Here is a 576,716-nt window from a genome sequence, read left to right as displayed (position 1 = left end):
CAAGACTGCCATTCATTTTTTCAATAAATCCTGCACAGGGATATTAGGGTCTGTGAACTGACAATTGACTTACTGCCTGGAAAATTATTCTTTATTGATTTATATTGCGGGAGCAGACTGCAGATCTATAGTGTCTCTAATCAGAGAGAAAATGCTAAAGTTAGTGTCATTCTTATTTAGACAGGCAATTCTAAGGAGGAGAATTGGTTTAGCACCTCTAGGTGACATCTACATATTATTCAGTTTTTAATTCCTGTAATCCATGAATTAAAATACATAAAGGAAGTGAGACCAGGATAATTAATTTAAAAAAAGCCAAAGATTCTGCAAATAAGTATTTTAAATGTCCACCTGACATTCTCTTTCTATGTGGAATGGGACACCTTGGCTTGATTTTTCTCTGTATCATATCTGGCTTGTTATCCACATATTGAAAATGCAAGTGTTTTAAATGAGTAAGACCTTTCAAATAGAAAGTGCTTTAAGTTGATAAATCAAGTTAGGGGAGGTTTCTAAAAAATATATTAAAATGATGTACTTAATTTCTACAAGCTACTACTTCAGGAAGCTCTCTAAGATTGGGAAGGGGCTGAGATCACCTGCCACCTTGCCTGCCTTTTTGAGCCTCTGTTCTAATCAATAGGCTTCTGTCCAGTACATAACCTGAATTTAATTTAAATGCAAAAAGACAAAATACAGCAGCATGTTAGCTCATTGGTTGGGCAGAGGGCAGTGGAATCGGTAGGTTGCTATACCTGTATATACTCTGGGTATGTGAATTGGCTTTGGTTGTTCTACAACTTCCTTGAAACTGTATGTAAAACATGTACATGTGTGATTTTGTTTCTTCTGTTTTTTTCCCCTAGGGAGAGGGTCTGTATATCAGATTCTTAAATTGATTTAGGACCTTCAAAAAAATCTCAGATGCACACTGTGTGTTCACTGTTCAATCCACAGCACTTAGCACAGTACTTAGCAAAAAGCAGGTCTCTAAATATTTGTTGGGTAAATGAATGCTCTCAAGTTGTGTCAACATGTCAGGTGCGTTTCCTGCAATACTCTAGTTTGTCCAAAGGAAACAGTTTTTACTTTGCCTGGTTTCTTGTAGTGCCTACCAAATGTAGTCACCCACAGTATTTATATTTAAAGGTAAGCTAAGATTGCCATTTGGGATGTGGAGCTCAAGCTTTTGATCCGATCATGCCAAGTGACATCTTTCCATTTCCTATAGCTTTTCTTTCTACTATTCCTATTTTATTTTTCTGCCCTGGCTCCCAAATCTCTTTCCTTTCCTTTGATGCACCCTAAAATGGTAGATTCAAGTGGGAGCTTGGGAAGATTTTCCCCCTGAAAGGTTAATGGTGAAAGGCATTGTTGTTTGTTTGTTTTTTTGCGGTACGCGGGCCTCTCACTGTTGTGGCCTTTCCCGTTGCGAAACACAGGCTCCGGACGCGCAGGCTCAGCGGCCGTGGCTCACGGGCCCAGCCGCTCCGCGGCATGTGGGATCTTCCCGGACCGGGGCACGAACCCGTATCCCCTGCATCGGCAGGCGGACTCTCAACCACTGCGCCACCAGGGAAGCCCGAAAGGCATTGTTTTGACATCCATTCAGAGACACTTTTTATTTGATTCAATGGGAAATTAAAATTTGTTTATTTACTCAAAAGGTGTATATTAATTGCGAATCACATTCTGTGCTTGGCCCTGGGGACACAGCTGCACATACGTACAGACCTTGTCCTTAGGGTGCTTACAATTTAATATGGAAATGACTGTATACAGATTTTTAGCCAAAGGCTCTGTGGTTTGGTTTTATGTCAAGTAATTTCACCAATAGGAAACTTGGATTCAGTTCATTACCTTGATCTCTTTTGAATCGAGTATATTTTAAAAGCTTTTTATTGGTGCTTATGGGCTCATCATGGTGCCTTGGGTGACATACAGAGTCCTGTGGAGCAGAATCTGAGCAGTTGAATTCGGTTTTTGACTACTGGACCCTCCTCTGGGGACTGGGTTATGGCATTTTTAAAAAATAAACAAAGCCAGACTATTCCTTTGTCACTTTATTTTTCTATCTTCCAACCTAAGACAACAAAAACAAAAGCACTGTCTTCCCTAGAAATAATCTCTAATTCTAAACTTTTCTACCATGAAGGACATATCTAGATCTTTTATTTACTGTACAGCACACCGTGAGGTTTAGTATTTTTCCTTATTCTATTACTTAAAAAAAAATCCAAATGACAGAGGTACTGGGTCTTTAAAAACTGAAAACTAGATATTTTTTGGTTGTTGTAGACAAGCAATTTAATGAAAATGCTACTGAAATGCTTTTTCCTGTATGAAAACTAGTAAATCAATTACAAAAGCAATTTCCTTACACAGTATGATTTTATTGTGTTTGACCAGGGCATTTGATGAGTATTAGTTCTTGCTGAGAGCAAAGAGTAAATTTTATTTCAAGCTTTTCTTTCATGCAAACAGCGAGAGAAGTATCAGAAGGGCAGTTGGACAGTAGCCTTGCCTGGTTGGTGTGCACAGAGGATGGAGGAACCCATGGGCTGGCCTGAATGCCTCATTGTCTACACTGAGAAAGGCAAGAGAGAGACTCTTTTTTTCTAATAAAAATGGGGGGGAATGATAGCAAATTCTCACATCTGGGTTTATTTCCTACAGGAGCCAGTACTGTAGTATTTCTTCCTTCTTCCTGAGAGACTTTCCTCTATTAAATAAACACATGCCTACCCCCAATTCAAACAAAACAAATAAATGTACAACAAGAGAGAAAAAAATCTAGGTCTGATGTGTGAACATAGTGGAGTGGGAGATTAGAAGCTGTGGATTTCATTTCTACCCCTGAGCTTGATTATCCTTGGTCCAAATATATAAGAGCCAAAAAAAAAAAAAAGGGCTTGCAAGCAAGAGCACCACCTAAACGAGCTCCAGAGACAGGTGCGAGCCGTGGCTATCAGCTTGGACAGCAGAATTGGGTGTGAAATGCTAACGCTGCTGCTGCAGCCACCAAGAAGCCTGTGTGCGAGCACAGGTCACTCCCACACCTCCCCTCCTGGGAGCCTGTGCAGCCTGCCACTGCCAGGGTCCCGTGATCCAAGGAAAATTTCCCTGGGAGAACACACAGCGCGCCTCAGGCTGTTGCAACGTCACACTGGCCTCTGCTGCCACAGGCTTGCCCCGCATTCCAATTATGACTACTGTAACCCTCCCTCCCCCCCGGCCTGAGTGAGCCAGAGCTCCCTAATGAGCCGCTGCTTTAACCCTGTCCTCTCTGGGTTGGAACAGAAGGCTGAGGGCAACCTACAAGCAGAGGTGCAGCCAATCCAAAGCTGAACCCCAGGAGCTGTGCGAACAAAGAAGACAAAGGGACATTTCTCCCAGCAGCCTCAGGAGCAGCGGATTAAAACCCCACAATCAACGTGAGGTACCCTGCATGTGTGGAATACCTGAATAGACAATGAATCAATCTAAAATTGAGGTGGTGGACTTTGAGACTAGGGGTTTGACGTCTGCAAGTGACTTGCTTCTGATTTTTATGTTCATCTTAGTATATTTTTAGCACTTGTTATTGTTGGATTTGTTTATTGGTTTGGCTGCTCTCTGCTTTTTTTTTAAATTACTCAATTTTTTTAGTTTAATATTTTATTTTATTTATTTTTTCTTTCTTTTTTTCTCCTTTTCTTCTGAGCCGTGTGGCTGACAGGGTCTTGGTGCTCGGCCCGGTGTTGGGCCTGAGCCTCTAAGGTCGGAAAGCTAAGTTCAGGACATTGGTCCACCAGAGACCTCCTGGCCCCACGTAATATCAGTCAGTGAGAGATCTCCTAGAGATCTCTGTCTCAACGCTAAGTAAGACCCAGCTCCACCCAACGGCCAGCAAGCTCCAGTGCTGGATGCCCCATGCCAAATAACTAGCAAGACAAGAACACAACCCCACCCAATAGAAGAGAGGCTGCCTAAAATCATACTAAGTTCACAGACACCCTAAAACACACTGCTGGACATGGTCATGCCCACCAGAAAGACAAGATCCAGCCCCACCCACCAGAACACAGGCACCACCAGTCCCCTCCACCAGGAAGCCTACACAACCCATTGAACCAACCTTACCCACTGGGGGCAGACACCAACAACAGTGGGAATTATGAACCTGCAGCCTGCAGAAAGGGGACCCCAAACACAGTAATTTAAGCAAAATGAGAAGACAGAGAAATACGCAGCAGATGAAGTAGCAAGGTAAAAACCCACCAGACCAAACAAGTGAAGAGGAAATAAGTAGTCTACCTGAAAAAGAATTAAGAGTAATGATAATAAAGATGATCCAAAATCTTGGAAGTAGAATGGAGAAAATACAAGAAACGTTTACCAAGGACCTAGAAGAACTAAAGAGCAAACAAACAATGATGAACAAAACAATAAATGAAATTAAAAATTCTCTTGAAGGAATCAATAGCAGAATAACTGAGGCAGAAGAATGGATAAATGACCTGGAAGATAAAATAGTGGAAATAACTACCTCAGAGCAAAATAAAGAAAAAAGAATGAGAAGAATTGAGGACATCCTCAGAGACCTCTGGGACAACATTAAATGCACCAACATTTGAATTATAGGGGTCCCAGAAGAGGAGGAGAAAAAGAAAGGGACTGAGAAAATATTTGAAGAGATTATAGTTGAAAACTTCCCTGACATTTGGGAAAGGAAATAATCGAGTCCAGCAAGCACAGAGAATCCCATACAGGATAAATCCAAGGAGAAACACACCAAGAAACATATTAATCAAAATCAAACTATCAAAAATTAAAGAAAAAATATTAAAAGCAGCAAGGGAAAAACAACAAATAACATACAAGGGAATCCCCATAAGGTTAACAGCTGATCTTTCAGCAGAAACTCTGCAAGCCAGAAGGGACTGGCAGGACATATTTAAAGTGATGAAAGGGAAAAACCTACAACCAAGATTACTCTACCCAGCAAGGATCTCATTCAGATTTGATAGAGAAATTAAAACCACTACAGACAAGGAAAAGTTAAGGGAATTCAGCACCACCAAACCAGCTTTACAACAACCGCTAAAGGAACTTCTCTTGGCAGGAAACACAAGAGAAGGAAAAGACCTACAATAATAAACCCCAAACAATTTAAAAAATGGTAATAGGAACATACATATTGATAATTACCTTAAATGTAAATGGATTAAATGATCCAACCAAAAGACATAGACTGGCTGAATGGATACAAAAACAAGACCTGTACATATGCTGTCTACAGGAGACCCACTTCAGATCTAGGGACACATACAGACTGAAAGTGAGGGTTAGAAGGAGATATTCCATGCAAATGGAAATCAAAAGAAAGCTGGAGTAGCAATTTTCATATCAGACAAAATAGACTTTAAAACAAAGACTATTACAAGAGACGAAGAAGGACACTACATAGTGATCAAGGGGTTGATCCAAGAAGAAGATATAACAGTCGTAAATATTTATGCACCCAACATAGGAGCACCTCAATACATAAGGCAAATACTAACAGCCATAAAAGGGGAAATCGACAGTAACACAATCATAGTAGGGTACTTTAACACCCCACTTTCACCAATGGACAGATCATCCAAAATGAAAATAAATACGGAAACACAACGTTTAAATGATACATTAAACCAGATGGACATAATTGATATTTATAGGACATTCCATCCTAAAACAACAGCATACACTTTCTTCTCAAGGGCTCATGGAACGTTCTCCAGGATAGACAATATCTTGGGTCACAAATCAAGCCATGGTAAATTTAAGAAAATTGAAATTGTGTCAAGTATATTTTCCAACCACAACACCAAGAGACTGGATATCAAATACAGGAAAAAACCCTAAAAAATACAAACACATGGAGGCTAAACAATACACTACTAAATAACCAAGAGATCACTGAAGAAATCAAAGAGGAAATCAGAAAATACCTGAAAATACCAGAGACAAATGACAATGAAAACACGATGACCCAAAACCTATGGGATGCAGCAAAAGCAGTTCTAAGAGGAAAGTTTATAGAAATACAGTGCTACCTCATGAAACAAGAAACATCTCAAATAAACAACCTAACCTTACACCTAAAGCAATTAGAGAAAGAAGAACAAAAAAAACCCCAAAGTTAGCAGAAGGAAAGAAATCGTAAATATCAGATCAGAAAAAAATGAAAAAGAAATGAAACAATAGCAAATATCAGTAAAACTAAAAGATGGTTCTTTGGGAGGATAAACAAAATTGATAAACCATTAACCAGTCTCATCAAGAAAAACAGGGAGAAGACTCAAATCAACAGAATTAGAAATGAAAAAGGAGAAGTAACAACTGAAACTGCAGAAATACAAAGAATCATGAGGGATTACTACAAGCTACAATATGCCAATAAAATGGACAACCTGGAAGAAATGGACAAATCCTTAGAAGTGCACAACCTTCCAAGACTGAACCAGGAAGAAATACAAAAGGTGAACAGACCAATCACAAGCACCGAAATTGAAACTGTGATTAAAAATCTTCCAACAGGGCTACCCTGGTGGCACAGTGGTTGAGAGTTGGCCTGCTGAAGCAGGGGACACAGGTTCGTGCCCCGGTCCAGGAAGATCCCACATGCCGTGGAGCAGCTGGGCCCGTGAGCCATGGCTGCTGGGCCTGCGCATCCGGAGCCTGTGCTCCATGGCGGGAGAGGCCACAACAGTGAGAGGCCCACGTACCGCAAAAAAAAAAAATCTTCCAACCAACAAAAGCCCAAGGACAGGGTGGCTTCACAGCCTAATTCTATCAAACATTTAGAGAAGAGCTAACACCTAACATTCTCAAAGTCTTCCAAAATACAGCAGAGGGAGGAACACTCCCCAACTCATTCTACGAGGCCACCATCACCCTGATACCAAAACCAGACAAAGATGTCACAAAAAAAGAAAACTACAGACCAATATCACTGATCAACATAGATGCAAAAATTATCAACAAAATACTAGCAAACAGAATCCAACAGCACTTTAGAAGGATCAGATACCATGAACAAGTGGGGTTTATCCCAGGAATGCAAGGATTCTTACATATATGCATCAATGTGATACACCATATTAACAAAGTGAAGGATAAAAACCATATGGTAATCTCAATAGATGCAGAAATAGCTTTTGAAAAAATTCAATACCCATTTATATAAAAAGTCTCTAGACAGTAGGCATAGAGGGTACTTACCTCAACATATATATGACAAACCCACAGCCAACATTGTTCTCAATGGTGAAGAACTGAAACCATTTCCTCTAAAATCAGGAACAAGACAAGGATATTGGGTCACCACTATTATTTAACATAGTTTTGGAAGTGGTAGCCACAGCAATCAGAGAAGAGAAATAAATAAAAGGAATCCAAATTGGAAAAGAAGTAAATCTGTCACTGTTTGCAGATGACATGATACTATATATAGAGAATCCTAAAGATGCTACCAGAAAAGTACTAGAGCTAATCAATGAATTTGGTAAAGTAGCAGGATACAAAATTAATGTGCAGAAATCTCTTGCATTCCTATACACTAATGTTGAAAAATCTGAAAGAGAAATTAAGGAAACACTCCCATTTACCATTGCAACAAAAATAATAAGATATCTAGGATTAACCTACCTAAGGACACAAAAGACCTGTATGCAGAAAACTATAAGACACTGATGAAAGAAATTAAAGATGATACAAACAGATGGAGAGAAATACTATGTTCTTGGATTGGAGGAATCAACATTGTGAAAATGACTATAGTACCCAAAGCAATCTACAGATTCATTGCAATCCCTATCAAACTGCCGATGGCATTTTTCACAGAACTAGAACAAAAAAATTCACAATTTGTATGGAAACACAAAAGACCCACAATAGCCAAAGCAATCTTGAGAAAGAAAAATGGAGTTGGGAGAATCAGGCTCTCTGACTTCAGACTATACTACAAAGCTACAGTAATCAAGCCAGTATGGTACTGGCACAAAAGCAGAAATATAGATCAATGGAACAGGATAGAGAGCCCAGATATAAACCCACGCACATATGGTCACCTTATCTTTGATAAGGGAGGCAAGAATATACAGTGGAGGAAAGACAGCCTCTTCAATAAGTGGTGCTGTGAAAACGGGACAGCTACATATAAAAGAGTGAAATTAGAACACTTCCTAATAACACCATACAGAAAAATAAACTCAAAATGGATCAAAGACCTAAATGTAAGGCCAGGCACTGTCAAACTCTTAGAGGAAAACATAGGAAGAACACTCTGACAGAAATCACAGCAAGATCCTTTTTGACCCACCTCCTGGGTGGAAATGGAAATAAAAACAAAAATAAACAGATTGGACCGAATGAAACAAAAGCTTTTGCACAGCAAAGGAAACCATAAACAAGAACAAAAGACAACCGTGAGAATGGGAGAAAATATTTGCAAATGAGGCAACTGACAGAGCATTAATCTCCAAAATTTACAAGCAACTCATGCAGCTCAATAACAGAAAAACGAACAACCCAATCCAAAAGTGGGCAGAAGATCTAAATATACATTTCTCCAAAGAAGACATACAGATTGCCAACAAACACATGTAAGGATGCTCAGCGTCACTAATCAGTAGAGAAATGCAAATCAAAACTACAAGGAGGTACCACCTCACACCAGTCAGAATGGCCATCATCAAAAAATCTAGAAACAATAAATGCTGTAGAGGGTGTGGAGAAAAGGGAACCCTCTTGCACTGTTGGTGGGAATGTAAATTGATACAGCCACTATGGAGAACAGTATGAAGGTTCCTTAAAAATCTGAAAATAAAACTTCCTGTGACCCAGCAATCCCACTACTGGGCATATACCCTGAGAAAACCATAATTCAAAAAAAGTCATGTACCACAATGTTTATTGCAGCACTGTTTACAATAGCCAGGACATGGAAGCAACCTAAGTGTCCATCAACAGATGAATGGATAAAAAAGATGTGGCACATATGTACAATGGAATGTTCCTCACCCATAAAATGAAATGAAATTGAGTTATTTGTAGTGAGATGGATGGACCTAGAGTGTGTCATACAGAGTGAAGTTAGAAAGAGAAAAACAAATACCGTATGCTAACACATATATATGGGATCTAAAAAACAAAGATTCTGCAGAACCTAGGGGCATGACAGGAATAAAGACACAGATGTAGATAATGGACCTGAGGACACGGGGAAGAGGAAGGATAAGCTGGGGTGAAGTGAGAGCAAAGCATTGACATATATACACTACCAAATGTGAAATAGATAGCTAGTGGGAAGCAGCCGCATAGCACAGGGAGATCAGCTCGTTTCTTTATGTCCACGCAAGAGGGAGGGGATATGGGGATATATGTATACGTATAGCTGATTCACTTTGTTATACAGCAGAAACTAACACAACATTGTAAAGCAGTTACACTTGAATAAAGCTGTTAAGAAATAAAAATAGGCCTGCAAACAATTTATTGTGTGCCTAGTTACTGTCCTAGGATTCATGTGACATATGTACCCCCTTCCCTTGTCCCCAGTATATTTTGTATCAGCCGCAGATGATTGGAATTTTGCCGCATTGTAGTTAAGAGCCTGGATATTGACCCAGTGTTTCTTAGTCTGTTTTCTCACCCTAAAATGCTGACCACAGTAGCATCTATGTCGTTCTAACTCATAGCGTGGTAATGAGAATTAAATGAGATAATGGGTATGCTCCACAGATGTTAGGCACAGAAAGTGCTAGAATGACTGTGACATGGTATTTTATTATAGGAATCCAGAGAAAGGAGGTAGGACAGTTTTTTTAATGACTTCTCCCATTCCTCTACATCCCATGCTCAGAAGGTCTTCCCTTCTCGATGCTGCCTCAGCACCTTCTGTAGTATCTTATAACGTTATATTAAAACTATGTATTTAATTACTATCCACCGCCCTTCCTCAACATGCAAGCTCCTACATGGTATATAGTCTATTACTTAATATTGTTTTCTCAGCACCTGTTTCTATTCTTGGAGCAGAGAGAGAGCTGAAAAATATTCTTAAAACAAGGAATGGAAAGCAGGAAGAAGTCAAGAGCTGGAGTGGTCTTTTTGAAGATAGTATGAGAAATTAATTGCAAGGGATGAAGACATTCAAGGTAGTGGCAGCAGAGTAAGGGCAGGCTAGAGGTGGGGGAAGAGGAGGAAAGAAGAGAAGGAGGTGAACTAGGGGTTCATCCAAGGAGGGAAAAGAGTTGAACTAGGAGGAAAAATATTTGAAATATTTGGAATAGTTGAAAATAGGCTAAAAACAACACATTCTGTGTTTTAGAGAGTTCAAAACATACTACCTATTCTGTTGATAAGGTCTTCTGTGTCAGCTTGAAGAAGTTGGTAGGAATTTGTGTTTTGGAAATAAAAGGAATCCATGTAATTGATCACGCATTTAGTAAATTATGATTAGTGTTGTATGAAGCCTATGTGGGTTTTTAAATCAGTTTAAAGCAGAACCCTAAACTCACCAAGGAACCCCAGTACCATTAGAGACGAGAAGCTTGAAATCTGATGTTTATGAGACGCGGAGAAGGGTTAGCTGTACCCGACAACAGCCTTTCAGCCTTCAGTATTAATAAGACTCATTCAGTAAATACTCAGTGATGAGCTGCTGCTTTTCAGGCACGTTGCTAGGGGCTAGTGTTTCAACAGAAAACAATAAAAATGGTCCCTGACCTAAAGGAGCATTCAGTCTGTCAGGGGAGACAGAAAGTTACGTGGCCAATATTATGGTGGGCTATGAGCTATGGGATTATATAGGTGGGACGTTTAATCCAGTGTAAGGAGTCAAGGAAGACTTCCTCAGGGGTGCAACCTGTAAGCTGGTTTCTGAAAGATGAATAGGGAATAGCTAGAGAAAAGGAGGAGAAAGAACCGTTTTGTGTAGGGAAAGTGAAAAAATTTCCGTGAACTTGGAGGGTAAAATTCAGTGAACATGGAGGGTAAATGTCAAGGCAATGTGTAGTAGACGTAATCAGGACTCAATTATGTAGGTACTTGTAAGCTATACAACAAGGTCAGAATTGCGTATATATAAAATAAAACCCCTCTGTATGTAGTCTGCGGGATGATTCAAGGAGCCAAATGCTGAGAGGTCATAGGATTTTGGGGTAATCATGTGGGAGATAGTTGTGGTCTGAACTAGAGCAGAGAGAGTAGGGACAGAGGCAGATGAACACAGAGATATTTAGAAGCAGAATTGACTGGTGTTGATTGATTAGACATGTGGAGTTAGGGAGAGGGGGTGGATTTAAGTTTTATGTTGAATTTTAGCTTGTGCATCTGAGTGGGTGGAAGTATTATTTTCTGAATTGGGGAGTCAGGAGGGAGAATAGTTTGGGTATCATTAGATATTGAGTACAGTTTTAGATGTACCGAGTTTGGAATGTCTTTGTAATATCCAAGTGCAGATTAATGAAAGTGGCAGAAAGGAGATATATATGTGTGTGTGTGTATATATATATATAGGGTGAGCCAAAAAGTGCCTTTGGTTTTTTTTTTTTAACATCTTTATTGGAGTATAATTGCTTTACAATGGTGTGTTAGTTTCTGCTTTATAACAAAGTGAATCAGTTATACATATACATATATCCCCATATCTCTTCCCTCTTGTGTCTCCCTCCCTCCCACCCTCCCTATCCCACCCCTCTAGGTGGTCACAAAGCACCGAGCTGATCTCACTGTGCTATGTGGCTGCTTCCCACTCCTTCGGTTTTCTAAGTAAAAATAAGACACATTTTTCATTTTCACCAAGACTTTATTGAACAGTGTATTCACCCTTTTGTTCTGCTACCTTCTGCCATTTTTCAGGCAATTTCATAATTCCATCTTCCCAAAACTTTTATCTTTTTGAGCAAAGAACTGTTCCAGGTGCCTTTTACAGTCTTCCAGGGAATTGAAATTTTTTCCATTAAGAGAATTTTGTGAAGACTGAAATAAATGGAAATCCGAAGGTGCAGTGTCTGGTGAATACGGCAGATGAATCAGAACTTCCCAGCCAAGCTGTAACAGTTTTTGCCAGGCCGTCAAGGAAACACGCAGTCTTGAGTTATCCTGATGGAAGATTATGCGTTTTCTGTTGACGAATTCTGGACATTTTTCGTCCAGTGCCGATTTCAGTTGGTCTAATTGGGAGCAGTACTTGTTGGAATTAATCGTTTGGTTTTCTGAAAGGAGATCATAATAGAGGACTCCCTTCCAATCCCACCATATATACACAACATCACCTTCTTTGGATGAAGACCGGCATTTGGTGTGGTTGGTGGTGGTTCATTTCGCTTGCCCCATGATCTCTTCCATTCCACATTGTTGTAGAGTATCCTCTTTTCATCACCTGTCACAGTTTACTTTAAAAATGGAACATTTTCATTACGTTTCAGTAGAGAATCACATGAGCGAATATGGTCAAGCAGGTTTTTTTCACTTCACTTAACGTGGAACCTAAACATCAAAGCGATTCTCATAACCAAGCTGGTGCAGATGATTTTCAGTGCTTGATTTGGATAATTTGAGTGTGTCGGCTATCTCCCGCGTGGTATAACGTTGATTGTTCTCAATTATTGTTTCGATTTGATCGCTATCAACTTCAGCTGGTCTGTCCAACCATGGAGCATCATCCAACGAGAAATCTCCAGCATGAAACTTCACAAACCACTTTTGACACGTTCGAGTGGTCACAGCATCTTCTCCATACACTGCACAAATCTTCTTGTGCGTTTCCATTGCGTTTTCAGCTTTCTTGAAATAATAAAGCGTAATATGCCAGAAATGTTGCTTTTTTTCTTCCATCTTCAATATTAAAATGGCTACACAAAATTTCACCAATTTTGATGTCTTTTTGTAAATGCATGCTGATATGACAACTGTCACATACAATCTAACAAAATTGTTCTGAATGAAATTAAAGACAACTAAGTGCTACTAGAGCCATCTTAAGGAAAAAAAACGAACGAACCTTTTGGACCACCCTATACACACACACACACACACACACACACACACACACACACACACACACACACACACAGAGTCAGGAGCTATCAAGGTACGGATATTAATTGGTAATAGGAGGAGATAAACTGGCTTACACAGAACTGTTAGGGATACAAATTATTTTATGTCATCTCTATTAAACTATAATTTATATACAACAAAGTGTACCCATTTTAAGTGAACATTTCAATAATTCTGACAAATGTATACATTCCCACAACCAATACACTAATCACAGTACAGAAAATATCCACTGCTGGATCTGGCTTGCGAGTTCTGATTATTTAATTTTTAGGAAATTTGGTTGCTGTTTATTAAATACAGCCATTAGTTTAAAATTATATGATCTTACAATTAAATAAATTATATTAAAAAACATTCAAAACCTCCTAGTTATTTACTATGTTTATTTCTATTATGATCTTGGAGTTACATGTGTTTCATTTGAATGGAGGAAATCCTGTATTTTGGTATGTGTTCAGTGATTTCACGTGTTCATTGATTTCATGGTAACTGGGAAATGGGCCATGGTGAGAGTATTAATGTCATGGAATTTGGCAAACACTACAAATCAGGGCTTGACATTTTTTAGCTGATTGTCTAGACATAAGTGAAGGGTAAAACGTTAATAATGTAGATTAAATTTGAAAGTGCCATGTCTATAGCTGTTACTTTATGAATAGCATTAAAAATTGAGGATATATTCCTCCTATATTTGAAAACTATTATCTGGTTCAGGAAAGAAACTACTCATGTATTTATTGAACAAGATAGGTTCCAACATACATGGTACTGAAGCTTAATAAATGTAATTTGCCAGAGAATGAGAAGGAATTTACCAGTATGTGACCTACTGGATGTAATGAAAATAAATTTATTGGGTAAAAGATTAGAGAATTGGGATGCAACATCATTGTGGAAACTTGGTTGAATTGGAATCATAGGTAGCTTAGGCATGTAAGAGTTTCGCAAAAATCAATGAAAGCATTCTGTGAGGATTAATTGGCTGTATGGAATTTATAATAAAGTGTGTTATATATTTTATTTGTAAATTGTGTATAGTACATTTTTTATATCAGTAAAACTTATAAAAACTATATATATAAACTTTATCATATATATATATATATATATGTATTTTTTTTCCAAGAGACTGTTAAGCATTTACTAGCACAGAACTAATCGCATTGTCCCACAAAGTTTCCTTATGTGCTTTGCTGCATACCCCCATCTTTGGCCCCAAGCCACCGTTCATTTGCTTTCTGTCACCATAGATTAGTTTTGCCTGTTCTAGAATTTCCTATAAATGGAATAATACTCTTTAGTGTATTTCTTCTTTGTACAACATAATATTTCGGAGATTCACCCACATTGTTGTATATGTCACATATCAGTGATTTATTTCTTTTGATTGCTGGGTAGTATTCCATTGTATGGATGTACCATCATTGATTTTTCATTCACGTATTGATATTTTTTCTTCTTCAGTGTTTGGCTCTTATGATTAAAACTGCCGTGAGATTTTGTTTAAAAGTCATCCAATGTCTTAATTTCCTTTTGGGTAAATACCCATGAATAGAATTGCCAAGTCACATATATGTTTTAATTCTAAGAAGCTGCTGCTGAACTTTTCCAAGTGTCTGTACTGTTTTATGTTCCACCCAGTAGTGTCTGAGACATCCAGCTGCTCCACATCCTCACCAGCACTGCACTGTATTCATCGTTTTAATTTTAGGCGTTCTAATGTGTGTGTGTATTGGTACTTCATGGTAGTTTTAATTGGCACACTATTTCTTTTTTTTTAACATCTATATTGGAATATAATTGCTTTACAATGGTGTGTTAGTTTCTGCTTTATAACAAAGTGAATCAGTTATAAATAAACATATGTCCCCATATCTCTTCCCTCTTGCATCACCCTACCTCGCACCCTCCCTATACCACCCCTCTAGGTGGTCTCAAAGCACCGAGCTGATCTCCCTGTGCTATGCGGCTGCTTCCCACCAGCTATCTGTTTTACGTTTGGCTATGTATATATGTCCATGTCACTCTCTCACTTTGTCCCATCTTACCGTTCCCCCTTCCCATATCCTCAAGTCCATTCTCTAGTAGGTCTGCATCTTTATTCCCATCTTGCCCCTAGGTTCTTCATGACCTTTTTTTTTTTTTAGATTCCATATATATGTGTTAGCATACAGTATTTGTTTTTCTCTTTCTGACTTACTTCACTCTGTATGACAGTCTCTAGGTCCATCCACCTCACTACAAATAACTCAATTTCTTTTTTTTATGGCTGAGTAATATTCCATTGTATATATGTGCCACATTTTCTTTATCCATTCATCTGTTGATGAACTCTTAGGTTACTTCCATGTCCAGGCTATTGTAAATAGAGCTGCAATGAACATTTTGGTACATGACTCTTTTGAATTATCGTTTTCTCAGGGTATATGCCCAGTAGTGGGATTGATGAGTCATATGGTAGCTCTATTTTTAGTTTTTTAAAGGAACCTCCATACTGTTCTCCATAGTGGCTGTATCGATTTACATTTCCACCAACAGTGCAAGAGGGTTCCCTTTTCTCCACACCCTCTCCAGCTTTTATTGTTTGTAGATTTTTTGATGATGGCCATTGTGACGAGTGTGAGATTATATCTCATTGTAGATTTGATTTGCATTTCTCTAATGATTAATGATGTTGAGCATTCTTTCATGTGTCTGTTCGCAATTTGTATATCTTCTTTAGAGAAATGTCTTTTTAGGTCTTCTGCCCATTTTTGGATTGGGTTGTTTGTTTTTTGATATTGAGCTACATGAGCTGCTTACAAATTTTGGAGATTAATGCTTTGTCAGTTGCTTCATTTGCAAATATTTTCTCCCATTCTGAGGGTTGTCTTTTCATCTTGTTTATGGTTTCTTTTGCTGTGCAAAAGCTTTTAAGTTTCATTAGGTCCCATTTGTTTATTTTTGTTTTTATTTCCATTTCTCTAGGAGGTGGGTCAAAAAGGATCTTGCTGTGATTTATGTCATAGAGTATTCTGCCTATGTTTTCCTCTAAGAGTTTGATAGTGCCTGGCCTTACATTTAGGTCTTTGATCTATTTTGCATTTATTTTTCTATATGGTGTTAGAGAGTGTTCTAATTTCATTTTTTACAGGTAGCTGTCCAGTTTTCCCAGCACCACTTACTGAAGAGGCTGTCTTTTCTCCACTGTATATTCTTGCCTCCTTTATCAAACCTAAGGTGACCATATGTGCATGGGTTTATCTCTGGGCTTTCTATCCTGTTCCATTGAACTATATTTCTGTTTCTGTGCCAGTACCATACTGTCTTGATTACTGTAGCTTTGTAGTATACTCTGAAGTCTAGGCACCTGATTCCTCCAACTCCGTTTTTCTTTCTCAAGATTGCTTTAGCTATGCGGAGTCTTTTGTGTTTCCATACAAATTGTGAAATTTTTTGTTCTAGTTCTGTGAAAAATGCCATTGGTAGTTTGATAGGGATTGCATTGAATCTGTAGATTGCTTTGGGTAGTAGAGTCATTTTCACGTTGTTGATTCTTCCAATCCGAGGACATGGTATGTCTCTCCATCTGTGGTATCATCTTTAATTTCTTTCAGCATTGCCTTATAATTTTCTGCATACAGGTCTTTTGTGTCCTTAGGTAGGTTTATTCCTAGATATTTTATTCTTTTTGTTACAGTGGTAAATGGGAGTGTTTTCTTAATTTCACTTTCAGATTTTTCATCATTAGTGTATAGGAATGCTAGAGATTTCTGTGCATTAATTTTGTATCCTGCTACTTTACCAAATTCATTGATTAGCTCTAGTACTTTTCTGGTAGCATCTTTAGGATTCTCTATGTATAGTATCATGTCATCTGCAAACAGTGACAGCTTTACTCTTCTTTTCCAATTTGGATTCCTTTTATTTATTTCTCTTCTCTGATTGCTGTGGCTACCACTTCCAAAATATGTTGAATAATAGTGGTGACCCAATATCCTTGTTCCTGATTTTAGAGGAAATAGTTTCAGTTCTTCACCATTGAGAACAATGTTGGCTGTGGGTTTGTCATATATATGTTGAGGTAAGTTCCCTCTATGCCTACTCTCTAGAGACTTTTTATATAAATGGGTGTTGAATTTTGTCAAAAGCTATTTCTGCATCTATTGAGATTATCATATGGTTTTTATCTTTCAGTTTGTTAATATGGTGTATCACATTGATTGATTTGCATATATGGAAGAATCCTTGCATTCCTGGGATAAACCCCACTTGATCATGGTATCTGATCCTTCTAAAGTGCTGTTGGATTCTGTTTGCTAGTATTTTGTTGAGGATTTTTGCATCTATGTTCATCTGTGAAATTGGCCTGCAGTTTTCTTTCTTTGTGACATCTTTGTCTGATTTTGGTATCAAAGTGAGAGTGGTGTCGTAGAATTGAGTTTGGGAGTGTTCCTTCCTCTGCTGTATTTGGAAGAGTTTGAGAAGGACAGGTGTTAGCTCTTCTCTAAATGTGTGATAGAATTCGCCTGTGAAGCCACCTGGTCCTGGGCTTTTGTTTTTTGGAAGATTTTTAATCAGTTTCAATTTCAGTGCTTGTGATCGGTCTGTTCAACTTTTCTATTTCTTCCTGGTTCAGTCTTGGAAGGTTGTGCATTTCAAAGAATTTGTCCATTTCTTCCAGGTTGTCCATTTTATCGGCATATAGTTGCTTGTAGTAATCTCTCATGATCCTTTGTATTTCTGCAGTGTCAGTTGTTACTTCTGCTTTTTCATTTCTAATTCTATTGATTTGAGTCTTCTCACTTTTTTTCTTGATGAGTTTGGCTAATGGTTTATCAATTTTGTTTATCTTCTCCAAGAACCAGCTTTTAGTTTTATTGATATTTGCTATCGTTTCCTTCATTTCTTTTTCATGTATTTCTGATCTGATCTTTATGATTTCTCTCCTTCTGCTAACTTTGGGGATTTTTTGTTCTTCTTCCTCTAATTGCTTTAGGTATAAGGTTAGGTTGTTATTTGAGATGTTTCTTGTTTCTTAAGGTAGGATTGTATTGCTGTAAACTTCCCTCTTAGAACTGCTTTTGTTGCATCCCATAGGTTTTGGGTCGTTGTGTTTTCATTGTCATTTGTTTGTAGGTATTTTTTGATTTCCCCTTTGATTTCTTCAGTGCTCTCTTGGTTATCAAGTAGTGTGTTGTTTAGCCTCCATGTGTTTGTATTTCTTACAGATTTTTTCCTGTAATTGATATCTAGTCTAATAGCATTGTGGTCTGAAAAGATACTTGATATGATTTCTCTTTCCTTAAATATACCAAGGCTTGATTTGTGACCCAAGATATGATCTATTCTGGAGAATGTTCCGTGAACACTTGAGAAGAATGTGTATTCTGTTGTTTTGAATGGAATGTCCTATAAATACCAATTATGTCCATCTGGTTTAATGTACCATTTAAAGGTTGCGTTTCCTTATTTATTTTCATTTTGGATGATCTGTCCATTGGTGAACGTGGAGTGGGTGTTAAAGTCCCCTAGTATGAATGTGTTACTGTCGATTTCCCCTTTTATGGCTGTTAGTATTTGCCTTATGTATTGAGGTGCTCCTATGTTGGGGGCATAAATATTTACAATTGTTATATCTTCTTCTTGGATCGATCCCTTATTCACTATGTAGTGTCATTCTTTGTCTCCTGTAATAGTCCTTCTTTTAAAGTCTATTTTGTCTGATATGAGTATTGCTATTCCAGCTTTCTTTTGATTTCCATTTGCATGGAATATCTTTTTCCATCCCCTCACTTTCAGTCTGTATGTGTCCTTAGGTCTGAAGTGGGTCTCTTGTAGACAGCATATATATGGGTCCTGTTTTTGTGTCCGTCCAGTCAATCTATGTCTTTTGGTTGGATTTACAGTAATTATCATTTAGATTTACGGTAATTATCGATATGTATGTTCCTATTACCATCTTTTAAATTTTTGGGGTTTATTATTGTAGGTCTTTTCCTTCTCTTGTGTTTCCTGCCAAGATAAGTTCCTTTAGCAGTTGTTGTAAAGCTGGTTTGGTGGTGCTGAATTCTGTTCGTTTTTGCTTGTCTGTAAAGGTTTTAATTTCTCCATCAACTCTGAATGAGATCCTTGCTGGGTAGAGTAATCTTGGTTGTAGGTTTTTCTCCTTCATCATTTTAAATATGTCCTGCCACTCCCTTCTGGCTTGCAGAGTTTCTGCTGAAAGATCAGGTGTTAACCTTATGGGGGTTCCCTTGTGTGTTATTTGTTGTTTTTCCCTTGCTGCTCTTAATATTTATTCTTTGTGTTTAATTTTTGGTAGTTTGATTTATATGTGTTTGGCGTCTTTCTCCTTGGATTTATCCTGTATGGGACTCTCTGTGCTTGCTGGACTTGATTAATTATTTCCTTTCCCATATTAGGGAAATTTTCAACTATAATCTCTTCAAATATTTTCTCAGTCCCTTACTTTTTCTCTTCTTCTTCTGGGACCCCTATAATTCCGATTTTGGTGTGTTTAGTGTTGTCCCAGAGGTCTCTGAGACTGTCCTCAATTCTTTTCATTCTTTTTTCTTTATTCTGCTCTGCAGTAGTTATTTCCACTATTTTATCTTCCAGGTCACTTATCCATTCTTTTGCCTCAGTTATTCTACTATTGATCCCTTCTAGAGAATTTTTAATTTCATTTATTGTGTTGTTCATCACTGTTTGTTTGCTGTTTAGTTCTTCTAGGTCCTTGTTAAACGTTTCTTGTATTTTCTCCATTCTATTTCCAAGATTTTGGATCATCTTTACTATCATTATTCTGAATTCTTTTTCAGGTAGACTGCCTATTTCCTCTCCATTTGTTAGGTCTGGTGGGTTTTTACCTTGCTCCTTCATCTGCTCTGTGTTTCTCTGTCTTCTCATTTTGCTTAAATTTCTGTGTTTTGGGTCTTCTTTTCGCAGGCTGCAGGTTCAGTTTCCATTGTTTTTGGTGTCTGTCCCAGTGGCTAACGTTGGTTCAGTGGGCTGTGTAGGCTTCCTGGTGGAGGGGACTAGTGCCTGTGTTCTTGTGGATGAGGCTGGACCTTGTCTTTCTGGTGGGCAGGTCCATGTCTGGTGGTGTGTTTTGGGTTGTCTGTGGCCTTATGATTCTAGGCAGCCTCTCTGCTAATGGATGGGGTTGTGTTCCTGTCTTGCTAGTTGTTTGGCTCAGGGTGTCCAGCACTGGAGCTTGCTGGTCATTGCGTGGAGCTGGGTCTTGGCGTTGAGGTGGAGATCTCTGGGAGATTTTCACCGTTTGATACTACGTGGAATGGGAGGTCTCTTGTGGATCAGTGTCCTGAACTTGTCTCTCCCAACTCAGTGGCACAGCCCTGATGCCTGGCTGGAACACCAAGAACCTGTCCTCCATGCGGCTCAGAATAAAAGGGAGAAAAAAATGAAACAAAGAAGAAAATAAGATGCAATAAAATAAAGTAAAATAAAATTAAAGTTATTAAAAAATAAAGTATTGTTAAGAAAATTTTTTTAAGTATTACGGAAAAGAAAACAAACAAAAAAAACCTGACAGACAGAACCCTAGGACAAATGGTAAAAGCAAAGCTATAGAGACAAAATCACACACAGAAGCACACACATACACACTCACAAAAAGAGAAAAAGGGAAGAAATATATATATCATTGCTCCCAACGTCCACCTCCTCTATTTGGGATGATTCGTTGTCTATTCATGAATTCCACAGATGCAGGGTACATCAAGTTGATTGTGGACCTTTAATCTGCTGCTCCTGAGGCTGCTGGGAGAGATTTCCCTTTCTCTTCTTTGTTCTCACAGCTCCTGGGGCTCAGCTTTGGATTTGGCCCCGCCTCTGTGTGTAGGTCGCCTGAGGGTGTCTGTTCTTCGCTCAGACAGCATGGGGTTAAAGGAGCAGCTGATTCGGGGGCTCTGGCTCAGTCAGGCCGGGGGGAGGGAGGGGTATGGAGTGTGGGGCAGGCCTGCGGCAGCAGAAGCCAACGTGATGTTGCACCAGCCTGAAGTGTGCCGTGTCCCCCCCACCCCCGCCCCTGGAAGTTGTCCCTGGATCACAGGACCCTGACAGTGGAGGGCTGCACAGACTCCCGGGAGGGTCGTGGCACACTATTTTTGAAGAACTGAAAAAGCAGAGCAAAATATCTAGCAGTGTAAAATGTTAGGGAAGTCAGGAGAGCAGAGCGTTATGAGAAACAGGGAGCGTGTAGAGCTAAGATGTTAAAGAAGACAGGAACAACAAAGCATTTACTGGATTTAAGAGCAGGAAGGTCATATTTGTTACTTTAGTATGAGCGATTACAGGGAGAAAATTGAAATCGTCCAGTGGAAATTCTTACTACTTGCTACCTTAAAGCCTGAAATCTTATGCTGCCCATGTTGTGAAGGTTCCAAAATATCATTCTTTCTGTGGCTGAAACCGTAACATCGGACAAGGGAAACCTCTCTTACTGAGTAGAACCTTAGGCTGGTATCCAACTCTGTCTTACAAGGACACTTTATTTCCAGGTTGACCTTGAATAAGGCATTCTCATTTGATGCTTGAAGTCTAGAACATGCTTCTGCCTCTGTCATGAATTGCTAGGGGTAGGTGAAACTTTATCCTACCCCCAGTGTCTTTCTACTTGGAGATATTTTTTCCTGAGAGGGCAGGATAAATGTCCCCTGATTTATTCTCATTAGGCACTAGGCAGAACCTTGTTCAGTGCCTGCTGTATAGGTTTTATTTAATCAGTGTTTATATTGAATAAATGAGTGAAAGAATGAATGAATAAAGGAGTGCATGAGTTACCATATAAGGTAGGATTTTGGTTAAAGCTCTTTGTTTTCAGTTTCCATTCTGATTTGTTAAATAGAAGTAACATTGGTTTCATGTGCAACATTAATATTTGTACTTCTGTATACACTGCAGCACGATCACCACCAAAAATTTAGTTTCTATCTGTTGCTATACAGTTGCCTGCTTTTACCTATTTCTTCCTTCCCCCAGTCCCTTCTCCTCTGGTAACTACTAATCTGTTCTCTGTATCTACGTGTTTGTTTTGGTTTGAAAATTTATTTATGTATGTATGTTTGTTTTATCTCATATAGGAATAAAAATATGGTATTTGTCATCCCCGTATGACATATCACTTAGCATAATACTCTCAAGACCCATTCATGTTGTTGCAGATGGCAAGATTTCATCTTTTTTTATGGCTGAGTAGTAGTATATTTTATAGATGTATATAGCGCAATTTTTAAAATCCATTCATCCATTAGTGGACACTTAGATGGTTTCCATATCTTGGATATTGTAAACAATGCTGTGATGACCATAGAGGTGCAGAATCTTTTCAACTTAGTGTTTCATGTTCTTTGAATAAATACCCAGATGTGAAATAGCTAGATCATATGGTGTTTTGATTACATAGCTTTGTAACGTAGGTTGAAATCAAGGAGTGTGATACCTCCAGCTTTGCTCTGCTTTCTCAGGATTGCTTTAGGTATCCTGTGTCTTTTATGCTTCCATATAAATTTTAGGATTTATTGTTCTATTTCTGTGAAAAACATTGTTGCAATTTTGATAGGGGTGCATTGAATCTGTAGATTGCTGTAAGGAGTATGGACATTTTAACACTGTTAATTCTTCCAATCCATAAGCACAAAATATCTTTCCATTTCTTTGTGTCTTGTTCAATTTCTTTCAAATATGCCTTATAGTTTTCATTATATAGGTCTTTGACCTCCCTGGTTAAATTTATTTCTAGGTATTTTATTCTTTTTGTTGTGATTGTAAATGGGATTGTTTTCTTAATTTCTCTTTTGGCTAGCTCATTGTTAGCATATAAAAATGCAACACATTTTTCATGTTGATTTGTACCCTACAACTTTACTGTATTCATTGATTATTTCTAGTAGTTTTTTTTTGTAGAGTCTTTAGGATTTTTCTATATCTAAAATAATGTCATCCACAAGTAGTGACAGTTTTACTTCTTCCTTTCCAATTTGGATGCCTTTTATTTCTTTTTCTTGACTAATTGCTCTGGTGAAGACTTTCAGTACTGCATTGAATAAGAGTGGTGAAGGTGGGCATCCTTGTCTTGTTCCTAATCTTAAAGAGATAGTTTTTAGTTTTTCACCATTGAGTATGATGTTAACTGTGGGTTTGTCCTATATGGCCTTTATTATGATGAGGTATGTTCTTTCTATATCCATTTTATTGAGAGTTTTTTTTTTATCATAAATGATTGTCGAATCTTGTCATATGCTTTTTCTGCATCTATTGAGATGATGATATGATTTTTATCCTTCATTTTGTTAATGTGGTATATCATATTGATTGACTTACAGATGCTGAACCATCCTCGCATCCCTGGAATAAATCCCACTTCATCATGGCATATGATCCTTTTAATGTATTGTTGTGTTTGGTTTGCTACTACTTTGTTGAGGATTTTTCCATCTATTTTTATCACATATATTGGCCTGTAATTTTTTTGTGTTGGTTTTGGCCTCATAAAATGATGTAGGAAGCATTCCCTTCTTTTCAGGTTTTTGAAGAGTTTGAGAACGATAGGTATTAAATCTTTGATGTTTGGGAGAACTCACCAGTGAAGCTGTCTGATCCTGGACTTCTGTTTTTTCAGAGGTTTTTGATTACTGTTCAATCTCCTTACTAGTAATTGGTGTTTTCAGCTTTTCTATCTTTTCCTAATTCAGTCTTGGTAAATTGTATGATTCTAAGAATTTATCCACTTCTTCTAGGCTGTCCAACTTTTTGACAGTACTCTTTTCTAACCTTTTGTGTTTCTTTGGTGTCCATTGTTATTTCTCCTCTTTTGTTTCTGATTTTATCAGAGCCTTCTCTCTTTTTTTCTTAGTGAGTCTAGCTAATGGTGTGTCAGTTTTGTTTATCTTTTCGAAGAACCAGCTCCTATTTTCATTGAACTTTTCTGTTGTCTTTTTTTTTTTTTTTTTTTTGTGGTACACGGGCCTCTCACTGTTGTGACCTCTCCCATTGCGGAGCACAGGCTCCGGACGTGCAGGCTCAGCAGCCATGGCTTACGGGCCCAGCCGCTCCGCGGCATGTGGGATCTTCCCGGACCGGGGCACGAACCCTCATCCCCTGCATCTGCAGGTGGACTCTCAACCACTGTGCCACCAGGGAAGCCCCTCTATTGTCTTTTTAATATGTATTGCATTTATTTCCACTCTGATCTGTATTATTTCCTTCCTTCTACTGACCTTGGGCTTCATTTGTTCTTCTTTTTCCAGTTCCTTTAGGTGTAAGGTTAAATTGTTTATTTGAGCTTTTCTTGTGTTTTGAGGTAGGCCTGTATTACTATGAACTTCCTTCTTAGTATTGATTTTGCTGCATCTCATAGATTTTGATATATTGAATTTTAAATTTCATTTGCCTTCAGGTATTTTTTAAAATCTTTGATTTCCTTTTTCAACTCAGTAATTATCAATAGCATGTTGTTTAGTCTCCATCTATTTGTGATTTTTTCTAGCTTTCTTCTTGTAGTTGATTTCTCGTTTCATACCATTGTGATTGGAAAAGATGCTTGATATGATTTCAGTCTTCTTAAATTTATTACTTCTTTTGTATCACAGTATATGATCCATCTTTTAGATTATTCCATTGTGCACTTGAGAAGAATGGGTATCCTGCTGCATTTGGGTGGAATGTTCTATATAAATCTATTAAGTCCATGTGGTCTAATATTTCATTTAAAGGCACCATTTTCTGCTTTACTCTCTGTTTGTATGATCTGTCCATTGATAAAAGTAAGGTGTTATAGTCCCCTAATATTACTGTCTTGCTGTCAGTTTCTCCCTTTAGGTCTGTTAATAATTGTTTTATATATTTTGGTGCCCCTGTGTTAGGTGCATATATAAATAATAACAGTTACATATTCTTGATGAGTTGTCCTCTTTATCATTAGGTGCTGTCTATCTTTGTCTTCTGTTACTTTTTTAGCTTGAAGTCTGTTTTACCTGGTATAAGTATGGTGATACCCACTTCCTTTTGGCTGTCATTAGCTTGGAGTATCAAATTCTATCCCTTTACCTTGAGCCTATGTTTGTCTTTAGAGCTGAGGTAAGTCTCCTGGATACAGCGTATAGTTGTGTTGTTTTTTAATGTATCTAGCCACTCTATGTCTTTTGATTGGTGAGTTCAATCCATTTACATTTATGGTGCTTATTGATAAATGAGGACTCAGTACTGCCATTTTATGTTTTGTTTTCTGGTGCTCTGTCTCCAATGTCTCTTTTTTCTTGTGATTCTGTCTGCCATTTTGGTTTGGTGGTTTTCTGTGATCTTTCTCTCATTTTCCCTCTTTTTTATGTTTAGTGTCTCTGCTCTCGATTTATGTTTTGTGGTTACTGCGAGGTTTGTATAAATGTCTCATAGATAAAACAGTCCTTTTTCTGCTGAAAGCATCTTATCTTCAATTACCTGTATGGATTCTATCATTTTCCTTTCCCCCTTTTATGTTTTTGTTGTCTGAAATTATTAATTTTTATGTTCAATTTGTTACCAAATTGAAGTAGCCATAGTTATTTTTACTGCTTTTTAACCTTTAACCTTTGTGCTTTAATTAAGTGTTCAACACCTATCATGATATAGAGTTGCATTTTTCTGATTCTATTTATCGCCTTGCTCAAAATTTTATGTACTCTTGCCTTTTTGTTTCAGATGGAAGAGCTCCTTTAAAAACTTCTTGTAAGGCAGGTCTAGTGTTGATGAACTCCCTCAGCTTTTGTTTGTCTAGGAAAGCCTTTATTTCTTCTTCATATCTGAATGATAGCTGTGCTGGATAGAATATTCTTGGCTGACAGTTTTTATCTTTTAATATTTTGAGAATGTCACTCTCCTCCCTCTTGGCTTGTAGAGTTCCTGCTGAGAAATCTGCTGTTAGCCTAATGGGGGTTCCTTTGTAAGTTACCATACTTTCTCCCTGGCTATCCTTAAAATTCTTTCTTTGTCATTGACTTTGACAGTTTTAATATAATGTGCTTGGAGAAGGTCTTTTTGTGTTGAGATTATTAGTTGTTTTCTTAGCTTCATGAGCTTGTAAATCCAGGTCCTTCGCCAGGTTTGGGAAGTGCTCAGCTATTATTTCTTTAAATAAACTCTCTACTGTCTTCTCCCTCTCTTCCTTCTGGGATACCCCCTATTGTTATGTTATCCTTCCTAAAAGGGTTGGAGTGTTCTTTGCATATTTCCTCACTATTTTTAGATATTATCTCCTCTTTTACCTGTATCATTTCTAGATTTGAATCTTTGAGCTTGCACATTTTCTCTTCCACATGGTCTTCTCTATTTCCATTGCTTTCTAATGTTTTCATCTCATTTACTGAGTTCTTTAGCTCCAGAATTTCCATTTGATTCTTTTTTAGCGTTAAAAAATCTCTTTGGTTAAATATTACTTTTGTTTATTAATTTTATTCCTGAGCTCATTAAACTGCCTTTCTGAGTTTTACTTTCAGCTTGTTGAGTTTCTTCATGACAGCTATTTTGAGTTCTTTATTAGTTAGACCACAATATTCTGTGACTTAAATTTGGTTTCTGGGGGAATTTTCATTTTCTTTTGTGATACAGTATTACTGTGATTTTTTTTTTTTAAATGCTTGACGGGTTATTTCTCTGCCAGCCCATTTGAAGTTGCAAACTCTTTTCATTTTTAGGTAGGTCTTCTCCCCCACTCCCCCCACTGGATTCTAAGGATTCAACTAGTTAGAATTTAGGTGCCTTTATTTTCCCCCTGTAGGTGTGTTGTAGCACAAGTTTTTGGTTTCTTTTACCTGTAATTATATTCGAGAATTGGCACTTTCTATACTCCACTACCTCCATAAGAGGTGTCAGCCAGTGCCCTGGTTATTGCTGCTGTGGGGTCATTGGTTCTTTGCCACTGTTGGTGTCATTGATATTGCTCCTTGGGGCACTGGGATGGTGGGTGTTTCTGCCACATCCAGGGTCTCCTGAGTCACATGCTCCACTGCAGCTAGGGGAGGGGAGAGTAGGACAGGAGCTAGGGTTGTGGGTGCCTCTGCCGTGTTTGGGGTTTTCATGTTCCAGGGTGCCACAATTGTGGATGGGGTGGGGGGTTAGAGTTGTGAGTGCCTCTGTGAATGAAGGGATGAGGTTGCAGTTTCCTCTGTTGCTTCTGCCTGGTTCCTGTGTCTGTGGGCTCCACTGTGGCCGAGGCATGGGCGTTGTGTCCATTGCCTCCCCTGATGCTATTGGGTTCTCTGGGGTTGCAGGCTTGGCTACCGTGGCTGAAGGTCAGGGATCATAGTCACCCTCCAGCTTTCACCTGATTCTGCCTCCTCTATGTGTCCCAGTTTTCACACCTTTAGATACACAGACATCTGGAATTCTGTGGCATCCTGGTATGTTGGGCAGAGGCACCTTTGCTGAGTTTTGAGGGTTTTACTGCTTGTAGACTGAGGGGGAGAGACCAAGAGAGTGTCTCAAGCTGCCATGATGCTGAAGTCACTCCTTCATTCTGTTTCTTTCTATAAGTGCTCAAACCTATATGAAGGGTTTTGTGGCTGGTAATTGCTGACATGTAGTTGTGGTTGCAAATTTGGGGGAGTTAGAGCTCTGGATTGTTGCTATAAATATAAGAAAGACTTTGAATACAAGAAAGAGGCAAGTCATCTCTTCCAAATTGACTTAGAAAGTGGCCAATAAGTTTTAAAAAAGGCAATAAAAACTCTGGTTATCAGTTCTAAAGTCAGTTTTGGAACCCAGAAACAAAACTGTGTTTTGAACATCCCTCTGTTAGTGCCACATTCTACAAAGTTTTACATTACTCATTTCCATGTTTGCTTCTCACCCAAGGCTCTGAGCTCCTCCAGGGCAGAAATAGCATCTGTATCTTTGTATCTTCTGTTGCACTTAACACATAATAGGCGCTTGGTAACTTTCTTTTTGAAGATTGAAACAAGTTTGGAGATGATAAACTGGGGACAATGTTTAAGAGACAGAAGTAAAATGGAAAGTTTGGTTGAGAATTGATTGAATACTGATGAAAGGAAAGGCAGAATACTTGAAATTACAGGTTCAGATTTTAGCTGAACTCTCCAGCTCTCCTCAGTATAAAGTAAGGGTTTATAAGATGTAACTTGTTTGATCAGGCATATTTGAGGGCTCTGAACAAAAGTGGTAAGTAATTCAGGCCTCTGTTGAGGATATATAATATGTGATTCCCCAGAAGAACCAGTTTTCTTATGCAAGGGGTTTCTTAAAGCAGGGGGTGGTTGCCAAGGACTATGGGAAACTCTTAACAAAGCATAGAATCACTTTTTCCAGGGATAATGCAGTGAAAGCTAAAAGAGAAGAGCTGAAAGGCATCGTAGTGGAGCTCCAGAGTCAAGGTCTACTTCTCTGTTTTCCTCCGTACTAATGGTCTCTCCTCTGCAATCTGACTTGAGTCCACCAGGAATAATCCCATATGCCCTTCATTTCTATATGCTTCAGCCTCTTCAAGAAGCCTAAGATTTCCCAGGTCGTCTTTCAAGACCTGGAGTTTCATTCTTACTTGGCTCTGCACATCCACTCATCTGATTTCATCTTCATCCTCTTTGGCCTCTTTCCACTCTTTCTAAAGGTGTAGTGTCTTTATCATTGTCAGTTAGAGTTCATTGTCTCTCTCTCTTCTCCCCCAAGGTTTCCGGTCTTGAAATCCAAAGGGTCAGACTGCACTTCCTGCTACCGCTCCTTTGTTGTAGTCTTCATGGACACATAACTTCTCATTTTGTGAAGATTTTAGCTCGTAGCTCACTGTCATTTTCTCTCATACTTTCCCATCATCATTGTGACTGATTTTAATTTTCCTGTTAATAATTCTTCTACCACCCTGATTTCCAAATTCCTTGACTTCTCTTCCAGGGAACCTGTCCTCTGCCTTCTACAGTTGTATACTTCCTTAGCTGAACCCTAGACGGTCAGATTCTCTAAAATTACGACTCTTCCATAATTTCAATTACAAGCATCTTACTCTCCAGCCATCATCTTTCTTGCTCACACCCTCTAAAACACGTGGCAGCCATTCTTTCACTCTGTTGGCTTTACACTAACATCACATTTTCATTGCTGTTCTCTCCTTCATACCTTACTTAGCCTGAGTTCTGTGGTCTAACTGTGAAATATCTCTGCTCAAACCTTGTACTGCAATTCAGGGTTTGGCCATTGCTTGACCCTATGTCTGATCCAGTCTTGTACCTGCTCATTAGGACTGGATCACTCCTAACCCTGAGCTAGTTTGACACTTAGGTTACTTTACACCATCTTGTTGAGCATCAGGCCCTGTTTTACTCTTGCACAAATGACCAGTCATGCTGAGATAATGACCAATCCTGAGAAAGGCTTTCATTGCTTTCTTCTGTAATCAAGAAGTGCTTTTCAGAATCCTATCTTCCTGGGGTAGAAATTCCTCCTTCTTGTCCTGTATCTAGCCAAAGACTTCACACTCAGAGAAACTCACTGTCTACTCCAGAGTGACTTTCCCTTGCATGGCAGACTAATACATTCAGCTTTGATATTTCTGGTCTCTGGTCATCCTTTAACAGGTCTGCCATTTTCATCACTTCCCTAATACACTCTCAACTATGTTGTCCTTTCTTCCTCTACCCCTTCCTTCTATTTACATAGAAACACATATGGTTGAATCCAACTCTCTACTTACTATGCCTCTGGACCTAGATGGCTGAACATGACTGGAGAACAAAGCTATGATGAATAGTCTTACTTGAAATCCATGGCCGCTTTATTCAAGCGGGCTTATCTACTGTTCAGCCATCCTACCTCATTTTCCTAGTCCATTCATTCTTTTACTCTCCTAGGTGACTATTTCCTTTTCATCTCATTTTCATTAAACTTTCAACACATACTGTCTCATCTTCACGCTCATTTGATAACCTTGCTTCCTAGTTCACTGAGAAAGTAAAAACACTTAAAAGAGAATTTCTACATGGTCCCATTCTGGCATCTGCCAGTCAACTTGGAACTATTAGGAACGAAACTTCAGTGTTTCTCTCTAACAACACTTGTGCTACAGCAGTTTCCCCTCTCACTTCCTTTTTACTGATTTATTCTAATAGAATGCAAATATGCTATAATTTCTCACATCTGAAAAAACATTTCCTGGCTTCGCATTTCCCTCTAGCTTCTGCCCTATTTTCTGACCCCCTTTCCTATAAAACTCCTTGAAAGAGGTGTCTATTTGCTTGCTCCCAAATTCCTTGAACGTACTCAAAACAGTTTTTATCCCCATCACTCCACTGAAAGCACTTGTCAGAAAAATCCAATGACCTCCACAGGGCTCAAAACCAATGGCCATATCTTAGGCTTCATCTTTCTTGACCTCACATATAACACTTGGATTCTGGGTTACTGTTTTCCTCTTAGAAATTAGATACTTCTTTATCTGCTTTGCTAATGTTTCCTCATCTTATCTTAGTCCTTGGATCTCTTCCCTTCTCTGTTTACTCTCACTCCAGAGTGATCTTATCCAGACTCTTGCTTTTAAAACTATTTAAAAACTGGTGATTTCTAAATCTGTATCTGCAGCCTGGACCAATATGAACTCAGCTATCTGGCTGCTATCCCAACAGTTCCATTGGGATGACAAATTGGCATCTCATACTTTATATGTCTGCAATTCAACTGCCAATGCCTCTCTCCTTCCCAGCCTGTTTCTTCTTGTCTTCTCCATCTCAGTAAAGAATAACTTCATCCTTCCAACTGCTTATACCAAAATCTTGGATTTGCCCATGACCCTTGCCTTTTTCTCCAGTCCTACTTCCAATGAGACAGTCTCTTTGGCTCCCCCTTTAATTTATATACAGAATTCTGATATTTTCTAACTATATCTACTGCTATCTTCCTGATTTAACAACCATAATTTCTCACTTGAATGATTGCAGTAGTCTCCTAACTGTTCTCTTTCCTATGCTGACATCCATTTGCCATCCAGTAGTCAAAATGATTCTTTTGAAACATGTCAGATCACAGCATCTTCCAGTGGTTTCCAATAACATGGGCATACCACTCAAAGCAAAAGAAAATTTTAGTACAATGGCTTACAACACGTTTTGATATCTGGTCCTTTGTGATTTCCCAGATACCATGTCCTACAATTTTCCCCTATGCTTCCTAAACGTTAGCCCTACCGACCTCCTTCCCCTTCCTCAAACCTGCCAAGCACACCTCCACATCATGGCCCAACCTCACATATTCTTCCTTCTGCCTGACACTTTCGTTCTCCAGTAATCACTGGAGATTACTGGAGATTTCTCTCTCCTGATTGTGGTCAAATATTACTTCTTTGATAAGCCTTCTTTTTTTTTATCTTATTGCTTATTAGATAAAAGCCTTCTTTTATCACCATAAATAAAAATCCCCCCTCCCCCTATTCCTTTTCTTCCTGATCTTGCCTTATTTTTCTCTTCCTTTATCATTTATATTTTCTATTTACTCTTGTTTATTTGTTTACCATCTGCCTCCTAAGCAATAAACTTGGAGTTGTGAACCCCAGGCCATCATGAGGGGCCCTGTTGTGTTCTAGTGGCCAGCACAAAGCAAGTGCTTATTATGTATTTGTTAAATTAGTTGATATGAGATCATTCTCTATCTTGGTTTCCTGACTTTGGCTTGAAAAATGCTATTGTTTTATTAAAACGCTGCACACAGTGCTCACCAAGAAACCCCAGATTATCTTTTCCCTTCACATTCAGCTACTTCTAGTTTGTCGTTGGGTTTAGTGATTTACCCTGCATGTCATTTCCCAAATGCTTTTCCACTTGACTTTTTTTTTTTTGTAAAGCAAGAAAACAAGCACATAAGCAAATAGAAAATACTCATAATGAATTTTATTAGAGTGAGGTAAAAATTGAGAAATATTTGTGGAGTAACAATGGCTTTTGGTGATGTTTAAAATGGCTGGAGTTTTGGCCAAGTTTGGGAGATCTGGAGGGGATGCTACACACGTACTGCAATAGAGTAGAAGCCTTGAGGAGGAGACCACATTTGCAGGAATAAGTTGGAATTCATCCAGAGTGGGTTGTCAGAATTCTTTGCAGGCATTCCAATTGATTTAAAATGTTGCAGTTAGCACTAAAACCCATTATTTATCTATTTCAGCCTTCTCATCGGAATGCCATCTACTCGTTAAAAGGCACACTTTGTATAAAGCTCATGATCATTCTGCCCCTGGCCTGAGGATTTGGTCCTATTACCCCTTTGCTGGGAAGGGGTCCTTTCCTCTTGTGGCAGTTGGAGAGATGGCAACCTCAGCCCAGATCACAGATGGTGATTGAAAATGATGTGATTCAAACCTTCTTAGGTGACCTTGACTAGCTGCTCACAGGTCTCTCCATGCTCCATAAATTACAGGTAATTACGCAGAAATAGGAGATCAGCTCGTTCCCTTGAGTTATATGTGAAGTGCAACTGATTTCACTTAAGGCTGAGCAGCAGTAAAGTATATTAATATCAGCTTAATTTGTGGTAATTGAGGTAGCAATAAAGAATTATCCCTGGAATATTTTATTCCCATGATCATCTGAGTGTTTAAACTATGGAAGTGGTTTTTTTTGGTCATAGTATAAAATGTCCCATTCTCTCCCATCAGGAACTTAGTGTAATTAGTGTCTGGCAGACAACACTGTGTTCAGTCATTTCCCCTGTCCCTTGGATGCATTTTTATTAACCAAACCATCAAGTAACCTTATTTATTATTCTAGATAGAAGCATTTTGATCTCATTAACATGGATAATTTTCTCCAAACTTATGTAGTCATGCTGCAGCCAGAGCTCCCTTTATGACAATTAAAATATACTATGTTTTTCTTCTGGTGCCCTACTATACAATTAAGGTACCATTCAAATCAGTAAATTTATTAGTGTATTAACACACTAATTGGATTACAAACACATCCTCTTATTTATGAAATGTTTATGATTTAATTGACTTGTTTAAACTAATTTTCATCTCCCTTTGCAATTATAACTCGTTGTTAATTGAACTTATTTACACATGGAATACTGATACTGCATTCCCTTGTACCAAGGAAATACATCTAAAGGTCTCATCAGAGGGTTAGGTTTTGGCTTTAGTCATTGGGCACCTGAAACTGCTACTAGAGATAATAATCATCACGTAATATTCATTTGCTGAAATTTGTAAGAATTAATTGCAGTAACTTGTAGGACAAATAAGTGTGATTCCATTAGTCTATAATTATTCATTTATTCATGCACACTATATGTGGAAGAGCTATTGTTTAAAAAACAGTCATTTCCTCCCTCCCTATTTAGGTAGGGGTCTATAACTGCAGTGGCCAGGTCCAATGTCACAGAGATAATGGACATAGTGACATGTTTTAGAATGCTGTTATTTTGTGCTGCTGTTTCCAAGTCTGGAATGCTCTCTGAATTAAAGATTTTTAAAGGAGACAAAGAGACATGCACGTTTATGGGAAGTAACGTCAAATGCATTATAATGTGCAATGATAGTGATTTACATCCTTGAGGTAAAAATCATGACTTGAGTTTAAAACCATATTGTCTTGTAAAAAGGTAGCTAAGACATAAACAGAATTGTCTGTGGTGATTTTGTGGACCTTTGGTACTATGGTTTTCCAACTTGCAACTTTGAATTTCCTCTTTGTCATTACTCTTGTTATAAGATATACGCCACATGCGGAAAAGTACATAAAACAAAGATGAATACCTGTGTGACCACTTCCCAGGTTAAGGAATTGATTGTCACCAGCATGCCAGAACCCCTCTTCCCGTCCCTTCCAATGTTTCTCAAAGGTCACCATCATCCTGACTTGTAGGGGAATTACTGCTCTGCTTTTCCTTTTAAGTTTATACCTAAGTATCTATTCCTGAATATAAATTTTCCAACTTTATGTGGACGGTCACACACCACATTCTTTTGTGTCTGGATTGTTTGGCTCAGTAATATGTTTGTGGGTATATGTTCAATATACAAGTTGTTATGTGTAACTGTAGTTAGCTTATTTTTATTGCTGTATACTATTGCATTATATGAACATAGCACAAATGATATATCTGTTCCATTGTCGACCAACATTCTGATTGTTTTCAGGTGAGAGCTATGACATAGATATAATGCTGAATTTGGGTATGTACTTTGGAGTGAAATTGGTAGGTCAGAGTCATGCAATTTACTTCCTAAAAGTAGCTTATGAGAATTTCCATTGTTCCACATTCTTGTTAACCCTTATATTGTCAGTCTTTTTAGCTGGTGCAATAGTATTTAGTTTTGATTTTAATTTACATTTTCCTGATGACTAATGAGGTGCAACACCCTTTCATATTTATATTAGCTGTTTAGATGTAAGTTTCCAATTATTCAGTATTTTTATTTGTTGAAGTCTCTTTTGGGCTTTCTGCCCAAGGCTTCTCAGATCTTCCCTTTATTCCCATGGAGTGCCTGCCCCACCTTGCTGGACCATGTCCTGAGGTTTCTATACCCTTAACATATTTTCACCCATAACTATATGAGTACTTTTCCTCTCTCAAGTATTTTTCCCAACCTGCACTTCTAAACCCATCTGGATTTGGAGCCTGGGGAAGCCTTCTCTTTAAGAGCAGTTGGAATTCTATAATGCAACATATCTGCTTTAAAATAAATAATGCCTGTGGTTACTTACCCTGTGAAGATTTTTACCTTTGTTTCCTGAGTTTTCAACAAAATTCCTATTGGCCTCTCAATAATTCTTAGAAAGAATTAACAGAGTTATATATAAAGTATATATAATTGTTATCGCCCATGTTTGGCAGGCATATAGTGATGTAATACTCACACCTTCATGGCGAACAGTCTGTTCATGATAACTTAGGTATTCTCTGAGACATAATACATGTTTTTCTCTACCATCCTTTTATTTCCTTCTGCTTTCTTACAAACAGATTTGTTATCATCCATGTTTTTACCGTGTTCAAGGCCATCTAGCCTTTTTCTATCATGACCCCCCAATTTCTTCCATCCTCTTTCCATTTCCTAATTACAAAACCATTTTCACATTTTTACATGTTTGTTATAGCATCATCTCACTTCCAGGTACCAGTATCTGTATTGTTTTCTTTTGCTGTTCTAACAGATTACCACAAATGTAGTGGCTTAAATTAGTACCTTATGGTTCTGAAGAGCAGAAATCTTAAAAGGATCTCACTAGTAAAATCAAGGTGTTGGCAGGGCTGCACTGTTTTCTGGAGACTTTAGGGGAGAATCTGTTTTCTTGCCTTTTCCATGGAGATTTATAGACCACCTCCTTTCCTCAGCTCATGGCCCCTTCCTTTCTCACATCCCCCTGACACTCAATTTCCTGGCTTTCTTTTTCTCTTACAAGGACCCTGTGATTACATTCAGATAATCCAGGGTAATCTCTCCATCTCAAGGTCATGGTAATTGGCAACCTTAATTCTATGTGCAGCCCTTAATACCCTTGACTTGTAACATAACATATTCCCAGGTTCTAGGGACTAGGACGTGGACATCTTTATTCTATCACAACTTTCATACGGAGAAAGGGTTAGAAAACATCGTGAATCTCAGATACCTTTTCCTTTATGAAGTCTTTGTCTTGCCTAAACTGATGTCCTTGAATTTGTTTATAACTTTGCTTTCCAAGCAGAGAATTGACCTGAATATCATAAAACATTGTAGATAAAAACTTTCACAGAGTAAAAAAATTCATGGGAGAAAAAGTGAGAGTATGATAATAGTCAAAATAGATAATTTCGAATCTGAAGTTGGCATAGTTTGTTTGGGAAGTCCCTTTTACCCTCAGGCAGATCTTACAGCTTGAAACACATCTGTTACACTGCAGACATATTTATCATTTTCACCACTTCATTCGATTTGCGTTATAAGAAATTCATTTGGAGATGCTGGAGAATACTTCTCAAATGCATGCTGTTGATTAAACAGGGCAGAGTAGCTGTGGACCAGAATTGGTAAAGAGTTATAGAGGGAGAAGGCAATGGGAGTTGATGTGAGTAATGGTGTCTATCCATGCCTTGAAAAATCCTCTTTAAATTACACTTGTGAGTGGATGGGAGAGCGCCTTCTCTTGAAGCCACCATCAATCCTCTGCCCACGGTGCAGTTCTCTTTAATACATCAGCCTCTTCCCTTCTAGCACACTTGCTTTTCTGCTGTCTGGAGGTAAGATGCTGTAGTCTTCACAGTGACAGAAGGACGTGAGGGCCATTGATTCAAGAGTGAAATCAAAGGACAGAATATTTAGCCTCAAATCCTCTAGAAAATTAAGTCAACCTCCTAGGGTGAAGGTTTTCTCAATAGAAGGTGTATGAAATTGAGTTGAATTGAAATTTTGGCTGATTCTTTTTTAAAGGAAGGGAGAGTCCACTGATTAGTCATCTTCCTTTGCTTCTTCTTAGAGCATATTCTCATGCTTCTAGCTATTGTTCAGGAGTCATTTTTAATGGCAACATTTACAATGTAGTCCTGTAGTAGAAGCAATACAACTAGTAGTTAGGAGCACAGTTTGAGTGATACAGACTTATTCAGATCCCAGCTCTACCACTAGAGAGCTGTGTGGCCTTAGGCAAATTAATAAATTTTCTTATCTTTAAAATGGGAATAATCATATCTAACACGTTGGGTGGTTATTATGATTAAATGTGGGATGATACACGTAAAGCATTTACTGAAGAGCTTCTGTATAGTATCTTGATAGCATCATTATCATCATCTTCCTCCTTCAGGCTTCTTCAGTTCTTTCAGGAGCCACAAAATTAATGTAACTGTGTTGGAAGCTGAGTGTTAAGAGCTGGTGTGTGTGGAGACTGTAACAAATTGGTGACAAAGGAACTTAAGTTAAAAATTACTTACAACACTTGGTGCACCAAATAACATATGACTGTGGAAACAACCTTGACATTCAGGCAGACAGTTAACTGCCTTCGTCAGAGATCTTTCATCACCAATGACCACACTGTAGGGGAGACTTAGGCTGTGGACATACTAGGAATTCAGAGACTGATTCTACTGCTATGGGAACCACCTTTTCATTAGGGTCATTTCAGCTGACCCTAAACTATGAAATAAAAATATCTGTATCTATGCTATAAGAATGCTGTGAGGATTAGCAGTAATGTCTGTAAAATATCTAGCAAGGGCTTGGAAACTATAGGTACATAATAGATGATAGCACTTTATTCTCTCAAAAACAAACGTTCAACAGATTCTCAACTTCGACTGTACCTGTTAGAGTTATTTTAGTCTTTCTAGAATGCCCTGTCTCTGTCCCCTCCATGGTGAATGTGATTCTTATTTCTTTATTCTATCACAAAACCCCACATAATCAGCTGTATCCAGGTTTAATAGGGCACAGGGGAAAGGGGAAAGATTCCATTGTCCAGTTACATAAATACAAAAATCTTTTCGTGCTATGTCAAGAGTAAAAATCTTAGCATGTATTGTCTCACAGAACCAACTTTATACATTATGGTCAGATTTTGTAAAATAGTATTCATACTTTTATGTGGGTACACTGTGCTTTTGTGGGTACTCATTGGGCTGTAAACACTGTTTCTAGGGGAAATCACTCCAACCAAGCAGATTATACTTGAGGTGCAACCTAATAGAGTGGTAAAAAGTGTAGGTTCAGGAGTCAGAGAGCCGTTCATCGAAATCCTGGGTTTACCACATAGTGGCTAAGTGACAGAGTGAGTTTCTTAATCTCTCTGTCCTTCAGTTTCTCCATCTGTAAATGGGGTTGGCATAAATACATCCCTCATGCAGTATTTGGAGGAATAAATGAAATAATATATGTCACACTTCATAAGCACATAGTAAGATATCAAGTATTAGCTGTTCAATATTACTATTGTTATTGTAGGTTATGTTTAAACACTCTTTTTGGAGTTTGCCAATGTTTATATTTATATTCTTGGAAATGAGAGGGCAATTGAGAGAAGCCATTTGAGATACAAAACACAATTTCATAAATGAATGTTATTTTATGCATTCACCCAGCAGTTGAGAACCTTATGATGAAAGTATCTGGTGGTCTTATATTTAATTATTGTTGTTCCCAACTTTAACCCTGAATAATGCCAAAAGCAGACATGTAAGAGAGACATCAGAAATGAAAACCTAATAGTGATCTTAGAACAGTGATAAATATTTTGTTATCTTGTTATAGTGGAGTTTATTTTAAAATATATATATTTTGGGATCTAATATAGTGTGGCCTTTTCCTAATACTTTAAACAAAATGTATGTAAGAAAATATAATGCTTTCTGTTATATTGTAATTGATTCTCCTATATCTTTACATGTACAGACACACTATTGTGTTTTCTCAGCCCTTGTATCTTTCATTAAATGAAATAACAGGGACATAATATTAAATAAAAGAACAAGGGTAAAAATAACTCAGCAGTTTGTGTCTGTGGCATTTTCTATTACTTATCCTGGGAGGCACTAAAGCGTGGCTTTTGTTGATTCACAGTAGGAAATAAAAGTTAAAGCAGTTGACTATGTAATCTGTCTTTCCATACACAAATTAAATCTCTCTCTCAGTGTTTACATGGTGCTTATTGCAGAATATAGAGAAATATGCCTTAGTACATCATCTAAGCAATTTTTCACTTGATATTTAGCAAGATGTTAGATGCATTTTATAGACTGAAAATAGTAATAATACTTAGATAACCAGCAGTGCACATCCAATTTTATTCTAAAGGTTATGGGATAAACTATAATGTATATAGGGAAGATCCTATATAAACTGTATTAACTATATTTTCTTATTTTCTGTATTCTTCTCTTATGGCAGATGGAGCCTCACTGATAGGGGTGGAGGGTGAGGCAGAAGGAGGAGGAAAGAGACTGCCCCATTCCTAGAGGTAAGGAATACTTGCCTGGCAGTGTCCCTTTGATATGCAAAGTAACCAATCCTGAGTACTACCCACTTCTGCATCCTTTTGTCAGGCTCCTGCAGTCTGGGACACAATCCTCTTGCCCTGAATCACCCCAATTCCAGGTACTAGAACACTAGAGACAACCTTATAGCCCACAGTCCACTGAAGTTACTCAGACCATCCAGTCCTAAGCCTACTCAGCTGCTTACATTGCCTTGCTCGTACCCTCGTGAAAACCACAATAAAGGTTTTGACCCACCTTCTCCTCCTTTCTCCTCACTCCTTTTACCTCCTGATTGACCCTGGTGTTTCTCTTTGTGGCCCTGCATGGTATGCCCCTGCTCTTAGGAACTGTGGGTAACAAACTGTCTTTTCAATGACAATCATCTCCTGATCTATTGACCTGAATAAAAGCAAAATCCAAGGGTCACATAAATCTAGGACATTTTTATAATTAAGATTAGCTTTGGTCTCTACAGAATGACAGAAGAAAACATTTTTTTCCCCCAAGGCATGGTTGGGAGAGAAAACAGTAATGAAAGAGACTGTCTTTTTCCCTTCATTCATTCATTCATTCTTTCTCCCAACAACTTTTGATTATCTTTATGTGTTAGATATGACTTTAAGCATGGGGATACAGCTTTGGGGGAAATAAACCTCTCAGGGAGCCCAATCCAGTGGGAGAACGACAGAAACAACGTTGAGTTTAATCTAGGGTACTAAGCACAAGGATAGAGGCACGTCCAAGAAAGTGGCCAAGTAACCACTGAAGTGAAACAACAGGCTGAAAATAATGAAGGCAAGAGAAAATGAGATTCAATTGAGATTTCCTTTTCCTTATTCTTCTTTAAAAGTGCTGTTTGTTGAGCTAAAATGTACATATGATAAAATACAACTTTTAAAAGTGTTCAGTTCCGTGACTTGACAAATGTATACAGTTATATAACCACCAGCACAATCAAGGTATAACATTTCCATCACCACAAAATTGTTCCCTTTTGTCTCTCTGCAGTCAGGCTTCTGCTCTTAACCCCTAGTCGCTGGAAATCACTGATCTGTTTTCTGACCCAGTAGTTTTGCCTTTCTCAGAATGTCACATGAATGAATTTATACAAATGCGTGTGTGTGTATTTTTTCCACCTTTATTCTGTTTCTTGATTTATGTGTCTGTCTAGTACCATACTGTTTTGATTACTGTTGCTTTCTGGGATGTCTGGAAATGTAGTCTCATAAATTCTATAACTGGTCTTCATTTTCAAAATTGTTTGGGGTTTTAAAATTTCCTTTGTCTTTCCCTATTAATTTTAGAATCAGCTCCTCAATTTCTACAAAGATTCTCCTGATATTTTGAATGAGTTTGCAATAGGCCAACTTTAGAAGCATTGGCATCTTCCTAATAATGAATTTTCTAAACCACAGTCATGATTTCTTATGTATTTATTTAGGTCTTTAAAATTTGTTCTCAGCAGTGCTTTGTAGATTTTGGTCTACAGCTCTTGCACGTATCCTGTTTAATCTATCCCTAAGTGTTTTCTGTTTTGATGCTGTTATATATGGTATTATTTCTTTAATTCCAATTTCCAACTGTTTGTTGGAAAAGTACACCTGTTAAGGTTTTATAGATCTCCACTCTGACCTTCCAGCTTCTGCCATGCAGTAGAGGTTTTGTTTTATTACATGGCTAAATATGGGAAACAAAGCAAAATAAGATGAAATACTCAGCTATGATCTGTTTATATTTTTTTATCCTTTTCATTTACCTGGGAACAATTACCTCCCAAGAATAGTTAGGGACTACTAACTCATTTCTTGGTACCAATGGAAGAAATGTTCATTGCTCTCCCTACTTGGTGTGCCAGATGGTTGTGCTGTGGCCGGTGAGGTGCGTGAAGTTTCCAGATCACTAGTTGGAGGAATCAGTGGGTAACATGGACAATTATTGGTTAAGTATATGTGAAATATATTCAAGAAAGAGAGGCTAAGAATATTGAGAGTATTCTGAACATTATTGTTACAGTAATAATGATGTTTATTATATGGACATATATATAACTATGTTTTTATATGTATTTATTAATTTTTGAATAAATCCTTTTGGGTGCAATGAGCTCAAAAACTGGAAGTGCATACTTAAAAAAATTAAGTACTAATTTTTCAAAAAAGTTGATAAAGAACATTTAGCTTATGCTAAATATTTGTTGACAGTTACTACCCACCATGGGGACCACAGTGATATTTGTGACTAAATAGGAAACAGAAGACAAATATGCTAAGGAAGGATCAGAATTTACTTCAAGTTGGCTTGTTCAATTAAAACATTGTGACCAGTTTTCCATAAAACTGCATCCTAGTTTTAATTTTTGATATGTTCCCATTGCATGTATGAACTACAGTTAATTTAATCTCTTTCCTAATTGGGGGAACTTCAATTGATTCAGTTATTTACTATTATAAACATTATGTAATGACTAACTTGTAGTTAAATTTTGCACATCTTCCTAATTCATTTTCTCTAATTTCTAGAAGTGGAATTTATGAAACAAAGAATATCAGTATATCAATACTTTATTTTTTATTGCTGAGTAGTATTCCATTGTGTGGCTAAGCCACAGTCAGTTTATCCATTGTCTTCTTCATGGACATTTGGGTTGTTGTAGTATTTGGCTATTATGAATAAGGTTGCTGTAAACATTCTTGTACAAGTTTTTGGATAGACATATGGTTTTATTTCTCTTGAGTAGATACCCAGGACTAGACATGCTGGGTCATAAGCTAGATCTATGTTTTATTTATCAAAAAATGTCAGCAGTCCTCCGAAGTGGTTGCATCTTTCACATTCTTACCAACCAAGAGAGAACATGGTTCCGCATCCTTACCAGCATTCTGTTTTTAGCCAGCTATCATGTTTGAAGTAGTATCTCAATGTGTTTTTTAATTTGTTTTTCCTTGGTGACTAATAATGTTGAGTACATTTTCTTGTTTTCCTTAGACAATTAAATTTGTTGTCAACTACGTCTTGTATTCATTTTATAAATTAGGAATTTTAGGGTATTTTTGTTGGTAATTTATAGTTCTTTCTTTCTTCTGCATACAAGTTCTTTGTCAGGTATATGTGCTGCAGATCTTTTTTCCAAGTCTGTGGTTGTTCATTCATTTCTTACTTGGGGTCTTTTGATGGGCGAACATTTTACTGAAGTTCACTTTATCACTTTTTTGGGTGTTACTTGTGCTTTTGTGTCCTGTCCAAGCCTATCCCACGATTCCCACAATCACAGAAATATTCTTTTATGTTCTTTTCTAAAGGCTTTTTGTTTTTAATGATTATATTTTGGTTCTGCGATCCCTCAGATTTTCCATATGAATGGATAAAGGAGTTGAACTCGAAAATTTCTGCTCAGATTTTCAGTTTCTTAGCCTCTTGATTGAGGTGATTGGCAAATGCTGATAGAGATGACTGGATAAATAACCCTGAATGTTGGACTCTGGATAAAAAATTTTATCCACATTCCTAGTTGTTCTCAGGAGGAGGCTTTTTCCAAAGCAAGAGAGTTCAGTAGGGTCAGAGAGGAGGTTATTCCCCTTGTTTTCAATTTCTCAGTTTTCCCATATACCCAGAGATTGTTCTCTGTTTGTTTACATTGATGTTTGTCAGGAATATAGATTTAAACTCAATTCTGTTAGTTTTTTTGAGTGTGTGTGTGTGTGTGTGTGTGTGTGTGTGTGTGTGTGTATTTATTTATTTATTTATTTATTTCAGAAAAAAGACATCAAAAAAAATAGGGAGAGAAGAATTCTCTGTAATTTAGTTTTCCCAGCTGGAAGCTTGGTGAAGAATAGGGAAGGTCCTGTGGCTGGCTGGATGTGTCTGTGGGGGAGTGATCCTTTAAAGAGAAAGGGATTTTTTTAAAAAACTTTTAATTTTATATTGGAGTAGGGTTGATTAACAATGTTGTTATAGTTTCCGGTGTACAGCAAAGGGATTCAGTTATACATGTACATGTATATGTGTATGTATATCCACATACATGTGTCTAATTGTTTTCAGATCCTGAGAAAGGGATTCTATTTTGTGGTTTGCTGAAATCAGCTGGGATTAACTCCTTTTGCCAGCAGCAGCCCCCATATTACTCAGTTTATTATTTGTAACAGGTGCCAGTTATCATCCTCACAGTGGGACTTCTGATACATGGCCTGGAGTGCATGGTAAACACTCTAAAAGCTTCAGGAAGTGTTCCACTTATCTGTGGCTACCTAACAAATGACCCCGAACTTTGTTAGTTTAAAACAACAAGCACTTTATTACATCTTATGATTTTCTGAGTTGAGGATTTAGGCAGGGCTTGGCTGGGTGATTCTTCCATGTGGTATGGGTGGCGGTCACCTCACAGTATTCAGCTGGTAGAGGGCTGCTCTCGGCCCTCCAGGATGGCTTCACTGTCATTCAAGTGCCTTGGTGGGGACGGTTGGAAGGCTGGACTCAGCTGGAAACGTCAACCAGATTGCTCATAGAGGTCTCTCCGTCATGGCAGCCTTGCAGTGGTCAGACTTCCAATGAATAAGGCAGAAGGTTCATAGCTTTTTATGAGCTACCCTCTAGAAGTCATTCAACATCACTTCTGTTATATCTTATTAGTTGAAGCATCTACTAATTTACCTTACTTCAAGGGTGGGGTATGTAAGCTCCACTTTTTGATGAAAGAAGTATCAAAGATTTTGCATCCACTTTCAAAACTACCACAGTCTGCCTTCAAACTGGCTTGAGATCCAGGATCTCATTTTAACTCATGTCCGGGAGCAGATGAACCTCTTTGAGTTCAGTTACTTGGGCACAATTCTTGTTCTGAAGAATTGTGAACTTAAGGAATAATGCCTTGTCTCCCTCCCACCCTCAAGACACATACAGGCAAGATACCGTGATGGGAGCTAGCCATATTAGACACTCCTGTTCAATAAAGGAGGGGTATGGGAGGTATATGGCAGTCACTAGTAGAGCACTTCTGAAATTCAGCTGTGTACATATTGTCAGTTTCATGAATGGGGCTCAGTCTTGCTCTCTGTGAATGATTCCATGCAACTCTTGGTTCTGCCTTCTGAGTAGTACTTTCCCTAAAATATAGCCAGTATTGCAGCTAAGTAACTTTCTTCATCTGTTCTCTGCCTATAGATTTTCGCATTTTTATGAGTCTTAGAAGCACTGTTGTCTTGTTGACAGTCAATGTAAGGCATGCTATTAGTGTTCCTTAGAAGCTTCTCTGTATAAGTGAAAGGGTGTTTGAGGTACTGACTTAAATCTTTCTCACATCTTAAGGAAGGATTTTACAGTCAAAACCTTGGATTCTTTGTTTTATTTGCAATGCTCTGAATTTGATCTTTTCCCTAAGGCTAAATCTTTTAGAACATTGGGTTGCTTATAAAGACTCTCCTGGACCCTTTACATTTCCTTCCAGTTCTGTTCAAAAACTGAAGAGTTCATTCTTTGATCGGTTGCTTCCCCCTTTCATTGTATTTTAGTCATTGAGGATAGGTCAGATGGTATCTCCAACACTGTCCAGAAATCTCCTTAGTAAGTCATTGAATTCATTAAGTATATGTCCTAGTTTGCATGTTAGCCCAGTGGACAGTGTTGCCAAACATTTTGTTATTGCATAACAAGAATTTCTTTTCCTCCAGCCTCCAAAATATTTTGTCTCACTTAAGCCCTTTGACAGCCAGCTTGAGTCCTATCATGCTTTTATTCATTGCTTGTTTCCCAGATCCACACCACATGTTGTAACTTTAGTGTTACCATTTCTGTTATCAAATTCTGTACCTGCATACCAAACTGCCCTAAAACATAGGGACCTAAGCCACCAGCCTTTTAATTATTTCTCTTAAATTTCTGTGTCAGGCATTCAGGCAAGGCATGACTTGGTTTTTCTTTTGATCAAGGGGATGTTGATGGAGGTCATTCCATGACATTCTGCTAGTAAAAGAGCTGGTTGGGCATACAGTCTTCAATTACACGTCTGGCACCTTGGCATGGATGCCTGGAAGCAAGACTTAGCTGGGAGTGTTGACCAGAGTGCCTACATATGGCTCCCACAACATGGGCTGTTCAGAGCAGTAAGGCATTTTACATGGAGGCCCAGGGCTCCCTTAGAGAGTGTTCCATTGTACAGAGCACAGGCTGCATGATGTTAGCCATTGAAAAAAATTTTGAAAGTCGCAGTTACATTTGCTGTGCTCTGTTAGTCAGAGCACAAAATGAGATTTCATAGATTCCCACATTTTAATGCTGCCATGTGAAAAACCTGCTCTTATTTCAATAGGATTAATTCTTTTTTTTTCCCCCCTGCCCGATCTCATTTGCTTCTCTGAATATGAGGTCTGAGAATAGTTCTGCTGGGGGCTCCTTCACTTACTCCCCATCCTGGCATTTCCTTTGTGTAATGGAAATTCCAGTCTCTAGTCCTTTCTTCCATTATTCATAGAATTGCCTGAAAATATGTAGCACTTGTATGGAGCAGTTAAAAAAATTTTTTTCTAGTTGTAATAGAGATTTGTTCGACCATATTTCTTAACTGATTTTAAGCAAATTTAAAGGTAAGGAGTGCAGACATCTATCCATAGGCTCATGTATTCATTTGGAACATGAAGAATAAACAAAGTTTTAAACCATGTTTAGAATTAAAGAGGTAAATTAATTTTTAAAGACATTAAATTCAAGGTACCTAAGGGATACTCACAGGAAGATCTCTAATTGCTGTTTAGAATCATGAACAGAATTATTTATTGAAACCCAAGCTTTAGCATAATACTAAGCTCAGCTAGTTTTTGTAAATGAAACGATGCTCGTTTCCTTTCTTCTAATCTCTTCCTTAGTTTCAAAAACGTAAATGAGCTTCAAGGAGAGGATACAAGTCTTCTACTTCAACTAGTTCACACTCTAGTAGAATATAATTAAACCAGTGTCTTAGGAATCATTATTATAAGTTATATAAGAACCTTAAGAGTTTCTAGGAAACTGGAATGTTCATTTGTTTTAAAAATTGTTATTAAAGGGGGCTTCCCTGGTGGCGCAGTGGTTGAGAGTCCGCCTGCCGATACAGGGGACACGGGTTCGTGCCCCGGTCCAGGAGGATCCCACATGCCGCAGAGCGGCTGGGCCTGCGCGTCTGGAGCCTGTGCTCCGCAACGGGAGAGGCCGCAGCAGTGAGAGGCCCGCGTACTGGGGGAAAAAAAAAAAATTGTTATTAAGGAATAATATCCCAATTCATGGGAGGAGAGAGAGAAATAATAGTAATCACCATGGAAATTGAGCCTAGACTTCCTTTAATTGTTTGTTTTACTCATGCATTTGCTGATTTAATTATTTGTGCATCATTCTATCCATGTGACCATCCAGATATTGAAATTTTGAATTATTTCCTTCTTTAGGGGTCTTGATGATAAACAACAGAAATCATGAGTGACTAATTTAAGCAGAAAATTGACTTATTTGTAGAAAACTGCAGTTCATAGAGTCAAAGACCTGGACTGAGAATGCAAAGCAAATGACAACACAGACCTTGGTAAAGGTAGGTGCCAGAGCTTGTCCATGGTCTTTTAATGATATAATTGTCAATACTGGACTCCTGATAGCACAGATGCCACTGAGAATAATCTCTGTCTCACATGCTTTTGTTTTCATTCCCGTGGCTTCAGAGTCCTGGGCAAGGGTGTCCAGTTGGCCAATCCTAGGTCTCATGCTCAAGGCCTAATTTCTAGGTATCAGAAAATGAGAATTTCTGGTACCATATGGCTTCTGTCAGCCCTGATTACTACCAATACTCATGCACTGGAGTTTTCGCCAGAAGTCAGAGGGTTTTTGGATGCTGGATTACTAAACAACAAATGGCAGATGTTAACTCTGGCCACTCATTTGTCAGATTCTGTATGGATTGCTAGAGACGCAGTAGTGACCAATAAATGTTCCCTGCTCTGAAGAATCTCCCAGTATGATAATAAAGATGTGACAAATTAGTGATTTATATTAGAGCACAGGGCATAGCTTCCGGACCAGTTAGAGGGAGTGCTGGCCTGGCCTGGTTTTTGGGAGGCAGTCCAGCAAGTAAGATGAAGCTTCTTGGAGCACCTAAGCTCAGAATGAGAGGATGAATAGAAGTTAGCCAATCTTGGGGGGGTTGAAGAGAGGTGCTCCATGCGGTATTTAAGCTGCTCTGTGTGCAAGTGTCCTTTATTCTGGCACGCTACACTTTGGGGAAGAAATGACAGGGACACACAGTCCAGAAGGCCTTGACCAGATTAGGGAACGATAGATACCCTTCTGCATTCTTCTTTGAATTACATTTGATCGCATACGTTTCTCATCCCTGAGCCCATACACACACTTGGTAAAGCCTGTCACTGTGTCATAAGCTTTATGTGCATTAGCTCCTTTACTTCACCAACCCTATCAAGTAGATATTACCTCCATTTTACAAGCGTCGAAACAGACACACGTGAAGGTTCAGCTGTTTTCCCAGGGTTACTTGGCTAACAGTAATTCCGTCAGAAATTGAATCCAAGGTATTTTCACTCTAAAGCTAATTCTCTCACCTCGGGCTGGATTCCTATTGTTTTATTCCCATTATAGTGCTTTAGATCCAAAAATGCTCTTATTTCTTTGCTTGTGGAGCATATTTAGTACTTGGAGGCTCTGCTCTATGGATGATAGGAACTGGCCACCTTTCCTTTATGCCTGCCATCTGCAGGATATGCGTACATGAAAGGCCCATCTTATGTCACTCATTCCTTGTTTCACGTGACTCTTGACTGGGTCCCACAGTGCTCACTGACTTAGTCAATTCTGTTGGACTTTTGACAGAGATTTTCCTATTGGTAAAACACACTCCAGACATTCCAGTTTCGCTTTTTCAAAATGAAGGAGGGAAAGTAAGGAGTTAGTTCAGAATGAAGACTCTCCTTCCATTCAGTAGAAGGGGGAACAAGAAGGAGTGTGGGGAAAGGGACAGACATGAGGCAGGTGGCAGGCGTGCTTGCCCCTAGAAAGAGGGGTAGACAGAGGGTATAGTTTCTGGTTCTAATTCCTAATTCTGTGTTCTTATGAGGAAAGATGAACTTTGTGTCTTTAGTTTTGTGACCTACTCTTTTAGCTTTTATACACACACATACACACACATGGTTGGGAGGTGGAGTGGGCTTTTGTTTGCTAAAAAAACCCAGTGAATTCTAAACACCTGATTAAAAAATGAAACCTGCATTTGGCATCACAGAGGACCATAAAAAGGTTTCATTGAATTTTTCTTTAAAAACTTCAGTACACAGGTGAGTGTATAGACTGACAATTCTATACTTAGTTTCTTTTGGCAGTGGTTCTACAAGAGGAATTGATTCCATGGCTCCTAAAACCTTTGTTAATATTCACTTGAAGAGAAAATCCAGCAGAATCACACTGCTTTTTTTTTTTTTTTTTTGGATGGTTGAGGCATACTAGATGAGCATTCTTTCGTCAAATACTCATGTTTAAAAGGTGGATCTGGCACATAAGTTAAATATGTATGGAGAGAACAAAAGAGAAAGGGGGACAAAAAAATCACAACATTTTAAAATTGTAATTGAAGAATAAGTCAATTTATATTATGATCAGAGATTAGTTTAAAAAATGAACTCAAAACTAGTTCACCCTTAACTAATTACAGTATTTCAAAGAGAAAGAACATCCAGTTCTGATAAATTACTTGAGGCTCAAGATCCACATTCTTTATTTCTACCTGACCTTCAGTGTCTGAAACAATCATGTTCCCATGTGACTCAGTTTTTTCAACAGACATCTCAATATATAACTGGAGATTTCCTTTTCCATTTCATAATATCTCATTATGTTTTCTGTAGGAGTTTTCTTCGTAGTCTGATTTATTGATGAAGTAGTTTTGCTGATTACCAAAATTGCCAGTAGTATTTTTTGCTCCCACTTCAAGTAAATAAACCCTTAAAAAATAATTCTGAATCTGGACTGAGAAAGCTGAGGAAAAATCTGCAGTTACTATTTTATGCTTGTTTTGTATTACACATTGTAGAGTGCTAAGAGAAGAGCAAATGCTTTAATTAAAAGGAACAATTTTCTTAGGAAAAACAATTGCTGTGTTTGCTAACCGAAGGGAATGTGTTGCATAGCCAAACTGGGGCTTTGATATATGCCAGCTTTTTAAACATCAACTGAACCAATGGTACTTGTGACTGTATATGTATTCAGTGTAATTGATAAAAATGTTTAATTAAATATTATGAAGGGTAATTCTCTAACTTTTCTTATCAGATAAATTGAAACCACGAGCTTCTGAGATTATTCTTGTATAATTAAACAAAAACACCCAAAGAACAGAAAAGCCATGCTGCCAAAGTTCAAGATAGTTTTAAACCACTTTTTTTTAATATTAATGAATATTTATTTAACAAATACACTTCTTTAAACATCTTTATTGGAGTATGATCGCTTTACAGTGGTGTGTTAGTTTCTGCTTTATAACAAAATGAATCAGCTGTACATATACTAAACCACTTTTTTATTTTAATAGATCTTTATTGGAGTATAATTGCTTCACAATACTGTTAGTTTCTGTTGTACAACAAAGTGAATCAGCCATATGCATACATATGTCCCCATATCTCCTCCTTCTTGAGCTCCCTCCCACCCTCCCTACCCCACCCCTCTAGGTCAAAGCAAGCACCGAGCTGATCTTCCTGTGCTATGCTGCTGCTTCCCACTAGCCAACTATTTTACATTGTGTAGTGTATATATGTTGATGCTACTCTCACTTCGCCCCAGTTTCCGCCTCCCACCCCATGTCCTCAAGTCCATTCTCTATGTCTACATCTTTATTCCTTCTCTGCAACTAAGTTCATCAGTATCAGTTGTTCTTTTTTAGATTCCACATATATGTGTTAGCATACAGTATTTGTTTTTCTCTTTCTGATTTCACTCTACATGACAGACTCTATGTCTATCCACCTCACTACAAATAACTCAATTTCGTTTCTTTTTATGGCTGAGTAATATTCCGTTGTATATATGTGCCACATCTTCTTTATCCATTCATCTGTCATTGGACACTTAGGTTGCTTCCATGTCCTGGCTATTGTAAATAGAGCTGCAATGAACATTGTGGTACATGACTCTTTCTGAATTATGGTTTTTTCAGGGTATATGCCCAGTAGTGGGAGTGCTGGGTCATATGGTAGTTCTTTGTTTAGTTTTTTAAGGAACATCCATATGGTTCTCCATAGTGGCTGTATCAATTTACATTCCCACCAACAGTGCAAGAGCGTTCCCTTTTCTCCAGACCATCTCCAGCATTTATTGTTTGTAGATTTTTTGATGATGGCCATTCTGACCAGTATGAGGTGATACCTCATTGCAGTTTTTTGTTTTTGTTTTTGTTTTTTTTAAATTAATTAATTAATTTTTGTCTGTGTTGTGTCTTTGTGCAAGGGCTTTCTCTAGTTGCAGCAAGCGGGGGACACTCTTCATCGCGGTGCGCAGGCCTCTCACTATCGCGGCCTCTCTTGTTGGGAGCACAGGCTCCAGACGTGCAGGCTCAGTAGTTGTGGCTCACGGGCCTAGTTGTTCTGCGGCATGTGGGATCTTCCCAGACCTGTCCCCTGCATTGGCAGGCAGATTCTCAACCACTGTGCCACCAGGGAAGCCCCTCATTGTAGTTTTGATTTGCATTTCTCTAATGATTAATGATGTTGAGCATTCTTTCATGTGTCTGTTGGCAGTCTGTATATCTTCTTTGGAGAAATGTCTGTTTAGGTCTTCTGCCCATTTTTGGATTGGGTTGTTTGTTTTTTTGATATTTAGCTGCATGAGGTGCTTGTAAATTTTGGAGATTAATCCTTTTTCAGTTGCTTCATTTGCAAATATTTTCTCCCATTCTGAGGGTTGCCTTTTCGTCTTGTTTATGGTTTCCTTTGCAGTGCAAAAGCTTTTAAGTTTCATTAGGTCCCATTTGTTTATTTTTGTTTTTATTTCCATTTCTCTAGGAAGTGGGTCAAAAAGGATCTTGCTGTGATTTATGTCATAGAGTGTTCTGCCTGTGCTTTCCTCTAAGAGTTTTATAGTGTCTGGCTTTACGTTTAGGGCTTTAATCCATTTTGCGTTTATTTTTGTGTATGGTGTTAGGGAGTGTTCTAATTTCATCCTTTTACATGTAGCTGTCCAGTTTTCCCAGCACCACTTATTGAAGAGGCTGTCTTTTCTCCATCGAATATTCTTGTCTCCTTTATCAAAAATAAGGTGACCATATGTGCCTGGGTTTATCTCTGGGCTTTCTATCCCGTTCCATTGATCTATATTTCTGTTTTTGTGCCAGTACCATACTGTCTTGATTACTGTAACTTTGTAGTATAGTCTGAAGTCGGGGAGCCTGATTCCTCCAGCTCCGTTTTTCTTTCTCAAGATTGCTTTGGCTATGCGGGGTCTTTTGTGTTTCCACACAAATTGTGAAATTTTTTGTTCTACTGTGAAAAATGCCACTGGTAGTTTGATAGGGATTGCATTGAATCTGTAGATTGCTTTGGGTAGTATAGTCATTTACATGGTATTAATTCTTCCGATCCAGGAACATGGTATATCTCTCCATGTTTGTATCATCTTTAATTTCTTCCATCAGTGTCTTATAGTTTTCTGCATACAGGTCTTTTGTCTCCTTAGGTAGGTTTATTCTGAGGTATTTTCTTCTTTTTGTTGCAGTGGTAAATGGGAGTGTTTCCTTAATTTCTCTTTCAAATTTTTCATCATTCGTGTAAAGGAATGCAAGAGATTTCTGTGCATTAATTTAGTATCCTGCTACTTTACCAAATTCATTAATTAGCTCTGGTATTTTTCTGGTGGCATCTTAGGATTCTCTATGTATAGTATCATGTCATCTGCAAACAGTGACAGTTTTACTTCTTCTTTTCCAGTTTGGATTCCTTTTATTTCTTTTTATTCTCTGATTGCTGTGGCTAAAACTTCCAAAACTGTGTTGAATAAGAGTAGTGAGAGTTGGCAACCTTGTCTGGTTCCTGATCTTAGTGGAAATGGCTTCAGTTTTTCACCATTGAGAATGATGTTGGCTGTGGGTTTGTCATATATGGCCTTTATTATGTTGAGGTAGGTTCCCTCTATGCCCATTTTCTGGAGAGTTTTTTTAATCATAAATGGGTGTTGAATTTTGTCAAAAGCTTTTTCTGCTTCTATTGAGATGATCATGTGGTTTTTATTCCTTTATTTTTTAAAGTGGTGTATCATATTGATTGATTTTGCGTATATTGAAGAATCCTTGCATCCCTGGGATAAATCCACTTGATCATGGTGTATCATCCTTTTAATGTGTGGTTGGATTCTGTTTGCTAGTATTTTGTTCAGGATTTTTGCATCTGTGTTTATCAGTGATATTGGTGTATAATTTTCTTTTGTGATTTTTTTTTTCTGGTTTTGGTATCAGGGTGATGGTGGCTTCGTAGAATGAATTTGGGAGTGTTTCTCCCTCTGCAGTTGTTTGGAAGAGTTTGAGAAGGATCGGTGTTAGCTCTTCTCGGAATGTTTGATAGAATTTGCTTGTGAAGCCGTCTGGTCCTGGACTTTTGTCTGTTGGAAGATTTTTATTTTTTATTTGTTTTAATTAATTTATTTTTTTGTTTATTTAATTTTGACTGCGTTGGGTCTTCGCTGCTGCACACGGGCTTTCTCTAGTTGTGGCGAGTGGGGGCTACTCTGTATTGTGGTGCGTGGGCTTCTCATTGTGGTTGGTTCTCTTTTTGTGGAGCATGGGGTCGAGGCGTGCAGGCTCAGTAGTTGTGGCACACAGGCTTAGTTGTTCCGTGGCATGTGGGATATTCCCAGACCAGGGATCAAACCTGTGTCCCCTGCATTGGTAGGTGGATTCTTAACCACTGCGCCACCAGGGAAGTCCCAAGATTTTTAATTATGGTTTCAATTTCATTGCTTGTGGTAGGTCTGTTTATATTTCTAATTCTTCCTGGTTCAGTCTTGGAAAATTGTACCTTTCCTAGATTTTGCCCATTTCTTCATGGTTGTACATTTTTTTGGTATAGAGTTGTTTGTAGTAGTCTTTTATAATCCTTTGTATTTCTGCAGTGTTAGTTGTGATTTCTCCTTTTTCATTTCTAATTTTATTGATTTGCCTCCTCTCCCTTTTTTTCGTGATGAGACTGGCTGAGGGTTTATCAATTTTTTTTATCTTCTCAGAGAACCAGCTTTTAGTTTTATTGATCTTTGCTATTGTTTATTTCTTTTCTATTTCATTTATTTCTGATCTGATCTTTATGACTTCTTTCCTTCTACTGACTTTGGTTGTTCTTTGTTCTTCTTTCTCTAGTTGTTTAAGTGTAGGGTTAGATTGTTTATTTAAGATTTTTCTTGTTTCTTGAGGTGAGATTAAATTGCTATAAACTTCCCTCTTACAACTGTTTTTGCTGTGTCCCATAGATTTTGGATTGTCATGTTTTTGTTGTCATTTGTTGCTATGTGTTTTTTATTTATTCTTTGATTTCTTCAGTGATCTCTTGGTTATTTAATGGTGCACTGTTTAGCCTCCATGTATTTGTGTGTTTTACAGTTTTTTTTCCTGTAATTGATTTCCAGTCTCATAGCATGGTCAGAAAAGATGCTTGATATGATTTGAATTTTCTGAAATTTTCTGAGGCTTGATTTGTGACCCAAGATGTGATCTGTCCTGGAGAATGTTCCATGTGCACTTGAGAAGAAAGTGTATTCTGCCACATTTGGGTGGAATGTTCTACAAATATCAATTAAATCTATCTGGTCTGTTGTGTCATTTAAAGCTTGTGTTTCCTTATTTATATTCTGTTTGGATGATCTGTCCATTGGTGTAAGAGGGGTGTTAAACCACTTTTGTTTGTAAAAACACTGGATAGTAATTGCCCATCTTGTTTCTTCTAACTGCCCTCCCTCTCTTTCTTTCTCCCGTCATTATGTATCTACAGTAGGAAGTGACTATATGTGATAAGAATTGAAGAAAATATGGACTTTTCATCAAAGGGTTTTTGGACTAACTGCAGAGTATTGATTATCTGATAAATAACACAGATAATAAATGTATAGGGAAGAAGGAAGTAAATTATATTCTCAAACTGATGGGGGAAACTATTCGAAGCGATTCATGTTTTAAAAGTTTCCTGATTAAACAAGTAGACTGCACTGTTGACTTAATTTTAATTTCTTTGCTTCTTCAAGAAAGGGTGAATATTTTACTAGTAGTCAAACTTTAAATTGGCCTCATGTCTCAACGTTAGCCATATATCATAGCCATATCATCCTCAGGTTAAATATTTATTTCTGCACTTGTATATTTTAGCAAATGAGCATTAAATACTCTTCCAAAGGTATTTAATTCTCTGACAGAGTAATTTGCACAAGTGTTCAAATGTCTAACAGCTAAAAACAGCTGTACCCTGATCCTTCCCAACCAACTTCCTGCTGCTACATCGCTTTCAGAAAAATGACTTTAATCCAGTTTAGCTGTTTCATCTTGGATTTACCTCCATGTCTTTTAAAAAACACGATTATCCTGCATACCTATTTATTTATTTATATTTTTGCTGCGTTGGGTCTTCATTGCTGTGCGCGGCCTTTCTGTAGTTGTGGTGAACGGGGTCCACTCTTCATTGTGGTGCGCAGGCTTCTCACTGTGGTGGCTTCTCTTGTTGTGGAGCACAGGCTCTAGGCGCATGGGCTTCAGTAGTTGTGGCACGCAACAAACTTCTTTGTTAAAGAAGTTTCTCCTGTGGGCTAGAGAGCCACCCAGGAGTGACAGTTTACCTGACTTACTTGTTAGCTGTGCACCTTATGCAGTTATGTAACTTCTTTGTGTTATAGTTTCCTCATCTGTAAAAGGAGAATGATCATAGTGCCTTCCTCATTGGAATGTTAGGAAGATTCAATAGCTTTGGCCTCTTAGTAGGGGGTCAGTGTATAAAAGCTACTATTATTATTATTTGTTCTCTATTCCCCAGGGGAAATAATACTGATGATAGTAGTAGTTGTCATTTGGTGATCTGTTAGGTAAATTTTGCTACTAACTTCTACTATCTATTCAATCCTCCCACCATGGGCAAGTGAATATTATCATCTCCATTTTGCAGATAAAGAAGCAGAAGTTTAGCTAGGTTAAGAAACCTCTCTAAGCTCACAAAGGTAAGTGAATCAAGATTTGAATCAGGGAGTTTAATTCTGAGATGTCTGATTCTTACTCAGGCTGCTCTTCTCTGACTTGGATCCTCCCATTGCTGGGCTGGAAATGAGTTTCAGATGTGCTGAAGGGCTTCCTTCAGTCCTGGGAGGAACTTTTACTTCAGTGTGCCCCTCAAGTATTTTTATATGTGTGTGTATGTGTATGCTGTGAACTTAAAACAGGGGGAAAGGAGAATGGTAGGTGCTCAGAAGATGCTGGTGAATTGAAGAAAGAGAGAAACTTGTTTGAAAGATTTTTGATTGGAAAGACTTCCATTCTCATCTCCTACCAGTGCCCACCATTTACTCCATCCTTCAGCCCCATGAAGCAGTCTGTGCAGTTGACAAATATTCCCTCCACCACATATGCCCCTCTCCATTTGATTCTTTTCTACCTGCCCAGGCTCTACTTTTGCTCATGGGACAGAGTGGGATTTGTGAAATAGGTATTTCATTAAGTAGTGACTCTTCCCCTAGACAAAGAGAGCCACTCTAAAGTTCAGCCGTGCTCCCACACAGTTTTTGCATACCTGGGTTGTGATTCTCATCACTTTGGCAGAAACTGGCCCTGTAATGGTCAGGCCTGCTGGACTGCAGGCTCCTTCAGGATGCAGTAGTTTAGTTTTTTGTCTCTATTCCCTTACATGTGTTTTGAGACCCATATTATCCTCATCAGTGTCTGCTACTTTAATGGAAGCAAAATCTTTAAGATAGTCAAATTATTGTTTTTAGTTTGAAACCTTTTCTTTGGATTCGGAAGATGGAACATGAGTTTTGGACTCCATTTACAGTATTTATGGTTTGCAAGTTCTATTTTGATGGCAGTATTGTATTTTTGACAAGTAGAAAACTGTAACAAACTTTTTAAAGGCTGTGAGATGTGAATTAAACAGTCTAGGGTATCCATCAAAATCTAGATGTAAATTTTGCTTGAGACTGATTATTTTTTAATTGATAACTTGGTCTTGTGAGTGTTGTTGAAGCTCACATATACAAAGAAAGAAGAATACAAATGCAAGTGATCTGTGAATGATTTGATAACTTTCCAACATTATAGAGATTGGAGTATTTAAATCCTTCCTTCACATTCCAGTGGTTTCTTAACCACCCATGGTATGAAAGACTTTCTTAGACTTCTACTGAAGCAGGTCTGATTAGGGAAGGAGGATTTTTACATATTCTGAGACATCTTAAAATATACAAGGTTAGTTATCCAGGAAATTATTGTCTGGGAGTAGGATTCTATTTGATGGTTTTGATTTATAATCACTGGACCTTATATAGAAAAGAAGGATATTCCAAGAATACCAAGATGTGATGAACATGATTTGAAGATTTTTGAGTGGAAAAAGGTTTTCATTCTAATAAAAGAAAAAAGAAGAGAATTGTAATCTTGAAATGTCCTGTGGCCTGCTGATATATTTTTTCCCTGTCTTTGTTATCATCAGCCTTTCTTAATATGTTTTCTTTTTAAATTGCAATAACTCCTGGAATTTTAATATTCTAATCAAAGTTAGTGGTGTCCTACTGAAAGGAGACAAATGAACAGCTAAAGTTGCAGCATCACCATTCAGAAACCTCATTGTATTTATAAGGAGCTTTAAAAAAAAAGGCTCTGAGATATGACAGATCCAAGAGTCGTTTCTTTCCTCTTTATTTCTTCCTTTATTAAGCTAACTTGCTCATGAATTATAGCTATTTTAGTAAATTTCCTGTTGATGGTGTATTAGTCATTTTTAATGAAATTTTCTTTCTATGTGAGGCAGTTTGACCATAGTTCCATCACCATGGCAACCAGTTGTTGGTATTAATAGTGCCAGAGTCATAGATTTTATTCCCAGAATTGACCCCTTAATATTACACTATTTTAGGCTTTCAGGTACATTCAGGCCATTGTTTTCCAAGTGCATGTTTCAACAGAAACCATGAAAGGTATTGTAAATGAATTCATCAAATACCCCTGGTATTTGGGGTAGAAGGGGCATACCACCCACAGACTTTTCAAAGTGTGGACTCTAGACCTATCTTCCTATTTATAGGCCTATAAATACTTGAAGTGCTGTTAAAAGTGCAGATTTGGGGACCATTAAGCTGACCTACTGAAGTAGAATCTTTGGGAGTTATAGAAACTACATGTCAAGCAAGTAAACCAAGTCTAGTTTGCTTACTGTGGGACACCAGAAATAGCATTTTCACTTATGGAGGGCAGCCGGTCATCATTAAATCTGTTAGTTATAAATAGCTCATTTTCAAATGCTTTCTTCAAACCCCAGTGGTTTCTTTTTTTTTTTTAAGATGAAAGTTACTTTATTTTATTTTTATCTATTTATTTATTTTTGCTGTGTGGGGTCTTCGTTTCTTCTGTGCAAGGGCTTTCTCTAGTTGCGGCAAGCGGGGGCCACTCTTCATCGCGGTGCCCGGGCCTTTCACTGTCGCAGCCTCTCTTGTTGCGCGGCACAGGCTCCAGATGCGCAGGCTCAGTAGTTGTGGCTCACGGGGCCTAGTTGCTCTGTGGCATGTGGGATCTTCCCAGACCAGGGCTTGAACCCATGTCCCCTGCATTGGCAGGCAGATTCTCAACCACTGCACCACCCGGGAAGCCCCCCAGTGGTTTCTTAATCATCTGTGAAATAAAGACTTTTCTAGACTTTTAATTTTTTTATCATATTAAAAAACACATAACATGAGATCTACCCTCTTAACAAAATTTTAAATATACACTATAGCATTGTGAACTCTGAGCACAATGTTGTATAGCTGATCACTAGAACTTTTTCATCTTGAATGACTGAGACTTTATACCTGTTGAACAGACACTCCCAACTCCCACTAGATTACCTTAGGCTTTTGATAGAGCAGTTCTTTTTGTTTTTTTTTAATTTTTATTGGAGTATAATTGATGTACAATGTTGTGTTAGTTTCTGCTGTACAGCAAAGTGAATCAGGTATACATGTACATATATCCACTCTTTTTTAGATTCTTTTTCCATATAGGTCATTACAGAATATTGAGCAGAGTTCCCTGTGCTATTCAGTAGGTCTTTATTAGTTACCTGTTTAATATATAGTAGTGTGTATATGTCAATCCCAATCTCCCAATTTATCCCTCCCCACCCCCCTTACTCCCTGGTAACCATAAGTTTGTTTTCTACATCTGTGACTCTATTTCTGTTTTATAAATAAGCACTTCTGGTCAGAGAAGAGGGATTCTCTTCATTCCATTCAAATACACAAAATGTCAAAAATTCAAAAGTACATTTAATTCAGTGGTCCAGTCAAATAAGCACAGACACATTTGTACTTTACTTTCGTAATATTTTTTTCACCAATATTACCTGCTTGAAAGTTGTGTAGCATGTGGAAGGAATCAGAATGAATGACAGAACCTACAATTTAGAGTCAGTTTAAGAATTAGAAGAAAAGCATGTGAGTTGTGAGTTATTGTTTCTTTTGTATAGCACAGTAGACAAGTGATAGAGAAATCTAGACAAGTAATAACACCTGATATTTAATATGGATTCATCCTTCTCTGAGGGCACATTTTCATTGTTTCCTTAACCTGGGTAGATGCATGGTTATGATCTGTTTGGAGGCAGCCAGCAGCTGTGGTCCCTAATAAACATACATAATTTGCTCATTTCTATTCAGGCTTTTACAAATGTACCTGATGATATGGCAACAAACAAGTATCAAATGACTATCAATTAAGCATATACAAGACTGCTGGTAACTGAGTAGGTTATAAATATAATCTTTATACTCCAGAGACAAACAATGTATGTTTTCTCTGGGTTATTCCACTTGTAAAGGTTGTGTTAGGATCAAAGCTCAGATGTTTCTGAAACCAAATGAAAGTCTACATCATGGGATTGTATCTTTTGGAAAGAGATACAGGGAGGGAGGGATCTCTGGGTTATTCCACTTGTAAAGGTTGTGTTAGTATCAAAGCTCAGATGTTTCCGAAACCAAATGAAAGTCTACCTCATGGGATTGTATCTTTTGGAAAGAGATACAGGGAGGGAGGGAGAAAGGGAGAAAGGAAAAGAGACCATCCATTAAACAATGCTTTTTGGAATTGAAGTTTAGACACCTTAGAAGGAACATATTGACCTTTCCCTCTTTTTTTTTCATGCAAATCAAAGCAATGGGCAATGAACACATTATAAATCCAGCAGGTACACAATATGAACATAGATTTCACAACCCTTTTGAAATTGAAGACTTGAGGGGTCATTGCTTTGTCACTTTTCAGTCACAGAATAATCTCTTTATTGCCACCCCTTTGAACCTTTAGTTTTAGACACATGTGCAGAGAATTCTGCTAAATTATAAGGGCAAGTTATTTTAAAGGTTAAAGGATGAGATACAATTAGCCTCTAAATTCAAACCTGATTATTGAAGTCAGATTATCCTTTGGTTTGAACAATGAAACCAGACATTTTAATGTATAAGTGTGTTCACTGGTGGACAATTAGAGTTGTCAGTTAAGTCGTCAGTTGAAGAGGCAGGTTAAACTGAAATTGGTAGTGTCTTTATGACCTTGTGCTTAGAAACATCTCTCTGGAAATACAGTCGTGAGTTTTGAATTGGTGAGGGAAGTAGCAGAATCTAATTATGGCTAAAGTACCACTGCCTACATTCTTTTCGTATACATCACAAACAACTGACCCATGAAACGATGGATACCAGATAGATATTCTAGAAAGGCATCAGTAATTGTTACTCAGGTAACCAAGAGGATCAAGCAATTTTTGTAACCTATAATATGTTTTTGAAATAGAGCCCTGGTTGGGAAGAAAGAAGGATAAAAGAAAACATTGTTTTGTTTACCTTTATCCCTCTCTCATTTTATATGCATGTTTCTGAAATCTGCAAGGAGAATTCTGGTTCTCACTTGAGCATGAAAATAGCAGCTTCCTATCTCATGGCTAATTAGTCATTTTTAATGATCTTTACTCACTCTGAGACTCTTTGTCCAAAGTGCCTGGCACCATGGCAACCAGTTACTTAAAAAGTGCATTAGGCTAAAACCAAACATTTGTGTGGGAAGAAAACTGCGTTTTTCATTCAAATTTGTATTTAATTGAATGAGTGGTAATGGCAGGTGAGATGAGAGATAATTAACCCATACTATCAAGAGTTTCTGGGAGTAAAGACCTGGGTGAAGCATTCCTGGTACAACCTCAACTTGCAAATGGCAACTAGGGATGTATGAATTCCAAGACAAGCAAGAGAACAAAGGCAGGGTCGTTTTTTTTTTTTTTTTGCGGTACGCGGGCCTCTCACTGTTGTGGCCTCTCCCGTTGCGGAGCACAGGCTCCGGACGCACAGGCTCAGTGGCCATGGCTCACGGGCCCAGCCGCTCCGCGGCATGTGGGATCTTCCCAGACCAGGGCACGAACCCGTGTCCCCCACATCGGCAGGCGGACTCTCAACCGCTGCGCCACCAGGGAAGCCCCAAGACAGGGTCTTTACATGGGTGTGGTCAGCTAATTTGGGGATGAAAAACAGCCAACATTTTGATCCAGGTCATTACTGAAGATTAGTAGTAATAAGTTCTCTTGTTCAGAAGACAGTTATTCTTAGTAATTAGACGTCCTGATAGCATTTAATTTTGCACTTTGGCTTATCTATAAGGAATCTTTTATATTCTTAAGAATGGCAAATGTGAAAATGGATATGAGGGAAAAATTATTAAAGATGGGTGGATTCATTAATGATACTATCAATAGTTCCCACTCCAAAACCTTATGGATTTTTCCTCTTTCCCCTTTTTCTGAAATACTGTATTTTGCTCCTTTACAACCTTGCAATTAATTGGGACGGGGGGATAGTTCTCTCTACTACATGTAAAGTTACGTCCAAAAACATGTTAGTGAAGTTAAACTAGATGAAGACAATTATAACCTAGTAACTAAGACTTTGCCTTAATTCAAATTCACAATATATTATGTAACTTCATTGCTAAGTTTGTGAATATGAATTGAATGATATTTTCAGTTCTTTATCTCTACTTTCCCTCCCACATGAAAACCTAGTAAATGTTTAGTATATTGGAAAAAGTATTTACTTCTGTTTTTGTTTGAAATTAATATATAAACTAACAGATGAAATTGATGTTGTTTTTCCATAAATAGTATACTTAATTATAAGGAGATCGGAAATCTACGAGGAGAAAATTGACCACCCTTAGCCATTTCCTAAGAGCCTTAGTCTATATATTAAGTGACATTTTGTCCAAAGATTGAGTTGCATAAATTAAAAAATATATAGACGAAGCAATGGACTGCCAGTTTGCATCCTGAGGTACTTCAATGAAATGTATTGTTATAAAATCTTAACCAGCTCGATTGCCAAAGAAAGAGGAATTCTGATAGGTTGAATTTTCTACTTAACTGAAAATGAATCAGAAGGACATTTTTTTGTTTCAATTTTGTTCCTAAAGATTTCCAACTTCATATTTCCTGCATCTTTCTCTTAAAATGTTCTGATGTAATTTTTAATTGCATTCTTTGGTGAGGCTCTTGCTGGGGCAGTGTGTCATAATTCTGAACAATAATTTTCAGTGTATAATGCTAGAGGTATAAATGATAAAGTGGATAGGGATAAATGTACCCTGACCCCTGGACCAGAGATTTCCAAACTCTATAATGGCCACATATTCCTGAGGCACGACTGACTTGATAAGCCCTGTCTTCTTCCAATACGTCCTACGGTTTAAGCATATGCAGTCCTCTAATGAATAATGAATTATTAATTCATTTATAAGTGCTACTGAATTCATTGTAACATGGTCATTACAGTTTTCCTTAGAAAAACTGGCTAGAAGCATAACTTCTATTATGTGGAGAGAATAGTCAATAATATTTTTACATGATGATGAGCTGATATTTATTGACTGTTAACCGCAGATTAGATACTTTTCTAAACACTTTACCTGTATTATCTCATGTAAGTTCTCATTAACTATGACATCGGTCGTTGGTAGTTTAATTTCCATTTTACAAGTAGAGAAACCAAGGCACAGAGAGATGAATTATCTGGTCCAAGTGCATATAGCTATATATTGGTCATTAATGAGATGTTAAAAAAAAATAGGTCTTCCTTACTGAAAAACTGGGGATATACTGCTCTAGATGACAGCATACATTAAAAAATATCCTTGGAAGACTTTGTTTTGGTCATTTGTCAGTTGCTAAAGTTCAAGGTGAGATCAGAAGTCTGGTTGGTAATATGTAGTAATTGGGCTCAGGTTAGCCATGGTTTATTCCGAGTGGGTATGAGAGAGGTCTATTTATTGGTTTCCAAGGCAATCAGGAAATGTATGTTGATGGGAGACATAACTGTGTCAGCTGGAGTGCATCTGCTTAGTATTCCTTGAGGATACCTGCTTTAGCCCTGTTTGAGGTATTCAGCACTGCAGCAGTCATAGTCTCTGTGGCCTCAGCAGAATTCAGGCGCTTGTTTGCCAGGCAGACCTGAAATAACTGTTAGTTATTTATAGCCTCTGGCATTGTCTGAAACCTGCTGCAACACAACTAGGTTAACAACTTCAAGTTAATGTAAACAATCTGAAAATGAAAGCACCAGGTGCTGAATTGCAGTTACGGCCAGGCAAAGGAGAAGGATGGGAAGAAATAAAGGCACAGGCCATACACAGACTGCAGGGTCCATGAGCCATTCCTTAGGGGAAGTTGACAATGACTGGTTGTTGTTGGGTGCTTGATGCTATGAAGGGTGTCTTTTGTAAGTTCGTGCTGCTCACCATTTGGACATGACATTTATAAGGGAAGGGAGTCAGACTAAGAGACAGATTTTTATGACAGAATATTCCACTCAGAATTTGAGCCACTGTTCGAAACTCTGTAATGAACTCACAGCAAGTGCCAGTCCTTGAAATGGCCTTCCTGATCTGCTGTCCTGCTTTCTCTCTGAGTGCATCTCCTACCACTCTATTCTTTACTTACTCCATTCCAGTCACAGGGCCACTTCCTTGATGTTCCTTGAACATACCTTGCAAGCTTTCACCTCGGTCCTTTACTCGCTGTTCCCTTGGCCTGAAACTGGCGTGTCTTACCCCCTGTTTCCTTCAGATGTTTGCTCAGAGGTCACCTTATCAAAGAGCTATTCCTGACCATGTATTCCAGTTATCTGTTGCTCCATATCAAACTACCCCAAAACATAGTGACTTTAAGCAGCATTTCTATTATAGCTCACAATTTTGTGGGTGAGGAATTTGGGCAGGGCTTGGCTGGAAGAATCTATTGAAATTGATATTGGCAGAGGTAATTCAGGGCTATTTAGTGGGTAAATGGGCTTGGAGGGAGGCTTCATTCACATGCCTGGCACTTTGGCAGGGATGATGGAAGGCTGGTCTCAACTAGGATGGTTTTCCAGTGTATTAGTTATCTCTTGCTGCGTAACAAAGTACCCCAAAACATAGTGGCTTAAAATAACAAACATTATTGTCTCGAAGTTTCTGTGAGTCAGAAGTCTAGGTGGAACTTAGCTGAGTCCTCTGGCTCAGGGTTTCTCACATGGAAGTCAATCAAGGTGTTTTCTGGGGTTGTAGTTACCTTGTCTTGCCTGGGGAAGAAGCAGAATCCAAACTCATGCAGCTGTTAGCAGGTCTCAAGTCCTTGCTGGTTGTTGGTCAGAGATATTAGTTCCTTGCTACATGGGCCTCTCTGTAGGTTGACCACAACAGCACAACATGGCAACTTGCATTCCCCGGAGTGAGAGATCTGGTGCAGGGCAAGGGTGGCAGTGGGTATGAGATTGATGAAGCAAGACAGAAGACGTTGGTTTTTGGAACCTAATGGGTGGATGTGACATTTCAACATGTTTGTGGTATTTATTCTCTTTGTTAGAAGTGAGTCACTAGGTCCAGCCCATACTCAAGGGGAGGGGAATACACAAGGATATGAATGTTAGGAAGTTGGGATCATTGGGAGCCAGTTTAGATGCTGTCTACCACAACCGGAGTGTCTATGCATGACTTCTCCCATGTGATGCTCTCAACAGCTCCCAGAAAGACTGTTCCAAGAGACCTGGGTAGGAGCCACAAGGATTGTTATGTTCTAGCTGCACAAGTCTCAGAAAATTACTTTCACTGGATCCTATTACTGAAGAAAGTCATCAAGGCTAGCACAGGTTCAAGGGTAAGGGAATCAGACTCAACATCTTAATGTAAGGAGTGGCAAAGAATTTGCAGTCATCCTTCACTTACCATAATACTCTGTATAATATAGCATGCCTCTCCCCACCACATAGCAATTATATTCCTTAGGCCTTTTATTTTTTCTCCATAGCATTGTATTTTTAAAAATTTGTTTACTGTCTGTCTCTAATAATTAGACAGTGAGCTCCCTGAGGTCAGGGAATTTGCCCTTTTGCTCACTGATATAACTCTGGAATTTACAATAGTGCCTGGTACATACCAGGTTTTCAGTAAATATTTAGTACAATTATATGGGCCTACCAGGCCTTACATGATCTACTCTATTTCTCCAGTCCTTTCCTCTAGGTTAATATTCTCTAGCCAGACTTACTTTTTTTTTTTTGGTTGTTGTTATTGTTCCTAAAGCATGCAGAGTTTATTCCTGTCTCACAGGCTTTGTACCAGATATCTCAGCTTTTACTTGATTTCCAAATGACTGGGTACTTTTTGGCATTTGGGTCTAAGTTTAAGTGTGATGCTTCAAGGAGAACTTCTGTATTATTAAGTCCCTGGTCATCATTTTCTGATATATCATCTAGTTTTATTTTCTTCATTGCACTTACAGCTAATACATTCTGGTACATTGTTTTCTCCAAAGCTCTATTTTTTAGCACCTAGAATAGTGTCTGGCTAACTGTAAGCCCTCAGTATAGTTTTGTTGAATAAAACAAATCTATTGGTAATTAGTGTATGATAATGCTAGTTTTCTTCTTAATATTTTTTTCTTATAGAATTTAGCTCAGATTCAGTGCCTGTAAGTCTTCCTTGCTGGCATCGCTTGCCCCTGTCTTTTATGACTATTATCATGAAATCACTGAATGTCACTACACCACTTTTCTTAGTGACAGTACAATATCTACTCAAGATGGGCCTAATGACCTGGAAGTAATTGCAACAGTGTGCCAACAGAGTTGCCAGTTGGCCAACAGGGCTGACAACAGAGGCTTGTTCCCATGGCAACACATCTGTTCCTGTGCTTGATTTTAGACCTATCATGTGAATTGATAATTAAAACTTGGGAGAGCTTGGGAAAAAAAACACCTGGAGACTAAGATCCTTTTAGAAAGCATATGTCCAACATTGTGGAGGTAGAATAGAGAGAAACACTGAGTGCATCTGTGGGCTACATTTTGAACCTAGCAAATTTTCAGGACGTAGGGATATCTTCTTGCTTTAAAATCTGTACTCTTCTCTGTCCCCTTTTTCCCCCCAGCTTCAAAGCCATTTATTTTCTATAGACAATAAAATAACAGTCCCTCTGTCACTCTGAAATTTAGGAGAAAGGGATGAGCTCAGCATCAGTGGGAAGTTTTTGCTTCATTGCATGGGCTCATCCAAATGACTGTGGAGGTAGTGGTGAGGTGAAAGAACAGAGATCACTGGAATTCAGGAGTCTCATGCCTATTCATCTTTGACAATGTAGAAGCATGATGATTTCAACCTAGTCTGTTTTAGTCCATTATATGTCCCTCAACTGACCCAAATGCCTCCTTTTTTTTTTAAAATTTAACTAATTTATTTATTTATTTTGGGCTGTGTGGCTGTGTTGGGTCTTCGTAGCTGTGCGTGGGCTTTCTCTAGTTGCGGCGAGTGGGGGCTACTCCTCGTCTTGGTGCGCGGGCTTCTCGTTGTGGTGGCTTCTCTTGTTGTGGAGCACAGGCTCTAGGTGTATGGGCTTCAGTAGTTGCGGCTCGCGGGCTGTAGAGCGCAGGCTCAGTAGTTGTGGCGCGTGGGCTTAGTTGCTCCGCAGCACGTGGGATCTTCCCGAACCAGGGCTCAAACCCGTGTCTCCTGCATTGGCAGGCGGATTCTTAACCACTGCGCCACCAGGGAAGCCCCCCAAATGCCTCCTTAAGCATACATTTCTAGTACCAATATCGACCAGCAAATCATACATGTTGAAAGATAACTATTTGAATCACAACTAATTTTCCCCAAATGAGAAGATTAAATGACAGGAAGAATTGGGTGGATCAAAGATAATAGTTCATGAATTCCAGGCTCAGGTCACTGGATTCTGTTCAGTTGTGTCCTTTCTCCAGTGAGAATCACAGTAATTTTAGGGTAGGTTATTTGGTGAGAGAGCTCTCTGAATTAGGAACTTGTCTAGTGCTTTTTCTGTACTATGACAGAGCCTCACACACACACACACACACACACACACACACACACAATACATGTATGTATACACATGTAGGGAAACCGGTCATGTCTTTTATGAACATGGTAACCAATATCATAAGGTCTTTTAATGGGAGATGAACATAGTCCTGAACCCTTGTGCTTCAGGTTCAAAGTCAAAAAGGTTAGTAGCTCCCACAGGTGGAAAGGTTTTGACTTTAGTTATATACTAATAGGTGAATAGTGCCAGAAGTTATTTAGAATTGCCTTTCAAATTTATCTTGTCATTTGCTAACAATAGCTTTTCATCTTTTTCAAGAAGGTAATCTTTTTTTTTAAATAAATTTATTTATTTATTTGGCTGTGTTGGGTCTTCGTTTCTGTGCGAGGGCTTTCTCTAGTTGTGGCAAGGGGGGGCCACTTTTCATCGTGGTGTGCGGGCCTCTCACTGTCGTGGCCTCTCTTGTTGTGGAGCACAAGCTCCAGACACGCAGCTCAGTAGCTGTGGCTCATGCGCGCAGTTGCTCCGCGGCATGTGGGATCTTCCCAGACCAGGGCTCGAACCTGTGTCCCCTGCATTGGCAGGCAGATTCTCAACCACTGCGCCACCAGGGAAGCCCTGGAAGGTAATAAATCTTTTATTCTCCTGGTCTTTCTCATTTCTAACTTCCAATCTCCTGCTGAAATGTTTCTTTAAAGCCTGTCTGAAAATGGACAAATCGTAGGATGGCTCTTAGAAGGCAGTGAGCTCCTCATTTAAAAGTCACTGAAGCAGGAGTTGTAAGTCTTTTGTTCTAGATTCCCCAGCTCTAACTTTTGGTGACTCATTAAAGCAGACTTATTTTCTTTCACATTAATGTATTGTAGAAGTTATTGTGAGGTTAAAAGAAGAGGTATGTGAGAAAGTGTTTTGAAAATATAAAATACCAAAGGAATATAGGTATTATTATTTGTGTGTAGGTATATTTAATGTATATTAGGTATATTTAGGTATATTAAGGTGTAATGTCTAATGATAGACATAAGTAGGTATATTTAAGGTATATTAAGGTGTCATGTCTGATGATAGATATAGGTAGGTATATTTAAGGTATATTAAGGTGTCATGTCTGATGATAGATATAGCTAACTGGTGCTGTTGGATACACAGAAATGAGACCCTATATAAAAAAAGACGCCATCTTTTCCAAAATGGAATTTACTGTGTATACTACTAACTGTTCTGTAGAACCCAGTGTTTTAAGTGCTATATTCAAAGTTAAAAAAAAAAAAATGTAACAAGAGAAGAAGGCAGACAGATCTAGACTGTTTGGATGTATTGGAAAATGTTTCCTGAGTGGAAGTTGGTAGTAGAGAATTATGATTTAGATTAAGAGAAATTAGAGAAATGTCAGTAATGGTCTTGTACTACATTGTAAATTCCCTGAGGACAGGGTCCAAGTTGTTTCACTGTTGTATTTCAGTGCCCTGAAAGATAGCAGGTGCTTAACTGGTGTTTGAGAATGAAAGAATTCAGTGTAATTAAGGAGTGTCCACTGAAATGAAAATGCACAGTGTAAAATTGTGAGTTAACTTTTGTTCAGGGCCCTTACTGAGGATGATAACCCAGAAGACAGCCTCTCAGATACCTTTGAAGAACTGCTCCAAAGAGGGAAGGGAGGAGCCCAGTTATATATGAACTTTTTTTTTGCTGGGAAAATACGTGGTCAAGCATAAAAATATTACTGCTAATCACAAAGAATAGACGTTTTAAGTTAATGATTTTATTGCTCTTAGGTGCAAGAATCTGGGGGTCATTGAAAATTTTCCTTAGATATGCATCTTACTATCTAAGGACCAGTATATCCACAGCACAGACTACTTCCTGTTTTTCTCCATCCTGAATTCCCCTCAGGGTGCATTGCGGGTGGGCGAGTGCAGTGGCTAATGGCTTGATCCCTGCAGAACTGGAAGGGTAGGGAACATTTTTCTCTTCATAGAAGCAACTAATATTTTGAGGTATCTGAAATGTAGGAAGAGTTAAGGGCTGTTTTATAGACGAAGTTAGAAGGGAAGAGGGATACTATGTCAAGGCTTCTGAATAACCTTGGTTTCCTTTTATTCCATCCATTTTAATTAAGTCATTTTGATAATGCTTATAATGGTGAAATGGTAATAATAACACCCACACAACGTATGAGGTAGCTTCTACTTTTTCCGTTTCACAAGTGAGTGTAATGAGACTTTGAGAGGTTAAGTATTTTGCATGAGGCTACAAAGCTGGTAATAGCAAATCTTTAATAGAAGGGAGACAGAAACAGAGGCTATGGTAATTCATCCGTATGTATCACTTTCACGCTGAGGGGCCTTTAGATCTTCTCTGTGTCTTCTGGATGATTTTGCACGGTGGTCTGCTAAGTGAGTGAAACATTGTTGTATTAAACTTTGAACACAGACTCCCTCTGAATCACAAAGATGACCACGATTGGGATGTCAAATTCCAACTTAATTTAATATCCATCTCTCCAATTTTAGTTTAAATACAAAGGAAAAAAAGTGATCCTTGAGGTCATTTCTGGATTACATCACATTGCCTTTAATTATCTTAGTCTAAAATTCTCAGAAAATGAGGAGAAGCAAGATTCTGATTAAAATCCCTATTCTTTCATGCCAGGAGCTTTCGAGGAGTAAAGGAGACACTTCCCCTCCTCCTGTCTTATTGATCATCCACCAAAATAGAATGCTGACATCATATGTGCATCTGTTCATTTCATAATCAGCGTCATCACCTTCATGCAGTCCTAACTCGTGTCTATTTAGGGCTTTACTCTGTAGCAGGCATTCTGCTAAGCACTTTGAATATGTTACATGCTTATGTGCACACAGCGGCCTAGGAGGTTACAGATCCCGGGAAGAGACTGGCACTTATACAGAGATCCTTTGTAGGTTAGATTGTGAGCCTGAGTTAATTAGTCAAGGATGCAAAGTCTTTGTGTAAGTGAGGTGTATGCTGAGAGAAAGCAGGACCAGTTTCAGCATATCTTAGCATAATTCCTATGTGTTCCAGAGACCTTAACAGGAGATCACCCAGAACTACTGATAAGCTTTTGGCAGACCTGAGATCATCATTTTTGCCATGCCACAGTCATTTTTTGTGTCACTATTCAGAAAGTTGCACAAACTATGTTCCCTTTTAAGGGAATCTTTCCAATAATGAGACACTCATGATTCTGAAACCAAACTTAGTAATATCAAGTCTGTATCGTTAACTGGAAACAGAAAGTAGATTTACAGCTTCCTCTAGTTTTCTTGAACTACATAAATCCATTTCCCTGAAGTCTACTTCAACTCTGGTTTAATAATCTTTTTTTTTTTTTTTTTTTGCGGTGTGCGGGCCTCTCACTGTTGTGGCCTCTCCGGTCGCGGAGCACAGGCTCCGGACGCGCAGGCTCAGCGGCCATGGCTCATGGGCCCAGCCTCTCCGCGGCATGTGGGATCTTCCCGGACCGGGGCACGAACCCGTATCCCCTGCATCGGCAGGCGGACTCTCAACCACTGCACCACCAGGGAAGCCCTGGTTTAATAATCTTTTATCTGAGTGGTTCTGATACTAAATTCATATGAAGACTATAAAAACAAATCCATTTTCTTACAGCTAAATATTATTATTATTCTCACTTTAAGATGAGGAAATTGAGACTCAGAGATTAGGGAATATGCACAAGGTCTTACAGATAGTAATGACAGAGTTTTGGTTTTGAAACCGGCCTGAGCTCTTAACAATTACACTATTCTGTCTAGTTTTTAAAGGAAATTATGCCTGGGCTTATCCTATATTGTTTTGTGGGATTAGTTAGTTGTGTAGCTCTTGATGTAACATTCGAGGAGGATGAAAGAAATTATGTAAAATGTAAAATCCCAGTATGAATTTGGATTTCCTATAAATAAAATCACTGCTCATGTATGAATAAAACAATAGACTATCAGAGAATCATTGTAATTTCCTCATCTTCTATTTAAAAATCCTCTGTTTTTATCCATTTTATCTTGAATGGTGTGAGGTATTTGTATGGCTAATATGTGGTTTATGAAAGGAAAAGACAGGGACCTCAGTTTTTATTTGGGTGATAATATGCAGCAGATGTGTGTGTCCAAGATGGTTAAAAGCAAGGGCATAGAAATAGAAGCAAAAGGGAATGAAAGTATACGGCATCTGCAGAAATTCTGTAAAAAGTGCCTGAAAAGTTCTTTTTTGCTTTCCCCCCCAATCTGTGCCTTGCCCAGTCTTCAGAGACTTCTTTGAGCACAAATCTTGACAAAGGCTTCTCTGACCATTTCAGATCTCAGTAGTATGGGACTTCTTGCATGAATTCACAATGAGATTAGACCTGTATAATACGAATTATTTTCCATTACATTCCTCAACATTTATTTGATTCTAAGTTATTGAAGAAGAGTCACTCATAGTTCTTATGAGGGATGGTAACCTGAATTAAATTATACCTTGATTTTAAGGTATACCCTATTTGATTTTTTATAAATTTATTTATTTTTGGCTGCGTTGGGTCTTCGTTGCTGCGCGCGGGCTTTCTCTAGTAGCGGCGAGCGGGGGCTACTCTTTGTTGCGGTGCGCAGGCTTCTCATGCGGTAGCTTCTCTTGTTGCAGAGCTCTAGGCATGCAGGCTTCAGTAGTTGTGGCTCACAGGCTCAGTGGTTGTGGCTCGCGGGCTGTAGAGCGCAGGCTCAGTAGTTGTGGCGCACGGGCTTAGTTGCTCCGCGGCATGTGTGATCTTCCCGGACCAGGGCTCGAACCTGTGTCCCCTGCATTGGCAGACAGATTCTTAACCACTGCACGACCAGGGAAGTCCCAAGATATACCCTACTTTTAGACATGTGAAGATGTTTAAAACCATTGAAAGTTAGAATCTGAAAAAGGAGGCAAATAGGTATTTATCAGTGTGCTTTAAAAAAAAGTTCTTAAAAAAACTGAAAAAAAATCTATATCTTTTTTCTATAGGCTTTATTATATTTATCAAAATCAGGGATTAATATATTTTAAGGCTTGTAGTACCTAGTACTAGTGCTGGATACATGTACCCCCTTTTTTGGGTGGGGATAGTAGCTTTATCAAGATATAATTTACATATCATACAATTTGCCCATTTAAACTATACAGTTCAATGGTATTTACTATATTCACAGAGTTGTGCAAGCATCACAACCACAATTTTAGACCATTTTTGTCACCCCCCAGAAGAAACCCTATTCCCTTTAGCTGTTATTCTCCATTCCCCGCAACTCTCCTCATCCCAGGGCAGTCATTAACTTCCTGTCTCTATAGATTTGCCTATTCTGAACACTTCATAAAATAATATGTGGTCTTTTGTAACTGTATTATTTCACTTAGCATAATGTTTTCAATGTTAATCCATGTTGAAGAATGTATCAGGATTTCATTTCTTTTTGTTGCTGAATAATATTTCATCTCATGGGTGTACCACATTTTGTTTATCCATATATACCACATATTATGCCACATATTAATGAACATTTAGGTTGTTTCTGCATTTTGCCTATTTTTAATAATGCTGTATTTGTTTTTGTTTGGATATATGTGTTCATTTCCTTTCAGTATAAACCTAGGAGTGAAATTGCTTGGTAAAACAGTAATTCTGTGTTTAAGTTTTTGATGATTTGACAAACTGATTTCCAAAGCAGCTGCACCATTTTACATTCCCACAAGCAATGTATAGTGGTTCCAAGTTTTCTGCATCTTTATGAACTCCTGTTGTTATCTGACTTTTTGTTTCGAGCCGTACTAGTGGGGGTGAAGTGGTATCTCATTGCGGTTTTGATTTGCATTTCCCTAATAACTAGTGAAATTGAGCATCTTTTCACATGCTTGTTGGTCATTTGTATATCTTCTTTGGAGAAATGTCTAGTCAATCCGTTGCTCATTTTGTAATTGGGTTATTATTCTTTTTATTATTGAGTTGTAAGAACTCTTTATGTATTTTAGATACAGGTGCCTTGTCAGATATGTGATTTGCAGGTAGTTTCTCCCATTCTGTAGGTCATGATTTCACTTTCCTAATACTGTTTTTTTTTTCAAGCACAAATGTTTTTAATTTTGATGAAATTCAATTTATCTTTTAAAAATTTTGTTGCTTGTGCTTGGTGTCATGCTTAAGAAACTGCTACCAAATCCAAAGCTGATTTCTGGATACTCATTTCTATTCCTTTGATCTGTATATCTATCCTATGCTGGTACCATGCTGTCTTGATTACAGCTGCTTTGTACTAACTTTTAAAATCAGGAAGTATGAGTTCTCCAGCTTTGTTCTTCCTTCTCAAGATGGTTTTGGCTCTTCCGAGTCCCTTGAATTTCCATATGAATTTTAGGATTAGCTTGTCTATTTCTACAAAGAAACTAGTTGGGATTCTATAGAAATTGCAGTGAGTCTGTGTATCAATTTGGAAAGTTTTGCCATCTTAACCATATTAAATCTTCTCAACCGTGATTTTGGGATGTCTTTCTGTTCATTTAAAGCCTCTTTAATTTCTTTCAACAACATTTTGTAGTTTTCAGAGTAGGAATCTAACACTCCTTTTGTTAAATTTATTTCTAAGCAGCACTTTATTCTTTTTGATGTTATTTGTTAAGCGGAACTATTTTCTTAATTTCATTGTTAGATTGTTCATTGCTATAGTATAGGAATTTTATTGGCTTTTTATATTGATCTTGTATCCTCTAACCTTGTTGAACTCATTTAGTAGTTTTAATAGTAGATTCCTTAGAATTTTCTATGTGTAAGTTCATATCATCTGTAAATATCATTTTATTTCTTCTTTTCCAGTTTAAGTGCCCTTTATTTCATTTTCTTGTCCTAATGTCCTGACTACAATCCTCAGTAAAATGTTTAATAGAAGTAAAGAGAGCAAACATTCTTATCTTGTTCCTGATCTTTAGAGCAAAGCACCCAACCTTTCATAATTAAGTTGATGTTAGCTGTGGGTTTTTCATAGATGCCCTTTATCATGTTGAGTGAGTTTTCTTCTATTCCTAGATTGTTGAGTGTTTTTATAATGGAAGGGTGTTGGGTTTTCTGCAAATGTTTTTTCTGCAATTTAGTGATGATTATGTGGTTTTGGTTTTTAACTTTATCGGTTGATATGTTCTATTACATTAATTGATTTTATGCATATTTATCCTTGCCTTCCTGGGATAAAGCCCAGTTGGTCATGGTGTATAATCTTTTTTCATGTTGTTGGGTTTGGTTTGCGAGTGTTCTGTTGAAGATTTGTTTGTCAGTATTCACAAGAGATACTGGTCTATAGTTTCCTTATGATGTCTTTTCAATTCTTGAAATATTTTGTGGAATTCACCAATGAAATCATCTATACCTGGGCTTTTCTTTGTAAGTATATTTTTGATTACTGATTCAATCTCTTTATTGTCATAGTCTACTCATATTTTCTGTTTCCTTTTATAGAAATCATATTTTAGTTAGGTATGTTTTGAGTAAATAAAAACTCACTGACAGGTACCTTCTCAGAACCCATAAAATACTTGCTTTTATGTGTGGAACAGATTAGTATACGTCAACTTAAGTTCTTCAAAATATGACCTTTTTTAATATAAATATTTCTGAAGTTTTCTTTATTTCTTTGGTATCACAATTGGTTTTATCTCATATTTTCATATTGCATTTCAATTTACAAATAATTTTCACATTAAAATGTCATTTAATCTCACTAATTATTATTCCTCTTTACAGATAAAAACCAACCCTCAGAAGGTTTATGTGATCAGCCATGGTCCTAGAGCTAGTCAATCTCATTACTGGGGTTCAAAAATAGGTCCTTTTATTCCATATCCTGCAGTTTCTCCCTTCCCCCCATATTCATAATGGATAGGTTGATTACCAATTTGGACTTAACAATTTCCCAACTTATATTTCAATCTATAATACCACTTTTTTAAAGAAAACTATGAAGACTGACCAAAGATACACTGATTTTTCTTCCAGTCTCTCTTACAGCTTCAAACTTTGAAGTTTTGAAAACTCTGAGCTAGGATATTTCTCCTTTTGGCTGTGATAGAATAGCTTGTATCTTACTAACCCACAATGTAGAACAATCATAAAGGATAAGTAAAAATATGAAAGGCATAGTAAAGCAACCAAAGCATCCAGGACTTAGGTGTTAAAGATTCTGAAGAAAAGGGTGAGGTAAACCTAACCTTCTCCTCCACTTTTCCTTAAAATTGTTCTCTGGTTCATAAGTAGTATGGGCAGAGAATAGTGGCTCAGAGCTTTTGGCTGTCCCCTCAGGTTGGGTAGATGGAAGATGGAAATCAGGGTTATGAAGGAAGTCAGGACTGCAGAGGCTGAGGTTCTAGAGAGAAGGAAACAGCAAAAACCAAATGGATGTGACATTCTGTGGTTCTTACCTCATTGAGGCATTTATTGATCCATATTCTGGGCAGGACAGAGGACTAAAAAGCCAAGCAGAAAGGAATGGAGGCTAAAAATCTTGGTGAAGTTTCTACTGGAATCTTGCTTTTAGCAATTCAAAAAGTGGAGTTCAAGACTTTAGAATTGCTCATTATTATGTTCAAGAAAATAGATAAGAATTAAACATTAGGATAAATAATAATTAAATGGAAATTCTAGAACTGAAAAATTAAGTAGAAATTATAAACCCGACAGTTTGGTTTAGTAGCAAAAGAGAAAACTAATATACTACATAAAAGAACATTTGAGATGTGTGGGCTAGTACAAAAAGGCCTATCATATGTGTAATGTTCTAAAAGGAGAAGAGAGAATTGAATAAGACAGAAGCAATCTTTAAAGATACAATGGCCAGGAATTTTCCAAATCTGATGAATTATATCAATGTACAGATCTAGGAAGTTTTTCTCTAAACTGTCAGCAGTATAAATTAAAACACACACACACACACACACACACACACACACACACACACACACACATATTCATGCATCCCAATTCATGATAGTCTAACCAAAGATAAAGGGAATATATTAAAAAATAGCTAGGAAAAAAAATACATATTAGTTTCAAAGGTATAACAACAAAAGTGATAGATATTTAGCACAAATAATGGAAACCAGAGACATTAAAATGATGTCTTTAAAGTACTGAAAGGAGTAACTTCCAACCTGAAAAATCAAAAGTGGAGAAGATAATATTACCAGAAAAAATGGAATTTATCATTAGCAGAAACATGCTAAAAGAACAATTTAGGGGGATTATTCAAGCAGAAGGAAAATGACCACTTATAACAGTATGAAGATGCAATAAATAATGAAGAGCAATGAAAGCAAATATGTTGATAAATCTAAATGTATACTGACTTACAAAACAATAAATATAATTGGAATCAAAATAGATGACAATTACATAAAAGTCTGGAGAGCAGCAAATAGATTTGAAAAGTTTTAACATCCTTACTTTGCCCTGGTAGTGGCAAAAGTACTACCTTAATAGAACTTAATAGGTCAAACATGGTAGTATAATCTTTAGGGTATTCTTTAAAAAATAATAAAATAAGTATAACTAAAAAGCTAATTGTGGGTGAAAATGGATTAAAATATGGTTGTTACTTCAAAAGACTATAGGAAAGGAAAAAAAGAAAAAGAACAAACATCATGCTCAATATTATGTAACAACCTAAATGGGAAAAGAATTAGAAAAAGAATATATAAAGGTATATGTATAACTGAATCACTTTGCTGTACACCTGAAACTAATGCAACATTGTTAATCAACTATACTCCAATATAAAATAAAAAGTTTTTTAAAAAAGAATAGATTGGGTCATTAGAAAAGAAAGAATAAGGTAGTAGATAAACTCAAATGTATTAATAAAATTAATTTATTAAATGTACGTGGACTAAATCACCCAAGTGAAAAATAATGTCAGTCTGGATAAAAAACAAGCCCTGTCTGTATACTACTTATAAGAGGTACACCATAAATATAAGGACAGATAAATGTTGAAATGAAAGGATTTTAAAACAAGATAGAAGAGGCAAACACTGTATAAAAGAATGCTGACATAGTTATACTAACATTAGAAAAAGTAGACTATAAGAAAAAACGTTGCTGGATATACAGAGAAGTTTCATAATTATAAAAGGATCGATCTACTAGGAAAATATAACAGTTGTATTTTGTGTATACAATAACAAAGAAAAACAGTAAAAATCAGTCAGCTTCACACAGGATAGTCATCCCTGTCTATGCAAGATATAATAGAAAATTAGTAGAAATATAGAAAAATTTATCAGTGCATGACATGATCTAATTGATATGTGTAAAACACTATACCAACAATTACAGGGTTCATTCATTTCAAATGCACATAAAATAGACCATGTGTTTGTTCCTAAAGCAAACCTTTACAAGTTCCTAAGATGACATTTATACAGAGTGTGTTCTTCAACCACACTGAAATTGGCAGAAGATCAAAAACAAAGAGTATCTTTGAAAACGTAAATTTCGTTTCTAAATAACCCATGGGTCAAAGAAGAAATCAAAATAAAATGTAGAAAACATTTCAAACTAAGTGGTAAAAAGTACTTCTTATTAAAACACATGAGATGTAGCTCCAGGGAAATAGCTAGCCTGAAATGTGTATATTACAAAAGAAGAAAAATCTTGAAAAGGCAATAATTTTATCAAATGAAAAAATGTTAGAAAAAACAGGAAGTAAACTAAAAGAAAAGGAAACAATAGATAAGAGAAACTAATAAAATAGTAAATTTGTATAGAAAAATCAGTAAAGCCAAAATTTTATTTTCTGAAGAAACTCATATAATTGAAATACTCTTAACGAAGAAAGTACAAATTGCCAATATCAGCAATGAAGAAAATTAAATCACCTCAGAGCCTATGGACATTTGAAAATATTAAAAAAGGTATCATAAAATAACCTTAATAGTAGTTTGTAATTTAAGTGAAATGGATAAAGCCCCATAAAAATACAGTTATAAAAAGTGACACAAGAAGAAATAGAAATTCTGAACTGCTCTGTATCAAAGCAAAAAATGGAACCCACAAAAAATAAATCTGCGAATAATAACATATTATAAAAGAGAACATTAGACACATAGAGCTTTACCACTAATTCTTCCAGCAAATTTAAGGAAGAACTATCACCAACCCTACACAAACTTTTCCATAGGATGGAAAATGAGAGAATCCTTCTCAGTTCATTTTATAAAACTAGCATCATGATACCAAAACTTGTCAAGGGCATTACAGGATAGCCCAATTATAGACCAAACCCTTTTATGTTACATAAATGAAAAATGCTATAAATATTAGGAAGACAAAACAAACAATATATAAAGTATTATACAGCACAGCAAAGTTATGTAGAATTCAAGAATGCAAGCTGTGTGTAGTATTTCAAAATCAGTCACTGAACTTCACATTAATAGAATTAAAAAGAAAACAAATGCATGATTATCACAGTAAATGCAAAAAATAGCATTTGATGAAAGTGAATACCTACTCGTGATAAAAACTCATCATAAATAAGGAAAAAAAAGAACTTCCGCAATTTTTTAGAATATAAAAAAGCCTATAGTAAACATCTTAATTTAGGATGAATTACTGAAATCTTCCCCCCTCAGATCCGGAGTAAAACAAAGATTCCCCTTATGACTACTTTTTATTGAAAGTCTATTGGGAGTTCTAGCCAGGGCAGTAATGAAAGTAAAAGAAATAAAAGGTATATGAAAAAAAGGAAAAAAAGTCATTATTTACAAATATGATTGTATGCTTAGAATATCCAAAAGAGTGCAGGCAAACCATTAGAATTAATAAGTAGGCTTAGCAAATTCTCAGAAATCACATTCAACACACATGCACACACACACATTTCTTAATATTAGCAATATAAAGTCAGAAAATAAAATTTGAAGCTAATACCAAGCACAATAGCAAAGCAAAGCCAAAACTAGGAATAGGCCTATTAAATGATGTATAGTTACCATACACAGACAAAAACAAAAGGTTATTGAGAGAAATTAAAGACTTCAGTAAGGAGAGGGAACTACCATATTAACAGAATGAAAGATACAGTTTTTCAGAGATGTCAGTTCTCACCAAAATAACCTATTTGCAATGCAATTTCAGTCAAGATCCCTTTAAGTTTTGTTTTCTTGTGGAAATTCACAAATGATTCTTAAATGTATTGGAATATGTGGAGTATATGGAAACACAAAGGAACAAAATAGCCAATGAATTATTGCATGAGAACAAAATTGGAGGACTTATTCCACCAGCTTTGAGATTTATAAAGCTATACAATTAAATGGTGTGCTGTTGACACAGGGGTAGACAAATAGAATAGGTCAGAAATAGACCCACGGGGGCTTCCCTGGTGACGCAGTGGTTAACAGTCCGCCTGCCAATGTAGGGGACATGGGTTCGGTCCTTGGCCCGGGAAGATCCCACATGCTGTGGAGCAGCTAAGCCCGGGCACCACAACTACTGAGCCTGCGCTCTAGAGCCCGTGAGCCACAACAAGAGAAGCCACCGCAATGAGAAGCCTGCGCACCAAAACAAAGAGTAGCCCCCGCTCACCAGCGCACAGCAACGAAGACCCAACACAGCCAAAAATAAAAACAAATAAATTTTTAAAAAAAGAAATAGACCCACATATATAGGAATGATTGAGTTATGAAAAGATGTCACTGCAGTAAATTGAGGATAAACAGTAACAGTGGTATTTCCAATGCAAGGTGCTAGATCAATCGTATATTTAATGGAAAATAATGACTTTAATCCCTATTGACACCATATACAAAAATACATTTGGATTGTTGACCCAGTTTGAAAGGAAAAAAGATATTCTAGAAGATAGCATAGTTGAGTCTCTGAACTTAAGAGAGGAAAAGATTTCTTGAATAAAACATAAAAAGCACTAGGCATATAGAAAAAAAGTTATTGGTGAATTGAATTTCTTTAAAATTAAGAACCACTTAAGTACCCAAGAGAGTGAAAAAGCAAGCCACAGAATACAAATTATTTGCAATATATGTATCTCATAAGAGATTTACATCTAGCATAAATTTAAAAAAAAGATGAATCAATCGAATAATGGCCAAATGACTTCAACAGGCATTTTACAAGTGACCAATAAATATGGAAGTGTGCTCAATTTTATTAGTCATCAGGGGAGTACAAATTAAAATTACAATAAAAAGCCACTACGTACCCACCAGATTGCTAAAGTGAAAAAGACCGACAGTGTCCAGTGCTATCAAGGATGGAGAGAGACTGAAACCCTCATATGCTGCTGGTGGATTTGGTTGTTTTGGAAAACTGTGACCAATTGCACAAATACATCTAATCCTATCAGAGATGCATATGTATGTTCACCAAAAAAATGTATAAAAATGGTCATAGAAGCACTACAGCAGTACCCCCTTATCTGCAGGGGATGTGTTTTAAGACCCCCAGTGGATTCTTGAAACCATGGATAGTACCAAACCCTATATATGCTGTTTTGTCCTTACATACATACTTATGATGAAGTTTCATTTATAAATTAGGTGCACTAAGAGATTAATAATGATAATAAAATAGAACAATTTTAACAATATACTATAATAAAAGTTATGTGAATATGGTCTTTCTCTCTCAAAATATCTTGGACAAATTTAATACCTTTTCCATCTTAACTAAGCACTTACCTCATACTGGGGCCATGACTTTTGCAGTTGAGGTTCAACAGCAAAACTAACATGAATTTCTTTTTCCTTCACAATTTCATGGATAGAAGATTCGTTTCTACGGTAGAGCTTGTCAACCTCAGCATATTTTTTTTTTCTTTCCTTATTAAGTTGAGAACTTTCACCTGTTTACTTAAAGGAAGCACCTTAGGGCTTCTGTTTGGTAGATCCAAATTGCCAGCATCACTGCTCTTGCACTTTGGAGCCATTATTAAATAAAATAAGGGTGGCTTGAACACAAGTACTGCAGTACCGTGAGAGTTGATCTGGTAACCAAGAAGAGACCCCCTAAGTGACTTATGGGTGGGATAAGCTGGGCAAAGCGGTGATTCATGTCCTGGGCAGTATGGCACAGGCCGGTGTGAGATTTTATCATGTTATTCAGAATGGCACACAATTTAAAGCTTATGAATTGTTTATTTCTGGAATTTTCCATTTACTATTTTCAGGCTGAGGTTGACCCTGGGTAACTGAACCCACAGAAAGCGAAACTGTGGATAAAGGGGTCTACTGTATTTGTGATCACACCCCAAACTAGAAAAATCCTCAAAGTTCATCAATGGTAAAATGGATAAATTGTTGTATAGTTATAAAATATGCTTATGTATAGCAATGGCAATGAAGAAAATACCCCTCTGTGCAGCAGAATGGATGAATCTCAAGCAGAATGTTGTGTGAATAAAGCCAGATACAAAATAGTAAACACTATATGAGACTATTTGTGTACATTTCAGTAAGATGTAAACTAGTCTTTGGTGCTAGAATTACAATAGTGGTTATATTGGGGGAGGAAATAACTTGGGAAGGAACACAAGGGAGGCTTCTGGGGTATGGTATGGTATGAGTAAGTTTTTATTTCTTGAGCTGGGAGGTGTTTACATGGGTACGCTTACTTTAAAAAATTCCTTAAGCTGTCCATTTATGAGTTGTGCGCTTTTCTGTATCTATTATGCGTCAATCAACATTTAAAAGCTATAAGGACTTTCTTTTAAAAGCTCTTGGGTGAAGCTAAAGGAAAAATCTTTATTAAGAATCAGACTGCCTAAATGGCATAAGATGTGTTGAGGCTTCCACTTAACAGATGCTTTGGTTCAGTGGCCTGTCCATTCCATTATCATGTGGCCTTTCTGAACCTACCTTAGTGACCTTTGCTCAGGTGACTTAATCTTCTTAAGAAGTAGTTTCTTTAAGTATAGATTTTACTTCCATATTTGAAGCAACTGTGCTGAACAAAATAGATGGATTAATTGATGCTTTAAAATCCTATAAAAATGCTAAATCCCAGCAAATGAAATTTACATCTTAAACAATCAGTTTTCACAAGCGAGTGTATAAGCTCAGGAAGAAACAGCCTGGCAAATTCATCTGGTGTTCTGTATAAATACAATTTTAAACTACCTCCCGTTTTTTCATGCTATGCCATCTGCCAAATGGCTCTTGGAATGGAATTTTAATCTCTAATTGCAAATACAGGGATTAAAAAGGTTACATTCAAAATGTGCTGAGAGACCAACTAACAATTCAGAAAGAAAAAAAAGTCTCTATCTGCAGGTTTTTCTGGCATAGATGTTTTCTGGAAATGATAACCTGACACCAGGTCTTTCACAGTCAGAAGTGGAAAAGGAAAATAAAGCTGCTCCAATTGGGAGCTGTCTGAACTGTCTGGACCTTGTATAAACTCCAGCTGCTTTTGACTGTGGAATCAGAGCAGGCATGGGTAACTTTACTTTTTGATTTTCTTAGAAGTGAGAGCATTATTTTAGCTGTCATTTAAACAATTAAAACAAAGAAAAGAGAATATACCACACTCTTTGCTTTGGGGGTACCTGGCATAGACTCACTGAAATGAAGACATAGAAAAAGTCACAATTGGGAATGGTAGATTCTGGACACAAAAAGCAGAAAATTCTACAAACAAATGACAAACTGATACCCATGCTTGTAAATTGGGTAGAAATTTATGAAACGATTTCCAATTAGTTTTAATGTGTTTAATATATAGATATCAATTCTCTTCCCTTCTAAACTTTCTCTTATTATTTCTTTACCAGGCCTCTGCTCCTGTGTATAATAATACATTAAAATATGCATGCCATACTTCTACCCTCCTCTATGACCTTGTGTGTATGGTATGTCTTTCTTGGATTGCCCTTTGGACAACCAAGTCAAATCCTTTTCTATAATGACTTGACAGAGTGGATGGTCATTATGGAATAAGAATTTGTACACTTTCGAACTCTATCATAGAAACTTACACTTGATTTTATTGTCCTTCAGTTGTTCTATATGTGTATATTTTGTCTACTTAACTCCAGATGAAGGACCATGACTTCTTGTTTTATGTTCCCTAATGAAAGAGAGATTATAGGGGACTTATAAAAGTCTTTAAAAAAATCAGAAAAAGGGCTATTTACGTGTTGTAGTACATAAAATTTTTGAAATATGAAAGATTATTTTTATAAAAACATTGTAATTCCTCAGGTTTCTTGACTTTTTTGAGTGTGACACACACACATATACATACATACATATCTATGTATATATGCAAATTGTCACCCTATAATGAACTATTCGTAATGTATGGGCATATCTCCTAACATGTATTTTCCTCCCTTCCTTCCTTCCTAAAATGACCTAGAAAACCCAATGAAATTAACATTAGATAGTTTAAAACAGCTGAAATGGGAAAATATTGGAAGAAGCTCAGGCTAGAACAGCTGTGGTGAATCAACAGTAATCTTGCCTCTGAATATTAGCTGTGGTATAGACCAATTAATGAAACTTAATCAAACCTTCTTCTTGGTAAAGGGGAAATGAGGGAAAATAGACTTCCAAAACATGTACAGCATAAATATTCTTTCAGTGTGTCCGTAGCAGTTCAGAATAGCGATAGACAGTAGGAAAGGCAAGGATGGAATGCTGTGTCTACCATGATGTGAGCTTTAGTCTCTCCCATCCGCAAGAGTTGACTCCAGCTGAGGAATATGATTTCCCTTTTGAAATCCAAATATTATTTAAAATTAAATGAAGAATCCCTCCAAAAGTCTAATTTGAAGCAAGGAGTACAATGTGAAAAAGTAGCTGTGAGCTCAATAGGGGTGTGGTACGCTACTTTATGTGAGTTTGTTTAAAGAAAAACAAACCTCCAAAATCCTTAATTCTCACTCCCCCAAACCTATAAATCTCTCCCCTCCCAATCTTTCATGGTTTATTTGTGAAAGAGAATGAAAAAATTAAAATAGCCTTTGAAACTCTGCCGTCTCTAATCAAACAAGACGGTGACAAAGATGTCAGTGAACCTTGGTAACAGCTCTTGCTTTCCAGTGCAGAATCATTTCCACATAATACCACAAACCCTAATGATCATCCCGAGTATCTGCTTGGGCAAGAGAGACTTCTTTATCCTTGGGATCATGAACTTTCATCTTTCTGTCTCTGACTAGGTTCACTGATCCGCCATTCGTTCTTCTAGCATTTCCTCAGTAGACACATTGCAATAGTATGTGGCTCTCCGTTTCCAGTCCTGTTTTTCTTGGTAGGACCACATCTTCTCCTCCTTGGACAACAAAAATGCACCCAGGGAGATTAGCTTTTTTTTTTCACAGGTGAATTAACTCCCCAGTTGGATGTAGCATTCAGTTAACAAAATAATCATTGCTTCCTAAAATATCTTTCGAGTGTCTTATGTAAAGAAGTAATTATTCGTGGTGCTTGTTAAAGAACACTAAGGCAGACTTTATTTAGGACTATCATGAAAGGTGTAGGGACTACTGCGGTGGGGTTTTCTAGGAGCAGGGAGAGATTGAACTCACTGCAGTGGGGTTTGCAGTAGGGGGAGAAACTGGGCTGCATTCTGAATATAACAAGGAAAAATGGGAATTTATAGCCAAGAAGCAGGGTGGAAAATGACTAAGGAAACAGGGGTAAGGAGGAATTCTGGCCCAACCTACCTAATAGGATTCTTTTTTTGTTTGTTTGTTTTTTTGTGTTTTTTTTTGCGGTACGCGGGCCTCTCACTGTTGCGGCCTCTCCCGTTGCGGAGCACAGGCTCCGGACGCGCAGGCTCAGCGGCCATGGCTCACGGGCCCAGCCGCTCCGCGGCATGTGGGATCTTCCCAGACCGGGACACAAACCCGTGTCCCCTGCATCGGCAGGCGGACTCTCAACCACTGCACCACCAGGGAAGCCCCCTAATAGGATTCTTACTAAAGGCAAGCCAGGGTGATCAGACATCACCTGGGGGGACAGTAGGGATGAGGAAAGTGATCGGATATCAAGAATGGAGGATTCTGGCTAATATGACTTGACAGGAATCTTGCTAAAATGGGCTCTTAAGGACATGCCTGAGGCCAGGACCTAGACAAAAAGAGCTGAACGAAACCTGACTGGAGTTTGGTCAAGGAGAGAGTCTTTGTCACTTACCACCTTAACCCAGGAGCAGATAAACTTGAATTTGAGCAGGATGGATTGTGACTGGTAAGGGGTAGACATGCAGATTTTCAACTTCTGCACCTCCTTTCGTCCATGGCAGTCACTTCTGTGCATGACCAGACATTTTCTGTTTTCTTCAGCCAGTCTGCATGAAACCATAAAAGGTTTCATGCCTAAATCTATAAAAATTCCTGGCTCTCACAAGCCTGTAATCTATACAAGACGTGTTGCAACTAAGATCGTTTCTTATTCTGTGATGATTTTAAAGTTCTAACAATAATCACTGACTTACCCTTAAATGTCTAATATGTGCACGTGCAATGTCATTTGCAGAGTGTATATCAACTTTATTATTTATTTATTTTTTTAACCAAAAACTGCATTCATCTTGGGAGTTCTCAAGACAGCCAAACGACATACTTTGCAAGGGAAACTTTAAAAATAATCTGCGGAGCAATTCTCGTGGTAATGCTCATCTCCTTCAAGGAAATCACAAAACACTTATAATTAGCACTTATTATTGAGTGCTAAGGCCAAAATCAAAACAAAATGAAAACACCCCCCCCCGTTCCCCAAAGGAAAAAAAAAGAAAGCAAACACAAAGCTTAGTGGTGGAGGCACTATTAAAATAATTGTTTGTCTTTAAAAATAAATGGGTCCATCATCTTAGGCTGTTATCAAGTAAATACACCCAGAACTTTATTACCAATATGTTTCCTCTTCATCCAGATTGAATCACTCTTGTTAAAGATCTGACCTGTCGTATGCCTGGGGTGACATCGGAATGGAACATACTGTTAAAGCCAGAGAGATGGGGTGTGAAATGGGAGAAATAACAGAAATATTCTCAGTGCCTATTGAATTCTTTGGAAGAATTTGATTGGGTTGCATCATCCTACACCACCTAAGTAAAGAGACTTTGTAAAAGCCACGTGCTTCTGTCCTTCATGAGTCTGTTTGCCAAAGCAAGAGGAGCTAGGATGTTGAAGGAAAGCCTTCAAAGTGATGGAGCATACATGGGAAGGAGAGGAAAGGCCTTGAACTTGCTGTTTCAGGCAGAGGTGTTAGGAAAATATGAGTGGTGGAACCCGGAGCAACAGAATATTGAAAGACCGTGTTGAAAGGTTATGGCTCAAAGGATGTTTTCCAAGGGCTTTCATCACTATTAATGGGTGACTGAAATGTGTAAAGGATTTTGTGTGGTTAGTACAAGAGTGAATTTTAGGGTTTGTGGAGAAGAGTCATTTACATATGGAGTTTTCAAATCAGCTACACCAGTGTAACCTGCCAGCTACCAAATCACTTGTTCTTTGTATAGGAATGGGATCTGTATCTTCTTCAAAGTCCTACTGTATTTTCTTCCCAGATCTAAGCACACCTGTCCAGATACGTGTACACACACACACACACACACACACACACTCCTGGACAGCTGGAAGTCTTCATAATTTCAGTTGATATGGGGTGGTAACACTGGATTTACTGATTTCTGAATTTTTAATTGTTGCTTCTGTGATATGTGTTTAAAATAAGAGTCAGAATTTCTTCTTAAGCCTCTTCATTGAAAAGTCTCTGGAAAGCCTTAGAGTGTTTGCTTCAGTGTCCTAGCTTGGTATTCGATTCTGTCGTTTTCTCCTTCATAGGAGGAAACTTTTTCACCGTGAGAATGGCTGTCAAATGCCTGCCAGCTATTACTAGGAATCAGGAGAAATGTATCTAAACTTAATCTGACTGTCCTGATGTCCTTACTGATAGACATCCAAAAGCCTAGGATGAATGCCCTGATCTTTGTGTACATACATGCACTTATTGATTCTCCTAAAGCAGACTTCACAACAGGTGACAGATTTCTTCTCTGGCACTTCAACAGTTTTTCTGACAGAGAGATTTGAGAGCTACTATTTTATGAAGATCATTTAGAGGAGCAAGGCTAGATTGCCAATGGAACATAATATATCTGAAACATAAGATTGGCAGGGTCCATTTGTTGGTAGTTGGGAGTGAGGAGAACTAGCTCTGAGCCTATTCACAGAAGGAAATGACTTCTTTCTTGCATATGGAAAACAATATTTTAAAGTCCTCCAACCTCTTTTGTCCCCCAAACTTCACTGAATACCACTCACAGTGTCAGACGCTAGGGTAGACATTGGAGATGGAAAGTTGAATACAATGCTGTATTTGCCCTCAAGTCACTCTTGGATTTGGCTGTTTAATGTTTTGTTTCTTGTTCTGAAAAATATGTGAAGTGTATTAGCAGAATAGGAGCAAGAGTGCAATTGAAACAGAAGAAAGAACTCTGAAGGGTTTTGGTTTGTTTTTATTGCTTCACTTTCCATATAGGCATCTGGGAAATATAAGCATTCAAGCACAGAGTGATTGGTGGGGTTACCAACTGTTCTAGTTTGCCCAGAACTAAGGGGTTCCTGTGCTGCAAGATTTTTAGTGCTAAAATTGGAAAAGTCTTGGGCAAACCTTAGCATTATGCCAAGGTTTTCAGAGAAAGGGACATGTTGAACTGCTTAAGTCTTTAAATGCCTTATTTTTAAAGGGAATCTCCAATACAAAGTTGCTATGTAGCCATTTCCATTGGCAGAATGTCTATAAGACTGGGAGCATATATACAGTATAACATTTATTTTTAATGATATAGCTAAGTATAAGTCTGGTGATCAGCGGGGAGTCCTTATGGGCAATTCTGGATGGGAAAGTGATTGCAGTAGAGGAAAAAGCAAGACAGAGAAGAGGAAAGAGCTTTCCAAGGATTACCATCTCTTTTAGAGGTTTCCACATTGGTCCTTGTCATAATCATTTATAAACATAGATTCCTGCAACACCCCCGCAAGTTAATCATTGGGAGCAGAGTTTAAGGATCTTTAGTTTTCATAAGTAATACTGGCTGAAGTTGAGGGATAGCTGCTGTATCCTTGTTTTGTTGTGTTTAAATAAACCATGCAATTCAACTCTAGCACTATAGTCCTTAACCCGCTCTGTGTCCTTAGGTTCTTAGGGCATTTTTGAATAATACTAGCTTTTAGGATGAGGCAAGCCACAAAGATGCAAAACACTAAATTGTAACTGTGGAAGATAAATTAATCACTTCCTTTTGTCTTGCTTTTAAACAACCTTAGGAATCATTCTCTTTTCTTGGTTGTTTTTTTAGGACATCTTGTATTAGAGGAGTACTGTTACTTTCCCTACCACTGGCTCATGCATAATAATAATGATATAGAGATCTTCTGTGTTCCAGAAACATGAGCTCTTTTCTTGTTGTTGTTGTTGTTGTTTTTATTGTTCTAATTTCAAGTCAGGACCAAAAGATAAAAACATTTTGTCTCGTATCTATTCTTTGGAGAAAAATGTACTCCTGTCTCTACTGTCACAAGAACACACATAGATGTCTAACAATATGAATAATCAAGTTATAGAAAATATAAAGTTTATATATCAAGATTTGACAAAGCAAATATAAAATTTACACACTACTTAAATTTGGCACAGAGATTAAAAAAATACCACCTTAGCCATTAGTAGGAAAGCCCCAGTAAATTCTTGCACCCTAAAAATGAATGAAATAGTTATAAGGTTGTTAAACTAATTAAAAGTGTAGACCACTTGACTGGGGTGACTATAATGACTTAGTAACCTACATAAGCAAACCAAGACTTAAGCCGGAGTCAATACATTCAAATCTGACAAAATGAAACTTAAGAACAACCAATCATAGATATCCAAAGGAGCTTTCCCAAATAAGGGAACTGTTTAAGCTATAGCCAATCAAATAATTTCCTTGCTTTGCTTCCACATTTTATGATCCAAAAAAAAAAAAAACAAAAACAAAAAGCAAACTCCTCCCTGTCTCCTGTCAGTAGAACGCTCTTAACCACCTGTGGTTTGGTGCTGCCCAATTTGAATCCGTGTGTGCTCAAATAAGCTCTTGAAAATGTTAATGTGCCTCAGTTTACCTTTTAACAGTGGCTTAGGGCGCAAAACTTAGGTGTGCAGGGAGACATAATTTATTTTTCCATAATTGAACATAGTTTGTATCTTAAAGTACCTGTTGGCAGAAAATAGAATCTTGAATTTGTATTTTAATAGTCTTAAAATATCATGTCCGCTGAACTGATTTTGTCATAGATATTATATGGGTTTTGCTCTGCTTTATTGAGTATTTTTATAGTTCAAGTATTTTTATTTTTTAAACTTTTGGCTGCATTGGGTCTTCCTTGCTGCGTGCAGGCTTTCTCTGGTTGTGGCGAGCTGGGGCTACTCTTTGTTGCAGTGCGCAGGGCTTCTCATTGTGCTGGCTTCTCTTGTTGCAGAGCACAGGTTCTAGGCATATGAGCTCTGCAGCGCAGGCTCAGTAGTTGTGGCGCACGGGCTTAGTTGCTCCACGGCATGTGGGATCTTCCCGGACCAGGGCGGGAACCCGTGTCCCCTGCATTGGCAGGCGGATTCTTAACCATTGCGCCACCAGGGAAATCCCATTCAAGTGTTTTTAGAAATCCCTTAACCTGCAGTGAAGTAGTACTTTACAATCCTGATGCTGATGACTAATGAATTTATTTTTCTGTGGCTTAAGCCAATGATTGCCATAGTAGGATCCCTAGACCAGGAACATTAACATCATCTGGGAAATTGTTAGAAAAGTAAATTCTTGGCCCCCACCCCAGACCTACGGAATCAGAAATTTGGGTGGAGCTAAAGTTTCTGGCTTAAGTACCCTGTGCTATGGTAATATGAGAGTCTCAGCAACTCATCACCAGTGTTTTTTCTTTCGAGAGATTCAGCATAAAAGAAATGGGGAAAAGATGACCAGAAACATGTTGTCATCCACATAGGAATAACATAATAATTTGCCTCCTGTCTTGAATGCTGTGAATATTGTCATTGGAGTAGGCATAGTGGGCTCATCTAAGAGAAAATGTATCTACTATAAATGTATCTACTATTCATTAACTTTGAATGACAAGATCTAAGAAAGTTTTAACTTTTATCAAAAACATTGCAACTTACAAATTTTTTTCCAATGAGACTTTTGGGGTTCAAATTAGCTTAGGGCACAAGAGAAGATAAATTGGTGTTTTAAAAATATGCTCGTGAAGTGTGCTTTTAGACAGCGATAAGGTGTGATACCATCAGCATGCAGTGAACAAACCCAGATAAATGATTTACCATTTCCAAAAAGGTGAGGGTAGAGGGAATACCAGCCTGTGGGAGACTGACCTTGAATTCTGTCTCTTATTTTCAGAGGGATTTCTGTTTTCCCTTCCATTCGACAACTGTGAGCTGCACCTTAGTGAACTCTTTTAAAAGAATATCAATAAAGATGCTTTGCTTTCCTTTGCATTTGTAAGCTGTATAGAAGCTACTCTTCTGTTATCTCTCACCTTCCAAATCTTCTAACTATGCTTGGCATCGGCAACAAAGCTAAGGCAGCTGATATAAATCAAAGAAGCAATTAAATGGAAAAGTTTCTTTTCCCTCTCATTCTTACTGGATAAGATATTTTAGACATAGTGAAAATAATCTCTTGGGTGCTGGGTTAAAGTAAGATACTTCCTGGAAATTCTATGCTCCAAATCCTTAACTAATACTCAGAAACTCAGAGATATGAGGAATTTTTTGAAAGCATAGTAAGAATAAAATTATGGTCTTTTTTTTCTCTTCTGGAAATAGAGGGATAGATGGTAAATTACCACATACATACATAAAATACACCTTAAAATCTAAAGATATACAATATTTAATATGCTAGTTTATTGCACTGTTTGTGGTATACCAGTAAGAGTAATGATATGGTTATCCACACAAAATAATACACATGCAGTTATATTTTTTCCACCTAATTTTAGCTTCATGAAAAAAATCTCTCCAAAGTTTTTAGATTGAGTCTTCACTCTTAAACATTTGAAGTTGGAATGATTACCCATTTATGGATGATCATAGTCAGGCTCAGAGAAGTTTAGCAAATTGACCAGAGTCTACAGTCTGCGGTTGGTGGGTGTTAAGACTCATATTCAGGTCTACGTAACTCCAAATGGCACACTCTTCTCACTTTACTACAACATACTGGGATTCTGGTTTCTGGGAGAAGACTTCTCTGAAGAGCTAATGCTACCTTTCTCCTTTTCCTTTTTCCTGTTTGGTCAACCTACTGTCTCATCAGTGAGACTTACCCACAAAATCATTCTGAGATCTTAGTGGAGATTACAGTGTATCACAAACACAAACTTTACCACATTTGGAAATTGCACCAGCCATATATTAGGAGCCCAGTAAATACTTGTAAGATGCACATAGTTTATTGATTTATAGAGGATGCAGTGTGATTTTTTCCTTTTTTTTCAGTGGGATGGGAAGAAACAGAAACAATACTTGACATCTCAGCACATCTCCGTCTTTTCCTCCTATGGCCCTGGGGCCTGAGAGCTAAAGTACTTTTACTGAGCTCCGAATATTTTGTTAATTCAAAACTACACTTCTGTGAGAGTTAGGTCTGTGAGGCCTTTGGGATTCAGCCTGCCAGCATTTCAGTATTGTGGAAACTGAGTGTTGAATATTTATTTAACATTAATGACCCCTGCTCAGGGCTTTCTTTTTCAGATGTGGTTTCTATTGTACTCTATCATTTCTGCAACTTACAGCCATGTCAATGATACTGAATATAAGAAGCCTATTAATTTAGATGATTGTTCCTCACTCTTTTATCATAATTCTAATTGGTTACTGGAAACTGTATTTAGTCTTTGCCTGTGCATACCACCTATTATACAGTTGTTATTTCTTGTAGACTACGTGTCCTGTCAAATTTACTGATTTTATCAATCCTGTAATTTGTCTTATACAAACAATAGTATACATATAGAGCAACTTCATATTTCTTATTTTGCATTCAAAATAATAAAAGTGCAAATGAAATCATAGCAATTCAACATTTATGAATTATCATTAACTATTATAGCACCAAATGTGTACCCTAGGGGGAAATTGAAGAGAAGTGTGTATGTGTTTTTAAAAGCAGCAGTACCAGTAAATCACAAATCATATTTACATGGAGTCATTACATGGAGTTGGGGGTCATTTTCATGAAACCAGTGCCTTTATTCTCCCTTTGTGGTTCCTGTTATTTATTTTTCACCTGTAGTTATAATCTTCAGTTCATGGTATCAAAATCTCCTCCAAAGTAACTTAATTATGATATCATGAGTAGAACATTTTTGTTAGAGGTGGGAAATTATAATCCAAAATTAATGAAGTACTGAATAAATACCAAAATTCTGATACTATAATCATGTAAATATAATCTGGAGAAAAAGAGAAAAAAATTAAATTATCACAAAGTAGTAAAATTTAATTTTGAGTTGTTCGTCCAGGACCTGCTGATGTGAATAACCACAAATTAGCTCTAGTTTTCCAGGGTAGACAACATATGTTGATTTGGCCACCCAGTATCTATTCATCTGCCTTTCACTAACTGAATCCCGATTCTCCTTTGAGCTACCCACCATCCCCAGCTCTTTCCAAGTTTCCAGCATAGTTGACATCATTCCCTGTTTATGAGTGGATTATGTAGCCTAGGCCATAGCTAACCAGCATCTTGCATTTCTTGGGCAACAGTGATTGGATCAGATGTGTGCCCACAGCCTATTTAGAACTATTCAGAACCAGTGAAGCCTTTCTGGAAATCCTGGAAGAGGGTTTCTCATTCTTTCCCCCTGGACATGTAGTTGAGAAGAGAAAATCTAGATTTGAGTTGTTTGTCATAGAAACATAAAAGAAGAGCTGTGTAAGAAGAAAGCTAGTGCACAGAAGAGAGCTGGGCTGGGTCAGAAGAGTGTCCTTGTAACATCAAGCTATATCTGAAGTGAGCTCTACTCCTGTGAGCTTTCTATTCACAAGAGCCAATAAATTCCCTTTTGGCACAAGATCATTTGAATTGGGCTTTCTGTCATCTACAGCTGAGATCAAATATATTCTGCTAACACGAAGAGGGCATATAAGAGGATGACAATTCTTATAGTTCCTCACTGTACGTAAGAGACTAAATTCTCATCAGGGATTGGTACCAACTTTCCAGCATGCCAGCAAATCTGGACCTGCATCAATGCAGACAGTGTGGTGGAAGAAATGGGAAATTTCTGTTGTGTGCAAAGGCATATAAGGCATATCTGCTATAAAGGAAGTAGCAGGCCACAAACTGCCTCAGGATATATATTAGAAATGAGGAAATGGTAAACTAGAGAAAAGAGTGAGGACTTGCAGTCTCCAATCCAGCACAGAAGGAGCTTTGAAGTCGCTACTCTGCCCTAACAAGTAAAAAGCTGAACAAACTGAAAAATCAACAACTCCTTTTAGATTCTTCAGAGAAGTGAGGTCACACGACAAACTGCTGCCCCCCGACTTGAAGAGACAGATAAAGAATCACAATTTACTGGAGAGAAACCCAGAGCAGAAATTACAGGAACCAGTGGTGGGGTTAGAACATCTGATTGATGAATTGCTAGAAGCTCAGTGTGAGAGTCAAAAATTTGGGGCATGGGGTGGGCTGGAGTGGCAATCATGAGGGGTATGTGAGTTTTACCTCCAGAAGCTGGACCAGGTTTTCTCAGTGAGTATTGGAGAAAAAACCTTTCATAGGGACTTCCCTGGTGGTCCAGTGGTTAAGACTCTGTGCTCCCAATGCAGGGGGTCTGGGTTCTGTCCCCGGGCAGGGAACTAGATCCCACATGCATGCTGCAACTAAGAGCCTGCATGCCCCAATTAAGACCTGGTGCAGCCAAATAAATAAATATTAAAAAATAAGAAGCCTTTTATGCGTCCAGTAGAAGAGGGGAAAAGTAGTGATTTTGAAATACACCAGAGCATTCTGTTCTTCCGTTAACAAGACTTACCTTCAAAAGAAACTGTTTACCAGAGCCTAAACTATTGGGTTTTCTTCAGAGCCTAACCAACCTAGGGAAAGGGAAATACTCAACTCTAGCCTGCTCTAGACTTCCACATGGGAGAAGGGAAATACCCAGCTCCAGCCTAGCTATCCTGTCCACCTAAGGAGAGGGAAAAAACTGAGAAGCATTTGAGAAGTTCAGAGTCCAGAGGCACAGGCTAAATAAAAGACTTGACACCTAATTATAGGAATATAGAAGGCTTCTCCTCCTCCTCCTTCGTGCCTTACCACGACCTTACTGAAGGCCTATTTACTGCAGTTACATGGATATCACGAAAAAAATTACAAGATGTACTAAAAGGCGAAAGCAAGTGTGCGGCATGCATGCACACACACACCAGTTTACAAAGACAGAGCCAGCATCAGAACCAGACTCAGATGTGACAGGGATGTTGGAGTTATCGGACTGGGAATTTAAAACAGCTACGATTAATATGCCAGAGGCTCTAATGGACAAAGTAGACACGACACAAGAACAGATGGGCAATGTAAGCAGAGAGATGGAAATTCTAAGAAAGCATTGAAAAGAAATGCCAGAGATCAAAAACACTGTAACAGAAATGAAGAATGCCTTTTGTGAGCTCATTAGTAGGCTAGACATGACTGAGGAAAGAATCTCTAAGCTTGAGCATATAACAATAGAAATTTCCAAAACTGAAAGCAAATAGAGAAAAAGGACTGAAAAAAAGAACAGAATATCTAAGAATTGTGACAACTACAGAAGGTGTAGCATACATGTTATTGGAATACCAGGAGAAGAGAGAAAGGAACAGAAGAAATCTTTGAAGCAATAATGACTGAGAATTTCCCCCAAGTTAATGTAAAATACCCAACCACATATCCAGGAAACTTAGAGACACCAGCAGGACAAGTGTCAAAACCTATACCTAGGCATATTATATTCAAACTGCAGAAAATCAAAGATAAAGAAAAAAACATCTTGAAAGAAGCCAGAGGTAAAAAAACGCCTTACCTATACAGAAGCAAACAAAGAATTATATCCAACTTTTCCTCAGAAGCTATGCAAGCAAGAAGAGAATGGTATGAAATATTTAAAGTGTTGAGATAAAAAACCTGTGAATCTAGAATTCTGTGCCCTGCACAATTATCCTTTAAAAGTGCAAGTGAAATAAAGACTCTCACACCCACTAAAGTGGAGGGAGTTTGTTGTCAGTAGACTTGCCCTGCAAGCAAGGTTAAAAGAAGTTCCATAGAAAGAAGGGAAATAATATAGGTCAGAAACTCAGATTTACATAAAGAAAGGAAGAGTATCAGAGAAAGAATGAATGAAGGTAAAATAAAATTTTTATTTTTCTTCTTTTTAGTTGGCCTACCAGATAATTTGTGCAAAATAATAATAGCATTGTATTTGATTATATACTTATGTGTGCTTATGTATAAGTAAAATGAATGACAGCAATGATACAAGAGATGATGGGAGGGAGGAATTAGGATCATTTGTTGTTATAAAGTAGTGGCACTAACCTGTGAAGAGGTATAGTGCTATTTGAAAGTGGACTTGGATTAGTTGTAAATGTATATTGCAAACTCCACAGCAACCACTAAAAATAAAAATAAAGAAGTATAACTGATGTGCTAAAAAGGAGAGAAAATGGAATCTTATAAAATGCTAAATTAATACCACAAAAGGCAGAAAAAGAGTGGAAGACAAAAATAGGTTCAAAGAACTAGGGCAATGAATAGAAAATAGTAACAACTGTGATATCTATTAATTAAACTATATCATGAATCACTTTGAATGTCAGTAGTCTAAATGCATGAATTAAAAGACAGAGATTGTCAGAGTGGATTAAAAAATAAGACCCAAATTTATGTTTTTTTTCCAAATCTATGTTTTATACAAGAAACCCACTTTAAATATAAAGCCATATATCTATTAAAAGCAAATGGATGGAGAAAGATATACCATGCTAACTCTAATTAAAAGAAAGGGGGACTAGCTGTATTAATTTTAGACAGAGCAGACTTCAGAGCAAGGAAAGTTATCAGGGGTAAAGAGAGGCATTACATAATGATAAAGGGGTTACTTTTCCACGAAGACATAACAATTCTTAATGTTCATGCACCTAACAATAGAGTGTCAAAATAAGTGAGGCAAAAACTGATAGAAGTGCAAGGAGAAATAGATGAAACTGCTATTATAGTTGGAGACTTTAACATCCCTCTCTCAGAAATGGACAGATCCAGCAGGCAGAAAATCAGTAACGACATAGTTGAACTCAAGAGCACCATCAATCAACTGGATATAATCGACATCTATCGACCACTTTATCCAACAGCAGCAGAATACACATTCTTCTCAAGCTCATATGGCTCATTCACCAAGAAAGACCACGTTCTGGGCCATGAAACACACTTTAAAAAATTTAAAAGAGTAGAAAATATGTGTCTCCTCTCAGACCACAATGGAATTAAAGTAGAAATCAATAATAGAAAGAGTTGGAGAATCCCCAAATACTTGGAGATTAAAAAACAAACAAACAAAACTTCTAAATAACATGTGGGTCAAAGAAGAAATCTCAAGCAAAAATAAAAAAAAAAGTATTTGGAACAAAATGAAAATACAGCTTATCAAAATTTGTGGAATGCAGTGAAAGCAATGCTTGGGAGGAAATTCAGAGCATTGTGTGTGTGTATATATGTGTGTGTGTGTATACATGTATACATATATATGTGTATATATATATTATATATATGAAGAATGATTGAAAATCAGTAATCTAAGCTTCCACATTTGGAAACTAGAAAAAGAAGAGCAAATTAAATCCAAAGAAAGTAAAAGAAAAATAATAAAAATTAGATCAGAAATCAATGGAACTTAAAGCAGGAAGTCATTAAGAAAATTAAAAAAAAACCAAAAACTGCTCCTTTGAAAAGATCAGTAAAATTTATAAGCCTCTGGCCAGGCTAATTAAGGAAAAGAAGAGATGGCACAGATTACTAATAGAAATAAAAGAGGGGACTTCATATAGATGTCATGATTGTTGAAAGTAAAGGAATACAGTAAAGGAATACAGTGACCAACTTTGTGCCCACAGAGTTGATGACCTTGATGAAATGGACCAATTCCCTGAAAGACACAATCTGCCCAACTCACACAAGAAGAAATAGACAATGTGAATAGTCATATATATATATATATATATATATAGTAAAGGAATTGAAGCAGTATTGAATAACCTTCCAAAATAGAAAGCACTAGGCCCAGATTCATTCACCATTCTACCAACATTTAATGCAGAAATTATGCCAGTTCTCTACAGTCTATTACAGAAGATGGAAGCAGAGGACATGCTTCCTATTTATTCAATGAGGCCAGCATTACCCTAGTATCAAAACCAGATAAAGACATAACAAGAGAAGGAAACAACATACCAACATCTCTCATGAGCATAGGTGCAAGAATTCTCAACAAAACATTAGCAAATTCAACAATGTATAAAAAGAAATTCAACAATGTATAAAAATCATTATACATCATGACCAAGCAGGATTTATCACAGGTCCATGAGACTGGTTCAACATTTGAAAGTAAATTATTGTAATCCATCCCCCATCAACATGCTGAAGAGGAAAAAAGCCACATGATCATATGAATAACTGTAGAAAAAGCATCTGACAAAATCCGACATCCATTCATGATAAAAACTCTCCGTAAACTAGGAATAGAGGGTGACTTCCTCAGTCTGATGAATAACATCTATAAAAACCTACAGCTAACATAGTATTTAATGGTGAGAAATTAGATGTTTTCCCTCTAATATCAGGAACAAGGCAAGGATGTTTCCTCTCATCATGTCTTTTCAATACCCTACTGAAAGTCCTAGCTAGTGCAATAACACAAGGAAAAGAAATAAAAGGAATAGTTTGGGAAGAAAGATAAAAGAATATTAGTTAGATAATATCTAAATGTAATTCATGATCCTGATTGGGTCCTTGATTTAAAAAAAAAGCTATAAAGGACATTGGGGGTCAATTGGAAAAATTTGAATATGGACTATTTATTAAATAATATCAATATTAAATTTCTGCTTATGATTATGGCATTGTGATTATGTAAGAGAAATCTTTGAAGTATATAGAGGTAAAGTATCTTAATATCTATAAATGACTTTCAAAGTTTCAAGAAAATAATACGTATGCTGAATGATATATAAACATGAATTTATTTAGTCTTCCAGTATGGGGAATATTAGCAAAAATGATAATATCCAAATATGATAAGACCATGTGAAGGCAAATTCATATACTACTCACTGAAATAGAAATTTATACTACTTTCGTGGGAGGCAATTTTGTACATTTATTTTTAAGTTTCAGAATATATGTGTATACTCTGATATAGCAGTACCACTTCTAAAATTTATTCTATTAATGTAATCAGAAAATAATACATACACATCCATAAGGAAATTCCTTAAAGAGATATTTATAATGAAAGTAAAAGGGAACAACCTAAATTTCCACCAATGATGGGTTGACTTTACTGAAGTCTCCAAAGCTGGGCACATATATTAGCTCTGCCCAGTCAGTGCATTGTATCTTTCCACCTGCAATGATTAATTCAGGGTTTGGCACATGATCCTACCAAAATAAACCTGAGACTTTTGCTGAAGTGTTGGAGAGAAAAATATTTACTCTTCTCCTAGATTTGAATCTGAAAGAATGTGACCCAAGACTTTTAGAAATACATCACGGAGAGAGCCATTTTTGAGAATGAAGTCATTACACAGGAAAGTATATTTAGGACATCCCTGGTGGCGCAGTTGTTAAGAATCCGCCTGCCAATGCAGGGGACACAGGTTCGATCCCTGGTCTGGGAAGATCCCAAATAGCGCGGAGCAACTAAGCCCATGTACCACAACTACTGAGCCTGCGCTTCAGAGCTCATATGCCTAGAGCCTGTGCTCTGCAACAAGAGAAGCCACGACAATGAGAAGCCCCGCGCATTGCAACAAAGAGTAGCCCCAGCTCGCCGCAACTAGAGAAAGCCTGCACGCAGCAACAAAGACCCAACCCAGCCAAAATAAAATAAATAAATTAAATAAAATAAAAAATAAAGTAGATACACGATATGGAGCGAGACTCGTTTAGGGACCTGGCTCCACCAATAATTGAGGCTTTGGACTCATTCATTAAGTGAGTTACTAAGTCTGGACTGTTTCATTAAGTTATTTACTAAGTTCTTTGTTTTTGTTTCCACGTTGTTTTCTAAATCCAGTTTGAGTTGCACTGCCTGTCATTTAGAACAGAAATCATTCTGGCCAACAATATTCTTAGACATGAGAATTAGAAATGTGCGAACATAAAGGATATGAACATTTCTTATGTTAAGAGCATGTATCCATTATTTCATTTGTAGTCAGAAATGAAAATTGCTATTACAGTTTTAAATTGGCATAATTATATAATACTGCTTTTAGTGTTATTTTTGACTTCTGTTTCACTACAATTGTTTCTGATTTAGGTGTTCAGGTGGATGCATTATAAAAAAACATTCACTGGATGTTGTTTTTGTTTGACATATATCACCAAGCTTGTCAATATTACAGTGATTCCCTTTTCTGTTCTCTACTGAGTCACCTTCAGGCATGTAGGGCAGCAGTATAAATTGTAATTCACATTGTAAATGGAGTAAGGATGGTTCCAGTGAAAGCAAGATGAAAATAAAAATTTCTTAGGAATGGAGATGGAGGTTGGCATCTGAAGTATTGGGATTCTCAAAATGATTTTTTCAGCAGCTTCAAATGTTTCAGTTGGCTGGGTGCAATACATAAAGTATAAGCTGGTTTCTTCCATTTATTGGTCCCTCTTAACCTCAATTCTTCATCATCCTGTGAAATTATAAAATTTTTAAAAAATGAAGTAACATATGCCTTTGAAATTAAAGCCATAATTTTCAACCTTGGTTCCTTGTAATGGTGCTTCAGGCATTCCACGATGTTTTGTTTTGTTTTTGTCCTTTGACTTAAAAATGTATCTTAGTGGGTTGAATGGTGTCTGTCCCCCAAAAAGTCCAAGCTTCAGCCCCTGATACCTATAAATGTGATCTTATTTGGAGAAAAGGTCTTTGTAGAGGTAAATTAAGTTGAGAATTTCGAGATGAGATCATCCTTGATTAACTGGTTGAATCTTAAATCCAATGACAAGTATCTTCATATGGGACAGAGAACGGTGGAAGACCATTTGACAGTGGAGGCCAAGATTAGAGTAATGCAGCCACAAGGAGCACCTAGAGCCACCAGAAGGTGGAAGAGGCAAGGAAGGATTCTCCCCTAGAAACTTTGGCGAGAGCACTGCCCTGCTAATACCTTGATTTTGGACTTCTGCCCACCAGAACTGTAAGAGAATTTATTGGGTTGGCCAAAGAGTTCATTTGAGTTTTTCCATAAGATATTATGATATTAAGATATTATGGAAAAACCTGAATGAATGCTTTGGCCAACCCAATATTTTTATTATTTCTATTGTGGTCATTTGTTATGGTAGCCACAGGAAACTAATACAAGTATATCTTAAAACTAATTAACATAAACTTGGAAAGTACCTACATATGTAATCTGCCAAATCTGAACACACTGGAGATCACTAGTATGTTCTTCCTTTCAGGGGAATCCCATTTTTGTGTAGAACTTGGATATCTAAATAAAGTTTATCTTCCCTTTTATAGTTAATGGAATTCTATCCTAAGGTTTCAGTGTAAGGTGTCCAAATGCTGTTACTGTTCAACTCAATCTTCTCAGTGAATCAGATTGTTTAGTTAGGGCCCTTTCACATGCATATATAACAGGTTTAGAAAGGAGAGGAAAATCATTTGTTGGCTCATAAAACTTAAAAGTTCTAGAGTAGCATGCTTGATTCAGGAACTGTTAACACAGGCTTAGAATAAAATTCAGATCCCTTTCTTTGGACTGAAAGGTCTTACAATATCTGATTTCTTTCAGTTTCTTCCTACTAACTTACCCCGTCTCTTTCTACACCTCATCTTATCCACACCACTCCAGCTTCAGATAACTTGTGTTTTCTACAGTAGATTAAGTCGATAAAGCTTTATAGTATGTCTGTTTGCCTGCAGTGTTCAATCATGGTTTCCTCATGCATATCATTTGGTCTCGGTTCAGAGGCCATCTCTTCAGACAGCTTCTGTGGCTACTCTAAGATAGACTATGTGTCTTTTCTGTATTGCTTCATAACAAGTCATCATAAGGCTTAGTGGCTTAAAATAACCATTTATTGCTCATGATTCTATGTGTCAGAATCAAGCAAGACTCAGTATGTGGTTTGTCTCTGCTCTGTGTGGTGTTGGCTGGGTGGACCAATGGGGGCTGGAGAACCAAGTTCACTAACTTCTCTGGGGTTTTGATGCTGGCCTTCAGATGGGGCACCTCGGTTCTCTTCTACCCAGCTTCTCTCCTCAATTGATCGCTCATCTTTTGGACCTTCTCGTTCTCTGTGGCATCTCTCTCCAGTAGGATGGTCAGGACTTTGCTAGTATATAGTAGCTGTCTTCCAAGAGTGAAAGCCAAAGCTATCAGGCTTTTACAGGCCTGTATTTTGGAGACCCTGAATGTCATTTTCACCTCATTCAATTGGTCAAAACAAGTCATAAGACCACCATAGATTCAAGTGGTGGGGAATGTACTCCCTATTTGATGGGAGTTGTGTCATGTGCCATACAGGGATTGGATAATTGTTGGAGACCATTTTTGCAGATAATCTACCACAGTCCACTTTCTGGCTACACCTTTTCTCACTTGTTCCACATGAAAAATATACTCACTCTCTCAAGCCCCCAAATTGTATTCAAATATAGCACCAGGCCCCAGATTAGGTGTCTGGCAATCTATGCCTGTTCTGGAGAGGATAAGTCCTTGAAGATAGTTCTTCTTGATCAAGAGATTTGTGAACTGAAAATCAAGTTTTCCTCTCTACTCACCAAAAGGGTGACAGGGCAGGCTAACTGCAATAGACAATCCATTTAACAATGGAAGACAGGAACTGGTCCATAGCAATTATAAACTACATCTAGGCACATGGCACCTGTTTTCCAATTCAAAAGAATGGTTCTATTTATGTATGTATGTATGTATGTATGTATGTATGTATGTATGTATGTATGTATTTGTGGCTGTGTTGGATCTTCATTGCTGCGCGTGGGCTTTCTCTAGTTGTGGCGAGCTGGGGCTACTCTTCGTTGTGGTGCACGGGCTTCTCATTGCGGTGGCTTCTCTTGTTGTGGAGCACAGGCTCTAGGTGCGCAGGCTTCAGTAGTGGTGGCGCACGGGCTTAGTTGCTCCGTGGCGTGTGGGGTCTTCCCGGACCAGGCCTCGAACCCGTGTCCCCTGCATCGGCAGGAGGATTCTTAACCACTGCGCCACCAGGGAAGTCCCAAGAATGGTTCTTTATTGGGGCCTGGTTCTTCCGCTCCCCCGTGGTGGTTCTCAAGTGCGTCGTTTTCCTCAACTAATGGCTATGTGTACTGAGAATCCCTATGTTGGCAGTTTAGCTCCTGCCTCCCTCTGCTTTCTGCCTATACAAAGTTGGGAGCCCTGAGGCCTCTCTTCATTTTTTTCCTCTCTCAATCCTATTTAATCCAATGTGCTTCTATCAATGTAGTGCTTTAAAATATTGTGGACTTCTCACATATCTTATCAAAGTTCACTCCATGTCTTCAAGTCACATTGATAACTTTTTTGTTGGTGGTGTTCTACTTTGGGCATATCAGGTTGATTTGGGACAGTATCTTAAGAATCTTACTTTGCCAAAGGGTATAATAGACATCACTTTACTTGCGGACTGTTTCTCACTTTGAGAACATATTTTTAAACTGGAAATACTATCCTGGGTCCTTAGATTTTCTCTAAATTCTGCTTGTAAATGGAGCATTTCTTTAGTTTCTCTCTCTCTCTCTTATACTTTATGATATACAGTTACAAGAAAATAATTGGCACTTTCAGACTTCTGTCTAAAAATCTTAGCTAGATTCACAAGTGTTTCCAAATGTTCCACCTCTATGTAATACAGGCCATTCTTTCTCTAGTCTTTAATAGCATTTTTTTCCCCATTGCTCTTCAGACCTCCATTGTTGGTTCCTCACTTCCCTTCAAGCCTCTGCCTGTCACCCAGTTCCAAAGGCCTGTGGATGTGTTTTAGGGTTTTGTCAAAGCAGCACCCTGATTCTGGTACTACCAATTTCGTTTTCACTTATCTGTTACTGTAAAACAAAGCACCCCTGAAGTTAATGGCTTAAAACAATCACTTTATTGTCCACAATTCTGAGTCAGGAATTCCAGGAGGTTTAATAGAGATGGTGTATCTCTGTTCCACATGGTAGCTGTTGGCTGGAGTGCCTTGACTGCAGTTGGAAGACCAGATACAGCTCCACAAATGTGAAGAGAGCCTTAGTATTGCCCAGGATGCTTCAGCTCTCCTGCATGTGGCTTTTCTATCCATGAGGTTTCTCATCCTCTATGGCCTCTCTCTTTCTATGGCCTCTCTCTCTGGTAGGTGAGCCTAGACTTCTTTATATGGGGTCTAGGAAAAGTGAAAGCAAAAGCTACAAGGCCTCTTAAGAAGTAGGCTTGGAAGTCTCAGAATACTGCTTCTACAGCACTTTATTCACCAACAGTATTTACAAGCACAGCCAAGATGCAAAGGGTGGGAAAATAGATTTTTTTTTTTTAATAGGATCGATGGCATGCTTGTAGAGGGACAGGAGGAATTCTTGATAACCACCTTGGTAGACTAGCAACTTTTTCTATAAAGGGCCAGATAGTAAATATTGTTGGCTTTTATAGCCCTGTAAATTCTTATTTCTGTTGCATATTCTCTCTCTCTCTAACAGTCTTTTAAAAATACGAAAACCAGATTTGACCTATGACATGTAATTTGCCAGCCCATGCTTAGACAGATAGCATACCCACTTTATCATTCATTCTTAGCACAATTTTTCATTACAAGGCCCCATATCACACTGAAATTATTTTACATTATATTTTAAAACTACAGTTGACCCTTGAACAACACGGGTTTGAACCATGCATGTGTACTTATGTGTGAATTTTTTTCACTAAATACATACTACAATACTACACGATTTGAGGTTGGTTGAATCTCTGGATGTGGTACTGTGGATACGGAGGGCCAAATGTAAACTTGTATGCAAATTTTCAGCTGTGTGGAGGGTGGGCACTCCTATCCCCTGTGTTGTTCAAGGGACGACTGTGCTTTTATCCCCACTACAAAGTAAGCATCATGAGGGCAAGAGCATTTGTTATTTGCTACCTTATCTATAACTATTCTGGTCCATAGTAAGTGTGCAATAAATATTTGTTGAATTAACAGATTAGTAAATAAATGAATGTATCAGAATTTATTTTCACTTTCTTTTGTGGAGCTATATTCTATTTTGATGGAATCATTCTCAGGCTCTATTTAATGTGAGATGGCTGCAAATAGCTCCAGGCCAAATGGTTCCAGGTTAAAATCCAGTGACTCTTTCAATAATTGCAGAAGAATTTCAGGGTTAGACCCTTTCATGGATCTTAGCTGTGTCAGATACTCTGTTTTGAAGCAGTAACTATTAACCGGAAAAATAAGGTCTGGTTGGCCAGACCTGAGTCACTTGCCTGGGTGGAGTCATGAATATCCCCAAATGGATGAACTGAAAGTTGGGTAGATGGCTTCCTGAGGAAAATCACCTGACTAGGTGAAGGATAAATAGATGCCTTTGTTAAAATATGTCCAAATCATAGACTTTTTTGATCAAACATTCTTCAACTTGAGTGGAATAAAATGTTGAAATAGGTCAAATCAAAGGCTGTTAGATGACTAAACTTCTGTCTGCATCCCTACTTTCCAATTGTTGATATCATGAAAGTAGCTTTATTTTTGTAACTCATTAACTTTAGATTAGTGAGTTTATACTTTTACAAATATATGTACTATAAAATAATAGCATTATCTGTCTTTTTTTGGTGAGTTCTCTCTTTAATTTGGGGAAGAAGTGATGGCAGTGCTGTTAATATAAAATTGAAAGACAGTGATTTAAAATTAATGAATCATGCGTGCTGTACTTGTTTATTTAGATTGCCTATATCTTGTTAGTTACTCTAAGTTAGTAAAGGATAGTGCCTTAGTGGAGAAATGTTTTTTCTCAAGGAAGTGTTTTCAGTCATAAATCTATTTTCTCAGAGAAAATCCATTCTTCTACGTACTGTTTAACATCAGTATATTTTATCTGAGTAGTATCTTGAAAAGAAGTTACTAATACTTGTTTTTAAAACTTGGCCTATTGAAAATCAATTTTTTAAAAGGCGCTGCATATTTGAGCATACATTTCCTGCTCTTTCCCTAACATTTGAGGTAAAATTAGTGTGGAAAGCATCAGCATCTTGTCCCTTCCTGTAATAGCTGTTACATTCCTATAGTTTCTGTTATGACCCATTTTCAGCCTAAATTTTTCAGGCCAGATACGTATGGAATAGATTTCCATATTCTGTATTAGCAGTGTTTGCCTGTAGTCCTTGCTAGGTTAGCACTTTATTTGTATATTGAGTTAGGAGCTTCCTCACTCAATATTAGATATTAGTTATGCACTTTCTTGAAGATTAGATGGCTAATGATAGAAGAGCAAAGATGTAGTTCTCAGGATCATTTAGAAAACTTTGATTTCAAGTTTTCATCAACACTTTTGTAGGTTTTTCTAACAGCCACTTTGGAAGTGTAGGTGGGGTTGACTAGATGGTATTATTAGCAAACAACCAAGACTGATGAAACGACCATTTCACAACACCTCTTTCAACCAGTTTCGAATCAAAGCTATGTTTCTGAGAAATTGCCTAAGTGCCAATTATTCCATGTTGTTTTCAAGTCAGTCTGCAATATTGTTATATGCTTGAACTCCCTCCATAATTTTATACAGAACGAAACAAGAAGATTTGTTGTTGTTCTTTTTTTTCTGGGCAATGTTAACATTGATAAACAGACAACAGTTCCTTTCCTACACTCCCCATCTTTTACTCTCCCTCACCCCTGCATTTAAGTAAGCATATTAGGAATTGGGATTATAAACAACCCATCAGAAAAGACTCACTTCGCCCTTTCTCCTTCAGTGAACAGTACAGCAGGAGTGTATTTCAAAGGGACACATACAGAAGAGACTGCCTTACAGTTTTACTCTAAAGCAATACAATCTATGGATATCTCATGATAACCTTATTATATATTGAGTGCTTATGCTCTCTTTGTTTTCCTGTCCCTCTCTCATTTTACAATAAATCCTAAGTCCTCTCAGCAGCCACCCTAGTTATGTAAAGACACAAGAAGGTATGCAGTTTTTGTTATCCCAAGCGTAGAAATGAATTAGCACTGCGTATTGATTATCCTAACTTCTCAGTCTTGAAAACCTGAAAGATACTTGATGGTTTCTTCAGGTAGACCCCAATGTGCCATCACTTTTCCGCCAAGCACTGGTGCAGCTTTTTTTTGGTTTGTGTGAGCCATCTGATCTAATCCAGTTATGTCTTCTTATATTGAAATTAACAAGGCATATACCCTGAGGCATAGGCCGTATCTACAACAGTGAGACACAAATGAAGTTGAACATGAGGTCAATCAAGTGCACAAAATACATCACACAGTTATTCCAAGTCTCACGCTGTGTCTATAATTGCCCCTTGTTCTGTCATTAGGGCTCCCTTACAAGTCATTATTTTGAGTCAGCAGAACGGCAGGGAGTATTCCGCCTGATGGTTAGTATAAAGTTGAATTGACGACATAAATAACTCCGAGCACAAAATACAAGGAACAGGTATTTAGATTAGATCTAATAAAGTGTGCAGCTGTTCAGTCTCTTTATGAATTCTGGCTAAAAGGATAATCACAACTTTCAATGTGGGTTCTCCTTCAGTAGTTCTGTGAAAGGGAAACTATGTTTTTCTAAGTGAATGGACACATGCCGTATTAGAATTTGCCTGTCTGCTCTTACCCTAGATGGTTGCTTGGCCAAGACCGATGTAATTCAGATTTCATGGGAATTTTGCTTTAGTTAGCATTGTGTAAAAATTATACCATTTTAAAGTAGAAACATCATCTATTCATTTGTTTCGTGGAAAGAGGTGGTGTGAGTTTAATGCTGAAAGAATATCCTAAGTTTGTGGCCTCAAGCACATTTTTAGAAGTATTACCTTTCCTGGGAAAAAGAAAATTCAAATCCCCTTCTCAAAATATGGTAGCTGACAGGGCTCAGAGGAGGCTTGTAGAGATGAATACGATGTAGATCCTTCATGTGGATCTAGCCTCTGGACGGAAACAAAGCGGCAGGAAGGATGGGGAGAGAAGAACTGAATGATTTTGGAAATATCCATGCACTCGAAAGAGGACACTTAGTTACTTTTAAAAAGCTAACTGCATTAGGTGAAGTTACACATCTGAGGTCCAGTTACTTACTATTGGAAAAGATATTTTCTCTCTTTAATGTCTTTTCTTAAATATAGAATGAAGGGATTAGACTATAACAGAGAATGCAAAATAGTGGCCTGTGGTCTGGATCAGATCCACAGAAGTATATTGTGTTTTAACTGTGTGTTGTTTTGTTTTTTTTTGTTTTTGGCTGTGGGGTCTTAGTTGCGGCATGCGGGATCTTTTGTTGTGGCATGCGGGCTCCTCTCTAGCTGTGGCACATGGGCTCCACGGTGCTTGGGCTCAGTAGTTGTGGCGCATGGGCTCTCTAGTTGTGATGCATGGGCTTTAGAGCATGCAGGCTCAGTAGCTGCGGTGTGGGCTTAGTTGCCCCGCGGTATGTGGGATCTTAGTTTTCTGACCAGGGATCGAACCCGCGTCCCCTGTTTTGAAAGGTGGATTCTTAACCACTGGACCACCAGGGAAGTCCCTAACTGTGTGTTGTTTAAAAAACTTGAATTGGTTGCTAACTTAGAAAAACACTTGCATTGTAGATAAATATCTATATCTTACATGGATAAAGGATAGGTTGTTAGAAAAGGGGAATCTAGTCCAGACCAATAGACTCAATAAACAGATGGATAACAGTTTTTTTCCTCATATCACTCTGCACGATACTTCTCCAAGAACTTCTTTCAGGTGTGAATTTTAAAAATCAAAAGATTTTACCTAAGAGCCTGGTTTTGTATATCAGTTATCTACTACCATGATAATGCTGCATAACAAACAACCACGAAGCTTCAGTGGCATGCAAAAGTAAGTTTATTGCTCATGTGTCTGGGGTGAGTTGTGGGTTAGGTATGTGGCTTCACTCATCTTGGTGACTCACTCATCTGGCTGTCAGCTAGGGCAGTTTATGGCTTCTCCACATCCTTGTCTCTCATACACATCAGGCTACCTGTGGTGCGTTCTCATGCTAATGGTAAAAGTAAAAGAGAGCATAGAGGAACATGCAAGACCTTCTAAGCTCTAGTTTTAGAAGTTCTGGCATTACTGTCACGTGTGCATTATTCTGTTGGTGAAAGCAAGTGACATAGGTGATCCTGTAGTCAGAGTATGAAGGCACTGCATAGTTACATAACAAAGGGCATAGAGGCATTTTGCTTAAAAATTCAGAGCCTCTGACAGTGTTGGAATCACACTTCAGGCATGGCACTAATAGGTAAGTGTGGGTAGCAGCCGCCAGCTTTAGAGGACCATGCATTTGCGAGTTTATGACAGTGCCTACTCACTCCTTATTATCTGTTTGAGACTAAGACCAGTGTGGGTTGTCATTATTACTGCACTTTTGTGGTAACTTTTCTTAGGGAGATTCTGTTCTGCTTCTAGAGCACTCTGAAGAGTAGGCAAATGAGAGGCAGACCGAGACAGCCATACAGTTTCTTTCCACACGTCGACTGCTTCATTCACGCACACTATTTGCCTAGATTCTGGGTCATCTGAGTTTGGGGCACCTGATCCAGACGACTTCTAATTTTGAAACATTCTTCATGACTTTAGAATAAAGGTAAAACAAAGACATTGGAACCCTTGACAAAGCCCGACCCAATTGAAAGTTCATGATGAAGTTATAAGATTTCCAAAAGTATTCTGGTGAGAGCTGTTAAGAGCTGTTAGAATTTATATAAACATGGTGCAACCATGTATAATTGATGTACTCCGTACTCTTTCATCTAACCTCCATCATAGACAAATATCTATACCCTACATGGATGGAGGACAGGTTGTTAGAGAAGGGGAATCTAGTCCAGACCAATAGACTCAATAAAAGATGGAAAACGTTGTTTTTCTCAGATCATTCTGCATGACACTTATATAAGAACTGCTTTAAGACATGAATTTCCACAAAATTCCTGATACCTACTGCAAAACATTTCTATTTTTCTGTTATCCAGACTTAGAAAAAAATATGTTCTTCAAGGCTGTTCTTCATCTCTCCTTCCTATCCCCTTCAGTGCCTCAATCCATTTATTATTCATTCCTTCTATTAGGCACTCTTTTCATGCAGCCTTTTGAACATGTGTTTGTATGTGTGTATACGTAGAAACCTATATACAGTTTCCTTGCATTCCCGTTATCAAGGAAATGGTGTATCCTTGTATCATGTATCATGTTTGCGTTGTATCATGTTTGATACAATTGTATCATGTTTGATAAAGTTGTATCATGTTCGATACAGTTGTATCATGTTCGATACAGTTGTACATGTTTGCATTTTTTGTTCCTAGAGAGGAAGACAAGGCAAGAGAATTAGCTGAGGGTAAGTTAAATTGGCTAAAGAGGCAGGCTTCTTGGACAGTTAACCTACCTTCTGCTTCAGTTTTCTCATCTGTACAATGGGGATAATGATTTGTAATGTAAATAAAATAGAACCCAAATCATTTCATTAGTGTTTACTATTACCATTATGAATACTTGTTGTTGTTTCTGGACTTGTCATTGTAGAAATTGTGGAGGAACACAGTTAACGTGATTTGGGTATGTGCTTTTTAGCACCTTTTTATTCCTTCTTTCAACTTGGACCCTCCTGTTCTCCCTATTTTCCCAAGGGATATTCCTTCCTTGTGTCCTGTATTAGGGACATTTTACTTTTCTTAAGTGAATATACTTAGAGAGATATTTTTTCTTCAAAGGTATATACACAACACCATATTACTACTAGGCTTTGGGAGGGGGCTTGTGAGGGATACTTCCCCTACCCTCCACACCCTTCCAGAGTGAGGGAGATTGTTCTGTTCACGAGAGCTTATTGTTCTCCCGGCAGGTCCTCAGTGTGGTTAGCTCAAGGTTCCATATTCTATAGTCCTTTAAAAATACGATGCCCTGGTAAATCCTGTCCTTTGCTAAGGACATTTCTCCTTAGACTACGAGTCATCTGACCCTTAAAGGTCTTAGTGCCAGTACAATGTCTTTGTGTGGTTGTTTCACCATCATTAGCAAGGCCACTTTAATGCGCTCTCTGGCAAGAACAGGCAGGGAGGGAGGTGTTATTGCTCCTTGCTTGGTGATTTCCGATGAGAAGATATAAGCGTCCAGTACGGTTTATGTTCCCTTAATATGTTCTGAAAGCCCTCCATTATTATCTAGAGCAGTGTGTGTTCTGAAGATAACCCATGCAGTGTATTATTTTGCCAAAGAAAAAGAAAAAAAATCCATAGTCAACTGTACTTGTGACATGTTGCGCACTGCTCCCTCAGAGCAGTTTGGTTATAAACAAAGGAACACTGGCTGCTGAGCCTGAGAGGAATTCATTAGAGGGATGTGGGGCTGCTCAGAACATTTAAGGGAACATGAGCTACCAGGCCTTGGGAGGGAGGGGAAGCCCATTAGCAGGAACAAAGCAGTGATGCTTCATGACTCCAATTTTTATTCTTGTGTCCATCTGCTAAAGTGGCACATTCTTAGGAAGAAGGGAGAACCTGATTGGCCTGACTTGGTCATGTGTCTGCTACTTCGGACAGGGCCTGTAACCCGAGGTATCTCATGGAAAATCCCAATGCAAGTAGCCATCTTGCTCCTCAAAGGAAAAGTGGCAGTGATGATGTGCCGACAAAGAACAGCTCTTCACCACACATCTACTCTTTGGAGTATCCCAGTACACATTAGCTCTGAATATTCTTTGCAGGAAAGAAACCTGTATAACCACATGTAACCTGGCTGTTTTTTATATTTATTGTTTTTATATAATATCTGTTACCCTTAGGAAAGACTAGTATTCCTTGGAATACCCTCTGGAAGTGCTGACTCACGTCTCTTGGGCATCACACTTTAATCTTTGATTGGATTCCTCCTATGCTCTATATTACAGTTTCCTAATCCTTTGATACGATTATCCTGCCATTTTCTCATATTTTAAAATGTCAGCTACTGTAGGTGACACAGGTGTTTGCTTCTTAATCACTTTGAATAAAACAAATATTTCTACAGATGCTGCTTTGGAGCCATTCGTCTTCCTTTTCTCCTCTATACCATTATTTTGGTCCATGATCCTTCTCCCGTTTCTGAAGTTTCTCTCCTTTGGAATGTCTTTTGTATTCTCTGGCTCACCTTTGAGTACACCACTCTCAGCTTTTAAGCCTTATCCGTATATGGCCTCTGACAAAGGCTTCTTTCGTATGGCTTTCTGTTTTTCTAGTTGATTTTGACCTTGAGCCCTTCCTTGCGTTTCAATTGGACATACTCAGTGAATACTGCCACTCATAAGGTGGCCCACACCTGCCCTGCATCTCACTGCTGTCTCATTCTTTTGTGCATGTGTCACTTTACTTATTGATTATTTAATCTTCCTTCTATCCAGGGTCCCTCAGTTATACTTTTTCAGCTTGTTTCAGGATTTGATGGGTAATAGCAAATTCTGAATTGGCAGCAACTCTGGAAGGAGAGAGATACGATTCACACAGATTTCAACAATATTAACTATTTACCAAATATGACGCCATCTAGTAGTCTGGGGGATAAACTGAAACATCAAAATGCAGGTGAACATGGGTTCTTGACTAAGTCTTGTTTAATGGTTGCTTACTTATCCTATAGTTACCATTATGTAATCATCTAGCTGGTTAATACGTGATGATCATCTTTTTGGGGGGGTTTAGTGTGCATATATCCATCAAACTGTTTTCAAATGCTTTCCTTTTAAATTTCTTTTCTGTCACTTTTCCATGACCCATCTCCCACTCTGCTCTTGTCTTTCATTTCTTTTCCATTAAAATCAGAAGATACATAAATTGGGGCTTCCCTGGTGGCACAGTGGTTGAGAATCTGCCTGCTAATGCGGGACATGGCTTCGAGCCCTGGTCTGGGAGGATCCCACATGCCGCAGAGCAACTAGGCCCGTGTGCCACAACTACTGAGCCTGCGCGTCTGGAGCTTGTGCTCCGCAACAAGAGAGGCCGCGATAGTGAGAGACCCGCACACCGCGATGAAGAGTGGCCCCTGCTTGCCGCACCTAGAGAAAGCCCTAGCACAGAAACGAAGACCCAACACAGCAAAAATAAATAAATTAATTAATAAACTCCTACCCGCAACATCTTCTTAAAAAAAAAAAAAGAAGATACATAAATTGGCTACAGGAAATGGATATGTGCTTTTTTTCCCTTGCCTCAAGGCCAAGGTAGTTTACTACCACATCCATTACCTTTCTTTTTTAAACAAAACTCTCAGTACCAAAAACACCCAAAAAACAAAACAAAAAAGGAAATAAAAGCCCTTCACACTCTGATTTCTGACTGTTGCCCAATGACATTCTGTATTTATTTTACAGTGACAGTCCCGTCCCCTGGCTTTCTGCCATAAGCTCATCTAATCTTTTCTAACAGACATCCAGGCTTTGTCGCATCACATCTGTGGACACAGTATTTCAATGGCACTCTTTATATTCTCGCTATGGATCTTCTTCCCGTGTGGTTCCTAACTTTAGTTTGGTACAGGGGAATGGTTGCTGCAAGATAACAGACAAACCAGAAGTAGGTATGGAGAATTTGATACTTCTGACTCTTCTTTGTGACCCTTTAAACAAATGTCATCTATTTCTGCTTCTGAATATAAATGACAGAAATGTTTATTGGGTCCTTTCTGGGTTTCAGCTCTTGGGCTGAGGCTGTTACGTTATTTCACATTTAATCTTCATAGCCAGCTGAAGAGGTAGAGGTGGCAGAGACCTAACTAGTTGTCTGCCAATACGGATACCCTAGATTCCCCTTTTCTTCCTTTAGTGATAGGAACCTGGCTGTGGCTGGACACACAACTACTCAGCGAAGACTGCATTTCCCAGCTTCCTTTGTAGCTACTGTGGTCATATGACTAAATTCTTACCAGTGCCACAAGAGTGGCAGGGATATGTGCAGATCCTGGGTCATGGCATTAAAAGGAAAGTGATGCTTTTTTTCCTTTTATCACTTGTTGCCTAACCAGCCACCCTAAAATTTTGTGGGTTAAAACAGCAGTCATTTATTTTTACTCATAATTCTACAGGTTGGCACTCTGGGCTGGGATCAGCTCATAGATTTCTTCTGGCACTTTCTGTGATTAGCTATCAGATTGGCTGGGGGCTGCCTATCAGCTGAGGCAATGAGGGTGTTTGAGCTACATGTCTTTCTTCATCCAGAGGGCTAGCCTGGGCTTGTTTACACAGTTGCTATGAGAGTACTAAGAGAGCAAGTTGAAGAGTGCAAGACATACGGAGATCTAAATTCAGAATTCATATGTGTCATTTTGGGTGCATTCTCTTGGTAAAGGAAGTTATAAGGCATTCATGGAATCAAGGGGTGGGGACATAAACTGCTTTATGGGAGTTACTGCAAAGTCACTCTGTGAAGAGGCATGGATAGAGGGAAGAGTGGAGAATGATGATTATTTCTGTAGTGTACCTCACCTCCTCTTCCTTTATTCACTGACTGGTACATGTACATAATAACGAGAGCTTTGACCAAAATCTGGAAGCTGTACGTTGAGGAAGGCAGAGCATCACGATAGAATGAGCCCTGTCCTAGCACCATAAAGTTGCTGTATTAGAATATTATGCTCAGCATGCTATTTGAGAGAGAAATAAACTTCTATCTTGTTTGAGTCAATATTATTTTATAGTGTGTGTGACAGCAACTGAACCGGAAACCAAATTACTACTATACCCATTTTGCAGATGACAAAATTGAGCTCTATAGAGACAAAGAAATTTGTCCAGAGTCACTCAGCAGATAACTAGCAGTGGCACCATTTGAACATAGGTTTGTCAGGTTCCAGAGCCCATGTGTTTAAGCACTCTACTGCGTTTGAATATTGCAACAGTTATTTACTTTTACTTATCTACAGGGAGTAAAACTTGGGAGATATGGTTTTCATCTTCAGTAGGAATTTATGGCTTCTGTCAGATGAGTACACTAAATTTAAGTTCTCAGTCAATCATTTGTAGTTCAAAATATATTTGTCCTGTGGAATTGAGTAAAATTTTTGGAGAGTATATCTATCTATATCTGTATGCATATATATATATATACATACACACACAAAACATGTAAATATTAGTGCTTTGACCAATAAGCTTTTATACTCATTCCTTAGGAGTTTATGTTGCATAATCAAAGTTAAACTTGAATGATTAGCCAATCAAAGAGAAAATATACAAAAAGTCAAATAATATTGGGTGCTGTTGTAATCAACATCTTAAGCTGAGTGTGACAAGATACAGAAAGTCTTTGCATTTATCTATTCTTGGGACAAAAATTGCAAAATAGATACAAAATGGTATAAGCATAGCCGTCAAACTCAGGCATTACGGATATCTATAGTTAGGGACAATTTAAATATATGGAAATTAAATAATCCCTAATTTCTGTTTGTAATAGCACAATCCACTACTCTAATCACATATGAGAATTAAAATTTGGGGGGCTTATTTAGGGGGATATCTTGAAATAGGGAATGAAAGCTGACTTGTTGAGGTTTGATTTTTGTCTGGGTAACAGGTAAAGGAAATTAGTGATCTAGAGCAACTGTTCACCAGTACTTTGCTTCCTTATGCCTTGGGCCATTGTATTGTTCGTTTGGTTTGCTTTAAAGACTTAAAACTAGATATTTCTATGTTCAAGTGAAGGTTTTTCTATGTCAAGTTATTAGAGGGAAAAAAGACTCAATGCTGCCCATGTAGAGAACTGAGAATCTTCTACAGTTTCTTTCAATCCTTTGTGTACATGATGAGCTACAATAACCTCACTGAACTGAATTATCCTTCCATGGTATGGTTCAGTGAATACCATTATATTTCAGCACAGCTTGAGTGATTTTTAATGCCAAAAACATCAGCAAGAAATACAAATGTTACAAAAATATTGAAACAATACCATAAAAAAGCCCAGGATCATAAATACTTTACTTTGCAAGGTCTCAGAGGTCAAGATAGCAATACCATGGAAAATTAAAATGCTCTCTGTGTGAGTGCCATTCAGGGAAAGACACACACACACACGCACACGCACACGCACACACACGACAGAAATTTACGATCATAATGCTCAAAACCATTTTCTGATTCTATATTAGGCTGATTATGAGAGAAAAAAATAGCTATTTTCCAGGAAGGAAAACAAAATTTATGAAATTATTCCTCTGCACGTTTTTTATTTGTTTTTAATTATAATCTAACTAAAGGAGAATTACAGCCTGTGAAAGACATGGGTTTTATGTGAATGACTTCCTTAACCACGCAAAGGAATATGGTGTACAGATAGAAGTTGGCTGAGGGTTTGGATTTAGACAGTTAAGTATCAAAACCCGTTGCCTCAGAGGGTTTGAATCTGGAAATCCCCTTTCAGTGGAGTACTCTTTGAGAGACCATGCTACAGGTGTATGTAAAGGGAGTCCGGAGAAAGGAAAAAACAAATGAACAAACAAAAAACCAACGCCTTGCAAGATCTGTGCACAGAGCTATGGAAAGCTGTTCTTTATTCATCCCATGGTACTCAGGTGTGTGCTGCCTCGTATGGGTCTGCCCACCATGGGTCAAATCTGCTGCTTTCCTGAGTGATGGGTCATCTTCAGTTTAAGTCAGTGAGTTTTTGTAAAAGAATCCAACCTGATATTTCTAATAGAGAGAGGTGGCCCAGCTGCTTGGAAATAGCAGTTTAACAAAGAAGGGTAGCTCTGTGTTACTGCCTATAGCATCTCATGTTTCTAGATCCATCAGTGTTCTGTCAAGCCTCTCTCCATCTCTTCCCTGTTTGTGCTTCTCATTTTCCCATATATTTTAGGGCGCTTGCTTAGTAGAAGTACAGTGAGTTCCATCATCTTACTAGTTACATTTTTAAAAGTATATCGAAGAGTCCGAAACCAGTTCTACCTACACAACCAATCGATTTTAGACAAAGGTGCACAAGGAAATTCAGTGGAGAAAGAAGTCTTTTCAAAAAATGGTGCTGGAACAATTGGATATCTATGTGCAAAAAATGAACCTAAGTTAATGTGAATTAACTTAAAATGTTTCTTAGGCCTAAAGGTAAAACCTAAAATTACGAAACTTATAGAAGAAAATCTTTGTGATCTTGGATTAGGTAAATATTTCTTAGATATGACATTAAAACATAGTCATAAAAGAAAAAAATAATAAATTCGACTTCATCAAAATTAAAAACTGCTCTGTGAAAGATACTATTAAGAGATTGAAAATCTGGGGGCTGAGAGAAATCTTTGCAAAACTCATACCTGACAAAGGCCACATACTCACAATATGTGAAGAATTTTCAAAACGTGATAATAGGAAAACAGCCCATTTGAAAACATGGGCAGAGGTTTTATGCAGACACTTCACCAGGGAAGATACATGGATGGCAAAAAGTACATGGAAAAATGTTCATTATCATTAGTTATTAGGGAAATGCAAATTAAAACTACATTGTGATACTACATACTACTAAAAGGGCTTAAAAAATTAAATATGACAAAACTCAGTGCTGGGGAGGATGCAGAGCAGTTGGACCTTTCATACATAGTTGGTGAAAATGCACAGTGGTGCTGCCTCTTTTGGAAAACAGTTTTGTCAGTTTCTCATATAGTTAAAAACATGCTTACTCTATGGCCCAGCAATCCCACTCCAAAACACTTACCTAGAAAAATTAAAACTTATGTTCACCCACAAATTTTTTGTTTGCCTCCACCGCTGCTGCTGGGTCCAAACTCCCGAACCCCCAGGGCACCCAATGCCGACCGCACCCACCAAACAGACATGCGGCGGCCTCTGCCCCCCAACCACAAAACTTTATGTAATCTTTATAGTGGTTTTATTAATATTTGACAAAGTATGGAAATAACTCAATATCTTTAAACTGATGAATGGATAAACCGTGTGGTGCACCAGTACAATGGAAAACTACTCAGCAATAAAAGTCAATGAACTCTTGATACGTTTATGTATGAATGTACATCATATGTTAATGAATCTCACAGGCATTAAGCTAAATGGAAGAAGCCAGACTCAAAAGACTGCACACTGAGTGATTCCATGTATACTACATTCTGGAAAAGGCAAGACTATAGGGACAGGAAGCATCAGTTGTTGCCATTGGCTGGGGACTGGGGAAGGGTAGAGAAGGGAGTGATTAAAAGGGACACAAGGACATCGTTTGGGATGGTAGAACTGTATTTTGATTGTCATGATACTGATACAACAGTGTTTTTTCAAGCTCATAGAACCTTACGCTAAAATTACCTAATTTTACAATGTGTAATTTCTAACTCAATAAGCAAAGTGTTATCATATAATTTGTTGAATCAACATTAGTGTTAATCATCATGATAAGAAAGACTTGAGTCTGTTATACTTTGGTTTTACCAGGTCATTAGTAGATATGGATTCTGTGCATTGAATACCTTATTTCTGGGCTAACAATATGTGCGTTAGGGGTGGGTCCCTTGAGGCATTGAGGGAGAGAAGAGAACATAAAATAGCAGTCACTTACTCTTGTTTCCTATTTTATGGCTGTTAGCATTTGCCTTATATATTGAGGTGATCCTATGTTGGGTGCATAAGTGTTTACAACTGTTTTATCTTCTTCTTGGATCGATCCCTTGATCACTATGTAGTGTCCTTCTTTGTCTCTTCTAATAGTCCTTATTTTAAAGTCTATTTTGTCTGATATGAGAATTGCTACTCCAGCTTTCTTTTGATTTCCATTTGCATGGAGTATCTTTTTCCATCCCCTCACTTTCAGTCTGTATGTGTCCCTAGGTCTGAAGTGGGTCTCTTGTAGACAGCATATATATGGGTCTTGTTTTTGTATCCAGTCAGCCAGTCTATATCTTTTGGTGGGAGCATTTAATCCTATGTGGCTACATTTTAAATGTACAAAGTTTAGGCAGCCGTTTTAACTCTCAGAAGCTAAAATCCATACGTGTGTGTGTGTGTGTGTGCGCAGAATCCTGATTTCCTCTCCAACATAATCTCCTATTTCTCCCACTTGTCTTCTAGCAATTCTAAAAACTCAAAAAGCCCTTAATGGGCCTTGCATTGCACGCGTTGATATCGTTTTCCTTACTTGAGATCTGCCTGGAATGCCTTTGCCCCACTTCTCTGCTCTGTTGAGCTCTCCTTATGTTTCAAGCTTGAAGTCAGGCTTTCCGTCCTCAGTGAAACTTCCTGCCCCCTCAAGGCAGAGCTTCACCCCCTTGTTTCAGTCTATTGCCCTTGCTCCATTCTTTTACTTACAGTACTTTCGTGTGACTGAGTCCATGTTTATCTTTTCGAGTAAACAGTATATTAGTGGACAAAGCCCCCTGTTTTATAGAATTTTATATTTGTGCTCCCAGCACAGTACATAATATAGAACCAGTTCGCAATGTATTTTCCCTGAGGGAACTAATGAACAGAAGTGTACTTTCTTGGAAAAATATAAAATATTTGCCAATTGTATTACACATTTGTATCTTTTTAATGTTTGCTTCCAAATTGAATTATAAATATATAAACTCAGACTCATATTCTGTCACATGCATTCAAGGAGTGCAGTATGTAATTTCCTTAAAATGTATTCTTTAATTTTAAATAGTATCTAATCTTCACATAAAACAAAAAAACAAAACAGAAAGACGAAATAGCCACTTCTCAATAGGCTTGGACTATGGATGTCTTTCCATTGTTGGAACATTAACTTTGCTTTAGTTTTGGATAATAAGGACAGGAGAGTGCTGCTCAGAAGTGGCTCTACTTTTGTAATGTTAGAACTTGATCATCATACTTTCAGACTGTATAAGCAGTCGACTGACATCTTTATTCATTTGTGTGTAATAAAGCCTGGAGAAAGCAAGAGATATGGTTATTTACCACCCCATGCGAAACATAGAGTTTGTTAATCATGGCCATATCATTATATTATACTTAGCAACAAAAAGGAGTTCAACACCTAGTTCTGATCTGTGGCCAAGGCTCATGAGTGTACAAAGAGGTTGACAGCCTTAACTGGTGGTCATTACTAATTTAATAAGCAGTCTTCAAAGCTCTTGCAGATACAGAGGAATCTGAAGTTACATGTGTAATGTGCAACGTGCGCAAAATACTTAATTCCATTCACTTTGAAACCTGGAGGACAGTTATTAAAATTGTATGGTGCAAATTAAAATTTAAGATTAAAATACAAGATCAAAAGAATCAGTTTTTTTTCCTCAGCGCTATTAAGGATCAGCTTTCTGAGTAGAGAGACTCGATGTTCAATGTCATGTCCTTTCCCTCTGGAGAGCTAGATTAAAGCTAATCATAAGTGACTAGAGAAACACATCTTTCTCTATTTTTTTCAAGTGGGAACACTTTATTACTTTTTAATATATAATGTAATTGTAGTCACAGGGTGAAAAATACAAGTCAAATAAAAGTGAGGACAATTTTAGAGAAAGAAGTGTGATGTGAGAAAATATAAAATTTGCCTCAATGGCATTCTAAGAACTCTGAAAAGTGCATCATTTCATTACATAATAAACACCTACAACATGAATAAATGCAGACTCACATGCAAATTCACCTCCACTCTCACCTACTGATGATTTTAAAAATACACTAATAGTTATTTTCTGTGAGCCTTTATTAATGGTCAAATACATTAAGGATGAGTTATGAGGAGTGATTGGAGCAATCAACAGCATATTCCTTAGCTTGTGGTTGTGAGATTACAGCCCTAGACTTGACAGCATCTCCCATTATAATGGGGTGTTAGACCTGACCCAGGACATAATGCCTCTTGTAAGTGAAAAAACTTCTGTCTCTACGGAGTTGTCTCTTTGGCCCCTATAGGAAGGAGACATGTACATTTTTATATCCCTTTTCTCACATGGGAAAATTCTAGGAACAGCATAAATAATCTGAAAGGACATGAAGCTCCTAAAATTAGCCGTGTTTAAAATTTAGTGCTAGTCAATAACATTTATTTCATTGACAAAAACAGGCAGTCATAATAACTAAAGAAACTCTTCTCCTTTAATTGTAAATTCTTTTCTGAATATTCGAATATTATACTAAAGTTTCGAGAACAAACAGCACATGATAAACACACTGCTCTGGGTGACTTTCCTTAAACATAAACTATGCCAGACCATAACTTAGGTAGGACCTAAGTTCTTACTTTCACCATCATTCCTTTATTTGTTTTTAATTTTTTTTCACTTAATTTGGTAAACAACTTTTTTTAAAATTAATAATTTATTTTTGGCTGCGTTGGGTCCTCTTTGCTGTGTGCAGGCTTTCACCAGTTGTGGCGAGCAGGGGCTACTCTTTGTTGCAGTCCGCGGACTTCTCATTGCGGTGGCTTCTCTTGCTGCAGAGCACGGGATCTAGGCACGCAGGCTTCAGTAGTTGCGGCTCGCGGCTCTAGAGCACAGTCTCAGTAGTTGTCCCACACATGCTTAGTTGCTCCGCGGCATGTGGGATCTTCCTGGACCAGAGCTCGAACCTGTGTCCCCTGCATTGGCAGGTGGATTCTTAACCACTGCGCCATGGAAGTCCCCCTTTATTTGTTAAACAGCAAATTTTGAGTGCCTAGTGTTTATTGGCACTGTACTGGGCTATAACCTTATAAAACTAGGTGACTATATAATTTATTGTCTAAACCAGGAGACTGTTGAGGGTGGAGACTGGTCTATTAATATACTTGCTGAGAAAATCGGCATAAACCAAGGTGTACCACAGGTAAACAAGGATGTATGATCTCCGTACGAATATGGGTATTGTTATTCAGAGTTGAGCCTGAAGTATTGCATGACCCTGAAGCACTTTATGTCATTAAAAACGTTACATTTAGTGTGGGATATAGTTTATCACATGGGAAGGGAGTTGACAGAGTGGTAGATAGTTTGGCTCTGGAATCTTGTTTCAGATCCCAGCGTGTATAGATGATTAGTTGTGGAAACGTGAAGTTTTCAATGTCATCAAGCCTCAGGATCAACATTTGTATTCTGGAGGTAATAAGGGTATATGTACAGTAGTATGTTATTATAAGAGGAAACTGAGAAATCCATGAAGGGTGCCTGGCACAAAGACTGCCACACAGGCAGATGTTCAGTAGATGGTAGCTGTTAATGTAGTATAAATCACGTCAACAAATTGAACTGAAAATTAACAAGCTATTCTTACTGTAATTACCTAATCAGGCCTAGTGTGCGGAAAGTAGTAGATGCTTAATAAATTCTTGTTGAGTGAAAGAATGAATAAAATTAAGAAATAAAAGTTAAACAGAAGTATTCCATAATATGAAGTATTCTAGATAAATAGAAGTTTACTGGAGTTTTTTTTCTCATTTTAAGGTCTCAGAGCTGGTTTAAATACATGAACCCCAGGAAAAGAAGATGGTATAATGTTAAACTGCTCTAATTCAGTGGGCCTGGGCCCTGGTTTCACATTGAAATCACCTGGGGTGTTTGAAATACTGACACCTGGGCCCCAGTCTCAGTGACTGTGATTTAATTGTTTTAGGGTAGGACCCAAGCATTGGACTTGTTCCCCAAAGTATCTCCAGGTTATTTTAATATACAGCTAGGGTTAAGGGCCACTGATCTAAGTTCTGTGCTGAGTAGGTAAAGCATTTCATTGTGTATTGGGCGCCATATTTTAGGAGAGAATGGAGCTGGTACAAAGGAAAGGGATTGAGATTGCAGAAGGCTGAGAAAGTATGTCCATAGTTCCTTTCATAGTTTGTTAAAAGAATTCAATAGGAAGTTTAGGGCAATAAGAAACCTTGGTCACATACTCAAAGTAATGTAAGATTGAGGTAGGCAGGTAAGTGGTAGATTATTTCATTGTAGGAATTTTGTCATGTGGGCCCAGTGTTGCCAGATCTGCAGATTTTATACGAGAAGAAGAAAGCAAGGTTTTTATGTGTTCACACTCCCCTGACTTTTAAATGGGAAATTTTTTCTTTTAACCACCTGGTGTTCCAAAGTATACCTGTAGATCTCATCTGGCTATTGTGTTGTCTGTTGCTTTATGCCGAGAGTCAGCACACTATAGCCTACCAGGGCAAATCCAGCCTACCACCAGATTTTGTATGGCCTGATAGATAGGTTTATTAATGGTTGAAAATATCAAAAGAAGATTAATATTTCATGATGTGAAAATGATATGAAATTTAAATTTTAGTGTGGGATACAGCCAAGCTTACTCATTTACATATTATCTATGACTGGTTTCATGCTATAAGAGCAGAGTTGATTAGTTACATTTTCTCATAATGTTCAGTGTATACAAATTGCAGTGATGCTGTTATAACTTGCCAGCATTTCAACATGCATATTATTAGGGACTGTCTTATTTTTTTACTTTTTATTGTGGGTGCATTCTCATTATATCAGAATGAGAAAAGGAGACTTTGTGCAGTAGGCCAAATATTTCAAAAGTGTCCGTATTCTAATTTCCAGAACCTATATGTTACCTGTGATCACTGTGTTTGAACCTGTCATCAAATTGAAGATTTTGAGATGGACAGATTATCCTGGATTATCTGGGTGTGTCCAGTGTAATCACAGGGGTCCTTACAGGAGGAATATAGGAAAGTCAGAGAGGGAGGGTGATGTGATGACAGAAGAAGCGATTGGAGTGATGCAAGCTACAGCCAAGAAATTCCAGCAGTCTCTGGAAGCTGGAAGAAGCAAGGAATGGATTCTCCCCAAAGCTTCCAACTGGTCCTGCTGATATTTTGACTTCAGTCCCATAAGACTTATTTCAGACTTCTGATTCTCAGAACTATAAGAGAATAAATTTGTGTTGTTTTAAACCACTAAGTTTGTGGTGATTTGTTACAGCAGCTACAGAGGAAACTAACGTGGAATATCATACTTTTAAAGCACAGTGGAGTGCGAATTATTGAATTAGATGCCCCAAATTGAGTTTATTATGCAATGGCAATATAGAGGTGCTAAAAGACTACAATATGTGATGGTATTACCAGGATAAGCACGCATCACAGTGTTCTCAATGCACAGGAAAGCAATGATCAGGAAAATTAGAAAATTTTACAAGACAGGATCTTATTTCAGTGGAAATTCTTCACAGCAATGAAAACTAAACATGAAGCTGCAAACAAAGTAAACTTTCACATGGCTCATTTGTTAACTAAGCAGGAAAAGTCACTTACTGATAGTTAATTAAATCATGTTTGATTGAAACAACAATAAAATGCATTTAGAGAAAATAAACTTGTTTAAGACTATTAGCTTTTTGGTGAGAACAGTTGCTTAAAGAGTTGAGGACATTTGGAACAACATCAGTAGTCAATTATAAAACAAGGCAAACAATTTTGAATGGATTTCTTTGGTTATTGGTGAATTGATTACCAGTTGATTACCATACTGCTCAGTTGTTTGAGAAATCAATACCACGTTTCAAGAGACTGAAGAATTAGTCTGTGTGGAACATTTACAGGTGAGAATTTTTTCAAGGACTTTAAGAAAACACTAATTCAATACTACCTGAAGTGGAATCTGCTAAGATGTATTATACATGATGGTGGTAAAAATATGTGTGGAACAGGAATAGGTTTAGTTGGACGAATTTACAAAGCTTGTGAAAATGTGAAGTGTTTAAATGCCCATGGTTATTTGGCATGTTATTCACTGGCAGGTACTTTGCGGAAAATATTCAAATTTATCATGTGTTATTGAATTGGTAGTGTCAATGTAAACTTCACTCACTCTCCTGGACTTAGTCATCATCAGTTTTATGATTTTTTGTCAAAAATAGAAACTAAGTATCATGACTTGCCCTACCACTCAGCATTCTGATGCTTTAACAGGGATAAAGTTTCACTGCAATTGTTTGAGCTCAGGACTGAGATGGAAAGTTTTCTGAACAAGAAGACTGTGTGTTATGGAACACTGCACATTAGGAAATTAATTTGCTTTTGCTGAAGACTAGATAATGTATAATAAATTAAAACTAAAATTTTAAAGCAAAACAGCACTTATATATGAAATATATACTGCAGTAAAAATATTTTCACAACAGCTAACATTGCTTGTATCACAAGCTTCTTTGCACACTTACTGTACTATTAAGAGTTAAAACAAGAAGTAAGATCTTTAATCCCACACACATTTACAGCAAATGTATTTTCTAAGCTCAAACTACAAATCTAGCAGTACTTTTCAGATCTCACTGCAAGTCGAAAGGGAATTTCCATATTTCAAAATCCATTTAATTGCACAACTGAGGAGCTTCCACTTAACCTTCCATTGGAAGTGATTAATCTACATTGTAATGACATACTGAAAGACAAATACCAAGAGAAGAATCTAATAGAATTTATAAATGTCTTCCAAGTGATGAATATCCACAATTAAAATTATATGCTCACGAATTAGTATCAGTACTTGACAGTACCTATCTGTGTGAAACAGCATTTTTAAAGATGAAATTGGTAAAATCTCATTACAGATCAGCATTAACAGATGAACATTTGCAAATGATTTTTATTGTAGGGAATACTAACTCTGAACATCACTTAAGTGTAATGTTATCCCTCCTTCAAAAGAAGAGAATTTGGGCTTCCCTGGTGGCGCAGTGGTTGAGAGTCTGCCTGCCAATGCAGGGGACACGGGTTCATGCCCCGGTCCGGGAAGATCCCACATGCCGTGGAGCGGCTGGGCCTGTGAGCCATGGCCGCTGAGCCTGCACGTCCGGAGACTGTGCTCCACAACGGGAGAGGCCACAACAGTGAGAGGCCCGAGTACAGCAAAAAAAAAAAAAAAAAAAAAAAAAAAGAGAATTCCATTTGCAGACCTCTATTACAAAAAATATACTCAATTGTTTTTGGATTTTGTTTAAAAAATTTGGAAATTTGTTTTTTTCTTTTGTTGTATTACTGCCTACACAATGTTCTTAATTTTGCCTCTTATTCACAAGGCCTGAAATATCTACTGTTGGTTTTTACAGAAAATTTTGCCAACACTTGCTCTAATTGATTTTTTTTAACACCTGAATCAAACTGCATATGTACTTCCTGATTCATGTAGACTGGAGATTATGTGCGTGGATAGGGGGCTGGAGGAGAGGGAGGGAGGGAAGGGAGGGAACTTCCCAAATAAATTTAGGATGATTTTGGAAGCAGAAAATCTGTGTAGGCAAATAAAAATGGATACGAACCCAACCATATTTGAGGTTCATCTGCTCTCTAGCTGTCCTCAGAGTAGTTATTCCCCTTCCAGACAAGCCCTGACTCAAGTCCTAACCAGCCTCCAGTAATCAGGAATGGGTGAATCAGGGCAGTAGAGAGAAGATGCATTTGAAACTTCAGACCAGGAGAAGTTAGTATACCACTAGTCTAAAAAAATATCAGGGTATATGAAGCAGACATAAAGCTCTCTACTCATACCACTTGCTCATTACAACCACTGAGCACAACAGCAATGGCTTCCAATTCCCTGAGGATTCTCTCTAGCAACCATATCCTGCTCTTCCCAGGGCCCTCACAGGCTGGAAAGGCAAGAGAATTAATGATCCCTGGGCAACTCTCAGCCAGTGATCCTATCAGTGGGATGACTCAGAGACACAGACTCCCATTTTCATCCACGTGGAGACAAAGATTAGTGAATTGACAGAACAGTGCCTACATTGTAGGTTGCCTTATATCCTCTGTCTCATGTCCTTGTTCCACTACCAGTGCCTACTAGGATCACCTCCCAAATAAGACATTTGTCCTTGAACCCTTGTCTTAGGGTCTGTGACTGTTTACATGTTCACATGGAATCCAGACTTTTAATTTTGCAAAATATCTCTATTCTAAAGGAAATTAAGAAAATCTCATTTACAAAGGCATCAAAAATAATAAAATGCTTAGGAATAAACTTAAGGAGGTGAGAGATGTGTACACTTAAAATTATAAAACATTGCTGAAAGATCTTAAAGGCAGCACAGATAAATGAAAAAACATCTCATGTTCATGGATTGGAAGACTTAATATAGCTGAAAATGTCCATACTACCTAGCACTATTTACTAATTCAATGCAGTCCCTATTAAAATCCCAATACCATTCTTTGAAGACATGGGAAAAAGTATCCTAAAATTCTTATAGAATCTCAGTGGACCTTGAATAACCAAAACAATCTTGGGAAAGAAGAACGAAGATGGAAGCATCGCACTTCCTGATTTGAAAATATATTACAAAGCCACAGTAATGAAAACAGTCTGATACTGGCATAAAGACAGACATAAAGACCAATGGAACAAAATAGAGAGTACAGAAATAAACCCTCATGTATATGGCCGAATGATCTTCAACAAAGGTTCCAAGACCAAACAATGGGGAGAGGACAGTCTCTACAACAAAGGTGTTGTGAAAACCGGATATCCACGAATGTAAGAATGAAATTGCTTCCTTAGCTTTTACCAGATACAAAAATTAACTCAAAATCTATTAAAGCCTAAATATAAGCTCTAAAACGATTAAACTACTAGAAGAAAAGCTTTCTGAACTTGAATTTGACAGTGATTTATTGGACATAACACCAAAAGCACAGGCACAAATAGACAAATGAGACTACATCAAACTTAAAAACTTTTGCACATCAAAGGAAACCAGAGTGAAAAGCAACCAATAGAATGGGAGAAAGTATTTGTAAATCATGTGTCTTAAAAAGGGGTAATATCCAGAATTTACCAAGAACTTCTAGCTCAACAACAACAACAACAACAAACTTGATTTTAAAGTGAGCGAAGATCTCGAATATCCATTTCTCCATAGAAGATATACAAATGACCAACAAGCATATGAAAAGATGCTCAATATTACTAATCATTAGAGAAATGCAGATCAAAACCACGAGATATCACCTCATACCCATTTGGATGGCTATGATAAACAATCATAACAGCAGCACTAGGCAGTACAGGTGAGGATGTAGAGAAGTTGGAGCCTTTGTGCATTGTTGATGAGAATGTAAACTTGTGCAGCTGCTGTGAAAAACAGAAGGAAGTTTCCTAAAACATTAAAAATATAATTACCATATGATCTAAGCATCCCACTTCTGGGTATATATCCAAAAGAACTGAAAGCAGGATCTTGAAGAGATATTTGCTCACCCATGTTCATTGTTGTGTTATTCACATTAGCTAAGAAGTGGAAGCCACCAAAATGTTCAACAACAGATGAATGGATAAAACATGTGATATATACATACAATGGAATATTTTTCAGCCTTAGAAAAGAAGGAAATCATGTCACATGGTACAACACGGATGAACCTTAAAGACATTGTGCTAAGTGAAATAATCCAGTCACAAAAAGATAAATACTACATGATTCCACTTATACGAGGTATCTAAAGTAGTCAGATTCACAGCAGCAGAGAGCAGAATTGTGGTTGCCAGGGCCTGGGGAGAGGGGAAATAGAAAGTTGTTGTTTGATGGGTCTAGAGTTTTATTTTTGCAAGATGAAAAAGTTCTGCAGTCTGTTGCACAACAATGTGAATATACTTAACCCTACTGAATTGCACACTTAAAAATGGCGAGTGTGGTAAATTTTATGTTATGTTATGTTATATTCACAACAATGTGAATATACTTAACCCTACTGAATTGCACACTTAAAAATGGCGAGTGTGGTAAATTTTATGTTATGGTAAATTTTATGTTATCACAATTAAAAATGTGGGTACACTGAGTGGAAAATAAGGAAAAAGAATGAGAAGGAGAAAGAATTAAGCAGCTGATTGGAAGGAATGGCCTGTCCCCATTTTCTCTATTACAGACTCCTGCCTTGTGACCTACCTGAATTTGGTGGAGACATGACAGGTGTCTTTTAGGGACAGTTACTACTGGTGGTTCCTGCACCTTTCCCAGAGGGTATAGTACTTCCGGGACTCATCTTGGACCCTTACTCAGGGTCCAAAGTGGCCAAAGGCACCAAATGTTTTCTCACCTTCATTCACCTACACGGGGACAAAGGCATTGAATGGCTGAGTGTAGAGGCTGTTGGCAAAGATATTTGCAAAGGGATGGAAACCACAAATAAAAGAAATGAAGGTTTTGTGAGAGGCCCCCCCAGAACTGTGTGGTGAAAGTCCTTGGAGCCTGCTGGTTTACTGCTGGTGATCTTCATGCGTAGAAGAGTGGACAAGGTAGGGGTGATGTGGCTCATCCCAGCGCCTTCGCGCTGCTCTACCTGCTGAATCAGGCGCCTAGAAAGAAATTGTTAGTTCTAACAGCTGAAGTTTTTCATATTTCTCGTCTATTATACCGCCCCCTCTCCCTCCACATCATGGTCTAGTTTAAGTAACTGAGAGGCTTGTCTCCTGTCTCTGAGACCCTGCCTTGCTCTCTATCACAGCCATATGTGGAGACTGAGGGTATAAACAGAGCAGGATTTAGGGGAGTATTCAACTCCCTTCTCATTCAAACCCATTCTGTGGGGAAGACCGGCCACAGGAAGAGACCCATGAAGGCAGAGTGGTAAGGAATGGCTGTGTGTCAGGCTGCAGCTGGACCATGGATAAATTCACTGGTGGTGGAGAGGCAGTCTGGGCAAAGGGCACCTCAGAGGAAAAGCACTGAGACAGGAATTAAGGCAGCACTTTCTGGAACAACCAGGAGGTAAGCAATGCTGAACTGGGTTAGGACTAGAAAGAGAGGAAACTAGGACTTGAAATCAGACCAGTTTGATTCTAAAGTCTATACTTCTAACTTTAAGAATGTTAACATTTTGCCGTACTTAGCTCTCTGCATATTTATCTATCTATGCTAAATAATTTGCAAGGAAATTGCCAAATATCAAACCACTTCTGCCTAAATATTGTAGTGTACATATTGCAAAAATAAATAATTCTCGTACCCTACCCCCTAAGAAAACTAGCAACAAGTTTTTAATATCATCTAAATGCAATCCACATTCAAACTTCCTTTTTAGTTTCATTTAATCTCAAACAGTCCCTAACCTTTCTTTTTCTGTTTCTTTTCAGTGATATCAACTTGTGAAAAGGCCTGGCCAGTTGTCATGCAGAAAGTCTCTATTCTGTACTGATCTCTCTATTTTCCCATGGCGTGAAATTGTCTGTGCGCTGGCTTTCTTATCAACTGGAAGGTAAGTCTCTGATATGATGTCATTCGATTCTGGATGCAATTTTTGGCAAGAATACTTCATAGGTGATGTTATGTACTCTTTCTGCACTCATCAGGGGGGGACTTAGGGTATCTCATTGTCAGTGATGCTAGCCTTGATCATTTAGTTAAAGTGGTGAACATCATATTTCATCTTTGTTAGGGCTCACTTTAGTTTTATTCTTTTTAATTAACAGATAATCTGTAGGATGATACTTTGGCAAGATGAGAATATTCTACTTGCCAGCAACATCTTACTTTATGGGCTAGATGATCCTTGTCTGAATCAATTATTGTATTGGAGCTGCAAAATTCTGATTTTATATTTCTAGCATTACTTTTATACTTGCTAGCTTATATTCTTCTATGCTTCATGCCTCTTGAAGTCACAAAACCAAAGCTTAAGTTCTCTTGGTTCAGCAAATGCCTTCAAGGTAAAAGTGAGCTTCAGTGTTCTGCTTAACTTTCTGGACTCCTGCCTTTGTTTACTTTTGGGCCTGAATATTCTATACTTTCTTGTAAAATCATCAATAGACTTAAGATATTTTTATATTTCACCTAGAATGTTTAGGGTGCATATAAATGTATTATTTTTATCTATGATTCTTTTTGTCTTTATTAGATTGAGCAAATTTTCTTTTTACTTTTACTTTTTCCTCCTCTATTTGGAATTTCTACATTCTATGTTTTAAAAGTTTAACATGCATATTTAACATAAAATCTAAAACTATTTACATTTCTTTTTACTTCTGAAGAAATTAAAGGCACATACTTTTACATGTTGCTTTCTGATATTTTAATTTTACCTTATTTTCCCTTCCCGTTGGAAATTACCTCTATTATTATCTTTTGTAGTGTTAGGGACTGAGTTATGTGCCCCCAGATTAATATGTTGAAGCCCTAACTCCCAATGTAAATGTATTTGGAGATATGCCCTTAAGGAGATAATTAAGGTTAAATGAGATCATAATGGTGGGGCCCCAATCTAATAGGACTAGTGTCCTTATAAGAAGAGAAAGAGACACCAGGAGTGTGCATGCACTGAGAAAAGACCATGTGAGGACACACAGGGAAGATGGCCTTCTGGAAACCATGGAGAGATCTCAAAAGAAACCAGCCCTGCTGGTACCTTTATCTTGGACTTCCAGCCTCCTGAACTGTGAGAGAATACATTTCTGTTGTCTAAGCCACCCACTCTGTGGTATTTTGTTATGGTAGCCAGAGCTGACTAATACAGATAGTCAAGGCTTCTTTAGATTTAGCAATCCACATACCACTTTCTCTTCTTACCACTCCTTCCTGCTACTCCTTCTGAACTTAACTTCCTCTTCCATGAAGTATATCATTTAGTAGTTCTTATAACAGACCCTTTCTCTCTCTCTCTCTCTCTCTCATTCTTTACTGAAAATTTTTACTTTTTTCCTTATTCTAGAATAAGAGTTTAGCTGCATAGTAATTATCGATAATTTCTTTTAATACTTTAATTTTATCCCAAATATTCTGGACTCTATCCATTGTTGCTACTGAAAAAAATTATTAAAGATGTAATTGTATTTTTTTTAAGTTATTCTGTTTTTTTTTTTTTTGGCCACTTTCAAGACTTGTTCTTTGTCTTTATATTCAGTATGTCCAGGTGTAGATTTTATTTTACTTTTCTTCTATTTCATTCTGTTTGTTCCTTGAGGCTAAGGGTTCTTGCATTTAGTCAGTTACAGGAAATTCTCAGTTGTAATATTCAATATATTGAATATTGAATGAATATGAATAATGAATGAATAATGAATATCCTCCATTCTTTGTATTCTTTTTGTGTACTCCTACTAAGAATATATTAGACCTTCTCATTCTATTGTTGGTGTCTGTTAACTTTTCTTCCAGGTGTTCTATTTATGTGTGCTCACTGCCTAGTTAATTTCTTTACGTACACAGTTTACTAAATCTCTTTTCAGTGATTTATTTTTTATTTCTAGAAATCTAAATTGTTTCTTTTTCATTTTTGCCAGGTTTTTAAAAATTATTTCTTTTTGTTATAACTTGTGCCTTCAGTTTTCTTTTTACATGAATATTATATTTCAAAATACTTAACTCTGATAGCTTTATTATTGTAAGTTCTGTGTGTTTGTTGGGTTTACTGACATTTTTCATGGTCTGTTACATGTTCCTTGCATATTCTGCATCTTTGTGCTTTGTGGGCTTATTGTTAGAAGACCTTGATCTCTGATAATTAATCTTTTAAGAAGGTTTTCATTTGCTTCTGCCAAATACCTTTAGTGATTATTATTGCCCCTTTGATGTTAATTTTTCAGCTTGGTAGTGTCCAGATCAAGCAAGTAGTTTAAATCTGAACCTCTGGCCTATGACTTCCCAAGGGAGACTCTTTTACCAATCAGAATCCAAGCTTAAATTTCCTTTTCACTTCTTCGAACCACTTCCTTGAACTATAGTTACTCATTTAATATAATTTTACTGCTTTAAAAATCACTCAACTGTCCTGCCTTCATCTGAGAATCTATGGAATAACATCTTATCCTGTTTTGTATTCTCAGGACATTTAAATCCTAAATTCCTTGATTATGAGAGCAATAACCCTCCATACAGCTTCTATGCAGTCAGCTCACATGGCAGTCCCTCTGCTTTCCAGTTTTCTTTTAGTTTTTGTCCCTTGGGGAGATCCAAATACATGCACGAAACACATGCACATAGGTATGCTTTTATAACTGCTTGTTATATTCCATCCAGAATTTCTTTGTATTTGGCAACAGAAGGTTTTCAGTCAGTAATACTGTAGAAATGGGAGTCCGTGGTGGTTGTTACACAAATCCCAAATTGAATGGGCTCCCTTGCCAAAAGAAAGTTCTCAGTCAAAAGAACTATATGCAAAGGGCTAAGGATCACTTCATTAGAAATATATGCAGGGTTGAGCAAGATAATTTCAACACTGAGATGCTTTGACAGAAATCTTACTTTACAATTCATGTGAAGAAGACATTCAGTCACTGGTGTGCTCTAAAGCAGACAAAATAAACATAAGCAAACAACCCCCCACCCCAAAGCTCTATTTATAGTGCTTGCTAATTTCCATGGTGTAAATATTCTCACAAATGGCTGATTTCAAACTAGCAATGGATTGCCAGGTAACTCACAACATTCTGAAAATTTAATGACTGGTCCATGGAAACCAATATGAACCAGTTCAAGCACATGACTGCATTTAATTCATATTCCTGGATAATTTTTGTGGTAGATGTGGCATTTTCACTTTTTTCTTGATTCTAGTTCTCTGTGTCCTAGTTTGTTGCTTTCGTGGTAAAGGAAAAAAATATTAAATTTAAATTTCAGACTATGCATCAGAACAGGGATCAGCAAACTTTTTCTGTACAGTGCCTAGTATAAATACTTTAGGATTTGCTGGCTACATACAGTTGTCTTTTGCATATTCCTCTTCTTTTACTTTCTTCTTCTTCTTCTTTTTTTTTTTTTTTAAACTCTTTAAAAATATGAAGACCATTGCACAGCAGGCCCTTAGCTGGACTGTAGTTTGCTGACCTTTTTCTCTGCTCTAGAAGCTTGGGATTATTGCTGCCTTAAAACAAACTTGTGCTGAAATTTCTGATAGATGATAGGAGAATCATACTCTCTGTTTCTTAGCTTCTTGAACCATTTCTACAATTATCAAACCACGATGTTTTCTCTGGTATCATTGAGCTGGGACGGTCTATTTTGATTGTTTCTTTGAAACTGTATTTACTGTAAATGACAGCATATGTTACTAGGGGGAAAAGGTTTAATTTCTAGAATTTTCCATTAAAGTTATCTTTGAGATATTTGTTCTTTCCATTTTAACACTTTTTAAAGGCTTCCCAAGTAAACCAAAACATTAGAGTTTATGGATTATTTTGTCCTTATCCAAATGCTTGAGGCTATTAATTTTTCTTTGTATAAAAATATTTTTATATCCTTCCAAACAGGACTTAAGCTTACTTTCAGTGGTCAGTAAGGCTTGAAACTCCATGGCTTAACTGCTTTATATTATTTTAAGGACTGTAGAAATTGATGGATTATCATCAGGAAAATGAAAACAGTTTTCAGAACTACTTTGCTTAGAGAATTGAGCTTTTCAAGGCATACCCCCTCCTCAAACACCAAGTATTAATTATGTGGTTTAAGCTCCTGTTATTTCAGCAAAGAGCTTAAAAGACTGACTGACCAGCATGAAAAAGCAATAGAGCATTAATTGAACAGATTTGAAATAATTGAGTTCCACATTTGTTAAGAACATAATAAAGGATGTTATCAAAGCTTCACACGTGGATATACCATTCTGAAAACTGCTTATGAAAATAATAGACTTTGATGCTAAGAATGAAAAAATATATGCTTTAAAAATTCATTAGGAAACTTCCCTTAAAAATGAATTATAGAAACTTCTGCCTTATTATAGAAATACCTTCTGACAGGCTACAGTTATCAGTTTCCATATTTGTGTACAGTTGAAGCATAATTGATGAAGATACAGGGCATACTGTAGATTGAATACAGAAAATTCCATTTCTTAATAGAAGTCAAAACCAGAAATGAGATCAAATGAGATCAAGTGAGAGAAAGAGATGGCAATTGGGAGAAGGAAAATGAAAAAAATGTTTTCCTTTTATCTGTAAAGTGAGTCTAGGCAGTAGAATGGAGATGGTTGTCAGGATAGGCAACAAGAAATCAGAGTTGAAGGCGCATTATAGATACTCTTTGTAAACTGATCACTGTGCTAGCTTATTTTAACTCAGAAATGTAGTCATCACAACTTTTCAGTTGAGAACTGTTTGGCGTAAAATGTTACTTAAGTAGTTAAGAAATTTAGCTTTATTTTTAAAGTTAGCAAAAGCTTTAAAATACAAATCAATATTCATAGTTCCAAGAATTATGCCGAACTTGGTAATCTCTTAACAGCTCATCAAAGGTTTTGCTGCTCTCTTGGTGAGTACTGAGAAATAAGCATCTGTTTTTAAAGAGTGATGATGATAATTCACATGATGTGTATGTTCTGAAACAAAAAAGCAGTTTCCACGTTTCATCAATGATTGCCTTATAGAAGGTTGTCTCTAGGTTATCACATGTGAATGACTAAATTCTATGGTATATTACTTCTCTTTGTGATAAAAGAACAAGCTAGTTTACGTTTTAAATAATATGGCAGGTAAGGAAGATATTCATCCATTCACTGAGCAGATGTTTAATGATTACCTCTTTGTTCTAAGCAATAGAAATAAAGCAGTGAATAAAACAAAGTCCATGCTTTTATGGAGCTTATAATCAAATGTATTGGGTAGAAGGTAGGAAGGAGGAGACAGTAAACAATGAACACTTATATAATATATCAGTTGGTAATATGTTCTAGAAAGGAAAATAAAGAAGAGTAAAGCAACCAGAGACAGAATATGGTTGTGATTTTATACAGATGGTTAGAGACATCCTATCTGATATAATATTTCAGCAAAACTGTGAAAGGCTGTGTAATAGTTAATTTTATGTGTCAACTTGACTGGGCCACAGGGTGCCTAGACATTTGGTCAAACATTATTCCAGGTGTTTCTGTGAGGGTGTTTTGGATGAGATTAAGAGTTAAATTGGTAAGCTGAGTAAAGCAGATTTCCCTCCCTAAAGTGGGTAGGCCACTTTTATCAGTTGAAGGCCTGAGTAGAACAAAAGGACTGACTCTCCCATGAATAAGAAGGAATTCCTCCTGCCTGATGGCCTTTGAGCTGGGACAGGGGTTTTTCCTACCTTTGGACTCACACTGAAACATTGGCTCTTCCTGGGTCTTGAATTGGAAATTATATACACATCTTATTTGGTTCTGTTTCTCTGAAGAACTCTGACTAACATAGACTGTGAGCAAATGAGGCATTGGGATGTGGAAGAGAGCTTCAAGCAGGGGGAAAAGAGGGTGCTAAGGCCCTGAGTGAGTGGGAAAGCAGAAAAGAGATGTGAGGTTGTGGAAGTAGCTGAGGCAAAGCTACACAGAGCCCATAGGTCATAGTAAAGGACTTTGCTTTAATTTTTATAAAGGTAGGTATTTTGAGTGTTTCAAGTAGAGAGATAATTCACATGGATCCCTCTGGCTCTTATTTTCTGAAATGGGGAAGACTAGGGACAGTAGATACGAGCTATTATGAATGAAGTTAAATGTTTGGTTCTGCAAATGTTAATTCTGAGATTTCTTTTGGACACCTAGTCACCATTATATATCCAGCTGATGGAAATATTTCTGAGTGTAGGAGAGGTTGAGGCTGGAGAGGTATAAAGATGGTATTTAAAAATGTGGAACTTGATGATGATGATATATAGAGTTTACTGTGGGACAGGAACAGTTTCAATTCTCAGAACAACCTTGTAAGGTAGGTATTATTAATATTTCCATTTTATGGATGAGGACGCTGAGGCAAAGGAGGTTATGTATCTTCCCTATAACATACTTACACTTAGTAAGTTATGGAGTTGGGATGCAGACTCAGGCAGACTGACTCCTAGAATCATGCTATGATGCCTCCCACGTGAGGGTCTTTAGGAACTGTGTATACTTAGAGAAGAGCTCCAAGGATTGTCCTAGGATAATACAGTAAACAAAGGTCAGGAAAATGAGGAAGAACCTACAGGGGAAATCAAGAAGGGGCACCAGTGAGGTCTAACGAGAACTCAGAAAATGTCACCTAGGAAGCCAAGGAAGGAGCATATTTCAAGTGAGTGAATCATCAAGTCACCTGCCCCTGCTGGGGCACGTATGGTGAAGACTGAGAAAGGGTCACTTGGTTTTCCAACGTGGATTCTCTTGTTCAGCCTGATTGGAGATGTTTCAAAAGAAAATGGGCCCTGTCTTGGTTTCCAAATACCATTCTCCACTAAAACGAATGAATCAGGGTTCCTTGGAGAACTATCTGGGGCTGGGGCAAGGAAAGCACAAGATGAACCCAGAATACGATGTGGCAGAAAGTGAGGATGTAGTCGATGACTGATGTTTCCAAAGGACATAGGAGCAAGTTTGAAGAGACCTCCAATAGCCAATACGAGACAATTTGAGCACCAAAATAATGATAGCAAAGGATTTTAACCTATTGAATATGAACCCATGAATTCAAATTGGTGTAATTAGTTAACTAAACAAATTAAAGAGAAATCTCTTTCTCACAGTTTGTCTTCTCCAAACAACTAATAAATGTAGAAAGACTAATAGAATTAGAATTATCATTTGGCAATTGTAATAATGATAATTGGTTCAAGCAAAAATTATTAATGGATATAAAAACCAGTGGGTGAAAGTTTAAGGAGTAACAGAATATTTACATAGTCTCAACTTATCTTCTTGTAAGACTTATCAGTTACAAAGGGTAAACTACTAACTTTGCGGTAGAGAATCCTGGCTGACACCACTTTATCCAATTAGCCCCAATCATGGAACTAATCAATAGGGTGTACTTCCTGATACAATGCTCTAAGAAGAACTTTACATCACCTTATCATCTCTGAGGTGCTCCTGCCAAAAGTCCATAATATGAATCTAATAATGAGGAACCATCACACAAATCCAAATTAGAGATAATTCTCTGTATAACTGGACTATACTTTTTAAAGATGTCAAGTCTTGAAACATAGACTCAACAAATGTTTAGATTAAAGGAGACTAAAGTGATAACGCAACGGAATGCAATGCATAGTCTTGGATATTCTTTTGCTATAAAAATTATTACTAGGACCATTGGCAAAATCTGAGTAAGGTCTGTAGATTAGAGAATAGCCTTGTGTTCTTGTTTTTGTTTTTAATAATTTGATATGCCTTACAACATATGTGATATGCTTTGAAATAACATGCTTGACACTGGTTAAATGTCTAGGCAGATATTCTTCATGCTTGCTAAGCGTTAAATATTAATTATTGTAAACTTACTATGATATCTGTTGGTAATATGTCTGTTCATATCATCATCAAGCTTATTGAATATCTGCTTTTTAGATTGAACACTGCCCTTAGCCTCAAGGATACAAAAGATATATGGTGGGGTCATTACTCTCAAGGGTTTTAACACTTTATTTAGGAAGAAAGGATGCACATATGGATATTTAAATATCAATGCAAAATAGCATATAGTAAGTGCTGAATGAATGTTGCGTGCATACCATACTATAAGAATTTAGATAAAGTAGTTAGACCAAGGAATGAGAGAATGAATTGGACAAGGAAATCGAACTCTGCTTAGCGTGTGGAATTAGCTAAATTGCTTTTCTTTTCTAAGCCCGCACTGTCCATCTGTGGCATTGAATAATAATAATACATGCTTCATAGTTAAGCTGTTACCCTTCCTCACCCACCATGGTGCCCTCTATGAGGGCAAGGCCCGTGTCAGCCCTGGTCAGTATTGTATTGCCACTTTATCCAATTGAAAAATTGTATGTGGACTGCATGAATGAAATTTATGAGAATTAGAAATGATTTTTAAAATTTGATGTCTTAATACTGAGGAAGAGAATTGTTATATAATGAGGATATTCCAGTAGCATCTGGTAGATGATAAGAATAATAATTCTGTTTACTAAGAAGCTACTGTCATTACCATCACCAAACTCTGACACTATCTCTGAGAGTCTTGAAGTAAAGGTGATGCTTCTAAGTGTAGAAGAGAGGAGCCAACAGGCAGAAAGAATCTTGTAAACAGAGTTCCTCAGGGAGTGGAGACTGTATTTATTTATTTGTTATGGAGTATAGTTGATTTACAATGTTGTGTTAGTTTCAGGTATACAGCAGCGTGATTCAGTTATGCATATATATCTATTCTTTTTAAGATTCTTTTCCCTTATAGGTTATTACAAAATACTGAATATAGCCTCCTGTGCTATACAGTAGATCCTTGCTCGTTTTCTGTTTTATACATAGCAGTGTGTATATGTTAATCCCAACCTTCCAATTTATCCCACCTCCCCTTACTCCACAGGTAACCACAAATATGTTTTCTATGTCTGTGGGTCTATTTCTGTTTTGTATATAAATTCATTTATATCATTCTTTTTTTTTTTTAAGGTTACACATGTAAGCAATATCACGTGATATTTGTCTTTCTCTTTCTGACCACTTCACTTAGTGTGATCATTTCTAGGTCCATCTGTGTTGCTGCAAATGGCATTATTTCATTCTTTTTTGTGGCTGAGTAATATTACATTTTGTGTGCATGTGTGTGTGTGTACACACACCACATCTTCTTTATCCATTCATCTGTTGGTGGACATTTAGGTTGTTTCCATGTCTTGGCTATTGTAAATAGTGCTGCAGTGAACATCGGGGTGCATGTATCTCTTTGAATTACGGCTTTGTCAGGATATATGCCCAGGAGTGGGATTGCAGGATCATACGGTAGCTCTATTTTTAGTTTTTAAGGAAACTCCATACTGTTCTGTATAATGGATGTATCAATTTACATTCCTACCAAAGTGTAGGAAGGTTCATTTTTCCAGCATTTATTATTTGTAAACTTTTTGATGATGGCCATTCTGACCAAAATGAGTTGTTCCCTCATTGTGGTTTTGATTTGCATTTCCCTAATAATTAGTGATGTTGAGCATCTTTTCAGTGGAAGAAGTAGAATGATGCAGTTTGTCCAGTGTAGCAGTGGGAGTTAAATTTAGAGAGAGAGGTAGGGTAGACCTGTCACATCTTGAATTTTAATTGAGGAGATTGGACTTTATCCAGTGTCTAGTGAGGAAGCATTAGATTCTGAGTAGGTGATATAAGCATTGGGAAGATCAATTTGATAATAAAGTAATGAAATTATCAGAGGTACATTTTATTATTTTAATGTAACTATAGCTACCTACTATTAAATATATTTGAAATTTTGATAGTTTGCCAATAACAATTGCTTTTTAAACATTGTCTTTATGATAGATAATTATCTTGCCGAAGACTGAGATACACCAGGCAAATCTTGAAAGTGGTTTATCCTAGAGGCTAAAGTGGGTTATGTGTAACCCCTGGCATACTTTTATTTATTTTAATTGTGACAGATATTCAGGACATTTATACTGACCACTGTATTAATGACTATCATAGTTAAATTTACCTGGAAGCAACAGATATGCCCAAGGAAACTTATTGCTTTATAAAAAGTTCATCTGAGTGTCTTCTGGACCCAATGAAACATTTAGGGTCTTGGTTATGTCTCAAGAGTATAGCAGAGTATAGTAAATGGACTTAGAAAATGCAAAATTGCTACATTTCAGATGGTTGTCATAAGTCATTTGTTACATGCTGACTGCACCCACGAAATACTTCAATTTTGTATATTTCCTTAGGGAATGCCTCTCTTCCACATACAAATAAGAAAGAGATTTGTTTGGGAAAGTCTTAGCAGATGATCAAGCAAGGTGGAAAATGTGAGAAGGATGCAGAAACTGGGAACTTTCTGTCATGCAAATGTTTTCCTAGTTTTGCCTATTTAGAGGGAGAGGCCAACAGAATTCCTGTCAGAAACTCCTATCTGTTATGCTTCTAAGGACCTTATTGGCTTTCTTGGTGAATGCCTATTTGCAAGTAAAATATTCATCTTTCTAAACCCAAAAAATTGCACAGGGTATCTGTGTTATGTAGCCGATGGAATATGCGGACTGGTTGCATATTTTGATGTGAAATTATTTAGGCTTCTTTCAAATTACTGCCTCTGCCCTGAGTCCTGGAGCATGTGAGATTTTGTGTACACTGTATAAGGATGGAGTCTCTATTTCCACAGCCCTCTGAGTCTTCTGAAAGTAACCCCCCCTGGACTTCAAAGCCAAATGTTCTGGTGTCTTGTCTTCTGATTGCAGGACCCCCAGGCTGGGGAGCCTAATGTAGGGCTCAGACCTGTTGCTTTTTGGGGAGAACCTCTACAATTGTAATTATCCTCCTGTTTGTGGGTCACCCACCTGGGGGTATGGGTCTTGCAACTCCACCCCTCTTACCTGTCTTGTGGTTCCTTGTTTATATCTTTCATTGTAGAAGATCTTTTCTGCTAGATTCTGATCTTTCCCATCAATAGTTACTCCGTAAATAGTTGTAATTTTGGTATACCTGTGAGAGGAGATGAGCTCAGGGTCTTCTTACTCTGCCATCTTGGCCCACTCCCAGTTTTAATTGATTTTAATTCATTTCCTACAAAGGAAAATAATTAGCATATAGTAATGTCATATTTTAATATACATCTTCCTGCTATGAGAAAAAGCCCATGAATATAGTTTAAAGACTACCTTATACTGAATTCTTTTGTGAGACAGGGAAGCATAGTTCCTTTCTATTTTAAAGACCTCCTTCAGGGAGCCCCCGCTATTGCATGGGGGGGGGGGCTCATGTTTGTAGGAGGAGGTGAGAATTCTCAGGAAGCAAATTTTTCGCTTGGTAGAGAATGATTCTCTTGTATAGGACTTAAATCTCAAGTCTGCAGTAGGTGATATGTGACTTAAGAGCCTTAAGGGAGGTGATTTGTCACTGAATGTCAAATGCAAATCTTCAAAGGGACTAGCAAGTGAAGTGGAAAGATATCATCCTATGTGCCATCTTTGTTCAGAAGGATTCTAAATGAGCAGTTGTTCTGAAGTGGAGTTGTGGGTTTAAGAATGGTTTTGCCACTTATCCGGAATCTTGAAACATGCCACAGTGGCCATGTTTTCATTCCTCGACAAGAAAATAATGAGAAATGTTTTAGATTTTTACCTCTTTTGCAAGGACGGTTTTCTAGGAAGCTTGATTTTGCCAGTCCTGTTATTTTTGCTTCTGTCTTTATAGAAGTTACCATGGTGGCAGATGTCTGGTGAAAGTCCAGTAATTCGGCTCCTATTGTATATCATATTTATCTCTAAGGTAGCTTATCACTTTTTATATCATAGGGGAAAATCAAGGTTAAAGGAACAATGGGCTCCATTTTCTTCTATTAATTCCCATGGGTAGTTGCCCATGGGTGCTGATGCATCAGTAGCCATATAACAGTGTTTGTTTCACCTGTCTCATTAACAGTGTACAAGACAAGAGCCTATCATTGTATAGAGTGCATAAAATGTGTAAGTACATTTTGATAATTTTATTCAGCCTTATGTTTGTTGCTGGTGTAAATGGATGTTAACATGATATACTCCTCGTTGAGAAGGTATGGCGTTCTTACTGATTAAAACTGTATCTTTTCTACTATCATCTTGCAAGTACCAGGAGTTCTACCAGTAGAGGTACTTTCATTTGCAGTATTCATTGTGTTTTCAAGTGTTTTTTTAAGATGCAGTTAGAGCAGTAATAAACAACAAAACATTTCCTTTAAGGTGGGAGTGGTAGAGCCCATGAAAAAGCACTGAACGTGATTTTTGTGGTAGGTGAAAGGTGTCAACGATATTTCATAATTTTGCCATTTGTCATCATTGCACTTGGAGTGCAAGGGTCTATTTATCTATCTAAAGAATGTTTGTCTCCCCCAAAATTCATATGTTGAAACCCTAATGCCAATGTAATAGTATTAAGAGGTAGGGCCTTTGGGAGGTAATTAGGTCCTGAGGGTGGGACCCTCGTGAATGGGATTAGTACCCTCATAAGAGGAGGCCAGAGAGCTAGTTAGCTCTATTTTTGCCATGTGATGACACAGTAAGAACACCACCATCTGTAAACCAGGCAGAGGGCCCTCCCCAACCATACTGGCACCCTGATCTTAAACTTCCAGCCTCCAGAACTTTGAGAAACATACGTTTGCTGTTTAAGCCACCCATTCTGTTATAATTTGTTATAGCAGTGCAAATAAGACAACATATATATTAGCAATCCCTCAACTTTAAACCTATCCTCTTTATGTATACATTTTGGGAGTTTTTCATCTAATTCTTAATGGTTTGGCAATGAGCCCCAGTACTTTTAAAAGAGAACAGATTATTTGAGAAATGCACATGGGATGTTAGGAGCACTATGATTCCCTGTAAAAAGACACATCATGTTCACTAAGGGGGCTTGTATTATGAAGATCAGTAATCAGCCTGTGGTTAAAAGAACATGTAATATGAATAAGCGAAATTTCTTTCTGCCTACCTTGGGGCTCAGGCAAGATGCGTAAGGTACAAAGAACTGAGATGGGAATAAAATTATTCTGTTGTTTTTTATTTCTGCACTACGTATTTGTTTACACGAAAAAGAAAAGGGGAAACATAGAGTTATTAAGATTCTCTCTTTAAAATACACGCTCAGCCAAATGAAAGAACAAATGTAGACCCTGAGCAAAGATTTCCTATAATCCTGGTGCAAGTGTTGAGGCTATAAATTATGTAAGTAGCCACATAACAAAGCAGTATGAAGCCCAGGTATGCTGACAAAGGAACATTCACACCAGGCCCTGGCAACTTGAACTTAATTTCTACTGAGACCCAAATGACTGATGAAAGATGATTGCTGGCGGGTTATTATTTCTTTATCTTTAAAGAGTGACGTATTGTGCAGCATTGCAAAATATCCAAAAGCCACCGTGGATAAGCAAGCCAGATCTTATTTTGCTCTCCAAACTACCTGAAGCTTTGTGTGCAGACCTGGTTTATCAGCTCCCCAAGCAGATTGAGCCCCTTAGGGCACTCATCTGATTATGGGTAATGTAATCATTGCTTCCAGGGGGTTGTGAAATTTGACAAGCCCTGTGGTACAATGGTCATTACTGAAAGGGAGGGTTTGACTGCAGTCTAACTTCATGGTTTCCATGACTTTTTTCTTGCTCCTAGAGCAACCTGAAACCTACCTGGTTCCTTTTTTTTCAATCGATGGCCGAGCTCTTCTTCCCAGCCCTCTCACTTTTTCCTTTCCTTTCCCTTCTCTCCCTCCCTCTCTTTCTCTCAGTCTCTTTCCCTTCCCTCCTTTCCTTTCTTTTCCTTCCCCTTCCCTTCCCTTCCCTTCCCTTCCCTTTCTTTCCCTTCCTTCCTTCCTTCCTCTCTCTCCTTCTATCTTTCTTTTCCTTTCTTTTTGTGAGAGAGGAGAAGAAACAGACACTAAGGATCCTTTTTCAGAGGTAAAGATGATTAATTAACGTTGCACTTGACAAGTTTAACACAAGAGCACTCACCAAACAAAATTGATTAGCTTTAATACTATAACAGTGCATCAGGAAAGCAGAATGCTTTGTTTCCCTTTGCCTGAAAATCCCTTGCTTAATTTTCTGTGATTTCAGTTTAATAATAAATCTTCATCTTGAGCACCATTTTGCTGTCCCCACCCTCTTTTTGTTCTTAGACTGCATGTTGAAGAAGATAGTCATATATTACAATCAATTTTATGAATGTTGTAGACTAGAATAATCACACATAACCATGAAATAAGCTTATTTTGTTATTCTTACAGAGGAGAATAAGTTCTGGTAGATTCTTAATATTTAAGTTGAGCAGAAACATAGGGCATTTATTTTTAGGGATAAGTAGATGCTAAAAATGGAAATGAGTAATGTATTCATAAACATTAACAGTGTTTATAATATTGGCTAGTAAGGTCTGTATAAAAGTCTTGATTATGTTCATAAAGATACCAGAGGAGAAAGAAAATAGCCTTGTGTTTGAGTTGTATGCTTATGCGGATCAGGATTCTCAATCATCATGTAAGTTGTGGAATAATTTTACATTTCCTCTTTTGTATGGGCTCTTATTTATATTTATAAGTAGAGACTTCCTTTTCCTGTTTCCCTGTCAAAGTAACTTACAGTCTCATTGTAATGTAGCAAACAGAACTACCTTGGAGGCAAGACAGTTTTCCTAATAAGGTATTAAGCAACACAACGTAACACATTTTACAATCTCTTCCAACTGTCAAGATTCTTGTAATGAATCAAAATGAGAAACACACAACTCTGTTATTAATTAAGAAGAATAAAACTGCATTTGCTGAAACACAAAATTATTTTACATCTTTAGGAAAAATGTCTCAGGAAAAAATGATAGTAAATTTCAATTAGAAAATAAATACCACACTATACACTTAGTTGTTGTAAAATGAAATATACATAGCTTGACTGCTATTTTATTGAATGCAGCCATATGTTTGAATGTTTGCCTCATTGTCAAGGGGGTAACTGGTTTCAGGAGGGTGCTGCTGTGAATAACTCAAGGGATGTTGTATAAATGTAGATTTTCTATCCCAGAGCAAAGTTTGGAAAACAGTTTCTCGATCATCTATCAAATTCAATGTAATAGTCTCGATAAGCATTGGGTGGAAGATCACTGTGACTTTGACGTGTGTCGTGGGGAGGTTAGTGTTGCTTTCTCAAGCTCTTCTCTGTCTCTGTGTTGATCACTCTTTGGAAAGCTCATATCCAAATATCTTGGACTGTTTTAACAAAATACCACAGACTGGGTAGATTAAACAACAGAAATTTGTCTTCTCACAATACGGGAGGATGGAAAGCCCAAGAAAAAGGATCAAGGTTTTTCTCTCCCTGGCTTGGCTTCTCGCTGTGTCCTCACATGAGGGTGCGGGAGGGAATTGAAATATAGGATTAACGACAAAATAGATTTAATTAGGGACACTGGGATTGAATAAACAAAATATGAGTCTGGTGCAATAACTCCCATACCCTCGAGTGGCTACTCATGTCACATAAAATGAAATCCACTCTGTGGAAGAATGAAGATTTTTATGATCTAGCCTCTGTTGATAGCTCTTATTTTACCCTGTTCCCCCTTTGCTCACTCCAGCCACTAGCTCTTCTGTCTGCTCCTGGAAGAACCCAAACTTTTTCCTGCCTTAGGGCCTTTGCACAATCTATTCTTTCTTTTTAGACTGTTCTTTACCTGATCTTTGTACAGCTTCTTCCTTGTCATTCAGGTTTTAGCTCACATGTCCCCTCCTCTGAAAAAGACTTTTTGACCACCTTATCTTGGTAGGATATTCCCACTCACCCCACTTACTGTCTCATCCATTGCTAGATACCATCACCGTTCCTCACAGCATTAACACTGTTTGAAATTATGCTGTTTATTTGTTGATATTTTTCTATCTTTCCCCTCCCCATCCATTTGTACTTCTCTTGAATATAAACTGTAGGAGGGCAGGAGTCTTGTCTGTTTTGCTCACGCTGTTTTCCCCAAGGCCTAGAATGTACCTGCCACAGAATGGGCACTTCATCCACATTTCTTGACAGGGAAATAGTCGAATATAGAACTTTTTCGAATAATCGCTTTTAAGGTCTAGTATTACTGAATATTATATATATTCAGATATATTTTTGGATGCCTCCCTCCTCTTTGAATGTGACCCCCAGGCCTCCCTGAGAAGATGAGGGCACAGTACCCCCTTGAAAATAAAGTGTTGGAAATATATTTGTATTCCTTTATCTCAAACCACTTATTGAAACCCAAGAGAGAAGCTTAAAACACAAATCCTATTCTTTTTCAAAAAACACATACTCTCATATCTTTGTGAATGTGTCACTTGAGATTTCAGACTTAAATGAATAATTGTTTCCTATTCTTATTTTCTAGATATGAAAATATTTTAAGAGAAAGGATATCCACATCCCTCAGCTTGAAAGTGCATTACTGATTCCAAAAATACTTGCAAAGCAGAGTAATAGATAAAAACTCCACAGAACTACATTTTATTTGGCAGTCTGAGACTTTTTTCAATGACTGCACAAAAGCATTAAATAGAAATGGCCTAGGGATAAGGCATTGAATCAATATGCACCAGTAACTTTGTGAAATCAATTTTTTGCTCCTTGGATACAGGAAAATTGATGTAACCGATGCTGTGTAACTTCTATTAATTGCCCACAGTGACAGAAAATTTATCAATTACTTATTGACTTCTTCGAGACTATGGGAAAATGGCAATAGCTCCAAAGTTAAGCATATAATATAGAAACCTTCCCTAGCTGAATGAAGGTGTAACTAGAAACAGATCAGATTTTTTAATGTGTGTCTTTGTATTTGGTTTCACATATACACATCTCTCTCCCAGTCATGTCCTGCCTCAGAAGTTCGATATCTTAGAGATGTCTATCCATTAAGGTTTATGATAGAATTCCTGCTCATAACATTAGTAGTAAACATTTTCTGATACTTAACCATGTGCTAAGCATAGTGCTAATCAGCAGTCACAGGGATTGGTACAATTATTACCTTCAGATAGTGTCAGAAAAAGAATGTATTCTGCTACAAGCAATGAAAAACCTAGGAAACAGACGCTTAAGCAAATGACATTTAGTTTCTATGTATAGTGTCCAGGGCTGGTGGATTTGCCACGTGATGTTGTAAGAAATCCCTCGCTCTCCCTACGTCGCCGTCCCACCCATGGTGTGTGATGTGCTTCCTCATCCATAGTATGGCTGCTGTTCCTCCAGGTGTGGTGTCCACATTCTAGATAAGCTGTAGCAGGGAAGCATGAAGAACAAAGGACCAAAATGGAATGCCAGCTGACCTTGCCCCTATTTGAAAGTGTTCATGGCAGCCCCTCTCAGGAACTTCCTTTTACTTCTCAATGCCTAAAGCTAACACAGGGAAAGCTGAGTATTAACTGGGCACATTGATGTCCAAAACTAATTGGCCTTTATATCTAAAGACAAGGGGAGAATAGAAAATGAGTAAGCAACTTATAGCGACTGCCTTTGAAACTTAGACTAAGGTAAAGTGACTTGTAGAGTCACAAGACAAACGAAAGGAAGGCAGACCTGGGCTTTGGGCTCACTACTCTCTGAAAATTAAGAATAATGCTTCTGTTGATATGTTTGCTTTTTGAGTTGAAAATGAAGTTGCTTGACAAAAAAAACATGATAATTATTGATTTTAAACACTGTTTGGGATGCACAAATTTGACTTATTTATTATTGATCATGATAGAAGTAAAATACCTTACTTAAAACACTGGTAATAGGCCCCAAATTAGAAATGCAACTTATGAATTTGACACTATATCTTGTTCCACTCTAGGCATTCATATTTTTCCACTGTAAGGTGCGCAGATATGCCGAATATGGTTATGTAGTCTTTCTTTTTCTGTCTTTAAAAATACATACAGTTTAATGAAATAGGCTAGATTTAATTTCTAAAAGTTTTTTCCTATTGTTTTATTTTTTATTTATTTATTTATTTTACATCTTTATTGGAGTATAATTGCTTTACAATGGTGTGTTAGTTTCTGCTTTACAACAAAGTGAATCAGCCATACATATACATATGTTCCCATATCTCTTCCCTCTTGCGTCTCCCTCCCTCCCACCCTCCCTATCCCACCCCTCTAGGTGATCACAAAGCACCGAGCTGATCTCCCTGTGCCATGCGGCTGCCTCCCACCAGCTATCCACCTTACGTTTGTTAGTGTATATATGTCCATGCCTCTCTCTCGCTTTGTCACAGCTTACCCTTCCCCCTCCCCATATCCTCAAGTCCATTCTCTACTAGGTCTGTGTCTTTATTCCTGTCTTACCCCTAGGTTCTTCATGACATTTTTTTTTCTTAAATTCCATATATATGTGTTAGCATACGGTATTTGTCTTTCTCTTTCTGACTTACTTCACTCTGTACGACAGACTCTAGGTCTATCCACCTCATTACAAATAGCTCAATTTTGTTTCTTTTTATGGCTGAGTAATATTCCATTGTATATATGTGCCACATCTTCTTTATCCATTCATCCGATGATGGACACTTAGGTTGTTTCCATCTCCGGGCTATTGTAAATAGAGCTGCAATGAACATTTTGGTACATGACTTGTTTTGAATTATGGTTTCTCAGGGTATACGCCCAGTAGTGGGATTGCTGGGTCATATGGTAGTTCTATTTGTAGTTTTTTAAGGAACCTCCATACTGTTCTCCACAGTGGCTGAACCAATTCACATTCCCACCAACAGTGCAAGAGGGTTCCCTTTTCTCCACACCCTCTCCAGCATTTATTGTTTCTAGATTTTTTGATGATGGCCATTCTGACTGGTGTGAGATGATATCTCATTGTAGTTTTGATTTGCATTTCTCTAATGATTAATGATGTTGAGCATTCTTTCATGTGTTTGTTGGCACTCTGTATATCTTCTATGGAGAAATGTCTATTTAGGTCTTCTGCCCATTTTTGGATTGGGTTGTTCGTTTTTCTGTTATTGAGCTGCATGAGCTGCTTGTAAATTTTGGAGATTATTCCTTTGTCAGTTGCTTCATTTGCAAATATTTTCTCCCATTCTGAGGGTTGTCTTTTCATCTTGTTTATGGCTTCCTGTGCTGTGCAAAAGCTTTGAAGTTTCATTAGGTCCCATTTGTTTATTTTTGTTTTTATTTCCATTTCTCTAGGAGGTGGGTCAAAAAGGACCTTGCTGTGATTTATGTCATAGACTGTTCTGCCTATGTTTTCCTCTAAGAGTTTGATAGTTTCTGGCCTTAAATTTAGGTCTTTAATCCATTTTGAGCTTATTTTTGTGTATGGTGTTAGGGAGTGATCTAATCTCATACTTTTACATGTAGCTGTCCAGTTTTCCCAGCACCACTTATTGAAGAGGCTGTCCTTTCTCCACTGTACATTCCTGCCTCCTTTGTCAAAGATAAGGTGACCATATGTGCATGGGTTTATCTCTGGACTTTCTATCCTGTTCCATTGATCTGTATTTCTCTTTTTGTGCCAGTACCATACTGTCTTGATTACTGTAACTTTGTAGTATAGTCTGACATCTGGGAATCTGATTCCTCCAGCTCCGTTTTTCGTTCTCAAGATTGCTTTGGCTATTCGGGGTCTTTTGTGTTTCCATACAAATTGTGAAATTTTTTGTTCTAGTTCTAGTTCTGTCAAAAATACCAGTGGTAGTTTCATAGGGATTGCATTGAATCTGTAGATTGCTTTGGGTAGTAGAGTCATTTTCACAATGTTGATTCTTCCAATCCAAGAACATGGTATATCTCTCCATCTATTTGTATCATCTTTAATTTCTTTCATTATTGTCTTATAATTTTCTGCATACAGGTCTTTTGTCTCCTTAGGTAGGTTTATTGCTAGATATTTTATTCTTTTTGTTGCAATGGTAAATGGGAGTGTTTTCTTGATTTCACTTTCAGATTTTTCATCATTAATGTATAGGAATGCCAGAGATTTCTGTGCATTAATTTTGTATCCTGCTACTCTACCAAATTCTTTGATTAGTTCTCGTAGTTTTCTGGTAGCATCTTTAGGATTCTCTATGTATAGTATCATGTCATCTGCAAACAGTGACATCTTTATTTCTTCTTTTCCAATTTGGATTCCTTTTATTTCCTTTTCTTCTCTGATTGCTGTGGCTAAAACTTCCAAAACTATGTTGACTAAGAGTGGTGAGAGTGGGCAACCTTGTCTTGTTCCTGATCTTAGTGGAAATGCTTTCAGTTTTTCACCTTTAAGGATGACGTTGGCTGTGGGTTTGTCCTATATGGCCTTTATTATGTTGAGGAAAGTTTCCTCTATGCCTACTTTCTGCAGGGTTTTTATCATAAATGGGTGTTGAATTTTGTTGAAAGTTTTCTCTGCATCTATTGAGATGATCATATGGTTTTTCTCCTTCAATTTGTTAATATGGTTTATCACATTGATTGATTTGCGTATATTAAAGAATCCTTGCATTCCTGGAATAAACCCCACTTGATCATGGTGCATGATCCTTTTAATGTGCTGTTGGATTCTGTTTGCTAGTATTTTGTTATTTTTGCATCTGTGTTCATCAGTGATATTGGCCTGTAGTTTTCTTTCTTTGTGACATCCTTGTCTGGTTTTGGTATCAAGGTGATGGTGGCCTTGTAGAATGAGTTTGGGAGTGTTCCTCCCTCTGCTATATTTTGGAAGAGTTTGAGAAGGATAGGTGTTAGTTCTTCTCTAAATGTTTGATAGAATTCGCCTGTGAAGCCATCTGGTCCTGGGCTTTTGTTTGTTGGAAGATTTTTAATTTAAAAGCAGTAATTGCCAAAAACATTAAAAATGATCTAAATGATCTAGAATAGAAAACAGATTAGTACAATCAGACTGCTTTTGCTGTGCAGATGCGGATTAGCTGGGCTGAGGGAGATTAATGTCTAGTTTATGGTTACTCTGGTATTAACTCATAGAGCCAAGGTTTGACTCATATTTCTTTTCTCTTCTCTAGATTTGCTTGAATTTTATTTACCTCATTCCTTTTAAAAGCTTATTGTTTCCTTACTGTTTCTGTCATTTAAAAACATGTTTAATATATTCTTCTTTTCTAGGTGCTCAATTAATGTTAGTTGAATAAATATAAATATTCAGTCTGGTTATTATTGTTATAGAGGATATATATGTGTATATATGCATGTATGTATCTCATGCTACATTATACTTTTTAAAAACTATAACCACTTAATTGAGATAGAATTCATTTATCATACAATTCACTTGTTTTAAATTATACAAGCCAAAGTATATTCACAGACTTGTACAGACTTCAATAGAATTAATTTTAGAACACTTTCATCGCTTCAGAAAGTAACTTTGTTTCCATTAACAGTCACTCTTCATTCTTCCATTCCCCTCTCTCCTTCCTAGGCAGCCACTAATCTTTCTAAATCTGTAAATTTGCCTATTTTGTACATTTCATGTAAATGGAATCATACTATATGTGATCTTCTGTGACAAGCTTCTTTCACGTAGTATATATTTACAAGTTCATCCCAGTTGTAGCATGTATCTGCACCTCATTCATTTTTATGGCCTAATAATACTCCATTGTATGGGTATACCACGTTTTATTTTATTTTATTTTTTTTTGTGGTACGCCGACCTCTCACTGTTGTGACCTCTCCCATTGTGGAGCACAGGCTCCGGATGCGCAGGCTCAGCGGCCATGGCTCTTGGGCCCAGCCGCTCCACGGCATGTGGGATCTTCCCAGACCGGGGCATGAATCTGTGTCCCCTACATCGGCAGGCGGACTCTCAACCACTGTGCCACCAGGGAAGCCCTACCACATTTTATTTATCCATCCTCAGTTGATAGACATTTGGGTTGTTTCTACTTTTGGGTGTCATGTACAAGTTCTTTTGTGGATGCATGTTTTTATTTCTCTTGGATTTATACCTAGGAGTGGAATTGCTGGATCATATGGTAACTCTACATTTAACTTTTTGAGAAACTGCCAGATTGTTTTCCGAAGTGACTGCACTGTTTTGTATTTCCATAAACACTTTGTGAGGGTTCAATTTCCCATTGTTTTAATGTCATTTATTTTTAAATATGTGCTTTCCTGCAAACACTGTAAATTTTGGGGAAAGAAAAGCCATTCTCCTTGGAAAAAAATCCAGGTTGGTCAGGAGAAGATTCTGACTAATGAGATCAGTTAACATCAGGAATGACTGGAATCTTCCAAAGAGGGTATGAGAGGGCGGGCTATGAAATGCCCAAAGACATGCTTGAATAACTGAGGACAAGGTTTCATACCTGAAGACTATCTATGGTGTTTTCATGTTTTCAGGAGAGGTAGAGTTTGGTTTAGTTACCTTATGTCAGAAAATTACCTATGAAAAAAACACCTTGAAATTTTGTAGTGTATTATTAATAGCCTTGAACAAGTCTAGAAATATTATTGATTGAAGTTAAGCAGAGATGAGGCCTACAAATTTATATTTAGTGAAAGATTCCAAATGTGTCATAAAATCTCAGCATTTTGATCAGGGTTTTATGAAAATTTCCTGGAGAGAATACCTTTAGACGCAGGCTAAAATTCATTTTCAAGACCCACTGTTGGAACCTTGACCAGTTGGATTAACTTAAAAGAGCATTGGACAAAATGACATTTAATGAAATTCAAAATGCAGAACATAGTCACATTGCATATTTAAGTAAAAGCCTACCAGGAAAGAAAAACTTTATCTCTAGATGCATTGAGATCTGTCAGTGACCAAATTGTATGTTTGGATTCTTTGAAGTTTGAGATGCTACAAGGTTAATTTTTTGCCGCGAGAAAGAAAAGAGCAGCAGCAATAACAAATAATAGAGAATTAATAATGATCTCAAAATAATTTTGTAATAAGTATATAAACAGATAATGTGGGAGAGTGTTTATTTTTATCTATAAATATTATATTATGTCATAGTATGCTAAAGGTAAATTCCTCCATTAGAACATATATCTTTTCAGGAGAAAATCTCTCTAACAAACAAATCAGAAGTTTCCTTTGTTGTTATTGTTGCAAATCTTGTCACCCATTTTCCTGTTGGATTTTTACAAATTCATGGAGTGACTTTTGTAATAATGTGTTACTTAAATTAGAAAAGTACCTTTTCCTCTCCATCGTTGGTTTAAAACACATTTCCCAGTTCTTTTTTTTTTTTTTTGCGGTACGCGGGCCTCTCACTGTTGTGGCCTCTTCCGTTGCGGAGCACAGGCTCCGGACGCGCAGGCCCAGCGGCCATGGCTCACGGGCCCAGCCGCTCCACGGCATGTGGGATCTTCCCAGACCAGGGCACGAACCCGTGTCCCCTGCATCGGCAGGTGGACTCCCAACCACTGTGCCACCAGGGAAGCACTCCCAGTTCTTTTTTCTTTCATCAGAAGACAATTATGAAGATATCATTCACAGTGTTATGTCTAGCTAGCCTTCCTCCTTTTATCTGTGGCCTCTTTTAAACACCTTTTTGAGGCATTAAATCCATTTAATACCTTTGCTATGAATGCGCACTAACACTTTGTTAAGTAAGACCATCAAGCTTTTACCATTTGCCAATTTTCCAGGCCTTCTAGTGTATATACACTAAATTTCACAAACTGATTGAAAAGTAATCCTTAGTAACATGATTTTAATGGTAACAAATTATATCCATGACACTGCAGTGTAACAGAAGAAATCATCAACACTTAATCTTGGGGTCCAGGATATATACTATATTCAGAAGAAATTAAAAACAGGTATTTCAATGCACATTTCATTGGTGATGAATGAAATACCTAATGTATATAGAAAGAATTGATTAAATTAGTGCTTAGAGGAAAGATGGAGGTGGAGTTAAATGTGAGTTACTTAGGGGAAAATTCCTTTTCTTTAAAAGTCTTGGGAATACCAAATAAACAGCACAATCAATAATTTAAAACAGCATAAATAATAAACGCACTGAATAAAAGGAAAACGGCCAAGTCCATTTATGAGATGTTTCAAAGTAAATAGAGCCATATATAAAAGGGGGAAGAAAAGTAAACATGTAGATGTTACTGATGATTTCAGTGAAATGTCATGTTGTGGGTCCTGTTCTTTTGTGTTTGGGGTGTATATATGTGAAATGAAAGCCAAGGAGAAAATAAAATATGTCATTCTCCCACAGAACTCCTCAAAAAATGTTTCTGGATAAGAAATTGTTCTGTAGCTCTTGATGTAATTTCTATTTATATTCTATTATTCATATACTGTCTTAAGAAGAGGTTAATTTTAATAATCTACGTAATGAAATTCTAAAGTTATTCTCAAATAAATCACTGCCCATTATGCATGATAATAAGAGATCACTTAAGATTGCAGTATAGTATATGGAATTCTTGGAAATTCTTCTAATTCACTTTTATTTTATAGATCCAGTTAACTACTGTGATAGTAAGCAATGGCTGTTCTTGGTCTTTCATTTCAGAAAATAATATGTATTTAACTGTATCATCTTATATTTTATATGGGATTATCATGTAATTTTTCATACAAACCATGTCACTTTCTGAGAGTAAAATGGGGGGGCACTATTAATAATTATGCCAGAAAAATATGTCAAGAGTAGGACTTCAGCAAACTGGATTATATGGCCACTATCTGTATAAAGATTTTAGTCCTAACAGAACTTGAAATTTAACTTGATTTGTTCAAACTAAAAACCACCAAAATGTTCATCAACTGTAAAATGGATAGATAGGTGCTTATATAATAGACTACTTGTATTTATGTAATGCTGTATTTATACAATGGAATACTATAAAACAAAGAAAAAGAATGAGGTACTGCTATGTGCAACAGCATGGTTGAAACTCAGACATAGGTTGAGTTGAAGAAGCAAGATACTCAAAATGGATGAAAGTAACATATAGTAATAAAAGTGAGCATATTACCTTTTATATGGAGTGTTAATAGACAGAACAGAGGGCCACCTAAGATCCTAGAAATATTGATCTGGTTGGTAAACACTTATTTTTACATGTGTAAAAATTCATTATCTTATGACTTGGGCACTATACTGCATTAAATAAATGAACAAATATAAAACAGAAACAGACTTATAGCTACAGAAAGCAAACAGATGGTTGCCAGAGAGGTGGGCGGTAAGGGGATTAGTGAAATAGGTGAGGGAAATTAAGAGGTACAAACTTCCAGTTACAAAATAAATGAATCACAGGATGAAATGTACAGTGTGGAGAATATAGTCAATAATAGTGTAATATCTTTGTATGGTGACAGCGGGTAACTAGACTTATCCTGGTGATCCTTTTGTAATATACAGAAATATCGAATTACTATGTTGTACCCCAGGAACTAACATAATGTTGTAGGTTAATTATACTTCAAAAACCAACCTAACACACAGACTCATAGAAAAAGAGATCGGATTGCTGGTTACCAGAGTTGGGAGGAGGGGGAATTGGCCGAAGGTAGTCAAAAGGTACAAACTTTCAGTTATGAGATAATTAAGTACCAGGGATATAATGTACAACATGATTAATGTAATTAACACTGCTGTATGTTGTATAGGAAAGTTGTTAAGAGAGTAAATCCTAAGAGCACTCATCACAAGGAAAAGCATATTTTTTCATTTTCTTTTATATCTATATGAGATGATGGATGTTCATTAAACTTACTATTCATGATGTATGTAAGCAATACATACAGCACCTTAAACTTATACAGGGCTGTATGTCAATTATGTCTCAAGAGAACTGGAAGAAAAACAAAATGTAATGTTAAACAAATCTAGAGAAGAGATGGTATTTCTAGGCATACAGAGCGCTGTCATCTGGCTAAGGTAAACAGATGCTGATCACACAAAAAGAAAAAGAAAAATGAAGAATATGCTTATTGCCTGGCTCTCTGTCAGGTGAAATCTCCACATGATACCTACCAGAGATACCTTTCCAGCTAATCTTAAACTTCTGGGGTCAAAGGTGCTCCCTGCTATTCTTTGAATCAAGCTTTGTTCTTTCCCATATTTATGAATTCGCTCATGCTGAATTCTGTTTCTTAAATACCCTTTCCCTTAATAACTGCCTGTCAAAATCTTCCTCGTTCTTCAAAACCCTGCTCAAATACTTACTGTATGATTTCTCCCTCAGTCACACTTAGAGGCCTTGCCTCTGTTTTTCATTTTATACCCAACTTTGGTCCATGTATCTTTTTTCCAGTTTTTAAATTCTTCATTCAGTGGACACATTGGGCATTAGGCTTGGAGAAGAGAATATGTTGGTGCATGGGACCAAGGCTTTGTTCTGGAGAAACCCATAATTAGATCATCGTCCTTTCCATAGTATGCCTTCTAATGCAGGTATTTTGTGTCCCTATCAAAAGTCCCTCTACTAGATTAAAACTCCTTAAAATTGGGGAAAAGGGAAGAGGGGGAGGGCAAATCTTATTCATCTGTACATTCCCCATAATGCCTCAGCAACAGTAGAAATAGATAATAAATACGGTGAATTGAAATAACTTCATTTGGTTGAATTACTTGAAAATTTTATGTGGGAAAATATTATAATGGATTTCACAATTTGACTAACAATAGGTGGCTGATAAGATTTGTTAGTGCTTTTAATAACTCAGGTTCATTGTAGAGGAAATACACCACCTATAATTTAAGCTTTTCCCCAATAAAATGACTTCCCAAGGTTTCAGCAGAGACTGTGCAAATTAAGTTAATGTGGTGCAAATGATTTCTGCTTCCGTCAGTTTTAAACATGACTCCTTTCACCATCCGGGCATAAGATAGATAGGATCTGTCAGGAAGACCTCTAGGAGGTGAATTTTTGTAATCCATACTACTTTGTTTCCAATGTGCCCATGTATTATCCTGGGCATGTGAGTATCTTGTGCCAAATTCACTTTGAATTAGATTCAAGTCACTGAACACTTTTGGGGAACTAATTTATAAATTTCAATTTAGATGGTTTTGTTCTCTTAGGACTTCCCTTATATTATTATTTATCTTCAACTATTATTGAGATTTTTATTAGGTTACATCAAAGATGATCTGTCAGATACAATGATATGCTATTCTACTCTATTATGTAATGCCTCTGACTTCCTTAATTCCTTATACTCAGTGTTATATTTAGATGGAATCCCAAGTTCTATGTGTGTAAAAAGTCACAAACAGATGTGTAACATTAAAAATAAGAACAGGTATACCTACACATTTGATTCAATATACAAATCATTTAACGAGCAAACTAAATTTCATTGTTCCTGTTTATTTTTCATTTTGTAGATACAACTATTCAATATGTTTTATGACAAAATATGGTCATGAAAATGATCTTTATCTGGGAATTTGGTGTCTTACCCTTATAAAAAATATTCTACTTTTTAAAAAAGTAGGTGGATGGAAATTTCACAAAGAATACTTAATAAAAACTGTGAAGTCCCTGTCAATGGACATATTACAACAGAGGGTGTGTAATCATCTGTCAGAGAAGCTATACAGATAGTTGCTACATTGATTAAGAGGTTGGTCTTGATGAGCTCTTAGAATACTTACAATTCCACATGTCTGAGAAGAAAACAGATAGGTGTCCCAGAATTGAGATCTTTAAACAAGAATGGCATATATCGGCTAAGACAATACTACTAATAAAGGCCCCAATTTATTGAGCACATACTATTTTCAAGGCACTTGCTAAACAGATTTAAATTGCTCTATCATGATCTTCATAAAATAAATACCAAGTTTACATTTTTTCACAAATTACAATAAATCTAAGTTGATGGCCTTACTTCCAAAATTGGTCTGAATTCCAACATCAGCCGTTTTCCATTGGTAATCCTTTTTCTTCCTTGCGCAGTGCATGAAAATGAGAAGGATCTTGGTTTTTAAATCCACACTTGACACTTTGGATTTCTCTATTCCCTGCGCCTGTGTGGTCATATAAGGGTGGGCATTTCCACTGGTGCACCTCTACCTGTAGAACAAATCTGTCAGAGGGCCTCCACTGAGATGCCAAGACTAGACAGTCTGGTTTTCATTTTCATCGCAAACTTAAACTCTTGCTGTGTCTGCTACCTTAAGAACGTGGCTTTTGGTCTGGTTCAGGGATCCTCTAAACACAGTGTCAAATTCCAGGATATCAACACATCTGGAACCTCTATTCTTTGACCTTTGATTCCCCAAGTGAACATTCCATCACCATAGGCTTAAAGGCCTGTTAGGGTTTGACTTCTTGGCCTTTTAAAAACAACTTTAGAAAATATTCTTGAAGGATAAGGAAAACCTAGAACTCGGGGATAGAGGCCTGAATACCCTCCTGTACATTGGAGGGAAGAGGGGGGAAAAAAAAAGGAAGTTTACAACACATTCTATTTTGTTCCTTTCTACTAAATCTATAGTAACAAGAAATAATTTGTCAACAGATTATCCCACTGAATGAACTTCTCAAGAAAATTTCTGTTATACTCCACAGATATTGAATTAAATGCTTACAACAACATTACAACATAGGAAGTTTTGCCCCATTTCATAGATGTGGATGCTGAGGCTTAATAAAGGGAAGCAACAGTTCGAAGTTCACACAGCTAATAGGTAGGGAAACCATGATTTAAGATGTAGTCTATCTAATTGGAAAGCTTGTATGCATAGTCACTAGAGCATACCACCTCTACAGTATCAGTATCCTAGTCATGAACAGTTCACCCAGAATATTCTGAACAACTATGTAGGAGGTTTGTAAATCTTTCTCCTTATGTGAACATAATGAACACATTTGAAATAATATAACATGGTTTATATTAGAGTCAACTCCAAGTTCAGTTAATTCATAAAAATTAGTAAATGGAGCAACTTGTCAAAAGCTGTGAAGTGTCTAAGATTTTAGTCTATTTACAGGGTAACAAGTTAGCCTGCAACAGTTTCATGGATGTTTGCAGAAGACAGGAGGGGACAACCTAAGTGGTCCCAGTTTGATGTGCGCACACACAGTGGGTTTCTTTACAAGACAGAAACTCTGAGCTGAGAGAACCCACATCTTTTATAATGGGCAGTAAGACTTACTGTCCTTTGCTCTGGATAAGGATGGTCTCTCTATCTCCCAAAGCTGTTCACTATACAGATGCCTTTCACATGATTACTCAGAATGAAAGGGCAGTCAATGCCTTGCTTATAAGATGTAAGAGATCCATGGAGAATGTTCTCCCAACTTTACCGCCTAGAATGAATAGATTGAAAAGTTTGTTTGAATAAGTGTTCAATTTGGTGTGAACTCTTATTTTTCTGTATCGAACTAACTCGTTGCTTTGGAGTTGTGTGGACACTGCCTAATTATTTTTTGTTTAGTAAAGCATACACCTGTTTGAGCAAAAATTCACAATTGTAGATCCCTACAAATGTCCCATAAGTAAATAAGTGATGAGGTTTGGGTATAAGGCAACTATTAAATGGGCTCAGTGTTGGAGACACAAGCATGAAAGCTGAGGACTGTGGTAAAGGACACGTGCATTCCATTTAAAGGGAGCGGTGACTTAGGTTGGTTAGTTGTTTCCAGATTTTCCAGTTATTTAAGACAAGCCAGAATCCAGTGTGTATGTAAAACCTCCTGATTTTTCAAAGTAGGCAACTTAATAGTTTCAACAACAACCTCAGCAAAAATAACATAAAAATAAAATAATTTTATATATAATATTTTTATATATAAAAAATATATATATATTTGTATGATGCATATTTCATACAGAAATGTGTACAGATTAGATTTGGCCTGTAGATTCCTTGTTTTCATCCTCTGATTTAGCATTTAAGTAAGAGGAGAAATAGGAGAAGAAATGAAATACAGTTCCTGGGTCCCCTAGGTCTGAGAACATTCATCTGATTTAATGGTATTACAAATGATTCATATAAATTGAATATTCCCAGAGATAATCATTTTAATTTCTACTTTTCATTAACTTTCATTCTTTTCTAGTAACACTATAAAAAGGACCCGTGTGTACATTTTTTCCTGTAGTGTTTGAATAACTGTGCCTTAAAAATTACTGAATACAACAACACTTTTTTAAAAAAAAAGGAAAGATCATCTCGTGTTGCCATGCTATTTTTTTCTTCCATTTTTTGAAATGCATCAGTTACATATGTTTCGCATAGTGGTCTGTATTTGAGAAGTCAAATTCAAACCACTGGTTAAGAATGACAAGGCATCTAAAAGAATGGATCAATTTTGACTTATCCAAGTGATTTTACTGAGCTGTCAGGATTAGACTTCTTCCACTGTGATTTAAATAGTACCCAAGAGAGAGAAACCATGTATTTCAGGCAATAAAACTTAGGAAGAGGAAGGATGTTGTTTATAATGGAGAATGTGATGGAGGTAAGGTCCTATGTGTATACAGAACTGAAGAGTTTTTGAGGAGAACTCACATTGTTAAAAGCCTCATGTTGTTTATATATTGTTATATATATTTCATATATATATATAAGTAAAGTGCATGTATCATAAACCCCATATTTTATTATAATTTGTGTATAATTTAATATTACATATTAAATTTTATATAAATGAATAAGACAAATGAAGTGCAGAGTGATCCTAGGACAGGTAGTTCCATAAAATAGAAAATTATGTTTGCAATTTGAAAGCATGGAATTTTTCTATCAGACATATTAGAAAAATGAGGAAGGCTAAAAGGTACAGAAATTTTACTGAGAAGGGTGAGCCTTGAATTCTTGTTCCAATTTTGTTACCAATTTGCCATCAGACCTTGGGAAAGGTATTTCAATTGTTTAGATATAAATTTTTACATGTACAATGAGTGGGTTGAAGTAACTGCCAATTTGCTAGACCGTTGAGTAGTTGCAGTCTTCTGCTGTGTTTATCTTGATGCCTCTCAGAATGCAGAGTGAAAACAGTTGGTCCTTGGACATCTACTGAGATGCACTAGAAGCTCTAGAGATTTCAAGTACTCGTCTGCTCCATGGGCTATAATTGTTTCAAAGATAAATTTTATTTGATCCATGTAGGGTGTTCAGTTTTTTAGAATTATTTGATAAGATTTTAAGATTAGTAGATTTCATATAAAAAACAAGATTTGGGGGTTCTTTTAAAAAATGGGCAAAATTGTGTCCATAGTTCTGTCTGCTAACCATTGGTCCAGGCCAGGTATCAGCTGGCCCCCTTAAAGGGGTGAGTGCTCACCCATTCTGAAATCATGAATTTTAAGAAGCACTGGTATAGGCATGGTAAAAACGGTACTTTGGGAAGCAAATATAGGGACATCAGACAAAATGGTGAGCATAAGAAGGGATGGAAAATGTAGACTGGTTGGAAACATATTAATCAATATTATTTGAAAAACGCTTACATTAGAATCATAGATAGGTGGCATAAAAGTCACTAAAAGGAAGTATGGTTCAATTTCAAAGTTGAGGGATCATTTTCAGCATTCATTAATTTAATAAATGAGGAAACTGAGGCCAAGATAGGTTAAGTGATACAATATGTCCAAGATCATACAGTTCAAGACAAAGACAGGATTGGAATCCGTTTTTACTGACTTCTGATCCAATTCCTTTTGTACCACTTCTTTTTTTCCCTCTTTCAAGTCTCCTTCTAAAAGAAGCTCACCTCCACTGAGACTTCACACCACACTGACTGCTGGACCAAAGTGTGTCAAAAGTGTCAAAAACTGTCTATAAGCCCTTTCAGGGTTGAGCTCTAGAACAGAGAAGCATTCAGAATTAAGTGCCTGGCATAGAAATGGCACCCTAGATACTTTTTTTTGGAAGATGGAAAGATTATTTACTCCAGACAAGTTCCAACATTTTAGGTTAAACTGGATGGCCCTGCTCTGACATGTGAGAGAGGCAGACAAACCTCATTATATCCCATTTGAAAGATGTATATAATGGTTGGTGATGGATGGAGGAAGGAGATTTCTATGTTACCATAAGGAAAGCCACAATTAATCACATGAAATAATTTCCTTTAATAGGAAGACATCTTAAATTATGGGTCAAATATTGGCTAAAGTTTAGGTGACACATTTCTCATTAGCTTCCCAAACTGTCAACATGGGCTTTCTTTCTTCATTATCCATTCTCTATTTTGGAGTTCAATCAGGATGGTAGGCTATATGTAATGTTCTACAGAGTTTAATAATATTAAAGACTGCTTAATCACGCAGAGTACAGGTTCTGCTGGAAGAAAATAACCTATGCTACTGAAACTGGAACTTTTATCTATATTGTTAAAAGTGGCTTGAAATGATAATGCCCTAAAACCACCTGCTGTTGTATCAAGTTATTACATTTAGGGATCACATGGTTGACATCAATTTTATCGAAAACAGAGAACTGCCATTTTTAAACAAATGTAATGTCAGGAGGTAAGCAATTTTAAGGGATTTAGAATTTAGGTATTTGTTTAAATAAACCCAAATTGTAGGCTAAGAATTAAGCATACTTAATTTTACCTTGAAAAAGCCAAAATTTAAGGATGGCTCAATCTGTTATCAGAGATGAGCTAATTTCTCTCTGTATCAGGGTGTGAGAGGATTTCTTTCTGACTTAAACATAAGAAATAGTATTGCAGATATGGGAAGAGAAAGTATATATATTGCTTTTAGTATATACTTCACAGAAACAATAACCAGAATTTAATTTGCGTGGTTGGAATGATCTTTCTCTTGTTATGTGCCAAAGAAATGGCTGCTACCTTGCACATTGTCTGGAAATGTACATATGGAAGAGAACATATTTCATTTATAATTTCAGAGAACATCTTGCACAATAGTCTTATAATTTTATTTTCAGCCTAGGTTAATCATCATGATCATGAAAAGTTATTAAGATTCATTATTGTTATTGCAGGCTGTTATTACTCTCATTGCCATTTCCAAGGGAAACATTTGAAATATCTATTAGTGCAATAGTTCTCTCATTCATTGGCTGTTGGCTTTGCCAATCTAATCCCCAAAATAAAAAAACAATCAATATCTGAATATTTGTTTTCTCTTAGAGTTGCTATCTTCATTATGGATGTTTTTAGTGGGACTCTTTATGGAACCAGAAGAGAGAGAGAGATTTTTTAAAATTTCATTTAATGAAAATTAGACTGTAAAACATACAGGTTTAGAATCAACTTTATTTTATAATAACTGTATATTTACAGAGTTAAAGGCCCTGAAAATACTGGTCAAATGGTATTAGTATATTCCTAGAGTAGATATGATGGCTAACTTATATATATATATATATATATTTTTTTTTTTTTTTTTTTTTTTTTTTTGCGGTACGCGGGCCTCTCACTGTTGTGGCCTCTCCCTTTGCGGAGCACAGGCTCCGGACGCGCAGGCTCAGCGGCCACGGCTCACGGGCCCAGCCGCTCCGCGGCATGTGGGATCTTCCCAGGGGGCACGAACCCGTGTCCCTTGCATGGGCAGGAGGACTCTCAACCACTGCGCCACCAGGGAAGCCCCTGCTAACTTATATTTTATCAGCATTGTCAAATATCGGATCCAAAGTCTCTTGGTATATTTCTGATGAAACTGTATGCTGACATATTGGTGGATGATTTATTATATGAAATTGATCCTAAAATGGTACCTATTTTTACAAACAGAAATTGACTTGAAGTTTGTTGTGCTTTGATCTTTGTACTTTAGTTAAAAGATCATATTGCACCTACTCTTTGCTCTTTAAGAATACCAAAAAATTAAATTCTGCTATGATCCAGAATGTTTCTGTATACATTATTAAAATATAAAATAAATGTCTGGGATGAGTTCAAGATGATTTGATTAAATTTGATTGAATGTTATTTTTCAAGGTGTTTTGTTTTGTTTTATCTGAGTTGTTTTACCAAATCTTACTTTATATTAATTTATTCTGGTTTTCTGTCATGAGCGTGTTTTTCTCCCCTGTCTTTTGACCTTTGAAATTTGAACCTATTTTATTGCAACCACATTTATTTTATATTAAGTTTTCATTACGGAACTCCCCTTCTACTGGAGATTTTATGACTTCTGTTCGTTGTTGCAATTATTTTTCTTCACAATGTTTTTCAATTTTCTTTTTTCAAATTGATAGATGACTTGCCTTTGAAATTTTATTCTGGTATTTCACAGAGTTCCTACGCTTGCTTTATCTTTTAAAAATGCTACATATGGAATACAATTTTCTTTCAAAGACATGATAGATATGAAAGCTAATTGTGATTTCAAATACTAACTATTTATACTATGTCTTCATTTCTGTAGAGATATTCAGTGAATATATCTTTCTTACTTTCTGCTGAAATATAAATTATAAAATATACTCACCATCTTTGTTAGATCCATCTATTTTCCTGTGCTTATTCTCATAATAAGAGAAGTAAAACAAGAAGAAAGTTAAAGGGGAGGAAGAAGAGAGCAATTAATGGTAAGAGAGAATTAGAAATATTGACTATTGAAAAGCCAAGCATGTTTCACATATAAAAAGAAGATAGGAAACGATGAGAAATGAAATGTGGAGGAGACTAATAAAAATTTCTACAATTTTGATGAAAACACAGGAATAAAACAGATGCATTACTCCTCAAAAGATCATTTGTGACTATGCACGGGCTTCTGCATCTAGATGTGGCCACTGATTATAATTAGTTGAAGACTTTATTCCCAACTTCCCATCTTTCAAATGCAAATTAATGATTTCTGTGACAAAAATAAAAGTCCTTGACACTCTTGAAGAAGGGCTCAAGTAAAATGAATAAATCAGTAGAGATGAAGAGCCTAAAGTAAGTTATCAAGGAAGGATTCATAGATCCTGCTTTTCCAATAAAGCAGAAGGAACTGTTGGAAGATAACAGTTATTTCAAAGGACCATTCTATTATGGGCAGGTAAAATCATAATTTACAGTCAAAATCTTGTAAAAAGGAATGTCTGTGTGAGGATGGACTGCTTCCAGAATATTTGATTATGCATGGCTCTGCCTTCACACCAAACATTTCATATTTTCACATTTATAGTTATTTCAGAAAAAATAACTCCTAAAATATTATATTACTACAATTAACACTTCCATTATTTCTTTCTAACAGCAGCATGTGCTGTTTTTTAAAAAAGGCAAAACCCCAATTTAATTGCTTTTCTAGGCAGGTAATTATCTTTCCAGTCTTGTCTAACTTATGCTTGATGTTAATTTGATTGAAATATTTGCAAGTTTCTTCTACCCCTCCCACACAGTTTTTCTCTTTTCATTGCATCTGTGGCAGATTAAATTTCTATGATTTATCTTTGTTTACTTTCTCTTCCTATATGTGAAGTTTTTTCAAATGTTTCAAGTGAAGATTAGGTAACTTCAAAACGTTGAGAAGTTTCCTTCTGGTAGAACAAGCAGACATACTTGGGAATGACTGACAAGATTTCTCAAGCTTATTCCAAATGATCTAAAAACAGATGCAAGAAAACAAATACATCCACAGACCTTACTCTCTTAAATGCAAAATTACTTTTACGGTGTCAGAAATAGTTCCTTTAGGTATATTTCACATCTGGCTCTTATGAAGAATAGTAGTGAAAATGAAAACATATTCTATTATTCCAAAGAGCCACCATTTGGTAAGTACCTCCGATGTGTCAGGAACTGTGAAAGGCATTTTATGCATATTATTTTATTGAATTCCCATGGAGTCCCATTAAATGGCTATTATTCCATTTTTAAAATAAGTTAAAACATAAAGAGGAGTTAATGTTACTTACCCGAGATCACATAGGCAAAAAACTTTATTTTTAAAAATGTATATATATATTTTAAACTAAGCCATTATGATAGAAAAAGCTATGCTAATTCAGCTGAAATAAGATTATTTTTAGAGAAATAACCTTATATAGTAAATACCAATGGAGGAACTTTACCCATCCACAAAAATGTATATAATATCTTAAAAGGCTAAAAGAGTTTGAACGTGATGGTTGTATAGTTGTTCTGGTTATCTATGGCTGTGTAACAACCACCATGAAAAGTAGTGTAAGCAACAACCATTGACTATGCCCACAAGTTGGTAGATCAGTAGATTCGGCAGGGCACAGTGGGAATGACTTGTCTTTGCTTCATGATGACTTCGGCTTACACTGGGGTGCCTCCATTGTGACCATATGCCTAGTGCTTCAGTACTAGCATTGACTTGATTCCTTAGTTCTTTTCCATATCATGTCTCATGCATCTGGAACGTCCACTGTGGCTTCTCCACTTAAATGTCTTATGGGAGTGGAATGATTAAAACTCATCAGGCATCTTTCTTTTCTCTATAGTGCCTTTCTAGATAGCAAGCTTGGACTTCCTCACAGCATGACTTTCTCAGAGTAATTGAACTTACATGCCAGCTGTCTTATCCCAGAGCAAGTATTCTAAGAGGTGCAGGCAGAAGTATTCTAAGAGGTCCAGTGCATTGGAAGGTCTCTAGTGAACCAGTCTTGAAAGTCCCAGAATATAATTTTCAGGAGCATACTGTTGATCAGGGTGTGTGAGCTTCCTGTGGCTTGAGTAGCCGTGGATCATGGTTGAACTCAAGCTATTTTGATAGAACTGCACTAAAGATATCCTCCTGTGAGGGGAAATGGCCCCAGCAGTCAGAGTCTGAGTTGGGATGCCTAGGTGGGGGACTTAGAAAGGCAGAAGAGATGAAACAGGAGCTCCCAGGTCAGAGATTTGTGTGGGCTACAGCATCCTTCAAAGATGGCCAGCAAGTTAGCCAGAGAAGCAGTGACAACCAGCCGAACATCAGATCATACTTTTGTCTAGTTAAGAAATGAGATATTGCTTGTGTCCCCTTATCTACCTCAATATTCCCTACAGGTGTGCGAGCACCTAGGTGGAGAGTTGCAGACTGTGCCTCACCTCTCCCCTCCAGCATTAATACCTATGTCAGAAATTGGTGCATGACTTATATATAGCCATTTTAATTTAAAAAGTTATACTGATTGAGTATATATTATATGTATTTATAATACATATATGTATTTATAATACATATTTATATGTATTTATTATATATTTCCTACTATGCATTAATTAGTGCTATATAATGTTATATACCATATATAGTAAATAGTATATATCATTATATATTACAATATATATATGCCATATATATTACTATAGTATACATGTACTATATATGTATTATATATGAATATAATTTATATTTTAAAGTCTATATTTTAAAAGTCACCACTCTGATTTTTCAGTTCATATAACTGAATAAGGTCAGATAAGAGGATTTAGCTTCTACTGTAGCTATGGGTTTGGATTTAGGAAATGGCATAACCTCTGGAATTGCTGCTGACGTTTTGGGCCGGTTTTATTTTGCGGGGTGTTGGGAGGAGGTGTGTATAGAGAAAGAGCTATTTCATAGAAAAAATTAGGTAGTACGAGCAGACACAGGCTATATGAGGGGAAGAAGGAAGATGCTAGTTGATGACTATTTTCTGGTTTCTGGTTCAAAGCCTTCACGAGGATTCAGCTTTATTTCCTGATCTTGACCTCCGTTTAGTGATCATATATCTTTAAATGCAGTCCATCTTTTTCCTCAGCTACATGACAATAATGTCAATTAGAAACACCTTGAATAAGACCTCAGGATGTCTATCAGAAATTTCTAATCTCTCTAAAGATTTCTCTAAAATTTCTCTAAAATTTCATCTCTCTAAAGTTGTATTTAGTTTGAGGCCAACCTACTGCCTGAAAACAACTTCTCTGGAAAGGGATATGACATGGGCAAACTACTGCTACATCTAAGATCATGTAATATCTATAGAAATGGAAAAATGTCACTTTTCATTCCTAGAAATGATAGCTATCATATTCTCTTCTTCCTTTTTAAGGCTCCATCTATGATTCAAATGTACCAAAATCTATTGAAAAGAAATTATTTTATTTAATTGTAATCGTACTAGCCAATCAAAGAGGTGGAAAAAAAAGAAATATATCATTGACATAAAAAAATCAGTCTCCCAACTCTCTAAACTGTTTTCCTTGTTTCTTTCCATTTGTTCCTAGTTACCATTACCTGTTGACCTCCAAGCATAGTGCTGGTATTTATCCTTTGATGAGGTTACTTTATTTTAAACCCAGAGACTGGAACAAACCATTATTCACTAGTAAGTATCATTTGGTTTCATTCTTACTAGGTGAATGCTTATTAAATTGAAATAATAAATACACTGGAGGACTGGCATATTGCAGAGCGTTTCTTTTGGTGTTCTTGAGATGAAACGTTTCTAAGAGCATATGCAACCCCTGGGTTTGATTTTCCCTCTACTGCTGCTCATGAGTGCCCTTGGGCAGTTACCTCCCAGCTTGCCATGACTGTGTGTCAGTTGAACTCCAGAAGCAGCTAGAAGCTTCTGAGCCTTGGAGTTCTTTAGAGATCCTTAGGTTGAAACTGTTAACTTTAAGTAACAAAATTTGAATTGTGCCTCCATTTAGTGACAGTTAGGATGTTGGTACTGTTGACCTTTTGGGATATTAAAAAGGCGTATTCCTCTATATTAGACTGGCTTGAATTATCTTGCAAGATAGAAGCTCAGTTCCCAATGAATGTTGCATGCTCTTTAAAATATTAAATATAGGCTACCTGATGTCAAGTAAATAGGATATGGAAATAAGAGAGAGAATATCTCTATCTCTATATCCATCTCTGTAGAGATATAGGCATATAGATATCTATATATCCATTATATATATATAGAGAGAAGGATATAGATAATACTGAGGTATTTTAAACTTAGTGATTTTTTAAAGGACTTTGAGATCTTTTAGAAATGAGATTATTGGGTTAATGTTGATAATAATACCAATAACAATAGCATTAGCATTTGTGCGGGACATTGTTGCTGGATGTTCTGAAGTCTTTAGGTCTCATCTCCATTTTAAAGGTAAGAAGCAAATCAGAGAGATTAAGTACCTTGCCCAAAGCACTCACTATGAATGGCAAGGGCATTAATAGTGACCTATTAATCTGAACTAAGACTGGCTTTAGTCCACAGCCTGTGGGTCTTCATTACACCACAGTCCCTACACCTACTGAGCTTTGGTGCCTCTTGAGTAGACTGGGAGATAGGAGAGATTACGTATACGATTGAAGTAAAGTATGGTCAAAGAGCATTGAGGAAAAAAAATGGAAATTTAAATAGATAAAGAATATATTAACTAGGACTATCTACAAAGAAATATTTTAGAGAAGGAACAATTTAAGTTTGTTGGCGGGGTCCCTATGATTACAAATAATTGGTTATGTGATTTTTCTCCATGGCCTTACAAGCAATTTGACAGAACACTGTGGCTATGGACACGGCGTCATTATTCCCAACCCAAGATAGAAAAGCATCTGTAAGAACTCCTTTGCCACCTTCTCCAGCTTGAAGATGGGAAAGGGGGAAAGGAGCAGAGCATGTTAGCATTTTCTCACAATTGTTTGTAGTCCAAATGAATATATTTAACTGATGTATTACAAAACTTTGGAGCTGTGTTATAGGAAGTATTATCTAGAATTATTGCTCTTATCATTCAAAACTCAAATGTTATATTACAGAATTCAATTAAAGCCTGCATTTCTTGGCCTGGTAGAATTCAGTGAATGTACTTTCCTCCAACAATTTTGTATGTTTAGTGTTTTAGTGAAAATGCAAGGGCATCTAATTTTTTGATGTGTCAGGTCACTGGACTGGATAGATTATTGGATATACATCTAGGCACTGGTTTCATTTTCTCTCAGTTATCCATATTTGTTGGACCATTTAATTTCTCCAAATAGTTCTCAGATTGTATTCTGGAATTTTGAGGTTTTGATTTCTCTTAAATGGCTCTCCACGATGAGCACAGTTGAAAAGGGATGCAGATAGAGACTAGGTATGTTGCATTTACTATGGTGTGTTGATTTTCAAAGAAGGAAATTATCAGAGGAAGAGCCACTGGTGACTTTACAACTGCCCTGTCGAGTGAGAAGCCACTAGCACAGTGTGGCTGGACTGAATTGAGACATACTTTCAGAGTACAATATATACTGGATTTCAGATAGTCCCCAAAACAGTAAAATAGCCATTAGTAAATTTGATATTGATTATATGTTGAAACTATAATATTTTGAACATACTGAGCTATGTAAAATATATGATTAATTTCACCTGTTTCTTTTGACTTATAGTCTAGTTTCTAAAAACTTTTGTCCATATGGCTTATATTATATTTCTACTGGAGAGTGCTGCTTAGAAATTATTATATTTACTCAATGAGTTAAAAAAAAAGTCATACTTGGAGTTAACTTTGAGGCTTGAACCATTTGAGACTTAGACTAAATAAATCTAATGTATGATTAAAGAGGAAATTCTAAAGTATGATTAAAAAGAATCCCAGTTGTGTATAAACTTACCTCCAAACTCATCAAATTGTATACATTAAATTTGTACAACTTTTTGCATGTCAGTCATACCTCAGTTAAGTGGTTCAAAGAATGAAAAGAATCCCAGTTTTATCTGTCAATGACTATTCAGGAAATAATGCCTCTGTGTGTGTGTGTGTGTGTGTGTGTGTGTGTGTGTGTGTGTGTGTGTGTGTGTACGCGCGTGCACGCGTGCGTGAAATGTCTGAATATTTGACAAGCGTAGTTTGCTTAATTCAGGATCTTCCTTTAAAACAACCTAGTTCTTTAAGTAGAATCATTTTTATAAAACACTTAAATGAAAGTTAACTAAAACTCACCAGTTTGAGTCTCTTTTTCTCACAAGACATCAAGTTATTTTGGCAGGGGTAACTATATCTTACTATCCCTGTATCATTTTGCTTGTACTCGTATATCTTTTTTAAAGTGGTACGGCCAAACCTAAAAATGTACCTTGTGGTGTTTCCATTTGAATGTCTTGCTATGCTTCTAAAGTTGAGTTTATAAAAGTGTAAGTGACAAGAATTATTATTATTTTTTTAATTGTTTATTTATTTATTTTTTTAACATCTTTATTGGGGTATAATTGCTTTACAATGGTGTGTTAGTTTCTGCTTTATAACAAAGTGAATCAGTTATACATATACAAGTGACAAGAATTATGTTGTATTTAATTAATGTCTAGTGTTTGAAATCCCTGAAACATTTTTGTTGGCATTAAACATAAAGTTTTAAATTTTCCTAGTTTACATACATATAAAAAAACCCATATTTATTTTTATTTAAGAAATCACAAAACAAAGTACTGTTAATAGCCAGATTACAATAATTTTGAATTTTCCTCCAAATACACATGCTAGCTACGTCTTAGTTGTAAACCACATAAGTGAATTTTCTTTCTTTTATCCTAGTTCCTCTATACTGATTCTGTGATGAGATTGACCTTGTTTACTAAAAATAAACACCTAAGAATGTGATTTAAATTCTGTAGCGCTTCAAAAATGTCTTTAAATATAACATTTTAATATAGGCCCATTATTTAAATTGCTGGTCATCAAATTATGCACCAGAAGGAGATAATTAGGATAATTTGTGTCATTATTAATTCCTCTGTACAACAGAGAGGTATGAAAAATAGGCCACAGAACTACAACAAAAAGTCCCAAATTACTTCCATTGGTGTTACTCTCGTCGTGCTATAGCTTTATACAATGCAGTTCAGTTTAGCCTGATTGTGCCAGAACAGGTTTTACTGAAAGACTCACTCTGGCCCAAGTGACCTATTTTGTTTTCCTTTGTATGTCTAAGGCTTTTTGTTTGAAAACTATACCTTGGAACGTGAAAGTGATTGACACGAATGAGCATGACCTAACCCACTTCTCCTTCCCTGTTCTTAGCCTTGTCACTTCAGACACAAGCTGGTTTCTCGAGGCCTGAAAAAAGACAGGAGCTGCTTCTGGGGATCAAGGTTATCACACTCACTGGCCCCTTCCTCTGGAGCACTTCTGTTTGGCATCCACAGAAGGGTTTCTGAGCTCTCAGTGCTGCTTATTCTTCTTCAGCAAATACTTTCCTAGTCAGCAATTAATAAATTGTGCTGGGCCTCATGCTGAATCTTTCACATATATTATTTTATGAAAACTCCTCACGAAAATCTTAGAAGGTAGATAAGTTGTCTAAGGACATGCCAATGATAATTAGCTGTATTAGTCCGTGCTCTTGGTTGCAAGCAGCAGAAACCAGGCTTAAAATTACGTAAGGAAAAAATACACAGGTGACTTATTGACTTATATAATCAAACTCAGGAGTCGCTGCTTGGTTTAGACATGGCTTGATTCAAGGAACCCAAGTGATATTCAGTAGGACTTTGTTTCTCTGTATTGCCCAGCTTTCTCATGTGTTGGCCCCTATTCTCAGGCAGACTGTCCCACCTGTGGTAGAATGATGGCTGCAAAAGACAAATGAGGACAGCATCCCTGGTGAAAGTGAAAAGCCTTCACTTCTGGCAGTTTCCAAAAAGTCTTGGGGCTGGTTTTGATTGGACCAATTACAGTCACATAGCCATCTTTGATGTTCACAGGATAGATACACTGAGAGGGTTAAGCTTGGGTCACTGGAGCTGGGTTCAGCTAAGTCCCTCCCTCTAAACACAGGACTTAGAAAAATGGTGGTCTGGTTTCCTAAGAAAAATGCAGAAGCTGCTACCAGATGAATGGAGAGTTGACCCAGGGGGAGCCAATAATCACAGGTGTGTACTAAGGGGGCCATCCAGGATCTGAACCCAGGTTGTTTATCATTATTAGCATTGTTGTTATTATATCCAAGCTTATGGTGGCAGTAATGTACTGTACTATACTGTATAACCCTTCCAAACTAAAATGCTAACTTCTGAAAGTTTTTACCCTTTGGCTAAAACTGCTCTCTCCTCATTAAAAAATAGCTTGTACAGGGCTTCCCTGGTGGCGCAGTGGTTGAGAGTCCGCCTGCCGATGCAGGGGACACGGGTTTGTGACCCGGTCCGGGAAGATCCCACATGCCGTGGAGCGGCTAGGCCCGTGAGCCATGGCCGCTGAGCCTGTGCGTCCGGAGCCTGTGCTCCGCAACGGGAGAGGCCACAACAGTGAGAGGCCTGCGTACCGCAAAAATAAATAAATAAATAAATAAATAAAAATAAAATAAAAGGCTAGACATTAAGGTACACAGTGTTAATTTACACAATCTATAAGACCAAATTCCTTGCAAGGAGGCCCTTATGCATCTGCATGGCTACAGATTTTTGTTGTTCTGACCTGAACTATTGAAAGAATAAGCAGCGGTTGTTTCTGAAGGAATAGCAGCAAAGATATTGTTGAATTTGCAGATAGAATTCATTTTTAGGACGTTGCTAAGAAAATGCTCTGACATCATTTACGTGCAGACAAAACAGCATAAGCTTGAATTGGGTAGTCACAAGTTCATATTCTGAGTCCACCCGTTTCTTATCCATGGAAACTTTGACAAGGTATTTAACTTTTCAGAGCTTCCAAACCTTGTTCTATAGAGCAGAGATGTAACAACTGCTTCACTTGTTATGAGAAGTAGATTTCACTGTGTACATAGAAGATTTAGCCAGTGTCTAGCCTGTAGCAAGTGAACAGTAAATGGAAGTGGTAATAATAATAGTCATTTATTTGCTTGGGGCAACGATGTTCATATAATGTCTATCAATTTAGAAATAATTTTCTCTATAGTTTGATTAGACCCCTTTTGGTCCTGAGAACAAAGAATGTTTTTCCACAAAGGGTAGTTTTCCCTAATGTATTTCTAACCGGCTCTGCAAATTACAAAATGACCAAAAGACTCTTAGGGGATCGTTCCATCTGTTAAATTTTTGGATCAAATAAGGAATAAGCCCAGCTTAGGAGAAGAATGTAGGGAGCACAGGGGACCCAGAAATGTCTCCTCTGATGTCTTATTGCCTGTCTTCTTTTTTTATCATTAGGCATTAAATTTTGAATTTTTAGAAATTCTTTGACTATTACTAAAAACCTTTTAAAAGAGTGTAATCAGAAGTCAAGAATAAGGAATCTGGAGTCATATTTCAAGTGTGACCTTGGGCCAGTCATTTAAATTCAATGTGCCTCAGTTTCCTTGTCTAGAAAATAAAGACAATAACTGTTCTATTTTTAGAGTTGTAGGCACTAAATAAATTAATGGACACAAAGCCCCCAAAATAGCACTTAGCAAGTGCCGTATACATTTTAACTATTATTGGCGCTTTCTCTTCCTAAATGTAATGTTTTCTACCCCTGTGTCCACCCCTAATATTTTTGTACTGCCTTCACAATTTTTTCTATACCTACAGTATTTCCTTAAATTAAGTTCAATTTTTACTTATCTTTATATTGAGCATTTATATATATATATGTATATGTGTATATATATATAATGGTGAATTTATGTGCTTTGTATATTTTATCATTATACATGAAATAAATATATACCCTTATAAAAACAGTTGTCTATGTTACTACCCTAAATGCCCTCACATACTGCCAGTATTATGTATACCACATTTATTTACAGTTTTGTGCCATTTGCTTGGAGCTTCAAGTACACTCAAAACTATTTTCGGGCTTCCCTGGTGGCGCAGTGGTTGAGAGTCCGCCTGCCGATTCAGGGGATGCGGGTTCGTGCCCCGGTCTGGGAAGATCCCACATGCCGCGGAGCGGCTAGGCCCGTGAGCCATGGCCACTGAGCCTGCGCGTCCGGAGCCTGTGCTCCGCAACGGGAGAGGCCACAACGGTGAGAGGCCTGCATACCGTAAAGAAAACAAAACAAAACTATTTTCAATATTATGAAAACTAGGACTATATATATTGAGAGACAGAAAGAGAGAGAGAGAGGCAATATATGCAGCCATACTAATAATAGCCGTTTATTATTAACGTCAATCTATGTTCATATGGTTTATTCAGAAATAATTTTCACTGCAGATTGGTTTGACAGTTTTAGTCCTGAGAATATAGAATGTTTGTCCATGAAAGACAGTTCATATACAGAATACATACATGCATATGCATATATATGCATATGTATAGGTAGGTTATCCCAAGGGTTATAGGTTATCTCTCTATATATTTAAAGAGAGATATAAAAAGAGAGAGAGAGGGAGGAAGCTCTAGTGAGGCCTTAAAGAAATGCAAATAGCGAAGAGATTATGGTGTACTTTTCTTTGTAACATTGCATTACTCATATATGAACAAGTTTAATATTTGCATCTATATGATGAGCTTTAGCAGTTGCTCTGAAAGCACTCTCTAATGGTGGTAAGGTACAGTTTTATCATCTTAAATAGTTAGCACTATGGTATCCCATCTGACCTTAAGAAAATGCCAAGTAATTCTCTAGAAATAGAACTATAAAATGGTAACCTCTTAGAACAACAGCTCTCTCTGTAAAGGATCTGCTAGTCATTTACATTTCTCAGTAGAAATCAATAGCTAACTATTGTTTAATTGGTGAATGCAATGTGACCTAATCATCTCAATGAAGTCCTCCTTCCAGGAGGTTCATCCCCTGGGATAACGGAATGAGCCTGAGGAGTGAGGAACTAATTGCAGGAAGATAATGAGCATGGTTTCAATCAGGCTGGCGGGGAGAGACGGTGGGATAGGGAGCTTAAATCTCAAGGTTATGATTTATCTACTTTATTATTTGTTAGAAGAAAACATTAATCAAGCATGACGCCAAACTAGGTACTGTACAAAAGATACAGACTAAATTTATTAGCAGAGTCAGAAAGAGACAAACTTAAAAATGAAATCTGGTCTCAGGGCTTTCATCTAGAAGCCGAGTAGGAAAAGCTCTACACAGTGTGTATAAAGATTGGAGATGCTTTCAAATTTCTTCCTTTCCATAGGCACTGCCTTCCCCCTATCCTTACTGTGAGTGAAGGTTCACCCCTTTATGTCAGAAAACAGGAGGCATTGTCTCCCCAAAGTACTTTAACTTGCTCATGTTAAAAAACAAAACAAAACAAATTAATAGACAAACAACAGTCTTCTGATGTTACCATTTCCTTTTTAGCCAAGTAGGTAAATGCACACAGTTCATGCTGCCACTTAATGGCTGTGAAATCTCAGGCAAAGTATTTAATCTCTCTAATCCTTAGGTTCCTGATACGAAAATGACCGTATCAATGCCTACCATATATATATATATATATATAAAAATAATTTTTTTTTTTAAATTGTGGTAAGAACACTTACCATGAGATCTACCCTCTTAACAAATTTTAAGTGCACAATACGGTATTGTTAACTACAGGCACAGTGTTGTATAGCAGATCTCCAGAACTTATTCATCTTTCATAAGTGAAACTTTATGCCCGTTTATTAGCAACACCCCAGTTCCCCCTTTCCTCCCTTAGTATCTACCTTCTACTCTCTGCTTCTATTAGTTTGACTATTTTAGATACTTCACATAAGTGGAATCATGCAGTATTTGTCTTTCCGTGATTGGCCATTTCACTTAACATGATGTCTTCAAAGTTTATCCACATCTTGCATATTGCAGGACTTCCATTGTGTTTGGAAGAGATGTTTGGAATGATTTCAGTCTTCTTAAATTTGAGATTTGTGTTGTGGCTTAACTTGTGATCTATCCTGGAGTAGGTTCTGTACTCACTTAAGAAGAATGTATGTTTTGCTGCTGTAGGGTGGAATGTTCTGTACGTATGCTGACGCCAAGATGTACAGGAAAACCACTCCTCTGTTCTCTGTCTATTCACAGACTACTCTCTACTCCAAATGTGTGTGTGTGTGTGTGTGTGTGTGTGTGTGTGTGTGTGTGTGTGTGTTTGGGGGGAGGCTTTCATACCAAGCAATTCTATAATACCAGCTGGGTATCCTATAATTTAACGCATTTCTGACACTGTCTACCTAGAGTTAGCATCAGATCTCGCAGATTAAGGATGCAGTCCCACAAGCCTGCTCCCTTCCCATTTCAGATGCCAATCATAAGTCCAAGTTGTTATCTGGGCATTGGACCAGTCAGCTAAATTGGAGAGTCCCACAACCCTATCCTCAGGTTTTATTAATTTTCTAGAGTGGCTCACAGAACCTAGGAAACTGTTTACTTAGTACATTACCCATTTATTATAAAAAAGATGTAACTCAGGAATAGCAAGATGGAAGAGATACATAGGGCAGGATATAGGGGAAGGAGCTTCCATGATCTCTCCAGGTGTGCCACCGTCCCAGCATCTCCATGTGTTCACTAATCCAAAGCTATCTGAATCCCATCTTTGGGGGGTTTTTATGGAAGCTTCGTTAAGTCGGCATGATTGATTAAATCATTGATCATAGGTGATTAATTCAACCTCCAGCCTCATTCTCCTCCCTGAGGGTTGGGGGGTGGGGCTGAAAGTTCCAATCCTTTAATCATATGGTTGATGCCTCTGGCAACAAGCCCCTGTCCTTAGAGGATTTTCAAAAGACACCTCATTAACATAAACTCAGATGTTACTAAAAGGGACTCATTATGAATAGCAAAAGATACCCATTTCACCTTTATTACTTTGGAGCAATTCTAGGAACTGGAAACAAAACTCATGTCCCTATAAGCTCTTATATAGGAAATTACAAGGGTTTACTAGCTATATGCTAGGAACTTTGGACAAAGACCAAAATATATATTTCTTATATCACAGTATCACACATGTAATCTATCCTGTGTTTTCTTGAGAATAATGAATTTTGTTGCTATGGATAGGAATGTTCTGTACATGTCTGTTAGATTCATTTGGTCTGTAGTGTTGTTCAAGTCTGCTGTTTCTTTGTTGACTTTCTGCCTAGCTGTTCTATCCATTATTGCAAGTAAAGTATTGAAGTCTCCTACTGTTATTGTATTGCTATCTCTCCCTTCTGTTGTGTCACTGTTCGCTTTTTTATGTTTAGATGCTCTGATGTTGGTTGCATATATATTTAAAATTGTTATGCTTTCCTGTTGATTTGACCCTTTTATCATTATATAATACCATTCTTTGTCTCTTCTGATAGTTTTTGACTTAAAGTCTATTTTGTATGATGTAAGTATAGCCAATCCTACTCTGTTTTGGTTGCCATTTGCATGGATTATCTTTCCCCATCCCTTCACATTCAGCCCATGTGTGTCTTTAAATCTAAAGTGAGTTTATTTTAGACAGCATGTAATTGAATTTTTAAAGTCTATCCAACAATTCTTTGTCTTTTGATTGGGGAGTTTAGTCTATTTACTTTTAAAGTAGTTATTGATAGGGAAGGATTTACTATCACCAATTTGTTCCTTGTTTTCTGTTTTGTTTTATTTTTGTATTTCTTTTGTCCCTCCTTTCCTCTTTTGCTATCTTCCTTTGTGTTTCATTGATTTTTTAATTTGTATTGATAGGCTTTTATTCCTGTCCCTTTTTCTTTTGTGTAATTTCTATAGGTATTTTCTTTGTGGTTACCATAGGGCTTACATAAAAATGCCATATAGTTGTAACAGTCTATTTTAAGCTCATGACTTCAGTTGCTTGCAAAAACTCAACACCTTTACTCCCCTGCCCCACACACCTTAAGTTATTGATGTTAGTATTTACATCTATTTGTACTGTGTATCCATTAACAGATTTGTTAGTTATAGTGATTTTTTAATACTTTTGTCTTTTAATTTTTATACTAGAATTAAAAGTGATTTACCCACCACCATTACAGTAATACAGTATTCTGTATTTATATGTATATTTACCTTTATCAGTGAGTTTTATACTTTCTTATGCTGGTGTCTTATTTAGCATTCTTTCATTTCTACTAGAAGAACTTTAGCATTTTTTGTCAGGCAGGTCTAGTGGTGATGAATTACCTCAGCTTTTGTTTTCTGAGAAAGTCTTTATCTTCGTTCTTGAAAGACTGTTTTTCCAGGTATAGTATTCCTGGTTGGCAGTGTTTTTTTATTTCAGCACTTTAAATATATCATTCTACTCCCTTCTCTGCTGAGAAATCCACTGAGAGTCTTATGTGGGTTCCTTTGTACATCACACGTCTCTTTTTATTGCTTTCAAAATTCTATCTTCGCCTTTGCCTTTTGACAATTTATGTTTCTCAATGGGCATTTGACTTAGTTACTCTTATTTAGGATCTTCTGGGTTTCCTGCATTTGGATGTCCATTTCCTTCCCCAGATTTGGGAAGCTTTCAGCCACTATTTCCTTGAATACACTTTCTGCCTCTCTATCTCTCTTCTTTTCCTTCTGGGACTCCCACAATGTGTATATTGGTCCATTTGATTGTATCTCAGAGGTCCCTGAGGCTTTCTTTATTCTTTTTTAATATTTTTCAATGTATTCCTCTGACTGAATAATTTCCAGTGTTTATTGATCCTCTCTCCTTCCTGATCTAGTCTGCTGTTTAGGTCCTCTGGTGAATTTTTCAGTTCGTTTATTGTATTCTTCAGGTAGGTGATTTCTGTAAGTTCTCTGTCTCTTTGTGGAAATTCTCATCTTGTTCTGGCATTTTTCTCCTGATGTCAGTGAGGATCTTTATGACAGTTATTTTGAATTCTCTGTCAAGTTTCTGCTTCTTTAGGGTCAGTTCTGGAGATTTATCTTGTTCCTCTGTTTGAACTGATTTCCCTGTTATTTCATTTTTCTTCACTCTCTGTATTGGTATCTGCACATTCGACAAGTAGTGACTTCTCCTAATCTTCATGGACTCGCTTCATACAGAAAAGACCCCCACTCATCAGCCTGGCCAGAGATTCTGGGTCTCTCAAACCTTTGTGCTTGTCGAGTCTGTTTTATTCTTAGTGGCCTCAGGCATCTAGATTTTGTTGGGTCACATCAGTATTTTTAGATAAATACTGAGGCAAGACAGGCCAGTTCCTCAGGCGGCCTTCAGGTAAGTTGGGTCATTGGACGCTCTGTCCAACTCTTCCCCTCCTCGGGGACAAGCTAGGAGCTTGGGTTTTTCATCAGCTCAACATGTGCTGAGCCAGGGGGAGTGGCTATGATGACTGCCAGCCCAAACCACTATCACTGTTCTCACTGGCCCCAGGGGCCTATAGTATGCCATGTTCGTCAGTGCTCTGAGAGCTACATGGAAGGCAGTTGTCTGGGTAGTCCCATAAAAGTTGGGGCATTGAACGCACAGTGAACCCGTTCCCCTCCCCTGGGAGAAACTGGCAAATGGAGTTTTTGGTCCCAATCATATGGTGCTATGCTAGGGATAGGGATTTTGGAAAGAAGGTGTCTCAGATTTTCCTGCCAGGTTCAGTGTGGCTGGTTTCTTGCTCATTTGAGGCATGGGAGCTTCTTAACTCATTTCTGGATTTCTTACAAATGGAATCTGTCTGTGAAGGCATTCCTATTCCACCACCTTGCTGGTGTCACTCCCTCTTTTTGGCTTGTTTTGAGGAGGAAAGGAGGTAAAGGATGAAAAGTGCTTAGCACAGGGCACTGCAAATATCAAACGGTCAATAAATAAATGTTGATAGTGATATTGTTAAAATGTTAGGATTGCCATTTCCGGTCCAGGTTTCAGTGTTAGGCTGTAGATAGTGAAAACATGCCCATGATAAGTTCTGATCAGCTAAGGATAGTTGACAATACTATAGGGATGGAATGAGTGACCAAAGTCATCTATATTATAAATTTGCCTGTGTACATATATCTGGGGTCAGTAGCAGAATAGTAATATTAGACTAACATGATAATTTGCTAAATATTTATTACAGACTGAATTACCAGAGATTGAAGGGGAGTAGGACAAGTTCTCTTTCTTAGATGAATTTACATTTTGGAGGAGAGAGACATATTAACAAATAACTGTCATGCAGGCTAATTGGGTACCTTGGTAATACACAGGATTAATTCCTCAGGGTGGGACAGAGAGGGTCAGGGAGAACCAAGGAACAGGAGTTTGCCAAGTGGAGAAGTTGAGGAAGGATATTCTTTGCAGAGCAGTGTCACTGTGGCATGAGCTCCGAATGGCTAAAGCAACATCTGGGTGTGTGTCTTAGGGGCGTGTGTGTGTGTGTGCGCGCGCGCATGCACATATAAGGAGTGTCCAGAGTTGAGGTAAAATGTAGCTGAGGATGATCTTGAGTTTTCCAAGTGATATAATCCAACTTTTGCTTAGAAAGTTAACTCTAATAGAAATAAAGACAGTGCATCAGCAAGAGGAGAGGTTGGGAGCAGGAACTAAGAGAGATATTCCAGGTATAAATTAGGCAAGGACTGAAGAGGACAGAGGGGGAAGTTTTGAGTTGGGCAAACAGGGAGTCATCGACAAGGTTTTCCAGATAAACGTCAGGGAGTTCTGACAATAGTCCAGAGGATTAAGGAAGTAAGAATGAGCAGTCTGTGAGAATACTCTGTTCGTTTAAGAAGTTTGATAATCAAAGAGGCAAAGGGATGATGTTAGTAGGCTTGAAAATTAGGCTGAATGGAAGGAAGCTTTTCCTTTTAGGAGAGACTTGTAATATTTAAAGACAGAGGGAAAGAGATGAGAGGAATTTAGGATGTAAGAGCAAGTAGCTAATTGATGAATAAGGTTCCAGAAGTAGAATAAAACCAATAGCACAGGTGTCAGGCATGGTCTTGGAAGAGATTAGGATCCGATTTTTCTCTAACATATAAAGGAATATGAATTAAGATGCTAGTAAGAGTACTCATACTGACCTCTCCTATTTTTTTTTCTTTTATGATAAATTGATGTGATGAAATGATGAACTTTGAATGTATAATAAGGCAATTGGGCTACAAAGTCACACAGATGTGGATAAGGAGGATAAATATGTTTTAGAAGTGAGGGAAAGTGTTCCTTTTGTACTGTCAGCAAGAAGCATCAAGTCATGTGTTAAAGCCAGTTTTGATTATACATACATGATTATATATGCTCCAGCATATTTCCATGTTCTACCTCTCCATGGTCCTGAATTCCTTTTATATTTTATTAAAGTCATGAGACTTATCTCCCTTATTATAAGGACACCTCAAATCCCTTCTATAAAGTAGTGGATAAAACATGAATAAGTACTGAGGATGTCTCAAAAACAGTCTACACATAGGAGAGATAGGGCCATATTACTGATGACTTAAAAATGATAAAAGATTGGAAGAGATACGCCTGTGCCTTTGTGTTCAATCCGGACATCTTGAAGTTAAGAAAAGGACTTTAGACCATGACAGGCACCTGCCGCACAGCAGTGGCAGGCTGAGAGAGCACAGAGAGTCTCACAGATTTGAAGGCTATTGTGTGTCATGGTTTGCTTCAGTGATTCAATAAGTCAAGATCAGAGTCTCTTAAGACTGTTAAACTCTCTGCCCGAATTTGTTCCTCTCTATGGTGAAATTACCCAGAATGCTAAAGATACAATCCTCTCTTGATACGGTCACGAATTGACTAAATCCAAAAGCCAACATAACCAACGTGAAGTTTAGCGCTGTCCTTTCTAAGAGACTGAGCACCAGTATAAATCTCTAGACATGGAAAGACACAAGAAAATTATTTTTCAGAGTCTCTGATTAAACACAATAAATTAGTTAAGCACTACCACTGAGATTTGTGCTCCAGAAGTAGAGTACAGAACTCCAATGAGAGCTTGCTGGAGACCTTAAGAAAGGAATAAATTGCATCTGAGAGAACCTTACACTTCAGCAGAGAAATAAAACAGACTGCAAGTATTTGTAGAGTTATGAGAAGCTATAAATGGGATTTTGTTTGCTCTGAAAATATAAGGGGAGGGCCTTTATTTTGCAGGGAGGCTCAAGATGGCGCTCCAACTAGCTGGAGAGAAAGTTTGACCATTAACTAGACAATAGTATTCTCCAGGTAGGAGCCCTCCAGGCAAGAGTCTGGCCTGTTTAAAATAGAGGAAACACAACCTTTTGAATACAGTCATATCGTATGATTTATTTTGCTTTCAAAGATACCTTCACTGACTTCTGCGGTCACTAAATGAGAATAAACACCCTTTCTTTACCTTTTCCTCCCCTTTATCAGTAACATCGAGGTGGTTCTTTGTAGTTCCCTTTAGTCAGGACTTTAATGCGCACCCTCCCGACCCCCACTGTCAAACCCAAGTCTTCTATTCTCATAATAATGAAATGGGACGACCCCTCTTTGTTAACTTTCTATAGGAGCTGAAGTTCCCATTGGGCCATAATTGGTAACCAGAGCTGAAGGCTTAGCAGTTAAATTCTCCATGAAAATATATGAATAAAAGTAGAAATGTTACGGGCTGATTTTTTCACTAAACTTCTGCCAGCTCTTGCAGTGTTTTATGAAGAGATGCCAGCATATTCAATAAATCTCGGCTGGCTGTTGTCCAGGAGAAATTATCACCAGCCCGTTGAAGGATCTCTAGCTGCTCCTTAGGAAAGGGAGGGGAGGAAGAATCATTCTGGTTCATTCTGAGTTGTGCATTACACATTAAATTAAAATATATGTTTCACCCATTTAGCAGTCTGAATAATAAAAGCTGTATACAGCTGCAACAGCTCTGCTCTATGCATTTTAATGACTGATTTGTGAATATACTAGAATTATAACTGCTATTCAAATATTTTCCTTTTTTAAGAAGTCACAAATCCCTCCCTTTAAAAATACACAGACAAACACTTTATAATCTTTTAATAATTTGTACTAAAGAATTTTAAAGCTTAGAATATGTGGAAATTATTTGTTTTAGGACGAGTAAATATAATGGGCTTGTCAATATGGTATTCAAATAACTGTAAAAATATTTGGAGTGTCTCCAACGAAAAGAACCTAACTCGATCTCTGCATTCAAATGAATTCTAAATGGAAAAAGTGATATACAGTTCAAAAGGAAGCATTAGACTCTAAAGCACCTTTCCATTTCTCTAAGGAATTGAGATCTACTGCTCAAATAGACTTTTAAATGGCTGTTGAGTTTTCAGGCTTCTCAGATATTCATACTTAAATCAGTTTGAACTAGTTAAGTAGAGTCACAATTAGAATTGTAATTTCTTTTCTTTCCATTTTTAACCAGTTGTGAAGAAAGCTAATAAAATTGGAAAATGAGCATATGCGACCTTTAATATGAAAACTAGGTCTTAGAAGGGTGAGACAGTGCTTTATCAGCCTCCAGAGGGTAGTTTTCTAAGCACAATGCCAGTTTTAACATAGGATCTACGTACTTTTTGTATGATGAACCGTAAACCAGAAGCTTTCTCTAATGGGTTCTAAAAATCAGATTTAGATTCAACTTATGAGAAAAAAAAATGGCATGTTACGACAAAGGTAATAATATATCAATAATATCCTCAATTTCTCATAGAAACTTAGAAAAATATCTATTAGCTAAGCAGCCAAAAGTTTATTTTAGGATACGTATGATCGATGTAAGGACATTCTCAGTAATTTACCATTAATTCAGATGTCCATTCTTAAGTTGGAAACATGTCAGTAAAATATGAAGTTCTATGGCATCTTTAGCAGAGCAAACGAACTGAAGTAATCCCCTTTATTGTTTCCTTATTTCAGCCTCAAATAACCCTCAGTCTACTAATTGCCCCCAGGATCCCATTTTACAAAGCATGGTTTCCAAGAAACAATTTGAAGAATTTTAGAAGCTGAAAAATAATGCTTTATTCCTGAGTGTATTAGTGGTTTGTAACACTGATGATTCAAGCTTCTTCCTAAGCAATTTTTTTTTTGCATCTGTAAACTGATCTAAATGTCTGTTATGAGGATAAATTTAGAAAAGCTCATTTGGAATTGTTACTCTAGAGCAGGGGTCAGTAAACTTTTTCTGTAAAGGAAAAATTCGTGGGTAATTTAGACTTTGGGGACCCTCCCTGTCACACTCAGTGGACCCGGCCATTTTAGTGCAAAGGGAATCATAGACAGTGTGCAAACATATGCATGTGGCTGGTGGACTTGGCCCTTGAGCTGTTCTAGAGCAGTGATTCTCATTTGGTGTTGGGTGTGATGGGGAGGGAACTTTGGAAAGTTCATTGGGGGATGAAATTCAGGAGAGCCTCTGCTGGAAATTTTCATCTTTTTCCTATCAAGAGTTAACAGGAAAGGACGTCCCTGGTGGTCCAGTGGTTGACTCCACCCTTCCAGCGCAGGGGGTACAGGTTCGACCCCTGGTCGGGGACCTAAGATCCCACATGCTGTGCTGCGTGGCCAAAAAAAATTTTTAAAAACAGTTAACAGGAAATATTTTTTGGCTTTGGCTAAAATAATAATTTGATGGGGTTTCTAGGTCATTAAAATTGCCCAAATAATAGAAATGAGGATCAGAAATCACTTTTAATATTACTACATCATTAACATATATAATATAGAATAATGATATCCAATAGAAATATCATACGAGACATATATATGATTTCCAGTTTTTGAGCAGCCATGTTAAAAAAGTAAAAAAAGAAACCAAAACAGGTAAACTTAATTTTAATAATGTACTTTATCAAATATATATAAAAATATTATCATTATGCTATGTAATCAATATTAAACATTATTAATGGGGTATTTTACATTTTTTTTTGTACAAAGCCTTTGAAATCTGGTGTGTATTTTATGCTTACAGCATATTTCAACTTGGATTAGTCACATTTCCAGCATTCAGTGGCCATATGTGGCTAGTGAGTACCATACTGGATAGAACAGGAAAAGATCATGTAATATGTTACTTTTACTCACTGGATTATATTTTGAGAATAAGTGATGTAAAACATAGGCCAGATTAATGTTCTCCTTCTACTCCCCTGTAACACTGAGCCTGACAGCAGCCTAAAAGGTCTTCATAAGTGCAGCATTTTGGAAAGCCACTGCTAATCAAGAGAGCTGGCATGAACCTCTCTACAATCTATATAGAGACCATAAGATGAATTCAACCATGTAATTGATCATTTAAAATCTCAGGACTCATTTCAAACAGTCATTTTCTTTTATTTGCCAACCAGGGGTCAACAATTCCAATGCCAGGAGAGACCAGAGAGATAGAAGTGAGAGAATCCAGCTGGGTGAAGACAGTGGAGAGTGATGGGACCATCTGTGGCAAGTGGCAGGTATGTACCCTTCCTGAAGTATCCACATTCCAAAAGCTAAACACTGTGTCAGCAGAACAAACACATCTGCAAGACCACCACTGGATGTCCAGACCTGTTGGTTTACAGTCCCTGGCTACATACGTTAAGTCTAAAGATGTGGCACTATTCCAAGAGAATTAACACTATTATTGTACCAGTACTTGTCTGATCTCTGACAGTCGTAGGGGGTGGGATCAGGTGATTTGACCCCAGCCTCACCTCTCCCTCTGCCCCTTCTATCTTACATGGGGTTTCTGCTCACTTCGACCTGAGAGTCTGTCACAGATCTCCTTTGCTTGCAATTCCTCTACTCTTCTTTAGCAACCAGGAAAAAATGCCCCTCTCTGAAGCCTTCCCAATCTCTAATGTTCATAGTTGTACAGATCCACAAAGCCAAAATTCAAAAAGCTCTGGAAGCTAAAAGCTTTTAAAAACTCATCTGGTGATAAAAATCTTGCCTGATCTGAACTCATTTATCAGCAAAATCTGACTTTGCTGGACAGGAGTCTCTTTATAGGTCTTTATTTAGCTAACAGTTGTGAAAATTCATATTGCAGAAATATTAATATTTTGAATATAGGGGCTGTCCTGTATTCACTGGAAGGATTGTGTAATATATGGTGTTCGTACCATGCTATCATTCTAACATCAGAAAAGTTCTGAAACACATCTGACTCCAAATATGCCTTTATTAGTGAACCTTTATTCCTAGTAGTGGAAGTAGGCGTATTAGTAAATAGTTATTTAACACAAAATATGCTCCAGGTCCCTTATGTATTTTAACTCTTTTATTCTGCACAAGTCAATTAGGTAAGTATTATTGTTACCTTCGTTCATAGATGTCAACAGTAAATTAATAGAGTTAGGTAACCTTCCTAAGGTCACACAGCTCCTACGTGGCACCACCTGGCAATGCCAGTCATCAAACCCAGATGGTCTGGCTGAGAGTCTTTCCTGCTGTGCAAAAGCATCTGTCTAAGTGTTGGTTATGGGTTCCCCTCACTTGACATCTACTGTGTGAAGGTTCTGTCTCCTGAACTAGAATTCCTCCTCCTTAAAAGCAGAACTTGTCTCCCTCCCCCATACTACCTACCTGGTAAGGGTATGAACCTAACAGCATTTATCGTGAAGAATGGCTAGGTTAAAAAGAGCATTATGAATTTCAGTAATTTACTATGGATCCCACAGGTCATGGTCCCACTTGTTCTGTCTTCCACAAAGCTGATTTAACTTTGCGTGATGTGACAGTTACTAAGCTCTGCCTCTCTCAGTGAAAATAAGCACAGGCACAAGCATATATGCTATCACCTTAACCACAGTGAAGATAAATTCTGCTTCTGGTTCCTGCTTAGTTAATGCTTATTCTGATCTATGCAGTATGTAAGAGCTATTTGTGTCTTTCCTCGGTGTATCCTGTATCGTTTATGCGGCGGTACTGTTACTGTTCCCATGTTACAGATGAGAAAACCAAGATTTGGAGATGTGTGATTATGATGCTGGGAAGTGGTGAAATTGTATTAAAATGTAGGTGGTTTGACCCAGGAGCCCGCAATCTTCCTCATCTTCCTTCTTTACCTCTGGCTTTCTTCTGAGACTACTTTCTAGGATACAAGTCACTTTCTAACTTGAGTCTTCCTTTCTTCTCATATCTCTTGCCACTCCAGTTACGTTGGAGGGCTGGAGAGTTTCTTAATATTCTGTTCTTTCGCCATAGACAATACTCATGTATCCTCATAACAGTATTATGGATTTGTGCTTTTGGTGTTTCCATGTAACAGATTTGGAAATTGAGGCTCATAGGCTTTAAGTAATTGACTCAAATCCACGTAATTTGTAGCTGAACTGGGATTAAAGTGTAAGTTCACTGATCTAAAATCTCACACACCGACGGCTCACGTTTCCCTGCTTCTCGTTAAAGTAGTTTCATACAGTTTCAGGGCTCTAAGAACAAATTATGATTATTTTAAAAAAATATCAAAGTAACCCGTGGAACTTCTTCTAATTGAACTTCCTACCTACTGACACAATGAAGAAGCATGAACCTAACTGAATAGTCTTCTCAGATTCACTCGGGGCATATTTTTAGTCTTAGGATAAAATATTTCCTCTGTGCCTCTGTTCAGCCTATACATTTCATTTTCAAAGCTAGAGTCTTTTTCCAGTTAATCATATTTATTGGCAAAATACAGCCTAAGTCACTGAAACAGAAACTAAATGAAGTAAGAGAACAAAGGTTGAATAAAGAAGTTCTGGACAAAAAGCCTTTGACCACAAATGGATGCCAGATTGGGAATTTTATTTTTCTTCAAAAATGATTAATCATAGCAGTAACTAGTAAACAGTAATACGTATTTGTGTGTCACCTCTTTATGCATTAAAAAAGATCAGAACTGGGCTTCCCTGGTGGCGCAGTGGTTGAGAGTCCGCCTGCCGATGCAGGGGACACGGGTTCGTGCCCCGGTTCGGGAAGATCCCACAGGCCGCGGAGCGGCTAGGCCTGTGAGCCATGGCCGCTGAGCCGGCGCGTCCAGAGCCTGTGCTCCGCAACGGGAGAGGCCACAACAGTGAGAGGCCCGCGTACCATAAAAAAAAAAAAATAAGAACAACCCAGGACCCACTCATTCTGTTTGACTGTTGGAATATTTTTTTTAAAAACATCAATGTAGTTTAAAAAAAAAAAAAAAGACTTTATGAGCACCCTGATTGATTGGAAGTTAAAAAGAAGAGCAGACTTTTTCCTTTCCTTGGGCTCTCCAGTCCTGTGGGGATGTCTCTAGATCTTCAAATAAGTCCCTCCAAGGGAGAAAAACGCCACCACTAACAATATGTAATCTCAGTGCCTGGAGACTCCCTGTCACCTCACTTTGGAAGTGTTTGGTGAGCTATGCAGATCACGAAGATTGGGTAATAAAAACCCACCACCATCCAACCAGGGAAATCTATTACTCACCTCTTCTATTAATAGAGTTAGAGCTTCGATTTCACAGTGCAAAAAGCTCAGATTTATTTTGCTTATTTGAATCTCAAAGCTTGAGTGCTCTCCGATTGTGAAATATAAATTCTGCTTGCTTTTAAACTAAATAATAGTTCTATTTATAATACTTGTCATAGCCTTTGTACTCCTTTTTTGCATATAAAATGCTGCAATACATATACCTACTTTAACATTTCTTGTAGGGTGAATTTAGCACACTGATTTCTAAGAAAATAGGGAAAAAAGAGCCACGCTCACCTGGAGGGGGGCATGGAGGTGTTGGGCAACTGTTGTCCATTCCACCCACTTATAAATGAGAGGTGAAAATCCGTCCTGTTCATTTATAAATTCATATGGAGCCTTTCTTTGTGTTGAGCTGTTTGATTTGATAGTGGAAACGTGATGAGGATTCTGTTATAAGACAATTCCATTTCTCAGGTTGCCTCCTACCTTCTGTGTACGTATCATTTCGAAAAACGGTGAATAGCAGCTTAAGCAACTAATAGCCAATTCCAGTTCCCATTTTTATCTGTGGGAGACAGTTTCTCTGTTAAAATGGTAACAGTTAAATGCAAAACTAACCTAACAAGCCATTGGGTGGCACTGTTGCTCCACTGAGTTCTTGGTTAAAGAACATTTCTCTTATACTAAAAAAGGAAAAGAAATGAAACATAAGTATGCCTTAAAGAAAGTAGCATTGTTTAAATGGGACAGTTGGATTTCCTCTGCTTCTTGGATTCTTTCTATCCACTAAACACCCTTTGACCCAGGAATGACAAGTAGGTTTAAACTCAGATGGCAATATCAACCGTTTGGTCAATGCCACCTGGAGCCTAGTGTTGAGAAGGATTCTGATGCCATATCCAAGCCAATGGGTTGTATGGAGAATGTTATGGATTGATTAACAGTATCTGCTGTGGGTGCAGAATATTGGAATGGTGACTAAACTTGTCATTCTTCCTGTTGAATTCTATATAATGAGTGCCTGTGATAGAAATAAATTTTATACTACCATTGGGGCTAGGTAGAGAAAACATGAGTGGAGGTTTTTTTTTTTTTTTTTTTTTTTATGTGAGAGTAATGTTAGGTGATATGTTGAAAGTCAGACTATTATAGCATATCGTGCATCTTGGATAATATGAGTATGACCTGAACTATATGTGTCCTCTTTTCTTGCCTCACCTAATCCACTCAGAGTTTTAAAGATTATGAGAAAGTGGTGTCATTACCACAAGGAGGTTAATAGTTTTTGGCTGGTTAGTGCCAAAAAAGATGGTAGAGGCCAGAAAAAGATGTCTTCATAATACAAGAAACCTCAAAGCCCCAGGAACATACTCATTTTAGAGTTTAGAATCCTATTTAATTTTAGATCTATTATGGTCTTAAGATTTACCATAAAAGAACTATGACTATCACATATGTGTGAGTCTATGAGTACATTAAACTTTCCCTGTCCCCTCTGAAGATCTTACAGTATTCCTTGACATGGGGTATTTACTGAATGCGCTCTGCAGTAGCATTTTCTGTGATGTTGGAAATGATCTGTGTTTATGTTGCCCACCACACCAGCCGCATGTGGCTACGGAGCACTTAAAATGTGGCTCCTGTGACTGAGGACTTGGATTCTAAATTTTTGTGTAATTGCAATTAATTTGAATGTGAATATAAATAGTCCAGTGTGGCTACGAGCTATTGTATGGGACAGTGAGTTGTAGTTACTGCAGAAATGATTAACACTTGGGTTTGAAGAATTCACAGCCTATCAAACCAGATGGCCCTCATATAAGCAGAGTAATGCCCAGTAAGGATAGTAAAGGTTTATTAAGCATTCACTATGTGTATGGCACTATTTTAAACATTTTATATATTTGGTCTTCCCAACAACATATGAAGAAAATCTTTTATCCCCATTTTACAGATGAAGAAAATTATAGCAAAGGGATAAGCCCTGAAATATTAGATAGGTTCCCAAATGGGATATGTTGGCCCTCTGTACCCACTAATAGTTTGGTTTCTTTTCCAACAAATACTGTTTCAATGTGTGTTCACTGTTTACCTAGAAAGGGGGTTGAGTCGGTGGTTGGAAGGGGCAGAGAAGGATGAGGCCCACTTACAGACTGGAGTCCTCTTCAGAAAACATTGTGTTGGGGCTCCTTGGGAGCCCCGTCTTCCTCCCTGCCCTCTAAGTAGCTTATCAAAGTGCTTCTTCTAAGCAAACAGATTTCCTTCCTGGGAGGTTTTCTGGCAAATACAATTCCCTCCAGCACCTCATTACATTTACAGCATTGTTCTAATTTGGATAAGAATCTTGGGCAGCTGCCTATACCTGACTCTGCGGGGAGCACACAGCTTAGGTTGTCTTGTTGCCAAAGGATGGCAAAGCTTTACTTGAGAGTACAAAATGAGTGCAGGCTTCTGTGATGGACAGAACAATGCCCTCCACTCCAAAGATATCCATGTCCTTATCTGCAGAACCCATGAATATGTTACTGTACATGTGAAGAAGGAACTTTGCCTGTGTGATTAAGTTAAAGATTTTACAATAGGAAGACCATCCTGGGTTACAACAGGTTGGTCTGATGTAATCACAAAGAACCTTGTAGGAGAGAGGCATGAGGTACCCGGAAGGCTTTTAAGGTGCAGAAAGGGCCCAAGAGACAAGGAATTTAGGTGGTGCCAAGAATCTGGAAAAGGCAATGAAACAGATGCTCCCCAAGAGCAAGCTGGTCTTTTTTGAACTTCTCAGCTCCAACACTGTGAGGTAATAAATTTGTGTTATCTTAAGTAATTTGTTGCCACAGCAGTAGGAGACTAATAACGGCTTCTTAGGGAGACTTTTGAGAATTGTCAGGTAGAGAAGAGAAGGGTGTTCCAGCCAGAGGAACCAGCCAGTTCAAAGGCATGGTGCTGCAAAACAGCATTCAGTGCATGGGAACAGTGTGTATCTCAGGGTAGGCAGCAACTGAGGGATGTGTCAGGGAAATAAGATGTGGTACAGGAAAGGGAGCATTCTGGTTTCGCTGCTAATCCCTAGCATTCTGAGACCAATCCCAGGGCCATGCTTTCCTCTTGTGGACCACATGTGACCTCAGGAGTCTCCTGTGGTTTTACTCTATGTATTTCTCTTCCCACAGAGATCAAAAGAAAAACCCATAAATATTTGCTACAGGGAAAGATGAAGGATCCCGAGCCACTAAAAATAAGAAAGTAACTTGGAGGAGAGAAAGCTATTTCTGTTACGTTAGATAAAATTTTTTGCTGGCGTTAGAAATTGAATGAGAAGAAAGAAACTGATCAATTTCAGATTGGACAAAGGCTCCTAAAGGAAACCTTTTTGAACCATATAATACATCTTATTCTTTCATCACATTATGTGTATATATATATATACATATATATATGTCTTATAGCAGGATGGTGAAGAGTAAAATTAGTTAAGTGGGGGTGGCGGAGTCAAGATGGCAGTGTAGGAAAACACAGAGTACGCGTCTCCCCTCCACCAGGGTGCCTGCCGGATGCTTGGGGGGACTTCAACGCCCAAGGAGATGGGAGGAACCTCCAAGTGAACCAGTAGGATGTGGGGGTGCTGAGGGGGGAGGAGAAGTGGAGGCTGGACAGGACCGGCGCTGCTGAGGGGTGGCTGAGACGGGGGAGGTGTTCCCACACCTGGAGTGACTGACCCTCAGGGGCTCGGATCAGGGGGGGAGCATGACCAGAATTTCCCCTGCCCAATCAGCCGGGGAAGTCTGCCCTCCTCTCGGCCAGGTCCTGTACCCTCAGAGGCCACCTCTGGGCTGCATAGGTCCTGGGGACATAGGAGGAAGGCTGGGGCAGAACAGGAGAGGCAGGTGGGAGGGGCCCTCCAGGACCAGAGGGTCAGGAGAAGGAGCAGAGGGCATTTGACCCACCCAATCGGGCCCAGGAAGCCTGCTGGGCTCCCAGGTGGGGTCCCTTGCCCTGTTAGACCAGAGGCGGGAGGTGCACCAGGGCCCCTTCTGTTTCGTTGAGCGGAAGCCCCAGCCCCTCACACCTCCCAGGGCCTTTTCCAGCCCTGTGGGTCCTAAGCATAGGCCCCGCCCACCACCCAAACCCCACCCCTACTTAGGCCCCGCTCTCCACAGCCAAGGCCTTTTCCACCTTTTTTTTTTTTCTTCCCCCTCTTTTTTACTATTGTGGTTCTGTTTTATCTTCCAGTGTTGTTTCATCTATATTTTAACTTTTATATTCTTTCTACCATATCTGTGAGTTTCCTAATCTAATTTTATTTTTTACTTTGTTATTGTTCACCTTTTTTTTCTGCCTCCCCACGTGGCTTGTGGGATCTTGGTTCCTGAGCTGGGGGTCGGGATAAAGCTCATGAGGTGGGAGCTCCTGGATTAAACCACTGGATTAACAGAGAACCTCAGACCCCAGGGAATATTCTTCAGTGTGAGGTCTCCCAGAGGTCCTCATCCAAGCACCAAGATCCAGCTCTACCCAACAGCCTACAAGCTCCAGTGTTGGAAGCCTCAGGCCAAACAACCAGTAAGACAGGAACACAATCCCACTCATCAAAAAAAAGAAAAAAAAAAAAAAAAAAACAATGAGACAGCAAAAAATTATGTCACAGATGCAGGAGCAAGGTAAAATCCTGTAAGACCAAATAAATGAAGAGGAACTAGACAATCTACCTGAAAAAGAATTCATAGTAATGATAGTAAAGATGATCCAGAATCTCAGAAATAGAATGGAGGCAGATTGAGAAAATACAAGAAATGTTTAACAAAGATCTAGAAGAACTAAAGAAAAAACAAACAGAGATGAACAACACAATAACTGAAATGAAAAATACACTAGAAGGAATCAATAACAGAATAACTGAGGCAGAAGAATGAATAAATGAGCTGGAAGTCACAATGGTGGAAATAACTGCCAAGGAGCAGAATTAAGAAAAAAGAATGAAAGAACTGAAGACAATCTCAGAGACCTCTGGGACAACACTAAATGCACCAACATTCGAGTTATAGGGGTCCCAGAAGAAGAAGAGAAAAATAAAGGGACTGAGAAAATATTTGAAGAGATTATAGTGGAAAACTTCTCTAACATGGGAAAGGAAATAGTTACCTGAGTCTAGGAAACACAGAGAGTCCCATACAGGATAAACCCTAGGAGAAACACACCAAGACACATATTAATCAAAGTAACAAAAATTAAATTCAAAGAAAAAAAATATTAAAAGCAGCAAGGGAAAAACAAAAAATAACATACAAAGGAATCCCCATGAGGCTATCAGCTGATTTTTCAGCAGAAACTCTGCAGACCAGAAGGGAGTGGCAGTATATGCTTAAAGTGATGAAAGAGAAAAACCTACACCCAAGATTACTCTACCCAGCAAGGATCTTGTTCAGATTCAACAGAGAAATCAAAAGCTCTTCAGACAGGCAAAAGCTAAGAGAATTCAGCACCACAAAACCAGCTTTATAACGAATGCTAAAGAAACTTCTCTAGGCGAGAAACACAAGAGAAGAAAAAGACCCACAAAAACAATCCCAAAACAATTAAGAAATGGTAATAGGGACATACATATCGATAACCTTGAATGTAAATCGATTAAATGCCCCAACCAAAAGACACAGACTGGCTGAATCGATACAAAAACAAGACCCATATATATGTTGTCTACAAGAGACCCACTTCAAACCTAGGGACACATACAGACTGAAAGCGAAGGGATGGAAAAAGGTACTCCATGCAAATGAAAATCAAAAGAAAGCTGGAGTAGCTATATTCGTATCAGATAAAATAGACCTTAAAATAAAGACTGTTACAGGAGATAAGGAAAAACACTACATAATGATCAAGGTATCAATCCAAGAAGAAGATATAACAATTATAAATGTTTATGCACCCAACATAGGAGCACCTCAATACATAAGGCAAATGCTAACAGCCATGAATCCCCCTCTAACATCTGGCTTTGTGTGCTGGACTGTGGGCCCAGCTGAGGGTGGGATAACAGACCCCCTTTAAACAGAATCTGTTCACCTACGACAGCGGGGTACTGATTGCCTTGGATCTGGAAGAAGCTTTAAATAATTGTATTATGTTTGTACCTCACTTGAAATGGCAGAGCACAGTGGTTAAGGACACTGAGTGTCAGCTCTTGCACTAACTAGCTGTGCCTTTGGCTTCTCTGCCTACCCTCTCTAAAATGGGAGTGGCGATAGTAGTAACCTAATAGTGTGGTGGTGGGCAGTATATGAGAATAGAGACTTAAAGTACTTCCCCACAGCGTAGCCAGGGTGATATTTTATTTATTTTTTATTATTATTTTTTTTTGCGGTATGCGGGCCTCTCACTGTTGTGGCCTCTCCCGTTGTGGAGCACAGGCTCCGGACGCGCTGGCTCAGCGGCCATGGCTCACGGGCCCAGCCGCTCCACGGCATGTGGGATCTTCCCGGACCGGGTCACGAACCCGTGTCCCCTGCATCGGCAGGCGGACTCTCAACCACTGCGCCACCAGGGAAGCCCCAGGGTGATATTTTAAAACATAAACCGTATTATATGTACACAAGACGCAAAGGATTTGACAACTGCCCAGCTGACCTCATCTCCGAGCATTCTCTTCTCCACACCATGCTCCAGTCACTCCAGCTTTTTTTTTTCTTCTGTTTCTTATACACACAAACTGATTCCTATTTTTCCAGCAAAAATCTTAATGCTGACTGTTTCCTCTGCCTGAATGTTCTTCTCCCAGCTGTTTATAGAGAACTTCCCTGACTGCTCAATGAAAATGTAGTTTCTCTCCATCCCATAGTGACCTTCTGTTCCTTTTCCCTATGTTATTTTCTCCACAGCACCTGCAATTGTCTATTTGTTTCTTTCTTATTTTCTGTCCCCATTCCCCTTGCCTCAATTGAGGTGTAAGCGACCTTGTCTGTCTCATTCCCCAAGGTATGGCCAGGGTTGAGAACTGTGCCTGGCAGTAGGGACTCAATTAAAAGCGCATTGAATGACGGAATGAATGAGCACGCAGCCTGTTACTCAAACAAGACGATCTCTAATTTGTATCTGTGTTTGCGACACTATTTACACAAATGAGGTGGTGAAGTTGGGCCTCATGAGGGTGGTTGTTCCGTGGCTTTGCTAGTATGATTACTCTCTGAGGTCTGGGGATGGAGGCCTTTTGTCTCAGGATTAGAGAGGACTGTTTGCTTTTACAGCCTGGAATTAGCATTGCCACAGCTAATCATTTGAAACTTTCATGGTATTCAAGTGCCCATGCAGGTATTTGAGATCTTAATAGCAAAAGTAAAAAGAATATTTACATAGTTCATAAAAGGATACATTATGCTTCCTTTCTGCGTTTTACGGCACCTCATCACATTGGAGAGTGGAGTCAGTGATGCACTCAGTTTTATATTATCTCTGACTGGCACCACAGTCAGATGACCACCCTGGCTCTAAAACTTCTTGAAGCAAATCACCCATTGCCTCTGATACTAAAATGAAACTTCTTTAAATCGCAATAAACCCCCCCAAATGTTATGCAAATTGAAAAATACCCCTGTCAGAGGACTGTCAGATAACACCTCTCATTCCCAAGGACTATTTGTAAGCCTACGGAAACATCCAGAAAGAAATAATGAATTGTTCTGGTACACTGTTCTGGCAGCCCTTAATAAATCAATATGAAGGGGAGTTCTGAAGGGCAAAATGTTGCTGTCGGTGGGTGTCCGATTTAATTTTGCTCTAAATTAATATTTCGAATATGATAAGTGAGCTGGCAGGAGCAGATTTCATGATTAATTCTATGGCGTCAAAAATGCTTTGATGACACTTTAATAGCTGCTCCACTGATCTAAAAGTGCCTGAAATGGGCTCACGTGGGCCAGCTTACAAATTGCATGATAATGTGGATCCCACCCAAGGAGGAGATTTACTTTTTATTTTCAAATCTCTGCCGTACTTGGAGTAGCCGTGTTTCATCACGCAGGCAGAGACACTTTTATAGCCTTGTGAGCCACAGCTGAATGAGACATGTGGGATGAGTGAGCAGAAAGTGCCATTAGGATCGCCCCTCTAAGTCGTGCCTACTTGAAGCCACATAAATCAGCTTCCGATGGAGTCATTGCTCCCCTGAAAACGAGGGTCCCTAGAACGAAAAAGTTCGACTGCAAAAGGACCGGTAAGATACATATAACCTGAGCTCACAAATGAGAGACAAGAAGGGAACCTGAGTGTTTACTCTGGGGTCAGTATGGTCCTATAAATGTCACTAGCATGATAGGCTTGTGATTACGATAACTGGGAGGCTACTGCTGACATTTTGTATTTGTTAAAAGTTTATTGAGTGCACCAAAATTTTGCTACACGATTTGACATTAAGGATATAGGTAACAGAGTACCTACACTCACGGCGCCTGTATTCCAGCTTGTGAGGCAGACATATTAATACTACATACAGAAGTGCTGAGTGGAAGATTGAACAAAGTGCTTTGGTACCATATGGGAGGATGAAATTAGCTCTGTCTGAGGGCTTATGTGTTTCTTCTCAGTCTTAGGGAATGAATAAGGCTTGATGGGAGTACACAGGTATTTTAAGAAGAGAAAATACAGGGGAAAAGCATAAAGATGTGAAAACTCTTGGCATGTTTGAAGAATGGTAGGCAGTTCAGTCTGACTTAATAAGCACAGGGGCTTAGGGGAGGAAAGAGGCAAGACAGGAAACTTAGTTTGATGTCAGTAAAGGGTTTTGAATGTAATATTAAAGTGAGCCTTATTCGTGGGCAGCGGAGAATCAGAAATAGATTTTTAAGGAGATAGAATCATGATATACACTTTAGCAAGAATACCGAGGAAGCTATGATTATGTTGGGTATTATATGGAGAAACCTGAGTCTCACCACTAACTCAGATTTCTGCTTAGGACAACTGATTAGAATTCCCATTACCTAACATATCTAGAAGAGTAAGTTTGTGGGGAAGCAGATAAGTTTCAGCTTTGGCTGAATTGCATTTCGTAAGCTTAAAGAACATTAAAGAGGCCTCAGAATTTGTTAGGCATGTGGATGTATGCCTAAGAGATCTTGCTTGTAGACATAGGCTGGAGATCTCTAGCTTGGATGAGATCGTGCAGGTAGAATGGGTAGAGTGAAGAGAGAAGAGGTTTTGGTCCAAGCCTTAAAGAACATCAACATTTAGAGGTGAGCTGGAGAAGAAAAGATCCAAAACAGAAGGAAAATAAAAGTGAGAGAGTATTTCAAAAAATAAGGGATCAGGAATGTCAAATATTACCTAGGAGTCAAGTATGAAAAGGACTGAGATGTCTATTGGATTAGGCACAAAGGGAGTGAAGTGGCAGACCCGTAAATGTTTGGTAGGAGGGGAATCCAGAGGATAATAAGTAAAAGAAAGTGTGGGAGCTAAATAAGTTGTGGATATAGACAGCTTTTTTAGGATTGTATTTATCTTTGATCAAGAATATTAAGAGTTCCCTCCCCACCAGAAGAAAACCCAAACTCGTTAGTCTCATCTTCAGCTTTTAAAAAGTCTTCAGCATAAGCATAGTGTTTGGAGAATAAATTAAACCTGAACTGTCTGTGGTCACCACATACATCTCTTCCTTTCTGTCTTATTAGGGATGGTCTCTCATGCATGAGTTATAGTTCTTCCTGCCTTGTCAAACTATGAGTGCTATAGACAGTTATTAAAGTGGAAAGGAATTTCTCTCTCTTAGCAATCATTTTTACATCTACTAAGGGCCCATTGACTTCAAAGCAAGTTCCTCATTGTCATAATCAGTCAGTGTTTATTAAAGTCTTCATGGAATTATTTATAAGACTCAGTAGGAGAAAATGAAGAGTTGGGACTTGAGTTTGACGTCATGTATTTAGTTTAAATAGAAATTTCTTATCTTTATATAATCCAAGCTGTCAAGTCAGAGTATGTAAAAGAGATTTGATTGACAATTATTTTTTATTTTCTTGAGAATTTTGTTTTGTATGATTTAGTTTAATTTTGTTTTGTCTTGAGCTGAACGTTAAAGGTTTGGAGATTTTTTATTTATATTTGAGAACTTTTGTCCTTCAAAATCTTTTATAATATAAATAAATATTCTATAATAATATATTATAAATATTATATAATATTTATTGTACAATAAATATTATATAATAAATAAATATTATTTAGTTTATTATAATGAATATTATTATAATATAAATATTATAAAAACCTTTTATAATATAAAATGTCACTAGCACATTGACCATTATTAATTCAAGCTTACAGTTTTACTTTAAAAAGAGTATTTGTTGTAGAGAATTCTATAAGGAACATCTCCTAGTAAGCTTAGATCTTCCCCATAGGTATCCAAGAACTTATATTGCACTTTTCTTCCATTAGCTTTCAGACAAATCACAACCACCACCAAATAAATGTTCTAATATTCCAGTGCGCATCTTGAGGCTCCCAATGTAGAGACATGGGCCTGAAACTAATCCTTATGGAAATGTGTCAAGTCTCTTCTGTGTGGATGAATATAAATAAAAATAAAAAGGGGGAAAATGATAAATCAGTTCCTTTGCTTGGATTGTTTTGAATATAGGCTAAACTTTAAAAGTTGGAGGTACACACATTGGTCTTCATATCTCATTAATGCCACAGCAAATGTGAAAGAAAAGCATTCTCATGTCTGCTGATCTTTTTAGAAGTCTATACAATATTGAATTTATATGATGGTTGGGTAAAATGTGGATGAATAAAATCCTGTTATGTCTTTTATACAGAAAGGAAAGAAGAAAAACTCACAGCTTTGATTAGGTCACCCATACTAAATTTTCTTCTGATTTACTTGTTACCATTTTCTTTTTTGCCTTGGCTATTTCAAAGTAGACATCAGTGATGTTTAAGATTATTTATTATGCATTGGCATTAAACTTCTGCTATTAATATTTGTTGGGATCCTTGAAAAATTGTTAATTAAGTTCAAAAGACTTGTCTGAGAAGTTCATTCACTCTTCTTTTGTTTAATATTCTTCATATACATAGACTCATTCACTTGTTTTTTCACTCATCTCCCAAGGAGCCTCCCCAAAATTATTACCTAACAAGTTCATGTATTTTTGGTTTCACTGGCATTTCTAAGCTGTTTGGATACAAATCTAATATCAAAGTTTGTAAATTAATGGGTAAGGGAGATATCCAGACTCATACGAATGAATCTCTTTTTGTTTGTTTTAGATCTAACAACAGTGAAATTTAAAGATGAAAACTATTTTGAAGGTCAGATACTCATTCAACCTGGTTTTGCTCATTGATAATTACTGTCTGGGATGCAGGTAATGTGGGATGCATTCCTACTTTCTAAAGTCACTTGATCACTGAAATTCCTCCATACAAGACACTAAACCCAGCCACCTCTATCTAGCCATTGGCCGTACAGAATGCTGTTTTCCTCAGTTTTCCAAAGTTGTTCAGACTTAAAGACACCAACTTTTCCTGAAAAGGTCCACAGGAGACTGAAATGTCAAACAAGGATGCTAATTTATTAATTTACCTTGAGAAATAGAACTGTCAGGAGGTCCAGATATTGTTCTGACTTAGCACATTCTCCCCTTTAGGCCTTGGAGTATCAGGATGGTCTCCACAATCATCTCCCAAAATTGCATGAAAAATTGCATGTATATTTGCAAACCATTTTTTTCCCTTGTGGAGAGGGCCATAACTTTCTTTGAATCTTGAAGTCAAGAATCCATGCAGTAGGCAAACTGCAAATGGAAGCAAATTCTTAAAAGACTTCTTGACAAGCTTAGAATCAGAAAAAAAAGGAAGTAGTCAGAAAAGGTGAACGTTTGATGTCATGGCCACCATATGGTATACTTTCCAGGGCAGGCAGAATCACTGTGACGGCAGGATATCCTCATCCCCAGACGGGTTTTCACGTGTACTCTGAATGTTGTTGGTTTTCAGATAAATCTTCTCTAAGGCTTCCATAACTGATCAAGCTCTCTCCTGTTCCAAAGTCTTTCTTAAAGTATATTGCCATCTTCAATCTAGTTAAATTCAACCTTTCCAAGCCTTGAGAACTCTTTAATACTTTAAAAATGATATTATTAGCTGACCTATTTGATATTCGTTTATATTTTCAATTTCATAGGACAATCTTTATTGTTTCATTTCTACAATTTAACAGAGTTAGGAGAAGGCAGATCATTCATGTTTTAAGGTACCGGCAGCATGAATATCAAGAGTTTTATTCTTTTGGATTATGAGGCAGTTACTGTTGAAATTAATTTATCTGTAAAGAAAAAAAAAAGAGTTTGATCAACTCTACTCCTCATTTTGAATTTATCTATTCAGTTTTGCCACATGATTGTCAGTTTGGGCTTTATAGATTCCTTCCACTTTATGTTTTGTATTCTACTTCATTAACTTCTGATGTTTTAAAAATTTCCTTCCTTCTTCTTTCATTGGATTTCTTATGCCATTCTTTTCTTTCTTTCTGAGATAATGTTTGATTACTTAGTGTTCAGCCTTTCTTTTTTTCGATAATATGTATTTAAGCCTATACATTTTCTCAAAGTACAGTTTTAGCTACATCCCATATGTATTGATATGTAGTATTTTTGTTATCCTCAAATCCAAAATATTTTCTAAGTCTCCATTATATTTTTCCTTTGATTTGTGGATTATGTAGTTTACTTCTTAATTTCAAACATATGAGAAATTTCTAGTTATCTTTGAATTAATTTCTAACAATTTCATTGTGTTAGGAAATTATGATGGTTAGAGATTATGCTTGTGGAATTTCAATCCTTTGCAAATTTTTGAGATTTGTTCTTTTATTTCAACATAATAGGTTTACAAAAATATCACATGTGTGCTTAAAAATTACAGCTGTTGGGAGCAGTATATTTATGTGTAAATCAAGAGTGTGAATAGTAATCAAATCTTCTCTATCTCTACTCATAGCTTTTGCTGCTGCTTTTATCAGTTACTGAGAGAGGAATATTAAAATCTCTTAATGTGACTGTAAATTTGTTTATTTGTAGGTCTGCCAATTTTTGCTTTATAAATTCTCCAGATTTTGCTGTCAGAGGCATGTCAATCTAAATTTTAAATCTTCCTGGTGAATTGAAACTTTTATCATTATGTGGTGAAATTCTTTGTCTCTGATGATATTTTTTTAAAATGTATATTTGTTCATTATTAGTATAGTCACCCCAGGTTTCTTTTGATTATTATTTAAAAGATGTACCTTTTTCTGTCATTTTACTTATTAGGTTTTAATAAAAAGATATAATTTGGATTTTTAAAATTTTGTAGGTATCTTTTAACTGAGCATTTATCCATTCAAATTTACTATAATTGCTAATATTTGATTGTTTCTTTAAATGTGGTAGGCTTGGTGTTCAAATCTATATCTGATAATTTCATTGTCTAAATTGTGTCTTTTATGCTATCTGTTGTTTCTGCTGGTTTTCATTCATGTTGCCTTGTTTCTTCAAATCTAATTATCTTACACTGCTTGATGGTCATTGCCCTTGGAAATTATTTGTGGTATTTCCTCAAAGCTAATGCTGTATCTGCATATCTCCAGAATGGCTTTGCACTGCTCTGGCCACAACCATGGTGGTGGTGGTTCCTTGGCTGTCTCAAGCTATGTATAATCTTGGCTACAATGTCCCATGAGGTCCTGTCTGTGCCCACAGTTTTAAGAGACTTCTCCCCTAACCAACCCCCCCTGCTTTTTTTCCTTTTCTACTGCTTTGCTCAGTACCAAAGTAAACATTTTTAGCTCTTGTTTCTAGAGGACTGGTTGATCCAAATAATCTAGCTTGCCAAAGTTGGAAGCCAGCAAATTCTTCTCAATGTTTCAAATATATGTGAACAGTTAACTGAAAGAATAAAATGCCTAGCAGATGTATTTTGGTGGAAGACAGTGCAGAGATAAAGATCCAGAACCGAAGGAGAATCTCAAGAGCTGTGGTGAATGAGAGTGGGATAGTCCAGACCTTTTCATTTAAATAATTTAAGAAAATAGCTGAGTAACGTTAATACTGTACTTCTGTTCCCACAGCTCACAGCCAGCCCTAATATATTACTTATTCTGCAGTGATTATGCTCCCAGTACCTACTGGGAGCATAAATAGCCCTCCAGACAACAAAAATGAGCACCTCCAAAGATGTGGGAAGTGTATCTCCTTTTGAGTCTTCCCCTCTACCCCCTCTCCCTTCTTCCCTCTTTCTCCCCTTCCTCCTCTGTACAACGGGTGTTGGTTGGGACTTTAGGTGTTGGCAGTAAGCAAACACAGCCAGATGGTTTGTGATAGAGAGGAAGGAATGCTAGGAGTCGCACGGTACAGGGAAAAGCAAAACATACAAGGCAGATCTCAGAGTATGTGTTTTCCTTCAGAAATCCTCAGAGAGACTGAAGAGAATGAAGGAGAGTTGGGAGTCATAGTCAAGACAAACAGTGAACAGTCTTAGTAGTTTTCATCGGTTCAAGTTCTCTGAGTTCTAGAATAGCACTGTAGAGGAATTCATTTCTTTATTTCCCTTTTTTTCTTCTTGTTAGTGACTTAAAGCCTGAGCCAGGGATGGAGAAGAGGAGGGTATTGCTTAACTTCACAAGTCAGTTATTATTTTCGTCTTTTATATTAATAAAAATCAGAGTTTCATCAAAATTAAAAATCACACATATGTAGTTGATGATTTGTCAACCTCAGCACTACGGACAGTTTGGGCTGGATAATTCTTTGTTGAGGGGCTGCCCTGTGTTAACAGAATGTTTAGCAGCATCCCTGTCCTCTGCCCCCTAGACGCCAGCAGCACTTTCACCCCAGACCAAGTTGTGACAAGCAAAAATGTCCCCAGAGATTGCCAAATGGTCCTCTGGTTGGGGAGAGGCAAAACAGCCACTAGTTGAGAACTAATTTATCCTGATATCGAATAACTGAGATTTGGTACAGAAGTGAAGGTTGGTTGTTGTCCTGTATTTGTAAAGAGAACTCTTGCTTTAATGTGAAATTTACCATTTTAAAAATTTGTATCCCAAATCATGAAAATTATAGGATTCTCATTGGTGATGATTTTTATCCAAGGAGCATGTACCTGGTCTCTTCTTTATTGTTGGGAGTATTATTGGATAAATTGGGAGGACCTTAGGTTGTCTTTCCTGTAAAGTGTGATTCTTCCTCAAACTCCAGGCCTTGTGCTTGGTTTATTGACTTAATAGGCGTCAATTCATGGGTTACTAAGTGCAGAGCATGGTGCTGAGTGCTGAGCATGCCCAGCAGAGCGGAACACTTGTCCAGGTGCATACGCTTTCTACAGTATTCTGCTGGTTTATTGACTAAGTTTTAGACAAGAGATTAAGAGAATGAACTGGAAGTCATTCTACGAGAGTTTGAATCCTGGCTCTGCTACTTATTATCTCTGTGATTGTGACCAAGTTATATAATCTGTATGAGTCTCAGTTTCTTCTTTATAAAGTGGAAATAAAAATGATATGTATCTCAGAAGTGTGTGATGAAGAATAAATCAGGTAATTAGTACGGGCTTAAAAACTAGTTATTGTTATATGACTGGTAGCTATAATATTAGGTCTACTTTTTAATCTCTCATGTCAGCTGAAATAACTTGTTTTCTGTGTATTTTTAGAAGCTTATGATTAAAATAGAAGTCATATAAAAAATTGCAATTGTTTAAATGATAAATATAGAATTATTATATAAATTTATTTTTATCTTTTAAAATTATAATTTATATATCAAAATATTATGTTATAAAATGTCACTGGATGCTTTATTAACAAATAGTTAAATATAAGCCTATTTTGAATTATTTCTAATCATTTTGTTGAAAGATTAAAATTACATCTTGAAGTGAAATATTTGGGAATATTTGCAGAAGTGAAATTTATGTTAGCATTATATGAAAGTTTTTGGAAATTTTTATTTCAATGGGCTAATTGTTTACTTTAAATTAATATAGCAAAGTTACATAAAAGGCCAGGACGAACTTTATAAATACTTTGTTTCTAAGAAAAAGCATTTTGTGATCTTTTTCTCATATGCTGTTGAGATACTATCTTGGATCCTAAAATCAGAGAAAAGGCAAATGTTTCTGAGAGGTTTCCTCACATGTATAAACTGTGCTCTAATCTGAATAGTACCACTGATAGGGCAAAAGATGAGATAAACACATATTCCATGAGTCTCATGCTAATTCTCCTTGCTAATCTCCTCAAGAGGAAGGTATTTTTCTCTTCCTAGGACTTAAAACAGAAATATTTTCACTCTCATTTCTAGTTGTAATTTATTGAAATAAAGACATACAGTTCCCGACTTCTTATACAAAAAATAGCCAAAGCCATGCTCAGATGAAAAGTCACAGCACTAAGCACATACTAACACAAGAAATAATTAAGATAAATAAAAAATCTAACTTAAGAAGTTAGGAAATAAATGATATAGAGAAAGCAAAAGAAAGGGAGCAATAAGCATAAATTCCAAAATTAATTAGTCAACAAACTATAATATAGAGAAACCATTAACTTAACTGAAGATAATAGTTAAAACAAGTGATAAAATAGCTAAAATGAAACAGATCAAAAGAAAGTCACATTTTTCTGTCTCAGAGCTTTTTCTCTGCTTCAAGACGGAAATAATAATATGTCATAGCCTTTATAATATTTTCATTTGTCTTGCTAGATAGTAAACTGCAAAGTTAAATTTTAATATTTTCTTTTTGAGGTCTTATTAGTTTTATGATTATGAATAAACTGAAAAAATTATATATATATAATTTATATTATATATATATATATATATATATATTTTAGAGAGACGTGGCCTTTAATGCCACCGTTGTATATCCATGCCCTGCAAGCTCTTGTATTATGCCATTGCTAGGGCCGTTAGCTTTCTCATATCCCACAAATACCTCCTCAGCATCAATTTAAGAATAATCCTAAACTATAACTTTAGCACCAAACTGTTCCATTTTCTCTTCAGTATTATAGATGATACTTAGGGTGGCCATAAATAAATATGCTGGAGCAACAGATAGAAATGGAGACTGTCCTGGTTTTCCCAGAATAGTCCTCATTCCTACCTGTTGTCCCAGCATAATTATTAATAGCCACCCCTCCTGCCTCATTTTTACTTTCAAAAATATCTCCACTTGTTTGATAAATTATATGATCATTCCATGTGTAAAACTGCTGATCAAGATAAAAACCACGTGATGAAAACCGGAGAAACCCCTTAGACCTTACTGTCACCCTATTAACCAAGGTTGGAAAGTGCTTCATCTATATGCTGCCATTCTCCACTCTTCTACTCATGGCAGACATAATTCATCATAGGACTCTTTTCCACTGATCCTACATCCAGTTTCAAAATCCTGTTTGACACATCATTCTGAACAACTGTCTTTGATCAAAGATGACATTAAGTTTAGAAATTATTTTGTCATCCTTGTGTGGTATATGATGCTCTAATGCGGTATCTTCAGTTAAATGATGCTTTGTCCAGGCTATTTAAATCAAAGTATTTACTGAAGTCATACCACATTTCAGGCTTTAGGAAACTAATTTTATTATTGATTTTTAGATATTAAAATTTTAGATATTAAAAATTAGTTTCTGTTTTTATCAAGGGATATGAATATACTTAGGATATTTAAATATACATATAACGTTATCAAGTATATGCATATAATTGTTCCACAAGCTACTTTATGACAAATAACTGTCCTTTCACTCCACCCCCTCAATTATTTCCTACTCTTCAGGTAACTATTTTCAACCCATTTAGTTCAGTCTTTTGGTTATTACCTCCATATTTCTAAGTAATTTACGTATACTGCTATGTTTTCATTTTTTAGTTTTAAACATTATCTGTCCACTTTCCCCTAATGACGATCAGCATTTCACCTTCTGTTTTTCCCTGTTCTCTAGCCTACTCTGCCCACAGGTCTACACACAGGCGTGCGTGCGCGCGCGCGCGCACACACACACACACACACACACACACACACCCTGATTCCCAGTCCTTTTGGCTTCCCATATACAGTTACGTCATGATTTTCTTCAGATCAGTTTTAAGCATTTACATTATTTGACTGTGCAAATACTATTCTCAGCTGAGTTAGGTCTTATGATTAATTTCCCTTTCTGGTATATTTTTGTTTCCCTGTAATTAATTGTTTGCTGTTATTTGCTTAGCTCTATGTGAACATATAACAAATTCAACTGCATATTCTTTCCTCGGTTGTTTAAGTTTTCTCCTAGTAAGGAAGAAGGCATCAGATAATCTACCTGTCTCACTGTAAAAGCAACTTCCCCTAGAGGCTTCACGTGTACCCACCTGGATTGGTTGTTCTCTAGGCATCTACTCAGCTGTGGGTGTTTTCATTCATGATATCCTGAGGACTGATTCCCTTTTTCTCTTTTCGAGTTGGACCTTCTGTTTCCTAGATTCCTTGCTTTCCTCTTTCTTGAATTATTCCTTCTTGGAGACACCCATTTTCTAGTAGGTTTCAGAGAATGATCTCATGAGGAGTACTTCTTCTTCTTTTTTCTTCTTTTTTAAGATATAGCGTACCTTTAGAAATCATTCTTCTGCCTCTACACTTAATTTTAGTTGAGCCAGGTCCAGAATTGTGGTTAGGATATCTTTTTCTTTTAGAATTTTGAAGGCATTGTGGTTTTGTCATCTAAATGGCTGTTGAAAACTCAGATGACATTCTGATTCTTCCTTTTATCAGAAATCTGTTTATTCTCTCCAGAAGGAGGTTTGGAGCATTTTCTCTCAGTTCCTGGTGTTTTAAAATTCGTTATGATATTTTAGCATGTCTATTGTTGGTGCCAGGATATTATTATTTATTATGCTGGTTATTCAGGGGACCTTTACAATCTCAAGTCCTTTCGTTCTGGGAAATTTTCTTATTTTTATTTTCCTCCCCTCCTTTCTCTGTTCTCTCTTTGCAGAGATCAGAAGTCCAAGTATAGAGAAATTGGGCCTCTTGCCCTAGTTTTCTAACTTTCTTCTCTTTTCTATACTATTTTCCCATCTCTTTATCTCTTTGTTCTGCTATTTATACTTCCACTGAGTCTGATATTTCTGCTATCATAGTAATTTCTAAGAGCTCTTCCTTATTTTATGAGCATCCCTCTGATATTGTTACATTTAACAAATATATTTACTTACCTTTGTGAAAACACGACTGTTCTTAATTTTTAAAATTTCTTGGCATGTTTCCATTTCCTTCATACCGTGTGCTTGCTTGTTTTGTTCTCTGTATTTCACCACAGAAATCTCCCCATATCTGCTGATCCTTGACTGTGCTGATTTTAATAGTGGGAAACAGAGAAGCTGAGTTGAGACTCTGAACATTTGAATATGATTTGTCACATGAGGTCTTATTAAGGTCATGTGGTTGGGCAGTTATAGTGGTGAACACAAAATGTCAGTAGTGTCCTATTTTCCCTTTATTCGTTAAATTGCCCAGGGCGGTCTCTTCTAACTCCTCCCTAGAACGGAAGTATTCTGGAAGTTGTGTGTGGGAAAAAAGCTAGGAGATCTAACATTCTGTGTGTAAACATTTACTTCAGGTCTCCTCCTGCCCCTTTTCTCAGTATGATACTCCACCCCTCCAGTATTTAGTGTCGTCTTAACCCTCTGAAGAGAGTAACCCTCTAGTCTCCTACTGGAGTAGGAGAGGTCTGGCAGTTAACTGCTTCATAAGCAGCTTTCTGATTTGGAATCACTTTCATCCCCACCTCCAGGAGTTTGTAGTACAATCAATTCCTGAACCTTTACAGTGGTGAAGGATTAGTGGCTTCTTTGGTTTCTTCCATGATAGCTTAATAATCTGTTAATTTTATGTTACTTACCACCCATCTACCTGTCTTCTAGTGCCCAAATTGTTGGGACTGCTTTCTCCTTTCCCATTATCTTTATGGTATTAGGCATTAAAATCCATTTGTTGTCATTGTACTGAGTTTTGGGGAGGGAACAGAGACGATGGTGTGTCTTCAATCTATTATTTTATCCTTCACTTAACCTTAATTTAAAAACTTCTGTAAAGGTGAGAAATGCTTTTAAAAGTAAACGTTATACAGCAGATTGAGATGTAAAATAGATGTAAGCCACATTCTTCCTTCCTATCTCGAAAAAGATCCATTGGGTTGAATGCAATTTGTCTATTTTAAATCATTTATTTTTAAAAATAGGTTAGCAAATTACACATAATCTTAAATTTAGTTCAGTAGGACTAGTAAAATTAGCACACACATAGTTAGGATAGAGGAACACTGTCTCATTAAAGAATGAAAAATAAAGGATACATAGATTCAATGCAATCCCAGCAAGTTATTTTGTGAATATGGACAAACTGATTCTGAAGTTTAATGGAGAAGCAAATGACCCTGAATAGCCATCATAATATTGAAGGAGAGAACAAGGTTGGGGGACTGACACTACTTGACTTCAGGACTAATATGAAAGTATAGTAAGCAAATCAGTGTGGTATTGGTGAAAGAATAGACAAATAGATCAATGGAACAAAATGTAGAACCCAGAAATAAAACCATACAGATATAGTCAACTGATCTTTGACACAGGAGCAAAGGCAATACAATAGAGCAAAGATAGTCTTTTCAACAAATGGTGCTGGAACAACTGGACATCCGTGTGGAATAAAATGAATCTAGACACAGACATTACACATTACACCTTCCACAAAAATTAACTCAAAATGGATCACTGACATAAATGCAAAACTATAAAACCCATAGAACATAACAGAGGAGAAAACCTAGATGACCTTGAGTTTGGTAATGCCTTTTAAGAAAAAACACAAAGACATGATCCATGAAAGAAATAAGTGATGAGCTAGACTTCATTAAAATTAAAAGCTTCTTCTGTGTGAAAGACACTGTCAAGATAAGAAGACAAGCCACAGACTGTGAGAAAATATTTTCAGAAGACACATTTGATAAAGGTTTGTTACCTAAGATATATGAATAACTCTTGAACCTCAACAGTAAGAAAACAACCTGATTTAAAATAGGCCAAAGAACTTAACAGACAACTCATCAAAGAGGATGTGCTGATGGAAAATAAGCATATGAAAAGATGTTCCACATCATGTGTCACCAGGGCATGTGAATTAAAACAACAAGGAGAGACTACTACAGATCTCTTAGAATGACCAAAATCCAGAAGACTGACAACACCAAATGCTGGCTAGGATGTGGAGCAACAGACACTCTCATAAGTTGCTGGTGGAAATGAAAAATGGTACAGCCACTTTGGAAGACAGTTTGGTAGTTCTTCACAAAATTTAGACGGACTCTTTGCCACACAATCCAGCAGTCGTGCCTCTTGGTATTTTTCCCAGAGAGCTGAAAACTTATGTCCACACAAAAGCCGGCACACAGATGTTGACACCAGGTTTATTCATAGTTTCCAAAACTTGGAAGTAAGCAAGATGTCTTTCAATACGTGAATGAGTAAATAAACTGTAGTATATCCAGACAATGGAATGTTATTCGGCGCTAAAAAGAAATGAGCTACCAAGCCTTAAAAGGTATGGGGGAACTTTAAGTGCATGTTAAAAAGTAAAAGAAGCCAATCTGAAAAATCTACATACTGTATGATTCCAATTATATAACATTCTGAAAAAGGCAAACATATGGAAACAGTGAAAAGATCAGTAGTTGCCAGTCGTTGGAAGGTGAGGACGGATGAATTAGGTGGAGCACAGATGACTTTTAGGGCAGTGAAGATACTCTGTATGATACCATAATGATGGATACATGTCATTGTTGTCCAAACCCATAGAATATAGAACACTAAGAGTGAGCCATAATGTGAACTGTGGTCTTGGATGATTATGATGTATCAATGTAGGTTCATAAATTATAACATGTATAACTTTGGTGGGGATGTTGTTAAGAGGGGAGGCTGTGCATGTGTGGGGCAGGGAGTATATGGAAAATCTCTGTACCCTCTCAACAATCCTGCTGTGAACCTAAAACTCTAAAAACGAAAGTCTTACTTTAAAAAATTGTAGTTAACAATCTGAAAGGGAAAAAAAAAAAGTCATGATAGCTTAACTCCTGTGACTACATGATTAGTTATAAATTATGAGCATATCATAGGGACATTTTTAATAATAACTATGAGGAAACAGATATCTTTATAAATATTCTTTATCCTTTGGTATTATGTTAGTATCTATCTATCTATACATATATATCACATTATATTGTAGACTATAATATATATTACATTATATTACACATATATGCAGTGTATACTTTATGTATATTACCTATATGATATTGTGTATATATACAAATATATATGTGTGTGTGAGAATACACACACACACACACACACACACACTAGCATACTACCAAGGAATAAAGAGGCATTAAGACATTAACCTTAGGTTAATTAAACAAGACTGGAGTTAAGAAACCCAACTCTTGGCTCTTCATTAGTTACCTGGATGTGCACTTTCCCAAAATAATACCAGCTCAAGCAGAAAAAGCATCTTAGCTGTTCAATATGCTATCTTCAGTTTCCACAAATATCCTTAAGTAATAATCTACTGCATACTCCTTTTCTACGCTTTTTGTCTAGTAAATAGTATATCAAAGTTCTTAGAACATAGTAGCTGTAACATCGCATGTAGTGAAAAGCATTGTTCAATTTCATAGAATAATCTCATAATTCGTATCTAGTTATTTATACCACAGAGGGACAGATGGCTTGGTAGTGTAATATATGAGAAATACGCTGCCTGTAGATACTAACATGGCTTGCTTCTCATAGGGATTCATTCCACTTAACCACAAAAGAAAGCCTATTAATTAGACTTTTGAATCCCATTAGGAAAAACAAATACCAATACTTAACTGCTCAAATATGACATGAAGGAAAATTGCTAACATAATTAGATTTTTAATAGTGTTAATGACTCTTGTATCTTATTAATAGGAATTAAAACTAATGTACTATTATATGAAGAAAAATTGCGACTGTACGCTCTTCTACAGGGAAATGTAGCACGATTATGTCTATTTCCACATGAAGGGGTTTTAATTTTTATTCCCTTGCAGTTGTAATATAACTCACATGTTCCTTGGCTCAATATATTAACCCTGACATTATGTGACAGAAGGTCCTACAAGTACACCATTTAGGTCTGCAATCTCATTAGATATCCCAAATCAAGCATGATGTTGACTCTGGATGTAAAACTATCCATAGTAAACGTTGAAATGTCTTTTCTCTGCCTTCTTTCTCTACCTTTCTACAGATTATTGCTCCTTCAGTGCCTTGTTTCAGCCCCTTTCAATTTTCCCATTTATTAGTCAAATTATATTCACTGTTTATGCCATGCAGTTCATCATTTTTGGCATAGTGTCTCCCTCTTTAGTTATTCTGTGGACATAAAAAGCATGTTTTATTGTCCAGTGAGTGTGTCTCATCAGTTAGTTAATAAGTCAGTATTCATTTAGCATCTTCTTTATGTCCATCATGTTGAAGATAAATGTCTCAAGAGACATTATTAGAGAAGGGCATGATCCTTGTACTCAGAGAGGATGTTTATTTGTTCAAATTATATAACAGTTTTAGCAACTTTTCTTTCTTAGAAACTTGAAAGTACAATACTCATATTTCTGTGAATCCCTTCTGCTAACTAAATTCACCATCCTAGCTTCCACAAAGACAAATGGATGTTGGTTTCCAAACTAGGCACCAAGCAGAACATCTGAGGAAATAGCCAATATTTGAGATAGATGGCTTGCCAACGAACTTACAAACTCACCAAATACATACAGATTATAAAAGATTCAATGGAATGACTAATGATGTGACCAAGACAGTGTTTGCTCATGCTCTCTCTCTCTCTCTCTGTCTCTCAGTACTGGCATATCACTTTAATGTGATTTTATCAGCAGGTGGACCTCTACTACTTAAAGTATGGTTCATGAACTGGCAATATCAGCATTACCTGGGATCTTCCTGGAAGTGCAAATCTTTAGTTCCATCCAGTTATTCTGAATCATGATCTGCAATTGAACAAAATCCCCAAGTTATTCTTTTTTTTTTCTTTTTTGCGGTACGCGGGCCCCCCACCGCCGTGGCCTCTCCCGTCACGGAGCACAGGCTCCGGATGCGCAGGCTCAGCGGCCATGGCTCACGGGCCCAGCCGCTCCACGGCACGTGGGACCCTCCCAGACCGGGGCACAAACCCGTGTCCTCTGCATCGGCAGGCGGACTCCCAACCACTGCGCCACCAGGGAAGCCCCCAAGTTATTCTTATGTGTAGTAATGTTTGAGGAGCACTGAACTATGTTGGCTTGAATAAGGCAGACAATTTTCTTTCATTAAGGAAAGGGGAGGTGATGGTGATCCTGCTCAGGTTACATTCAAGAGGACAATGTTGGGCTTCCCTGGTGGCGCAGTGGTTGAGAGTCCGCCTGCCGATGCAGGGGACACGGGTTCGAGCCCTGGTCTGGGAGGATCCCACATGCCGCGGAGCAACTAGGCCCGTGAGACACAACTACTGAGCCTGCGCGTCTGGAGCCTGTGCTCCGCAACAAGAGAGGCCGCAACAGTGAGAGGCCCGCGCACCATGATGAAGAGTGGCCCCCGCTCGCCGCAACTGGAGAAAGCCCTTGCACAGAAACGAAGACCCAACACAGCAAAAATAAATAAATAAACAAACCAATGAACCGACATTAAAAAAAAAAAAAAAGTACAATGTTTATCTGAGCGCAATAATTCAGGCAGTTCTTTAGGAATAAAGTAATCAACATAATGAAAAAAAATTGAAAGTATTTACCTACAGTGGTTCTCAACCCTGGCTGTGCATTCAGAATTACCCATGGAGCTTCTAAAAATACCAATTCCTGGGCCCAACCCCCAGAGATTCCAATTGAACTTTTCTGGTGAGTTTCTTCTGCATCAGAATTTTTTTAAAAGTTCTCAGATGACTTTTATATGCAGCCAGGGTTGGGAACCACTGATAAGATATGAGAAATGGTTGACGGAATTTGGGTTAATTAGGAGGAAACTTATGTGGATGATCATAGAACAGATTGATTTTGTGTAGCTCCAGGAGACAGGGTTGGACTAAGGAGAGACACTTAATAGTTGAAGAACAATATAAGAATTTTGATACTTTAAGCTATATGAAGCAAGATCATCTTTGAATGCACATGGTGAGTTTAGGTAGAGACTGACAGCCAAAAAGCTCTCAAACACTATGGAACACACATACATTTGGCACTGGGCATTGGGTCAATGGGGTACAGGATTGTCAGACTGCATTATAATAGAGTAATGATATGAGCACTTCTGTGCTGGACACTTTACATGAATTACTAGATTTCATTCTGATCACAGATATGAGGACAGATTCTTGGACACCAAGGCTTAGAGAGTTGCAGTAATTACTTGAGATTACAAGTTATTGAGTAGCTGGACAGGCTTCCAGCTGAGGTTTGTCAGTTCCCAAATCCTGTGATCTTAACCTAATTCAGATCTACCATGAATGCTCCGTGATACTCAGTTCTTTGACTCTTAGACGTGCCATGCAGCAATCACTTTGCTGTTTACTTGAAAATCAAGTTTAATGGCCAGCGTGGCTTACCTAAGCAAACTTCTGTAAACATTAAAGAATATTTTTAAAAATCAGTTTCAAAACTTAGAGAATAGAATGTCATTGAAAGAATAAGCGTGGATTAAAGGACCTAGAATCTTAATTTAAATAAATAAATAAATAAATAAATAAGAGAACAAGTAATAAAACCAGGTAATTTACAATACCAACACATTTTGTTACATTTCCTTTTTTCCCCTCTGCTGTGATTGAAAGCATGTTTGTTTTCACTCTTTCTTTTTTCAAATTGTAATCTATGTTAGTATTGCAGAACTAATTATGAGTCACCCAAGTGTAACCAAGGAGTAGGGCTCCTGAAATAGGACAAAGGAAATTCATTAAGAAATAATGTTGAGCTTATGGTTTCAAAAGGTCATTAGAAATGCTAAACCAGAGAACACTGTTGTCTGAACTGGTACCAAATCTAATCATTTATCATTCCCAGGGCTCTGAACAAGTGGTCATCATTCTGCTTCTTAACCTCCAAGCAGAAAGTCAGCTGAGTTCTACAACTTGAGTCTAGGATTAGGATGCTATCTTTTATCTAGGACACACCAGTCTTTTCCTCTATCTTGAGATACCATACTCAGTATGCACTATAGGAGCTTGGCAGCCTGGGGACCTTCACTTTTCAGCTCAACTATACATACCTTAGATTTGAACCCAATTCATTATCTCCACTCTATATTCTCTGTGAAAGGAGACTGGATTGGTTTTTGGCAGCCTTTTACATGAGAACTTCTTAATAACAGGTAGAGTGTAAAGATCTGTAATCAAAAGGTGAATATTTCAACATTGTATTCCAATAACTCCAGGTACTATTATTCGGAGACACAGCATAGCGTTGACAACCATTATTGTAGGGCATTTGCTGGGTGTATGGTTGGGGGGAGGTCAGAGGACATTTGTTTCAGCATCGTTTTCATACAAATAGTTTCTTCTCAACCAACACTAGGATGCAGAGGGAAGGATAGCAGTCAACTCTTTCTGTAAAGAGCCAGATAGTAAATGTTTTAGACTTTGTGGGCCACACAGTTTCTGTCTCAGATCCAGCTCTGTCATTGTAGCACAAAGCAGCCACAGACACTATGTAGACTAACAGACGTGGCTGTCTTCCAATAAGTTTATTTATGGATAATGAATTTTGAATTTTTTATAATTTTTACATGGCACCAGATAGTCTTCTTTTACTTTTTTTCTCCCAACCATTTAAAATGTAAGAACGATTCGCAGCTCACAGGCTGTATAAAACTAGTTGGCTGGCTGGATTTGTCCGGAGGTCCATAGTTTAACCTACGCTTACTCCACTCTCCTAATTGCTCTTTGATTTCTAGAAGAGAAGTGGAATTCTGAATCTAACTCTTTAGATTGACTGATTGGTTTGCTTATTTATTTATTTGCTTATATCAAGCTGGTACCCATATTTCCTTCCAAAAGACTTTAGAGGTAAGGATTTGTGGTAAAATTCTCACCTTCCAAGATAGTGACCTAGTTTAGATTCCTAGCCAAAGCAATAAGGACATATAATGTATTAAATGACTTCAGGTATGAGGGCTTGAGTTTGAGGCACTGCCTACCCATGTGACTTTGAAAAATTACTTTATGTTTCTGACTCTTAGATTCCTCATTGGCAGAATAGGAATAATGATTTTAGTAATGTGAGAAGCAAAGATTTTCTGAGTAGATTCTTTGTCATTTCTGGAGTGCTGTACAAAATATGTTATTTTTAAATGTGGAAATGGTATTAGCTTACATTTGCAATAATAATAGTAATAGCAGTTTCTCCTATGGGTTAGGCATTGTTCTAAGGACTTTACATGTACTGATCTATTTAATCCTTACAACAACAATATGAAATTGGTACTTTTATTATCATAAATGCATACCAGGACACAAAGATGTTAAGTGATTTGACCATGGTCTCACAGCTAGTAAGTAGCAGAGGTAGGTGTGAACCCTACACTCTTCACTGCTACCTATTGTGTTTCATACCATGGTCTAGTCATGTGACACACACTGTACTAACATATGCTATGTAACTGAATGCCCACAAATATCTGATAATGTGGACGTGGCAGCTTAGCTGTCATGTGTATGGCCTCTGGAATTGGGCTTCTTCTGTGACCTTGAGCAAGTTACTTATTTCTAAGTCTGCTTTTACTGGGAGTGATAATAATAATAGGTACCTTATTGAGTTTTGTGAAGATCAAATGAAATAATGCATGAGACACACTTAACATAATCCTGGCTGACAGTCTTTTATCTCCTCAATCACTCACTTGCTCACTCACTCATTCATGCATTTGTTTCTCCCTCACCATCCTAAAGATAAATTTTTGAGCATATTGCCAAATAGTGGAGTTAAAAATTCAAATAATGCAAGCATGTATTTTCTTCCCCAAGGTGTGTGTTACATGAAATAACTGGATGTGCGTTCATTCAGTGTCACTCAATTAATAATAATATGAATATGGAGACTGACATAGATTTTCTTTTAAATTTCATAGTGTGATACATGCCTGAAAATACAGTGACAGCATTCATGATAGCTAAAACAGGTTCCTGATTTTGACCTTGACAGAACACTTGGAAGATGTCTACCTTCAGGTTGAACACTGAATGTATTGGTAGAAACTTTCATTGTTTGGCTTATACTTGATGATGTTATTTCAGAAAAAATCTGTTACGTAATAAGAGTTTTAGCATCTTGCATTTTGACAAGGTTTCTATGAAAAGACAAGTAATGCAATATATAGCAAGGCTTAAATGTGTTTCTCAACATCTTTCCATAGATGATTCTTTAAAATGATTAGAATTTGATACATCTTGGAAAAACATTTGGGGTAAAATATTTGAAAGACAGATCTTGCTAGGTAATTAGAGAAGCATTAGCTATGCGAGCTAGCTAACACTATAGTAATATTTTGCATAATTTCATTTGAGTTACAGAATGGGAAGTACACTTAGAAGGATATGACTTATATCTCTCATTTTAAAAATGAAGAAATAAGTATGGGAAATAGCTTGTGTAAGGTCAAACAGGCAGAAAGAGTAGGGCTAGAATCTAAAGAATATAACCTCCTAATCCCATTTGTTTTCTGCTACCATGTGCTGTCTTCTGCTGATGATTCCACTTCCTTGCAAGCCCTCGGTATTTCAAATAAGAGATCAAACTAAATGTACAGTCATCCCTGGGTATCAGGGGTGGTTGGTTCCAGGAGCCCCACAGATACCAAAATCGGCAGATGCTCAAATCCCTTACGTAAAATGGTGTAGTTACGTCAGTCCTTGGTATCCGTGGGTTCTGCATCTGTGGTTATGGAAGTCTGACCATATACATCATTAAAATATTATAGGGTCCCTGATAAAAACAGGCCCATGACATTTATCTTTATATAATATTTTTAAAAGCCTTTATAAACTTTAAAGCAGGTGTCAGCCCTTTTTATGAGCTCCAGTTTATCAAAGGAATTAAATCCTATCTTTTACTTATGTGATCTGCTAATTGATAAGAAAGATCGACTATTTCAACTACTAGATTTGGCTTCATAAAACTGATTCTAGTAAAGAATACTAATCAAATATTATCCCATATTGGCATTCTGCACTTGGCAACTGGCTCTGTATCGGACAGTTTTAATTCTATTTATAGGAAATAAATTTTTAAAAACCTAAATACCAATTTGACCCTCTGACCTCTTTGAGATCAGCTTCTACCAATTGCAGATATCCTATCCAATAGTAGTGCTAATGCCAAATTGGATAAGGGAGTAACAAGGGAGGTCTCTGAAGTGTGAGAAAGAAAAGTATTTTGCCAAGACAATGGATAGTGAGAGAGAAAGGAGGACTTTAGATAGAAAATTGCAGACATTTACAGGTTATTCCTCAAGGGAGTGGTGGAAGTTATTGTCAAGGAAAGACTGCAGACTTTGGGCAGGATACAAATATTGATCCTTTAACTGAAACAGTGACTGAACCTGTAGCCTTGCTCACTACGGCAGTCACTCTGAGTGTTCAAAATTTAGATGCTGTCCCTGGTGTTGTAATTTCAGATTCTGAAACTGCAAGTGGAAGTATCATCAAGAAATATAAAAGTGAGACAGAGTAAAGGAAGGCTGAAGTTAAAACCAGAATGCATAATGCTTCTTTGGTTATATTACCCCCAATTTTTTTTCTTTTTATAAATGTGGTTTTGGTGTCTAGATTTTAAAAGTCAATTGGTTTGATTTCTTCATCTCTGTGCCTCTTTATGCACAACATAAACTGAAGTAGAGTTATGGCCATATAACCAATTAATTTGGTCAAAATACGTAGTTGAGTTGGATCATCGTCTAGGCTGGAATAAACAAAGCCCTAGCTAGCTTGTTTACTGATGACACAAGTAACAGTGCAAATGTGTTAATATCTTATAGAGGAGACATACCCGTTTTGTTGTTGTTGTTATGTTAGCCATTTGGAAAGACATGGGTGCATTTCTGATCAGTACATGTCCATTCCTTCTTTCACACAGTACTTGTTAGAAGGATATTATGTCCATAGCTCTGAGTTACATTCTGTGGAAGGTGCAGGGTTGAACATAACGATGAATGGGGTGATAGATAAAATCCTGCACTCTGATTTAAGTGAAATATGATAAAGACAAATATGCTATTGTTGTCATAAGTACAGTAAATGTTATGTAGGAGGAAGTCCAGGTTGCTATGAGATGAGTTTGTGGCTCACCAGGGGCTTATAGGAGGAAATTAATTTCTACTCTGCTGCTCTTTGTAGTGAAGACACCTTGATTTTACACATTCTGTATATCTTGGAGCTGGTAGGCGATGTTGACCTTCTTTAATTCCCCATTTCCACGGCCGAACTAGTATTTATTCACCCTTCTGAGAAAGCCATTCTCAGATGAGGCACGTGCCACCTGGCTGGTCTCTTACTTCCCTCTGCTCCGCAAACCTTATGTATTTTGTGAATTGGCTCCTTCCTCAGTCTCCCCTTCTATTCCAACTGCTGTCAGCTACCTCAGGTACTTCAAACATTTATACGGCCACCTACCCAAATTTCTCACCATTTCTTTTCCAGTGACCTTCATTTCCATTCTCTCTAGGCCAAATGCCTAGATAGTATAATTGCTTAGAAATGTCTCATCTCTGGAATCTTAAAGGTAAGTGGCACCTTTTTTTCACCATAACCTGTCAGTCTTACAGTTTCCTCAGAACCTTGATGATAATACTTCAACTCTTTAAATTCATCACAACCTCCAGTTCTTAGGCCCCACCTAGCTTTCTTTGTTGTTTTTAATTTTTTTTTTCTTTTTTAAATTAAATTTCTTCCCTAGCCCACCTGGACCTCATGGCGTATCACTTCATCCCTTCTATTTTCTAGGCACTCAAATATCTTTCCCCTCTAACTGTACTCTAACTTCTCCATACAACTCAACCAAATTTTCTCCTTCTAGGGCCACATTTGGTAGATACATCTAACTTACACTCTCTTCAGTGTCTCTGATAATATTGCCTATACTCCAGAATTACCTCTTCCACATATTTTTCTGCTTATGTCTCTCTTCACTGGTGTCTCTTCGCAGCCTCTCTCATGGGATCCTAGTTTTCTTGATGTCTGGGCCACTTTATGTTCCATTTCTACCTACTCCCTTGATTGATCTTGCCAATTGCCACAACTTCCATAGCCTGTGAATTTGTTACACACGCATGCATAGTTGGCTCCAACCTCTCTCTGCATCTAAGATCCTTCTAGTCAATTGCCATGATATTCTCTATACGTATGCCACCCACATTGTTCCCCAAAGAGGATCCATCATTTTCCTCCTGTTATCCCTAAATGTGTCTTCTTTCTAGATTTTCTATCAGCAGAAGTCAGTACGATCGAAATTTTATTACTCAAGCTAGAAAGGTAAGAGTCACTACAGATTTCGCCTTTTTCTCCCCTTCTCCACACATCTAATCCATCAAAAAAAGCCCTGCGGCTTCTTCCTTTTCAGTGTCTCCTGAATTTTTCCACTTTTCTTCAACTCCCTCTCAGTTCAAGTTATCATCTCCTGCTTGAAATGTTGCCATAGTTTCTTACTTCTTAACTTTAATCATTACTTCCCCTATTGTCCGTACTGAATACTATAAAACTAATAAATAACTAGCTATCATAAAAGTAATACATAATTCTATCCTTTCCGTAAATCCTGCAATTGTACCACATAGTCAATAGGATAAAGTCCAAACATGTATTTTCACATAAAAGACCATCTCTTTCACACTTGCGTTTCTGATTTTGTGGTATCTCTTGTAGCTCCCTCCACTATCAGATACCAGATTCTAGTATGTTCCTAGGAGTCCCATGCTGTCTTGGCAGCTGTACCATATGAGCTCTGGAATCAGACTGTCTGATATAAAATCCAGTGTGGTTGACTTTGGACAAATTGTTTACTTTTTTTATATAAAGATGATAATAGTAAATGTCTCACAGTTGGTTGGGAGAAGTAAAGGAAGTGTCCTCCTTAAAGCACATAGCATAAAGGCTTCACTTGTAGATGCTCAATTAAGGCAAAAATTATAAACAAGGAAATATCCTCATGTCTTAATCCAAAATGCTCTTTCATCCTGGAGTGTCCTAACCAAATTCTGGGAAACTCAACTCAAATTAGCTTTTTCTCTAGGAAGTCTTCCATTACCAGTCCCTGATGCCTAGATTCTCTTCCTTTTTATTCCCAAATTCATAATCAGTCTCCCTCTGTTTCTCTCTCTCTCTCTCTCTCTCTCTCACACACACACACACACACACACACACACACAAACACACACATCTATTATTGGACTTGTCACACTATATTATAAATATTTGCTTTGTCTTCACAGACATTCAACTAGACATTTGCGTTAGAGTGGAGATCTGTATCCCAGTTGTCCAGCACTTTACCAAACATTTTGTAGGAGGTTGAATACATGAATATGAGCACAAAAAATAGAGTTCTTTTAGATAATCAAAATCCATCTGTACATATGGCCTACAACTTGAATATAATATAATGAACATAATATGTATTCTTACCTTCATGCTGTCATGTATGTGATCCTAAATTCTTATGCATTCTTTTTTTTTTTTTGCGGTACGTGGGCCTCTCACTGCTGTGGCCTCTCCCGTTGTGGAGCACAGGCTCCAGACGCACAGGCTCAGCGGCCATGGCTCACGGGCCCAGCTGCTCCGCGGCATGTGGGATCCCCCCGGACCGGGCCACGAACTCGTGTCCCCTGCATTGGCAGGCGGACTCTCAACCACTGCGCCAGCAGGGAAGCCCGCTTACACATTCTTTATTAAAAAAAGATGAACCTCAATTAAATACACTCTGTTTCCATCTGGGATATTTTAGGTTTAATGAAACCTTGAGAAATCATACTCAATTGACAGTAATAAAACTGCCTGAATTTTTAAAAAATGGAAGAATAACAAGGGGTTCTGTTGTAATACGGAATTACATTAACAAAATATTTGTGTTGTTTTGTGGTTGACTAGTAGTTTTCTTGGGTATTGCTTTCTTGCTGAATCCTTCTCTTTTCTGCCTTGGTGATGATGAGACTTTATGGGAAGCACAAGAACCAAGGTCATTGAGAATGAAATGAGGTGGGGGAATGAAATATTTTTAATACCTTTGTGTTCTTGCCTTTATACTGGTTCTTCCATTATATAACTTTTTATAAATTGTCTGTAGAAGAGGAGATGCCAACTAAAAGGCAGGCTTAGATTTAATGTCCTCTTGTCATTCCATTTTCTTTTGTTTAATTGAGAAGGAAGATGAGAAAACAGGACAGGTTCTCTATTATTTCATATGGTTTATCTGGCAGCTGGGGAATAGTGGTGGTTGACAAAATGTTCAGTTAATTGAAGCCATGTAGTGGATATTGATGATCTTTCTACATTTAATGGACAAATAAATCTGCTGCTAGAGAAAATTATACAATGGCACTTTGGCTGTTGTATGTCCGCAGTATCCTCTTCAAGCAAATCAAAAAATAATAATCACTTTTCCAGATGCAATATGTTAATGCTTAATTGCGCTCTACAGAGCATCTCAAGTTTAAGAGAAATAACAGTATAGCTTATTCCTTGATTTTTAACTGTTAGATAAAATGAAAACATACTGAGATGAAAACATTTAATTCACACAGAAACCTGTTGGTGACAGCAAAGTTACACAAATTCTAGCTTGGAAACATGCATTCAAATGAGACCATTCAAGCTTTCAAGATATTTGTAAAATAATGGACAATACAAGAGATATTTATTAAATGGGGCTATTATAAATACATTTAAAGCTCTCTGGTTATTCCTGTTTGTAAACTTCTTTGAACCTACTGAGGTTTCAAACCTATAATGTTTTGGATACATAAAAATTGCCCTGTTCCCATAAAATGTTCTGTTCCTCTCAAAAAAAGGGAAGCATTTAGTAGCTCATAGGTAATACCATTTATCAAAGAAAAAGACTTTCTAATAGCAATAAAATAAGTGGGGCTGAAAGGCCTTAGAATGAACTGTATTAAACTCATTACAGTGACATTTTAAAAACTCAAAAATTCTCAAAATTGTCTTTAATTTCTTAAATTTAGCCTATTTGGAAATAGTGCCTTAAATTTAACTACTTTGAAAGTATTTATTTGCCTCCTCTTTCCCATTCAATAAAGAGCAGTTAGGAAAATTTCTGCCATTATACAATATCAAAACCAAGCTCTAAGTCCTCAGTTACAGGGCTCAATACAGTTTGTGAATATAAATTAATATTGTATTTAAAAGTTAGAGTATCTAAAACTCTCTTCATTCTGGTCTCCAGTCCATTCTATTTTGCCCTGTTAAAATTCCCCTTTACCTGGTTTCCCCTAAACTGTCACCTCCAACACTTTTCCCTACATTTAGAGAATCTTTCCTCCATACCATTTCTTTTCTTCTTTCTTTTCTCAAGGGTATCTCAAAGTTCATATCTTCCTGCCCACCCCTCTCTCCTCCATTGCGCAGGCCTCTGTCCTAAACAATTTCCTATGCACTGAGAAGTAGTATGAATCCTATAGGAAATTATAGTAAGAATCACAGAGATATTTCAACTCAAGGTGTAACTGAGACTGATTACCAGAACTTTTTGTATCTCTCTATTGAGATGGATTCTGAGACCATGGCCTGGTCTCACAGGGGAAGGCTTCTATAATCAAATACCAAATTATGCTCTGCATGAATAATGTAGGGTGAGGAATACATCCTTATCATAAGATTAACCTAAGGCAGTGGTCCTCAAATATTAGTTTGTATCAAAAACACCTAAAGGGCTTGGGAAAATGCAAATTGCTGAGCCCCACTACCCAGTAGTTTCTGATTCAGTATATCTTAGGTGTGGTCCAAGAATTGGTGCTTTTATCAAGTGTCCAAGTGATGCTGATGCTTCTGGTTCAGGGATCACACTAAGAAAAATCACTGATCAAGTACACTTTTCTTGTGTGTGTGTGTGCGCACGCACGCGCGCGTGTGCGCACGCAGTGTGCCTTAACCAGGAATGAATATCAAAATATGTTGAGAATTTTTAAAAACCTATAACTGGTTTCTGCCTCACAAATTCTGATTTTATATATCTGGGGTTAGGCATTCATATAGGCACCTAAACTTTTAAAATTGTCGCAGGTAAATCTGCACACCGTTGGTTAAGACCTGTTTCCCTGAAGGCAGATATTCTATTTACAGTGATATGCACAATGGTTGGCATATACAAGGGTTTTGTATGAGTATGATTTGATAATGTTAGTATAAGAAAAATTGTAAATGTGAATGGCATGCCATGGAGAGCACTGAGGAAGGGGAAAAAACACAAATACAGTGAGTGGGTGAGTAATGGATTGCTTCCTAGAAGAAGTGAGCAGCTAGATCAAGAAGGAGGGTGGATATTTCATGAAGAAAAAGTAGTGAGTCTACGTTAGAAATAGCATTGTGACTTACAGAAATTGAAAGTATGGCTGGACTATATTGTCCAAGTTAATAGGGAAACTGTGGAGGGAGTGTTAGTGACATAGGTCCAGAAATACGAGCTGGGACCAAATCATTCTGGGTGTTGTAGGTTAGATTAAGGAGCCTAGCCTAGAATTTTTCTTAAGAGCATTAGGGAGCAACTGAAAGGTTTAGTATGAGGAGTATCATAGCTGAAATTTCATGTTAGGAAAACAATGATCTGGCCTCAGTATTAAAAAAGAAAAGATTTGAAAGTTGACATGTCTGGAGAAAAAGAGACAAATTACAAGGCTACTGCAATAATTCAGAAAAGGTGACAGAGTCTCTATGAAGGCTCAAATAATGTTTGGTTTGATCAGCAATGTTTCCCTAATGCTTACAGCACAATGCTTGGCTTGCAGTGAGCCTTTCAAAAGAGTTTTGTTGAATGAGTGACTGAATTGGAGAAGTATAAGTGGGTCTGGAGAAGACTGGACAGATTTGGATCCAATAATATTTATTGAGTAAAATTAAGTCAACCTGGTGATTGATTGGTTTGAGGAATGAGGGAGAGGGAAGAGCTGTGGGAAAGTGAAGACATATATATTAGATGACTAGAGGGTAGTACTGAACACTGACAGGGAGTATACGCGAGCGAGTCCACTTCAGGGCAGTGGGATTGGTTGGGGGTGGGGGAGTCAAGAACATTTGTGATGCAGAAGGTAGGAAAAAAACACAGAAGAGGAGGGTATTACAGAAGCAAATAGATGAGTGTTTAGTGAAGGAGCAAGTGGCCAACATTTTGCAGTGGTACTAAGATGTCGGGTAAGATAAATAGTGAAAGTGTCTAATGGGTTTTGGAACCAAGATATTGATGACTTTGGCAGAGATTCACTTTGCATAGTTGTGAGGTCATTCTGTAGAGATACAGCCATAGTTGTAGGGTCATATAGTCAAGAGAACTTTTTTTTTTTAAACTCAAGATGAATTTAACTTAATTGTGTTTAAGTACTTTTTCCAGTTTTATTGAGATATAATTCACATATAACATTGTATAAGTTCACGGCATGCAACATGATGATTGGACACACTTATATACTGAGAAATGATTATCACAAAAAGCTTAGATAACAGATCATTACATAATTACAATTTGTGTGTGGGTGGTGAGAACATTTGAGTTCTACTCTCTTAGCAACTTTCAAGTAAAAAATGCAGTACTGTTAACTATACTGTACATTAGATTCCCAGAGCTTACTCATTTTATAACTGTAAGTTTGTATCCTTTCAACATCTCCCTATCTTCCAAGCCCTAGCAATCATCATTCTATTCTCTGTATCTGTAAGTGTGGCTTTTTTTTTTTTTTTAAGGTTCCACCTATAAGTGAGATCATACGTGTCTTTCTCTAACTTATTTTATTTAACATTATAGGTCCATCCAAATCCAAAAGGTAAAATTTCTTCTTTTTTTTTTATGGCTGACTGATGTTCCATTGTATATATTACAACACTTTCTTTATCCATTCATCCAACTTAAATTTTTTGCATGTCTTGACTATTGTGAATAATGCTGCAATGAACGTGGGGGCAGTACAGATATTTACTTGAGATAGTGATTTTATTTCCTTCATATATATACCCAGAAGTAGGATTTCTAGATCATATGATAGTTTATTTTTAATTTCTTCCCCATAATGGCTGTACCAATTTACCTTCCCATCAGCAGGGCACTAAGGTTCCCTTTTCTCCACATCCTTGCCAACAGTTGTTATATCTTGTTGTTTTCATTATAGCCATACTAACAGGTGTGAGGTGATACCTCATTGTGGCCTTGATTTGTATTTCCTTGATAATTAGTGATGTTAAGAATCTTTTTATGTACCTGTTGGCAATTTGGATGTCTTCTTTGGAAAAATGTCTATTCAGGTCCTTGCTCATTTTAAAGTCAGATTATTTCATTTTTTGCTATGAAATTGTCTGAGTTTCTTATACATTTGGATAATAACCCCTTGTTTGATATATGGTTTGCAAATATTTTCTCCCATTCCATAGGTTGTCACTTTATTCTGTTGATTCTTTCTTTTGCTGTGCAGAAGCTTTTTAGTTTAATGTAATCCCACCTGTTCATTTTTGCTTTTGTTGACTGTGCTTTTTGTGTTATAGCCAAAAAAATTACTGCCAAGACCAAGAGTTCTAGGGGTTTTATGTCTTACCTTTAAATCTTTAATCCTTTTCTAGTTAATTTTTGTGGGTGGTTTAAGATGGGGTCCAATTTTATTGTTTTGCTTGTTAATATTCAGTTTTCTGAGCAGGATTTATTGAAAAATTATCTTTTGCCAGCTGAGTATTCTTGGTTTGCTTGTCAAATATGACTTGACTGTATATACGTATGTTTATTTCTGGGCTGTCTCTTCTGTTGATAATGTGTGTGTGTGTGTGTATGGCAGTGCCCTACTGTTTTGATTACTGTAGCTTTGTAGTATACTTTGAAGTCAGCTTTTTTCTTCTTCTTCTCAAGATTGCTTTAGCTATTCAGGATCTTTTGTGGTATCATATGAATTTTAGGATCATATTTTCAGTTTCTGTGAAAAATGCCATTAGGCTTTTAATGAGATTACATTGAAAATGTAAATGGCTTTGGGTAGTATGGACATTTTAACAATATTAATATTTCCAGTCTATAAACATGGGATTCTTTTCATTTATCTGTGTCATTTTCAATTTCTTTCACCAATGTCAAAAAGTTTTCAGTGTATAGATCTTTCACCTCCATGGTTAAATCTATCCCTATGCATTTTATTGTTGTTGATGCTATTGTAATTGGGATTATTTTCTTTCTCTTTCAGATATTTTGTTGTTAGTGTATAGAAATACAACTTTACTGAATCCACTTATTATTTCTAACAGTTTTTGGTGGAATCTTTGGGGTCTTATATATATAAGATTATGTCATCTGCAAACAGAGATAATTTTACTTCTTTCCAATCTGTATGCCTTTTATTTGTTTTTCTTTCCTGATTGCTCTGGCTTGGACTTCAATACTATGCTGGATAGGAGTGGTGAGAGTGGGCACCCTTGTCTTGTTTCTGATCTTGGAGGGAAAGCTTTCAGCTTTTCATTGTTGAATATGATGTTAGATTTGGATTTATCATATATGACCTTTATTATGTTGAGTTATGTTCCTTCTATGCCCAATTTGTCGAGAGCTTTTATCATGAAAGGATGTTAAATTTTGGTAAATGCTTTTTCTGCATCTATTAAAAGGATCATATGATTTTTATCCTTCATTCTATTAATGTGGTGTATCACATTAATTGATTTATGTATGTTGAACCATCCTTTCATCCCAGGAGTAAATCCCACTTGATCATGGTATATAATCCTTTTAATGTGCTGTTGAATTTAGTTTGCTAGAATTTTTTTAGAATTCTTATGCCTGTATTCATCAGGAATATGGGCCTATAGTTTTGTTTTCTGATAGTGTCCTTATCTGGCTTAGAATCAGGGTAATGTTGGATTCATAAAATGGGCTTGGGAATGTTCCCTCCTCTTCAATTTTTGGAAGAGTTTGAGAAGGATTGGAACTAATTCTTTAAATGTTTGGTAGAGTTCACCAGTGAAACCATTTGGTCCTGGGCTTTTCTTTGTTTGGAGGTTTTTGATTACTGCTTCAATCTCTTTACTGGTTATTGTTCTCTCAGATTTTCTATTTCTTCATGATTCAGTCTTGGTAGGTTGTATGTTTCCAGGAATTTATCCATTTCTTATAGGTTAGCAAGTTTACTGGCATGTAATTGTTCAGCTGTCTCTTATGATCCTTCACATTTCTGTGGCATCAGTGGTAATGTTTTCCTTTTTATTTATAATGTTGTTTATTTGAGTCTTCTTTTTTTCCTTGGTTAGTCTAGCTAAAGATTTGTCAATGTTGTGTATCTTTTCAAAAAACTAACTTTTAGTTGTATTGATACTTTCTATTGTCTGTCTAGTCTCTATTTCATTTATTTCTGCTCTAATCTTTATTATTTTCTTCCTTCTACTAACTTTGGGCTTAGTTTATTCTTTCTTTTCTAGTTCCTTCAGATGTAATGTTAGGTTTATTTGTTGTAGATCTTTCTTTTTTCTTAACATAGGCATTTTTCACTATAAAATTCTCTCTTAGAAAGGCTTTTGCATGTAGCCTCGCTTTGGTGCCTGTGCATTCAAATGAGTAAACACATTTTCCAATCTTCACAGATGGTTTCAGAAGGTAAAGACCACCTGTCTTTTTCCCGGCCTGATGTGATCACCTCCAGAATCACAATCATGCTGGGCTGGATGCAGTTATGAGGCTGTTGCTGGGTCTGTAGTAGGGTCTGCAGTTGGAAGGCTCTTTACCAGAGTTTTGGGCAGGCATGGATTCTGTTGGGTCCCTGGGTAGATGGGACTGCCTCCAGTACCTTGTTCAGTAGGGCAGTGCTGGGACAAGAATCCACTTCAGGGTCCACAGTTTGCTCTTCAGACAGCAGATCTTCTACCCAGAGTGGTGGATGTGGCTCCCACCAAGTCCCTGGGGGGGGGGGGCTGCTGCCTTGTCACTGGATGGGTACCTGGGCAAGCATCACTTGCTCTGGACCATGGTCGAGAGGGGCTGGAAATGAGCCCCAGGTCTGTTTCACATTCCAGAGCCAAGTTTGAGGTCTGCACACCTGGCTCTTGAGGCATGACTTAGTGTGTCTCCCACCAGAGCACTGGACAGACTAGACTGATCCCTGATCATAACCATGGAGCGGCTGGAGCTGAGGTTAGCTAGTCTCAGTGCTGTCAGGATGCTTGTGAACTTTGGCTGTGAGGGCTTGGAACTCAGTATAGGGCACTTTAGGATCTCTGGGGGTGCAGACGAGAGTTCTCATGAAGCATTCCTGTGCCAGCAAGACTGTTTGCAGACTGGTTAGACAGGCTGGAGCCCAGTCACAGGGCACTTTCAGAATCTACAGTCTGACCAAATCTGGTGGCCTTACCTTGAGAAACTCCTGAACAGTGGTCCAGAGAGGCTGGAGCCAGTTCACAAGTCAATTCAGGGTCTACAGCCAGGACCAAGTTCTGTCTGTTACCTGATGCATGGGTGGGTGTGACTCCTCTCAGGTCCCTTGGCATATGGTACTGGTAACAGACCCAAAGTCATATGGGGCTGTAGCCAAGTTCTCAAGAGTATGGAGCTGTTTCTATTTTTATATCTGGAACCATAGTCAGAAAGTCAGACACCGATGTGGGCCCACCTTCTAAAAATGGCTTTCCTGGGTCTTGGACTACACTGGGATCTCACAATCTCCTGTCTGGATTCTAAAGCTCACAGGTAGGCACTTTTGTCTGGATACCAAATTATTGTTATTAGGGACGGAGGGTGGGGGACACCCTAGTGATGTCTTATGTGGCCATTTTGGTGACATCACTCAGTCATGTTTAAAAATTAATGGGAACAGCCAGTAAAGAAGCAATGTTTGGCAGTTCAAAAGAGACAGTTATATGTGTAGAATTACAGCAAACATTGACATAATTCTCCTCTAAAGTGGTCTATTTCTATTGTGGTAGTAGAGAAAGATCAGAGTGTATAGAATAGATTTGAAATGAACAAGAAAGTTGGTAATTGTTACTTTGGGGAATGGATGAGAGAGCTAAGGAAACATAGAAAGATAGGGGTGGGGGAAGTGTTGAAGATTCAGCTGGGATCAAAGATGAGGATTCCAATATGTTCCAGTTTCCTCCATTGACCCAGGCCATCTTTTCTGAGTCTGAAGGTAATTTGACGTAAACACTGTAAATACCACAGTTAAAATGAGTTGAGAATATTTTAAGGGGGAGTCCAGATGGTTAATGTGAAATCTAAGTTTGATAGGGAAGGAAGAGAAAGGTCTTAGATAGAGCTGACAGAGAAGGAGAAGTATAGGGATTAAAGGTACAGGCAATCTCAGTGGGGTCAGAACAAGTGTTTGATGCGTGATTGCCACAGTTGGAAGGAGAAGACACAAAGGCTAGGAGAATATGGAGAGCGAGAACTCTTGAATTTATAAATTTGCAGTTGGAGGATATTTTAGTGAAAGATAAAATTTTAACTTTTATACACGTAAATCAGCTAAGCTCTAAACTCCATGAAGGCAAGGGATACTATTATAGTCGCTATTCATTGTATATCTTGAGTCATTTCTCTTGTTCACCTCTACTAAAGCACTTAACTAGTTCAACTAGTTTTTTCTCTTTCATGATCCTGAGTTACTCAGCATCAAGAGAATCCAAAAAATTTGCAAGCTATTCTTTGGTCTTTGGCGGATCATAACTGAACTATGAGTAGTTACCAAATGGAGCTTGAGTAGCCCTGATGATTTTGTCTGCCTGAGTAACTTCTCTATAAGATATAGCACAATGCTCTGTGTGCACGAAAGGGTCTGTGTGATAACAAATATTGGTGCATTGCATAATACTTTCTTAGGCATTTTCTCATACATTATCAGACTTGATTTTCCTTGAAAACTCTGTAGAGGTATGTAAAATATCATCACTATTCGACAGATAAAGAAAATGAAATACGCACTATTCAAGGACCTTATCCACAGTCTCAGAGTTAGATGATGGCCTATTGCAAAGCAAACAAACCAGATCTCACAGATTATAATCCAAAGCTCTACGCACAAATATGCCTTTAACATTGTAAAATAAGCATCTGCTTTTGCTAGTTCCATAGGAAATTTTTGTTTAGTTCTTCATGTTCCTGCTTTTGAACTGATTGAAAATTAATTAAAATCAACATACTCTCCTAAAGCTGACTATACAAGGTGCTTTTGGGGGAAAAAAGTGTGTGATTAAATCTTGGTGCCTGGATTTCTTCCTATCTGCAGCAATAATAGAAGAATTTATGAATACTGTAATTCCTTGGTCACAAATGCCATGTGAAGGTAATGTAAAGGGGATCTAGAATTTACTGTTGTTCTCCACTCATATGATGTGAATGCAGAAAACAAAAAGATAAACGCCCAGAAAAGCCTGTGACAAAATGCCAGACGTGAGCTGGACTGATTCACTAGCTCTTGCTTTACTAGCAAATCTAACCCATCATCTCGCATACAATCATGTCGAACCTCCTCTCATTCTTCTGTGATGAGACCGGGTACCTTACAGTAGATAGCACACAATATAATCATACCTGTTGAATTGGGAAGTGTTGACATAAACATTTCCTGTCATTTTGGATTGCAGGACGTTTAACAGCTGTAAAGCATTTGCAGGCAGGTTGCAGGGTAAGTGTCCATGGTTTATCAGTTCAGTATGCCTCTGATGATAACACAAACTAGGTTACCTATGTGAAACAGATATAGACTTCTGGCAGACACTCAAGATATTAAGGAACTGGAGACTAGATGACGTCCTTGAATAAACATCAAGAAAATTCAGATTGCTTAAATATACAAGTATTTTTGTGATTCTCATCTATAATCTGAACTGTAATAGGCTCATAAATGTAATATATAATTGTAATATTTATGATATTACCTATCGTAAATAAATAAATATATATATATGTGTGTGTGTGTGTATATATATATATGTATATATATATATATATATATATATATATATATTCTAATCTCCTCATTAGAAGGTTAAAGTGGAAATTACCAGAGAAAAAGAAAAAGCTCACGGTTGGGGTCACTGATCTACAGATACTCTTCTTGGCTCTGAAGGGACAACAAGGGTAATAAGTTGTCAGAACATGATTTCATATTTATTCAACAGCAAAAATATCTACTGAACATTTACCATATCTCAGACATTGCAGTATACAGTATGCAGTATACAAAACAAGTAAGAGCCTTCTATTAATAGAAGTTAATGCCAATCTGTAGCCCTTAGACCTTTTAAAATTAATCAAATGCTACATCTTTGAAAACAGATTACAAGCACCCTATTATGGCATATTTCACTTTCTGGAAAACACCTTTTATTTCATTGTAAGAGCTAAATTGATCATTTTTTCTAAGCATTTCAGTAGCGATACAGAAGATGAGTCCAAAACCAGAAAATACAAGTTTGGGGTAGTAACAATACTATCAGATAGTTTACCAATGGTTTGGAATTTCACAGAGAATATGCGTTCACTGGTTAGGAAAAGCACACAAAACCTACCTTTTGTTTTAATGACATGACATTAAATTTAATAGTTCTAGTAGTTTTGTACATGCTTATTCCTCTGTCTGGTGAAATTCTTTATTGAGACTTTGGTTAAGTCTATAAGAAGTCTTTTCTGAGACCTTGGAGAGAATTAGTTATTAACCTGCTCTGTTTCCCAGATCTTAAGTTCTATGAGGACAGTTGTCATTGCAGTGCTTAATTTGGTCCCAGGCTCACAGCTACCAGCTGAATAGAGTATATGTACACACTTTCTGATGTAACACTGATCATAATATTATTATTATGATTGTTACTTTCTAGCCTCTTTCGCTTAAAGCTTAGGCCAAAGAATATTCGTTTAAAAATTCATATTTATTGAGGCATAATTTCCATATAATACTGATAACACTGATGGATTTTGACAAATGAATGCAATCATGTAGCCACACCACAAATACAAGATTCAAAGTTTCCATTATCCCAAAAAAGTACAGTTGTCCTCCTTTTCACTAAAATCCCCTACTTTCATTGTCATCCTGGCAACCACTTACCTTTATTTTGTTGTTATACTTTCTGAGAATTTCATGCAAGTTCTATTATATGAAAAGATAATATGTAATTATTTATAATAAAATATAATAAATTATATTAATATAAATTAAATTTCAAAAAATTAATCATACAACATATATTCTGTTGTGCCTGGCTTCTTTCACTTAATATTATGCATGAAGATTTGTTCGTATTGTTGCTTGTATCAGTAGTTTGTTCCCTTTCATTGCTGGGTACTTTTCCCTGGTATGGATATGTAACAGTTTATTTATTCATTCATCAATTGATGGACCTTTTCTTTCTTTTTTCTTTTTTAAATTCATTTATTTATTTATTTTTTGGCTGCGTTGGGTCTTCGTTGCTGCACGCAGTCTTTCTCTAGTTGCAGTGAATGGGGCTACTCTTCATTGCAGTGTGCGGACTTCTCATTGCAGTGGCTACCCTTGTTGCGGAGCACGGGCTCTAGGCGCACGGGCTTCAGTAGTTGTGGTGCACGGGCTCAGTAGTTGTGGCTCACAGGCTCTAGAGTGCAGCCTCAGTAGTTGTGGTGCATGGGCTTAGTTGCTCCGCAGCATGTGGGATCTTCCTGGATCAGGGATCGACCCGTGTCCCCTGCATTGGCAGGCAGATTTTTTTTTTTTTAACATCTTTATTGGAGTATAATTGCTTTACAATGGTGTGTTAGTTTCTGCTATATAACAAAGTGAATCAGCTGTACATAAACATATATCCCCATATCTCCTCCCTCTCACGTCTCCCTCCCACCCTCCCTATCCCACCCCTCTAGGTGGACACAAAGCACCGAGCTGATCTCTCTGTGCTATGTGGCTGCTTCCCACTAGCTATCTATTTTACATTTGGTAGTGTATATATGTCCATGCCACTCTCTCACTTCGTCCCAGCTTACCCTTCCCCCTCCCCATGCCTCAAGTCCATTCTCTACGTCTGAGTCTTTATTCCGCAGGTGGATTCTTAACCACTGCACCACCAGGGAAGTCTGAAGGACATTTTCTTGCTTTAATTTTGGCTGTAATGAATAGAGCTGCTATAAACATCCACATACAAATCCTTAGGCACACATACGTTATCATATTGTAAGTGTATAATTAACTGTATGAGAAACTACTTGTTTACAAAGTGGCTTACTGTTTTTCATCAATATCAACAGTGTATCAGAGATCCAACTACTTTCCATGCTCTTCAGCTCTTGGGTGGTTATTCCTTTGTACACATTTTTCTAGCCCCTCCCCCTTTCCGGTAATTTATTTATATATATGTTAGATAGTTTGATTTCTTTTAGACTTTTTTCTCTCTCACCTTTATTTTGAAAAGTGTTAATTGCTATGTCTTCAAGTTCACTGAATTTTTCCTTGGCAGTGTCTAATTTGTATTACTTTTTAAATTTTATATACTATATTTTTCATCTCTATGAGGCCCATTTGGGTTTCTTTGAGATCTTTTTCCTTTTTATATTCATGATAAAGAACATCATGAGCATATTAAGTATATTTATAATATATTTATAGAATATAATATATAATGTATATTAAATATAAATAGTATACACATATGTATTTCCTAGTTCTATCTGCTGAGAGGGCTAGATGAAGCAACATCCCATTCACAGTGAGCACACCCAGTTCTCAGACCTTAGTTTCTAATACCATTCTCTATTAAAAGGAACCAGGGCTCCTTGGAAAAATGGCTGATCTTAAGACCAGGGGAGTGGATATATAAGATGAGCATGGAGCATTCTGTGGTTCCAGAAAGTGGGAAGTGCTCAGAAAACAAAATGATGGAGGTATGTCAAAGGGATATAGGAGCCAACTAAAAGTCTCCCAATGATCAAGGCTGGAACAATTTGAGCAAAATCTAAATAACATAGTATCAGATTATAATGCAAAATATAAAATAAATGTCCCTGAGTTCATACTGATATAACTAAATGGTTGAATAAATAAATAAATGAGGGATAATAGACAAATCTCTCACACAGAAGAATACCAAATAATTTATGTGGATACTCTGCCCTTAAGGAGGGGGAATATAATTTCCCATCCTTTAAGTGTACAATGAACACAGTGATTTCTTTCAAAGATATACAGTATGGAAAGGGGTGGGAGGAGAGAAACTTGATAGTGGAGAAACCTGGCAAACACTACCTCAGTTAAATGATCAAGTCATGTTGATAGTATATATCCTTGATACGATGCAATGAGAATGGCACTGTACTTCTGTAGTCTATCTCCCAAAACCCATATTCCTGTCTAACAGGAGAAAAATATCAGACAAAACCAAGTTGAAGGAATGTTCCACAAAATACCTGAACAGCAGTTATTAAAATGTTAATGTCAATAAAAACAAGGAGGGCTTCCCTGGTGGCGCAGTGGTTGAGAGCCCGCCTGCCGATGCAGGGGACACGGGTTCGTGCCCCGGTCCGGGAAGATCCCACATGCCGCGGAGCGGCTGGGCCCGTGAGCCATGGCCGCTGAGCCTGCGCGTCCGGAGCCTGTGCTCCGCAACGGGAGAGGCCGCAACAGTGAGAGGCCCGCGTACTGCAAAAAAAAAAAAAAAAAACAAAAAAAAAAACAAGGAAAGTCTGACAAACTGTCGGTTCAAAGAATTCTAAGGAGACGTGATGACTAAATGTAATGTTGTATCTGGGTCTGAAAAAAACCATTAGGTAAAAACTAAGGAAATCTGAATAAAGTATGACTTCAGGTGTTAATATTATACCGAAATTTGTTCATTAGTTGTGACAAACGTGCCATCATAATGTAAGATGCTAACAATAGGGGAAAAAGGGTGAGGAAACATGGAACTCTGTAATATCTTTGCAGTTTTCCTGTAAAATGAAACTATTCTAAAATAAACATTTATTAGATGCTAAAAATAAAAACATTTCAAGCTAATCAAACAAACAAAATTTGTAGAGTTTATTTGGATCCAGATTCATAAAACAGTGTATATATAAATGCATGAGTATATATATATGTAAAAATACAAAACACAAAATGTATAAATACATAACAAGTATATATATGCACACAAGTGCATTATTAGACAAAAAGGCACATAATAAGTAATATTCCTCAAATAAGTATTCAAGTTTTATTGTGCATGCATATACACATATATCATACATTAGAAATATATACATAAAATGTATATATGCACATATATTAACAGAATATATACACAGATGTATATATACATACATATAAACTATACTTCTACATAAAATGTATATTGGTAAAATATATATTATGTGTAATATATATATATACACACACATATATAAAAAGTGTAAAAAGTGTACATAAAAAGTGTACACACATATAACTACCTCTGTTATATAATCAGAGAAATTTGAACACTGACTTGAGGAATTATTATCAATTATTGTCCTTATTTCTTTACTGATAATCAAGATACCGGTTATCTATAGGTGGAAGGAAAAGCATTACAATCAAAGGGCATGTAGAAGATTTTGGGCTGTAGGGAATATTTTATTTCATAACTTGTGTGATATTAAATGGCTCTTTACATTACAACAATTGATTAAGCTGTACATTTATATTTTGTACATTTTCATATGTGAGTCTTATTTTGTGATCATAAAGTGCAAAAAAATGAGAATGACAAAGGTCAAATTAGAGACAGACAGTTTAAGGAGGTTTTCTGTAAAGGATAGTAGAGAAATGGGATGGTACCTGAAGGAGTAAATGGTGTCCAGAGAGATTATTTTTTTAGAATGGGAGAAATTATATCACTCTTACACATACTCTCTTAGGCTACAGAATATGGAAATCATATGGCATTCTGAAGCTGGCATTGACATAGTCTTTTAAACTAACTTTTTACATGAATAGTATTTTAGTATAAATTGTCACTAATAATTTTTCTTTTTATATTTCCTTTTCACAATATGGGGAACCCAGAAATATAGGTAATTGATGATTATAAATCATACATATATGTATAAAACTATATATAGTTCTATAGCTTTAGCATGTTGTGTCACTTAACAGCTGAGTAGATCAAGTGAGGTGGTATTGGGTTGGTCAAAAAGTACCTTCGGTTTTTAAGTAAAAATAAGACACGTTTTTCATTGTCACCTAGAACTTTATTGAACAGCGTATTCACCTTTTTGTTCCACTACCTTCTGCCATTTTTCAGGCAACTTCATAATTCCACCTTCCCAAAACTTTTTATCTTTTTGAGCAAAGAACTGTTCCAGATGCGTTTTATAGTCTTCCAGGGAATTGAAATTTTTTCCACTAAGAGAATTTTGTAGAGACCAAAACAGATGGAAATCCGAAGGTGCAATGTCTGGTGAATACAGCAGATGAATCAGAACTTCCCAGCCAAGCTGTAACAGTTTTGCCAGGTCATCAAAGAAACCTGCGTTCTTGTGTTAACCTGATGGAAGATTATGCGTTTTCTGTTGACTGATTCTGGACGCTTTTCGTCGAGTGTCGCTTTCAGTTGGTCTAATTGGGAGCAGTACTTGTTGGAATTAATCGTTTGGTTTTCCCGAAGGAGCTCATAATAGAAGACCCCCTTCCAATCCCACCATATACACAACATCACCATCTTTGGATAAAGACCGGCTTTTGGTGTGGTTCATGGTGGTTCATTTCGCTTGCCCCACGATCTCTTCTGTTCCACATTATTGTACAGTATCCACTTTTCATTGCCCGTCACAATTTGTCTTAAAAATGGAACATGTGCATTACATTTAAGTAGAGAATCTCACGCAGAAATATGATCAAGAAGGTTTTTTTCAGTTAACTTATGTGGAACCAAACATCAAAGCCATTAACATAACCAAGCTGGTGCAAATGCTTTTCAGTGCTTGATTTGGATATTTTGAGTTATATCGGCTACCTCCCGTGTGGTAGAATATTGATTGTTCTCAATTAATGTCTTGATTTGATCGCTATCAACTTCAACTGGTCTACCTGACCATGGAGCATCGTCCAGACAGAAATCTTCAGCACGAAACTTCGCACACCATTTTTGACACATTCGATCCGTCACAGCACCTTCTCCATACACTGCACAAATCTTTTTTTGTGTTTCAGTTGCGTTGTTACCTTTCTTGAAATAATAAAGCATAATATGCCAAAAATGTTGCTTTTTTCTTCCATCTTCAATATTAAAATGGCTACACAAAAATTCACCAATTTTGATGTCTTTTTTAAATGCACACTGATATGACAGCTGTCACATACAATCTAACTAAATTGTTTCGAATGAAATTAAAGACAACTGAGTGCTACTAGAGCCATCTTATGGAAAAAAACGAAGGAACCTTTTGGCCAACCCAATAGTAGAGCACATGAAATTAATTTCCCGTAGCAGGAAATGCAACCCCTTTGCCCATTAATGTGTCTCCATTCCATCCCCTCCCTCAAAAAAAAAAAAAAAAAAAAAAGAATTAGGAGTTCCACATGACCTCTTTTCATGTCTATTAGCAAGATGAGCTTGTAACACTTTTCCAAATGAGGAGAAAAAAAATCATTCACATAAAACAAAATTTTTAAAAAAATGGAAATGTGAAGCTTTCTCATTTATGCTCAAATACTTGGTGATGGACAGAGTATTTGCTGTATTCTTCTGCTGTTGTTCTTTTATTCTGCTGTAGCAGCTCACCCCACACAATTTTTATGGGCTTGTAATTCTCTGCCTACCTCATTGTAACCTCCTCCTTACTGTCTTCTCTTTCTTGAGCATTCTTCCTTTAAATAGTCAAAAACACATCCTTTACTGGCGGCTGTACATCCACTTTTCCTTTACTACCTTGATTCCACATGTATTCAGTGCCTCGACAGTTCTTAATATTTATTGGGTATTATTTAAACATTGCAAAATTTCTAACATCTCCCAATTTTTATAATCCAAAAATAAAGATGGGTCTGTATTTGGAATTGTCTCTTATGAGGGCCTCCTGCCATCAACATCTTTGAATCTATTTTAACCTGTGTTTTATAATATTTTTTCCCATATACTATATCCCTCTCGATGTAATATTTGGAGAAATAATGCCACATTGCATCTTTCTCCTCCAATATACCCACAGCACTGTTTCCTTTTATTGCAATAGAAGGGCTGAATATTTTGATTTGGTTACAATGGAACAGCAAATCTTTATTAGGGTAGCAAGTGTATTTTAATCTTACTCACATGGACAGTTGTGAATTCATGAAATAGTGGGGAGATAAAATTTCTTTAAAGAAGGAAAAGTATAAACTTCTTGAGAATGAAAGGATTACTCACAAAGGCACTGAGAATATGAATTGACTTTTACAAAGAACCAAAGAGCATTTCTAGTACACTGACTGTCATATATGTTTGTTTATACTTGGGCAGCTGTGTGTTTTTAGTCAGGGTATAAACAGAGCAAAACTTGATATGATAAAGAGAATTTTGCAACCTAGTCATGTTGAGTTGTTTAAGAAATCAATAGGTCTTTCCTGAAAATAGCACAGGGACTGGACATGGGTGAAAACATTACCCAAAGATAACCACAGCAAAGGAACACACTAGTTCCTCTCTTATGTTAATATTATCTTTTTACATAAGATCTTCAAGCAAACATAAGTGAAACAGAAGTAGGTTTTGAAAGAATTTCCTCCTTTTAGCCTCTTCTTGGCTCTATGATGAGCTGACTAGTAAAATCTAAGCATTGGAAAAAATTCCAGTGGGGATGAATTGATCCACTCCTGACTGAGACTAAAGTCACTTTCACCATTTCAGCAGATTAAATGACTGTTTATTGAATTTGGGGTCACTTTACAGAAGCTGTTTGACCTCAGGTCTTCTCCATCAGCCTCTCTAAGCTGGCTGACAGAAACATGGAGAACGTCAGCATGGGATTTGTGCAATTGGGTGATACTTTTGGGGAGGTAGGTCTTATTTTACCTGATGGCATGTGCTGGGTAAACCAAGGCTGTAATTTTTAAAAAGCATAGGTTTTAGAATTAGAAAGCTGGTTTTAAATCCAGGTTAATCGTTTCCAACAAGAATGACCTGGAGCAGAGACATAATCTGCCTAAAATCTGTTTACTTATCCATCAAATTTGAGCCATCCTCAGCCTGAGTGGTTAGCAGGATCACATGAAATGCTGTATGTAAAGCTTCTAATCCATTGCCTGGCCCAGTACTAACAGTGGATTCCATTTTCTTGAGGTTTTTTTTTTCCCCATTTCCTTAATACAAAATGTATATCCCTTGTGTTTCTGTGCTAAAGTGTCCCTTTCAGTAATAAACATGGCTCTTTCTTTCTGTAATTAATGCTCTGACACACTTTCAACATTTAATCTAAACTTCTAGCTTCTCACCTTATCCAAAAACACTAGAATTAAGTCTAACTACTTCTTCCATCTGCCACTGGTTCTCTATGTTAGCATGTGTATTGCTATCTGTTGTGTGAGAGCCAGGCTAACAAATCCAAATACTGCCCTACTATAGTCTCGGCTGGCTCTGCTTCTAATTACATCTATGCTCAAAAGGAAGAAATTGTTTTTTTCCTTAAGGCTTCCTGTATGATTTTATTGGCAGTTATTCCCCATTATGCAGTGGGCTTGATCAGCTTCCTGTGACCCAATCCAATAATTATTGTCATTGTTCAATACGTTAGAAAATTTCCTTACAAGGAACAATCAGATAGCTGCTTACAATGGCATTATCTCCAGCCTCAATTTAGTGTGGGTGGGATACTTTCCCATATACATGGCAGCATGAAAATACGTATCACTGATGTGGCCAAAACCAAAACACTGCTAAACACATTTATTGCATTCTACTAATGTCAGTACATCATCATATGCAAAATGAAACTACAAATTCCCAAGTGATTAGCATGTACTTCCCTTCTTCCCATTTCTATTTAGCTGGAAATGGAAACCATTCCAATAATAATCAGTTGCATAAAAGCACAGAGTACATTCCATAGCTACAAATCAAAGTTACCACCCTCTTCTTCCTATATCATTTGACCCAGGCAAATGTAAGTAGGAGGTGCTTTGCCAATTCTTCTTCATTTTAATTTCCCTTCTTTGGGATGGACTCTATCATCCACTCTTCTTCCCATTTAAACTCTCTTGGGATGCATTGCTTGTGAAGAAAATTACTCCGTGACTGCTAGAAATAAATAGTTTTAATTTTACCTTTTAATCTTCACTTTAACTTTCATCTTGAATTTCCCATTTTCAAGTATCTGACTAAATTGATTTGATGCTTAATGCTTGCCAAATAAATAATGAGGCTCTGAACGAGTCCATATGTAATAAGGCGAGGATTTCATTACTCCTAACATCACTATAATCAGGCAATGATTAAATTATTTCTAACATTCCTAACACCAATATGAAATTATACTAAAGACCCAGAACAATTTAGGCCTTCCCACCATGTTTTGTATCAAGCATTTCTATTTCCAGCAGTTTATCACAATGTTGCAGGAATTGGCCTGTAAAGGTTTATGCTAATGCTAATGGAAAGAACTCATCCACAGGTGTCCCCCTTTATCTCAGCTACATCTTTGAAATCATTTACAAGTTCCATGGTAACAACCCTAAGGCCCACCAGCAGGAATGCTGATTAACACTTAGGAGTGGAAAAAAGACTTAAATAATCAAACAGTTTACAAATTGTAGAAACCTAGACAGATGTTCAACTCATGGTTATTTTGTGGAGGGGCAGTGGGGCAGCTCTGAACTGACCAGTGTCTGCCTGCTCTTCTTCATTCAGGGTAGAGAGAGAGACTCAGGCATGTCCTTCAATCAAGGGCATTCAAATCTCTCTCTGACATAACTGGCATTCCTTCCAGTTTGTAGAAATCAGATTATACCCATTACATCCAAGGGAGATGCTTAACTCAGATCTTTGAGTTATGTTTATAGTACATTTGGAGGCTGACAGCAGCACCACCCAAACAATGATTTGCAGCTTTAATGAATACCTGCAGGATGGTGATATTGATGAGAAATCTGTATTAGAGCACTGTGAATCATCATTAAAAGGCATTTAAAATTGGCTTGTAAAATATGGCTTTCGCTGCCCTCTATGCACTCTCCTGGAAAGATGAAGTAGTGTATTAAAATGATGATATGGATGTTAATAAATATGAAGTCATGGCTACGCTGTTAGATCTGAATGTGGCAACAAGAGCCCCTGCAATTTACTCTCAAAGTTAGAGGTTCTGTTTTTATTATTGAATCTATAGGAGGCATTTTACGATGGTCTGGAGACAAAACGTAACTTTCCTGGCCACTAAGCTAGCCACTGGTCCAGAACTTTAGTTTAAAAGGACAAAATGTCCTATTATTGTTGATGTGGTTTGTAAATTCCACTGTGGATTTCTTATAGGCTGGGGGATTGTTGACTCTGGACATCAAGTGATTTCAAGCTGTCTGAATTCATAATGTGAGGACTTTTTGAACTGCAAACAATCCTGGGTTTTTCAGTGCAAGAACAGCTTGGAGGTGTGAGGGTGGGGTTGAGTTGAGGGGAGTGGTACAAGCCTGGTGTTATTCTGGGGGATAGATCCAGTGCATCGAGGTATACCTAATTCTCATTGCAGTCACTGTACATCAAGATAATTTATATTTAATGATCAACCTAGCATTTAGTATGTAGCATTTATCTTATTAGAGTTATCAATTTAATTATATATGAAAACATTCAAATTAGCAAACCCACGAAGGAAAACTGCTTGTGCATGAAAGAAGATAAGCCTATATTATGGTTAATGTATTTATCCATTAATATAATCATTATGTAATTTAAGACATTTAGGTTCTACCAAAGTATCTTGCTAATGTGGGTTATAATGCCTGTGGTCTTCATAACAGTTTCTGAACTTAATCCTGTTCTCTTTCCATGGTTTACAGTATCCAGTTCTTCTCATTCACAGTTGTTTAAACATTTTCAACTTCCTCTAGAGTATCTATTTTGAAAGTATATTCAGCTAGAATATGTTTCTGATTGTCATTAAAATATTTATTTAGTTTTCTAGAATAAAGGGTATTTTTAACATGTATAATCGTCTTAAAGGATGCTGGATATCAACTTTCTAACTATAATCTCGCTTCAACGTGCAGCTGAGTAAATACTTCAGATAACATTTCATATTGCGCTCCCTTCAAATCGTTGTTTAGAGAATTTTTTCTCGTCCTTACAGAGTATATCCATTCATTTTGTCTATCACCCTAGCTTTTCCTCAGCGTGTCACTAAAGAAGCACTTTGACAATGAACTTCACCAAGACTAAAACCTTAAAGTCCTGACAGAGGTATTCATATATATCCTCTTTATCTACATCTATTAATTTTTTAACTCTAGTGTCCTGGGTGTTTACAGGGGTATTCTATTCTTTGTAGCTTCATACTGTAAGTATCTAGAATAAGAACTGGATTTCCTTGACTCTGTCCAGGAGAACTCTCCCATGTAATTGAAGCTATCTGCAGCATTTGATATTGTGGCAACTCCTCTTCCTGTTTCTCTTAGTTTGGACAATACCCTGTTCTCTTGGCTCTCTTCCTACCTCAGTGGGTGCACCTTTGGGGTTTCCTTCTGCTCCTGTATAGCATGACGTTCCCAGAATTCTCTCCTTCTGACTGTCCCCTTCTCACTCTGCACACACTCCTCACTCATGGGGATAATTGGCAATACTCTACTGGATCTCCCTTTTTCTTACTTCTGATCTGAAGATCATTTTTCTTTACTTAGTATACTACTTGGAAATGTCAATAGTTCCTCAAATTCAACAATAATAATTATTGCTAATAATCCCATTACTATTGAACCAGTCCAGATCGCATCATCTCTTGCTTGGACGAGTGTATCAATTTGCTAACTGATTTTCTAAACTTTATTCTTAATATTTTCTTGATTTTTATTCATATGTATCTACAATTATATGTCTAAAATGATTTTTTAGTCCTTATTTTAACTATCTGCAACTCATGATAATATTGACTTTTCTCTTTCCGTTACCCGTTTCTTAGTTAATGTAATAATATTCTCACCTGGTTTTCTTCCTACCATTTTGCCTATCCCTGCCAGGTCTTTTTTGTACATTCTTCTATATTTTCCAGTTCCATAGATGGTGGTTTCTCACAGGCTCCATCTGTATCCCATTTTCCTTTCACTTTATTTCCTCTACCTTGGGCAATCTCAAATATTCCCAAGGCTTCTGTGACCATCTCTTTGCTGGTAAATCCCAAATTTGTATTTCTAGTCCATATTGAATATCAACTCCTTCCTAGTTACCTATCTCTATTAAATATTCCATAGGAATATTCCTTTCAGTTTAACATGTTCAAAATTGAACTCATAATTTTCTCCCAAAGCATAACTCCTCCTTCTGAGATCCTCATCAGAATGAAAATATAGTCAGCCACTAGGCTGCCATACCAGAAATCTTGATATTATTCTAAATTCCTCCTTATACTTCTTCACTTCTCACATCAGCACGTCCAGCCACTTCTAGCTCCTAAATGTCTCTCCAAACTATACCCACTACCACTATCCTATTTAAGATACTCTTATCTTTTACCAGGATTATTGTACCAGCCTCTGGTCTCCTTATTTTTTACCGCTTAAGCGCTTCTCTATAATAGCCAGAGTGATTTTTCTAAGGTACAAATATGATTTGCTATTTTTTTAAATTATATAAATATTTATTTACTTATTTTTTTAAAAAATTTATTGGAGTATAGTTGATTTATAATGCTGTGTTAGTTTCAGGTGTGTAGCAAAGTGAATCAATTATACATATACAGATATCCACTCTTTTTTAGATTCTTCTCCCATCTAGGCCATTACAGAGTATTGAGTAGAGTCACCTATGCTATACACAGTGGGTTCTTACATACACATTACTATATATAAAACAAATAACTAATGATTTGCTATTTTTATGCACAGACCTTTTTAAGACATCCATTGCCCTCAGAATAATGTCCAAACTGCCTAATATGGCTTAGAGAGCCCTTCCCAGAATGACTCCATCTCTCTCTCTGCAGCCCAGTTTCTTCCCATCTCCAGTTCTTACCTTCCAGTGTAAGCCCTAGTCAGACAGAATTACTCTTGGTCCCCCGAATTCCATGTGCTCTCTCTTGCCTTGGCACAATAGATTTGTATGCGCAACTTCCTCTCCTACCGCATTCTTCCGCCTCCTCTTTGTTAACGTTCTACTCTGCTGATCTTTCAAGGCTTAGTTTAGAGAATACTTCTTCCAGAGCTCTTTCCTTGACGTTGCCAAGACTTGGTTAGGTGTCTTTTTGCTGTTCTCACAAAACACCTTCTACTTACCTCTGTAACTTAGTGTACCATGGTGTGACTGCCTGCTACCCACCACCCTATACTCAACTGTGAATTCTTTGAGAGCCAGGGCTCTGCCATTCATCACACAAAGCCCCTGACACAAAATGGGTACTCTATAGGTGTCTGTGGAAAGAAAGAGGTAAGATAGGTAGGAAGTATGATTCAGGTTTCTAATTATTAAAAAAATTACAGTTGTTCCCCATTACCTTTGAGAAAGAAGCCAAAACCTTTAGATCTAGGTTGGCTTTTGTCATTCTCAGCTCTGGCCACGCTCCCAGGGGTATCTGGCTCTCACACATAAACAAAACATGCAAGTCCCTAACCATGCTATGCTCTCTCTTGTGCCTTGAATCTTATCTTTCATTTCTTCCTACTTGCTTATATATATAATTTCAGACTCCTCTGAAATGTCACTTCCTCTGCCTTTGCAAGATGGAGTTAAGTGCCAATTTCTTTCCCTAGTGCTCTGCACACAACTCCTAATATAACCTTTATTCCATCATTTAATAATTTGTTCATATATGTTCATACATACCACTACCACAAACTTCTGGGACATAGCACAGACCTGAAGATGGTGAGTGTTTAGTAAATGCTCATAGGATCAATGGATGAGGAGGGCACTATTTTGCTGAGGGAACTAACTGTTCAACCTGGGTCTAATCTCAAACCAGAGATCTAATCTTTAAGATTAAAATTAAAAAGGATATCTAAGAAGATGCTCTTAAAAATAATGAAACACATTGTATATAGACAGGAAACCTCCTGAAACTGAAGCTACCTAATATTTGTAATGGATCTCTAGCTTTGTAACCTGATTCTTGGGGTATCATTTCTTAAACACTCATGTTCAAGACACTGTGCTGATAGTGTTATATAATTTATCTCACTTAATTCTGACAACCATAAGAAGTAGATTCAAGTATTATCCTTTATTAAGAATGAGGAAAATTAGACCTAGAGTGATGAAGTATCTTCCCTAAGATCCCTCTGCTATTAGTAGCAAAACTAGGACCCAAGCCCAGATCTGACTCTCTACATCCACTACACCATACATGGAGTTTCTTGACTGTAAAAGAGTGTCATGTTTTCTAAAGGACAGAAAAATTTTCTGGGAAATATTGTGAAATATGTTTCCCTATGACCTAAGCTTCAACCATTATGTATAATTATCTTTAAAACCATCATGAAAATAACTTTCTATGGTTTTCACATGCTCCAGAGTCAGGTAGACAGCAGTTATGATGATAAGTAAAGGTATAGACCAAGTAAATTACTAATACTTGTCTCCTTTATAGTGCCTTGAATAGTAGATCATTCCTTCTAATTGAAATTTGAAGAGTTTATGAATAAGTAGAACCACAGAACAAATACTATATAATATCTCCCTAGAAAACTACATCCCAAATGGAAAAGAAAATTGTAAGTGGAGTAATGGATAAAATACAGGCAATTTTTATAATATCGAGAGGGAAGTGAACTAGAAATCCTGCTCACTGACAATGTAGCAGAGAGTCTATGGATAATAGATAAGACTTCTGGAGACCACAATTGCCCAGCAAGCATACTAAGGAGAACAGAAGGGTTAATCCACTGATAAAACAAGGATATATATCAAGATATAAAAATTTGCGTTGGATAGGAAGTCACCTCTTCTTGTGTAATTGCCTTCAGAGATTTGTGAACTTTCTTTGGCTGCATAGTTGCAAGGTCAAAATCAGCTGATTGGTACGTCATCTAGCACACCAATGGGGAATTGGCAGATATTTTTAGGCCACCATCTGGCAGTTACTTTTGCCAAAATCACCTCAATCTAGTAACAAAAGAAGTACATCACAGCTCCAAATATTTTACTGGGGCAGAAGTAATACAAATAGAGTAGTGGGTAAAAAAAAGTTCCATATTACAGAACGTAGATTAGAGGGTATCAGGGGCTGAGAGGTGGAGGAAATGGGGAATTATTGCTTAATGGGTACAGAGTTTCTGTTTGGAGTAATGAAAAGTTTGGGGGAAAAGTAGTGATACATGCAAGCACTGTGAATGTAATTAGTGCCCCTGGACTTATATACTTAAATATGGTTAAAATGTTACATATATTTTATTACAATATAAAAAATGATAATATAATATACCCCATTGAACTACACACTTTAAATGGAATTGTAGAATATGTAAATTATATTTTAATAAAGGTGTTAAGAATAGCTATGTTTTGGGTTGGCCAAAAAGTTCGTTCGGGTTTTCCTGTGACAGTGTGTGGGAAAACCTGAATGAACTTTTTGGCCAACCCAATATTAGTTTCCTGGGGCTGCTGTAATCAATTAGGACACACTGGGTGGCTTCAAAGAACAGAAATTTATTATCTCACAGTCCTGGAGGCCAGAAGTCTGAAATTAAGATGTCAACAGGACCATGTTCCCTCTGACATGATTTAGGGGTCCTAGTTTCTGGTGGCACCTGACATTCTTTGGCTGTAGTTGTATCACTCCAGTCTCTACTTCCATCTTTATGTTGTCTTCTCCTCTTCTGTCTTTTATAATGACAGTTTATTTGATTTAGGGACTAAATTACATCTGCACATACTCTTTTTGCAAATATTGTCACATTCACAGGATCTAGAGCATGGATATGTTTTTTGGGGGCCTACCATTCAATCTCCTACAAGCTCCTACCCTCAACAGGCACTTACTGTGTGACAGGCACGGGCTTACTTGCTAGGCATTTCTACCTCAGCTATTTAATTCTCAAAACAACCCTAAAGAAAATAAGTACGATTATTATATACACTTAAGAGATGGTGTAACTGAGACTCAGAGAGGCTTAATAATTTGTTCATGGTCACACTGATAAGAACTAGAGTTGAGATGAAACACAGAGGGTGATTCCAGAGTTTGCCCTCCTAGCCCAGCTATTCGAGTCTCCTTTCACAAGAGAGTACACTGTGGCAGGGGGTGGGAAGCTTATTTCTGTATCTGTATGTTTCTTTTTCTCCCACCTGTCTTCTTTCTGTAAGGTTCTGTAATTATTGTAGCAAATAGGAAGGCCCTCTTTCTATTTCATCTGCTAAGACAAGCTTTCTCATCTGCTATAAATTGTGGTTTTTCTCCAAGAGATAATAGATTAGATTTGGATTTGTCCAACTTTGATCTGAACCTCTCCCTGAACGTCTGTCTTGTGAAGATCATAAATGTCATAAACTGAAATTCATAGAAGATGTGTAAACAGCACTAATTATACAATTCAAGGCGGGGGGAGTTGTATTAGAACTCTCAACCAAGTACAAACCTCCCACTTGTTAGTTCACCTTTAAATGACATAGCAGCTCTTTGCCTCTAAAAAGAAGTTCAAAATCAAATATATCTAAGTGAACACTGTGAAAAAGAAAATGACTGGAGTTGGGTACTATTTTTTTTTTTCTAAATCACTTTTTATTAAGACAGCTTTTGAAAGCCATTTCCGCTAAAATTTACTGCAGTGGAGAAACACGATACAATAATTACTGCATATAGAAGTCATCTTCAATCCTGAAGATAATACAGGATATTCAGGGCTTGGGACCATCATAATTTGGTTACTCCAAAGTGTCTTGTCACAGAAGATTAATGACAGCTCTCCTTATCGATAAAGCACTTAGGCGCTCAGTTTCTACCATGCTAATATCCAAAGGAGCAGTCCTTCATACTGTGGTTTTGTATTTCCTCTGTAAGTTTCATTTCCTTGCCTTTTCAGTTTTACTTTCTGGACTGTCTAAGTTAATTTTCATTGCTTCCTTTGGTCTTTTCCAGTTTAAATCTCAATTTAATGATCTATCTCATGTCACAGTTTCCTGGAGCATTATTTAGTAACCAGCTTTTTCTCCCGTAGTTCATGGGCACAGAACTAGTGACAAAATATCCTTATTCCCTTACAGAATATAAAATGTTTGCTAGAGAGCATTCTTCACTTACCTAGTTTTAAAATCTTTTACTGAATATTTCATGTGTAAAACTACGAATTTCTTTTTTCAAGTTTAGAAGACCATTATTTATGAAGAAAACAAACAAAGGAAAAAAAAACAAAATTAAGGGAGAGAAACAAATTTATTTCAGAGTACGGATAAGGGACTAGTTTAATGATTCAGGCATTAGAGATTTTGCTGTGGCAGACCTACATGTGTAATCTAGAGGATATGAAACTTTCCTTGATGATTCATATGTTACTGATAAGATAATTCCAGCTTCTTAGATTTTGAAAGGCTGTTGGAAAATAAAGCAGCTTTTTTCATGTTTGACAGGGAAAACTATTTGCAGGAAAAGTTCTGATTTTAGGCTTCCTAACATTGGTTGAATACATTTATCTGAATTAATAAGAAGGCCAACTAATAGTAACCATACCTTATATTTATTGATAGAATGTGCTAGAAATTCTGTTGAGTGTTTTGTGTACATTATTTCATTTTTATCCTCCAGGTAAGCACTATTAATTTTCTTTTATGGGTGAAAAAACTGAGGTGCAAAGAAGTTAAGTAAGTAACTTGCCTTAAGTGACATAGCTGGTAGGTCACAGAGCAGTAATTAGAGCCTTGTTCTGACTCCCCAGCTTAGCTATTTAACCATTTACAGTAGCCCCTCCCTGGTAGCCTGCATTTTTCCAGATTGTGAACACATTATTTGGATGGCTACAATTAATAGGTTGCTGGCTGCAGGTTACATCCCTCTGTGGACCAAGATTTGCGCTGTCTCTTGGTCCCTGAATGTCTCCTCCTTTATCTCTTTCAAAATGGACACCCTTAAACATTTTTCTACGACAATTCTGTGACACTGTCACATTTGCTAACAGGATAACATAGATTAGTGTTTACAATTCCATGGCTGGCGATCCCACTGCCATGAGACAAAACCAGTGTTTCTGCAAACCCTCTTCTCCCTCCGGCCTTGGTGCAACAGTCCTTCCTCGGGCTAATCTCCAATCACACACCCTCAGCTGCTAAGGACAAAGAGAATTTTTGCCTGGGTAAGAGTGGTGACATTGGGTCTGCCAACAGTGAAAAATGAATCCTTCATGATTAAAGAATCCTGGATCTCAGTAAGATCCTTCACGTAGACCTCAAAAGAAAATTTTGCCTCAAGTAAACTCTTTCCAAGTCTCTAAGTTCCGAGACCTTGGGCTCTAGTTTATGAAACCTCTCCCCCAAGTTTTATTATTTGACAGGCTGAGAAAATCAGAAAGATTTTGCTCTGTTCTAATGCTTATGTTTGGCTGACCTACAAAGCGAGCAAGTGTCTCCTAACAATGAAATCTGATTTGCATTGGAACCAAAGGATGACAAACCTGTGGAATGAAAAAACAACTCGAGAAGCTAACCTAGTTACAGACAAAGAAAACAGTTTACTGCAAGGTTATAGCTGAAATGTTCATACTATAGGTCGTGTAACTTAGTGGCTAAGAGATATCTGTCCTTTTTGCTTTTGATTGATCTCAAGTGTCCCAAATAACTGCCTAGCACACGGTAAATACTTAATATTTCTGTTGAATGAATTTTGAGTCTGAGTTTCAAAGATTTGTTAACAGGGTTTGAATCCCTCCTCTTTCATTAAGTATCAGTGTGAACTTTGACAGCCTAAATCCTTTCCTTTGGCTTCCATAACCTCATCTGTAAGATGGGAATTACAATACTTTCCTAATAAAATGGGTTAAAAAAATATAAAGCAAGGCACATTTGTAGCACAGTGTCCAGCTTTAAGACAGTGATCCTTGAGCAGTAGATAGCTATCATCATCACTCCCACTATTACTGTTGACATTATTATGTAGCTCCACCACGCTCGCTTCTTCTGCCTTCTAGGCAAAAATAAAAGCAAAGAAAATTAATATTAATGCCCCAAAACATTTGGACTGAATTTTTGGTTTCTTCAATGGTAAGGAAGGATAGTTTACTGAGGTCTTAATACTTGATATGCTCTCAGTGTTTCAAGCTTCTGAAGACTGGGGTGCAGATATTCTCATCTCTGCTCACATACCATCCCTTCTGGAAGGTCTGCCAGGTTTCAGTTTTGGGCTCATTTGCTTCACCAGAAATGAACAGGTCTATATATTCCATGAGCTGTTCTGAAAGCAGCCCCCGTGTAGATTTTTATTTGAGAGGGAAAGGAGAGCTTGGGGTAGGATGGAGAGAATATTCTGAAAGGAAATAGAGAAGTGGCCTGTCCAGAAGAAGACTTGGAGGATAGGGTTTCACCAGTTTCCAGGGCCTGCCCCGCCCCCCCCCCCCCCCACCGACCCCTCACCCCGTAATATCTTTTTTTCCTTTTGTGAAAGGATTGTCTCTATCTGGTTAATTAACACATCCATTACCTCACATATTTATCGGGCAGGAGCAGGGGGCGGGGAATGAGAACATTTAAGTTCTACTCTCCTAGCAAATTTCAACTATACAATACAGTGTTATCAACTATAGTCACCATCTTGTACATTATATCTTTTACAAGTATATCTTTAGTACATGATTTCTCAACATCAGCACCATGGACACTTGGCATTGGATATTTCTTTGTTGGAAAGGAGGCTGCTATATTATACATAGTGGGTTGTTTAGCAGCATACCTGCCCTCTACTCACCAGCTAGATGCTAGTAACACCCCTGCATCCAATTAGAACAACCAAAATGTATCCAGACATTGTCAGATATTGCCTGGGCAACAAAGTCACCATAGTAGTAAAGTGGCAAGATTTGGGTAAGGGATGCTTTCAAGTGTGTGCATCTATGGAGGTTGGAATTTCTGGATTGCAGGCAAATGTCATTTAGCTTTCACAGCTGGTCAAGTTCTTTTTGTACGTATTGGTCACTTCCAACAGTTAGAGTAAGAACTAACTTAGTCCAGCAACACTGTCAGGTATGATGTTCCACAGAGATCCAGTCTCAAGTCAAATCTGGCACACAAGCAAACATTATTAATAACTAGGTGCACAAACAACCATGCAGTTTGTTCCTTATGTTCAGTAAAGACTTGCCATCCTTTTAGACCCTCTTAAAAAATCCCATTGTATGAAAGATTCATTTCTATGAACATGTGTCAGGTTTAGCAAGATTACTGGTTGGATCAGGCCACACATTCCTCCATTTTGGGGGGAAACAGACTCTCAAGAACTTATGGATCTGTAGTAAAAATCGAAAGGCATTAAAGCATTGAGCTCATCAACCATGCTTTTCACCAAAGTGTTGTACACCAAGCCACTTTTGTGGCTTTTCAACAACAAAAACTCATTTTTAATATCCTTTGTGCTAACTGATAAACACTGTGGCAGACTTTTATTGTGGTGCTTGAAGCACTAATGCCGCCACCTCTGGAGTATACACAACTTAATGAAACACCTGGAGTATGTTCCTGATTAAGGTACTTCAAATGTATTCAACTGCTCTTACGGTGTGGATGAAAGTTATTTTAAATAAATGCTCATCACACAGTTGGTACTGATGCACTGGAAGGAAAATTAAATCCTTGGACCCAAGCTTGAATAAAAAGAGTAGGACTGGACATATTGAGCCGGGGAGACCTGAAGACCAGAGGCCATTCCTTGAATTTTTCTAGAATGAATAAATCCAGGGATTCAAACATGTCCAGGTTTCTTTTCAAGCCTGGAAGGTGGGATCTAAGTTATATTGGAAATAATTAAGAAAAAGAAGTGTCTTTACGTAAGGGAGACATATGACATTTCTCACCTCTCCAGGGTTGTATAAGAAATCTGCACTGTTTGTTACATGGGTCTTCTCTGAGTTCTGTGTTATTAAGTCTAGGTTCTTTGTGGACCTTGATAACCTCTAACTTCATGCTCTCTTTCTTCTCTTTATGATATTTATATTCTCTTGGCTAATTCTGCAGTGGAAATTTTAGTCTCAGCTGTAAAATTCTATTTTCTTTGCAATGAGTAACTTAGAATGACAGAGACTAGAAAAATTACCCCCAAAAGGCACAGTGCAACAATGGATATATTTTTGTTTTGTCTCTAATTTTAGCATCCAGGGCTGCATCTACATATGCCTTAGAAAGCCCTGTATATTGTGGTTCCTGAACAGAGTATGAAAAATTCATACTTTTTCGGTAGCATATGTTTTATATGTCACCTCTGCAGATATCAAGAGTTCATAAAGATCATATGATTATTGGTCCAATCTATTACAAGATGTTGTGAGAATAAGCCTCAAATTTTTTCTTTAACATCTTTATTGGAGTATAATTGCTTTACAGTCGTGTGTTAGTTTCTGCTGTATAACAAAGTGAATCATCTATATGTGTACATATATCCCCATATCTCCTCCTCTTGCGTCTCTGTCCCACCCTCCCTATCCCACCCCTCTAGGTGGACACAAAGCACCGAGCTGATCTCCCTGTGCTATGAGGCTGCTTCCCACTAGCTATCTATTTTACGTTTGGTAGTGTATATATGTCCATGCCACTCTCTCACTTAGTCCCAGCTTACCCTTCCCCCTCCCTGTGTCCTCAAGCCTCAAATTTTGGGACTCGCTTTAACTTCAGTTAGTAATTCTGAGCTAGATTTGATCATTATTTTCATCTAAATAGTACCTAAATAGGCCCTTTCAATTTTGTTTTTAGAAATATTTACATGTTGGAAGAGAGATCCAAGCTCAGTGCCTAGAATGGACTTTAACCACAGTGACTAATTCTCTGTTACCCTAACATACCTTCGCTTCTAAATTTTTTGTCTGTTTGCGATGGCTTTTTCTGCAATGAGCTTCCTTTTATCTTTTTTTTTTTCCTCCTCGGGGTTATCTTGTCTTCTCCATACAGATCTTATTACCCTGCTGTGCCTTTTTCACCTTCTCCAGAAGTGGGGGCTCCACCCATTGTTGTTTCATTGCCCCTCATAAACCCTCCTGTTCACTGATGAAGGTGGCCTGAAACCATTTGTTTCCCTGGCTCTTTCTGCACCTGGCTGCCAGCCCTCTGGAAGCAGGAAATATGCTTTAGTCATTGTTGCATTCTTAGAAACCAGCATAGTCTACGGCCTAGAAAGAGCATCGATAAATATATCCTGAATTGACTTGGAATTAAAATTCCAATTTTCTTATAATTTGCATAGCCTGAGACTTTGAAATTACTTGGTGCTTTTTAGTTTACAAAGGGAGACATCTGGGTGGAAGGGGGAGGGAGAGTACCATTAGAAAAGCAGTCACAGTAAAGGCGTTAGACTCCCTTCCCCAGCCAGCTCTGTGTGACGGTGGGGGCTGGCATATGGTCGGACAGGCTTTAGGAATGCTGACACTGGGGGGTGTGGCAGAACAGAAGCTAGGGGAGCACAACAATAAGAGTAGATTTTATGATCTGTAAAGTTACTAAATGTATGCGCGCGCAACGTGATGGCACCTCTTAGGAGAATAGAATGAGGACAGAGCCTTGTGTCCAGATTTGATGTGGGAGTGTCAGCAGATGCCCAGGCCTGGAGATAAGGGGGCAGTGAGAAAGTAAGATGGGAAATTTGCAGAAACTCTTAGGAGTGTGTGTGAGAGAGAGAGAGAGAGAGAGAGTGTGTGTGTGTGTGTGTGTGTGCGCTTCTGTGTCTGTTAGTAAACACTGGGAACACAAACATTTTTAAATTTAGGATATTTAAGCCAATTTTACTTAAATCTCCAAGGGACAGAGAGGCTCCCACATGACATGAGGTTACAGATACTTCACCTCCATTATCTGTTTTGATTCTCACATGAACATAATTAAGTAGGCACAAAGTAGTTACTGTTATTTTACAGTTGAGGAAATGCAACTTGAGAGGTTAAACTTAATAATAATAATAACCGAGACAGAATTGTGTGTCAGGCATAGTATGCTTCACTGCATTATTTCATTTAATTGTCTCAAATAAAACAAGAGGTTGCTACTATTACTATACTCATTTCACAACTAAGGAAACTGAGAGGTTATTTCTTCAATGTCACATAGGAAGTAGTGGGCTGAGACCCAGATCTGTCCAGTTCTAAAGCCTCTATAATTAGTCACTGTGCTATTCCACCGTTCTTGCTTATGTGTTAGGAAAAAAGTATTGTTGAAGACGGACTGGCTTTCAAGACTGGCTTTTTTAAACAAACAAGTAAACCAAAAACAGAAAAGAAAAATCCAGGAAACGGTTTTACCCCCAAGATTAACATTTTCTCATTCATTTTAATCTAATTGAGCTCTATTACAACGTGGGAGTGTGGGGTTTCCAAGTACAGCCCATACCTTCCTCCATATTCACAACGGGCCCTTGCATTCCATCAACTAGCCACCTGCTCTGTTCATTCTGTGTGATCACAGAAGCAGCCAGAAACCCTGCTGTTCCTTCACCTCCCCCTCTTCACATTTCAGGAGTTTCAGGGTGCCAGCAGACAGGAATTTATTCCTCCCACCGTGTGCTGAGAAGGTCACCATCCCATCCCTCCCAAATGGTGAAAGCAAGGTACAGGGAGGAGGAACAGTTTTCTAAAGGTCAGACTGAGGTGGGAGAGGAACCCTGGAGAATGGATACCCCTCCCACCAGCCCACCTGCCTCTACCTCGGCTCACCTTTTGATTTTCTAGATTTGAGAGCCAATCATAGAGCACAGGGAAGATGGGTTGTAGCATTTGATCTAGTCAATTCAGGACTAAAAATGTTTCAGAATGATCAGATTTTCTGAGTTCAGTTAGAAAGAATTCTGCTTTCCTTCCCCCTGGAAATTCCTCAGTTTAGAAATTTTTAAATAAATAAAAATGTCAGTTGAACATAGCTAGATTTCCATTTCAGAAACTGATTTCCTGACAGCTGTAGAATTAAAATGCTTTTTTTATTTAGGGAGGTTAAGATCTATATCGTACTAATCCATGATTTTCTAAACTTCACTTATTTTCTTTTCCTTCCTTTTGTCATATACTGAGTATGGCTTCTCCTGTTAATTTTTTTAGTTACTTGATATTTTCCTTTAAATTTACAATTTTAAAAGTTTATAATACTTTCTTTAGCGTGTTTCCAATATATTTATAATAAAACTTGCGAATAGACATTGAATAAAATAAAACCTGTTTCTTTAAGTAACATCTAAAACCATCTCATACCACCAGCAGTGTGCTTCCAGCTTTTTAGACACTCTTTTAATTACTAGGCTGGGACAATAGGGATAATGTTCTACACATCCTAAGGAAATATATTAAGGATTATGGAACAACTATGGTCTCTGAAAGATTTATGAATAATATATGGATGTGTATGCATCTTCTTTGATCTCTTTACTTCAGTTCTGATTCTTTTTATAATAAGGCATCTTTCACCAAAGCAGAGAGGTGGATTTAGGAAGGAAATCAGGCTGCACCCAAAGGTTCGGTACTCTCTTTCCTATTGGCAGTCCTGAAACTGAGAAGGAAAGTTATTTGTCAGCTCAGAATTCTTTTCCATATGTATTCGTTCTCCTAAATACATAGACAGTGTAGCTGATCCTTAAATATAATTTCATGTAATCATGTTACTTAAGGCATATCTTCCCTTCCAGAAAGAGGTGTCCGCATTCTTATTCATACCCCTGCTTCTCTCCTGCTCATGGTGCTGACATATGATGTAGTAAAGAATTAACGTTTTCCAAAGAGAGGTCTGCCTTTGCCCTGGGATCCTGGGAGGTGATCTCTAGGCCATTGGAATGTCCTGCCTGATAAGAGTATCTTTGTTTACCTTGGGACCTTGCACCCCCCCGGACAGTCTCATATTGTGATTAATGATAAAGGTTTTGGGCTATGTGGTATCTGCTCTACTTCTGGAGGGGCAGGAGACCAAAGGTCAGGCACCCAGGCTGTCAGCCATGTCTACGTGATGGAGTTCCAATAAAAACTCTGGACATGAGGGCTGGTGAGCTTCCCTGGTTGACAGTACTCTGTGCATATTGTCACACATCATTGCTGCGAGAAGTCAATCTGTCCATGACTCCACTGGGAGAGAATAATTAGAAGTTCCACGTTTGGAAACTTCCAGGACTCTGCCCCATGCATTGCTCCCCTCGGCTGACTCTAATCTGTGTCCTTTCACTGTCATAAAATATGACCACGAGTCTAACAGTTTTTAATGAGAACTGCGAGCCCTTCTAATGGACTGTCCACCTCAAGTTGGGCACCGTAGCCCCTAACATTACACACATTAAAAGCACTCAGTAAATACTGATAGCCACTGCAACAGCATAGTTGAAGGGCTGTGAAGTCAGATACACCGGCTCTACCATTAACCAACTGTGTGGCCTTGGACAAGTTACTTAACTTCTCTGTGGTTCTTTTCACAAAATGAGAATAATACTATTTTGTACCTTGTAGGGTTGTAGCGAGAAATCAGTACGAATGCTATGCTTAGCCATTTTAGAACCTGAGGTATAAGGAAAAATCAGTAATGCTGATCTAGTCTTTATTTAAAATGTTAATATTTTTTTTATCATGAATCTTTCATTCGTATTCATTTTCAAGAAATGTTACATTAAAATATTATTAATCTTGATTACTAAGTCTTTGATGGCCCTTCAGATTTTGCACCCAAGGTGAGACCTTCACTCACCTCACCTTAAGTCTTGGCCCTGGTGAGGATTAACAGTAATAATTAAAGTAAATTACATAGCACAGGGCCAGTACCATAGGGAACACTCAATAAAGAATATGTAACGTATAACTTGGAGAAAACTTTGGAAATTTATGTTTGTGGGGATAAAGATATCATAACTATGACAAGGGATTGGGGAATATTTTCAGCTTAAAAGGAAACAACAGGAGTTTATTCTCATATGCAGACTGTGAAGATTGGACAGAGTATGAGAGTGTGAGGGCTTATGCATTGGTTTTCTAATTTATTATATGAGAAATGGCAAATGAATAAGTTGGAGGTTCTTTATGAATGTTAGCATTTATAAACAGATGTTGAATTTGTAAAGATTATCTTTAAACAAAGAGCACATTCAACATTCAATAAATTGAAATGCTCACAAAGTACGATATTCTAGTTAAATGGATTCATCCTGAGAATTTCTTTTAGTCTCAGCTTTGGCTTTTGAAAGGTCTCTGTAATATGTATTTGCTGACTTCCTTACCACAGTGCCTAGAGTAGATGGAGCCTAATAACCCTGTGGCATTTCTGTGGCATTCATGCTCTTTGGTTCAAACCATGTTTATGGGTATTAAAGACAGAGCTGTGACTTTTGAAACTGAATATCTGACAAAGGATAGCCTTTTCTCTCATGACTTATATCTTAGCTTTTGAGGGAGATAAATTTAAAACAATTTTCTGCCATAGTATAAAAAATAAATATATGGTCTTTGTTACAGGTTCCTGACACAGCTCCTAAAATGCTTTGAATTTACTCTTTTGTATGCTAATGACATGATTCATGACTGGGCTGGTCGTGCTCTGGATAGCTTTGGGGTGTAGGTGCTGGTCACCAGAAAAACCAAACAAGTGCTTAGAAGGTCAGAACTTTCAGCATCTTGTTCCCCAAACCAGGAGAAGGGCTGGTGATTAAGTTCAATCACAAATGGCCAGTGATTCAATCAGGCATGTCTACACTATGAAACTTTGATAAAACTCTCTGGATGACAGTGTTTGAGGAGCTTCTGGGTTGATGAATACTTCAAGGTGCTGGGAGGGTAGCACATCTGGAGAGGACATGAACGCTCTGCATGGCCCCCCAGCCTATAACTTGTTTTATCCATCTCTTCTACTTGGCTTCTCCTGATTTATATCCTTTATAAACCAGTAAATGTGAGTGCAATGTTTTCCTGGGCCTGTGGGTCATTCTAGCCATTTCAGAATCTAAGGAAAGGGTCATGGGAACCCCCAGATGGTTGGTCAGAAGTGTAGGTTGCCCCTGGGACTTCTGGCTGGTCTCTGAAGAGGGGATAGGCTTGTGGGACTGAGCCCTTACCTGTTTTGGTGTGCACTAGCTCTGGACAGTCGGTGTCAAAATTGAATTCTTAGACACCCAGTTGGTGTTGGAGAATCATCCACCTGCCAATATAATTTAGTTGAGGTTTCCCTTACAAATCCTTGCTGACCTTCTTCAGATAGTTTGTGGTTATAGTTTTACAGCAGCATATTCACATTGGCTATGGCCAAGGCTTCTCTCTGTTTTCCTATTATTTCTATGAATTCCCAAAAGTGAATCAGCATTCTAGTGAGGCTTTATTTTACAAAGGGAATAATTTATAGAATTCATATAAATAAAATCATCACATTTTAATGACGTATAAATACCCAGTTTATTAGATAAGTTTTCCATCAGTTATATTGGCATCATTTCTGCCAAGAGGAGGTATTTCTCCTTCTGAAAGACCCATACAATCTGTTCATGCGTAAGTACTCTTGAAAAGTAAACTCAAGGACATAGGAAGGAAAATTGGGAAATGAAAGGGGTGTATGTGGTTTGAACCATTGTTACTCAAAATATGGCACTTGAACCAGCAGCCCTGTCAGTTGTGAGCTTGGTAGAAATGCAAATTCATTGGCGCCACTTCAGTTCACCAAATCAGAATCTGAGGGATGGGGCCCAGTGCGCTGTGCATTAACCGATTTCCAGGTGATCCTTATGCAGAGTGAATCTGAGAATCACTGCTCTCTGTATCTTTAAATCAAAACTAAGTTCAGGTGAGTAAGTCAGCTGTCATGAGAAGCTCAGATTAAAAGGGAGGGTGATCAACTATCCCAGTTTGCTTGGGACTTCGAGGTTTTCTAGGATGCAGGACTCTCAGAGCTAACACCAGGTAAGTCCCTGGCAAACCAGGGTAAGTTCGTCGTTATGGTCAAATGATTCTGTGCTTATTTCACAAGCAAGACTACCTTGCATTTCATTTTATCTCTGTCAGATATCCTTTATTCCCTGACTGATTTCCCTCAGGCTCTGGGCATGACCAAATTAATATGACTATCTGTGGGTCATAAATTTGGGGAATTCAATAAGGTAGTTAGAGTTGACATTTTGTTCGTGCTGTAGCTGCTGGAGTTTGATTACACTAGAGTGTATGATCCATAACTTGCCTCTGTGCTTAATTTTTTCTCACTTCGGTGTTACGTGTGCAGTAGGACTCAGAAAAGGTGGAAGCATGGAATCATTTTAAAGTTCTTGAAAGTCACTTAAATTCGTTTACTTTATTTTTCTTTGTTGTCCGTTCCTGTTGGTTCTCATCCAGGTTAATATGAATCTGTTCTTTTGTTCTCTGACTTGTTTCCAGATATCTTCATTAACAGTATAAATTTGCACTTATGTCCATGACTTTCAACTTTTCAAAGTGTTTGTTGGTCATTGCTTTTGATTGTAGAGGGTCGTGACAGTACTGTAAATGCCACTGAGAGTTGATTAATAGAATTAACAGCTACTAGTAATTATGAGTGCCATGTGTACTTTAAGTGCGGCTTTATTTTAACCCATACTTTGAAAGCTTACTTCTAAGGAAATAGAGTAGGAAATGCTCCAAAGAAATGAGTTTCATCTCTTGTGAAGTTCAAAGCAGAAACAAAGTAAAACTAAACATTTAACAGTCTGTGTCTGTCTCTAATGAAATCTAATGGGTTGGTGGGTGCGTGTTTCTTCAAACATAATAACCCTACACAAATTATTTATTTTTAATGTCATAAAAACTCATGTTATATTCCTTGCTTTTCTTAAAGCTCCACAATGAAGGCTCAATTATGTTGTTACATTCACAATTAGGTTTGACTATTTGAATGCAAACTATTGTTGCCAACATTTTGCAGCATTTTTTAACCAGTAAAAACATTCTGCTTTGTCTATTAAAATGCTCATTTCGTAAATTGTTTTTCATGTGGTTTAGGCTGTAGCACAAATGTTTTATATTCCTCTCTTCACAGCTAATTTTTTCCCTGTTTATCCACACAATTTGCTAGATAAGTACTATGAGTTATCTCTGAAATATGGGCTTTCTCTACTGAATCAATGACTCAATTTCAAGTATCAGAGAACTTTAGAGCTCGGTTAAATAGAAGAGTCATTTCCCAAGGCTCTCATATACCCATTTAGGAGCCCCTAAGTAACTTTAGTCCTCACATGTGGCAGTTTGTATGCTCTGATCCGTTAACGTCAGTGGCACACTCTATTTAGTTTTTGGTCTGGCCTAGAAAGCAGGGTTCTGTGTTATTCTGGGTAACGTTTTAAAGTAATGACCTATAATGAAAATTAGGTGTAATCAATTAACTACCAAAAATCTCTTAGGAAGGTGTTATGCTTGAGACCAACATACTATTGTTTCAAGTAAAACACAGTCAGTTTTTCTCCTAATGATGGGACAGATCACTTGCTTTTGATTGGGCACCAGATAAAATACTTGGATCCTGTTCGCTGGTCATCATGAACAATACATATCCTCAAATATTAGGATCATACTCAGCATGGTGAGCTGGGCCAACAGCATAAGAGGCATGTATATTTGGACCACCAAAGGAAACAAGAGATTCCAGTCTCCCACAGCCCAACTCCCTCCCACTCTTTGCCTACCTGCATTGAGAGCAAAGGCAGACAGACCTGCCTCCTACTTAAATTGTCATTCATTCTCTCCCCTTCCTTTTTGTCTCCATCCCTTTCTCCCTCATTTTATTGTCACTATAAGCCTTTAAGAATTAGGTCTTTTTTAAATTCCCATTTGACAAATAAGGTTTAATGACTGTCCCATGGTCACTCAGAATATAAGTAGCCGATATTTGAACCTCGGCTTCCTAACACTGAAACTTTTCCTTGGCCTCTGTGCTATGATATAAAACATGCCTGAGAGTAGTCTGCCTTGGCAGTGTGTGATGGGGGGAAAAGGCTAAATACCTTAGGTAGGCTTGCACCCTGAAAGGTACACCCAGTGGGAATTATATCACTAACAGTCTTGTCACTCCTTTTGCTGCAATGGACTTAAATATATCTGCTTAAGCGTATACCTTGACTGCTTTTTATTCTGTTTCCTAAACCCCTGGAACTGGGTTTCCAATGTCACACCTTTCCAGTGGAGAGCAAGTTTTGATGCTACTGTGGCTTTGACATTGACTGAAATTGTTTGACAGCTCTTTGCAAGTTCAAACCAATGAACGAATGAAGGTCTTATCTGCAGTGTGATAGACTATTGATACGTTCCATTGGTAGTTTGGAGAGATTAACTCATTTGTAGTTTATGTGAATTGGAACAAACTGGACTTGACCAAGGTCTTTCAGATGTGTCTATTTTAGCTACAGTCATCTTTAGGTGTCCTATCGATTCTGTAAACCCACTGTGAAGTTTTCCATGCCACAGTTCAGCATGTGTGTCTTTCGTTCCTTATCTAAGGTGTGCTTTCTAAGTTAGAATCCAAATACAAACGTACTGGGCTGTATATTACATTTGGGGGCTCATAATGTAAGGGGTATGAATGCAGTGTCTATAAACTGCAATATAAGCTTCTAAGCCGTCAATGAGGTTTGAGGGTATTGCAGTAGGCACTCAAACAAAATCTTAGGGCCTCATGATACACCAGCTTCTTGCTTCATTTCAAAATCATTTTTTTAAAGAAATGAAAATTTACTAACCTTTCACTCACTACCAGTAATGATGGGATCCTTGTTCATTTATATTCAGCTGGGGTAACATATTTATTCAGGTGCCAGATGTAGAGTGTTAATGGATTAAAGTAGACGGACAAAATGGGCAATTGTACTGTAAATGTTACTTAAGTGAATTTGGCCTGCAAGGGTATTATTGATTTATTTTATCTAATTTGGTTTGTATTGCAATTCAAGCTCAAGATTGAGGGTTGAAGCCATCTGTCTTCTACAGGTGCAGTGGCTTCAGGTCACAAGGGAACTAAACTAAGTGAATAGGAAGTCTCTTCCTTTGAGGAAGCAAAGAGAGTGGAAGTATTTTCCAGTGGGATGGGGGTGTGGAGAGGGAAGTGTTGCTCTCCTCCCAAGGACACTAAGAAATCATATATTCCAGCAGGAAGAAAACATGCAGCCACCGCTCAGTGAAACATTTTGATTTCCCTGTCAATATGAAAACAATATCCTCTTAATGGCTGAGGAGTGGTACTTTGCAAAGCGAGGCATGGAGCTTAGTGATGTTGCTCATCATCGATCATTTTGCAAATCAGCGGAACAGGAAGAAACGTGCCTTTTTAGCTGATCCACAAAGCACCCTATTGAGTGGTTCATGTTCGCTCCCTCTGTTCTGCATGTGTCCAGGCTTATGAAGAAAAGAGAGCGGCCAGTGAGAGCAGGAGAGCAGAGTTCTCAATTATGTTTTGAAACTGTTATGAAATTGCTTAATACTAAATTTGTTGTTGAATGATTGAACATAAATGATAAAAATATAAACTGTTTAGTGCCATTAAACTAATATGAGAATATCATATTATGTAGCTCTAATCCCCCAAATTATTATAGCCTAAATTTATCATGATTATAAAGAAAATGAAGGCAATAAAGATTTTAAAATATAGGGTTGTCAGAAGCAAACAACTTTTGTACAGTTCATTAGGGCCTCTGACACAGCCTCGTGAAACAAGGAAGGATTCATATCCTCTTCAGTTAAGGATAGGGAATTGAGACCTTGGGAGGCCTGGTGACCAGTCCAAGGCCGCTTAGGGCAACCGTAAGAGCTTTTCAGGTGGAAAAGCAATACTGCACACCTATATTTGTCCCCTGGCTCCTCTGCTTCTAGAGTTGCAAAGAGATCTATTAATTAAACAAAACAGTTAGCTCCCCAGGAGCCTTTGGATATGAAGTCTCTAATGACTCCATGCAAAATGTCCCAGACCCGAAACATCTGTTCTAGAGATACAGTCAAGTTCCACTCCAGAGTCCCAAGTTAACAACTTATTTCCTTTCCTTTTATTTTTTTAAGTGCATAGCAGCTGTCCACGTATTTCAGAGGACAGACCTTGGTTTTAAACTTCAGCCAGAGACTGTTCTATAGAAAACTCTCCACACTTCACAGTATGTGCTAATTAGAAGCTTCTTACAACAAGCACATAAATTCATTTATACACTGATGAATTTTCAGTTGCCAAATAGCTCCAGTGAAAAGGCCACAAAAGTAAAAATAGTCAGTCTAATGAATTTAACATTTATTTTTGTGCAAGCTTGGGTAATTTTTAGAATTGTTTTGTTTTTGGAGGAATGATTTGCATGTGCAATGCATTTGTTTTTTGAGACTCTTGAAATATTGTTTCCTGGAAAAGGAAGGCAAATTCTCTTGATTGAGGGGCATGCAGCCAGATACCTGGAGTTAAACCCAAAGACCAGAAGTGAAAGGAAGAGAGATAATCTCTAGGTCACACATTTACAAGGCCTGAGGGAAAGAATGAAGAGCATCCAGGAAGAAATAAAGGTGACTTACGATTTCACTGCAGCATGGGGTAAATTTGTCTCTGATGTGAGCCCTAGAGCTAACAAAGAGCAGTCACCCACTTCCCTTCCTGTCGCATCCCTCCAACGAGGGACAGCAGGTAAATGTCAGCCTCATTTCTAACATGGAAATACAATTTCATATGCTGTTCATTTTAAATCTTTTAATCTTTTTACTTTCCCCTTATGAGACACACAGAAACACACATACATATTTATCCATTCATCCATCAATCAGATACATAGTGAGGGCCGCCTACTATTCTTCTGGCCCAGAGTTAGACAGAAGATCACTGTCTAATGCAGCTCACAATTTTGTGGGGGGAACCACATAATTAAAAAGTAAATGAATCTATAGTAAAGATAATTATGAGTCAAACAAATTATTAGATTATAAATATGATAACATGATAAAGAATTAGGAGGAACAAAGGTCTTTGGAATAAGAGGTTGATCATGAAAAGGCCTCCCCAAGGAGCTGAGTTAAATTATCTGAGTGATGGGAAGGAAGTAATTGTGCAATGCTTTGAAGAAAGGATCTTCCAGGAAGGGAGAGAACAAGAGAATCTTGAGGCCAGGACAATTTGTCAAAAAATGGAAAGAAGGCCATAGAGTTTAGAGAATAGTGATTGTAAGTAGACTTAGTGTTGTATGGTATAAGATGAAGCCAGGGAGGTGAACAGGGGTAAATCATGATCTTATAAACCATAAAACAAGCACTTGCATTTCATTCTTTTTAAAACATTGATGCAATTTTCTAAACATCTACATGATGAGTACTGCCTGAGTTCTTTATAGAAGCTATTCCATGAAATACCTATGAAAGCTATTTCAACAACCCTATGAGGAATGCAACAATATTTCCATTTTGTGGATAAGAAAATGAAGACTCAAAGAAGTTGAATAAATTTTCCAAGGTTATTTAGACAGTAAGAGGTGAAGCCAAGTTTCCAAGCAAGATCTAACTCCACAGTCTGAGCCCTTGTTTATTCTCCCCCTTTGCTCCACATCTTTGTAATCTTATTTTCCAGAACTAGCTGGCATGTTGTGCACATAATGCAGGTGAAACATATGCACATAATGCAGGTGAAACATACACAAAGGGAAATACCATCTGAAATAGGAGGGCTAAGACCCTGTTGGCCAGAAGAAACTGCATAGGAGGAAAAGCAGTCATTAAGAACGGCAGTTAAGGGTGGCTGGATTCTGAATGGCCTCTGCTAAATTACCTTCCTTATTAGATTCTGCATTCCGCATCATAGCTAGATTAAAGATTTTCATGATGTCAGGAAGTCATCATTACACACACACACACACATGTCTATATATTCACATATATATTCATATATATGAGTATGTAACTCATATTAATATATATTCTTATATATGAGTTACACATTGAGGAAGGTTGCATTAAAAATGGCCAAACAAATATTTCTGGGCCCACATGCTCTTCCAGAACCTTGCCATTCTCCATCAAGAGAGGGAGTCTATTTCTCCTCCTCCTGAATCAATCTGGCAAGGCCTTTGAGAGTCTCTCAGTGAACAGAATGGAGCAGAAGAGCTTCTGTAAGACTTCTGAAGCTAGGCTATAAAATATGATGCACCTGTCTCTGTCTCTCTTAGGATGTTTGCCCCTAGAAATCAGCAGTCATGTTGTAGGAACCCCAGGCCACATGGAGAAGCCAGGTATAGTTGTTTCTTCTAACAGCCATACTTAAGGACTCAGTCCACAGATCACTGCCAGAAATGTGAGTGAATGAGCCTTGAGACGATTCCAGCTTCCTGCCTTCAAGCCACCTTAGGTGATGTTGAGTGCAGTAAAGACAAACTATTCCCACTAGGTTTTGCCCAAATTGCAGATTCATGAGCAAAATAAACGTGACTACTGTTTTAAGCCACTAATTTTTAGGGTAACTTGATATGCAACCAAAGCAACTGAAACACAATACACAGATTATTTGAATATGCCATATATATATATATATATATATATATATATACACACACACCCACACAGTTTATATTTTACACACAAATGTCTGTACATATATACATATACATATACATAATCTAAACATACCAAGAACTAAAAGTGGCTTTTAGGAGACTATTAACTTAACATGTGGAGATGATATAGTTATTTGATTAAAAGGAATAGTGTTGAATTTAGACCTTGACTTGAACTAAGTTCCATTTCTTAGTTTTTCTTTCTAGGTGTGGCCTTCAGCGAGTTAGTTAACCTTTCTAATATTTGCTTTCTTTGTCTATTAGGTAGAGAAATAATGGCTCCTATTACACAGGACTGTTGTGTAAGATAAACAGGATCATATCTATATATCTCTTAGCATAATGGCTGGTACATAATAGGTACTTAGTAATTGGCACTACAAAGTAAAATTTTAAATTATTATTGTTATTACTCTAGCATTGGGCATGGTCCCAGTTTACAATTTACATCTCTTCCCCCAGGAGTTCACTTAAAAAGATTTCAAATCTAAGTGCCACCCAGGCAGTACCATTATCTAAATAGTTTCTGAAGCATGTGAAAAAATCAGAGCTGTGGATAATTAGAGGTCAGCTGACAGGACCCAAGAAAAGATCTTTTAAAACATCTTAAGGGGGAAAGAGAGAAAAAGGCATAGAAACTAGAAAATGTTTAAGGGAGAGTGAATATGTCTTTTTCCTTGAACTTCATCCAGTTCTGGAATTCAGTATGAAACCTTAGAAATATGAGTGTCAGTGACATTTCCCACCAATTAAATTTCATCCTAGCACAAATAAGATGGCATAAATCAAAGACTTTAAGAAAAAGAAGGTCATTTTGTCCATGAAAATGTCTTCCTCTCTGTACAAACACCACCTTTCAGGGTTGTAACTTTATTTCGTAACAATGGGGCTCATTGTTGTGAAGTATCATAGCTTAGCCTTTTTTATAAAAAAGCTGTTGCTGATGCTTCAATATTATTCTTTCCCAGTTATACTGCTTTGACTTAACACGTCATTTCTTACAAAAATGAAGGTAACTCCAGATGGTTCTGGAAACTCTGATTGGTTTAGTGGTATCCCGTTGGACTGGGTAGACCCCTGACTGTGTTGTGTGTGACAGCTTGCTCTCACCTGTCACTTGTTGAGAGCAGAAAATTCTTGGACTATGTTCTACCAACCTCTGTGAATCAAAGGTGCTACCATGTTTTGGCCTTATACTCTGCACCACTCCTCTATGGTAAGTAAAAGAAAAATCCTGAGTCTTTTGTTGAATCACTGGTGCCAGTTGATGCAACATTTGGTGCAGACACTTGATGAGTAAGTTCTGTCGTAAAAAGTTTGGGAGGAAGGAACCGGGGGAGCCTAAGCCACCGTCTTTAACTTAGCTTTGGAACTGTGGGGCTGAGCCCACCACCCTGTTACCACCCTGTGCAACTGACCGCTGTTGTCCACTGAGATGCCTTTGGTATCCTGAGCAGCTAACCCACCACCTAAAGCTTCGTTGAGTAGAAGCAGGGAGTTGTCCAGTTCTTCACCAGTGGATTCAGGAAAAGTCTAAAATCCAATCAGATTTTTCCAGCTTTGGGGAAACTTCTCACCTCTAGTTAGCTGATGCTTGATAGATACTTCATCTTTGTTTTTTTCTTTTGTTGTTGTTGTTTTTTAATATTTTGGCCACACCACGTGGCATGAGGGGATCTTAATACTGCCCCCTGCCATGGAAGCATGGAGCTCTAACCACTGCACCGCCAGGGAAGTCCCCTACTTCATCTTTCTTATGAATACTCTTGTTGACTCCTACTCATTCTCCCAGAAACATTTCTGCCGCCCCCCCTTATACATCCTCCTCCCCTTTTTAAACCTGATCTTCCACCAAGTTAGATGACTGTGTTGTGAGGGACCATGGCATCTTCTATTTCTCTATATTTATTACAAATATCCCAATTTTATTGTTGTTCTTATCTGTCTTCCTCACTACACTCTGCATTCCACAGTGAGAAAGACCATATCTGTTACAGCACCCACAGTATCCCCTAACACACAGCTCTGCTCCTCTTATGTAATGTCAATATCAGGAGGAAAAAATAGCAATATGAGGAGGCAGTGCGGAGAGTAATGTAGTCTATTCTCTAGTCTTACTATTTGGTGCTAAGAATGGAAAATTTTATAGAAGACAGGGAACAGAGGAGAAGGAAGATACCAGCATCATAAGGATAAGCTCGGTTGTCTCAGAATTGTGGACGCAGGAAATAAATAAATGTATGTTTCTGTTAAATAGCGTTAACTCAAATGTATAATTCACACATCCAGATTCAGCTCCAGCTTCTTGGCTGGAAAAACAGAAGTCAGAATGCATGAATTGGGACAGCTTAAGAGTTCAGGAATTTAAAGCCACACACACACAAATTCCTTCCATATTCCACTTGTACACTCAGAAACAGATGTTCACCTCTCGGCAGTCCATGTTTTAAAACACAAATAAGAAAGCTGCCAGACAAGGACACAAACCCAAACTAAAAAGTCATTTCCCAGCAAGTGACGCAGCAATCTCTACTTTGACATTGACTTTAGCTCCACAGCTGTGGTGAAACTCAAATTATGGCTGCAGGAAGGAAATTGTTCCCAGGTGAGAAGTAAATCATCCGGCTTGGCACAAAAATGTTCAAAAGGCAAATTCTACCTGCTTTTCTCTAGGCAAGATATTTTTGCTCAAATATCTCCCTGCCACATAGTCAAGCAGTTGCCCCCTTGTCCAATTTATATCCTGATTTTGGGAATGATTCCAATTTTGCTTTCTGCATATACATAGCATTTTGGTGGGAAAATACAGGTAACCTAGGGCTGAATCACACATTTTGTAATCCACTAAAGAGGGAGTTTTAAGTAACCTCAAATATGGATGTCTTGATTAACTGATTGGTCCATTCATTGATTCATTCACTCATTTCTTTTTTCATTTAAAAAAATGTTTCCTGTTTTGTATCAAGCACTGTTTCAAGCTCTGGGACTATATCAGTGACAGACAAGGTGAATGGTCTTGTTCTCACACAAGAAGACAATGAAAAAGTAAACCAATCAATTAGACATGTATTCTTTATATTTTCTTTGAAGTTTTAAATTTTATTTTTATTTTTTATACAGCAGGTTCTTATTAGTTATCTATTTTATACATATTAGTGTATACATGCCAATACGAATATCCCAATTCATCACAACACCACCCCTCCTCCCGCCACTTTCCCCCCTTGGTGTCCATATGTTTGTTCTCTACATCTGTGTCTCTATTTCTGCCCTGCAAACCAGTTCATCTGTACTATTTCTCTAGGTTTCACATATATGCGTTAATATATGATATTTGTTTTTCTCCTTCTGGCTTACTTCACTCTGTATGACTGTCTCTAGATCCATCCACATCTCTACAAATGACCTAATTTTGTTCCTTTTTATAGCTGAGTAATATTCCATTGTATATATGTACCACACCTTCTTTATCCATTCGTCTGTCGATGGGCATTTAGGTTGCTTCCATGACCTGGCTATTGTAAATAGGGCTGCAATGAACATTGGGTTGCATGTGTCTTTTTGAATTATGGTTTTCTTTGGGTATATGCCCAGTAGTGGGATTGCTGGATCATATGGTAATTCAATTTTTAGTTTTTTCAGGAACCTCCATACTGCTTTCCATAGTGGCTGTATCAATTTACATTCCCACCAACAGTGCAAGAGGGTTCCTGCATTCTTACTTATTTCACACTTAGCTGATGTACAGTATATGAGAAAACATCATTCTAAGGCCCTGTGATAAAAGAGATGAGGAAGAGAGCATTATGACTTCTGTCCTAAAACACTGAATTTTATGGGCATGGCAAAGCATTCAAATCATATACTATTAAACATAACTTTCTTTTTCTTAACATCTTTTTTGGAGTATAATTGCTTTACAATCGTGTGTTAGTTTCTGCTTTACAACAAAGTGAATCAGTTATACATATACGTATGTTCCCATATCTCTTCCCTTTTGCGTCTCCCTCCCTCCCACCCTCCCTATCCTACCCCTCCAGGCGGTCACAAAGCACCGAGCTGATCTCCCTGTGCTATGTGGCTGCTTTCCACTAGCTATCTATTTTACGTTTGGTAGTATATATATGTCCATGCCACTCTCTCACTTTGTCACAGCTCACCCTTCCCCCTCCCCATATCCTCAAGTCCATGCTCTAGTAGGTCTGTGTCTTTATTCCTGTCTTACCCTTAGGTTCTTCATGACATTTTTTTTTCTTAAATTCCATATATATGTGTTAGCATACGGTATTTGTCTTTCTCTTTCTGACTTACTTCACTCTGTATGACAGACTCTAGGTCCATCCACCTTATTACAAATAGCTCAATTTCGTTTCTATTTATGGCTGAGTAATATTCCATTGTATATATGTGCCACATCTTCTTTATCCATTCATCCAATGATGGACACTTAGGTTGTTTCCATCTCCTGGCTATTGTAAATAGAGATGCACTGAACATTTTGGTACATGACTCTTTTTGAATTATGGTTTTCTCAGGGTATATGCCCAGTAGTGGGATTGCTGGGTCATATGGTAGTTCTATTTGTAGTTTTTTAAGGAACCTCCATACGGTTCTCCATAGTGGCTGTAACACTTCACATTCCCACCAGCATTGCAAGAGTGTTCCCTTTTCTCCACACCCTCTTCAGCATTTATTGTTTCTAGATTTATTTGATGATGGCCATTCTAATTGGTGTAAGATGATATCTCATTGTAGTTTTGATTTGCATTTCTCTAATGATTAATGATGAGCATTCTTTCATGTGTTTGTTGGCAGTCTGTATATCTTCTTTGGAGAAATGTCTATTTAGGTCTTCTGCCCATTTTTGCATTAGGTTGTTTGGTTTTTTGTTATTGAGCTGCATGAGCTGCTTGTAAATTTTGGAGATTAATACTTTGTCAGTTGCTTCATTTGCAAATATTTTCTCCCATTCCGAGGGTTCTCTTTTGGTCTTGTTTATGGTTTCCTTTGCTGTGCAAAAGTTTGAAGTTTCATTAGGTCCCATTTGTTTATTTTTGTTTTTATTTCCATTTCTCTAGGAGGTGGGTCAAAAAGGATCTTGCTGTGACTTATGTCATAGAGTGTTCTGCCTATGTTTTCCTCTAAGAGTTTGATAGTTTCCAGCCTTACATTTAGGTATTTAATCCATTTTGAGCTTATTTTTGTGTATGGTGTTAGGGAGTGATCTAATCTCATACTTTTACAGGTACCTGTCCAGTTTTCCAACCACCACTTATTGAAAAGGCTGTCCTTTCTCCACTGTACATTCCTGCCTCCTTTATCAAAGATAAGGTGACCATATGTGCATGGGTTTATCTCTGGGCTTTCTATCCTGTTCCATTGATCTATCTTTCTGTTTTTGTGCCAGTACCATACTGTCTTGATTACTGTAGCTTTGTAGTATAGTCTGAAGTCAGGGAGCCTGATTCTCCCAGCTCCATTTTTCGTTCTCAAGATTGCTTTGGCTATTCGGGGTCTTTTGTGTTTCCATACAAATTGTGAAATTTTTTGTTCTAGTTCTGTGAAAACTGCCAGTGGTAGTTTGATAGGGATTGCATTATCTGTAGATTGCTTTGGGTAGTAGAGTCATTCTGACAATATTGATTCTTCCAATCCAAGAACATGGTTTATCTCTCCATCTATTTGTATCATCTTTAATTTCTTTCATCAGTGTCTTATAATTTTCTGCATACAGGTCTTTTGTCTCCTTAGGTAGGTTTATTCCTAGATATTTTATTCTTTTTGTTGCATTGGTAAATGGGAGTGTTTTCTTAATTTCACTTTCAGATTCTTCATCTTTAGTGTACAGGAATGCCAGAGATTTCTGTGCATTATTTGTATCCTGCTACTTTACCAAATTCATTGATTAGCTCTAGTAGTTTTCTGGTAGCATCTTTAGGATTCTCTATGTATAGTATCATGTTATCTGCAAACAGTGACAGCTTTACTTCTTCTTTTCCGATTTGGATTCCTTTAATTCCTTTTCTTCTCTCATTGCTGTGGCTAAAACTTCCAAAAGTATGTTGACTAAGAGTGGTGAGAGTGGGCAACCTTGTCTTGTTCCTGATCTTAGTGGGAATGCTTTCAGTTTTTCACCATTGAGGACGATGTTGGCTGTGGGTTTGTCCTATATGGCCTTTATTATGTTGAGGAAAGTTCCCTGTATGCCTACTTTCTGCAGGGTTTTTATCATAAATGGGTGTTGAATTTTGTCGAAAGCTTTCTCTGCATCTATTGAGATGACCATATGGCTTTTCTCCTTCAGTTTGTTAATATGGTGTATCACATTGATTGATTTGCATATATTGAAGAATCCTTGCATTCCTGGAATAAACCCCACTTGATCATGGTGTATGATCCTTTTAATGTGCTGTTGGATTCTGTTTGCTAGTATTTTGTTGAGGACTTCTGTGTCTGTGTTCATCAGTGATATTGGCCTGTAGTTTTCTTTCTTTGTGACATCCTTGTCTGGTTTTGGTATCAGGGTGATGGTGGCCTCGTAGAATGAGTTTGGGAGTGTTCCTCCCTCTGCTATATTTTGGAAGAGTTTGAGAAGGATAGGTGTTAGCTCTTCTCTAAATGTTTGATAGAATTCACCTGTGAAGCCATCTGGTCCTGGGCTTTTGTTTGTTGTAAGATTTCTCATCACAGTTTCAATTTCAGTGCTTGTGATTGGTCTGTTCATATTTTCTGTTTCTTCCTGATTCAGTCTTGGCAGGTTGTACATTTTTAAGAATTTGTCCATTTCTTCCATGTTATTGGCATAGAGTTGCTTGTAGTAATCTCTTATGATCTTTTTTGTATTTGTGCAGTGTCAGTTGTTACTTCTCCTTTTTTATTTCTAATTCTATTGATTTGAGTCTTCTCCCTTTTTTTCTTGATGAATCTGGCTAATGGTTTATCAATTTTGTTTATCTTCTCAAAGAACCAGCTTTTAGTTTTATTGATCTTTGTTATCGTTTCCTTCATTTCTTTTTCATTTATTTCTGATCTGATCTTTATGATTTCTTTCCTTCTGCTAAGTTTGGGGGTTTTTTGTTCTTCTTTCTCTAATTGCTTTAGGTGCAAGGTTAGGTTGTTTATTCGAGATGTTTCCTGTTTCTTAAGGTAGGATTGCATTGCTATAAACTTCCCTCTTAGAACTGCTTTTGCTGCATCCCATAGGTTTTGGGTTGCCATGTCTCCATTGTCATTTGTTTCTAGCTATTTTTTGATTTCCTCTTTGATTTCTTCAGTGGTCATTTCGTTATTAAGTAATGTATTGTTTAGCCTCCATGTGTTTGTATTTTTTACAGATCTTTTCTTGTAATTGATATCTAGTCTCATAGCATTGTGGTCAGAACAGATACTTGATACAATTTCAATTTTCTTATATTTACCAAAGCTTGATTTGTGACCTAAGATATGATCTATCCTGGAGAATGTTCCATGAGCACTTGAGAAAAATGTGTATTCTGTTGTTTTTGGATAGAATGTCCTATAAATATCAATTAAGTCCATCTTGTTTAATGTATCATTTAAAGCTTGTGTTTCCTTATTTATTTTCATTTTGGATGATCTGTCCATTGTTGAAAGTGGGGTGTTAACGTCCCCTTCTATGAATGTGTTACTGTTGATTTCCCCTTTTATGGCTGTTAGTATTTGCCTTATGTATTGAGGTGCTCCTATGTTCGGTGCATAAATATTTACAATTGTTATATCTTGTTCTTGGATCGATCCCTTGATAATTATGTAGTGTCCTTCTTTGTCTCTTCTAATAGTCTTTATTTTAAAATCTATTTTGTCTGATATGAGAATTGCTACTCCAGCTTTCTTTTGGTTCCATTTGCATGGAATATCTTTTTCCATCCCCTCACTTTCAGTCTGTATGTGTCTCTAGGTCTGAAGTGGGTCTCTTGTAGATAGCATATATATGGGTCTTGTTTTTTTATCCATTCAGCCAGTCTGTGTCTTTTGGTGGGAGCATTTAATCCATTGACATTTAAGGTAATTATCGATATGTATGTTCCTATTTCCATTTGCTTAATTGTTTTGGGTTCGTTATTGTAGGCCTTTTCCTCCTCTTGTGTTTCTTGCGTAGAGAAGATCCTTTAGCATTTGTTGTAAAGCTGGTTTGGTGGTGCTGAACTCTCTCAGCTTTTGCTTGTCTGTAAAGGTTTTAATTTCTCCATCAAATCTGAATGAGATCCTTGCTGGGTAGAGTAATCTTGTTTGTAGGTTTTTCTCCTTGATCACTTTAAATATGTCCTGCCACTCCCTTCTGGCTTGCAGAGTTTCTGCTGAAAGATCAGTTGTTAACCTTATGGGGGATTCCCTTGTGTGTTATTTGTTGTTTTTCCCTTGCTGATTTTAATATGTTTTCTTTGTATTTAGTTTTTGACAGTTTGATTACTATGTGTCTTGGCGTGTTTCTCCTTGGATTTATCCTGTATGGGACTCTCTGTGCTTCCTGGACTTGATTAACTATTTCCTTTCCCATATTAGGGAAGTTTTCAACTGTAATCTGTTCAAATATTTTCTCAGTCCCTTTCTTTTTCTCTTCTTCTGGAACCCCTATAATTCGAATGTTGGTGCGTTTAATGTTGTCCCAGAGGTCTCTGAGACTGTCCTCAGTTCTTTTCATTCTTTTTTCTTTATTCTGCTCTACAATAGTTACTTCCACTATTTTATCTTCCTAAACATAACTTTTTAAGTTCTATAATAAAGATACAAAGAGAAATGTTGGTAGAAGACTAAGGAAAGGACAGAAAATCTGATAAATAACAGGGGAAAGCATTTATGGAGAAATATTAAAAAGAAGTATTGATAATGATTATGATAGCAACAAATATTCCATGTGGTGCTCACATTCTGTCATGCACTGTTATAGGTACTTTACATATATGATTTCCTTTAATCCTTGTCACTCTAGGAGATTAGTGTTTTCCCATTCCCATCATATATACTCACACTGAGGGATGAAAATGTTAAAAAAAAAAAAAAAGTAATTCAAAGCCACAGACCTAGCATGTAAGGGTGCTAGGATTTGAACCCACGTGGGGATCCAGAGTCCATGTTCATAAGCTCTATTAGCGGTAGACAGTGGAATGTGCACTTTTTCTTATGCCAAAGTCGTGCAAAGAGTCAGTAAAATTCTTCAGTGTTGAATCACCTCCAGTTTCCAAAGGCAGTGGAGACAGTGGCAGAACACATAGGGCACATTGGGAGGAAGCTGCCTTGGGCACTCGTGTTTACATTTTGCCAGTTCCAGAAACTCAAATATGAGAGAGAAAAGAGAAGAACGATATTTTCAAACTTTGCCTTGTGAGTAGATAAAGAAGACCTACAAAGTGTGATTAGATACCTAGCCTTTTCCTAAACTCTCTTGTCTAATTTTTAACATGGTATATTCAGTATACAATTAGAAATGTACTTCTGTGTATGTTCAGGACATTTCAGTCTTGGGAGTCTCCTTTTAATAAGAGGATATATTCGCATGTGTATCACCAAATGATAACACCTATTAGCTACTTCATAGAAATGAGTTGGCCTAAGGACAGAATGTAGCAAGGGACCATCAGATAGGTTATCTGCAGTTGCAGAAGCTCCAAGAACAAAGAGACAGGTTGTAGAAGCCTCCAAAAAATGTGCACATGACCGAAGGAAAAAACATGAGCTTTGAAGACAGAGATCCATGCTTAGAGTCTAGGAGTACCTTTACCACCCTAGCTTGAGGTTACTCAAGCGTGCAAGTAAGTGATAAAAAGATAATCTATTGCACAATAATATTTGAGTTCCTTCTGTCCTTACCTGACTCTTTAGAAGGAAAGGTTAAGTGGGAGCAGTTCAGAAATCACTTTAATCAACGGAAACTGGGTAGTGAGCATAGCACAAAGAAAATAAAACTACTTCAATCATAATCAAAACAAGGTTTGTCAGTGCTTCCTTTTGTTAGTAAACTTTTATTGAAACACAACCACACACATTCATTTAAGTATGGCCTGTGTTGCTCTTCTTTTACAGTGGCAGAGTTGAACAAGTGTGACAGATACGGCTCATAAGTCTAAAATATTTACTGTCTGGCTCTTTAGAAAAATTTGCATCCCCTGCTCTAAAAAAATCTAGAATAGCTATATTGCCTCACACAGTACATTAAGCATTGGAATCAGCAAATGGGAGACCATAAGCCCCTAGGAATTGTTTTTTGACCATAGGACATATGAAAAAAGCGAAATGCATTTTTGAAATTCGTCACTGACAACAACTCTGAAGCTGTATACAAATTCTAGTTTCTTTTTCATTTTTTTAACATCTTTATTGGAGTGTAATTGCTTTACAATGGTGTGTTAGTTTCTGCATTATAAGAAAGTGAATCAGCTATACATATACATATATCCCCATACCTCCTCCCTCTTGCGTCTCCTTCTCTCCCACCCTCCCTATCCCACCCCTCTAGGTGGTCACAAAGCACTGAGCTGATCTCCCTGTGCTATGTGGCTGCTTCCCACTGGCTATCTATTTTACATTTGGTAGTGTAGATATGTCCATCCCACTTTCTCACTTTGTTTCAGCTTACCCTTGCCCCTCCCTGTGTCCTCAAGTCCATTTTCTAGTAGGTCTGCATCTTTATTCCCATCCTGCCCCTAGGTTCTTCATGACCATTTTGTTTTGATTCCATACATGTGTGTTAGCATATGGTATTTGTTTTTCTTTTTCTGACTTACTTCACTCTGTATGACTCTAGACTACAAATAACTCAATTTCGTTTCCTTTTATGGCTGAGTAATATTCCATTTTATATATGTGCCACATATGCTTTATCCATTCATCTGTCCATGGACACTTAGGTTGCTTCCATGTCCTGGCTATTGTAAATGGAGCTGCAAAGAACATTGTGGTACATGACTCTTTTTGAATTATGGTTTTCTCAGGGTATATGCCCATAGTGGGATTGCTGGGTCATATGGTAGTTCTATGTTTAGTTTTTTTAATGAACCTCCAAACTGTTCTCCATAGTGGCTGTATCAATTTACATTCCCACCAACAGTGCAAGAGGGTTCCTTTTGTCCACACCCTCTCCAGCATTTATTGTTTGTAGATTTTTAAATGATGGCCATTCTGACCGGTGTGAGGTGATACCTCACTGTGGTTTTGATTTGCGTTTATTGTGAAGCTGGTTTGCTGGTGTTGAATTCTCTTAGCTTTTGCTTGTCTGTGAAGGTTTTAATTTCTCTGTCGAATCTGAATGAGATCCTTGCTGGGTAGAGTAATCTTGGTTGTAGATTTTTCCCTTTCATCACTTTAAATATGTCCTGCTACTCCCTTCTGGCTTGCAGAGTTTCTGCTGAAAGATCAGCTGTTAACCTTATATAGATTCCCTTGTATGTTATTTGTTGTTTTTCCCTTGCTGCTTTTAATATTTTTTCTTTGTATTTAATTTTTGATAGTTTGATTAATATGTGTCTTGACGTGTTTCTCCTTGGATTTATGCTGTATGGGACTCTCTGCGCTTCCTGGGCTTGATTGTCTATTTCCTTTCCCATATTAGGGAAGTTTTCAACTGTAATCTGTTCAAATATTTTCTCAGTCCCTTTCTTTTTCTCTTCTTCTTCTGGGACCCCTATAATTCGAACGTTGGTGTGTTTAATGTTGTCCCAGAGGTCTCTGAGACTGTCCTCAGTTCTTTTCATTCTTTTTTCTTTATTCTGCTCTGCAGTAGTTATTTCCACTATCTTATCTTCCAGGTCACTTATCCGTTCTTCTGCCTCAGTTATTCTGCTACTGATTCCTTCTAGAGAATTTTTAATTTCATTTTGTGCTGTTCATCGTTTGTTTGCTCCTTAGTTCTTCTAGGTCCTTGTTAAACGTTTCTTGTATTTTCTCCATTCTATTTACAAGATTTTGGATTATGTTTCCTATCATTACTCTGAATTTTTTTTCAGGTAGACTGCCTATTTCCTCTCCATTTGTTTGGTCTGGTGGGTTTTCGCCTTTCTCCTTCATCTGCTGTGTGTTTCTCTGTCTTCTCATTTTGCTTAACTTACTGTGTTTAGGGTCTCCTTTTCACAGGCTGTAGGTTCATAGTTCCCATTGTTTTTGGTTTCAGCCCCCAGTGTCTAAGGTTGGTTCAGTGAGTTGTGTAGGCTTCCTGGTGGAAGGGACTGGTGCCTGTGTTCTGGTGGATGAGGCTGGATCTTGTTTTCTGGTGGGCCGGACTGAATCTGGTGGTGTATTTTGGGGAGGGGACTGATGCCTGTGTTCTGGTGGATGAGGCTGGATCTTGTCTTCTGGTGGGGGACTGCATCTGGTGGTGTATTTTGGGTTGTCTGTGACCTTATTATGATTTTAGGCAGCCTCTCTGCTAATGGGTGGGGTTATGTTCCTGTCTTGCTAGTTGTTTGGCATAGGGTGTCCAGCACTGTAGCTTGCTGGTCGTTGAGTGGAGCTGGATATTAGCATTGAGGTGGAGATCTATGGGAGAGCCTTCACCATTTGATATTGCTTGGAGCCGGGGGTCTCTGGTGGACCAATGTCCTGAACTTGGCTCTCCCACCTCAGAGGCACAGGCCTGACACCCGGCTGGAGCACTAAGCCCCTGTCAGCCACACGGCTCAGAAGAAAAGTGAGAAAAAAAGAAAAGGAAAGAAGGAAGGAAGGAAGGAAAATAGTTATTAAAAAATTATTAAAAAAATTAAAAAGTAATATAAAAAAAGAACAGAGCAAGCAAACCAAAAAACAAATCCACCAATGATAACAAGTGCTAAAAACTATACTAAGAAACAAAAACAAACAAACAAAAAAATGTACAGACAGAACCCTAGGACAAATGGTAAAAGCAAAGCTATACAGACAAAATCACACAAAGAAGCACACACATATACTCTCACAAAAAGAGAAAAAGGAAAAAAAAATATATATCTAATATAAAAAAGAAAAAAAGGAAAAGGAAGAGAGCAACCAAATCAATTAACAAATCTACCAGTGATAATAAACTCTAAGTGCTAAACTAAGATCAACATAAATCCAGAAACAAATTAGATGCAGAAAGCAAACCCCAAGTCTCCAGTTGCTCTCAAAGTCCACCACCTCAATTTTTGAATGATTCATTGTCTATTCAGGTATTACAGAGATGCAGTGTACATCAAGTTGATTGTGGAGATTTAATCCGCTGCTCCTGAGGCTGCTGGGAGAGATTTCCCTTTGTCTTCTTTGTTGGCACAGCTTCTGGGGTTCAGCTTTGGATTTGGCCCTGCTCCTGCGTGTAGGTTGCCTGAGGGCATCTGTTCTTCACTCAGACAGGACAGGATTGAAGTAGCAGCTGATTAGGGGGCTCTGGCTCACTCAGGCTGGGGGGAGGAAGGGGTACGGATGCAGGGCGAGCCTGCTGCGGCAGAGGCCAGCATGACATTGCACCAGCCTGAGGTGCGCTGTGTGTTCTCCTGGGGAAGTTGTCCCGGGATCACGGGACCCTGGCAGTGGCGGGCTGCACAGGCTCCCGGGAGGGGAGGTGTGGACAGTGACCTGTGCTCGCACACAGGCTTCTTGGTGGCTGCAGCAGCAGCCTTAGCATCTCATGCCCGTCTCTGGGGTCTGTGCTTTTAGCTGCGGCTCATGCCCGTCTCTGGAGCTCATTTAGGTGGTGCTCTGAATCCCCTCTCCTCACACACCCTGAAACAATGGTCTCTTGCCTCTTCGGCAGTTCTAGACTTTTTCCTGGACTCCCTCCCGGCTAGCTGTGGCACACTAGCCCCCTTCACGCTGTGTTCACACAGCCAACCCCAGTCCTCTTCCTGGGATCTGACCTCCGAAGCCCAGGCCTTGTTCCCAGCACCCCCACGGCGACTGAGCAGACAAGCCTCTTGGGCTGGTGAGTGCTGGTCGGCACAGATCCTCTCTGCGGGAATCTCTCTGCTTTGCCTTCCGCACCCCTGTTGCTGTGCTCTCCTCTGCGGCCCCGAAGCTTCCCCCCCGCCCACCCCCCATCTCCACCCTCAAAGGGGCTTCCTAGTGTGTGGAAACCTTTCCTCCTTCACAGCTCCCTCCCACTGGTGCAGGTCCCGTCCCTATTCTTTTGTCTCTGTTTTTTCTTTTTTCTTTTGCCCTACCCAGGTACATGGGGAGTTTCTTGCCTCTTGGGAGGTCTAAGGTCTTATGCCAGCGTTCGGTAGGTGTTCTGTAGGAGTTGTTCCACATGTGGATGTATTTCTGATGTATTTGTGGGGAGGATCCACGTAAGGTGATCTCCACGTCTTACTCTTCCTCCATCTTGAAGGTCTCCCTGTAGTTTCTTTTTCTTACTGTCATCACCAAATTAAATATCAGTCAACTCTCCCAGACTCAATTAATACTAATTGAGATCTTTTCTTATATTTTACTTCTATCAGTCTCTTTCTGATGATATTTAGCCATTTGTTCTTCCACCATTTTCTTAAACTCCTTGAGCTTCTGCAAACATCTCATTTCAAAATGTATGGGAGTATAGTTGACTTACAATGTTTTGTTAGTTTCAGGTGTAAATCAACGATACTCCAATATGAAATTAAAATTAAATTAAAAATTTTTTTAAATAAATAAAATTAAGACTCTGAAAAAAAAGTACAGTGAGATATTCTTTTATATGTGCAGAGGGGCCAACTATCATATACCTTTTGGTACTTTTGAGGTTGACACGAGTCAACCTCACCAGGATATAAAATAAATGGCTCTCATTGGCTGAAGGCAGATGACATGACATGCTGAGATCATGAAAATAATATACTTTGATAAGGTGTGTGTGTGTGTGACTGAAGAGAGACTATTTATATATTCAAGAGTAGTCATGTGATAATCAGTGATACACAGGATGCTCAATGCACTGGGGTTCTGAAGGAAAGCAGACTTTGAAAAGGTTTTCTGTAATGTGTCAGTGGGATTATTTCACAGTTTGAAATGGCTTTTAAATTATTTTGGTGATTGGGCTGCAATCCTTTGAATACGTTCCATACACCAACAAGGCAACAAGTTAGCTCAGCTTCCTGTGGGTTGCCTGTGTCAAATGTGGATAAGGTCTATATATATAAGGTTGTTAGGAGAACCACCTCAGATAATATATGTGAAAGCAGTAAATAAACTCTGATTTTTCTTAAGTGTCTGTTCTTACCATTTCTACATTTACTGTGTTGTCATGGCTAACAGTCGGAAGCTTTCCATTATAACCTTGAATTAACCTGATGTGACTGAGTCTTATTTCAATCATCTTCTCATACAAAAGACCATTGAGAGTGTTCTGAGCAAAAGTTGTGTCACTCATAGAGCCAGGACTTGAAAATCACACACTTTAGGCACATAAAGAGAAAAGGGCAGCATCTCCCGTTTCTGACATGACTTCACATTGTCTTTTGAAAATTTAAGCCTCAGGATCTTTGCACCTGGTTACACACCTTTTTAATAGTAAATGCTTGCTGTTAAAATGATAAATGGATGTTATTAAAACACTTTAATCCATAGTGCACCAAATGTGCCTACTTAAAGACTAGTTTCCCTTCAGAATTTTGAAGAAGATGCCTTTTCAGCTTTTCTTTCTTGGCACAATTCTTAAGAGAATGGGAATATCTATATGCCTGTGTTCCTCTAAGCGTACACCAGAGATAATTTTATATTCCTGTAAAAGCTTCAAGTGACTTTAATTAGATATTCTTAGATAGTAAATAGCTCACCTCTTCCTCTTCTTCCATTCTTCCCAGGGGGTTGTGAGTTTTGCAGAAAGTGAAATGGCAAGGATTGTTTGTATCTCAAGCTCCCTACTTTGCCTTTTCCTGCCCAGTGTTCTCAGAGATGAGATTTTGCAGTACATGTGATTTCTGGGTGAAAAAAATGTGTTACTTCACACATTTTTAAACTTTTTAAAACTTTGTTAGAAACAAAACAAATTTTTGGAAGTCAATAAACAAAGCAAAAACAAAACAAAACAATGATTAACTCACATTTTCCTTGTTTTAAAATACACACAAGTCCAGCTCTCTGCAATGATATGAGGATAACTTGTGTGTTCTCCTTGAATTCCCTTGCCTCTTGATACTGTAGGTGCTTAAATGTATTCATCATATCAAGTTATAAGGTAATGAATCAAATATTGGAATTTTATAAATTTTTAAATTTTACTAAATTTGCTTTGAAGGCATAGCCATTTCCTTTAAATAGCAGAATAATTTTATCGATGTTAACGAAATATAGTTTTGGAAGCCCCAGATGAAGAGACCATAATTTTAGGCTAAGTTACTATGTGAAACATATAAAGCAAATGCTCATTAGAGACACACTAGTTAATAGTCTTAATTAGTCATTTAAAAGCTGTTGGGTATTTGGATCTAACATTTGCTCTCGAATGCTATTCCAGAATCTATGTATAATTCTCAGACTACAATGATATAATACTCAGATAAACTGAGTCCAAAGTGGTGATTCATGTATAAAGTATAGCCACTTTATGTCACTTTTTCACTCTGCTGAGGCAGATATATAGGAAGCATCCCTAAAAAAAAAAATGGCAACAATTAATTTTCCTCACCAAAGGCCTGAACCTCATACTGGTTTTGCTTTCTCTTCAGATTTATACTTCTCAACTTCAGTTTTAATTTGCTAGAACAACAAAGGAGCTAAATCCTCTACTTTTAACAAGTTCCTCCTATGTGCCTGAATAGCAGTGAGCTAGCAGTAACTTCTGACTTTTTTGACAACTCCCATTGCCAAATGCAGGCTGTTTAGAAGTGGCTACAAAGTGAAAATAAATACCTGGTTTCCCATAGACAGTCCTCTGAAATGCCGTCTATCATTTGTAATTTCTGTGATGGTATTTGCTGGTTATGATTTATCACCTCGCGACTGCGTGAGTCAGCCGTAAAATGTCCATGACTCAATGGCACGTAACAAAAGCAATCAGGAAAGTGACATTTGAGTGAAGGGTTGGTGGATGTGTTTGAACAAGATTTCACTAACTTAAAGAACAAAGGCAAAGTAACTCCCCCAACTTTTTGAAATCTTAGGAAGTCAGCATTTCAGTTCTTTCTCTTCATTAGTTAATACCTCTAAACTTGGGGGAAAATAACTATCCATTGGAAATAAACAACAAATATGGATTTATAGAGGGTGACAGTATGGATTTATTCTTATTCTGCACTTAATTTTTTCCATGTGTTCAGAATAGCCTTTTCCTAATCTTGCAAATAAACTTCCTACTGCTTTTAAATTTCCTTGCTTCCTACCTGTTCTTTCCTAGGTGGTAAATTGGCAGCAAAATGAATTTATTCTTTCATTGAATATTTATTGAATCACCTGTGTTAGGCATGTATAAGACAGTGAGGTTGAAGCAATGAGCAAAACATGCCCTCTTTCTTAAGGAGATTTCAGTCTGATGAAATGAGTAAAATGGGTCATATTTACTTTTCTAGGTTAAGTGCTATTAACCTTGAATGAGAAAATGTCCATTTTCAAGTCTCACAGAATATTTCATATACAAGCAACTTGACTTTGCAACACTTGAATATTTATTTCAAACCACAGCTATCCTCATATAGAAAAGTGGGACAAAGGTCGGCCTGGTGACCGGAATATGACTGGCCATCTGGGCATCTGCTCTTCTTAGTCCTGTGGACTCTCCAGTTCATGTTAGATTCTTATTAGTTCCTTGTTTTGCAAATGATATTTAACCTCCTTTGAGCTAAGAAGAGAAATAATGGATGAACTTCTTGAAAGTTTTACCACGGAGCTCAGTTCATTGGTTATAAGTATTATCCAACAGCATTAGCCAGTAATTGTGATATGCTGCTCATGGCATCCAAGGGAAATTGGGAAAGAAAAGATAGAGTTCTCAAGGAAAAGTTATTGTCATTAATGGAGACATAATTTAAGCAAAACTTCAAAAGGAAGATGAACTCTGCAAATAATAACTATGGTTATTCACTTTGGTGTTGGCAACACTCAGGATAGTATCTGGAACAGAATGGTAATAATGATACCATCTATCCTTTGTTGAACCCTTCCTGGGTGTTGGCCGTTGTGCTAAGTATTGAGTGAGAAGTATTAATGGCCTGAGTCTATCTTACAGAAAGATTACAGAGGTGTAAAGATGAGCTGATAGAACCTGCAGAAGTTGATATAATAATTTTGGAAGAACTTGTGCCAGCCTTCCAGTCCTCAGGAGGGAAGGATGCTGAACAAGAAGAGAATAGAGACAGTACTTTGAAATGGTGTGCATCATTTCAACTGTAAGAGTAAGTGTAGCCAAGAACGCAACAAGAATTTGATTAAGAAGAATGATTCACTCCCGGCACATCTAGGCCAAGCATACTTCATTCTTGATTGGCCTGAGAATAGGACACCACCTCATGACAGCAATAATATAATGAAAACACAAGCAGATTAAATAATCAGTTTGGGTATAGATGCATCTTCATCTATCTTTAGGAAAGGTATGGAAAAGAATTTAGAACACAGGTTAAGAATGAGGTCATGAAGAGAAAATATGACCTATGTATACAAGTATTAACCTGAGCCTAAACACTAGAGGAATATTTTTAGTACTGATCAATTACTGCTTTTATCACTGGCTTGGCTGAAGTCCATATGGGGCATTAAATCGTGCAAATACTTTTTCAAGTAGACTAACCCAATCTACTCTTGGATTGGAGCTTAGGAAGAAACGATAGGAAACAGAAACTCAAGATCGGGAAAAGTTTGATGTGCTTGCTTTCTCTGTTGGAACAGGTTTCAAGTAATCTAAGTCTCTTGAAACATTCTCTCTGGCATAGGAGGCACAATGTAGGAGGCACAATGTTTAGGAAATCAACACTAAAGGCTTCACATAGAAGATTTTGTGTAGTCCTCAAATCAACTGTACCATGTATAACTTATAATTCCCATTTTATTGATGGGTTAACCAAGGTTTAGAGAAGTTAGGTGACTTGTTCAGGGTCACAATAACTAGATTAGTAGCACCAACTTCATATACTTCAGACCTGATTTTAAAGTGGGAAGGGAGGGATAAAGTAGGAGACTGGGATTGACATATGTACACTACTATACATAAAATAGATAACTAATAAGGACCTACTGTATAGCACAGGGAACTTGTCTCAATACTCTGTAATGACCTATATGGGAAAAGAATCTAAAAAAGAGTGTAGGTATGTATATGTAAAACTGACATACTTTGTTGTACAGCAGAAACTAACACAGCATTGTAAATCAACTGTACTCGGATAAAAAATTTTTTTAAAAGTGAACCATGAACAAATGGCCATAAATAAGCAATGTCTTAAGAGACTGTGACTGGTTTTCAAAGGAGTCAAATTAATTTTTATCAAAGGTAGGGAAGGGGTAAAGAGAAGATCAAGGTAGGTTATCAGATGATTTTGGTTAGATAGAAGTTCTGGCATTAAAGATAAAGTGATTGAAGAGTGACACAGAAATTCTAGGGAGAAATTCTTGGGCTTCCCTGGTGGCGCAGTGGTTGAGAGTCCACCTGCTGATGCAGGGGACGCGGGTTCGTGCCCCGGTCTGGGAAGATCCCACATGCTGTGGAGCGGCTGGGCCCGTGAGCCATGGCTGCTGAGCCTGCACGTCCGGAGCCTGTGTTCCATAGCAGGAGAGGCCACAACAGTGAGAGGCCCGCGTACCGCAAAAAAAAAAAAAAAATCTAGGGAGAAATTCTTGACCACACTAGAGGAACAGGGCTTGTCAGGGTAAATAAGGATCTATGGCTTCCAGGCAACTGGCTAGAGAACACAAAGAGATCATACCCATAAAATCTAACATGTTAGCTGTGATTTCATCCAACATCACAGCTCTCTCACTGTTAAAGACGTCCTGCTAATGTAAATGTAAATGAGACTGAAGAATTAGTTCCACAGATCGAGCTACCGATGAATTAACCCCTCTTACCTTCCACAGTACATTGTCCTCAAGCCCAAGGGTCCATTAATTGAACACACAAATGGAGCTTCACAACCCTCAAAGTCTTCTCTGTATGCTGCGCCCAGATGCTCACAGTGTTCTTCCCCTGTGACCACGTGGAAAATCCTCCTGGCATTTAAGATCATCTCCCTCAAGCCTTCCTGTCAGAAAGAGAACAGCCCTAAGTGAAATGCTGCAAATCAATGAGTTGGTAAACCAGCTACAGAAACAGTGTGTTACAGCCCATCAGACCTCTGAAAGTCTCCCTCTTTGAAGATGTAAGAATGAAAGAGACACATCTGAACTAAAACCCAGAGAAGCATTTGCTATGCAGGCAAGTTCAGATGACCTTTTTAAATGACAAGAATATTTCACTTCTGATTCTGACCTCAGAAACAGATTTCAAACTGAGTTTCAGTAAAGAGGCTATAAATTATAGTAATAAAATACAACAGAGCCAACAATTATTGAGAACTTGGGTGCCTGGCACTGAGCTAAGTGTATAACATGCATGGTATCATTTAATCCCTTACACCTTCCTAATAGGTTGGTATTATTTTTAATGTCATTTTACAGAAGTGGAAGGAGGCATTCCTCTGCTTCTGTAGTGAAGTGAAGTGAAACATTCTCCCCAAGATAACAGAATTGGTTTTATAGCCAGATTCAAATGCATATCCGTATGGGTACAAAGTCTTTGTTCTTCAAACACTAGACCACACTGCTTCAAAACGAAGACCAGAAACCAACACAGAGACAGTGGGTCACTTCTCAGTACCTACTGTATGCTGGGTACTCTATCAAGAAAAATATTCATAATAGTAAGGATACTCTGGTCTCAACAAGGCCTGTCTAGGACATGTTGGAACTCAACTCATGAGAGAGTCTGATTAATTTCTCTGAGGTAAGAGTTGTTCTGGGAGGCAGGATCCAATTCTGATTGTTTAATAAGGACTAAATTTATCCAGAGACAAAGGTGAAATGGGAAACATTCTGTACAAGAAATGACAGCTGCTGCTTGAAGGGAGAAGACAGAGGAATTGTGTATAATCTCCTGTGGGCTTTCAAATAAACCACTGGGCTAAAAGTATGCTTGGAATAGATCAGATGGAGAAAAGCATCCTGGATCTTGGAAACCACTGAACAATCGTGGGCTGGAGGACTGTGGACTGGTAGGCTTGACTGCAGCATCAATACACTGAAATATTTATGTTATTTAATAGGAGACTGTTATTCTTTCACTTTTTATAAGAGAAATACAATTGACCTTTGGGAAGTCTGATGACAGGAAAACAAGTATAAAGTGATGGCTGGCCTTATCAAGTTTAAATATTTGAAAAGGTATAATTCATGTAAATGTTTAGCCTTTTTTTAATTGTGCAAGGGCAAAACCTGCCTAGGTTGGTATTTACTTTTCTAATTAGAAAAGCTTGAGTGATGTGAACAATTAAGATAATACAATACCTTTACAAGATAATTAATCTTTTCTTTGGGATTCATCTTACCACATCCCAAGCTGATGTGATTTACCTCCCAGTTAAGGATATGTTAGAATGTAATTGGAGCCATTTGCTCTATCAGAGAAGAAAAGATCATGGAATTTGCATCTCATATATCTAGAAATTAAAACTGAAGGACTGACCACTTGACACCACAGAAGTTCCTGAAGTGAAGCCTGCTGAGCTCAATTTGTTGTGGTGGCTAAATGAATCCTCTATTCAATTTGAATGCATGATGAAACTTCTATTAGAACACTGCAGTGTAATAATCGACAACATAATGAAACTGCCAAAGACAAAATGCAAATACCTCTCTAGTGACCCTTCAGAACTATACTCTGTACTTAGAAAGAAGCAAATACCATTGCCAGACATGTAGCATTCCCCTTTATTCTACCTCCCCTCTACCCATCAGGGAATGCTGAGACATTCTTTTGGATACCCATTCCTTTAGAATCAAACACTTGAAATTCAGCAGCAATGGTAGGTTGCAGAATTTGGAATGGTATATAGATTCAACTAGCAAGAGTATTTGAAAATTACTACTACTATCTCCTAACACTCTCACTTTATAACAGAAATGTATTTTTAGTATTAAAAATTTGGAGGGATATTATCTTAGGGTAACAATTTCATAGAGTAATTTAGCTTCATCAAACAAAACTGATGCTTTTAGTTTTGGGGGTTTGCTTCTGATCTGTGAAAACTTGATTAGGCATCAGCACTGATCTTTGGAAATTACTAATCTACATACACTGGCTTTTTAAAATAATTAACCTCTCAATCCATTATAATTTGGCCTCTAATCCTTTTAGGATGTATGACTAGTAATGTCTTCAGTTGCTGACTCAGTGGTCTCTCGTCTCCTTAATCTAACTGGAGCTCTCATCAGCGTTTGTTATAGGTTGTCACTTCTTCCATCTTGAAAAACCTCTCTTTTTAATTTCAAGTACCCCACACACAAGAGTAGGTTTCCTCTCTGGTGTCATTTTTTCTAATTCCCCTCTTTAGCGTCCTCTTCCTTTATTGTTGAAAGGCTTTTGTTTTTTCGGGGTTTTGTCTTAGTTCCCCCTTCCTTTCTTACTGTGCACACTCATCCTGGATAATCTTTCATATTCCTATGGCTTTAACGAATCACAAATCTTGACACCTAGGCCACACCTCGCTTCTGAGTATCATATCTGTATCTCCAACCATTAGATATGTCTACTTGAATGCCACAAAAGCACTTCAAACTTATCAAGTCCCCAAATGAACTCATCATTTCTCCCTATCCTTTTGAGATCCCCGACTCTATAAGTAGAATTACTGTCTCCCATTATCCAAGTCACAAACCTAGATATCGTTTGACTCAGTTACCAAGGCCCATTATTTCTGCCTCTTAAGTCAGGCCACCATTACCTTGAGCTTTGATTCCTTCTACAGCTAGCTAAATAGTGTTCCCCACCACCAACTTCATCCAACCATTCTCTGCACTGTAACCAGAACACGTTTTTAAAGCACACGTGATTATTCCACTTACTGCCGATGCTCCAATGGCTCCCCCCTTATCCTCTGGATAAGGTCCAGACTCCTTGACCGGGCTTATAAAACCCTGTGCCACTCACGAGCTGTTCTTGCTTACAGCTCCAGCTGACTAATTGTTCTACAATCTCTTTTATCCCTCCTTCTACCTGCATTCAACATTAGAGAATGTTCAACTTGTTTCATATACATATGTGATTCTAATCAATGCAATGGTTTTTATTTCTCTTTAGTGAAATACTTGTAGAGACCAAGGATATGTATTTTACAAAATTATAATGATGCAATGAAATACAGCAGTCAGGAGCATGGGCTTTAAAATCACAAACCTGGGTTTTAATCCTGACTTTTCTAAATTATATCCATGTTATCAATCATATTAGTCAACTACTTCAAGCCTTAATTTCCTCATATGTATAATGGGGATAATATTACTACCTGTGTTTCTAGAGTTGCTATTTGGATAACATGAGGTAATGCTAGTTAAATGTTTAATAAAATTGGTCCCATAGTGTTGTTGTAGTTTTTGTTTTTGTGTGTAAAGCATTTAAACTACTTATTCTAATATTCTCCATAATTTTTATTTAACCTCATCTCTCCTCACATATTAAAGTAAACCTTTTCTACTGTTACCTATCCTCGACAATCTCAGGCCCCAAATAGACAATATTAGTTCCTTCCTGTTTGGGCTATTTTCCCATCTGGAACTCATTCTTCTCTTCCTCCAACTTGCTGATTGAAATTCCACTTTTCTCATTTAGGTTAGTTTAGGTTCCTCCTTCTCCGTGAAGCCTTCTCAGATGTCTATTATTCACCTGGATCTTTCCTTTCTCAGAGCTCCTCTGATAACTGATGCTGTAGTACACACGTTGTCTTAGTTCTTCAATCACTTCACATGCATAAAAAAATCAACCTCCTTCACCTCTCTCAGCAGCATCTTGTGTCTGGATGAATACATATTTGAACTGAATTTCTGAGTGGCCTCTACAATGCATCATCCTTTTCCTATCCCCCACCCCCTTTGACAGGTACTTTCAACTACTATTTCTAGATCCTTATATTAAATGTTATTTGTTAATGATGATACTGAAATTTCTTCTTTTTTTTAAGCACATACACAAAAAAGAAATGGCACTTTTAAGTTTGCTTGTTTTCTTTTACTTACAATTGAAACTCTAGCTTCTGCAGTTTACCCCAAAACAAAAATTTCACACTGATTTCTGAATCTTACCCTCTTTGGATGTCTTGTAGGTTTATGCTTACTTTGCGTTTTCAAAATTTTTAACCTGTCTGGAACAGTTTTACAGGTGTCATTCTTTCTCAGGAAAGGTAGATTTTTATTACCTTACAAGGATGACAAATGCAAGTCTGCAGCATAATATAATTTTATTAAACACATTAAATGCTCAGCATCTCTCCTCTGCACCATTTGCTATGGTGGACAGATACCCTTACCAAGGAAGGGAGGGCTGTTGAGGTGATGGAATGTGAATTTTTTTCCTGTACTATTTTCTCTTAAAATTCTAGCTTTAGATAGCAGATCACATCTCCACAGAGGAATGCAGGCCTCCCTTTACATTCTCTCTTTCTATGCAAGTCAGACACTATAAATTTCTTATTTCTTTCTCTAAACTTCCTCATCCTCTTATTCACCATTAAAAGTTTCTTTCCAGAAAACTGTCTTTTAGGTAGCATTTTGCTTTGCATCAAAACCAGAGATCTAATCATGGTGGGTCTTGAAAAACATGCAAATATTCACTTGAATATAGACATTTCTCTTTTGCCTTTTGCCAGGACTGTTTATGGTTGGTTTCAAAAAAGATTTGGAACTTCTCAGGCTATGGACTAAAAAGCATTTTTCATTTTCTGGCTCCTTTCTTTATGTGGAAAGAATTGATATCTTTGAAAGTAAAAAAGGAGATGTGCCATTTTGGTGTAGGTTTTATATTATAAAGTTCTAGATTTTGCACTATGTCCAAAATGACAAGGAGTTGTTTTAAAAGTCAGCTTCCATGAAGTACCTTGGAGAAGAGTGTGTGTGTGTGTGTGTGTGTGTGTGTGTCTGCTTCTCGTGGAAGCAGAGAACGGGTAGGGCTTTACTTTCTACCCAACAATAAACAAAGCAATGTTAAATTTTACTGTTAAATTTTACTGTTAAATTTTCTGTTAATTTTTCTGTAAATTTTCTGTTAAATTTCTGTTAAATTTTACTCTTTTACTGACTCCCTCTTTAAGATGGTCAAAAAGAAGAATTCTGTAGCAAATGGTTTAAAAAGCCCAAAATAGTAAGAATAATTTCAATTGATCAAAACAGCATGGGACATGTTATATGTGACCGAGCATGCTTTTGATACCAGTTCCCTAAAAGGAATTTGCATTTTGAAATTTTCAGACTGAACTACTTAAAATGTGAACTGAGTCTGTTATTCCTATGGGCATCTCTGTCGTTGGTTTTAGTGATTACTCTGTCACTTCTTCTTTAATTTCTATACTTTAATGAGGACATGCAAGTGTGCCTATGGAATTTTCCTATTAATGTCGGAGTGATTTAAGAACTGACCATAGTGTAAGAGAAAAAAACCTCTCTTCCAGGTTCAGCCTTCTATTTAATTCTGTAGCTAGTGACAGAGCTGGGAGCCACTTGATAGGGAGATTCAGCTTCTGCTCCAGGCGTTTCCTCTGGGACCTTTGGGATAGAACTAAGCACAGCTATCTGTAAATCAGCTTGTCCATTTCTGGGCCACCCAGCGTAATTGGAAGCACTGACTCTAGGCCATTTCACCCTTGGGTAGGAATGATGAAGTCGGGGTTTCTAATAATTGCATCTGATTACTGTCTCCAGTTTGAAGATAGAGAATGAAGCAAAAATGAATGAGCATGTCCATCCCATGTGGGGTTATTTGGGGCCAGTTATCATGGAGGAAGGAATCTTTGGTTTGGCTTGAGATTCCTCTTTAATTTCTTTTTTTTAAAAAATAGATGAAACGTTTAATTTTCAGAGTAGGAAATCACACTTAGCATCTTTGTTATAGGATTCCCCTGTACAAACAATGCAACAGACAGAAACTGTATAGGTGATGGTCTTCAGGCCATCAACATGCTCTTACACTTGTCACGAAAAGGGTTAGCCAATCTTATATTGATAAATATCAGGAAGAAGATCTCAGATGAATGATAGAATTCAATACAGATGACTACAATGTTCAAGTATATGTGTTCCATTTGTGCTAAAATAATCTTTAATATTCCAAGTGAAAACAACAAAACAACAATAAAGTTGGGCTTGGGTTTAAACCATTTTAATGTAAGTCTGATCCTTGTATGCAGTAATGATAATAGCATCCTATTGGGAAAGAGTGAATTGTATTTAAACAATAATTGCAGACAAGTGACATGTAAATCAATATGTGAAAAGGCATCAAGCTGCATAGATTATTCATTTTCTGCTATGTTCTTCTCTGGGTTCATGCTCTGAAAATATGATTTATAGTGTGGTTTTAATGAGTAACGTTCTTTTGGATATGACTGTTTCATAGAAGTTAAAAAGGTTTAATTCTAGTAGTACCGAACACTTTAAAAATATGACTATGAAATTACCACAAAACTGAATTTGTTTTAGAGAAATGATGAAGATGCACATGTAAGAAGTTTATAAATATTATGTTACTTTGGAAACAGTTACTAATTTGTTGTACAAAGTGATGCGTTTTTTATATGGAAAAAAGCGACAATTTTATTTTTAAAGATGACTTTAAATCCATAGTCATGCTTCTCTTCATAATTGAATGAATCTTTTGCCTTTTACTAAAGATTCATGTGGGGAGGGAAAAGCATGACTGTTGCTTCAATTTTTTGAGGGCTTGTGGGAATAAACAAGGCTGGAAAAATAAAAGATGACTTTAAAATATACAAAAAGGACAGGTGCTGAGACACAGAAGGAACTTGGTCTAGATGCTGTAACGCTGCACCAGGGGACAGAAAATAATAGAGGAACAGTTGTTTGTTCTGCACGTCAGTGGAAATCAGTGTGGAATTTGATGCAATCTGAACCCATAAACCAATTTATTAAATTCTTGGTGTAATGAATTCTCTTGCCCAATCAGGCATAAAGGCTGAGCTTTATACTAATTTTGACATGGTGGTAGAATATAATATCTGTACTTGATAGTACAGATGAAGGAACTGAACTGTGCTTTAACACCAGAGATTAGCAGAAATCTTGTGAAGTTCTCAGCCATTAAATGTGTGTACTTGAATAATTCCTACCACAATCTTAATGTCAAGAAGACCCTAGCTGACATCTGGGTTAAGTTGAGTTTAATTAAAATATGTTAATAATTTACCCTATTAAGAATTACAGACAGAAATATGTTTTTCTTTGAAACATAAGAATGAAATTTTACCTATTTAAGGTATACAAATGAACACTCTAAATAAAGCTTAGTCTATATATAGTCTATATATATATATGAGTACAAGAAGATGATTAATATGGAGTTACCATCATTTCAGTTACTAACACCTGGTCTACTTGATAACTCTGGTAATTACATGTAACAATACTAAGTCTGATCAGTGGCCTCAAGGAGAAAAACAGACTACAGCTAAAATCCACTTAAATTTCTTTATAATTCTGTAAAGCAGTAAACTGATTTTATAATATCATGCCTTTAGGGAATCTTTATTACATTAACTATGACATAATATCTTTTTCCTTAAACCAATTTTTAATGTTTCTAGATGTATACAGTTAAAATTTCATATATTAACACTAACAGGAAGAAGAGAAAGCTATAATTATTGAAATATAAATGAGTAATGAAAGATTTTAATTACAGAATAATAAAAAAAATGAGTGTCCTTTTAAATCAGGCATAAAATAGAGATGTCTTCAAATTAACTACTGGGTATCCTAGAAAATGCAATAAGATAAGAAAATATATATATATATAAGAAATAAGAAATTGAAAAAGAAGAGACAAAGCAGTTGTTATTTGTGGATTATATGATAATCCACATATTGACTCTAAAAGAATTTGCAGATAAAATATTAGCATTAGAGAGTTCAAGGTTATAAGATCTGAGATATGAATACAAAAATCACCAACATTCCTATATATCAGCAATAACCAATTAGAAAATAAGAGATCCTACTGGTAAAAATGTAAAATGTATGAAGAAATATATCTAACAAAATATGTACAAGAACCTTATGTAGCAAATTATAAAGCACTTGCAGAACACAGAAGTAAAACTCCTTAAATCAATAACTAAATTCAAAGTGATTTCAGTCAAAATCACAACTGGGTTTTTCACAACACATAACAAACCAATTGCAAAGTTCATATGAAATAACAGAAGATGGAGTAGATGCAGGTCTCCCTATTTGTTCCATTAAATACAGCTAAAACCTTGCAAATTACATATTTAAACACACACACACGCACACAAGAAAACTCTGAAAGAGAGAGAAGGTAGGCAAGCTAGGAACATTGGGACCTGATTAGCCATATTGTAGCATGTTCCTAGAGTTTTCTTTTTGCCTCATATATCTTGGACTGAGTGAAGAAACTTTCAACCTAGAAATGCCAGTGGGTAAAGACAAATTTTAAAAAGAGCCCCACAAAAAGTGTACTCTCTCTTGCCAAAGGATTAGGAAAGGGGCACCCTAGTAAAGCAAAAAACTGTTAGACAATATTTGCCCTATTGCAGCAAAACACCCCAGAGAAAACTGTTGCCCTATTCCTACTCTCATTAAGTCATCAGAAAAGTAAAAACTAAAGAGACTGTCAAGACTGGCATGTTTGTGGAACAACCAGATAGAACTTTCATCTGTTGCTGATGACAGTCTCACTTAATCTAACCACTTCAGATAGCAATTTGGGAATATTTAGTAAAGCTGAAGATTGGCATACACTTTCACATAGCAATTTTACTTTTAAGTGTATCCCTAGTTAATAACTAATACATATACATAAGAAGACAAGTACAAGAATTTTTATTCTAGAACTACTGGTGTGATGGTTAGTTTTCATGTGTCAATTTGACTAGACCATGGGGTGACCAGATATTTGGCTAAACATTATTTCAGAGTGTGTCTATGAGGGTGTTTCTGGATGAGATTAGCATTTGAATCAGTAGACTGAGTAAAGCGGATAACTTCCCACAATGTGGGAGGACATCATCCAATCGGTTGAGTGCTTGAATAGAACAAAAAGGTGACAAAAGGGAGAATTCAGGCTCTTTCTCTGCCTGACCACTTGAACTAGGACATTGGTCTTCTCCTGCCCTCATAATGGGACTTACACTCTATGTGTGTGTATACTATACATCTATATCTATGTATCTATCTATGAACCTACGTATCTGTCTCCTATTGATTCTGTTTCTCTGGAGGACCCTAACAAAACTGGCTTTTTCTTTTTAAGGTGGCTATAACTATATCAATAGCCTATCAACAAGAAATAAATTTATAAAATATATTAAATAATCCTTTGTATAAATACCAGTTACAATAAACTAGAACTGCACAGATACATGTCTCATAAAAATATTAATTGAAAAAAAGAAGATGAATGTATGTACAGGACAATATTATTTATGGAACGGTTTATGTTGTACAGTATGACACCACACTTTTAAGATGTCTATGTTTTACATGAACTGATTCAAAATTAACCGTAGATGACATATGAAAAAGTTAAAAATATATTTTAATCCCTGTGGCAACTACTTAAAATGAAAATAAGCATAAGTAAAAGCCAATGTAAAAATTAAAATGGAAATTAACCTGATGTTACTGAAACACAACTCTGTTTTTTTCAGTGTGGATTGGGAGTCCTTCCCCACTTTTCCAAATTCTCCCCAAAATGTGGAGTTTAAGGTGCTGATGTGTGTGTATTAAACTAGAAAGCCTGGGGAAAAAATGGAATTTAAAAAATTAAAGTTTTAAAAAACAGGCAAGGAGAAACCAAAGAACAAAACAACAGCAGCAACAACAAAGGAAAGGAGACAGTAGAAAACAAAGTTGTAGAAACAAACCAAGCTTATCAGTAAGCACTTTAAAGGTTAATGGACTAACTAATTAAAAGGCAGAGAGTGTCAAAATGATTTTAAAAAACAGGATCTAACTATACCCTGTCACAGTGTGCTCTATTTAATTATCTTACAATCATCATTTCATAGAGTGACTGTGAATTATCTCCAACTCCCCAATACTACAAAGGCTATAATATAAATCAGTGCAATTGTACTGTAAATCTAAAAGTAACAACCACCTTCATGCTTTCTTTTATTTTTTATTTTTCTTTTTGTTTTCACTCATCTCTAAGATGTTGTCCCCAGGGTAGAGCATCTCCAACTATACTCTGCTCTTTTATTCCAATTGCCAGAAGAGAGCTCTGAGTAGTCCACCTCCTGGCCAGCATACCTTTTTTTTTTTTCTAATTTTTTTTATTGTGGTAAAATACACATAATATAAAATTTACCATTTTAGTGTTAAATAGATTCATAATGTTGTGCTGCCACCATGACCATCATCACCAGAAGTCTTTTCATTTTGTAAAACTGAAACTCTATACCCATTAAATAATAACTGTCCATTCCCATTTACCCCCAGCCCCTGGACACCACCATTCTACTTTTAGTTTCAACGAGTGACTACTCTAGGTACCTCATGTAAGTGGAATCATACAGTAGTTGTCTTTTTGTGACTGGCTTACTTCACTTAGCATAATATCCTCAGGGTTCATCCATGTTGTGCATATATCAGAATTCCCTTCCTTTTTAAGGTGGAATAATATTCCCTTGTATGTCTAGTCATCCCTCAGTATCCTTGGAGGATTGGTTTCAGGAGTCTCTGCAAATACTAAAATCCATGGATGTTCAAGTTCCATATATAAAATGGCATAGTACAATGAATATAGTTGGCCCTCTGTATCTGCGGATTTTGCACCCCTGGATTCAATCAACAGTGGATTGAAATTTCAATTTTGGTTGGTTGAATCTGCAGAGGCAAAGCCTGCAGATACAGAGGACCAAATGTATACACCACATTTTGTTTATCCAGTCATCTGTCAATGCTACTATGAACATGAGTGTACAAATAACTCTTCCAGGCATTCTTTCAATTCTACACCTGGAATTAGAACTGCTGGACATATGATAATTCTACTTTTAATTATTTGAAGAACCACCATACTGCCTTTCACAGTAGCTTTACCATTTTACATCCCTACCAATAGTGTACTGGATTCCATTTTCTCCACATCCTTACCAACACTTGTGATTTTCTCTGTGTCAGTTTATTTGTTAGACAGTATTCATCCTAATGTATTTGAACAAGTATCTCATTGTAGTTTTGATTTTCATTTTGGTAATGGACAATGATGTTAAACATCTTTTCACATATGTGTTGACCATTTGTATGTCTTCTTTGAGAAATATCTATTCAAGTCCTTTGCCCATTTTTTGAATAACATTCTTTGCTTTTTTGTTGTTATTAGGAGATCTCTATATATTCTAGACATTAATTCCTTATCAGATAAATGATTTGCCAATATTTTATCCCATTCTGTGTGTTACCTTTTTACTTGGTTGATAACCTTTTTACTTGGTCTTTTGATATACAAAACTTTTGATAGACAAAACTTTTTAGTTTTCAGCGCAATTTGTCTGTTTTTTCTTTTGTTGCCTGTGCCTTTGGTATCATATTCAAGGAATCATTGCCAAATCCAGTATTGTGAAATGTTTGCCCTGTGTTTTCTTGAAGAGTTCGATAGTTTTAAGTTTTACATTTAGATCTTTGATCCATTTTAAATTAATTTTATATATGGTGTTAGGTAAAGGTCCAACTTCATTCTTTTGCATGTGGATGTTCAGTTTTCCTAGCAACATTTGTTGAAAATACTGTCCTTTCTTCACTGAAAGGTCTTGGCACTTTTGTCAAAAATCATTTGATCATGTATGTGAAAGTTTATTTTTCTGGGCTCTCTGTTATATTCCTTTGGTCTATATGTCTGCCTTTATGCCAGTACTGGTTACTGTAGCTTTGTAGTGAGTTTTGAAATCAGGAAATGTGACTCCTCCAGCTTTATTCCAAGATTGTTTTGGCTATTCAGGGTGCTTGAGTTTCCATATGAATTTTAGAATGGGTTTTTCTATTTCTGCAAAACAAGTCATTGGGATTTTGATAGGGATTGCATTCAATCTGTATATCACTTTAGGTAGTATTGACATCTTAACAATACTGTCTTCTAACCCATGAACATGGGATGTGTTCCATTTATTTATATCTTTAATTTCTTGATTTATATACCACTAATCTTTTTAAAGATCCTCCTTGTATGTGACAAGTCACTTTTCTGTTGCTGCTTTGAAGAGTCCATCTTTGTCTGTCTTTCAAAAATTTGATTATAACATGTCTTGATGCGGGTGTCTTTTAGTTTTTAGTTCAAATCCTTACTTGGAGTTTGCTGAACTCCTTGGAAGTTTATGTTCATGCCTTTCATCAAATTTTGGCTACTTCAGCCATTATTTCTTTAAATATTCTCTCTGCCCCTTCCTCTCTCTCTTCTTATATAACTCCCACAATGCATATATTGATCCAGTTGATGGTTTCCCACAGGTCTGTTAGGCTCTGCTAACATTTCTTTAATATTTTTTCTTTCTGTTCCTCAGTCACGATGATTTCCATTGTCCTATCTTCAAGTTCACTCTTTCTTTTTTCTGCCTGGTCTAATCTGTCTTTTAATCCCTCTACTGAGGTTTTCATTTCAATTATTGTATTTTCCAGCTCCAGAATTTCTTTTTGGTTTCATGTTTTCTATCTCTTTATCAATCATTCCATTTTGTTCACACATTGCTCTTTGACCTCCTCCACATCTTCCTTTCATTTTTTTGAGCATCCTCAAAGCAGTTGCCTTAAAGTCTCTGTTCAGTAGGTCTGCCATTGGTCTTTTTCAGGGACAGTTTTCTGTTGATTTTTTTCCTTTGAATGTGCCATACTTTCCTGTTTCTCTGTATGCCCCATGATTCTTTTATTGAAAATTGGACAGTTAAATCTAATGGCTTTAATCCTGGAGATCACATTATCCTACTTCCCTATGGTTTGCTGTGCTTTACTTTGGGGGGGGTTGTTTGTGTGTTTATTGTTTTGTTTTGTTTTTGATTGATGTACACTGCCTCTGTGACACAGATAAGTCTGAGGTATAAATTTTAGATCTTCTTAGGTCTTTTCTGAGCCTATGCATTTCCCTGGGCAGGTGTGGTGACTTTCAAAATTTTTCAGTATGTGCAGTTGCTTTAAAGTGTCCTTTTCAGCCATTAAGACTCAGATAAAATCTCACCACATCATAGAGATTTTCTGATTATCATAACTAAAATAAGTTTCCTGTATTCTCTGTTAGACTGTTGCTTGTTTCCTTTATAGCTCTTATAACATTTTATAACTGTTTTGTTTTTTGAATTATATATATTTATTTATTCATGTTTGGCCTTCTGCACAAGAATGTCAGATACATCAGGTTAGGGATCACATCTATCCAGTTTATTATTTTCATCCCCAACAACTTGTCCAGTTTCATGCATATAGAAAACTTTAAATGAATCTTTACTTAATGAGTTAGTGAGTAAAGGTGGACTAAGAAATGCAATCAATTCATTATCTAAAGAACAATTAAAGAGTAGTAGGTAAGAGACTCAGATGCTTTTTGTTGTTGTTGTTCAGATAAACTTACATATTTATGTCTGTCAGGATTTGTTAGGTTATGCTACAATGACAATCAATATCCATGACTTAAATCTCAGTGGCTTAAAGTCCAAAGTTTATTCCTCTCTCATGCAAATTTATTTTGAATCTGGGAAACTCTCCATACACTTGTCCTCTATAAACATGTGTAGCATTAAACATTCACATCTACACATGCTCCCATGATTGCAATGGCAGAGGAAAAGAAAGGCGTAGAGAACTGGCAAATGAATGCTTCTAGCTGAAAGTTATAATGCAAGTTATGTTCACATTTTATTGGTCAAACATGTGATAATGGCCATACTTAACTTCAGCAGAGTGAGACAGTACAGTCCTACCATGTGTCTAGAAGGAGCCAGGATCCAGGTACCTGTAGGACAGTAGTAATGTCTGCCACAATGAACAAACTGAATAACATGCTTTGCAGAGCTCATCCTTCCATTTTATTCTTGGAGAAAATGCTAGTATGAGCCCTGAGAGATGTGTGGGGAAAATAGACTTTTCATCTAACCTCATATTTTCTGTGGTCACTAGAGAGAATCATTGAGGTACTGCCAAAATAATGCTAACTTAAATTCTGCAATACATAACAATTAAGTGAAATAGAGTGGTGACAAATAAAGTAATATAAGGAATAATATCACAAGTAAGAGCTGTGTGAAATTAAACATACAGATGGCACCTCATATAGATTGGAGTTTTCATGGAAAAAGTGATCTCTACTTTCTACTTAATTTTGCTGTGAACCTAAAACAGCTGTAAAAAATACGATCTACTAAATAAAAAAAAATTGCAAATGAAAAAAGCTAACAAGAAAAATAATGAGAGGACTTACCAAAAAACCCACATGCAGGTAAGGAAAACTGCATGAACAATAGCTTATGTAGAATAGGCTTAAAAAAGGCAAGAGAGTACAATATTTAGTTTGGTGCAGATGTCAGATTACATAGCAAGGGGTAGGTTACATGGTTGTGGAACTGACAGACTACAAGAACAATTGGGATTGCATTTTATAACCAGTGAGAAGTCACTGAAGGGAAGATGGGGTAAACATTATGCAAAACTAACTTAGAAAAGTTGAGTAATTTTCTCCAACTTATTTACCTAGAAAGGGGAAGAGTTGAGATTTGAATTAGTGGGCTCAAATGCAAACATCTGTGCCCTTACTACTACTTTATACTGTGTCTCAGATTGAAGGAGAAGGAAAGTAAAATTAGAAGAATATTCTAGGAGTGCTGTGATAAAGGATCTGAAGGCTAGCCATAGGAATATAAAGAAAAAGATATCTCAAAGCAGTGTGCAACTTGATATTATGTTAAATCATTTCTAAGAAAACAAAAGTTAACTAAACTCTGTAGTAGATAAAAATTTAAAGCAATTCCCTGAAATTAGTCTGCCATTAACTGTAGGTAATGAATAACTTTAAACAACACTAATTCAATTCTGGATATACCTACAGGCATTAAGAACTATTTAAAATATCTTTGCCTCAAAACATTCTATATAGAATCAATTAAAAACTATCAAGTACAATTTATTCTAGCACGTGGAGCAGGTTTCCGTGGAAGTAGCCCCTAGGAAACAATTTTGTTTCTAGAGACCAAAAATGTCTTATTACTCAAATAACCAGGTCTTTCTTTTGACTTTACTTTTTTTTGAGTTCTGTTTTGAATGTATGTATGTGTTTGTATATAAACATAAATGTATCTATCTATCTAGACAGATGGATACATAGATGGATTATAAGGATGGATATAGATATACAGTATATATGTGTATGGATTTTGCCCTATGTGAACATTACAATTAAAGTATCTAGACAGATTTTATTAGAAGAACAAAACGAGCCTAGTAGAAATACAATTGTTGTTGCTTTTAAAAATATCATAACTCTAAAATTGCACTCTGAATGCTGCTTCCTAAAATAATGCGATGAGAGTTTGGAGGCCTGGGTGTGCTGCTAACATTTAATTGTGTAACAGGGTAAGCCAGTTTGGTGGCTTTAGATAACATATAGGAAAACCAGTTGCTGGCAACTGTGAGGATAAAGTACAGTTGAACTGGGTAGTCTTTAAGAACTCTTGATAATCTAAGCTTTTATAATGTTTATGACTCTAGATACCAAATAAAAATAATTGTTAAAAAATATGGTGATCTTAACATGTGCCAGGCATGATCCTAAGCATTTTATATTAACTGACTTATGTATGTTATGTATATAGTGATAGTCCCATTAGCTTAGTTATGTTGCCATAACAAAGTACCATAGCCGCGGTGGCTTTCACAACAGAAATTTATTTTCTTATAGTTCTGGAGACTAGAAGTCTGAGATCAGGGTGCCAGTATGGTCAGGTTCTGGTGTGAGCTTTCTTCCTGGTCTGTAGGTGGCTGCTATCATACTGTGTGCTCACATGACCTTTGCTCAGTGTGTGCACTCTCGGAGAGAGAAAGCAAGCTCTCTGGTGTCCCTTTTTATAAGGTCACTAACAGTATCATGAGGGCCCACCCTAATTACCTCTCAAAGGCTCTGTCTCCAAATACTATCCCATTGGGGGTTAGAGCTTCAACATATGAATTTTGGAGAAACACAATTCAGTTCATAGCACCTATGAACTAGATACTATTGTTATACACATTTAAAAATTAGGAAAATGACCCACGCAGAGCTTAATAACTTGATCATAGGTCATACACATTTAAATGATAAAATTGAGCATCATCAGTGCTCTTTAAAAAAATGTTGTGGTACATCTCTGAACCTTTCTAGTTTCCAAAAGATGTTCCTGACAGGGATATACTGGCAGCTTTTCACTCATATACTTTTTCTTACATCATTAGGAAAAAGTAAATAATGATAAACATTACAAGTTTACAAATCTGAACTGACATAAGAACATTTCAAATTGAATTGGCACAATCCATGATTTGAGGCTTATGAAGTTTTTAAAAAACATGAATTTGAGTTTTTAGAAGACACAGAAATTTCTAAAAGAAGTAAATATTAAGGACTATAAATAGCAATAGCACCTTTTGCTAAAATTCTGTGGCTTGTTTAGAGTAAGCTGGACTATACAAAGAACCTCAGATTTCGCAACTGGAGAGGTTTTGCTTGAGAATGGCTGAATTATCAGAAGTCTAACAAGAAGAGCTGGGTTGAAAGCTGAGGAGCATGACGAGGAAGTTTTCTTAGTATGATTAAAGATGTTCTATAGTTTGCTATTTTGCTGAAGTTTCAATGGAACTGAAGATGTATAGTGGTGAAAAAATTTCTCTATGGATCACCCTTCAGGATAGTTCTTTCATTAGGAAAGACTATTAAAAATTAAAATCTGAAGGATTCGTCAGGCTTTATTTAATCTGATGTAAGAAAGAGGAGAGCAAGCATCTGAGAATGTTTAACTCAACTAATTATATCAATAAAACAGCCATATTATCCAGTTTAAGGAAAATGTTACATGATATGAAGTACCAAGGATGCCTTCCTATTTGGGCTTTAAAAAAATGTATCTATGTATAAGAAAAATACTTTTTTTGTGACAAAAAAAGGGAGCATCTGCTAATAACTTTGAGTGAATACATTTCTCTATTAATAATAACCTACTGGGAAGTGGCAATTTCAAGCTGGCTAACTGATTTTATTCATCTCTGGAAAGTCTTTGTCTTCGATCTCTGTTCATGCTCCCTGATCCTCCAATAGAACAATAATAAACAAACAATTGCAATGTCACCTAGTCAGAGCCGAAATGATAACCAGCATTAGGAATATTTGTTTACTATGGTCTCAGAAATATTCTTCTGAAAACATTCTTTTGCCTATGGTAGTGGACAGAAAATAGAAACTAAAATGTCTATTTTAAAAGTTTTTAAAATAAATTATACTCTTAAACAAAATGTCCAAGCAGGGTAGTTTTTTTCTGAGTATAATAACTTTATAATTCAAAAAATACACTTTCACTTTATGATAGAAGCATGGTATTTTAAAAGGTCACCTAACACACCAAAATTTTCTTTCTGGTCAGTGACATGATAGATTTCCGGACTGCCTGTTTAGAATTCTGTTACACTTGTTTGTTGTAGGAGAAAATCATAGGTTATAGGGCCTAGTTGTTTTGTGCTATAAATGGGGTAGGTAAGTTTAGATTTCAGCCTCAATTCTTTGGAAGACTTATGGAGATACTTGGTTTGGCTATAAGCTGATTCTTTGTTTCCAGTTAAACATGTAAGTCAAATTTGATGAGAAATCGAGGACCTTTATGACTAGGGAATCAATTCACTCAGATTCTACTAAATAAGAGCTTCTCTCAGCTAGATTATATGTTCATGATAATTCCTTTTGGAAATTCAGTTTGCTAAAATAGAAGCTGTTTTTAAAGGTATAGCTGATAACCTACATAGAGAACGCAAAATGACTGTTTCCTTTAAGCATTAAAGATTAAGGGATTAAATTCAAGGCTTTTAGTGCTATTATATATACTAAGGACAGAGGGCATTCTCTTAATCATGTATTTGAAGAAAAAAGTCAAGTTTTAATAAGATATTTCAGAGGGAGGCTGATGGACATTGTATATTTTTGCATTGACTTTTTTCCTTCAGAAGAAATTGGCTTATCTGGAGAATATTAATCATGGGTACCAAGAAGAAAATACATTAAACATGAAATATTTGTTCTGGAGAGCTCTTACTAAAAAATATGCATGCCTGCATACATGTAATATATACATGTCTATATACTTATTCATATAAATATACATGTATATATATAGTCATAAAGTTAATTTGGAACTTCATGTAGAGTTTATTGTTTAGTCTTCTCTAAAGCAATAAAGAATATAAAACCTGCAATTATAGTTCCAAAATAGTTCAAAGGAAGAGAGCATATTTAGGAGGGACTTATTCAACTGAATCATTCTTTTTGCAAATAATAATTGATACCTTTCCTAACTGAGTATCACTAAAATGGATTAGCTCCTTCTACTGCACCTGATAATTATCTCCTGGAAAAATGTAAGAAAGCACTTATTCCCACCAGCACAATTTTCTTTGTACAAATAATTTAATCAAAATATAGTTAGGAAAATAAAAAGTTCAAAATATCAAAGCATCAAAGTTCTCCCCTAAATATTGATTATTGGGACCATAGGCTGCATAAAATATGCTGGAACCTAAGCTTGTAACATTAACCCCTTTTCATGATTTCCAGAAGGTGGAAGTTGTTTTCAGGGCCAATGAACTGTTTAGAGGATGTGTGTTTGCAGATTCTGGGTCTGCTGATTTAGTGATGCCCTCCTAGGGATCTCAGTGAGTTGTGGAGCCCTGGGGAGCTGTCTCAACCTTGGATGTACCATTACACCAGATGTCCATGCACAAAAAGTACTTGCAACTGCGATTGTAATGCAAATGCAATTTGCATTAAAAAAAAAAGTAATGCAAATGCAATTCTAGTAATAAGCTTCACTAAAACCATTCTTGGAATACATTTTAAGTAACAAACGTATTTACAAACACACCATTCTCCTTTGAAAAAAGCTTCAGGGAGGGATTCAAAAGAAGAGGATGGGAGTTCATGATCCAGACAGCAAACAGGGCAAAAAGAGAATACCATATTTAAACAGATGACTAAGCACTCTTATTTTTCTTCAAAATAGTTTGGCACTTAAATAAAAACAAATATTTAATTTGTTAAAAAACCTTAGACATCTTGCAAGTAGAATGCAGGGCTTATAAAGAATCACAATATATTTTATGGAGGCAAAGCAATATTTTTAAGGACCAGATTTTTTTATAAACAAATTGTATGTACATCGAGAAAAATACAAAAATATTCACAAAAGCCTGTTCATGTTGGTTACCTGGAGGTAGAGGAAGAGGATTCAAAAAGGAAAAAAATATAGGGAAAGAAAAAAAGCACAAAATCGGAAAATACACATGGTGAAATGTTAACTGTGAAGATAAGAGTATAGATTATGTAATTCTATTTATAAAATTACTGCAAATATGGTATTAGACAAAATATTTACATTAGAATGGTTAGAAAGAAAACTGACAAAAATATTTGATCAGGTGATTTTATTGTAGATGATTTTTTGCCTTGAATGTCTGTGTTTTTCTTGTTTTTGTAATAAAATTAGAGTTAGTATGATCAAGAGAAAGAGAAGATAAGCCACAGTCTGGGACAATATATTGGCAAAAGATTTCTTAGGGCAGGGAAACTACTCTGTATGATACTATAATGGTGGATACATGTCATTATATACTTGTCCAAACCTGCAGAGCGCACGACATCAAAAGTGAACCATAATGTGGACTATGGACTTTTGGTGATTATGAGGCGATAATGTAGGTTCATCAATTGTAGCAAAAGTACCACTTCTGGTGGGGGATGCTGATAATGGGAGAGACTCTGCATGTGTGTGGATGGAGGTATATAGGAAGCCTCTTTACCACCCTCTCACTTTCGCTGTAAACCTAAAACTATTCTGAAAAGTAAGTTTTAAAAAAAATTAACATGACACTGACATGCTTGGAATCACTTTGGTAAATGAATTATAACTACTTCCCTTTGTTATCTGGCAAGTTGTAACAGCAGTCATCCCACAGAGAAACATACATATAAAACTGCCTCCTAACTGTTCTCCTGCTTCCATCCTTGTCACTCTGCAGTCTAGTTCCCTTACAGCAGGCAGAGTGATCCTTTCACAGTGTATGTCACAACATGTCACTCCCCTGTTCAAAACATGCTAATGGCTTCCCACCTTGGAGTAAAATCCAGAGTCTTCCATAACCTCTAGGCAACCTGCCGCCTGCCTCCACCCACAGTCTCTCTCAATTTCATCTACCCCTTACTCACTCTCCTGTCACCACTCTGTGCTCTTGGCTACTCCTCCTACACATAACAAGGCTTCTTGCCTCAGGTCTTTGCATTTACTGTCCCTTGTGTCTGGGCCACTCTCTTTGCCAGCTAGCCCCATGGTTTCATTGCTCATTTCATTCAGGTCTCTGCTCATGTCATGTCCTAATGGACACCTTTCCTGAATACTCTTCTTCTCCAATTATTCTTTATCCCCTCACTCTGTTTTACTTTCCTTATATTTCTTCACAGTACTTACCACCAAGTGAAATAATTACATCACTATTTTTATCTTTTCTTCCCCCCTACTAGAATCTAAGTTTGCTGGGGGCAGGGGCTTTGGTGCTTTTGTTGCCTGATGCATTACCAGACACCAGCACAGTACCTGGCCCTTAGCCACACAGAAGTATATTTCCCCCCTGCCACATCTTCCCCAGACTTAGATGTATACTTTGCAAACACACCATACAGGCTTCCCATTCAGCTCTTGTTCATCTTTGAATCAGCCTTTTCCACTGGACTCATACCATTTAAGGAAAGGGTTTTCTCTCCCCCCATTTCTCTCCTAGATTCCAACCTTTCTTCTTTCCTTCCTTCTTTCCCTCCTTTCTCCTTTCCCTCCTTTTTCCCTCCCTTCTCCCTCCCTACCTCCCTCCTTCCCTTCCTTCTTTCCTTCCTTTCTTTTATTCTTTTTTTAAACTATAAAACATACCAATTTGCTCTTATTTTGTTACTCTCTCCCATGTCATTCACCCTAAAATGATACTATTTATCATTTCTGGCAATACAAATATATATATTTTTAAATCTGTAGATAATAAAATCCCACTGTTCTCATTGGGGTGGCAACTTACCAGGAATCACTGTTTCATGCCATTACATATTCACAGACTTAAGCGAAATATCTGCTGGCAACTTATTATTGGGTGTTTCTACCTACCAATAGTTTATTTAAGGTTATTTGTAACAGGTTGACACTGGAGGGTCTTCTTGCTGCCTTTGGCCTCTTCCTAAGCCCACACCCCAATAAACAATGAATAAATTTATAGAGTCACTTATATGCTAACTAGAGTTTTAACAGGGATGGATAATCACATTTAAAATCTGTGTATGTATATTCTTTTACCTCTATAGAGTGCGTGTAGGGACACAATCTGGTTAGTTGAGAAAGCTAAATAATGCATTTGGACAAATATTTAATATTTAAAAAAATTTTATTAGGGAAGATAAGTTGTAACTTTATAAATGACCCTGAGTAGCACACTGCTGATTCCCCTCTCTCAATGCTGTACAGCCTGTGCATGGCCTAGGACTAGAGGGGCAGGTGGAGAGATGGTAGACAAAGATTTTGCTTTGTTTATGTTTTTCATGCAAACACTGCTTTCTTCAGGACTTTTTTAGTTTAGACCTGAAATTTCTGTTGATGGTAGACAAGGATTTTGCTTTGTCTGCATTTTTCATGTGAACACTGCTTCCTTCAGGACTTTTTAAAGTTTATACCTAAAATTTCTACTAAGAAAATTACTTCATTTAAATTATTTTTACTTTTGAATAATTTTATTTTCATTACAGTTAATAGATGTACTAGATAATAAACAGATTGTTTGAAGCTAAGTATTATGAGTTCTATTTCTGCTAGAATGGTGACTTCATACCCCAACTAACATATAAGAATATTGGATAATATGTAAAAATCATACAGTAGACCTGGTAAGAAAATAAGAAATATACTGATGCTAAAAATGAAGCAAAAGCAGAAACTAGGAGATCTGTATGTGACTTTGGCACATTAGAGATGTTTTGTGAAGTGAATGAAAAGTTCATTTTTGAATGAAACAAGCATTCTGATGTTTGAAGGGTGAGAGCAGATGATATAGTGAGAGATTACATCATTCTCTTAATATTAAAGTTAAATTCATACACAGTTTCTTTTCTCCTACATTTGTCTGACCTTACCCAGGCCAAATTCTCATTTTAAAAATCCTGTCTTTTATGTATACTTTAGGAAGACCAATTCAGAAAATGTATCTGAAAAAATACAGTTTTCTTCTCCCAAAGATAAATGTAATCTTCTAATCTTTTCTCCCTGGCATGTAACTCTTACTTGCATATATTGTTCTAAAATTCTTATCTTCTACTGAACCAACATGAAAGGCAGTCATGTCTTACTTCTTTCTATGCTTCTCTGTACATTCGTGGTATAGTAACTTCTTCAAAAGCAAAAACCTCTCCCCTCAGCAGAGTGCCACATTTCACAAGAAAAGTGGGCTTTCTGGAATGAAAAACAATTGCCTGATTAGCCAAGAGTAGAGGCATGTCAAGTTCAATGGTAAAATCTTACTGGATACCAGATTATAAAACTAGAACATCTGCATCTAGTCATGGTAGGCTTCCTTTGCCTGCTTTCTGCAAATACCATTCTGCTCAGTGAGTTCTGCAAGTTAAGGTATATATTTTCATAAACTCAGGTGCTATTTATGCTTTGCCCCTTTTAACTGACAATGAGCTATCTGGAAGTTAGAGGTTTGCAGTCTGTTTCTGAATTGCCAAAAGCTATACCAGAAAGAAGCTAAATATAGTGGTAGAGATGATAACTTATCACACTGACTGAACATGTAGTATTCAAATCATTTCTCAATTATAATATATTTAAATGCAGTCCTATATCAACCTAAACGATGACAAATCATGGAGCTGTAATTTACATTCACTAATTTAGAACCATACATTTAAGCAAATTCATTTACAGTAACAGTTCTACTTAAAGTAATCTACCACAAAAGGATGATCAAATAATAATGTGCATAGGTTACTCCATAGAGACATGAAGAATTGGTTCGTTACTTATACAAAGAGAATTTACAGAGATGGAAAAAATGATTACTACTCAACAGAATTGTTTTATTTCATTAGTTTAAGGTAGTATTAAACATAATTTCATAAGTAGTGATTTGCCAGATGCTTTCAACAGAATAGTTGATTCATTGCTTATTTTGAGCGCTGATTTTTATGTCATTTTAGAAGAGGAGTATAACTTTGAAATAGGGCATGTTGAAGAAACTTTAAAACATGTTTCATAACTATATAATTATTTTAATTAATTAAACTTTATTTTCATCTTTTCCTGCTCACTTAAAAAATGTCAGGTTACTGTGAGGATGATGTATAACCAAAATGCAACTCAAAAAATGAAAATATGAAATAAAAAATTGTTTGCCAGTTTGGGTTTTTATGTTTCCCAATTCCATTATTCCATTTACTCTTTCTTTCTAAAGAAGTAACATTTGTTATAGAAAATAGTTTGTCAGTTTATTGATATCAGTATTTAAAATTTTAAGAGCTCTACTTTTTTACTAAAAAGATTTAAATAACTTGTGTAAGAATGCATGATCTTTTATATATTTCTAACATGATACAACATTTAAGATTTGAATAATATTAGATGAATAGTCTAAACTTACATGCAATGAGTATGTTTTCTACATTCTTACAGTTTGTATGTACTTTATTATGAAAAGTCAGATGTTTAATGTTAATTCTTACTATGAAAATAAAATAGGGGAAATGGGAGATTTATACAGAATTTGGTCACTAGTCTTTGTGGAATGGATAACTGATCAAGGAGACTGTAATTGAGCACTTTGTCTTTATAACTTTTAGGATGTATAAGAGGCACCTAGGGTGCTTGCTAAAAATGCTGAAATCTCTACATCTCAGCTTACTTTCCAAAATGAAAAATTCCTAATCAAAATAGGAGAAGCAATCCATCAATAAAACTAGAATGAAGTTTGGCATGGGGAGATCTGAAAATGTGAAAAAGAATTAAAAATTTTTGTACATGTTAACACGTGGAGGAATATTAAAAGGGGATGGGGTGGGAGCTCTGAAACACCATTAAGAGACTGCATACCTCTTATCCTGAACTCTATTCAATGGTAAAGGATTCTCCGATCCTGGAACTAAAAATGGGAGGTGCTACTGTGTCCCAGGAAGAAGAGATAAATTCTGGTAAATGGTATGTTGGGGGGTCCCCAAGACAACTCTCAGTCTTAATAGTTCACTTGAAGGACACACAAAACTCAGAAAAGTTGTTATACGCAGAGTTATTATAGTTCATTACAGTGAAAGATTAATTACAATCAGGAAAGGGAAAGTACACACAGAGAGGAGTTCAGGAGAAACCAGGCACAAGCTTCCTGTTATCCTCTCCCAGAGGAATGGCACAGATAATGCTTAATTCTCCCAGGAACAATGTTTGACAAAATGTGCAAAGTGTATTGGAGGTGAACCATGTACATCACCTGTGTGACTGACCTTAGTTACTCATCTCCAGCCTCCCCAGAGGTCAAACTCATAGAGCATGGGCCAAAGCCTCAGGCGTACCAACACACCCTCAAAACACTTAGAACAGGCAAGATTATTTCCAGCATTCAAAAGTTTTCCCTCCAGAGCTAGTCAAGGTCCAGTTCTTTCTTTGGAATATGCAGGGTTTGAGTAACCAAGACCTGCTGAGTTAATCCTTTACTGTACAGATGATGATATCCAGAAGGGATAATCAGATCATAATACAGCCTTCCAGACTTCACCATCCTGAACACCCTATACGTATTTTTCATGTGGCAGTAACCAATAGGCCAAAAGAAAGAAAGCAAGTATATCTACTTCTTCTGAATCATTGGGAGGGAAATACTTTAAACTTGAAGTTTCATAAAGGGTTTTTCATTGTATTTTATATTTGGAAAAGGAAGGAATATGTGAAAAGCTCACAACCCTGGCAGCATTATGAAAAACACTTGGTTTTCTGATGACTTACATGTCTACAATGGTGGTTCTGACATATAACGATGAATGTCTTGGACTAGAAGACTAGGAGGCCAAGAGTTAGATTAAGAGAGCTTTAAACTGAAATGAGAAAGGGAGAATATGTAATTCACAGAAGGAACCTAAATCATTCTTCCTCTAATAACCTATCTGGCTAATTCCCTTAGCCCCTTCAAGTCTTTGCCTAAATCTCACCTTCTTAATGATGTCTACCTTGACCAACAAGATAGGCTGGCCCCTATGAAATTGTTATTTTCATAAGTCAAAAACAATTGTATATGTTTCAATCTAATATATACCTGCAACCTGAAACAAACTCTCAACTCTTACTCCCTAGCATTCTTCTTTCCTACTTGCCCTACACTATTTTTAAGTATTTTTTCATTGTACTTAACCTCCATCTAAAATACTACATAAGGAACATTCATTGTATTTACTATTATCTATTTCAACCTCTGCTACAAAGACAAATGGGCATAGAGATGTTTTTTTCCTTTAATTTACATATGTATTCCAAGAATTTAGAAAAGTACTTGACACAAAGTTACCAAATTACTATTTGTTAAAAATAGGAATGAATAGATATTATAGCTTAGAAAGTAATAAAGAGGCATTCAGACACCTATTGAATAGTAGGGGACATTTGGAAGCAATTCTTAGATATTCTACACCAGAATGACCTAATTGCTAACAGCAAAACTTTATAGTCAGATAAATGTTTTGGATCCCATCTTTGCTGCTAACTAACTCTGTAAATTTTGGCATTCTTTTCTTAAAAATTTCCCTAAGCCATAGTTTGCTCATCTTTACAGTAGGAACAATAATACTCACGGAAGTGCTATTATATAAGACATGATTCTTTCCATTCTGTCTTACAGACTGCATGAGAAGTGTCTTTTTATTAAAAAAGAAGACTTTTTATAATTAAATATCAATAGGATAGGTATGGGTATATTGACAGAAATATAGCAATAGGAGGTAATATATTTGTTTAAAATATGATAAGCAATGAGGGTCAAGGAAACATAAACAGAATATAACAAGGAGGAGGAACTGAATGATACAAAGGATGAGTCAACTGAGATTCTAAATGCTCCTTGCACATGGTAGAAATGTAATAGGATGAACATATAAAAATTTTAGAAGAAGGAAACATAAAAAATCATGCACTTAGAATAACAAAAACTCACCAATTGTTAAGATGGAAGCAACCTGATTTAAGAGTAATTGTGGTGGAAAAGGGTTTTATGACTTTCAAAGCCAATTTCAGCTGTCACCATGGCTTTCAGCTAGTCCATCACATCTGTGTGGTAAGGTGTCTTTTTGTTTTGTATTGCTTTGCTGTATCACATCTCCGTTTTAGAGAAGTTCTTTTAGGAGTATCTTAGTGGGATTTCTGGCTCACCTCTAGGATGCAGCCAGGGAATGGAGAAAATATTTAGGCCTGAATAATTGCCCCTAGGGGAATTTCTGAATCGTGAACAAGAGGTACACGAGAATTCTCTTTGTTCTTTCCCATTTTCTTTTTTTTTTTTTTAAACATCTTTATTGGAGTATAATTGCTTTACAATGGTATGTTAGTTTCAGCTTCACAACAAATGAATCAGTTATATATATATACATATGTTCCCATATCTCTTCCCGCTTGCGATCTCCCTCCCTCCCACCCTCCCTATCCCACCCCTCCAGGCAGTCACAAAGCACCGAGCTGAACTCCCTGTGCTATGCGGCTGCTTCCCACTAGCTATCTACCTTACGTTTGGTAGTGTATATATGTCCATGCCTCTTTATCGCTTTGTCACCGTTTACCCTTCCCCTTCCCCATAGCCTCAAGTCCATTCTCTAGTAAGTCTGTGTCTTTATTCCTGTTTCACCCCTAGGTTTTTCATGACATTTTTTTTTCTTAAATTCCATATATATATGTTAGCATACGGTATGTGTCTTTCTCTTTCTGACTTACTTCACTCTGTATGACAGACTCTAGGTCTATCCACCTCATTACAAATAGCTCAATTTCGTCTCTCTTTATGGCTGAGTAATATTCCATTGTATATATGTGCCACATCTTCTTTATCCATTCATCCGATGATGGACACTTAGGTTGTTTCCATCTCTGGGCTATTGTAAAATGAGCTGCAATGAACATTTTGGTACATGACTCTTTTTGAATTATGGTTTTCTCAGGGTATATGCCCAGTAGTGGGATTGCTGGGTCATATGGTAGTTCTATTTGTAGCTTTTTTTTTTTTTTTTTAACATCTTTATTGGAGTATAATTGCTTTACAATGGTATGTTAGTTTCAGCTTCACAACAAAATGAATCAGTTATATATATACATATATTCCCATATCTCTTCCCGCTTGCGTCTCCCTCCCTCCCACCCTCCCTATCCCACCCCTCCAGGCGGTCACAAAGCACCGAGCTGATCTCCCTGTGCTATGCGGCTGCTTCCCACTAGCTATCTACCTTACGTTTGGTAGTGTATATATGTCCATGCCTCTTTATCGCTTTGTCACCGTTTACCCTTCCCCCTCCCCATAGCCTCAAGTCCATTCTCTAGTAAGTCTGTGTCTTTATTCCTGTTTCACCCCTAGGTTTTTCATGACATTTTTTTTTTTTAAATTCCATATATATGTGTTAGCATACGGTATTTGTCTCTCTCTTTCTGACTTACTTCACTCTGTATGACAGACTCTAGGTCTATCCACCTCATTACAAATAGCTCAATTTCGTCTCTTTTTATGGCTGAGTAATATTCCATTGTATATATGTGCCACATCTTCTTTATCCATTCATCCGATGATGGACACTTAGGTTGTTTCCATCTCTGGGCTATTGTAAATAGAGCTGCAATGAACATTTTGGAACATGACTCTTTTTGAATTATGGTTTTCTCAGGGTATATGCCCAGTAGTGGGATTGCTGGGTCATATGGTAGTTCTATTTGTAGCTTTTTAAGGAACCTCCATACTGTTCTCCACAGTGGCTGTATCAATTTACATTCCCACCAACAGTGTAAGAGGGTTCCCTTTTCTCCACACCCTCTCCAGCATTTATTGTTTGTAGATTTTTTGATGATGGCCATTCTGACTGGTGTGAGATGATATCTCATTGTAGTTTTGATTTGCATTTCTCTAATGATTAGTGATGTTGAGCATTCTTTCATGTGTTTGTTGGCACTCTGTATATCTTCTTTGGAGAAATGTCTATTTAGGTCTTCTGCCCATATTTGGATTGGGTTGTTTGTTTTTTTGTTATTAAGCTGCATGAGCTGCTTATAAATTTTGGAGATTAATCCTTTGTCAGTGGCTTCATTTGCAAATATTTTCTCCCATTCTGAGGGTTGTCTTTTGGTCTTCTTTATGGTTTCCTTTGCTGCGCAAAAGCTTTTAAGTTTCATTAGGTCCCATTTGTTTACTTTTGTTTTTATTTCCATTTCTCTAGGAGGTGGGTCAAAAAGGATCTTGCTGTGATTTATGTCATAGAGTGTTCTGCCTATGTTTTCCTCTAAGAGTTTGATAGTTTCTGGCCTTACATTTAGGTCTTTAATCCATTTTGAGCTTATTTTTGTGTATGGTGTTAGGGAGTGATCTAATCTCATACTTTTACATGTAGCTGTCCAGTTTTCCCAGCACCACTTATTGAATAGGCTGTCCTTTCTCCACTGTACATTTCTGCCTCCTTTATCAAAGATAAGGTGGCCATATGTGCGTGGGTTTATCTCTGGGCTTTCTATCCTGTTCCATTGATCTATATTTCTGTATTTGTGCCAGTACCATACTGTCTTGATTACTGTAGCTTTGTAGTATAGTCTGAAGTCAGGAAGCCTGATTCCTCCAGCTCCATTTTTCGTTCTCAAGATTGCTTTGGCTATTCGGGGTCTTTTGTGTTTCCATACAAATTGTGAAATTTTTTGTTCTAGTTCTGTGAAAAATGCCAGTGGTAGTTTCATAGGGATTGCATTGAATCTGTAGATTGCTTTGGGTAGTAGAGTCATTTTCACAATGTTGATTCTTCCAATCCAAGAACATGGTATATCTCTCCATCTATTTGTATCATCTTTAATTTCTTTCATCAGTGTCTTATAATTTTCTGCATACAGGTCTTTTGTCTCCTTAGGTAGGTTTATTCCTAGGTATTTTATTCTTTTTGTTGCAATGGTAAATGGGAGTGTTTTCTTGATTTCACTTTCAGATTTTTCATCCTTAGTGTATAGGAATGCCAGAGATTTCTGTGCATTAATTTTGTATCCTGCTACTTTACCAAATTCATTGATTAGCTCTAGTAGTTTTCTGGTAGCATCTTTAGGATTCTCTATGTATAGTATCATGTCATCTGCAAACAGTGACAGCTTTACTTCTTCTTTTCCGATTTGGATTCCTTTTATTTTCTTTTCTTCTCTGATTGCTGTGGCTAAAACTTCCAAAACTATGTTGAGTAAGAGTGGTGAGAGTGGGCAACCTTGTCTTGTTCCTGATCTTAGTGGAAATGCTTTCAGTTTTTCACCATTGAGGACGATGTTGGCTGTGGGTTTGTCATATATGGCCTTTATTATGATGAGGAAAGTTCCCTCTATGCCTACTTTCTGCAGGGTTTTTATCATAAATGGGTGTTGAATTTTGTCAAACGCTTTCTCTGCATCTATTGAGATGATCATATGGTTCTCCTTCAGTTTGTTAATATGGTGTATCACGTTGATTGATTTGCATATATTGAAGAATCCTTGCATTCCTGGAATAAACCCCACTTGATCATGGTGTATGATCCGTTTAATGTGCTGTTGGATTCTGTTTGCTAGTATTTTGTTGAGGATCTTTGCATCTATGTTCATCAGTGATATTGGCCTGTAGTTTTCTTTCTTTGTGACATCCTTGTCCGGTTTTGGTATCAGGGTGATGGTGGCCTCGTGGAATGAGTTGGGGAGTGTTCCTCCCTCTGCTATATTTTGGAAGAGTCTGAGAAGGATAGGTGATAGCTCTTCTCTAAATGTTTGATAGAATTCGCCTGTGAAGCCATCTGGTCCTGGGCTTTTGCTTGTTGGAAGATTTCTCATCACAGTTTCAATTTCAGTGCTTGTGACTGGTCTGTTCATATTTTCTATTTCTTCCTGATTCAGTCTTGGCAGGTTGTGCCTTTCTAAGAATTTGTCCATTTCTTCCAGGTTGTCCATTTTATTGGCATAGAGTTGCTTGTAGTAATCTCTCATGATCTTTTGTATTTCTGCAGTGTCAGTTGTTACTTCTCCTTTTTCATTTCTAATTCTACTGATTTGAGTTTTCTCCCTTTTTTTCTTGATGAGTCTGGCTAATGGTTTATCAATTTTGTTTATCCTTTCAAAGAACCAGCTTTTAGTTTTATTGATCTTTGCTATCGTTTCCTTCATTTCTTTTTCATTTATTTCTGATCTGATTTTTATGATTTCTTTCCTCCTGCTAACTTTGGGGGTTTTTTGTTCTTCTTTCTCTAATTGCTTTAGGTGCAAGGTTAGGTTGTTTATTCGAGATGTTTCCTGTTTCTTAAGGTAAGATTGTATTGCTATAAACTTCCCTCTTAGAACTGCTTTTGCTGCATCCCATTGATTTTGAGTCGTCGTGTCTCCATTGTCATTTGTTTCTAGGTATTTTTTGATTTCCTCTTTGATTTCTTCAGTGATCACTTCGTTATTAAGTAGTGTATTGTTTAGCCTCCATGTGTTTGTATCTTTTACAGATCTTCTCCTGTAATTGATATCGAGTCTCATAGTTGTGGTCGGAAAAGATACTTGATACAATTTCAATTTTCTTAAATTTACCAAGGCTTGATTTGTGACCCAAGATATGATCTATCCTAGAGAATGTTCCATGAGCACTTGAGAAAAATGTGTATTCTGTTGTTTTTGGATGGAATGTCCTATAAATATCAATTAACTCCATCTCGTTTAATGTATCATTTAAAGCTTGTGTTTCCTTATTTATTTTCATTTTGGATGATCTGTCCATTGATGAAAGTGGGGTGTTTAAGTCCCCTACTATGAATGTGTTACTGTCGATTTCCCCTTTTATTGAGGTGCACCTATGTTGGGTGCATAAATATTTACAATTGTTATATCTTCCTCTTGGATCGATCCCTTGATCATTATGTAGTGTCCTTCTTTGTCTCTTGTAATAGTCTTTGTTTTAAAGTCTATTTTGTCTGATATGAGAATTGCTACTCCAGCTTTCTTTTGGTTTCCATTTGCATGAAATACCTTTTTCCATCCCCTTACTTTCAGTCTGTATGTGTCTCTAGGTCTGAAGTGGGTCTCTTGTAGACAGCAAATATATGGGTCTTGTTTTTGTATCCATTCAGCCAATCTGTGTCTTTTGGTGGGAGCATTTAGTCCATTTACATTTAAGGTAATTATTGATATGTGTGTTCCCATTCCCATTTTCTTAATTGTTTTGGGTTTGTTATTGTAGGTCTTTTCCTTCTTTTGTGTTTCTTGCCTAGAGAAGTTCCTTTAGCAGTTGTTGTAGAGCTGGTTTGGTGGTGCTGAACTCTCTCAGCTTTTGCTTGTCTGTAAAGGTTTTAATTTCTCCATCAAATCTGAATGAGATCCTTGCTGGGTAGAGTAATCTTGGTTGCAGGTTTTTCTCCTTCAACACTTTCAATATGTCCTGCCACTCCCTTCTGGCTTGCAGAGTTTCTGCTGAAAGATCAGCTGTTAACCTTATGGGGATTCCCTTGTGTGTTATTTGTTGTTTTTCCCTTGCTGCTTTTAATATGTTTTCTTTGTATTTAATTTTTGACAGTTTGATTAATATGTGTCTTGGCGTATTTCTCCTTGGATTTATCTTGTATGGGACTCTCTGTGCTTCCTGGACTTGATTAACTATTTCCTTTCCCATATTAGGGAAGTTTTCAACTATAATCTCTTCAAATATTTTCTCAGTCCCTTTCTTTTTCTCTTCTTCTTCTGGAACCCCTATAATTCGAATGTTGGTGCGTTTAATGTTGTCCCAGAGGTCTCTGAGACTGTCCTCAGTTCTTTTCATTCTTTTTTCTTTATTCTGCTCTGCAGTAGTTATTTCCACTATTTTATCTTCCAGGTCACTTATCCGTTCTTCTGCCTCAGTTATTCTGCTATTGATCCCATCTAGAGTACTTCTAATTTCATTTATTGTGTTGTTCATCGTTGCTTGTTTCATCTTTAGTTATTCTAGGTCCTTGTTAAGTGATTCTTGCATTTTGTCCATTCTATTGTCCATTCTATCTCCAAGATTTCGGATCAACCTTACTATCATTATTCTGAATTCTTTTTCAGGTAGACTGCCTATTTCTTCTGTATTTGTTAGGTCTGGTGGGTTTTTATCTTGCTCCTTCATCTGCTGTGTGTTTTTCTGTCTTTTCATTTTGCTTATCTTACTGTGTTTGGGGTCTCCTTTTTTGCAGGCTGAAGGTTCGTAGTTCCTGTTGTTTTTTGTGTCTGTCCCCAGTGGCTAAGGTTGGTTCAGTGGGTTGTGTAGGCTTCCTGGTGGAGTGTACTAGTGCCTGTGTTCTGGTGGATGAGGCTGGATCTTGTCTTTCTGGTGGGCAGGTCTACGTCTGGTGGTGTGTTTTGGGGTGTCTGTAGACTTATTATGATTTTGGGCAGCCTCTCTGCTAATGGGTGGGGTTGTGTTCCTGTCTTGCTAGTTGTTTGGCATAGGATGTCCAGCACTGTAGCTTGCTGGTCGTTGAGTGAAGCTGGGTGCTGGTGTTGAGATGGAGATCTCTCGGAGATTTTTGCTGTTTGATATTATGTGCAGCTGGGAGGCCTCTTGTGGACCAGTGTCCTGAAGTTGGCTCTCCCACCTCAGAGGCACAGCACTGACTCCTGGCTGCAGCACCAAGAGCCTTTCATCCACAGGGCTCCTTAATTTGGGATGATTCCTTGTCTATTCAGGTATTCCACAGATGCAGGGTACATCAAGTTGATTGTGGAGCTTTAATCCGCTGCTTCTGAGGCTGCTGGGAGAGATTTCCCTTTCTCTTCTTTGTTCTCACAGCTCCCAGGGGCTCAGCTTTGGATTTGGCCCCGCCTGTGCGTGTAGGTCGCCGGAGGGCGTCTGTTCTTTGCTCAGACAGGACGGGGTTAAAGGAGCCGCTGATTCGGAGGCTCTGGCTCACTCAGGCCGGGGGGTAGGGAGGGTCACGGAGTGTGGGGCGGGCCTGCGGCGGCAGAGGCCGCCGTGACGTTGCAGCCTGAGGCGCGCCGTGCGTTCTCCCGGGGGAGTTGTCCCTGGATCCCGGGACCCTGGCAGTTGCGGGCTGCACAGGCTCCCCGGAAGGGCGTGTGGCTAGTGACCTGTGTTCGCACACAGGCCTCCTCGTGGCGGCAGCAGCGGCCTTAGCGTCTCATGTCTGTCTCTGGGCTCCGCACTTTTAGCCGCGGCTCGCGCCCGTCCCTGGAGCTCTCTCAAGCAGCGTTCTTAATCCCCTCTCCTCGTGCACCAGGAAACAAAGAGGGACGTAAAAGTCTCTTGCCTCTTCGGCAGGTCCAGACTTTTCCCCGGACTCTCTCCCGGCTAGCCGCGGTGCACTAACCTCTCCCGGCGCTCCGACAAAAGCCGGAGCCTCAGCTCCCAGTCCCGCCCGCCCCGGCGGGCGAGCAGACAAGCCTCTCGGCTGGTGAGTTCCGGTCGGCCCGATACTCTGCGCTGGAATCTGTCCGCTTTGCCCTCCGCACCCCTGTTGCCGTGCTCTCCTCCGCGGCTCCCAAGCTCTCCCACTCCGCCTCCCGAAGTCTCCACCCGCGAAGGGGCTTCCTAGTGTGTGGACACCTCTCCTCCTTCACAGCTCTCTCCCGCTGGTGCAGGACCCGTCCCTATCCTTTTGTCTCTGTTTAGTTTTTTCTTTTGCCCTAACCAGGTACGTGGGGGGTTCCTTGCCTTTTGGGAGGTCTGAGGTCTTCTGCCAGCGTTCAGTAGGTGCTCCGTACGAGTTGTTCCACGCGTAGATGTATTTCTGGTGTATCTGTGGGGAGGAAGGTGATCTCCGCGTCTTACTCTTCCGCCATCTTCCCGGAAGTCCTCTTGCCCATTTTCGAGGCTTGGCTGCCAGCCTGTCACTGATTCCAGGTATCTCTCCAAATATGTCTACCCTATCTCTCCAAAAAAAATTCTCTCTCTTTTTTTTTTAAACAGTTTCTGTCATTTGCTACCAACAACCCTGATTGCCAGACGTCGTTAGTTCTAGATATAGGACTGAGAGGTTACCAGGGTAAGGGACTTAAAAGTGATAAAACCAGGCAAACCAATATAAATTAGACCCTATCTGGATGCTATAGTTTAAGCACATTGCTTCCTGAATCAAATTACAATAACTCTGGACTTGAGTTTATGTCAGTATGACTGAGTAAATAGTCAGAAAAGCTCTCCCCCTATAAAATACGTAAGTGAAATGTAACAACTAGGTAAAATACAACAATATTCCCTCAGATGCTGAGCTTGTGAGAATGTAAGGAAACTTTCCAGTGACCAAAAAGAAAGAGCTCAAAAACTCTTGAGTAATAAGCCACACTAAAATTGTGATTTGCCTAAAGGTGTTTTCCAGTCTTAGTAACCAAAAGGCTTGTCTTTTAATGGACACTTAGAGACAGAAGAGAAGGCCTTATTGCAGAGAGGTCCATGTTGGAGCTGAGACTGACAAATCTGGGAATCTCAAATGGCCACAACCTAATGAAAAGGTGGAAAGAGAAAGACAAAATTCTGTCCAACAGAAAGGAGAGATATGATAACTTAGCTATTTTGGCTTGAGCTCTGGTTGGGAAAAAAATGCCTCCCCTAAAGATTTGTAACCTTAGATAGGCCCTCATGCTAATGGGTAGTTAAAATTTATACTTCCTTTGTAGTCCTGAAAACTTCCAAATGAGCAATTAGCATAAAAAAGTCTCAGATTGGTAGAACATGAGGATACTTGGCAGAAGCAAAAATAATTCTCTTTTGAGGGATGCCCTCTTAACTCAGGCTGCACAGAATTCCCATGACTTAAGTCAGGCTTAAAAAAAACGTGTAAGGCAACACGCTATCATAAGCAAGAGTCAGCAGAAATACAAACAGCAGTGTCAGACCTCCAGGATCTTCAGATAATAGAATTAGACATTAAGGAAGTAAAATAAAGATTCTTCTTATTTTTGGCTGCACCCTGTGGCACAGGGGATCTTAGTTGCACAACCAGAAATCAAACCTGTGCCCCCTGCATTGGAAGCGTGGATTCTTAACCACTGGACCGCCAGGGAAGTCCCTAAATATTCTTAGCATGTTAAAATTTTAAATATTAACACCATCGTTATTCAAAGAAGCACAGACATACTTGAAGAAAAAGAAGACTTGAAAACACTGTAATAATTTCAATTAACAATACAGTGGATAGGTTTAATGGCAGATTGGACAAAGTTGAAGACATATTTAGAAAACTAAAAGACAATCTGAAGAAATAACCAACAGTGCAACATAGACAATGCAAAGAAAAATATGAAAGTGAGGAACAAAGAATGACAAGTACTATCATGGGTTTAATTAGAACTTAATGAGAATGGAGAAAGACTAGAGAATGAGGAAGGGGCAATACGATGAGATAATGATGATTATTTTTGCAAATTTGTTCAATATCAAGCATCCACTGATTAAAAATTACAGTAAGTCCTGAGAAAGCAAAATATAAATAAATCCACAGTGAACTTATTTGCTTCTCAGTCTATGCTAAAGATTCTTCATGATCTGCCTTCACCATACCTAGCCAGTTATGTTTCCCACTAGTAACGACATGCATACTTAGTTCTTGTTATGAAAATCTGCTTCTTAGTCAGTATATATCATGGTAGTCTTTGCTGTGAATTTGCTGCTTCTTCTTAATATGAAAGTCTCTCTCCTCCTTGTCAAAATCATATTTATTCATCAAATCCTTTTTCACAGATCCTCCACTGAATATTCTAGTCACACTGATCTCTTTTTTTCTAAACTTCTGTACACTTATATTATGAACTACTTCACTCATTCATGATATTTATTGGGAGTCTGCTACAAACTAGCTGGATACTAGGTCCAGTAATGAATTAGACAGAAACAGTCCCTGTTCTTAGGAACATAAATATTCAGCCAAAACGACAGTAAAAATAAAGTGCAGTGATAAAGTATAAACAACAAGGTGTGAAATGAACATATTGAGATAGAGTGGGAAGGTAATCAAATATATGGGCCACTGAAGTTTTCCTAGAGGAAATAATATCTTTGCATATACATAAAGATCAAGTAGAAATTATCCAGGCTCAGGTATGGAGGTAGGGTGAAAAAAAGCGGAGAAGATTCAGGTAGTGGGACTAACATGTTTCACAGCTTAGAGGCTGAAGAGCTGATGGAGTTCTAGAGAATACAGGGGCTTGGTTATAGTGTAGAGGGTAAGGCAGAGAATGGTGAGAGTTAAGTCTGGAGTGATAGGCAGGACAGGGTGCAGACAGAGGCAGACCATATAAGCCATGTTGAGAAATTTGAACTTTGTCCTAAAAACACTGAAGAATCATTGAAGGATGGGATAAATGGAGGCTCTACTATTATATTTCTGTATCAGAAAGTCACTTTCATTGCCACTGCGAAGGTGGATTGAAGGAATAGAGACCAGTAAAGAGGCTGCTACAATGCTTTAGACAAAAGCTGGTAATTGACACTAACATTGTAACAGTGGGGAAAGCAAGAACTGGACAAATTTGTCAGACATTTGGAATAGTTGATTCGTTTTTTCTAACGGTTAGCTATGCATTTGTTTTGTCTTTTCCGTTAAGTTATGAGCTACTTAAGAGCAGAGACCATGTCTTCTTTTTTATTTATCAAAACTTCCAAGTCATCAGTAGTGGAGCCTATATTTGCTGATTGAATGGGTCTTTGGATAGAATTATTCAATCATTGGGAATTTGTAAAGATAGCTGGCAGAATCTCCAAGATGAAACTCTCCATAATTCAGTTTTCAGGGTGGTACTAAACATGGTACTATGATGCAGAGTTCTCAACCATTACCTTCTTACAGTGGCCAGAGTAGTGAGCTATAAACCTGGTGCTGAAGAATGAACCAGTAGTTACAGCAGTAACCTTAGCTCTAGGGCAGGAAGTCAATGCCAGTGACAAATTGCCGACACATGACAATTTAAAATCCAGTAAGTGAAGTTAACAAAGTTGCTTTATAGGTCAGTGGACTCATGGGTAGGACTGGAAGCTATTTTCGTCCTGTATTGTCAGGCTGGCTGTCTTATGAGCAATATAAACAGCAATCTGGCAAGGAATCAGGATATCTCTTTCAAAAATAAAAGATAAGGGTGTATTCAGGTTATGTTTGTGTGTTCCATGGAGCAAAAATTAGAAATGTATGAAGCTGATCATCCCTTTGAAGGGAAACACAGCAGGGAGTGAATGAAATTGAGCATTTTTTTTAAGAATGGGAAATCTGTCTCCTCATCCAAATTATTTCCCTCTTCAATTTTGCAAAGTGGTAAACACAGTTCCTTCTGAAATACAACAACTGTGTTACTTCTTAACTTTCCTTTGGATAATTGCTCACCATGAAACTAAACACAATCTACACTTTATTGTGTGTGAAATTTTAAATGGGAATTAAAAGGTTTTTTTGTGACAACTAATTGTGAGTTGTTCTTTTATAAACCTAAATATGAGGCCCTTTCAACATTAAAGAGCGTTTTACCTTGTATTATATGTTTAGGATTAAACAGTGCTTTTCTGGCATACGCTCATAAAACAAGTTGGAGCTAAAGAACTGTATATATTGAGATGACAAACTAAACAATGACATATTTCCTAAGAAATTTATCACAGGTGTGTTTCATAAATATAAACAGTATTTATTGAGTACATACAAATCTGAGTTTTATATTAAACATGTTATTATTTCATGCTCTTAACAAAATTATTTAAGAGATGCTATTATTATTCACATTTTATAGGTAAGGAACCAATACTCAGAAGCCTCAGAAACTTGTGCAATTCTGGGATTTGAATCTGGGTCTCAGAATCCTGAACAGATACTTTTTACCACCACACTACTTACAATCATAATTAATGCCTCCCAAGAAAAGAACATCATTTGTATTTTTCACCAAGTTCGGTGGCAGTTACTATGGTCTTCATCTTCCACCAATGTAAAGAAATGGTTATTGGACACAATTGCATGCTGTAATCTGCTATTATTTCCAAAGGATTTTTATTCAGCTCTTAGGAATGTTAGGTTTAGAGTTCAAAATGTAAATAGAAGATGTCATATTCACTCTTGTTCTCCTGAAATTATTCTCCATGCTTTTAAGGGTTTGATTGGCTTGCCCACCCCCTGCTGCTCTTGGTACAGCCACAAAGGGGTCACAGCTGCAAATTTCTTTAGGCGATTCCCCCTCATCACACAATCAAACTCTGCTTGATTTTCAAACTGTAGAATTCTTTACTTTCTACCACACCCACCTTTGCCATAAGCCCTTTTTACTTCTGTATTTGTTTTGACTGTCTCCAAATAATCTAGACTCTTTGTTATGCAAAGTCGCTCACCTTAATTCTCCAGTTTGCCTACTTTAAATATGTCATAATTCTACATTAAACATATACACGTTCATACACATGTCTACACATACACATGTCAAAGAGGGGCTGAGTTGATAGAGACTTCCTTCTCCCTAGAAGGTAAGTGAGAAGACAATGTGTGTGGGCAAAGATATAACACTCTCAATTTCTTACTAAATGTTCCTACATTTATAAAAATATTACCACTTTTGTGATTTTTGGAATAGTTTCGTTAACATTACAAACGATTCCTCTCTCTCTATACGTGTTCATGGTGGTCCTTCGTGGCTTATGTCTTTAATGAGAACATTTCCAAAAGCGTGTGTGTTTCTTTACCTGTGTGTTTAGCCTACTGGTGCCTATTTTACTGGAAGTTTTACCAGAATGAATGTTCAGTTTATAAAACACTAATTTAAGTTTTCGTGGAGATAAGCATACACATCTAAACTCAATGTAAACATGTTTCAATATTGAACTGTCTCAGCAGCTCAAGGCTGAACCCTATTTATAATCCTCTTTGAAAGCTCCCAGATTAACTTTACTGATGTTTCCCTCAGAGTCTTGGTCTTGATATTAATAAATGAGCTTTGCTTTTATTCCTCTTTCTCTCTCTTCCCCCATCCCCACCCCCTACTTTTTCTTTCTTTTTTGAGACAGTATTTATTATACTTCGGTATCACAGTTATTATGGCTTTGTAGAAAGAACTGGGAAGGGTTTTTTTTTTTTTTTAATTTTAAAGTTTTGTTAATGGTCTGTGGCTGGTTCCTAAAGACTCCTAAAGGTTGATTATTATTTCACCTGTGAAACTGTCACAGTCTCATAACTTTTACAGGGGTGGCTCTCTGACCCTTCTTTGACCATATTTTCAGTTACTTCTTTTGCTACTTTCTGAGATAAATTCAGAAATCTGTGTTTCCCTTTAAAATAATCAATTTCATCTAGGCTTTGTGTATTATAAGTTAGCATTTATTTATATTTATGCAGCTGGAGGCAATGAGTATTCACAATGCTTATCTCTTTACCGTTTCATGCTACCAACCCACTTCCTGTAACTATACACATAGTTAGGGTCTTTCTTTAACCCACATCTAAGCATTAGCATGGATAATGAAACCCAGGTGTACTCCCTGGCTTATCCACTCACTCAAAATTATGTCAAGTGATAGAGGTGCTAACACTGTGACAGTAATCATACTGCACTATGCAAATATATCAGATCAATACCTTATACACCTTAAGCTTACACAATGTTATATTTCAATTAATTTCTTTTTTCTTTATTTTTAATTTTTTTTATTGGAGTGTAGTTGATTTACAATGTTGTGTTAGTTTCTGCTGTACAGCAAAGTGAGTCAGTTATACATACACATATATCCACTCTTTTTTAGATTCTGTTCCTATATCAGGTGTCAATTATATTTCAATTAAAAAAAACCAAAAACCTCATCTCTTCAAGTAAGGAATTGTTTATTTGGTCCTTTAAGGTTGTGCCACTTACAATGGTAACCTCTGTTCTGAAAAGAAGAAACAGTTTCAACTTTTTTTCCCCTATACTCTCTCTTGATTTGTTTCAAATTTTACTCTAATTGTCACGTTGTGTGGTTTGGGGTTGCTGTTTTTTCCTAGCTTCACTGAAAATGAGGTTTACTTCACTGCTTTTGTTGCTTTCATTTTTACTTTAGTTTGGGAGTGGGAGTTGAAATAGAAAGCTATCTCCCTGTTCATTTTTAAACAGAAATCCCCACTACCCCATTTTCTTTATAGTATCATCATTACCTAGGCAAAAAAATTAAGTGCTGTATTTGCCCGTCCCTAGCTCACCCAGATTGTATTAAGATCAGTTAATAATCACTGAATGGTTTCTGTGTATAAGTTGTTTTGTCACATTCTGTGTGGGCATCATGTTTATAACACATCCCACCGTCCTTCACCTCCCTTGTCTCCTGTCAACATCAAGAAGTTTATCTTATGGGATGATTTACATTGACACAAATCATGACAATATAAAGCAGAAGGCAACAAGTGACTGAATGGATGTGCTAACATAGTGCAGAAAGCTTGAGGAATGGGGAATGGAAGGAGTATTGCAGGAATGACCTGTTCTTTAGAAGATGGATCAGATTTTAACAAGTGGTGAGGATACTCCCATTGGTGGAAAGATTTGGCACCAAGGCAGAAAGATGGGGCAGAGGAGAGTGCAACTAGAGACTGGCTGGTCACCCAGAACAACTTGCAGGGAAGGGGGAGGTGAGTCCGGCATGATGATTTAAGGAGTATTAAAGAAAAATAACCTTGATATAACCTACTTTTTCAAGAAACTGGGGAAATAAACTTCACATTCAATTGGTTGCCATATTTCACCTCATCAAATAAAACCAGCATTTCCTCTTCCTCTTCCCTATCAATATCACCAACAAAAACAATAAAAATCATACCAGCATGTTTACTGAAGTCTCAGTATATGCCAAGAGTTAAGCATGTACTTCACCTTCAATATTTTATTGATGTCTCATTTGATGTTTCATAAAACAATGCAACACAGGGGTTATTTTCACACTCAATTTTCAATTGAGGAAGCTGAGTTAAAAAAAAGCTGAAAGAACTTGATGAAGTAGAAAGTTATGTAAATAGGTTAACTGTGACGTGAATCTTGGTAGTCTGTTTATAAAGCATGTTTGTATCGACTACACAATTCCAACTCCACCTTGATTCAAGGAAACATATTTTTAAAATATAATATTACATATTATAAATGTAACTCATAATCATTTAGGAAAATGTCAGGAAAATGAAAGTACAAACAAACCGGCAAAACCATAACTAATTTTAAAGGTTTTAATAATAATTTTCCTTCTCTCTGATTCAGCTTTTCAGGGCTAACTATTGTAATAATAGTTTGTAAGCCATCTTTTTTTTCAGCATGTATTTACATGCATGGATTCACCCTGTTTATTTTACTGACCAATGATAATGTTAAATATATATATTCGAGTCACTAGATTTACTATTTAAAAATTTTCTGAAGGATTTAAAAAAAATATTTATTTATATATTTATTTGGCTGCGCCAGGCCTTAGTTGCGTCACGTGGGATCTTTTAGTTGCAGCATGCAGGATCTTTAGTTGTGGCAGGCGGGATCTTTAGTTGCGGCATGCGGGATCTAGTTCCCTGACCAGGGATTGAACCCCGGGCCCCCTGCATTGGGAGCACAGAGTCTTAACCGCTGGACCACCAGGGAAGTCCCTGAAGTATTTTGTTTCTGGATTTACAGTTCCTCTATGAATGGATATTTAGAGTTTTAAACTTATTTTGTCTTTTTGTTGTTGCTATAATGAGCTTTTAATGAACATAACTAAATTGTCTGTAACTAGTCTTTTATGCTGTAATTCCATGTGAGATTTAGTATTAATGGTTTTAGTATTTCTGGGTTTACTGGGCTGTAGACTATACACATTTATAATACTAATTTATAGTACCCTATAAGACTCCAGAATAGTTGTACCAGTTTATCACCCACCAACTGAATATGAGAGTAACATTTCTATATTCTATCACCCACACTGGGTGTATTAATCTTTTTTATTTTTTAGTCTCATGGGATAGTAAGAAAACCCTCTATTTTTAAGAGGTTAGTATTTTCATGTGTCCACTGGTTACTTGCAATTTTTATCTGGGTTTTTATTGTATGTATACTTTGTTCATTTTTCCCTTCGGATGACTTAACTTTTCAGAAGCTGATTTATAGGACCTCTTTGCATTTTATAAATATTAACCTTTGGGTTTTGCATATGTAAAAATATTTCCCCCTATTATTATAAAATGTTGCTGATGACAATTTTTAATAGAGAATTAGTACACTGTTATAATTCAAATCTTTTTTGTGTGTATGTGTGGATCCTGAGTTCTGTATCATTCTGTACCTATTCATTTGGTACATTTTTATATCTAGACCTTTAATCTGTTAAGTGTGGATGTTTAGATGTGAGTGGTATAAGATAAAAATATAATTCTCTTGCCCTCTAAAGATCGTTCAATAGTTTTCAAACCATTTATTGACAAAGCCGTATTTTGCCACTGATTTGAAATGCCATCTTCATCTACACTTAATTTGTTTGACTCTGTGCTCTGACTTAATATTTCACTATTCCTGTGCCATTAGCACATTGTTTTAATTTCAGTGGTTTTTACACTATTTTGATATCTATTAGGTTCTCGATTCTTTTTTCTCCAAGTTTTTGTCTGCCTTACAGTCTCCATTGTCTTACATTCTGTTCTGCTTTCTTTTTAAACTTTTTTCACCTATGAGGCAATTTTTTAGGTCTTGTTCTGAGCTCCTGTCTCTGTCTCTTCTCTATCTGGGATTTCATCTACTGACTTCAGAGAAAAATTCCCTAAAAGACTACCAAACTACAAATCTCCCCTTGACGTTGATAAACTTCCAAGTAGTTTCATATAACCCTATCTTATCTGCCTTCTTGAATTTCCAACTAGAAGCTCCACTGGGATTTCAAACTCAATGTATTTAAAGCCCAAATCAGTGATCTCAAATTTCCCTCTCACTTTCAGAAACCCATGCACAATAATATCCTGTTACAATAGTACAGGTGTGAAGTTTTAGGACCTGGGTTATTGATTTTACCTGAACCTAACATCACTATTATTGTAACAATGATAAATAATTATTCACTATGCCAGGTACTGGGTTAAACATTTTACGTACATTCCCTCTTTAATCCTTGACTCTTCCCTGTAGATTTTGTGGTATCATCCTCATTTTATAAATGTCTTAACTGAGGAAGATAGAGGTTAAAACATCCTTGCCAAAAATCATGCCTAGTTATGGCAGAGGTAGATATTTATAGTAGATCTATGTATGTCCCAACACTTACTTGCCATGCAAACTTGCCTCACGTTGGTTGTTGTGATCAGGTTTACAGGACCTTGGAGAGCAACAAGATGGGATAAGGTTGGCCAGTGGAGGCTTATTACATCAGAAGTATCTAGTAGGCTTTAAAAAATTATCCATGCTTCTCAAATTTGTAAGATTCACTAAATTAATAAATGTCTTATCACAAGATTTTCTAAAATATCTGTCATACTTATTCAGAAAACAAATCCAATTCTTAATTAAATACTAAGTAAAATACCTACGGAAATTGGTTTTCTCTTATTTAACTTATGGTAACTACAGATAACTTTAATCATTGCATTTTATTCCATACTGTAATGGCAGGCCTACATCAAGTTAATATATATAAGATACATATCAAGGACATAACATATTAGACAAATACAACTCTTCAATTTCTTAACTTTTAAGATACATAATTGCTCCACTATGAAGACTTAAATGGGGATTGTCACTTTTGTAATTAATTCTTTTTGTTTCATCCTTCTTACTAATTGAAAATAGCCTTTCAATATAGAAAGCTTTGAAATTGGATGAAGAGACAGAATTGGAAATGAAGTTAATTAACTACAAACTGTCCAAATCAATCAGAGTTTGACAGTGCCGTGGTAACACACAGACTTCATAATTTACTTGAGATCTATCGTAATGCATATGCCATAAATTGCACAGAAGCCATGCTCACTGTGCACAAAATTTAGGCTATGAAGTTGCACTGACAGAAAATTGCTCATTCAACATAGACTATTTTAGGAGGATATGCTTTACATTTTTCATTTAGGCCACTAATAAACTTTTGAAAATAAGTGCTTTGCTTTTTTGCCCTGATAGAATCTGACGTAGGAATAAAAAAAAAAAAAAGTTTAAATTTCCAAGCACTTAAGCATTTATAAGTAACATGGTTAGATCTGCATGTTTTGTTACAGAGTCTCAAAGGGTTAGTTTTGGGATATATTAAATATTATAGGTTATAAAGAAAAACTTGTGTCTATACAATTCTATTATCCCCTCTTTAATAATGAAAATAATATTCTAGATATTCAAAAGAAAAGAATAATTTCTGATTATCAGATTGGTTAATCATAACTACTAGTATTTTATGAACTAGCTTATATTTCTGGTTTTCAAGAAAATATATAATTATCCTTTTCTGAGGAGAAGAGGAGAATAGTTAATAAAGATTATGTCATACATTTGGCTAGACCACATTATAGGACCACTTTGGCCACAGAGATCTGTAATTCATACCCACTAGTCACTCATATGCTGATATCCTGAATACTCAGTTTTCTATGTTTTCCAACTACTTAACAAATAAAAATAACCACTATATTAACATCAGCTTATTTTAATTCTTGAATATTAGAATGTTTAAAAGAGGAAGGGAAGCATCATATGCCTCTAATATGCCTGTTATAAAACCCCTACAAAATTACTGTTTTAGATACCTATGCAAGAAATGTTGCAAATATTTGAGTTAGGGGAAAAATTCAAGAAGAGGCAAATCAGCCATGATATGTAAATGTCCAGCTTTTATCAATGCATAGATAATTTCTGATTTCTCGAAGAAATAGTAGTTGGTTGAAATAATCCTTTATTGGCCATGACATGATCACAGAAATCTTATGTGGCTGCACCGTATCTCAGAACAAATGATTTCTCAAGTCAATGCAACAAATAAAGGTGGTACCATTATTGGCGTGTTTTGAGCACATGAAAATCTGGGCAGTTCAGGGTAGGAGTGAGTGGTATGTTTGAGAGGGTAGGGATCAACTTAGAAAAGCTATTATAAAGAATAGCAGAACAGAAGAACACCTTATTGTGGGAAGAAAGCACAAAACCCTATCTGGCTTTTTGGAATAAAAGAAAAAACCTTATTCTAGTCAAGTTACCACTTTCTCATTGTTTTATACATAAATCCTCCTGACCAAGGGTGGACTTTACTAATAATCAAGTACAAAGAAAAAAGGACACCAGTTCATGTCTGTTTCATTTTGCTTTCCATTTTAATGGGAGAATTCTGATCAACTCAATTTTTCTATTGTTAAGTGGAGTAAAAAATGTAGGCTGATGGCTAGAAAAGGCATTGCAATATTATTTTTTTCTTTTTCCAATCATTTGAGGAAAAATTATAACACTGAACACTGCTTGAACTGAACTGTCTTGGGATATAAATTTGGGCTTGATAAAAAGGGAAGTAGTAAATGTACACTGGTGACTCCAGAGTCTAAGACATGAGATGTTACTGTTTTGGGGGAGGAATGTGCAACAAAAAGGGAAAATGTTTCCATACAAAGTAAAATTTCTAAAGAATAGTAGGGGAAACTGTAAACCAAATAAAGTCTACTGGAGTTGACTACCAAAAAGAAAAGACTGACCATCTAATTAATAATGAATAATCATTACGTTATAGAATTTAGGTCCAAAGTAAAATAATTTATATTTATATAAAAACCTATACATTTCTAGATCATCCAGTCATTCACATGAATACTGTGTGACAGCTTGTTATATAGCTGTGCATAATAACTCATTTTGGAGACAAAAATATATTAAAACTACAACTAAGACAGTTTAGAATATAGAAAAATGTGAGGATATATTAGAATCAGAAAAGCAAGAGTCTTTGAGCATTGTAATTGATTTATTAATGGGTTAAGCAGGACGGCCAGGTGCTGATGGCTCAGGAGAAGCAAGGCCTAGCTCTACAGTTGGGAGAGGTGTCAGCCCAAACGAACTCTGAGTGTTCAGAATAGAGGAGGGTGGCTTCTCAAAGAAATGCCAGGGAACTTCTCTACCTGTGCTGATCGTCAAAAATAACAGATATCCACTTCGGGAATACTCAGAAAATATGGCTGGCCTGTACCCCCTTGAATTGCAGCAAGGAGATTGATAGTACTTAGAGGAGAAAACCTTACAGCTATTCATTAAACAAGTATTGTTGGATTAAACAAATACTGTTGGAGTACCTACTGTGTTGTAGACACAGTCCTAACCTCAAGAAGGTGACAGTCTACTGGGGTCAGTGCCACATGGCTCACTTCCACCACCCTGTTACTCCTCACAAATAACTCAACTTGTATGAAATTTTTATATTCTACTGTGTCTCAGATAGCAGCAGAGATCAAGAAATATATGAGCAGTAAACAAATGTGCTGAGTATGAGGAAACTAATTTGTACATGTATTTTCAACTACAATTTAAAAAGACTAAGATAAAGAATGATACTAAATTATTTTTGTCTTGTTTCAGAAGTAGTGCATGTGTATTGTGACAAATTAAAAGTATATAGAAGTGTAAAAAGTAAAAGGTGAAATCTGTCCGCCATATCCTCACCCATACCTTCATTCCTTGTGAGAGGTAAACACAGTGTCAGAAGTTCGGTATATATTCTTTCTGAACTTAGACCATGCCATCAACTAAAGCATCTAGCAACATGTTACTCAAGGACAGACCACATGGCCCTGAGATACTTTTTCTAGCTTCTCTTATTACAGTCCCCTAAGGGTTCTATTGCGCCAGGTACACTTGACTTCTTGCTCTTTCCAGACTGTGTCTTATACTTTATCTCATTAGGCCCTGTATTGATGCTAGTCCCATCATGGAGAGTTCCTTTCTACACAAATGAGCATCATTTCTATTATTTTCTGTGCTCTGCCTAGCACTTAATACAATTTTAATATATCACTTCTTGATTCTCCTATTTCAAAATGTGTAAGAATGTCACTCTCTCTGAGCTGTGCTTTATTTTTTTCTGTCTTCATTGAGGTATAATTGACAAAACTGTAAGATATTTAAAGTATACAACATGATGATTTGATATACATATACATTGTGAAAGGATTCCCCCCATCAAGTTAATTAACACATCTATCATCTTGCATATTTACTTTTTTTTGGTGAGAACATTTAAATTCTACTCTCTTAGCAAATTTCAATTATACAATACAATGTTATCAACTACACTCACCATGTTATACGTTAGATCCTCAAACCTTATTCACTTTATAACTGAAAGTTTAAACCATTTTAACAAACTCTCCCTATTCCCTCAGCACCTAGCAACCACTTTCCTCTTTCCTATCTCTAGTTCTATGAGTTAAACTTTCTTTCTTTAATATTTATTTATTTATTTTAGCTGCACCAGGTCTTAGTTACAGCACACGGGATCTTTTTTTAATTTTTTTAACATCTTTATTGGAGTATAATTGCTTTACAATGGTGTGTTAGTTTCTGCTTTATAACAAAGTGAATCAGTTATAAATATACATATGTCCCCATATCTCTTCCCTCTTGTGTCTCCCTCCCTCCCACACTCCCTATCCTACCCCTCTAGGTGGTCACAAAGCACCGAGCTGATCTCCCTGTGCTATGCGATTGCTTCCCACTAGCTATCTCTTTTACGTTTGGTAGTGTATATATGTCCATGCGACTCTCTCACTTTGTCCCAGCTTACCCTTCCCCCTCCCTGTATCCTCAAGTACATTCTCTAGTAGGTCTGCGTCTTTTTTTTTTTTTTTCTTTTTTTTGCGGTACGCGGGCCTCTCACTGCTGTGGCCTCTCCCGTTGCGGAGCACAGGCTCCGGATGCGCAGGCTCAGCGGCCATGGCTCACGGGCCCAGCCGCTCCACGGCATGTGGGATCTTCCCGGACTGGGGCACGAACCCGTATCCCCTGCATTGGCAGGCGGACTCTCAACCACTGCACCACCAGGGAAGCCCGGTCTGCGTCTTTATTCCCGTCTTGCCCCTAGGTTCTTCATGACCTTTGTTTTTTTTTTTTTTTTAGATTCCATATATATGTGTTAGCATACGGTATTTTTCTCTTTCTGACTTACTTCACTCTGTATGACAGACTCTAGGTCCATCTACCTCACTACAAATAACTCAATTTCTTTTCTTTTTATGGCTGAGTAATATTCCATTGTATATATGTGCCACATCTTCTTTATCCATTCATCTGTTGATGGACACTTAGGTTGCTTGCATGTCCTGGCTATTGTGAACAGAGCTGCAATGAACATTGTGGTACATGACTCTTTTTGAATTATGGTTTTCTCAGGGTATATGCCCAGTAGTGGGATTGCTGGGCTATATGGTAGTTCTATTTTTAGTTTTTTAAGGAACCTCCATACTGTTCTCCATAGTGGCTGTATCAATTTACATTCCCACCACCAGCAGCACACGGGATCTTCATTGCAGCATGCAGGATTGCAGCATGCAGGATCTTTAGTTGTGGCACACAGACTTCTTAGTTGTGGCATGCAAACTCTTAGTTGCAGCATGCACATGGGATCTAGTTCCCTGACCAGGGATTGAACCCAGGCCCCCTGCATTGGGAGTGCAGAGTCTTACCCACTGGACCACCAGAGAAGTCCCAGGTTCAACTTTTTTAAAAATAAGATTCTATAGACAGGTGATATCATGCAGTATTTGTCTTTCTGTGTCTGTCTTATTTCACTTAGCATAATGTCCTCCAGGTTCATTCATGTTGTCACAAATGACAGGATTTCTTTCTTTTCTAAAGCTGAATAATCTTCCATTTTCTTTATATATTCATTCACTGACACACACTTAGGTTGTTTCCATACGTTGGCCATTATGAATAATGCTGCAATGAATATGGGGATGCAGATATCTCTTAATGATTCCATTTCCTTTGGATATATACCCAGAAGTGGGATTTCTGTATCATATCATAGTTCTATTTTTAATATTTTGAGGAGTCTCCATACTGTTTTCCATAGAAGCTGCACCCATTTACATTCTCACTGTGCACAAGGGTTCCCTTTTTACCAGATTCTTGCCAGCATTTGTTCTCTTGTCTTTTTGATAATAGACATCTTTACAGGTGTGAGGTGATAGCTCATTGTGGTTTTTACTTGCATTTCCCTGATGATTAGTGATGGTGACCTGGTCATTTGTATGTCTTCTTTGGAAAGATGTTTATTCAGGTCCTCTGCTCATTTTTAAATTGGTTTATTTGAGGAGTTTTTTTGTGCTATTGAGTTCTATGAGTTACTTATATATTTTGGATGTTAAACTCTTACTGGACACGTGGTTTGCAGATATTTTCTCCCATTCCACAGACTGCCTTTTCATGTTCCTTTTATTGTGCAGAAACGTCTTTAGTTTGCAGCCCCACTTCCTTATTTTTCCTTTAGCTGTCCTTGCTTTTAGTGTCAAATTTAAAAAATCATTCTCAAGACCAGTGTCAATGGGTTTACCATCTATGCTTTCTTCTAAGAGTTTTATGGTTTCAGATACTATGTTCAAGTCTTGAATCCATTTTGAGTTTATTTTTGTGTATCGTGTAAGATGGGAGTCCAGTTTCATTATTTTGCATAGTTTTCTGGCACCATGTTTTGAAGAGACTATCCTTTCCCCATTGAGTATTCTTGACTCCTTTGTTGTATGTTAATCTGCCACTTATGCATGGGTTTATTTCTGGGCTTTCTATTCTGTTCCATTGATCTGTGTGTCTGGCTTTTTGGTTTTTATGTTTTGTTTTTTGCCAATACCATACTATTTTGACTACTATACCTTTATAATATATTTGAAATAAGGAAGTGTGATGTCTTCAGCTTTTTGTTCTTTCTCAAGTTTGCTTTGGCTATTCATGATCTTTTGTGGTTCCACACAAACTTTAGGAGGTTTATTTTATTTCTGTAAGAAGTACCATTGAAATTTTGATAGGGATCGCATTAAATCTGTAGATCACTTTGGGTAGTATGAGTATTTTAATAATATTCTTCTAATCCATGAGTACAGAATATCTTTCCATTTATCTGTTTCTTCAGTTTCTTCCATCAATGTCTTGTAGTTTTAAATGTATAGACCTTTTACTTCCCTGGCTAAATTTATTTCTAAATATTCTATTCTTTTGATGCTATTGCAAATGGGATTATTTTCTTAATTTTTTTTTCTGATAATTTATTGTTGGTGTTGCAGAATGCAACTGATTTTTGGGTATTGATTTTGTATCCTGCAACTCTACTGCAATTGTTTAAAAGTTCTAATAATATTTTGGCCGTATGAGCTCTTTAATTATGTTTGTCCCTCAATTTCTCTGTACCTCAATGGTACATAGCAGGAGTCAGCAAAACTACAGTTCACTACCCATCTATGGCCCACCACCTGTGTTTGTAAATAAAGTTTTATTGTAACACAGCATGCCAGTCATTAAGTATTGTTTACAGCTTCTGTTGTGCTACATCAACACTGTTGAGTATCTAGGAAAGAGATCATATGTCTCAGAAACCAAAACAGTTGTTTTCTGGATCTTACAGAAGGAGTGTGATGATCTGGTATAATGTTTTGCACACAATGGATGTCTAGTAAATGATAGATGAAATTTGCACATGGGTATTCTTTAGGTAATATCACCCAAAAGTACAGCACTAAACTGAAATTTTAATGTCCCAATTGTTTTACCAGTGCAGTGCCAAACCCTGATGGATTGATGTCTGACCTTGTTTGGAAGTTTTATTTGATTTTGCATAGGCAGTCTGTGTCTGGGTAGTGGAGGTGAAAGGGCAGTAAATAGAGGAGAGGATCATTTTCACCATGCCAGTTTATTTTGGCATGGAGTTACCTCCTCCTCCATAAGCAAATGTTTTTAGGGAAATTGTTATAAACCATTTTATATAGGCACATCAAAATGTGTTACTGGTTGCTGTCACAACAACAAAAAATATGCTTTGAAAAAAATGCTTGTCCTGACAGAAAATATTTCCAGAAGGAAAATCTTGGTTCTAATCCTTTTGGTTAAAGAAAGCGTTTTGTTTGTGCCTGGTAAGAACATAAATGTCTTGAACATTCTTCTAGACCCACTTTCAGTGAAGATACCACTTCTTCTTTGAAAGAGATGAAAAAACTACTCATGTAATAGTTCAGCTACCAAGAAGTGGGTAAAGTTTACATCTTGAAACCTTGCTTTTCAAGTGCAATCTTGAAGACATGTTTAATAAAAATCCCTAGTTTCTGAAGAAAATATACTGCCTAGGCTAAAGAAGATCCTAATGAGATGGACTTTTACAGTTGAAGTAGAAGTTTGCAATTTGCCTTCAGCATTTTCAACTGCAGATAAAACTTACCTAAATCAAGCCCAGCACATTTGATTATTTAGAAAATATGCAACCATAGTGTAATAGAAAACATATAGGTTTTGAAGATAGATTGCAGAGTCATATCAGATCCCACCATTTATTAGTATTTTGTTGTTGTTGTTGTTGTTATCACTGTCTTTGACTGACTCCCAAGTCACAGCTGTTCACAACCTCAGTAAAATGTAAAACAGAGACAATAATATTTATTTCATGTTTTGTTGAGATTAAATGAGATAACATAAATAAAAATGGCTAACAGATCTTGACCATTCTAGGGAATCCATATATATTGATAGATTTAGGAATTTGGTCCAGTTTAATGATCTAATAGAGGCATTTCAGATATAATCCCATTAACAACCAGATAGCCAAACTGTGGTATTTTCCCTTCTATTTAAAGATCTTGAAGTTTCAGCGAGTATAAAACCCTTAACAATCACTTATTGCCACTAAAATCACCATCAGGACTACCTTTTATGGATAGTTATTTAATTATCATTGAAAATAGAGCCTTCCAAATTAAGTTCTTATGATAGTTGGCAACTGAAAAAATGAAGAGCCTTCACCAGTTTACTGTCCTAATATTACCCTGCCTATCTTCAAATGTTGAAAACTTCCAAACTGAATCTTGAATAGCTCTAATTTCAAGGAGAAAGAGCATTTCCTTCATTACCAAGCCCCTGAGTTAGTGAGGTTCTGTGTCCTCAGTTCTTTATACATTTCATATTATTCATTGGTTTCGATTCAGCTAGCTAGATAAAACCCTTTGTTTGGTTCTTAATCATTCCATTTCAAAATAGTAAGTTCGCTGGCCAAGCAGGTTTTCTAGAATTCTCCCCCGACACCATAAACTAATTGGATGTTTTAAATTTAAAATGAGAAATCATTAGAATTTCAGTAAAGTAAAATCAGGACTAGATCCTACCAATACAAGTAGCTGAATGTGTCATGTTTCTGGGAAAGACTTGAACAAATTAAGATTTAAACCTTGACACTAAAGGGAAAGTTTAGATTTCAGCACTATTCCTCAGAAATCTTAAAGCATTAAAAAAAAATAGGTTGCTGGAAAGATTGTCTATGAAATGACTTTTCACATATCTTGGTCAGAGGTCAAACATGCCTGTTTCTAGATAGTAAATTTACCATGTTTGGCTAGCTATGGGAAAAGAGTTATAAATCTCTATTGAGTTCAGTTGAGTAATTTCACTGGAAAACACATGAATTTCACACAGGTGAAAGCTAAATTGCCTTTCCCTGTTAATCAATGTGGACAGCCAACTGGAAACATGGTCGCCTTAAAGTTTCTCTTTTTTGTACTCAACGATATATTAGTACCTGAACTATCTGGGTTAATGACTGCTTCTTCAAATCATGCAAATGCTCTCTTAAAAGCATCCCCTTTTGTAAAGGTACAAAAAAAAATAACTTTGTGCTTTATGTTTTTTTAATTAAATATTTGTGCAGGTATTTGTGCTTTTCCAGAAAGTATAATTCATGCAACTTTGGAATTAATCCATCAACAAAATGTAAATTAACACTCAGTATTCAATATTATGCTAGTTTATGTGGTACATGTTTGTATAAGCCAAGATTTTGGACAAATAAGCAAACATGAAAAATAGAGACAAATAAATGAGAGTGCACCATAAATTGTTCTATCTTCTAGAATCATCTCACTTTCTGTGATAAAACTGAGTCCTAGAGATTTGGAGATACATATATATATATATATACACACACACACACACACATATATGTATATGAATTAGAGGTCCAGAGAGATTTCAAATGTGGGCAAAAATTTTTAAACGGCAAAGTAGGAGTGTGGGTATGAAGGGCAGGTTTTATGCTAAAGGGAAAGCATGACTGAAGAAGAGAGTCAATTCTGGAAAAGGAGAAAAACTGTCTGGAGTCAAGTTGTTAGGAAGGGAAACAATAAAAGAAGGTTTTCAATGCATCTAGGGGATGTAATAGGAAAAAGCTGAAAAAGTGGCCACTGTTGGAACAGCAAGCCATTCTTGGTTATTACTCAAGAGAGTAACATAGTAAAATGTTTCATTTTTTAAGAGGCTTTAGTTGAAATAGAGTTGGCATACAATATTATGTTAATTTCAGGTATACCACATAGTGATTTGACATTTGCATACATTGTGAAATGATCACCACCGCAAGTCTAGTAACCATCTACCCCCACGCAAAGTTATCACAGTATTATTGAACTCATTCTTTATGCTGTCTATTAGATCCCTGTAAATTGTTTGTTATATATCTGGAGGTTCATACCTCTTAATCCTCTTCACCTATTTTGCCCAACCACCAAACCCATCCCTTCTGGCAACCATCCACTTGTTCTCTATATCTATGAATCCATTTTCATTGTTTTGTTTGTTTGTTTCTTTAGATTCCACACGTAAGTGATATCGTGTGATATTTGTCTTTCCCTGTTTGACTTATTTCAACTCTAGCTTCTTATCCTCTAGATCTATACATGTTGCCGCAAATGGCTAGATTACATTTTTTTACTGGCTGCATTTTGTTTTCTGTGTGTGTGTGCGTGTGTGTGTGTATCTCACAACTTCTTTATCAATTCACCTATTGATGAGATGGTTAGCTTGCTTCCATATCTTGGCTATTGTAAATGCTCCTGCAGTGAATGTTAGAGTGTGAGTGCATATCTTTTCAAATTAGTGTTTTTGTTTTTTTCAGGTAAATACCCAGAAGTAAAATTGTTGGATCGTATAGAATTTCTATTTTTAGTTTTTTGAAGAACCTCTATACCATTTTCCAGAGTGGTGGCACCAATTTACAATCCCGCCAACAGTGCATGAGGGTTCCCTTTTCTCCATATCCTCACAAACACTTGTTATTCCTTTTCTTTTTAATGATAGTCATTTTGACACATGTGAGGTTGTGTGGTTTTGATTTGTGGTTTTGATTGTGGTTTTGTGGTTTTGATTTGCATTTCCCTGATGATTAGTGAATGTTGAGTATCTTTCATGTGCCTGCTGGCCGTCTGTACCTCGTCTTTCAAAAAGTGTCTATCCAGGTCGTCTGCCCATTTTTAATTGGGTTTTGGGGTTTTTTTGACGTTGAGTTATATGAGTTTCTTACATATTTTGGATGTAAGCCCCTTAACAGATATATCACTTGGAAATATCTTCTCCCATTCAGTAAGCTGCCTTTTCATTTTGTTAATGATTTCCTTCACTGTGCAAAAGTTTTTTGGTTTGATGTAGTCCCATTTGTTTCTTTTTGCTTTTGTTTCCCTTGTCTGAGGGAAAAAATATTGCTAAGACTGAGGTCATATGGCCTGTGCTTTCTTCTAGGAGTTTTACAGTTTTAGATCTTAAATTTAAGTCTTTATTCATTTGAGTTTATTTTTTATACAGTGTGAGAAAGTAGTCTAGTTTGATTTTGCATGAAGTTGTGCCATTTCCCAGTAGCATTTATTGAAGATGCTCTCTTTTCCCATTGTACATTCTTGCCTCCTTTGTTGTAGACTGAGCATGTAAATGTGGGTTCATTTCTGACTCCCTATTGTGTTCCATTAATCTATGTGTCTGTTTTTTGTGCCAGTATCATACTGTTTAGATTACAGTAGCTTTGTTGTATAGTTTGAAATCAGGGCGTATGATACCTCTAGTTTGGTTCTTTCAAAAAACTGTCTTGGCTATTCAGCGTAGTTTGTGTTTCCACACAAATTTTAAAATTCTAGTTCTAGTTCTGTGAAAAATGCTACTGATATTTTGATAGGAATTGCATTGAACCTGTAGATTGCCTTGAGTAGTATGGTCATTTTAGCAATATTAATTCTTCTGTCCATGAGCATGGTACATCATTCCATTTGTTTGTGTCATCTTCATTTTCTTTCATCAGTTTTATAGTTTTCCAGGTACGAATCTTTTACTTCCTTAGATTTATTCCTAGGTATTTTATTCTTTCTGATGCAATTGTAAACTGGATTGTTTTCTTCACTTCTCTTTGTGACAGTTTGTTATTAGTGCATAGAAACAACAGACGTCTGTATATTAATTTTGTATCCTGAAATTTTACTGAATTCATTTATTAGTTCTAATAGGTTTTTTTGGCACCTTTAGGATTTTGTATGTATAGTATCATGTCATCTGCAAACAGTGACAGTTTTACTTCTGATTTGGACTCCTTTTGTTTCTTTTTATTGTCTGATTCCTGGGGCAACAACTTTTTACACCATGTTGAATAAAAGTGGTGAGAGTGGGTATCCTTGCTCCAGAACTTAGAGGAAATGCTTTCAGCTTTTCACTGTTGAGTATAATGTTGGCTATGGGTTTGTCACATACGGCCTTTATTACATTGAGGTATGTTACCTCTGCACCCACTTTGGTGTGAGTTTTATGATAAATGAATGTTGAATTTTGTCAGTCTACCCTTGCTGGTAGATTTCTTGACTGTAGATTTTTTTTTCCTTTTATCACTTTAAATATATAGTGCCACTCCTTTCTGGCCTGCAAAGTTTCTCCTTAAAAGTCAGCTCACAGTCTTATGGGAGCTCTCTTGTATGTAATTAGTTGCTTTTCTTTTGCTGCTTTTAAGATTCTCTCTTTAATTTTTGCCATTTTATCATAAAGTGTCTTGGTGTAGACTTTGGACTCATCTTGTTTGGGACTCTGTGCTTCCTGGATCTGGATGTAAGTGATAATCTGTTTCCCTCCCCAGATTAGTGAAGTTTTCAGCTATTATTTCTTCAAATAAATTCTCTGCCCTTTGCTCTGCTCTTCTCCTTCTGGGAACCCATTAATGTTAATGTTAGTATGCTTGACTTTGTCTCAGAGCTCTCTTAAAATAGTCTCATTTAAAAATTCATTTTTCTTTTTTCTGTTTCATTTGGGTGATTTCTACAACTCTGTCTTCCAGTTCACTGAACCTTTACTCTGTATCAGCTAATATCCTGTTGATTCCTTATGCTATATTTTAAAATTTCAGTTATTGTATTCTTCAGATCTTTTGTTTTTTTCTTTATATTTTCTAACTCTCTTAAAATCCTCACTTTATTCATACATTCTTCTCCTGAGTTCATTGAGCATCTCTGTGATTATTACCTAGAGCTTCTTATTGTGTAGATTACTTATCTCCATTTTGTTTAGTTCTTTTTCTGAGATTTGTCTTGCTCCTTTGTTTGGAACATATTCCTCTGTCTCCTCATTTTGCCTAATTCTCTGTGTTTATTTCTATGTATTAGGTAGGTCAGTTACATTTTCTGACCTTGGAGAAGTGGCTTTACGTAGGAGACATCCTATGGAGCCCAGCAGCACAAGACCCTCTGGTCAAAAGAGCTGTATGTTCTAGGGCTGTCACCTGTGTTGGCCATGTGGACCCTTCTTTCCTGGCAGGGCTCTTCACTGTGGTCACTCTGGTAAGCGGGCTGGCCCCAGCCCGGTTGCCTGCCAGGTCCTGCTTTATGCAGTGGCTGCCAGCCTGCTGGTGGGTGGGGCCAGACCCCAGCATGGCTGGTTGCACAGCCCTGGGGGTGCTAGGTTTGATGCTGGCCTGCTAGTGGGCAGGTAATATCCTGGGGCTAATAGACTACGGGGTGAACTTCAAAATGGCACTCATCAGCATCCTCCTGGTAGAATGCGCTCCCCCAAATGACTGCCATCAGCATCTATGTCCCCAGTAGGAGTGCCAGTTGCTTCCTGTGTCTTTGTGAGTCTCTTCAAGATCAACAGGTGTGTCTGAACCAGGCTCTTTTCAAATTACTGCATCTGTGCTGGGACTTGGAATGTGTAAGATTTTATGAATGCTCTTGAAGAGCAGAGTCTCCATTTCCTAGAGCCCTCTAGCTTTCCCATATGCAAGCCCTGCAGCCTTCAAAGCCATAAGTTCTGGGAACATATTTCCTGTTGCAGGCTGGTAGCCTGATGTGGGGTTCTACTCCTCACTACTTAGGGAGAACTTCTGCAGTTGTGATAAATCTCCCATTTTATGGGTTACTATGCGGTGGTATGGATCTTGACTACACCACATCTCCGCCCCTCCTCTCTATCTTGTGATTTTTTCTTTATTTCTTTAGTGGTGGAAAATCTTTTCTGCTAGGCTTCAGGTTGTTATCATAGATAGTTGCTCTTTAAATAGTTGTAATTTGATGTGCCAGTGGGAAGAAGTGAGCTCAGGGTTTTTGTACTCTGGCAATATGGCCACACCTCTGAGAGGCATTTGAGAGGAGTGATTAAGAGTACACACTCTATACTCGCATTTACCATTGCAACAAAAAGAATAAAATACCTAGGAATAAACCTACCTAAGGAGACAAACGACCCATATGCAGAAAACTATAAGACACTGATGAAAGAAATTAAAGATGATACAAACAGATGAAGAGATATATCATGTTCTTGGATTGGAGGAATTAACATTGTGAAAATGACTCTACTACCCAAAGCAATCTACAGATTCATTGCAATCCCTGTAAAACTACCAATGGCATTTTTCACAGAACTAGAACAAAAAATTTCACAATTTGTATGGAAATACAAAAGACCCTGAATAGTCAAAGCAATCTTGAGAAAGAAAAACAGAGCTGGAGGAATCAGGCTCCCTGACTTTTGACTATACTACACAGCTACAGTAATCAAGACAGTATGGTACTGGCACAAAAACAGAAATACAGATCAATGAAACAGGATAGAAAGCCCAGAGATAAACCCATGCACGTATGGTCACCTTATCTTTGATAAAGGAGGCAAGAATATACAATGGAGAAAAGACAGTCTCTTCAATAAGTGGTGCTGGGAAAACTGGACAGCTACATGTAAAAGAATGAAATTAGAACACTCCCTAACACCATACACAAAAATAAACTCAAAATGGATTAAAGACCTAAATGTAAGACCGGACACTATAAAACTCTTAGAGGAAAACACAGGGAGAACACTCTTTGACATAAACCACAACAAGATCTTTTTTGACCCACCTCCTAAAGAAATGGAAATAAAAACAAAAATAAACAAATGGGACCTAATGAAATGCAAAAGCTTTTTCACAGCAAAGGAAACCATAAACAAGGTGAAAAGACAACCCTCAGAACGGGAGAAAATATTTGCAAATGAAGCAACTGACAAAGGATTAATCTCCAAAATATACAAGCAGCTCATGCAGCTCAATATCAGAAAAACAAAAAACCCAATCCAAAAATGGGCAGAAGACCTAAATAGACATTTCTCCAAAGAAGATATACAGATTGCCAACAAACACATGAAAGGATGCTCAACATCACTAATCATTAGAGAAATGCAAATCAAAACTACAATGAGGTAGTTTCATCTCTCTGAGGTCTAAAGGCCATCCTGAGAGATATGGTGCTATATTTTTATATATACAAATAAAATTATACTCAGATTTGCTAGAGTTGAGAATAACAATGCAAGTAGCTCTATTACTGGGGTCTGTGGTTCTAGTCCTGGCCTTAGGTAAGTTATGTAAGTTTTCTGGTTCCATTTCTAATTTACAACCTAAGCTGGAAAAAATTGAGGAGCTCCTGGACAGAGGAACCTTATCACCATTAGCTTTATAGCTTAATTTTCCTTAAGATTTTTAGATTACCAAGTACTTCACTCTGAAAGTCAAGCCTTACTCTGTGAAGTTGAGCTGTAACAGCTTAGTTACACGTCTCCACCTTAACTGTCAGTCTGTAGGGAAAAGGTGGGGTGTTGGTGCTTGGCCGTAGATTTAACATTGAACTGCACTTCACTAGTTGTTCCCATTTTAGAGTCTATTGTCCACAAAAAGGCCCTGAATCTAATTTTAACATGATACTAAAGATTAAGGAATCTTTACATAAATTGGGGTTTATTAAACTATGGAATATGAACTCATCACTTGTCCTGCAGACTTGTCACTTTAAAACGTCAAGTATTTTGTTATAATAGTGTTGCAATCAGTAATTTAGGAGAGCTTTGTCTCTAAAAGCACTTTTAACATGATAAATTATTTGCATAGATGACTACCAAAATTTCTTGCAACACGTTTTCTTTATAGTTCTATTTTTGCCTTCCTCCTATCTCAGAGTAACCTATGTTCCCTCTTCCAATTTGGAGAGGCCCCATGACTCGCTTTCAACAGAATGACACAGAAGTGACATGGAGGAACTTCCAAAGCTAGGCCTTAAAAGGCCTTGAAGCTTCCATTTTTGCCCTCTTTGTACACTGAGAATAAATCCTGGTTGCTTAAAGGCACTGTTTTAGGATGACTTGTTATGCAGCAAAAGAAAACTGATATATTCTAACACATGATGCATATGTGAGGCAAGTATACAAACATTCATGGACCAATGGATCAGTACAGATATACCTACATTTTGAATGATTTACACACAGTTTTTCCTTGTGAAAAACTGTTCTCTCCTCAACAAACTTAACCACTTCTTCCTAGACGCATCTCTATAAAGATACTCAAACCAGCTTTACAGTACTTAGAATGCTGCAATTCATGGAAGAAATAGTAGATGTGATTATTGCCCCTTACATCCTATGCCATTTTGCTTTTCTCTTTTGAATTATTCATCTATCTTAGATTCTTAAAAATAAGCTTAACTGTTAGCTTAACTATATTCACATTTATGACATTTCCATCTAGATTTTAAGATCTTCAAGGAGAAAATTCTGTAGTCTAAAATTCTCTGCTAATGGACAGATTTCCCCATCTAGTGGCCTGTATGTCAAAAGGAGTGGCATGAGTTCCTTGGTCCATATAGGAGGCAGCTGCACAAACACGAATAGTTCAATGAATCAGTAAGGAGGGTAGTACACAGCGGAAAAATGGTCACACACATGCAAAGTCCCAAATGGTTAATACCACAATTCCTTTCTGTCTGCTTGCACAGCTATAGCTTACTTAAAGAGGATTATGGCCCTGAAGGAGAGTACGATGTCATACAGGCAAGTAAAGGAGTCTCCTTCTCCTGAGGTTAATTTTTCTTTCTTACGTATTTTGCACATCAGGTACAGCCCAATGACAATTTATCTGGATATATGAAACTGCCCTGTGTGCATTTTATGTGTGCTCTGTTTCTCCTACTTGATTATAATGGAGTGACTCAGATCTCCCTTATAAGTATATGCATCATGTGACATACAATATTTAGTATTCATTTCATAAATGCTTCCAACTGATGGGCTGAGGTGTGTTAGAAACTTTGACAAAATATTCTGTTTGGGAATATCACCCCAAATTTTAATGACTAATTTTGAAAGAATAAAAATAGGCATTCAGTGTTTTCAAGTTTAATGTACCATATTTTATTTTTTGTCTGTTTTCTAAGCCAAGATAATTTAGACATATGAAAGTCTACTTATACACTTCTTTGAAGCATTTAAGAACAATATCATGGATAAAAAATTCCCACTTTTTGAAATCGTATAGCAGGTATATTTAGGTAAAATTAAAATTGCTATTATTTTAGCTAACATATACTAGGTACTATGGTAGAATAGATACAAGCCTATTCATTCAAAATGGCTTTTTGGGAGGGGAGAACTCCACAAGCTAAGTCACAAGATGTATAAGAAGGAAATTATACAAACCATGGTTTTGAAATTAAGTTACTCTTCTTGTTGCTGGCTTCTTTTATATGAGGCTGTGCTTCTGAGCAGCTAGCTCCCTACAAGTGTTTTATTCAATCCTATTCAAGAGAAACTTTATTTTAGCTTTCATTTGCCTCCTTAGGGCATACACATATGCTCTATTACATAATCACCAAAGTGAAAATGTAGCTAAAATGGATTACAGTGAGGCATTTTATGACCAGATTTTACTATATACATTCTTCATCTTAATTGTTTCAGCAGGTGGAGAACACCAGAAGTGGTCATGTGGTTTAAAAAAAAAAAAAAGTGCCAACACCTTTTATCGGGGATGGGGTGGGGGTCAGCATCTCCTCCGTATTGTCTTGGTAAGGCTGTCACTCATGCAGCCTGACTCACCTGATCACTGGTTACTATATATATATTCATCCCATTCCCATCGCCACAGATAGCAGGTAGATAGTTTCATGAAATGACAGTCAGTAAAACCTTCCCTGAGATTTGTTATATGAATTTTTTAAAAAAGGGATTGATGCTCTCCTTTTATGATCACAAACTATAGCTGCCACTCATCATATTTAATAGCACATGGAGAAACCTGCCTAGAATTAAGTAAACAGGGAAACAGCCAAGAGAGAAAGAACCAGCCAAATGACATTGCTTAAAGCATTTAATCTTCCTTGTGTAAAGCCAGCTCCATCTCTCATGGACTTCTAGATATGGAATCCAATAAATTCCTCTTTTTATTAAATGTATTTGAATTGGTTTTATGTTATTTGAAATAGAGCCCCTGTAGTACAGTGCTCAACTCATTAAAACAAATTAGTAAAACTCAAATATCTTTTTCAAAATAGTCATTCTTTATCTCTTTATTGTGATCAAAGAGAATATATCCTAAAATATCTTGTAGTACTCAGTCAAGTATCTGGGGATCGGTCCTTGGAGGGCATGGCTTGCAAAATTATGGGGGGGAAAACAGCGTATACTAACGCTAAATGAACTTGTGAGAATCAGATGGGCGTTTCTAGTCTACAGTTAGGTAAGTATTTGTCATTAAAAGCCTGTCAGGGGCTTCGCTGGTGGCGCAGTGGTTGAGAGTCCACCTGCTGATGCAGGGGACACAGGTTCGTGCCCCAGTCTGGGAAGATCCCACATGCCGCAGAGTGGCTGGGCCTGTGAGCCATGGCCGTTGGGCCTGGGCGTCCGGAGCCTGTGCTCCGGAACGGGAGAGGCCACAACAGTGAGAGGCTCGCGTACCGCAAAAAAAAAAAAAAAAAGCCTGTCAGTACAGTCAATTTCACCTGTTATCATGAGATATCAGCTCTTTGTGATTTCATTAGAACGCAGGTCAGTGGAGCATCTCTTTAGAACTTTCTTTAAGGTTCATGTTCGGGTATTTAATTATATGATGCCATTCTATAATAAGGTCTATCCAAATTGTTTATGATTAAATTTTTTTGGATGGAGAACTCAAAAAACTTCTTACAGAAAACTTTGCTTACAGTATGAAATTTACTTCAAGGCTTCAGTGTATTTAGAATCCACTGTATGAGAGGAAAATGGAACTATTTTAAAGGATTATCAAATATATAGACATTTTCTAAGGGTGGATTTAGAAATAGCAGAACTTTCCAAAACGAGTGCATTGAAAAGATTTGAGAAGATTTGGTAAATACATATACTTGATGCAGCTCCAAAAAATATGCTAGACAATGTGGTTAACAGAGACTGTTTATTGAGTAGACTTCTGTAATACTTCTGTGCCTTTATAATGGGAATTATTTTCATAAAGCACATTAATGACACAGTCGGTTTTACATTTAAAGGATTAAATTTTATATACCATATATGCTTTAAGTATTTTTACTATTTTTATAATTTATTAACTACTGGATTTCTAAACTGCCAGCTATACTGAATTTGAGAAGTTAAAATGCTCTGACCCATGTTGGATACTTGCCAAGTTGTATTAACTTTAGATGAATGGGACACCTATTTTATTTTGCAGCATCTGATGGTAGCAAGTTCTAAGCACCATGTGTCACATAAAGTTGATGACAGTAGGGTGGTATCTAGATGCAGAAGCACAAATATGAATAATGGAACTGAAGAATCTATAATAAGTTACTGCAGGTGGTGACTCTGGAGGAAGACAGTTCTGTGAAAAAACGGCACCAGTTAATGACATAAAAAAAAGTAGAGAAAAATTCCTTTGGCACATCTAGCAACCTAAGTCACCAGGGCGATAAAAATCTTGAGTATTTTAATATGCATTATGAATTTTAATTTCTTCTAATACCCTCAAAATGCTTTAAACTAACTTTTTCGGAATAAAGAATTTGCATGCTATGTGAAATACTCCTCTTCCACACTTTGAAGGTTAATTCGTTTTGGTCCAGGATCTTATCCAGGGGCAAAATTCAGTGCCATGGAATGAGGCAAAGATAAGTTTGAATTGCCATGGAGTTAAACACACAGTGTGGAAGAAGAAAGCTGCAGGAATGATCAAGTTAATCTGTTTGTTAAAATATAGTTATAATGTTTATTCTATGGTCAATATGATATCCTATAAAAATGATGGCTACAACACAATTAGTTTCTCCCCTGGGTAGTAGTGTTCATGGGCTTCGGTTATCCGTCAGGATTCAACCCAATCTGAACAAACTTCAGAGCAGAGAGGCAAGTGAATTATAGATGTATGGTGACAGGAACCAAACACATAGAAGAGTAGAGGACCCTAGGTTACTATCTGATCAGTTATCTGTATTGCTTTAATGATTCAGATTAGTGGACCATTATGCTAGTCATCTACTCAGTTTAAAACAACTTCACTTATAGTTATCTTGCTTAAACTTAATTTTTGTAAACAGATAATGAAGCATTATGCAGAATTAGCTAGCAGAGAATGACAAAGATGTCTTTGAATGATAATTCCAAAACTCAGAAAATTCAACATACCCTCACCCTCTTCCTCTTTTTGAATCAAGCCCATTTAAAAGATTTTTCTCAAAATAAATCACACAAAACTAAAAATGACAACAACCACCATTAATGCATTTTCCCCTTCTCATGTCGATTTGGCCCACCTGTAACAGACATCACTTCTGCTCATATTCCATTAATGAAAAGTAGTCACAGTTTCCCAACTTAATCACAGAGGAGTCTGGGAAATGCAGTCAGTCTTCCTTTGTGTCCAGGAAGAGGAAACAGGATGACACAGGTTTGGCCAGATTCTACACACACTGTATATTAAAGAATGCTTCCATCATCTCATTACACCAGTATTCTCAAAGATATTTTTAAATTCTCCAATACAGAAGAACTCCTCTTTTTAAGAAACTGAGTGTTTACTGAAGCTTATTAAATTGGCTAGTAATTTCACCAGGAAGTTCTGTTTGGTTGTTTCTGTTTTATACTTATTTAATTTAATAAGGCCACAGTCTTAAACCTAAGCATCATTCTACACATCATTCTTCACATCCCTCTGATCTCAGTTTGATCCCCATACCTCACTGGCTAGTGATGGTTTTCTAAGGATGTGATTTGTTGTAGGAACAGTCAATCTCTATGTCAAAGTTCAAACCTCACAGACTACAATATTCAAAATACGAGGCAAATATTTCTAGGCAGTCACAAGTCCTCCCTTTGCTCTTTAACGTACTCAGTAAGATATATCTCTTTCAGAATTTTGAAGAATATTTTGAAACATTACTGATAATTTTCCTTAAAGGGCTATTGTATAATTTTTATATATTGCTTCACATGGAAATCTTCCTAAAATTGCATTTTGGTCTCCTCTTCCCTTCTCCAGTTTAATTTACAGCATACACTAAAAATCTCTGCTTCTCTGTGTCTTCATGCCCTTAGCTACCTTGCTTGTCACCACCATTATCTCTCATCCTTCAGTCCTTTCCCTAATAATACTCAAGCACTATGCTTCTAAGGGGTCAATAACCTGCACATCTTTCTTCTGTCATTAAACAACATTTAATCGATTAATTTTATAACTGTTTGACAAGGTATTACAGAAAAAATATGCTGTATCTTCACTGAAACAGATTACTTTTGCAAATAAAATTTCACTGAGCAAGGTGTTAAAATGTATTATCACACAGCACATTCTAAAGTGTAAATTTTTTTTCATCTTCTTTCTTATGACACCATCTTGCAAAAGATATGGCAAATATTTTCCTGTGAGGGATTCCACCACTCCCTAAGGGCATTCTTAATGTTATTGACCTTTCAATAACATCTGTCATGGAGAGTTTTTTTCAAAGATGCATTTCATTAAAAAAAAAGAAACAACTGTGTTTAAACATGCACTTGTGTTTGTATGGGCTTCTTCACTAAAGATTTATACATGCTAAGTTTTTTCTTATTTTTGTAATTTCTTAGATTACTGTCCATACTTTATACTCAGGAAAAATAGTCATGTTAATTTTTCAATATTCAAAACATTTTTCTTTCAGTGATGATTTATAAATGATTTGAAAAATATATTCAATAATTTTTTCCTTCTATGTTTTAACAGCTTTATTTGGTTCTTATCTGAACCAGTATATACAGATATACTGGCTCTACTTTAACAGCAAAATGATTAGAATTTATAATCATAGTCATTTTGAGCTTGCAGTTTCTTTCATATAATCAGTGATATATACATCATAATAATATTTTTAATACCATCTTTACTCTGAAAAGTAAAAATGAAATGAAATGAGAAATAGGACTGACCTAGGGGTCAAATTTATGTTTTTTTTTTCTGTATCCATGAATTAAGTAACAACTGGAACACAGACCACCAAAAGTGTCCTATGACTCCACCAGGATTAGAAACATTTATGACTGCATTACACATGTCTGCCTGTGGGTGAAATAAAACCTGCTTACATCAATCGCCTCCTTCTTATCCTCATCTATAACTGTATCCTTAATTTGGCAGGGGACACAATGTGGGTGGGTCTGATTAACTTGAGTAGTAGGAATGGAATGAGAATTGCTAGTAGATAGCTTAGTATAGAGTGATCTCTGGTAGGAAAATCTGATTTAAAGAAAGACTTTCAAAAATACACACTTACATGATATTTTTAAAACGGAAGTATAATTAACATACATTAGTTTCACATGTACAACATAATGATTCAACATTTGTATACTTTGTGAAATGATCACAATAAATCATTTTACCAAAAGTCACCATACAAAGTTACCAAAAATTGTTTTTTCTTGTGAAGAGAACTTTTAAGATTTACTTTCTTAGCAACTTTCAAATTTGCAATACAGTATTATTGCCTGTAGTCACCATGCTGTAAATTACATTGCCATTACTTATGTCATAACTAGCAGTTTGTACCTCTTAATTCCCTCTCCTCAAGCAGCCACCATTCTGTGTTCTGTATCTATAAATTTTGTTTTGTTTCTTTTAATTTTTAGATTCCACATATAAGTGAAATCATAAAGTATTTGTCTTTTTCTGCCTGACTTATTTCACTATAGAATAAGACCCTCAAGGTCCATTCATGTTGTCACAAATGGCAAGATTTCATTTTTTATTATGGCTGAGTAGTATTCTATTATATATATTGACCATATCTTCTTTATCTATTCATCTATTGATGGACGCATAGATTGTTTCCAAATCTTGGCAATTGTAGATAATGTTGCAATGAACATAGGGATGCATATATTTTTGTGTTGTTGTTTTCATTTCTTTGCATAAATACCCAAAAGTGGAATTGCTGTTTTATATGGCAGTTCTAGTTTTAGTTTTTTAGGACACCTCCATACTGCTTTCCATAGTGGCTGAACCAATTTACAATTCTACAAACAGTGCACAAGGTTTCCATTTTCTCCACACCAGTCCTTCCTACTTTTTGTCTTTTTTATAATAAGTGTTCTGACAGGTATTCTTAATTTGGCAGAAGGCACAATAAGGGTGGGTCTGATTACCTTGAGAAGCAAGAGTGGAATGGGAAATGGTAGTAGGTAGTTCACTACGTAGTGATCTCTGGTATGAAAATCTGATTTAAAGAAAGGCTTTAAAAAATGCACACCTATATAATTTTTACTGATGTATAACTGATATACAACATTATCTCAGAGGTACAACACAGTGATTCAACATTTGTCTCTTTTGTGAAAGTGCTATCTCCTTTATGAGGAGATAACTCACTGTGGCTTTGATTTGTATTTCCCTAATGATTAGTGATGTTAAGCATCTTTCATATGCCTGATGGATGTCTTTAGATCTCCTGTGGAAAAATGTCTATTCAGATCCTCTGCCCATTTTTAACTCGGATTGTTTGTGTTTTGTTATAGAGTTGTAGAGTTCTTTATATACTTTGGATGTTAACCCCTTATCTGGTATAATTTATGAATATCTTTCTTCATTCAATAGTTTGCTTTTTTGTTTTGTTTTCCTTCACTTTGCAGAAGCTTTTTAGTTTGACGTAGTCTCATTTGTTTATTTTTGCCTTTTTTGCCCTTGTCTATGGAGTCCTATCAAAAATAAAACATCGCCAAGCCCAATGTCAAGGAGATTACCACCTACGTTTTCTTCTAGGAGTTTTATGGATTCAGGTCTTATGTTCAAGTCTGTAATACATTTTGAGTTAATTTTTGTGTGTGGTGATACACATGGAAGATATGAAAGATAGTGGTCCAGTTTCGTTCTTTGGCATGTAGCTGGCCAGTTTTCCCAAAACAATTTATTGAAGAGGATCTCCTTTCCCCATTGTATATTTTTGCCTCCTTTGTTGCAAATTAATTGACCATATATGTGCAGGTTTATTTCTGGGATCTCTATTATATTCCATTTATCTATGTGTCTGTTTTCATGCCAATACCATACTTTTCTGATTACTATAGCTTTGTAATATAGTTTGAAATCACAGAGCATGATGCCTCCAGTTTTCTTCTTTCTTGAGATTGTTTTAGTTATTCAGGATCTTTTGTGGTTCCATACGAATTTTAGGATTGTTCTATTTTGTGAAAAATGCTATTGGTATTTTGATAGGGACTGAACAGAATCTGTAGATTGCTTTGTGTAATATGGGCATTTTAACAATGTTAATTCTTCCAGTCCATGAGCATGGAATATCTTTCCATTTATTTGTGTCTTCTACAGTTTCTTTCATCAATGTCTTATAAATTTAGGTATACAGGTCTTTCACCTTCTTGGTTAAATTTATTCCTAGATATTTTATTCTTTTTGATGCAGTTGCAAATGGGATTGTTTTCTTAATTCCTTTCTGATATTTCATTGTTAATGTATAAAACACACAAGAGAATGATAACCTACAATAGAAAAGAATCTGAAAAGGAAATATATATGTATAACAATAACTTTGCTGTATACCTGAAACTAATACAACATTGTAAATCAATTTTAAAAAAGCTTTCCACTACTGTTCCAGGACTAGAATGTTCTTTTAAATGAAAAAAAAAGCAAGAGATGTTTGTTTCTTTTTCTCTTACTTTCTTCCATTGTGGCTTGATGACTTTCTATCATGTTATGCTTAGATTCCTTTCATTACTTTTTGTGTATCTACTATAAATTTTTGCTTTGTGGTTACTATGAGGCTAATATAACATCCTATATATATTGCAGTCTATTTTATATTAATAGCAAATCAAGTTTGAATGGATTCTGAAACTCCACATTTCTACTGTCCCCAGCCACATTTTGTTTTGATGTCACATTTTATATCTTTTTATTTTGTGTATCCCTTAAGTAATTATTGTAATTACAGTTATTTTTACTAGGTTTTTTATTTCAACATTTATACTATCTTTATAAGTCATTAATCCACTATTTTTACTATATATTTACCTTTACAAGTGAGATCTTTACTTTCACATGTTTTCCTATTACAAATTAGTGCCCTTTCTCTTCAGTTTAAAGTCCCTTTAACATTTTTTATAAGGCCAGTTTAGTGATAATGAACTCCTTTAGATTTTGTTTGCCTGGAAATCTCTTTATCTCTTCTTTAAGTCTTGGTGATAACCTTGCTGGGTATTCTTGATTGAACATTTTCCTTTGGGCACTTTGAATATATCCTGCCATTCCCTTCTGGGCTGTAAAGTGTCTGATGAGAAATCTGCTTATAGTATTGTGGTGGTTCGCTTGTACATAACAAGTTGTTTTTGTCTTATTGCTTTTAAGATTCTCTCTTTAACTTTTGACATTTTAATTATAATGTGTCTTAGTATGCCTCTCTTTGCGTTGATGTTGTTTGTTTGGAACTCTCTGGGCTTTCTGCATCTGTATGTCTGTTTTCTTCTCAGATTAGAGAAGTTTTCAGCCATTATTTCTTCAAATCATTCTGCTCCTTTCTTTCTCTCTTCTCCTTCTGGGACCCCTATAATGTCAATATTATTCTGCTTGATGTTGTCCCATAGGTCCTTAATCTATCTTCACCTTTTAACATTCTTTTTTCTTTATGCTGCTCTGTTTAGGTGAGTTCCACTGTCCTGTCTTACCGATCATTGATATGTTTTCTGTTTCATCTAGTCTGCTGTTGACCCCTCTAGTGTATTTTTTTTTCAGTTCACCTATTGCATTCTCCAGCTCTGTGACTTATTTTTGGTACTTTCTTTTATTTTCTATCTTTGTTAAAGTTCTGTGTTCATCCATTCTTCCTTCCAGTTTGGTGAGTATTATTTTTGAACTCTTTATCATGTAAATTTATCATGTAAATTGCTTACCTCTGATTCAGTAACTTTCCTCCTGGGGTTTTATTGTTCTTTTATTTGGAACATATGCCTCTGTCTTCTCTTTTCGTTTGACTCTCTGTGTTTGTTTCTATGTATTAGGGAAACAACTATCACTCCCCATTCTTAAAGGAGGAGCCTTTTGTAGGAGATGAACCTTACTGTGTAAGCTTGCCCTAGCTCATGGCTGCCTCTCAAACCTTTATGATAGTATTCGCAGCTTGATTTAGTTTTGATAGGTCTCAGTTGTTGAGCATGTGCCAAGACCTTTGAGTGTTCCAGAGGGAAAGACCTCAGTCAGCAATTAGTTCATGCTGATTGGAAGCTAAACCCTCAGGCAGCAGCTTAAGGTATACAAGTGTATACAGTCCTGTGGGACCACAATTGTAGACCCTGCTGACATCCAAGTCAGGCAATCTGGAGGTGCCCCCTTAGCAACAGCTGAAAATATCAGGGCTCCAAATAAGCGTATGCACTCCTGTCTGAGAGGTTCTGGAAATCTGTAGTGAGGCCAAGTAAGAGTGCAAAGAGGGCATCCCCTGGCCTACATTCCCTGGGAGCACTCCTGTAGCCTCGAGCTATGCGGTCAACCTGAAACCTGCCCCTCAGACTGAAGCGGCAGGACAAGAAAATAGGCCTTTTCACAGGAAGACTGGGGGTGTGTTTCAACCTGGTGTTTGTGCTGTGCCCTGGGGGTGGTAGCCCACCAACTGTCTTTAGGATTCTTTCATACACATGGGGCCCAGAAATGTAAGCACCCCTGGTCACCAGAGCTAGGCGCTCAAGGGGTGGCCCCTGTGGGGGCTGCACATGCCCGCCAGCTTCAGGGAGATCTCAGGAGGAGGGTGCTCCCACTGGTGCTGGCAAGTCTGAGGGAGAATGCCAAACAGCGATGCCCACTAGCACCTTTATACCTTGAGAGAATCCAGCAGACTCCTTCCCCTCTGGCAGATGCTTTAAGATTAGCAAATGAATCTCCTTCACGTACAGCATAGGCACTTTTCAAATTGCTGCTTCGTACTGGGCACCAGGGAGAGTGAGCTTGTATGCAAGCCCTGTAAGACAGAAATCTCCATTCCCTACAGACCTTTGGTGCTGCTGCATCTAAGCTCCTTTGGTTTCAAAGCCAGATATTTTGGGGGCTCATCTCTCTGGTGTACATCTCAAGGGTGGGGCGCCTGATACGGGGCATAAACCCCTCGCTCCTCAGAGAGATGCCTTGTATTTGTGAGATCCCTCTTGACTGTGGGTGGCCACGCTGGAAGTGAGATTTTTGCTGACACCATGTCTCTGACTTTCTACCCTTGCATCTTTTCATGTGGCCCTTTCATCCTTTGTTGTGGAAGTGCTGTTCAGTTTTCAGGTCCTTTGCCAAGAGAATGGTTTCATATGTGGTTGCAGATTGGTTGTTTCTATGGTAGGAGGTGAGTTCAGGATCTTCCTACAACACCATGTTGAACTGCCTCCCGTGATATTTTAAATAAGTATTATAACTATCATAAATAGATAGTAATGATAAATAAACCGTTCATAAATATATTGTTATATAATATAGACTAAAAATGGTCAGTTTTCTGTTTTGTTTTTTTAATGCTCTGTTACTTTTGTGTTTACACTTTCCTTTCTCGACTTTCTGTGATCATAAAATGTCTATTACAACCAAGGGAGAATGAAATAAAAAGTCCTTTATATCCTTCTAATTTAGCAGCCCTAAATCAAACATCTTGAAAACATCTCTTCCACAGTGAGGGATTAATTCTAGCAACCAAAAACCACCAATGAATGTGACAAACACAATCAAGCGTGGGATTTGTGTTATTGTAACGTCAATATGATACCACTGTTGTCCTAGAAAACTTAAACCATCATTAGGAATATCAATACTGGTACTTTTGCTTTATTTAAGAAATTGATTAACATTGCAGAATGGAAAAATAAACTTCCCACAGATCAGTAAAACACTACTGTCTCCCGTGTGTTCCTCCCCTCCCCACCCCCCCGCACAGGATAAATGCTCTTGATAAATGCTGCTTTTTGCCACTTGCCTAACTAACAGATTCTACGTATTAGGTTTCAGCAGCTGCTGCTGACACATTGTTCCATCCTAAATATCCTGTTTCCTTTTCAGCAGCTCAGCGATAGTCTTGGTACCCAATCATGTGCTGAAAACATAAAATTATTTTGATAGGAATTAATAGAGAACATGAGCCAGCAGATGATATAAGTCTGTCTGAATCATGCCCACACTTTGAAGAAAACATGAATTCTTAATGGGAATAATTTCCAAAGCCAGAGAAACTGAACAATGAGCATTGCCCCCAATACTTCATATCACCTAAAGATGACAAGGTAAGAAGTTAACATTCTAAAATTTCAAAAGCACTGAGTCATTGATTCCTAACTATAGCATGATATAAGCTCATTCCTCCTTCTAGTGTTAGCCTCTGTACATGTATATACAATGTATTCATGCATATATGAAAACATATTCTATTATCTAAAATCAACAATATTTGTTTGCTTCAATTTAATTATTTAATTCATTAGTGGCTTGTACTCTTTCTAACATTCTGGGTTTTTTTCATGTAAAACTCTTAATGAAGGCAAATCACATGGTAGACACTATAAGTAGGGGAGGCAGAATGTAATTCTTTGTCTCTTCTAAAAGTCAACAGACATTTGGAGGGCAAAAGTTAATAATACAGATTAAATAATTCAAGACAGTGACAATGCTGTAACAAAGGAAAGATTCTCTGCTGAGTGGCAGAGACCATTTTTAAAATAGAGATTGAGCCAGCAGGGGTTGGGCTGTTTGAGAAAAGATTTGTGGAGAACATGGAACTTGAACTCAATTGTTCAAAAAATATCAGTTGAATGTCTACTGTCTGCCATGCACCATACTGTTTGATATGCATTATTTATTTTAATTCTCATATGTCTAGGAGGTATTGTGACTCTCCTATTTGATTGACAGGAAGACTGAGGTTTAGAGAGGTTAACAACTTCCACAGAAATAGGAGACAGTGAAGACATGATTCCAAATCAGGTATTCAGATGGCAAAGCCCTTTGTTACTACCTACTACTCCAAGTGCCCTTCCTGAGTCTTAAAGAAAAGGTAACATGTAGTGAAAGGGGAGAGGCAATATAATTACAAGTGTGGATGTGACAATTCACGTGGCAGCTTCAAATATTTAGGAAACCAAGAGTTGACAGCCTGATTATCCTAAGGCCAACTTATATTGAAATAATGAAATGGTGATGATGACCACAGTATATGTTTGAATTCTTTCAGTGTGTTAGGCACTGTGTTAAGCACTTCATGTGTAAAGTCTCATTGATGCCTCGCTTCAGCTTTGTGATCTGCATTGCACAGGTGAATTCCAGCAGGTAGTGGGTGGGCCCTCATGGCCAGGTTAAGGTGCTTGGCATTCATCCAAAATGAAGAGACATTTATGTCAAGTAGTGGAATGACACAATAAAACTTACCAATAGTTTGACGTCAATATTGTATTATATATATGCATTTCTTAGTGACTATTAGTGAAGTTTTTAAAATGATACTTTAGTAAGATTAATATGATTGGGAATAATGGATTTTTCATATGTGAGAATGAGCGTGCATTTGTGTGTATGTTGGCAAGATGAGGAATGTTCTCTGAGAATTAGAGGGAAGAGATTAATTTGGAGACTAAAGCAATGAGTATAAGATGACATTGGCCTGAAAAACACTGATAACATTGGGAATGAAGATGGGATAGATGGTAGATGTGGAAGGAAGGATTAGAAAAATTTTGAATAGATCTTGAGCCTGAGAACATAAGCCAAAATCTTTCTGTAGTTTCATGTTGGGAGAAGAAAAGAGAATTCAAATATATCAGTTGGAAACTGCCTGCTGTACCATTGTGTCTTTCTACATACCAACTTCCCATATGCTTCTTATGGCTTGAATTTGGGTGCTTTTCTGTGGGAACTACACAGACTCTGGCAGTCCTCCAGTTTTTTATAGGAATTTCTCTTCCCTGGACCTGATGCAGGACTTGTCTACATTCTGGCTATTAGAAAGGACTGTTTGTTTGTTTATTTGTTTGATCCAATTACCTAGTCTGAACAGAATCACTGAATGAGGTTCAATGGGGGTCTGTCTTCTCTGTGGCTTCTCAGGATGTAGCACCCAGAGCAGCTGGCAGAGAGGAATGGAGCAGCATATATTCTAATGTGGTTAATTTATTCTAATGAGCTGCATTCTCTAAAATCAGACTTGCTGATGTTGGCAGGAAATAAATTTAACTCCCCTGCACAAATAGATGCAAATCTGAATTCTCTGAAACATTTCATTTTCCACAAGGTAATCAAGATTCATAAAACTTCTATTTAGGATCTGGGCACCAGGGAGTCAGTGTCCTTGAGGAAAACAAAACCTTCTAATGGAAATTATATTTCAGTGGTGTTAATCTCACGGGATCTGATAAATGGACACGGTGGAGTTGAATCTTATTTGGCTTCATTGTCCTTTCTGCCATACATTTCATTCAACACCCAGGTAATCAAATACATAAAATCTGCATTATTCGCTTCTGGCCCAGAAAACACTATCTAGTGCCCTTAATCAAAAGAACAGGAGACGAAGTTGATAGCACATTATTTTCTAAGGTTATCATCATCTTCAAAATTTTTCTGTTTTTAAATCTCATCTTCTTGGTCCCCAATTCAACTAACATCTCTCTTCTCTTCCATTTTCCTAGAACTTTATTAACTTCAGACAAAAGGTGATGAGACCATCCTAAATCTGTCCTTTCCAACAGGTCTCAGCCCCCAGTGCATTATCATCAATAGCTCCCTGAATAACAACCTATTCAGGACAAGGAGAGTTTTGGCAGCAAAATGAAGAATAGTAGACATAATTTTTTAAACTTGATTTTTAAAGCATGACATACTTTCAGCAGTTCAAATGTAAATCTCACAAAGCCCCGAGCGCATGTCTGCACTAAGGAGCACTCGTGACTTTCAGGACAAGCATTCTGAATTTAAAGTCAAGATTGATGATGGGTTCAGCTAGAAACAAGTTTGCATCACTGAGTCAAAATAATTAATGGCACATTTAAAATTCTTCCATTCCATGTGGAGAAAAAAATAGCTTCTGCTCAAGAAGTCAGCTCACCCTCTTAGACTTCATGGCCATCTGAGCCGGGATACTTTAAGGAGTGAGCTGCTTGTAACTTTGAAATCACTAGTGCTTATGTATGGGATCAGGTAAAGGTAAGATGAAAGGGGAAAGGACCTTCTTGAGAGATTCAAGGGGTAGTGGTAGTTTGATGGCATACAGGGGAATGTGGAAGTGAATTATGAAAGGCAAAATGTACTGTTTAAATACTTGGTTATGGGAAATATAATTTCTTAAGTTTTGGTATAAAGGAGTTGATCTGATGAGACAGTGGTGTTTGTCAATGTGTTCAGTAAGCGTTTTATCATTTACTGTTAGCTATAAGCCAGAAGATATTGAAGGGGAGATGTGCTGTCATTACACTTGGAATAAAATGCAGAGTCCATTCCATGACCTCCAAAAGCCCCACGTGAGTGGTTCTCAGCTGATTCATAGGTATCACCCATTCTAATTAAATCAGTTTCAAGTGCAATGTAGGTGCTGCTAGGTTTTTTTGGGTTTTTTTTTTGCGGTACGCGGGCCTCTCACTGCTGTGGCCTCTCCCGTTGCGGAGCACAGGCTCCGGACGCGCAGGCTCAGTGGCCATGGCTCACGGGCCCAGCCGCTCCGCGGCATGTGGGATCTTCCCGGACCGGGGCACAAACCTGTGTCCCCTGCATCGGCAGGCGGACTCTCAACCACTGCGCCACCAAGGAAGCCCGGTGCTGCTAGTTTTAAAAGTTCCCCAGGTAGTTCAAATGTGCAAAAAGGATTGAGCAATACTGTCTTTCATAATAGAACTATTTCTTTTTTTTCTTAAACAAACAGTACCTACCACATAGGGTTGCTGTGAGATTTGCATGAGATAATGCACATAAGCAAGCATGGTGCAGAAGCATTTATTAAATATTAACTCTCATTATTCTCATTTTATAAATAAAGAAAATTTAGTGACTAGTGGAGCAAAGGTTGGACTTCAAATCCCCTTTTTTTCCCATTTCACCACAGGGCCACTCCCAAAGGAGAGAAGAGAAAGTGAAATTTGGGGTCATAATCAATGGGATGCCCCAAATAGTATTCCTAGTTACAAGTTTCATTAGTTGATTAGTTAGGATGTAGATTTTGCTGCTAATAACCTAAATATCAGTGGCATAAACAAGGCAAGCTTATCTTCCATTTTTTAAAAATTTTAATTAATTATTTTTTATACAGCAGGTTCTTATTAGCTATCCATTTTACACATATTAGTGTATACATGTCAATCCCAATCTCCCAATTCATCACACCATCACTACCCCCACCACTTTCCCGCCTTGGTGTCCATACATTTGTTCTCTACATCTGCATCTCTATTTCTGCCTTGCAAACCAGTTCATCTGTACCATTTTTCTAGATTCCACATATATGCATTGATATACAATATTTGTTTTTCTCCTTCTGACTGACTTCACTCTGTATGACAGTCTCTAGGTCCATCCACATCTCTACAAATGACCCAATTTCGTTCCTTTTTATGGCTGAGTAATATGGTCAACTAATCTATGACAAAGTAGGCAAGGATATACAATGGAAAAAAGACAGTCTCTTCAACAAGTGGTGCTGGGAAAACTGGACAGCTACATGTAAAAGAATGAAATTAGAATACTCCCTAACACCATGCACAAAAAGAAACTCAAAATGGATTAAAGACCTAAATGTTTAAGACCGGACACTATAAAACTCTTAGAGGAAAACACAGGAAGAACGCTCTTTGACATAAATCACAGGAAGATCTTTTTTGACCCACTTCCTAGAGTAATGGAAATAAAAAAAAAAACAAATGGGACCTACTGAAACTTAAAAGCTTTTGCAAAGCAAAGGAAACTATAAACAAAACGAAAAGACAACCCTCAGAATGGGAGAAAATATTTGCAAATGAATCAACGGACAAAGGATTAATCTCCAAAATATATAAACGGCTCATGCAGCTCAATATTAAAAAAAACAAACAATTCAATCCAAAAATGGGCAGAAGACCTAAATAGACATCTCTCCAAAGAAGACGTACAGATGGCCAAGAGGCACATGAAAAGCTGCTCAACATCACTAATGATTAGAGAAATGCCAATCAAAACTACAATGAGGTATCACCTCACACCAGTTAGAATGGGCATCATCAGAAAATCTACAAACAATAAATGCTGGAGAGGATGTGGAGAAAAGGGAACCCTCTTGCACTGCTGGTGGGAATGTGAATTGGTTCAGCCACTATGGAGAACAGTATGGAGGTTCCTTAAAATACTAAAAATAGAATTACTATATGACCCAGTAACCCCACTACTGGGCATATACCCAGAGAAAACTAGAATTCAAAAAGACCCATGCACCCCAATGTTCATTGCAGCACAATTTACAATAGCCAGGTCATGCAAGCAACCTAAATGCCCATCAACAGATGAATGGATAAAGAAGATGTGGTACATATATACATAATAGAACTCTTGATTCTCTCTAACCGCATAATCTCCACACCCACAATATTCCACCTTTCACTATCCAGTTTAGTGGTAGACTAGGCCAAGCTCTTTTCTACTTTAGGACTCTGCTGTTTTTGCTTGGCATGTTCTGATACTGACCACTCCTTCCTTTCATTCTCTTACTCCTAGTAGATAGTTACATGGTTGTCCCTTCAAATGTCACCTCCTGAGAAAAGCCACTTGTAACCTGTATCTAAGAAGATTCCCCATCTCCACTATATTTTATCACTTCAAACCCTGTATTATTTGCTTTATGGCATCTGCCACTATTGGAAATCCTCATTCGGTCACTCCTTCCCTTGTATACTGTCTGGCAGCCCTCTCTACAAACTAGAGAACACTGTCCCTGTCATATTGCTTATTGATGTATGCTTTGTGCCTAAAACCATGCCTGGCCCATAGCAGTGTTCACTCCTATGTGTTAAATGAACAAATATTCGTTGAATGAATAAATGAATGGATGAATGAGTGACTGACTGACTGAAAGGTCAACTGAAAAAACAATGCATTGGAAAATCTTTCTTGACCATGAATTATTGCTCACTAAATTCCAATGCCTGCCTTATATTGCAGACTGCATTTAATCTTTCTACTTAAAGTATTTTTCTTCCTAGTCCTTTCTTTACTTTCCCAAGCAATAAATGAAACAGACTTTGGATCAAAGAGTATGCGGCACATGTGCCAATGACCAAAACAATTTTCTATCAGAAAATTCAATCAAGGATTCTTTAATCAGAACATAAATCTTCCAGACACACATCACAGACTATACCACATTAGATCATAACTGCTTTTCTTTTTTGGCTTTTCCCCCCATCCATTTTGCAATTACAACCTCTCAGTGGTAGAGGAACAGCACTGAAGTAGCAGAGAGAAAGCAATACACTGAAAAAGCAGTTTTAGACATGATGAACTTGGTCCTTTTAGTTTATCTCAGTCTGCAATTTCAACTCTCATGGGACTCAATCAAATGGAATCAGGCAATGCGGATCAATAATGTGAAATTCTGTTGTAAAGGGTATAGTATAAAATAAACATTAAGAAGAGACTGTCTTTACTCCCCTCTGCCTTCTAGCAGCAACACCCTTATTTCTCCCATGTCTATGGAATTAAAAAAAAAAGAGTTCTCAAACAGCTGAGAACTCTTCACCCGTTTCCTTTCCTACTATTTTCTCCAGCCCAGGGAGAACATTTAACGAGAAGAACCTGACTTTATACCAATCAATCTTTTCAATTTTATACACTTATCATAAAGAGTGGCCATATGTGAATTGACTGTACTTGGCACTAGACATATTCAAAACAGTGAAAACCTGTAAAAAGAAAAACCTTATCCGTTACTATTTTTTAGGGCAAATAAGTAAAATCTTATTAATCAGGGAGATTTTAATGGACATATTTTAGTTCATTTAAACTAAAGTTTCAAATATAGACAAGTTCAGTTTGTATCATTTATTGAAATTTGAAGAGTTTAGGATATGCAGTGGTAAAAATCATGAAAATGAAAGATATAAGGAAGAGATGTCATATTCTATAAGCTACCAGTAAACTGGCTCAAAAGATCTCTTAATGCTTCCAAAGAGTGATACATAAAGTTTTCTACTATCTAGCCAAACTGGAATTGATGGTCAGAAATATAGTATGTCTGTTTTGAAAAGCATACATTGAGTTCCGGATGGGATACAAAAGCCGTAGCAAATTTTCTTCACAGGAACATCTTATATAAAAAGCATTTGCAAGAGCATTGTTCTACCAAATGAAAAAAAAAGATGTTTCTGTAGTTCTTGAGTACATATAATTTAGTTTTACAAAAAAATACTTTTTATGGCTAATATTCCATTGTATATATGTACTTCATCTTCTTTATCCATTCCTCTGTCGATGGACATTTAGGTTGTTTCCATGTCTTGGACATATAGGTTGTTTCCATGTCTTAGCTATTGGAAATAGTGCTACTGTGAACATTGCACTGCATGTATCTTTTTGAATTATGGTGTTCTCTGGATATATTCCCAGAAGTAGAATTACTGGATCATATGGTAGCTCTATTATTAGTTTATTGTTTTTTTGTTTTTTTAAACATTTTTATTGCAGTATAATTGCTTTACGATGGTGTGTTAGTTTCTGCTTTATAACAAAGTGAATGAGTTATACATATACATATATCCCATATTTCTTCCCTCTTGCATCTCCCTCCCTCCTACCACCCTCCCGATCCCACCCTTCTAGCTGGTAACAAAGCACTGAGTTGATTGCCCTGTGCTATAGGATTGCTTCCCACTAGCTGTCTATTTTACATTTGGTAGTGTATGTATGTCCATATATACATAACCACTCTCTCACTTTGTCCCAGCTTATGCTTCACCTTCCCCATAAACTCAAGACCATTCTCTAGTAGGTCTGTGTCTTTAGTCCCATCTTGCCCCTAGGTTCTTCATGACCAATTTTCTTTCTTTCTTGTTTTAGATTCCATATATACGTGTTAGCATGCAGTATTTGTTTTACTCTTTCTGACTTACTTCACTCTGTATGACAGACTCTAGATCCAGCCACCTCACTACAAATAACTCAATTTTGTTTCTTTTTATGGCTGACTAACATTCATTGTATATATGTGCCTCATCTTTTTTATCCATTCATCTGTTGATGGACACTTACGTTGCATCCATGTCCTGGCTATTGTAAATAGAGCTGCAATGAACATGGTGATACATGACTCTTTTTGAATTATGGTTTTCTCAGGGTATATGTCCAGTACTGGGATTACTGGGTCGTATGGTAGTTCTATTTTTAGTTTTATAAGGAACCTCCATACTGTTCTCCATAGTGGCTGTATCAATTCACATTCCCACCAACAGTGTATGAGGGTTCCCTTTTCTCCACACCATCTCCAGCATTTACTGTTTGTAGATCTTTTGATGATGGCCATTCTGACAGGTGTGAGATGATATCGCACTGTAGTTTTGATTTGCATTTCTCTAATGATGTTGAGCATTCTTTCATGTGTTTGTTTGCAATCTGTATATGCTCTTTGGAGAAATGTCTATTTAGGTCTTCTGCCCATTTTTTAATTGGGTTGTTTGTTTTTTTGATATTGAGCCGCATGAGCTGCTTGTAAATTTTGGAGATTAATCCTTTGTCAGTTGCTTCATTTGGAAATATTTTCTCCCATTCTGAGGGTTCTCTTTTCATCCTGTTTATGGTTTCCTTTGCTGTGCAAAAGCTTTTAAATTTCATTAGGTCTCATTTGTTTATTTTTGTTTTTATTTCCATTTCTCTAGCAGGTGGGTAAAAAAGGATCTTGCTCTGATTTATGTCATAGAGTGTTCTTCCTATGTTTTCCTTTAAGAGTTTGATAGTATCTGACATTACATTTAGGTCTTTAATCCATTTTGAGTTTATTTTTGTGTATGGTGTTAGGGAGTGTTCTAATTTCATTTTTTACATGTAGCTATCCAGTTTTCCCAGCACCACTTATAGAAGAGGCTATCTTTTCTCCATTGTATATTCTTGCCTCCTTCATCAAAAATAAGGTGACCATACGTGCATGGCTTTATCTCTGGGCATTCTATCCTGTTCCATTGATCTATATGTCTGTTTTTGTGCCAGTACCACACTGTCTTGATTACTGTAGCTTTGTAGTATAGTCTGAACTCATGGAGCCTGATTCCTCCAGCTCCGTTTTTCTTGCTCAATATTGCTTTGGCTATTCGGGGTCTTTTGTGTTTCCATACAAATTGTGAAATTTTTTGTTCCAGTTCTGTGAAAAATGCCAGTGTTAGTTTGATAGGGATTGCATTGAATCTGTAGATTGCTTTGGATAGTAGAGTCATTTTCACAATGTTGATTCCTCCAATCCAAGAACATGGTATATCTCTCCATCTATTTGTATCATCTTAATTTCTTTCATCAGTGTCTTATAATTTTCTGCATACAGGTCTTTTGTCTCATTAGGAGGTTTCTTCCTAGATATTTTATTCTTTTTGTTGCAGGGTTAAATGGGAGTGTGTTTTTAATTTCACATTCAGATTTTTCATCATTAGTGTATAGGAATGCAACAGGTTTCTGTGCGTTAATTGTGTATCCTGCTACCTTACCAAATTCATTGATTAGCTCAAGTAGTTTTCTGGTAGCATCTTTAGTATTCTCTATGTATAGTATCATGTCATTTGCAAACAGTGACAGCTTTACTTTTTCTTTTCCAATTTGGATTCCTTTTATTTCTTTTCCTTCTCTGATTGCTGTGGCTAAAATTTCCAAAACTATGTAAATAATAGTGGTGAGAGTGAGCAACCTTGTCTTGTTCCTGATCTTAGTGGAAATGCTTTCAGTTTTTCACCACTGAGGATGATGCTGGCTGTGGATTTGTCATATATGGCCTTTATTATGTTGAGAAAAGTTCCCTCTATGCCTACTTTCTGGAGGGTATTTATCATAAATGGGTGTTGAATTTTGTCAAAAGCTTTATCTGCATCTATTGAGACAATCATATGCTTTTTCTCTTTCAATTTGTTATAATGGTGTATCACATTGATTGATTTGTGTATATTGAAGTATCCTTGCATTCCTGAGATAAACCGCACTTGATTATGGTGTATGATCCTTTTAATGTGCTGTTGGATTCTGTTTGCTAGTATTTTGTTGAGGATCTTTGCATCTATGTTCATCAGTGATATTGGCCTGTAGTTTTCGTTCTTTGTGACATCTTTGTCTGGTTTTGGTATCAGGGTGATGGTGGCCTCGTACAATGAGTTCGGGAGTGTTCCTCCCTCTGCTATATTTTGGAAGAGTTTGAGAAGGATAGGTATTAGCTCTTCTCTAAATGTTTGATAGAATTCGCCTGTGAAGCCATCTGGTCCTGGGCTTTTGTTTGTTGGAAGATTTTTAATCACAGTATCAATTTCAATGCTTGTGATTGGTCTGTTCATATTTTCTATTTCTTCCTGGTTCAGTCTTGGAAGACTATGCATTTCTAAGAATTTGTCCATTTCTTCCAGGTTGTCCATTTTATTGGCATATAGTTGCTTGTAGTAATCTCTCATGATCCTTTGTATTTCTGCAGTGTCAGTTGTTACTTCTCCCTTTTCATTTCTAATTCTATGGATTTGAGTTTTCTCCCTTTTTTTCTTGATGAATCTGGCTAATGGTTTATCAATTTTGTTTATCTTCTCAAAGAACCAGCTTTTAGTTTTATTGATCTTTGCTCTCATTTCCTTCATTTCTTTTTCATTTATTTCTGATCTGATCTTTATGATTTCTTTCCTTCTGCTAACTTTGGGGTTTTTTTGTTCTTCTTTTTCTAATTGCTTTAGGTGCAGTGTTAGGTTGTTTATGTGAGATGTTTCCTGTTTCGTAAGGTAGGATTGTATTGCTATAAACTTCCCTCTTAGAACTGCTTTTGCTGCATCCCATATGTTTTGGGTCATCGTGTTTTCATTGTCATTTGTTTCTAGGTATTTTTTGATTTCCTCTTTGATTCCTTCAGTGATCTCTTGGTTATTAAGCAGTGTATTGTTTATCCTCCATGTGTTTGTAGTTTTTACAGATTTTTTTCCTGTTATTGATATCTAGTCTCATAGTGTTGTGGTTGGAAAAGATACTTGATACGCTTTCAGTTTTCTTGAATTTACTAAGGCTTGATTTGTGACCCAAGATATGATCTCTTCTGCAGAATGTTCCATGAGCACTTGAGTAGAAACTGTATTCTGTTGTTTTTGGATGGAATGTCCTATAAATATCAACTAAGTCCATCTTGTTTAATGTATCATTTAAAGCTTGTGTTTCCTTACTTATTTTCATTTTGGGTGACCTGTCCATTGGTGAAAGTGAGTTGTTATAGTCCCCTACTATGATTGTTTTACCGTCAATTTCCCCTTTTACGACTGTTAGTATTTGCCTTCGGTATTGAGGTGCTCCTATGTTGGGGGCATAACTATTTACAATTGTTGTATCTTCTTCTTGGATTGATCCCTTGATCATTATGTAGTGTCCTTCCTTGTCTCTTGTAACATTCTTAATTTTGAAGTCTATTTTATCTGATATGAATATTGCTACTCCAGCTTTCTTCTGATTTCCATTTGCATGGAATATCTTTTTCCATCCCCTCACTTTCAGTCTGTATGTGTCCCTAGGTCTGAAGTGGGTCTCTTGTAGACAGCATATATACGGACGGGTATTGTTATTGTATCCATTCTGCAGTCTATGTCTTTTGGTTAGAGCATTTAATCCACTTCATTTAAGGTAATTATCAATATGTATGTTCCTATTACCATTTTCTTAATTGTTTTGGGTTTCTTATTGTAGGTCTTTTCCTTCTCTTGTGTTTTTTGCCTAGAGAAGTTCCTTTAGCATTTGTTGTAAAGCTGGTTTGGTGGTGCTGAATTCTCTTCGCTTTTGCTTGTCTGTAAAGGTTTTTATTTCTCCATCAAATATGAATGAGATCCTTGCTGGGCAGAGTAATCTTGGTTGTAGGTTTTTCCCTTTCATAACTTTAAATATGTCCTGCCAGTCCCTTCTGGCTTGCAGAGTTTCTGCTGAAAGATCAGCTGTTAACCTTATGGGGATTCCCTTGTATGTTATTTGTTGCTTTTCTCTTGCTGCTTTTAATATTTTTTCTTTGTATTTAATTTTTGGTAGTTTGATTAATATGTGTCTTGGCGTGTTTCTCCTTGGATTTATCCTGTATGGGATTCTCTGTCCTTCCTGGACTTGATTAACTATTTCCTTTCCCATATTAGGGAAGTTTTCAACTATAATCACTTCAAATGTTTTCTCAGTCCCTTTCTTTTTCTCTTCTTCTTCTGGGACCTGTGTAATTCGAATGTTGGTGCATTTAATATTGTCCCAGAGGTCTGTGAGACTGTCCTCCATTCCTTTCATTCGTTTTTCTTTATTCTTCTATGCAGTAGTTATTTCCACTATTTTATCTTCCTGGTCACTTATCCATTCTTCTGCCTCATTTATTCCAATATTGATCCCTTCTAGAGAATTTTTTATTTCATTTGTTATGTTGTTCATCATTGTTTGTTTGCTCTTTAGTTCTTCCAGGTCCTTGTTAAACGTTTCTTGTATTTTCTCCATTCTATTTCCAAGATTTTGGATCATCTTTACTGTCATTATTCTGAATTCTTTTTCAGGTAGACTGCCTATTTCCTCTTGATTTGTTAGGTCTGGTGGGTTTTTACCTTGCTCCTTCATGTGCTGTGTGTTTTTCTGTCTTCTCATTTTGCTTAACTTACTGTGTTTGGGGTCTCCTTTTCGCAGGCTGCAGGTTCGTAGTTCCCGTTGTTTTTGGTGTCTATCCACAGTGGGTAAGGTTGGTTCAGTGGGTTGTGTAAGCTTCCTGGTGGAGGGGACTGGTCTCTGTGTTCTTGTGGATGAGGCTGGATCTTGTCTTTCTGGTAGGCAGGTCCACGTCTGGTGGTGTGTTTTGGGTTGTCTGTGAACTTATTATGATTTTAGGCAGCCTCTATGCTAATGGATGGGGTTGTGTTCCTGTCTTGCTAGTTGTTTGGCATAGGGTGTCCAGCAGTGTAGCTTGCTGGTCATTGAGTGGAGCTGGGTCTTGGCATTGAGATGGAGATTTCTGGGAGATTTTCGCCGTTTGATATTATGTGGAGCTGGGAGGTCTCTGGTGGACCAATGTCCTGAACTTGGCTCTCCCACCTCAGAGGCACAGCCCTGATGCCTGGCTTGAGCACCTAGAGTCTGTCTTCCACACGGCTCAGACTGCTAGTGTTGGAGGGTCTCCTGCAGAGGTGGGAGGTGGCTGTGTCTCACCATAAGGACAAGGACACTGGCAGCATAAGTTCTGGCATGTATTGCTTGGCATGAGCCCTCCCAGAGTCCACCATTAGCCTCACCCTATTATTTAGTTTTTGAAGGAACCTCCATACTGTTCTCCATAGTTGCTGTACCAATTTACATCCCCATCAACAGTGTAGGAAGCTTTCCTTTTCTGCACACCCTCTCCAGCATTTATTGTTTGTAGACGTTTTGATGATGGCCATTCTGACCGGTGTGAGGTGGTATCTCATTGTAGTTTTGATGTGTATTTTTCTAATAATTAGTGATTTTGAGCATCTTTTCATGTGCCTCTTGGCCATCTGTATGTCTTCTTCAGTGAAATGTCTCTTTAGGCCTTCTGCCCATTTTTGGATTGGGCTTTTTGTTTTTTTGATATTGATCTCCATGAGTCGTTTGTAGATTCTGGAGATTAATCCTTTCTAGGTTGCACCTTTTGCAAATATTTTCTCCCATTCTATGCGCTGTCTTTTTGCTTTGTTTATGGTTGGTTACCTTTGCTTTGCAAAACCTTTGAGTTTAATTAGGTCCCATTGGTTTGTTTTTATTCCTATTACTCTAGGAGATGGATTGGAAAAGATCTTGCTATGATTTATATCAAAGAGGGTTCTGCCCATGTTTCCTATAAGAGTTTTATAGTATGCAGTCTTACATTGAGGGCTTTAATCCATTTTGAGTTCATTTTTGTGTATGCTGTTAAAGAATGTTCTGCTTTCATTTTTTTTACATGTAGCTATCCAGTTTTCCCTGCACCACTTATTGAAGAGACTGTTGTTTCTCCATTGAATAGTCTTGCCTCCTTTGTCATTGATTGTTTGACCATAGGTGCATGGGTTTATTTTTGGGCTTTATATCCTGTTTCATTTGATCTATATTTCTGTTTTTGTGCCAGTACCATATTGTCTCGATTACTGTAGCTTTGTAGTATAGTCTGAAGTCAGGGAGACTGATTCCTCCAGCTCCATTTTTCTTTCTCAAGATTGCTTTGGCTCTTCTTTGAGGTCTTTTGTGTCTCCATACAAATTTTAAGATTTTTTTGTTGTAGTTCTGTGAAAAATGCCATTGGTAATTTGATAGGGATTGCATTGAGTCTGTAGATTGCTTTGAGTAGTATAGTCATTTTGACAATTTGATTCTTCCAATCCAAGAATATGGTATATCTTTCCATCTGTTTGTGTCATCTTTGATTTCTTTCATCAGTGTCTTATAGTTTTCAGAGTACAGGTCTTTTGCCTCTTTAGGTAGGCTTATTCCTAGGTATTTTATTCTTTTTGATATGATGGTAAATGGGATTTTGTTTCTTTAATTTCTCTTTCTGACCTTTTGTGGTCAGTGTATAGAAATGCAACAGATTTCTGTGTATTAGTTTTGTATCCTGCAACTTTTCCGAATTCATTGATAAGCTCTAGCAGTTCTCCGGTAGTATCTTTGGAAATTTCTATGTATAGTATCATGTCATCTGCAAACAGTGACAGTTTTACTTGTTCTTTTCTGATTTGGATTCCTTTTATTTCTTTTTCTTTTCTGGCCTAGCTAGGACTTCAAAAACTATGTTGGATAAAAGTGGTGAGAGTGGACATCCTTGTTTTGTTCCTGATCTTAGAGGAAATGGTTTCAGGTTTTCACCATTGAGAATGATGTTTGCTGTGGGTTTGTCGTATATGGCCTTTATTATGTTGAGGTAGGTTCCCTCAATGCCCACTTTCTGGAGAGTTTTTATCAAAAATGAGTGTTGAATTTTTGTCAAAAGATATAACAATTTTAAGTATATATGCACCCAACATAAGAGCACCTCAATATATAAGGCAAATACTAACAGCCATAAAGGGAGAAAACAACAGTAACACAATAATAGTGGGGGACTTTCATCAATGGACGGATCAATCCAGAAAAAAATTAATAAGGAAATACAGACCTTCAATGAAACATTAGACCAGATGGACCTAACTGATGTTTATAGAGCCTTCCATCCAAAAGCAGCAGAATACACATTCTTTTCATGTGCACATAGAACATTCTCCAGGATTGATCACATGCTGGGCCACACCGTGAGCCTCAGTAAATTTAAGAAAATTGAAATCATATCAAGCATCTTTTCTCACCACAACGGTATGAGATTAAAAATCAACTACGAAGAAAACTAAAAAACACAAACATGTGGAAGCTGAACAATATGCTACAAAGCAACCAGTGAATCACTGAAGAAATCAAAGAGGAATTCAAAAAATTCCTAGAGACAAATGAAAGCACACAACAATCCAAACCTTATGGGACACAGCAACAGCAGTTCTAAGAGGGATGCTTACAGCAATACAAGCTTACCTCAGGAAACAAAAAACTCAAATAAACAACCTAACCTTACACCTAAAGCAACTAGAGAAAGAAGAACAAACAAAACCCAAAGTTAGTAGAGGAAAGAAATCATAAAGATCAGAGCAGACATAAATGAAATAGAGATGAAGGAAACAATAGCAAAGATCAATGAAACTAAAAGCTGGTTCTTTGAAAAGATAAAACTGATAAACCTTCAGCCAGACTCATCAAGAAAAAAAGGGAGAGGACTCAAATGAAAAAGGAGAAGTTATACCTGACACCACAGAAATACAAAGGATCATGAGAGACTACTACAAGCAACTATATGCCAATAAAATGGACAACCTATGAGAAATGGACAAATTCTTAGAAAGGTACCATTTCCCAAAACTGAACCAGGAAGAAATAGAAAATATGAGTAGACCAATATCACAAGTAATGAAATTGAAAGTGTGACTAAAAAACTCCAACAAACAGAAGTCCAGGACCAGATGGCTTCATGGACAAATTCTGTCAAACATTTAGAGAAGAGTTAACATCTATCCTTCTGAAACTATTCCAAAAAATTGCAGAGGCAAGAACACTCCCAGACTCATTCAGTGAGGCCACCATCACCCCAATACCAAAACCAGACAAAGATATCAGAAAAAAAGAAAATTACAGCTGATATCACTGATGAACATAGATGCAAAAATCCTCAACAAAATACTAGCAAACCAAATCCAACAATACATTAAAAGGATCATACACCATCATCAAGTGGGATTAATCCCAGGCGTGCAAGGATTTTTCAATATCTGCAAATCAGTGTGATATACTACGTTAACAAATGGAAGAATAAAAATCATATGATCATCTCAATAGATGTAGAAAATCATTTATTTATTTATCTCTTGACTCCGTCCTCAGCTTCTCCTTAAATCATCTACCTGCCCATAAAATCCTTGTTAACAACTTATTGTGTCCTTTCCATAGTTCACTTAAGAGACACACACACACATACACACAGATTTTTGGACTTTTTAAAATAAAATAACACATTTTGTGGAACACTTGTGGAAAATATTGAGATGTTATATGAGAAAAGTATCCTGGAATCAAACAGTTTTGGGAGACACTGGATCACAAAAATTGAATAGCATTATCTACTGCCAGACTTTTAGTGCACTTATCATAGAAATATGTGCAAGCTATGTATTCCTCCAAATCATTTGACAGCGAAACCCTTAACAGGGAAATTAAGGCATTGGTATTATGAGGGACAGACTTTGGGAAACACTGACCTAACACTTGCAATGAATTTCATTTACTCTTTAACTGTAAATTTAGCTTTCATCCATTTGGAGACCAGACATATTCCAAATCAAGGAGCCAAGAAGCCATATATTAACTCTACTCTAGCTTCTTATTTTGCATACAGAAGTTGGGTTCTTTTCCTCTTGCCTGGTAATCAAGCCTCTGCCTAAAACCTGAGAATCAGAAACCAAACATCTGTCTTGGTTTCCTGTCCTGGCCTTTGATGTGAATTGTCCAAGATGTGGTGTACTGACCTGAACCAAGGGGTCTACCTTCTGGTCCTCTAATAATTAACTGTCTTCTCATCATGTTACCCAATACACAAGTTGCTGTGGTATCCAGGTCTTCATTCTAAGTTTACCTCTCATCAATACGTTATTACAGAAGGGAGTATAAAATTAATGAAAGAAGAACATAGAATCATAGAGAAAATAAGTTTTGGCTTGGGTATTTATTGAAATAGGGACATATGAGTTAAAAGGCTGTTCCTTTTTAGCTATCTTTAGTCTTCCTCATACATTTGATTGCCAAATTAAATGAGTTGACATATAAGGGCATGTAGCATTATGCTGGTGCAGTATAGGCAACAAATGTTAGTTTACATTTCATTCTTTAAGCAAGCTTAAACAGCCAGGATTTCCTTGTTTATAATATGAAGAATGTCTAGCAAACCTAGTGGGACCACATAAGAACCTGTGATACTTTTATAGATCAATTCACATCTCTTAAAGTATAATTGTATATAGCAGTAACCTAACATACCCCCAAATAGCATGCAAACTAGAATGGTCAAGTGTTCCAACTCTTATGGATCGTATATTAGATGCCAAGCACTACCCTAAGTCTTTAGATACTTACGCTACATAATAATCACAAAAATCCTGTGAAGTTGCCCAGGGTCACATAGCTAGTTCATGAAAGTGACTGGATTCAAACCCTGGCAGCTGATAAAGAGCCCTTATTCTATTCCCAAAGCTGTACTTACTCCATTTCAACTCTCACTTAATAGGAGATATGTATTTAATATAAGCGGTTTGTTATAATTAAGTCATATCATATTCGAGTCAGGGTAGACACTGCCTCTCTTCTCGTGTTGTCTCCAATCTCTACAAGAGTGCCTGCATCAGACACTAAACAGTTACTTTTTCAAGAAAAAAATCTGATTATAAGTTTGGTGTTTTTGTAGGGTCAACAATTTTTGGAGAATTTTCTCTTCAAGCAAAGGAGAGATGGAGATGCTAGAAAATTATCTGGGTGGTAGGCAAATATTTTAAAGGTACTGCAGAAATTGAAGTCAATAAATCAGAGAGTAACTGTCCAAAAAAGGAAGAGAGAGTGACAAAAATGCAGTAAATCCCAAGAAGTAAAGGCTGGTCAAAGACAAATTGTGTTCCTCTGCCCAGAGTACAATATTCCTGACCTCTGAACATGAGACTCAGGACTACTGGGAACCAAGGGTACTAAACATAATTAAATAATAATTAACTAGTGGTGTGAATAAATAATATCTCCATGGTAAATAACTGACACACAAAACCCAGCACAAGTTTTGCCACAGACGGCAAGCAAACAGTGACTACTGATACAACTTAAGGAGGTAGCATTAAGTTTTTGTTATTGTTTAAAAGACTGGATATGAAGCAGGAAGTTAAACTGGAACATTTAAGTTTTGCACACTGCATAGTGATAGAAACTCATGTATTCCTCAAGATTAATATTCCCACATGATTACATCAAGAAATCGGAAAGAGATGCATTTGCCAATTATTCCCAATCGATGCAAGAAAGAATATGTGTTAGAGTAGAACAAGCAAACAATCAAAATTCCCTCCTCTCCTCAATACCACAATTATCTCTAATTTTTCAAAACAATTATTAATCCTTTCTCAACAGGGTCTTTCATGTTGTCATTAACAAAATCTAATATAGGTTAAAATCACAATATATTAAAACAGTTACCTAAGAAATCATCTCAAGTCTAGAAAAATGATCCAATCAAAAAATGGGCAGAAGAAAGAAATCATCTCAAGTCTCGAAAAATGATCCAATCAAAAAATGGGCAGAAGACCTAAAGAGACATTTCTCCAAAGAAGACATACACGTGGCCAAAAAGCACATGAAAAGATGTTCATCATCACTAATTGTCAGAGAAATGCACATCAAAACTACACTGAGGTATCGCCTCACACCAATCAGAATGGCCCTCATGAAAAAGTCTACAAACAAGAAATGCTGCAGAGGGTGTGGAGAAAAGGGAACCCTTCTACTGTTGGTGAGAATGTAAATTGGTACAACCACTATGGAGAACAGTATGGAGGTTCCTCAGAAAACTATAAATAGAACTACCATATGACCCAGCAATCCCACTCCTGGGCATTACCAGATACACCAGAGAAAACTCTAATTTGAAATAATACATGTACTCTAATGTCCATTGCAGCACTATTTACATGGAAGCAACCTAAATGTCCATCAACAGAGGAATAAAGAAGATGAGGTACTTATATACAGTGGACTATTACTCAGCCATAAAAAGGAATGAAATAATGCCATTTGCAGCAACATGGATGGACCTGGAGATTATCATACTAAGTGAAGTCAGTCAGAGAAAGACAAATATCATATGGTATCTCCTATATGTGGAATCTAAAAAAAAAATGATACAAATGAACTTACAAAACAGAAATAGAGTCACAGATGTAGAAAACAAATTTATGGTTACCAGGGGGGAAAGAGGAGTGGAGGGATAAATTGGGAGACTGGGATTGACATATACACACTACTACGTATAAAGTAGATAACTAATAAAGACCTATTGTATAGCATAGGGAACTCTACTCAGTACTTTGTAATGGTCTATATGGGAAAAGAATCTAAAGAAAAGAGTGGATATATGTGTATGTATGGCTGATTCACTTTGCTGTTCAGCAGAGACTAGCATAACATTGTAAATCGACTATACTCCAATAAAAATTTAAAAAAAGAAAAATCATCTGGAGTCTAGAAATTGAAACCAGTTCAAGCTGCACGTCTGAAGCTCAGGAAGTCAGTTACTTAGTAAATTCCTCAGTCTGTCCTCAGTCAGCTTCTTGTAGTATATTAGAAATTACTTTATCATTCAATTGGCTGGGGCTAATATCTCTTCCTCCCCCTCTCTCCCTTCCTTCCTCTCTACCCCTTTCCCCCACCCTCAACATAGGAAATTAAGGGAAACCGCTGGGCAATTAAATTGAGTGAAAATATTTTTTCCAATGCTTTTAAAAAATATTTGTATGTATGCAAATGCATCACAGTCCAAGTTCTATTGGATGTCTCTTGAACTATAATCATATTAAAACAATATAGACCCAAGATATAATTAAAATGTGATAAAAGTTATTTATGATTATTGAGATACTAGAATAGGTTCTACATTTAAATCAGCGTGTTTAGTTTTCTTTGAAGTGTGTTCATGTTCCACATCATGTATGCAGAATTAATGATAAAAATGAAAAAAGAAGAAAGATGTAACAGAACAATGTTATAGAAAGTAAAGTGATCTTATTACACAGTGATTTAAAACAGCACTGGCTTTAAACCTGAGGGGGAAAAAGGTAGAAGCTGTGAATATAGTCTTATCAAATGTCTCTCACATTGATGTTGATTTAAGGTTTTGCACATGGAATCTGGAGAGGTTTGGTGGTTGATGCTTATATTTGAAAGTCAGTAAACCCTGTGCCCCACATTTATCTCTCTGCTTAGCATAGCAATAATGGTAATCCCCTGGCAGTATCTGACTTGAACCTTTTGACCTATCTTGAACTCTCGTTCAGTGTTCACTATAAACATCACTTAATCACCTTTTCTCTTTTGCTTCAGTAGAGCAGCCAGTATGCTCTAAAATCATTTTGTAGAAAAGACATTTTCATATCAAAATTCCTATGACTTTAATTATGCAATATCTTAGAAATTTTTCACAATCCTTTTCTCTGTTTACTTTCTGAATGTTCACTTTATCATTCTGTAAGCCACACATTTATAAAGGTTTCATTCCACTTACATCTCCTGCTTGTGTTTTGGAAAGAATTAGACACTTACGTATTTGTGTCTGTTGTATACCAATACATGGAAAATGAAGAGTATTTTGCTCTTTGGGGTTTAGCAGTGTTATATAACTTTAAAACATAAAAGCATTTTCAGTTGCTTAATCATTTTTTCTCTTCCAACACCCAGTACATAAAAAGAACAAATTTTTAAAATCCAAATAAACAAAACGTCTTTTTGAGATAATAGCAGGGTGACCTCATTTCTGCTGCTACCTTCAGATTCAGCTCTGTCATTGTTTCCTATATGGAAGCAGATTGGATTTCTTGGCTTTTCAGTTGCCCAGTTTTTGCAGGTGTTTGGTTTTTTTTTTTTTGCCTCATTTTGAACTCAGCTGATGGAAACAGTGGTTTTCCAAGATTGTTTTTTTTCTTGGACCCATGACAAAAATGAGTCAAGAACAGATGAATAGTGATGCTGTTTACAGAAATAAAGTTAATCAAGGGAGTTTAAGAATTTTGGGGGGGGTGCTAGTAAATGTTAGTAATAAATACATTTTTCTTATGAGTGCAACATCACTTACTCATTGTACAGACTCAGGGAGACATGTGATCTCAGTAACCACCATAAAACAGTTTGGCCAACGCTGACAGGACACAAATTCAAAGTTTTAACATATAAAACTAGTGTTCTGACTCTATCTTATAAAGTATGGTAGTCCAACTGCAAGGTGTTTCTTATTGCTGCTAGGCAACCCTTTTTATTCATCTTCTGCTGGCTCCTCAGTATGCGTCCAACTTGTTTCACCCCTTTTCTCTTCTCCTGTAGGATCTAAGATCTCCTTGCTCTTTTTTTTTTTTTTTTTGCAGTATGTGGGCCTCTCACTGCTGTGGCCTCTCCCGCCACGGAGCACAGGCTCCGGACGCGCAGGCCCAGCGGCCATGGCTCATGGGCACAGCCGCCCCGCGGCATGTGGGATCTTCCCGGACCAGGGCACGAACCCGCGTCCCCTGCATCAGCAGGCGGACTCCCAACCACTGCGCCACCAGGGAAGCCCCTCCTTGCTCTTTTTAACTAGTGTTCCCACTCCCATGTGCTTGGGAAGGCTAAGTTCATGAGCTTCAGCTTTGCGTCTTTGTCCCAATTCAACATATTGCTCAGTTTGCATGTACCTTTTCATCTTCCTCTCAGGTCTCAGAAAAATCCTCATCTCTTTATGTCTAGTGTTAAACCTTCCTTCCTGACCTCAGATTCCATCATGGCCCAACTCCAGAGGCACTCTGCTACCATTCTAACAAACACCTCTGGTTTTGAGCTCAAGTTCTCCCTCTTGACTGGAGAAGATTCTTGTCTTCATACACACTCCCACTTTCCCTGCTGTTCTCATGGTCATTCTCTTATCCTTGTGGTATGTGAACACTCTGTAGGACATATTTCCTCTGAAACTAGTCGACAAGGACTCCCTCCTTCATTAATGACTTGACTTCCTTACTTGCCCAAAATTCCTTTAAGAACTACATATGGGTCCAATTTTCATAGAATATTTCCTAAATATCCAATTTATTTTCTGATCCCAAAATTAACCTCACCCAAATCTAAAATCTAAGCTATAGTCACTGCAGCTCCAATTCACATCCCCACAATCCCTCAGACATTTCAGTTTTCCATACTTTCCAAGTCAACATACACATGATGGTTCTATCATGTAAAACATCTAGTTTAGTAATTACAGTAGTAAATTGGCAATTTAATTCTTTATTTGGTTTTAACTCTAATTTTAAGATGCTATGGACAGGTAAGCCTTGGTTTCTTCCTGGTTTTTGAACTTCCAGGTTTTCTGTGCATATAATTACCATTAAAACATGACAGAGTTTTCTATTTGATATTGTTAAACTTACTCTAAAAGCAATAAAATTTTGTTGGACATGATGAGGATTCAGATCCCTCTAACCCTATAATTCAATAATTTCATGTTTCTCAGCACTCTGTACCTAGGTCTGAATTTATATAATGATGAGATTCATGTTAGAAAAATATCAAAGGGAGGTTATTCCAAAATTCTTAACTCAGAGTTACATAGTTTTCATAATATATTTTAAAATGTAGGAGATGCTTTTTGGCATGTTATATGTATGTCAGTCATTTTTGTTGAGAAACTACACTAATCTGAAAAATACATAATTTGAGGATAAAAAGTTAACTTTTATGTCTTATTCTTGAAATAAAACTTTCTTTGATGATTTCTAATGTTTTTATAATTATTAACTCTGTTTTTATGTAACTTCATTCTATACATTTATTTAATACAAACTATATCCTTTCAGCAAGGTGATTTAGTAGTCCTATTTTGACCACAAAGTTCATTGCCCTTCTTTACATTAGGGGACTCCCTCAGATTCTTTTCATGCATAATTTCATTTAAACGTTTTCCAAAGGAATACACTTGGCCCCAGAGTCAATGGAGCTCCATCACAAAGGACAAGGGAATCTTCATCATGCAGAGAACAGAGTACTACTGCTGTTCCTTGTCTACCCCAAATCTTTGTGCCCACCCTGTTGGTGAAGGCCCCCAAGAGGTCAGCAGGCACTTCAAAACATGCTATTCCACGTAAGTTCCCATGTATTATTATTATGATTTTTTTTGCAGTACACGGGCCTCTCCCTGTTGTGGCCTCTCCCGTTGCGGAGCACAGGCTCTGGACACGCTGGCTCAGTGGCCATGGCTCACGGGCCCAGCCGCTCCGCGGCATGTGGGATCCTCCTGGACCGGGGCACGAACCCATGTCCCCTGCATCGGCAGGCGGACTCTCAACCACTGTGCCACCAGGGAAGCCCTCCCATGTATTTTTATAAAGTATTAATTTCTCCATTACTATATCCCACAAAACCCATAAATCATTCATGCTAATATAGACATGCAGAATTTTATTTTTTACAAAAAGATTCTTTTGTAAAGATAGACACTGAAGTATAATCTTAACTTTTATCAATTGCTGCTTAATCTAATCCCTGTCATTTTAGCAGGTTTTACTGTGGAATACTTTTTAAAACTTTATCTCAGATCATTTTAACTAAAATAACACTTAAATGGAATTTAGGAATCAAACAGATGTTTTCATCTCAGTGGGCAAACTGCCCTCATCATCCACTTTCCTCTTTTTTTCCTCCAAGTACTAAGTCGTCATTCTTTGCAATTCTATTGTATTTCATAATATGTACTTCATCATTCAGGACTAATAAATGTGGCCTTACACTGATGATAGTTTTTCATAGCTTAGTCATGTTTCTCTACACACCTAATACCTACTTGAGGATGGATATTATCTTCTACATTGATGTCCCTATAAGAATGAGTACATTGTTGAGCTTGCATAATATATTTAAACAACATAATATATTCAACGAAAACAGGTAACTCGACAAATTATGAGCAAGTATCCACTTGTACTCCATGAATATCAAATGCTGGACAAATTTCGGTGATATGAGCCACAATGTTCTGACCAAAATAAGAGCATAAGTTTGGCTCCTACAGAACATGATCTTCATTTGGCAACAAATGGGGATTTTGTTTTCACGTTGACCTTATGCAGCCAAAAGAAAAGAAAGAAATAGCTTTGCCTATGAAGATTTATAAACATAAGTCTCCTTGCTTTGTACAGTAATAGGTCTCCCCTCTCATATCTATCTGGGTTTGAGACCTTGGTACTGCTCCATTGTCTGCCCTTGTACCTGTCCAGACTCATGGGTGTGCTAAACCGCAAGAGAGAGGAGATTCATTCAGGTCAGTGTGGGAGGGGTGGAGGGAGCACATCTGCTGAAGAGAAGTAAAACAGAAACAGACCAGATGGCAGGAGTAATGAGGGTGAAGAGCAGAAAGGAAAATTCCCCAAAGATCTACCAATGGCATTACTACACATCTGCTGAAGGAAAAGAGACTAAAAAGGAGCCAGCATGGTTTCGGGACATCTGAATGAGCTGACTCAGTCAGGGGTTACTCTGCAGGCTTAGATTAAGAGTTTGTTAGGAATGAGAAAGGAGTGAACAGGACGAAAGATACGGACATTCTGCCTGATATCTTTTGTGAGAACATTTCTCCCTCTTTGGAAACTACAAATATTTAACAGCAATTAATATGCTCTGGTCCCAATCAGCATAAACTTTGTAAAAAGTAATTTTCTTTAAAAAGATCTACTACTACCACCACCACCACCAACAAAGATCTCTCACCTTCATTAAAACCTTTGATAGTTTGCTACAATTTATAAAAGAAAGAAAATAGCTTACTTAGCTTTCCACAGCCTGCAAAAATGAAAGTAAAACATTAAGAGATTCTAAAGATATTAAGTGATTATTGGTTTTGCATCACTTACCTGGTATAGAATTGACAGGTAACGAGCACTTTCTTAGTTATTTTACATATAAAAATTAAGTGCTGTTGTAAAACGCATCAGATATCTTTTTCATAGTAAACTATTTAGAACATGTAAAAAAACTTTTTGATCTCTTATCACAAGGAAATTGCTAACACTGATGACCAGTATTATTTCAGAGTACAAGAAAATAGTTTGAACATGTATTTTTTTATATGTTTATATATGTGGGAAGGAAGACAATGCCCATAAAAAAGAGAAGAGATAAGCCAAAGCGATAATCTCACTGCTCATCCCTAAAATTTGGATTGTAAAAACTTAGAGCAATGTAAAAAACGTTTCCTACTGTTTTTCTTTTTGATGAAGATGAAAACAAAATGCTATTTTACCTTGAAAAATATGCTTATAAAACGGGTTTGAGCCAGCATGCATTATTGGAGAATCTACCAAAATTGGAAATGAACAAATTAACTGACAAGTGCAGGAGGAGGATACAAATTATAGGGATATAAGTTACCAGTTGCCTGCTCTATATAGAGAAACAGGGTGATAGCAATGATACTGATTACACTGACGATGCACATACACACACCAGTTGGCACAAGTCTCTTGAAACCATATAAAATTAGCCTCTGATACTATTTAAGGCATTTCTTATCTTTAAAAAAAATCAGCAATGCAATATCACTCTCTTGTGATGACCTGTAATGCTATCCCTTATTGCAGAAAGTAAATTTTCTAAGAGTTTAGCATACTTTATAATTTATCTTAGGTCTTCGTAGAGTAAATATTCAACTCAGACAACTGCAATTTGATGGAAAGTGCAACTTGAAAAAAAATCTTTAATGCTGAAATTTTCCTAATTCCATGTTGAGTTAGGAAGGCCATTAATAGAATTTGAGGGACTCCAATATTTCTGGTACCTGACCTACATATTCAGTAGTATGTTCTTAGAGAGTTCTACGTAAATGCAGGACTTTCTTTTCTGCCAAAGTAAAAATTCTCCCACAAAGGTTACAACTGAATAATATAGTAGAAACAGAAATAATAATATTTGTTAGAAGTAGAAGTTCCTCATAATAAGAGGAATTGATATTTATGAAGTACTCATGATACACCAGCCACTAGTTTAAGGGCTTTACATGTATGTATTAGATCTTCATTTAATCATACAATGACCCTATAATGAATATACTACAATCATGAATATTCTTTAGGAGAAAAAAAAAAGACCAAGAAGCGTAAGTAACTTTCTTGGGTTCACACAGCTATAAAGTTGCAGAGCTAAATTTGAACCCTGGTAGTCTGGTTTAGTAGCCTAGGTTTAATAATAATGTCACCCTGCCTTCCAATCAGGACAGCCTTGAAAATGAGGAAATATCATTTCAGTATTCTGCCTCTTTCACTCTGAACAAACATTATATTATCCATGTTAACTGTAAGTTGTAATATCAAAAATTTGTATATAGGTTCTTTAGAACAGGCCAGAGACAAGATGGCAGAGTAGAAGGACATGAGCTCACCTCTTCTTACAAAAATGCCACAATCAAAACTAACTGGTGAACAACCATCAAAAAAAAAAAAAAAAAATGCTGGAACCTGCCACAAAAGATATCGTACATCCAAAGACAAAGAAGAAGCCACAATAAGACAGTAGGAGGGGCACAATCATGATAAAATCAAATCGCATACCTGCTGGGTGGGCAACCCACAAACTGGAAAATAATTATATCACAGAAGTTCTCCCACAGGAGTGAAAGTTCTGAGCCCATCAGGCTCCTTAGCCTGGGGGTCTGGCAATGGAAGGAGGAGCCCCCAGAGAATCTGGCTTTGAAGGCCAGTGGGGTCTGATCTTGGGAATTCCATAGGAGTGGGGGAAACAGAAACTCCACTCTTTGAGGGTGCACACAAGTTCTCAAGCACACCAGGACCCAGGGCAGAAAGCAGTGACCTCATAAAAGCCTGGGCCAAACCTATCTGCTGGTATTACGGATCTTCTGCAGAGGCAAGGGGTGGCTGTGGTTCACTGCAGGGACAAAGACACTGGTGGCGGTACTTCTGGGGAGCACTCTTGGAGGCTGCCATTTTCTCACTAAGACCTGGCCCCACCCAACAGCCTGTAGGCTCCATTACTGGGATGCCTCAGGCCAAACAACCAACAGGGCGGTAACACAGCAGTCTTCCTGAGCACACAGCTGCCCACTAAACACACCCCTTGACACAGCACAACCCACCAGAGGGACAAGACCCAGGTCTACTTACCAGTGGGCAGGAACCAGTTCCTTCCATCAGGAAGCCTACACAAGCCTCGTAGACCAGCCTCATTCACCAGGGGGCAGACAGCAGAAGCAAGAACTCTCTTGAATGTCTACACAATAACGAAAGATCAGAAAGAGAAAATTTTTTTAAAAATCCCATTTACCATCACATCAAAAAGAATAAAATACCTAGGAATAAACCTACCTAAGGAGGCAAAAGATCTGTATGCAGAAAACTGTAAGATGCTGATGAGAGAAATTGAAGATGACACAAACGGATGGAAAGATACACCATGTTCTTGGTTTGGAAGAATCAATATTGTCAAAATGACTATACCCCCAAAGGCAATCTACAGATTCAGTGCAATCCCTATCAAATTACCAATGGCATTTTTCACAGAACTACAACAAAAAAAATCTTAAAATCTGTATGGAAACACAAAAGACCCCGAATAACCAAAGCACTCTTGAGCAAGAAAAATGGAGCTGGAGGAATCAGGCTCCCTGACTTCACACTATACTACAAAGCTACAGTCATCAAAACAGTGTGGTACTGGCACAAAAACAGAAATATAGATCAATGGAAGAGGATAGAAAGCCCAGAAATAAACCCATGGACCTATGATCAAACAATCTACAACAAAGGAGGCAAGACTATACAATGAAGAAAAGACTGTCTCGTCAATAAGTGGTGCTGTGAAAACTGGATAACTACATGTAAAATAATGAAAGTAGAACATTCTTTTACACCATACACAAAAATAAACTCAAAATGGATTAAACACTTAAATGTAAGACCAGATACTATAAAACTTTTAGAAGAAAACATGGGGAGAACCCTCTCTGACATAAATTGTAGCAAGATCTTTTCCAATCCATCTCCTACAGTAATGGAAATAAAAACAAAAATAAACAAATGGGACCCTAATTAAACTCAAAAGGTTTTGCACAGCAAAGAAAACCAAAAAGTAAATGAAAAGACCACCCATAGAATGGGAGAAAATATTTGCAAAGGATGCGACCGAGAAAGGATTAATCTCCAAAATCTATAAACAGCTCATGTGGATCAGTATCAAAAAAAAAAAATTAAAAACAACCAAATTGAAAAATGGGAAGAAGACCTAAATAGACATTTCTCCAAAGAAGACATACAGATGGCTAAGAGGCACATGAAAAGATGCTCAACATCGCTAATTATTAGAGAAATGCAAATCAAAACTACAATGAGGTACCACCTCACACCGGTCAGAATGGCCATCATCAAGAAGTCTACAAACAGTAAATGTATGTGGAGCAAAGGGAACCCTTCTACACTGTTGGTGGGAATGTAAATTGTTACAACCATTATGGAGAACAGTATAGATGTGCCTTCAAAAACTAAAACTAGAGCTACCCTATGACCCAGCAATCCCACTCCTGGGCATATATACGCAGAAAACCATACTTTGAAAAGATACATGCACCCCAGTGTTCACAGCAGTACTATTTACATAGCCAAGACATGGAAACAACCAAAATGTCCATCAACAGATGAATGGATAAAGAAGATGTGGTACATATATACAATGGAATATTACTCAGCCATAAAAAAGAATGAAATAATGCCATTTGCAGCAACATGGATGGACCTGGAGATTATCATACTAAGTAAAGTAAGTCAGAGAAAGACAAATATCATATGATATTGCATATATGTGAAATCTAAAGAAAAAGTGATACAAATGAACTTACAAAGCAGAAGCAGACTCACTGACTTATAGAACGAATTTATGGTTACCAGGGGTAAGGCTGTGAGGGAGGGATAGATTGGGAGTTTGTGATTTACATATACATACTGCTATATTTAAAATAGGCAACCAGGGCCTCCCTGGTGGCGCAGTGGTTGGGGGTCCGCCTGCCGATGCAGGGGACACGGGTTCGTGCCCCGGTCCGGGAAGATATCACATGCCACGGAGCGGCTAGGCCCGTGAGCCATGGCCACTGAGCCTGCGCGTCCGGAGCCTGTGCTCCACAACGGGAGAGGCCACAACAGTGAGAGGCCCTCATACCGCAAAAAAAAAAAAAAAAAAAATCCTTATTGCTTAAACCAGTTCAAGTTGCATCTTCTAGGATATTCTTCCAATATAAAAGAAACCTACCCAACATGTGACTGAGAAAGTAGCAGCAAAACCATTGACAGGTTGATTAGGGATTGTGTTTGCTCGTTAGGGATTCTATTTGCTCGTTAGGGATTCTTGAATACAAATTCCACACCGTTGGAGTGAAACAACTCTGAAGCACTTCTATTCCATCTCCCTGACGTCCCCAACAGGATTTAGCCCCAGTCAATGACAGTATCTGGTTCTTTAATTCATCCTTTTTTGGCTTATTTCCCTTTCATATCTCACTTTCCTAATTCCTACTTTCCTACCATTGCTCCCGAAATCACCTCCAAAATGAACTTCTTACTCTTAAATCCTTGCCCTGAGTCTGATTCTGTTATTATGTGGGTGACCAAAGTATTTAATGAAGGTATATAGAATCAGAAAAAGTAAAAGGAGGCATAACAGGAGACACAACAACAAAGTTTATGGTAAAAAAAGCCTGAAAACAATATAATTTAAGTTGGAAAGTTCAGAAGCTAGTCCACACACAGAAAAGCTATGTCTTTAAAAAAAAAAAAAACTACTTAAAAGAGCTTCAATGAGCAGACACCCAAATACACAACCACTCACATTTTAATAAATTATTTTCTAATCCTAAGGATCAATAGGACTGCATTTTTCCCTCTCCAACAAACTTGTTTGGATATTGTATTCTTCCATAGTTCTGAAATTTGGTCTCTGTAGATAATAAACACTCAATTAAAGAAACTGATAAAGGCAGCTTCTATTTTTGCAAAACTATCCAGTAATGTTATCTGTAGTAGAAGGATATACTTTTTTCCAGGAGATAATAATAGAAGAGTTTCAATAAACTTAGGCAAACGTTACTATCAAGAATCTTGAAAGAAACTCTCAGGAAACCTCAGCTTGAAGTTTAATAGTTTGTGAACCATATGTCTTTCCAGTAACCAGTTTTGCTGGTAATTTTCTGCTATAGGACTGAAAAGAGCAGGACATGCTGAATTCCCAATTTTTAGGAAGTTGGTGAGAAAATCCAAGAGGAGTAAAAAAGCTCCAATGTATCTATGCTTAAAGTAAGCAGAGATTTGAATACCTGTCCTCAGGAATAATAGGCTAAATCCTGGATGGGAAACATTCACCAAGGGATAATAACAGCAACAGCTAAAAAAACTAAAAACAAACAAACAAAAAATCCCATCAAACAGTAACATACTGCCTAAAGGAAAAGATAATCTTTACTGGGCAACAGGACATTAACTGAAAAAATGCTCCTCTACCCTGCCCCCTGAAAGTTGGTTAATATTTTACTTTAATTTCAAAATAAGAACATATACCATATCTTCTGCCTCCTACAAAAAATAAACCTAGTAATAAAATCTGATTTCAACAGCCAATGACTATTATACTTTCCACTTTGTAATTCCATTACATTTTTTTACTATCTGCTCTCTCTTTAAGTTGGCATGTTGATTTAAAATTCAATGAAAATCTCATTAAAAAATATATTTGGAGGCAATCCAGAGAGGGGGAAGGAAAGAATGACCTGTGGGTGGTCTAGAATACACTGGATATGATGCTGATGTGGACTTAATCTTTCTGAACACAGCTGCCCCTGATCTGTAGTTTATGTACCCCATTATTCCTGGGACTTGGATGACACATCTGTCCCCTAAAAGAGAAGGGAAAATCTTAAGATCACAGGGTCTACATGACCATCTCCTTCAGTGACCAGCAATAAAGTCCCAACACTTGACATAGTGATTGGCCCCCACCCTGGGATGATCCTAATCAAGGTTCCAAGCTGAAATCCTGCTCCCTTACAGTGCCTGCATTGAAAACACAGTGTACATCTAAAAAGGTTGATTGGTTGGATCAGCCTCATTACATAGCATGCGATATGTGTACACATGATAAAAAAGATGAAAGAACTCCAATCTAAGTTGGAAATAAATACACAGAGGGACACATTTCACTTAATTCATACTGTCGTGGGAAAATAAAAGGTAACTATTTCTCTTTTTCACTTTCATAAAGTATATTGTAGCACTGCTATTAACTCAATGCAACACACACACACACATACCTGGAAGATTTTAATGCAAAACTAAATCCTTTAAGGGGATGAAGAGATTGTATTGAAGTATAGAGAAAAAAAATTTAAGTTTGTTCAAAAGAAATTATAGAACGATCACAAACTATTATAAATTAGCTCTCTTTTAAAGGACATGAGGCATAAGAAGTTGTAGGTGGTCTAATGCATTTCCTCATGATTGAATTTATACTCTTAAAGACTGGGTAATTTATACTCAGGGAGTGTGCTTGATCTTTTATTCAAAAGAGATTGGAATTTTTTTCCCATCATAGAAATGGAGAAAATGAGTCAGAAAACATGGTGTTCCCAAGACCATTATCTATCAGGGAGGAATTCATTAAAGTTCTTAACCCAACTATGGTGCAATGTATAAATGGGAAGGTTTTAGGAATTTTTAACAGATTTTGGTGTAAGAAATTGATGTATTTTTTTCAGAATAACTAAGTTATCTGGCCAAGACAAGATCCAAATTCATTCTGGAGATGCTGAAAACTAACTTAAAACATTTTTTTAATGTCAAACGCATCTTAGTGTTTAGCATAGTTAGTTCAACAAATCTCTAAATTCACCAAGAATTGGAACCTTATATGATTATAGGCATTTCACTGAAATGCTACCACATAATGCTGATTTCCATTTAGCACACAAATTTTGGAACAGTGGAAGTAAGTCATGTGGCAAACAACTGCTTGAGAAGGTCACCATCTTTTAAGTTACTTTAGGGTCCCTATGGTAGAGATCTGTGTGAAAATAGTTCCACAAAATTTATCTTGTTTTACTTATACGACTCATTGTGATGCATCATGTTTCTTTTTTAACAGGTTTATCAAAATGCTCAGAGATATACTTGATAAGTTATAGTCTCAGCTTTCCTTCTTTTGTATGCTTTCCCTCCCCTCCCCCACTACAACTTAAATATTTTCCATTTTCCCTGTTTTCATGGTGTGCTTAGTTCTTACTTAATATTTTAATATAAAGTACCTCGTACCCTCTTGGAACAAATACAAAGTAGTCTATTGCTATTGATAAAGTCATCGATTATCTCTTAGTTGTCATATTATGGACACATTTCATACCTTGTTGTTTCTGAAGCGTTTTTCTCTTATTCTGTAGCTCTCCTCTCTTAGTTTTACTCTTAACTCTCTAGTTGTTCATCTCCAGTCTCCTTAAACAACCAATTTTTTCTACTACTTTACTGATATTTCCCAGTGTTCTGACTTTAGCCTTCTTTTCTTCTTACTCTGTAGGCTGTAGGTAATGTCATAACATCCTACCCATGCTGTTGGTAACTATTCTCCCATTTTATAAATGAAGAAAGAGATACACAGAGAAATTTAAAAAATTCCCCAGGGTCACATATTCAATAACAATCAGAGCTTACATTTTAACAATATTTACATTCCTTCTGCCATACCACATATGTCCCCAGGACAGGCTGGGTAACAAAACCCACAATATATCTGTGACTTTGACAATGTTTGTTTTTTGTTTTTGTTGTATGTTACTACCTTTAGTGAAGACCTCTACTTTACATTGCTGCTTTCTAGGACCCCAGCTGACAGAGGCTTTACCATCTGCAAGGTTGTTGGTTTTAGTGGTAGCGAAAGGAAAATTGAGGAGTTGAGCACCAGTAATTAAAAATTGAGATGGAGTTGTGAAACACACCTCACTTTTGCTCACATATCCTTGGCTGAAACAACTCATATGGCCGTGATTCCAGAGGATGGAAGTTTCAGAGAGCCACATAATTATGAGTAGAAGTAATGTCTACCACAGTTTCCCTATAAGGTAGAATACTCATCATATATTTGATAACTACAGTGGGATGTTTTTGGCTACATTCCAATTACTTCTTTCTCAATAGCACCACAGTTATTAGTGGGGTAAGATTTCCTCTCCCATATTTCGTGTGGTCTTACAGGATAGATACAAAAGTAAACAGACCCTCCCGGTTACCCTAGTATAACAGGCAGCCAGACGCAGAACCTAAGCTAAGTTATTCAGGTTATCAGCCACAGGACTTGAGGCCTGTGGATTGATACAAAAACAGGAGGAAGGATGAAAATATTCATTCTGACAGAGCACACTGACCCAACCATTGTTGCTAGAATGATCATTGGTCTGGTTCACTTTCTAGAGCCCTCTAGAAATCTGTTGCCTAATTCTAAGCAAGTCCCACCTGTTTATTCTGTGAACTCCCACATAGCCATTTCAGTATGTTTCTTTGCATAAGGTAGTTATATTCTGTTGCTTAAAACAAAGGAACCCAAACCTATACACACTACTGATTAATATTCTGAAGATACGCAGGGAGGTAATTAGGATATCCAAATGTGAAGTTGTAGGATGTATGTGTCTTTACATAAAATTTATAGAATAAGATTCAGAAATAAACTAACAACAGTGTTGACATTAATTTACATAACTTTTTAAATAATGCAGTAAAAGGTTTCAAGAAACCATAAGAAAGCCAATAAGAGCCTCCTAAAGCAGTATGATGATGCCTTTGCTATGGGATGCTTCAACTCAGATTGCTTATTAGCACCTAGGTTAGAATTGGCTTGGTGATAATAAGATAAGCACTTCACTAATATGATTCTGAATGAGCAATTTTCATATTAATGGCTTTTCCACTGTATTAATGAAAACACAATTTGCCACCATAATGGGGACATCACTTAAATTAGATCAAAATTGCTAACATGAACAGTGATGTTAATAAAGCAAAGCTGTTGTATGTGCTAATGGTTCTATTGTATTAACAATGTTCTTATATCCCAAAATTGGTATTACATTTGAAAAAACTGTGTCATTTTATTGACTCCTTGATAATGTCACTTACTGTATGTGCAAGCCACTGCCATCACATTAACTTTGCATAGATCTGCCAGTAACTGAGCAGAAAGTCACAAAGAATGGAAAATTCTACACACTGGAACAAAAAAGCGGTATTCTATGAGTGAAGCTTCCTTAATCTGGAACTAGGTTAAGGAAGAGAAAACACTATAAGAAAATGAAAAATTTAAACATGAGTCATTTATATAATGACATTTATTTCTGTTTTAGTTTACTAGGGCTGCTGTAACAAAGTGCCACAGACTGGGTGGCTAAACAACAGAAATTTATTTTCTCACAGGCCTGGAAGCTAGAAGTTTGAGATCAAAGTGTCAGCAGAGTTGGTTCTTTCTGACAGCCATAAGGGAAGGATCTGTTCCAAGACTCTCTCCTTGGCTTAGAGATGGCCATCTTCTCCCTGTGTCTTCACTTACTCTTCCCTGTATGCGTCTATGTGTCCAAATCTCCTCTTCTTTTAATGACGTTAGACATATTGGATTAAGGCCTACCCTAATGACCTTATTTTAATCTAATTACCTCTGTAAATACACTATGTCCAAATATGGTCATATTCTGAGGTATCAGGATTTACAATTTCAACATAGGAATTTTGTGAAGAGGGACACAATTCAGTATATAACTTCCCTAAGTTTTAATTTTCCAGGCATGTACAAAAATGTATGTATGAAACATTTAAGTTTAGCACAGATAATATTACCAGGTTACTTATAATTATTTAAGGTGTTCTGATTTATACTGCATATAAACATCCCCCAAACTGATCTTGAACATGAAATCAGGTAACTGTGGTGAAGTATTTAGCTCACTACTCACATAGCAAAAGAAAACTGAAGGTTACTATCAATAGTAGTAATAACAGCTGTACTATGTGTGTGTACAGGAAAGGAAACCCAAAAAGAGGAAACATTTAAATGATAGGTGGTATCATCTCATTTAGTTTTATAGATATTTCTGTTCCCTGGAATGTAAATTCTTACTGAGTTAAATTCAACAACAACAAAAAAAATAAACAAAAAGCCCCAAGCAAAAAAACTCCTAATATTATTAAGAATAACATTCATTCAATTAGACAAATATTTAATGGGCATTTAGTATGTGCCTGACACTGTTCTCAGTAATGGGCAAAAGGAGTCAGTAAAAGTCCACACAGTAAGATCTTTTAAATACTTTAAATATATGCTGGTATTTCTTCATATTGTTAGGATTAAAAAGAATCACCACAGAACTATTTAATTTTAAATATGTTGCCAGTCTTGGTTTGAAACTAAGACTCAGTTTGAAAGTAATTCATAAGACTTAATTGCTATTTAGCTAAAGAGAACACATCTTACATATTCTGACTTATTTTATTCCATTCTATTCTAATAAACTTTGAGCTATCTGAGAAATCTCAATATGCTGGTGTTTAATATTTGAAGTCTTGTCAATGAAGGCAAACTAACCTATTTTTTTGCTTCAGAATAAGTAGCTGAATAACTATCTCTTCTGAACACCTCTTTACCTAAAGCTTTGAAAGATGAAATCAATAATTAAGTCTTTAAAACAATTTGTTTTAGCTCTTTCCCTTCCAACATTTTATCTGTCCTGATGAAAGTAAAAAATGAAATGGCTTTTAACATTATTTCTTTCATTTCTAATTCTTTTCTACTTTATACAATCTGGGGATATTACCAGATAATTTAAAATGGCACAAAAACACCACCAGGATGAAGAAAGGAGAATTTAAGTTAATTTATAAACTGAAAAATCAGAACAATCATAATAATCTTATAATACAGATTTTCAGTTGATTTTAAGCTATATTTTTATGCAAATCAGTAGCCAATATACATCTTTTTAGTAATGTAATTGATATTTTACAAAATTTTTATCATTAATACCTGTGGAGAATTAGTATAGTGCTTTCCTAGTTCACAGGAAAGATCTTGGTTATTGACTGGACTCAGTAACTTGTATCAACCTATATAAAACACTTGTAATTTGAGAAAACTGGATGCAAGCTGTTTACTTGTGAAATGATATAACGTAACATAATCCTCAAAGCATGTACTTGAATATAGTGCATATGTATTTGCATAGTAATGAATCCACAAAATAAAGTATAAGGAATTAAGTGAAAGCTAAAAATGAAATAAGATATTGCCAAAAAGAAAACCTGTGGTTGCATCACATTAAATTTAAATAGAAACTCTTCCTTTGAAACTCATTCTAAATGCATTTTTGTACTTAAAGAAAAAAGTATTTAGAGAAAATATTTTCTAATCAGGGTGTGACAAAAAGTATTATATTGCACATTATATTCCTGACTGGAATAAGAATTAATAGATGTCTTAACTAATAATATTTTTCATTAATAAAGTCCTTCCTTTCATAAAGCATTTTCATATGTAAAATGAAACAAAAGAAAAGAAATACATCTACAGAACATTCATTATACTCTAGTATCTGCCTTGGCTTTTTACATGCATTATCTCATTTAATTTTCATATCTCTGTAAGACAAAAACAATCCTCAGTTTCTAGATCAGAAAATCAGGCACAGAGAGATTAAATCACTTTCTCAAAGTCACACAACTAGTAAGTGAAAGTATAGCGGGTTTAATCTTGGCAGCCACAGTCCAGAGCTGGAGCCCCAAACCATTAAACCATGTTGTCTCTATGCTGTACTCATGTACTACCTCTATTGATCCTCGGGAAAAGCCTGTAACATTGTTTGAGTTAATATTACAGTAAACTCTTGCAGATAATTTTTGAATCTTCTCCACATCACACAGTAAACAGTAGCGCCCACTTTGGTACCAAACCTTGTTGGTCTAGATTCTTGACAAAGTAGCCTATCTAGTCAGCATGATTCTTCCCTTATGCTCAGGGTTCAATGTACAGATATTTCCCTAAAATGTTTCATATACTCCAGGTCCTAAGCTTTGAGATCTATATTACAGAGTGATCTACACAGAATATCATTTCAAATCTCCAGAATCACTTCAAGGCACCTCAAATTTTACGTGGACATATAAACAAAGGGATGCTTTGTACTATCTTATAACACCAAACACTGAATGGGACACTGTAAGATCATTTTCTTTGTACCTATACAAGTCTTTGTTCCCTACCCCCAGGCCTTTCAGAAATACATGTCAACAAAGCTTGAACAGAACCTGAGAAGTAAAAGTGATGTATCAAAATAGGGGGCACAATCAAGTTGGTGGAGTGAGAGGACACGGAACTCAACTCCCTCCAGGAGCACATCAAAAATACATCTACATGTGGAGCAATTCTCACTGAAAACTAACTGGAGACTGGCAGAAAGAGTCTTCTACAACCAAGGCTGTAAGAAATACCCACGTGGAATTGGTGTCAAGGGAAAAGAAGCCATCAAGTCAAGACCTGTGCCCCCGAGATGGAACTCAGGAGGGGTATTACATGGGCAGAGATCCGCCCTGGTGAGTGAGTGGTTTGAGCCACATATTGGGCTCTCCAGTGCTGGAATCTAACACCAGGAAGATAAAGTCCCTTTGGGTGGTTGGAGGGCTGGTGAGATTAATAGGAAGGCTGTGGGAAGCCTGGACTCTGCCCATGAGGATCACAGGCATGCTTCATTACTCCCGACGCAAGGTACAGAGGGTGAATTGAAACTGCACAGGACGTTGGCCAGTTTCCTGCAACTGCCCAGGCACCTCAGCCTGAGCTGAGTGCCCGCTTTGGTCCCACTTGCTTCACCATGCAGGTCCACACAGGGCAAGGGCTACAGGGACCAAGGGGAGAGGCTCCATCGTGAGGGACAATGCAACTCAGGCTTGAAGTGGCATCTCAGCTGGTGGGAGGGCAGCCATTACTGGTGCTTACTGAGGCAGCTATCAGAAATGGTCCTGGGCCCTGACAGCAGCCAGGGCCACCAAAACCCACGCTCAAACCCATGCCAAACACCTGCACCAGCCCCTCTTGCTCCAGCACTGCTCCCCTCTAGGGTGAGGGTGCCAGTGCTAGGAGGGGAGAGACCACACACTTAAAGGGAATGGAGCCAGCCTGGACCCACCCTCAGGGCTTCTGCTCCAGCAACTTACTACCTACCCCTATCCCCAATAGGGTGGTGCTGGCTATTGAGTAGAGGAAAAGCCTTGGCTCATACCTGGCTCTAGCTCTAGCCACTCCACCTTCAGCCCTACCTCCTAGCCAGGTGATAGCAACCTAGGGAAAGACATGACTCATGCTCATGTCAGATCCATGTCTCCCACCAAAGCCACTGGGCACATGCAGACTGTATAGGGATATTCCCACATAAGAACAACCCTTCAAGACTGCAGTAGGCGACTTCTTCACCTAATTTGATAGAGACAGAGGAAGTTAAGCAAAATAAGACAGGGAATTTGTTTCAATTGGAAGAAGAAGAAAAAACTGCTGGAGAAACAACTAATGAAACAGAAATAAATAATTCACCAGAGAAGGAGTTCAAAGCATTGTAAATAAGAATGCTAACTAAATTAGGGAAAAGAATAAATGAACACAGTGAGAATTTAAACAAAGAACTAGAACTAGAGATAAATACTGAAAATACAATAACTGAAATGAAAGACATACTAGAAGGGATTAACATAGATTAGGTGATACAGAAGACCTCATACATGATCTAGAAGATAGAATATTGGACCCAGACAGAGCAGCATAAAGAAAAACAGATTTTAAAAAAAGAGAAGAGTTTAAGGGACCTCTAGGACAACATCAAGCATACTAAAATTCACATTACATGGCTCCCAGAAGGAGAAGAGAGAAAGAGGTCAAAAATGTTTGATGAAATTATGGCTTAAAACCTCCCAAACCTGAGGACGGAAAACAAGATATCCAGGTACAGGAAGCACAGAGGGTCCCAAACAAGATGAACCCAAACCCACATCAAGACATAATTATAATTAAAATAGCAAGTATTAAAGAGGGAATTCTAAAGGCAGCAAGAAAACCACAAAGAGCCATGTACAAGGGAACCCCATAAAATTATAAACTGATTTTTCTGCAGAAACTTTGCAGGCCAGAAGGGAGTGGCATCATATATTTTAAGTGTTAAAAGGGAAAAAACACACAACCTTGGATACTTTACCCAGCAAGACTATGACTTAGAATACAAGGAGAGAGAAAGAACTTTTCAGGAAAGCAAAAATTTAAAATATTCATCAGTACTGAACCAACTCTAAAAGAAATGTTAAAGGATTTTCTATAAGTGAAAAAGTCTGTAACAAAAGGTAAGTACCTATAGGAAAGGAATAAATCCCACTAGTAAAGGCAAATATACAGTAAAGGCTAGGACAACCACTTAAGTAGGCTAGTATGAAGATTAAAAGACAAAAAAAAAAAAAAAACCCCATAAAATCAACTATAACTAAAATAATCACTAAAGAGATAAACATGAAATTGTAAAATATGACATCAAAAACACAAAATGTGGGGGAAGGGGTAAACAGATCTTTTAGAACCTGCTTAAACTTAAATGATTATTCAGCTTAAATCAAGTAGCTATAGTCATATGTCAACATATACTAACCCCATGGTAACCACAAATCAAAATGCCACAACAGTGACACAAAAACTAGAGAGAAAGGAACACAAGCATACCAATAAAGAAAATCATCAAACCAGAAGAAATTAAAAGAAGAAAATAACAGATAAGAACTAGAAAAACAACCAGAAAACAAGTAACAAAATGGCAATAGGTACATACCTATCAATAATTATTTTAAATGCCAATGGACTAAATGCTCCAATCAAAAGACATAGGGTGGCTGATTGGATTAAGAAAAAAAAAAAAAAGACCCATTTAAATGGTGCTTACAAGAGACTCACTTTAGAGCTAAAGACACAGACTGAAAATGAGAAGATGGAAAAAGATATTTCACACAAATGGAAACAACAGGAAAGAAGGGGTAGCAATACTCAAATCAGACAAAATAGACTTTAAAACAAAGTTTGTAACAAAAGACAAAGAAGGGCATTACATAATGGCATAGGGATCAATACAAGAAGAGTATATTATACTTATTAACATATATGCACCCAATACAGGAGCACCTAAATATATAAAGCAAATATTAACAGACATGAAGGGAGAAATTGACAATTATACAATAATAGCATGGGACTTTAACATCCCACATACATCAATGGACAGAATATCCTGAAAGAACATCAGTAAGGTGACAGTGGTCTTATATTCACACATCAGACCAGTTGTACTGAATAGATATCTATAGGACATTCCACCCCAAACCACCAGAATACATATTCTTTTCAAGTGCATGTGGAAAGTTCTCCAGGATAGATCACATGCTAGGCCACAAAACAACTCTCATCAATTTTAAGAGGACAGAAATGATATCAAGCATTTTTTTCCCCAAACTACAACAGTATGAAACTAGAAATCAATTAGAAGAAGAAAAATGGGAAAACACAAACCCATGGAAAGTTGTGTTTCCATTTTCATTTGTCTTGAGGTATTTTCTGATTTGCTCTTTGATTTCTTCATTGACCCACTGGTTATTTTAGTGGCATACTGATAAACCTATAGCCAGGTTCATCAAGAAAAACAGAGAGGACCCAAATAAGCAAAATAAGAAATGAAAGAGGAGAAATAGCAACCATTATCACAGAAATACAAAAAAAATAAAAATAAAATACTGCAAGCAGTTATATACCAACAAAGTGAACAACCTAGAAAAAAAAGACAAATTTCTAGAAACATACAAACTTCTAGGACTGAATCAGGAAGAAATAGCAACCTGAAGAAACCAATCACTAGTAGTGAAATTGAATCTGAAAAAAAAAAAAAAACAAAAAAAAAAAACAACCTACCAGCAAGCAAAAGTCTAGGACCAGACAGCTCTACAGGGGAATTCTATCAAACATATAAACAAGAGCTAAAAAAAAAAAAAAAAAAAAAAAAAAACTATCCTTCTCTAACTATTCCAAAGAAATTGAAGAGGAGGGAACACTCTCAAACTCATTCTACAAGGCCATCACTACCCTCATACCGAAACCAGACAAAGACACTACAAAAAAAGAAAATTACAGGCCAATGTCACTGATTAATATAGAAGTAAAAATCCTCAACAAGATATTAGCAAACCAAATTCAACAGTGTATAAAAAGGATCATACACCATGATCAAGTGGGATTTGTTCCACAGATGCAAGGATGTTCAATACACACAAATCAATCAGTGTAATATACCACATTAATAAAAAGGATAAAAATCACAAGATCATCTTAAAAGATGCAGAAAAAGCATTTGACAAATTCAACATCCATTCATGATAAAAACTGTCATCAAAGTGGGTACAAAGGGAACATGTGAATATAATAAAGGCCATTTATGACAAACCACAGCTAACATCATATTCAGTGGTGAAAAGCTGAAAGCCTTTCCTTTAAAATCAGGAACAAGACAGGATGCCCACTAATACCACTTCTATTTAACACAGTATTGCAAGTCATAGCCACAGCAGTCATGCAAAAGAAGAGTTAAATAAAAGACATTCATATTGCAAGAAAAGAAGTAAAACTGTTACTATTTACAGATGATTTGATACTACATATAGAAAACCCTAAAGTCTCCATCAAAAAGCTATTAGAACTAATAAATGAATTCAGTAAAGTGGCAGGATACAAGATTAATATAAAGAAATCTATTGCTTTCTACAGACTAACGATAAACTACCAGAAAGAGAAAGAGAGAAAGCAATCCTGTTTAATATTGTATCGAAAGGAATAAAATACCTAGGAATAAACCAAGGAAGTGAAAACTATAAAATATTGATAAAGGAAATTTGAGATGATACAAAGAAATGGAAAGATATCCCATGCTCTTGGATTTAAAGAAATAATATTGTTAAAATGTCCATATACCCAAAGCAATCTACAGATTTAATGCACTCCCTATCAAAGTACTCATGACATTTTTTCCATAATTAGAACGAATCATCCTAAAATTTATTTAGAACCACAAAAGACTCTGAATTGCCAAAGAAATCTAAAAAAAAAAGAGCAAAGCTGGAGGTATCATGGTCCCTGACTTCAGACTATACTACAAAGCTACAGTAAGCAAACAGCATGGTACTGGTACCAAAAAAAGGTACATAGGTCAATGGAACAGAATAGGGAACCCAGGAAAAACCCCACATACTCACAGTTAATTGATCTATGACAAAGGAGGCAAGAATATAAAATGGAGAAAGACAGTCTCTTCCATAAGTGGTGCTGGGAAAACTGGATAGCTACATGTGAAGAATGAAATTAGAACATTTTCTCACATCATGTGTAAAAACAGAAAACAGATTAAAGACCTAAATGTAAGACCTGAAACCATAAAATTCCTAGGAGAGAACATAGGTAGACCACAGTTTTTGTTTTTTTGGGGTTTTTTGCGGTACACAGGCCTCTCACTGTTGTGGCCTCTCCCGTTGCAGAACACAGGCTCTGGACGCGCAGGCTCAGCGGCCATGGCTCACGGGCCCAGCCGCTCCGCGGCATGTGGGATCCTCCCGGACCGGGGCACGAACCCGTGTCCCCTGCATAGGCAGGTGGACTCTCAACCACCGCGCCACAAGGGAAGCCCAGGTAGACCACTTTTTGACATAAATCATAGCAATATTTTTTAGCAACAGTAATAAGCCATAAAAAAGAATGAAAGTCTGCTATTTTGCAACAACATGGATGGACCCAGAGGATATTATGCTTAGTGAAATAAGTCAGAGAAAGACAAATATCATATGTTATCACTTCCATGTGGTATCTAAAAGACATAACAAAGATAGAATATAACAAAACAGAAGCAGACTCATAGAGAACTAGTGGTTACCAGTGAGAGAGGGAAGGGGAGAGGGGCAAGACAAGGGTACGGGATTAAGAGATACAAACTACTGTGTATAAAACAAATAAGAAAGAAAGGCATACTGTACAGCACAGGAAAATACAGTCATTATTTTGTAATAATTTTAAATGGGGTATAGTCTAAAAATATTGAATCACTATGTTGTACACCTGAAACTAATGTCATACTGTTAATTTAAGTAAATTATACTTCAATAAAAAATTTTAATAATATTACTGCTGGCCATCTCAGTTAAATGTCATCCATCTATTTGTGCGTTCAACATATATTTATTGACTTACTATGTGAAGGCATTTTTCTAGGCTCTAGCTTTATAGCAGTGAAAAAGTAATCAGAAATATCTATTTGCATAGAACTTACATTTCAGTGAGGGTGGAGAGTTGATAAACACAGTATACAAGTACAAAATATAGGGTGTCAGACGGTAGTGAGTGCTAAGGAGAGAAATAAAGCAAGGCAGTGGGATAAAGATGTCAGGGACATTGCACTGCAATGTTAAATGATATGATGGGTTCATTTTCTACTGCCGTATAAAAATTTAGTAGAAATTTATTGACTTAAAGCAACCCCTATTTATTATCTCAGAGTTTCTGTGTGTAAGGAGCCCAGGCATGGCTTAGCAGGGTCCTCTGCTAAGGATCTCACAAGGCTGAAACCAAGTTGTTAGCTGGGCCTCAGTCTCATCTGAAAGCTTAACTAGGTAACAATGTAAAATTTATTTCCTTGAAGCTGTAGAATTCATTGTAATTTGCTCCTTCAAAGCCAGCAAATGGAAACAGACAAGAGTCTCTGTTGCTTAGAGTCTCTGACTGTGGACAAGGCCTAGGCCTTTTTAAAAATGTCACCTGTTTAGTTCAGGTTCAGCCATGATTATCCATTTTGGCTACCGTGGAATCAGCTGATTAGGGAAATTACATCAGCATAATCCCTCTTTTTTTTTTTTTCTACAATATAGCATGACATAATAACAGGAAGAATATCCCATCACCTGTGCCATATTCTGTAGGTTAGAAGCAGATCACAGGTCCATCCACACTCAAGGCAAGTGGTTGTACAGGGACATGATCACCCTTGATGTGCCACCACTGGTGGTCAGCGAAGGTCTCTGAGAAGATAATGTTTGAGCTAATACTTGGAAAAGAGGGATAGAGACATGTGCATATCTGAAGGAGGGAGATTATAGACATCAGGAACAGTATAAAGTTCTTGAGGCTGGAGCTTCCCCATGCAGTTAAAACAGCAAGAGGACACTCAGAGTGAGTGAAAGGATACATAGGAGGGATTGATTTAAAGTGATAATAGAGGGAAGATCAGGCAGGGCTTTTGTAAGGATTTTGGCTTTTGCTCTATGGGAGAAAGGAATCCATCAAAGCTTCTTAGTTCAGGGGTGACAAGATCTATCTTACCATTACGTGTACCCCAAAGTTCATAGCAGCATTATTTACAATTGCCAAGATATGGAAGCAACCTAAGTGTCTACCAACAAACATAAAGAAGTGGTATGGAATGGAAAGAAGTGGTATAGAATGGAATACCACTCGGCCATAAAAAGGAATTAAATTTTGCCATTTGCAATGACATGGAGGAACTTGGAGGGTATTATGCTAAGTGAAATAAGTCAGGCAGAGAAAGACAAATAGTGTATGATATCACATATATGTGGGATCTAAAAAATACAACAAACTAATGAATATAACAAAAAAATAAAGACTCACAGATATAGAGAACAAACTAGTGATTTACCAGTGAAGAGAGAGAGCAGGGGAAGGGCAATATAGGGGTAGGGGATAAAGCAGTACAAACTATTAAGTATCAAATAAGCTACACAGTTATATTATACAACACAGTGAATATATAACCAATATTTTATAATAAATATAAATGGATTATAACCTTTAAAAATTGTTACTCACTATATTGTACACCTGTAACTTATTAAAAAAAAAAAAAAGAAATACATCTGAAACTCCATGGCTGGCAGGTGCTTAATATCTTTGAATAAATGTCTGTCTGATGCACCCAAAGTCATATATGTACATTGGAAAGCTCATATGTGCCAGTTCCCTGCTACTGTCAAGGAGAAAATATTCCAGATATGAATCAAAGGGCTCTGTGCCTTTCCTTCCTGAATTCTCTCCTGCAGAATATGGAGCCTATGTTGGTGGCTACTCAGAGTCCTCTGTTCATTTGCATTTGGAAGGGTCTTAACTGACTACATCTATTTGGTTACCTCTGAGCAAAACTGAACCTAGCTAACCAAGGATCTCCATGCAGCTTCTGGTGTTGTTGCCAAGTCTCACAAGCCTTCAGTTCCCTGGTGTTAATCCTGCATCCTGGATGCCCTTCTCACCAGTCTTCCTCTCATAGGTTTGGGGGCAGTTGCTTGCTGCCTCGTCCCATCTACCAAGCTCTTCCCCACTCCCAGCCCCCCACAGTGATGAGATCCTTACATTCACTGTCAAGCTGTCTCCCACCCACTTCCTTTTTCCTTTGACAGGTGGATGGCACTTCTCCCTCCAGGAGAAAAGGAAAAGAAAGCACAGGTGCACATTCCTGCTTTGTAGAGTGGTGTGTAGGGCAGCCTGGTGCCCTAGTAGGGGCTAGGAATCAGGAAACTATGGGGCTCTAATGGCAGCTCTTTGTCACCTCACTTGGGGGGATCCTGGGCATGTCACATATCTCTCTACCCTCTGTTTCTTCCTGCAGAAAAGGAAGGCAAACCCTCCCTTAAATAAGACAATCCTTTCCAAGGATCCAGCCATGGAGGGCACAAGGCAAACGCTCAGCAAATGTGGGTTTCCTTCTGTGGGATATTTTACACACACCGTGATCCTAGTGAAGGGCATCACTAAGTGTATTTCACATAGGAGGAAGCTGATCTGGGGGCAGATGGCCTGAATTACTCAGAATCATGCAGCAGAAAGGCCAGAATTTAAACTCAGGTCTGCTTGGCTCCAAACCGCACCCTCCCTCTGCTCTGCCCCCCCTTCCTCCAAGACCTTCATCCTTCTCATCTTCTCTCTTTCTTCACTGCTTTCTTTCTTTCTTTCTATAATATACTCAGGGCTGTGCCATTATTAGAAATAAAAACCCACAGTCAGGACATTCTGACACATGCTACAACATAAATGAACCTTGAGGACATTATGCTAGGTGAAAGAAGCCAGTCACAAAAGGACCAATACTGTCCCCCTTACATGAGGTTCCTAGAATAGCCAAATTCACAGAAGTTGCATAGAGGGGGAAATGGGGAGTGAGTTTTAACGGATACAGAGTTTCATTTTGGGAAGATGAAAAGAGCTCTGTAGATGGATGGTGATGAGGGTTGCACAACCATGTGAATGCGCTTACGTTTAACGCTACAGTTCAAAATGATTAAAATGGTAACTTTTATGTTATGCATATTTAATCACAATAAAAAATTAAATAAAAACAAATACACTAAAAAAAAATAACCTATCTTACCATTTTAGGAATATCATTCTGTCAGTAGACGATAAGTGGTAGGGATAATGAGTGAAAGCAAACGGGTCATGTAAAGGCCATTATAAGACAAGCATACACCACAGTAGTAGTGGTAGAGGTGATGATAACTGTTAATTTCTGATATATTTTGAAGGAGAATACGACAGTATTTATGAAGTGGTTGGATGTAGGAGATGAAAGAAATAAAGGAATTAGAGATGACGTCAAGGTTTTTGCATAAACCCTCTGCTGCAACTATTTTGCTTAATTAATTCTGAACATATCATGGTATATGCTATCAACGTGACGTCATTTATGATGTTAACTTTGATTACCTGGCCAAGTTAGTGTCAGCCAGGTTTCTCTACTATAAAACTACTTTCTTTCCCTCCTTCCCATACTCTACTCTTTGGAAGCATTTTACTAAGTACAGCTCACAATCAAGGAGTGGAGAATTAAGGTCTGCCTCATTTGGGAATAGAGAAGGGGGAAGGATTTCTTCTCACAAGACATTTATCTGCATCCTCCATTTGTCCATCCAATCCTTGATTTGTATTTGTGTAGATATTTATTTTATGCTTTGTATACCTCATATACTTCGCAAATGAAGTGAATTTTATGCCTTATGGTCCGGTACTACATTATTGATTTTGTCGCTCAGAATGTCCCTGCTTTAGCTATTGAGAGAGATTTCAGGTTTACTCCTGTCTGACCCTAGTCATTTTGGTTTTTGAGCACTTTCTTACTTTTGGGAATTATAAGATACTTCAGGCTTATCCTATATATTCCTTGTCTTAGCTCTAGAATTAGCTATTTCTCCAGGGAATTCTAGGTGTTTTTATTGGAAAGTGGTATTAGAAATGAAGATACCTAGCACTGGCTGCTGGATGTGCTTATTGCAAGACATCACTGTTCTTAACAGGAAGATATTTTAAAATGGATCACATGTCCACTTACAGTGGATTAATTAATATATATGATGAATCCATATACAATGAAATACTATGCAATCATAAAAATAAGAAAGCACTATGTTGATATGAAATAAACTTCAGCATACAGCATAACATAAAAAGAAAAGCAGTGTGCACGTTACTTATGTGCATGTACGCTAATATTTGCATAAGAGTAAAGAATAATTAGGTATGTGTCCATACACATATAATATCTCTAGGAAGGTACTACACATGAAATTGCTACAAGTAAACTTGGAAACTATGGGGTGACACGAGAGGGAGAATTTTTACTTTATATACACTTTTATACCTTTTGAATTTTAAAACCTGTTACCCATTCAACATATCCTGACTGTACCACAAACATGGAACACATATTTTAGATATGGCTATGTACTATCTAACATACCAAGATAATAGGTAAATAAGAAGGGACAAAATCATGGTATACCACACATCTTTCTTGATTATTGTTATTATCTCTCCAACTAGGTTGTACATTTTTTTATGGCATGGGGTTCCTCAATTAGTTTTTTAATGTACATCTCAATTCCCTCCTTCTATATCACATTTTCTGTGAAACAAGCCAAATTAATTATCTCATCTACAGTAGGCAATACTTTTTTTCTTTTATTTAACATTATAAGGAAGTGTGAAGATTCCTTTAGAAAATTGTGTCCTTTCATTGGCATAAATTTTAACTGCCCAGAAGGATCTTATCTTGAACAACAATATCAGAGAAAATTATGAACACACAGATTTGAGGGTGCCCGAGGCATGTAAACTAGTGATATGGAGAACCACACTGGATGTAAGAACACAGATCATCCTCAAGGGAGCTGTGACTTGCGGTAATGTAGTTTGGGGTTGGCAGCCAAATATCTCCTAAGAAGGATCTCAGATCTTGGAAAACTTTGTGATGTTTTCATTAAAGAAGAAAGTACGCCTCTAAAATGGGTTATAGTGAATGAAAGCCAAGAAAAGAATAATTTTAAAAGCTGAAAGCATCCAAGCCTCTTCCTAGAAAGCTGCTACTCAAGTCTTCAGAATCGTATGCTGTCACGTGCCTCAGAGAGTTGCCAATTCCACTTAAAGCTGTCTGTGTGTTTCTTTTTCCTTGAGCTCTGATCACACCGTACTATGATTTATCTATCTATATAACCATGTCCTTATCAAATTGAAACTCCTAAATGTCAGGGGCTACACTAGATCTCCTGTTACAGAATTAAGGCTTAGCACGTGACTCTCAACATTCTCTAAAAATAGGAAGAGTGAAGAAATTTAAAAAGGAGATAAGATACACAATTTTGAACACAAACATCAGCTTTGGGAAGAAAAACCTTTGAGAATGTATATTAATGAGTTAAAAAAAAACATACAAAAGATAAAAGACAAGAGGACAAAGCAGAAGTATTGAAAAACAAGGAAAGTTTAAGAGAAAATGATATAGAAAAGTAAGTGGTAAAGACAAAAAATGAAGGAATTAATTGTGTAGGAACTGCTAAGATGTTATTACCAATTATTTTGCAATTCCCTTCCTTATATAAGAATAATCAAGGAGAGAGGGGAAAGATGGCAGAAAAGTAAGACACGGAGATCACCTTCTTTCCCACAGATACATCAGAAATACATCTACGCCGGGAACAACTCCTACAGAACACCTACGTAATGCTGGCAGAAGACCTCAGACCTCCCAAAAGGCAAGAAACTCCCCCACGTACCTGGGTAGGGCAAAAGAAAACAGGATAAAGACAGACAAAAGAATAGGGACAGGACCTGCACCAGTGGGAGGGAGCTGTGAAGGAGGAAAGGTTTCCACACAGTAAGAAGCCCCTTCGCAGGTGGAGACTGTGGGTGTCGGAGGTGGGGGAGCTTCGGAGCCACGGAAGAGACCACAGCCACAGGGGTACAGAGGGCAAAGTGGTGAGATTCCCGCACAGAGGATCAGTGCCGACCAGCACTCACCAGCCCGACAGGCTTGTCTGCTCACCCGCCGGGGCGACCGGGGCTGGAAGCTGAGGCTCGGGCTTCGGTCGGATTGCAGGGAGAGGACTGGGGTTGGCAGCAAGAACACCGCCTGAAGGGGTTAGTGCACCACGGCTAGCCAGGAGGGAGTCCAGGAAAAAGTCTGGACCTGCCCAAGAGGCAAGAGACTTTTTCTTCCCTCTTTGTTTGCTGGTGCTCGAGGAGAGGGGATTAAGAATGCTGCTTAAAGGAGCTCCAGAGACAAGCGCGAGCCGCGGCTATCAGCACGGACCCCAGAAACGGGCATGAGATGCTAAGGCTGCTGCTGCCACCACCAAGAAGTCTGTGTGCGAACACAGGTTACTCTCCACACCTCCCTTCCGGGGAACCTGTGCAGTCTGCCACTGCCAGGGTCCCGGGATCCAGGGACACTCCCCCGGGAGAACACACGGCGCACTTGAGGCTGGTACAACATCACGCCGGCCTCTGAGGCCGCAGGCTTCCCCGCATCCGCACCCCTCCCTCCCCCCAGCCTGAGTGAGCCAGAGCCCCCTACTCAGCTGCTTTTTTAACCCCGTCCTGTCTGAGCAGAGAACAGAAGCCCTCCGGCCACCTACACGCAAGGCGGGGCCAAATCCAAAGCTGAGCCCCGGGAGCTGTACGAACAAAGAAGAGAAACCCAGAAGCCTCAGGAGCAGCGGATTTAATCTCCACAATCAACTTGATGTACCCTGCATCTGTGGAATACCTGAATAGACAACGAATCATCCCAGATTGAGGAGGTGGACTCAGAGAGCAAGATTTATTATTTTTTCCCCTTTTCCTCTTTTTGTCAGTGTGTATGTGTATGCTTCTGTGGAAGATTTTGTCTGTATAGCTTTGCTTTCACCATTTGTCCTAGGATTCTATCCGTTCTTTTTTTTTTTTCACTTTTTAAATAAAATTGTTTTCTTAATTATTTTTTATTTTAATAACTTTATTTTATCTTCCTTCCCTCCTTCCTTCCTTCCCTCCTTCCTTCCTTCCCTCCCTCCCTCCCTCCTTCCTTCCTTCCTTCCTTCGCCATGTGGATGAAAGGCTGTTGGTGCTGCAGCCAGGAGTCAGTGCTGTGCCTCCGAGGTGGGAGAGCCAACTTCAGGACACTGGTCCACAAGAGACCTTCCAGCTCCACATAATATCAAATGGCGAAAATCAACCAGAGATCTCCATCTCCATACCAGCACCCAGCTTCACTCAACGACCAGCAAGCTACAGTGCTGGACACCCTATGCCAAACAACTAGCAAAACAGGAACACAACCCACCCATTAGCAGAGAGGCTGCCTAAATTCATAATAAGTCCACAGACACCCCAAAACACACCACCAGACGTGGAACTGCCCACCAGAAAGACAAGATCCAGCCTCATCCACCAGCACACAGGCACTACTCCCCTCCACCAGGAAGCCTACACAACCCACTGAACCAACTTTAGCCACTGGGGACAGACACCAAAAACAACAGGAACTACGAACCTGCAGCCTGCAAAAAGGAGACCCCGAACAAAGTAAGATAAGCAAAATGAGAAGACAGAAAAACACACTGCAGATGAAGGAGCAAGATAAAAACCCACCAGACTTAACAAATGAAGAGGAAATAGGCAGTCTACCTGAAAAACAATTCAGAATAATGATAGTAAAGATGATCCAAAATCTTGGAAATAGAATAGAGAAAATGCAAGAAACATTTAACAAGGACCTAGGAGAATTAAAGATGAAACAAACAACAATGAACAACACAATACATGAAATTAAAAATACTCTAGAAGGGTTCAATAGCAGAATAACTGAGGCAAAAGAACGGATAAGTGACTGGGAAGATAAAATAGTGGAAATAACTACTGCAGAGCATAATAAAGAAAAAAGACTGAAAAGAACTGAGGACAGTCTCAGAGACCTCAGGGACAACATTAAATTCACAAACATTAGAATTATAGGGGTTCCAGAAGAAGAAGAGAAAAAGAAAGGGACTGAGAAAATATTTGAAGAGATTATAGTTGAAAACATCCCTAATATGGGAAAGGAAATAGTTAATCATGTCCAGGAAGCACAGAGTCCCATACAGGATAAATCCAAGGAGAGACACGCCAAGACACATATTATTCAAACTGTCAAAAATTAAATACAAAGAAAACATATTAAAAGCAGCAAGGGAAAAAACAACAAATAACACACAAGGGAATCCCCATAAGGTTAACAGAAGATCTTTCAGCAGAAACTCTGCAAGCCAGAAGGGAGTGACAGGAAATATTTAAAGTGATGAAGGAGAAAAACCTACAAACAAGATTACTCTACCCAGCAAGGATCTCATTCAGATTTGATGGAGAAATTAAAACCTTTACAGACAAGCAAAAGCTGATAGAGTTCAGCACCACCAAACCAGCTTTACAATAAATGCTAAAGGACCTTCTCTAGGCAAGAAACACAAAAGAAGGAAAAGACCTACAATAACAAACCCAAAACAATTAAGAAAATGGCAATAGGAACATACATATCGATAATTACCTTAAATGTAAATGGATTAAATGCTCCCACCAAAAGACACAGACTGGCTGAATGGATACAAAAACAAGACCCATATATATGCTTTCTACAACAGACCCACTTCAAACCTAGGGAAACATACAGACTGAAAGTGAGGGGATGGAAAAAGATATTCCATGCAAATGGAAATCAAAAGAAAGCTGGAGTAGCAATTCTCACATCAGACGAAATAGACTTTAAAATAAAGACTATTGCAAGAGACAAAGAAGGACACTACATAATGGTCAAGGGATCGATCCAAGAAGAAGATATAACAATTGTAAATATTTATGCACCCACCATAGGAGCACCTCCATACATAAGGCAAATACTAACAGCCATAAAAGGGGAAATTGACAGTAACACATTCATAGTAGGGGACATTAACACCCCACTTTCACCAATGGACAGATCATCCAAAATGAAAATAAATAAGTAAACACAAGTTTTAAATGATACATTAAACAAGATGGACTTAATTCATATTTATAGGACATTCCACCCCAAAACAACAGAATACACGTTTTTCTCAAGTGCTCATGAACATTCTCCAGGATAGATCATATCTTGGGTCAAAAATCAAGCCTTGGTAAATTTAAGAAAACTGAAAGCATATAAAGTATCTTTTCTGACCACAACGCTATGAGACTAGATATCAATTACAAGAAAAGATCTGTAAAAAATACAAACACATGGAGGCTAAACAATACACTACTTAATAACGAAGTGATCACTGAAGAAATGAAAGAGGAAATCAAAAAATACCTAGAAATAAATGACAATGGAGACACAACAACCCAAAACCTATGGGATGCAGCAAAAGCAGTTCTAAGAGGGAAGTTTATAGCAATACAATCCTACCTTAAGAAACAGGAAACATCTCGAATAAATAATCTAACCTTGCACATAAAGCAATCAGAGAAAGAAGAATAAAAAAACCCCAAAGTTAGCAGAAGGAAAGAAATCATAAAGATCAGATCAGAAATAAATGAAAAAGAAATGAAGGAAACGATAGCAAAAACTAAAAGCTGGTTGTTGGAGAAGATAAACAAAACTGATAAACTATTAGCCAGACTCATCAAGAAAAAAAGGGAGAAAACTCAAAACAATAGAATTAGAAATGAAAACAGAGAAGTAACCACTGACACTGCAGAAATACAAAAGATCATGAGATTACTACAAGCAACTCTATGCCAATAAAATGGAGAACCTGGAAGAAATGGACAAATTCTTAGAAATGCACACACTGCCAAGACTGAATCAGGAAGAAATAGAAAATATGAATAGACCAATCACAAGCACTGAAATTGAAACTGTGATTTAAAAAAATCTTCCAACAAACAAAAGCCCAGGACCAGATGGCTTCACAGGCGAATTCTATCAAACATTTAGAGAAGAGCTAACACCTATCCGTCTCAAACTCTTCCAAAATGTAGCAGAGGGAGGAACACTCCCAAACTCATTCTACAAGGCTACCACCATCCTGATACCAAAACCAGACAAGGATGTCACAAAGAAAGAAAACTACAGGCCAATATCACTGATGAACATAGATGCAGAAATCCTCAACAAAATACTAGCAAACAGAATCCACAGCACATTAAAACAGCACATTAAATCCAACAGCACATACACCATGATCAAGTGGGGTTTATGCCAGGAATGCAAGGATTCTTGAATATATGTAAATCAATCAACGTGATACACCATATTAACAGTTTGAAGGCGAAAAACCATATGATTATCTCAATAGATGCAGAGAAAGCTTTCGACAAAATTCAACACCCATTTATCATAAAAACCCTGCAGAAAGTAGGCATAGAGGGAATTTCCCTCAATATAATAAAGGCCATATATGACAAATGCACAGCCAACATCATCTTCAGTGGTAAAAAACTGAAAGCATTTCCACTAAGATCAGGAACAATACAAGGTTGCCCACTTTCACCACTCTTATTCAACACAGTGTTGGAAGTTTCAGCCACAGCAATCAGAGAAGAAAAGGAAATAAAAGGAATCCAAATTGGAAAAGAAAAAGTAAAGCTGTCACTGTTTGCAGATGATATGATACTATACATAGAGAATCCTAAGGATGCTACCAGAAAACTACTAGAACTAATCAATGAATCTGGTAAAGTAGCAGGATACAAAATTAATGAACAGAAATCTCTGGCATTCCTATACACTAATGATGAAAAATCTGAAAGTGAAATCAAGAAAGCACTCCCATTTACCAGTGCAACAAAAAGATAAAATAGCTAAGAATAAACCTACCTAAGGAGACAAAAGACCTGTATGCAGAAAATTATAAGACACTGATGAAAGAAATTAAAGATGATACAAATAGAAGGAGAGATATACCATGTTCTTGGATTGGAAGAATCAACATTGTGAAAATGACTCTACTACCCAAAGCAATCTACAGATACAATGCAATCCCTATCAAACTACCACTGGCAGTTTTCACATAACTAGAACAAAAAAATTCACAATTTGTTTGGAAACACAAAAGACCCCGAATAGCCAAAGCAATCTTGAGAACAAAAAATGGAACTTTTTTGTTCCGTTCAATGGCTCCCTGAGTTCAGACTATACTACAAAGCTACAGTAATCAAGACAGTATGGTACTGGCACAAAAGCAGAAATATAGATCAATGGAACAGGATAGAAAGCCCAGAGATAAACCCACGCACATATGGTCATCTTATCTTTTATAAAGGAGGCAGGAATGTACAGTGGAGAAAGGACAGCCTCTTCAATAAGTGGTGCTGGGAAAACTGGACAGGTACATGTAAAAGTATGAGATTAGATCACTCCCTTACACCATACACAAAAATAAGCTCAAAATGGATTAAAGACCTAAATGTAAGGCCAGAAAATATCAAACTCTTAGAGGAAAACATAGGCAGGACATTCCAGACATAAATCACAGCAAGATCCTTTTTGACCCACCTCCTAGAGAAATGGAAATAAAAACAAAAATAAACAAATGGGACCTAATGAAACTTCAAAGCTTTTGCACAGCAAAGGAAACCATAAACAAGACCAAAAGACAACCCTCAGAATGGGAGAAAATATTTGCAAATGAAGCAACTGACAAAGGATTAATCTCCAAAATTTATAAGCAGCTCATGCAGCTCAATATCAAAAAAAAAACCCGCCCAATCCAAAAATGGGCAGAAGACCTAAATAGACATTTCTCCAAAGAAGACATACAGACTGCCAACAAACACATGAAAGAATGCTCAACATCACTAATCATTAGAGAAATGCAAATCAAAACTACAATGAGATATCATCTCACACCAGTCAGAATGGCCATCATCAAAAAATCTAGAAACAATAAATGCTGGAGAGGGTGTGGAGAAAAGGGAGCCCTCTTGCACTGTTGGTGGGAATTTAAATTGATACAGCCACTGTGGAGAACAGTATGGAGGTTCCTTAAAAAACTACAAATAGAACTACCATATGACCCAGCAATCCCACTACTGGGCATATACCCTGAGAAAACCATAATTCAAAAAGAGTCATGTACCAAAATGTTCATTGCAGCTCTATTTACAATAGCCAGGAGATGGAAACAAACTAAGTGTCCATCATCAGATGAATGGATAAAGAAGATGTGGCACATATATACAATGGAATATTACTCAGCCATAAAAACAAATGAAATTGAGTTATTTGTAGTGAGGTGGATAGACCTAGAGTCTGTCATACAGAGAGAAGTGAGTCAGAAAGAGAGAGACAAATGCCGTATGCTAACACACATATATATATATATATATATATATATATATATATATATATATATATATGGAATCTAAAAGAAAAAAAATGTCATGAAGAACCTAGGGGTAAGACTGGAATAAAGACGCAGACCTACTAGAGAATGGACTTGAGGATACAGGGAGGGGGAAGGGTTAGCTGGGACAAAGTGAGAGAGTGGCATGGACATATATACACTACCAAACGTAAAAGAGATAGCTAGTGGGAAGCAATCGCATAGCACAGGGAGATCAGCTCGGTGCTTTATGACCACCTAGAGGGGTGGGATAGGGAGGGTGGGAGGGAGGGAGACACAAGAGGGATGAGATATGGGAACATATGTATATGTATAACTGATTCACTATGTTATAAAGCAGAAATTAACACACCATTGTAAAGCATTTATACTCCAATAAAGGTGTAAAAAAAAAGAATAATGAAATAAGTAAGATAATAAATATAAAAACAGTGGCTAACATTTTTAGTGCATTTATTATGTAAGAGCTTTACCTGAAATAACATCATTTGATTCTTATACCAACCATTTCTGGGAGTAAATATTAATATCTTATTTGACAAATGAAGGAATATAGTCAAGAGGAAGCAGGGCTAGTCACCCTCCATCCAAATCTAACACCCTTCTTTCTACACACTTCTTAGATGAAAGAGGATTTGATATTCTAATCCGCAATCAGCATGTACACAGCTTCCCTGTTCTAATTTCAAATCATCGTTGCCTTTTTTGTCTCTAGTTAATAATAGTTTCTTAGTGTTGAATGTCTATACCTTAGGCAATGAACATACCATTTTAGTTTCAAACTTTGATGCCTAAACATTGCATCTAAATTCCTCCATTGAACCTTCACATTTCCTGAATTGGTTCTAAGGCTGACTTCAGCCTGGCTGCATTAGTATAACCAGAGTCTACTCTGAAGAGTCGCTGATTTAACTGTACTTGTCATTATATATTACATGACCCTAGATCTGGCCTAACACAATTTCCTTATATTTATATCCCATCACTTGGAATTTAATCCTTTTATCTCCTTAATTGCCTCTCATACCGTGTGAACTTACTCCTTCCTCTCCCTTTGCTGATGGCATTCTCTGATCTAGAATGTTATTCTATTCTGTCTCTATTCATAACTTTCCAGGATGAGAGTCTCATCTGTTATGGAATGTGCACTCCCCAAATTTACGTTAAATCCCTACTCTCAAGTCCCTTAGAACATGACCTTATTTGGAAACAGGGTCATTGCAGACATAATTAGTTAAGATGAGGTCATACTACAGTAGAGTGGACCCTTTATCTAATATGTCTGATGTCCTTATTAAAAAAAAACACACACACACACACAAGGAGAACATCATGGAGAGACTGGAGTCATGCTGCCACAAGTCAGCGAACTACCAGAAGCTAGGAGAGAGACTGGGAAGAGATCCTTCCCTAGTACCTCCAGAGTGAGCATGGCCTCGCCAACACCTTGATTTCAGATTTCTGGCCTCCATAACTGTGGGACAATAAATTTCTGTTCTAAACCAACTATTCGTGGTCCTTTGTTTCAACAGCCCTAGAAAGCTAATACACCATCCACAAAGCCATATTTTTGGCTCTCTCCTTCCTCATTAATCTCATTTGCTGCCCAATGGTAATATTACTTAAACAGCAAAACCAAACCAACAATGTCATGAGCTTTACTGAATGCCAAGAGCTTGATATACACATTATTTTATTTCACTATTATGCAGACGTATAAGATAGGTACTACTATTGTGCAAATTTTAGTTATGAGAAAATAAGGCCCCAGAAAGTTTAAGTAACTTGCCTATGTTCTCACAAGTGGGAAGTAGGACTCAAATCAATAGCTCTCTGACAGTACTTTCTAAACTCTACTGTCTCTGATATTTTTTAACCATGCCACATAACTAAGGATTTACTTATATGTTTTATATTATTCTCAAGGTATTTCCACATCTCACACCAAAGTAAGTAACAGCGAAAACTTACAGAGTGCTTATTACAAGCTGTGTGACCTCCATATACCCTTGCTAAATGTACTTTTTACAGCAACCCTGTGTCTATTTAGTCTCAATTCACAGATGAGGAAATTTAAGCGTGGTATTTTAAGCAGCCAGCCTAAAGTCAGACAACGATGGATTGCCAGGGCCAGTTTGACCTCAGAGTGTCGACTCCTAACTACTACCCTGTACCAGCTCCCAGTGGCATCTTTGAAAACACAGGCCCTGTTTCATGCTCCAATTATTTCCTTTTATATCTGCCATAAAGCTGGAAAGATAATAAGTTCTAAATAAATTTCTTCAGGAAGAACAGAAGGAAACTCCAGGGAGAATGTGACTGGAACTGCTCCCATTGCCTCTGGAAACTGGTCTGGGTTACTCACTACAAACAGGCATAGGTTGCCTTTTCTCTCATTTTAAGAGTCTCCTCCAAAACTGGTGTAATATTCAGCAGTCAATGTCATTTAATCAATATTTATGGTTGACAGCCTCTGCAAAAGTATTCCTTTTATCAGGAGAATCTTTTTAAACAAAAGGGAAAATCATCTCCAAAATGGATTTAATAAAATCAACAAATTAATCTTTAAAGAAGTTTTTACTATGATATCACCAGAATAAATGAGAAGATACCAAAAATATTTTAGAAAAAAAGCACCTATTACATATTTTGATATTTGCACAATAAATGGACACTCAAAACTGCAAGGACAATCGTGAATATCCCCTACTAAAGAATATATATATATTATATATATATATATATATTTTTTTTTAATTGAGATCTGTAAGCATGCTAGCCCAAAGAGCAGGAAGTGTTATAAATAAATATTACACAAAGAAACTAAAGGTGGATTTCTTTTATCCAACTTTTCCTCAAGAAAACTTTTTTTAATTACTGTAGATGTTACTCCTGTGTACTCCCTAATTTCATTTTTAAGCCAACGGGAAATATATTTCCTACTGTTGTTATGAAACCTCCAAAGTTAATTACTGAAGATAGTTAGATTATTTTTTGCTTATCTTTATTCTATTGGGACTATACACCATTTGCATGTAGCAATGTAGGGTGAGTTCACTTCCGACACAGTCAATTATATAAGTCTATCGACAGCTATTTTATTATGGGAACAATAGAGACAGACGGCTCGGACTCTGTGATGAATGTAGATTAGAGAGAGGTCACCCTGACATACATAATTAGTTTTAGAATGTTAAGTTAATAGGTAGAATGCCCCTAAGGCAACCATACATTAAGGCTGAAGATGCAGGATCTGTAGTCCGGCTCCTGTCTGCTGTTGTCAGCACTGACATGGCTCAATGCACTGCTTGTGAAATGGCATAAGGTATTATGGCAAAACTAAATGGCTGTAAAAACAAAATTTGCATAATACTATGGTCATACTACATATATTTCCCTTCAGAAACATTTGTGCATCTAAATTATTATGTAAATTCCTAATGGGGGTTTGTTCAGATAGATAAATCTTTGGGTGACTTACTAGAACTAAATAGATGTTTAAACAAGGGTTCAATAAGCAATAACAATATTCAGAGAAATATTAAATTTCTAGCCTGTACTTGCTGTAGATATTAGCTTAAAATGTGAAGGTGAAATAAAAGACATTTTTTTCCAGTTATAAATTATTTGCTTTTCCATCCATGTGTAGGTAAAAAATATCTACAGCAAAGTTTATCTACAGAAGGAGGGTGAAAGATGATATCCAAACTTTGCTTTCATTTTAATCAATGGCTGATAATAGTTTGCATTATTATTACTGTCATTAACCTGTCTGAATGAAGAGAAGGATGATTTTTATAGAGAACAAATAACATTTTCTAGACATTTCTAGGACAAACTTGAAGCAATCTAGAGACATATCTGCAGTATAATTTGTGCCATACATTATACTATTTTATGTCAATATATAATTATTTGTTCACATTTTAGTGTTTACTATGGGGCAGGCACTAAAGTAGATAATCTATTATGCTATCTACTTTAATATGCAGAGCATACCTGAAAGGTAGATATTATTATCCACATTTTACTGATGAGGTAAATGAGATACCTGTTGGTTGAGAAACTCTGATCACTTAACCAAATGATAAGAAATCGAGGAATCTGAAGTTCATTTTCTAATAGCTTTATATGATCTTTTTTTTCTTTATATCATTCACATCCCAAATGATTGAGCTAGGCTATATACATTTAGGTTTAGATTAAACAAACAATTAGTAAGTATATTATTTATCTCCAGCACCAAGTTAGATACTTTCTCAATAATCTGTGGGATACTTTCTGAATCTATAGCCCAGAAAAGTTAAGCAACTTCCTTAAGGTCACATGGTCAGAGTGCAAAGGTCATACTTAATTTGTAAATGTTCATTTCCATTTTGTCACAACCTCTGAGAATTCAGTTGATACCTACCCAGTGAAAGCTTCAGTGCTTGTAAGGCTGTCATAAAAATACCAGGTTTGTGTTCGTGTAAAATTCAGTTTGTGTTGCGGTACAAGTAACAGAATACCCAGTAGAATTTGTGACTTCAACAATCAGAGCATGTATACTGCACTTGTCAAGAAGGCCAGAGAAGAACTTCCAGGTTGCTTCAGCAGCTCAGTGATGAAGACAAGAACACAGATGATTCTCATCTGTCTACTCTACCCCTACAAAATGTTGATAGTATCCCACTCATGGTCACAAGACAGTGACTGTACTTCTGGGTGTCGTAGGCACACATCACCAAATCCGGTGGTCATTCCATTCCTTGGTAAGATAATTAAATGTAAAACATTTTAGGAGAATAAAAGAGCCTCAGCAGACTCCCCTTTGGATGTTCTCAGCTATGTCTTGGTTGCTTGAAGAAGCAGGTCCTAGTTGCTGGGAGAGCTGGGGAAGTAAGTAACTGACATTTTCAACACCTTAGGGTGAAGGAGTCTATGCCAACAAAAAGAGAAGGTGGATGTGGTAGATAATGGTGAAGGGCAGTGGCCATCTGTTATGCAACCATTAATGTCTGCTTCAGCATCATGCCTTGATATTCAATTCTATAGATGTGGGATATGTTGATCTTTCAACAACATAGACACCTACCTGGTAATACACGGAAGGAAAGGCTATAAAATCCCAGCCAGACAGAGTTTGTCATTTCTAAATCTTTGTTTCAACTTCATCACAATCTCTGAGAATTCACTGGATGCTCAGTAAAAGCATCAGTATTTCTAAGGCTTCCATAAAAATATCAGGTTTGTGTTTGTACAATTTAGGTTTCTTTGATGTACAAGTTACAGATCACCTAATATAGTTAGTGACAAATAGACCAACAGACTCTGTTCCAAGCAACTATGAAAATTTTTAAAAAGCTGGCCATTATTTTCTCAGAGATAATGACAGTAAAATAAAATTTCACAGAGTAACTATTCCCCACTGTTAGATAAATGCCAAGGAAAAACCAATTATTTTATAATTATTATTTTATGGAAAAAAATATTGGAAAAACATCTTTTCAAAAGCTGAAGATGATTCTACAGCAATTGAATATCATAATGGAGCATTTCATCTTGTATCAAATGATTGATCAACTACAGCTTTAATTCTTCTATAATATATATGTATCTCAACACTCACACTATTCTAGTATTTATTTCAATTCTTCCCCATTTACAAAGTTTTTAGACTAACTTCTAATTTGCCGAAGTCTTGCAGACATTCACAAAATCTAAGTGGTCCCTAAGTCAACCATATTTTTCTTAGCAGAGGTGAACTTTCCAAGAAAAGATATGCAAGAATATTTATGCCTGCACTCAGTGAACAGGAAATTAAGCAGAATTTCTGGTACCCTAAGTTTTGTACCTAACCCATTGGGTAACATTCCACCAAGAGCTACCAACCACCACAAAAACATCAATAAAAAAGTCTGTGTTGTTTCCATGTACAGGTGTGATAAATAAAATACTTGAAATGTTACCATGCAAGAAATGACACTGTTACCTAATTTTCAAATATGCATCTACAGAAAAATGATTTTTTAGTGAAAGACACAGCTGGTCCTGATTTTCTCCTAAGCAAATTTCTGAATTCCCTGTGTGACAGAGTCCTGAAAAGATAGATCCATGTTAGATTTCTAGATATCAGAGTTTAATGTAAAGACAAAACATTACTGACCTGTAAGGTGCAGAGCATGAAATAATATTTTAGCAAGAGTTCCAAAGATAAGATTGAATATTGAAGCAAAAGAATTAGAATCTATGTGTATGTGCACAGACACATATATTTTGCACGTGCACAGAGATGAGAGTCAGATGTTTCCAATGTGTAATCAAAAGTAGTGCCTAGAGATGTGGCTTAAGGCATAGCCCATGGCCCATTTTACGGGGTTCCCATTACCATATACTTCAGGTGGAGCAGGGAGCAATAATGACTCAGGTGTTACTGAAGAAAATATGTTGCCATCATCTCATAGAAAATACCTTCTTTTCTAGTAATCAGTAAACAGTGTCTGCTTCTAATTTACTTCCCTGATTTTCTCACTCATTGCAGGAATGAGTTGAGAGTTATGTGAGAAATCATCCAATGATGGAGACCAGAGTTGAGGAATATAGTTCTCATGTCATGACACAACGGATTTTCCATGAGGAAGTGGAGTGTATGCCTAGAACTGTTAAAAAATCATTGTGTGGGCAGAGAGAACCCCTTGCTATTGGAGACCTATGGCAGTGCCTTGATTCAGTAGGGCACATTTTATAAGAAAATCATTTTAAGATTAGAATTTATAAAAGATAGACACAATCTAGTGGCCATTGGGCTAAATGTGGCCTGCAGATGCCTTATGTTTATCCAGTGCCGTGTTTCATCAAGCTTTAATCTGAGTGTCTCTAGTCAGGGAGCAAATGCCATAGTTCATGGAAGGTGCTACCTGGTCTCTTCTCATGTTTCAATTAACAGTCTAGTAACTAAAGGCATTTGAGGTTCCCCTCCCAGTGTAGGTACAGGGGTGTCTGGTCTAGATGGAGTCAGGGTTCATGGCTTGATGAGGGGAGCACAGAATGGGTTCATCCCTGACCCCTTTTGTGCAGTTTATTATCCTCACCACCAAATATAGTGTCCATCTTTTTTCTTAAACCATGAGCCTTCAGCTAAAGGATTTTGTCAAACCATTTTCTACAGTTATGAAAACAACATATGTTCTTTATTTTCTCCATTTAAAATAATTACACTGAATAAATCATTTCAAACAATACGACACTCTGTATCCTCCATGAAATTCAGATATGCCTAACCCCCACCCCCATTAAGAATCACTAATGTAGAAAATGCATTAAGAAGATAACTCCAAATATATTGAATCCTCTTTTCTTGATTTCCACAAATTTGTATTTTTTTTTTTACCCCAATGTAGCTTTTACCATTAGGTGCCATCTTTTATTATGATATGTTTGGAGAACATCTGACCCTGTTAATCTTGTTGATAGACCCAAAGGAGCCAACAATAACCACTCATTTTGCGTCTTTTGGAAAGCCTTCCCTTCCTCCGTGAGAACATCATGTGTCACTGTAACATTTGCCAATACCTAGTAAATTTAACACTGTTTACAACATGCCGCTGTGTTTCATTTCTAACTACAGCAAAAGTAATTGCGAACAGGTTCAAACTACAAAGAAATTCTAATGGCTACCAATAAAATGCACCTAATACTCAACAGGAAATAACCCAATTGAGGGTTTTTTTCCCTCATGATTGATATAATGTTCTTTTTTATAGTTCCAAGAAACTAATGGAAACACTCACAGAGGTGTTTTTTCCTTAAAATCTAGATGTTGCTGAGATTCTCATCAATTGCAGTAGGTTGATGACAGGTACAAGGAAATGGCAGACATGTAAATGATCCAAATTGTATTTGGTAATTAGCTCCCAAATTATTCCTGTCTTTTTCAGTTGGAAGGAAGACCCTTTCCACAGTTACGTAATTACCACAAAGAAATATAAATATCCTGTTCAGACCTAATATTCATGTGGAATATAAGTAGCTGAAGATATATACTTGCCCATATACAATAGATATATATATAAACAGCATCTTAACAGTCTTAAAGGGAAATTTCCTTTTAAAAGTTATGCTATTAAAAAAGGGTCCTAAAAACTATGAATCATAAACTATCAATATAAACTTAGTTTTATCTAGAACGCCTCCTTACTAGGAAAATTTCTTTTCTTCTTCATGATTTAGCTACCATACTTATTTTTCATTTTAGTCACAATGTTCTGCTAATCAAAACTAGTGATATAATCTAGAGAGATCTGGGGAATTAATTAGGTACCTCTCATTTCTACTCTGCTAATCTTCTTTATGTCTTCAGCTTAGGGAAAAGGAGCCCATCATTGACTGATAAACCAAGGAGATTCTATTTGCTATACAGAAGGATCTACTAAAAGGCTGGCAATGGTTTATAAATCTTTTAGTCCTATCCTGACACAGCAACACTTGAATGCTAACCTTGAAATGGAAAGCATTGTACTCTGTGTGGAAATCAAGTAGAGGTATTACCATATTAGCTGATTTTATTTATATACTTTGTGTATTTTAACCAGAGAGAGAGGGTGGAAGGGTGGGAGGGGATAAGTGGGGGTGGGGCAAAGATAGAGATTAATTAAAGAAAACTACATGGAAGAGGTATAGAACCTCAAAGGATGCTTCATGATCATGTCACCTCTAATTGCAAACAGTCTGAATGGTGGCGAATCTGTCTGCCTGCTAACTTCAATAAAATGGATCCAAACAGAAATCCAGGTTGTTAAGTTTTCATTTGAAGGGGAATGTTTGCAAAACGAAAAAGGACATTCCTTTTTCTTCCCAAGTAATCAGAAATATCCTACTAATCAAAGACATTGCTCTTTCTAAGCCAGAGTAGAAAACTGAGAAGTCATATTACAATAAATAGAAAGATGCCACAGGTGCATCATGGATCTTTGAGATGACAATCAGAGTTGATTGCAATAATTCTCTAGAAGTTTGGATAACTGGACTTAGTCATCTGGAGTCTGATTGTATTCCACTGCTGTATGCACCCCTGATAAAGGACCTAACTTATTTCTTGATTATTAAATGCTGACTGACTGGTATCTGTATTCTACTTGTGTGAAAGCTCTTAACGAAAATACATGTTAAATTTTATTTGTCTTGGGAATATTTAAGAAATTATAACATAAATATTTCCAGTTTAAATGAATTACAACTTCAGAAATAAAAAAGATAATCAATTTTGGAAAAAATCTCTTCCAAGAAATCAGGACACAGGTCTTATATTTAATAAAAAGGAACACCATACTCAATTAACAATGCAGTTAGTGTCTTTAAAGTGGTTCTCCAATACCTCCCTTTCAATTTTAGGAAAACAATGATTTCAATCACTTTTGAGTCCAATATAATGTAGATATATTTTGTAATTTATGGTGAAAGAAGTGATACGTTCTAGTGAACTGTATACTTTAAAAATTATTTTTAAATGCTAATTTCGTTATGTATATTTTACCAAAATAAAAAAAAATTAGTAATCATTTAAAAAGAAGTGGTGTGATAAATAATTCAAGGTGAAACAGTTTAATAAATTATTAGAATCAGTTCTTTATAATGTTTGATTTCTGGGCACTGTCCAACCCACAATTTTTTTATAGTTATGTAGAGGTCTATAGAAATTCTGTATACTTGAAGAGAAATGATTACTATTCAAAATTTATTTTAAAGTTTCACCATCTACAGCAGATTTCAGAGAACTGGTTTTCACATCCTTTTTTGTTGTTGTTTCTTTCTACTCTGCCAATAGTAATTATATGGTAGTGGAAAACTGAACACAGAGATTCTGACAGTCCATTTCATGTTTTTTTTATACAGTTGTAGCTTTTTAAATCGAATTTCCTGCAGAATATAATGAAATTGTGAGTCTCATGTCCCCTTCTGAAATTGGGAGTAACTTTGTTACTGGCCCTGAGAAGTTTGTGCTCCATCTAGTAATGCATCAAGTTCATCACTCAACTGTGGATGTGAGCAATATCCCAATGTTTAGTCTGATTTTCCTAGAGACTATTTTTGCATTGCCAGAATAGAAATAGCCCCAGAGCAGAGAATTTATGCCTCCGTAATGAATATGGTTAGTCCACAATCACAACCCAAGTACATGTTCTTAGCATCTTTATGACCCATATAATATATCATGGAGCTAAAGGCTGAAAGGAAACTAATTAACCTTTGATGAGATGAGGACCCTGTAGGACAGCTGGCACTATGGAAGCACTATAATTCCCAGACTGAGACATTCACCTGGGCTCCATGCCACTGCAGATCTACAACCTATGTTTGGCACCAGCTTTCTTTATGGTGTCTACCAAGTGTGTCCACAAAAACAAAGCAAAATAAGTCAAGAGGTTACCCAAGGGAAGCCTACCCAGCTGGATGGATATAGAGAACATGGTAATAAGTTAAATTTCTAATATAGCTGTCCTCGAAGCCTTCTCTAGTTAAAGGAAATGATATACTTTGTAAGCGCATCACAGATCTTTCTACTTGAAAGGATTTTAATCATGCAGGTATGAAATTAAAGGAACACTCTCAAACCAAATAGAGGCATTAATATGCTCACTCTCATTACAATGGAACATGACACATTTTTCAATACTGTTTGATTCATATTAAATCTCAATTGAAGATAAAGGTTCAGTGAGTGGATCTATACCCAGTTTCCAGGATTCACATAATTTCTGAAATTACAGATACAGGATTGGTTGTCTTACAAACATGCAGAAGAATAATGCTCACAAAATGTTTATTAATGTTCTGAAACTTGAGAGAGAAATCTCTTCGGAATTGTTTGACCTTCATTCTTATCATATGAGTTGACAGTTATTCTAGAAAGAAAATACAGAGCCTGTAAAACATCTTTCTCATCATATTGATCTTTCCATTGAATCTGGACAAACATTTTTATCTGGTGGCACATTAATGTGGCAAACACTTAGGCATTTATCTGGGAAAGACTAATGATGTCATCCCGGCTTCTCTACAATCACCTGTTCAATTTTCCACATGGGAAAGGGGAGAGCTCCATTTCCTTCTCTTAGCTCAAAAAAGGCTGAAGTGAATTATACTGAATTAATCTCCTTCCTTTTACTTATTACACTTAAATTCTCAATTGTCTTTGTAAACTGTATACATATTACACAGTAGCATTAAGATAAAGTCTTAAATCGTATGGAGTGTTTAATCTATAAAATAATGATAGTACCTCACTACTAGTGACATTTTTATAACACATTTCCTTCTCTTAATAATCTAGTATTTTAGTAGTTCTAGTTTTGAAGGCCATATAACCGATACTTTGTTCTTCACAAAATGGTCTGCTTTGCTGATTACTAGAGCTATTGGCTTCTTTGAAGTTGCTTAGAAGAATGGAGAAGCATAACGGGACTTTTCACTTAATAGAAGAAAAAGACATGCTAACAGTTTTAAACCATTTTGATCATATCTTTAGTGGCAAGTGACTTATGTGTAAGGAGGAATTACGATCCTAGGATGATGTGGGATGAAATAGTTTGCAGGTTCAACGTACTAGTAGAAGAGTCCAGAATCTCTCCACCTCCCATCACACTAAACACACACACACACAGAATAATTTTTGTTGTTTAATAGAAAAATTATCTGCTAAAAGCGAGGGGAAATTTACAGACTATATATTGTATCACAGTATGTAATAACTATTAGAGTTGCATGGAAATGGTCCTGAGCAATCATCTGGTTCAAAGGACCTTGTTGCAAGTGAAGATATGCTAGGACCCACCTGAAGAAATTGTGATTTAGTGGACCTGGGATGAGCTCCAAGAATCTGCTTTTTAAATAAGCATCCCAGGTACTTCTAATGCAGGTGTTCCATGGGTCACAGAGAACATTACTTTAACCCCTCATTAAAGAATACTGGTTCTGAATACTAAAGTGAATGTGGCATGAGGAAGTTCTTGTAGTCTTGGAATTAAGTTGTGGCAGAACTCTTTGTTTTGAGGCTGATACTAATGAAGATGGCTTAGGGACAATGCCGATTTCCTAGGAGAGGCTACACGATTTGCATAACCCACTAGAGAAAAGGAGAAAAAGGATGAAATTCAAACTTAAAGAAACTTCTGTGAAAGTGAATTGTCTCACCACACCAAGGATTCGTAGCAGGAAGGACAAAGAGACCCCTAAGTGAAAAAAACTTACGATGAGGAAAATGGTTCGGTAATCTGAGCATACAAGGATCTCAGAATTTGTAGCAGAGAGTGGCTAAGGTTGGATTCCCTTCAGGACTCATGTCAGTAGTAAAATGATTGAATTCTTTTCTTCTCCCCTCACTTTGAAACATGTCTATCACTTCTCTCCTTGGGGAGGGAGTGAGTTCCCAGGATTTATGGATATTTAGGAAAGTGAAATGAGGTCTAAAGGAAGAGAGAGCTAATGCTCTCCCTGCTAATTAGGACAGATCAGGAATCAAATTATTATTAGAGAAAATAAAATAAATGTACCCCTAGTTTACAAACTACGTCAGAACAAAGTACACAAGATTAAAGGCAGAGAGGAATGAGCTTATTTATTTTTCCTACCTGCTAATGCACCAGAATAAGATAATGAATATCAACTTTGTCTAAACTTTAAGGTCAAAGAGAATGGCTATGTGAATTCTGGCAATGTATTCACTTTAATAAAATTTGATCACTATAGAATAATTTGTGCAGCTTGATATATAGGAATTTTACTCAAATTTATATCAAAGTAACTATCATATCCATTTTTTTATAACATGTTAGATATTTTTTCAAATTTAATCTCAATTTTACAAATTCTGATAAAGACACATTATCAACTAATCATTTTTACTATTTTACCAATGTTCTCAGTCCAATAAATAAAAAACACAAGAGTAAATTCATCTTTCTTCATTTTTCGTTATAAAAATCATTCTTCACCTTAAACTTAACCTTTACCTGTGCCTTCATTTTTCTGCAAGGTATTTATCAATTTTATAATTTATATTCACCAGCAGGAAGTCTGTTCTGATTTTCAATATTTTCTTCATATTTCACCTCCTTGGTCTTAACCACTGTCTGTATGGTTATATTCCTTTTATGTTTAATGCCTCTTCAAATATAAAGTTTCATTTATTACCTCTACAAACTTATTCAATCCTTACTTTTGACAAAGCAACATTAAGTTTTCCCTTAAACTTGGAAAGAATATCAGAATACAGTTTATTAATTTATTTAGAGAATATTTATTAAGCATCTACTATGGACTGCACACATCCCATTTGCTGCAACACTACAAAAGCTGTAGTACAAAATATTATTCTAGAACTCAACATCTGACCACAGAAGAATACCCACTCTATCCATGTATTATAAAAAGCATGTCAACAAAAATCCATCCGCTCTATGTTAAGATAATGATGACCAAATTTGGAATTTTTGTGAAATGTATTTTTGATGACCTATCATTGTTACATTAGGTGGATGGCATTAAAAGTAGAGACAAGGATGGAAGGAAGGAAGGGGAAGTGAAAGAGAGGGAGACATAGAGAGGGAGGGAGGAAGGTCCTCAATGCTTTGATCAAGCCAAATTTATCCTTCCTACCAAAGAGACATACCTATTTCATTAAGGAAAAGCTCTGAGAAAGCAAAATTACTTTACTTGGATAAGCAGCTAGAATTGTATCCTCTTGTATTTCTCTGACATATTATACTGTAGAGTTGCTTATAAAAAGATTCTGTAAAATTAACAGCAGTTTAAAGAAAATGGAAAGTACCTAGCTAGCCACAATGCTTTTGCCTGAAACTATTAAAATATATTGAAAATATATTTTCCTCATACATTTTATTCCTCTCTATCTCCTCATTGTTCCTTAGACATACACAAGAAAAGCTTTTATAATTCTCACCTTCTTATTCCTGGGTCTCAAACAAGTTTAGACGTTATGTTTATAATTAACTTTATTTTCATTATTATCATTTAATTATTTTGTTTTGATTGTTATATATGAGAAAGCAGAAACTAAGTTAGACCTTTGTATGCATAACTGCTAGTACATAAGAGTCCTATAATTGTTTTTTGAATGAAATGAAATTTGTAAAAAAAAAAAAGGAATGTATAAATCTATATATTAACATTTCATATAAAACACATGACATAATTTTAAAATAATCACTGAAAATTTGACTATGGGACAACCTAAGAATATTTGGGGGATTAAAAAGTGCATTGGGTAAATGTCTATTTAGGTCTTCCACCCAATTTTTGATTGGGTTGTTTGTTTTTTGATATTGAGCTGCATGAGCTGCTTGTGTATTTTGGAGATTAATCCTTTGTCAGTTGCTTCATTTGCAAATATTTTCTCCCATTCTGAGGGTTGTCTTTTCATCTTGTTTATGGTTTCCCTTTCCTTTGCTGTGCAAAAGCTTTTAAGCTTAATTAGGTCCTGCTTATTTATTTTTGTTTTTATTTTCATTATTCTAGGAGGTGGGTCAAAAAGGATCTTGCTGTGATTTATGTCAAAGAGTGTTCTGCCTATGTTTTCTTCTAAGAGTTTTATAAGTGTCTGGCCTTACATTTAGGTCTTTAATCCATTTTGAGTTTATTTTTGTGTATGGTGTTAGGAAATGTTCTAATTTCATTCTTTTAAATGTAGCTGTCCAGTTTTCCACTTATTGAAGCTGTCCACTTATTGAAGAGGCTGTCTTTTCTCCACTGTATATTCTTGCCTCCTTTATCAAAGATAAGGTGACCGTAGGTGCATGGGTTTATCTCTGGGCTTTCTATCCTGTTCCACTGACCTATATTTCTGTTTTTGTGCCAGCACCATACTGTCTTGATTACTGTAGCTTTGTAGTATAGTCTGAACTCAGGGAGCCTGATTCCTCCAGCTCCATTTTTCGTTCTCAAGATTGCTTTGGCTATTCGGGGTCTTTTGTGTTTCCATACAAACTGTAAAATGTTTTGTTCTAGTTCTGTGAAAAATGCCATTGGTAATTTGATAGGGATTGCATTGAATCTGTAGATTGCTTTGGGTAGTAGAGTCATTTTCACAATGTTGATTCTTCCAATCCAAGAACATGGTATATCTCTCTATCTGTCTGTGTTGTCTTTGATTTCTTTCATCAGTATCTCATAGCTTTCTTCATACAGGTCTTTTGACTCCTTAGGTAGGTTTACTCCTAGGTATTGTATAGTTGCAATAGTAAATGGGATTCTTTCCTTAATTTCTCTTTCTGATTTTTCATTGTTAGTGTATAGGAATGCAAGAGATTTCTGTGTATTAATTTTGTATCCTGCAACTTTACTAAATTCATTGATTAGCTCTAGTAGTTTTCTGGTACAGATGTCCAACAAACACATGAAAAGATGCTCAACATCACTAATTATTAGAAAAGTGCAAGTCAAAACCACAATGAGGTATAACGTCACACCAGTCAGAATTGCCATCATGAAACAATCTACAAACAATAAATGCTGGAGAGGGTGTGGAGAAAAGGGAACCCTCTTGCACTGTTGGTGGGAATGTAAATTGATACCGTCACTATGGAGAACGGTATGGAGGTTCCTTAAAAAACTAAAAATAGAACTACCGTATGACCCAACAATCCAACTACTGGGCATATACCCTGAGAAACCATAATTCAAAAAGGTACGTGTACCACCATATTCATTGCAGCACTATTTACAATAGCCAGGACATGAAAGCAACCTAAATGTCCATCAACAGATGAATGGATAAAGAAGATATGGTACATATATACAATGGAATATTACTCAGTCATAAAATGGAACAAAATTGGATCATTTGCAGTGATATGGATGAACCTAGAATCTGTCATACAGAGAGAAGAAGGTCAGAAAAAGGAAAACATATATCATATATTAACACATGTATATGGAATCTAGAAAAATGGTACTGATGAACCTATTGCAGGGCAGAAAAAGAGACGCACCCGTAGAGAATGGACTTGGGGACACAGGGCGGGAAGGGGAGGGTGAGGTGAATTGAGAGAGTAGCACTGACATATATAACTACCATGTGTAAAATAGCTAGCTAGTGGGAAGCGGTTGTATAGCACAGGGAGCTCAGCTCGGTGCTCCATGATGAACTAGAGGGGTGGGACGGGGGGAGGGGGTGGGAGGGAGGGGATATATGTATACATGTAACTGATTCACTTTGTCATACAGCAGAAATTAACACAACATTGTAAAGCAATTATACTCCAATAAAAAAAAAAGAAAATGCAAATCAAAACCATAATGAGTATCACTTCACATCCACTATGATAGCTTCATCAAAGTTCTGGGCAGTAACAAGTGTTGACAAGGAAGTGGAGAATTTGGAAACCTTGTACATTGCTAGTGGGAATATAAAATGATGAAAACTGCTCTGGAAAAGTTTGGTAGATTTTCAAATGTTAAACATAATGTTACCATATGACTGAGCAATTCTACTCCCAGGTATACACCCAAAAGAGATGAAAACACACATTCACATGAAAACTTGTATGCAAATGTTAATAGCAGCATTATTCATAATAGCCAAAAAGTGGAAACTACCCAAATGTCCAACAACTGATGAATGAATGAACAAAATGTGGTATACCCATATAAAGGAATATTATCTGGCCACAGAAAGAATGAAGTACTGATCTATGATACAGCATGGATAAACCTTAAAAACCTTCATTTTATTCATATGAAATGTCCAGAACAGGCAAATCCAGAGACACAGAAAATAAATCAGTGCTTTCCAGGGATCAGTGGAGGAGGCATGGGGCATGACTGCTAAGGGATATGGGATTTCTTTTGGGAGTGATAAAGATGCTCTAAAATTAGATAGTGGTGATGGTTACATAACTCTGTTAATGTACTGAAAACCAGTGATTTATACATTGTAAAAGGATGAATTTTATGATATGCGAATTATAGTCCAATAAAGCTATCATTTTTTAATTTAAAAAAAGTGGATTTCGGAAAAAATCCAGTTGATAATTGTGCACTGCATAGTAATAAATATAAGTGAATATATAATACATTTTTTCTTAAATTATCTAATTTACTAAATTATACATATCCCAGTTTTCTTTTGCTTAGGGTTTGCTTGGTATATCTTTTTTTACTGTTTTGGTTTCAACCTTTCTGTGTGTTTATATGTTAAGTATACTTCTTATAAAGAAAAAATAGTGAAGTCTTGCTATTTTTTATATCTAGTCCTTAATGGAAGAGATTAGGACACAGACACATGCACAGAGAGAAGACCATGTAAAGATATAGGGAGAAGACTGCCATGCACATGCCAAGGCAGGAGGCCTGAAACAGAAAAAAACACTTTTGCCAACACCTTGATCTTGGACATCTATTCTCCAGAATTGTGAGAAAATGAATTTGTGTTTTTAAAGCCACCTAATCTATGTTATTTTATTATGACAACCCTAGCAATGTAATACAGATTAACTATGTCCAGTTGCACAGTTGTGCTCCATGCGGTATCAGCTAGGGTTTCAGTCACATAGGACCCACCTGGGTTGCCATGTCCAAGATGGCTCAGGAGCTTAACAAGCATTTAGTGCTTTCTGTCAGCTGGTAATTCATTTAGGGCTGTCAAACTGAGCCTCTTATTGCTCCTCCATTTTGACTCTCCATGTGACTTGGGCTTCTCAGAGCATTCTTGCTGGGTTCCAAGAAGCAGGAAAGGGAATCTACCAGTTCTCATAGAACCTAGGTTCAGAAGCATTATTTGCATTATCAAAACCAATTACAAGGCCAGATTAGATTCAGTTGGAAGGGAAGTAAGTTCCATCTCTTGATATGAAGAGAGGCAGCCAGCCATGTTCAAGGAGGAGAAAAACTGTTAGAAACCATCACTGGAGAACATATAGCATAGCATCCTTGATTCATTAGACTCTACCTTAAATTTGGACTTTTATCCCTTATATTTCAATAGATCAGTGCCTTTAACCATTCTCCTACCCTCTGTACTATTACTGTCATATACTAATCTTCCACAAATGTTAGAAACTCTGAAACATATAGTCATTAATCTTCTTTCAGTATTCAGTATTTTTTAATATGTATTCACATATAAATTATTTCCAGGGTTCTTTGTTTCTTTCTGTGGTTTCTTGCTTCACTTCAGATGATTTCTTTCAGTCTAAAGGACCTCTTTAGTATTTCCTGTATTGTCTACTGGAATTCATATTTTGTTTGTTTGAAAATATCTCTATTTTAACTTCATTTTTGAAGGATATTTTTGCTTGGATAGATTCTGGATTGGCGGGTTGTTTCCCCCATACCAACAGATGTTCCACTGTGTTTTGGCTTCCATAGTTACTGTTTAAGTCAGCTGTAATCTCATTATTTCTCCTTTTATAAAGTACTGTGCCCCTTACCCCAGTTGTTTTCATAAAACTATCTTTAAAGATGTTTGACTATTTTATAGTTAGATGTGGCCTTCTTTTTAATTGCCTGCTTAGGGTTCCCTGAACTTACTAAAAGCATATTTTGATGCTTTATCAGTTTCAGTGATTCTTTGGTTAGCATCTTTTCAAATAATTCTGTCCTTTTCTCTCTTCCGGGACTCCAATTTCAAACATACTAGTCAAGTTGACTATATCTTGCATGTCTCTTACATACTGCTCTGTTCTTTTGTACTGTGCACTTTAGTTTGGATATTTCATTACTCTGAGTTCACTAATCTAGTCTTCTGTAGGGTTCAATTTCCTCTTAAGGCCACCAGTAACGTCTTAATTTTAAACATTCTATTTTTCAGTTCTAAAACAACACTGTCAAACTACATACAGCCCATGGGCCATATACAGCCCACAACCTATTTTTGTAAAGAAAGTTTTATTGAAATATAGCCACAACCACTTGATTATGTACCATTTATGGCTGCTTTCACACTACAGCAGCGGAGTTAAATACTTGTGACAGAAACCACATGGCCCACAAAATCCAAAGTATTCATTACTTGGCCCTTTACAAAAAATGTTACCTCTGTTCTAGAATGCCCAATTGTTTTTTTTAATATGGATTCCAATTCTCTGTTGAAATTCTCCAGTTCATTTTATTCATCTTTTCTTCAGTTACTTTAACATTTTTCTATTAATTATTTTAAAGTCCTTGACTACTATCTCCAACAATTGGATAATTTCTAGGCCTGCTTCTATTGTCTGATTTTTCTCTTCATTTATAGCCACATTTTCCTGACCCTTCTCATGTCTAACTTTTTAAAAATTATGTTCCAGTCATTGTTTATAAAAGAACAATAGAGACTGAAGTCATGGTTACTTTTATCCAGGGAGGACTGGCAGGAGTTTGAAGGGTCACTTACAATTCTAACAAATACATGTGTTGGGCCTAAGATTCTCCTTTAGTTAGTTATAGTCCACAAATATCTCAAGAGCAAGCTTTGTAGTGTGTTTGGCGTAGTATCTGCCCTCTAGTGGCACTTCTTCTAAGCACCATGAGGTGCTATCCCCTCTTTCCCTTCTTTCACCCACTGTAGCCTTCCCTGGCTTTTAGCTGATATACTGGCATGCTGCTGCCTCTTCCCTGAAAGACTGTCTTTTGGAGGTTTGGAGCTTAACTATTTAGCTCCTCACCTCACACAGATTCAAAATCTGGCAAAGAGAGCTTCAATGTATTTTTTGCAAACCCCTTCCTTTAGAATAATTTTGATACCAAAACACTATGAGACTGGATTTATTTCACTGTGCCCTTCTAACTAGCCCCAGCTTTCTGCACTACCATAGCACTCAGCAAATTTCCTGTTAGAAAACCCAGCTGTACATTTGGGGCTTCTCTAAGATTTCAATCTGTCATACCAGACAACATGTCCCAAAAGCTCTTCTGGTTTCCAATTTCTCTTCTGGTTTCTATTAGAGTCCATCTGCCTCTAGTTGGGGATCTTCAGTCTCAGCAGGGGGAAAAAAAATCCAGTGGATAATCTCAGTTCACCCAAGGAAAGCTTTTCTCCCTCTAGAATTTAATTCATGTAGTCTTACTTGGTTCCACAGCTCTACAATGTTTTAAGAAGTATGATTTTTATAATTCACTCATTTCTTTCAGTTGAAATGATTGCTTCAACCTATTACATCTTACTTGGAAGTGGAAATCCCACATTAAATATAATCCTAACTGCTATATTTAAGAACCTGAACAGTATAATCTGAAACTTACCTGTCTGCCTTTTTCTGTTACTGCTCCCTAGCTCACATGCTATGGTACAGCAAAATTGGATTTTTTAGTGTTTTTTAATAACAAACCAAATTTTCTTGCCTCATGAGTCCCTGCTCATGCTGGTCAAAGCATCCTGTGCTTGCTTGAATTCTGTATGTTCTCAGTCTCACTTCAAATGCCATTCTTTTATGCAGTCTTTCTTAAATCCTCAATTGGAAATTATCTCTCCCTGCTTTAAAACACTTTACAGTATATTATACCTTCCTTATAAAACAAAATATTTTGTCTTATCTTCTCATTTTATTAAAAAAATTAATCATCTTATCTCCTTCAGTAGGCAGATTATAAATGCCTTACAAGTAAGGTGTAGGCAAGTCCTTACAAGTAAGGACTGTGCTTGAGTCACTCTACTGGTCCTTAAACATCTTGCAGATAAAAGGTTGAGATGGGACAACTGTTCACTTGACAACTCCTTATTCTGTCATCGCTGTCTCTGCCTCTGTGATAGGCATGGAATAGCCAATTTTGAAATAGCTTTACTAAGGTATAATTGACTTACAATAAACTGTACATATTTGATGTGTACTACTTGACAACTTATGACATAAGTATACACCCATGAAATCATAACCACAATCCAAATACTGAACTGCAAAGTCTCTTCATTCCTCTTTGTAATCTCTCCCTTCTGCCTCCAAACCCACATAACCACTGATTTATTTTCTGTTACTACAGATTAATCTGTGTTTTTCTGAATTTTAAATAAACAGAATCATACAGTGAGTACTCTTTGTTTGGCTTGTTTTCACAGTGTAATTATTTTGAGATTCATACATGTTCCATGTTGATGGATATTTGGATTGCTTTTATACAGGGATTATTACAAATAAAGCTGTTATGAGCTTTCATGTACAAAACTTCATGTGGACATATGTTTTCACTTTTTGGGTGAATACCTAGACGTAGAATGGCTGGATCATATGGTAAGTGTGTATTTAACTATTTAAGAAGCTGTAAAACTGTTTTCCCAAGTGATTTTATCCTTTTAAATTCCCACCAACAGTTTATGAGATTTCCAGTTTCTCTTTATCCTTGATAACATGTGGTATAGTTAATCTTTTTTATTTTAACTATCCTAATAGGTATGTAGTCATATCTAATTGTAGTTTTAATTTGTGCTTCTCTAGTGTCAAAATACAGTCAGCATTTTTTGTGCGATTATTTGCCGTCTATTCATTTCTTAACAAGGTATACACATACACATACAAATACACAGAATCACTATTAATTAAACCCTCATTAATTCCCTGACCCAATATTGGCCAGATACCCTAATTTAGGAATGTGTATTTGGAATTTACAAAGAGAAACAATCTCTTTGAGTGACTAAGCATGTAAAATGTTACCAAAGGTACTGTGAGCAGCCTTATTTCTTTGTAACTCTTTGAAGCAAATGAAGCTAATTTACCAAGAGAGAGAACAAAATACATATTTAGAGAGAGGAAGAGATGGGACAGAGAGACAGAATACTGTTTGGATTCCACATATCTAAATTCCAGTTCTCATCATTCCTGAATCCCAACTGCTTCCTGACATCAGGTCTCAGAGGTACAACTTTTTTCTTGTTGATTTAACCTATGTCCATCTGTCTTCTATAATTTGCAACTGAAGTTCCTCAAGCAGTGCTTATTTAATTCATTAAATATCTGTACACTATCAGAAGTAGGTTTTAAAGGTTGAATGACTATTTCAGAGCAGTTCAAATATTTATTCTTTTTTAAGGTGCTATATTTGGCAAGTATAATTTCATTGCATGTAAATATACCACACGTCATTGTTTTCATTTCTAGTTTATAATAATAACCTCTATATAGTGTTTTCACAGGATTAATGGCTGGATGGGGTTACTGGCTCTCAGCTATGCCATGGGCCATCAACTCTTCTCAGTTGGCCACTAATCCCCAGGAAATGCCTTGTACCTCAATCATTATGGTTTAATTAGGTCATTAAGAAGCTGCTGGTTAATTGCCACATTACAAGCATCAAGAGATGGGCAGGTGGCTGCAAAGACCAGAAGAATCACAGCATTCACAAAAACAGAATACGTGTGTGTGTGTGTGTGTGTGTGCGCGCGCGCATGTGTGTAAGATATTAGAAAATGTTTCTGTATTTTTACCTGAAAATTTTCCATTAAGGATATATTTATAAAATTACATTTTTTAAATTTTGGGGGCACTGCCCATGGGGGTTCCACCTCCAAATTCACTGCAGCCTGGCCTTGGACGTGACCCTGAGCCCACAGCCACCCACCACAAAATATTTTTGAATAAGAAATATAATTGTATTAATAAGCCCTGAAGAATATATCAAGTTTCAAATTTTACAAAGAATAATTGCCTAAAGTTTTTTCTAAGTGTGATTTAATATTAGGACATATAATTGGCAAGTTTCAAATCTAGATGTTCTATCAACTAGGTACCTTGTCTTGGTTACGCCCTTTGTTTGTTCTGAATCTCAGCCCTCTCATCCATAAGTTGGAAAAGCTGTACTAAAATTTGGGGTGTTCTGAGATTTTATTTAAATTTTAATTATTGAAAAACATATTAAAGCTAAGAAAAATTTTAGTCTTGCACAAGAAATACGAATTATCTTAGACTTTCACTGAATCCTGTTTATCTTATAGCCTCACACTGAGAATGTAAAAATCATAGTTTTCACAAATCACCAGTATCAAGAATAAAAGCATTTTCACTATACAACCTGCATATATTTAAAAGATAATAGGGGAATATTTTGAACAATTTTATGTCAATAATTTTAGCAATTTATATGAAATAAACAAATTCCCTAAGAGATACCAACTATCAAAGCTCTCTTAGGAAAAAAATTGATACCTCTATTAAAGAAATTAAATTTGTGATAAAATTTTTTCTCACAAAGAAAACTCTACAACCAAGTGGCTATACCAAATGTTTAACAAGTAAATTATACTTATTCTACACAAGTTTTTCCAAAGTATCTAGACACATGCTCTTATAATCACATTCTTCTGGAAGATAATATATATAGGAAAAGAGTCATTAGTTTGAATTTGGTAAGTAAGATACTTCAGTTTTGACACTAAGACTCTGAACTTGATGGGAGAAAGGTTTACAGTTCCTTTCAGAATAAGAGTATTGCAAAATACAGAGAAATACACAATATCAATATTAAGAAAAACTGCATGAACTTCATGATACAAAATTAGTGCAAAAGGAATATTTAATATTGAATTAATATAATGGATTTACTTTCTGACAATATGACACTAGAAAATTATACATGGATTGATATTCCATGTAGCATAAATTGTGAGGCCCAAATTAATAAATAGCAAATGTTTATGGATAAAGATTATTTTTTAAATGTAGTAACTAACATATCTTAAGGTTAATTCAATTAAAAACATTTATTAAAATCTGATAGGTACCGTGAGAATTTATGCTGGGAAAACAAGATGAAATCCAATGAATTTTTTTAAATCTAGGTTGCTTTCTCTGTCCACATTTTCTGAATGGCACAGTTCATCACATTCTTATTCATTAAACAGTACTGCTTTTTGGTTGTGTACATTACACTTGGAAACATTTGTGCCCACGAGACCGTTACTCTACACACATCTGCAATGCAGATAATAATAACTGACAGTCTCAGGACCAGAGAGAAGACAAATACACTGGAAGGTTTCTGTTAGTTAACATGGACATTAGGGCAAAAGTGTATCTGAATTATAAGCTGTTTAAAACTCAAAGGAGTGAGAGTTCTACATTTTCCCCTAGAGAACAGTTCAGCCTAGCAACAGATCAGCCTAGTTGGAAATCTATGATAATAGAAATTAAAGACCAAAAGAAGGTTGGTATTCAGGGTCAAGGAGGTGTGGGAAATGCCATACTCTCTTACTAACTTCCTGTCTATAATGATGCTGATTTGTTTTTGGACTGTCCTCCACTAGACTGTATTCATTCATTCAGCCAATGTATGACAACACACTTGTGACGGAATCTGTTCTAAGTCCCGGAATCACAGTGCAGAACAAGAGAGAGAAAGTTCTAGCTCTGATGGTGCTTATACTGCAGTGCTGAAGGAGCATAAAATAAACACTTTTAAAGAGGCTGAAGCATAATTTAGCATAATAGAGTAGGAAATTTAGATAACTTAGATTGAGTAATCAGGGAAGACCACTAAGAGGTAGTGCCATTTGAGCTGGGATTGAATGGGCAGAAGCAGCCAGCCTGTGAAGATCCATGGAAGAGAACATCCTGAAGGCAGAAAGAACTGCTGGTCCACAAATAGTGAAGTGGGGATAAGATGTGTCTGGCTAGAATGTAACAGGTGAGAGAGAAGCAAAATGAGGTGAGATCAGTGAGCGCTTATATGCAGCTGAAAAGTTGGGACTAAGTACATTTGTACACAGTCTCAAAATGCTGAACCATTGGAAATACGAGTGTAAAATCTCAGGAAGAGACGAAGCCCATGATACGGATTTGGGATTCCTTGGCATATAGATCATATTTAGGATTGTGTGATTGAATGAAAAATTATAAATAGAGAACAGAAAGGCCCCAAGATAGGGAAGTAGGCTATTCCTAAAATGTGATTATGTGCTCTGAAACTCTATAAAGCACTGGCTTCTTTTATATTTCAGTCAAGTTTAGGGAGGGAATTTCAGAGAAGATGGGGCAGATAGGTAGTTGCTGGAGTCCTCATTAAGAAGGTAGGGTCCAGTTTAGAATATTTGAGCAGCAGCCCTAGAGAACAGGGTTGAATTTTATACTTAGGACAGAGATTTGTCTTTTGTTTAGTTCTGCCACCTTGGAAACACAGTGAATATCATTCACTTGGAGCTTGCACACTACTACTGGCATGAAGGAGCCAACTTCCTGGCCAAGACATGAACCTGAGGGCTCTTCAACTTGTAATCTCAGATTGCTTTCTCCACCTCTCAGAAGGCGTTCTTTGACGGGACACTTGCTGTTATGTCCCCTGATGCATGGTGCAATATTTAGCAGCTCTTAGCAATTTATATTCAGATAAGTGCACCTAACCTTCTGAGGAAACTTTTTAGGTCTAGCGGATACTGGCTGCTGAGGCTGCCCAATGCAGAGAGAGGAGGACACCCACCCAGGCCCCAATCTGCCATCAGTGCCTCCCACTGGCCAAACCCAGGTGGAAGTAGTTGGCAGAGAAGGCTGGAAAGCATATGCTACAGGGAGCAAGCCCTCCTGCCAATAGGGAGGAGCAGGGAAAACGCAAGGAATGGTTCTGAGGGCAAACAGGCCTGGGACTGCCATAGAGCATTCGAAACTATAGTTCAAGAATGATAAAGGAACTCAGGTACTGTTCATTTGAGCTGGCCAAAAAGTTCATTTGGGTTTTTTCCACAAGATGGTTCTAGTAGCGCTTCCTTGTCTTTAACTTCATTCGAAACAATTTTGTTAGACTGTATCATAACAGCTGTGATATCGGTGTGCTTTTTTTTTTTTTTTTTTTTTTTTGCGGTACACGGGCCTCTCACTGTTGTGACCTCTCCCGTTGCGGAGCACAGGCTCTGGACGCGCAGGCTCAGCGGCCATGGCTCACGGGCCCAGCCGCTCTGCGGCATGTGGGATCTTCCCAGACCGGGGCACGAACCCATGTCCCCTGCATCGGCAGGCGGACTCCCAACCACTGCGCCACTAGGGAAGCCCTATCAGTGTGCATTTAAAAAAAAAAACATCAAAGTTGGTGAATTTTTGCGTAGCCATTTTAATACTGAAGATGGAAGAAGAAACCCATCATTTTCAGCATATTATGCTTTATTATTTCAAGAAAGGTAAAAATGCAACTGAAATGCAAAAAAAGATGTGTGCAGTGTATGGAGAAGGTGCTGTGACTGATCGAATGCGTCAAAAGTGGTTTGTGAAGTTTCATGCTAGAGATTTCTCGCTGGAAGATGCTCCATGGTCGGGTAGACCAGTTGAAGTTAACAGTGATCAAACTGAGATATTGAAAACAATCGACGTTATACCATGCAGGAGATAGCCAACACTCTCAAAATATCCAAATCAAGCATTAAAAATCATTTGCGCCAGCTTGGTTACGTTAATGACTTAGATGTTTGGGTTTCACATTAAGCAAAAAAACCTTCTTGCCCATATTTCCGCATGTGATTCTCCACTGAAACGTAATGAAAACGCTCTGTTTTTAAAATGAATTGTAACGGGCAATGAAAAGTGGATACTGTACAATAATGTGGAACGGAAGAGATCGTTGGGCAATAGAAATGAACCACCACCAACCACACCAAAGGCCGGTCTTCATCGAAAGAAGGTGATGTTGTGTAGATGGTGGGATTGGAAGGGAGCCCTGTATTATGAGCTCCTTCCAGAAAACCAAACAATTAATTCCAGCAAGTACTGCTCCCAGTTAGACCAACTGAAAGCAGCACTCGACAAAAAGCATCCGGAATTAGTCAACAGAAAACACATAATCTTCCATCAGGATAACGCAAGACTGCATGTTTCTTTGATGATCAGGCAAAAACTGTTACAGCTTGGCTGGGAAGTTCTGATTCACCTGCTGTATTCACCAGACATTGCACCTTCAGATTTCCACTTATTTTGGTCTCTACAAAATTCTCTTAGTGGAAAAAATTTCAATTCCCTGGAAGACTGTAAAAGGCACCTGGAACTATTCTTTGCTCAAAAAGATAAAAAGTTTGGGGAAGCTGGAATTATGAAGTTGCCTGAAAAATGGCAGAAGGTAAAGGAACAAAAGGGTGAATACGTTGTTCAATAAAATCTTGGTGAAAATGAAACGTGTCTTTTACTTAAAAACCGAAGGAACTTTTTGGCCAATCCAACACATTTCATAAGGGTAAATGCAGTAAAAACAAGCAAAAGATTTGAGCAGTCTCTATTTAATCAGACAGATCCCATTCAGACAAAGCACAATTCTAGGCTAAAGCACATCTTTTGGCACCTGCCTTAAATAAAGTATGTATATTTTCTAACATCCTTAAAAAATCTTACTAATAATTTAATGACACCCAAATCTGTATACATCAGAGTACTGAATATGCATCAAAGTTAGACTGAAAAGAAAAAATGTCACATTTTGTGCAGGTGGTAGTTTTTCACCAGGATTGCTGAAACTCTTGACTTCAAGTCAGATTTTGGTACACATCTGTTTCCTTGGCAGAGATATACCAAGTATACCCAGTCTGTTCTCTCCTTTAGTTTTTCAATGGTACATTAAAAACAGGATAAAACATCTAAACATCTCTGAAAGTCAACTAATTGACTTTAACTCCTATGAAAAGGGCAAAATTTAATTTTACACTGGACAAAGAATCCAACCTGAAAAACCAAATTTATAGTCATGAGGTTCTTAATATATTAAGGTGGTGTGAGTGGATTAAAGTGCTCCTGCTTACTTATTTGTAAAATGTAGTTAAACAAAACCTACCCTAGCTACATCAGAGGGCAGAAGGATGGTTAGAAAGTGCTTTGAAAATGTATAATTAGGTACAAATGTGAAGTAATATTATCCATGTTAACTTCTTATTGGTTGAGAAGTATTCAATACTTTACATTTTCTGTAGAACAGGCACTTACAAGAAGTGGGGCTTAATAAATAATATTACCATGTTTCCCATAAGAATAATAGTTTAAAAAGAATGACTCGGAATTCACCTGCAGAAGAAACTGAGGGTGCAAATGTCCCCGCATGCTGCTGACAGTCATTATGGATGACTGTAGTTCATGTGCTAAACAAACAAATGAAGAAGTAAGTGATGTTCTGCCTAAACTAGAAATTTGTAGCCAAGTAACAGCTGCAATTTTAGAGAAATAAACTCTTAAAGGAACAGCCAAACAAGACATGCTTTATCTTCATTTTCTCTTCTTTAGAAGGGAGTTTTACTCCTACGCATAATGAATGAGAGTATTTCCTGGCTCAGACTGATTCCATCACTAAAATTACAATTCAGGTTACATAGGAATTCATCTACATCCTGGGTCTTTAACCAAATTCAGTCAACTAGTTCCTTGACTACATTTCTCGAGATTTTCTAATCCTCTGTTGGTGGTGAGAAGCAAAGTTTTATACAGACAGGTCAACTAAGATTAAAGCTAAAAGGAGGAAACATTTTTCATTTTACAAGAGAGCAGAGTTAGGAGAGTATCTTTCAACCTCTCACTCTTATTGTAAGGGGGGTGTCAGGGTACAGTGAAGGGATAGTAGAAGTAAAGACTATGGGTATCTAACGCCACTCTGTAGGATTTTGGTTCTCAACGTAGGTTTTGCTTAGTAGTGAAGTAGTGATAATTGACTAATTATTCCTGTAACACAGTTACTGACTGCCCACTATGTGCTAGCCCTGTGACTCTCATTAGGGCCAATTTTGTGCTCACTCCAAGGGACACTCAGCAGTGTTCGTAGACATTTTTTTGTTTTTATACTCTGCTCATTACAGCTCTGCTGAGTAGAGGCCAGGAATGCTACAGGACAGTTCCCCACCCCACCCCCAACAAAGAATTAGCAAGAAACTGTGGTTTGATATTGATAACTGAGATAATTATCAAGCCTTAAATGTCAATAGTGCTGAGGGTTAAGATGCTCTGTGCTAGTCACAGTGCTAGGTTATAATGATGAGCAAAACCGAACATACAAGCATCTTGCTTTCACAACACAATTCATTTGGGAAAAAAAATCTTATTCAAATAATAGTCTACAATAATTTTTAAAATATAAACTATGATTACTGCTTTGAAGGGATGATAGATCACCTTATGAAAGCACATACAACAGAGGGATTTGACCCGCTCAGGAAAAAGCAGTTAGTTGTTTTTTTTTTTTAAAGAAATCATAGCTAAAGTACCAGAATTTTTAGTAATCTGTGTTTTACTGAATTTAGAGAGTCAGGATTTTAATCATGTAAATATTGCTCAACTGGCTTTTGAAATATTTTCTTTGGTTACAGTAATAAAATTGTATATAACCAAAACCTTATTTTTTTCTTTGCTATGGCCTGTAGTTCCATATTCCAAATTTAATATGTAGCAGTAAAAAAAAGTTGAAAATATTCTTTAGAGATAGGCTGCCTGTTTATCGGCTATACAGAGGACTTGTCAACACACACACACACACAAATGTTTTAAGATTTATGCAATTGATTTACCCTAGTATTTTTCAGGATCTGTCTTTTTGTCATTCGGTTCTCATACAGAAGACCAGACCAAAAGACATGGTCTTCCGAAAAATTGATAGTTTTTGTTTCTTAACATGAAGGAATTACTATTCTTTGAGATAATTTAATACATTTTCTCATCTTCCACTCACTTCTTAAGTCCATCTATCTGTTTTTCAGCATTTCTGTTTCTACTGCAACTATTTTAATGCAAGATCTTAAAGTTCAGGTCATATTTAGATGTCATTCTTATTAGTTGTGGACAAAACAAAATCTTTCGTGAATTCTCTTGATGCTTAGCTTTTACTCTACCACAATTTCTTATTTCTTCTACTCCCTAGCCCATTCCTTTCCCCTCCCTAGCCCATTCCTTTCCCCTCTTTCCCTTCTTCATTGTGTTGTTGTGTTGTTTTCTTCCTGCCCTGATATATATTCAACCTATTTTACAAGGATCAGTTGTCAACATCTTTATTGTTCAGTTCATACAGAGAATGTACTATCCCTTTGATTCATATCATCTCCTTCTTGGGGTACTGGAAACACACAGGCACTGACAGAATCTGTTTAAATATGTGAATAGCTAAACAGGTAAATATTTAATATTCAAATCTAGTAATATACAAATAAGCTTGGTTACTGAAGCAATTCAGCTTGAACCTATTTACACATTCCTAGTTCATCATCATCAAAATCTACATCTCCAACCTTTATCACCTTCACCTTCAAGATCTTTGTGGTGTTTCAACATTTCTATCAAAGTCTCAAAACTGACTTTTATAAAGGAAAAAAAAAAAAAAAGCTTTCCCCTTACTTCTCAGGTGGAATTATCTCTGTCAATTAGATTCTCATGTCTGCCAAGTCCATCATTCCTACTCCCATCACGACCTCTCCAGTGGTAGTCTCATTATTTCACACCTGACCAACTGCATCATTCTCCTAAGGGGTGACCCCTGTCCAAGCACATCACTACATCCTCCTTCCCATAATTTCACACCCTGTTACCAAAGTAACCCAATATTCCCCAAACACCAAGCCAAACACAATAATGCCTTCCTCAAAAGTTCTTCAATGAATTCTCTTTACTATCATAATAAGGTTCACATACTTTATTCTTTGTCCTACATATGCCCTCATATAAACCTTCCCCTGAAGTCTTCTTGAAAACATCCTTTTTCAAATTTCCTTGCAATATTCCTTCTGAGAGATTCCTAAAAGACTTTTCTGAATACAGTTTCTTTATGATCACTTCTTTCTCAATATTTATTACATGTATCATGTACAGTATTTGACACTTCACTAAACTACCTTATACTGTTAATTGTCTTTGTCCTGTTCTACTCATTTCTTTCAAATTATATTGTAAGAGCCTTTGGATGGGGGAATTCCCTGGTGGTCCAGTGGTTAGGACTCAATGCTTTCACTGCTGAGGACCCAGGTTCAATCCCTGGTTGGGGAACTAAGGTCCCACAAGCTACTCGGCATGGCAAAACAAAACAAAACAAACAAACAAAAAACTCCAAAGGTCCTATGGATGGGATGTAGGCCTTAAACTTCTTTAAACTTTTATTTTTAAACATTTTCTCTTCAACATCTAGCAAATGCCCCAAGTCTACTGAACATAGAGAATATGTGGTGATGATGTTAAAAATGTGTGCAATTTGTTACAAGAAGAAAAACTGCTGCTCAGTACCATATAATAACACATAGATAGAGCTAGAGAGGATAAAACAATAATTTTTAAATTATTAAAAACATTTTTATTTCTAAATTAATTTAATGAATATTGTTAAGTATCAATAGTAAGCAATCTTTACTCAACAGTCTTTAAGGATAACCTCAGTTTGGTATGATCTCTTAGGTTCCCTTTGTTCCTCAGGGAAACAGACTTCATGATGAAGCAGTTTTGAATATAAAAACAGGTTTGTTTCATTTCCTCATAGGAAAAAAAACCTCCATATAACACTTAACGAAAAAGAGTAATTTTCAGTAAGTGTTTGCATATTTTCCTATATACTTACTTCTCCCATCAAGTTCTAAAACACAATAGAAATGAGAGATTCATAATTTTGTCACAGCCACATAGCCTATAATTCTGTCAACAGAACTTCTATCCATTCACCATAAAGCCCTGAATATCTAGGATTAGGAAACTAAACTCATTGACCTAAAAGCCAGAGATATAAAACCCTTACAAATACCTAAGCACTTATGATGAGACTGGTTCTTCCATTTCCTCTCTAAGGATGTAGAGGTGTGTTTTACATCCTGAAAATAATAGAATAACTGAGTTTATGTTGCATGGCTACAAGCAGCAGTTACTGGACAAGAGAATAGGACACAAAACCACCTGAGCTGGTTGTTTAGTGTGTTGTAGGGAGAGGAGCTGATGGCTGGTTTCCTCTTTCCCTCTGACAGCCAACAGCACATGAACATTATTTGTTAGACTATTCCGACCACACAGTTTTTCACCTTGATTCAAAGCAATGAAAACTGACATTGCTCTCCCCCACATTGACTGGAAGAAATCAATATGATAGTAAAAATATTGCTGATTCTAGGGATATGGAACATCAAAGTGATCCTTATTATGAGGCATAAACTTAAAATTATTTTAAAAAGTAAATTACTGAGTGCTTTTTGGAGGAAATTTAAATAGATGGTGCTAAAGTACCCTTAAGAAGTTACAAATAAATCAACAAGGACAAAGTCTACAATATCATTATCGTTATATCATACATCAAGTTGAATATATGGCAAAGGAAAAATTAAGCATGATACAAAGTGATTGTGTAATTGTGACAATATTTATGCCACCAGCTATGAATGCATCATTATGGTCTTTGGATATACCCAATACCGAAACACAGAATTCAAATGAAAAGAAAAAAATTAAAAAATATATGTATTGGCTTATATTTTAGAGTTTCAGCATTATTTTATGGTCCAATAATAATAAAATTTGCTTTTACTTTGTAATATAAAGTATCTGGTAAATCAAGTCTCTACTCATTCATCATCTTTTCATTACCCCTTTATAAAGAATCCCGATATACACTACTATGCATTTACTGCTATTTAACTTAGGAAGTTAGATAGTAAGCATCATAAAGACATTAGTGTTTAGCAATAGTGATAATCAATGATAGATTATACAGATATCATCAAATATCTAAACAGTTTTAGCTTAGTATTTTCTTCATCTATTATTATTTTATTACTTGTCATTTATGATTACTTCATTTCCTCACTATCAATTTTTTCTGATGTGTACTGACAGAGACTGCTACAAAGTTAAGCCTTATCTATGCTTTGGGTCTGCAAGCTTACCTTGTTTCTATAAAATAAATCTGTTCCCATGAAACTGTGAGCAGTTTAAGCATGAGAACTTTGTGATCTTAATTTTCTTATTCCTAGAACAGGACTTGGCACCTGGTAGGCAATGGGTTAATGTCTGAGGAATGATCAAACGTGTGTGCTAGAAATTTGAAATAAAAGTTGGCAACCAAGATGTTGTGGTGGGAAAATTAACTTACAAAATTAAATTTGTCAGTCCAGTGTGATTTTCTAAGTATATACTTCTCCTATTTATAACTATGAACTGCTGTTCCAAAAATAAAATGCAATAATTACTTTAGATGCATATTTTAATGATTTTATGAATCACTGTGGTTGTGACAAACATATGTGTTAGAGCATATTTATTAAAATATTTTGTTAGCGAAGGGTATCCACAAAGATCTAGCTACAAAGATGTTCATCATTAAGTTGTTTTTGACAGAGGACAATTCCAAAAATATATAAATGCCAAATAATGGAAACTTGGTTTGATAAAATTATGCTTAACTATTAAGACATAAAAATATTGCCATAAACAGTATTTATTATCAAGAAAAATGAATATTATACTAGGTAAGAAAGATATGATAAAACTATATGCATAATATGACCCCTTAAAAAAATAAAATTTAGATATATGTCAAATAGGATAGAAGAACAGAAATTCAATGATTAATGGAAGTTTTCTATGGGTAAGGAAATTGTACAATATTTTTATTTTTAACCTTTTGCTCTTTAGTGTTCTCTCCAGTGAACCTATAATAAACATGTGTTGCATTTTTTTAAATGTTACTTTTAACTGAGAAAAATGATCACTGGTACAATGAAAAAGGTTTATTTCATGTGATTATATAATTCACCAGAGAGTGTTTTATACACAATTTTTTAATAATCTGGGACAAAATTACTTTCTAATTTTCTTGCTTACTCTATCCTTTATCATCTCTGACCCAAACTAATTTTGAAGCTGGATGTCAGATTTTCTAACACTGACTTCTTCTCACAAACAGTATAAAATTTAATCTGATAATCAAATAAGTTCAACAAAATATTTTATTTTTGTGCCCAATGTGCTCTAGATACAAAGACAACCAGATGAGTAAGGTACAGACTCTTTCCTTAAAGGCTCATAATTAAGAAGGAATAAGACAAGCGCACTTAAAAGTAGGCCAGAAAAAAAAACAGAAAAGAGACATTGGAAAGATATGGTTTTAAATGTGACACTCTAAGGAATTTATAAATGCTTGCCAACAAAACCCTAAAACGCAAAACACATCAAGGAAATTCACAAAGCATCAGGAGCCTAATACTATAAAAGATTATAATGACACCTTCAACTTATTTCTTTCAGGATAATTATAAATAAATAAAATGCATCACATTCTGTTTGTTAGTTTAATGCTTTCCGCAGCTCTACTTCCCTTAAAACCACACTAGTGGCTATTAATGGATTATTCTCATCCAGTGCTATATCAATTAGAGGAACAAATTGGAAAAAGGCAGGATGTAAATCAATCCTTTTTCAAACACACAGGGCAAGTAGATGAACCAATATACATCCCCTAAAGTCTTAGCAGCAAAATAATTTCCGCCTCCAGGAAGTATATTTGAAAAACACACAACATAGCATCTTTTGTTTACTTTAGTTTTTGTTTGTTTTTGATAAGATAGTCTGATACATTTGTTTAGTATAATTTTAATAACAAATAAAATTTTTGAGAATATAATGGTCACTTCTGAATGGTTATCCACAAAACTAACAATAATTATTCATATAAATAAAACTCAAGTAATTCATCAAACTTATGGTAGTTTTGCTACATGACCTTCAGAATACATTATTCTTAGTAACTCCAAAAGAAATATTTAAGTGCAAGCAGCTGAGAAGACCAACCACAGTTGGAAAATATTAAATCTTTTTCTTAGAAAATTAACCTTTTTTTTGAGATACCATGAGAGCTCATCAGGAATTTGTCATAGGTTGATGAATATTAATAACTATTTGTTTCTGCCCCACATTGCCCTATTTATCCCAATATTTATATAGAGCAATTTCTATTTCCTAGTTGTATACTTAGTAATTATCCAGTTGGACAAAGACCAGGGCTAGCTCAATGTTGTATTCATCACCTAGAGCACTGCTGGCCTTCAGGCAGTAAAATATTAATAACAATAAAAGCTCCCACAAGCAAAGCTAGACGAAGCACAAGGGGATAGGAGCAATCACTCACTCCAACACCAGCAACTTCACCCTGATCAGAAAAGGTCATCCACAAGACACAAAGGCAGAATTCCTCATCCTGTTCAGACTCTGGAGTTAGCTATATTACATTATGACAGTTTGTAGTGAATCAACAGTAAGGTCTAAAAATCCTCCAGGAAATGAACTGAGACTGCTTAACATTAGACCTCTCTAAGTGCTATATTTTAATGATTATTGTTTGTTTGCTTGTTTTTAGAAACAAAGTTAGATTCTAAGTTGGTCTGCAGATGTTACCCTGGCCTCTTACATTTGCACCACTCCCTCCATCACTCTCAGACCAGCAACGGGATGGAGATTAGTGGTCATTATGTAAAAACTTAAAAAAACAGGTTCCACAAAGAACCTCATTTCCAGCCTGGCTCTTATATCACGTGTTCTAGGGTTGCCTTGTAACAACATATGGGAAAGACATCAAATGTTCCCAAACAACCTTGGCAATACCGTAACTATCAAATTTCTACCAGAATATCAAGGGCTGTATTTGGCAACCATTAAATAAATGAGTAGTTTTGGCAGGATCAACAATTCTATGCTCTCTTTCTTTACAACAAAACAAAAGAAAAAGTCCAAGAGCTTCTTTATACAGTTTCAATTCATATAATAAAAAGTACCCTTTCCTGTAACTGAATTGTCATTTTTTTCCATTTATTTTCTTAATGTTGTCCTTGTTATTTTCTATTGCTATCTTTCAAGATGATAAATGCAAAACAGAAGGCTTGCACTAATTACCGTACTATAGTTGTCCTTCACTCACGATAATTCAACATGTCAATACCTTGCATCTTAAAAGCTAAATTCATTCCACTTTTTGCCTCCTAATTTGTTACAATTCCTATGGAAGCATGATGTGACAACAAAACTCTAGCTCTGAAACCCCAAAGTGTGTTAATTAAATAATGCTGCAGGGAGGTAAAAGATTGTTCTTAACGATTAACTGATTCAATTTTTAGTGATCAACAGACATAAAGGAGTTATAATCCTTCATGGACAACACCCATATACACAAGACACCTGACATTAATGGAATATACCAAATATAAATGAGAAAAAAAATCTGACCTAGCAACTGGATAATACTTACACAAAATACACATTGATGGTAGTGAAAATGAATTGTTCCTAAATATTGGATATTTCACACAGTGAGTATTCTTATGCTTGAACTATCTCGCATACTGAATATGAAACTATATCTTGGGTATTAAAATGATCAGACTGAGGAAGCTGTCCCTAGGGTACGGCAAACTGGCATTGCTATCTAGGTCCCATCTTTCGTGTAGCCCCACATGCTGTTACAGGCTCTGGGCAGCTGCTGTGCAGACACCAAGCAGCCAGCATGGAGAGAAAAGGTAGTCTCTCCACCATCTGGTGATAAAAGACCCTTGGGGGGCTCATATTAGGTCACAAGCTTATCTGCCACCACATGACAGGATCTTGGCCAAACACCCTTTTTCTATTTCTCACAGTCCTCTTGAGGCATAGCATGTGGGGTGTGTGGGTATATCCCTACACATGCATCATATTTGGCCTTTTCCAATCTGTTCTCAACAGAGCAGCCAGAACCATCTTTACAGAACGTAAATCAGATCCAGTCACACCACTGCTTTCTCACCGCACTTAGGACAAAATCCAAACTCCTGGGTTACAAGACCCTGCCTAATCTGGTTTCTACCCAGTATCAGTTTCTTTTTAGATCACTTTCCCTATGGTTTCTTATGCACCAATGCCTTTGGCCTCCTTTCTGTTTCTTGAATTAGCCAAGATTTTTCCTCACTTTTGAGACTTTGCACTCTCCCTTCCCTATGCCTAGAAACTGTTTCCCCAGTTTTGGGTATGCCTCTTACTTTCCATTCTTCAGGTCTTGACTCAGATGTCACCTCCTCAGGGTGGCCTTCTAGGTCCACACTCCCTGAAACACCCTCCTGAGTTATTTGCCATCATTCTATACGTTTCTTATGTGCATATAATAATCTATAATTATTTGCTTTTAACAATTGTGGGGATATTTCCTTGTCTTTTCAGGTGTTCCCACTAGAATGAAGCTTCATGAAGGCAACAACCACTCACCTTTTCTTTACTGTTATATCCTCAATTCCTGGCCCATAGTGGCGTGTCAATAAATACCTGCTGTTGAATAAATACATGAACAAATAACTGGCTGAGTTGACTTAATGGGAACTGGGGACCAGCAGTCTTTGGATATAATTGACTCCAATCATAAATTTTTAAAATATAGTTTATTGCAAATTCCACTTTCAACCAAGGGATGGTCTATCAAAATAATCAGCTTTTCCCTTTTATATTTATCTTTCCTAGAATTTATATACCCTAGTTAAGGAAGGAAAAATTTATTACGTTGAGCACCTATACATTAACTGTTATACATCTCACCCACCCTGTACAGAGGTATGTTATAGATATGGACACAGAATTCAAGAAATGTTAAAAATATAGCTGCTTCTACAAATAATTTACCTATTACTAATTTATCACCATAAAGATCAGATACAAACTCAAGTTTACTTAACTCCTTGGGCTGACTTTATTGTCAAGGGTAAATAACATAAGGCAGAATCTGGGAAAAACTTAAATCAACTTAAAAACTTCTTGTTATGTGGATTAAAAAAAGGCATGCCATGACACTAATAAGTATAGTCAAATAAACAATGAGAGATAAAACCACTGGGCACTTTATAATATCCTTAGTACCCTTAGCATAAGTTTTTGGATTCTTTACTTAGCTTATTACATCAAGTAAACAGAGCTGAAATAAATGTACCCAGAAAAATACATAAACTTAGCTTACTAAATTATGCTCTAACGATTAGAAAAGATGAGTTCACTGCTAAGGGAATATATCACAATATCAAGGGATGTTTGTTTTGTTTTTTTGCGGTATGTGGGCCTCTCAGTGTTGTGGCCTCTCCCATTGCGGAGCACAGGCTCCAGACGCGCAGGCTCAGCGGCCATGGCTCACGGGCCCAACCGCTCCATGGCATGTGGGATCTTCCCGGACCGGGGCATAAACCCATGTCCCCTGCATCGGCAGGTGGACTCTCAACCACTGTGCCTCCAGGAAAGCCCAAGGGGTGTTTTTATTTATTACAACCATCTACCCAATTATCAAATCTATATTGTTTCTTAATTTTATTGGTCATAATAATGAACAATAATATGTGTTTATAATTTAATGTCTTATGTTATCATAAGTGAGAATGAGAGAATTTCTCCAGGGGAGAGACTAAAATTCTCTATTAGTAAATACTTGTTTTACTATGTTACAAAGGTTTAAATTTTGTAATAATTTTAATTTTCAAGGTAGCCTTTCTAAAAAAATCATAGTTAGAAATGTTAAGGAAAAAGAAAACCTATGACAAAGGTAGCTTCTGTTCTACATATCTTAAAACCTATAATAAGCTAGACACAGAAAGAAAAAAACTTCATGATCTCACTTATATGTGAAATCTAAAATGGTTGAATACATAGAAACAGAGACTAGAATGATGATTACCAGAGGCTGGGAGGTGGGGGAAATAGAGAGATGTTGGTCAAAGGGTACAAAGTAGCAGTTACGTAGAATGAATGAATAAGTCTAAAGATTTGATGTATAGCATGATGACTACAGTTAAAAATATTGTATTGAATACTGGAAATTTGCTAAGAGAGTAGATTTCAGGGGCTTTTATTACAACAAATGAAAGGGTAACTATGTGAGGAGAAGATATACATTAGCTTGACTGTAACAATCATTTCACTATGAATATCTATATTGAATCATCACATTGTATGCCTTGAATACATACAATTTTTATTTTTAAAAAAGTGGGCTGGAGGACAGAGAAAAGAACCAAAAGATAGATCCTTGGAGAAATAAAAAGACCTTAAAAGTGAGGGTAAACAGAGTCCAATATTCTGTTATTTGGCAGATGACAGAATATCAATTCTCCATTTCTTATCAGAAGTAGTCATGGGGAACAAAGCACTTCTATAATGGTAAACCTCCAAAAATCAGAGCCTCCTTAAAAACAATGAGAACCCTGGCAAAATTTGTCAAATTCAACTTTTTCAGAGCCCTGGAAATTAACCAATGACTTAATCTGAGGAGCATTTATTCAAGAAAAATGGCTGAAAATGATAGTAACAGTGAGGTCTGTGGTGCTTTAATTTGCTCTATTCACATTCTCTTCTCCACAATTCTGTAGTGGCTTTGAAAGCCAAAAAGCCTTGCAATCAAGGTTGCTGTGAAAAATAGCAGCCTAGTAGCTGCCAGAGGAAACAGAGTGGCTTTGGAGTTTCTCAAAAAGTCTCATCCCCAAATAGCTTTCAATGTTTTGACCTTTCTGGAAGCTCCCATGAAATGTCTCATTCACAGGGCTTGTTGTTGTTTGAACTAATTCAGCGAGAAAAGCCCCATTCCCATCAATGCAAAACCATCAGTGGCAACTGTTTCACACTGCAGCTCCCTGAGGTTATAATGCCAGTTTGGGCAACAGAGCTGGAGGAATCAAGCTCCTTGACTTCAAACTATATTACAAAGCTACAATAATCAAAACAGTATTGTACTGGCACAAAAATAGAAATATAGATCAATGGAACAGAATAGAAAGCCCAGAAATAAACCCATGCACCTATCGTCAATTAATCTATGAAAGGAGGCAAGAATATACAATGGAGAAAAGAAAGTCTCTTCAATAAGTGGTGGTGGGAAAACTGCACAGCTACACATAAAAGAATGAAATTAGAACATTCTCTAATACCATACACAAAAATAAACTCAAAATGCATCAAAGACCTAAATGTAAGGTCAGACACTATAATATTCTCACAAGAAAACACTGGCAGAACACCCTTTGACATAAATTGCAACAATATCTTTTTTGATCCACCTCCTAAAGAAAATAAAAATAAGCAAATGAGACCTAATCAAACTTAAAAGCTTTTGCACAGCAAAGGAAACCAAAACAAAAAGACAACCCACAGAATGGGAGAAAATATTTGCAAATGATGTGACCAACAAGGGATTAATCTCCAAAATATAAAAACAGCTCATGCAGCTCTGTCAAAAAAACAAACAACCCAATCAAAAAATGGGCAGAAGATCTAAATAGACATTTCTCCAAAGAAGACATAGAGATGGCCAGAAAGTACATGAAAAGATGCTCAACATCACTAATTATCAGAGAAATGCAAATCAAAACTACAAAGAGGTATCACCTCACACCACTCAGAATGGCCATCATGAAAAAGTCTAGAAACAATAAATGCTGGAGAGGGTGGGGAGAAAAGGGAACCCTCCTACACTGTTGGTGGGAATGTAAATTGGTACGACCACTATGGAGAACTGTATGGAGGTTCCTTAAAAAACTAAAAGCAGGGCTTCCCTGGTGGCACAGTGGTTGAGAGTTCACCTGCCGATGCAGGGGACACAGGTTCGTGCCCCAGTCCGGGAAGATCCCACATGCCACGGAGCGGCTGGGCCCGTGAGCCATGGCTGCTGAGCCTGCGCATCTAGAGCCTGTGCTCCGCAACGGGAGAGGCCACAACAGTGAGAGGCCCGTGTACCGCAAAAAAAAACAAAAACAAACAAACAAACAAAAAAACCTAAAAGCAGAACTACCATATGATCGAGGAATCACACTCCTGGACATATATCCAGAAAAAAAACATAATTCGAAAAGATACATGCACCCCAATGTTCACTGCACCACTATTTACAGTAGCCAAGAAAATGTCATATGATATCACTTATATATGGAACCTAATAAAATGATACAAATGAACTTATTTACAAAACAGAAACAGACTCACGGATTTCTAAAACAAACTTATGGTTACCAAAAGGGAAACATTGCGGGGGGAGGGGTAAATCAGGAGCTTGGGATGAACATATACACACTACTATATATAAAATAGATAACCAACAAGCACATACTGTATAGCACAGGGAACTCTACTCAATATTCTGTGATAACCTATAAGAGAAAAAAATCTAAAAAGGAATAAATGTATGTGGAGGTATAACTGACTCACTTTGCTGTACACCCAAAAGTAACACAACATTGTAAATCGACTATATGCCAATAAAATTAAAATTTAAACAAAAGAGGTTGGCCAAAATACATAAAAGTCTGAGGAATGAGATGCCCATAAGTGACTTTGAAAATCTCAAACATCTCCATGGGGATGTAGAAGGCCACACATTTGCACAGTGGAGTATGTGCCTAGGAAAAAACAATCAAGACCCTAATATATTACCTCTGGCTGGCGTTGAGCTCTGCATTTGCAGAAAGTGTAGGGTAAGGCAGAATTTTAAACTGCTGGAGCTTTGAAAGTGTGATCACACACACAGAGCTCCCTGGCAAATAGTGGGAGACTTGTGGGACACCATTAAGTATACCAACATATGCATAATAGGAGTTCCAGAAGGAGAGGAGAGAGAAAAAGGAGCAGAAAGACTATTTCAAGAAATAATAGCCTAAAACTTCCCATATTTGATGTAAAATATTAATCTACACATACCAGAAGCTCAAAATACTTCAAGTAAGACAAACTCAAAAAGATCTACATTTAGCTACAGCAAAATCAGCTACTGAAAGAAAAAGACAGAGAATTTTGAAAGAAGGTAAAAGTGATGCATCACATACAAGGATCCTCAATAAAATTAAGAGCTGACTTCTCATGAAAAAACATGGAGCTCAAAAGGCAGTGGGGTAACATACTAAAAACCCTGAAAGAAAAATACTATCAATGAAGAACTCTATATCCAGCAAAACTAGCCTTATAGAATGCAAGAAAATTTAAGAGTTTCTGAGATTAAAATTTTTAAAAAAGAGAAAGGTTTTATTACTAGCAAATCTGCCATACAAGAAATACAAAGGGAAGTCCTTTAGTCTGAAATGAAAGGACACTAGACAGTAACTTGAATCCACACAGAAAAATAAAGAATCTGGGAAAGATAACTGCATAAGTAAACATAAAGCACAATATAAATGTATCTGTGTTTTTATTTCCTTTTTTCTTCTATTTGATCTAAAATATAACAGTCTAGGGTATAGAGTAATAGTAATAAAATTGTATTGATGAGCTTCTATCATACAAAGACATAATTTGTATGAAAATTATAACACCAAGAAACAGCAGCTATTTTGGAGCAAAGTTTTTGTATACTATTAGAATTTAGTTTGTATTAATCCAAACTGGATTCCTTTAAGTTAATACATTACCTTTAATTCCCGGGGCAAACACTAAAAAGAACGTAACTTTTAAAACACAATATAATAAACAACAAATAAGTTAAAACGCTACAGAAGATATCTATTTATCACAATAGAGGGCAATATGGGGGAATAGAGGGACAAAAAAAGACCTACACCATTTAGAAAACAACAAAAAAAAGGCAACTATAAATTCTATCTTATTAGTAATTTTATTAAACATAATGGATTATACATTCTAATCAAAAGGCAGAGATTTTAAAAGGTATACGAATAAAGAAAAAACCCATAATCCAACTAACTGCTACCTGCAAGTGACACATTTTGTATTCAAAGACAAGTAAATTGAAAGTAAACAGATGGAAAAAATATGTACCATACAAAGAATAACCAAAAGAGAACTAGAATTGCTATATTAATATTAGACATAACAGACTTTAAAGTAAACATTGCTACTAGAGAAAAACATTTTATAATGATAAAAAAGCTAATCTGTCAGGAAGACCAACAATTATAAATGTATCTGTAGTTAACAAGAGAGATTCAAATCAAATGAAAAATGTGACCATATGAGACAGAGAAATAAAGGGCTCAACAACAGTAGCTGGATACTTCAACACGCTACTTTAAAAAATGGATAGAGAGGGAGGGGCTTCAAGATGGCGGAAGAGTAAGACGCGGATATCAACTTCCTCCCCACAGATACATCAGAAATACATCTACATGTGGAACTGCTCCTATAGAACACCTACTGAACGCTGGCAGAAGACCTCAGACCTCCCAAAACGCAAGAAACTCCCCACGTACCTGGGTAGGGCAAAAGAAAAAAGAATAAACAGAGACAAAAGGATAGGGACAGGACCTGCACCAGTGGGAGGGAGCTGTGAAGCAGGAAAGGTTTCCACACACTAGGAAGCCCCTTCACGGGCAGAGACTGCGGGTAGCGGAGGGGGTAAGCTTCGGAGTCGCGGAGGAGAGCGCAGCCACAGTGGTGCGGAGAGCAAAGTGGAAATATTCCCGCACAGAGGATTGGTGCCGACCAGCACTCACCAGGCCAAGAGGCTTGTCTGCTCACCTGCCGGGGCAGGCAGGGCTGCAAGCTGAGGCTCGGGCTTCGGTCGGATCGCAAGGAGAGGACTGGGGTTGACGGCGTGAACACAGCCTGAAGGGGGCTAGTGCGCCACGGCTAGCCGGGAGGGATTCCGGGAAAAGGTCTGGACCTGCTGAAGAAGCAAGAGACTTTTTCTTGCCTCTTTGTTTCCTGGTGCGCAAGGAGAGGGGATTAAGAGCGCTGCTTAAAGGAGCTCCAGTGACGGGCACGAGCCGCGGCTAACAGCGCGGACCCCGGAGACGGGCATGAGACACTAAGGCTACTGCTGCCGCCACCAAGAAGCCTGTGTGCGAGCACAGGTCACTATCCACACCTCCCCTCCCGGGAGCTTCTGCAGCCTGCCACTGCCAGGGTCCCGTAATCCAGGGACAACTTCCCTGGGAGAACGCACGGCATGCCTCAGGCTGGTGCAATGTCACGTTGGCCTCTGCCACCGCAGGCTTGCCCCACATCCATACCCCTCCCTCCCCCTGGCCTGAGTGAGCCAGAGCCCCCGTCCTGTCTGAGCGAAGAACAGATGCCCTCAGGCGACCTACACACAGAAGGAGGTCCAAATCCAAAGCTGAACCCCCGGAGCTGTGTGAACAAAGAAGAGAAAGGGAAATCTCTCCCAGCAGCCTCAGAAACAGCGGATTAAAGCTCCACAATCAACCTGATGTACTCTGCATTGGTGGAATACCTGAATAGACAACGAATCATCCCAAAGTGAGGAGGTGGACTTTGGGAGAAAAGATATATTATTTTTTTCCCCTGTTTCTCTTTTTGTGAATGTGTATGTATATGCTTCTGTGTGTGATTTTGTCTGTAGAGCTTTGCTTTCACCATTTGTCCTAGGGTTCTGTCCGTCCTTTTCTTTTTCACTTTAAAAAAAATTTTTAAATACTTTTTTATTTTAATTGTTTTATTTTACTTTATTTCACCTTACTTTATCCTCTTTCTTTCTATTTTTTCTCCCTTTTATTCTGAGCCGTGTGGATGAAAGGCTCTTGGTGCTCCAGCCAGGAGTCAGTGCTGTGCCTCTGAGGTGGGAGACCCAACTTCAGGACACTGGTCCACAAAAGACCTCGCAGCTCCACGTAATAGCAAACAGCGAAAATCTCCCAGAGACCTCAATCTCAACACCAAAACCCAACTCAACTCAAAGAGTGGCAAGCTACAGTGCTGGACAACCTATGCCAAACAAATAGCAAGACAGGAACACAGGCCCATCCATTAGCAGAGAGGCTGCCTAAAATCATAATAAGGTCACAGACAACCCAAAACGCACCACCAGACGTGGAACTGCCCACCAGAAAGACAAGATCCAGCCTCATCCACCAGAACACAGGCTCTAGTCCCCTCCACCAGGAAGCCTACACAACCCACTGAACAAACCTTAGCCAGTGGAGACAGACACCAAAAACAATGGGAACTACGAACGTGCAGTCTGCAAAAAGGAGACTGCAAACACAGTAAGATAAGCAAAATGAGAAGACAGAAAAACACACAGCAGATGAAGGAGCAAGGTAAAAACCCACCAGACTTAACAAATGAAGAGGAACATAGCAGTCTACCTGAAACAGAATTCAGAATAATGAGAGTAAAGATGATCCAAAATCTTGAAAATAGAATAGAGAAAATACAAGAAATGTTCAACAAGGACCTAGAAGAACTAAAGAGGAAATAAACATAATGAAAAACACAATAAGTGAAATTAAAAATTCTCTAGAAGGGATCAATAGCAGAATAACTGAGGCAGAAGAACGGATAAGTGACCTGGAATATAAAATAATGGAAATAACTACTGCAGAGCAGAATAAAGAAAAAAGAATGAAAAGAACTGAAGACAGTATCAGAGACCTCAGGGACAACATTAAATGCACCAACATTCGAATTATAAGGGTCCCAGAAGAAGAAGATAAAAAGAAAGTGACTGAGAAAATATTTGAAGAGATTATGGTTGAAAACTTCCCTAATATGGCAAAGGAAATAGTTAATCAAGTCCAGGAAGCACAGAGAGTCCCATACAGGATAAATCCAAGGAGAAACACACCAAGACACATATTAATCAAACTATCAAAAATTAAATGCAAAGAAAACATATTAAAAGCAGCAAGGGAAAAACAACAAATAACACACAAGGGAATCCCCATAAGGTTAACAGCTGATCTTTCAGCAGAAACTCTGCAAGCCAGAAGGGAGTGACAGGAAATATTTAAAGTGCTGAAGGAGGAAAACCTACAACCAAGATTACTCTACCTAGCAAGGATCCCATTCAGATTTGATGAAGAAATTAAAATCTTTACAGACAAGCAAAAGCTAAGAGAATTCAGCACCACCAAACCAGCTTTACAACAAATGCTAAAGGAACTTCTTTAGACAGGAAACACAAGAGAAGGAAAAGACCTACAATAACAAACTCAAAACAATTAAGAAAATGGCAATAGGAACATACATATCGATAATTACGTTAAATGTAAATGAAATAAATGCTCCCACCAAAAGACACAAACTGGCTGAACGGATACAAAAACAAGACCCATATATATACTGTCTACAAGAGACCCACTTCAGACTTAGAGACACATACAGACTGAAAGTGAGGGGATGGAAAAAGATATTCCATGCAAATGGAAATCAAAAGAAAGCTGGAGTAGCAATTCTCACATCAGACGAAATAGACTTTAAAATAAAGACTATTGCAAGAGACAAAGAAGGACACTACATAATGATCAAGGGATTGATCCAAGAAGAAGATATAACAATTGTAAATATTTATGCACCCACCATAGGAGCACCTCCATACATAAGGCAAATACTAACAGCCATAAAAGGGGAAATTGACAGTAACACATTCATAGTAGGGGACATTAACACCCCACTTTCACCAATGGACAGATCATCCAAAATGAAAACAAATAAGGAAACACAAGCTTTAAATGATACACTGAACAAGATGGACTTAACTGATATTCATAGGATAACAGAATACACATTCTTCTCAAGTGCTCATGGAACATTCTCCAGGATAGATCATATCTTGGGTCAAAAATCAAGCCTTGGTAAATTTAAGAAAATTGAAATTGTATGAAGTATCTTTTCCGACCACAAGGCTACGCGAGTAGATATCAATTACAGGAAAAGATGTGTAAAAATTACGAACACGTGGAAGCTAAAAAATACACTACTTAATAACGAAGTGATCACTGAAGAAATCAAAGAGGAAATCAAAAAATACCTAGAGACAAATGACAATGGAGACATGGCAACCCAAAACCTATGGGATGCAGCAAAAGCAGTTCTAACAGGGAAATTTATAGCAATACAATCCTACCTTAAGAAACAGGAATCATCTCAAATAAACCAGCTAACCTTGCACCTGAAGCAATTAGAGAAAGAAGAACAAAAAAACCCCAAAGTTAGCAGAAGGAAAGAAATCATAAAGATCAGATCAGAAATATATGAAAAAGAAATGAAGGAAACGATAGCAAAGATCAATAAAACTAAAAGCTGGTTCTTTGAGAAGATATACAAAATTGATAAACCATTAGCCAGACTCATCAAGAAAAAAGGGAGAAGACTCAAATCAATAGAATTAGATATGAAAAAGGAGAAGTAACAACTGACACTGCACAAATACAAAGGATCGTGAGAGATTACTACAAGCAACTCTATGCCAATAAAATGGACAACCTGGAAGAAATGGACAAATTCTTAGAAATGCACAACGAGCCAAGACTGAACCAGGAAGAAATAGAAAATACGAATAGACCAATCACAAGCACTGAAATTGAAACTGTGATTTAAAATCTTCCAACAAACAAAAGCCCAGGACCAGATGGCTTCACAGGTGAATTCTATCAAACATTTAGAGAAGAGCTAACACCTATCCTTCTCAAACTTTTCCAAAATATAGCAGAGGGAGGAACACTCCCAAACTCATTCTATGAGGCCACATTCACCCTGATACCAAAACGAGACAAAGATGCCACAAAAAAAGAAAACTACAGGCCAATATCACTGATGAACATAGATGCAAAAATCCTCAACAAACTACTAGCAAACAGAATCCAACAGCACATTAAAAGGATCATACACCATGATCAAGTAGAGTTTATGCCAGGAATGCAAGGATTCTTCAATATATGCAACTCAATCAATGTGATACACCCTATTAACAAACTGAAGGAGAAAAACCATATGATCATCTCAATAGATGCAGAGAAAGCTTTCGACAAAATTCAACACCCATTTATGATAAAAACCCTGCAGAAAGTAGGCATAGAGGGAACTTTCCTCAACATAATAAAGGCCATATATGACAAACCCACAGCCAACATTGTCCTCAATGGTGAGAAACAGAAACCATTTCCACTAAGATCAGGAACAAGACAAGGTTGCCCCCCATCACCACTATTATTCAACAAAGTATTTGAAGTTTTAGCCACAGCAATCAGAGACGAAAAAGAAATAAAAGGAATCCAAATCGGAAAAGAAGAAGTAAAGCTGTCACTGTTTGCAGATGACATGATACTATACATAGAGAATCCTAAAGATGCTAGCAGAAAACTACTAGAGCTAATCAATGAATTTGGTAAAGTAGCAGGATACAAAATTAATGCACAGAAATCTCTGGCATTCCTATACACTAACGATGAAAAATCTGAAAGTGAAATCAAGAAAACACTCCCATTTACCATTGCAACCAAAATAATAAAATATATAGGAATAAAACTGCCTACGGAGACAAAAGACCTGTATGCAGAAAATTATAAGACACTGATGAAAGAAATTAAAGATGATACAAATGAATGGAGAGCTATACCATGTTCTTGGATTGGAAGAATCAATATTGTAAAAATGACTCTACTACCCAAAGCAATCTACAGATTCAACGCAATCCCTATCAAACCACCACTGGCATTTTTCACAGAACTAGAACAAAAAATTTCACAATTTGTATGGAAACACAAAAGACCCTGAATAGCCAAAGCAATCTTGAGAATGAAAAATGGAGCTGGAGGAATCAGGCTCCGTGACTTCAGACTATACTACAAAGCTACAGTAATCAAGACAGTATGGTACTGGCACAAAAGCAGAAATACAGATCAATGGAACAGGATAGAAAGCCCAGTGATATACCCACGCACATATGGTCACCTTATCTTTGATAAAGGAAGCAAGAATATACAGTGGAGAAAGGACAGCCTCTTCAATAAGTGATGCTGGGAAAACTGGACAGCTACATGTAAAAGAATGAAATTAGAACACTCCCTCACACCATACACAAAAATAAACTGAAAATGGAATAAAGACCTAAATGTAAGGCCAGACACTATAAAACTCTTAGAGGAAAACATAGGCAGAGCACTCTATGACATAAATCACAGCAAGTTCCTTTTTGACACACCTCCTAGAGAAATGGAAATCAAAACAAAAATAAACAAATGGTACCCAATGCAACTTAAAAGCTTTTGTACAGCAAAGGAAAACATAAACAAGACGAAAGGATAACCCTCAGAAGAAGTAATTTGCATGTGAAGCAACTGACAAAGGTTTAATTTCCAAAATATACAAGCAGCTCATGCAGCTCAATATCATAAAAACGAACAACCCAATCCAAAAATGGGCAGAAGACCTAAACAGACATTTTTCCAAAGAAGATATACAGACTGCCAACACATGAAAGAATGCTCAGCATCATTAATCATTAGAGAAATGCAAATCAAAACGACAATGTGATACCTTCTCACACCTGTCAGAATGGCCATCATCAAAAAATCTAGAAACAATAAATGCTGAAGAGGGTGTGGAGAAAAGGGAACACTCTTGCACTGTTGGTGGGAATATAAATTGATACAGCCACTATGGAGAACAGTATGGACGTTCCTTAAAAAACTGAAAATAGAACTACCATATGACCCAGCAATCCCACTACTGGGCATATACCCTGAGAAAACCATAATTCAAAAAGAGTCGTGTACCACAATGTTCACGGCAGCACTATTTACAATAGCCAGGACATGGAAGCAACCTAAGTGTCCATCGACAGATGAGTGGATAAAGAAGATGTGGCACATATATACAATGGAATATTACTCAGCCATAAAAACAAACGAAATTGAGTTATTTGTAGTGAGGTGGATGGACCTAGAGTCTGTCATACTGAGTGAAGTAAGTCAGAAAAACAAATACCGTATGCTAACACATATACATGGAATCTAAGAAAACAAAATAGTCATGAAGAACCTAGGGGCTAGATGGGAATAAAGACACAGACCTACTAGAGAATGGACTTGAGGATATGGCGAGGGGGAAGGGTAAGCTGTGACAAAGTGAGAGAGTGACATGGACATATATACACTACCAAATGTAAAGTAGATAGCTAGTGGGAAGCAGCCGCACAGCACAAGATCAGCTAGGTGGTTTGTGACCACCTAGAGGGGTCGGGTAGGGAGGGTGGGAGGGAGGGAGATGCAAGTGGGAAGAGAGATGGGAACATATGTATATGTATAACTGATTCACTCTGTTGTAAAGCAGAAACTAACACACAATTGTAAAGCAATTATATTCCAATAAAGATGTTAAAAAAATGAGCTGATAAATAACTTGTACATTAAGAACAAACAAAAAAAATGAATAGAACAAGTAGGCAGCAGGTTAATGAAGGAATAAGGGACTTGAACCACACTATGAATTATTTAGACCTAAGAGACATCTCTAGAACACTCCATTCAACAATGGCAAAATACATATTCTTCTTAAATGAACATCAAACATTGTCCAGTAAACATTATATGTTAGGTCATAAAACAATCCACAGTGAATCAGAAAATTTAATCATACAGTATATGTTTTCTTATCACAATGGAATAAAATTAGAAGTCAATAACAGAAGGAACTTTGGAAAACTCAGTAATATGCCAAAATTAGACAACATAATCTTATATAACTAATGGGTGAAAGAAGAAATCACGTTGGAAAATGTCAATACCTTGTGATAAATGAAAGCAAAACACAGCATACCAAAGTCCTGGGATTTAGCTAAAGCAATTCCTAGAGGGAAATTTGTAGATGTACATGCCTATATTAAAAAAAGGAGAAAGGTATCACATTTTAAACTAATCTTTTACTTTGAGGAACTAGAAAAATAAGAGCAAACTAAACCCAGGGAAAATGGAAGGAAATCATAAAGATTAGGGATGAAATAAATGAGGTAGAGAAAATAACAGAGAAAATCAACAAAACCGAAACCATTCTTTAAATAGAGTAATAAAATTTTCAAATCTTTAGCTAGACTGAGCAATGAAAATGAGAAGAATTGAATTACTAAACTTGTGGATTAAAAAAGGGGACATAAATGCCAGCAAATATTATTATAAAAAAATGCTATGAAAAAGTGTTTTCCAATAAATTAGATAGCCTACAAGAAATTGACAACTTCTGAGAAAGACAGAAACTACTGAAACTAACTCAAGAATAAATAGAAGTTCTGAATCAATAGGTCTATAAATGTAAAAAAGTTGAGTTACTCATCAAAACACTTCTAAGAAAATCTCAAGCCGAAATAGCCTACTAGTGAATTCTACTAGACAGTTAAAGAAGAAATAATACCAATCTTCCACAAATCTTCCATAAAATAGAAAAAAAAAAGTTCCCAATTCATTCTATGAGACCCTAATACTAGAACCAGACAGAGACATTATAAGTATCAACTAATATCCCCTTTGAATATAGATGCAAAAGTCCTCAAGAAAATACTGGCAAACCAAATTCAGCAAATATAAAAACAATTATAAACTCTGACCAATTAGAATATATCCCATGAGTGTAATGTTGGTTTAGCACCTGAAAAGTCAATCAATGTAATACACTATGTTAACAGTATAAAAGACATAAACAACAGAATCACTTTAATACATTCAGAAAAAGCATTGGGAAAATCGATTACCCTTTCATGATAAACACTCTCAACAAACTAGGGATAGAGGGGAATTTGAACCTAAAAAGCATCTACCAAAAACAAACAAACAAACAAAAAACAAAATACAGCTAACATTATACTTAGTGGTGACAGACTGAATGCTTTCCACCAAAGATCAAGAACAAGAGAACAATGTCTATTCTCACCACTCCTGTCCTACATTGTACAGAAGATTCTATCATGACCAACTAAGAAAGAAAAAGAAATAAAAGGCATCCAGATCAGAAAGGAAGAAGTAAAACTCAGTTTGCAGATTACATGATTTTGTTTATAGAAAATCCTAAGGAACTCACTAAATTGCTATTGGAACTAAAAACTAAGTTGAGGAAGGTTGCAGGGTAAAAAAAAAAACAAAAAACAAAAACATAGAAACTTAATAGCATTTCTATATACTAGCAATGGAATATCCAAAAATGAATTTTAAAAATTCTATTTATAATAGCATCAAAAAGAATAAAATACTTAGGAATTTAAGTACAAAAAATTGTATACTTAACAAAACCAAAACCAAAATTGTATACTTAACAAAACCCCACAAAATATTATGAAAAATCTTAACAAGGACCTAAATACATGGAAAAACATCCCATGATTATGACTCATAAGGTTTAATGTTGTTAAGCTGACAATACTCTCCAAATTAATTTTCAGATTCAAAATATTTACCATCAAATTTTTTTACAGATGTCTAGCTTATCCTAAAATTTGTATGGAAATGCAAGGAAGCCCAAAGACAAAACAATCTTCCAGAAAAACAAGAAAGGTGGATGACTCACACTTCCCAATTTCAAAATTGTCTACAAAGCTATAGTAATCAAGACAGAGTGTTACTGGCATATGTATAGACATATAGGTCATGAAATAGTATCAAGTGTTCAGAAATAAACCCTCCCATTTATAGTCAATTGGTTTTTGACAATGATGCCAAGAAAACTAATTGGGAAAGAATCATGGGGTTTGTTGGGTTTTTTTAAAAAACAATAGTGTTTGGACAACTTGAATATGCACATGCAAAGTATAAAGCTGCATGCCTAACATAGGCCATACACACATATTATCTCAAAATGCACCAAAGTCCTAAATTTAAAAGAGAAAATTATAAAACTCTTAAGAGAAAACATCTTTATAAATCTCTGTGATCTTAGGTTAGGCAATGGCTTCTTAGGTATGACAGCAAAAGTGCAAAGAGCGAAAGAAAAAACAGATAATTTGGACGTAATCAATATTAAAAGTTTTTGAGTTGAAAAGAACAGCAACAAGTTAAGAGTATAACCCAGAAAATTGGAGAAAATCATATATCTGTTAAGGATTCATGTCCAAAGTACATAAAGAATACTTGCAGCTCAACAACTAAAAGATAAATAAATCCAACTAAAAACTGGGCAAGTGATTTTAATAGACATTTCTCCAAAGATACACAAAGGGAAAGTAAGTATATGAAAAGATCCTCAGCATCATTAGCCATCAAGGAAATGCAAATCAAAACCTCAAGGAGATTCCACTTCACACACACTAGGACTGCTACTGTCAAAAGTATAGCAAGCACTGGCAATGTTGTGGAGAAAATGGAATCTTCACCTGTTGCTGGCTGGTATGTCAAATGGTGCAGCCACTCTGGAAAACTTTGGTAGTTCCTCCAAGGGTTAAACTATAGCTGTCATATGGTCCAGCAATTCCACCCTTAGGTATATACCCAAGAGAAATGAAAACACATGTCTATACTAAAACTTATATAGAAATGTTCATAGCAGCAGCATCTGTAATATTCAATAAGTGGAAATAACCCAAATGTCCATCAACTGATGAATGGATGAAGAAAAGTGGAACATCCATACAACGGAATACCATTCACCAATAGAAGAGTGTAAAGTAATGGCAAATGTTATAACATGGATGAATCTTGAAAACATGCTAAATGAAAGGAGCCAGTCATAAAAGATCACATATAGTAGGAAATACCCTTAATAGGCAGATACATAGAGGCAGAAAGTAGATTAGTAGTTGCCAGAGGGTGGTGGGGAGAAAGGAATTGACAGCAAACTGCTAAGGGGTGGTTTGAGGATTTCATTCAGGAGGGATGAAAATGTTCTAAAATTAGTTAGTGATGATGGTTGCAAAATTATGTGAATATATTAAAACCTCTGAATTGTATGCTTAAAGGTGTATTTTATGATAAGTGAATCATATATCAATAAAGCTGTTTTTTTTTTTTAATGCAATTGCGGGGTATGAGTGGGACATGTTCTTTTTCAGCTGGCATTAGCCCCTGGAAGAAGGTATTTCAACTGACTTTAGACATATTAGGAAGGCACTTTACTGTAATATTACCCTGAGGTACAGTCCCCTCAAGACTACGCAGAGGGGTACAAGGTAATCCTCCCCACTAAAATCAGTGCTGTGATCCAAAGTAGTGACAATGAGTCACTAAAACCCAAAATATGTCCATCACAATTAATAACAACGTCCCCTAAAGAAATAATCTACACAGGGTAACTCGGTTGATTGAAAAAAGAAAAAGGAAGTAGTTATGTATGTTAGTGTTTTTTTAATGATATTTGTAACCCCAAATTCAGTGGTGACTATTACATGATCAGTCTGGAACACAGCAAATCTTTTAATTGGAAGAGTAGAAGAACTCAGAGTTGTAGGAAAAAAATAAGTTACTTAATTATAAAAAGAACATTAATATGAGTAAGATCATTTGAAAACACAGACAATGTAGGGAGAAGGGGGAAAATGTATATTCTATTGGAACATACAATATGAATGGAATATTTTGCATTATTTCATCTCCAGGAGGAGCAAAAAGAAGACAGTGGACATTTTATTAAAGAGTGACTATTTAAGTAAAGGCTTAACTGTGCACATGTCACCTTCTGTTGTCTTGGTAATAGGAGCTGTACCCTTAAGTAATAATATTACAGTAGAGAATAAGCACTTGCAATGAAACCCATAATTAATAATTAAAGTCACCCTAGTTAGCTTTACTTAGGAGAAAGATCTGGGGAAGAGTTTGGGAGGGAAATGTACCTCACAAATAAGTTCACAAAGAAAAGAATTTGAGTTGTAGTGCATAAAATAACAAGGAGCATTTGAGGAAAAAATACACCTGTTCACAGAAAAAATATTTCTTTTAGTGATTTGATTAGATATTATTGATAATAAACATGTTATACCCACACATTTTTTGCATTTGTTCAACCTATTGTTATGACTAGAAAGCATAATGGACACACAAAGGGAAAAAGCCTGTCCTCCCAAAAACCTGTGTGAGTAAACTTGGGATTGAAACATCCCAAGTAGTACAGCAGCTGACTTCTTGGACAGCTCTCCCTGTTCCAAGCTCCTTCTAACGATAAAAGGGCCCACTTAGGAATAGAGCAGAGAGCCCATCTCAATCACAGATAAAACTTCTGAGTCTCCTTAAGATAACCTTCCCTAGAATTTCACAGCTATGATATTCTGTTTATTTGTATGATCACTGTGACTTTATCATCTCTTTTCTACCTTCCCCAACCATGCACCCACCTAGATATATGTTTAATAGAGGCAGCAGTCATGTTTATTTTATTCATCTCAAAGTCTATATCTACAATATAATGTATTGCCTAATACACAGGTTCAAAATAAATTTTATATAATTAATCAATACCTAATAAAAAAGAGAAAATAATAGAGAATCATTATGTAATCTAAAAAATGCCTAGAATTTATTTTTCTTATATTTCTATTTTCCATGGTATTTCACTCTCCTGACTTAAATACTGGAATTTTGTTATTTTACTGATGTTTCAATAAAGGGTTTGTTTTGCTAAGAAAAATCAAAAGTGGATGTGTCAATTGACTGTCATATAAAACTTCTGTTTTTGTGGGGGTTTTTTGGTCCTAAAAATGACAATGTATTCATCTCAGGTTTCTACCCTTGAACCACTTTTCTTCTCCTTACACTTCTCCTCATTGTCAATGGGTAGATTCTCAAATATTTACCTCAGCCCTGATTCTGAGCTGTAGATCTGTTCTTCCGTCCTGCTTATCCATCCTGGACGTTCAGTCTTATTAAATACAGCACGTACACATTTAAACTTTGCTCTGTGAACTGATTCTCCTTGGCTATTCACAACATCTGTAAAGTAACACTACCTTTTTCCCAACCACCTAATTTAGAAACCTGAAAGTGGTCCAGGGTAACTTCATTTCCCACACTCTCCATGCATACACTCAATCACAAAATCTTGTTTATTTCATTGATTCCTTCTTATTTACTGCTATCACAACTACCTTAGTTCAGAAAATCATCATTTTTACCTGGGTTGTGGCAGCATTCTTGACTTACAGCCTGTCCTTTCAATTCACCTCCTGCTCTGCTGCCAGAATCACCTTGCTAAAATACGAAACAGATTATGCCACTCCCCTGCTTAGAATATGTCAATAGTCCAAGACTCCTTAGCAAGACATACAATGTCCTTTAAGATCCTGTTCCACCTACCTCTCTAGCATCTTCTGCTACTCTCTGACATGTTCTCCACTACTACCAAGTTAGTTCTTTTCCACATCTTTTAACATCTGCCTCAAATACTAATATCTCACCTCCAATCTCCACCCCACAGTTTTTCTATCAATCATCGTAGTTTAACACAATATAAGGCACGTGCACAACTTAGTCAGCCGGTGTGGTACTATTCATTATAGCCTCTCAGGTACCTAGGCAGATGGAGGCTACGTACAAACCTGTGTGTCTGCAGTTTAAGTGGTTCTTAAACCCACTGCTTGGAAGTGATACACATACATCAACCCCACTTATATTTCATTGACCAACTCAGGTGCATTCCCATGCCTAACTTCACAGTGGGCACAGAAGTGCAATCCTTCCATTGGTCTGAAAGGCACAAAGCTATATTATATTAGTAAAATTTCACCTTCACACTACACTCCTTTATGATTCAGCCTAGGCATCAACTTAATGGGAAAACTTCTTTGTTCATTCAGTTTTTTTAGCACATCTTTCTCAGAGCATGTACCAAACAACTGCAATTTGTAGACTATGTTTTGTCGTCCTCAACTAACTGAACTCCATGAGGATAGAAGCTACATTTTATTTATGTATTCCTAGTTCCTGTATTGTGTGATGTCCAGCATAGTGTAATTACATAACTATATATTAAGTGAGTGAGTGAATGAATCACTGAATGAATGAGTGAATGAATTAATTGTAACCAGTTTCTGGAGATTCAATTATGTAAGGAATTCTGCCCCATTAGGACCCTCTTTCAGAAGGGTGCTCTACTTTATCTAAAAATAAGATGACCCAAATTGAACCCAAGGCAAATTCTAATATGTCACATATTCTATCAGAAAAAAAAAAACTTAAATTAAAGCTGTACATGTTCTCTCAACCCTCCCTCCTAAGATATGATTTCCCCTGAGGCCTATGTATCTCACTCCACCTCAAAATGGCAACACAAAGGAAGACTGATTCTGTGAACCCTAAGCTTTGTAGAAGACTGTGAAACCAATTATACTATAAAGAAAAATGAAATACTTTGTCTAGGAAATTTATCACTGGCAAAATAGGCCAGGACCTAAGGAATTATTTTTGTTTACATCACTGGGTTGCAATGATTAGAGATGTATGACAATAAATAATTAAATCCATTATTAAACACATAAAACACACACAAAATTACTGATTCACAATTTGGGGGATATTTTACCCTACCAAACTCTACTTCTCATGCATGTCATATATTGTACTGGGTCTCAATCTTTAAAACAAAGTAGAGCTTTCCTCTTGTTTAAAGGAAACGTAGATGAAACAAATGTCAGGCAAGCCCACGTAACTAGCTAGTGGCCTGCAGGAATAAAGCTTTGAGAATCACGACCTGTATTCAAGGACCCGATAAGTCTACAGCCAATACTCACCATGACTGTGTTCCAGGGCAGAGGTGAGAGTGACCTGCCATGTACTGTCTTCCTACTGAATTTCACTGTAGATTAGATGATTTAATAGTGCATAATCTTTAGAATGAAATGAGTTTTTCAAAGTCTGTGTCAAGGTCTGATTGCCCTGAATTAGCAGTTCATATATTCACATATTTTTTTTCAAGAACAATAAAGTAACAGTCAGTAGCTAACTTTTTGAGTTCTGTACCAGGCTCTGTGTACCTTATCTCATTAAATCCCTGTTTGGGTACTGCTTTTATCCTCACCTTCCGGACGAAGAGAGGAAGGCTCAGAGAGTATAAATAAATTGTGTAAGGTCATACGGTGCTGGAAACCTTTAATATTATACTATTCTGCCAGTCCCCCAGATATTTCCAGATGGCTTGGATGATATCTCAAAATTGAAGAATGGTTTTTAATTTCCACATCATTTAAATCTCTGCTACTTCAAAATATTAAGTTTAGAGATAATACTCTGGCAAAGGACCCTTAGCTTTCTTAACCAATCTGTCCTTGACCTATTGTATTTGACCAGCACAGTGTTTAAGAAAAAGATTTTTTAATGCTTTGGGAAGGCATTCATGCTGCATTCCCACACAACCACTCCCTACTGTGATACACCCCGGTAAGTCACATGTTATTATTTTAATAGCCTCCAAAGACATTTGAGTTTATTATATCTCCTGACACAATCAACATCATTTCTGCCCACGAGGTCTCCTTGGTTCCTCTCTTACATTCAGTTTAGCCTCTGACATAGTCCTGATTTTATTGGCAGGGCCCATAATCATTCCATCTTTTATGTTAAAAAAAAAAAAAAAAGGAAAATCCCATGTACCTCAAAGTATTAATATGGTCATAACACAAATTCATTTAATATGACTCTTTGTAAGTTACATTGTGAATTTAACAGAACAACTGTGTTAAGAAAAGAGAGGCAGAGAAAGCCAATCTCCCAGAATGGAATTTCAGACCGTCAGGTTAATATGAAGTATTTTGGGGATATATGAGGATCATTTAGTGAGCAATTCAAATCCCAACTTGTGGGTAAGCATTTCTGCATAAAATAGAGCCCAGAAATGCCCACATTCCTACTGCTGACCACGGTCTGTTAGGTTAATTTCCTCTATTAATTGAATCACTGACATTCTTTCCTTCATCTAAATTGGAAACAGGAATTGTACTGAATGACTTTTCTACTCATATTTGTAATATGGGAAGAATTAGTGCTTCATTTTTCCCTTTTTTAAAAACTTTGACCAGTTCACAAAAGGACACTTATTTAAATAATATACAAGTAGTAATTTATGTGCTATAACCTATTTACATATAGTTAAACTCATTATCAGAGTTCTAAAATTTTCTTGAAATTTTTTATCTTATAGGTCTAAATTCTATAAAACATTGTCAGAGAAAGTATAGAAAATGTTTATCAACACATGATTTCTTTTTTGTTTTCTTTTCGTTTTATGTAATGTAAATGGTCGCAGAACTATCTTGGTCTAACTACCTTAATGGGATTTTTTTGGAATATTTTTATAATCTGTAAAAGATATATCTTCCATGCTACAGAATAAACATATCATAATGAAAACATTAGCCTTCCTGTCAGTTTTCAACTTTTTAATCTTTTAGAATTTAGATCAAATTCTCTGCTTGAATTGACAGTCCCTGCCTAATCCCTCCAAATTCTGGGAGCTTTATATATTATCATCTTAGCGTTTAATGGAAGGTAACTCTACACAGTGCAGACATAAATCCAAAATGCCTATAATTAAAGAGAACTCATTTTTTCAGGGATGCACATTCATACCTAAGACTTCACCCAAATTAGTTAAGGAATTTCCTAAAATATAATAAAATAGTTTTGTGATTTCCTCCATGTTTCTCTCAGTTACCTAGGGTGCCTAGCTTGAGGGGTATTTACATATGAAATATTTACCTTCCTTGCAATCAGTTATTTAGCTAAGGAAAAAGATATTATCAATAATTTTAAAAAGTGCTTAGGACCTAAATAAATATTCCTCACCCTCTTTGGTCAATCTATTTAGAAGAATGACTTTTTAAAATTGACCTGACTCAATTAGTAGCAGCAGTCAATCAGCCTAAAATTATCTACTGATTATTTATGCATCATTTCAAGCCAAAAGGGGCTTGATTCATCAGGAAAGCATGGGTTTATTAGTGTGAAAAGGCTCTGCTAACCAAAAAGGTCAGTCGTTATTATGTAATAATAATATTGACTGGACATAGAATACCCTGGATTTTAATGTTAGGAAAGGGTGTGAAGTAAAGTGGTCTGTGTCCATGGAATCAATATCTCTTGCACTTCTCAGGTGCATGTGCCTACATTCAGAATGAAGGTACTCATCATTATAGAATATGATTTAGATAATTTAATAAGGTGTGAATGAGATTTCTGTGGAAACAAGGATTTCCTTCAGACTAGCACTTGATTTGGTTTCTTTGTGCTTCAATACAAACTACAAATCCTCACAATGCTCTTTCTAAATTTCTATTAGATTTTTAAAAAGCTTAGAGAAAAGTTCATGAGATTCTTAGATTAAGGTAGCTAAATAGAAATACTTTTATTGGTGTATATTCTGAAGATGTTTATCATTTATGTATACTACTTAAATGTTTCCTGATCCTTCATAGTCAAAGTGCCATGAATATTAGAGATGAAAAACTGAGAAAATATAAATATATACATATTTATATGTATATATATATCAATTTGAGCTTTATAAGAAGCCATTTTTGTACTACTATTGGAAGGTGTTTGAGTATTTGTTTAACCTTCTCCTTCCTTGCAGACAGAATATATATATATATGCATATATATATACACATACACTAATTATAATTATATAAATTAATATATACTTATATATTTACATGTAATTTATCATACATATAATTTACCAATATATTTATTAAACATAATTTATTATTTACTAAGATAGAATATATATATCTTGGTGAAAAATATATATATATTAGTAAAAATACTCATGCCTGAAAGCTAACAGGAAATTGCAATCCTGTAAAAGCATAAGGATAGCAATCAGATTAATCTGCTTGTGCTTCCCTGGTGGCACAGTGGTTGGGAGTCCGCCTGCCGATGCAGAGGACATGGGTTCATGCCCCAGTCCGGGAGGATCCCACATGCCGCGGAGTGGCTGGGCCCGTGAGCCATGGCCGCTGAGCCTTTGTGTCCAGAGCCTGTGCTCCGCAACGGGAGAGGCCACAACAGTAAGAGGCCCGTGTACAGCAAAAAAAAAAAATAATTTTCTTCAAATATTTCTAATCATAATCCTTCCCTGTCCCCAAAACCTTATTCATGAATTCCATTTAGTTAAGTAAACAAAAGTCCCACCAACTCCTTACCCAGATGTTCAAAGCTCTCCATGGTATATGCTCAACCTCTGTTGGCAAACACTTCTCACTCTGTCCTTCTTTTACAATATACATGTCTTGTATCATCATAGTAATTTTTCTCATTTTATTCTCCCTTCTCAAAATGGTCATCCCTGGTTTTTTTACATGTCTGAATTGTACCTACCCTCCAAGGGCAAGCATAAATGTCACTTTGACCAGAAGCCTGCCCTGATTTTATCTGGCGGCATTTATTTCTCATGCTTCTAAACTTTCAAAGGACTTTATTTATGCCTCTCTCACTACAGTCATTACTTTCTATTTTTTATTGTACTTATTTCCATTATTAGCCATTACTTTAAGCCCAGTCAGTATCTGAGCATGATTGACCTTTGTATTTTTCACAATGTTGTGCATAGTAGGTGCTCAACATATTATTGACTGAAGCAAGGCTATAATAGTAGAGAAGTCACCATGACAGTAACAGTAATGATTGCTTATCATTAACTGAGTAATTTGTAAGTGCTGAGAACTGGGTTAAGTAAGTACTTTATACTCACCAGGAAGAATCTAAAATTTACAAAGTGTAAAAATCAATTTATTTGACTCTAAATATTCTGGGTATATGTCTATCCAAAGTTACCACAAAATAATTTTAAGAATGATCAATAAAAAGATAAAAATATTTTTAAATTCAAAGTGAATATTATAACAATGTTTGCTACTTCTATGAAAGCTCAAAACCCTTAATGTTCATCACATTTTTATATTTTGGGAAGATTTTTTAAATGATATACATCTTTAAAGAAAAGATCATCAATTTCTGATGCTGTTCACAACCACAAAACCTGAGAAGGTGAAGCGAATGCCGTTAAATGCCACTGAAGCTTAGAAAAGTGTTTTCAGACCTCATTCATTTCCTCTGTCAGTAAGAAAATATTGCGTTCAGACAATAGAAAAGAAACTAGTAATAGAAATTGCTGCAAATTCTGTTTGTGTTGATCCTTTAGGTTCAAGCCTTTCATTTCATGGGCTGCACCTGTTAAGAAGAGGGCTGGGGGAGCTGGATTATTCATTTCTATAATTAAAGAGATACCCAGTCATTGAAATATAATGCGTTTCTCTGTGACTGACAGCCTCTATGATTGGATGTTAGCGATGGGCCACATGGAAGATGAATTCAGGTAATATCCAATTTTTTTTCCTCCTTCTCTCAGAAATGTCTCAAATTGACACTAATTTGATAGTCTCAAATCCCAGAGCCCCATGGATACTGAGAATGGAATGTAAAGAAATTCTCCTTGGTGTCAGTCAGCAACTCTCTTTTCTTCAGGTTACAAAAGGTGATTGACAGGAAGAGAAGGCCTGCTCACTGCTACAACAGAGATGAACTTGAAAACTGGATTGGCAGACATCTGCTCTGGATTTTTTTTTCTAATTGGGATACCAGTGATGATGAAGAGTTGATGATAAGAGTTCATGGGAAGACAGATACCTTTAACAACCACTTTCAAAGTCAGATGGCACAACAGAGAAGCCCCAACCAAATTAAAGCCAGGGTTCACTGAACACATTTTCCTTCTTCCTTTTAGCCATTCACTTAACACCAAATTAAAGATTAGAGGTAAAAATACAAAGACTCCTACTCTAGGTCTAGGACTAGGACTTTGCCTTAGGACTTCCCCATAAAATATAGTATCCCAAACACTTCACCATTTGCACATTGTAAATGAGGAATAAATAAACACAAGTTGAGTAAAAGACAGTAAAAAAACAGAGAATACAATCTTCCTCAAAAACAAAAATAGGAAGGCAAGTTGCCTATTTGCAATATTTTAAGTGAACTATAGATGACCCTAAAGAGGCCACACATACACACATGCACACTAGGTACCAGAGGTGAAGGCCTTCTGCTCACTGGAGCAGAATTAGATGCAGCACCTCTCAGTGCACATTACTTTGCCTTGGTCAGATGAATCTTTGCACACCAGGCCAGGTCTGGCCAGATCTCATCTTGATACATCTGCCATTATCTGGAAAAACTTGCATGATATATGTTTCAGGGAATATATATTCAATAGCAATAAGGCTAATTTCTCAATGAGAGTTAAGTGTTCAGGTATTACAAATAACTACATCCAGCACCCTAGAAAGCAGTTTTACCCAAAATAAGGCACTTTCCAAATACAAGAAAATCATACCAGAAAAAGAAATATATTACTAGTTTAAATTTCCAATTAATTCATTACCTGGTATAAGCATTAGGGAGAAAGTATGAGTCATACAAGTTTCTGAATATTAACTCCATGTGTTTTCACTGCCTTACTATCAGCACCTAGAAGACTTCCTAGTATATAGCTGGCTTACAATTACTTGTTAAACTAATGAATATGCAAAAAATATTCAGAATGCTGGGCCATCTCCCAGATATTGTTCAGAGCTCAGGTGATCCAAACTAGCCCCGAAATAGAAAACACCCTAGGTATTTCCAGCTCTATATTGGCTTCTAGTACTCATTTCTAACTTGATTGTTTTAGAAAACCCAAATAGGGCTTGTTTAATTAGCAGCAAATGTTGCAAACTGTTAAAAATACAACTTCAGCTGAAACCCCTGCCCTTTTCATCTCCACCACCTTATTCAACCTTATGTTAACATCTTCTTTTATTACAGGGCCTTCCTTTTAAATCCTCTGAGGAGAAAGTATGCATTGGGAGTTGTATTTGAGTTGCATGTACCACCTGAATGCAATTCCTTAAGAACTTGTGTGCTACTGTCTGTTGTAGAAAATAGCCCATCAAGCCTGCTAAGACAAAGAATTCAAGGCGAAGAACACATTGCTGAGCTTTCCAAAGATACAATTATCCATCTCATGGCTAGATCGTCTTAGCATAGATAAGAACAAGACTGTCAGAGAGCTGAAATGATGTTGTGCCATCTACCAGTTACACCAACAGGTGCACAGAGAAAATGTATCCACTCATTTATTCAGCAAATATTTATTGAACATTTACTTCAGGTAAGCTCTGTGCTATGATCTTGGCTAAAGAAGTGCATACACAGCTCCTGCAAGGAACTCCCAGTCTGGGAGTGGAGATACAGGGGTAATCCTTGGTCAAATTTCTCTCTATGAGACAGATGTCTGCCAAAAATTGGCAGACAAGAAATGACTTTGTCTTCCACTTCACCCAAAAATAAAGATGAAAATCACAAAGTTTGATTAGTAAGTTAGTCACAGTAATTTCTGTGTGCCCAGACATTACAAACCAACGTAAGTAAACAAGTACTGCGAGAAATACATAATACACCACGGTTCCTATCAGAACTCCTTTTATCCAAAAATTCCTTTGCTCAGTTTTAAGGTTGCTACTAAGTAATTGTCTTCTATTCCTTAAACCTGCCTCAAATGAGATAATGCAATCACGACTACAGATTTCACCACTGCTAATCATTCTGCCCCGGGGAACGTATCCAGACAGGTGAAATTTTCTCCACCTTCTTTTGAGTTACTCAGCTGGTAACCCTTCTTCATCACCCAAACCTTCAAAAAAAAAAAAATGCAGAAAGCCTAAAACTGCTCACATTTAAAAATTCCTCACTAGTAAGAGATAAAACAAATGATATTTGAGTTAAATACTGTTTATTATCCCCTGGAGTACGTAATAAATCAACAGTAGAAAAACGCTTTGACGAGTATCCATCCCTCGTGACCCAGAACATCATCTCGCTGCTCACCAGAGAGCCATAGTCAGTTTCAAGATGGCGACAGAGAAAGACAGACCCCCGGCACCACTCACCTACCACAGACACACCCAATTTACAGCTACGTGTGCAACAACGTCCTCTGAAAAAAGCCTAAAGGCTGTGGCTCCAGAAACTCCTCGGTGAAGGATAGAAGGCTCACATCAAAGCAGGTAGGAGAAGCTAGGACACAACTTCCCCACACACCCTGACCCCAGCTCCGTGACCCAGTCAGAAGGGAACCCGAAAGCCAGAGCTTCTTCCTGAGGAGCGAAGGGTTTGAGCCCCACCTCACGCACCCCCAACTTTTAGGACCTGCACCTGAGAGATAAGCCCCCGAAACACCTAGTTTTGAAAACATCAGGGGTCATGTCCACGATATATCCAGGGTATATCAGGGATCTGAGAAAAGAGCTGGCAGCTCGGACTCACCTGCCCCAGGGCGCAGCGTGGAAGCGGCTAGACGGAGAAGCGCCCAGGCTTTGTGGGGAAAAGGCTCATTTGCTCATCTTGGAGCGTCAGCCTGAGGGGCAGGTAGCTGATTTGACGCGCATTTGACGCCTGCTGGGTGCCCTCTAGGGTCGGAACCAGGGCGCAGCCTTTGCCTCTTCCGCTTTGCGCCAGCCCGTGGGCGCCATTTTTCTTTTTTTTTCTTTCGCTTTTTTTTTCCTTTTTCTCGTCCTGGTCGGGGCCATCGCTGCATTCTCATTCTACCGCCCTCCAGAGCACCAAAATCTCTCAGAGGGGAATTTTTACACGCAGCTGGTGCCCAGGTTTTAGTTTCTGGCGTCTGGGTCTTTGCAGCAGCTGCCCAGGGGATGCCTCTTGATCGCCTGGCCCTGATAGGGGGGTGGGGCTTGCATTCCCGGGCCCCACGGGCCTGTAACAAGCGAAGAGATAGTGCTTAAAAGGCTACCACCCCTAGGGCAACACACACACGACTGACTTTAACACACCCCCAGTCTTTCTGTGAAAGAGGCCTGTTTGCCTGTCCAGAAGCTTCAGCCTGAATCTTAAAGGCAAAAAAAGAAAAAAAAAAAAAAAGCTCATTGTTACAGAGAACGGATTGGTGGATGTCAGAGGTGGGTGGAGGTGGGCGAATGGGCAAAAGGGTGTCGAAAGGTACACATTTCCAATTATAAAATACATAAGTCGGGGTATGTAATGTACAGCATGGTGACTATAGTTAATAATTCTGTATTGCATATTTGAAAGTTGCTAAGAGAGTAAATCTTACAAATTCTCTTCATAAGAAAATAAAACTTTGTTAACTATAGTGATGAATGTGGTCTAGATTTATTGTAGTGATGATTTCACTGTATACACAAATATCAAATTTCACTGTATACACAATACCTTCTACACCTGAAACTAAAGTTATATATCGATTATACCTCAATTTTTAAAAAAAGAACCATAATTAGGCCTAGCCCAAGGAAGAAAGTCACTTTTGATTTCAACAGTTTCTCAAAAATGTCAGGTAGGCAAAGAAAAAGCAATCAAATCTGGTGAACTAAGTGATAATATACATGGTCTTATAAAAGGAGCCTCCAATTCCATCTTCTCAGGAAGTCTTCCAAGAGAAGGTCATTGCTGGGATGAATCTTTCATACTCAGTAGGAATTAGCCAGGAGGAGGAGAGACAGAAAAAAAGAAAAGGAAATTGATTCAGTAGGACAAACAGAACATGCCAAGGCATACTAAACAGCATTAAAATGTGAGAGACCAGAGAGACGTCTCACTATGGGCACAAAAAAGTTGAATCTAGCTAAAGTATATATGTAAATTGAGACATCTGAGGCGGTAGAAGTAGGATAGCAGTAGAATGTACAGTAAGTTAGACAAAGAATAGAGAAGTAAGAAGTTCAGTAGGTAGGTAGATAGGAAGCAAGTTTGGGCAAGTTCATGCGGATCTTATAAAACTTTGGTATGAAACTTGAACTTGATCCATAGAATGGTGACCCATGAATAATTTTAAACCAGCTCCTCAGATCTGTGATTCAGAGAGATCATTGTGATTCCAGTGTGGATAGAGGGGTAGAGACTGATAAGGCTAAAGACAGTAAAGAATCAGGTAGTTCTAAAATTGACTGAAGATAGGCATGGAAAGAAGCTGGTAGTTTTGAAAACATTTAAATAATAGAGAATGTGTAAGGGGAAGGAAAGTGTTGAATCAAGTGTGTTACTAAAGTTTAACAGCTGTTAGAAACTAAGTCTAAATGAGAGTATATTCCTTTTTTTTTTTTTTTTTAGAAAGTATATCCTTAGAGGATCTTATATCAGCTTGGCTACACCCATTTCCCAAAAAGCAAGTCTTTTCTTAGGATTAAAAAAAAAAACTTTGGCTTTATAATTAAATCCAAGTGCACAAAAAAGGAGAAATAATTAAACATAACCCAAATAGAATAAATTACCTGTTAATTGTTTTACATGTTCTTTGTAATCCATACATTTGTTTTTTTTGTGTAGTTTAATAGGATTTATTATTAACTACAGTAAAATATACCCATTTTTCATTGTATAGTTCCATGAGTTATGACAAATGTATACACTCAAGTAAACACAACCAAAATAAAAATGGAGAATGTATCCACTACCTCAAAATATTCTCTCTCTTTAACATCAATCTCACTACCACCCTCAGCTCCAGACAGCCATTGATCTACTTTATGCCACTATCAATCAGTTTTGGCTTTTGAGGATTTCCACATAAATAGAACCATACACTATGGACTCTTTGTATCTGACCTCTTTCACTCAGCATAAAGTTTCTGAGATTCATCCATGTTGTTGAATATATCAGTAATCTCTTTCTTTCTTGTATTACTGAGAAGTATTCTGTTGTATAAATGCACCGTAGATTATCTACTGTCCTGTTGTTGTATATAGTGGTTCTTTCCGGTTCTTGACATTATGAATAAAGCTGCTTGTACATTCATGTACAAGACTTTTAGTAGCTATACGTTTTGCTCTAGAATCCTCACAGTTATCTAGGTACGTAATCATCCTATTTGAGAATAAAGACAAATACACTACTCCCTTTCAAATTTGTATTGCCTCACTGCACATGTTAAGAGCTCCAGTGGTGAGAGTAGATCTTGTCTTTTTTTTCCAGTCTTAGAGGGAAAGAATTATTATTGATTTTCAAATATTAAGCCAGCTTTGCGTTCCTCAGATGAATCTCAATAGGACATGATATATTATTGTTTTTATATTGCTGGATTCAATATATTAATATTTTCTTAAGGATCCTTTGTATTTATGCTCATGAGGGATATTTGTCTCAATTTTCTTTTCTTATAATTATCTGGTTTTGATGTTTCTGGCCATGATGTTTCTGGCCTCACAATGACCATTTTTTTTTTTTTTTTTTGCGGTACGCGGGCCTCTCACTGTTGTGGCCTCTCCTGCTGCGGAGCACAGGCTTCGGACGCGCAGGCCCAGCGGCCATGGCTCACAGGCCCAGCCGCTCCGCGGCATGTGGGATCTTCCCGGACCGGGGCACGAACCCGTGTCCCCTGCATTGGCAGGTGGACTCTCAACCACTGCGCCACCAGGGAAGCCCCCACAATGACCATTTTTGAATGGACATTGGACATTTTGAATGTTACACTATGTTTCTGAATTTTATTGTCTTGCTTAAAAGAGTTGAGGTTTGTTTTATCAGCAGTGAAGTAGCTTGAAGATCAGCTTTGTCCTACTGATGCTTTTCTACTCTTTCCTTTCTCCCGTCCCTCCCTCCCTCCCTCCCTTCCTTCCTTGCTTCCTTCCTTCCTTGCTTCCTTGCTTCCTTCCTTCCTCATGGTCCCTATTGCCCAAGCTCATCACCCCCTACTCACACACAATGTGTTGGATAAGCACCCTGTTTATTTGTGTATCATCCTGTAAAATGATTTTTTTATTTTGCATAATTGGCCCATGCTATACATCTTCTGCTTCTTGTTTTTTTTGGGTTTTTTTTTTTTTTTTTTTTTTTTTTTTTGCGGTGTGCGGGCCTCTCACTGTTGTGGCCTCTTCCGTTGTAGAGCACAGGCTCCGGAGGCGCAGGCTCAGTGGCCATGGCTGATGGGCCTAGCTGCTCCGCGGCATGTGGGATCTTCCCGGACCGGGGCACGAACCCATGTCTCCTGCATCGGCAGGTGGACTCTCAACCACTGCGCCACCAGGGAAGCCCTATTTTTTAAGCAATATGTTTCTAACATGTATTTATGTTGCTATGTGGACATATTTATTTATTTATTAAAGTATAGTTGATTTACAATGCTGTGCCAATCTCTGCTGTATAGAAAAGTGACTCAGTTTTACATATATATACATTCTTTTTTAAATATTCTTTTCCATTATGGTTTATCCCAGGAGATTGTATACAGTTCCCTGTGCTATACAGTAGAACCTTGTTGTTTATCCTTTCTAAATGTAATAGTTAGCATCTACCAATACCAAATTCCCAGTCTGTTCCTCCTCCACCCTCTTCCTTGGCAACCACAAGTCTGACCTCTACGTCTGTAAGTCTGTTTCCGTTTTGTAGATAGGTACATTTGTGCCATATTTTAGATTCCACATATAAGTGATATCCCATGGTATATGCCTTTCTCTTTCTGACTTACTTCACTTAGTATTATAATCTCTAGTTGCATCTGTGTTGCTGCAAATGGCATTATTTCATTTTTTATGGCTGAGTAGTATTCCATTGTGTATATGTACCACATCTTCTTTATCCATTCATCTGTCAATGGACATTTAGGTTGCTTCCATGTCTTGGCTATTGTAAATAGTGCTGCTATGGACATAGGGTTGCATGTATCTCTTTGAATTATAGTTTTGTCCGGATATATGCCTAGGAGTGGGATTGCTGGATCATATGGTAATTCTATTCTTAGTTTTCTGAGGACCCTCCAGACTGTTCTCCATAGTGGCTGTACCAACTTACATTCCCACAAATAGTGTAGGAGGGTTCCCTTTTCTCCACGCCTTCTCCAGCATTATTTGTTGACTTTTTGATGATGGCCATTCTGACCAGTGTGAGGAGATACCTCATTGTAGTTTTGATTTGCTTTTCTCTGATAATTAGTGATGTTGAGCATCTTTTCATGTGCCTACTAGCCATCTATATGTCTTCTTTGGAGAAATGTCTATTAAGGTCTTCTGCCCATTTTTCAATTGGGTTGCTTGTTTTTTTGTTTTTGAGTTGTATGAGCTGTTTGTATAATTTGGAGATTAAGCCCTTGTCGGCCACATCATTTGCAAATATTTTCTCCCACTCCATAGGTTATCTTTTCGTTTTATTTTTGTTTGTTTTTATGATTTCCTTTGCTGTGCAAAAGCTTGGAAGTTTGATTAGGTCCCATTTGGGTTTTTTTTTAATTTTATTTATATTGCCTTGGAAGACTGACCTAAGAAAACATTGGTACGATTAATGGACATCGTTTTGTGTTTTTTTTCCTAGGTCTGTACAGCATCTCTATAGGGTCTCACATTTTCTTATCCACTCTCGTAAACTGGACACCTAGCTTTTCTCCAACTCCTTATAACCACAAACATTACTCTGAATAAGAAACTCATTCAAATCCCCTTATAGACTTATGGGAAAACTTCTGTTGGACATAAGAGTGGGACTTAGGGGTTATATAGCATATACAAGAATATTTAATTTAACAAAATCAGTGCCATATTGCTCTCCAGGATGTCACGTTACACTCCCATTAATACAGGAGGGTCATTATAAACCCATGTCCAACTTTCTAATTTTTGATAATAAAAAGAATATAAGGTGACATCACATTGTTATTTTCCTCCTTCTGAAAGATATTTTCTTTCAGTAGAAAACAATATTTTTTTTTTTATTTTTTATTTTTTTGCGGTACGCGGGCCTCTCACTGTTGTGGCCTCTCCCGTTGTGGAGCACAGGCTCCGGACGCGCAGACTCAGCGGCCATGGCTCACGGGCCCAGCCGCTCCGCGGCATGTGGGATCTTCCCGGACTGGGGCACAAACCCATGTCCCCTGCATTGGCAGGCAGACTGTCAACCACTGCGCCACCAGGGAAGCCTGAAAACAAGATATTTGGCGTTATTTATTTATTTATTTTTTATAGGAAACACGGGGTAGACTTTGCGTAACTTAGAAACCCAAAGGAAAAAGCATTCTGTTGTAGACTGATTGTTTTATCAGAAAGAGGCTGTTTTACAGCTAATGAGGGAGTAAGATATGGAAATGGACTATACCAACAGTTTGTTCCCTGTACTGCCACCTTTCAAAAGAACAGAGAATATTTAACATATTCCTTCTAATTACATAGGAGAATGAATCACAGTTCTTTAAATGTAATAAAAAGAACAATTTCTCAAAGAAGGAAGCTACTCCCTGACAGACTTATCTAAAATAGGACAGAAAATTCGGCTTGGTTTAGGATTTGCAAGAAAATTATCCATAAATTCTACTAATTAAAAATATATATTAAATACTATGAAATTGTTGACATGGGGGCAAACATACATCATTAAGTTTGAAGGGTTTTTACCTTTCAAATCTGCCCAAATATTATCCATTAACAGCAGTTCTGAAAAATATCTGTTTTGAAAAATAACAATAGTGCTTCTGAAGTAGGAGTCCATTTTTTCCATAATTTCTTCTTCAAACTGATATAATTAGAATTCTAAATTACCAGTATAATTTATAGGTAACTCAAATTATTTTATCATTAACATACTTATATTTCCTATTTTTAAATGGATAGAATTGATTATTGACCAGAAAAATTATCACCTTTACATATCATATTTTATAATAATAGTTTGTTTTTTCTTCACTGATGATAATATAATTATATATGATATATAAACAAATTTCACAGTCTCATTCACCACTGCATCTCCAGTGCTAGTAACACTGTTTGGTATAGAGTTTATGTTTAATAAATATTTTCTAAAAGAATATATTTCAATATGTACTTCTGATATCAAAAGTGTAATGGATCTAGTGTTGGGATTTATGGGTGTTAGTTCTGAATCTTTCATTTATGATAGCACTGAAGCAAGTGTATACTCAAATTCTGTGTGATCAACTTACCTCTGCTGGGCAATGAGATTATTTCAAAGCTGTTCTATTTCCATAATAGAAGTGGTCTGGCTCTTTTAGTAAGGCATATTTTAAAAGAAAAAGCTATTCAACAGAAAGGCAGCTCCATGAAAGAGCTCCAAGCATGGATATCACATGATTCCTTTTGAAAGAAATAATCCTAAGAAATAGGATAGAGGTAAGGCACATGAAGGCTTCAGACTGTAGGTAATAAGTGGTTTTGGGAACCTGTCAAATGGATCTGAAGCGAGCTCAGAAATGAGAAGAAAGTAATTGCATTTACCTAGCTACAAATGTAGTTTAAGAGGCTTAAAATGGGACACTACAGTTAAGAAGAGGTTGAGATCTCAAATCAATAGGATTAAAATTACCCTGTCTGTGTTACCTTGAGCATCCTCATCTGGAAATAATAATGACGATATTATCAATCACTGTGGGTTATTGTGAAGATTGATAAGTTAATGCATATAAATTTCATGACTTGCTAATACCCTCAATAAATATTAACTGTTGTCATTGTAATTTGTAGCTACCTTTTAAGACATCAACATTAACACATATATTCTGACTTCTATTTACTTTAACCCCTATTCTCAAACATTGTAATGCAGTGGAACTTGCAAGAACCTGCATAAGAACTATGTGTTTATAGTTGTCAGTCTCCCATTTCTTAAAAAAGCATAAGATAGGGATAAGCCACCTTAAAACATCCCTTGGTAGCAGCTATTCTAAGGACTACCTTACAATACATGTACTACTTATATCATATTACATAAACAAAGTATGGGTTATTCTGCCTTCTGAAAACTAAAGTATATAGCAAGTTCAAATCAACATTTTTTGTGAATCCATGGAGATCTTGATAAGGAAAATAATTATATATATATATATGAATCAAATATGTATGTTATATATATTATATATAAATATTTCCTTCTCATTATCTCTCTCCATGAATTATTTTCAAGCTGTCAATACATACAATGGCCAAGAGGGAATTGTTTACCTGATTCTAAAGTCTATTTATGCATTTTTCAGGAGCTAGCAAGTATCACATTATATTTTCCCTTTTCTTTACCGAATGCTGTCTGACACATCTTCTTCTATTTAAAAATCAAAAAGCTAACCCAAGAAACTGCATCATTCCCTTGGGCATGAATATCTGTAACAAATATACCAGTACTTTGGTTGCAAAGAGAATTAAGGATGCATTAGCTATTTAGCATTCCCTGAATGACAAGCACACTCACGCCTCAAATGTATTGTAGAACAGAACAGAAAATGTAACATTTTCAGGATCAACTGCTTTGGTAATTTGACATTAATAACAATGATGGGTGCACACTGCAGTGTTCTTGAAAAATAGTGGTCCCTTCTGTGATATGATATTTATCTGACTTATAAGATAAACCCGTCACAACAATGCTGTACATATGAAAATCTTTCCGGAGCAGAACACAACAACATGTGTCAAAAGGCAAACATCTGGATGACCACTGACCTGGATTACCATTTCTAGAATTTATCTTAAAGAATAAGAGAGAGGTGAACAAGGATGTTTCTTAGAATACAATTACAATCCTAACAACAATAGCAACAAAAGTGGAAACAATATAATTCTTCGAGTGAGAACCGATTAAGAGAACTAAAATAATACATGCTAGAAATACTATGTAAGCAAGAAAAATTACTTGTGGAAGTAGATGTATATAAATATACTGACAATACATTCAGACACAGATAAGTTTTTATGAGATTTGTATATATATGTGTGTATATGTATGCATGTATATACATATAAATATATACACACACTGATTTGCAAAGATGTTTACAATATATATGTAAAGCAAACCACCCAGAGTTTTTAAGCTGTCTGTGGTACTGTTTTCTTCTAAAAGTCAATTACAACATTTACAGTTTCCATGTAACATACTGTGGAAAATCCAAAATCCCACCACTTGTCTTTTCAAAGGGCATCTTTCCCTAGTCAAGTATTTGGAAAAACAGGAAATGGGCCTCAACTTTGCTTCTGAATCAGTGTATACTGAAGCTTTGAAAATTTTATTTAATTTTTGAGTAGTGAATATATTCACGAGCTTGAAGTGTCAAACTACGGAAACATATGCAGAAAAACCTCTCTTTTTTTATCCTTTTAAACTTACCTTTGTCACTGTATTTGAAGTGAATTTCGTGCAGACAACATTGTTAGATCATGTTTTTCTATACCCTCTATCAATCTCTATATTTTAATTGGCATATTTAGATCATTTACATTTAACATAATTATTGATATATTATGGCTTAAGGCTGCCATTTTATATTTGTTTTCTGTTTGTTTCCCCCACTCCTCTTATGTTATGGTACTGTGGGTTATTTATTCATTATTTAGGGTTCATCTGGATTTTGCCTATAGCATTTTATGTAATTTTCTTAGAGGACACTCTGGGTATTACAATGTAAGTATGTAATTTACCAATCTTCCAGTATTGACATTTTACAACTTTGAGTCAAGTATAGAAACATTACCTCATTTAGGTTCTCTTATCTGCCCAGCTTTTTAATTATAATTGTCTTAAGCATTTCCTCTACATACATGGAATACCGCATCAGATGATGACATAATTTTTGCTTCAACCACAAATTTGATTTAATAAACTCATAAGAAGTGGATTAATTTCTTATACAAACCCCTTTTAACTCATGCCAACATTCTTCCTTCCTTTCTGACCTTCCAAAACTTGTTTTGTTACCATTTCCTCCTGTTTAGAGAAATTCCTTTAACCATTTTAAGGGTGGCTTTGCTAGCAACAAATTATCTTTGTTTTCCTTCAACTGAGAATGTCTTTATTTCCTCTTTATTCCTGAAGGATAGTTTTCGCAGGATATAGAATTTGCTACTGACAGCTCTTTTAGTATTTAAAAATGTTGTGTTCCTCCCTGGGTATCCCCCATGCCTTCCTTGAGTCTGTAGGCTCCTCCCCTTTTCATAAGAGTTGTCTTTAAATGATTACAAATTATCTTATCTTTATGCAAAGCAATGTGTCTCATGTTTAAAGCTCTCCCTTTGGTATCATGTACAGGGAGCCCTGCCTTTGTTAACAAAATTGCTCAGTGAGACTCTATCCTAAACAAGATATCCACTCCAGTACATAACCTTTAAGAAAATGGAAGCCTGACAACCAATTTTATAGCATTTATTTTTCTATTTTATGTAACAACTTTTTATAAAGTTAAAATTGTTATAATAAAGTTGCCTTTAAATTAATTTTAAAGAATTTATGTATACACTGATGTATGCATATTTAAAAATCTCGAAAATGGTTCTCAGTTCTTGAGATGCATTAGAATAATCTGCAATGCTTTTTAAAAATCCTGATGCTGGGGTTCTAAACCCATAGATTCTGATTCAGTTTTCTTGAGTGTTTCACAAGCTTTGTATTCTTCCATTCACAAAAGTCAGAATCTCAAGTCATCTTGGATTCCTCTTGCACCTTCATTTTCTTATAACTAATGCCTGTATATGCTTTTGTGGGATTCTTTTCAATATCTATTTTTCCTTTCTGTATTGCCTATCACTATGCTAATTCAGACTCTCATTACCGTTTACTAGAATTACCATAATAACATCCCCCTAAATATTCTCTCTAATTTTTCTCAGGCCATTTCACCTATAACTAAAATGAGTAATAGTTACTATTTACTCAAGATTTCTAATATGCCAGGCATAGTGCTAGATATATGTCATTTATATTTACAATGCCCTTTAAATAGAGATTTTATTTTCTTTCCCAAGGTGGAAACTGAAGCACTGAGAGATTAAGAACCATGTCTAAAAGTGGCAGAACTGTAAGTAAAATCCAAATCTGTGTGATTTTCAAATGTCTACCACTAAAACATTTCTTCTGTCTCTCATTCTCAGTCTTATGCTGTATGAGATGCTTTGTTGTTTTAAAATTAGATGTTTCCTTAAGCTTCTCTAGTGTACTGCCTGCTCCCTGAGGACAGGAATTTTATGTGCTTTCACACAAAAACTGTCCTGGAAATTTTTCTGACTTTAAATCATTTCGTGAAATGTAAATAATAGAATAATTCAGAAGACAAATTTTATTTGAAGTTTGCAGTATTAATTTTCTATTTTCTCTGAGATTACATTTTTCTTTTAAGTCAAACATGATCCTTCATCTTTGAATTATTAATTTTCTTAGAATACCCATTATTTAAATATGGTGTAAAGATGAATGTCAGCTCCTTCATAATAAAATCTCCATTATTCCAAATTAGTGAATGAAAATATTATGAATAAGATTATTTAGCTGCCAAAAATGACCCTTCAAAATTAAAATTATCTTACGTGGAGATTAGATATTACCGACATAGCCTAAGGCACATATTATTTTTACAAGCATAAAAAAAATTACTTTAAGGGCTTCCCTGGTGGTGCAGTGGTTGGGGGTCCGCCTGCCGATGCAGGGGACGCGGATTCGTGCCCCGGTCCGGGAGGATCCCGCATGCCGTGGAGCAGCTGGGCCCGTGAGCCATGGCCGCTGGGCCTGTGCGTCCGGGGCCTGTGCTCCGCGACGGGAGAGGCCACAGCAGTGAAAGGCCCGCGTACTGCAAAAAAAAAAAAAAAAAAATTACTTTAAGAAGTACAAATACAATTTTGCATCTATTATATTATCCTAGTTATATGTAAAATATGCACAGCAAAAGGACTGGAAGGATATGGCACTGAAGTGTTAAGTGTTTGCAGGACAGTGGGTGAGTTTTTTCTTACCTTTGGCTTTTCTGCATTTTTGAATTTTTTAAATGATAAATATATTTAATACTTGAATGGAAAGTAGAAAGTTTATTTTCAAAAGAGTAGCATATTAAAAATAGTTACATATTTTCCCCCCAAAATCAAAGGTAAATAACCTAGGAAAACCAAACGAAGCTTGTGATTTCACTTTTTTTTTTTTGCGGTACGTGGGCCTCTCACTGTTGTGGCCTCTCCCGTTGCGGAGCACAGGCTCCGGACGCTCAGGCTCAGCGGCCATGGCTCATGGGCCCAGCCGCTCCATGGCATGTGGGATCTTCCTGGACTGGGACACGAACCCGTGTCCCCTGCATCGGCAGGCAGACTCTCAACCACAGCGCCACCAGGGAATCCCCGTGATTTCACTTTTTAAGGATCATAATCAAGCAACCAAACATGATGAGGGTGAGAGCCAAGTAAATTTTATCATTGACTGAAGAAAGTTAGAATTTTGGCCAAGATGTGTAAAGTTTCAAAATATCATAAATTTTGAAATAAGGGAATGATGAAAAAAATGAGACGGGACCCAAGAAATATCCTTACCATATGATCTGAACAGAAATTTACTAAAACAATCATAGCCCAAGGTCCTGTTGGGTTAGTATTTTTTTGGTACAACAATACAAAACCCACTGGAAAATGGCACTATTTATGCTATGTGAGCCAGAGGAGGAATAGCTAAATCATAATAAAATTATTTTGATATATGTCACCTAAACATCTACACTATTTACTAGTAAGTTTAACCATTTTTGTAGAAATAGTGATCTAGTTTCATTACTACAAGACAAATATTATTAGTATAGGATAGATTAAAATACTATAAAGAGATTTTAAAGACTGCTTATTAACCATTCCCTGATAATCTATTGATAAAAAATAAAATATGAGCATACCAATTATAAAATTTTCATTAACAGATATTTACTGAGCCCCTAGTATGAATAAGGAAAGTACATATTCCTGACAGGGGGCAGAGTATCTGCAAATATCCTGAAGCAGAAATCTTCATGCATATGAAAAGCTGAAAGAAGCCAGTATAATGGAGCGTAGTGTGAATGAGAAAGGGAAGTTCAGTGACTAGGACCCTGTAAACAACATTCAATAGAAGAGAATTACAGAACATAATTCACATTTCAAATGATGTATTATGATAAACCCATGTAATTGGGGGTGGGGGCAGGTATATTACATAATTTGTTCAAGTCAAAAGGATGGCCACCATTTAAACTCACCTCTGCTTACTACATGCCACCCAATTACCTTGCCTTAGCACTCTACCAAGCTGTTGCTCTGTCTTCCATAAAGAGGGTATTATGTTTGGTGCTATCAGTAGAGAAGACCAGCCTGTCACCTAACACACTTTTCAAATATATGATGATGACCTTTCTGGTCTGTTTTCTGCCCTCACCAAAGTCATGTCCCATTCCTGAAAAGCAAGATGGCAGGTCTCTTGCTTCATTATCACAAACTCAGCCATTGTCTCCCAAATCACTGATACTTTGCATGGTTTCTGGGTGTCCAGTGTTTGAGACCTGACCTCGACCAGAAATCCTGTCACTCTTCTCTCAGCCAAGTTTTCCAGCATGGACTCCCCCACCTTTCTGAAGAGTCTTCTTTTTGAGTATTCTCTATTACATAAAAAAAAGTTCTTCCCCCTCTCCAAAAACCAGTTCTGTATACCAAGGGCATGAGGCAACATTTTGTAATCCATTGAGGCAAATAAAGCCCTATTGCTCTGCATTTGTATATCTGAGAAGGCTATGTTAATGACTCTTCACAAGATTTTGAAAGCATAGTAATTTAAAATTTTAACTTTAAAAATTAAGAAAGCATTTTTATGATAAAAAAAGATTAAAAACCTACCTTATATTACACACAAGCATGTAAACATACCATACTTGACTTTATATCAAATTAAGATTATAGGGAAATATAGTCATAATGCATAGAAATTAACACAAATAATGGAAAAAGAACTCTCTGGGTCAAATGGGCCATAATTGTGTTAAATTATTTTTAACTTAACACTATATTTTAAACACCCGAACAGTGTTGAGGGAACAATATGTATTTGACTAATATTAATGGGTGAATTGTGTCAGGGAATGAAAAAGATAATAAGTAGGGGAAAAATAGTACCTAGCATTTATTGAGCATTACAATACACCAGACAGTACAAATGTTCACAATAACATCATGAGGTAAGTATTGTTATCTCCATTTTATAGAAAGAAGAAAAGCTAAAGAGAGAAATTTGCGATAGATTAAAGAGATTTTCATAAAAGGAAATACTGTGTGCTGTATGCTAAGTGAAAGAGACAATCTGAAGAAGGACATGCAGATAGCTAAGAGAGAATATAAATTGGGACAATGCATGTTTTGTGAATTAAATTTCATTTTTCATAGACCACTGACTTTTTAAAAACTAATCTGTAAAGTGAATTAAAGAATGCCAGTCTAAGAAAACTCTTAGCTTCAGTGAATAAATTCACAGTATTAGCACTGAATGGTGAGAAATTAAAATTGCTTCTCTTTGAGGTAATGGCAGATCTCATTTGATATAATTTAAAAAAAATTTTGTCCACCATGAAGATGCAAAAATCTGCCATACAGATTCTACTGTCTGTCAGTAGCTAACTAGGTATTATACCCATAAAAAGTCACTTAATTTTCCTCAGAAATAAAATGGGAGAAGTACAGAGGACTGAAGAACAGCTGGATGTACCTTATAGAAGATAATAGTCTCGGTCACTCTTTTCTTCTTTGCTCTAAATTTATAGAGCTCTTGCATTCCCCAATCCTTTCTTTCTCTCTTCCTTATTTCCTTCCTTTTTATGCAGTTTTAATTTTTTTAATGCACTAATGAACAAATGCAAACATTAGGAACAGGTAGTTTACGTTAGCTAAGTTTCTTCTCATGTTTGTTGACAGTAGCAAAGAAAACGGAAAAGACTTTTCTAAAATTGGAATAAGTGATATAGTATCCATGTTTTTTCAGCACTGCTTTTGAAATTTGACAAGTTTCCCTTACAATTACAGCTATGCTAAAGGGATTCATCATATTGCACAAGGTGGAAGAAGTTAGCAATCCTAGCCTAGTACATAGATGTTAGAAAAAGTAATGTCAATCTCAAACAAAAAGATTTCATCTGGATCATCAAGTTCTTTACACAAATTCTGTCACCTGGCAACTGTCAGAAGCATCTTTTGGTATTACAAAATATTAAAATATTTGTAACCTAAGATTAAAATGTTTTTTTCCTAGGTTATTCTCTTTCTAACTGCTATATTTTAACATAAAATATATGTTGCCGATTTTCAAAAATGTCTTCAATAAATCAAAGAATATAGAAGAAAGGGATCAATATTTAGAATATAGAATACAAATCTCTGATTTATCAGAATATCTTCAGAATCATATTTGTAATATGTGATTACTTGAGGGAATTTTTATTTTAAATATATGTCTTAGCTTGAAAAATATTAAACTACAAATTTTGTGGGTTTAAAATGGAATAAGGCACTTTCACTTCTGGTCAAGATGAAAAAGAGGGACCAAATTTACTCTACTACCTGAATCAATTAAAAAAGGGAAAATATTAAAATAGCAGTTTTCAAGACTGGAAATCAGAAAACCATGGACAGTGATCCATGAGAGCTGGGAAACAATTAGATCAACCCTGAGTACCACAGCTTACAGCCCTGAGAGTTTCCAGGCCGTGGTGCAGGGTACACAAACCCAACAAAGCCGTGCAGACTCCCTGAGTTGAGAAGATGAAGGTGAGAATTTAGAGAGACCCAGGTAGCTAAACTTTATAGGACAGAGGACCAAAATGAAGAGTTGCAATGAAAGTGAACCCTGGAGCTCTGTAGAGGATTTCCTCCATGTATTCAGCTGAGTAACTATGGGAGGAAACTACCCAAGGCTGGAGAAAGACCCATTAGAAAAGTTTAATAAGAACAGAGCCCTTGGGCTTCCCTGGTGGCGCAGTGGTTGAGAGTCCGCCTGCCAATGCAGGGGACACGGGTTTGTGCCCCGGTCTGGGAGGATCCCACGTGCCACGGAGCGGCTGGGCCCGTGAGCCATGGCCGCTGAGCCTGCGCGTCTGGAGCCTGTGCTCCACACGGGAGAGGCCACAACAGTGAGAGGACCGCGTACCGCAGAAAAAAAAAAAGAAAGGTCTCTAGCCCAAGAGATTAGAATAAAAGAGAGAATATACAAATTACCAATCTCAGGAGTGAGAGAGGTGACATCATGACAGACTCTACAAATATTAAATGGATAATAAACAAATATTGTGAATAATTTTATGCCTATAAATTGACAACTTAGATGAAATAGATATATTTATTAAAAGATACAACTATAAAAGCCCACTCAAGAAGAAACCTGAAAATAAAAAGTCATGGAGATGTAATGTACAACATGGTAACTACAGTTAAAACTGTATTGCATATTTCAAAGTTGCTAAAAGTGGAGGATCTTAAAAGTTCTCTCACAAGAAAAAATGTTATGTATGGTGACATATTAACTAGACTTATTGTGTTGGTCATTTAGCAATATATACAGACATCAATATTATGTTGTACACCTGATACTGATATGATGTTGTATGTCAATTATGCCCTGATTTAAAGAGAAAGAAACCTGAATAGATATATGTCTATTAAAGGAATTGGATTTGTACTTAAAAATCTTCCTACAGGAAAAACTCCAGGCTCACTGGTTTCACTGATGAATTCTATCAAACATTTAAGAAAGAAATAATACAGTTTTAACACAGATTTTTCCAGAAAATTTAAGAGGAGGAAATACTTCCAAAATTTTTTTTCCAAGTTCTGAGTTACCTTACAAAAAAGAAAACTATAGGGGCTTCCCTGGTGGCGCAGTGGTTGAGAGTCCGCCTGCCGATGCAGGGGACACGGGTTCATGCCCCGGTCCGGGAAGATCCCACATGCTGCGGAGCGGCTGGGCCCGTGAGCCATGGCTGCTGAGCTTGCGCGTCCAGAGCCTGTGCTCCGCAACGGGAGAGACCACAACAGTGAGAGGCCTGCGTACCACAAAAAAGAAAAGAAAAGAAAAGAAAACTATAAACTAATATTCCTAATGTACACAGATGCAAAGATTTTTTTTTTTTTGAGGTACGCAGGCCTCTCACTGCTGTGGCCTCTCCCCCGCGGAGCACAGGCTGCGGACGCGCAGGCTCAGCGGCCATGGCCCACGGGCCCAGCCGCTCCGCGGCATGCGGGATCCTCCCGGACAGGGGCACGAACCCGTGTCCCCTGCATGGGCAGGCGGACTCCCAACCACTGCGCCACCAGGGAAGCCCAGATGCAAAGATTTTTAAACAGACTTTTTAGCAAATCAAATCTAATAATACACAAAGCATAATACATCATGATCAAGTAGGGTTATCATAGGAATACAAGGTTAGTTTAACATTTGAAAATCAGTCAATGCAATTCACTAAATTAGCAAATTAAAAAAAGAAAAGCCTTAGGATCCTCTAAATTCATGCAAAAGAAAAAAAAAAGAAAAGAAAGAAAGAAAATAATCCACTATGCATTCCTCATAAAAATGCACAGCAAACAAGGAATACAAAGGAACTTCCTCAACCTGATAAAAAAAATATCTATGTAAAACTTACACTTAACATCCTACTTAATATTAGGTGAAAGACTGTATTTTCTCCCTAAGAACAGAAACAAGACAAGGGATTTGTGAAATGTACTGGAGGGTCTAAGCCAGAGCCATGAAACAAACAAAAAGAAATAAAAGAACTTCAGCTTGGAAAGGAAGTAATAATGCTGTCTTTATGTACAGATGACATTATCATCTGTGAACCATAGTCTAAGGAATCTACAAAAAAGCTACTAGAACTAAGAAATGAGATTGTCAGGAATGCAGGCTATACATCAATATGCAAAAAACAACTGCATTTCTATATAGTAGCAACTGGAAACTGAAATATAAAAACTAATACCCTGTAAGTTAGCATCAAAATTATGAAATAGTCAATATTAAATATGACAAAAGATGTGAAAAACTTATCCAGTGGAAACTACAGAATATTGGGGAGATAAAGAAGACAAATTAGGAGAGAGATATACCTTGTTCAGTACTCAATATTGAAAAACTCAATACTCAATATTGTTAATATGTTATTGCTCCCCAAATGGATCTATGGATTCAGCAAAGACCCAAACACAATAGCAGCAGGCTTTTTGGTAGAAATTGACATGATGGTTCTAAAATTTGTGTGAAAATGCAAAAAAATATAGAGTAGCCAAAGGATGTTGGAAAATGTGAAAAAAATTTGAGGAATAAACTAACCCTCCTTGATTTCAAGGCTTCTTGTAAGCTATAGTGATTGAGAGAGTGTAGCCTTGGCATAAAGAGAGGCATATAAACCAGTGGAATAGAAAACAGAGTCCAGAATGAACCCAAACATATATGGACAACTGATATTTTATAACGGATAAAGGCTCTTCAGTGGAAAAAAAGGACAGTATTTTCACCAAATGGTGATAGAACAATTAGATATTCATATACTCACACAAAAATTGATCCATACTTCATATCATATATAAAAATTAATTCAAAATGATTCATAGACCTAAATATAAGTCCTAAAACTGTAAAACTTCTAAAGTAAAAGGTAGGTGAAAACCCATGTGACCTAGGCAAAGACATCTTAGATATAATACCGCTATCAATAAAAATATAAATTAACTGGATTATTTAAGATTTCTTGGTATTCAAAAGACATTCATAGGAGAATAAAAAGACAAACTATAGACTGGTAGAAAATATTTGCAAAGTATATATGTGATAATTACAAGCTCTCAAAACTCAATAATAAGAAAATAACTCAAATACAAAAATGGACAAATTGTTTGAACAGATACTAAACCAAACATGATATATGGATGACAAATAAACACATGAAAAAATGCTCAACGTCATTAGTCATTAGAGAACTGCAAATTAAAACCACAATGACAGACTATTACATACCTTTAGAACAGCTAAAATTAAAAATACTGAATATACCAAGTGTTGGCACTATGTGGAAGAGGTGGAACTTTCCTACACTTCTGGTGTGAATGTAAAATGGCACAACTACCTTGGAAACAACTTAGCAATTTTTTACAACGTTAAACGTACATCTATTCTATGATTCAGCCGTTCTAATCCCAGGTATTAGAAAAGAAAGCATAGTCAATATCAAGACTTGGACAGGGATATTAAAAGTATCTTTATTTGTAATAGCCAAAATCTAGAAACAACCCAAGTGCCCATCAATAGGTAAATGGATAAAGAAAAATATATATCTATATAATGGAATATTACTCAAGAATAAAAAGAAACAAACTTGACTCATTCAGCAACATGCTTCATCATCAAAATAATTATGCTGAGTGGTAGAAGCCAGAACCCTTGGCTCCCCAAAAAGGACCCATAAATATTATGTGTTTCCATTTATAAAAAACTCTCAGTAATGCATACTTAACTATAGTGACAGAAAGCAGACCAGTCATTGCCTTGGGGATGCAAGAAAGTTTGGAACAAGAGGGAGACATCACAAAGTGACAGAGGAAGCTTTAGGGGAAAATGTGTACGATCATTATCTAGACTGTGATCTTGATTTCATTGGTCAAAACTTGTCAAATTGAACTCTTTAAAGAGGTATGGTTTACTGCATATCAATTATACCTCAATAAAGCCTTTAACAAAGTTGGAATATTGGCAATGTCATATGTTCAATATATACAAACACTTCATTCTATTTATTCAGAAATATATTTTGAAGGAATGGGACAGGATCTGTATTTAGGGTATTGCTTTGAAATTACTTTATTATTAAATTCCTTTAAACTTCTTTAATTACTCTATTTGTATTACTGAGTGTCTACTATGTGTCAGCAATTCTGCTGTGAAAGCTTTTTGCATTGTTTTAATTTTTTTCTTCATGTAGGACTTCTTTTTAAAAGCCTATACAAAAAAAATCATTCTAATTAATTTAGCAGTCTGGTCAATTGTAAAATTGCCAATTTAAGAAATGTAGAATAAATAGAATGATTAAAATAGTGGCTTTGTAAAGATCAGCTTTATCCTTCTACTCTGTCGATATCCTCAGTGCTGCCCTCCTAGACGAACCACTATACAACTTTTGAAAAAGTGTAGTTCTATGACAGTGTAGCTACTTAAGACAATATTTGTGAAATTCCATAGGCAGCTAAGGTGAAAGTAATCAAGCCAAATCACTTTGTCCTCTGGATTAACAAAAACATTTAACACAGTTAGATGACTTGAGGGTTAGTGTCATTAAACTTATCATTAATATTTTAAAGTATTTTCAGAAGTGCATATTGTATTTGAAAACTTACTGTCTAACCAAATCACTCTCAACAATGAAATGATACAACAACAAAATAAACAGGAATTTGTCTCAACTGATCTCAGTGGTTTCAGAAAATTTTATCAACTTAACATGGATCTTCATCTTCACAGGTCCTCAGGAAAGCCATTCATAAGCCTTTACATGCTGATAAAACCACTTAAGAAACACATTGAAATTATCCTAATATTGAAAGTAAGAAATCAGAGCTGACTAAACTTGACATCAGTTACTTTGGTAACTTTAGAATGAAGTATTAATCAGAACATTTATAAATATTCAGAAAAAAAAGTGATGCTTGTTTGGCAGCCACATGGTTCCACTGAAACTAGTCAATTCAAACTAACATTATTTCTGTTCCTAAATTGTCTACCCAATTTAGAGTGATGAAGAGAATGCAGAGAGAATATCTGAATTTCAGTAAGGCTGTTGTCGATGTTTTCTACCCCACCCATGAATATAAAATGGAGGAATGAGGCTTTAGTGAAGGAAGATACTAGTACACTGAAGAAACAGAACCTATGTGATGAAACCAGAAAGCATCTTTATTTTTACCCCTCACTGGTCGTTTAAACTTATTTAGAGAGGGGCAGACCTACAGTGGTCCCTTGGTATCCATAGGGAATTTGTTCCAGGAGAGCAACCCCTTTTTTGGTAGATACCAAAATCCAGGGATGCTCAAGTTCCCCATATAAAATGGTGTAGCCTTTGCATATAACCTATGCACATCCTCCCATATACTTCAAATCATCTCTAGGTTACTTATAATACGTAATACAATGTAAAGCCTATGTAAATAGTTGCCAGCATGCAGTAAATTCCAGTTTTGCTTTTTGGAACTTTCTGGAAAATTTTTTCAAATGCTTTCCATCCATGGTTGGTTTAACCCTTGTATTTGGGACCTGCAGATATAGAGGGCCAACTGTACTTGCAGTTCCCTAGTTAAAAACTTGGGCAGCTCCTTGACTTTTCTGAACCCTCTTAGCCGGCACTTTAAGCTGCAAATACAAACTCAGTTCAGAAATTAAATATACGTTCATATAATAATAAAAACAACTCTATTTCATTCAAAGTAGTTGAAATAATCTCTCCTCACACCCCAACAGTACATTCTAGCTGGAAAGCTGAGGAAAGGAACATGGTCCTTCTCTCTTCCACCTCATCTTGCTTAGTGAAGTTTTCTGACACCCTAAAAATCAAAGAAGGGAGAGGAATGATATATCAAAGGGCAGGAAAACTCTTACTTGTCTAGCATATATTAAGATGGTTTCACATTCTTCACATCTCAGAAGTGCTGAAAGATGAGTCCTTCATGAATTTTTCTGTGGCTTCTCTGTAAGTCCACAATGTAAACTTTAATTTGCATTTCCTGGATAATGCATGTTACTCTGGTTGGGCTAAAGCCCACTCAGCCTCTGGTTTCCGGGTTAGCTTTAGGTAGTGCCCTCTACCCAGAATCTCACTGTTGCTCTTCAGCCATTCTTCTTGGAAATGTTTTTATTGTTATAATTAATTTTTTATTGGAGTATAGTTAATTTACAATGTTGTGTTAGTTTCCGCTGTACAGAAAAGTGAATCAGTTATACATATATCCACTGTATTTTAGATTATTTTCCCATATAGGTCATTAGAGAGTATTGAGTAGAGTTCCCTGTGCTATACAGTAGGTTCTTATTAGTTATCTATTTTATATATAGTAGTGTGTATGTGTCAGTCCCAATCTCCCAATTTATCCCTCCTCCCCCCGCCCCTTTGGAAATGTTTTTAAATGGCTCCAATCCTGCCTGTCCTGCCTGTCTCATTCCATCTCCCTCTCATTCTCATTCTTTCTGTCTCTGTCTCTGTCTCTCTCTCTTTCCAACTGCACATCTGGCCATGGAAAATACGTACACATTTTGTGCTCTGACAAATTATGGGAGTGCAAGTTGGCAAATTCCAGATCAATAGAAAACACTCCTTTGTTTTGCCACCAGCTAGGCAGCCCATTTCCAATCCTCTAGATTTCTGAAGCAAAAAAACCTCTTAACTGCTGTGGCTTCCATCAGTTTCAGTCCTGTATAACTAGATTCAGGTATCAATTCCAATGTGGGGTGGGATCCCACACTAATAAGCAGTTCTCAGTATGCCAGGTAGGTGTCCAACAATTCATCTCAATTCTGACACTATCTACCTGGAGATAGCATCAGACTCCACAGGTTAAGTCCTATAAGACTACTCCTCACTGCCACCCTACTTCAGAATCAGTTGCAAGGCCATGTTGTTACCTGTACTTCTGACTGGCTATTAATAAGAGGTTCCTAAGACCCCCTCCTCGGGTTAATTTGCTAGAGTGGCACATTGAATTCAGAGAAATACTTTACTTACTAGAATACTGGTTTATCATAAAAGGATATCACTCAGGTACAACCGGACAGAAGAGATTCACAAGGCAAGATATGTGGGAAGGGGCATCATGCCCGTCTAGGTGCACCTCCTCGTGTTCACCAACCTGGAAGCTCTTCGAACCCAGTTCTTTTGTGTTTTCATGAAGACTTCATTACATATTCATGATTGGTTAAATCATTGGCTGTTGGCAATTTTTTTTCAATGCTGCTATGAACATTGGATTGGGGTGCATGTATCTTTTCAAATTAGTAATTTTGCTTTTTTTCAGATATATACACAGGAGTGGAATTGCTGGGTCATATGGTAGTTTTATTTTTCATTTTTTGAGAAAGCTTTATACTGTTTTCCACAGTGATTGCATCAATTTACATTCCCACCAACAGTATTCAAGGGTTCCCTTTTCTCCACATCCTTGCCAACATTTGTTATTTGTGTTCTATTTGATGATAGCCGTTCTGACAGGTGTGAGATGATATCTCATTGTGGGCTATTGGCAATTGATTCAACCTCCAGCCCCTCTCCCCTCCCCAAAGGTTAAGGATGGGACTGAAAGTTCTAACCCTCTAATCACACAGCTGGTTCTCCTGGCATCAAGACCCATCCTTAGGTGCAGTCTAAAAGTCATCACTGACATAACAAAAGACACCTGTATCACTCTTGACACTTAGGAAATTCCAAGGGTTTTAGGAGCTCTGTGCCAGAAAAGCAACGTAGACCAAATACATACTTCTTATTATAAACTGCAATATCATGATAACCGTCTCTCTTTTGATTTGTTTCACATCACTCACCCCTCAATCCCTGTGGGGGTAGAATATACAGCACCATTTTCCCAAAGAAACCCTCCCCAAAGAAATCCTCTTCTATCATCATTTTTTCTCCTTTTTATAACTCATTGTGGCTCAGATATTTTTGAGTTAAATCCTTTGATAATTCCAGACTGTGTAATTTTATATCTACTCTGTCTTTGCGCCTCAGTTGAAATTGCCAATTTGATATCCTGATAGAGTATGTAGTTGTGTAACTATACAACCACACACAAAGTGCTAATTAATAGATCCGTTTCTATCTGGAGGTGGTCTCTAATGGCCTGCCATACATAGCTATCCTGTTCAACATTTTGAAATAAATACTGTGGATGAAAATAGTAAAAGCTTGTTTATCAAAGCTTTAAATCCCAAAGTCACATAGGATAGATGATTTCTGAAACTAATGAGATAAAATTTAATAAAAGCAGGAATATCGTCATGCATTTAGGTACAATAAACCACCTTCTCAGGGGTAATAGAAGAGGGGAGATGTCTGGTGGCGGTAAGTCAAGATGGCTGAATCCTAGGCAGCTCCAGAAAAACAGTGTCTACATTCGACAGGCTTCTTTAGGATTCTCTCTTGTGTTAAGCTTTTTAAGTTGTAATACAAAGAAATCTTACTCACATGGCTTAAGTAAAAGGGAATTATGTCTGCAATAGCTGAAAAGTCCAAGGATAGGCTTCCATCTCAACTGGGTCTAGGTGGTGTGAGAGATCTGTTTCTTCCTATTTCTCACCTTTTCTCTGCAGTAGACTATTCCTCAGATAAAATACATGTAATATAGCAAGAGAGCTACCCATGACTCCAACATTATATCTGTAGGTTAGCAATGCTGATAGAGAGATTGTTTTCCCTCAGTAGTTGCAATTTCAGTGCCAGGTTAGGTCAGAAAGGCACATCTTAAGCTCATGTGTCCATCTCTGAAGCAATTGCTGTGGCCAATGGTTGGACTCCACTCCATCCATTCCACCTCAATCATTTGAACACAAGGATGACTTAAAAAAGAGCAAGGTTGGGTAGTATCCAAAAGGAAGTCTAGATGTTACCGGAAACAGGAGAATAATATTAGGTAGGCAGAAATGAAGCTATATACTGCATCTGGACACAATTTTTTGAAGAATTTTGATGAACTATAGTGAGTTCAGTGTACTGTAGTGAGAATTAGAAAAGGCCTGTAAACCATATCATGCAAGAAATTAGTGGAAATTAGTCATGTTTTGTTTGAGAAAGAGAAGGGTGGGGCAAGGAGTGAGGCAGTAAATGAGAGGGTTTTTTTTCAAACATTATATGAATCAGTACAAAGAGTAGAGACTAGTCTGTCTCTAGAAGGGAAAACTTAGACAAGGCGTCAGAATTTACAGGGAAATTTATTTTTATATTAACTAATTTTATCAAAATATATGACAGTGTCTATCAATTGAAAATAATATCCTCATAGGCAATATATTTCCTGTCATTATTAGTACTCAGTGCAATACAAGTATTTAGTTCATGAAGCGTAAGGCCAAGTTTGTAGTAACAAATTCACATTTACTATTCAAAATGGCACAGCATGAAAAAGCAAGAATGACCAATTAACAAAATGTCTAACCTCTCTAGCAGTCAAGGAAATGCTGCTTGAAACAATGACATAGCATTTTCACAACCAAACTGGAAAATGAGCAGGGTCTACAATAATGAGTGTACTCTGTGTTGGCAACGATGTGAATAAACAGGTTTCCCATATACTGGGAAAATCTGTAAATTTTTACAGCCTTAGGGAATGAGGGATGGGAAGGGGGCAGATATATCAAAAGATTAGTACATACACTGAATCTAGAAATTTCTCTTCTAGAACTCAAAGGAAAAAGAAAATCACTGATGTGCTCAAAAATGAATACATAAAACTGTTTATCAGTGTTATGTAATAACAAAAGAGGAGAAACAATCTACATGTTTAACAAGGGATTGCTTAAATTAAGTATGTTACATCCATAGGCTAGAATATTCCACAGTTAAAAACTGTCAAAAAGATGTATATTTATGGCTATGGGAGATGTTCTGTGGGAGATTATTAGTTAAATGAACAAATTAGATTTTGAATGTGTGTGCACAGAGCAATCAGATTATTATATACTCATGAGAATAGTAGAATCAATACCGATATGTTATCAATATTTATCTCTTAATGGTGGGTTACATCTGCTCTTGCTCTTTTTTTTTCCCCCCAATTAATTAATTATTGATTTATTTTTGGCTGCGCTGGGTCTTCGCCGCTTCTTGTGGGCTCTCTCCAGCTGCGGCAGGCGGGGGCTACTCACTGCGGTGGCTTCTCTTGCTGGGGAGCCCGGGCCCTAGGCACGGAGGCTTCAGTAGTTGTGGTGCTCGGGCTTAGCTGCTCCGCAGCACGTGGTATCCTCTCGGACCAGGGCTCGAACCCACGTCCCCTGCGTTGACAGGTGGACTCCCAACCACTGCACCACCAGGGAAGCCCCTTGCTCTTTTTAATTTGTGCTTTACTGTGTTTTTCAAATGTTCTATAAATGAATATGGATTGCTTTTTCAGACTTAGCTTTAGTGAGGCTAAATTCTCTTTATTTCACAATTTTATAGTTGTATTGTTTTTTTTCCATTTATTCAGAAAACAAAATTCAAGAAGGCAAATGAAATAATGAGCTTTCCTTATGCTATTGGAAATTAATTTGCTAAGCAGAATTTTGAGTGGGATGAACTATTCTCACCCCATTCAGTAGACATGACTAATGTTTACTTATTATTAGCCTCTCTGTTGTTCTAATTATCTATTTATGGGTCATCATTCACTAATTTGACTTGTGCAGGAGTTTTGAGTGTGGGAGTCTTGGGATGGGTCTGCAAATTAAAATTTAGTATTCTTTAAGAGTCTTAAAAGTTAAAAGCAATCTTTTGCATGTCAAGAATCCTACAGCAATAGAAAAGAAATAGAGGTAGAACATTTTACATTATTTTTCTGTGATATCTAAGAGGAATAAAATACTTATCTTTAAGTCTGAGTGCACACACACACACATGCATGCACAGATACATGCACATTTTTGAAAGTTGCAGAATGGAACAATTTAATAAAAATAAATAGGATGAGGATAGGGGAAAGAAAGAATATGAGGCTTTCATCTGGACTTAAACTGTAAAGTCATCAGTATCTGTGCCATTCAAGAGGAATATATTTCTTTATGTGTGTGTTTAGGTATGTGTGTTTATATGTTTGCATACATACATTTATAAATATATTAATATACTTTTTTTCCAAATGTAGACAGTAATTTCAGAGGAAACTGAAACTGATATAGCATAATAGATATGCTACTAATGGCATTTATCCCACTCATAATTCCATCCAGGCAGCCATGTTTTTACCACATAATCCTCATCTTGTGTGCCACACCTAATGGATCTAAGCATGGGTACCACTCCCAAGGAAAGGATAGCTTGCCTGTGACCTATGACAAAGCTATTGTGGATTAGCCCAAATTTATTGGGCTCATCAGATTTTCTTTCTTGGGAATTTGAACTAGAGAGAATGGAAAACATTATGCAGAAAGAGATCTGTAAAGGGGTACTTCATGATGGACTATGGCAAAATGAAGTTATTATAAAGCAGAAATAATGACTATTATGCAGTGCATATTTATGTCCCCCCCATATTCATATGTTGAAACCCCAACCCTCAATGGAATGATATTAGGAGGTGTAGTCTTTGGGAGGTAATTAGAATTAGATCAGGTCGTGAGGGTGGAGCTCCACGATGGGATTAATGTCCTTATAAAAAGAGGAGGAGGCAAGAGATCTCTCCCTTGTTTTCTGCCATGTAAGGATACAAGGACAAGATGGCTATCTGCAAACTCAGAAGCAGGCCTTCACCAGACATCAGGTCTGCTGGCACATAGATCTTGAACTTCCCAGCCTCCAGAACTATGAGAAATAAATGTCTGACGTTCAAGCCACCCATTCTCTGGTATTCTGTTATAGCAGCCTGAGCTAAGACAATGACTAAGACAAATCAGCGGAAACTCAAAATAAGTTCACAGATAAGAGAGTAAGAATCAGTCATCTGTAGTGAGAGTCAAAATATTTAGAAAGATACCATGAAGAAAGATAGGTGCGGGAGCTCATCCCTGGAATTACCTCAAATTGGAATGGCATTCAAATTCTTGTTCAGGTGAATGCCCACCATTCTCTTCTTTCCTCTTTCCTTGTCCTATCATTTACCTTAAATTCCTCATTCTTGCAATTAAAAATATTTTTAAACTTACCAGGAGTCAGTGTAAATAAGTGATTAAGAGGAAAAAGATTAAATTAGGGTTCAAATTACAGTTCTGCTGTTTACTAACTGTGTGATCTCCAGCAAGTTACTTAATGGTCAGTGGCTCAGTTTCTCTCTCATTTCTTTTTAAGTCAACTTTATTGAGCTATAATTTGCATAAAATAAAATATACTCATTTTTAGTATGCAGTTAGATGAGTTTGAAGTAGTATATATATATACATCTCCTTTGTAATCACCACCACAATCAAGACATAGAATAGTTCCTCACTCCTGTTTTGTAGCTGGTGTCTCCTTGTCATCCCATACCTACAGAAACCCTGGCCTCAGGCAAATATTCATCTTTTTTTTCTGTCAGTTACATTGATTTTCATTTTTCCAGCATCGTACATAAGTGCAATCTTACAGAATCTTACAAATTCATGCGTGTTGCCTCTATTAATAGCATGTTCCTTTTTATAGCTGAGAAGTATTCCACTGTATAAGTACACCACTTTTGTATATTTAGTCATGTGTTGACGGAAATTTCTTTTTTTTCCAGTTTATTTTTTGGTTTTTAATAAAAAGCTGCTATGGACTTTTGTGCACAAGTCTTTTTGTGGACATTATTTTGTTTTTCATTTCTTTTTGGTATTATATTGAACAATGGCATTCCTGGATCATGCATGTTTAACTTTACTAGTAGCTGCTAAACAACTCTCTAAAATGGCAGTGTATGAGAGATCCAGTTTATATACATCTTCACCAATACTTAGTAGCATAACATCAGTCCTTTGAATTTTAACCATTCTAGTTGGGGTGTACTAATCTCATTAAGCTTTTATTTTGCATTTCCCTGACAATTAATGACTTTGAGTATTTTTCATGTGCATGTTGGCCATTTGTTAAGTATTATTTAACTCTTTGCCCATTCATTTAAAAATCAAATTATTACTCTTTTAATTATCGAGTTGTACAATATCTAAATATTCTGAATATGTCTTTATTAGATCTAAGTGTTAGAAGTATCTTCTCAAACATTGTGACTTATCTTTTCATTTTCTTAATGATAGGGTCATTTTAATGGCAGAAGTTTTTAATTTTGATAAAGTCTAATTATAAAATTTTTATTTCATAATTTCTGCTCTTTGATCCTGTACAAAAATTCTTTGTCTAACCCTGAGATTTTGAAGATATTCTCTTGTCTTGTTGAAAAGACTATACTTTCACCATTGGATTACCTTGGAAACTTTGTTTAAAATCAGTTGACCATTATGTGCAAAACTATTTCTTAAGTCTCTATTCAGTTATTTAATCTTTATATCTATACTTACATTAGTACAACACTGTCTTGCTTCATGTAGCTTTGTTATAAGTCTTCAGATAGGTAATGTTAGTCCCTTAACTCTGTGTTTCTTTCACAAGATTATTTTGGTTATTTTAGATCCCTTGTGTTTCCATATGCATTTAAGAATAAGCTTGTTCCTTCCTCAAAAATCCAGCCACAGTTCTAATGGGAAATATGTTCAATCTATGGGTCTATTAGGGACAATTGGCATTTTAACAATATTAAGTCTTCCAGGCAATGCACCTGAAATTAGTCCTTGATTTTTCTCAGCAATGTTTTTAGTTTTCAGTGTGCATGTATTGCAATGTTTTGTTAAATTTATTCTTAAGTATGTCTGCTTATAAAGTTTTGGTATCAATTGATGTCATTTTTCCCTTGAATGTTGAATTGACAGGTACAGTCATCTGGGCCTAGAGCGTTTTGTTTTGTTTGTGGGAAGGACTTTTATTGCAAAATCAGTTTCCTTAATTGACATATGAATATTCAGATTTTCCTATTTCTTTTCTTTTCTTCTGCCAGTTTTGGTTATATATACAATTCTGTTTCTTAATTAATAAAATGAGGATACTAATAGTATACCACTCATTAAGCTGCTGTGAAGATTACATGAGTTCATATATTATAAATACTTATAGCAGGATCTGACATAGGGTAAATATACCCGTGGACAACAGTTAGTTATTAAAATACATGAATTATTATGCAATTAAGTGAGATCAGAAACACACAAGATAGCCTATTATTCTCATGAAATCCTGAGATGTAATAATCATAACAAAAAACAAGTTATTTAAATCTACCGGGCTTGTGACAAGTCCCCAACTCATCAACAAATTGGATTTCTAATAATCCCAATGGAATGTCAAATTAAACTGTTAGAAAAATTAGAAATTAAATTCTTAGATACCATTTCAAATAAATAAATTGAAAGTTTGAAAGTCTGGTATAATTAGAGATTTAATATGTCCTTTATATTTCCTATTTTTAATTTAAAAAACAGGAAGGATATTACTGAGCCATGGAGTTTCACACACGATGTTAAGACTCAGGACAACGAACTATAGGAATTATATACTAAATGCTTAATAACAGTACTTGAGTCATATAGAATTGAGAATGCTTTTAGTTACTAACAGAAAAGTATATCAAGAGTGGCTTTAAAAACTGTAACATATTGGTGTATATAACAAGAAGTATAGAGTTACTGCTGGCTTCAGAGTTGACTAATCCAAAAGTTCTTTGATTTCTTCAAATACCCATTTTATTTCTCTTTCTCTTAGTTGTCATATTCATCTTAAAATTGAATCCTAAATCCTTTCTTCCATGTTGAACAATTCTTCTTCCCTTCAGTCCGATTGGGTCAGGGTTAAAAAATATATTATCCTTGAACCAATAACTGCCACCAAGTGAATATACTGCCCTGAATGGCTCAGGCCTCTGTTCCTTAACAATCTCTTGCAAGCATGATGCTATTACCATGATTGGCTTAGAATACACAGGGTCCCCTGCTGGAGATGGAAACAATTCCCTAAATTACACTGCAGCTATCCAATAGGATAAAGGTAGAATAGATGTTGTGGTATCATTTACAGTATTCATTGTCCTTTATCCTGCTATGGCAGACACTTATTTCCCCCCATATTCCATTGTTTCCTTCTTCCTTAGTAATACTCAGATTTTTAGAATACTCAGATTTTTAGCCATGTACATGGTCATTTCACATAGATACTCTATTTTTAGAGTGATACTCTATCACACTCTATGTGATACTCTATCACATAGATACTCTGACGCTGACATGCAGTCAGCCCTGTTCATATGGTTAATTTCTGGTCGAAGAAATGTCATATGCAATTTTAGGATATGTCCTTAAATAGACAGCATGTTCTCCTCATACTTCTGTCTTCCTGAAGATTGAGTGGCCACGGCTTGAGTAACCATCTGGACCATGTTGAGGATGACTGAGTAATGAGGAGCCTAGATCCCTGTTGATAATGGAGCTCAAATCTAGCCCTGGATTATTTAGCTCTAGACTTTATTTTCGTGAGGGATAGAAATGAATATATATTTTATTTAGGCCATAATTTATTTCAGGTGTTTTGGCACTTATAGGTAAATCTAATCTTAACTTATACTTAATTGATTTTCTGAAAACTAATGTCTGGGTTATATTATTGTACTGTTAGAAGACTCATCCTAATATTAATATAATCCTAGTATTAATTGATTGGGGCCAACATTTGGAGGTATGCAACCCAAAGCTCTATGTCCGTAGTTCAGTAACTTCCTGTAGCTTTTTTAATATGAAAAAAATTCTCTAACTTTCCTTATGCAAACCTGCAGGCTTTTACCTAATAAATCTTTCCTGAATGCAGGCTCTATGTTAACTATGTTTATTTATATATTAATACTTGCAAAACCCACAAAACATAAATGATATAATTAGGATCTCTTTCTGTTATCAAACTGAATGATAGCTATAGGAAATCAGTGAATCCCATTTATTTACTCTGTTCATTCCTTTGCACTTACGTTCTTCCAGACTCATTCATCAAGTTCACTTTAGTTTATCTCAGTTTCTATTTTTGGCACCTCTGAGATACTGATGCTTTTTGTTTGTCTGCTCATCTCCCTCCCCCATCCCTTCCCATTCCGTCCCTCTGGGAATACTCAGACTAGAGAAATCCATCTTCCACTACCATGAAAACATTTATTTGGGGCCAAACAGAGCTGATCTTTATCTTTGTCTTCAAAAGTTATAAAATTCAGTTACTTTGGCAACAACTCAAGGATTAGGTAGGTTCTCCAAGTTTAACATAATAGAAAACTATCTAAGACACTTTTGTTAAAGATGTTCAGACAGTTAATAACGGAACTTGTATCCACAGAAAACAAGGTCCCCTAGAGGGAAAGCCAAGTCCTAGCCAAACTTTACTATGCACGTTCCTAGGAGGGAGGGTGAGGGGAATGCGGTTCACCTCTCAGCCTGGCTGCCTGGCTGCCTGCGGAGTTGCAGTGCAGAGTATCATTGCAGCGCTTTTTCAGGGAGTAATGTGCTGCACTGGTTCAGGGCTTTGTCTTTATTCACAACACATTCCTGTGTCTCAGCTGGGGGGGGTGGGGGAGGAATGCACAGTTGCCTGCCAGCCTGTCCTCTTTGACTGTCAGCCGAATAAGCCGAATGGTAACTCTCCATTAGAGAGAGAGAGAGAGAGGCACACTGAGATACAGAAGAAGAAAAAACACGCAAAAAGGAGGCGGTTGTGGGGGGAGGATGCTCTCCGGCACACTCATATGTTAGGTCTCTGTGCAGAGGCAAAGGCGGAAGGCTGCAGGAGCAGCATCAGCAAGCTTTTGGGCCGTGGTTGTAACTATTGCCCATGAACACTGTCATCAGAATGACTTTGAAGAGGCAATAAATTGCTTATGCATAGAGCACTCCAGCTGTGCTAAAACTGGGAGTGCAAACACTCTCTTGTTTTCTATTTTAGAGACTTGCATCTTTTCCACACTCAACACTATCAAGACACTCTGCTACTACAGGTAAGATGCAGTTAAGATTTGTCTGCTTGTGACATCATTGTAGTTTTACACACTTTAATCATGACTACTTTTTAATATAATGCCTGGTTTATGTTGAAGTGCTTTGTTTTCTTGATTATTAGTCTCCCTTCAAGTAAACAATTTTATTTAATAAAACGTAATTAAATGAAGGAATCACCAAATCTTACCTAAAAGGAATGTATGTGATTGTTTGCATTTCCATGAGCTCTGAGTTCATAGTTGGAACTTGATCTCAAACTGTGATCTGAGATGCAATTCATAGTATATACTATTTCTAAATGTACCAAATTATTCACTTTCATTTGTAAAAGGCATAATCCCTCCCTGGCTACAGTATTGCGCTGTACATATATGCTTTGTGCTATTTCTTTTTAACTTTAGTAGTTTGGAGGAACCAATGGTGAGGCATATAACTTGCAGAGTTTGATCAAATTATTACAATGTGGGGTAGTTTACTCATTCAGAAACATGTGGTCTGATGGTCTTACCTAGAAGGTGTTATCATAAGAGTATATGTATATAATTAACAGGTAGCACAAACATGTGAAATGTATGTAATTTTAAGAGAAGATGCAAGGACATTGGTAATTCATACACTGTATGATATCATTGAGTCTTAAGTTTGTTTTTTTAATTAAAATTTACCTTTGTTTTTATAACTCTGCTCTGTCTTTACCCATCATTATTATTTTTGGTGAGATTAGCTCTTAGGTGAGGTCACTCAGTATTGCTGAGGTTGCTGAGAAAACTGTAACCACAGAAACATATTAAGAACCTGTTAGGAGTCTATAGAGAATATAGGAGTAATACTGTCAACAGGTTTATAAAATTTTACTCTGCTGAGTGTTGACAAGAGCGTCTTGTAGTGTTTAGTTACTTGTAATTTGGATTACATTTTGCTGTCCCATTCAGGGTCCCAGTAACTTGGAAATATAATTACACTGCTCTATGTGATCATAGTTAAAAGTACTAGACGATTTTAATTATAAAGCCATTATTTTACTTGACATTTTAACTTAAATTAACCTCAGTTAATATGTATGTGTTCTGTCCTTGTGTGCCTATAATGTTCTTTCTATTAACTCTATTTTATATAAGAGTTGCTCCTAATCAAATTCTCTCCCATGAAATATTTAAATGCTAGTAATCTGAAATCATTAAAATGACCCTTGGTAGTTAATGGCTTTAACTCTTACATACAATAAAATATGTAGCATAAGATTAAAGCAAATCCTAGAGGAGCACATGTTTAACAGTAAAGTATTGTGAAAATAGAAGTATTTGCATGCAAAAATACATAATTCATTGGAAGACTTGTGATTCTTGTTCCTGTGCATGACTTATTTCATTTTCCAATTTCACTTACAAAAGGTTTAAATCAATGGGGAGTATATATGAAATATTCAATTGACTGAGGATGTGAAAATTAAAGGAGGAAAGAATTATTACTACAGTGGCTTTTTTAGGACTACTGGGAAGTTGGTAACTGGCATGAATGTAAAGAATTCATTTTAGAGTTTCTCCTAGGGTGCAATAAAAAAATCAAGAAAAGTTGATGTGAAATATATGTCAATATGTGAAATTATTCAGAAGAAAAATGTGAATGATGAAAGAGTAGAAAGGAGGTTTATACTCTGTAATGAGTAGAATATTTTCAGTAAACATAGAGTAAACTCAATGGTCTTTATTTCATGACTGGCAAGAAAATGGCGGTATCAAGAATACCATTTCTCAGGCACAAATGAAATCCCAATGGCCAAAAATCTGGTTGAAAAATAGCTGTTCTTTTTACTTAGTTACCATATTTGAATATACAGTTACTAAAATTGTATCTTGCCCGAAAGATTTCTTGGGATTATAAAGTTAGAAAAGTTACTTACAAGCTATTTAGATTTTTAAAAGTGTATTGATGTTCATATATATTTTTTGATTCAAACAACTTATATGACTTTCTTTCTTTCTAGGGAATACATATAGTCAACAAAATGGTATATGTGCTTTTGTTTTGAAACTTCACAGTATTAGTTTTAAGATTACTTATCCCAAATTATTTTGTCCAGTTATCTCTTTCCCCCAGAAAGAGCCATGTTCTAGCTTTCCTTCTGCAATATACTACAGAAATACCATCTTTGTATTTACATACATCAGAGCAATATGCATACTTGCATGATTTATGGACATTCAGTATCATGCTCATTTTGTCTTCATTTCCCCAAACTCTAGTTTTTCCAACTGTGTAAGAACTTTTAAAACGTCTGATAAGAATAAATTCATAATTAACATGATTTCCAGGGCCTTGTACTTTTAAACTATTTCAGAGAGAAACTTTTTTTTAGTCATAAGGAATATTCACCCTATTAATAATACTTCTAAATAATTATCCCAAAGTTGCCCAAAACGTATTGGTAGGAACATGTCCCTGCTTTCAATTTCTTTATAGTTTCAAATAATTGAGAAAGTTTGGAAAAGTTTCCTTTCAATATCATTTTATGTTGAGCTAGATCACAAGTTGGAAGTTTATCTGGATCTTTAATAATATGAGATAAGATGATATAGTCATTATTACACTTTCTGTGACGCTTGTTGTGTTTTAATGTGGTACAGAACATATTAGCTAAGATGGAGCTTGGGTAAGTTAATTTTGAGGTTTGGGCTGATGTAACAACAGTGTAAACAAAAGATTTTGTGTCCTTGTTATTTGAGAGGAATTTAAACTGTTATCTGCGTGTATATTGCATCAACTCTTTATAACTTGTTGAAATAGATTCTGTTTTCATTGATGTGACAATGGTCTACTGAAAGAGTCCTTCTTAATTTTCTACAGGAATTTTGTTTTGATACTTCTGGAATATCACATGAGTCTCTCATTTGGAATTATGGACAGTTGCTCTGAAATTACAAAAAAAGAAAAAAGATCATATTTCTAAGCCCTTTTCATGATGACTTTAATATTGATGCATGAATAGAAATAGCTGCAACTAAACAATTCTGAAATAACAAGCAAGAATAAGTAATGAGAGACCTCCAGCTAGTTTTCTGGTTCATTTACTTCACTTAAAAATATTCTTAGACTGTGGTGTGGATACTGGAAATCAAAGCTTACTGATCTCAGAGACCTAGTAGAACTGGCAAGTAGCAGCTTCTTCCTGCTACCCAGAGGCACAAGTTAATGCTGACCCTTAGGAAGAATGTTTTGGATTGAAATAGTTGTTGTATATTAAGTTATCTAAATGTAAAATATGAGTCTGTCCAAAGAAGAATAATCATAATTGTAAAATGCTGATTGGCTGTTTTGAAGTCAATTGCAGTCTACATTTTAAAGGTCATATTATAGAAGTCTGAAATAGTCATAAACATCCAAGATCCAAAAAATGTGACCTTTGTATTCTTTTTCCCAAATAAGTAATAATATTTCTATGCACATATCACACAACCATCTTTAAAAATATAGTAACAGGTGTGCCTTGCTTCAAAGAGTGCCGTACAGGACAACTTGTTCATTCAATAAGATGCTAAATTGCAAAGTTTATTGTTAGCTTTAAAATATTTTTTTCCAAAAGAAGTAGTTAAAACAGTTTTTAAAGAACAAGCTTATTTTAAAATATCCAAGGCCATTAATTTTATTTAAAAATTGTTTTATATACACATCTTTAGAAACCTAACCCCCAGGCAAAGTAAGGTAGATTTGCAACCACAAGTACATGAGTATATGTGTGAATTTACAAATGGAAACAATCCTAATTTTAAAACAAAGTGCTCCTTCATTTACTTTCCTAAAACCATGTGCGTGCAGAATGACAAAACTGTCTCAGTTTACACAATCATTTGTATAAGAGCAGTATATATAACAAGGTAAATGAACTTGCATATAAAGGTTAAATTGTTAGTTTTGTAGTGTGTGAAAGTCGGAGATTAAAGAGTTTTCCTTACATGAACTTTCTTTAACAGATTAAAGGGTTTCTGACATTTCAGGAAAGTTCTGCTCAAATTAGATCCCAGTGTTTTCTTTAATCTGCACAGGCAAATATTACAGGCTTTAAGGTTACTCTAAGAAGGTTACAGATTCCAATTAATTAGTTTCTGCTGATAGATACACACATAGTAAATATAAACCATAGGGTTCCGATGGAGAAATTAATTCAATTTCTACAAGAAAAGACTGGGATCAATATTCTCTTTTATGTATTTGTGAGAAAACATACTACCCATTAGGCAATTATTTAATGAAGGCAAAGTTCTAGTTGTGATTAAAAGAGATTGTATTAGCACTTCAAAAGACAGTATGTAGCTTAATCTTTGTTTAATAAACACAAAATATGACTTAGGGTTCTTGAAAATTGATATTTTTCCAAAGATCCTTTTATGTTTTTAGAATGCAAATGATCATTGTTTTTCACAGAAAATATTATAAAAATAGATTAATTGTCATGTAATTCAATTTGTTATTATTTTGTTCAAACAGTAACCAGAACATTTAGTTGTGTGAAATAAGGAAAGAGGTGTGACAAGCAAGTAAAACTACTTCAGTTCAGAGTATCATTTTACACCTCTATATGTTATGAGTTCCCAAATCATATTTGCAGAATATATTTCTCATCATCTGCAACATCTATAGAATGTCATCACCCTATGTTCCTTTTTTAAAACCTAGGTCTTCTAAATGATGCTTTATTTCCAACTGAAAACATGTGGTAAATCCAGATGTTGAAACACAATCACTCCCCAAAGGCTTACAGTTACAGGTTGGTTCAAGTATGGTTATGTATAAATATACACATCAGATCCCTAATTTATAATTAGAACACAGGCTGTGAAGTGCATAAAAATTGTTAAGAGGCCACAGTTGGCTGTGTAAATTCCTTGTTTAAATGAAAATTCACTTTCTGCCACCTCAGTGTACCACATCTGATAGAGTCAGTGAATTCTTACAGAAGTGTTTGTATATGTAAAAGAATAGATAATAGATATGACAGTATTATCTGTGTGAGAAATACGATTTGCCTGACCACCCTGCTTTAAATAAATTTGGAGTGGCATCATTGGTCCAGTAGGGAAATTCTAGGGTTCAAATAGTTTAAAATCATTCATTCCTCTAGTCATTTACAGTGATTAAGGCATAAAGAAAGAAATTGATTATAGGAATAATAACTTAATTGTTTTGATTTCCTAACAGTTTATTCAAACCTCAAACTAACAGGAAGAAAATCAGAAAGAGAACTCCTTTCCCTAAGGAAAGCTAACATTTGCTAACTAAGGATATTTATGATGCTTTGCTGGCTAATTTATCCAGACAGATAAAACAAAAGCAGTGGTACATGATGGAACAATAGTGAAAAGAGCAGACAGATTTATGAACCACAGTGACTCTTCTGGGACCCCCCCATAATTGAATTTTTTAAACTTATGCATTTTATTGCTTTATATTTTCCTTTTTCTATCTATCCTTTTGGTAGTCACATTTCCAAGAGTCTGAACAAGGGTATGAAAGCCATCTTCAGCATTTTCTTAGTTCAAAATTTATTATGCATGTTGTAATCAGATCTCCCAAACCACTCAATAACTTTCCCTCTAGTCAAAGCACTGTCACCAAGCCAAAACTGTAAGGTTGAAATGAGCAAGAGAAACTCTGCTATCAATGATTGGTGCATGGTGTTAGTTTCCACCTGTGCGGGAAAGGAAATAGACTCTGCTTGGATGAGGGCCATGTTATAAGAAGGAAAGTCTTACAATCTAAGTCCCCCGTGTTAAATCCATCTTGGAGCAATCTTGGGCCTACTGCTTAAATTAATGGAGACCAGGCCTTACAAAGATGGGGAAAAATAATTTGAGTCCACTGCAAAATTCCATATAAGGCTTGAAGCATGTGGCTAATATAAGAGATACAAATAGTCTTCCTTATTTCTAATAGAATGGGGCAAGGGAAAAGAAGAAGACAAACAGATTTAATTAACTGCTCCCATTTTCTAAACATCAGGAGTGAAGTGCCTCCTTGGTCAACTTGTAATTAGAGAAATATTGCCTGATCAAAGGGAACTTTTAGAATAACTAATAATTAGTACTACTACTGTTTCTGATGTCGCTGCTACTAATACAGTTAGAATATTTTACCATATGCAATTCTAGACATTTTATATGCATTATCCAATTACAAAAACCGTATAAAATCAAAATTAGTAACCCTGTATAAAAATGACAAAATAGACTTGTTTAGGCTAAATATTTTGTTCAAGGACTTAGAACTGAAAGACAGTTCTGTGTGTTCTCTAAAACCTATAATCACTAAGATTTGATATTTACTATTCTAGGAATCTGCATACTAATTAATGGGAATTAACAAGAGACAAAATAGCCAGTAGAAAAACAGAAAGGAAGCAGCCATAATACAAAACTTAAAGGGTTTTAAAAATTAAGCTATGAAGCTTAAAGGGTTTTAAAAATCAACTTCAGTAATCCATCCTTGCTAGTAACTATACCCATTTGTCTCTTTTTTATATATTTATTTTACAAGTCTGAAATATATGCTTCCTAAAAATGCTAAAACTGCTAAAATTGCTAAAATTGAACCAATTTCAATTTTCTTTTTCATTCCAAGAATTTATAAAGTAGTTGTTTTCAACTAAATTGTCTAAATCATGGGCGTGTCAAAACATCAACGTTGGGCTTCCCTGGTGGCGCAGTGGTTGAGAGTCCACCTGCTGATGCAGGGGACATGGGTTCGTGCCCCGGTCCGGGAGGATCCCACATGCCGCGGAGCGGCTGAGCCCTTGAGCCATGGCCGCTGAGCCTGCGTGTCCGGAGCCTGTGCTCCACAACGAGAGAGGCCACAGCAGTGAGAGGCCAGCGTACTGCAAAAAAACAAACAAACGAAATTTAAAAACATCGTTATGTCCTGTCATAGAAATGCAAATAGGTCCTCCTTATTGCAGCTTAGTGCCTCTAGCCAAAAACAATGGATCTGCTTGGTATATTTAAGTCAGGCTGGCTCATTGGCCAAAGAGTTCCCTCAAACATTCTTAAAATTTTAAAACTAGCACCATCTGTGCAATGTAAATTGCAACAATTTATTTGTTACATTTTTCAATCTGGGTCAAAGTAACCTAGTCTATGCCAGTCTTTATCTCAGATATTCCACTTGAATCCCTTTGGATATCAAGTATGCAGATAGATTGTTACAAATCATTAGCTGAATCACCTCAATTCATTTCATGAAGTCATTTTTTTAAAAAATCGTAGATGAGATAGAATCAGTAAAGATACTTTAAACACTTAAACTACAGTGTACATCTGCATTGTGGTTGTATTTACAACAAATTTTATGATGTGTTTTCATGGGAGAGTCTCCAAACACATGCCTAATTAGTTCCCTAACTTAAATCTTAAAATCTGTAGATCACTGTACTTAAAATAAGGAAGATCAAGCCTTACAAGCCTTCATTCCACTTAGCCTTTCCCCAGTCCTTATTCTAGAAACACTTGTGTGTGTGTGTGTGTGTGTGTGTAGTTTAGATAAATAGGTAGATAGATAAACAGATACACAAATGTCTCCACACAGAAACTCTAAGATTTACTGATTTGCTTGCTTGGAATGAAGTTTAAAGTGTCTCAGAAATACCTACATTTGGCAAAATTCAGATTTGTCTACATCTAGCAAAATTCAAAATATTAAGAGGAAGAATTATAAAAAGTCATAAAGAAGAGTTATGACTTAAAAGTAATTCCAAAATTTCTTAGATTTGCTGAAACTACACTCAAGAGTGAATCAATATCCTAGAACAGTAAGAGATACCCTTGCACTAAATTGGCTTTTATCCTATCATGCAATAGTTACCTGCATGTTTCAGGGATTGTCAAGATTTAGTCTTCAATTGTGCATATTTAGGTTCCTTTTCGTTTTCTTTTTTTGTGTCTGTGAGTAAGGTTATTATAGTTCTGCCCTTCCTGATCATTATTATCAGAGCTCTTTGATTGTAAGAATGTTTGGAGGGTATGTAGGCTGGTTGAGTAAATTACCGCCTAGCATCTACACTTTCAATGACAAAACTAGATGAAACATTACTTACTACCTCCAAGCATTCGATGCCGTTTTGACAAGGTGACAGTAGCCACAATTCTCAGCTGTCATTTTGTTAGGAAACAGGAACCAGTTAGTTACCTATAGATTTCCCACACCATAAATTTGGTTTTCAAGACAAGCATGGAGGCAAGCAGTTGGAGCTGAGGTCCTACCCAAATTCATCCAGCATGCTGATCAAGGATATAGTAACAGCATTTGGCTAAGGTTCATGTATGTACAGGAATCAGTTGAATGTTGGCTTAAAATGTTGGTTTAAAAATCAATGATGGGCTTCCCTGGTGGCGCGTGGTTGAGAGTCCGCCTGCCGATGCGGGGGACACGGGTTCGTGCCCTGGTCCTGGAAGATCCCACGTGCCACAGAGCAGCTAGGCCCGTAAGCCATGGCCGCTGAGCCTGTGCTCCACAACAGGAGAGGCCACAACAGTGAGAGGCCCGTGTACCCCCCCAAAAAAAAAAAATGATAAAATAATAAAACAGACAAAGCAGTTTTGGATTATAATGCAAAGTATAAATGAATATCCATGATTCCATTTTGATATAAAAAATGTTTGAAAAAATACGTAAATGAGAGAATAGACAAATCTGCCATACAGAAGAATACCAAATAATTTATGTAAATACTCTGCCTCAAGGAGGGGGAGCATATAATTCTCTACTACTTAAGTTGGGCGCTGATGGTGACTTTGTTCCATGGAGTGCAGTAGGGAAGGGGATGAGGGGAAGAGGAATTCTATAGTAAAGAAACTTGACACACACTACCTCAGCCAGGTGGTCAAAGTTGACATCAATAGTGTGTCAAGTAAAAGCAAAAACAGACTTAGATAAGGAGAAAGTTTATTCAAAAAGACTTAAAATAGGAGGACACTCCAATCCCAGAAATCTGCAAGTAACTCAGATTTAAACAGTAAAAGGCTTTTCTTTTATAGAGTAAGGAAGGGTAGGCAGTAAGTAGGGGGAAGTTGGGTGTCATGAGCTGAATTTTGTTCTCTCTTTCCTCAAGTTTATATGTTGAAGCCCTCACCCCCAGGACTTCAAAATGTGAATGCTTTTGGAGACAAGGCCTTTAAAGAGGTAATTAAGGTTAAATGAGGTCAAATGTATGGGGCCTTAGTGAAATCTGACTAGTATCCTTACAAGAAGAGGAAATCTGCACACACTAAGAATACCAGGGCTGAATGCACCTAGAGGAAAGAGCATGTGAGGACATAGTGAGAAGTGCAGCCATCTGCAAGCCAAGGAAAGAAGTCTCAGAAGAAACCAAACCTGCCAACACCTTGATCTTTGGCTTCTAGCTTCCAGAACTGTGAAAAAATTAATTTCTACTGTTTAGGTTACCCAGTCTGTGGTATTTTGTTATGGGAGCCGGAGCAATCTAATACATTATTCAAACTAGGAGGAATAACAACCAGTGTGGTTTGATACAGTATGTGTCTCACTGTGCTTATCCAATTTTCAGAAAAAAGATAAAGGGGGCATGTTCTGCATTTTAGTGTTGGCTTAGGCTTGTGGGCAAGCAAAGTTCACGGCTCTGTGGAGAGGAGAGAAACCTGACAAAAGTCTGATTAAGACAAAGCAGAAGGTAAGGAATGGGCAATTGTGAATGCTTGGTCAAGTGATAAGTCATGTTGATAGTGTGTACCCTTGATAGGATGTGATGAGAATGGCACTTCAGATTTGTTGTCTTTCTCCCCAGAACCCAGAACCTCAGTATAATCATGAAAAAAAATCAGACAAATCTCAGCTGAGAATATTCTGCAAAATAACTGACCAGTATTTCTTAAAACTGTCAAGGTTATAAAAAACAAGAAAAGGCTCAGAAGCTATCATAGTCAAGAAGAGCCTAAGGAGACATGACTATTAAATGAAATGCAGTATCTAAGAATCCTGGAATGGAAAAAAAGACATTAGGTAAAAACTAAGGAATCCTGAGTAAAATATGGACTGTAATTAATAGTAATGTATTGATATTTGTTCATTAACTGTGACGAATGAACCATAGTAATGTGAGCTGTTAGTAAGAGGTAAAACTGGGTGTGGGGTATATGGGAATTCTGTGTACTCTCTTCACAGTGTTTTTGGAAATCTAAATCTATTCTAAAGTAAAAAGTTTACTGAAAACAAATAGCGATAAATAAAAGCAAAGAATCTCAATAGTAGTCCATTTCAGACAACAAGGTAGCACAAATACATCACTAAGAAGTTTAAATAAGCCTTGAAATACTGCCCAATTATAAAACATGATCCAACTACCACTTTAGGGGATTGTGGCTTTGGTGGAAAGTTAAATTATTTTTGCATTTACCAAATTCTACAAAAGTAAAATTCATTTGCTTTATGCAAGGTGCCAGTCAATGCAGAGATTAGGATACTAACTCACGTGCATTTACTTCTAGAACATATTTCCCCCTACGTCTCCAAACATTTGACCTGGATGGAATCACTCCTATAGCCAGGCCTTCACAGAGTATCCTCAACCCCATGATTTGCAGGGCCTTTCTTTTGGGGTAAGATCCCTTATTGCTATGAGTGTTATCACCCTCCTCGTGTACCTTACTAATTGACTCATGTTATTCTACTAATTTAGACAGTTATTTTTACATTCTTAAAGTATATATGTGACCAAGTAAAGGGCTTACTGCCCAACACTCACAGAGGCCAATACTATAGCACTGGATTTGAGAAAAGAAAAGCTTTACTATGAGGTCAGCCAGCAAGGAGACAGGGGGCAAGGCTCCAATCTGTGTCTCCACCTGGAGTTCAATCAGACTTTTGAATCAGGGGAAGGCGGCTGGTATGCGGAAGTGCTGGTGGGGCAGGTTTCCACTGGAGGGCTCTGGAACTTGGTCATATATGGTAAGGTCTGGCAAAGGGGCTTTAGCACTGGATCTTCGTGCACAACAGACCCTTCACTTCCAAAAGGGTTCAGCGTTCAGGTTCTGGTCATGTTCCATTCCTTTGGTTTCGCTGGGAGTGGGGGAAAGAGAAAGTTTGGTTCCAGGTGTTGTTTGAGATAAACATTTTCTACTCTATGCGTGCTTTGCCTGCATGGCGCACAGTTTGTTCTGTTGTCTCTGAAAAACAACTCAGTATCTTGTTAGAAACAGGACACGGCCAGTTTGAGGCTGGTTCTGTAGTTACATATATAATAGTAAATACAGTCCATTTAATAAGCATCCCATTTTTCCCTACATAAAATTCCAGTAGCAGCAGGAACAAAGTCTATTCCACAAAACTACCTTTATTGTACTTTACTCAAATAAAAAAGTTACTTTTCTTTCTGCCTCTGGTAGCATCCCTCCATGTGCAAAGAAATGAATGCTGACTTTGTTTGTAAGTGTCAGGAAGCATTATCTCATTGCAGTATTTCCATTGATAAAAATACTTTTATGAACCATTGTCAAATCAGAGCTATCTCCCACTTAAGAAATCACCCTGCAAAGATACTGCAGAAATAAGCTTTTGTGCCCATAGACTTGAAAATGTTATCACACTCTTCACTGGCATTTGTGTTTAATTCTGTCTTGCTTTGAATTTTTAAAAAATCATTTCTGCTTTCTTAAGGATAATCAAAAAGGGAAGTAAGAAGGAAGGTGACTGGGCAAATGATAGTCATTTGATTTTACTGGCTATTTGTCATATTTTTTGTTCACTTCATAATTAAAATCTGATTCCTGCAGGAAAAAAAAAATCTCCCAAGAAAAATAGTTATTATTTGATAGATTTTTTTTATTCTTTGAAAAATGGGTTGATGCTGGCAAGTTTGAATTATTACAGTTATAGAATTTTATTTTTCCTAGGTTCAATAATTTAATGTGATTAGCCTATTGGAAAATGAATATAATATTTCAGTAGCTCAAAAACATGATCTGTATGTATGTATTACACTTACAGTTTAATTAGAAAACTAATGAGATGCGATTGCCAATCTGATTGTTGAGGATCTGGTACAGTAAATTTCTATTAGCAGACTTGACTATTTCTCTTCCAGCTGTGCATTCACCCAACCTTAGAATATAGGGATTATTACATTGGACACCTGCCATTCAGGCCTTTGGAAACCATACTCCTGTAAAACCACCAAATTAATTACAGCTCAGAATAAGGGGGTACTAGAAGATTCAACTACTTGTGAATTTACCCTAAAAGAACAAACTATGGGACAGATTGACTATGGCTATTAATTAAATGTAAGTGAACTAATTAACAGAAATAAAGTTTGTTAGGGTAATATTATTTAGCTAGAATTTATATTTTTATAAGGGAGTGTACATATATACATATATATTTGTAATATATTATGAAGTATTGCTCGTAGTAGAAGAGGTGCACATTTTCAGTGTCATTAACTCTGCTTTTGAAATTAGAAATATTTGTCACCTTTCTAGGCCACTCACAAACTTGTTGATGAAATTATACTCTGACACACACTGTTTTCCTTTACTACTAGTCGCCTCTTATGATTTATAGTAAATTCATATTTTAAATCATTTTCCACACTTACCTTCCAATGTCTGAGTCTCATTCTCACAAACATTATAAATTCTAATGATAATCCTACCAAATGTAGAGCTTGAATTGATGGAATGAATGAACAATCTCATTTTGGTTGTTATAATAAAACCAACCTGCCATTGTTAGATTTCATTTTGGTATGATTGAGCCAAGTTACATTATTTATAAAACATTGGATTTTAAATCTAGTCAATAAAAGACTTAAGACAGATTTTTACTTTCTTGCTAAAAGCCAGCAAACTTGTTTAGACAGTAAAGCCTGAATCAGAAATCCCAGTAAATGCACAGTATTTACTTGCTAATAAAATAAGTAATAACAAAAACAATATTAATAAACACAGCTACCATGTACCAGACATTGTATTAAATGATTTACCATATTATTGTAGTTTATCCTTTTAAAAAGCCTCTGAGTTATTATTACCACAGTTTTTAGTCATGAATATTTGAAGCCAAGAAGTTTAATAATTTGTCCAAAGATACAAATATAATGAGTGCTGAAATTGAAATTTGAACCTAGGTCAGCCTGGCTCCAAAGCCATACCTTTTATTATTTTGCTGGACTACAATTTAGTTACCTATGAATGAGCAATGCTTTCCATGGAAAAGAAGGAAAACTGATGAAAAGGGTATGAAAATTAACTTGAAGTGAGACTCATTGTTAAAGAACAAGGTTGAGTCATAATTTCTATACTGCAAAGTAACCCAGTACTGCAGTTATTCCATAATAAACTGTTTTTCAAAAATGACCACTGCTACAGAAAAAGGAGTACATCTCTCCTTTAAAAACGTTGAGAGGTAAAATTGAAATATTGTTAGAAAAAAGTCATTATATATATATATATATACACACACACACACACACACACACACACACACACACACACATACATATATATTAGTAGTGGAATTCTTTTGTGTAGTGGTTGCTTAGACCACTAACTACTTGAGACGGGAGCAGGCAAATTAGAGGGGGAAGTAGTGGAGAAGTTCAGTGAAAGGCAGACTGAGCCAACTGAAGATCAATCCACAATGAAGGCTAAGAGCTCTGAGTAGATAACGTAAATCAATAGAAAATATGATTGGACTTCGAAAGGTGTGATTTTTCAAGCTGCTTAGTGTCAATTAATATCTCTGAATTTATCTCTAAGAAGTTTGCAGGTGGTATATTCTTGAGCTCCTCTAATCATGTTGCCAACTTCAATCCCAAACTTGTATAAACCTTCATTCCAAGATCTAGGTTTTAACACTTGAGCTCCTACTATGGGCAAAGTAAAATGCTAGGTGCTAATGATGCAATGACAATCATTTAGCGCAGTGACGATTAGCCCATAGTCAGCCTACAACCTAGTGTTAAGAAAATGATCAGAAATCCCAGAACAGATTGTGTCAATAAAATAATTGGTGCTACAACAGCCCAAATACTAGGCCCTATAGAAGTCTTGCGTTACCTAATCGTGGAGGATGTATGAGTTAGAGATTAAAGATGATAGAGATTAAGCATGCTTCAGCTCTAACCCATGCCTGGTTCTCTTACAGAAATGTACTTCAGAACAAATAGCTGTTACTTAAGAATACTATCTCTCAAAAACCCTTTTAGAGAATGGGCTTGGAGTTCTGGGTGTGATGCACTCTTTTTCTTTCCAGCTGAGTGTTACATTGGGCAGGCTTTTGTTTCCTCTGCTTTAAAATGGGGACGATAATTGTGCTTACCTTATAATTTGGTGTGAAAATAAAATGGGTGTATGTGAAACTATTGCAACGTACATAAATGTCAGCAAGAATTACTGTTAGCCTATATTTACATAGTATGACTAGTTTTCAATGTTTAGTTGAATAGACTGATTAGCTGCTTAGGTCAATGGTTTAAGAAGAAATAAGAGAGAATATCAAACATATGAGATCATACACAGAAATTAATCTTATTTTGAATATGAAATCTTAAATATATTAAATAAACTAAAATTCACATGAGACCTCAATCTTTGACAGTCCTTAGAGAAACTGAGATCACCTTATTTTTCATTAGTACTAACAAAACTTTCATATTTCTGTTTTAAAGAGCATTGTAGAGGGCATTTGTCATTGTTATTTAATATCGTTCTGGGAAAATGAAACAACATCCATCATTTCCTTTTGACTCTAGTTAAGGCATTGAGTGAAAAAGTATGGATACATGAACACATGTCTGTTCCAAAATCTAGGATCCTAAAACAGACTCTAAGTAACTAATGGAAAAATTTGAAAAGTCTATAAATTTTTTTCCATTTAAAGTCTCTCTGCATGCACTTCAGATTTTTATAGCTCCAGAAAATATATGCATTTCCAGGATGACATATGCTATTCAAAAAGCTGAATTTCACAAAAGAATGTGAGTTAGAAACACTCTTCTCTAGCAAGGCATCTTAACATGAGGCAGATTATTGATCTAGGTTGTCCATGGATGTGTCAAAGTGTGCACTATTATAAATCATATTAATACTTGAGGGATATGTACACATGTACATTTGGTAGTTTTTAGCTTTCATCAGATTCTAAGAGAGCATGGCGTTAAATGGGTAAGAACAACTACCATAAAAGACATTTTCAAAACTGCCTCCAAGTAAATGAAATTGTTTGCCATACTACTTTTTCTTTTTCCTTCGTTTCCTCAGGTCTATGATATCCTTCATCAATCCATCTCAAATTCAGAGCTTCAGTATCATTTAACAGTAAAGAATTCACAAATATCTCTCTCTCCCTCGAGTTCCAGTTCCCAGTCTTCTCTCAAGCATCTAGTGGGTAAACATCTAGTGGGTGAACATCACCAACTGGATGGATTAGACTCAATTGTTCTAACACTCAGTAGTTCATCTTCTTTTTCAGACATGCATTCCTCATTCTTTTTTTTTAAAAACATCTTTATTGGAGTATAATTGCTTTACAATGGTGTGTTAGCTTCTGCCATAAAACAAAGTGAATCAGCTATACATATACATACATCCCCATATCTCCTCCCTCTTGCATCTCCCAACCACCCTCCCTATCCCACCCCTCCAGGTGGACTCAAAGCACCGAGCTGATCTCCCTCTGCTATGTGGCTGCTTCCCACTAGCTATTTTATATTTGGTAGTGTATATATGTCTATGCCACTCTCTCAATTTGTCCCAGCTTACTCTTCCCCCTCCCCGTGTCCTCAAGTCCATTCTCTACGTCTGTGTCTTTATTCCTGTCCTGCCTCTAGGTTCTTCAGAACCTTTTTTTTTTTTTAGATTCCATACATATATGTGTTAGCATATGGTATTTGTTTTTCTCTTTCTGACTTACTTCACGCTGTATAACAGACTCTAGATCCATCCACCTCACTACAAATAACTCGATTTCGTTTCTTTTTATGGCTATATTGAGTATGGCTATATTGAGTATTTTTATGGCTAATATGAGTAATATTCCATTTTATATATATGCCACATCTTCTTTATCCATTCATCTGTCATTGGACACTTAGGTTGCTTCCATGTCCTGGCTATTGTAAATAGAGCTGCAATGAACATTGTGGTACATGACTCTTTTTGAATTATGGTTTTCTCAGGGTATATGCCCAGTAGTGGGATTGCTGGGTCCTATGGTAGTTCTATTTTTAGTTTTTTGAGGAACCTCCATACTGTTCTACATAGTGGCTGTATCAATTTACATTCCCACCAGCAGTGCAAGAGGGTTCCCTTTTCTCCACATCCTCTCCAGCATTTATTATTTGTAGATATTTTGATGATGGCCGTTCTTTTTTTTTTTTTTTTAATTAATTTATTTATTTTTGGCTGCGTTGGGTCTTCATTGCTGCACGGGCTACTCATTGCGGTGGCTTCTCCCGTTGCGGAGCATGGGCTCCAGGCACGCAGGCTTCAGTAATTGCGGCACGTGGGCTCAGTAGTTGTGGCTCACAGGCTCCAGAGCAGAGGCTCAGTAGTCGTGGCGCATGGGCTCAGTTGCTCCGCGGCATGTGGGATCCTCCCGGACCAGGGCTTGAACCCGTGTCCCCTGCACTGGCAGCAGATTCTTAACCACTGCACCACCAGAGGAGTCCCTGATGATGGCCATTCTGACTGGTGTAAGGTGATACCTCATTATAGTTCTCATTTGCATTTCTCTAATGATTACTGATGTTGAGCATCCTTTCATGTGTTTGTTGACAATCTGTATATCTTCTTTGGAGAAATGTCTGTTTAGGTCTTCTGCCCATTTTTGGATTGGGTTATTTCTTTTTTTGATATTGAGCTGCATGAGCTGCTTGTATATTTTGGAGATTAATCCTTTGTCAGTTGCTTCGTTTGCAAATATTTTCTCCCATTCTGAGGGTTGTCTTTTCCTCTTGTTTGTAGTTTCCTTTGCTGTGCAAAAGCTTTTCAGTTTCATTAGGTCCCATTTCTTTATTTTTGTTTTTATTTCCATTTCTCTAGGAGGGCGGTCAGAAAGGATCTTGCTGTGATTTATGTCAAAGAGTGTTTTGCCTATGTTTTCTTCTAAGAGTTTTATAAGTGTCTGGCCTTACATTTAGGTCTATAATCCATTTTGATGTTATTTTTGTGTATGGTGTTAGGGAGTATGCTAATTTCATTCTTTTACATGTAGCTGTCCAGTTTTCCCAGCACCAATTATTAAAGAGACTGTCTTTTCTCCATTGTATATTCTTGCCTCCTTTACCAAAGATAAGATGACCATATGTGCGTGAGTTTATCTCTGGGCTTTCTATCCTGTTCCATTGATCCGTATTTCTGTTTTCGTGCCAGTACCATACTGTCTTGATTACTGTAGCTTTGTAGTGTAGACTGAAGTCGGGAGCCTGATTCCTCCAGCTCCGTTTTTCGTTCTCAAGATTGCTTTGGCTGTTCGGGGTCTTTTGTGTTTCTATACAAATTGTGAAATTTTTTGTTTTAGTTTTGTGAAAAATGCCCTTGGTAGTTTGATACGGATTGCATTGAATATGTAGATTGCTTTGAGTAGCATAGTCATTTTCACAATGTTGATTCTTCCAATCCAAGAACATGGTATATCTCTCCATCTGTTTGTGTCATCTTTAATTTATTTCATCAGCGTCTTATAATTTTCTGCATACAGGTCTTTTGTCTCCTTAGGTAGGTTATTCCTAGGTATTTTATTCTTATTATTGCAATGGCAAATGGGAGTGTTTCCTTAATTTCTCTTTCATATTTTTCATCATTAGTGTATAGGAATGCAAGAGATTTCAGTGCATTAATTTTGTATCCTGCAACTTTACCAAATTCATTGATTAGCTCTATTAGTTTTCTGGTAGCATATTTAGGATTCTCTATGTAGAGTGTCATGTCATCTACAAATGGTGACAGTATTACTTCTTCTTTTCCAATTTGGATTCCTTTTATTTCTTTTTCTTCTCTGATTGCTGTGGCTAAAACTTCCAAAATTGTGTTGAATAATACTGGTGAGAGTTGGCAAGCTTGTCTTGTTCCTGGTCTTAGTGAAAATGGTTTCAGTTTTTCACCATTTACAAAAATGTTGGCTGTGGGTTTGTCATATATGACCTTTATTATGTTGAAGTAACTTCCCTCTATGTCTACTTTCTGGAGGGTTTTTATCATAAATAGGTGTTGAATTTTTTTTGAAACCTTTTTCTGCATCTATTGAAATGATCATATGGTTTTTCTCCTTGGATTTGTTAACATGGGTTATCACATTGATTGATTTGCATATGTAGAAGAATCCTTGCATTCCTGGGATAAACCCCACTTGCTCATGGTGTGTGATCCTTTTAACGTGCTGTTGAATTCTGTTTGCTAGTAGTTTGTTGAGGATTTTTGCATCTATGTTCATCAGTGATATTGGCCTGTAGTTTTCTTTTTTTGTGGCATCTTTGTCTGGTTTTGGTATCAGGGTGATGGTGGCCTTCTAGAATGAATTTGGGAGTGTTCCTCCCTCTGGTATGTTTTGGAAGAGTTTGAGAAGGATAGGTGTTAGCTCTTCTCTAAATGTTTGATAGAATTCGCCTGTGAAGCCATCTGGTCCTGGGCTTTTGTTTGTTGGAAGATTTTTAATCACAGTTTCAATTTCAGTGCTTCTGATTGGTCTGTTTATATTTTCTATTTCTTCCTTGTTCAGTCTCGGAAGTTTGTGCATTTCTAAGAGTTTGTCCATTTCTTCTAGGTTGTCCATTTTATTGGTATATAGTTGCTTGTAGTAATCTCTCATGATCCTTTGTATTTCTGCAGTGTCAGTTATTTCTCCTTTTTCATTTCTAATTCTATTCATTTGAGTTTCTCCCTTATATTCTTGATGAGTCTGGCTAATGGTTTATCATTTTTTTATATTCTCGAAGAACCAGCTTTTAGTTTTATTGATCTTTGCTGTCGTTTCCTTCATTTCTTTTTAATTTATTTCTGATCTGACATTTATGATTTCTTTCCTTCTGCTAACTATGGAGTATTTTTGTTCTTCTTTCTCTAATTGCTTTAGGTATATGGTTAGGTTGTTTCTTTGAAATGTTTCTTGTTTCTTGAGGTAGGATTGTATTGCTATAAACTTCCCTTTTAGAACTGCTTTTATGCATCACATACGTTTTGCGTTGTCGTGTTTTCATTTTCATTTGTTTCTAGGTATTTTTTGATTTTCTCTTTTATTTCTTCAGTCATCTCTTGGTTATTTAGTAGTGTATTGTTTAACCTTCACGTGTCTGTATTTTTTACAGATTTTTTCCTGTAATTGATATCTAGTCTTATAGCATTGTGGTCAGAAAAGATACTTGATGCGATTTCAATTTTCTTAAATTTACCAAGGCTTGATTGTGACCCAAGGTATGATCTATCCTGGAGAATGTTCCTTGAGCACTTGAGAGGAAAGTGTAATCTGCTTTTTTGGATGGAATGTCCTATAAATATCAATTAAAACCATCTTGTTTAATGTATCATTTAAAGCTTGTGTTTCCTTATTTATTTTCATTTTGGATGATCTGTCCCTTGGTAAAAGTGGGTTGTTAAAAGTCCCCTACTATGATTGTGTTACTGTCAATTTCCCCTTTTATGGCTGTTAGTATTTGCCTTATGTATTGAGGTGCTCCTATGTTGGGTGCATAAATATTTACAATTGTTATGTCTTCTTCTTGGATTGATCCCTTGATCATTATGTAGTGTCCTTCTCTGTCTCTTGTAATAGTCTTTATTTTAAAGTCTATTTTGTCTGATATGAGAATTGCTACTCCAGCTTTCTTTTGATTTCCATTTGCATGGAATGTTTTTCTCCGTCCCCTCACTTTCAGTTTGTATGTATCCCTAGGTCTGAAGTGGATCTCTTGTAGACAGCATATTTACAGGTCTTATTGTTGTATCTATTCAGCCAGTCTGTGTCTTTGGTGGGAGCATTTGATCCATTTACATTTAAGGTAGTTTCAATATGTCTGTTCCTGTTACCATTTTCTTAATTGTTTTGGGTTTGTTATTGTAAGTCTTTTCCCTCTCTTCTGTTTCCTGCCCAGAGAAGTTCCTCTAGCGTTTGTTGTATAGCTGGTTTGGTGGTGCTGTATTCTTAGCTTTTGCTTATCTCTAAAAGTTTTAATTTCTCCATTGAATCTGAATGTGATCCATGCTGGGCAGAGTAATCTTGATTGTAGGTTTTTCCCTTTCATCACTTTAAATATGTCCTGCCACTCACTTCTGGCTTGCAGAGTTTCTGCTGAAAGACCAGCTGTTAACCTTACAGGGTTTCCCTTGTATGTTAATTCATGCTTTTTCCTTGCTGCTTTTAATATATTTTCTTTGTATTTAATTTATGATAATTTGATTAATATGTGTCTTGGCGTGTTTCTCCTTGGATTTATCCTGCATGGGACCCTGTGCGTTTCCTGGACTTGATTGACTATTTTCTTACCTGTATTAGGGAAATTTTCAAGTATAGCGTCTTCAAATATTTTCTCAGTCCCTTTTGTTTTCTATTTTTCTTTTGAGACCACTATAATTCCAATGTTGGTGCATTTAATGTTGTCCCAGAGTTCTCTGAGACTGTCCTAAATTCTTTTCATTCTTTTTGCTTTATTCTGCTCTGTGGTAGTTATTTCCAGTATTTTATCTTCCAGATCACTTATCAGTTCTGCCTCAGTTATTCTGCTATTGATTCCTTCTAGAGAATTTTAAATTTCATTCATTGTTTTGTTCATCAGTCTTTGTTTGCTCTTTAGTTCTTCTAGGTCCTTGTTAAACATTTCTTATATTTTCTCCATTCTATTTGCAAGATTTTGGATCATCTTTCCTATCATTACTCTGAATTCTTTTTCAGTTAGACTGCCTATTTCCTCTTCATTTGTTTGGTCTGGTGGGTTTTTACCTTGCTCCTTCATCTGCTCTGTATTTCTCTGTCTTCTCATTCTTAACTTACTGTGTTTGGGGTCTCCGTTTCACAGGCTGCAGGTTCATAGTTCCCATTGTTTTTGGTGTCTGCTCACAGTGGGTCAGGTTGTTTCAGTGGGTTTTGTAGGCTTCCTGATGGAGGGGACTGGTGCCTGTGTTCTGGTGGATGAGGCTGGATCTTGTCTTTCTGGTGAGCAGGACCACGTCCGGTGGTGTGTTTTGGGGTGTCTGTGACCTTATTATGATTTTAGGCAGCCTCTCTGCTAATGGGTGGGTTGTGTTCCTGTCTTGCTAGTTGTTTGGCATAGGGTGTCCAGCAGTGTAGCTTGCTGGTCGTTGAGTGGAGCTGGTCTTAGCCTTGAGATTGAGATCTCTGTGAGGTCTTTCACCATTTGATATTATGCGGGGCTGGGAGGTCTCTGGTGGATCAATGTCCTGAACTTGGCTCTCCCACCTCAGAGGCTGAGCACCTCTGAGGTGCTCAGCTAGAGCACCAAAAGCCTGTCAGCCACATGGCTCAGAATAAAAGGGAGAAAAACAGAAAGAAAGAGAGAGAGAGAGAGAGGGAGGGAGGGAGGGAGGGAGGGAGGGAGTGAGGGAGGGAGGAAGGAGAAAGGAAGGAAGGAAGGAAGGAAGAAAGAAAGAAAGAGTTATTAAAATAGAAACATATATTAAAAATAAGGAAAATTGAGAAAATAATTTTTAAAAAGATAAAGAAAGAAGAGTGTAGCCAAACCAAAAAACTAATCCACCAATGATAACAAGCACTAAAAACTATACTTAAAAAAAAAAAAAAAACACAAAAAGGACAGTGAGAACCCTAGGACAGATGACAAAAGCAAAGCTATAGAGACAAAATCACACAAAGAAGCATACACATACAGACTCACAAAAAGAGAAAAAAGAAGAAAAAAATATATACATAAAAAATAAAAGCAGGAAGAGAGCAACCAAATCGATAAACCAATCTACCATGATAATAAGCTCTAAATACTAAACTAAGGTAACATAAAACCAGAAACAAATTAGATGCAGAAAGCAAACCCCAAGTCTACAGTTTCTCCTAAAGTCCACCGCTGGATGATTGTTGTCTATTCAGGTATTCCACAGATGCAGGGTAGATCAAGTTGATTGTGGAGATTCATTCTGCTGCTCCTGAGGTTGCTGGGAGAGATTTTCCTTTCTCTTCTTTGTTCACACAGCTCCTGGGGTTCAGCTTTGGATTTGGCCCCGCCTCTGCATGTAGGTCGACTGAGGGCATCTTTTGGGAAGCCTGAGGTCTTCTGCCAGCATTCAGTAGGAGTTCTGTAGGAGTTGTTCCACATGTAGATGTAGTTTTGATGTATTTGTGGTGAGGAAGGTGATCTCCACGTCTTATTCCTCTGCCATCTTGAAGGAGCCCCCTCAATAATTTAATTAAATTTAAATGTTTTTCTACTAACTGATTGACAGTTATTTTCTGGAAGAGATGAGAAATTACTGCTAAGCTTGCTGCTGAACAATATGACAGAAGTTTTCTATGGAATTTGAAGGCTTCAGACACCTTCCCTCTCAACTTCATTAAAGTAAAGTTAGCTGGAAGAAGGCAAGGTGGCTCTGACCTCATTCTTATTAATGGAAAAAACTCCTAAATAATTTATCATGGTATTTGCACACACTTATTGAAATAACTAGTCTTTATTTAGTTGTAATGATGTGTTCATTTGTCGCCTAATAAAATGATGGCCTAAAGATGAAGTTTTTTTGACAATAGTAAAATTACTTGAACTAGATCCATCATGATGAGGACTAAATTGAGACAAATTAATTTTTAAGGTTGGGTACTTTATTAACAAAAGAAATGCACTTTGTTACATATTTTCTTAAGAAATTCAAGCAATAGAGGGATGAGTGAGGAGCAAAGAGAATGGCTTATGTGAATGAAATAGGGATTAGTTAACATACTTGTTTGGATGTGCTGTATCAGCTCTCGGTGTATAAAATGGCAGGTAAAACTTAGCTGTCTTGTTTTATATTTCAAGTCTATGAATTGGTTAGTAATCTTTGCTGATCTGCTTCAGTAATGGCTGGGAAACTTGGGCTTGCTCATGTACCAGTGATCACCTGGTCAGTCAGCCAAGAGCTGACTGGTCTAGGATGGTGTTGTCTGGGATGACTTAGTTCTTCTCCACATGGTTTCCCATCTTGTATCAGTCTAACCCAGACATCATCTCATGGCATATCAGGTAACCAAAAGTATAATTGTGCAGGTTCTTTGTGAAGCCACTGCTGTATCGAATTTTTTTTATTGCCCAATTGACCAGAACAATTAAGTGGTCCCCAATTCTATGTGGTAGGACTCTACTAAAGGGCAAGGATACAGAGAGGGCATTAGTTGGAGCCATCAGTGCAATTAAACTACCACAACTCAACTTATGCTATTGTATCAGATGACTCCAAATGTCAGAGAATTGAGGCTAAGGAAGAGATTTATCTCTCCACTATTGTAGTCACTAATGAATACAACTTAATGGAGGCTCCATCTCAATTCAAGATGATATGCAACATTGTTTTTAAAAGAAAATCATTGAAACTATCTAAATTTCCTTCATGATGGGGCTGGTTAACTGAATTATTGTATACATATTTCATTGGATCTGTATAAATAAAAAAAATAATTAGGAAAAATGTGCTGATATGCAGTTATAAGTGAGATACATATTTTAGGAGGATGCATAAAAGGATGAATGCTGGCATAAGAAAGGAAAGGAAAAAATATATACATATATAAACACATGAGCATAGAGGCTTCTTGGGTGTTCATAGGTGTCTAGAAGTATAAACAAAAAGGGAAAATAGTAGTATGGGAATCAGTTGGAAGAAAACCAGGAGTCAAAGGAAGTCTTTTCAGAGAATATCTTTTATGCTTTTTGAAGTTTGAACCACCTAGTTTTATTAGTTAGTGATAAATAAGTAAACAAACAAATAAATAATTAAAATAATAAGAATCATAAAAAGGGAAAACAGAAGAGCATGGATTTTTGTTAGATATATATATTCTAATCCTGAACTACCCCTTACTGGTGAGAGCTCAGTCAATTTACATAGCTTCTCTAAACTAGGGGTTTCCCCTCTAAAAGTAAAGGATAACAATACCTCCCCAATATAGTTGTTGTGCAGTTTAAATGGGAGAATCCATGTAATGCACTTAGCTGGTATTTGAAACATAGTAGCTGCTTAATCAGTGCAATATTCTTGTTGCTACTACTGTTCATTTTATTATTTAATTATAAGAAATAAATTGTAAAGTAGCTAAAGTACAAGTCAACTTGGATTTCACTGAGAATGTTCTTCTAGATTGTTCTTTCTTCTCACTCTTTTTCATGCCTTGCTTAGAATATAACCTTTGCTCTCTTACTGATCTTTTCCCATCTTAATGTTATTGAAAGGTCAAAATCAACAATTAAAACATGACATATACAGTAACCATATTCTTTAATATCATGTTAGAATTCTCAGTTACTCCTTCCTTATGTTGGCTGCATGAAACAATAAATTCTAGAATTTCTTCTTGTAGAAAAATCATTGTATTATGTTAAGTTTTCCAGTGGAGGGAGTTTAGGCTTTTTGGTTTGTCTATTTGTTTGCTTTTGGATCTCAGTAGTTTCAGGTGTTGCAAATATTATATAAGATCATGGTGTACTTCACTGGAGAGAAGTCTTTAATTTTTTATAAAAACAGACACATTGACTTTTTGTTTTGTTTGAAAGCTTGTGCTCTGGGGATTCTGTTTATTAGTCTGGTAAGTTTTTGTTGCTGTTGTTTGTCTGTTTTAAATAATAGAAGTCTCTTTCACCCCTAGTCAAAAAATTGAACATAGATTAAGTAATAAATGACATCAAGGAATTAACATTAATTTTGTTAATGTCAGTGTGAATATCTAAGAAAATATTCATAGTTTTAGAGATGCCTACCAACGTTTTATTGAGGAGGAGTAGTGACTAGAATTTGCTTCTACTCTATAAACTCAGCCTCAAAAAAAAAAAACAGAAAAGTAAGTGTGATAAATTCTTGATAATTGTTCAATCTGAGTGATATATTTTGTAATTTTGAGGATATTTAAAAATTTTTGTAATGACATTTTTTTAATCTAGGAAAATTCTGTACTCAGATTACTTCACATATATCATTCTCATTCAACCTTCAAAAAACTCAACCTTGAACTTTTACCAAGTGTTTCAGGGGTGAGATTTATTCAAGAAAGCCATCTTCAGAGCTCCAATTATCAGAATCCACTGAAAGGAAAAGCTTGGTTCAACATAAACATGTTGACACAAGAGTATGCAATTTATTTACTTTATGTTCAAATAAAATGGTAAAAGAAAACACAAGCTGAGTTCTAGCCTTCTTGAACACATTTCAGGTTTTCAGAAAAACGCCTTTTCTTTGTCCTTGTACTGTGTGCCAGAACACGCTCTGATGGCTGCCTCCTGTGTGCAGTTAATAATACGTCCCTCAGCAGGGTTTCCTAACCACCCCCCATCCCCAGAGTACAAATATTTTCATATATGTTTCCCATAACAGCACTTACCGTATTTTGTGATTATTACTTGTTATATTGCCAACATTGAGGTGTGCTTAACAAATATTTGTTGAATGAATAAGTGAATTAACATAGAAATGGGGCTTTCCTGGTGGTGCAGTGGTTAAGAATCTGCCTGCCAATGCAAGGAGCACAGGTTCGAGCCCTGGTCCAGGAATATCCCACATGCTGCGGAGCAACTAAGCCCGTGTGCCACAACTACTGAGCCTGAGCTCTACAGCCTTCAAGCCACAGCTACTGAAGCCCGCGTGCCTAGAGCCTGTGCTTTGCAACAAGAGAAGCCACCACAATAAGAAGCCCACGCACAGCAATGAAGACCCAACGCAGCCATAAATTAATTAATTAATTAAAAAAGGGAAATCTCTTTAAAAAAAAACATAGAGATGAATACTGCTTTTAAGATCTGGGAAACCCAATGGGCAAAGTTGTGTCTGTATAGTCCAGTGCTCAATGCTTCCAATTATATCGGATCATTTAAAAATATTACAAATCACATCTTGACTTCTAAAACATAAACACACTCATCTAAAGCCTGATCTACTCTATGAAGCAGCCACATCATAATGGAATCTGCTATCACTAAGAAAATAGTGTTTTAGTTTTGTGTCCAAGCCTGAGTTTTCTACATAACAGTCACCTACACTCAGTCATACTTTCTGGTCCCCAACATATTCTTCTTTCCTGCTGAATTTCCATGTTTTACAAAGGACAACCCTGGGTCAGATCATGTTGATTATTCTGACTTTTTCTTGTTAGAGTAAACACTGACATAAAGAAAAGATGAGGGGCTTCTCTGGTGGCCCAGTGGTTGAGAGTCTGCCTGCCGATGCAGGGGACGTGGGTTCGTGCCCCGGTCTGGGAAGATCCCACATGCTGCGGAGCGGCTGGGCCCGTGAGCCATGGCCGCTGAACCTGCATGTCCGGAGCCTGTGCTTCGCAACGGGAGAGGCCACAACAGTGAGAGACCCACATACCACAAAAAAAAAGAAAAGAAAAGATGAAAGCAATTTACCAATACTCGCAGCCTAAGATGTTTCATGCATAAGTATTTCTAGTCTCCTTGTTATTTATCTTGTTAAGAGTAAAATGAACATGGATGTAAACAGGAAGTTTTACACTATAAAAATGAAGAAAATGCCATGTAGAGCGTAAATGAAGAAACTTCAATAAATAACCAACAGTGCAAATCTGTCAAGGAAGAATTCATTGCTTATTAATCATAAACTGGATTTTATAATGGTTTATATTAATACTTGTTTCAAAGTCCTATTTTTGCAACCCCCAAGTTAGCAGTGTTGTTTCCTAATTAAATTGGATTTCTTCCAGTATACCTTCAGAATAGTGAACAAGATTTCTTCTTCTTTTTTTATTTTTACATGGCGAAAGTAATGTAAATAGCAGGTATGAAGATTTTCCTTCATCCATCCTTAAGATTTTAACTGAAAGCTTCCTTCCTGTATTAATGTATTCCAGCCACTTGATGAGCTAATGCTCCTCTGATGTTGTGTATCTGATCTAACCTTTGTCTTTGTCAGGAAAAGAAAGATTTTTCATGGAGATATCTGGGTTTAAAAGGATGCAGTTTGTCTCTTTAATAGTAGGTTAGGGAGCTGTGGTGTGATATGTGCGATATATTGGCACAGGCACATGCCACTCAAGATGAAGTGCTTCATCTATGAAGCAACAAGAACAGTAGCTAAATCTGTGCTCCTAAATGTGAACAGAGAAGTCAAATAAAGGTTTTCATTCAAACAAAAAATCCAGAGACTTCCCTGGTGGCACAGTGGTTAAGAATCCACCTGCCGGTGCAGGGGACATGGGTTCCAGCCCTGGTCCGGGAAGGTCCCACATGCCACGGAGCAGCTAAGCCCATGTGCCACAACTACTGAGCCTGCACTCTAGAGCCTGCGTGCCACAACTACTGAGCCTGCGTGCCACAACTACTGAAGCCCATGTGCCATGCTCCACAAGAGAAACCACCGCAATGAGAAGCCCGCGCACCACGACAAAGAGTAGACCCTGCTCACTGCAACTAGAGAAAGCCCACGTGCAGCAATGAAGACGCAGCACAGCCAAAAGTAAATAAATAAATAAATAAATAAATTTATATAAAAAGAAAAAAGCCAACCTGCCATGTTGTTAGGTTTTTGACAGTTGCTGATTTGATTGGCCGCCTTTCATTAGTCACAGAAAGAATTAAAGCTTTTTTGGAATTTAATTTTAATTTCAAAAGTGGTAGAATCAGCTGGTGTTTGTCCTTTAATATGCTTGACTTGTTCCTCTGGTTAGTAATAATTTTTAATATTCTATTTTTGCTGAAGTCTTAATTTAACAGGAAACTACCTAGCTATAATTTCATTTACAAGTTCTAGAGAACCACTTTTATTTTCATTTTTCATGGCTTATGAAAAAAATGCCATTTTAAACTCAATGAGAATTAGTGGAATAAACGTATACTCTTAAAGAAATTAATTTTCTCAAAGAACAAAAACTTAACGTTTATTCTTTTTGCAGACTATACTTTCTCTCCTATTCCAGTTCTTCTTCAGTTAACATCAAAGTATCCTTATGTTTGTCTTATTCACTTATCAATCCATAAAAATACATTTCAGTAACATAATATTATTTGAAGAGTTACCCCTATTTTATTTTTCTTAAGCTGTTCATCTAAGGGAGTACGGTTTAAATTTTATCTGTAGACTAGTGTATCGTTTACTTTTATAGTAATTAGTCATTTTACAGCTGTCATTGAAAATTAAGGCACTTGACTTTTAATTTTAACAGGCATTAAAAATGACTTGACATGACATATATCCTTTATTCTAGAAAATGTCTACATAAGTTTTTAGAACATAAACACACATCGATCACCAATATTTATCCTCCATAGCCACCTGGGTAGGTAATAATACATGGAATTTTAATAATTCTACCCTTGTATTGTTATACTTGATTTTAAAATGATTATTATTGTACTATAAGTTCTTCTAATGATTTGGCTCTTCTACTCCCTTGAATATTACTGTCATGGAGGTTAAAGCTTAGAGCTACCAAAAAAAGTGATCTTATTATACAAGAAAATAATAATTCTGTTATTCTTTAATGAGGTAATTTTTTAGGAAAGTTTAAAGTACTCTCACCAATAAAAGCATTTTTGGTCTAAGTTAAAAATGTTGTTATTAAAGGTAAGCTACCACAGCTGAATAATGTGAAGTAACATTTATGAAAACAGATTACCTAAAATCAGATTTAGATCATGATATAATCAGTTTTAGAATACATATCATCTTGTAATGTTTTAAGTTCCAAAATATAAATATTGGGAATCTTTTTTTTTTTTTTTTTTTTTTTTTTGCGGCACGCGGGCTTCTCACTGTTGTGGCCTCTCCCGTTGCGGAGCACAGGCTCCAGACGCACAGGCTCAGTGGCCATGGCTCACGGGCCTAGCCGCTCCGCAGCATGTGGGATCTTCCCGGACCAGGGCATGAACGCGTGTACCCTGCATCGGCAGGCGAACTCTCAACCACTGCGCCACCAGGGAAGCCCTGGAAATCTCTTGATAATCGCCAAGTTCCTGCCATTCTAAAATAGTAGAAGGCACTTCTTTGTTCATTTGGATAGTCTGATTAAAATGGAATTATTCTTCTAGGTATTAATATACTATAAAATACAAAGCATGCCACATCAGTTTTATTTTTCTTTGGTAATCAAAAATATAAGATATATACAATAAGTGGTGCTGAGAAAACTGGACAGCTACATGTAAAAGAATGAAATTAGAACACTACCTAACACCATACACAAAAATAAACTCCAAATGGATTAAAGACTTAAATGTAACACCAGACACTATAAAACTTTTAGAGAAAAACATAGGAAAAACACTGACATAAACCACAGCAAGATCTTTTTTTGACCCACCTCCTAGAGTAACAAATAAAAACAAAAATAAACAGATGGGACTTAATTAAACTTAAAAGCTTTTGCACAACAAAGGAAACCATAAACAAGACAAAAAGACAACCCTCAGAATGGGAGAAAATATTTGCAAGTGAAACAACAGACAAAGGATTAATCTCCAGAATATACAAACAGCTCATGGAGCTCAACATCAAAAAAACAAACAATCCAGTTAAAAAATGGGCGGAAGACCTAAATAGAGATTTCACCAAGGAAGACATACAGATGGCCAAGAGGCCTATGAAAAGATGCTCAACATCATTATTAAAGAAATGCAAACCAAAACTACAATGAGGTATCACCTCACACAGGTCAGAATGGCCATTATCAAAAAAGCTAGAAACAGTAAATGGAAAGGATGTGGTGAAAAGGGAACCCTCCTACACTGTTGGTGGGAATGTAAATTGATACAACCACTATGGAGAACAGTATGGAGGTTCCTTAAAAAACTAAAAATAGAACTACCATATGACCCAGCAATCCCACTACTGGGCATATACCCTGAGAAAACCATAATTCAAAAAGAGGCATGCACCACAATGTTCATTGCAGCACTATTTATAATAGCCAGGACATGGAAGCAACCTAAGTGTCCACTGACAGATGAATGGATAAAGAAGATGTGGCACATATATACAATGGAATATTACTCAGCCATAAAAAGAAACGAAATTGAGTTATTTGTAGTGAGGTGGATGGACCTAGAGTCTGTCATACAGAATGAAGTCAGAAAGAGAAAAACAAATACCATATGCTAACACATATATATGGAATCTAAAAAAAAAAAAAAATGGTACTGATGAACCTATTGCAGGGCAGGAATAAAGAGGTAGACAAAGAATGGACTTGATGACATGGGGTGGGAGGGCAAAGCTGAGGTGAAGTGAGAGTAGCATCGACATATATACACTACCGAATGTAAAATAGTTGGCTGGTGGGAAGCAGCCACATAGCACAGGGAGATCAGCTGGGTGCTTTGCAATGACCTAGAAGGGTAGGAGGGAGGCTCAAGAGGGAGGGGATATGGGGACATGTGTATGCATATGGCTGATTCACTTTGTTGTGCGACAGAAACTAACGCGGTATTGTGAAGCAATTATACTCAAATAGATCTATTAAAAAAAACAAGCAAAATTTAAAAAAATATATATATACTATATTATGTATATATAAAATATACATATGTAAGATTTATCTTCTTGAACATCCTTACTCTAAAATTGTTGCTAAACTTTCCAGTTGTTGGTACTCTAGATAAATAGCACAATGGTCTTGTGAATGATTATTCCATGTGTGATTGCTATTCATATCTCAGGTTGATATAATAATACAATCTTAGGAAATGTAGAAGGCTTATGGATCATCAAATGGAATTATTACTCTGATAATATGGCCCGCTTTAAAATATCCTCAGTAGTCTGCCAGCCAAAGCTCCAGTACCTCGAGGGAGAGTTCTGTATCTCCTGAGGCAGCACAATTTATTGTTGCAACTCAGGTTAATAGAAGTTTCTTTCTTTACCTTATGCAAGCAAAAGTCTTCCTCCTTATAGCTGCCCCATAGTAGTCCTTTCATTTTCTCTCCCTACAGACCTCTGCCTAATCCTTCACATGGCAGGACTTCCTGCATGCCATTTCGTTAATTCTCCCCATTACTCCAGGAGGGAGGTGTGAGTACCACCATTCTCTGACTGAGGATATGGAGAAGCAGAGATATCAGGTTAGTCGATTGAGCCATGTGGCTGGGATTATACTCCAGTCAGTTTAACTTCAATCCAATCTTCTTTTCAAGATGCTTTTATTTTTCTTGTTTGAATAGAGTCGACCATTTCCCAAAGAGATTCTGAATTTAGGGTTAAATGGGTTTTATGGCCTGCTTTTAGTTTCCTTAACCATACATATCTGTATTATAGCTCTGACAAATAAATTGAAGATAAATGTTGATATTTGCTTCACTAGTAGAGTGTAAGTTCTGAGAAGAGGCCACGCTTATTCATATTTATAAAGGCAGGTTTTGATATGGTGTCCAGCATATAGTATGTGCTCAATAAATGCTTTCCTGGACTGAAATAATAATCAATCTTTAGGCAAGGCCCTTGGAATATATCCAAACAAAACACCTTTCATCTTATGTTTTGCCATCTTTTCATTTGTTTGTTCAGTCAATACTTACTGACCATTTTCTATAAGCCTAGTAGAGTGGCAGGGACTGAACAAGATTATTAAAGTCCCTGCCACCATTGACTTTACTTATTTTCTGGGTCTGCCAATCTATAAACATTAGAAAATCCTCTACTGGCTAATAGTGTTTTAGGGCATAATCTCATTGTCATTATATTATTTTATAATGACTGCTGAAATTACATTGATCAAAGTTTTGCAATTCCTGATTTTGTCCTGGATTACCCCTAGGAACTTTAAATTTAAAGCATGAATATAAATAGTGAGAGAGGGAGAAACATGAGTGTGGAAGAGAGGGAGAGAGTAAGTTTGAGGGTTACAAGAAAAATGTGGCACACACACAGACACAAAACAGCTGTACTACATCAATTTCCTTTTGGTCGTCTTTACTATAAGGTCATGTTTTATGGTTATGAGTATACAGAATAACTAAAGAATGGAGACTTGAATTATCTTCTGTGAAGCCTCCCCAAAACTGCATGAGTGCTCCCCGTCAGAGCTGGATCTAAGCTTTCCCCTGCTGAGAACATGACTTCGTTCTCATTAAGTATTCCCCACCAGCAGTGTACGTGCTAAACTTAACTTTGGAAAATGAATCAAGGAGACTTCTAATGTGGGGTTTTAATCAGTGGCCAATTCATTAATAAAATATCATGGTAGTAGTTAGCAATATCAGTCTTCCTGGCCCTGCAGATTTGGTATCCAAGTCCCTGTGCTTTGGTTGTATGCTTGTGTAACCTGCCCCTAACTTGTCTATCCTGTGAAACAAGCAGTTTCTTTCTCCTGAGACCCCACTTTGGAAATAAGTATCCCATGGTGTCGGGTAGCATCAAATAGTTGAAACAAATGGCACAATAAATGCTAGTCTTTTTCTTTTATCTCCATAGCTCATTACCAGGGAGATAGTAAAACTCATGGGACAGCAGTGTATATGTAGGTAGTTAGGCCATGGAAGCAAATACACTTCCAGAGAAGTGTTTCATGAAAAGTGAAAGTCTGACCATAGTTAGGGCTTTGATCCCATGCAAAACAAATATTCCTTCATTCATGAAATGAGCTACTTCTAGCAAATTATCTTTAGTGGAAAAGCTATGTTATATCCCCATAAATTCTGAAATACTTATTAGAAAACACAAGATTTAAGTGAATTAAATGGTTTTCCTAAGAACAGAAGAATTGAATTTTCTAACAGAAGAGTAAGGGTTTTTCGTTTGTGTGCTTCTTGTTTGTTTTGAGGTGTTTTTTTTCTATTTTTTTTCCTGCTTGGTATATTTGAGAAAATTTCTCAAATGATTATCTAAGTAATAATGGCTGGTGGTGTTTCATGTGATGAATTGGTAAATTATTCATTACTGGGGAATAGAGTTAATGAAAGATTTTTTGTGAGTGAGACACTATGTAGTAGAGTTTAATATGTATAAATTAAATCATCTACTTGGAAATATACTAATAAAAGCAATGAATTAAACATCAGGACCAAGAGATTTCGGCTTATTAATATGGTGTAACTCTATTTAGCAAACCCTAGTTTGCTGAACACTGATACTACTGGTAAAATTAATAAGTAAAAAAAGTATATCCAGAAAAATCTAAATGTATAAAATATTAAACTTTAAAATTTAATAAAGATATAGTACAATATTAGCAGTTGGGAGAGAAAGAAACTTGATAATTTTAAATAGGTGTCAAGGCATTATTGCTATATGAGCTATAGGAAAACATTTTACTAATGTTAAACTGTCAGTCATGCTTTGCAGGCTATACTCAACAAAAGTGAATTCTCAAGAAGAAAAATATCTCATTTATCTCTCAAAATTTTGAGATTTTAAGATATTTCATTTTAAAGCCATCTAGAGACAAGCCGTATACTGATATTGACTACCAACAATGAAGTGAACAGTGTCACAATATGTTGAAGAGTGATAAGATATGTTGAAGTGTGATAAGATATGATAAGAGTGATAAATACATTATTTTCCTTTTTGCTGTCCAGTCAATGCAATAATTCTTTCTTATACTAGTGGTTTTAATAAGGTATACAATAGAATATTGAACGACTTTTAAATGTCAAGCATTGTTTTAGGTTCTGGAGATACAAAAGTGCCCAATATACTCACGTATTCAGCCGTTATGGAACATGTATTCATGGGAGACAAAGAAAGAACAATTAAATAAGTGACAAAAGAATAAAATTAAAAATGGTGTGGTGAAAAATAGGATGTGCATAGTGCAGGAGGATCTATATCAGGTCAATATTCTGTGACCTATAAGGCTTTATATACACAGGAATAGCAAATCAAACCTTTTGGTTATAGTAGAAACTGTTAATACCATTTAACTGGCCCTTAAGAGGACCATTCTGGGAGGAGTTTACATGTTTCCCCAATACAGGATTGATACACCTAAATATGATATTGATATATTGTAAAAAATTCCAGAAGTCCAATTCTAAGGGGGGAAAAAACTAGACCCACAATGGATATCCTTTTATAAATCAATGCATTTGGGCAAGACAATAAGAAGACAAATTATGTAAAAGTGCTTTGTGAGATGCAAAGGGTTACATTTTCTTTTCCAAAATGACCCCATAGGCTTTCTTTTTAGGAACCCAATTTTAAGCAGTTGTATTATTTTTAATAAAAGCATTATCCACTGGATTCTAAACCAAGTGAGGAAATGTTGTATCTTTTATAAACTTTACAAGTCAAGAAGAAGTTTTGTTATTTTGTTTTGCTTTTTGTTGTCATCATTAAGAAAGAGAGAATGACTTTAGTTTTAGAAATATTGAGTTTGGAATGAGAAGAGACCATTCAAGAAAGCTGAAAAGGTGGAGCAAGATAAGGAAAACAGGACCAGAAAAGGATTCTGAAGTTGGTTTCATTTTGCAAGTTACAAATGTGTGTGTGTGTGTGTGTGTGTGTGTGTGTGTGTGTGTGTGTGTGTGTATACATCAGTTGAAAAAAGACTCAGCTTTGTTTGTGTGGACATTGGTAACTATTTAAAAGAGAAATCTGAGAGTGACAGATGCCAGATTTCAGGGGAATTAGTGGTGAACACATTTTAAGAAGGAAATGGTCCATGGTGATCACTTTTTAGAGAAGCCTGGTGGTAAAGACCAGGATTCCATTGGTAGAATGGCATAATAACTAACCATGTTGCATCTGTGTTACACATATTTTTTTGTTTGTTTTTTTGTGTTACACATATTTTTAAACATTTTTAACATCTCTGAAATTGGGATGTACCATAAAATTGGTAATGATATCATCATTATAATAGGGTTTTTTGGGGTCTTTTTTTAGTGAAGATACAATGAGAGCAGGTCTCATGTTGATGTCTTTTTAGATTTAATTAAAAACCTGTTCCCTCAATGGTTAAGAAGCATAACTCATTGGGAAGCTTTGGGCAAGATAATTAACCCCCAGAAGTCTGACATTCTCTGTGTTTAAAATAGGAATAATATAAAAGCAACTCATGGAGTTATGAAAGCCAAAGAAGATAGATTATGTACAAGTGCTCTGTGGAATGCAAAGGGTTACAAACATGTGGAGATACAATCATCATCATTATTAGTCTTTGACTAGAGAGGGCTTGCTCTTTGGCTAGAGAGCACAGTGTATTTAAATAAGGAAACCTAGACTGATTGTTCTGATTTTATGTTAAAGCATCTGTCAACTACCACTCATCATATAGGACACAACAGAATATAGGCAAAAAGCAAACTGACACACAAAGGTTTTTTCCCCAAATATAAAGATGCATATTGAAATTTTAATGTTAGTTCTTAAATACAACCCATTGATCATACAGCATGCCAAGTCTGAGCATACTCAGTCATTTGAATGATTTGACCCTATTTTACAAAATTTTTTAAAATTTCTCAAAGTTAAATTAAACTTTTTTGTTGTTGTTGTTATGTAGTCCTTCCTGGACAGTTGAGCATAGAATCTAATGGAAATTCCATTTTCAATTTCTGTTTTTCCACTTTCCTGCACTATCTAAGAAAGAGAAGTATCATTTCAAACATAGTCTTGTCACCTGTCAGAATCTCACACTGCCTGAAGATGTAGTGTAGGAGATACAGAATCTGACTCTACAGTTTCCAACATCAAAATGGATTGAATCATTGCAGGCACAAAAGGCAGAATTAAGAAACCTTACTAGGAGACAGCTTGTGACCTTAGGCAATCCACTTAATCTCTTTCCCTCTCTCCCTTTCTTAGACAACCAATCTATAAAATAAGATTTGTGATTTCTACCAGCACCTGTGATTATGAAGCCACGATGCATACATTTTTGTTAGGCAGAACATAATCCACCTACATATTTGCATAAAGGATTAAGATTTGGTTAAAATCAAATAATATGAAAAATAGATAGGTTGAATATTTGTCTATATAACTGAGTTTTCCACAACAGTGGCATTATGGTGACCTGTAATCTGTCATGTTTCAAATAACACCCCATGGACAGAGAAATAGAGGAAGAAATAGAGGCAGAGAAAAGACCAAGTAAATGGATGAGAACTTATCAAGCTGGTAAATGCTTCTCTCTGGTGATTGAAGCATATGTGAATAAATACTAGGAATTCAGTGAACACTAAGCATGTACCAGCTAACGAAAATGTGAATCTGTCATTGGTTGGGGCCCTCACCAATATGGAATTAAGAGGCATTGCCATTGTAATAGGAGATGATTTTCTGTGTTATGTTTGCTTCCTTTATCTTAAAATTTCTAAATATTTTCTGATGTCAAACCTGGCATTCTATAATTACGCCCACCATTGAAAGAAAGTAATTTTATAATTACTCCTGCCATTTACAGGAAATTCGTAGTAGACTTTCCTTTTTGTGGTCATTTCCCAGTCTCATTGTTCCTTTCTTACTGATGCCACTTTAGAGATTCCAGTTGTTGCTAATGGAAGGTGAAGGTCATTCAGTTCCTCACTCATTGCCAGAAAATATCTTTTTCCGCTACTTTCACAATGTAAGGAACTGGCATTAATGTCTTTACATTTCATAGAATATTGAGAAATGTCACATAAAATATATGGGGACAGGCTTTTAAAAGAAAGTTCTCTTTTCATGATAGACATTTAAAAACATTGATCATGGAGTTCCCTGAACAGAACTGTCTTTGTCTCGCTTCTTGTTTGTTCAGTTCTTCATGGATTTCTCATTGCCAGAAAGCCTCCCTAAAATATCAATTGCATTATGTCATTTTCTAGCTGAAAAATCTTTCCTTGCTATTCATATCTACATAGAATGGGGTCAAATTTTATTTCCTTTTCAAGGCCCTGCTCTTTTATCAACCAAAGCCTCCTTTCCAAGGGCCTTTTCTTTGACTCCTTTGAAATGAAACCGTGGTTTCAGCCAGACTTGTGTGATTTTAGGAAGAGTACCACTACTTTTGGAGCACGTAATGTGCACTTACTCCTCATATAACCCCTTGAATTAAGTATCTTTATTTGAAGGTAAAGGAACTGAAGCTCAGAAGCAATTCGTCCAAGTTTATATAACTCTTAATTGGTACAGCTAAGAATTAAACCCAGATATGATACCAAAATTTGTGTTTCTCTCTACCAGGCTAGGCATAGTCAACAGAATGCCCAGTGTCTTTCTATTCTTCATGCTTTGTGCACAGGAAATGTTGTTTTCCTTCATTTCTACTGCCCATCCAAATCTCACCCTTTATTTTGTTTCCAGTTACAACCTTCTTCAGATAGCCGAAGATGGGCATCTTAGCCCTTGACCATTTTCTTATAATTTAAAGCATACACTGACGTAGGAAACCTAATCCAATCTTGTGGTGTTTCTGGCTTTGTGGTCTTTGTTTTCTTTTATGGGCATTACTCCTTTTTGGCACCCTGCTATCTATTTATCCTAGTTTAGGCAGAAACACCCTAATTTTTTTTCTGGGGAACTAACTTGTACCTAACTCTTAAATTTGTGTGCTCAGCTGCAGTTAAATTCATCCTCTGGTTCAGTTGTGAAGAGGAGACTGAGATCTGTTCAATGTGAGCATACATTTTCCCTGGACCAATGTACAGGGATAGACATGTGACATAGTTACAGCCAACAAAATGCAATGAGACTTCTATCTGTAGAGAGGAGTTCTCTCACTTCTAATGGGACTATGACAGTAGAAATGATATGAGCCTGGAACTTTCTTGGGTCCCCTGCCTGAGATTGAAAATAGTGGAAGATAGAACTGAGATATAGAAGAAAACACATCTTGGTAACAGAATTTGAGCCCCTGGATCAAGCTTCACTTGAAGCTAGACTGGATTTTTAGTTACCAGAGTTAATAAATTCTTTGTTTTGTTTATATCAGTGTGTGCTGGGTTTTCGATCTGCTGCAACTGAAGACCTAGACCAGGGGTTGGCAAGTTGAATAGTTGTGACAGGGACTGTATGGCCTTCAAACTCTAAAATATTATCTAGCCCTTAATTTTAAAAAGTTGCTGACTCTTGATGATCACTTCATAAACAATTTATTTTTTGGAGTTGTTTTCTTTTCCCAAATAGACTTTTAAGAGATCCTTTTAAAGAAGATTTCCTTTAAGACGAGGATCTAAATATCTATTATATGAGTATCTTACCCCTCACGCTTTTCACCCTCTTGACAGCAATGCTTAGCATTGCTAACAAACATCATTAACAAATTCAATATGTACTTATAAACCTTTGCTTTTGCAAAGTGTGATTTATATACAGGAGCCAGTCTGTGAACGCTTTGTAAGGATAGAATAAGTGTAGAATTAAGAGAAAGCATTTAGAAAGTTTAATAGCAATTTGGTATTTATTTGCCTCCAGGTGTGTGATCATTTTTCCCTATTAATTAATTTACTGTATTTTATAAAAGTATTATTCTAGAGTGGAATACAGGACAATAACTAGTTCTTTAACTCAGGTAGTTTGAGAATCATTGTATTAAATGCATGAATACCTAGTTTTCCTTGAATACATATATACATATTATATATTATATATATGTATAAAATATATGTGCATGTTTCCCTTCTTAGGTCCTGAATTTATTAAAGAGAGAATTTTATTTTATTTATCTTTGGATTTTTCTCATCATCCATTTCATTGTCAGCTAGTAGGCATTCTAATCTTATTTACTGAATTGAATAAAATTACAGAGCAATTGCAAGCTAGAGGGAAGGGATTGTGTTTCTGCGGTCGCCTTTATTTGATACTGTATTAGAAGTGCATCTTTGTCACCCAACACAAGAGGTCCAATTTTCTTTCAGAAATTTGTTCTTTCTTAAAATAGCCTCAGGGTTCACTGGAGTATCCACATCTACCCCAGCTGATTCACATGGTTTGGGTGAGACATTATGATCTGTTTCATGGGTAGATGACATAACACAGGGAAGTAGCCATCAGCATATTAGAGTTCCTTTTCCACAGTGATTGGTTCAGGTATGGGCTGGTGAATGAAGCCTGTAAATTAGAGCTTTGTTGGGATTGCTTGAACTAAGAATCTGAATTTTTTTTAAATCTTGCATGTGTTACATTTTCCATTGTATTTGTTGAATCCCAAAGGAGATAGCCGCAGGAGATGTTGATGGTCTTCCTATGACCATGAAGGGAGAGACTCTAAGAGAATGAAAGAAACAGGTGGACCTGAGGAGGGTTTAGTGAGAGAGAAACTGAGTCCTGACAGCATTGTCTGAAGCCCTTGAATAAAGCTTCACCTGAAGTCTTCCCAACTGCTGTGCTTTCTAAATACATCATGCCATACATCCTCTATGTGTGTTTGTTTATTCTCCGTAGTCAGGTTCTAATGTGTATTGTAATGCTTTCAAGAGAGAAAACCCTGATACAAATACATAGTTTAATGTTGCATTTAAACTAGCATTTCTTGATAAATAACTACTTCTTCTGAAATGAAAGTTTAATCCTTTTCGTATTGTTGAGCTGTTAAAGGTGAAAGAGTAGAACCTTCATCGCAAAAAGAAAACTTATATGTAAAAAGTTTTTATAAAACAAATTAATGATTGTGTGATAAGCACTAAAAAGACTAAAGAATTCCTAAATAAATGTTGAAAAAGTGGAACAATATCCTAAGTGCTTCTTTTGCCTCTTCTAATCCAGCTACATATTTTTTCTTCCAGTTTTATCGAGATATAATTGACATACAGCACTAGATAAGTTTAAGATGTACAGTATAATGATTGGACTTACATACATCATGAAATGATTATCACAGTAAGTTTAGTGAACATCCATCATCTCAGCTGCATATATTTTTAAGACTGTGGTTAATCTTCTCTATTATCTGACCAGAGTCTACTATTATATCTGAAAACTCAAACTAATGTGTAAACTTCATGACAAGATCTTCTAATTATTTTAAATTGATATTCCATAGAAAGAGCTTTGAGAGGGTCAAGAATTCTCATAATGATCACAAGTGGACGTTTACTGGACCTGATTTCATACTAGCTCATAAGCTCTTTTTATGCTTATTTGTATGTTTTAAAAAACAAATATAAATATATACATAATTGCTTATGTTTGAGGTGCTCTTCTAAGGTTTCTAAGCAGTTTATATTCATATATCTATATCTGCAGGCCTGTAGATACATCTCATTTAATTCTATAATAACTCTAAGGAGTGGCTACTGTTATTAGACCCATAATATAGAGGTGGAAATGAGGCACAGAAAATTTAAGTAACAAGTAAAATATTAAGATCAGGAGCTAGTAAGTAACTTGAATCCAATCAGTCTGACTCTCATGTTCTTTCTTAAGAACCTCACTATCCTGCCTGTACCACTTATATGAAATGAATGACTCATTTTACTTGCTTAAAAATAAATGTACTCAAATTGGTTTTGGAGGATGTCCCTATCATCCCACCAGGCTGTATACACACTCTAAGAGGTGTGCCTTTTCAGGCTTCCTCCCTACATTTAATTTAATGCTACTTGAAGATAGCAATTGGTCACACATATTTTTATATTCCATATTGTGCTGGGCAAGTAGTAGCAGGTATTCAGCAAGTGTTAGGAATTTAATTGAGAATTTCGTTACTTATTTGGTGTTTTTAGTATTTTTTTTATTATTTTGCTAATATGTACATAATGAAGTTCCATTTGATTGATTCAGAGATAGGGAGGCTGAAAGACACTTAAAGATCAATAAATAGTTTGGGGAAATGATGAGTTTCTAGTACTATATCAAACTCTCAGGTCAGAGTACCCTTTGCAAGCTCTCTCTTGTAAAAATACAAGGAAACCTGTTCAGTCAAAAAAGTCCCAAAGTACTTAACAGATAAATGCTGGGAATCCCTTGGGAGATATTACACAATTACTTGGTTGCTGACATTAAAGATTTTGGTGCATCTGTGGGTTAAGGAACACGTACATACACACACACACACACACACACACACACAATTGTTAAATGTCTTCTCTATGCCCCCAGGATATTCACAGAAGCATAGAACCAAAACATTATCATCCCACATCTTACTAATCAATGCAAGCAATCCAGTGTCTCTGATGTTGACAGATTGGCTCTGGAGAATAGCCCTTGTCAGCAGTGTTACCTTCCAGGAGGATAGACGTTGCAGACTTTTGAGTCTCCTACAGAAATTTGGCCTAGAGCCCCCAGTGCAAATTGACAATCTTCTCTAACAGTTTCTAACTATACAGTGGTTTGGGACTTAATGTTGTAATTGCATTCTAAGCCTCAATTCATTTCTAATATTATCCTCAGGAAGGTTGAAATCCTCATCTTACAGGTGTTTATATATTCATCCCAAAGCATAAGTGTTAATTCAGCATTATGACTTAGAACGTAAATCTACAAAAGCCAGAAAACCCAACATCACTGCTTCCAGAGCAATTATAACTTAGCCCCTTGCACTTAAATAGCTTTTTATTTGATTAGATACAGCCTGAGATGATTTTTTCTCAATATTTACATGAAATAAATTTCTTCAAATGGAAAAGTGTGGACAGTTTTTAATTGGCTTTTACAAGTATTTACAAAAACTTTATTGGCCAAGAATTTTTAAAGCCATGTATTTGATGAGGAAGGTATAAGAAGATTTTAAAGTTATAAATTCAATCTCTGGTAAAGAAGGATGAAGTGGAAGAAGTGGGACTAAGTGCTTAAAATTCTGCAGGAAATTAAAAGTCCATATTTTTCTGAGGTCCTGACCCAACAGCTAATCCACTTACCAGTGTTCTTCAAATTGATGTAGGCATAAAAATCGAGAAACTTACAAAAAATGAAGAATTTCTGATTGTACTTCCAGAGATTCTGATTCATTTGATCTAGAATGTGGTCATTAATTTGCATTTTTGCAAGTGCTTCAGTGATTCTGATACAGGTGGGTTAAGTAATACTTCCATAAGTCTACTCTAGTAGATACTAGTATAATCACTCCTGTTGCCAAAATTTATATTTAGTATATATGATCACAGCCTAAGCTGTATGTATTTACAAATGCCGTGTTTATACACATATATACATACATATACATATATATATACATACATATATATTATAGCTCTCTGAGAATATTCTAGAAGTCAGAAATTATATATCTAAATTTTCTGTGTTAATATAGAGCATCTATCCAGTAATAAAGTGTTAGTTACTCCTAAAGCCTACACAATTAAGATGTTATTTCTTATTTTGATAATGGAGCTTGTGTGCATAGATATACAATTTTTCTTTCATTTTTAGGTGGGGGGGCGATGCGAAAAGTCCTAGTGAAATAATTCAGAAATAAGTATCAACTCTTGGATTTCTGTGTTTTAAAAACATACCATATAGAAGAAATTAATTGCATGAATCCTCTCTTGAGAGAAAACATCAAATGCCCTTAACTCTCGAGAACACAGTAAAGTTTGTAATCAGGTAGATCTGTGAACGTCTTGTCCAGAAAAGCCAGAGATTTTTCAGAGAAAAGTGAGTGCTCATGGAATGAGACTTGTACCTTTTTTTATTAAAGAATGCAGATGGTAGAATCATGCTAATTACCAGCGAATATTTACAATTTTTGAAAATGAAATTGTCCTCTCATCAATCATTATACATATTGAACAAGAGAGGAAAGGCCAAAATGGATAATATACTTTTGGAAATTGCTGTATAAGCTCTACAAGACATTATAGTTTAGCTGATAAGTACTAAGAGTAATCTTTTGCATAAACATTATACAATATTGAATATATTTTTCTCTCTCTTTAATTGGAGCTCTGATTTACTCAGAGAAAGATTAACTTTGCGATAATAATGAGAATGTGTGCCTCAAAATTGCCAGAATACATATCCAGTTCCTGATTTAAAAAAAGTTAAAGAAATACTCTCTCTCACACAAACCCACAACCACAACCCCCCAACCTGCTTGAAAGAAAGCCCAAAATATTTTTAGATAAAATATTAGCTACAAGCATGTGACTTTTATAGCTTTGTTTGAAGAAAATGTGAATTTGTGAAAATTATTTATGTTTTGTGTCTGCACACATAACTGCTAAATATAATTTTAGGACAGGTGAACTATTTGAAACCAAATTATTATATGCAAAATTATTTGAAATTTTTATTTTTATAATCTAAGTGGGGAAGGACCAGTGTGGTCAGTCCTCGCTGCTTCACGTGTGGAGTGTTGAGACTTGTGCTAACATTTGAATACATTTGTGAGTCCTGCAGCCAGTTTCTTCTAGTGGAACATTTGCCCAAGTTTTTAGGTTTTCATCCCTGTGTGTACTTTGCATGTTTCTCCTCTCGAGGCAGAAAATGAGCAAATCCAGGGTGAAGTGTCTAAATTAGACCAATTGTAATTTCCTTCAAAGTAAATGGATGTTAATGATTTGGTGGCTAAAACTTAGATTGTTGTGAGAAAATAAAGATGCGCTGTAAAATGTTTTGTGCCTTGGGCCATGTAGGATTTTTCTTTGTATCTCTAAACTAATCCTACGGAGAAGGGGAATCAGAACCTGTATTTGACATATTTTACAAATGCCATAAGTAATGAAATGTGAAGGTTGCTGTGATTTTCTTTTATAAATCCATCTTTCTGAAATGAGAATAAGTTAATTTTAAAGTAAAACTACCCATGCCAAGAATTGAGAACATCCTCAAATATTTATTTATGGTTTAACTCCCTCATCTTACATGTGCAAAGTTATTCCTCCTATTTACACTATCACCATTATATAATATTACATTCTTACTCTTCTTTTAATTGCTTCTAAGAACTTCCACCTCCACCACGTACTGTTACCCTAATTAATAATGCCGTTGCACTGCACTTTACAGTTTATAGTGTGTGACTTTTTTCCCCCCAATATAAAATTAGGACAATTTGGAAAATACTATAAAATATATATAAATATAAAGTCACCCCAATTTCTACCACCTTCCACTCAGTAATTTTAAGTGTTTTCCACTTATCATGACATTCATCCTTTTGATTATCCTACCAAGTAGTTATTAAAGTAAATTTGCCACTAATTGGTAGATGATAAAACGAGGTATGAGATGGCCAAGGACTGTTCAGTCATGGTTTTGGCATTTTAAAAAATGTGTCCTCTAGACTGGGCCAGTGGCTTCTGCTTGATCAGATGGGTATTTAATTCTGTTTCTGAAGGTTCGATGGTGCTGCTGGATATAACATGTTACTTTCAGTTATAATGATGACTTTGGGTGGAGAAAACAGTGGTATATCTGAGGAGTTGCATATAATTTTTAATACTATAGTTTTTAATCAAGTTATCATCTGATTTGGCAAAGAGGAAGAGGAGGTGGAGAAGATTGAGAAAGAAGACAGAGGCTGGAGAAAAGGAAAAGACAGAGAAAAGAAAAAAATTACAGTATTTGCTAAAGAATGATTCTGGAATATTCCATACACCTCATTTAATTCATATGGTTGCTTGAGCAGTATTTTAAACCTTAGTAGTATATTTTTTGCTATTATGCCACACTGGATTATGTATGTCCTGAATTTGAGTGAACTTTGAGTATTAGAATCCCTAAAGTCTTTAAACGACTACTCACCAAAATGTAATGAGATAATACTGTCTTATGGGAAATCTGAACTTTTTTTGCAGTGTACAAAACGTCAAAGTCTATTAGAAAATGTAAAGAGGGAGAAAGAATGCAAGTAGGTTCTGTACACATTAGTTTGTGTTAACAATAATAATGATTATTTTTAAAGGAGCATTTACCTACAACTTAAAAGGGACCACTGAAATACTGCACTGAGTGTCTCATGGTGGTCACAAAATGGTTTCAGTCCTCAAACATAGCCAAACTGCCAGAATGTCTATTTCCACAATATAACCTTGGAGTGCTCTCCACGGGGATGAGGGGCAAAGGAGCTGGAGACCACGTGGGCTGAACCTCGACATACTTTGCCAAAAGAAAACAACAAACTGCTCAACCTCAGAGACACAAAGACTCTTCTGATTTAGTTCCAAATCAACCAAGCTCTTTGGCATAAAATAAACCTTTTGGCAGGCATTCTGAAACAACAATCATTTTCCAGGTTTGTTGTAATCATAATTCTCCACAAGACCTCAGTAAACTTAAAAAGTATCTATATTCATTCTTGGGAGAGTGTACCTGCACTTGTTGTAGATGGTTTTTGCATTTGAAAGTATTAAAGACAAGCCTATTTTTTTCCTTTTCTTCTTTTTAAAAAATTCATAATGCTCATCTTGCTTCCCATAATTTAAAGAATGCATTTGCTTTATTTCTAAAACTGCTCTTTAAACAAATCCAAATCATGGGATTCTAGAATTTTAAGCATCTCTTTTATATATTTGGGAAATATGCAAATGAAGGGATTGGTGGGCTTGTGTTACTACAAAAGTGAAATAAAGTCACCAGCCATGAAAACACAAGATAAAATGAACAACAAAGGGAAGTGGTGGCAGGGCAACAGAGAGAAGCCGAAGGAGATTGTGATTATTTACCCTGGCAGAGAAAACAGAGCCACGAGTAATGGGATGGAATGCTGAAATGTGAGGGGGAGAGAGAATCTTGATAGAATGTGGGTAAAAAATGTTCTGACAGAGAGAATTGTATTCAGAAGTTCTGTCCTAAGGGAAATGGTGGAAAATCCATTACGCAGTACACGTGTAACAGGACAGGACCCAGCTCTGGAAACTGTGTTGTAGGTAGTGATTCTGTACCGGCTCCCTGGGGAAGAGTGGAGAAGCTTTTGGAGCTTATTTCTGTCACTACTTTTGACCTGTTCCAAATAACTTGACTGTTTTTGAATTGATATATGTGGAAGAAGTGAAACCTAGGGAACTTCTGGTAAAAGAAAGATGTGGGAGGTGTAATATGCAGTGCATTTACCATGATGGATGAGTCCAGATACAAGTATCAGGAGCATGGGAAATAGGACACAGTCATGATCTGAGTCCCAGTGAACTGGGCAGTGACCTGGCTCTAAAGGATTGTATCCAGACATCTCTGATGAGGTTGTCCCTTTCTGTGGGAAGGGGATCATTCTGAAGCAAATACTGGCTTTTTCAGTTGGCTGAGGTATCACTGATAGACAGGAGATCTTATCACAAATAATAGGAAATAAAGACAGAGAACTAATTTTCTCTTTACCTCTATTCCCCATGGACTAATAGGGCTAATGTTTCTCTTGAATGATCTGACACATTATGGTAGAATCAAATATTTGTATTATTAAATGTAACCTGAAGCCCCACTCTGATTTACCTACTATAGCAGCAAAGTTCAACAGAGCGTGCACAAAAAAATGTCTAATCAGATTCAGGCAGACCAGGGTAGAGAGGCATGAAGAGGTGAGAGTACCTCTTGTTGATGTGTGATACCCGGCAACTGCCTTAATTTCTCTGAGCTAGCTTTGTGAATATTTAAATTTGTTAGTGACTGTCTAAGAGGATATCTGAAAAGATTGTGTAAATAAATGGCTAACATCATGATTAACATTTAGAAAGATCTCAGTAACTCGTATTTCCAACTTTAGAAACCTGCTCTCACAGGTTCAGTATGGGATTTATTTGAATGCATTTTGTAAACTGTGTCTTGTGGGTACTTCCCTCTCTGGTCCTCAGTTTTATTCACCTGAAAATCAAGGGTTAGGAAGAAAGAATCTGTGGTATCAGTGTATTCCAAATTGTTATAAGATCATATTCCTACAATTTGGGTGGCAATTTGGAGGATAATTTATCAATGATCAAAATAAAAAATGCACATATTCTAAGCACTAAAGTTTCTGTTTAACCATTATTGACATTTTTGGAGCCTTTATATGCCCAACTATGCTAGAAATAACCAAGCAGGGGATAAATTAAGTAATATTTCTCAAAGCTAGTTGACTATGGAGCCCTTTTTTGACAAAATATTTCCTGTAACAACTATTCAATAGAACATTGCTTGGGCAAAGCTGATCTGGGGAGTAGGCAAAATTTATGCATAAGAATGAAGAAACTCACACTTATGAATTAGATTCTACATGCAAGGTTCCCTGGTAGGTAGAAGAAGACAATACAATGGCATTCAATAAGAATAGGATAAATGGGGCTTCCCTGGTGGCGCAGTGGTTGAGAGTCCGCCTGCCGATGCAGGGGACACGGGTTCGTGCCCTGGTTCAGGAGGATCCCACATGCCGCGGAGCGGCTGGGCCCGTGAGCCGTGGCAGCTGAGCCTGCGTGTCCGGAGCCTGTGCTCCGCAATGGGAGAGGTCACAACGGTGAGAGACCCGCGTACCCCCCAAAAAAAAAAAAAAAGAATATGATAAATAAATGAATGAATGGTCTTGCCTCATTTAATCCTCATAACAACCTTATGAAGTAGGTATTACTGTCCCAATTTTTTTTTAAAAGTGAGGCTTCCAGAGGTTTAGTCTTCATTCCAAAATTTCACAGGTCTAAGTGGTAGATCCAGACTTCAATCCCAGGTCTGCTTCTATCTCTCCTCTGTGATTTTCTCATTATACCACCCTGGAGAAGGAGGTCTGATTGAGGCAGTGGGAGACAGGGAGAGAAAAAAACTCTACAATCCTGAGAAACTGCCTAAGAATAGTTAAGGCAGGAATTTATAAAGCCATAAGTGTATTTAAAATGGTGAACGTAGAGTTAGCCTTCAATCTTTGGTATACTTTGGGGGAACATTGCCCCTTAATTTTTTTAATGAATGGAGAAAACATTTACATCCCATAGATTGATAAACACATAAAAGTGATTATTCTAAGAAGTTATGAAGGCTGGGAAAATCTAAATAGAAAAAGAGTAAATGTTCTAAACTTATTAAATGCAGTTAAATAAATAAATGGATAACACAAGACTAACAGCCATTCATTCAGTGCCCACTCCACCCCAGATAGATACTTTGCTCTTGTAATATCAGACAACTCATTCACTAATAAATAGTTATACCTCTTCTTTAAGGTTAAGCTTGAGTGAGACACAGAGAGGCTGAACAACTCACCCAAATTTCCTCAGTAAATAAACCGAGAAGTGAACTCAGTTCCAATGAGTTCCAAATTCCCTATGCATTTTATTATAGCGTGTTGTTACAGAGGGGGAAAGAGGCCTTTCAAAGAGAAAGTCAAGGAGTGCCACTGTGATGTTAGCTACTGTGATGTTATTACAAATTGAACTTTTGTGTTCTCAGGTTAATGGGCTTTAAGGGACCCCTGATTTTCAGTCTCTTTAGGGAAGGTGTATAGGTGTGTCTGAGAGCAAGAAGGGAGGAGAGGGCAAAGAAGGGGTGAGAAAAGGAGGGGAGGGACAGAGAAGGAGAGGAGAGTGTTCCATTTTATAAGAGCCTATTTAGCATGCACTGTTAATGTTAATTTTGAAGGGAGATGGCCAATGACCCACTCTGTGAAGGGTAGTAAATTAATAATGGTGGATTTTCAAAGCTGGGATTTCTCTTTTGTAACTGTTGGCATTTCATTCAGAAGTACATCATGCATCTTGGCTCCCACATTTTAAATTAAATTTCCTTATTACTTTTTAAGTAGCTTGTCATGGTTTATTGAGTATTTACTGTATGTCTATACTGTAATTCTCTGAAATGACATATAGTAATTGCTTTAGCTACTGCATCTGATGTCTAATTACTGTAAATGCATGTAAAGAAGTAATTAAATGGAAAAAATAAACTTTTTTCAAAACTTCATATTACAGATCAAGCAGAGGATGTTAGCTCTTTCTCTGATTTTTGGTAAAAACAAATAAACTCATGTGCAAGCAGAATGATAAACAAGCTTCCACGGATAAGTTGATCTGATGCGGCTTGCTCATCTGTTGCAGCTAATTTCCACTGGAGGTGGCAGAAGGACCCTGAACCCAAGCATGAGCTGTGAACTAATGCTGTCCCCTTCCGTACCCTAAAGACAAGCCAAGGCTTTCACTGTTCAAACATGTTCCTCCTCTACCTTACGGTTCTAATCCAGAATGCAGCAGGCCATCTCAAGACATTTTGCATAAAACTGGCCTCTAGAAATTTCTGGTCCAGTTGTGCAGGAAAAAAAAAAAAGCCCATTAAAAATGTCACCCCCCCCAAATTTTAACAAATATTTCATTCAATTTTGCAGAGTCTGGTTATTTTTTAAGTGATTTGCAAATGAGCAGTCCCTCAGTTTTATGGATGATGCAAACTATTCAGAGCACAGAAACAGGTTGTAAGGACCTGGAGTAGGAGTAGCAGGGATGAGGGCTGTTTTAAAATCAAACACAGCAGCACTATACTGGTTAGGCAATGCCAAAAATTGTGAAATGGTTTTTTTCCACAGGAAAAAGAATCACAGCAGGATGGACTTAAAGCAAGATCTGAAATTAAAGACTGCATTATTCCTCTCATCCTTCCAAGGGCAGGTGAACACAGAGGGGTATTTTCCACCGCTGAGATATTAATAAAGGCAGACACAAAGAGCCCATTGCAATCTTGCTGCTGTAAAGTTTAAGTTAATCCAATCTTTTTTCTGACCTTTTGAATTGCCAATTGGAAACACACACACAAATGGCCCTCAGCTGAGAAGCAGCTCAGTGAGAGTTCTAAACAACCTGAGGTCATCCCCTTGAGCAAGGGGTTTAAAAAAGGGACAAGATCTGTATCCCACATCTCAGAGCACGCAACTTTCCACTCAGTGGTTTGGTGTGGAAGTGTGTCCCATCCCGCCCTCAAGTCTAAACCAGACTCCATTATTTACCTCCTTTTTGGGAGCAATAGAAATACTCTGTTACTGCCCTCAGGCTGCCAAATCTGACACCGGAGGAAGCCAATAGTCTGAATTTATCAGTTTCATTAATGTGAACAAAGTTGGCTTTTTTTGGCCTCCATTTCAACTAGGTTAAACTAATACTAAGACATCAAGAGAAGGTATATCTTGGCTACACTAAAGAATAGGAGTGGGGAAGAGGAATCCTTGGGATTCTCCAGCAATGCTTGGCAAACTTTTAGATTTATGATCCTTTCTGCTTTTGCAGATGCTCAATATATGAACTTAAATAAGAGCAGCACCCAGTTGTTCCAGTTTCTCTTCACCAACCCCATTCTTCAGTTCTCTAAAGTAAACCTTTGAGGTACATTCTTGGAAAATATAATTTTAAAAACATTGCATTTCATAGTTTTATTGAGAATAATTGACATATATTACTGCATAAGTTTAAGATACACATTGTGATTGTTGGATTTTGCCAGCCACAGTGCTAGGAAGCTAATCATATTTTCTTTAAGACCAAAGGATGGCAGCTCAGTTCCCCCAAAGACATTTGATCCATAAGGTAATCTGTAAAAAGAGGACTTTCTGGGTAATCTAGCTGCACAGACTTGTTCATGTATTCCTCTTCTGTTTGAATAAAGCTAATGAAATTTAATGTGTAGGTTCAAGGTCAAAAGGAACATGTGAACGTTAGGGTAGTCAGTATTCTAGCTCATTTTTAATCTATAGTTTGTCAGATAACAAATATGTACCTTGAATTTCTTAAAACTATGTGAATGGAATTTGATGTATGCATCTTCATAGCAGGAAAAACACCATTAGATATATACTAATAATTGCTAACATTTATGTCAAGATCTCTGGTACTTTTCTTGACATATATGTAACATGAATTAAGTGTTGTTATTATTATAATTTTGTAACAAGTAACTTGAAACAAAGAATGATTAAACAACCTATGCAAGGTCACACAAATGGTAGAGATAGGATCTGAAACCAGGCAGATTAGCTACACAGCCTGGATTCATAACCACTCTATATTGGCTCTGGGGATATGACCTAATAAAAGAGACCAACTCTGTAGAAGCAGCACCAGAAGAACCAGGATTTGGAGTCAATAAAGGTGGTAGCTGCAGATTTAAATTAATTTGAGAGGCTAGAGGATAGTTACTTTACCCTTTTTCTCCTCTGACCATCCACCCTGTTACACCAGCCTACACAGATCCACATTGAAAAAGATCTTCTCCATTTAAACTAAAACTGAACTTTGATCATTAGAGATTAATTACTGTCTGTTAAACTATAATAGGTTATTTGGTAAGAACAATATGTTACGCATTTTAATTTAGGGCAAACTGATTTTGAATTATTTTGATCCAATTGAACCAGCATTATTGAACATATACAGGATTATAGCCACTGTGCTAGGATCATTGTGTACGCAGAGGAGCTTGGATATCCCCACAGAAAACTCACACAAAGTCAAAGTTTTATCTTTACAATCCAAGCTTCTGAGGATTCCACAGCCTGACAAGGATCTAGGTTTAAAAGTATGTATGATTGAAGAGGAAAAGTGCTCAAAATACAAGCAACACGTCATGTCATGTGAACAGGGAAAGTCTCCTTTTGCTTGGAGATAATAGTTAATGTTGGTGGAGTTTAGGGGGAAGATTCCTGGAGAAGGTGAAATTGGAATTGAGCCCCGAGAGACAGGTTTTTGTCCGGTGTGAGGAAGTATGAATATTATCAAGGGTCGGTAGGTCTACGAACAAGGTTAGGCTGAAGGTAAGCCTGGCACAACTTCATAGTTTCATTGCTTCTCTCTGTGTCTCATGGTCTTGTTTTCATGATTTAATATACTTCAGTGGGCATCAGCCAGGGGACATTTGCAGATAACAGAAACCATTTTAGGCAGTTTAACAGTTACATGCTCATGGAAAGGGTGGGAAGACTGCAAGAGCAAAAGCTCCAGAGTGGGCCTCCAAGGTTAGCACCCCAACAATAGCACAGAGCTGGCCTGCTCAGGGAACTGTTTCTCCTGCTACAGTAAAGAAACTGGGGACACAAAACTGCTGACTCCAAGTTAGCTGTGATCCGGAACCAGGAAACTGCTTCCATATTTGTTGAATTCAAAGTCATGCCTCCCAGCCACTCTCCATTCAGGCCACTAGAGCTTTCTCAAGCTCTGCCTTTCTTCCCATGTAACCCAGTTCTGAAAACCAAGATTCATAAGAGTGAAACTAACTGGAAGAATCTAGTCACATCTGGAAACTGCCATGCAAGGGAATATAGGAAATGTGGTTTTTACCTTTGTAGCCTCTGATGTACAGGAAGAGGCATGAAAAGGAAACTGGAACAGATGTAAAACGAGAGTCAATCTACTGTCTGCCACCTCATCCTTGTTGCTGTCTGAGAAGTCATCATGGCGGTATATTACCTTAAAATAGCTGAAAAAAGGCTACTTCGGGAAAATATCTTCTAGAGAGTGGGGTGGGAGGAGATGTCTACAAAATAGAGATGTCACATGCTGTAGGAGACATGGCTAATTGATCCTTGCCCTTTTCCCACTGAGCTCTGATACACAACCTCTAAACGCTAGGCAACCAATTTCCAAAATATTGCTCTCAAAGTTGACAAACATCTGTTTGGCATTCCTGGCCAGGGACATGGAATACAGAAAGATAAGCCAGAGGAGTCGGCATATAGTACAGATAAATTGGAGGTGCCAGTGGAAAAAAATGGGACTGAGATGTACCTCTCACCATTTTGTTTAAGGCTAGCCCCAGAAAGAATTGTTACGGTTTAAATCACTAAAATTATTTATACCTTTCTCAACCAAGGAACATTATTTCTGAGACCTTGGCTAAAACTTTATCCAGCAATAGAAAAAGTGGCATTATGACCTAAACAGAGCACATGCGTCTAACTTAACTATGCCTGCGTAATTGCTGGCAGTGATCTGCATTCCTGCAATTAGGGCTCATCAGCCAAGCTGGCAGCTTCCCAGTGCGATGCTCTGTGCATTCCATTGAGCCTGCAGAGAGAGCAGGGGCTGGGTGACATTGTCAGGCCTTTTTCATTGGAGTTACAAGAGGAGCCAAGTCTAGACTATGTGGATAATCGTTTGTTTGCTTTCTGTCACATTTGGAAACAATGTAAATAAACCCAATCCGTAAACAGAAAGCAAAAGCCCAAAGCACCTGGAGTGCTTTGATGGAACTCAGTAAACTGAAAGCTTTTTGGCAGCTGTGAGGGGGAAAATGGCGTATCCTATACTAGTGGGAACAGGAAAATGGATTGAGTGGTCACTCCCTGATGCTGCTCCATTTGTAATTTTCTTGAAAAATAACAAGGACCCATTAAGACACAGTCCCTGGAATGGAAGGAAATGGTGCATTGGAAATGGTCTTTAATTGCTCCATATGAAATACAAAATACTTGCCTTTAAAAAACGAGTTGGCATTAAGTAATCTGTTTAAAAAGGGAAATAAATTGAGAGGTTTGTGTAGATATAGAATGCAAATTCATAATAAAACAAAAACTCCACTTGTGACAATGTGACACAGCCTGTCTAGAACAGAGTGGTGTGTCCAGGACTCCTATATAGGAGGGCCTGGGCTCAGGGCAGGTGGCTGACTGATGATGAATACAGGGGACTTACCTAGGAATAGCATTTGCAGAGCTTTTGACATATATAAGATTAAAAAATAAAAAAGCACTTCTCGGGCTTCCCTGGTGGCGCAGTGGTTGAGAGTCCGCCTGCCGATGCAGGGGACGCAGGTTCGTGCCCCGGTCCGGGAAGATCCCACATGCTGCAGAGCGGCTGGGCCCGTGAGCCATGGCCACTGAGCCTGCGCATCCGGAGCCTGTGCTCCACAACGGGACAGGCCACAACAGTGCGAGGCCTGCGTACAGAAAAAAAAAAAGCACTTCTCCATATGAATGAAATGTAAGAAAGACGCTTAAGTGAGCCACTTTTCTCCCTTCCTCCTCTACAATTAAGCATCCATTTGATACTGTCAATGCTAGTGCCTTTTTGGTTCTGCATAGCTTGAGAATTTGGTAAAATTGCAGATTGTGTCAAGTTTATGTCTATAAGCTTGGCCTTTCATTTTGTTAACTTTTACCCTCTCCATTAGAAGGCCCATGCCCCTGTGTCCTTAGTCTTCAGAAATCTAGTGCCCATTTACTCCCTGCCTTTATCCCTCATAAAATATTCTGTCTTCTGGAAATAATCAAATACCACTTCTTTGTGCCTTGTTGTGAATTTTTAACTACAGTATTTCTCTCAGAAGTATTTATAGTTATAGGAATGGTGAATGATGAAAGTTTAACTCTTCATATTCTTATTGATATTACCCTTTCCCTCTTTCTCTTCCACAAATCGTTTTGAGCAAATATGCTATATTCTGAGGTTACAGTGAAAGTAAGCTACAGACACTGTCTTCAAGGAGATCATAATCTATCAGAGAAATCTGTGATAAGTGCTACAAATCAGGCTGGAGTTTGATGCTAAGAGAGGGTAGTGAAGCAACAATTTATTCTGCCTGGCGCATCTTCCATAAAGTGATATCTGAACGGGAACTTACACTGAGCAAGGTGAAGAAGAGAAAGATGGTTCCGTCAGAAAGAACTTCATACACAGACCAGAGGGCACAGTCTGTGGGCAAACAATGCAAACGTGAATGCTTCACTTTAGCTACAGCCCTGGGTTCTGTGGAGAATAAGGGAAGATTAGATTAGATAAGGACCGTATTAGGAAGGGTTTCAGGTACCTTCCTGAGAAGTTGTAACTTTGTTTTGTTATTTTTGGTGGCTGTTGTTTTTTTTTTTAATTTTTAAAAAAAAATTTTTATTGAAATATAGTTGATTTACAATGTTTCAGGTGTACGGTAAAGTGATTCAGTTATATATATATGTATATATGTACACACATACACACACATATATATATACTTTTTTCTTCTTTTACATCTTTATTGGAGTATAATTGCTTTACAATGGTGTGTTAGTTTCTGCTTTATAACAAAGTGAATCAGTTAGACATATACATATGTTCCCATATCTCTTCCCTCTTGTGTCTCCCTCCCTACCACCCTCCCTATCCCACCCCTCTAGGTGGTCACAAAGCACAGAGCTGACCTCCCTGTGTTATGTGGCTGCTTCACACTAGCTATCTATCTTACGTTTGGTAGTGTATATATGTACATACCACTCTCTCACTTTGTCACAGCTTCCCCTTGTCCTTCCCCATATCCTCATGTCCTTTCTCTAGTAGGTCTGTGACTTTATTCCTGTCTTACCCCTAGGTTCTTCATGACATTTATTTTTTCTTAAATTCCACATATATGTGTTAGCATACGGTATTTGTCTTTCTCTTTCTGACTTACTTCACTCTGTATGAGACTCTAGGTCCATCCACCTCATTACAAACAGCTCAATTTCGTTTCTTTTCTTTTTTTTTTTTTTTTTTTTTTTTTTTGGTGGTACGCGGGCCTCTCACTATTGTGGTCTCTCCCGTTGCGGAGTACAGGCTTGGGATGCGCAGGCTCAGCGGCCATGGCTCATGGGCCCAGCCGCTCCGTGGCATGTGGGATCTTCCCGGACTGGGGCACGAACCAGTGACCCCTGCATTGGCAGGTGGATTCTCAACCACTGCACCACCAGGGAAGCCCTCAATTTCATTTCTTTTTATGGCTGAGTAATATTCCATTGTATATATGTGCCACATCTTCTTCATCCATTCATCCGATGATGGACACTTAGGTTGTTTCCATCTCCTGGCTATTGTCAATAGAGCTGCAATGAACATTTTGGTACATGACTCTTTTTGAATTATGGTTTTCTCAGGGTATATGCCCAGTAGTGGGATTGCTGGGTCATATGGTAGTTCTATTTGTAGTTTTTTAAGGAACCTCCATACTGTTCTCCATAGTGGCTGTACCAATTCACATTCCCACCAGCAGTGCAAGAGTGTTCCCTTCTCTCCACACCCTCTCCAGCATTTATTGTTTCTAGATTTTTTGATGATGGCCATTCTGACTGGTGTGAGATGATATCTCATTGTAGTTTTGATTTGCATTTCTCTAATGATTAATGACGTTGAGCATTCTTTCATGTGTTTGTTGGCAGTCTGTATATCTTCTTTGGAGAAATGTCTGTTTAGGTCTTCTGCCCATTTTTGCATTGGGTTGTTTGTTTTTTTGTTATTGAGCTGCATGAGCTGCTTGTAAATTTTGGAGATTAATCCTTTGTCAGTTGCTTTATTTTCAAACATTTTCTCCCATTCTGAGGGTTGTCTTTTGGTCTTGTTTATGGTTTGCTTTGCTGTGCAAAAGCTTTGAAGTTTCATTAGGTCCCATTAGTTTATTTTTGTTTTTATTTCCATTTCTCTAGGAGGTGGGTCAAAAAGGATCTTGCTGTGACTTATGTCATAGAGTGTTCTGCCTATGTTTTCCTCTAAGAGTTTGATAGTTTCCAGGCTTACATTTAGGTCTTTAATCCATTTTGAGCTCATTTTTGTGTACGGTGTTAGGGAGTGATCTAATCTCATACTTTTACATGTACCTGTCCAGTTTTCCCGGCACAACTTATTGAAGAGTCTGTCCTTTCTCCACTGTACATTCCTGCCTCCTTAATCAAAGATAAGGTAACCATATGTGCGTGGGTTTATCTCTGGGCTTTCTATCCTGTTCCATTGATCTATATTTCTGTTTTTGTGCCAGTACCATACTGTCTTGATTACTGTAGCTTTGTAGTATAGTCTGAAGTCAGGGAGCCTGATTCCTCCAGCTCCGTTTTCCTTTCTCAAGATTGCTTTGGCTATTCGGGGTCTTTGGTGTTTCCATACAAATTGTGAAATTTTTTGTTCTAGTTCTGTGAAAAATGCCAGTGGTAGTTTGATAGGGATTGCACTGAATCTGTAGATTGCTTTGGGTAGTAGAGTCATTTTCACAATGTTGATTCTTCCAATCCAAGAACATGGTATATCTCTCCATCTATTTGTATCATCTTTAATTTCTTTCATCAGTGTCTTATAATTTTCTGCATACAGGTCTTTTGTCTCCTTAGGTAGGTTTATTCCTAGATATTTTATTCTTTTTGTTGCAGTGGTAAATGGGAGTGTTTTCTTGATTTCACTTTCAGATTTTTCATCATTAGTGTATAGGAATGCCAGAGATTTCTGTTCATTAATTTTGTATCCTGCTACTTTACCAAATTCATTGATTAGCTCTAGTAGTTTCCTGGTAGCATCTTTATGATTCTCTATGTATAGTATCATGTCATCTGCAAACAGTGACAGCTTTACTTCTTTTGCAATTTGGATTCCTTTTATGTCCTTTTCTTCTCTGATTGCTGTGGCTAAAACTTCCAAAACTATGTTGAAAGAGTGGTAGGAGTGGGCAACCTTGTCTTGTTCCTGATCTTAGTGGAAATGCTTTCAGTTTTTCACCATTGAGGACGATGTTGGCTGTGGGTTTGTCATATATGGCCTTTATTATGTTGAGGAAAGTTCCCTCTATGCCTACATTCTGTGGGTTTTTTATCATAAATGGGTGTTGAATTTTGTCAAAAGCTTTCTCTGCATCTATTGAGATGATCATATGGTTTTTCTCCTTCACTTTATTAATATGGTGTATCACGTTGATTGATTTATGTATATTCAAGAATCCTCGCATTCCTGGAATAAACCCCACTTGATCATGGTGTATGATCCTTTTAATGTGCTGTTGGATTCTGTTTGCTAGTATTTTGTTGAGGATTTTTGCATCTATGTTCATCAGTGATATTGGCCTGTAGTTTTCTTTCTTTGTGACATCCTTGTCTGGTTTTGGTATCAGGGTGATGGTGGCCTCGTAGAATGAGTTTGGGAGTGTTCCTCCCTCTGCTACATTTTGGAAGAGTTTGAGAAGGATAGGTGTTAGCTCTTCTCTAAATGTTTGATAGAATTCGCCTGTGAAGCCATCTGGTCTTGGGCTTTTGTTTGTTGGAAGATTTTTAATCACAGTTTCAATTTCAGTGCTTATGATTGGTCTGTTTATATTTTCTATTCCTGGTTCAATCTTGGCATGTTGTGTGTTTCTAAGAATTTGTCCATTTCTTCCAGGTTTGTCATTTTATTGGCATAGAGTTGCTTGTAGTAATCTCAAATGATCTTTTGTATTTCTGCAGTGTCACTTGTTACTTCTCCTTTTTCATTTCTAATTCTATTGATTTGAGGTTTCTCCCTTTTTTCTTGATGAGTCTGGCTAATGGTTTATCAATTTTGTTTATCTTCTCAAAGAACCAGGTTTTAGTTTTATTGATCTTTGCTATCGTTTCCTTCATTTCTTTTTCATTTATTTCTGATCTGATTTTTATGATTTCTTTCCTTCTGCTAACTTTGGGGTTTTTTTTGTTCTTCTACTGTAATTGCTTTAGGTGCAAGGTTAGGTTGTTTATTCCAGATGTTTCTTGTTTCTTAAGGTAGGATTGCATTGCTATAAAGTTCCATCTTAGAACTGCTTTTGCTGCATCCCATAGATTTTGGGTTGTCGTGTCTCCATTGTCATTTGTTTCTAGGTATTTTTTGATTTCCTCTTTGATTTCTTCAGTGATATCTTCGTTATTAAGTAGTGTATTGTTTAGCCTCCATTTGTTTCTATTTTTTACAGATCTTTTCCTGTAATTGATATCTAGCCTCATAGTGTTGTGGTCGGAAAAGATACTTGATACAATTTCAATTTTTTTAAATTTACCAAGGCTTGATTTGTGACCCAAGATATGATCTATCCTGGAGAATGTTCCATGAGCAGTTGAGAAAAATGTGTATTCTGTTGTTTCTGGATGGAATGTCCTATAAATATCAATTAAGTCCATCTTGTTTAATGTATCATTTAAAGCTTGTGTCTCCTTATTTATTTTCATTTTGGATGATCTGTCCATTGGTGAAAGTGGGGTGTTAAAGTCCCCTACTATGAATGTGTTACTGTTGATTTCCCCTTTTATGGCTGTTAGTATTTGCCTTATGTATTGAGGTGCTCCTATGTTGGGTGCATAAATATTTACAATTGTTATATCTTGTTCTTGAATTGATCCCTTGATCATTATGTAGTGTCCTTCTTTGTTCTTGTAATAGTCTTTATTTTAAGTCTATTTTGTCTGATATGAGAATTGCTACTCCAGCTTCTTTTGGTTTGCATTTGCATGGAATATCTTTTTCCATCCCCTTACTTTCAGTCTGTATGTGTGTCTAGGTCTGAAGTGGGTCTCTTGTAGACTGCATATATATGGGTCTTGTTTTTGTATCCATTCAGCCAGTCTGTATCTTTTGGTGGGAGCATTTAAACCATTTGCATTTAAGGTAATTATCGATATGTATGTTCCTATTCCCATTTTCTTAATTGTTTTGGGTTTGTTATTTTAGGTCTTTTCCTTCTTTTGTGTTTCTTGCCTAGAGAAGTTCCTTTAGCATTTGTTGTAAAGCTTGTTTGGTGGCGCTGAACTCTCTCAGCTTTTATTTGTCTGTAAAGGTTTTAATTTCTCCATCAAATCTGAATGAGATCCTTGCTGGGTAGAGTAATCTTGGTTGTACGTTTTTCTCCTTCGTCACTTTAAATATGTCCGGCCAGTCCCTTGTGGCTTGCAGAGTTTCTGCTGAAAGATCAGCTGTTAACCTTATGGGGATTCCCTTGTGTGTTATTTGTTGTTTTTCCCTTGCTGCTTTTAATATGTTTTCTTTGTGTTTAGTTTTTGACAGTTAGATTAATATGTGTCTTGGCGTTTTTCTCCTTGGATTTATCCTGTATGGGACTCTCTGTGCCTCCTGGACTTGATTAACTATTTCCTTTCCCATATTAGGGAAGTGTTCAACTATAATCTCTTCAAATATTTTCCCAGTCCCTTTCTTTTTCTCTTCTTTTTCTGGAACCCCTATAATTCGAATGTTGGTGCTTTTAATGTTGTGCCAGAGGTCTCTGAGACTGTCCTCAGTTCTTTTCATTCTTTTTTCTTTATTCTGCTCTGCAGTAGTTATTTCCACTATTTTATCTTCCAGGTCACGTATCTGTTCTTCTGCATCAGTTATTCTGCTATTGATCTCATCTAGAGTATTTTTAATTTCATTTATTGTGTTGTTCATCGTTGCTTGTTTCATCTTTAGTTCTTCTAGGTCCTTGTTAAATGTTTCTTGTGTTTTGTCTATTCTATTTCCAAGATTTTGGATCATCTTTACTATCATTATTCTGAATTGTTTTTCAGGTAGACTGCCTATTTCCTCTTCATTTGTTAGGTCTGGTGAGTTTTTATCTTACTCCTTCATCTGCTGTGTTTTTTTCTGTCTTCTCATTTTGCTTATCTTACTGTGTTTGGGGTCTCCTTTTTGCAGGCTGCAGGTTCGTAGTTCCTGTTGTTTCTGGTGTCTGTCCCCAGTGACTAAGTTTGGTTCAGTGTGTTGTGTAGGCTTCCTGGTGGAGGGGAGTAGTGCCTGTGTTCTGGTGGATGAGGCTGGATCTTGTCTTTCTGGTGGGCAGGTCCACGTCTCGTGGTGTGTTTTGGGGTGTCTGTGGACTTATGATCTTAGGCAGCCTCTCTGCTAATGGTTGGGGTTGTGTTACTCTCTTGGTAGTTGTTTGGCATAGGTTGTCCAGCACTGTAGCTTGCTGGTCGTTGAGTGAAGCTGGGTGTTTGTGTTGAGATGGAGATCTCTGGGAGATTTTCGTCGCTTGATATTTCGTGGAGCTGGGAGGTCTCTTGTGGACCAGTGTCCTGAAGTTGGCTCTCCCACCTCAGAGGCACAGCACTGACTCCTGGGTACATCAAGTTGATTGTGGAGCTTTAATCCGCTGCTTCTGAGGCTGCTGGGAGAGATTTCACTTTCTCCTCTTTGTTCGCACAGTTCCCGGGGCTCAGCTTTAGATTTGGCCTTGCCTTTGCGTGTAGGTCGCCAGAGGGCGTCTGTTCTTCACTCAGACAGGACGGGGTTAAAGGAGCAGCTGCTGCGGGGGCTCTGGCTCACTCAGGCCGTGGGGAGGGAGGGGTACGGACGCGGGGCGAGCCTGACGCGGCAGAGGCCGGCAGGACGTTGCACCAGCCTGAGTCGCGCCGTGCGTTCTCCCGGGGAAGCTATCCCTGTATCCCGGGATCCTGGCAGTGGCGGGCTGCACAGGCTCTCTGGAAGGGGGCTGTGGATAGTGCCCTGTGCTCGCACACAGGCTTCTTGGTGGCGGCAGCAGCAGCCGTAGCGTCTCATGCCCGTCTCTGTGGTTCGCGCTGATAGCCGCGGCTCGTGCGCGTCTGTGAAGCTCCTTTAAGCGGCGCTCTTAATTCCCCCTCCTCGCGCACCAGGAAGCAAAGAGGGAAGAAAAAGCCTCTTGCCTCTTTGGCAGGTCCAGACTTTTTCCCGGACTCTCTCCCGGCCAGCCGTGGCGCACTAACCCCCTGCAGGCTGTGTTCATGCCGCCAACCCCAGTCCTCTCTCTGCGCTCAGACCGAAACCCGAGCCTCAGCTCCCAGCCCCGCCTGCCCCGGCGGGTGAGCAGACAAGCCTCTCGGCCTGGTGAGTAGCGGTCGGCACCGATCCTCTGTGCGGGAATCTCTCCGCTTTGCCCTCCGCACCCCTGTTGCTGTGCTCTCCTCCGCGGCTCTGAAGCTTCCCCCTCCGCCACCCACAGTCTCCGCCCGCGGAGGGGCTTCCTAGTGTATGGAAACCTTTCCTCCTTCACAGCTCCCTCCCACCGGTGCAGGTCCCGTCCCTATTCATTTGTCTCTGTTTGTTCTTTTTTTTTTTTTTCCCTACCCAGGTACGTGGGGGAGTTTCTTGCCTTTTGGGAGGTCTGAGGTCTTCTGCCAGCATTCAGTAGGTGTTCTGTAGGAGTTGTTCCACGTGTAGATGTATTTCTGGTGTATCTGTGGGGAGGAAGGTGACCTCCGCGTTTTACTCTTCCGCCATCTTCCTTATTTGCCTATATATACTTTTTTCAGTTTGTTTTCCATTATAGGTTATTACAAGATATTGAATATTTAATATAGTTCCCAGTGCTATACAGTAGGTCCTTAATGCTTATCTGTTTTATGTATAGTAGTTTGTATCTGCTAATCCCAAGCTCCTAATTTATCCCTCCCACCCTCCTTCCCCTTTGGTAACTGCAAGTTTGTTTTCTATTTCTGTAAGTCTCTTCCTCTTTTTTAAATAAGTTCATTTGTATCAGTTTTTTAGAGTCTACATATAAGTAATACCATATGATATTTGTCTTTCTCTGTATGACTTACTTCACTTAGTTTGATAATCTCTAAGTCCATGCATGTTTCTGCAGATGGCATTATTTCATTCTTTTTGTGGCTGAGTAATATTCAATTGTTTATATACACCACATCTTCTTTATCCATTCATCTGTCAATGAATATTTAGGTTGCTTCCATATCTTGGCTATTTTAAATAGAACTGCTGTGAACATTGGGGTGCATGTATTTTTCAAGTTACAGTTTTCTCTGGATATATGCCCAGGAGTGGGATTGCTGGATCATATGGTAACTCTATTTGTAGATTTTTCAGGAACCTCCATACTGTTCTCCATAGTGGCTGCACCAATTTACATTCCTTCCAACAGTGGAGGAGGGTTTCCTTTTCTCCACACCCTCTCCAGCATTTGTTATTTGTAGACTTTTTAATGATGGCCATTCTGACCCGTGTAAGGTGATACCTCATTGTAGGTTTGATTTGCATTACTCTAATAATTAATGATGTTGAGCATCTTTTCATGTGCCTATTGGATGTCTGTGTGTCTTCTTTGGAGAAATGTCTAAGGTCTTCTGCCCATTTTTTGATTGGGTTATTTGTTTTTTTGTTGTTGAATTGTATGAGTTACCTCATTGTAACTTTGATTTGCATTTCTCTAATAATTATCGATGTTGAACACCTTTTCATGTGCCTATTGTCCATCTGTATATTTTCTTTGGAGAAATATCTGTTTAGGTTTTCTGCCCATTTTTTGATTGGGTTGGTTTTTTTTTTGTTTTTTTGATGTTGAGCTGTATTAGCTGTTTGTATATTTTTGAAATTAATCCATTGTCAGTCACATCATTTGAAAATATTTTCTCATATTTCATAGGTTGTCTTTTTTTTTTTTTTTTTTTTTTTTTTTTGCGGTATGCGGGCCTCTCACTGCTGTGGCCTCTCCCCTTGCGGAGCACAGGCTCCAGACGCAGGCTCAGCGACCATGGCTCACGGGCGCAGCCGCTCCGCAGCATGTGGGATCTTCCCGGACCGGGGCACGAACCCGCGTCCCCTGCATCGGCAGGCGGACTCTCAACCACTGCGCCACCAGGGAAGCCCCCATAGGTTGTCTTTTTATTTTGTTTATGATTTCCTTTGCTGTGCAAAAACTTTTAAGTTTAATTAGGTCCCATTTGTTTATTTTTATTTGTGTTTCTATTACTCTAGCAGAAGGATCCAAAAAAATATTGCTGCTATTTATGTCAAAGAGTGTCCTGCCTGTGTTTTCCTGTAGGAGTTTTACAATATCCAGTCTTACATTTAGGTCTTTAATCCATTTTGAGTTTATTTTTGTATGTGGTATTAAAGAATGTTCTAATTTCATTCTTTTACATGGAGCTGTCCAATTTTCCCAGCACCACTTATTGAGGAGACTGTCTTTTCTCCATTGCATAGTCTTGCCTCCTTTGTCATAGATTAATTGGCCATAAGTGAGTGGGTTTATTTCTGGGCTTTCTATCCTATTCCATTGATCTGTGTGTCTGTTTTGTTTTAAAAGGAAGGTGTTGGGAATCCCTTGAAGGATTTAGAGCTGGGGAATGATTAAAGAACATTATTTTGATTCACCCTCCACTAGTACTGAAATTCCTACCATCATACCCCCTTGCTTGTGTGGAGGGGCAGTTCTTTCTGTGGAACAACAGGGGTCACCAGACCAAAACAAAGAGGCTGTGACTGATTATCTTCAGGAAACCCTGGTTAAAACAAGGTTAAACCAGTTTCTTTACTAGAGCAGCTCAGAACATTTATTGTGCCAGTGTACATGGAATTACTCCAAAAGGTGAGATTTACAATGAAATGAAATTATAGGAATTAATTTTCTGAGAAAAACACTTTTAAAGTCATTCTCTCCAGACTCCTTTTTAGAAACCCAAGTACTTTTTTATCTAGAATTTTCAACCTGTTAGATTGGAGAGCGGTGAGATTCCAAAGGGGAACTTTTTTGTTTTAAACTTGTAATTTAAAAAAAAAAAGAAATTATACAAAACCAGGGAGTGAGGGATTCATGAATCTCTATATACCCATATCCACACTCAGTAACTGTCAACATTTTGCCACCATTTCTTCCTTTATCACTCCCTTCTCCACTTCGCTTTGTGTAAAGCAGTTTGCTCCTCAGGAAGCATAAATGTCTGGTGGTCTCACTTCTAGTGATGCGAAGATTGATCCTTGGTTCAGGTGGCTCTTGCCTGATCCTTCTATTTATAAGTTCCCATCAATCTTTTAGTACTGCTGTTTCATTTATAGTACTAATATTTCATTAGTAGTTGAAAATCAGTGATTTTCTCTTTCATTTCTTCTATAATAAAATCTGTAACATAAAGTTTTCCCAGGGTTATCTTATACAGTCTGTGCCCTAGACTGGGATCAGCCGTTTTTCTTCTAAGAAGTCTTGGTTCCTTTTATTTAAAGAATTCCTTCTAGGCACAAGACAGTGTTGATTTGCTTATAGGAGTCCTGTGCTGCCCATAAGCAATCTTTTAACCTTGTTATTATTTGCTTTTGGTTGATTGCTTTTGTTTCTTTCAGCAAAAATTAGAAAACATATGTATGTATCTGTATTTTCCATCTTTCTGACACAAAAGTAGCATGTGACGTTCAGTATTGTACCCTATGCTCTGTTTTCGTCACTTAATAACCTATTTCTGAT

Source organism: Leucopleurus acutus (genome assembly GCF_964270905.1).
Source record: "Leucopleurus acutus genome assembly, chromosome: 3".
Lineage (NCBI taxonomy): Eukaryota > Metazoa > Chordata > Mammalia > Artiodactyla > Delphinidae > Leucopleurus > Leucopleurus acutus.
This window is presented reverse-complemented; position numbering follows the sequence as displayed.